We start from the raw sequence: 576,716 nt of genomic DNA, 5'->3' as shown, positions 1-576,716 counted from the left end.
CAACTTCTTTGTTGATTGTATAAAAGTTGTTTGTTGATTGTATAAAAGTTGTTTACTGATTGTATAAAAGTTGTTTATTGATCATATAAAAGTGGTTTGTTGATTGCATAAAAGTTGTTTATTGGTTGTATAAAAGTTGTTTGTTGATTGTATGAAAGTTGTTTGTTTATTAATAAAAGTTGTTTGTTGATTGTGTAAAAGTTGTTTGTTAATTGTATAAAAGTTGTTTCTTGATTATATAGAAGTTGTCTGTTGATTGTATTAAAGTTGTTTGTTTATTGTATAAAAGTTGTTTATTGATCGTATAAAAGTTGTTTGTTGATCGTATAAAAGTTGTTTGTTGGTCGTATAAAAGTTGTTTGTTGATCTCATAAAAGTTGTTTGTTGATCTCATAAAAGTTGTTTGGTGATTGTATCAAAGTTGTTTGTTGATTGTATAAACATTATTTCTGGATTGCATAAAAGTTGTTTGTTGATTGTATAAAAGTTGTTTGTTGATTATATAAAAGTTGTTTGTTGATTGTGTAAAAGTTGGTTGTTGATTGTATAAAAGTTGTTTCTTGATTATATAAAAGTTGTCTGTTGATTGTATAAAAGTTGTTTGTTTATTGTGTAAAAGATGCTTGTTGATTGTATGAAAGTTGTTTGTTGATTGTATAAAAGTTGTTTGTTGGTTGCATAAAAGTTGTTTGTTGATTGTATAAAAGTTGTTTGTTGATTGTATAAAAGTTGTTTGTTGATTGCATAAATTTGTTTTTTGATCGTATAAAAGTTGTTTGTTGATTGTATAAAAGATTTTTGTTGATTGTATAAAAGTTGTTAGTTGATTGTATAAAAGTAGTTTGCTGAATGTATAAAAGTTGTTTGTTTATTGTATTAAAGTTGTTTGTTGATTATATAAAAGTTGTTTGTTTATTGTAAAAGTTGTTTTTACATTGTATAAAAGTTGTTTGTTGATTGTATAATAGTTGTTTGTTGATCGTATGAAAAATGTTTGTGTATCGTATCAAAGTTGTGTGTTGATTGTATAAACGTTGTTTGTTGATTTTATAAAAGTTGTTTTTTTATCCTATAACAGTTGTTTGTTGATTGTATGGAAGTTTTTTATTGATTTTATAAAAGTTGTTTGTGGATCGCATAAACGTTGTTTGTGGATCGTATAAAAGTAGTTTGTTGATTGTATAAGAGTTGTTTATTGATCGTATAAAAGTTGTTTAATGGTTGCATAAAAGTTGTTTATTTATTGCATAAAAGTTGTTTGTTGATCGTATAAACGTTGTTTGTTTATTGTATAAAAGTTGTATGGTGATCGTATAAAAGTTGTTTGTTGATTGTATAAAAGTCGTTTGTTGATCGTATAAAAGTGCTTTGTTGATTGTATAAAAATTGTTTATTGATTGTATCAAAGTCATTTGTTGATCGTATAAAAGTGCTTTGTTGATTGTATAAAAATTGTTTATTGATTGTATAAAAGATATTTATTAATGGTATAAAAGTTGTTTGTTTATTGTACAAAATTTGTTTGTTGATTATATAAATGTTCTTTGTTGATTGTGTAAAAGTTGGTAGTTGATTGTATAAAAGTTGTATAATGATCATATAAAAGTTGTTTGTTGATCGTATAAAAGTTCTTTGTTGATTGTATAAAAGATTTTTGTTGATTGTATAAAAGTTATTAGTTGATTGTATAAAAGTAGTTTGCTGATTGTATAAAAGTTGTTTGTTTATTGTATCTAAGTTGTTTGTTGATTATATAAAAGTTGTTTGTTTATTGTACAAAAGTTGTTTGTTGATTATATAAAAGTTGTTTGTTTATTGTACAAAAGTTGTTTGTTGATTGTATAAAAGTTGTTCGTTGATCGTATAAACGTTTTTTATTGATTGTATAAAAGTTGTTTTTTGATCGTATAACAGTTGTTTGTTCATTGTATGAAAGTTTTTTATTGATTATATAAAAGTTGTTTGTGGATCGCATAAAAGTTGTTTGTGGATCGTATAAAGGTTATTTGTTGATTGTATAAAAGTTTTTTGTTTACTGATAAAAGTTGTTTATTGATTGTAAAAAATTTGTTTGTTGATTGTACGAAAGTTTCTATTGATTGTATAACAGTTGTTTGTGGATACCATAAAGATGTTTATTGATCGTATAAAAGTTGTTGTTTTATTGCACAACAGTTGTTTGTTGATTGCATAAAAGTTGTTTGTAGATTGTATACAAGTTGTATAGTGATCGTATAAAAGTTGTTTGTTTATTGTATAAAAGTCGTTTGTTGATCGTATAAAAGTTGTTTGTTGATTGTATATACGTTGTTTGTTTATTGCATAAAAGTTGTTTGTTGATTGTATGAAAGTTTTTGTTGATTGTATAAAAGTTGTTTCTTGATTATATAAAAGTTGTCTGTTGATTGTATAAAAGTTGTTTGTTTATTGTGTAAAAGTTGTTTGTTGATTATATAAAAGTTGTTTGTTGATTGCATAAAAGTTGTTTGTTTATTGTATAAAAGTGCTTTGTTGATTGTATAAAAGTTCTTTGTTGATTATATAAAAGCTGTTTGTTGATTGTATTAAAGTTGGTTGTTGATTGTATAAAAGTTTATAGTGATCGTGTAAAAGTTGTTTTTACATTGTATAAAAGTTGTTTGTTGATTGTATAATAGTTGTTTGTTGATCGTATGAAAAATGTTTGTTTATCGTATCAAAGTTGTGTGTTGATTGATAAACGTTGTTTGTTGATTGTATAAAAGTTGTTTGTTGATTTTATAAAAGTTGTTTTTTTATCCTATAACAGTTGTTTGTTGATTGTATGGAAGTTTTTTATTGATTGTATAAAAGTTGTTTGTGGATCGCATAAAAGTTGTTTGTGGATCGTATAAAAGTAGTTTGTTGATTGTATAAGAGTTGTTTGTTGATCGTATAAAAGTTGTTTAATGGTTGCATAACAGTTGTTTGTTGATTGCATAAAAGTTGTTTGTTGATTGTATAAAAGTTGTTTATTTATTGCATAAAAGTTGTTTGTTGATCGTATAAACGTTGTTTGTTTATTGTATAAAAGTTGTATGGTGATCGTATAAAAGTTGTTTGTTGATTGTATAAAAGTCGTTTGTTGATCGTAAAAAGTGCTTTGTTGATTGTATAAAAATTGTTTATTGATTGTATAAAAGATATTTATTAATGGTATAAAAGTTGTTTGTTTATTGTACAAAATTTGTTTGTTGATTATATAAACGTTCTTTGTTGATTGTGTAAACGTTGGTTGTTGATTGTATAAAAGTTGTATAGTGATCATATAAAAGTTGTTTGTTGATTGTATAAAAGTTGTTTGTTGATTGTATAAAAGTTGTTTGTTGATTGTATAAAAGTTGTTTGTTGATAGTATAAAAGTTCTTTGCTGATCGTATAAAAGTTCTTTGTTGATTGTATAAGTTCTTGGTTGATTGTATAAAAGGTCTTTGTTGATTGTATAAAAGTTGTTTGTTGGTCGTATAAAAGTTGTTTGGTGATCGTGTAAAAGTTGTGTATTGATTGTATAAAAGTTTTTTGTTGATTGTATAGAAGTTCTTTGTTGATTGTATGCAAGTTGTTTGTTTATTATATAAAAGTTGTTTGTTGATTGTGTAAAAGTTGTTTCTTGATTATATAAAAGTTGTCTGTTGATTGTATAAAAGTTGTCTGTTGATTGTATAAAAGTTGTTTGTTTATTATGTAAAAGTTGTTTGTTGATTATATAAAAGTTGTTTGTTGATTGCATAAAAGTTCTTTGCTGATTGTATAAAAGTTCTTTGTTGATTGTATAAAAGTTGTTTGGTGATTGTATAAAAGTTGTTTGTTGATTGCATACAAGTTCTTGGTTGATTGTATAAAAGTTGTTTGTTGATTGTATAAAAGTTCTTTGCTGATTGTATAAAAGTTGTTTGTTGATTTCAGAAAAGTTGTTATTTGATCGTATTAAAGTTGTTTGTTTATTGTATAAAAGTTTTTTATGGATTTTATACAAGTTGTGTGTTGATCGTATTAAAGTTGTTTATTGATTGCATAAAAGTTTGTTGTTGATCGTATAAAATTTGTATAGTGATGGTATAAAAGTTGTTTGTTGATTGTATAAAAGTAGGTTATTAATTGTATAAAAGTTGTATAGTGATCGAATAAAAGTTGTTTATTGATTGTATAACAGTTCCTTGTTGATTATATAATAATAAAGCAATTTATTGATTGTATGAAAGTTGTTTGTGGATCGTATAAAAGTTATGTATGTATTTTATAAAAGTTGTTTGTTGATCATATAAAAGTTGTTTGTTGATCGTATAAAATAGTTTGTTGATTGTATAAAAGTTGGTTGTTGATTGTATAAAAGTTGTTTGGTGATTGCATAAAAGTTGTTTTTTGATTGTATAAAAGTTGTTTGTTTATCGTATAAAAGTTGTTCGTTGATTGTATAAAAGTTTTTTGTTGATTGTTTAAAAGTTGTTAGTTTATTGTATAAAAGTTGTTTGTTGATTGTATAAAAGTTGTTTGTTGATTGTATAAAAATTGTTTGTTGATTATATAAAAGTTGTTTGTTGATTGTGTGCCAGTTGGCACAGTTTAATATTAAAATTTAAAATCGTTAAATACAATTTAGGCGCGCAGTGCAATTGATTGTTTCCGCGCGTTAAAAAAATGAAAAATGGCATCCACGCAAATTCTGGCGTGACCTTTATATACCAAAGGGGCGGACGTAGTTGAAAGCACCCCATGTGATGTCTTCCGTCCAATGGAATTCCTCCTAGGACATATTTTAAAACTGATTTTCTAGAGCTCGTTTGGAGCCGATCAAATCATATATAAACATGCACAAACACAAAATCTATCTCTTTAGTCTCTTAGCCTTTCGAGCATTCTTTCGTCTCTTTAAACCCTTCCGACTCATTCAACGCTTTCTCATTAGGACTTGCAACGCGTGCAAACATCAATTATTTCATTTCCACTGTTCCGCGCATTAATACTCTCTTTTAACAGACGAACATTAATATTGTCTCTGTTACATATTTGAACATTCAAAGAACACAAAAAAAGAGACTCTTTATTGTCGTAATAATACATACTTTGGAAGCATTGATAAACAGACTCGAAGGAGGTGTAAAATGCGTTCTTTATTGTCTAGTAGTAAACGTTGCACTGAGAAAACAATGGCGGACGAGATTCATACGTCACGGGCCAAGGGGCATAACTCTAGGCGACTAATAGTCTCTTAGCCTATATTATGACATCCCTTCCCTTCCATATATATGTATATAGTCCAAGGGCGATATTTAGCCTTTATCTGAGTAAGGGATAACATAGTCTCTAATATATTATTTAGCTTGTCTCCATTGTTCTAGGGTAATGGTATTGTCTCTTTTTTTTTTAGGATAGTGTAACCTATAAGTTCAGTTTCTGAGGAGCATTCACTCGTCTCTGAGATCTTCTTAATTCGGGGGTGAGTTTCTCAGTTCGGGTGTGAGGCGTGCCGCTGGAGTGTTGTTCGGTGGTCGGCTGTTCGATTTGTTTAGGGGGGGGGACCTTCCTTCTGGGTGGGATCCGGTGGAGAGTCGCTGGGGCGAGGTTGGTCGGATCTATTTGCGGTTGTTGATCTCCTCCCAGCTGGTCTGAGGAACTGCCTGTTCCTTCTATAGGTGTTACCGTTCTCAGATTCAACTATGTAGGATCTGGGTGTCACGCTGGAGCGCTGAATTTTTCCAGGCTCCCATATCTTTGCTTTTTCCTGCTGGACATAGACATTCTGTCCTGCATGTAGGTGGGAGTGGTGTCTGTTATGTTTCCTGTCATAGCAGACCTTAGAATGATCTTTCTGTTTCTGTATAGCTGTCCTAGTCTGCTCATCGCCAAGTTGTTGCTTGGATACTAGGGGTGTCCGTATTTTTCGTCCGTTGAGTAACTCTGCCGGGGACTTAATGTCTGATGACAGTGGCGTGGCTCTGTAAGCCATCATTGCTAGGTAGCTGTCTTGACCAGTTTCCCCTGCCTTCGTCAAAATTTTCTTGCATGTTCCCACCATTCTTTCGGCGAATCCGTTAGACTTGGGGTAATGTGGGGACGATGTCCTGTGTTGGAAGCTGTACGTCCTGGCGAAATCCTTGAAATCTTTACTTGTAAATTGTGGACCATTGTCCGAGTACAAGATTTCCGGCACTCCTTGTTCCTCAAATATCGTCTTAATACTTCTAATAACGGATATTGATGAGGCGGACGGAAGGCGTCGTACGAAGGGGTTTCGGCTGTACTGATCTGCCACAAGCAGATATTCTATCCCTGCCAATGTGAACAAGTCTGTGCTGACGTACTGCCAGGGGTACGTAGGGGTTTCGTGCTGGAGTATTGATTCGGGCGGGATACTGGCTTGGTATTTCTGGCATGTGTGGCACTCTCGGACTATATCTTCTATGTCCTTATTTAACCCTATCCAGTACACCGCTGAACGCGCTCGTAACCTCGTTCTCTCTACTCCTTGGTGTGAAGCATGCAGCTCTTCCAGTATGCCTCTTTGCAACGAGGCTGGGATAATGATTCTCTGGCTCTTGAGTAGAATTCCATCCTGGACCCCAATCTCATCTCTGAAATTCCAGAATGCAGGAGAATTCCTGGGCAGTCAGCCCGGTTGGAAGGCCAGCCGGTCAATACCATGCTTACAAGTTGCTTTAGGAGTGGATCCTGGGATGTTTCCACTCTTATATCTTCAACTCTCGTCGGCGCAAAGTTGAGGTATGAGATCATGCTATAGACGTTGAGATCGATCCCTTCAATGTGCCCACTGGGTGTGGGTGCTACTCGTGACAAGCAGTCTGCAATTGGAACTGTTTTTCCTGGGGTATATTTTACAGTAAAATCATATCCCTCGACCTTCAATAACATTCTAGCCAGTCTTAGGGGGTGCTTGTGCTAGATTTTTCAATGCTATCGACTCCAATGGCTTGTGATCCGTATGAATTGTCGTTTTGTGGCCCCAAACGTAACTGTGAAATTTCTCCAGGCCAAAGACGATAGCCAACATCTCCCTCTCTATGTTTGAGTAGCGTGTTTCTGGTCCGGAAAGTGCTTTGCTCGCGAATGCTACTGGTCTGTCGTTTTGTAGCAGAGCGCGCCTATACCCATTGAAGACGCATCTACCTGTAGCGCTATTGGTTCTTTAGGGTCGAAGTATCGGTGTGTCGTATGATTTCCGATCTCTTTTTTGATTTCTTCGAATGCCTGTTGCTCCTGTGAAGACCATGTGAAGTCATTCTTCTTCGATGTTAACTCACGTAGGGGTTTTTCAGTGTCGCGAGTCGTGGAGAGAATTTGTTCAAGTAGTTCACCAGGCCTAGGAAGCTGGTGAGCTGCTTTGCATCCTCGGGGGGTTGCATCTGTGTGATCGCCTCTATTTTCCGGGGATCTGGCTTGACACCGTCTCTTGAGATTATGTGGCCGTAGAAAGGGATTTCGGAGGTTTTCACCACAAATTTCTCTGAATTAAACCTGCAGTTTCTTTCCCTTGCTCTAAACATTAGCTGCCTCAGTGCCTTGTCATGGTCACTGCCGTCTTCCTCGAATCCGTACACTACTATGTCGTCGCATATGGATAGGACATTTTCGAGGTCTCCGAAGTTTTCCTGCATGGCTCTTTGGAACTCATCTTGGGCAGATTTGACTCCCATGGGGTACCTGTTGTACATGTATCTGCCATGTGGGGTAATGAATGTTGTGAGACGTCTCGACTTTTCGTCCAGTTTCAAATGCCAGTAGCCGGACTTGATATCGACTTTTGTGAACCATCTAGCGTTGTCTAGTTCCGCAGTGATGTCTTCGAATGTTGGAGTCGCATAGTGTGGTCTGTACACTGCTTTATTTAAGTCTCGGGGGTCGAGGCATAGCCTGACCGATCCGTTCCTTTTAGTGGTACAGACGAATGAGTTTACCCAGGGCGTTGGGTCCTTTACAGGGGAAATTATTCCCTGGGCCTCTAAGGAGTCCAACTCCAATTTCAACTTTCCTTTTAGGGATATTGGGACTCGACGTGGTGGGTGGACAACTGGTGGTACTTCGGGGTTTAAATGGATGGTGTGTTCACCTGGCAGACAACCAATGGAGTCGAATACGTCTGGAAATTCCTCAATGATTTTCCTCCTTTCTCCAAGGTTTCCCATCGTACATGGTTCCTGCACGGGGACCGGTTTCATGTTGTGCGGGGGAGTAGGCCGGGATGCTTTGTCCGTCACATGAGTTGTGTCCGTTTTTATAGCCAAGTTAAGGGTGACTTACCCTAATTCTCTTGATGTTTAGAGTCCTATTAGTATAGGGTCTCTTGATTTCACCACGTGAAAGGTCGCTTTAACGAACTTGTCGCGGGATCTGACCCCTAAACGACAGGTCCCTTCTTGGTCTATCGTTGAGCCTCCAAACGCAATTAGCCTTATAGCTGATTTTTCCAGTGGTACTCCTTTCAGTTCCTTGAATACCTGTTTAGGTAACAGGTTGCTCATTGCACCTGTGTCGATTTTCGCGTCAACCTCTATTTGGGCTTTGCTGTTGCCTATCTTCAGTTTTGTGAAAGCTTCTGTGGTCGCTAACGGTAATTCCTTTACTGTGTGAAAGTACAGCTCCTCTGTGGAACTGTCGTCGTTGCTACCCATATGTGCTGCTGCCATGTGGATTTTATTCTTATTATATTTCCTCTGTGGCTGGAATGACTGTCTGCGTGTGTGCCCCTCGTCTCCCATTTTAGAGTGGCAAACTTTAGCAAAGTGTCCCTTTTTATTGCATTTTAGGCAGTATTTGCCTTTAGCTGGGCATTTATATTGATGGTGTTTTGTGCCACAATTACCACATGTGGTAGGTCCGCTGGGCTGTCTGGTTCTAACTGCGAGTGTAGAGCTGTCTTCTACTGCTGTTGTACGTAATGCTTCCATTTGTTTACACGTGGCTTCTTCTGTCTCGACGATTCCGAGTGCTTTCTCGATCGTGAGATCGCTTCCTTCTCTTATTAGGGACTTTTGTGCAGACTGTAAATAAATACCGAATATGAATAGGTCCAACACAATGGTCTCTTCCACCGTCCGACCGTATTCACACTGTTTGGCTGTCTGACGCAGCCGACTTAGAAATGCGTGTGCCGATTCATCCGCGTTTTGTTTACATTTTAGTAGGTTGTGTCTAGCTACACGAAAGTTCGATCGCTAATTCGCATATTCCTTAAAAAATTGGATATATTTATCCAATGTCCTTTCTTCTCCCTGTCGAAAGGGAAAAGTGTCACTTATTTCCTGGCCCTCGATACCAGACCATATTAGCAAGTAATTTAACTTTGTGTCTGAATCTACGTCTTTCATTGGGCCGTCGAAATATAAATGAACTTGCCTGATAAATCGGTCCATTGATTTGGCCAAATTTGAAGTGTTCCAATCGATTGTTGGAGGTGGTAGTTGCGAATATGTATTTATCGTCGATTGCGAGAAAATACCGACACCACGTGTGTTTTTGTATTACTTTTTTTAGATCCCGAAAATGTTCGTTTTTTTTTTTTTTTTAGGGTAATATTGTTACTATTCCTTTGATTCTTTAGAGGATCCCACTTCAGACACCATGTCGTGATAATACATACTTTGGAAGCATTGATAAACAGACTCGAAGGAGGTGTAAAATGCGTTCTTTATTGTCTAGTAGTAAACGTTGCACTGAGAAAACAATGGCGGACGAGATTCATACGTCACGGGCCAAGGGGCATAACTCTAGGCGACTAATAGTCTCTTAGCCTATATTATGACATTTATCTTTCATACGAACTCAAAAAAAAAGAACTCTGAAATATTGAGAACTATGTTTTGCTTGTTATTGTTTTTTATTTCTATTCCGGAAATAAACCTCCGTTTGTGTTGCACATAAGATTTCGTATTTTTCTTTTTATTATTTGTGGAGGAAGTCAGTTCCCAAAAAAAGGCCAGGCGACCCCCACAATTGTACAAAAGTTGTTTGTTGATTGTATAAAAGTTGTTCGGTGATCGTATAAAAGTTGTTTATTGATTGTATAAAAGTTGTTTATTGATTGTCTAAAAGTTGTTTATGGATCGTATAAAAGTTGTTTGTTGATTGTATAACAGTTGTTTATTGATTGTATAAAAGTTGTTTATTGATTGTATAAAAGTTGTTTATTGATCGTATAAAAGTTGTTTATTGATTGTCTAAAAGTTGTTTATGGATCGTATAAAAGTTGTTTGTTGATTGTATAAAAGTTGTTTATTGATTGTATGAAAGTTGTTTGTTGATTGTATAAAAGTTGTTTGTTGATTGTATAAAAGTTGTTTATTGATTGTATAAAAGTTGTTTATGGATCGTCTAAAAGTTGTTTGTTGATTGTATAAAACTTGTTTGTTGATTGTATAAAAGTTGTTTATTGATTGTATAAAAGTGGTTTATTGATTGTATAAAAGTTGTTTGTTGATTGTATAAAAGTTGTTTATTGATTGTCTAAAAGTTGTTTATGGATCGTATAAAAGTTGTTTATTGATTGTATGAAAGTTGTTTGTTGATTGTATAAAAGTTGTTTGTTGATTGTATAAAAGTTGTTTGTTGATTGTATAAAAGTTGTTTATGGATCGTATAAAAGTTGTTTATTGATTGTATGAAAGTTGTTTATTGATTGTATAAAAGTTGTTTATTGATTGTCTAAAAGTTGTTTATGGATCGTATAAAAGTTGTTTATTGATTGTATAAAAGTTGTTTGTTGATTGTATAAAAGTTGTTTGTTGATTGTATAAAAGTTGTTTATTGATTGTATAAAAGTTGTTTATGGATCGTATAAAAGTTGTTTATTGATTGTATGAAAGTTGTTTATGGATCGTATAAAAGTTGTTTATTGATTGTATAAAAGTTGTTTGTTGATTGTATAAAAGTTGTTTATGGATCGTATAAAAGTTGTTTGTTGATTGTATAAAAGTTGTTTATTGATTGTATGAAAGTTGTTTGTTGATTGTATAAAAGTTGTTTGTTGATTGTATAAAAGTTGTTTATTGATTGTATAAAAGTTGTTTATGGATCGTCTAAAAGTTGTTTGTTGATTGTATAAAAGTTGTTTGTTGATTGTATAAAACTTGTTTGTTGATTGTATAAAAGTTGTTTATTGATTGTATAAAAGTTGTTTATGGATCGTATAAAAGTTGTTTATTGATTGTATGAAAGTTGTTTATGGATCGTATAAAAGTTGTTTATTGATTGTATAAAAGTTGTTTATTGATTGTATAAAAGTTGTTTATTGATTGTATAAAAGTTGTTTATTGATTGTATAAAAGTTGTTTGTTGATTGTATGAAAGTTGTTTGTTGATTGTATAAAAGTTGTTTGTTGATTGTATAAAAGTTGTTTGTTGATTGTATAAAAGTTGTTTGTTGATTGTATAAAAGTTGTTTGTTGATTGTACGAAAGTTGTTTGTTGATTGTATAAAAGTTGTTTGTTGATTGTATAAAATTTGTTTGCTGATTGTATAAAAGTTGTTTATTGATTGTATAAAAGTTGTTTATGGATCGTATAAAAGTTGTTTATTGATTGTATGAAAGTTGTTTGTTGATTGTATAAAAGTTGTTTATTGATTGTATAAAAGTTGTTTATGGATCGTATAAAAGTTGTTTATTGATTGTATGAAAGTTGTTTATTGATTGTATGAAAGTTGTTTATGGATCGTATAAAAGTTGTTTATTGATTGTATAAAAGTTGTTTGTTGATTGTATAAAAGTTGTTTATTGATTGTATAAAAGTTGTTTATGGATCGTCTAAAAGTTGTTTGTTGATTGTATAAAACTTGTTTGTTGATTGTATAAAAGTTGTTTATGGATCGTATAAAAGTTGTTTATTGATTGTCTAAAAGTTGTTTATGGATCGTATAAAAGTTGTTTATTGATTGTATGAAAGTTGTTTGTTGATTGTATGAAAGTTGTTTGTTGATTGTATAAAAGTTGTTTGTTGATTGTATAAAAGTTGTTTATTGATTGTATAAAAGTTGTTTATGGATCGTATAAAAGTTGTTTATTGATTGTATGAAAGTTGTTTATTGATTGTATGAAAGTTGTTTATGGATCGTATAAAAGTTGTTTATTGATTGTATAAAAGTTGTTTGTTGATTGTATAAGAGTTGTTTGTTGATTGTATAAAAGTTGTTCGGTGATCGTATAAAAGTTGTTTATTGATTGTATAAAAGTTGTTTATGGATCGTCTAAAACTTGTTTGTTGATTGTATAAAACTTGTTTGTTGATTGTATAAAAGTTGTTTATGGATCGTATAAAAGTTGTTTGTTGATTGTATAAAAGTTGTTTATTGATTGTATAAAAGTTTTTTATTGATTGTATGAAAGTTGTTTGTTGATTGTATAAAAGTTGTTTGTTGATTGTATAAAAGTTGTTTATGGATCGTATAAAAGTTGTTTATTGATTGTATAAAAGTTTTTTGTTGATTGTATAAAAGTTGTTTATGGATCGTATAAAAGTTGTTTGTTGATTGTATAAAAGTTGTTTGTTGATTGTATAAAAGTTGTTTATTGATTGTATAAAAGTTGTTTGTTGATTGTATAAAAGTTGTTTATTGATTGTCTAAAAGTTGTTTATGGATCGTATAAAAGTTGTTTGTTGATTGTATAAAAGTTGTTTGTTGATTGTATAAAAGTTGTTTGTTGATTGTATAAAAGTTGTTTGTTGATTGTATAAATGTTGTTTGTTGATTGTATAAATGTTGTTTGTTGATTGTATAAAAGTTGTTTGTTGATTGTATAAAAGTTGTTTGTTGATTGTATAAAAGTTGTTTGTTGATTGTATAAAAGTTGTTTGTTGATTGTATAAAAGTTGTTTATTGATTATATAAAGTTGTTTGTTGATTTTATAAAAGTTGTTTGTTTATCGTATAAAAGTTGTTTGTTGATTATATAAAAGTTGTTTGTTGATCGTATAAAAGTTGTTTATTGATCGTAAAAAAGTTGTTTGTTCATCGTATAAAAGTTGTTTGTTGATCGTATAAAAGTGCTTTGTTGATTGTATAAAAGTTGTTTATTGATTGTATAAAAGATGTTTATTGATTGTATAAAAGTTGTTTGTTGATTGTATAAAATTTGTTTGTTGGTCGTATAAAAGTTGTTTGTTGATCGTATAAAAGTTGTTTGGTGATTGTATCAAAGTTGTTTGGTGATTGTATAAACGTTGTTTGTTGATTGCATAAAAGTTGTTTGTTGATTGTATAAAAGTTGTTTGTTGATTATATAAAAGTTGTTTGTTGATTGTGTAAATGTTGTTTGTTGATTGTATAAAAGTTGTTTCTTGATTATATAAAAGTTGTCTGTTGATTGTATAAAAGTTGGTTGTTTATTGTGTAAAAGATGTTTGTTTATTGTAAAAAAGTTGTTTGTTGATTGCATAAAAGTTGTTTGTTGATTGCATAAAAGTTGTTTGTTGATTGTATAAAAGTTGTTTGTTGATTGTATAAAAGTTGTTTGTTGATTGTATAAAAGTTGTTTGTTGATTGTATAAACGTTGTTTGTTTATTGCATAAAAGTTGTTTGTTGATTGTATGAAAGTTGTTTGTTGATTGTATAAAAGTTGTTTGTTGATTGTATAAAAGTTTTCTGTTGATTGTATAAAAGTTGTTTTTTTATTGTGTAAAAGTTGTGTGTTGATTATATAAAAGTTATTTGTTGATCGTATAAAAGTTGTTTGTTGATTGTATAAAAGTTGTTTGTTGATCGTATAAAAGTTCTTTGCTGATCGTATAAAAGTTGTTTGTTGATTGTATAAAAGTTGGTTGTTGATTGTATAAAAGTTGTTTATAGATTTATACAAAGATGTTTGTTGATTCTATAAAAGTTGTTTGTGTTGCATGAGGGACTGAACAAGAGTTTTCATCGGCTGGAGTTACGCCCCCTTACCGGTGTACTCATGTTTGTCAGATGTAAATAAAGACGCCATTTATATAGAAGCTGATCGGTCGTTATGTCTTATTCAATCTATTGACATCCTCGATAATGACACATGGTGGCCGCGAGTGGGATAAAGATATGTCTAAGTAATACACAACCCCCAGACACAAGCTGAATTATTGAAAATAAGACAGTTAGACTTACAAAAATGTATTGACATTTTTAAGCTGTCTGAAAATGCCACGGTCCAGTTCAGAATCCTAAGGCCTGAAGGAGTGAATAAGGTTGATTTTAAACCGAGGAGAAAGACATCGGCACAAACTGACAGAGATTGCTGGGCGTGTGCACTGCAGCATGGACTGAGAAAAGAGTTATGTCCTGCATTTGGCAAGACCTGTTATCAATGTAATGGGAAAAACCACTTTGCCGCGAAATGCAAAGTATCAAGGAAAAAGAAGGTGCAGGCTGTCAAAACCCAAGATGAGGACCAGGAAAACGACAGTAGTAGTTCAGACTATGGACAGGTAGACAACATAACGATTAAGGAAAAGGTGAATGCTGTGAGTCAAGAGGTGATAAAGGCGGAAATGATGGTGAAAGGAAAACCAATTGCTTTTCAGCTCGATAGTGGAGCGTCCGTGAACATATTGAATGTGAAACACGTGATTGGAAAAACACTGGAACATTCAAATAAGACCCTTGTCATATGGAATGGAGCAGAAGTGTAGCCGTTAGGAGAGTGTCGAGTTAAAATGATAAACCCCAAAACTGGACAGAAATATGCAGTTAAGTTTGTCATTGTGAAAGAGGGTTTCCATTCCTTACTGGGAGCAAATGCAATCCAGAAAATGGAACTCCTCACAATCAATAACGACAACTTCAAAATGGTCGCCAAAGTTTCCCAAATGAATGAATCCAGCACCCAGTATTCGGACAGCATTATCAATGACTTCAGAGATGTATTCAAGGAAGAATTGGGTCAATTACCAGGAGAGGTACATTTGCAGGTGGATCCAGGAGTCACGGAGAATACCAGTGGCACTTAAAGACAAGCTAAAAGTCGAGTTGGAAAAACTGGTTAAGAAGAATGTTATTGAACCAGTGAGCGACCCAACACCATGGGTAAGTGCGTTAGCACTGGTAACTAAGAAAAATGGAAGCCTGCGGATATGTATAGACCCAAGACCACTGAATAAGGCTCTGAAGAGGGAACATTTTCAGTTACCTACACTGGACGATTTACTACCAGAACTGGCTGACAGCAAGGTATTTTCTACCCTAGATCTACGAGATGGATTCTGGCATGTAAAATTAGACGAAGTCAGCAATCGCTTAACAACATTTGCTACACCATACGGTAGGTTCCGGTGGAAGGTTTACCTTTCGGTATTTCTCCAGCTCCAGAGATATTTCAAAAGACCCTTTTTAACAATGTGTCGGATTTTGAGGGGGTGGTTAACAAAGCGGATGATCTTCTGGTGATTGGGAAGGGTAAAACGATGGAAGAAGCAACAATTGATCATGACCTAAAACTCAGGAAACTGTTGCAGAGATGTCGTGATCACGGGATGCGATTGAATGCTGGAAAATTGAACTTACGACAAACGTCTATATCTTTCCTGGGACACATAATAACCAGTAATGGTTTACTTCCTGATCCTGGGAAGGTAAGAGCCATAAAAGAGATGCCGTGTCCAACAGATGTGAAAGGAGTGCAACGATTGGTTGGATTCATGAATTACCTGGCAAAATTTCTACCACACATATCTGATGTGATGGCCCCAATTCGAAATTTAGTGAAGGCAGATGTGCCATGGACATGGTCCCAAATCCATGAAGAGGCTTTTGGGAAAATTAAAGAGTTAGTGAGTGAGGCACCAGTGTTGAGGTACTATGACCCCAACAAATCTTTGGTCATCCAATGCGATGCAAGTGAGAAGGGCATGGGGGCTGCACTACTACAAGAAAGTCAACCCCTAGCCTATACCAGCCGTGCACTGACCGACACAGAAACTCGGTATGCACAGATTGAAAAGGAACTACTAGCAGTAGTCTACGCATGTGAACGGTTTCATCAATATACGTTTGGTCGACAGATAACAGTGCTAACCGATCATAAGCCACTGGAGGCGATTATGAAAAAAGAATTGGTGAAATGCCCAAAACGACTTCAAAACATGCTGATGCGACTACAGGCTTACGATGCTACAGTTCTGTACCATCCAGGTAAGAAAATGTTCCTTGCAGACACGCTATCAAGAGCATACATTTATGCATTGAGCAGTGAAGATATGGACGATGAAGATGATGTCAAGGAAGCAGAATATATTCCTGTAACAGAGAGAAGGCTGCTTGAACTGCGCTCAGCCACGAAGGAAGACAGAAGCATGCAGCAGTTACAGCAAGTAATTCTGGAAGGATGGCCAGAAGAAAAAATACATCTTGACCCAGAGGTGAGACCATATTTTAACATGCGGAATGAAATGACGGTGCAAGATGGTTTAATTTTCAGAGGAAACCGGGTAGCGGTTCCACTGACACAGCGGGCGGTGTTGAAAGAAAAGCTGCATTCCACACACCTGGGAGTAGAAGGATGTTGCAGAAGAGCAAGAGAATGCTTGTATTGGCCAAATATGAACAGTGACATCAAAGACTATGTGTCAAAGTGCCCCACATGTAGAAAATATGAAGTAGCCAACCCGGCAGAACCATTAATGGTCCATGAAGTTCCTGACAGACCCTGGGCGAAAGTGGCAGTAGATCTCTTTAAGTTTGCAGATAGAGACTATCTGTGTACAGTTGATTATATGAGCAACTTCTGGGAAATCGATCATCTTCTCAATACACAAGCAAAGATAGTGATAACTAAACTTAAACACCATTTTGCACGACAGGGAATACCAGATCAGGTCGTAACTGATAATGGGCCTCAGTTTAGTAGCCAGGAATTTTCTACCTTTGCAAAAAAGTGGTGTTTTACACATACACCTGTCAGTCCATACAATCGCAAGGCAAATGGCAAAGTGGAATCTGCGGTAAAGATGGCAAAGAACCTTTTCCGGAAAGCGATGGACGATAAAGCTGATCCATACCTAGCAATGTTGGATCACAGGAATACGCCAGCCAAAGGTCTCTTATCACCAGCTCAGAAGCTGATGTCAAGGAGAACAAAAACACTTCTCCCAACCAGGGAGGATTTACTCAAGCCAGAATTGCCCAAAAATCTGAGAAAATCAGTGAAGCAAGACCGCAGGAGGCAAGAACATGCTTTCAACCACAAAGTAAAACCACTTAAACCATTGTATCCTGGAGATGTAGTACGGATGAAACCACACATAAATTGTCAAAAAGAGTGGAGGAAAGCTGTTGTATGGAGGAGACTAGATGAGCGATCATACCATGTAAAAGTGGATGGGGACTTATATCGACGGTATAGAGTAGATTTGAAGAAAACTGCAGAGACACCCCCACTCACATCAGGAATACACCAGCCATATGAAGTGCAGAGCGAGTTACCCAAGAATACAGGGCAGAGTACAGAAGAGATATGTAACTCAGAACCACCTCAATATGAAGGTGAAATAAGAGAAAACCTCAACCCAACCCCATCCCCAACAAAACCAAGTCCGGAAAGGTTGCGGACAACACGGTCAGGAAGAATAATAAGAGATCCTGGGAGAGTTTTCTTTTTCTGTCTGTTTCGATTTACTCAAAACCGCACACACCTCTTTTTTCTTCTCAGTCGTCAGAAACGTCGTCTTTGTCTTGACTACGTTTTTCCTTCTCCCTTCTTGCTCACAGTGACTCGTTTTTATGCTAAGTTGAACTCTCGTGTGTGCGAGAGAACACAAGATTTTGCGTGATTACTTGGCAATATTAACCGGCCGCCGCCATCTTGCTATTTTTCTTTGGACGTGCCCGCTTTGGAGAGTGCACACCTCGAGCGTTTGTCAGGTAAGCCCGTCTGTTCGCAATTTATTACACATTCACAACATAAGTGAAAGGGCAGAATAATCCCTGTTAGGTAGGAGTGTAGTCAGCCCTAGGAATGCCTAGATCACTGTGTTTTGTAGACTATTTTAATTCTTATCAGACATTTTGTTGTGTTTGTTTTTTTTTTTTTTTTGTTTTGTTTGTCTTTATCTTCTGTTTTTATTATTGAGAAAAGGGAAGATGTTGCATGAGGGACTGAACAAGAGTTTTCACCGGCTGGAGTTACGCCCCCTTACCGGTGTACTCATGTTTGTCAGATGTAAATAAAGACTGCATTTATATAGAAGCTGATCGGTCGTTATCTCTTATTCAATCTATTGACATCCTCGATAATGACACAGATTGTTGATTGTATAAAAGTTGTTTGTTGATTGCATACAACTTCTTTGTTGATTGTATAAAAGTTGTTTACTGATTGTATAAAAGTTGTTTATTGATCATATAAAAGTGGTTTGTTGATTGCATAAAAGTTGTTTATTGATTGTATAAAAGTTGTTTATTGATTGCATAAATTTGTTTGTTGATTGTATAAAAGTTGTTTGTTTATTGTATAAAATGTGTTTATGGATTTTATACAAGTTGTTTGTTGATTGTATAAAAGTTGTTTATTGATCGCATAAAAGTTGTTTGTTGATCGTATAAAAGTTGTTTGTTCATCGTATAAAAGTTGTTTGTTGATTGTATAAAAGTTGTTTGTTGATAGTATAAAAGTTGTTTGTTGATTATATAAAGGTTGTTTGTTGATTGTATAAAAGTTGTTTGTTGATTGTGTAAAAGTTGTTTGTTGATTATATAAAAGTCGTTTGTTGATTGTATAAAAGTGGATTGTTGATTGCATAAAAAGTTGTTTTTTGATCGTATAAAAGTTGTTAGTTGATTGTATAAAAGTTGCTTGTTGATTGTATAAAAGTGGATTGTTGATTGCATAAAAGTTGTTTGTTGATTGTATAAAAGATGTTTGTTTATTTTATAAAAATTGTTTGTTGATTGTATACCAGTTGTTTGTTGATTATATAAAAGTTGTATAGTGATCGTATAAAAGTTGTTTGTTGATCGTATAAAAGTTCTTGGTTGATTGTATAAAAGTTCTTTGTTTATCGTATAAAATTTGTTTGCTGATTGTATAAAAGTTGTTTGTTGATTGTACAAAAGTTCTTTTTTGATTGTATAAAAGTTGTTTGTTGATCGTATAAAAGTTGTTTGCTGATCATATAAAAGTTGTTTGTTGATTGTATAAAAGTTCTTTGTTGATTGTATAAAAGTTGTTTGTTGATTATATAAAAGTTGTTTGTTGACTGTATAAAAGTTGTTTGTTGATTGTATAAAAGTTGTTTGTTGATTATATGAAAGTTCTTTGTTGATTGTATAAACGTGGGTTGTTGATTGTATAAAAGTTGTATAGTGATCGTATAAAAGTTATGTGTTGATCGTATAAAAGTTCTTGGTGGATTGTATAAAAGTCGTTTGTTGATTTTTTGAAAGCTATTTGTGGATTGTATAAACGTTGTTTATTGATTGTATAAAAGTTGATTGTTGATCGTATGAAATTTTTAATAGATTGTATAAAAGTTGTTTGTGGATCACATAAAAGTTGTTTATTGATCGTATAAAAGTTGATTGTTGATTGTATAAAAGTTTTTTGTTGATTGTATAAAAGTTGTTTATTGATTGTATAAAAGTTGTTTGTTGATTGTATGAAAGTTTTTTTTATTGATTGTATAACAGGTGTTTGTGGGTTCTCATAAAAGTTGTTTATTGATCGTATAAAAGTTGTTTGTTGATCGTATAAAAGTTGTTTTTTGATTGCATAAAAATTGTTTATTGATTGCATAAAAGTTCGTTGTTGATTGTATGAAAGTTTTTTATTGATTGTATAACAGGTGTTTGTGGATTCCCATAAATGTTGTTTATGTATCGTAGAAAAGTTGGTTGTTGATGGTATAAAAGTTGTTTGTTGATCGTATAAAAGTTGTTTGTTGATTGTATAAAAGTTGTTTGTTGATTGTATAAAAGTTGTTTGTTGATAGTATAAAAGTTGTTTGTTGATCGTATAAAAGTTCTTTGCTGATAGTATAAAAGTTCTTTGTTGATTGTATAAAAGTTGTTTGTTGATTGTATAAAAGTTGTTTATAGATTTATACAAAGGTGTTTACTGATTGTATAAAAGTTGTTTATTGATTGTATAAAAGTTGTTTGTTGATTGCATAGAAGTTCTTTGTTGATTGTATAAAAGTTGTTTGTTGATTGTATAAAAGTTGTGTATTGATCGTATAAAAGTGGTTTGTGGATTTCGTAAAAGTTGTTTATTGATTGTATAAAACTTCTTTGTTGATTGTAAAAAAGATATTTATTGATTGTATAAAAGTTGTTTATCGATTGTATAAATGTTGTTTATTATATGAAAGTTCTTTGTTGATTGTATAAACGTGGGTTGTTGATTGTATAAAGGTGTATAGTGATCGTATAACAGTTGTTTGTTGATCGTATAAAAGTTCTTGGTTGATTGTTTGAAAGCTATTCGTGGATTGTATAAAAGTTGTTTGTTGATTATATGACAGATCTTCGTTGATTGAATAAACGTGGGTTGTTGATTGTATAAAACTTGAAGAGTGATCGTATAAAAGTTGTTTGTTGATCGTATAAAAGTTCTTGGTTGATTGTATAAAAGTCGTTTGTTGATTGTTTGAAAGCTGTTTGTGGATTATATAAAAGTTGTTTGTTGATTATATGAAAGTTCTTTGTTGATTGTATAAACGTGGGTTGTTGATTGTATAAAAGTTGTATAGTGATCGTATAAAAGTTGTTTGTTGATCGTATAAAGTTCTCTGTTGATTGCATAAAAATTGTGTATTGAGTGCATAAAAGTTGTATAGTCATCGTATAAAAGTTGTTTGTTGATTGTATAAAAGTTTTTTGTTGATTGTATGAAAGTTTTTTATTGATTGTATAACAGGGGTTTGTGGATTCACATAAAAGTTGTTTATTGATCGTATAAAAGTTGTTAGTTTATCGTATAAAAGTAGTTTGTTGATTGCATAAAAATTGTTTATTGATTGCATACAAGTTGTTTGTTGATTGTATAAAAGTTGTTTGTTGATTGTATAAAAGTTGTTTGTTCATTGTATAAAAGTTGTTTGTTCATTGTATAAAAGTTGTTTGTTGATCGTATTAAAGTTGTTTGTTGATTGTATAAAAGTTGTTTGTTGATTGTATAAAAGGTCTTTGCTGATCGTATAAAAGTTCTTTGTTGATTGTATAAAAGTTCTTTGTTGATTGTATAAAAGTTTTTTGTTTATTGCATACAAGTTCTTTGTTGATTGTATACGAGTTGTTTGTTGAAAATATAAAAGTTGTTTATTAATTGTATAAAAGTTGTGTATTGATCGTATAAAAGTTGTTTGTTGATTTCGTAAAAGTTGTATATTTATTGTATAACACTTCTTTGTTGATTGTATAAAAGATATTTATTGATTGTATAAAAGTTGTTAATCGATTTCATAAAAGTTGTTTATTGATTGTATAAAAGTTGGTTGTTGATTGTATAAAAGTAGTTTGTTGATTGTACTAAAGTTGTTCGTTGATTGTATAAAAGTTGTTCGTTGATTATATAAAAGTTGTTTTTCGATCGTATAACAGTTGTTTGTTCATCGTATAAAAGTTGTTTGTTGATTGTATAAAAGTTGTTTCTTGATCGTATAAAAGTTCTTTATTGATTGTATAAAAGTTGTTTGTTGATCATATAAAAGTTGTTTGTTGATCGTATAAAAGTTGTTTGTTGATCGTATAAAAGTTGTTTGTTGATCGTATAAAAGTTGTTTATTGATCGTATAACAGTTGTTTGTTGATCGTATAACAGTTGTTTGTTGATCGTATAAAAGTTGTTTGTTGATTGTATAAAAGTAGTTTGCTTATAGTATAAAAGTTTTTTGTTGATTGTATAAAAGTTGTTTGTTGATTGTATAAACGTTGTTTGTTGATTGCATTAAAGTTGTTTATTGATTGCATCAAACTTGTTTGTTGATTATATAAAAGTTCTTTGCTGATTGTGTAAAAGTTGTTTGTTTATTGTATAAAAGTTGTTTGTTGATTATATAAAGGTTGTTTGTTGATTGTATGAAAGTAGGATGATGAATGTGTAAAAGTTGTTTGTTGATAAAATAAAAGTAGTTTATAGATTTATACAAAGGTGTTTACTGATTGTATAAAAGTTGTTTATTGATTGTATAAAAGTTGTTTGTTGATTGCATAGAAGTTCTTTGTTGATTGTATAAAAGTTGTTTGTTGATTGTATAAAAGTTGTGTATTGATCGTATAAAAGTGGTTTGTGGATTTCGTAAAAGTTGTTTATTGATTGTATAAAAGTTCTTTGCTGATCGTATAAAAGTTCTTTGTTGATTGTATAAAAGTTCTTTGTTGATTGTATAAAAGTTTTTTGTTTATTGCATACAAGTTCTTTGTTGATTGTATACGAGTTGTTTGTTGAAAATATAAAAGTTGTTTATTAATTGTATAAAAGTTGTGTATTGATCGTATAAAAGTTGTTTGTTGATTTCGTAAAAGTTGTATATTTATTGTATAACACTTCTTTGTTGATTGTATAAAAGATATTTATTGATTGTATAAAAGTTGTTAATCGATTTCATAAAAGTTGTTTATTGATTGTATAAAAGTTGGTTGTTGATTGTATAAAAGTAGTTTGTTGATTGTACTAAAGTTGTTCGTTGATTGTATAAAAGTTGTTCGTTGATTATAAAAAAGTTGTTTTTCGATCGTATAACAGTTGTTTGTTCATCGTATAAAAGTTGTTTGTTGATTGTATAAAAGTTGTTTCTTGATCGTATAAAAGTTCTTTATTGATTGAATAAAAGTTGTTTGTTGATCATATAAAAGTTGTTTGTTGATCGTATAAAAGTTGTTTGTTGATCGTATAAAAGTTGTTTATTGATCGTATAACAGTTGTTTGTTGATCGTATAACAGTTGTTTGTTGATCGTATAAAAGTTGTTTGTTGATTGTATAAAAGTAGTTTGCTTATAGTATAAAAGTTTTTTGTTGATTGTATAAAAGTTGTTTGTTGATTGTATAAACGTTGTTTGTTGATTGCATTAAAGTTGTTTATTGATTGCATCAAACTTGTTTGTTGATTATATAAAAGTTCTTTGCTGATTGTGTAAAAGTTGTTTGTTTATTGTATAAAAGTTGTTTGTTGATTATATAAAGGTTGTTTGTTGATTGTATGAAAGTAGGATGATGATTGTATAAAAGTTGTTTGTTGATTGTATAAAAGTTGTTTATAGATTTATACAAAGGTGTTTACTGATTGTATAAAAGTTGTTTATTGATTGTATAAAAGTTGTTTGTTGATTGCATAGAAGTTCTTTGTTGATTGTATAAAAGTTGTTTGTTGATTGTATAAAAGTTGTGTATTGATCGTATAAAAGTGGTTTGTGGATTTCGTAAAAGTTGTTTATTGATTGTATAAAACTTCTTTGTTGATTGTAAAAAAGATATTTATTGATTGTATAAAAGTTGTTTATCGATTGTATAAATGTTGTTGATTATATGAAAGTTCTTTGTTGATTGTATAAACGTGGGTTTTTGATTGTATAAAGATGTATAGTGATCGTATAACAGTTGTTTGTTGATCGTATAAAAGTTCTTGGTTGATTGTTTGAAAGCTATTCGTGGATTGTATAAAAAGTAGTTTGTTGATTGTACTAAAGTTGTTCGTTGATTGTATAAAAGTTGTTCGTTGATTATATAAAAGTTGTTTTTCGATCGTATAACAGTTGTTTGTTCATCGTATAAAAGTTGTTTGTTGATTGTATAAAAGTTGTTTCTTGATCGTATAAAAGTTCTTTATTGATTGTATAAAAGTTGTTTGTTGATCATATAAAAGTTGTTTGTTGATCGTATAAAAGTTGTTTGTTGATCGTATAAAAGTTGTTTATTGATCGTATAACAGTTGTTTGTTGATCGTATAACAGTTGTTTGTTGATCGTATAAAAGTTGTTTGTTGATTGTATAAAAGTAGTTTGCTTATAGTATAAAAGTTTTTTGTTGATTGTATAAAAGTTGTTTGTTGATTGTATAAACGTTGTTTGTTGATTGCATTAAAGTTGTTTATTGATTGCATAAAACTTGTTTGTTGATTATATAAAAGTTCTTTGCTGATTGTGTAAAAGTTGTTTGTTTATTGTATAAAAGTTGTTTGTTGATTATATAAAGGTTGTTTGTTGATTGTATGAAAGTAGGATGATGAATGTGTAAAAGTTGTTTGTTGATAAAATAAAAGTAGTTTGTTGATTGTATAAAAGTTTTTTGTTGATCGTATAACAGTTGTTTGTTTATTGTATAAAAGTTGTTTGTTGATTGTATAAAAGTTGTTTGTTGATTGTATAAAAGTTGTTTGTTGATTGTATAAAAGTTGTATGTTGATAACATAAAAGTTGTTTGCTGATTGTATAAAAGTTGGTTGTTGATTGTATAAAAGTTGTATAGTGATCGTATAAAAGATGTTCGTTGATCGTATAAAAATTCTTGGTTGATTGTATAAAAATTCTTGGTTGATTGTATAAAGGTGCTTTGTTGATCGTATTAAAAGTTGTTTGTTGATCGTATAAGAGTTCTTAGTTGATTGTATAAAAGTTCTTATTTGATTGTATAAAAGTTGGTTGTTGATCGTATTAAAGTTCTTTGCTGATCGTATAAAAGTTGTTTGTTGATTGTATAAAAGTTGTTTCTTGATTGTATAAAAGTTGTTTCTTGATCGTATAAAAGTTCTTTGTTGATCGTATAAAAGTTGTTTATTGATCGTATAACAGTTGTTTGTTGATCGTATAAAAGTTGTTTGTTGATCGTATAAAAGTTGTTTGCTGATTGTATAAAAGTTGTTTGCTGATAGTATAAAAGTTGTTTGTTGATTGCATAGAAGTTGTTTATTGATTGCATAAAAGTTGTTTGTTGATCATATAAAAGTTGTTTACTGATTGTGTAAAAGTTGTTTGTTGATTGTATAAAAGTTGGTTGATGATTGCATAGAAGTTGTTTATTGATTGCATAAAAGTTGTTTGTTGATCGTATAAAAGTTTTTTGTTCATTGTATAAAAGGGTTTTATTGATTGTATAAAAGTTGTTTATTGATTTTACAAACGTTTTTGTTGATTGTATAAAAGTTGTTTGTTGATAGTATAAAAGTTGGTTTGTTGATTGTATAAAAGGTGTTTGTTGATTGTATAAAAGTTGGTTGTTGATTGCATAAAAGTTGTTTGTTGATTGTATAAAAGTTGTTTGTTGATCGTATAAAAGTTGTTTATTGATTGCATAACAGTTGGTTGTTGATCGCATAAAAGTTGTTGTTGATTGCATAAAAGTTGTTTATTGATTGTATAAAAGTTGTTTGTTGATTATATAAAAGTAGTTTATTGATTGTATGAAAGTTGTTTATGGATCGAATAAAAGTTGTTTGTTGATTGTATAAAAGTTGTTTGGTGATCGTATAAAAGTTGTTTGTTGATTGTAGAAAAGTTGTTTGGTGATTGTATAAAAGTTGTTTGGTGATTGTATAAAAGTTGTTTGGTGATTGTATAAAAGTTGTTTGGTGATTGTATAAAGGTTGTTTGGTGATCGTAAAAAAGTTGTTTGTTGATTGTATAAAAGTTGTTTGTTGATTGTATAAAAGTTGTTTGTTGATCGTATAAAAGTTCTTTGCTGATCGTATAAAGGTTCTTTGTTGATTGTATAAAAGTTCTTTGTTGATTGCATAAAAGTTGTTTATAGATTGATACAAAGTTGTTTGTTGATTGTATAAAAGTTTTTTGTTGATTCTATAAAAGTTGATTGTAGATTGCGTAAAAGTTGTTTATTGATTGTATAAAAGTTCTTTGTTGATTGTATAAAAGTTGGTTGTTTGATCGTATAAAAGTTGTGTATTGATTGCATAAAAGTTGGTTGTTGATCGTATAAAAGTGTTATAGTGATCGTATAAAAGTTGTTTGTGGATTGTTTAAAAGTTGTTGTTGATTGTATAAAAGTAGGTTATTGATTGTATAAACGTTGTATATTGATCGAATAAAAGTTGTTTATCGATTGTATAAAAGTTCTTTGTTGAATATATAAAAGTAATTTATTGATTGTTTGAAAGTTGTTCGTGATCGTATAAAAGTTGGTTGTTGATTGTATAAAAGTGTTTTGCTGATCATATAAAAGTTGTGTATTGATTTTATAAAAGTTGTTTGTTCATCATATAAAATTTTTGTTGTTTGTATAAAAGTTGTTTATTGATTTATACAAAGTTTTTTGTTCATTGTATAAAAGTTGTTTGTTGAAAATATAAAAGTTGTCTGTTGGTTGCATCAACGTTCTTTGTTGATTGCATAAAAGTTGTTTGTTGATTGTATAAAAGTTGTTTGCTGATTGTATAAAAGCTGGTTGCGTATTGTATAAAAGTTCTTTATTGATTGTATAAAAGTTCTTTGCTGATTGTATAAAAGTTGTTTATTGCTTGCATAAAAGTTGTTTATTGATTGTATAAAAGTTGTTTATTGATTGTATAAAAGTTGTTTATTGCTTGCATAAAAGTTGTTTATTGCTTGCATAAAAGTTGTTTATTGATTGTATAAAAGTTGTTTATTGAATGTATAAAAGTTGGTTGTTGATCGTATAAAAGTTGTTTATTGCTTGCATAAAAGTTGTTTATTGAATGTATAAAAGTTGTTTATTGATTGTATAAAAGTTGGTTGTTGATTATATGAAAGTTTTTTATAGATCGTATAAAAGTTGCTTGTTGATGGTAGAAAAGTTTTTTTGTTGATTATATAAAAGTTGTTTGTTGATCGTACAAAAGTTGTTTGTTAATCGTATAAAAGTTGTTTGTTTATTGTATAAAAGTTCTTTATTAATTGCATAAAAGTTGGTTGTTGATTGTATAAATGTTATATAGTGATCGTATAAAGTTGTTTGTTGATCGTATAAAAGTTGTTTGTTTATTGTATAAAAGTTGTTTACTGATTGTATAAAAGTTGTTTGTTGATCGTATAAAAGTTGATTATATAAAAGTTGTTTGTTGATTGTATAAAAGTTCTTTGTTGATCGTAAAAAAGTTGTTTGTTGATTGGATAAAAGTTGTTTGTTGATTATATAAAAGTTATTTGTTGATTATATAAAAGTTGTTTGTTGATTGCATAAAAGTTGTTTGTTGATCGTATAAAAGTTCTTTGCTAATCGTATAAAAGTTCCTTGTTGATTGTATAAAAGTTGTTTGTTGATTGTATAAAAGTTGTTTGTTGATTGTGTAAAAGTTGTTTGTTGATTGTATAAAAGTTCTTTGTTGATTGTATAAAAGTTCTTTGTTGATTGTATAAAAGTTGTTTATAGATTTGTACAATGTTGTTAGTTGATTGTATAAAAGTTGTGTATTGATCTTATGGAAGTGGTTTGTTTATTGCGTAAAAGATATTTATTGATCGTATAAAAGTGGTTTATTGATTTCATAAAAGTTGTTTGTTGATGGTATAAAAGTTGGTTGTTTTATTGTATAAAAGTTGTTTATTGATTGCATAAAAGTTGTTATTTGATCGTATACAAGTTGTTGGTTTATGTATAAATGTTTTTTATTGATTTTATACAAGATGTTTGTTGATCGTATAAATGTTGTTTATTGATTGCCTGAAAGTTCGTTGTTGATCGTATAAAAGTTTTATAGTGATCGTATAAAAGTAGTTTGTGGATTGTATAAAAGTTGTTGTTGATTGTATAAAAGTAGGTTACTGATTGTATAAAAGTTGTATTGTGATCGAATAAAAGTTGTTTATTGATTGTATGAAAGTTGTGATCGTATAAAAGTTGTTTGTTGATTGTATAAAAGTGTTTTGCTGATCATATAAAAGTTGTGTATTGATTGTATAAAAGTTGTTTATTGATTGCATAAAAGTTGTTTGTTAGTTGTATAAAAGTTGTTTGTTTATTATATAAATGCTTGTTGATCGTATAAAGGTTGTTTGTTGATTATATAAAAGTTGTTTGTTGATCGTATAAAAGTTGTTTATTGATCGTATAAAAGTTGTTTATTGATCGTATAACAGTTGTTTGTTGATCGTATAAAAGTTGTTTGTTGATTGTATAAAAGTTGTTTGCTGATAGTATAAAAGTTGTTTGTTGATTGTATAAAAGTTGTTTGTTGATTGTATAAACGATGTTTGTTGATTGCATTAAAGTTGTTTATTGATTGCATAACACTTGTTTGTTGATTATATAAAAGTTGTTGATTGTGTAAAAGTTGTTTGTTTATTGTATAAAAGTTGTGTGTTGATTATATAAAGGTTGTTTGTTGATTGTATAAAAGTTGGATGTTGAATGTGTAAATGTTGTTTATTGCTTGCATAAAAGTTGTTTATTGATTGTATACAAGTTGTTTATTGATTGTATAAAAGTTGTTTATTGATTGTATAAAAGTTGGTTGTTGATTATATGAAAGTTTTTTGATTGTATGAAAGTTGTTTATAGATCGTATAAAAGTTGTTTGTTGATGGTAGAAAAGTTTTTTTGTTGATTATATAAAAGTTGTTTGTTGATCGTATAAAAGTTGTTTGTTAATCGTATAAAAGTTGTTTGTTGATTGTATAAAAGTTGTTTGTTGATTGTATAAAAGTTGTTTATTGATTGTATAAAAGTTGTTTGTTGATTGCATAAAAGTTGTTTGTTTATTGTATACAAGTTCTTTATTAATTGCATAAAAGTTGGTTGTTGATTGTATAAAAGTTATATAGTGATCGTATAAAGTTGTTTGTTGATCGTATAAAAGTTGTTTGTTTATTGTATAAAAGTTGTTTACTGATTATATAAAAGTTGTTTGTTGATCGTATAAAAGTTGTTTATTGATTGCATAACAGTTGGTTGTTGATCGTATAAAAGTTGTTGTTGATTGCATAAAAGTTGTTTATTGATTGTATAAAAGTTGTTCGTTGATTATATAAAAGTAGTTTATTGATTGTATGTAAGTTGTTTATGGATTGTATAAAAGTTGTTTGTTGATTGTATAAAAGTTTTTTGTTGATCGTAAAAAAGTTGTTTGTTGATTGTATAAAAGTTGTTTGTTGATTATATAAAAGTTGTTTGTTGATTGCATAAAAGTTGTTTGTTGATCGTATAAAAGTTCTTTGCTTATCGTATAAAAGTTCTTTGCTTATCGTATAAAAGTTCCTTGTTGATTGTATAAAAGTTGTTTGTTGATTGTATAAAAGTTGTTTGTTGATTGTATAAAAGTTGTTTGTTGATTGTATAAAAGTTGTTTGTTGATTGTATAAAAGTTGTTTATAGATTTGTACAATGTTGTTAGTTGATTGTATAAATGTTGTGTATTGATATTATGGAAGTGGTTTGTTGATTGCGTAAAAGATATTTATTGATTGTATAAAAGTGGTTTATTGATTTCATAAAAGTTGTTTGTTGATTGTATAAAAGTTGGTTGTTTTATTGTATAAAAGTTGGTTGTTTTATTGTATAAAAGTTGTTTATTGATTGCATAAAAGTTGTTATTTGATCGTATAAAAGTTGTTGGTTTATTGTATAAAAGTTTTTTATTGATTTTATACAAGATGTTTGTTGATCGTATAAAAGTTGTTTATTGATTGCCTGAAAGTTCGTTGTTGATCGTATAAAAGTTTTATAGTGATCGTATAAAAGTAGTTTGTTGATTGTATAAAAGTAGGTTACTGATTGTATAAAAGTTGTATAGTGATCGAATAAAAGTTGTTTATTGATTGTATGAAAGTTGTTTGTGATCGTATAAAAGTTGTTTTTTGATTGTATAAAATGTTTTGCTGATCATATAAAAGTTGTGTATTGATTGTATAAAAGTTGTTTGTTAGTTGTATAAAAGTTGTTTGTTTATTATATAAATGCTTGTTGATCGTATAAAAGTTGTTTGTTGATTATATAAAAGTTGTTTGTTGATCGTATAAAAGTTGTTTATTGATCGTATAACAGTTGTTTGTTGATCGTATAAAAGTTGTTTGTTAATTGTATAAAGTTGTTTGCTGATAGTATAAAAGTTGTTTGTTGATTGTATAAAAGTTGTTTGTTAATTGTATAAACGATGTTTGTTGATTGCATTAAAGTTGTTTATTGATTGCATAACACTTGTTTGTTGATTATATAAAAGTTGTTGATTGTGTAAAAGTTGTTTGTTTATTGTATAAAAGTTGTGTGTTGATTATATAAAGGTTGTTTGTTTATTGTATAAAAGTTGGATGTTGAATGTGTAAAAGTTGTTTGTTGATTGTATAAAAGTTGGTTGTTTTATTGTATAAAAGTTGTTTATTGATTGCATAAAAGTTGTTATTTGATCGTATAAAAGTTGTTGGTTTATTGTATAAAAGTTTTTTATTGATTTTATACAAGATGTTTGTTGATCGTATAAAAGTTGTTTATTGATTGCCTGAAAGTTCGTTGTTGATCGTATAAAAGTTTTATAGTGATCGTATAAAAGTAGTTTGTGGATTGTATAAAAGTTGTTGTTGATTGTATAAAAGTAGGTTACTGATTGTATAAAAGTTGTATTGTGATCGAATAAAAGTTGTTTATTGATTGTATGAAAGTTGTTTGTGATCGTATAAAAGTTGTTTTTTGATTGTATAAAAGTGTTTTGCTGATCATATAAAAGTTGTGTATTGATTGTATAAAAGTTGTTTATTGATTGCATAAAAGTTGTTTGTTAGTTGTATAAAAGTTGTTTGTTTATTATATAAATGCTTGTTGATCGTATAAAAGTTGTTTGTTGATTATATAAAAGTTGTTTGTTGATCGTATAAAAGTTGTTTATTGATCGTATAACAGTTGTTTGTTGATCGTATAAAAGTTGTTTGTTGATCGTATAAAAGTTGTTTGTTGATTGTATAAAAGTTGTTTGCTGATAGTATAAAAGTTGTTTGTTGATTGTATAAAAGTTGTTTGTTGATTGTATAAACGATGTTTATTGATTGCATTAAAGTTGTTTATTGATTACATAACACTTGTTTGTTGATTATATAAAAGTTGTTGATTGTGTAAAAGTTGTTTGTTTATTGTATAAAAGTTGTGTGTTGATTATATAAAGGTTGTTTGTTGATTGTATAAAAGTTGTTTGTTAATCGTATAAAAGTTGTTTGTTGATTGTATAAAAGTTGGATGTTGAATGTGTAAAAGTTGTTTATTGCTCGCATAAAAGTTGTTTATTAAAAGTTGTTTATTGATTGTATAAAAGTTGGTTGTTGATTATATGAAAGTTTTTTGATTGTATGAAAGTTGTTTATAGATCGTATAAAAGTTGTTTGTTGATGGTAGAAAAGTTTTTTTGTTGATTATATAAAAGTTGTTTGTTGATCGTATAAAAGTTGTTTGTTAATCGTATAAAAGTTGTTTGTTGATCGTATAAAAGTTGTTTGTTCATTGTATAAAAGTTGTTTATTGATTGTATAAAAGTTGTTTGTTGATTGCATAAAAGTTGTTTGTTTATTGTATAAAAGTTCTTTATTAATTGCATAAAAGTTGGTTGTTGATTGTATAAAAGTTATATAGTGATCGTATAAAGTTGTTTGTTGATCGTATAAAAGTTGTTTGTTTATTGTATAAAAGTTGTTTACTGATTGTATAAAAGTTGTTTGTTGATCGTATAAAAGTTGATTATTGATTGCATAACAGTTGGTTGTTGATCGTATAAAAGTTGTTGGTGATTGCATAAAAGTTGTTTATTGATTGTATAAAAGTTGTTCGTTGATTATATAAAAGTAGTTTATTGATTGTATGTAAGTTGTTTATGGATCGTATAAAAGTTGTTTGTTGATTGTATAAAAGTTTTTTGTTGATCGTAAAAAAGTTGTTTGTTGATTGTATAAAAGTTGTTTGTTGATTATATAAAAGTTGTTTGTTGATTGCATAAAAGTTGTTTGTTGATCGTATAAAAGTTCTTTGCTTATCGTATAAAAGTTCCTTGTTGATTGTATAAAAGTTCTTTGGTGATTGTATAAAAGTTGTTTGTTGATTGTATAAAAGTTGTTTGTTGATTGTACAAAAGTTGTTTGTTGATTGTATAAAAGTTGTTTGTTGATTGTATAAAAGTTGTTTATAGATTTGTACAATGTTGTTAGTTGATTGTATAAATGTTGTGTATTGATATTATGGAAGTGGTTTGTTGATTGCGTAAAAGATATTTATTGATTGTATAAAAGTGGTTTATTGATTTCATAAAAGTTGTTTGTTGATTGTATAAAAGTTGGTTGTTTTATTGTATAAAAGTTGGTTGTTTTATTGTATAAAAGTTGGTTGTTTTATTGTATAAAAGTTGTTTATTGATTGCATAAAAGTTGTTATTTGATCGTATAAAAGTTGTTGGTTTATTGTATAAAAGTTTTTTATTGATTTTATACAAGATGTTTGTTGATCGTATAAAAGTTGTTTATTGATTGCCTGAAAGTTCGTTGTTGATCGTATAAAAGTTTTATAGTGATCGTATAAAAGTAGTTTGTTGATTGTATAACAGTAGGTTACTGATTGTATAAAAGTTGTATAGTGATCGAATAAAAGTTGTTTATTGATTGTATGAAAGTTGTTTGTGATCGTATAAAAGTTGTTTTTTGATTGTATAAAATGTTTTGCTGATCATATAAAAGTTGTGTATTGATTGTATAAAAGTTGTTTATTGATTGCATAAAAGTTGTTAGTGAGTTGTATAAAAGTTGTTTGTTTATTATATAAATGCTTGTTGATCGTATAAAAGTTGTTTGTTGATTATATAAAAGTTGTTTGTTGATCGTATCACAATTGTTTATTGATCGTACACCAGTTGTTTGTTGATCGTATAAAAGTTGTTTGTTGATTGTATAAAGTTGTTTGGTGATAGTATAAAAGTTGTTTGTTGATTGTATAAAAGTTGTTTGTTAATTGTATAAACGATGTTTGTTGATTGCATTAAAGGTGTTTATTGATTGCATAACACTTGTTTGTTGATTATATAAAAGTTGTTGATTGTGTAAAAGTTGTTTGTTTATTGTATAAAAGTTGTGTGTTGATTATATAAAGGTTGTTTGTTGATTGTATAAAAGTTGGATGTTGAATGTGTAAAAGTTGTTTGTTGATAAAATAAAAGTAGGTCTTTATTAATTGCATAAAAGTTGGTTGTTGATTGTATAAAATTTATATAGTGATCGTATAAAAGTTGTTTGTCAATCGTATAAAAGTTGTTTGTTTATTGTATAAAAGTTGTTTACTGATTGTATAAAAGTTGTTTGTTGATCGTATAAAAGTTGTTTATTGATTGCATAACAGTTTGTTGTTGATCGTATAAAAGTTGTTGTTGATTGCATAAAAGTTGTTTATTGATTGTATAAAAGTTGTTTCTTTATTATATAAAAGTAGTTTATTGATTGTATGAAAGTTATTTATGGATCGTATAAAAGTTGTTTGTTGATTGTATAAAAGTTGTTTGTTGATTGTATAATAGTTGTTTGTTGATTGTATAATAGTTGTTTGTTGATTGTATAATAGTTGTTTGTTGATGGTATAAAAGTCGTTTGTTGATCGTATAAAAGTTCTTTGCTGATCATATACAAGTTCTTTGTTAATTGTATAAAAGTTGTTTATAGATTTATACAAAGTTGTTTGTTGATTGTATAAAAGTTGTGTATTGATCGTATAAAAGTGGTTTGTTAATTGCGTAAAAGTTGTTTATTGATTGTATAAAATTCTTTGTTGATTGTATAAAAGATATTTATTGATTGTATAAAAGTGGTTTATTGATTTCATAAAAGTTGTTTGTTGATTGTATAAAAGTTGGTTGTTTGATGGTATAAATGTTGTTTATTGATTGCATAAAAGTTGTTTATTGATTGCATAAAAGTTGTTATTTGATCGTATAAAAGTTTTTTGTTTATTGTATAAAAGTTTTTTATTGATTGTATAAAAGGTGTTGGTTTATTGTATAAAAGTTGTTTATTGATTTTATACAAAATGTTTGTTGATCGTATAAAAGTTGTTTATTGATTGCATAAAAGTTGGTTGTTGATCGTATAAAAGTTTTATAGTGATCGTATAAAAGTTGTTTGTGGATTGTATAAAAGTCGTTGGTTATTGTATAAAAGTAGGTTATTGATTGTATAAAAGTGATCGAATAGAAGGTGTTTATCGATTGTATAAAAGTTCTTTGTTGATTATATAAAAGTAATTTATTGATTGTATGAAAGTTGTTTGTTGATTGTATAAAAGTGTTTTGCTGATCATATAAAAGTTGTTTGTTGATCATATAAAAGTTTTTGTTGATTGTATGAAAGTTGTTTATGGATCGTATAAAAGTTGTTTGTTGATTGTATAAAAGTTGTTTGTTGATCGCATAAAAGTTTTTTGTTGATCGTATAAAAGTTGTTTGTTGATTGTATCAAAGTTGTTTAATGATTGTACAAAAGTTGTTTGTTGATCGTATAAAAGTTGTTTGTTAATCGTATAAAAGTTGTTTTTTGATCGTATAAAAGTTGTTTGTTGATAGTATAAAAGTTGGTTTGTTGATTGTATAAAAGGTGTTTGTTGATTGTATAAAATTGTTGTTGATTGCATAAAAGTTGTTTATTGATTGGATAAAAGTTGTTTGTTGATTGCATAAAAATTGTTTGTTTATTGTATAAAAGTTGTTAATTGATTTTATAAAAGTTGTTTGTTGATCATATAAAAGTTTTTGTTGATTGTATGAAAGTTGTTGATGGATCGTATAAAAGTTGTTTGTTTATTGTATAAAAGTTTTTTGTTGATCGTGTAAAAGTTGTTTGTTGATTGTATCAAAGTTGTTTTTTGATTGTATAAAAGTTGTTTGTTGATTGTATAAAAGTTGTTTGTTGATCGTATAAAAGTTTTTCATTTGATTTTATAAAAGTTGTTTGTTGATCGTATACAAATTGTTTAATGATTGTACAAAAGTTGTTTGTTAATCGTATAAAAGTTGTTTGTTAATCGTATAAAAGTTGTTTGTTGATCGTATAAAAGTTGTTTGTTGATAGTATAAAAGTTGGTTTGTTGATTGTATAAAAGGTGTTTGTTGATTGTAGAAAAGTTGTTGTTGATTGCATAAAATTTGTTTATTGATTGGATAAAAGTTGTTTGTTGATTGCATAAAATTTTTTGTTAATTGTATAAAAGTTGTTTATTGATTTTATAAAAGTTGTTTGTTTATCATATAAAAGTTGTTTGTTGATTGCATAAAAGTTGTTTGTTGATTGTATAAAAGTTGTTTGTTGATTGTATAAAAGTTGTTTGTTTATTGTATAAAAGTTTTTTTATTAATTGCATAAAAGTTGGTTGTTGATTGTATAAAAGTTATATAGTGATCGTATAAAAGTTGTGTGTTGATCGTATAAACGTTGTTTGTTTATTGTATAAAAGTTGTTTACTGATTGCATAAAAGTTGTTTGTTGATCGTGTAAAAGTTAGTTGTTGATCGTATAAAAGTTGTTGTTGATTGCATAAAAGTTGTTTATTGATTGTATGAAAGTTGTTTATGGATCGTATAAAAGTTGTTTGTTGATTGTATAAAAGTTGTTTGTTGATTGTATAAAAGTTGTTTGTTGATCGTATAAAAGTTGTTTGTTGATTGTATAAAAGGTGTTTGTTGATCATATAAAATTTTTTGCTGATCGTATAAAAGTTATTTTTTGATTGTATAAAAGTTCTTTGTTGATTGTATAAAAGTTAGTTGTTGATCGTATAAAAGTGGTTTGTTGATTATATAACAGTTCTTTTTTGATTGCATGAAAGATAATTATTGGTTTCATAAAAGTTGTTTGTTGATTGTATAAAAGTTGTTTATTGATTTCATAAAAGTTGTTTGTTGATTATATAAAAGTTGTTTGTTGATTGCATAAAAGTTGTTTATTGATTGTATAAAAGTTGTCTATTTATCGTATAAAAGTTGTTTGTTGATTGTATAAAAGTTGTTTGTTGATTATATAACAGTTCTTTTTTGATTGCATGAAAGATAATTATTGATTGCATAAAAGTGGTTTATTGATTTCATAAAAGTTGTTTGTTGATTGTATAAAAGTTGGTTGCTTGATTGTATAAAAGTTGTTATTTGATCGCATAAAAGTTGTTTGTTTATTGTATAAAATTTTTTTATTGATTTCATACAAGATATTTGTTGATCGTATAAAAGTTGTTTATTGATTGCATAAAGGTTGATCGTATAAAAGTTGTTTGTTGATTGTATAAAAGTAGGTTATTGTGATAATCCTTATGGTAAGTAACCGATATTTGCTAGATATCGGTTATTACCATAGTGAGGTTGTAGGATGGACGGAGATTGAAGAGAGAGAGAAAACGAACGAGGAATATCATGCTCGGTTGATATCAGACTGACCACTACCCCGGATGTCGCCAGGGGCTATAACTCCTGTGACACCTGCGGTGGTCTCCCTTTATTTGGTAAAGACATTACAATGCTCTCTTTTTTTTTTTTTTTTAAAGTTTATTTTATTATTATTATTTTTTTTTTATAATCATCAAGGAGTTTGTTCATGCATGGTGTGACTGGAGTGTTTGCGTTGCTGGGTTGGAGGGAAGCATCTGTCAACCTAAGGGAAAGAAAATGATAATTATGCATTATTATGTACAGGGGTATTTGTAGCATTTAGCAATCAAATCTTTTGGGTGGCCGTCTTGTGCGGCCTGAGCGTCTGAAGTTTGAAGAGTGTTGTCCCTGGTTTTCTTTAGATTTTTGTGATGCTGTCACATGCATGTGTCCCTCATCTTCAGATGAAGAGTATTCAGGTGGGTCATGTGTGGGGTTTCTTAGTGGCTTAGGGATTTTTTTGAAGAAGCTGGCATTTCTTGTAATTTGGTTGTCCTTGTGTGTGGCAGTAATCATGGATCCCTTTTTTTTTGTTATGGTTAATGGGTTAGGTTGATAGGGGATGTGTGCCTTTGAAGTGTGGTCGCTTTTTACAACGACGGTGTCACCCACACTCAGATTATTGGGCTTTACGTATACTTTTCTGTCAGCATATTTCTTTATTGTTTTCTTGGCTTGAGTGTCACGTACCCTAATGCTATGGTCTCCAGCTATAGGTGCAACTAGGTGTGGCAGGCAGTTTTTTATGGTCCGGCCAAATAGAATTGAGGCTGGGGAAGCACCGGTGGTGCAGTGTCGTTCGGTAATCTAACAGGAATTTGAATAGCTCCTGCTTCCAGCTTTGGCCTTTGATTAAAGCGGCTTTGATGGATTTTTTTACAGTGCGCATGAAGCGTTCTGTTTCAGCATTGGCCTGGGGCCATAGAGGTGTTATCTTCCTGTGTCTGAAACCGGTGACGGAGGCGTAAGTTTTGAAATCATAGCTGTTGAATGGTGGGCCATTGTCTGTTTTGAGGGATACTGATACCCCGAATTCGGCAAATATCTTGTCTAAACGGGGTATGACCGAGTTTGTTGAGATAGAGTCCAGGATATCGACAACAACGTAGCGTGAGTACTCGTCTGTGACAACAAGAAGATATTTCCCATTCTGGAGATGTCCAAAGTCAGCACTAACCTCTGTCCATGGGGCTGCTGGTAGTGGGGACATTTTCTGCGGCTCCCTTGCCGTTTTGTGAGTGCTGATCTGACAGGTGTGACAGTTCCTGATGTTTTCTTCTAAAGGCTGCATGTTTTTAAACCAGACTTTTTCCCGGAGGAGGGCCGTGGATTTCACGACGCCTTGATGGCCGGCATGGGCTATTTTGGCAGCTCTGTTTTGTAGGGTCTCAGGTAGCACTATCCGGCGCCCTTTCAGAATGATACTGTCCTCATGTGCTAGTGATAGTTCATCACGGTTGGCATGTAGGGTGAGAAACGTGGCTTTGTTTATGCCGTCATTGGCACCTTGCCATTTGTTGGTGAGGATGGCTTGAATGACTGCAGTGAGCGTCTTGTCTTTCGCAGTTTGCATTGCAACTTCATCAATTGTCATTGCTTTGGGGGTCGACGTTGAGAGAATATAGTTTATATACTCCTCCGCTATTTTCTGCTCCCTGTTGCTTGGTGGTAGATGTACTGGATGGCGGCTGAGATAGTCGGCTGGGTTGTCATGACCTGGTCGGTATGTGACAGTCATATTGTATGGCTGTGTTCTCAAAACCCAGCGTTCAATGCGCGCAGATAGTTGGGAGCGGGTGTTATTAAAGATCGATGTTAAGGGCTTATGATCTGTGTGAACCGTGAATGGGGCCCCAAAGATATATATGTGAAAGTGTTCACATGCCCACGTGATGGCAAGGGCCTCCCGCTCTGTTTGAGAGTATCTTTGTTCAACTGTGGATAGTGCTCAGCTTGCAAATTGTACTACCCGCCCGTCTTGTGATAGTACAGCAGATATGCCTACAACACTGGCATCGGTATATATCTCAGTATGTTTGTTAGGGTTGAAGTAGGCAAGTGAGCATGCTTTACTCAAAGCCTCCTTGAGGTTTTTTAAACATTCAGTGTGGTGCTCAGTCCAGGACCACTGAGTGTTTTTTTTTTGTTAGCTGACGCAGTTCATGAGTCAGGGTTGCGTAGTCTGGAATGAATTGTGCACCGCAAAAGTTGGTCATCCCCAACAAACTTCTGACTTCTGATGCGTTTTGGGGGTCTGGTAATTCGAGGATTGTTTTTATTTTATGGTTACTTGGGCTGATGCCTTCATTACCGAATGTGTGTCCGAGGAATTCCAATGACCTCTTGTTGTATACACATTTGCTGCTATTCAGTGTTAGGCCTTTTTCGCGTAGTCGTTGAAATACTTTCTGGAGATTTCCGTCGTGGTCTTGCTGGTCCAATCAAAAGCAAAGAATGTCATCACTGATGTTGATGGCTCCTTCAATCCCTGCGAGTGCCTGGCTAATCTCTTCCTGAAATATTTCGCTGGCGGAGTTGACACCGAAAAATAGTCTTTTGTATCTATATAGGCCCAGGTGTGTTGCGAACATGGTAATGTATCGGGATTCTTCAGCTAGTTCCAACTGGTTGTAGCCCTGATTGAGGTCTAACTTGCTAAAGACACTGGCTCCCGATAGAATGGCCTTCAGCTCATCAAGTGTGGGGGTAGGGTGACGTTCCCTTTTGATAGCTTTGTTTGCCGCTCTCATATCAATGCAAACTCTGATTTTACTTTGGTCTTTCTTAGGTACCACCACAATAGGGGATACCCACGGGGTTGGTCCTTCCGCTTTTTCAATCACCCCCAGTTTCTCGTCTTTCTGTATTAGCTCTTCTATGTCCTTCCTTACATGAAAGGGGACTCTGCGGTATCTCTGAGCGATGGGTGGTATATTTTCATCTATGTGCAGATGGACTTTTTTCTCTTTAAGTTTACCTAAGCCATTGAATAGGTCTGCATAGTCCTCCAAAAGCTTAAGAGTTGTCTGCGGGATTTGTGTGTCAGAGTTGCTGATGTGGTTAACTGGGAGCTTTTTTGCTGATAAAAGTTTAAGCTTTTCACATGTTTCCCAGCCAATGATAGGTTTTTCTGGGCTTTTTATTACATGTATGTTAGCTCGGCGGGAGATGCCCCCAAACTCTAGGAGGGTCCTAAATTGGCCTAGAACTGGAGTAGTTTGCTTGACCCCAAATCCAGATATCACAGTTTTTGTCGGTCGGAGACATGGTGTCAGTTTTAAACACTTGAAATCTGCTTCAGACAAAATGTTGATAGTGGCTCCTGAATCGGCTAACACATTGAACGTTTGGTGGCTATTGCCAAAAGATATATCAAAACAGGGAAGGTTTTTCATCTTACCTGTATGAAACACATATTCTGTGTCACTGCCGCTGGTTGAGTCCTGCTGGTTGTCCTCGATGCAGTTCACCGGTCGGCGGCTGGTTTGGACTTGTGGACGTGGAGGACGACTTGTTCTACGTTGTCTGTCCTCGTCGTTCATTTTTCTAAAACAGACAGAGGCGAAGTGCCCCCATCTCCGGCAATAAGTGCATTGGCTCTGGAATGCTGGGCAAGACGTTGGTCCTCGTTCATGTGGATATTTTCCGTTGCAATTCCTGCACTGAATTTGCCGGGGACGATCACGTGTCTGTCGCTGTCCGTACGTGACTTTGTTTACTACTGCAGTAGTAGTTTGTATTGTTGTGTCCTCTAAGCGCATTTGTTGTAGGTGCGCTGTTATTGTTTTTGTCGTCATGGCATAATTTATCAAGTCGTGTAGTGACATGTTAGAATTTATTAAACCCTTTTGCCGGACTTTTTCTGATGAACAGCCTGTTATCAGTTGAGACTTTATCTCAGCGTTTGCGTCTGCAAAGTGACATGTAGCTGCTGCTTCTTTCAATTTCCGGTAGAAGTCCTCTACATTCGGCGTGGTTTGTTTGATGTTACGGAATACAAATCGGTTGTATTCTGTGTTATTTTGGGGGTTGAAATGAGCCTGTACAGCCGAGACGAGTTTGTCGAAGTGGGTTTCGTTTTCTCCTGGTGTGGTCTGTTCGGCTGGTAATTCGTCAATGAGGTCGTTCATCGCTTCACCAACAAACGTTAGAAAAATTGCTTTTTGTCTTTTATCGCTCTCTATGTCGTGGGCGATAAAATAGTTCCTCAATCTGCTAATGTATTTCGTCCATCTTGCTGCTTTGCCTTCTGACTCGCAGTCGAATTCCGGGTAGTGAGGTAGGGCAGCCATGTTTGTTTTGCAACACGTATGACTGTTTGTTGTTGTTTTTTTTTTTCGTGTTTTCTTATGTCTATTTTTGTAAATTACTCTATCCTCGTCGCCAATGTGATAATCCTTATGGTAAGTAACCGATATTTGCTAGATATCGGTTATTACCATAGTGAGGTTGTAGGATGGACGGAGATTGAAGAGAGAGAGACAACGAACGAGGAATATCGTGCTTGGTGGATATCAGACTGACCACTACCCCGGATGTCGCCAGGGGCCGTAACTCCTGTGACACCTGCGGTGGTCTCCCTTTATTTGGTAAAGACATTACAGTTATTGATTGTATAAAAGTTGTATAGTGATCGAATAAAAGTTGTTTATCGATTGTATAAAAGTTCTTTGGTGATTATATAAAAGTAGTTTATTGTTGTTTGTGGATCGTATAAGAGTTGTTTGTTGGTGGTATAAAAGTTGTTTGTTGATTGTATGAAAGTTTTTTTGCTGATCATATAAGAGTTGTGTAAGTTGTTTGTTGATCATATAAAAAGTTGTTTGTTGATTGTATAAAAGTAGTTTGTTGATTGTATAAAAGTGTTTATTGATTGTATAAAAGCTGTTTGTTGACGGTATAAAAGTTGCTTGTTGATTGTATAAAAGTTTTTGTTGATTGTATAAAAGTTGTTTTTTGATTCATACAAAGTTCTTTGTTGATTGTATAAAAGTTGTTTGTTGAAAATATAAAAGTTGTTTGTTGGTTGCATAAACGTTCATTGTTGATTGAACAAAAGTTGTTTGTTGATTGTATAAAAGTTGTTTGTTGATTGTATAAAAGTTGTTTGTTGATTGTATAAAAGTTCTTTGTTGATTGCATAAAAGTTGTTTATAAACAACTTTTATGCTTGTATAAAAGTTGTTTATTGATTGCATAAAAGTTGTTTATTGATTGCATAAAAGTTGTTTATTGATTGCATAAAAGTTGTTTATTGATTGTATAAAAGTTGTTTATTGATTGTATAAAAGTTGTTTAATTTATTGTATAAAAGTTGTTTGTTGATTATATAAAAGTTGTTTGTTGATTGTACAAAAGTTTTTTGTTGATCGTATAAAAGTTGTTTGTTGATAGTATAAAAGTTGTTTTTTGATCGTATAATAGTTGTTTGTTAATTGTATAAATGTTGTTTGTTGATTGTATAAAAGTTGTTTGTTGATTTATAAAAGTTGTTTGTTGATTGTATAAAAGTTGTTTGTTGATCATATAAAAGTTGTTTATTGATTGTATAAAAGTTGTTTATGGATCGTATATAATTGTTTGTTGATTGTATAAAAGTTGTTTATTGATTGCATAAAAGTTGTTTGTTGATTGTATAAAAGTTGTTTATTGATTATATAAAGTTGTATGTTGATTGTATAAAAGTTGTTTGTTGATCGTATAAAAGTTGTTTGTTGATTGAATAAAAGTTGGTTGTTGATAGCATAAAAGTTGTTTGTTGATTGTATAAAAGTTGTTTGTTGATTGTATAAAAGTTGTTTGTTGATTGTATAAAAGTTGTTTGTTGATTGCATAAAAGTTGTTTTTTGATCGTATAAAAGTTGTTTGTTGATTGTATAAAAGTTGTTTGTTGATTGCATAAAAGTTGTTTGTTTATTGTATAAAAGTTATTTATTAATTGTATAAAATTTGTTTGTTGATTATATAAAAGTTATATAGTGATCGTATAAAAGTTGGTTGTTGATCGTATAAAAGTTGTTTGTTTATTGTATAAAAGTTGTTTACTGACTGTATAAAAGTCGTTTATTGATTGCATAACAGTTGGTTGTTGATCGTAAAAAAGTTGTTGTTGATTGTATAAAAGTAGGTTATTGATTGTATAAAAGTTGTTGTTGATTGTATAAAAGTAGGTTATTGATTGTATAAAAGTTGTATAGTTATCGAATAAAAGTTGTTTATTGATTGTATAAAAGTTGTTTGTTGATTATATAAAAGTAGTTTATTGATTGTATAAAAGTTGTGTATGGATCATATAAAAGTTGTTTGTTGATTGTATAAAAGTAGTTTGTTGCTTGTATAAAAGTTGTTTTTTGATTGTATAAAAGTGGTTCGTTTATCGTATAAAAGTTTTTTGTTGATTATATAAAAGTTTTTTGTTGATTGCATAAAAGTTGTTTGTTGATTGTATAAAAGTTGTTTGTTGATTGCAGAAAAGTTTTTTGTTGATTGTATAAAAGTTGTTAGTTGATTGTATAAAAGTTGTTTGTTGATTGCATAAAAGTTGTTTGTTGATTGTATAAAAGTTTGGTTGTTGATAGTATAAAAGTTATATAGTGATCGTATAAAAGTTGTTTGTTGATTCTATAAAAGTTGTTTGTTGATTGTATAAAAGTTGTTCAGTGATCGTATGAAAGTTGTTTGTTGATTGTATAAAAGTTGTTTTTTGATTGTATAAAAGTTGTTTTTTGATTGTATAAAAGTTGTTTGTTGATTGTATAAAAGTTGGTTGCTGATTGTATAAAAGTTGTATACTGATCGTATAAAAGTTTTTTGTTGATAGTATCAAAGTTGTTTGTTATTGTATAAAAGTAGTTTATTGATTGTATGAAAGTTGTATAGTGATCGTATAAAAGTTTTTTATTGATTGTATAAAAGTTGTTGTTGATTGTATAAAAGTTGTTGTTGATTGTATAAAAGTTGTTGTTGATTGTATAACAGTTGGTTGTTTATTGTATAAATGTTGTATAGTGATCGTATAAATGTTGTTTGTTGATTGTATAAAAGTTGTTTGTTGATTGTATAAAAGTTGTTTGTTGATTGTATAAAAGTTCTTTGTTGATTTTTTTTATTTTTGTTACACAGTGATCACCACTTTTCAAGGCCTGGAAGCTACTCAGGGATAAGGGTTATTGCAAGTACATTACGTTAGTGAAGAGATTTTATGAAGTGTTTAATTAAGGGGGTGGTTCATTAGGAATGTGTTAACATTGGACTTGAAGACATCCAAGTTGTAGTCCGGAGGGAAGCTGGCAGACGGAACAGAATTCCACAGGCGTGCAGTTCTAAGAAAATCCTTTGTTCATGGAATCCGCATTTTGAGTTAGGCACAGATATAGAGTGGGGGAAATTTTTCACACTGGATTCAGCTAGACGGGTGTTTTTCGTGAAAGATTTGCGAGGGAGGACCAGAGATTGGAGTTCAGACGAGCACCTGCCATGGAAATAACGATAAAACAAGGATAGGTTCGCAACGTCTCTTCTGTGGGAGAGAGGTTGCAGGGTAGAGAAAAGGGCATCCCCCACTAGCCACGAAGTCTATTTTGTACACTGTCAAGGCAGGATGGGCTGTTTTTAGCAGCTCCTGCCCAGATATGGCAACAGTATTCCATCCTTGGACGTACTTGGCTTTTATATAGATAGAGAATTGCATCAGTAGTGAGATATCTTCTGGAGCAGTAGAAGGATCCCACCATCTTTCCAGCGACCTTGGCAACAGACTTGATGTACGTGTTCCATTTCAGATCAGGAGTAAAGGTCAAACCCAGATGCTTGTCAAAACACGGGACCTCACCCAGACGAGAGTCATCCATCACAATTGATGCCATTTGGGGATCAGAGCTTTGATGATGTATGGATAGGAGTTTGGTTTTGGATGCATAAAAGGTAACCAGCCACATCTTCCCCCACTGAACCACGCGCTCGAGATCAGAGGAGAGAGAATCAGAGAGAACTTTGTCATTTACAGCCTTTGATGTGTTGCCGTAGATGGTCATGTCATCAGCATAGATGTCAACGAATGATTTAAGTATGTGTTTACGGAGGTCATTGATGTAGATCAGGAAAAGGGTTGGGCCCAGGATTGACCCCTGAGGGACTCCAGCATTTATATTGCAGGCCTCCGATTTTTGTCCATCTACCACTACTCTTATGAGCCTATCGGAGAGAAATGATTTAATGATTGAGAAAACATTTCCAGTTATACCGTAGCTGGAAATCTTGTGAAGTAAACCCTTATGTCATACCTTGTCGAAGGCCTTTGATATGTCAAGAGCAATTGACCTAGAAAATAAGCCTTTGTCAAGAGATTCACTAATCCTATGGGATATAACCGTCAGCACATCTGCGGTAGATCCTGCAGAGCGGAAACTATATTGTGTGTCACTAAGAAGGTTATTCCTGCTGAGGTGGTTGACTATTTCTCTATTTAATATGGATTCCAGCAACTTACTCATAACACACAGGAGACTTATTGGTCTGTACTGAGAGGGAGATGACTTATCACCTGAATTCTTAAATACAGGGCAAACTGATGAGGTCTTCCAGGGAGTCGGAAAGCACTTCTCCTTAAGGCAGCGCTTAAATAGTTTCGTAAGTATGGTAGCAAGTTCTGGTTGAAGCTTTTTTAACACTATAATTGGGATGCCATCAGGGCCAGTTGCTTTACTGGAATCTAGGTTCTTTATTAGCTTGGCGACCTCATGCACGGATATTTGTATGTTACGTAGCTTGTTCTGTGTTATAGGAGGAAATATGGGGAGTTGATGGCCTTCGTCGCATAGGGTAGAATTAGCTGCAAATTTCTTTGCAAATAGTTTGGCCTTGTCTGACGCTGACGAGATGACCTCTGGTCCATTGATAATGGTTGGGATAGAACGCACACTTCTGTTCAAGATCCTATTTGTTATTTGCCAAAACTGGTGGGATCCAAGCCGCTGATCAGCTACCTTGGATTTAACAGATTGGGCATATAGCTCTCTTGCATTTTTTAATACTCTTTTACAGTGGTTGCTGGCAGTCCTGAAAGCAGCTTTAGTCTCAGTGCATCTATTACGTTGGTAGCTATGGAAAAAGTGATTTCTGTGCGCGATAGCAGCAGCACATTCTGGGGAGAACCATGGCTGGCTGTTAGGTTTTTGTTGGAATTTTTTAGATGGTATGAATAGGTCTATGCCTACAATTAACCATTCGGTCAGATCTGATACTATAGAGGACACTTCCTTTATAAACATGGAGTGCAGAGGTAAATCAGATATGAATGTATGGAAGCTATCCCAGTCAGCCATAGAGTATCGGTATACAGTACGGTGGAGAGGTACGTCTGGGGGCTTTTTACATTTCGTTTTTATCTTCCCTGATACGACAGAGTGGTCGGAGGATCCTAGAGGAGAATGAATGGAACATGAACATAGCTCAGGGGAAGTTGAGAGAAAAAGGTCTAAGAGGCTTGCATATTGACCGGGTGTATCGGGCACATGGGTGGGTTCGCGAACAATCTGAGTGAGGTCATAAGCAATGGCAAAATCATGACACAAACCTCCCCTCATCGTCTATCTTATTTGAATGGGTCAGCCATTCCACGTTATGGACGTTGAAGTCACCACAGATGTGGATGTTAGCCGAGGGATGTGAAGACAGTATGGGGTCTATTTTCTCAGATATGCTCTTAAAGATAGTAACTCTGCTGTTGTGGGGCCTATAGAGGGCAAATATAAATGCAGTGGTGTTAGCAAGTGCAACCCGGAAGCACATATAGGGTAAATTAGGATCTTCTCCAGAGATATCCCTGCCACACGGGAAGCCATCCTTAATGTAGGCACATATTCCATGCCCATGGCGATCTTGGGTGTCAGATTTAGCTGTTAAATTAGAGTATTCATTAATTATGAACTCATCTAGCGAAGTGGTCGGCCCTATTTCAGTTTCACTTAGAAATAATATGTCCGGTTTCGTCTCCTGTAATTGAGTTTCAACCTCTGGAAGGTTGGAACGTAGACCCCTGATGTTGGAGAAGGAGACCTGGTAGTAGGGGTCTACGTTGGAAGATGGGGTTCTAGGTTTAATCGAGTTTTTATTCTGGAGATATTTAATGTTGAGGTTTTGGGATTTGTGGAATAGGTCGTCATACTTGGTTAGAGCAGTACAGAGAGGGAAAGTAAGAGAGAAAAAGACAGGAAAATTTTTTTTTTTTTGTAGCACACGAAAAGGTAAAGCCGTAGCAATTACCCACTAGTATGGCATCGAGAGGCCCCACCAGAGACTACTGCATGGTCCAGATCCACTCACCAAATGGCAATGCAGCAGTCCCAGTATTTTGCACCTGCTGATAGGACAGCCTCCTCAGTGGTTAATCCAAGGTTCGGGTCCCTCACTATCAGGCGGATAACGTCATCCCAGACAAAACGTTTACCTCCAGCACCCTTAGTAGTGACATGGCCACAAGGACAGACAGAGACAGAAAAATTTCCGACATCTCAGACTACTGGTCACCAAGTACTACCGACCTTTAAGCAGCTTTTTCTTCACCCTTTGTCAGAAAAATCACTCATTGAATGAGGACTGCATGACAAAATAGGAGAAGCGAGAGTTACTGGAGCTGCCGATAACACATCTACTGTATTATCTACTCTCCATTTAAAAAAAAAAAAAAAAAAGCATAAATAACATTATAGTATAAAGTTGTTTGTTGATTGTATAAAAGTTGTTTATTGATTGTATAAACGTTGTTTATTGATTGTATAAAAGTTGTTTATTGATTGTATAAAAGTTGTTTATTGATTGTATGAAAGGTGTTTATTGATTGTATAAAAGTTGTTTATTGATTGTATGAAAGTTGTTTATTGATTGTATAAAAGTTGTTTATTGATTGTATGAAAGGTGTTTATTGATTGTATAAAAGTTGTTTATTGATTGTATGAAAGGTGTTTATTGATTGTATGAAAGGTGTTTATTGATTGTATAAAAGTTGTTTATTGATTGTATAAAAGTTGTTTATTGATTGTATGAAAGTTGTTTATTGATTGTATGAAAGGTGTTTATTGATTGTATGAAAGTTGTTTATTGATTGTATAAAAGTTGTTTATTGATTGTATAAAAGTTGTTTATTGATCGTATAAAAGTTGTTTATTGATTGTATGAAAGGTGTTTATTGATTGTATAAAAGTTGTTTATTGATTGTATGAAAGTTGTTTATTGATTGTATGAAAGTTGTTTATTGATTGTATAAAAGTTGTTTATTGATTGTATAAAAGTTGTTTATTGATTGTATAAAAGTTGTTTATTGATTGTATGAAAGGTGTTTATTGATTGTATAAAAGTTGTTTATTGATTGTATGAAAGTTGTTTATTGATTGTATAAAAGTTGTTTATTGATTGTATGAAAGGTGTTTATTGATTGTATAAAAGTTGTTTATTGATTGTATGAAAGGTGTTTATTGATTGTATGAAAGGTGTTTATTGATTGTATAAAAGTTGTTTATTGATTGTATAAAAGTTGTTTATTGATTGTATGAAAGTTGTTTATTGATTGTATGAAAGGTGTTTATTGATTGTATAAAAGTTGTTTATTGATTGTATGAAAGGTGTTTATTGATTGTATAAAAGTTGTTTGTTGATCGTATAAAAGTTGTTTGTTGATCGTATAAAAGTTGTTTGTTGATCGTATAAAAGTTCTTTGTTGATTGTATAAAAGTTCTTTGTTGATTGTATAAAAGTTGTTTATTGTATAAAAGTTGTTTATTGATCGTATAAAAGTTGTTTATTGATTGCATAAAAGTTGTTTGTTGATCCTATAAAAGTTGTTTGTTGATCGTATAAAAGTTGTTTGTTAATTGTATAAAAGTTGTTTATTGATTGTATAAAAGTTGTTTGTTGATCGTATAAAAGTTGTTTATTGATTGCATAAAAGTTGTTTGTTGATCCTATAAAAGTTGTTTGTTGATCGTATAAAAGTTGTTTGTTAATTGTATAAAAGTTATTTGTATATTGTATAAAAGTTGTTTGTTTATTGTATAAAAGTTGTTTATTGATTGTATAAAAGTTGTTTGTTGATCGTATAAAAGTTGTTTATTGATTGCATAAAAGTTGTTTGTTTATTGTATAAAAGTTGTTTATTGATAGTATAAAATTTTTTTTATTGATCGTATAAAAGTTGTTTGGTTGATTGTATAAAAGTTGTTTATTGGTTGTATAGAAGTTGTTTGTTGACTGTATGGCGGGTTTGGGTCTGACTTCCGCACATTGATCTCCATTCTGTATGCTTGGCCGACGGCAGGCGTGCCAGTAAACAGTGTCAGTCCCGTTCACTGTTTCCCGGTCGGTGCCTAAGTAGTGCCCATTGTCTGCCCTGTTATACGTCCTCGCGTTAGAACCTTTCCTGCACAAGTGAGGACTGGTGAGACTGGACTGATTCTACGCGGAATCAAATTTCCTGGTTGTGTGTGGGCCAGGGTCTCCGCGTTTGCCGATGATGTCACCGTGTGTGTGTTGAGCCATTATGACATTTTCACGGTGATTAAGGCACTAAAGCGGTATGAACAAGTCACAGGAGTAGTTGTCTATCTCAGTAAGTCCGTCAGCCTGAGCTTGGCCGCCTGGCAGGGCTTGTTAGCACTGCTGGGTTCTTTTGGCTGGACAGACGGTCCAGTTTGCATACTCAGTTTGGTTCAGACCAGGCCTCCAGCTTAACAAAACTGGTTGGAGGTACAGGCAAAGGTCGGAGTGTCTGTAAGGACTTGGCTTTGGAGGGGGTTGTTCCTCAAAGGAAGAGCGGAGGTGTGTGCTACATACGTCTTTCTGCTCATCCTTTACCGGCTGGCTGTACTTCCCCTGCCTGTGGGTCGGCTTGCATCTTTGACCCAGTTGCTCTTTTCCCTTTTGTGGAACAGGCGGCAGCCGCTCGTCCATAGACAGGTCTGTACTCAACGTCCGATTGATGGGGCTTGGGGATTCCAGATTTGATGAGTCACAAACGCGCCGAGAGACTGGCGTTACTGAGCAGAACTCTGGTAAAAGAATCTGCATGGGACTTTGTGGCCGGTAGAGCATTTCCCGACCTCATCCCCGATCACCTGGTCGAAGGCAGACGTAGACCGAGAAAACAACCACAGTTCTATGATGAATGCCGAGAGGCGCTAAGAGTGTTGCCAGGGTCCAGTGACCTCGCCCGGCCTTGAACTGTTGGATGGGGAGGTGCGCTCTCTGTGGAATTGGTTGCCAGGCTGGGGTTACCTCAACAATTCAGAGTTTTCCCTGACCTGGCGACTAGTTAGGAACGCGCTTGTCCTTAATGGCAGGCGTCACAGTATCGACCATGAAATCAACCCTAATTGTCCTCGGTGCGAGGAGGATCATGTGAAACTGTGGAACACGCTTTTTTCGAGTGCTCCAATCTCCGCGAATACTGGGCTTATGTCAGCGAGGTCACGGCTCGCATCGTCCCCGACTAGGTGATGTGCCTGGATTTAGCATCCGTTGTATACAATGCAGATCCACTGTAGTCTAGGGAGGAACGAATGGTGTTCCTAGCGATCTTAGGTGAAGCTAGACTAGTTGTGTGGACATCACGCATAGAGATAGAGCGAGGGTAGGATCCAATCTCTCATTACTGTCTGATTTTGCATTTTAGACATCAACTTAAGATCAAAATCAGATGTGATAGAAGGAGGCTATCCCCCTCTGTGTTTAGTCGTAGGTGAATACACACTGCTAGTTTGTGTGCGTTCACATGAAACAGACTCGAGTATGTGTTCCCGGCCTAGGCATGGCACACGCTGACAACAAAAACAAGAAAATCTCATCATGGTGAATCAGTTGTTATAAATGAATCTCACGTCCCCACCATTTATTTTTCAGGTGTTAGAATATCTCCAGGAAGCCCACACCCAACAATTTATTTTTTGACCCTGTCCATTCCCACGGTACACATCTTGGAGGTCACTGACATCCTCACAAACTCCACCCATATGTTTTGTCCATAGACTGCCCACTCCCACTTAGGAAATGACTCCTTTGTTTTCCGTCAAGAACCGGAAAACAGGAAGCGTCTCGGAAGTAGATTAGTAAAGAAGGGTTCCTGCTAATACATCATCATCAGCATTTTATTTGGTTTCTTTGTTTTTTATTACTGTTATTTTTCTTTATTTTGGGGTGTATTTAAGGCTTTCATCCCCCCCCCCATCATCCTCATACATCATACACATCACAACTTCATTTTTTCATATATCATACACCTCACCCGTTTTTTATTATCCCATTAAAATTCATGTAAAAAAAAAATCCCTAATATATATATATATATATATACGTTAATATTAGCATTGTAAATATGTCATTTTTATCTCATCTGGGTATACTTTTAATAGCTTAAGTTCATAGCGTGAATGCGGTATTGTGGTTATTACAACTAGTTTTAGAGAATAGACCGAGTAGACGACCCCTGACACCCCTTTCCCCCCCCATTACCTTTGGGCTTCATGCCTAATCATAAAATTATAGCATCACTAGAACAGAAACCACACAGCTACGGAGATTGCTACATGCTGAGTAAACATGTTTATCAGCACACAGCAATGCAGCTATGTCTACCTCAAGGGCCACGAGATCCCTCAGCACATGAGCAGCCTTGCCTGACACGAATTATATGCTTAATAAAATGTATTATAATTTTCATGATAAATAAAGACTAACTTGGCCGGGGAGTAAGAGGAGTCTCGCAAAGCGACGACTGATGCTACCAGTCATGTCGATGGAATCCACCAGTGCCGAAGGATTCCAGCAGCGCCAGCAGCCGTCTCAGCAGCAGTTCAAACAGCCCTTATCAGGGCTAAACAACCAGCCCTTATCAGGGCTAATAAGTTTTTCTACTAATGCGATTCTCTAGTTTGCCTCCTGAGACCCACTAGCAGCGAACATTCACTCCCAGTCTCCAGTACTCATTCCCACAGCCTTCCAGCCCTTGGTGCCTCCAGCTTCCTTCTACAGCTTTCCTGCAACCTCGCTTGCACCTCGATCCTCCGACCTGTAACCTCTCTTGCACCTCGTACCTCTAGTATTCTACCTCGCTCGCACCTTGTTCCTTCGGTCTGTAATCTCACTTGCACCTGGCTCACTACCGACTGTCCGTTCCTTAACATTGATCCTCCGTTCTCAGTGTCATCCATTCCTTAACACTGACCCCTGCATTCTCAGTGTCCACCGTCCGTTCCGGATCTGCCTGATATCCGGCCAATCATTCCAGACCAAGCGAGCAACCCTGAATCATGCTACGTCTAGAGTACCTGTTCCAGACCTCCAGACCTTAGCCTCCAGTGACATGCGACCTCTCAGGCGTCCAGCATCCAGATCATACGATTTTTGCTTCCTTTGCAAATAACCTGCGTCTATCATCCTTCTTTGCCTTTTTGCTATTTACCTTTTGCCTTGTTAGTTGTTGGGTCGATTATCTCCGGATGACCAGTCCTTGCAACATTTGTTTTTTTTTATAATCGCTTATTTGTATTATTTATCAATATTTTCAATATTTTGCATGAATTTGCAATTACGAATTACAAATAGAGAATATTTTGCAATTATTATTTAGCAACATTTATTATGATTTTGCAATATTTGCAATTAAATAAAATCTTTTCTATGTAATATTCTGCATATTTTGCAAGAACTATTATTGAATAAAAATTTTATACGATATTTTGCAATATGTATTTTGCAATTCGAATATGATAGGAATTATTTTGCAGCAAAATGGGAATTTATCTAACATGTTCGATGCTCTCTGTTAAAAGCAAGAAATGATACAATCACAAAGCAACAAACCTTACCTGTAAAATTCAAGACACCGATAACAACCTACAGTCGGTTTGCAAGAACGTGGGACAAAATTTTCAACTCTGTGTTTAGCAGAGTGATGGGCCTATAACCATCTACATTCCCCCCCTCCATGCTGTTCTCCCTTCTTCAGAAGCGTGACCACTCCATTGGTAACCTGCCCAGGGATCAAGCCCTGGGCAAACCAGTGGTTAAACATGCCCTTCAGAAGGGGCACAAACATGGGCGACAGCCTCAAGAACAGTTCGTAGGGCAAACCATCGAGCCCCCAAGATTTGTTGTAGTCAACCTGCTTCAACGCAGTAATGATCTCACACTCCGTAACCATCCCCTCGCAGCTAGCCGCTCGGGCCACAGTAAGGCGGGGCGAGTCAACTAAATAGCTGCCAAACACCTGGCCGTGGAGTCTGTGTAGTTGGGTGAAGTGCTCCTCCAATGCACATCTCTCATGCCGATATGAAAGTTTGCCCTCCCAGGTTTTTCACCTCCCGAATGTACCCATCCGAGCCGCATCTTAGGGCAGCCCCATGCTCAACAGCGTCAACGTTTACTGCTTCTTTGGAGACTCTTTTTAACCTAGATCTAACTACTTGACCTGTTTATCACTCACTAGCCAAGTGATTCAGGTCCCCCTTAACTAACGCCAGCTCTAGGGGATCCCTCCCCTGCCACCACCCAGGTCAACTTATCCTCTAGGTGCCTTTTGGTCCAAGCCCTAGTGCCTAATGGTGACCTTAAGATGAACCCACCATCTACTCCCGGTAACCGCTCCCACTAACTCCCTATGAATTAGTGACGTCCGCTGCTTTCGGAAGTCTTCCGACTCCAATAAGGAGGTGTTCAACTTCCATTAACCAGCCAACCTAGGCCTATTACCTAATTTACAAACAGGCCAATACGAGTTTGTGGACCTAGCCAGTGGAACGTGGGTCAAGAGAGTAAATCTATGTCGTCCCTTCTAATTAACACCCTATCCAAGTAAGTACTTGGTAAGGAGACCGAACTAGATTGCCACGTCCACATCTCCTTACCAGGTTGATCCAGATGGAACGTGTCGATCAGATCGCACTAGGCCATCAGGTCAGACAGGCTGCTATTACACCGTTCCCCCCTCCCCCCCCCGACATTATCTATATTGGGGTTCAGGACGGCATTCAGTCCCCCATAAACACTACCCCGCTCCGGACCTGAAGAGAGAAGCCCGCCAAAAAAAAGGAAACCCTCTCGCTGCGGATATTAAGGGCATAAATTGACACGATTTGGAACTCGCCGCTTTTAATGGCAACATCGACCACGACCAACCTCCCATGAGCATCCGCATGAACAATGCTAACCGTCGCAGACAGGGTGAGACTCACTAGAACAGAAGCCACACAGCTAAGGAGATTGCTATATGCTGAGTAAACATGTTTATCAGCACACAGCAATGCAGCTATGTCTACCTCAAGGGCCACGAGATCCCTCAGCACATGAGCAGCCTTGCTTCATGTAGTATTCGTTGCAGATGGGTCTGTAATTTTTGGGAGTAAGTCCGTTGAAGTTCTGATTGAGACTGCCTATGAGTAGGTCGGACGTAAGCCGTCTGTCTCGTCGACGTCCAAGGGGAATGTCACTTTTAATGCCCTATAAAAGGATGGGTTAACGTAAATGAGAACCCTCTCTTCACATTTTTTAGCAATTTGCCCAAGCGATGGGTGCTCCCCGTCAATTATACGTAATCCCTTGAAGGCCGTTTTTCTAGCCTCCAACATCCTCTACAAGGCCTTTGCTCTCCCTCCCCTATTTGGTCTCATAAATGTAATGAGCAGCGAAGTTGCAGGGATCGGCGACCTCCTTTGAGAGGTTGACGAGCTCCTCCTTCTACTTCTTTTGTCTCCTCCTTCTACTTCTTTTGTCTACCGTCCGTTGAGGTTGCCGGTCGTTTCTTCCACAGTCACTTCACAGAGGCGTTCCCCCCGACCAGAAAGGAAACTTTCTTGTTTTTTACTCTCTGGGGGCCACCTCTTGCTGGTATTGCTTCTGCTCTTCCATCTCTGCTTCTATCACTGGAGCTTCTGTAACCGGAGCTTCATCTTGCTCCTTTATCTCAGGGGTTGGCTGAGCTTTCTTGTGGGGGATCTGAGTTGGAGCTCAGTGTCTTCGTCTTGGTGTGCTTTCCGTTCCCTTTTTTCTGCCTGCTTGGTCATGCCCTTCTCCTCGTCTCCTCCAGATTTGGAGGAGCTCACACAGTTTCTGCTTGACCATCACCGCCACTCCTCTCAGTGTTGCCTGGGGAGCCGGCCCTTCCTGTATTTTGCCTTTTTGGAGGCAATCTGGCTTCAGGTGGTGGCTTCGCTTTTTTCAGTCTCTTTCTACTCCTCCTTTTCCTCTGCTGGCCTCCTTACTGCTTCTTCTGCTTTCTCAGACACCTTCTTCTGGGGGTAGAATTTAGCCACATGCCCTGGTTTGTGGCAATGCCACCAATGCGGCCTTTTCCCCTCGCATCTGCCAGCCCTCGCATGTCAGCTGGAAAGGGATCCTGTTGCATCCCTTCCTATCCACTCTCATAAGGATCTTGTAGTCTCCAGTTCGTATACTTCTGGGGCCCATCACTGGCTGTACCTCCTTCACCTCACCAGAACTGGGCCATCATGGTTTCCAGCTGATCTTCATCGATGAAGCACAGCACACCATTACTGTTACTGTGGTCCTCCTTTTGGATTGGTACTCCGGTTTCATCCTTAAGTTCTTCCATGTGAGGTCCCCTTTTGCTATCTTCTCTGCTTCCTCTTTTGTTGACAAAAGGAGATCCCACATGGCATAACTGCGCTGAACTATGTACTGGGCGGGGACCTTCAATTCGCCCAGCACCTCTAACATTTTCTCTTTGGGAACCCCAGTGAAACCCCTTCCTTTTACTTCAAATGTAACCAGGGAAACCGATCTCTGCTGTATCTCCTTTAGTCTCCATGGCATCACGTTTGGGGCATTACCTTCTACGTACCCCTGGAATTTGTTATTGAAGAGGTCTCGATAGTACTCCGGGGTTTTTTTCTGAGCTTCCTTGAGGCCCCATGTTGTAGCAACCTTTTCAGGTTCTTTGGGCATGCCGGCTGCTGGCTGGCTGTCACTTCTCGGCTTCTGCCCTGGTGGTATTAGGGATGAGTCACTTGCTGTGAGGGCTGTCAATCGACCGCACTGACTGGCGTCACTTCCATTGATTCCCCCACTCTCAGGGAGCACCCATCCATGACAATTACTTCAAGGGATTTCGTCTTTCTCAGCCCCTCTGCTGCTGGTTTATGGGGGCTGCTCGTTTCAGATTGTGTCTGCGTTGGTGGCGGTGTTGATGCAGCTTCTTCCTCGTTACGGACCCACCAACATCTTTTCTTTTTCCTTGCCGCTACCATTCTATAATCTTCCTCCAGGCTCTCGGCGTCCGGAGTGGTCTCCAGCAGCTGTCCCCATGCCTCAACCATCTGCTCCTTGATTGTGGCCACCACTGTTGCCGGCATCTTCCAGGGTGTCCCACCTTCCATACTTGCAAATGAGAAAGGTTCTGCTGTTGACCTGGTGTTGCTTCCACCACAGCTACTCCCTCTGTACTGCCAGGATACCCGCTTGAACCACAGGGGTTGGCGACCCCTCGGACCGTGACCGTACCCGCCTTGGGGGTGCCTTTTGGGATGGCATCCCCGAAACCTACCTCAACTTGGCACTGGGGTTGCCCTTTGGGGCAGCAACCCAAGCAGCCGTCACCCTACTGACCGCAACCGAACCTGGGGGGGCGACCCCCGAACATGCACCGACTGAACTCACGGATGGGGTGGCGACCCCGTTGCCCTTCTCGATCTGGGAGTGCCCTTTGGGACGGCACCCCCCAAACTCTTCTCGGACCGTACACCAGGGGCGTCCCCCATGGTGGCAAGGGCAGAGGCCTACCTCCTCTAAGTGTTGGCCCAGTGCCCTTTGCCAACCCGCTGATTTGGAAACAAGGGGGACCTTCACCTAAAAAAGCACGTCGGTTTCCCCTAGCCCTGCTGGCTGCTTAAGTTTGTTCCAGACACTGAACTTCCTGAAAAAAAAATAGAAAACAACAACAGTTAATAAAAACAACAAGCCCAATAGGGGCACAAAAACAAAAACAATGCTTAAGGGACCACTCACCCAAAGAAGGGGTCGGGCCCTATAGCCAAACAAGGAAAACCCTTAAGTGACACACAAGAAGTGGTCAAGTGGGTGGTCACCAGAATCTTTTCAGAAATGTTATGCTGTTGGAACAGATATCAAATCAGAAAAGCGCCAGGTAGGAGATCATAGCATGCAGTTAGACATGGTATGTTTATTTAGGCCGTCAGCCCCGGCCTTGGCATTATCTACTACCAAGGCCTCATTTGGGGTCCAACGCAGCTTAGGCACCAGGGCCAGTAGAGGGAAGTGGAGTGTGCGGGGGTCTGTGCTAAGCTAGACTAGACTTGCATGAAAACAAGTACTTTATTAGTTTCTTCCTACACTAGAATCACTATCATACTAAAACGCCTTCATTCTTACCATGGACCTATTTAAAAACAGTATAACTCCCCAGCTTACGGGATGGCAGGCGACATGCATTGTGTTGAAAAAGACAAACATATTTACAAAAAACAAAACAAAATTAATATTTACAAAACAAAGGGAGTTTTTATATATATATATATATATATATATATATATATGAGGGTGAGATGAAGGGAGGGGGGTAAAAACTAGCAAACACCCAAAAAAGAAAGAAAAATAAAACAATTAAACAAAATGCCTATGGGGGGGCGGGTTAGTAAGGGGTCCCTCCCTACCTACTTGCTAATCGTCAAATGGAAAGCCCACTGTCTTCCAGTCCCCTCAAAGGAGGCGTAAAAGCAAGCAGGTTGTTCTCTAATGGGGAGTGGAGGACCTAAGGGACAGCATCCATGAAATAACATAGGGTTGGGGTCGTCGGGGATAGACGGCGTCTTCCAAGATATAATACTAAGGGGTTAAAATTGACCGGGGACAAAACAAACAGATGGACTGGGCATCTTTGGAAGCTCTCCTAGTGCCGATGAAAAATAAAGAGTCAGGAACAAGATCAACACTCATTCTTACCCTAGTCTAGGCCCTAATAAAGAATTTGTTTTCCACTCTGGGTGGTTACTCTGCCTAACTACGCTCTATCCGAGGGACTTTTCTCTGTCAAGGGGCTAGGTTCCGAAAAAATAGGGACTCCAGCACCATCCAACCAATGATTATTAGGACGGGTAAATGAACTCGAACCTAGTGCCTCATCTCCTATCAAAGTCTGTGTAGTGCAATCTTTCCCAATGACATCTGATCTTTATTTTAAGTTGATGATTAAAATAAACAACCAGATCGTGATCCGAAACAGATTGACCCTCATAGACAATGCCCAGACGTGAAACCCATGCCATTAACCTAGCTACGGCTAAGACTGCTAGAAACACCGACCGTTTCTCCCCACCAAACGGCAGGTCCACATTGTCGACTACGTATGCTAAATCAAGTGACACCGACCGCTCGGGGTCGATGTGAGCCGATACCTCTCCAACATACTCCCAAAGACTCCGAACTCTGCTGCAATGAAAGAATGCATGTTCTCTCGTCTCCTCCTCCTCTTCATCATTGCAGCGTGGGCAGAGGGGATAATAATATTCTCTATACCTGCAGTCCCTGGGTAGTCTGCCAAAGAGTGGCAGCGCGTTCCGGACTAGCCTCTATGTGATGGAAAACTCTGAATTGTTGATATGGCTACTGGCTGGCGCCCAACTCCACAGCAAGAGAACTTCCCCCCTCGACAGATGTAGCCACTCCACCAGCAGATCGTTTGCGGTTCCCACCACTAAATCCTCATATAGCCTCCTCTTAGACCACGCAAGGTCATTGGACCCCGGCAATGCCCTAAGGGAGGTTCGGCATTTGGTGAGGAAACACGATTCCCCTGCTAGTCTTCTGCAACCTTCAGTGGCAGGGGCAGATATGAGCCATGGAAAGACTTGCTCCATGGTTGGTATCCAGTGTGTTTCCTCTAACAGTGTCTGACTCAGGAACGCCAATCTTTCGGCGTGCTTATGACTCTGCAGGTCAGGCATTCCTAAGCCTCCCTCGTACAGAACTGTCTATAGACATACGGCTTTTCTCCCTTCCACAGAAGTTTAAACAGGAGGTGCTCTGAAGCCTTACAGCGGTTCGCAGGCAGGAGAAGAACAGACAAGCGGTAAAGAATCAGTGGAAACACATAAGTAGCACATGCCTCCGCACGGCCCTTCAAGGACAATTTCCTCCGAATCCAAATCCCTACCGACGACTCGACCTTCGTCTGTGCCTCTGACCAATTCTTGTCCAGCTGGAGTCCAGGCCCGAACCACACTCCGAGGATCTTAACCCGGCCATCCATCCAGCTGAACGCACCTGGAAGCGAGTTTACCCCGGTCCAGGCACCCAACCGCAGGCCAACGGACTTGCTGCAATTGACTACCACCCCTGTGACAACTTCATACTCAGCGATCGCCTCCATCACCGCTCTAATATCGCTTTGTCGTGCAATGAAAACGGTGACATCATCAACGTATGCAGACACCCTGGCAAATTTCCCACCAGGTAGAGCTATGCCGCGCAAGACTGGTCTCATTGCCTCGTCCCTTAATTTGTGAAGGAAGGGCTCTAATGCCAGGACATATAACAGAGGCGACAGCGGACAACCCTGGCGTACCGACCGAGAGACCCCAAAGGGCTCCAACAACCTACCATTTACTTGCATGACAAAGCGGGATCACGATACAGGACAGAGACCCACTTGCGGAAGTCCGAACCAAAGCTGGCACTCTCTATAACAGATTCCAAGAAACCATGGTTGACCCTATCGGACGCCTTGGACTGATCGGCTTCTAAACCCTCTATGATTGTGCACACCAAGTGCAAGTTGTTTTGAATCGATTGACCCTTCACAGTATAGTTCTGCTCCGGCTCGACCAAGACACCGATAACAACCTGCAGTCGGTTTGCAAGAACGCGGGACAAAATCTTTAACTCTGTGTTTAGCAGAATGATGGGCCTATAGTCATCAACATTCCCCCCACCATGCCGTTCTCCCTTCTTCAGAAGCATGACCACTCCATTGGTAACCTGCCCAGGGCTTGATCCCTGGGCAAACCAGTGGTTAAACATGCCCTTCAGAAGGAGCACAAACATGGGCGACAACCTCAGGAACAGTTCATAGGGCAGACCATCGAGCCCCGGAGATTTGTTGTAGTCAACCTGCTTCAACGCAGTGAAGATCTCACGCTCCGTAACCATCCCCTCGCAGCTAGCCACTCGGGCCACAGTAAGGCGAGGCGAGCCTGGCTGCGGAGTCTGTGTAGTTAGGTGAAGCGCTCCTCCAAACGTTGTCGAAACCCATTGCAAATCTCTCGTGCCAATACGAGAGTATGCCTTTCCAGGTTTTTCAATACCCGAATGTACCCGTCCTAGCCGCGTCTTAGGGCAGCCCCATTCTCAACAGCGTCAATGTTTATGGCTTCATTGGAGACTCTTTTTAACCTAGATCTAACTACTTGACCCGCATATCACTTGCTAGCCAAGCTATCCCGGTCCCCATTAACTCGCGCTAGCTCTAGGTAATACCCCCTCTGCATCAGGCCAGGTCAGCTTATTCTCTAGGTGCCTATTGGTCCGATTTGTAGTTAACGCGAGGCATTGGCTATATTGGACACAAAAGTGCCTAACCCACCAGCTACTCTGGGTAACCGCTCCCACTAACCCCCACTGAATTAGTGTTGTCAGCTGCTGCCGGAAGTCTTCCAACTCCAACAAGGAGGCGTTCAACTTCCAGTAGCCAACCAACCTAGGCCTATTACCTAACTTCAATCGGGCCATAACTAGTTTGTGGTGCGAATGACCTAGCCAGTGGAACATGGGACAAGATAAGAAATCTATGTCGCCTTTCTAACTAACATCCTATCCATTTAGGTACTTGGACGGAAGGCCATATGATTTTGACATGTCCACATCTCCCTCCCCGGGTGATCCAGATGGAATCTGTCGACAAGATCGTATGAGGCCATCAGGTAAGACAGCCTGCTTTCACACCTCTCCGACCCTCTATCCCCTCCGACCTTATCTATTTTGGAGTCCAGGATGGCATTCCAGTCCCCCATTAACACTACCCGCTCCGGACCCGAAGAGAGAAACACCTCCACCCGCCGAAAAAAGGAAACCCTCTTGCTGCATACATTAGGTGCATAAACTGCCACAATCCGGAACTCGCCGCTTTTAATGAAAAGATCCTGGTGACCACCCATCTGACCACTTTTTGTGTGTCACTTATGGGTTTTTCTTGTTTGGCTATAGGGACCGACCCTTTCTTTGGGTGAGTGGTCCTTTAAGCAATTGGGTTTGTTGTTGTTTTTACTAATTGTTGTTTTCCATTTTTGCAGATAGTCCAGTGTCTGGACCCAACTTAAGCAGCCGGCAGGGCTAGGAGAAACTGACGTGCCTTTTTAGGCGAAGGTCCCCCTGCTTTCCAAATCGAGTTTGCAATAAAGTGACAAGGCAAGAGTATTACATTTATTGCCTTGCGTTTAGAGATGAATTCAGTATTATCCATAGATCTGGTTGATGCATATGTGAAAGTTGAACGTTGCAGATTGAACTTCAGCAAAGTCAACTAAGAGCTGCTCAATATTCTGGCTTAATGGATCATTTGGCAAGGTATGAAGATGGTGATCCTGGTGTATGAGTTCCTTACCTATACATGTAATCAAAGATATTCTGAAATATTAAATAACTTGGGGTCATCAGAATTTACATAAAATCGACTTGACTTAATATCACGTATGTATCATGCACATCTAGTTGAACTTTTGACAGACTTTAAAGACAGACATGTACTGGGAATTCTATTTGCAAATGTTTATGTTAATGAATTTGCAAAAAGCACACGGCCACATGATCATAATGCTGCGAGATTAGTATAAGATCAGAACAGTTCAACAAATTGTGTCAGCAGAAATACCTCGACCTGAAGATCCAGAGCTTTGTGATTTAGTTAAATCTTTAATGTTACATGGTCCATGTGGTGCAGTTAATCCTAATTCTCCTTGTATAAATAAAAGATTATGCCAAAAAACTTTCCAAAGTCATTTAAAAAAGAAACAGTAAAAACATTAATGGATATCTGGCTTACAAATTGGAAATAATGGTGACTCAATTCAAGTCAGTAATTTTACTGCTGATAATAGATACATAGTGGCTTTCAACAAATTTTTTCTGAGAAAATATTGAGCTCATATAAACTTAGAAATTTACTCTTCAGTCAAGAGTATAAAATACATATTTATATATGTTTATAAAGGACATGATAGTGCTATGATTGAGGTTAATAACCATGATTTATTTATTAACTAGCAGGGCTACTCGGCAATGCTCCGGGCCGTATAAACAATGAGAAAATTGAATTTGGTTTTGTAATATATTTGTTATTCTTATGAGAGAGGAATTTTGTATGTTTATGTATCATTTGTTATTTGGAACAAAAGAATATTTTACCTACATAAGACGGGTATTACACATATGAAATAATTGTATCTTACCTAGGGTAGTTAATTTACAGCATGTATATGCAAGGACAGGTAATATGCAACACATTTATCTCATCAAATCCCAAGCGATGTCAGGTATTTTACTAATATATATTCTCGCCTATTTCATTCAATCCCGGGCAACGCTGGGTGTGTTGTTAGTATATATCTCAATCAATCTCATTAAATGCCGGGTGAAACAAGGTATTCTGTTAGTATATATTTCAATCAATCTAATTCAATCCAAGGCAACGCCAAGTATTCTGCTAGTATATATTTGCATCTATCTCATTACATCCCAGGTGATATTCTGCTTTTTTTTTTTTTTTTTTTTTTACACAGTGATCACCACTTATCAAGGCCCGGAAGCCACTCAGGGATAAGGGTTATTGCAAGTACATCACGTTAGTGAAGAGATTTTATGAAGTGTTTAATTAGGGGGGCGGTTCATTAGGAATTTGTTAACATTAGACTTGAAGACATCCAAGTTGTAGTCCGGAGGGAAGCAGGCAGACGGAACAGAGTTCCACAGGCGTGCAGTTCTAAGAAAGAAGCTTTGCTCATGAAATCCGCATTTTGATTTAGGCACAGATATAGAGTGGGGGAAATTTTTCACAGGGGATTCAGCTAGTCGGGTGTTTTTCGTGAAAGATTGGCGAGGGGGGACCAGGGATTGGAGTTTAGACGAGCACCTGCCATGAAAATAACGATAAAACAAGGATAGGCTCGCAACGTCTCTTCTGTGGGAGAGGGGTTGCAGGGTAGAGAAAAGGGCATCCCCCACTAAACCACGAAGTCTATTTTGTACTCTGTCAAGGCATGATAGGCTGTTTTTGGCAGCTCCTGCCCAGATATGGCAACAGTATTCCATCCTTGGACGTACTTGGCTTTTATATAGATAGAGAACTGCATCAGTAGTGAGATATCTTCTGGAGCGGTAGAAGGATCCCACCATCTTTCCAGCGACCTTGGCAACAGACTTGATGTACGTGTTCCATTTCAGATCAGGAGTAAAGGTCAAACCCAGAAGCTTGTCAAAACACGGGGCCTCGCCCAGACGAGAGCCATCCATCACAATTGATGCCAGCTGGGGATCAGAGCGTTGATGATGTAAGGATAGGAGTTTGGTTTTAGATGCATTAAAGGTAACTAGCCACATCTTCCCCCACTGAACCACGCGCTCGAGATCAGAGGAGAGAGAATCCGAGAGAACTTCGTCATTTACAGCCTTTGATGTGTTGCCGTAGATGGTCGCGTCATCAGCATAGATGTCAACGAATGATTTAAGTATGTGTTTAGGGAGGTCATTGATGTAGATCAGGAAGAGAGTTGGGCCCAGGATTGACCCCTGAGAGACTCCAGCATTTATATTGCAGGCCTCCGATTTTTGTCCATCTACCACTACTCTTATGACCCTATCGGAGAGAAATGATTTAATGATTGAGAAAACATTTCCAGTTATACCATAGCTGGAAATCTTGTGAAGTAGACCCTTATGCCATACTTTGTCAAAGGCCTTTGATATGTCAAGAGCAATTGCCCTAGAAAGGAAGCCTTTGTCAAGAGATTCACTAATCCTGTGGGATATAACCGTCAGCACATCTGCAGTAGATCTTGCAGAGCGGAAACCATATTGTGTGTCACTAAGAAGGTTATTCCTGCTGAGGTGGTTGACTATTTCTCTATTTAATATTGATTCCAGTAACTTACTCATAACACAGAGAAGACTTATTGGTCTGTATTGAGAGGGAGATGACTTATCACCTGAATTCTTAAATACAGGGCAAACTGATGAGGTCTTCCAGGGGGTCGGAAAGCACTTCTCCTTAAGGCAGCGCTTAAATAGTTTCGTAAGTATGGTAGCAAGTTCTGGTTGAAGCTTTTTTAACACTATAATTGGGATGCCATCAGGGCCAGTTGCTTTACTGGAATCTAGGTGTTTTATTAGCTTGGCGACCTCATGCACGGATATTTGTATGTTACCTAGCTTGTTCTGTGTTATAGGAGGAAATATGGGAAGTTGATGGCCTTCGTCGCATAGGATAGAATTAGCTGCAAAGTTCTTTGCAAATAGTTTGGTCTTGTCTGACGCTGACGAGATAACCTCTGGTCCATTGATAATGGTTGGGATAGAACGCACACTTCTGTTCAGGATCCTATTTGTTGTTTGCCAAAACTGGTGGGAACCAAGCCGCTGATCAGCTACCTTGGATTTAACAGACTGGGCATATAGCTCTCTTGCATTTTTTATTACTCTTTTACAGTGGTTGCTGGCAGTCCTGAAAGCAGCTTTAGTCTCAGTGCATCTATTATGTTGGTAGTTATGGAAAAAGTGATTTCTGTGCGCGATAGCAGCAGCACATTCTGGGGAGAACCATGGCTGGCTGTTAGGTTTTTGTTGGAATTTTTTAGATCGTATGAATTGGTCTATGCCTACAATTAACCATTCGGTCAGATCTGATACTATAGAGGACACTTCCTTTTTAAACATGGAGTGCAGAGGTAAATCAGATATGAATGTACGGAAGCTATCCCAGTCAGCCATAGAGTATCGGTATACAGTACGGTGGAGGGGTACGTCTGATGGCTTCTTACATTTTGTTTTTATCTTAACTGATACGACGGAGTGGTCGGAGGATCCTAAAGGAGAATGAACGGTACATGAACATAGCTCAGGGGAAGTTGAAAGAAAAAGGTCTAAGAGGCTTGCATATTGATTGGGTGTGTTCATAATGCTTGCATACATTTGCATGTATCTCATTGAATCCAGGGTGACTCCGGGTTATCTGTAAGTATATATGTGGATGTATTTCATTGAATCTCATAATTCTTGGATTGTTACAAATTTCGACAATTTAACCCACATTATCGCTTACCTGTCTAAAATAATAACTTTGAGACATTGTCTTGGCTGGTTTTTCATTACAAACACATCATCCAAATAACTCACATTTCATCATTTTTTATCATTTTTTGATATGTTACTAATTTCAACAACCATGTCACATGCTTTAACTTACATTATCGCCACCACTCTTACTAAAATAAAAACTTTGATACATAGGCTATGGTATGTTACTAATTTCGACTATCACTTTTCATGAGTAAATCCACATTATCGCCCCCATTCTATCACTAAAATAATAACTTTTAGACATGGTATGGCTGGTTATTTCATTACAAACCCACCAAAGTAGTAAGTCACATTATATCATTTTTCATAATTCTTGGATATGTTACAAATTTCGACACTTATTTTTAATGAAGTAACCAAAATAATCGTGACCACTTACTAAAATAATAACTTCCATACATTGTCTGCTCTGTCTACTTCATTACGAATACATCAATCAAATAACTCACATTTCACCATTTTTCATTATTTTTGGATATGTTGCTAATTTCAAACGTCATTTTTTCTGAGGTCAATCACATATTTCCTCTCCTCTTACTAAAATAATACCTTTGAGACATTTCTGGGCTGTTTATTTCATTACAAATACATCAATAAAATACCTCGCATTTCATCATTTTTTATAATTCTTGGATATGTTATGAATTTCGATAATCAAATTTAATGAGTACGCATATAAAATTGCTACATTGACTAGGCTGTTTATTTCATTATAAACACACCAATCAAATAATTAAAACTTCATTTTTCATAATTCTTGGATATGTTACTAATTTCGACAATAATTTTTCATGAGTTAATCCACATTATCGCCACATCCTATCACTAAAATAATAACTTTCAGACATTGTATGGCTGTTTTTTCATTACAAACACACCTATCAAGTTACTCACATTTGACCATTTTTCATAATTCTTGGATATGTTACTAATTTCGACAATCATTGTTTATGATTTAACCCACATAATCGACCCCCTCTTACTAAAATACTAACTTTGAGACAATATCTGATCTGTTTATTTCATTATAAACAAACCAATCAAATAACTTACATTTAATAACTTTTCATAATTCTTGGATATTTTACTAATTTCGACAATCGTTTTTCATGATTTAACCCACATAATCCTCTCTCCTTTTGCTAAAATAATAACTTTGAGACATTGTCTCTGGTTATTTCATGATAAACACACCAATCAAATAACTCACATTTTATCATTTTTCATAATTTTTGGATATGTTACTAATTTCGACAATCATTTTCCATGATTTAACACACATAATCGCCCCTCTCTTACTGAAATAACAACCATGCGACATTGTCTAGGGTGTCTATTTCATTACAAACATACACATCAAATAACTAACATTTCATCATTTTTCATAATTCTTGGATATGTTACTAATTTCGACAATCATGTTTCATGAGTTAACCCACATAATCCCCTTCCTCTTACTAAATTAATACATTTGAGACATTGTCTGTGCTGGTAATTTCATTACAAACACACCAATCACATAACTGACATTTCATACTTTTTCACTTTTCTTGGATATGTTACTAATTTCTACAATCATTTTTAATGATGTAAACCACATAATCGACCCCCTCTTAATAAAGTATTAACTTTAAGACTATCTGGGCTGTTCATTTCATTATAAAAACACCAATCCAATAACTTACATCTAATCACTTTTCATAATTCTTGGATATGTTAGTAATTTCGACAATCGTTTTTTATAATTTAACCACATAATATCCTTTCCTTTTGCTAAAATAATTACTTTGTGACATTGTCTGGCGTGTTATTTCATTACAAACAAACCAAAAATAACTCGCATTTCATCATTTTTCATAATTCTTGGATATGTTACTAATTTGGACAATAATTTTTCATTATTTTACGACATAATTGCACCATCTTCCTATATGGGGTATTCTGTTAGCACAAATATTCACCTATCTGATCCGATCCCAGGTATTCTCCTAGGAAACATCCCATCTATTACATCAAATCCCAGGCAATGTTGGGTATTTTGCTAGTACATATATCCACCTTTCTTATATAATCCCCTTACATATTATGACAATGAATGTATATTAATCTAATGGTATTCGAGAATGAAACTGTAGTTTCCAAGGGAGATCACTTGCATATTATAACAATAATTATATAGTAATATAATGGATATCTAGAATGAAGCTGCACTCAATGGAGGTCACTTGCATATTATACCAATTATGGTTTATTAGTCTTATGGTATACAACAATGACGCTACATTCAAGAGAGGTCACTTGCATGTTATGACAATGGTTGTATATCAATCTAATGGAATGCTACATCCAAGGGAGGTCACTCGCATATTGTAACAATGATTGCATATTAATCTAATGGAATTCGATAATGATGCTACATCCAAGGGAGGTCACTCGCATATTGTAACAATGATTGTATATTAATCTAATGGAATTCGACAATGAAGCTACACCCAAGGGAGGTCACTTGCATATTGTAACAATGATTGTATATTAATCTAATGGAATCTGATAATGAAGCTACATCCAAGGGAGGTTACTGGCATGTTATAACATATATACTGCGCTAGCACCTTCTAAATTTTTCAAATCGGACATATACTGCACAAGCACTTCCAAAATTGTCAAATCGGACCTATAATGCACAAGCACCTTCAAAATTTTCACATCGGACCTATACTGCACAAGCACCTTCTAAATTTTTCAAATTGGACATATACTGCACAAGCACCTTCAAAATTGTCAAATTGGCCTATAATGCACAAGCACCTTCAAAATTGTCAAATCAGACCTATAATGCACAAGCACCATCAAAATTTTAAAAATCGGACCTATACTGCACAAGCACCTTCAAAATTGTCGAATCGGACCTATACTTCACCTATGTCATACAATCCCAGGCGACGCTTGGTATTCTGCTAGTACATATCCACCTATGTCATACAATCCCGGGCGACACCGGCTGTTCTGCTAGTGCATATACACCTACTTTATCCAATCCTGGGCTATGCCGGGTATTTTGTAAGTACAGATATCCACCTATGTAATCTATCCCAGGCAATGCTGGGCATTTGGCTAGTACATATATCAACTAATTTTTTCCAATCCCAGGCGTCGCCGAGTGTTCTACTAGGAAAAATTCCATGAATTTTATCCAATATAAGGCCATGCCGGGTAATCAGCTAGTATATATGTCGTGCTAGAGCTATGTCATACAATTCAGGGCGATGCTGGGTATTTTGCCCGTACATATACACCAATTTTATCCAATACGTATGTTTTTTTTACTTGGTCTTTTGGCCAAGATCAAAGTGTAGTGTCAGTTCTCTCAGTTACGAAACTTGACCCACCACCGGGCTTTCGGGCTAGGTTAAGGTGTTTTTTCATACTAACTTTTGTTAGCAAGGACCGACCCCCTCCTTTGGGGAGTCAGGACCTAAAGGACCGACTCCACATTTGTGGGAGCTTGGACCCGAAAACTGATCCCCTCTTTTGGGAGACTGGAATCTCGGGACCAACACCACTAGCTGGTAGTTGAGACCTTCTTTTTTCGTTTTTGCATGCATTTTTTCTTCGTTCTGGTCTCTTCCCTCTAGAGACAGGGGATGGTCTAATTTCTCACCACTTAATTGCCTGAGCAGCACTCTGACCAGCCAGGCCAAAACTTTGTCTATTTTCGCTGCTCTCCCAGTGGATCGAGCAGACAGGGTTCTCTTTCTCGCTTCCGTTGGGGTAGTTAGTGGGTAGGGTGACGTGGGGTAGGGCGGGTGTTTCGTTTTTGCTCCCCTCTGTGGGCAGAAATCTCTATCCCCTCTCTCTCTTAATTGCGACGCGGCACTCTGACCCGCTAGCACCCACTGCATCTTTCTTCTCTGCTCTGCCCCCCTCGCGGGGGGATTCGAGCTGCTAACCCGACATCCCCGTGAGGGGAGGTCAAAAACACTAATCTCTTCTGAGCCCGCTCCTCTCCCTCCACCCCCTCCATTCCCCTGGGTTTTCTTTTCTCCCCGCTACACTTTGGTCCACGTCAGCGGCCAGTGCTACCGCCACGATGCCAGGCAGAAGGGGTACGTCACCCCAAATGCGCAACATCACCCCCGCAGACGACTCCACATGTGATGGAGCTAATGCATCTCCCGGCGAAACGGCGCCAGTGAACAAGGTAGGGCCCCAGCGTGCGGCGACCTTGGTGACTGACGAAGGGGTAGGGCCACAGCCCGCGGCGACCCCCAAAAAACCACCTTCAACTGCTGCTCCCCACGAGGGCCACCCGGCGGAAAAGGCTGCTGCAAGAACGCCTACAGAGGATTATGTAGCGGGAATCTCTCCAGCTGCACTCCCGAACTGCAAAGCAAAGGGTGGAACACCGGAACAACGCAACCCCGCTCCCCTAAAGGGCAAAGTTCCAGCAGCAAGAGAGAGGGAGGAAAACAGCACAACCTACCATACTGAGGAGCTGTTTGAAGCCACGTTAGCCTCCCTCAAATCACTGTTCGAAGAAACCAGTGATCCGCCCTCCAGCACTCCCCAAGAGGGAAACAACGTAAAGGGGGAATCCAGGGATGGGGAGGACGCGCCAACCAGTGTCAACAAAATCCAACTGGTGAGTGCGACACCCCTATCTACTGAACCCGCAACAGCAGCCACTAGGGACACATCTCCCGGAGGGGGGACACCTCCGTCTCCCCAAGAGGCAGCCACCCAGCAACTCAAAAAGAGGAAGAGGAAGGAGAACGATCCGGAGAGCAGGGAGTCCGGAAAAGGCCAGCCTCCAGGGCCAGAAACACCCACAACGGAGGCAGTACAAGTTGCACCAGCTAAACCCCCCGTCCTGGTCCAGTAAACAGCCAAAAGGATGGAGGATCAGCATGGGGCCCCAAGGAACAGCAGTAAAAGAAGATGACACCGGAAGACTACAGGAGACTCTTTGACTCCACTTACAAAGAGTGTACCAAGGGAAACGAGATCCGGCCTCTCCCAGGTCAGGTGGAAGGACTGCAGCAGAGAGTCCTCTCTCTGATAACATCAGACACGAGGACCAGAAGCCTGACCGGTGTCAACAAAGACACAATGGTGAACATGCTGCTGGAGCAGAACATCCCGGCAAATTACATCTGCAGGAGGAGCTACGCACAATGGGATGTTCTGCTTCCTACCCCCGAAGAGGTAGTCAAGCTGTCCAGGACCTATTACCAGAGCAGAAACATTAAGCTACAGCCAATATAATAAGAGGAGGGCAAATGTTCCTGTTCTAAACGTCCCCTGCTACATGGAGGCTGAACAACTGGGTGCCATCCTCAGCCAGTATGGGGACGTGGAAGAAGTGACGTCGGTCCGCGGTCTGAGGAACATCATGACCGGGGACTACAAGATCCATATGGTCCTGGACAAAACAGGATTTTTTGGAATCCCCGCTACGCTGAAGTTCGGGGAATGGACGCTCTCCCTTATAGTGGAGGGGAGGAGGCCCCATTGCTGGCAGTGTCAACAACAGGGGCACATGGCCAAGGACTGCCCCAAGAGAAATGGGGGAAAAAACCCAGCCAAGGCAGCGGGCAAGTCGGCAGGACCAGCCAAAACACCCAACCAAGCCGCAGCACCCACTCAATCCACTAGTGCCCCTGAAACTCAAGCAGGGTGGACGACAGTTACCAAGAAAGGAAAGACCGCCAAAAAGCCCACCCTGCAGACAGAGTCCACAGACCAGCCTGAGTCAAACCCAATCACTGAGGTGGACAATATGGACACTCAGGCACCCCCCTCCTCCAACAAGAGGAAATTACAAGAATCTGAGGAGGAGGAGGAGGAGGCAGGTCGTAGGAAGAGGAGACAACTCCAGCACCAGCCAAACTGAGTGCAACAGAGACCAGAAGGGCCAGAAGGAGGAAGAGTCGGAAAACGCGCGCCGACCCCCCTACTCCTACTGAGGAGGACGCGAACACAGATGCACAAGCAGAGCCCCCGCCACCCCTCTACCCCAGCAACCAGAAAAACTATCCCCCTCCCCAGATCTCCCCAAAGCCCCCAGAAAACCTGCACCACCCCCATCCTGTGATAAACCACCCCAGGAAGGAACTGTGACAGCTATACCCACTCCACCCCCCTCCACTCACCTCCAACCTAAAAGCCCCCCTTCCCCAACAAGGCCAGTTCGCACGGAACGAACTAAAAAACTACCGTTCCTGCCAGGAGGTAGAATTTGCGAGCTAGACCCGCACCAAACAATACCGGACCTCAAAGGACAGCAAAGGGTCCGGTATAACAAGTTGAGGGGTCTCGCCTACGTGGATGGTGACAGCGTAGCGGACCCAACAAAATTTAAGGACGCTCCCATGTTGACCACCTTTGTGAGGGTCAACAAGGATACAAGAACTCAAGCCCTCTGGGCCATGATCAAAGCAGCTAAGGATGCGATCCCGGGCCAGCAGCTGGTGGACAGGGACCATCCGTCACTGAACAATTTCTTTTTTAAGTGCGAGGGCAGAGTCCCTGTGTATATACACCCCTCATTCTACAGGGCACTTAAACTAACCTTCCCCCTGGACGTGGGAGGTGTGGCCAAGAATGGAGTACCCTCGGCAGACTTACTGACCGGAAGCCTTGGACAGGCCTGCCACGTCCTCACCCCCGAGGATTTCAGGCCCGTGTGTGACACTGAATAAGGTAGGTGACCATGGCTTTAAACTTGGCTACTTATAATGTGAGGGGCCTCAGATGTCGAAGCAAGGCCGCGCGCGTGCTGAGAGATCTGATGTCCCTCAAGGTAGATATTGCCGCTATACTTTATTTGTGACGGGGATTGTCAGGTGCTGGTGAACGATTACAATGTTTACTCAGCATATGGCAATACCTATAATCGTGGAATCTCCTTGCTAGTAAATCGCACCCTATCAGCATCGGTGAATGTTGTTCACGCGGACGAGAACGGGCGGGCGATTGTCATCGATGTTGCCGTTAATAGCAGTGTGTTTCGGATAGTCGCAGTTTATGCACCCAACTCCGCTGTAGAGAGGGCTTCCTTCTTTCGACGGGTTGAGGGCTTTGTAGATGATCCAGAGAGAGTAGTCTTAATGGGTGATTGGAATGCCATCCTTGATCCTAGGATAAATAAGGTCGGGGAGACTAGCAGATCGGTGTGGTGTGACAGCAGTCTGTCTGACCTGATGGCTTCGTGCGACCTGGTCGACAGATTTCGTCTGGATCACCTGGGGCGGGAGATGTGGACGTGGCATCCTAATACGCCTTCCTATCCAAGTACTTACTTGGATCGGATGTTAGTTAGAAGAGGCGATGTAGATTTCCTATCTTGCCCCACGTTCCACTTTTTAGGACACTCGGACCATAAACTAGTTATGGCCCGTCTGAACTTGAGCCCTAGGCCTAGACTGGCCGGATACTGGAAGTTCAACAGCACCTTGTTGGAGCTGGAGGACTACCGGTTGAAGGTTACAGAGATAATCCAACGGGCATTAGTGGGGGCGGTTACCGGGAGTAAGTGGTGGGTTAGTCTCAAGGCTAAGATTAGACGTCTCTCGGTCAAGTACAGCCAACGCCTCGCACTAGATAAGGCTAAGGCCAAGAAGCGTACAGAGAATAGGCTGACCCAGGCATTGGAGGGTGGGGACCCTCTAGAGATAGCACTAGCTAGACAAGACCTCAGCCGCTTGGCTAGCGAGCGGTACGAGGGTCAGATAGTTAGGGCTATGCTAATGAAAGTCTCGAACGAGGCTGTGAATGTTGACGCTGTTGAGCGTAAGGCTGCTCTAAGTCGCGGCTCGGATGGGTACATTCGAAAGGTAAACGACCTGGAAGGGCACGCCCTCGTGTCGACGTGGGAGATTTGCGAGGGGTTTCAGAAGCATCTATCGGAGCGCTTCACCCAACTACCCAGACTCAGGGTTGAAGAGTTTGGCAGCTATTTGGCCGACTTGCCCCGCCTCATGGCGGCTCGAGCGGCTAGCTGTGGTGGTCTTGTCGCAGAACATGAGATCATTACTGCGTTGAAGCAGGTCGGCTGCAACAAGTCCCCGGGGCTTGATAGTTTACCCAACGAGTTCTACTTGAGGCTGTCGCCCATGTTGGTCCCTATTCTGAAGGATATGTTCAACCATTGGTTTGTTAAGGGCTCCATCCCTGGGCAGGTGACCAAGGGAGTGATCACATTGCTGAGGAAAGGTCAACGGCATGGTGGGGAGGAAGATTTAGACGATTTAAGGCCCTTGACTCTGCTAAACACATAGTTAAAGATTTTGGCCAAGGTTCTTGCGAATCGGTTGCAGGTTGTCATCACTGACTTGATCGAACCAGACCAGAGCTATGCTGTGAAGGGGAGATCGATTCAGGACACTCTTCATCTGATACGCACGATCATAGAGGGGACAGAAGACGACACCAAGGCCGCGCTGATCAGTTTGGATCAGTCCAAGGCTTTCGATAGGGTGGACCATAGGTTCCTGGGATCTGTGCTGGAGGCCGTCGGATTTAATCCGGACTTCCGCAAGTGGATCTCTGTACTGTATGACAGGCCGACGGTAGCGGTGCAGATCAACGGTAAGCTGTCGGAGTCTTTTGCCGTCTCCCGGTCGGTGCGACAGGGTTGTCCGCTGTCGCCTCTCTTGTACGTCCTGGCGTTGGAACCCCTCCTTCGCAAGTTAAGGGACGAGGCGACTACACCGGTCCTGCGCGGGATAGCTCTCCCTGGAGGCACACGAGCCAGGGTTTCCGCGTTCGCCGATGACATCACCGTGTTCGTGTCTTGCCCCACGGATATTCAAGTGGTCACCGAGGCGCTCGCTCGATATGAAGAAGTCACGGGGGCCGTCTTCAATCGCAGTAAGTCGGTGGGTCTGCGGTTGGGTGCCTGGACCGGAGTAAATTCGCTTCCGGGCATCTTCAGTGGGACCGACGGCCCGGTCCGGATCCTCGGTGTGTGGTTCGGAGCGGGTCTCCAGCTGAAGAAAAACTGGTCGGAAGTAGAGGCCAAGGTCGAATCCTCTGTTAAGACTTGGGTTCGAAGGAAATTGTCCTTGAAGGGTCGGGCGGAGGCGTGTGCTACATATGTCTTTCCGCTCATCCTTTACCGTCTGTCTGTACTTCCCCTCCCTGCAAAACGACGAATCAGCTTACAGGAGCACCTCGACACACTCTTGTGGAACGAGGGTAAGCATTATGTTTGCAGAGAGGTCTGTGTTCAAAATCCGAGCGAGGGAGGCTTGAGACTGCCCGATCCCCTGTGTCACAAGCACGCAGAGAGGTTGGCCTTCCTGAGCCGTTCATTGTATGTAGACGTTCCATGGGTCACTGCGGTTGAAAGCTCGTTTTCCAATCTCACACCTGACCCCTCGGTCGAAGCACGGCGGAGACCGAGGGTGGAACAAACATTCTACGCCGAATGCCGGTCCGCACTTAGAGCGTTGCCGGGACCAGTGTCCTCGAACAGTTTAGGAACAGGATTTATCGGGAGCTAGTGGTGCGTAGCAAAAAGGAACCGCTAGTGAAACGGACGGGGATGTCGTTGGAGGAGGTCCGCTCCCAGTGGAGTTGGGCGCCGGGACGGGACTTTCTTACAAATTCGGAATTTTCCCTTACCTGGCGACTTGTCCGGAACGCACTGCCCCTCCTTGAGGAACTCAACCTTTACAATGAAGAAACCCAGGTCTACTGCCTGCGCTGCGACGAAGACATGAGAGAAACTGTCGGTCATGCCTTTTTCCGCTGTAGCAGGCTCAAGATCCTCCTAGGGTACGTCAACGAGGTAACGGCTCGCATCGATGCCAAGCGCTGGCTTGAACTCGATGAATCATATTTTGTGGAGAACATTGATCCGCCGCTGCCTAGGGAGAAAAGAATGGTTTTTCTAGCGATACTAGCAGTAGCGAGGATGGTCATATGGATCACACGGCTCAAGCGAGTCCGCGAAGGGATATCTGTTCCGGATCGGGATCTGATAGTCTACTTTAAACATCTGCTTAAAGTAAAGATCAGATGCGATTTGAAGAGATTGCCTCGAATGGCCTTTGACAAGAGGTGGGTGCATGACGCTAGCTTGTGCATCCGACAAGGCGCCAAGTTTGAATTCGTGTTACCACCATAGGCATGGCACATGCGGTACTGGGTCCTACGGAGCCCATCCCGCTAGGTTAGACAAATAAAAAGTAAAGAGACTCTTGACTGATGGTACAAATGAGATCCTGTCCCTCGATTTTTGGGGGTTTTTTGGCACTAGAGAACCTTCCGAGGCAACCCTACCACTAGCCCCCCATCTTTTTGTTTTATCATCCCCTGATCAACCCCTACTCGAAGGTCGCCACCTAATATATTCTCCCCTTTTGTTTTTAACAATCTATTTATTTTACTCCCAACACCCGATATGAAGTCTTCCCAATCCCCATTAGGGATCTCCCCGCTTGTTTTCGGTGCCCCGGAAGACAGTAGGCGATCTAACTACTTAGATTAGCTTAGGAAGGGACCTTACTAACAATGCACTAGGCAATTTTATTTTTTGTACATTTTTCCTATATTTCCCACTCCCCAACACGAACTATTTTTCTTCCAAATTCAAGAACTTTTTTATTTTTTCCAATGAATTGAACTTTTTTCACACACACACACACATTTTAATATATAAAAAAAAAAAAAATGCGCACACACACACACACACACACACACACACACACACACATACAGAAATTGTATATATATATATCCTTTTTGTAAAAACGCTGGGGTTTTCATTAGTTAGCTTTAGATTCCACAGAGTGAATGAGGTATTGTGGTAAATGTCGCCACAGACGCCATTCTTACTTTAGTTACAAAGACCCTGCAACACTCCCCTACCCAGATCTTATAGGGCCTTGTGCCTAAATTTGTTTTGTCTCTTGGAGAATTTACTTTTTGAAATGTTTTAATTTTATATTGGAATTTTTTTTAATTGTAATTTTTTCTTTAAACGAAATAAATTAAATATAAAGATCAAAGTGTAGTATCTGTTCTCTCAGTTACGAAACTTGATCAACCACTGGGCTTTCGGGCTAGGTTAAGGTGTTTTTTCATACTAACTTTTGTTAGCAAGGACCGACCCCCTCCTTTGGGGAGTCAGGACCTAAAGGACCGACTCCACATTTGTGGGAGCTTGGACCCGAAAACCGATCCCCTCTTTTGGGAGACTGGAATCTCAGGACCAACACCACTAGCTGGTAGTTGAGACCTTCTTTTTTCGTTTTTGCATGCGTTTTTTCTTCGTTTCGGTCTTACTTCTCGAGACTGGGATGGTCTACTTTCTCCAAACTTAATTGCCTGAGCAGCACTCTGACCTGCCAGGCCAAAACTTTGTCTATTTTCGCTGCTCTCCCAGTGGATCGAGTAGACAGGGTTCTCTTTCTCGCTTCCGTTGGGGTAGTTAGTGGGTAGGGTGACGTGGAGTAGGGCGGGTGTTTCGTTTTTGCTCCCCTCTGTGGGCAGAAATCTCTATCCCCTCTCTCTCTTAATTGCGACGCGGCACTTTGACCCGCTAACACCCACTGCCTCTTTCTTCTTTGCTCTCCCCCCTCGCGGGGGAATTTGAGCTGCTAACCCGACATCCCCGTGAGGGGAGGTCAAAAACACTAATTTCTTCTGAGTCCGCTCCTTCCCCTCCACCCCCTCCATTCCCCTGGGTTTTCTTTTCTCCCCGCTATACTTTGGTCCGCGTCAGCGGCCAGTGCTACTGCCATGATGCCAGGCAAGAGGGGTACGTCACCCCAACTATGCAACATCACCCCCGCAGACGACTCCCCATGTGATGGAGCTAATGCATCTCCCGGCAAGACGGCGCCAGAAGACAAGGTAGGGTCCCAGCGCGCGGCGACCTTGAAAATAGATGAAGGGGTAGGGCCACAGCCCGCGGCGACCCCTGGAAAACCACCTGCAACTGCTGCTCCTCACGAGGGCAGCCCGTCGAAAATCGCAGCTGCCGGAAAAACTGCAGGGGAAAAAGCAACGGAAGCTGCACCTACAGCATCCCAAGTCCCCCAACAAGCGGACGGGTCTGTGAGACCATTGTCACCGGCTCCCCAAAAGGGCAACTCCCTCTCACCTGAAGAGACAGAGGAAAACAGCGCAGCGGAAAAAACAGAGGAGCTAGTCAATGCAACCCTAGCCTCTCTAAAAGCGCTGTTTGAGGAGGAAACCAAGATCCCACCCCGCAGCATTCCCCAAGAGGGCAATGACGGGAAGAGGAAAACCCAGGTGGAGGTAAACGCATCGACCAGTTCCAACAAACGCAAACTGGTAGCAGCATCAACCCCCCTCCCCCCCACCTCTGTGACTGCAGGGGAACGACCCGGAAAGCAGAGAAAGCCAGCATGCGATGGCATGTGCGGACTGGCCAACTCTAACTGGTAAAGGTCAAACCTCTGGCACCGCGAGCCCAAGAACAGTCACTGAGCAGCCAACAGCCTCGCCTACGACTCCTGTCCCTGGACCAGCAGACACTCAACTGGAGGAAGGATCAGCATGGGGTCCTAAAGAGCAGCAGAACAGGATGAAGCCAGAGGACTACAAGGAGCTCTTCGACTCCAAGTACAAACAATACACGGAGGGGAACACCATCCAACCTCTCCCGGGGCAAGTCGAAGGCTTGGAGAAGAGAGTCTTCTCCTTCATCACATCAGACACGAAAACGAGGGGTCTGACAGGTGTCAACAAGGACACCATGCTTAAACTTCTGTTGGAGCAGAACATCCCAGCCAGTTACGTCTGCAGACGGAGCTACGCGCAATGGGATGTGCTGCTTCCCACCCACGAAGCCGCCGACAAACTGTCCAGGACCACCCACCAGAGCAGGAACATCAACCTGCAGCCGGTGTACCTTAACAAGAGGAGAGCAATCATTTCCGCCTTGAACGTCCCCTGTTACATGGAAGCCGACCAGCTGGGAGCCATCCTCAGCCAGTATGGGGACGTCGAGGAGGTAACACCAGTCCGCGGTCAAAGGAACATCATGACCAGGGACTACAAGATTCAGATGGTTCTGGACAAGGCCGGCTTCTATGGAATCCCGGCGACACTCAGGTTTGGGGACTGGACCCTTTCGCTAATAGTGAAAGGGAGAAAGCCCCACTGCTGGCAATGCCAACAACAGGGGCACATGGCCAAAGACTGCCCCAAAAAGGCCAGGAATCCACCCAAGACAACGGGCAAAGAAGCAGCACCAGTTAAAGCCTCCGCTCCCGCTCCGACCACAAGCCTCCCAGAAGCACATACAGGTTGGGTGACGGTCACTAAAAAAGGGAAGACACCCCAACAGTCATCCTTACAGACAGTGACCAGAGACCAACCTGAAAAACAAGAGGCCATGGACACACAGGCACCCCCCTCCTCAAACAAGAGGAAATTACAAGAGTCTGAGGAGGAGGTAGTGTCTGAGGAAGAGGAGGGAACGACAGTACCGGCGAAACTGAGCGCCACAGAAATCAGGAGGGCCAGAAGGAGGAAGAGCAGGAAGACACGTGCCGACCCCCCTACCCCTACTGAGAAAGACAATGCAACAGACTCACAAGTTGAGCCCCCCCGTCACCCCACTACCTCAGCAGCCCGAGCAACTATCCCCCTCCCCAGATCTCGCCAAAGCCCCCAGAAACCCTGCACCACCCCCATCCTGTGAAAAACCACCCCAGCAAGGAACTGTGCCAACTACTCCCACTCCACCTCCCCTCTCCCCCAACCTAAAGACCCCCCTTCCCCAACAACGGCGGTTCGCACGGAGCGAACCAAAAAACTACCGTTCCTGCCAGGAAGTAGAATATGCGAGCTAGACCCGCACCAAACAATATCGGACCTCAAAGGACAGCAAAAGGTCCGGTACAACAAGCTGAGGGGTCTCGCCTACGTTGATGGCGACAGCGTAGCGGACCAAACAAAATTCAAGGACGCTCCCATGTTGACCACTTTTGTTAGGGTCAACAAGGATGCTAGGACTCAAGCCCTCTGGGCTATGATCAAGGCAGCAAAGAATGCAATCCCGGGCCAGCAGCTGGTGGACAGGGACCATCCGTCACTGAACAATTTTTTCTTTAAGTGTGAGGGCAGAGTCCCTGTGTATATCCACCCCTCATTCTACAGGGCATATACACTAACCTTCCCCCTAGACGTGGGAGGTGTGGCCAAGGACGGAGTACCCTCAGCAGAATTACTTACCGGCAGCCTCGGCCAGGCCTGCCACGTCCTCACTGACACTGAATAAGGTAAGTGAAAATGGCTTTAAACTTGGCTACATTTAATGTGAGGGGCATCAGGTGTCGAAGCAAGGCCTCACGCGTTGTGAGAGACTTGGTGTCCCTTAAGGTAGATATTGCCGCTATCCAGGAGACCCACTTTATTTGTGACGAGGATTGTCAGGTGCTGATGAACGATTACGATGTTTACTCAGCATATGGCAATACTTATAGTCGTGGCATCTCCTTGCTAGTGAGTCGCACCCTGTCAGCGTCGGTGAATGTTGTTCACGCAGGCTAGGACGGGCGGCTAGTTGTTGTTGATGTTGCCGTTAATAGTAGTGTTTTTCGGATTGTCGCTGTTTATGCTCCCAATTCTGCTGTAGAGAGGGCATCCTTTTTTTGACGGTTGGAGGGCTTCTTAGTGGATCCGGAATGGTTAGTTTTAATGGGTGATTGGAATGCAATCCTTGATCCCATAATAGATAAGATCGGGGGGACTAGCGTGTCGGTGCGGTGTGACAGCACTCTGTTTGACCTAATGGCCTCGTGCGATCTCGTCGACAGATTCCGTCTGGATCATCCGGGGCGGGAGATGTGGACGTGGCATCCTAATACGCCTTCCCATCCGAGTACTTACTTGAATCGGATGTTAGTTAGAAGAGGCGACGTAGACTTTCTATCGTGCCCCACGTTCCACTTGTTAGAACACTCGGACCATAAACTCGTTATGGCCCGTTTGAACTTAAGTGCTCGGCCTAAACTAGCCGGATACTGGAAGTTCAACAGCACCTTGTTGGAATTGGAGGACTGCCGGTTGAAGGTTACAGAATTAATTCAGCGGGCTTTAGTGGGCGCGGTTACAGGGAGTAAGTGGTGGGTTAGTCTTAAGGCCAAAATTAGGCGCTTCTCAGTCCAATACAGCCAACGCCTCGCGTTAGATAAGGCTAAGGCCAAGAAGCGCTTAGAGGATAAGCTGACCCGGGCGGTGGAGGGGGGGGACCCCCTAGAGGTAGCACTAGCTTAACAAGACCTCAGCCGCTTGGTTAGCGAGCGGTATGAAGGTCAAGTAGTTAGGGCTAGATTAATGAAAGTTTCCAACGAGGCTGTGAATGTTGACGCTGTTGAACGTAAGGCTGTTTTAAGGCGCGGTTCGGACGGGTACATTCATAAAGTACATAACCTGGAAGGACACGCCCAAGTTTCGACTCGGGAGATCTGCGAGGGGTTTCGGGAGCATCTATCGGAGCGCTTCACCCAACTACCCAGACTCAGGGTCAAGGAGTTTGGCAGCTATTTGGCTGATTCGCCCCGCCTCACGGTGGCTCGAGCGGCTAGCTGTGATGGTCTTGTTACTGAACATGAGGTCATTACTGCGTTGAAGCAGGTCGGCTACAACAAATCCCCGGGGCTTGATGGTCTACCCTACGAGTTCTACTTGAGGCTGTCGCCCATGTTGATCTCTATTCTGAAGGATATGTTCAACCATTGGTTTGCTCAGGGTTCCATCCCTGGACAGGTGACCAAGGGAGTGATCACATTGCTGAGGAAAGGTCAACGGCATGGTGGGGTGGAAAATTTTGACGATTTTAGGCCCTTGACTCTGCTAAACCTAGAGTTAAAAATTTTGGCAAAGATTCTTGGCGAATCGTTTGCAGGTTGTCATCACTGACTTGATCGAACCGGACCAGACTTATGCTGTGAAGGGGAGATCGATTCAAGACAATTTGCATTTGATACGCTCGATCATAGAGGGGACAGGAGACAACGCTGAAGCCGCGTTGATCAGTTTAGATCAGTCCAAGGCATTCGATAGGGTCGACCATCGGTTCCTGGGAGCTGTGCTAGAGGCCGCCGGATTTAATCCGGACTTCCGCAAGTGGATCTTTGTCCTGTATGATAGGCCGACGGTAGCGGTGCAGATCAACGGTAAGCTGTCGGAGTCATTTGCTGTCTCTCAGTCGGTGCGTCAGGGTTGTCCGCTGTCGCCTCTCTTGTAGGTCCTGGCGTTGGAACCCCTCCTTTGCAAGTTAAGGGACGAGGCGGCTACACCAGTCCTGCACGGAATAGCTCTCCCTGGAGGCACACAAGCCAGGGTTTCCGCGTTCGCTGATGACGTCACCGTGTTCGTGTCTTGCCACACGGATGTTCAAGTGGTCACCGAGGCGCTCGCTCGATATGAAGAAGTCACGGGGGCCGTCTTCAATCGCAGTAAGTTGGTGGGTCAGCGGTTGGGTGCCTGAACCGGAGTAAATTCGCTTCCGGGCCTCTTTAGTTGGACCAACGGCCCAGTCCGGATCCTTGGTGTGTGGTTCGGAGCGGGTCTCCAGCTGAAGAAAAACTGGTCGGAAATAGAGGCCAAGGTCGAATCCTCTGTTAAGACTTGGGTTTGAAGGAAATTGTCCTTGAAGGGTCGGGCGGAGGCGTGTGCCACATACGTCTTTCCGCTCATCCTTTACCATCTGTCTTTACTTCCACTCCCTGCAAAACGACGAATCAGCTTACATGAGCACCTCGACACACTCTTGTGGAACGAGGGTAAGCATTATGTTTGCAGAGAGGTCTGTGTTCGAAATCCGAGCGAGGGAGGCTTGAGACTGCCCGATCTCTGGTGTCAGAAGCATACAGAGAGGTTGGCCTTCCTGAGCCGTTCGTTGTATGTAGACGTTCCATGGGTCATTGCGTTTGAAAGCTCGTTTTCCAATCTCAAACCTGACCCCTCGGTCGAAGCACGATGGAGACCGAGGGGGAACAAGCATTCTATGCCGAATGCCAGTCTGCACTTAGAGCGTTGCCGGGGACCAGTGTCCTCGAATAGTCTAGGAACAGGCTTTATCGGGAGCTAGTGGGGCGTAGCAAAAAGGAACCGCTAGTGAAACGGACGGGGATGTCGTTGGAGGAGGTCCGCTCCCAGTGGAGTTGGTCGTCGGGCCGGGACTGTCTTACAAATTCGGAATTTTCCCTTACCTGGCGACTTGTCCGGAACGCACTGCCCCTCCTTGAGGAACTCAACCTTTACTATGAAGAAACCCAGGTCTATTGCCTGCGCTGTGATGAAGACATGAGAGAAACAGTCGGTCATGCCTTTTTCTGCTGTAGCAGGCTCAAGACCCTCCTAGGGTACGTCAACGAGGTAATGGCTCGCATCGATGCCAAGTGCTGGCTTGAACTCGACAAATCATATTTTGTGGAGAACATTGATCCGCCGCTGCCTAGGGAGAAAAGAATGGTTTTTCTAGCGATACTAGCAGTAGCGAGGATGGTCATATGGATCACACGGCTCAAGCGAGTCCGCGAAGGGATATCTGCTCCGGATCGGGATCTGATCGTCTACTTTAAACATCTGCTTAAAGTAAAGATCAGATGCGATTGGAAGAGTTTGCCACGAGTGGCCTTTGACAAGAGGTGGGTGCATGACGCTAGCTTGTGCATCCGACGAGGTGCCAAGTTTGAATTCGTGTTACCACCATAGGCATGGCACATGCGGTACTGGGTCCTACGGAGCCCATCCCGCTAGGTTAGACAAATAAAAATTAAAGAGACTTTTGACTGGTGGTACAAATGAGATCCTGTCCCCCGATCGTTTGTTTTTTGGCACTAGAGAACCCTACCACTACCCCCACCCCCCATCTTTTTGTTTTATCATCCCCTGATCAACCCCTACTCGAAGGTCGCCACCTAATATATTCCCCCCTTTTTTGTTTTTAACAATCTATTTATTTTACTCCCTACACTCAATATGAATTCTTCCCAATCCCCATTAGGGATCTCCCCGCTTGTTTTCGGTGCACCGGAAAACAGTAGGCGATCTAACTACTTAGATTAGCTTAGGGAGGGACCTTACTAACAATGCACTAGGCAATTTTATTTTTTGTACATTTTTTCCAATGAATTAAACTTTTTTCATACACACACACGCATTTTAATTAAAAAAAAAAAAAAAAAATGCATACACACACACATACAGAAATTGTATATATATCGTTTTTGCAAAAAACGCTGGGGTTTTCATTAGTTAGCTTTAGATTCCACAGAGTGAATGAGGTATTGAGGTAAATGTTGTCAGTCAAAACAGTGAATTTTTTTTTTTTTTTTTCGGATTTTACCATACAGATTGACTGACCATGGAAACCACAGATACAGGAAGAGAGAAAAAAGAAATAACACCAGGCAAGGAAATGATACCCCCCACCCAAAGTACGACTCCCCACATGGGGGAGCAACACTCAAAACCAAAGAGGTGTACCGCCCGGACAACACGAAAGCAGAGGCAGCAGCCCCAAAAGACAGTGCCCAGGGAGAAGCTCCCCACGAGGGCAGCTCCCCCAAAGAGGGAGAAAATTACCAAACTGAGGAGACACAACCACAAGATCCTCCAAACCAAGGCGCAGCAGTCCCAAAAGACATTACCGGGGGAGAAGCTCCCTACGAGGGCAGCTCCCCCCAAAAAGAAGAGGCATACAGCCCAGAAATGAACGCTAGCAAGGATGTAGCTGCCTCAAGAGACATTATGAAGGGGGATGCGCCCCCAAAGGGAAACTCCCCAAATAAGGGAGCAGTACTGGACACACCCAATCAAAGTATGAAACAATCAACCCCTAAAGGGAAACTTGTATCAGAAAACACCTCCAAGACAGCGGAACGATCTTTTAACCCCACAAAAGACATCAGAGAGATCTGCATGGGGTAAAACCGCTGATAAAAGACTCTCCCCACAGGAATATACAGACTTGTACCTTACCAAGTACAAGGAATATGTTGAGGGGAATGTCCTCAAGCCAATACCTGGGGACTGGGAGGCGATGGAGGACAAGATCCTATCCTTCATCACTTCGGACATCCGGGCAAACCAGCTCAAGGGGATGAAAAAAGAGGAAATGGCTGAGCTCCTCCAGAAACTGAATATACCCGTCAAGTATATACACCAGAGGAGCTTCGCGATGTGGAACGTACTGCTCCCCAACAAGGATGAAGCAGAAAAGTTCTCATGCACAGAACTTAAATGCGCAGGTATCAAGTTACTGCCAGAGTATCAGGGCAGGAGGAGAATCCGAGTACAAATATTCAATGCTCCTGCTGATCTACACACAGAACTGCTGGGAGCTTTCCTCAGTAATTTTGGAGAGGTGGAGCCGATGGACCTGGCACACTCCAAAAACGGTGTCCACCTGGGAAGTTATACAGTAGCAATGCTTGTCAAAAAAGAAGGCTTTCTAGGCATACCAGCTACAATATCTTTCAAGGAAGCCAACATGACAGTGGTGCTTGAGGGTCGGCGCCCTCATTGCTTGTCTTGTCTGAAGCAGGGCCACATGGCAAAGAACTGCCCCCAAAAAGCAGTTCCAAGCCAACCAGTGCCACCAGTAAACACAGTTCCAGTGGCGGGGGTGGCAACAGCCACTGAAACTAAGGAATCACCAACATCAGCCCTTGAGTTGGCAAAGCCCAAGGATCAATGGAGTATGGTGACAGGTCGTTAACGGAAAAACACATCTATCTCCACATCAACCCAACTACCTGCTCAACAGCAACAGCAGCAACAAAAGTCGCAGCCACAACAACAACAGCAGCAGCAACAACAGCTGCAGCAACCAAAGCTGCTCCAACAACAACTGTCGCAACAGCAACAGCAGCAACAGCAGCAACAGCCAGACAAGCAGCAGCACCAACAGCCACCGCAGCAGCTTTAGCAGCAGCAACATCAACAACAGCAGCAGCAACAACATAAGCAGCAGCATCAGCATGAGCAGCAACAGCAACCGCAGCAACAACAACAGCTGCAGCAGCCAAAGCCGCAAAAGCAGCTGCAACAACAACTGTCGCAACAGCAACATCACCAACAGCCACCGCAGCAGCTTGAGCAGCAGCAACATCAACAACAGGAGTAGCAACCAGAGGAGCAGCAACAACCAACGGTCCCCACACCAATCGAGACGAGGACCAAGCGGAGGAAAAACTGCTCCTCTGAGGATGAATCAGCTAGTGAGAGGGAGAAGAACCCAACCTCACCACTTTCTGGTTCACTCGAAATGCAGAAAAAGAAAAAGAAAAGAAGGAAAAGGGAAGAAAAGGTGGTCTCCACTCCCTGTGAACAAACACCACCCCAAACAACAACACAACCGACTTCCCCCTCCAAACCACACACTGACCAACACCAGACACCGCTCCAACACCAGATATTACACCAACACAAGACACTGCACCAACACCAACACCAACACCAACACCACACCAATACCAGACACCGCACCAGACACCGCACCAACACCAGACATGGCACCAACACCAGACACAACACAAACACCAACACCAACACCAACACCAGGAACCAACACCAACACCAGACACCACACCAACACCAACACCAGACACCACACCAACACCAGACACCGCACCAGACATGACAGCAACACCAGACACGGCACCAACAATAGACACTGCACCAACACCAACACCAGACACCACACCAAGACCAGACACTGCACCAGACACGACACCAACACCAGACATGGCACCAACACCAGACACAACACAAACACCAACACCAACACCAGGAACCAACACCAACACCAGACACCACACTAACACCAGACACCACACCAACACCAGACACCACACCAGACATGACAGCAACACCAGACACGGCACCAACAATAGACACTGCACCAACACCAACACCAGACACCACACCAAGACCAGACACCGCACCAGACACGACACCAACACCAGACATGGCACCAACACCAGACACTGCACCAACACCAGACACCACATAAACACCAACACCAGACACCACACATACACCTGTCTCCACACAAATGCAGGCCGAGCCACCACCCCAAAAAGAAAAGAGTGAACCCGGGAGGAGGAGAGACCCTTCAACTTCTCCCACTCACGGACTTACTGCATCAGAGACTCTTCCCCTTGAAATGAGGGAGAAACTGTGTTTTATAGCCCCCTGTCTGCGGCAATGGATTTACACCACCGACAGAGAAAAAATTTAAAACCTCTGCTGGATTGCCAACAGATAGGGGAAAAGACATTAATGTTCCCTCTAATTTCCCGGACACCCCACTGCTAACAACTTTTGTCAGGCTTCCAGAGGCCTGCAATACAAACTTATGGACTATGCTGGAGGTCACTGAAGGGGCTGTTCCGGGAATTGAACTGATTAGAAAAAATGACCCTTCCCTTCAGGAACTCTCAAAACAATGCAAGGGAAGGGTCCCAGTGTTGGTTCATCCGTCACTTTATAGGGTCCTTAAATTGACTTTCCCTTTGGACGTTGGCGGCATTGTGGGAGAAGGTCAGGATATGAAAAACCTGATCACCTTGAGCATTGCATACAGTATCGGCGTCCTTTCCCCAACCGATTTCGGAGCTGAGTGTAACACATCTTAAGGTAAGTACCATGGCTTTGAATTTGGCTAGTCTGAATATGAGGGGTTTAAGATCATCAGGCCGGGCGGCTCGCCTCCGGCATGACCTCTTGTCCCTTGGAGTGGATGTGGCTGCGATTCGGGAAACGCATTTTGTTTCTTCTGTGGACTGTCAGGTGCTGGCACGAGATTTTTAGGTTTTCTCAGCATATGACAGCCCGCGGGGGAAGGGAGTCTCCTTGCTTGTTAAACACACCTTGTCCCTGACGGTCGACGTTGTTCATAGGGATGCGGGGGCAGGCTGGTCATGGCCGATATTGCCATAAAAGATTCTGTGTTTCGGGTGGTCGCGGTTCATCCACCCAGCACCGCTCGTGAGAGGGTCTCATTCTTGACCGCTCGTGAGAGGGTCAGCTCGATGCGTTTGTAGATTGTCGGAAGCGGGTAGTGCTAATGGGGGATTGGAACGCCATCTTAGACCCCAAGATAGATAAGGTAGGAGGCGAAGCTAGAGGGTTGGAGAGGTGTGAGTCCAGCCTGGCTGATCTGATGGCTAGATGTGGTCTGGTCGACAGGTTTCGGGTCGAGCATTCGGGGCGGGACATGTGGACATGGACCAATAGCGTTTCCTCTTATCCAAATACCTATTTGGACAGGATGTTAGTTAGGAGAGGCGAAGTAGACTTCCTATCCTGTTCCATGTTCACTTGCTAGGCCAGATGAACCATAAATTAGCTAGGAAATAGGCCTAAGTTAGCGGGGTACTGGAAGTTAAACACCTCCCTTCTGGACATACAGTTAAGAGAATTGATTAAAAAGGCACTAGTGGGGGCGGTTACCGGGAGTAAGTGGTGGTTAGGTCTCAAAGTGAAGATCAGAAGCTTCTCCATCAAGAGTGCCCAGCGCCTCGCACTAGATAAGGCCAAGACGAAGAAGCAGCTAGAGCAGAAACTAGCCCAGGCTATAGGGGAGGGTGATAGGGTTAGTCAGGAACTAGCTAAGCAGGACCTTCTACACGAGACTAGCGAGCGTTATGAGCGTTATGAGCGTTATTATGTTAGAGCTTGGCTTAGAAAGATAGGCAAAGAAGCAGTCAATTCTGATGCAGACATGCGCCGTGAGGTTTCTAGGTGTGGCTCGGACAAATACATTGCGAAAGTCAGACATCCAGATGGACGCATCCTGGAATCGACTCGGGAGATCTGCGAGGGGTTTCAAGAACATTTCGAGGAGCGTTTTACCAGCAGCCCGATCTTCCGGTCCTTGAGTTTAGCGATTATTTGGCCGACTCTCCCCGCCTCGAGGCAGCAAGAGCGGCTAGTTGCGAGGGCCGGGTGATAGAGCGGGAGGCCTTTACTGCGCTGAAGCAGGTCAGCTGTGACAGATCGCCAGGACTTGATGGTCTGCCATACGAACTGTACTTGAGGCTGTCGCCCATGTTTCTGCCTCTTCTGATGGATATTGGTTTGCTCAGGGATCCATCCCAGGGCAGGTAACCAAGGGAGTGATCACATTTCTGAAGAAAGGTGACGGGCATGGAGGGGAAGAGTTTTTTTTTTTTTTTTTTTTTTTTTACACAGTGATCACCACTTATCAAGGCCCGGAAGCCACTCGGGGATAAGGGTTATTGCAAGTACATTAGGTTAGTGTGGAGATTTGATGAAGTGTTTAATTAAGGGGTCGGTTCATTAGGAATTTGTCAACATTGGACTTGAAGACATCGAAGTTGTAGTCCGGAGGGAAGCTGGCAGACGGAACAGAGTTCCACAGGCGTGCAGTTCTAAGAAAAAAGCTTTGTTTATGGAATCCGCGTTTTGAGTTAGGCACAGATATAGAGTGGGGGAAATTTTTCACAGTGGATTCAGCTAGACGGGTGTTTTTCGTGAAAGATTGGCGAGGGGGGACCAGAGATTGGAGTTCAGACGAGCACCTGCCATGAAAATAACGATAAAACAAGGATAGGCTCGCAACGTCTCTTCTGTTGGAGAGAGGTTGCAGGGTAGAGAAAAAGGCATCCCCCACTAAGCCACAAAGTCTATTTTGTACTCTGTCAAGGCAGGATAGGGTGTTTTTGGCCGCTCCTGCCCAGATATTGCAACAGTATTCCATCCTTGGACGTACTTGGCTTTTATATAGATAGAGAATTGCATCAGTAGTGAGATATCTTCTGGAGCGGTAGAAGGATCCCACCATCTTTCCAGCGACCTTGGCAACAGACTTGATGTACGTGTTCCATTTCAGATCAGGAGTAAAGGTCAAACCCAGAAGCTTGTCAAAACACGGGGCCTCATCCAGATGAGAGCCATCCATCACAATTGATGCCAGCTGGGGATCAGAGCGTTGATGATGTAAGGATAGGAGTTTGGTTTTGGATGCATTAAAGGTAACCAGCCACATCTTCCCCCACTGAACCACGCGCTCAAGATCAGAGGAGAGAGAATCAGAGAGAACTTTGTCATTTACAGCCTTTGATGTGTTGCTGTAGATGGTCGTGTCATCAGCATAGATGTCAACGAATGACTTAAGTATGTGTTTAGGGAGGTCATTGATGTAGATCAGGAAGAGAGTTGGGCCCAGGATTGACCCCTGAGGGACTCCAGCATTTATATTGCAGGCCTCCGATTTTTGTCCATCTACCACTACTCTTATGAGCCTATCGGAGAGAAATGATTTAATGATTGAGAAAACATTTCCAGTTATACCGTAGCTGGAAATCTTGTGAAGTAGACCCTTATGCCATACCTTGTCGAAGGCCTTTGTCAAGAGATTCACTAATCCTGTGGGATATAACCGTCAGCACATCTGCGATAGATCTTGCAGAGCGGAAACCATATTGTGTATCACTAAGAAGGTTATTCCTGCTGAGGTGGTTGACTATTTCTCTATTTAATATGGATTCCAGCAACTTACTCATAACACACAGGAGACTTATTGGTCTGTACTGAGAGGGAGATGACTTATCACCTGAATTCTTAAATACAGGGCAAACTGATGAGGTCTTCCAGGGAGTCGGAAAGCACTTCTCCTTAAGGCAGCGCTTAAATAATTTCGTAAGTATGGGAACAAGTTCTGGTTGAAGCTTTTTTAACACTATAATTGGGATGTCATCAGGGCCAGGAGGAGGAAATATGGGGAGTTGATGGCCTTCGTCGCATAGAGTAGAGTTAGACGACTACAGGCCCATAACTCTGCTAAACACAGAGTTGAAGATTTTGGCCAAGGTCCTGTCGAATCGGCTGCAGGTTGTTATCGACAAGTTGGTTGAACCGGAACAGAACTACGCTCTGAAGAGGAGATCGATTCAGTACAACTTGCACCTGAACCGCATGATCCTAGAGGGGGGAATAGATGATGACACGAAAGCCGCGCTGATCAACTTAGATCAGTCCAAAGCTTTCGAAAGGGTCGACCATCGTTTCCTGGCATATGTCTTCGAGGCCGCCGGTTTTAAACCGGACTTTTGCAAGTGGATCTCCGTAATGTATCGACGGCCCATGGCTGTTGTGCAAGTTAACGGAAAGCGCTCGAAATCCTTTGTTATCTCTCGGTCAGTCCCCTGCTTTATGTCCTGGCCTTGGAGCCTCTCCTCCGCAAGCTGAGACATGGGGAGGCAAATTTGGCCCTGCGCGGAATGGCTCTGCCTGTCGGCTTAGCTGCCAAGGTATCCACTTTCGCCAATGATGTCACGATCTTCTGTCGGGCTTCAGAGACATTGAGGTCGTGTCGGAGGGACTCGCACAGTAGAAAAGAATCACGGGGGCCAAGATAAACCACAGCAAGTCGGTCGGACTGCGGTTGGGTGCCTGGAGTGGCAACACAAACCTCCCGGCACCCTTCAGCTGGACAAATGGCCCAGTCCGGATCCTCGGCGTGTGGTTCAGACCGGGTCTCCAGCTTGACAAGAATTGGTTGGAGGTACGGTCAAAGGTGGAGACTGCAGTCTATTCGTGGCTTCCTAGGAAACTTTCCTTAAAGTGTAGAGCTTAGGCGTGCGCCACTTACGTCTTTCCTCTCATCCTTTACCAACTAGCCATACTTCCCCTGCCTGCACAACACCTAAAAGCTCTTGTCGAACTCTTGTCCTCGCTCCTTTGGGACAGAGGAAGACACTGGGTGAGCAGACAGGTCTGTATTCAACGTCCGTGTGAGAGAGGAGGCTTGGAAATGCCAGATTGTAAGTGTCATCGAGATGCTGAGAGGCTGGCCTTCCTGAGCCACTATATGCAAGATGACCAACCCCGTGGTTACTGCCCGTGGTTACTGCCGCCTTCCCCGACCTTGTTCTCAACCTTTCCATCGAGAGCCGTCGCAGGCCGCGGGGAGAATCTGCCTACATGAAAGAGTGCCGAGCCGTGCTAAAAGGACTACCAAGGTCCAGTGACCTTGTGACTGTTACCCCACAGGGATCTAGTGAAGGGGGCCACCGACGACCCGCTATGTGCACGTTTGGGTTGGCAGCAGAGTGAGATCCGCTCCGCGTGGAGCTGGGCGCCAGGTTCAAGTCATCTGAACAATTCGGAGTTCTCTCTACCCTGGCGATTGGCTCGAAATGCACTTCCACTCAACAACATACAATGTAGTTCCGGGTTTTTGGAGTCGCCTGATTGTCCCCGTTGTGGGACAACGGCCGTAGAAACTACTGATCACGCTTTCTTCGATTGCCGCGAACTCTGCCATTACTGGTCGTATGTCAGCGAAGTGACGGCTGGCATCGATCCTGAGCATCCTCGCCCGATTACCATATCCAATGTTGTGGACAACGTGAGGGCTGCCGTGGGACCGGGAAAGACAAATGGTTTACATTACAATCCTGGCCGTGGCGAGAATGGTGATTTGGACGTCGCGTCTGCAAGGTTGCTGAGGGGTGTTGTCTTTTTCTGATCAAGATCTGATCGCTTTCTTTAAACACCAACTACGGGTGAAGATCAGATGTGATAGAAGAAGGCTGCATCGCGCAGCATTTGACAGAAGATGGATACATGTGGCAAGTCTGTGTGTACGAAGAGGAGCCAAATTTGAATACGTGTTCCCCACCTAGGTGTGGAACGCGCAGTTCCGTAAAGTAAAATTAAACAAGTAGTCTCTCAGCTAGCTGAGTGTGTGTTCCATCCCTCCCCGATTAGGAAGCCTCCAAGATCCCCATCCCCTCTTACTTGCAATTTTTGTTTTAACCCCTTCCTCTAAATTTTACCCATCTTGGAGAGAAAGAAATACTAACTAACCCCCATCTTTACCCACAAAATTTTCTTTTCTCCATTCACCCCCAGATAGAGCGCATCCCCACCTAGAGACTGACCCGCAGAAGCAAGGTTCCTTTTACAAACCTAGTGGAACGGGCAGTCTATCAACTAGACAGGGTTGGGAGGGTCCTACTAATCACCTTTTGTTTTTTCTTCCCCTGCCCTCGACACAAATGAATTATTGTACCATTTTATTGTTATCTTTTTTGTTTTTACACGTCAATAAAAAATGTTTTAAAAACTGGGAGTTAAGTAGGACGCCCCCCAATATGAAAGGGTGAATGCGGTATTATGGTGAAAGAAGATACTAGCTGGGAGAAACTTTTGATTTTTTTTAGTTCTAGAGTGACAAGGATGACCAACGAACCGCACAATTCCCCCTTTTGAGTTGGCCATGTGTCTAAGTTTTTTGTTCATCGTTGATTTTTACTGTATTTTTAACATGAATAAAAGATTTAATATCTCAAAGTGTAGTATCTGTTCTCCCAGTTACTCATTTTTGATTTTTTTCAAGAGGTCCGCCACTTGGCCCACCCGTCAAGTTTAACGATTTTACTTTGGTCACTTTTGTGACTTTACTAAGCTTGGTTAGTGGGACCGATCCCCTCTTTGGGGAGTCTGGACCCTTTTCGCTCTCCCAGGACCGACGCCATTGTGTGGTAGTCTGGACCCGAAAACCGATCCCTTCTTTGGGAGTTTGCTGTTCTCGGGACCGACAACACTTTCTTTGGTAGACGCGACCTGGTCGGGTTAGCTTAGTATTTTTTCTTTTGGGTACTTTGTTTCCTCCTCCCCTCCGAGGTTTAAATGGTCTACTTTCTCCACTCTTAATTGCCTGTGCAGTACTCTGACCTGCCAGGCCCACTCTTTGTCTTCCTTCGCTGCTCTCCCAGTAGATTGAGCAGACCGGGCTCTCTTTCTCGCTTCCTTAGGGTTGTTTGCGGGCAGGGTGACGTGGGTAGGGCGGGTGTTTTGTTTCTGCTCCCCTCTCTGGGCAGAGATGTCTATCCCCTCTCTCTCTTAATTGTGACGCAGCACTCTGACCCGCTAGCACCTACTGCGTCTTCCTTCGCTGCTCTCCCCCCTTGTGGGGGATCTGAGCTGACTAATCCGACATCCCCATGAGGGGAGGTCAACCCACTTTCTCTCTTCTGAATTCACCCCCCCTTTTCCCTGCATTTTCTTTTTTCTCCTGCTACACTTTGGTTTGCGTTAGCGGCCGGTCAAGGTTTTTCCGCACAATGCCGGGGAAAAGGCATATACCTCCTCAGATGTGCCACCTCGCCCCACTGGAGTACTCCCGCTCGGAGAAAGCACCTCACACGACGAATGAAGAGGAGGAGAAGGCCAGGAAAGAGGGCAACCAATCCCGCTCCCCACGAGGGCCACTCTCCAGACCGGGGAGTCAAAGAAGCGGCTGACGAGGGAACGAGGTGTGATCGGGGAGGTACACATCCTGCGACACCCCTTCCACCTCAATCCTTGTCGGTCAGAGAAAGCACCCCCGCCCAGGCTCCCCAAGAGGACCACCCCAAGAGGAAAGGGACCAGGAAGGCGGCTGACGAAGGAAAGAGGCACCTTTCCGGGGGACCACTCCAAACGAACCTCCACCTCAACCCTTGTCGGCCGGAGAAGACCCCACCACTCCTGCTTCCCACGAGGACAGCCTCCCAGCAGATGAACAGAGAGAAGTTGTAGACGAGGAGGCTGAAAGCAACAATGGTGGCTCACAGCCCGTGGCAGCCCCAGTCTCCCAGCCCCCCTCCGGCCACCAAGCACCTACTCCCCATGAGGACAGGTCCCCAACACCCGAAGGGAAAGATGATGAAGACGGTTCCTGGGATCTGTGCTAGAGGCCGCCGGATTTAATCCGGACTTCCGCAAGTGGATCTTTGTCCTGTATGATAGACCGACGGTAGTGGTGCAGATCAACGGTAAGCTGTCGGAGTCATTCGCCGTCTCCCGGTCGGTGCGTCAGGGTTGTCCGCTGTCGCCTCTTTTGTACGTCCTAGCATTGGATCCCCTCCTTCGCAAGTTAAGAGACGAGGTGGCTACACCAGTCCTGCGCGGAATTGCTTTATCTGGAGCCACACGAGCCAGGGTTTCCGCGTCCGTCGATGACGTCACCGCGTTCGTGTCTCACCCCACAGTGGTCGAGGCGCTCGCTCGATACGAAGAAGTCACAGGGGCCGTCTTCAACCGCAGCAAGTTTGTTGGCCTGCGTTTGGGGGCCTGGACCGGGGTAAACTCGCTTCCAGGTATCTTCAGCTGGACCGATGGGCCACTCCGCATTCTCGGTGTCTGGTTTGGACCGGGACTACAGCTGGAAAAAAATTGGTCGGAAGTATATGGCAAGGTCAAATCGTTGGTCAAGACTTGGATTCGAAGGAAATTATCCTTGAAGGGTCGGGCGGAGGCGTGTGCTACATACGTCTTCCCGCTCATCCTTTACCAATTGTCTGTACTTCCTCTCCCTGAACAATGCCTAACCCGCTTACAAAAGTGCCTCGACTCACTTCTGTGGGACGAGTGTAAGCATTATGTGTGCAGAGAGGTCTGTATCAACGTCCGAGCGAGGGAGGTCTGGGTCAGCCTAGTCTCTTGTGTCATAAAAACGCTGAGAGATTGGCTTTCCTGGGTTGTTCACTAGAGGAGAACGCTCCTTGGGTCCCTGCAGTTGAGAACTCGTTTCCCAATCTGAAATCTAACCCCTCGGTAGAAGGTCGTCGTAGACCGAGGGGGGAGTCCAAGTTCTTTGCCGAATGCCGAACTGCACTTAGAGCTTTGCCGGGGACTAGTGTCCTCGAACAGCCTAGAAAGAGAGGAGCTAGTGGTGGGCACCGCGAAGGATCCTCTTTGTAGGCAATTATATTGGTCGATAGAGGTCATCCGTTCTCAATGGAGTTGCGCACCGGGTTGGGATTTTCTGACAAACTCGGAATTCTCCCTGACCTGGCGACTGGCCCGAAAAGCACTGCCCCTCTTCGACGAATTCCGCATGTACAAAGAACAAACGAGGGCCTGGGGTCCATGCTGCGACGAACACAAGCTCGAATCGGTCGAGCATGCGTTTTTCAGTTGCAGTCGGATCCAGGCCCTATTGGAGTACGTTGGAGAGGTAATGGCTCGCATCGATGGCGAGTGGCCGCCTGATCTCGACATAGGATATTTTGTGTACAATATGGAGCCGCTGTTCCCCAGAGAGGAAAGGATGGTTTTCCTGGCAATCCTAGCAATAGCGTGTATGGTGATCTGGATCATGCGCCTTAAGTTGGTCCGCGAAGGGACATCTGTTCAAGATCGGGATCTGATCATTTACTTTAAACATTTGCTTAAAGTAAAGATCAGATGCGATTGGAGGAGGTTGCCTAAAGCGGAGTTTAATAAGAGGTGGGTGCACAGCAGTAGTTTGTGCATCCATCGAGGAGCCAAGTTTGAATACGTGTTCCCTCCTTGAGCATGGCACGGGCGGTGTTGAGTCCTTTGGAACCCATCTCGCTTAGGTTCTAGCTAAGAAAAACTTAAGACTCTTGACTGGTGGTACAAATGAGATCCTGTTCCTGTTTTTATTTTCTGGTACTAGAGAACCTCTGAGTCGGCCCATCCCCTATTATACCACTTGTTTGTTTTTTGAACATCCCCGGTCACTCCCCTACTCAGAGGTCACCTTCCAACACCCTCCTCCCGTTGCTTTATTTTCGCCCACTCACACTAAGGCTTTTCCCCAATCCCCAATAGGGGTCTCCCTGCTTGTTTTCGGTTCCCCGGAAAACAGCGGGGGGGGGGGTTCTAGTCACTTAGAGTAGAACAGTGGGGGGGGGGGTCAATACTAACAACCCAGTAGGTTTTTGTATTTTATTTTTGAAAAGAACTTTTTTCTCTAGTATTTTCCCCATTCCACGAACTTTACACACTTAATTTAAGAACTTTTTATTTTTTCAAATGAAATTGAACTTTTTTATCGTAACACAAAGGCACATACACACATATAATTTGTTTAAAAAAAAAATAATAAAATAAAAAATTTTTTAAAAATGCATACACAAACGTACAGACAGGTTTTTACAAATTGTATATATGTTTTGATTCTTAACGCCGGGGATTTATTAGTTAGATTTAGATCCATAGAGTGAATGAGATATTTTGGTAAATGTTGCCAGTCAAGAGTAAGACTCCAAAGTCTACATTTATTACTTTTAATCACTTTAGACACAAAGACCCTGAACCCTTCCTCTCCCCAATTTCTTATAGGGCATTGTGCCTAATTTTGTTGTTTAAGAATTTTTTGTTTGTACTTGATTGTATTTTCAATTTCTTCTGTGACAATAAAATATATAAATAAGATCAAAGTGTAGTATCTGTTCCGGCAGATGCTGCACTGAAGATAATTTGTACCAGTCAATGGAGGGGAAACCCTCTATACTGGGACAATTATTATTTTTGGTAACCAGAGTGCCCCCTTTTTGCCTACTTTTAGGGGAGCTGGTTTTTACCTCACATTAAAAACGGCCTTGTGCCTAATTTGCTCAGTGGGGGAGCAAATAAATACCATCTGTTCCGGCAGATACTGCAAGCTATGACTAGCTAGGACTAGCTATGACTAGCAAAGACCAGATGTGGAAGCAACCCCACATGCCTGACCTTTAACCAGCTCCCATTTCCCACCTCTCGGGAGCTGGTCCCCTTTTTCCCTTCCCCCTCCCTTCACTCCTCACATTAAAAATCGGCCTTGTGCCTAATTTGCTCGGTGGGGGAGCAAATAAATACCATCTGTTCTCTCAGCATACGAAACTTCTGCTCTTGGAAGGGATCCACTACCGGGCTCTCGGGCTAGGTTAAGGTGTTTACATACTAACCTTCGTTAGCAAGGACCAGTCTCCCTCCTTTGGGGAGTCAGGACCTCAAGGACCGACTCCACATTTGTGGGAGCTTGGACCCGAAACCGATCCCCTTTTGTGGGAGACTGGAATTTCGGGACCAGCACCACTAGTTGGTAGTTGTGACCGGCTTTCGTTTGTTTTTTCTTGTTTTATTGTTTTTTCTTCGTTTCGGTCAAACCTCTCGAGACTGGGTTCTCTTTCTCACTTCCATTGGGGTAGTTAGTGGGTAGGGTGACGTGGGGTAGGGCGGGTGCTTCGTTTCTGCTCCCCTCTCTCTCGTTTCTGTCTATCCCCTCTCTCTCTTAATTGCAACGCGGCACTCTGACCCGCTAGCACCCACTGCGTTTTTCATCTCTGCTCTCCCCCCTCGCAGAGGGATTCGAGCTGCTAACTCGACATCCCCGTGAGGGGAGGTCAAAAACTCTAATAGCTTCTGAGCCCGCTCCTCCCCCTCCACCCCCTCCATTCCCCTGGGTTTTCTTTTCTCCCCACTACACTTTGGTCCGCGTCAGCGGCCAGTGCTGCCAACCACGATGCCTGGTAAGAGGGGCACATCACCCCAAATGCGCAACATCACCCCAGCAGACGACTCCCCATGTAAGGGAGCAAGTGCATCTCCCGGCGAGACGGAGCCAGTAAGCAAGGTAGGGCCGCAGCAACCTTGGTAAAAAATGAAGGGGTAGAGTCGCAGCCCGCGGTGACTCCCGAAAAACCACCTGCAACTACTCCGCACGAGGCGACCCGGCGGAAAAAGTAGCCGCAAAAACTCCAGTCGAGGAGAATGCAAAGGGAGCTATACCAGCTGCACTCCTGGACACCAATCCCACGGGAGGTAAGGCGGGAAATCCATCCCCCGCTCCCCAAAAGGGCAACACCTCAGTAGCAGCAGAGGAAGGGGAAAATGGCACCGACAACAAAACTGAGGAGCTATTTGATGCCACAATAGCCTCTCTGCAATCGCTCTTCGATGAAGAGACCAGCGATCCGCCCTCCCGTACTCCCCAAGAGGGCAAGAACGAGAAAAAGGAAGCCTGGGAAGGGGACAAAAAGAGAAAGGGGAATGACCCAGAAAGCAGAGAAAGTCAGCACACAACATCCATCGCGGATTGGCAACTCTGACTGGTAAAGGTCAGACCCCTGAGCCAGCAACACGCACAACGCCAGAGAGCAGAGAGGTGTCAGCTATGCCCCCCCACCATCCCTGGACTAGCAGACTCCCAACAGGACGGAGAATCAGCATGCCCCAAAGAGCAGCAGGGCAAGTTGACACCCAAGGACTATCTAAAGCTCTTCGACTCCACGTACAAGGAGTACACCAAGGGGAATGACATCCAACCCCTTCCAGGACAGGTCGAAAGCTTAGAGAAGAGGGTCCTCTCATTGATTACATCCGATGTCAAGACGAGGAGCCTGACGGGTGTCAACAAAGACACGATGGTAAATGTGCTGCTGGAGCAGAACATCCCGGCCAATTACATCTGCAGGAGAAGCTACGCGCAGTGGGATGTTTTGCTCCCCACCCCCGAACACGCGATCAAGCTGTCCAGGACCAGTCACCAGAGCAGAAACATAAAGCTGCAGCCGATATACATGAACAGGAGGAGGGCTAATGTTTCGGCTCTGAACGTCCCCTGCTACATTGAGGCCAAACAACTGGGGGCCATTCTCAGTCAATACGGGGACGTGGAAGAAGTTACGCCAGTCCGCGGTCTAAGAAACATCATGACCGGGGACTACAAAATCCAGATGGTCCTGGACAAAGCGGGCTTCTACGGCATTCCGGCCACACTGAAATTCGGGGAGTGGACGCTCTCCCTAATAGTGGAAGGGAGGAAGCCCCATTGCTGGCATTGCCAGCTACAAGGTCACATGGCCAAAGACTGCCCGAAGAAGAATGGGAACAAGAACCCAACAAAAACACCGGGCAAAGCAGCAGGGCCAGTCAAAACCGCAGCACAGGTCTCCACGCCCGCGCCGGCCACAAGCCTCCCAGAAGCACAAGAGGGTTGGTCGACGGTCACTAAAAAAGTGAAGACTGCCAAAAAATCACCCCCACAGACAGTGACCAGAGACCAGCCAGAAAACAGCCAAGGACAGGAAGAAGTCACAGAAAGCATGGACACACACCCTCCTCCTCAAACAAGAGGAAACTACAAGAGTCTGAGGAGGAGGTCGTGTCAGAGGAAGAAGAGGAAGTGCAGGCAACAACGGCACTGAGTGCATCAGAGATCAGGAGGGCCAGGAGGGCCAGGAGGAGGAAAAGCCGGAAGATGCAAAGACCCTGAACCCTTCCTCTCCCCAATTTCTTATAGGGCCTTGTGCCTAATTTTGTTGTTTAAGAATTTTTTGTTTGTACTTGATTGTATTTTCAATTTTTTCTGTGAAAATAAAATATATAAATAAGATCAAAGTGTAGTATCTGTTCTTAGAAATAAAGCGGTTTCATCTTTCGCCCCCCTCCCTCTAACTCATACTATGCTTGCCATCTTCCTCCCTCTAAATAGAATTAGTTAATATACGGAAAATATATAACACGTGTCTTTTTTTTTTACTTGGTCTTTAAATCTCGTTTCATGTCTAGACATCTCTCTCTCTCTCTCGCTCTCTTTCTGTTTTTGTGTGTGTGTGTGTCTCTCTCTCTCTCTATCTCTCTCTCCCCTCTCTCTCTCTCACTTCGTCTTCCTTACTCTAAAGAGTGTTACTAAAAAAGAAAATGGCGTCTGGCTTTGTTTTTTTTTTGTAAAAACATTGATCATTAATATTTTTTGTACTTTTTTTTTACCTCACATTTTTGGCTTGTTATATTTCGTTTAACTATCGTATCTAACAATTTTTAAACCTGCTAATAACTTTGGTAATGTTTTCCTAATGTGAAATTTTTGTGTTTTGATGTGTATGATAGTCGTCCTTTTACCAATAACAAACTCTCTCTATTCAATGTTTGCATATACATATCGCCATTACAGTTTGCTTACGTCAAGGTCACGTGACATGACTCAGCATTTATTATATTATGTATAAATATCGTTAAAATGGCACTTTTTTGCCCCCCCCCGTAGAAAAAGGGTCAGCTGAGTAACTTAGATTGGACCTTTCGGGCCCAAAATTCGATATTTGTCGTCTGGAGGGTGGGGCTTTCATATGAGACCAAATTTGTGAATTTTTGTTCTGTCTGTCAAAAGTTTTTAGCAGACATGCAAACATACACGCATACATACATACATACATACATTTTCGCTTTTATGTATATAGACTAGCGAGGGGTACCCGGCGCTGCCCGGGTGTTTTTCAGGGTATGTGAAAAAAACCCGAAAATGTGAAAAAAAAACAGGTGCCCGTGAAAAAAAAAACGAAGGCTTCACGACGCACAGTTGGAAAATAGTAAAGTGTTTAAAAAAAAATAGGTGCGCGTTTTTGATTGACGTGATGGCGATAGGTATTCAGCAGTTATTTTGTGCGGGACAGTTTTGAAGGAGGTGAATAACTCGGTTTGTTTGTTTTTAAAAATCCGCTCCCTGTTTATTAGGAGGAGCGAAATGAAAGCTACAGTCTGATATGACAAAGTCGACATTGAACAAATGTTACTTAGCTCTCTTGAGACGACTGGCTTTCGGCCTGTTATTAGAGTCGAGTTTCGCTTTTTTTTATACCGAAAACCGAATGTAATGCGTGCTGATGCGGGAAATGTGGAATAATTAACGTTTGAAAGTCAATAAAATTAAATAGACAGGCGAGCTCCGTGGGTAACTCTGAGATATTACAATTTATAGATGATATAAAAAGTTTTAAGAAGTTGTGAACCGAGGAAGCGCTTCTCTGAAAGAAGCCTTTTGTGGACATCGAGGAAAAGCGTACATACATACATACATGCATACATACATACATACATACATACATTTTCGCTTTTATATATATAGATATTCATCAAGGCGAAATAGTGCGATCATAACAAGGAAATAAAGTCAAGCAATATCTATTGTACATATATATCACCTCTAGAATCAATGTGGCTTCTTTCTAACTATAAAATGCATGGACAGTCTCATGTTGTGTACCGTTTAGGTGTACACATGTCTGGAGAGCCAGATTTACTATCGATATGGACAAGCTTAACAAGCAATTCTACAAGCTCAACAACGTCACACAATTTTTTTTGATTCACAGTCTGATCTGAAATATATTCCACTGATTTTTCTGTTGAAGGTCAACCTCATTATAATTATTTGATCATTGATATTGAATATCGCTCCAGAAGCAAAACACAAAATCAGCAGGAGTAGTGATAGTGACATAAGTACACAGAAATACCAAATGCATACGAGAGTGTCAAAGCCTCTTTTTTTTGTGTCTACATCAACAACATAATTCATATAAGTCATTCCAGCAAGAAAACAACTTGAGACAACCATTCAATGAAAAAAAGAATTAAGTTTGAACCATTCAATGAAAAAAGAATTGTTTGAGGCATGAACATCACAGCCAATGACCCTCCTACGCATACATTAACATAAATAATTTACCTATGATTCTTACTCGAATATATCTATGAATTTATCAGCATCAATCTGATACCACAAGTGAACATGGCCTAAACAGATGTCTCCCTGCAATATGTTAATACAACTATCACAACTCTAAAATGCAAATGACGCCCGGAGCTAGCATACTTCTATCTAAATCCACTGGCCAAGTATAAAAATAGCAGATTTTCAACAGCCAGGCAGAATATGCCAGACCACCAAGCAGAGAGGTCGTCCGACTCTGCCACCCTAAACAACAGCAGCCGCAGCCAGCCACTTCGACTTTGCCTAAGACAGCAGCAGCAACAGCAGCCAGCTATCGTCAATGTCACCTATGTCAGCAGTGGTAACTTTGGCCACAGCAGCAGCCCAAGACCCAGCATTAACAGCAGCCAGCCGTCGTTTACCTCACCCAAGATAACACTAACAACACCCTGAGCCACAGTATCAGCAGCAGCCAGCCGTCATTGACCTCAAACTAGACAACATATGCAGCAACAATCCAGATTACTCTTCCTTCACCATTGACTCCCAAGAACCTGCCAACAGACCACTATTCTTACTCCAAGCAGCCGATCAACATCCCCCTCACCGCCTCAGTCATCACCGGCATTTCCTGACACTATCAACAGCATCAGCTACGATCGCATTGATCTTCAATAAAAGTTTAAATTAAATTTATTTTTTCTTCTTGCTTCCACACACTCATTTTTGTAATAGAACGATAAGACATTTCTGACTGATATGATTTAAAAGCTTTTAACTATCGTGGAATTCCTACGGGCCCTGCTAGTTATTACCATGTTTTCAATTTTCTTTTAAAATATACAGTAATGACGTATTAAGTATGGTGTGTATCAAGTATGAGGGATGAGATGGTGGTGTGTGTGATGTATGAGGGATGAGATGGTGGTGTGTGTGATGTATGAGGATGAGATGGTGGTGTGTGTGATGTATGAGGATGAGATGGTGGTGTGTGTGATGCATGAGGATAAGATGGTTGTGTGTGTGATGTATGAGGATGAGATGGTGGTGTGTGTGATGTATGAGGGATGAGATGGTGGTGTGTGTGATGTATGAGGATGAGATGGTGGTGTGTGTGATGTATGAGGATGAGATAGTGATGTGTGTGATGTATGAGGAGGAGATGCTGGTGTGTGTGATGTATGAGGGATGAGATGGTGGTGCGTGTGATGTATGAGGATGAGACAGTGGTGCGTGTGATGTATGAGGGATGAGATAGTGGTGCGTGTGATGTATGAGGGATGAGATGGTGGTGCGTGTGATGTATGAGGGATGAGATGGTGGTGCGTGTGATGTATGAGGGATGAGATGGTGGTGCATGTGATGTATGAGGGATGAGATGGTGGTGCATGTGATGTATGAGGGATGAGATGGTGGTGCATGTGATGTATGAGGGATGAGATAGTGGTGTGTGTGATGTACCAGTGATGAGATGATAGTGTGTGTGATGTATGACGATGAGATGGTGGTGTGTGTGATGTATGAGGGATGAGATGGTGGTGCGTGTGATGTATGAGGGATGAGACGGTGGTGCGTATGATGTATGAGGGATGAGATCGTGGTGCGTTTGATGTATGAGGGATGAGACGGTGGTGCGTGTGATGTATGAGGGATGAGACGGTAATGCGTGTGATGTATGAGGGATGAGACGGTGGTGCGTGTGCTGTATGAGGGATGAGACGGTGGTGTGTGTGATGTATGAGGGATGAGATGGTGGTGTGTGTGTCATGTATGAGGGATAAGATGGTGGTGCGTGTGATGTATGAGGGATGTGCTTGTTGTGTGTGATGTATGAGGATGAGATGGTGGTGTGTGTGATGTATGAGGGATGAGATGGTTGTGCGTGTGATGTATGAGGGATAAGATGGTGGTGTGTGTGATGTATGAGGGATGCGCTTGTTGTGTGTGATGTATGAGGATGAGATGGTGGTGCGTGTAATGTATGAGGGATGAGATGGTGGTGCGTGTGATGTATAAGGGATAAGATGGTGGTGTGTGTGATGTATGAGGGATGAGATGGTGGTTTGTGTAATGTATGAGGCATGCGCTTGTTGTGTGTGATGTATTAGGGATGAGATCGTGGTGTGTGTGATGTATGAGGATGAGATGGTGGTGTGTGTTATGTATGAGGGATGAGATCGTGGTGTGTGTGTGATGTATGAGGATGAGATGGTGGTGCGTGTGATGTATGAGGGATGAGATGTGGTGCGTGTGATGTATGAGGATGAGATGGTGGTGCGTGTGATGTATGAGGATGAGATTATAGTGTGTGATGTATGAGGATGAGATTATAGTGTGTGATGTATGAGGATGAGATGGTGGTTTATGTGATGTATGAGGATGAGATGGTTGTGTCTGTGATGTATGGGATGAGATGGTTGTGTGTGTGATGTATGAGGGATGAGATTGTGGTGTGTGTGATGTATGAGGATGAGATTATAGTGTGTGATGTATGAGAATGAGATGATAGTGTGTGATGTATGAGGATTAGATGGTGGTGTGTGTGATGTATGAGGATGAGATGCTGGTGCGTGTGATGTATGAGGATGAGATTATAGTGTGTGATGTATGAGAATGAGATGATAGTGTGTGATGTATGAGAATGAGATGATAGTGTGTGATGTATGACGATGAGATTATAGTGTGTGATGTATGAGGATGAGATTATAGTGTGTGATGTATGAGAATGAGATGATAGTGTGTGATGTATGAGAATGAGATGATAGTGTGTGATGTGCGAGGATGAGATTATAGTGTGTGATGTATGAGGATGAGATTATAGTGTGTGATGTATGAGGATGAGATGGTGGTTTGTGTGATGTATGAGGATGAGATGGTTGTGTCTGTGATGTATGAGGATGAGATGGTTGTGTGTGTGATGTATGAGGATTAGATTATAGTGTGTGATGTATGAGGATGAGATTATAGTGTGTGATGTATGAGAATGAGATGATAGTGTGTGATGTATGAGAATGAGATGATAGTGTGTGATGTATGAGGGATGAGATGGTGGTGTGTGATGTATGAGGATGAGATTATAGTGTGTGATGTATGAGAATGAGATAATAGTGTGTGATGTATGAGGATGAGATGGTTGTGTGTGTTATGTATGAGGGATGAGATTGTGGTGTGTGTGATGTATGAGGATGAGATTATAGTGTGTGATGTATGAGAATGAGATGATAGTGTGTGATGTATGAGAATGAGATGATAGTGTGTGATGTGCGAGGATGAGATTATAGTGTGTGATGTATGAGGATGAGATTATAGTGTGTGATGTATGAGAATGAGATGATAGTGTGTGATGTATGAGAATGAGATGATAGTGTGTGATGTGCGAGGATGAGATTATAGTGTGTGATGTATGAGGATGAGATTATAGTGTGTGATGTATGAGGATGAGATGGTGGTTTGTGTGATGTATGAGGATGAGATGGTTGTGTCTGTGATGTATGAGGATGAGATGGTTGTGTGTGTGATGTATGAGGATTAGATTATAGTGTGTGATGTATGAGGATGAGATTATAGTGTGTGATGTATGAGAATGAGATGATAGTGTGTGATGTATGAGAATGAGATGATAGTGTGTGATGTATGAGGGATGAGATGGTGGTGTGTGATGTATGAGGATGAGATTATAGTGTGTGATGTATGAGAATGAGATAATAGTGTGTGATGTATGAGGATGAGATGGTTGTGTGTGTTATGTATGAGGGATGAGATTGTGGTGTGTGTGATGTATGAGGATGAGATTATAGTGTGTGATGTATGAGGATGAGATCGTGGTTTGCGTGATGTATGAGGATGAGACGGTTGTGTCTGTGATGTATGAGGATGAGATGGTTGTGTGTGTGATGTACGAGGGATGAGATTGTGGTGTGTGTGATGTATGAGGATGAGATTATAGTGTGTGATGTATGAGAATGAGATGATAGTGTGTGATGTATGAGAATGAGATGATAGTGTGTGATGTATGAGGGATGAGATGGTGGTGTGTGATGTATGAGGATGAGATTATAGTGTGTGATGTATGAGGATGAGATGGTGGTTTGTGTGATGTATGAGGATGAGATGGTTGTGTCTGTGATGTATGAGGGATAAGATTGTGTTGTGTGTGATGTATGAGGATGAGATTATAGTGTGTGATGTACGAGAATGAGATGATAGCGTGTGATGTATGAGGATGAGATGGTGGTGCGTGTGATGTATGAGGATGAGATTATAGTGTGTGATGTATGAGAATGAGATGATAGTGTGTGATGTATAAGGATGAGATGGTGGTGCGTGTGATGTATGAGGATGAGATGGTGGTGTGTGTGATGTATGATGGATGAGATGGTTGTGCGTGTGATTTATGAGGGATGAGACGGTGGCACGTGTGATGTATGAGGGATGAGACAGTGGTGCGTGTGATGTATGAGGGATGAGACAGTGGTGCGTGTGATGTATGAGGGATGAGACGGTGGCACGTGTGATGTATGAGGATGAGATGGTGGTGCATGTGATGTATGAGGGATGAGATGGTGGTGCGTGTGATGTATGAGGGATGAGACGGTGGTGCGTGTGATTTATGAGGGATGAAACTGTGGTGCGTGTGATGTATGAGGGATAAGATGGTTGTGCGTGTGATGTATGAGGGATGATACAGTGGTGCATGTGATGTATGAGGAATGAGATGGTTGTGTGTGTGATGTATGAAGGATGAGATGGTGGTGTGTGTGATGTCTGAGGGATGAGATGGTTGTGTGTGATGTATGAGGATTAGATGGTGGTGTGTGTGATGTATGAGGATGAGATTGTTGTGTGGGTGTGTGATGTATGAGGATGAGATGGTTGTGTGTGTGATGTATGAGGGATGAGACGGTGGTGCGTGTGATGCATGAGGGATGAGACGGTGGTGCGTGTGATGCATGAGGGATGAGACGGTGGTGCGTGTGATGCATGAGGGATGAGACGGTGGTGCGTGTGATGCATGAGGGATGAGACGGTGGTGCGTGCGATGTATGAGGGATGAGACGGTGGTGCGTGTGATGCATGAGGGATGAGACGGTGGTGCGTGTGATGTATAAGGGATGAGACGGTGGTGCGTGTGATGTATGAGGGATGAGACGGTGGTGCGTGTGATGCATGAGGGATGAGACGGTGGTGCGTGTGATGTATGAGGGATGAGACGGTGGTGCGTGTGATGCATGAGGGATTAGACAGTGGTGCGTGTGATGTATTAGGGATGAGACGGTAGTGCGTGTTATGTATGAGGTATGAGACGGTGGTGCGTGTGATGTATGAGGGATGAGACGGTGGTGCGTGTGATGCATGAGGGATTAGACGGTGGTGTGTGTGATGCATGAGGGATGAGACGGTGGTGCGTGTGATGTATGAGGGATGAGACGGTGGTGCGTGTGATGCATGACGGATGAGATGGTGGTGCGTGTGATGCATGAGGGATGAGACTGTGGTGCGTGTGATGCATGAGGGATGAGACGGTGGTGCGTGTGATGCATGAGGGATGAGACGGTGGTGCGTGTGATGTATAAGGGATGAGACGGTGGTGCGTGTGATGTATGAGGGATGAGACGGTGGTGCGTGTGATGTATGAAGGATGAGATGGTGGTGCATGTGATGTATGAGGGATGAGACGGTGGTGTTTGTTATGTATGAGAGATGAGACGGTAGTGCGTGTGATGTATGAGGGATGGGACGGGGGTGCGTGTGATGTATGAGGAATGAGATGGTTGTGTGTGTGATGTATGAAGGATGAGATGATCGTGTGTGTGATGTCTTAGGGATGAGATGGTTGTGTGTGATGTATGAGGATTAGATGGTTGTGTGTGTGATGTATGAGGATAAGATTGTTTGTGTGTGTGTGTGTGATGTATGAGGATGAGATGCTTGTGTGTGTGATGTATGAGGGATGAGACGGTGGTGCGTGTGATGTATGAGGGATGAGACGGTGGTGCGTGTGATGTATGAGGGATGAGACGGTGGTGCAAGTGATGTATGAGGGATGGGACGGTGGTGCGTGTGATGTATGAGGGATGAGACGGTGGTGCGTGTGATGCATGAGGGATTAGACGGTGGTGCGTGTGATGCATGAGGGATGAGACGGTGGTGCGTGTGATGCATGAGGGATGAGACGGTGGTGCGTGTGATGCATGAGGGATGAGACGGTGGTGCGTGTGATGCATGAGGGATGAGACGGTGGTGCGTGTGATGTATGAGGGATGAGACGGTGGTGCGTGTGATGCATGAGGGATGAGACGGTGGTGCGTGTGATGCATGAGGGATGAGACGGTGGTGCGTGTGATGCATGAGGGATGAGACGGTGGTGCGTGTGATGCATGAGGGATGAGACGGTGGTGCGTGTGATGTATGACGGAGGAGACGGTGGTGCGTGTGATGTATGAGGATGAGATGGTTGTGTGTGTTATGTATGATGGATGTGATGGTGGTGCGTGTGATGTATGAGGCATGAGATGATAATGTGTGATGTATAAGGATAAGATGGTGGTGCGTGTGATGTATGAGGATGAGATGGTGGTGTGTGTGATGTATGAGGGATGAGACGCTGGTGCGTGTGATGTATGAGGATGAGATGGTGGTGGGTGTGATGTATGAGGGATGAGATGGTGGTGCGTGTGATGTATGAGGCATGAGATGATAATGTGTGATGTATGAGGATGAGATGGTGGTGCGTGTGATGTATGAGGCATGAGATGATAATGTGTGATGTATGAGGATGAGATGGTGGTGCGTGTGATGTATGAGGCATGAGATGATAATGTGTGATGTATGAGGATGAGATGGTAGTGCATGTGATGTATGATGGATGTGATGGTGGTGCGTGTGATGTATGAGGCATGAGATGATAATGTGTGATGTATAAGGATAAGATGGTGGTGCGTGTGATGTATGAGGATGAGATGGTGGTGTGTGTGATGTATGAGGGATGAGACGCTGGTGCGTGTGATGTATGAGGATGAGATGGTGGTGGGTGTGATGTATGAGGGATGAGATGGTGGTGCGTGTGATGTATGAGGCATGAGATGATAATGTGTGATGTATGAGGATGAGATGGTGGTGCGTGTGATGTATGAGGATGAGATGGTGGTGCATGTGATGTATGAGGATGGGATGGTGGTGCGTGTGATTTATGAGGGATGAGACGGGGGTGCGTGTGATGTATGAGGGATTAGACGGTGGTGCGTGTGATGTATGAGGGATGAGACGGTGGTGCGTGTGATGTATGAGGATGAGATGGTTGTGTGTTATGTATGAGGATTAGATGTTGGTGCGTGTGATGTATGAGGGATGAGATGGTGGTGCGTGTGATGTATGAGGATGAGATGGTTGTGTGTGATGTATGAGGATTAGATGGTGGTGTGTGTGATGTATGAGGATAAGATTGTTTGTGTGTGTGTGTGATGTATGAGGATGAGATGCTTGTGTGTGTGATGTATGAGGGATGAGACGGTGGTGCGTGTGATGTATGAGGGATGAGACGGTGGTGCGTGTGATGTATGAGGGATGAGACGGTGGTGCGTGTGATGCATGAGGTATTAGACGGTGGTGCGTGTGATGCATGAGGGATGAGACGGTGGTGCGTGTGATGCATGAAGGATGAGACGGTGGTGCGTGTGATGCATGAGGGATGAGACGGTGGTGCGTGTGATGCATGAAGGATGAGACGGTGGTGCGTGTGATGCATGAGGGATGAGACGGTGGTGCGTGTGATGCATGAGGGATGAGACGGTGGTGCGTGTGATGCATGAAGGATGAGACGGTGGTGCGTGTGATGCATGAGAGATGAGACGGTGGTGCTTGTGATGCATGAGGGATGAGACGGTGGTGCTTGTGATGCATGAGGGATGAGACGGTGGTGCTTGTGATGCATGAGGGATGAGGCGGTGGTGCATGTGATGTATTAGGCATGAGATGGTTTTGCGTGTGATGCATGAGGGATGAGACGGTGGTGCGTGTGATGCATGAGGGATGAGACGGTGGTGCGTGTTATGTATGAGGGATTAGACGGTGGTGCGTGTGATGTATGAGGGATGAGATGGTGGTGTGTGTGATGGATGAGGAGTAGATGGTGATGTGTGTGATGTATGAGGATGAGATGGTGGTGTGTGTGATGTATGAGGATGAGATGGTGGTGTGTGTGATGTATGAGGATGAGATGCATGGTGTGTGTGATGTATGAGGATGAGATGGTGGTGTGTGTGGTATGTATGAGGGATGAGATGGTGGTGCGTGTGATGTATGAGGATGAGATGGTTTTGCGTGTGATGTATGACGATGAGATGGTGGTGTGTGTGATGTATGAGGGATGAGATTATAGTGTGTGTGATGTATGAGGATGAGATGGTTGTGTGTGTGATGTGTGAGGATGAGATGGTGGTGTGTGTGATGTATGAGGGATGAGATTCTGGTGTGTGTGATGCATGAGGGATGAGATGATAGTGTGTGATGTATGAGGATGAGATGGTTGTGTGTGTGATGTATGAGGATGATGACTTTGGGTCATAAAACGTTCCCATATAAAGAAAAATAACAGTAAGGAAAAATAAACAATCCGTATTAAATGTTTAGTTATAATGTGTTAGAAGGACCCCCCTACCTATCTAGTTTTTGAAAAATTCCTTGTTTTCTAGCTTTCACCAAAATAGAAGGAAAACAAGGAGTTTTTCCTAAGAGGCATTAGGTGACAACTACAGGCAAAATAACCGGGTGGGAATCATGGGAATGTTTGTGATCTCCAACAAATAAACCATGGGGCCAGATTGGGATACAAAATAAGTTCATTGGGACTGGGTTTCTTTGGAGGTATTCTAGCAACTGAAAAATAAAGTTTTGGGGACATGGAACTCATTTATACCAGCCAGCTAAGGGACTGATCCACTGCAGGATTGACTTTTTGATCTGGACTGGAGTTTCGTTTTTTGGTCAACATGTGCATGGCTAGGCAGGGAACATGTACTCAAGCTTGTTTCATATGGACGCGCACAAACTAGCGGTGTGTATTCATCTACAACTGAACTGTGGGCAGGATAACCTCCTTCTATCACATGTGACTTTAATTTTAAGTTGATGTTTAAAATAAAAAATCCGATGGTGATGAAAAGGCGCCTCGGCTACACTCTATCTCTAAGCGTGAAGTCCACATTACCATTCTAGCTATGGCTAATGTTGCTAGGAACACCATTCGTTCCTCCCTAGGCCACAAAGGATCTATGTTGTAGACTATGAATCCTTAATCTAGGGTCGTCACCTGATCGGAGATGATATGAGCCGTGACCTCACTGATATACTCCCAGAATTCTTGGAGCAGGCAAAAAATGCATGTTCTGGTGTTTCAATTATATCTTCCTTGCACCATGGACAAAAAGGACTAATTTCACTTCCAATTCTGAGTAGCATGCTAGTGTGGAGTAAAGCATTTCTAACCAATCGCCATGGAAAATTTTGAGTTGTTAAGATAGCCTTGGCCTTGCACCGAATTCCAAAGAGTGTGAACCCCCCTCTCCGACAGCTGCTGTTCCCACTATTAATTCCCTTCTAAGCTGTGCAAGGTCACTGGACCGCGACAACACTCTAAGTGCAGCTCAGCATTCTTTTAGAAACTGCGATTCATTTCTTGGTTTATGTTGGGCTTCAACCAAGTGATCAGGGATAAGGTTGGGAAAAGCTGCACCAACTGTAGGGCCTCACGCAGACTTTTCTGTCAGAGTTCTAACTAGAGATTATTCTTTTTACGACTCTATCCACAGCTCCTGGTAAAGCTTTAATAACATTACCATTAGTCGACTCCTTATAAGTCAAGTTGAATAACTGATGGTAATTCTCTGGCACTAGTTGGAATTGGGGTCGCCACTCCTTCTCTGCTGCCGAGGGCGTCGGTATTGCTGTTGTCGACTTCAGTGACTTCAGTGATGGTGGCGTTCTCTACCCTGGTGGAATTGTGGAGCATGATAATTCTAGCACCTGTGAATTCCCTGGCAGTGATGGCCAATCTGCCAGTCTCTCCATTGGGATTTCAGTTTCAGGCTGGGTGTCGGCTTTGGACCCCACTTTCTGCCCCACTCCTTTGGTCCATTCGAGCAGCCCTCTTCTTTTTCCTCAGGCGAGATGTTCTTGCTTTGCTCAGCTTCTTGTGTGGTTAATTCTTGTCATCACTGCTACTACCACTGCTGCTGCTGCACCATAGCATTAGGCTTAGGTCAGAGTCCAGTAATGTGAGTATTTCTACAGCTTGTTCCCAGTTGCCTAGCACCATGCTCATTGATGCCTGATCTGGATCAGTGGTTCTCAAAATGGAGAAATCAACGGAACTGGTAGGTTTCAATCCCTGACCTCTTATGGGCAGGCGGGCTAACAGTTAAAGCCCTCTTCTTCCATTGTTTCTTATCCCGAGCCGGATCACCTCTCCTAGCTGGCTTACTCCTACCACTGTGCGGCACAGCAGTGTCAACAGTCCAGGAGGTGCCATCTAGTGTGACAAGCTCCTCTATCGATATGGTGCGAGGGGAAGTACCGGCAGGGGAATCTAGTCTCGAGATTGGGCCTGTTCAGACGTCTGTATTAGAGACATGGGCGGCGGAACCCAGACTAGATGCTGGAGTGGATCCCGGACTGCATGGTGGTGGTGGAACATTACTGATCCTGCCCCAGATTGGGCTGAAGCTCCCTCCGTGAACCGGACCCCAGGCTAGTCATTTCTGCTCTGGAGCCTGGACCAGCTACTCTCCTCTCCTTTCTCCTCTTCCTGGTTCAAACTTGCTGATTCGGACTGGCTGAGTATTCTGTTGAATTTGACTCCAACTACCTCAGACGCAGGCCAGCCAGCTGGTTAAGTCGACCCAAGGAAAAGAACAAATCTGGAAAAATTACAAAGAAAGAGACAATTAATGGCCAAGAGGGATGCTTCCCTAAAGAAAACCTGAAAACCACAACCAAGCATACAAGTCTCTGGGGATTGGCAAAAGAGAGAAATGACTGTTCTTGAATTTTGACGGCAAATGCACTATATTCATTATTGAGTGTTGTTACAGTTGACGTCACTCTTAGTAAAAAGGCAAATGAATAGAATTAATTCCTTATCAAGCCTGGCACAGTCAAGAGAGTTTTAAATGTACATTGATTGCATTTATGTCTGATTCCGTTTGGAACCAAAAGTCTATTGTTGTTAATTATTTCAGTTCATTTATGGTTAAAATGAACAATATCGGCAGAACAAACACCCACACAAAATACATGCATTGATGCATGTGAATCATATGTACTGATCACGTGGTTGAATTTTTGGGCTTAAAGCACCACCATTGTATGCTTTCTTTGTTTGAGTGTAAAGAATAGAGATAAGGAAAGAAATCTCATTCTAACATTTAAAGATTTGTCTTCATTGGTAAGAATACAGAAAAGAGAAACAGGTTAGTAGCTGAAAGTGTTCTTGTGTGGAAACGTAGATTAAATATTAGACATGCACGCTTGTAGCTATAGTAATTGTGACAAAAAGTTTCTGATGTGGAGACGTAGATTAGATTTTAATGGTTTAATGATAAAGAAAAAAGTGTTCAGTGGATACGTATATTGGAGACAGCTATGTTGGCTTGTATGTACTCATGCTAGCTGTGGTTAAATACAATGACTCCACAACTCAATCTTCACTCTTCAATCATGCAGTCCAATGCACTTCTGACAGCAATTGCTTCTGCCAAACAAAAAAGACACCCTCTCTCCCAAATACAGGCTTTTTATAGGACAAAACCGTCCAAAGTTATTTGCATACTCTTCCCATGATCTCTAGTCTATAAATAGACGCAGTGGCCATTCTCTTCTTCTTCTTTCACTCTCTGAAGCGGGCGTTGCCAGTGGTAAAAGGTTTGCACGATTTTTTTTTTTTTTTTTTTTTTTACTACACTAGCCCAGAGCCAAATGCCCAGGTGAGGTCATGCTCCAACAGAGGAATGCGCTGTTAGTCAGAACCAGGAAGAAAGAGAGAATCTGTTGCTGGTTAAACCTTTTATACACTCGCTCGCATGATTGAGAGCTGGCTTCTGATTGGATAAGCCAGGAAGAAAGTTGATTCAAAATCTGCAGCTGTGAGAATTCACTCCTGTTACTATGTTCGTTGCAATTTTCATCTGCTACAAATATTCCCTTGTTTGGATGTTTATCGAAATAGAAGAAAGGTTCCTTTATGTATGTCTGTTTTTATGGTAAGTTGTATCTTAGAAACTGCAAAGTAGTGAGGATTTTGAATATGTCCATGTGTGACAGTTGCTTGAAAATCCCCTTTTGTCAACCCGAGGCTTATTGCTATGACCGTGTTCAAATTTGTTGTATAAAGTTTCTTTAAATTTGAACTATTCCAGTCGAATTTGAAATTCGTTAAGTTGCTGTTTCTCATTGTTAAACATTGATGAATTGTTTTGTTGACAAATTTACTTCAGAAATTACATCCAGTGGAAGTTGTGAAAAAAATAAATGTTTCAAGTTGTCCTTCAATGAAGAGTATTTTTAGCCATCAGTAGCGAATTTGTGTTTTGACTCAAATGTTAGGTGAACAGTGTCACTACACGAGAGAGAGAGAGCGGCAGAAAAAAAATATATATATATGTTTTCACAAGTGATGGCATGGTCCTTAACAAATTCGTTCATGCAATTCCAAACACAGCATATGTTCCGCTTGACAAGCACATTGGAATGACGCACTCGATGCACTTCACTCCACTTAGCTGACATATTAGTTCAGCTTTCTCCAACCACTCCACTAGTGACTGTCCGGGTTGACTGCCATCAAATACAGGTATGCGCTTCGGATCGAAGGCCATGATGGCCGAGATAGCTTGTCGCTACATGAGGGAGAGAGAGCACCAGAAAAGAAAAAAATTTATATATATTTTTTTCTTTGAGAAAAAAAAATATATTTATTTTTTTTTTGTGAAAAAAAAAAAGTATTGTTGCTTTTCAGTGAAAAGAACTTTTTGTTGGTTGGTTGGGAGATGCTTCTTATTACAGAGAATATGCATTCTACATACATTTAATAACGTCGAATTGACCCATTTTACTTTTTCTGGAGTTAAGTTATGCAGGAAGATTGCTTTATTTTCATGGATATTTACACTATGTGCATTTAATGACGTCGAGTTGACCCATTTTTTTTGTTTTGTTTAAATATCCGAGGTGCGCGTTTACAGCAGGGAGATTATAACAGAAAAAAGGCAGCATAAAAACAGTGAAAGTCCAGGTATTCATACACAAAAAAGTGTTCACTCTTTTTTTAAGATGGTGTTTTTTTTTTTCTATTGCTTTTTTTTATGGAGGTGGGGTTTAGTTAAATATGTCTGTTGAAAGAAAAGATGGTTTTCTTTGTTTTGTTTATTCCATCGAACCGTATTCAGTTGAAACGTTTGTAGCAGTCAAAATTGCTACAATCACAGGCAGGAGCTACATCTCGAGGTCCGAGATTTGAAATCCATTTTTTTTCCTTGTTTATCCAACTGGAGGCCAGCTTTCAATCACATGACCGAGTACATAAAAGGCGAAATCAGCAACTCTTCCTCCTGACTGGCAGCAAACACTGCCTGGGGTTTTGGCCTCAGGCTAATGTGAGTACCACAAGCCAACATGGCTCTTGTTCATGTGTTCCATACACATATACGAGACACTAACCTTTTGCCTCATCTCTCTTTTTCAATAGGCTTGTCGGATATCTAATCTACATCACAGGACTCTTTAATCCTTTGTCCACAACATTTGGTACACGCATGAACTTTCTTTACAAGCTACAGGACTACTCACGTCGATACATAGACTAGACGCTCACTGAATACCTTTCCCTTTTCTTTCTCCATTAACTGGCTTAGCTTATCTACGTCGCAGAACTGTCTAATTCTTTATTCTGACTACTACTAACTACAAACACGGGTAAACTGAACTATTCTTTCCATCAATAAGTTGGTATAATATTCATACTATCCTTGCACACAAGCTACTAACCTGTTTCTCTCTTGTACATGCTACTAACAAAGATAACAAATAAAGTAGCTTTTGAATATAGAATGAAACTCCATTTCGTTTGTCTTTTACGTTTTTCAGCATTTCTAGTGAAATGTGTTTCAGCTAAAATGTTTGTAGCGTTTTTTTTTTGTAAGACAAGTTTCTGTTGAAAATGTCTCAGCTTTTTAAGTTTAAAGTGTTTAACATTAATATTGTGTTTTTCAGTGAAAAGTAAAGAATGTTCGGTGGTAGAAACGTGTTCCAGTGACTTCTCAGTAATGAGTAAATGACATTTGAAAATGTTTTCACTTTTCAGTGAAAAGTGCGTACGTTTTTTTCTTTGAAACATTGTAGCAGTATGTCAGAGACATTAAAATAAATAATATTTCAGTTACACGCACATTTGCTGTATACACCCATGCAAATTCTGTGGAAATAAAAAGAACTTTAAAAACAGAACATACCACCTGGCAGGGTATCCACTTACTGCCCAATCAATGCTCAAAGAAAAACACATTTCTCAAATCTTTTTTCTAACAGCTTTGCTGCAGCCAACCAAAAGCGTATAAAATACATCATGCGAAGATCAACTGTCCTTTACCTCGTTTCTTCCTGCTGGCTGGCAGCACCACCCTGGGTCTTTGCCCCAGGCAATCCAACATGACTTCACGCGTTATGCATCTCAATTCTCTTTTCTAGTCATCGTGCCACAAACACAAGCAACGCCTCATGTGAGATAGATATGCATTGCCTCTAATATGAACGTTCCAATCTCATTGGATTAATTCCTAAAAAATAAACTTCTGTCATCTCGGACACAAGGTTCTCAGACGGAAAATTACCACACTACTAGAACTAACCAATTTAATAAATGTTTAATTCCTTTTGTTAAAAAAAAAGAAATATATTTTTTCTAAATAAAAGCAAAACATGATTACCTCAGTCAGAAGAGGATTTCCTTTTTCCTCTTTTGGGACAGTTTTTATTCAAGTTCTGTCTGACTCTATTTAAGAAATATATATAAAGTCCTCATGACTATACATGATTCTAAAAATCTAACACTTATTTCCAAGAACTACAAACATCTCGTAAATCATTCAATGATTTATTTTTCTCTCACATGTCGACACAGCACATGCATATAAAATACAAAAAAATGATTTATCTTTATTGTTTAATAAAACTTTATTATAAACGTTCAAGTTCGTTTCACCATTATGCTGATTCTGACACTTGTATTTTTTTGTTTATGTTGTGATGTGTGAGTGATTTTTATCTGTCTTCACGTCGCTGATGTGACGCTGGCATCAATGAAAATCCTTTTTTTGTGACACGTATTCAATAGAATTTTTTTTTGTTTTTTTATGAAAAATGTGCCTGTTCGTTAAAACATTCCTTTTTTTGTGATGAGCATGCAGTTAAACAGAAATTTTTGAAAGAAAAATTCCTTTCAATGTTAGTGGTATGGAAAGTTTTTTTTTAAGAGGCTAAGAAAAATGAAAATAACCAAAGTCGCTAAAGTCGCCATAGTATTTCAGGTCATCAATTTAGTTAAAAATAAAGACAAGAAAAGAAATCTCATTCCAACATTTAAAAGTAACGTTATTGGTTATCTTTGTTAGTAAGAATATAGGAGAGAAACGGGTTGGTAGCTGAAAGTGTTCTCATGTGGTAGTTTAAATATTAGACAGGCCTGTTGAAGGTGTACATGTGTAGTAGTAGCATGCGTCCATGTAGGGATGGGGACAAAATATTAGAAAGTTCTGAGATATAGTTTAGACAGGCCGGTTAATGAGAGGGAAAGTGTTCATTGTATATTTGTTGAAGTTGATAATAGGAGCGTGCGTCGATGTATAGACGAGAGCAGTCCTGTAGGATGAGAAAGAAAGTTTGTGTGCGTAGAATGGCTACTTACTAGAAAGTCAACATTGTTAGAAGTGAAGAGCTAACCCTACAGCAAGAACTGATAGGTGCCATAACTGAGAATAAGTTGTGGGGTTTTCTTAAGAAAACCATTGGGTTCTTTTCTGTTGATTTCAACTCAAATGTAGATTTTTAGTTGAAATGAAGATATGAAAAGAAATCTCATTTTAACATTTAAAAGCAACTTTATTGGTCATCTTCATTAGTAACGGGTATAGAAGATAAACGGGTTAGTAGCTAAAAATGTTCTTGTGTGAAAATGTAGATTAAATATTAGACAGGTTTGTTGAAGGAGAACAGTGTTCATGCGCGCTTATATCTATAGTAGTTGTGGAAAGAGTTTCTGATGTGGAGATGTAGATTAGACTTTAACGGTTTAATGAGAAAGAAAGAGAAAAATCTTCAGTAGATATTTGTGTTGGAGACAGCCATGTTGGCTTGTATGTACTCATGCTAGCCAGGAGTGAAAGCTCAGGTGAGGTCGCGCTCCAACAAAAGAGGGCGCTGTCAGCAAGAACCAGGAAGAAAGAGGGAGAGTGTTGCTGGTTTCACGTTTTACACACTCAGTCATGTGACAGAGCTGGCTTCTGATTGGATAAGCTGGGAATAAAGTTGATTCAAAATCTCCAGCCACAAAAAATCTACTCCTGCTTGTGTTTGTTGCAATTTTCATCTGTTACAAGTGTTCTAAATACACACAGTGACACACTCATCTCTTGGACTCTGCAGACGCACATTGCAGACTGAGAACTTAAATGATCGTGCAGACCCACTTACACTCGCTTTCCACTTTCGACCAACTGTACAGAATTATAAATTTTCTCATCAACTCTGCAAACCTATTGACCTCATTAATTCAACAATCTTTGCAGATACATACACAAATATCTGTACAAAACTGATATGACTGTCCACCACATTTGTTTCTTTGGTAATTGATAACAATCAATTATCCAGAGAATGAGGGCTTTGTCATGTTTTCCAGTTAACAAATCCAGAAAGTCGTTCTTAACATGAGAAGGTTGGGGGTATTTATACTATGCTGGGGCAGATAGTAATTAGTTCTTTCCGGACGTAATCATTATCTAGTGTAAGAAATTCTGCAGAAATAAGCAAACCTTTTATTGGATGGTTTCTCCACCCACGGAATTATTTTAACCAATCAAATTGCATGTTATAACTAACTGCCGAGAATGTTCTCGGTGCCAAATTCCCTTTTCAAATCAGAATCCAAAAAGACGCAGAGTTGGTCAGACGTGGACTTCTCACTTGAATCGAGGCAGCAATAATACTTTGTTGCTTTGAGACGTTTTAATGCCTAAACGTGAAGCGGAACTTTATCATTGCAATTACCAATGCCCTTAAGTAGGGTGAATTATATTTGCACGTGTGTGCTACAATTTAATGTCTGTCAAGACGGAATTAAGGTTTACAGTTTGACCTGGCTTGTCCGCCTTTGGATTGATACAGGACCCCTCATGGATGCCCAGCTAGCAGTATCCATCTTGGAAGTCACCTCAACATTTTCAACCTACGCACTACTTCGTCAGCAGGAATTCTATCCAGCCTTTATCGAAGACGAACTATTATTCCCTTCGAGGTCGTTACCAGCCCATAGTGGCAGATAGCTGAAGATGACGCATCTTTTGCAACATGGACCTTTTTTACCTTAATAAAATTTACGTTGAAGTCTTAAGGTGAGCTTGTATTTTCTGTTTGGTTTTCTTCCCTTCTGCCAGGGGCAAAAAAACCTTGTGAGAGAAAATCTCACACTAGTTGAATTTTTTTTTTTTTAACTTTATTCCATGTTTCGGTCATAATTTGAAATACTGATTTCTCCCTCTTTTTTTGATGACAGGTACCCGAAAAAACAAAAATGGCATCTCAATTTTCGGCGATAAACTGTAGTAGTCCCAAAAAAAGTTGCCGCAACTTCTTTTTAAAATGTTTTCATATAATGAAAATATCGTTGGTTTTCTCTTAGACTATATTTTGTATTATAGCGAATTCTTAATAGGATGCTATAAAAAAGGTATAATCAAGGACCAAGGTCTGAGGCTAAGAAATTTATCCTAACACATCAATGACAACTGGCTGAGAGAGAAAGAGAAAAAGAACGTCTTACCTCTTGCAACAGATGCCGTCGGTTGCGACCTCAGGTATTAGTCCTTGTGGTCCCGTAATAATTCTTTATCAATACAATAATTGATTGAGAAAGAAAAAACAAAGGAACTACCAAGACGGTGTCCCAATAGTAAATAAGAGAAGAAGAAAAGAAAAGGAAAGAGAAGAAAAGGAACAACTTCAGACACGGTGTGAACCGATTGTAAAGATGGGGGTAAAAAATTAACACACAAGCTAGTCAACCCATACAATTTTATAGAAGGTCTAGGGTCACATGATTTATCCATTAGTATAAAAAACAATCACAAAGGGAAAGACGCTTTCGCATCCATCTCTCAAAACCCGAGGTCATTGAAGGTAGGAAAGATTTTCTTATACACTCCCGTCTCAAGAGAAAAAATAAATAAATAAATAAATAAATGAATAAATAAATAGTAAACAGTGAAGTTGTCTGAGTACATTTTAATACAAATAACTGTTAATTTTGGGTCCAAACACTCAAAATTCTAAATTTAGATTCCCGGGACATGGATCCAACTTGATAAATTGAACAAATCCAAGAAAAATAAGTTTTAAGGGGTCGAAGCAAAAACCCCCCCAAAAAACTGAACCTTCAGCCAATCCCTGGTCCAAACATTCCAAACCAACATAAAGTGTATTCAGACATAGGGCAAGCTTCGTAATCGGTTTTTGTCAAAATTTGACTGCCAAGCCGGCTGAACTGCTAGTAAATAAATAAAAATAAAGGATAAAGAGAAAAGGAAGAAAAAAAATGGGAGAGGTAAATAAATAATTACCTATTTTCTGAGAGTGGACTGTTAGTGAATTGAATGTAGGCAATTCCAACAGTACCAATTCTCACCCTCTGGGGGAACTTGCTGAATACCTACGCAGTTGAAATGGTACCATTGATTGCATTCATCACAGCATATCATTGGACTACCATTATCCGGTAGAACACATCCTGGGCAAATACATGCATGTTCAGCATCATTTAATAAATTATCCACCATCATATCATGGGATAATGAAGGATCCTGGTTGAGGCAACTTCCACACCGCCAACTCTCCTCTTCTGGTGGAGGTCGATATAGACCAACACAGGAAAAATGGTACCAGTCATCACAGCAGTCACAACATATCATGGCACTGCCATTGTCTGGTTCACTACAATCAGGGCAAATCCAACCAAGCTCTGTGCCTTCTTCAATAGGGTCTTCAAGTACAGATGTACAGCCATTCAGATTGTCATCAGCATTCCCCATCAAGGAATCAAGTCCATCAATGGGTTCTTGAATAGACGACTCCAAGGGATAGAGGTGCTTCAGGGAATGAACTTGCAAGGAGCCATCTCCTCGTTTTATCTGAGCAGATCTCACCAATCCGTCATCTCCTGTAAATAGACGTGTGACCCTACCCAATGCCCAAAATGGTCGAGGTTTGTTAGGGAGTTTGATTGTGACTACATCTCCCACACAAACAACTGGTGAAGTCCCTCCTTGTTGTCTTTGAGCATGCTCTCTTATACTAAGCAGATAATCTTCGTACCAAATTTTCTTAAATCTTTTTAATGCATCATTCCTGCAATTTAAGGACTCTAAGAGTTGTTTCCGAGAGGGAGGTTCTAGTTGATAAATACCCTCCCCATCCATTCTCAAAATCAAACGAGGGTTTACTACAGGGCGTAAAAAGTGATTTGGACTTATTATTTCCAAACTTGAGTCAGATGAACTTCTGTAAGTCAAGGGACGGTCATTTATGGCATTTTGTACATCAGAAATAATTGTCAGGAGATCGAAATAATCATGACTAGCTCGTCCAATTAATTTATACAAGCAAGACTTGATGGTTTTAATCAGTCTTTCCCATACACCTCCATACCAAGGAGAGTGTACAGGGATCTTAACATGCTTGATTTGGCATGTCCCCAATTTCTCCCTGAATTCACTGGAAGCAATCACCTCATGAATCATGTCACATCCAGCCACAAATAACTTAGCATTGTCACTATAAATATGCGAAGGAATCCCATAAATATTTGAAAATCGAATCAAGGCCATTAGGAATGAGTGAACAGACATATCCTCAATCAGTTCTAGATGAACTGACCGTACCTCCAAACAAGTAAAGACCAGGATATACATCTTCACCCTCTCCCCACCTCTCAGAACCCACAGATGACCCGTATAGTCTACTCCTGTGTGCAAAAATGGTCTTATCATATTCACCCGATGTTTAGGTAAATCAGTCATTTTGGGGTAGGTAAATGGAATAGAGTTAAATTTCTGGCACAAGGAGCATCCTGATAAAATTCTCTTTACCGCCTGCCTACCCTGGGGTATCCAGTACCCAGATAACCTGACCTTATTCAAGGTAGCAGGAACACCCAGATGCTTACACTGGTGGTGACAGTCCAATATTATGAGATTAGTAAGATGGTGATCCTTAGCAATAAGCAAGGGATTAACTATTTCGTATTCATATACAGAGACCTTCCCAATTCTTCCCTTGGATCGAATTAATCCTTCCTTATCCAAAAAAAGGTTTAGACTTCCCACTCTCGGTGGTATTGACCTACCTGAAGGATTTTGTAAGTATTCTAATTCCTCCCAGAAGGATTGTTTCTGCATTACTTTAATCAAGTGTGTCCGAGCCATCTTACCAAAGTCGGAGTCTCTTTTCCTCAACCTATTAATAAACTTGAACACACATGTGGTGACATTTAATAGTTTAGACAATGAAGAATATCTATCATATTGCACAACTGGCTCCTCCTGGCTGTGCGAAACAGCACAAACCATCGAAGATACAATCTTTTTGCTTTCTGGGCTCAAACAACTCAAAGGATTTTCAGGCCAAGAAATCGGTTGGTCTCTTAGCCAAGACGGTCCAGAAACCCAATATTCCAAATTGGCCCTCAGTTTAGAGGTAGGAATACCCCTGGTGATAAGGTCAGCGGGATTCTGTGCAGTAGGCACATATTTAAACTGAATGGCCACACCAAATTTAGACATCAATTCAGCCTCCCATTGACTAATGTCCTTCAATCTATTCATGGCAAAAACATTCTTGCTATTAGTCCGCCTTGTGACCAACCAGGATAATACTATTTGTGAATCAACTGCAAGAAATACCTTTTTGAAACTTACATTAGAATAGGCCTTCAACAAAGTCGGAAGGCACTTGATGGCCAAGAAGGCCGATAAAAGCTCCAGAGTTGGTAAACTCTTCGATTTAAGAGGCGCCACCTTTGCCTTGGAAAAAACCAGAGATGAAACCTTCCCCTGGACTGCATATGCTGCAAATCCATATGCCCTTTTGGATGCATCACAAAACAGAAATAATTCAGCTTCCCTCCCTTCGTCAAGGGTTTTTCTAGGGAAGGTAACAGAACCAAGTTCTGACAATTCATGAGCGATGACTGCCCATTTGGATTGAAGTTCACTTGGCACAATTTCATCCCACTCAAAACCTAATTTCCACAACTCACTAACAAGAGTACGTGCCTGTATAGATACCGGCAAACATAATGAGAGGGGATCGAATATCCTTGATGCTTCAGACAGTATATGCCTTTTAGTTGCTGCCTCAGGGTTACAATTATAGGAAGCAATATTGATGGTATCAGTAAGAGGATCGTAACGATAACCTAATACCTTCTCCCAAGGACAGCTGTGACTCATCAGGGATTTTATCAAATAGGATATGAGCCACCAGACATCCACTTCCGGAGTCCTCAACTAAAAAATCATAACCATAGTCTGAATCTAACTCACCAAGTTCATACTGAACCTGGGAAAGATATTCCTTTAGTTGTTCGTAAGACTTGTCCACCTTAGGTGTAGACTGCACTATTCTTTTAAAAATTTCTTCCCTAATGGCTTCTCTGTCCCAGTATTCCTCTTTTAAAATATTTATGGCCACATCATAATTATGGTCATTTTCTGACAGGTGATGGATCAGATGAAATGGCCGACCTATCACATATGCCTTAAGGCATATGAGTTTTTCCTTCTTTGAGCTCACTCCAGATGTGCAAAACTCAAAACGGGTTAGGAAATCCTGCAGGGCAAATTTATTGGTTTTATCAACGCCAGTAAATGTTGGACATGTTATTTTAGGCTTCGCTAATTCAATGCCAGATTGAGCTGGGGAAGGTAGAGTGGGAGGAGTTGAGGTTAGTAAAGGGGAATGGATCTCTGGAACCGGTAAGGAAGCATCTAACTGCGACAATGATTTATTCACCCTGGTTTTGTAAGTGAAACTGTCTGTCAAACAGCTCCTCATCTCAACCGATGGTGTCTCCTTCATTATTTTCTTGTCAATATGCAATAACTCTTGGAGCCACTGGAGAATGTCTCGTTTATGAAGTTCTAATACATCTCTCTCAAGAGGTTCAAGTCCACTAAGATTTTCTAGTGTTAAGTCTATCATCGTACGAGTGACTCTCTGATCTTCCAATAAGGATGACCGTGATGATTGTTCAACTTGTAAGGAATTCATTTTAATATAAAAAACAGTAGCTGTTGCAATGTCGGCAAATGGATTAACATAGGTCGGAACAGGATTCACAATACTATTAACCAAAGAATCGTTACAATAGTACTGCCTGTCAATTTCATAGCTCAAGGCTCCCGGAGTTACAGCAATTTCACTGATTTGGTTCTCATGCAAAAAATGTTTTGTATTTCCTATGGGGATAATGCCAGCGGATGTCTGCCAAGCCGCACCATTCATGCATCGTGTTATCTTCATGGGACGCATATATTGAATCAAATCAATTCCCATGAGACCCCACAATTGTACACTGCCACTCTCTATCTCTGCAGCAAAGGTATAATTCAGTTTTCTTAGGTTTTCCCAAACCAGAGGAAGGTCTGGTACTTTGTGAGACAGATTCAATTCGCAATCAATTAGAATAGGTAGTTGGGGGGCTACTCCTGGCAAGACCTCTACAACTGCTGTTAACTGCTTGAAAATGCGACGTTTTCTCCCCACAAAGGTCACAACGTCCATGGCCACCTCCTCTGGTTTGGGAAAACCTAAGAAAACTGAATAGCGAATTCTTAATAGGATGCTATAAAAAAGGTATAATCAAGGACCAAGGTCTGAGGCTAAGAAATTTATCCTAACACATCAATGACAACTGGCTGAGAGAGAAAGAGAAAAAGAACGTCTTACCTCTTGCAACAGATGCCGTCGGTTGCGACCTCAGGTATTAGTCCTTGTGGTCCCGTAATAATTCTTTATCAATACAATAATTGATTGAGAAAGAAAAAACAAAGGAACTACCAAGACGGTGTCCCAATAGTAAATAAGAGAAGAAGAAAAGAAAAGGAAAGAGAAGAAAAGGAACAACTTCAGACACGGTGTGAACCGATTGTAAAGATGGGGGTAAAAAATTAGGTATTTATTTTCAGAAAATTTACAAATAAAAATTCAGAAAAATTTGGCACAAGGCCGAAGATGGGGGAGGGGAAAGGACGGTCTTCTCTGACTAGTGCTAACTAATCTAACCTAACTAGTTCCTACTTTCACTCTACTTACACCATAATACCACATTCATACTATACATCCATCAGCGTATACATCCTTCATCAATCACCATAAGAACATCATACCATGATAACCTAATTAAAACCCTTAAGAAAGGGGGGTTTGGGAAGATAAAAATTTTATATACAAAATATAAATGAAATATTTACAATGTTAGTAACAAAAGACCCCCCCGTTGTTAAACTATGGCAGATACACCGATTCGCCAGTCGAAAGGGTGATGCGGGTCCGAACGCTTTATTTAAAACACCTCTTACGAAAACTTCGAAAGGGAACCCGCATCTCTGGCGAATCAAGCGACCTGTCACCTAATTGGGGAGGGGAGTGGGGTTAAAAAAAAAAAAAAAAAAAAAAAAAAAAGGGACAAACTTAAAAGGGACCTAATGATCGCTATCACACACTAGCTAGGTTATGAACAAAGAAGCCTAAATAATGGTCCTACTCTTGCCTATATCGTGACCTACTCTGGACTAAAAACGAGTCAGGGCTGACGTTCGTTCCTGTCACCCAAAATTCTTTTTCCTAAGGAACATCCAAGAACCAGTCAAGACTTGCTTCTCTCACCTGACACACACGCGCAACTGACACCCACCTTTCAACAAAGTCTGACGGAGAGAGTCTAACTCTCTCGGCCTTGATACGATCCTTCAAATAATGACGGAAGAGTCGTATAAGGTCGAGGGGAGCAAAGTCCTCAGATCCATAGACCACTTTCATACGTGTGTTCCAGATAACACCTCTCATCACAGCTAGCAAGGTCAAACACAAATCTTTTCTGAGCCTATCCGTTGTCGGAGCCCAATTGCTACAGACATTAATAGGAGCCAAAGTTAATGAGGATGCGTTTAGTATGCGGACCATGAGACCTGTAACAAACTCAATCAGCGGCGTCACGATGCGACAATAAACGAAGGCGTGACATAAAGTCTCGTCCTCATCGCCGCACCGTTTACAAATAGGCGAGTCCACCAAGCCAGCTGAGTGGAGTCTCTTACCGACCCAGAGAGCATCCCGAATTACCAGCCAGGTCAAGGAAGCCTCGTCGTTAGTGAGGCATCCTGACCCAGGCGCCCAAGGCCAGATTGAGCGGAGCTGCTCCTTCGTCAAAGGGAGCCTCCCACCGATGACATCCGTTACGGATCCCCTCACTAAAACCCGATATAATGCCTTTCGGGACAACAGCAGAGTGTTAGAGAGGCTTTCCTTCACTCTTAAGAGGGACTTCAGTGCGCGCCGGCACTCGCGATAGAAGGGGCATTCACCTCGGGGCAACCTGTGTGCCTCCCCCTCGGAGTAGTGCACCCCTCTCAAAGCCGGGAAGGCTTTCTTAGTGTCCTCCATCCAGAGGCCACCGTTTTCCCTATCTTGTGTGCACATTCGATCTAAGTAGTAGAGCCGTAGCGTGTATAGCCGAATCTCCACGTTTGGCATACCTAGACCGCCTTCAGAAGGATGTAGGTAGCAGACATCGCGACAGACCTTAGGGGCCCTTCCAAGCCATAAGAAGTTGAAAAGAGCCCTCTGCAAATATAGCAGTGTGTCTGACGGGATTGGAAGCACTGATAGACGATAAATAGCGATTGGATAGATGTGGGTATTACACACCTCCGCTCGCCCCTTTAATGAAAGGTTTCTACTGATCCACCGTGAAGCTGCAGACCGTACCGCTTTCAGAACCTCCGACCAATTTTTCTCCAGCTGGAGGTCAGGACCAAACCAGACGCCGAGTATCTTGCAAGGCCCATCGCTCCAACTAAAGGGCCCCTGAAGGGGCATACCCCTCCAGGCACCAATGCGCAAACCCGAAGACTTGTCGCAGTTAATTTTGGCCCCTGTTACCGTTTCATACAATCTGATTTCTACACCGACGACACTAATCTCAGCACTGCTCGTTACAAGCACAGTTACGTCGTCGGCATAGGCGGAGTACTTCGCCTGGGCATCCACACCTGGCAGAGTGATTCCGCGTAGGACCGGATTCACCCTTAGCCTGCGCAAAAATGGCTCGATCGCAAGCACATATAGCATGGGTGATAACGGGCACCCTTGACGAATGGAACGTGACAAACTGAAGGGTCTCGACCTCTTCCCATTTACTTCTACCATCACCGCGGGGTTAGCATAGAGAAGATGAACCCAAGAGCGAAATTGCGGGCCAAAACCGGCCGCCGATAAAACAGCCCCCAAGTACCGATGGTCAACCCTATCGAAGGCTTTGGACTGATCTAAATTGATCAGCGCGGCCTCAGTGTCGACTTTTTCTATCATCAGGCGTATCGAGTGCAAGTTATCCTGGATTGTCCTGCCCTTCACGGCACACGTTTGCTCGGGGCTAATAAGACGAGCCAGGACAAGCTGCAGACGATTTGCGAGAATCTTGGCCAAAATCTTTAACTCAGCGTTAAGCATCGTTAAGGGCCTGAAATTACCTAACCCATCCCCTCCATCTTTGCTTTTACGAACAAGCTTTATCACACCCATGGTAAAGTACTTGGGGATTGAGCCGTTCCTAAACCATGAGTTAAACAAAACCGTCAGTAAGGGGACGAAGATGTGCGACAACCTCAAATACACTTCGTAGGGAAGACCATCGATCCCCGGTGACTTATTAAGGCCGACCCGCTTTAAGGCTTCAATGACTTCATCCTCCGTTATGCCACCTTCGCACCTAGCCGCTTCGGTCGTCGAAAGACGAGAAAAGTCAGCCAAATAGGTGTCAAACTGTTCTAATGACAGACCGGGTTCCATGGAAAAAAGCTCCTGGAAATGGGATCTAAACGCCTCCAGCACACCCTGGTTTGTGGTCACGGTACGCCCGTCCGGCAATGTGACACGAGCGATGTGCCTATCAGCCGCTTGCCTAAGCTCCTCTGCACGCAGTTCAGCGGCCATGTTTGTTGCTTCCTGGGGCATTCTTTTTAACCTAGCCCTAATCGCTAAGGCTTGGTGCTCCTTTTCAGCAAGGGAGGCAAGCCGAGCCCTAATTATATTAACGCTAGCACTATCCCCCTCCTCCACCGCCCGATCTAGTCTAGACTCTAGTGTCACTTTAGCTGCCCTAGAATCTAGTTTGAGTCTTTTGCTAAAGTCAGCAGCAAAGGACCTAATGGCTTCCTTAACTTTTACCCACCACCTATTCCCAATAATTGCCCCCGTCAATTCCCGCTGTAGGGTTAGTAATAGCCCGTCACGGAAGCCCTTCACATCGAACAACGACGTGTTGAGCTTCCAGTAACCGGCTAATCTAGGCTTAGGTCTATCTAAGTTTACCCGTACACGAACAAGTCTGTGATCCGAGTAAACTATATTGTGGAAACTTGGACAATTCAATACTCCTACGTCGACTCGCCTAACTAAGAACCGGTCGATATAGCTCGAGAGCTGTATCGAATCGGAGCCGCCTCTACCTGTCCAAGTCCACACTAAGTCACGGGGCTTTTCATTTCGGAATTTGTCGATAAGATCAAACTTGTCCACAAATTCACGAAATAAAACAGCATCCCGATCTCTGTTAGTTCCCCTAGATGTTAACCCAAATCGATCTAACTCGGGATCCAGGACGGCGTTCCAGTCTCCCGCTAAGATAACCGTTCTGGAAACATCTATGAACTGCTCGATCCGCCGAAAAAACCCAGCCAGCTCAGAATGGCTATTGGGCGCATAAACCCCAATAAGACGTAATGCCCTACCCTTTATGGTAGCATCCAAAACACATAGTCTTCCCTCCGGATCCAAGTAACACGGGTCACACGACGCATCTAGAGACCTTTTAACTAGCCAGGAAACCCCTCTCGAGCGAGAATTATAGTGCGCTGAGTAAGCCTCAAAGGTCTTAGACAGTGCACCCAAATGGTCACCAGGAATAAGGTGGGTTTCCTGCACACAACAGATATCCACTCCGAGGTGCTGCAGGTCCAAACTCAAGCGCCATTTGCGCGAGTCGGCCCTTAGCCCTCGGACATTTAAACTAGCAAGCTTGAGATCCATGGTGGTGCCTTAGGGTTGGGAACCAGGAACGAACATCGCGGTCGTGAGCATGCCGATGGCTCTCGTGAGGGAATAAGTACCCATCGTAGTATCGATGAGGCCGTCACGAGAGATACCACCGACATGCAAAGGATAGGTTAATTTTGCTATCCTATACAGGGAGGGGTGAATTTTTACCGGGACCCTCCCAACACAACATTTTTTTAGGCTTTTTATGTCAGAGTCTTTGAATATTACTATGGGAGGGGAAAGATTGAAGGTCTTGTTTGCCTCCTCCAGCATTTGCCATAGGTCCTTGGCTTCTTCTTTCTTCCTAATAACGGTCAAAATCCGTTTTGCATTGGGGAAATTGGTGGGGGTGTCTATTAGCTTTCCCCCTATCTCCCTGAAATCGATTAACTTGCTGAGGTCAGCACCTTTAAAATTTTTGTTGTTGTTCAATGCAGCAGCATTTAATATACAGATATCTTTTCCAGGGAGGTAGAGGGTTTTTTTCTTTATATCAATTGCGGGGGTGGTGTCCATGTTAATAGGGTTAGTCGAGGTTTTATCAGGTGAAGTGGGAGGGGTATTGTGAGGGGACTTAGAGGTAGCTAGGACAGGAATGGAGGATTTGTTTTTCTTAATGGGGCTTAGTGGTATTAGTTTGGGTGTTTTTGGAGGGACGGGAGATGTGACTGGAGGAGGCATTTTGAACGGGGAAGGAGTTTTGGATGTAGAGGGGGAACTAGTGATTAGCTTCAAGTTTTTGGGTGGAGGTGATTTACATGGGGATTGAGGTATTTGTTTTTTTTGAAGGTTCAGTTTTTTTTTTAAGTTTATGATTTCGAGGTACTTTTCCCTACCAGGGTCTTTCTGCAGCATGGCTTCCTCCCTCATCTGGTCGAGGGAGATGCGTCCAGGGGTTTTTTTGCCGGGAGCGATCTGCCAGGGTTCTCCTTTCAGGATGTCGTTGGTTGCTTCATCAGCTGGCTGTTTGGGATTACTTGGCATGCTGGTTCCTAAGTGCTGGCCTGTAGTTTTCTTTTGGTTTGGTGGGGGTTTTTTAAGTGGACACTCGGATGTTAGGTGTCCGATTTCCCCGCAGTTCCAACATGTGGGGCGTCTGCCGGCCACTATTATCGGTAGTCTTTCTTCGCCAACCTCTAAGAAGAATGGTATACTCATAAAATCCTCTTTATTGAGGAGTATGTCAAAGCTCCATACTCCGTGGAACTCATCCACTTCCACGTGGACCATCTCCCCGAATTTTAAGAAGAAGGCACCAAGTTGTTCGCCGTCAATGTGGTGCGGGACGTGGAAAACTGAGACTGTGGTGCGTCTCTTGCCCATGTACTCTGTTCTGAGGATATGTTGTTGGGTGATGATTCCCTTTTGGGAAATAGTGAGGCACTCCTGCGCGGTGTTGAAGAGAGCGCTCCACGTGTTGTACCCCTTACATTTGATGACGCGTAAGGGTCTCAATCCTGCGTTAGCTAGTAGGTTTAGGATGATGTCGACTGAGGCTCGTATTACTTTTTTGGACTTTCTATCCACGACGAATAGTGTAAGGCATCTCTTGTTGATCTCTTCGAGTTTCGGTATGTCGACTATAAGTCCGGTGTTGGTGACTTTGTCTAGGCATTGTTTTGCCTTCTCTATGAACTGGTCTATGTCAATGTCGACTTTCGGGGGTTTGGTCCACGGGTTTACAGCTGCGCCGTTCTCCGTCTCCATATTGACGATAACAGGCGTCTGGCTCGCAGAAGCGGCCATAGCCGAACCGTTTAAAAAACGGTTAAAAAAAGTTCACAAAACTGTTATAAATAACAGTAAAAACAGTAGGAGGGGGGAAAAAAATTGTGTAGAAAAAAAATCCGGCTCAGTGAAGAGGAAGAAGAGGAAAAAGACAGAGAGGAGATAACAGACTTACAAAATAATCGCAGCGTAGACTCAGGAGTGGGGGTAAAAATTAACACACAAGCTAGTCAACCCATACAATTTTATAGAAGGTCTAGGGTCACATGATTTATCCATTAGTATAAAAAACAATCACAAAGGGAAAGACGCTTTCGCATCCATCTCTCAAAACCCGAGGTCATTGAAGGTAGGAAAGATTTTCTTATAGTATTAATAATGTTATCAACTTATATTAAAAAAAAATTCGTCGCAGCTTTCTTTTTTCAATGTTTTGATTTAATAAAAATATTGTAGCATCCAACGTCCTAAATTATGAGATGAAAAAAAAAAAATAATGAACGAATTTCTTAGTAAAAGAGGGTTGTCTCCCTCTGCACGGTGAACGATTGTAAAACAGCGCTCCGAATTTGACATAAAATTTAAGTAGATAACATTGCTTTTTAATGGAAAATTGTAAAATTAATTTCCGCTCTTATTCCGAAGAAGCGCTGAATATTTTATTAAACAAACCGATGATAGAATTCTAAGTTTTGTTTGAAAAAAAAAAAAAAAAAAAATAGTAAAACCGAATTGTTGAAATCTTAACCCATTTTCGCAAAACGTGTGAGTGTCGATTTCAACAAAGAGGAGATAAGCAAAGAAGGCAAACACGGTGAATATGCAAGATGTCGAGTCTTTTCATGGTTATTCATAATTACAAATTAGAATTATGATCTGTTGGAATATTTTTGTAAAATCAGGTAAGCAGATTTTGGAAGCTTTCTCTTGAACTTTTGTTAAAACTAAGTTTATTAGTTTAAATTAATTTAAATTAATTAGTTTAAAATAAAGTTTAAAAGAATAACTTTACGCATTACGCAAAAACATGGATATCTTTGCACTTTATTTCGTAGTTTTACAATATTAAAATATTGTTTATTCAATTTCATCGTCTTTTTCGTGTTGTCCTTGAAATTTATTTTTCAATTCTTTAACTTTTTAATTCATTTTCATTGAGCTGTTGCTCAGTTAACAACAGAAACATACCTCGATCAACATGTTCGTGTGAGTTTTGGGTGTTTTGAATTTTTTATGCACTTATGTTACCGTGCTGAAAATAATAACGTTTAGAAAGCCATTCTTAACATGGGGAGGGGGATGGTTTGTAACTACTCTGTACAATTAATAAAACAAGATAGTGAAACTTGAATTTAACTTGAAAATACCGGTGCTAATACACTTACTGATCGGCGCTATTTTTTAAATCGTATTTCCAAGTTTAATTATTTTATTTTTTTGTTCAATTCGTACAGAATACGTACAAAAACACCCTTCCCTCCCCATGTTAAGAATAGCTTTTTAAATAATAACATTATTTCAGCACGGATCAATAAGTGCATGAGTACCAAAATACCATATAAAAAAACAACAACACGGTAACATAAGTGCAGATGCATCCTTGTTTTATTAATTGATTTCCTATCATTTAGAATGCTTGTTAAGTGATAGACATGAAATTACTGTAGTGTTTTCTTTATTAATACTAGTGTTACTATTTACTTGCTTCCCCACGAGGATAGAGAGGATACTTATGCAGATACGGACCGTGCTATTTTTTAAATAGTATTTTGAAGTTAAGTTCAATTTTCACGGTATCGTTTTTTTTTGTTTGTTTTTTTTACATGGAGGTCACCACTTATCAAGACCCGGAAGCCACTCAGGGATAAGGGTTATTGCGTGGACAGTAATCAATGGGATAGTATCGTAGTAATCGTCAGCATTGGAGATTCAACAAAGTGTCTTCCTTAAGGGGGCGGTTTGTCAGGAATTTGTTTATGTTGGACTTGAAGACATCCAAGTTGTAGTCAGGTGGGAAACAGGCAATCGGAAGAGAGTTCCACAGTCGTGCATTGTGCACTTCTAAGAAAGAATCTCTGCTCATGTGCTCATGGAATCTACGCTTGGATTGTGGCACAAATAAAGAGTGGGGAAAATTAGTGACAGTGGTTTCAGCCTGACGGGTGTTTTTCGTGAAAAATTTGCGAGTTTGTTTATTTAATGTTTAGGTGAAAGTACAGAATACTTACCCCCCTCCCCCGCACAATGTTTAGTGCGTGTACACGTGAATAAGTGTCTGTTTCTACATAACAAAGTTATTATTTCAGCACAGTCCGTTTGTCGCGGCCGAAACGCAATGTTGGTTTTGAATGTGGTAACCCCCTCCCTCCCCTTTTGGATTGGAACAAAAAATTTAAATTGCCTCAGTCTAGAAGGACCTTTTCTTTACTAGCTGAGGGCAGAAAGAGGACATTAAAACAAGTGTTCGGACATGTTTTTTTTCGTCACATACACACACACACACACACGTGCGCATACGCACAGACACGTACATATATTCACGTTCGCATATATACACTCACATTCATGTGCATACACACATGTACGCACACATGGGAAACGTTACTTCCCCTGAAAGGAAATCTAGACATGCGCAGTCAGAACACTGACCCCGGTATAAAAGTCAACAACAAACATTCAACTTCCTCTTTCTTCCCTTTTACCTTGGTTCGTCAACCAGACAAGTTCGCATCCACAGCTCTTGGCTTGAAGACTTTTCCACGTGGACGACTGCTATTATGCACGCACGGCGTTGCTGAGGCCAACACTCTCTTTCTCTTTCTACATGTGGGACTGCCATTTCTCGTTCCTCTACTTCATTCCTTTCTTTTCCACGCATGTAGTCATCAACGACTGAATGAACACTTGTTCCACCTAAACCCTTTATTTTCGACAGAAAATAAACGACATGTTTATTTTATTCAGCAATTGAGTTTTGTTTCCTTCTTTCCATTCATTTTCATTATTTTCTTTTGTAGCGAGTTAGGATTATTATATCCTGGCCCGCAGCAAACGATGGTGACCCTGTTATTTTAAAATGAGGTGAATAAGTTTGAACGAAACACGCGGTGTAAACTAAACTCTTCCACACAAATCCACGGTACGCACAAAAAATAATTCTTCTCTAAAGAAACAAAACAAAAGAAAAAAAATGGAACTTCAACAAATGGACTTCTACAACGAAACCATGACGTTAAATATTCCACCCTTCAACCCGACAAATACAAAAATATAGTTCGTCCAATTACAGGCCATATTTGACGCTAAACAGGTAACATCACAACGAGTGGGTTATTGTTACCTAGTGGAAAAACTGCCGTTGGAGGTGGTTGAGGAAGTCACAGATTTTCTCGAAAATGTACCTGAGGAAAGACCGTACGACACGCTGAAGCAAGCAATCCTACAACGAACCGGTGTTTCCAATGAAGCTATGCTTCATAACTTATTCACGCAAGTTGAGTTAGGAGACCGTACGCCTTCTCAACTACTTCACCATATGAAAACCTTGCTGAGAGACAACAAAATGTCGGACAGTATCATGAGGAGTCTCTGGTTGGGTAAATTACCCCCAACTACCAAGCAAATCCTCGCTCCGATGTTGGAGGAGACGGCGACAGAAAAGCTCGCCGACATAATTCATGAAAGTTCCCGGAGCCGACAAGTATACGCCTACCAACAGCAATCTGACCAAAACCGAGACGAGGAATTAGCTGAATTAAAATCTACGGTTGAAAAGCTTTCAAAGAAGCTAGCCGACGTACTTCAAACGCGTCGACATTATCCCAGAAATTACACACGCGACGAAGTTAAAGGCGAAGAAGTTTAAGCAGGAACCGGTCCACGTCACGAGATAAATAAGATGTTTGCTTCTACCACAGGAGATTCGGCGTTGACATGAGAAAATGCACTACACCCTGTGCGTTCAAAAAACCAGCACAGGGAAACAAACCTTCCAGCCAATAACGACGACGACTGTAGCTAGAGCACAAAAAAAAGGTTGTCTGTTTTATATCCATGAAAAAATCCACGGATATAACTTTTTAATAGATACCAGAGCGGAAATCAGTGTCATACTGACACCGCATGGCCACCCAACAGGGACTCAATTTTTCAGCCTACAAGCTGCCAACAGTACAAAAATACCCACTTTTGGCGAAAAAACTTTAAATTTAAACCTTGGAATGCGAAGGAATTTTTTCTAGAATTTCACCATAGCCAGCGTGACCACTCCAATTTTGGGGGCAGACTTTTTAGCCCATTTCAACCTGTCTGTCGACAGACAATGAAACGAAGATTTTGGTGAGAGGAATTACCTTGAAATTTTTAATCACCGGAATAAGCGCTGCCCTACCCAAAGATTTACATGTCCGCCGGTTACTCCAAAAATTTCCTCAACTTTCCTAGCCGTTTAAAAACACGGACCCCATCAAGCATACCGCTAAGCACTATATTAAGACCACAGGACCGCCCGTCTATTCAACCCCCAGATGCTTGAAACCAGATAAATGCAAATTGGCAAAATCTGAGTTTCAAAACCTACTCCACATGGGGATAATACGGCTCCCGAAAAGTGCTTGGTCATCACCACTCCACATGGAGCAGAAAGCTGACAACACCACATGGCGCCCGTGCAGAGATTTTAGATGCTTAAACGCGAAAACAGTTCCGGATAGATATCCTATCTCCCATATCCATGACTTTGCCAATGGACTCCAAGGCGCCACAATTTTCTCCAAACTGGACCTCGTAAAGGCATATTTTCAAATTCCAGTCGCAGCAGAAGACATTCATAAAACTGCACTAACCACACCATTTGGCCTTTACGAGTTCCTAAGGATGCCTTTCGGGCTGAGAAACGCCTGTCAAACCTTCCAACGTTTGATTGACGTCTGATTCAGAGGTCTGCCGTTCATAGTTGCATATGTGGACGACGTTTTAATCACCAGCAGAAACCTCGAAGAACACCGGCTACACCTGGAACAAACTTTCGAAAGACTGTCACATTTCGGTCTGAAACTAAACACCGATAAATGTGTTTTTGGCCACCAGGAAGTTCAATTTCTCGGACATTTAATTGACAAGGATGGAATCTCTCCTTTGCCTGAAAAAGTAAGTGCCATTTCAAATTTCCCTCTACCGACATCTGTCAGACAAGTACGCCGTTTTGTAGGCGTAATTAACTATTACGGACGCTTTTTGCTTAACTGTTCCGCGTCACTCGTACCTTTAACGGACTTGTTAAAAAAACAAACCAAAAACCAACAGATAGTTTTGGAAGGACCTGCACTACAGGCCTTCGAACAATCAAAAACTGCTTTGGCAAACTTCACCAAACTTACATATATCCAAGATAGCGATACAACAAAACTTACACTTATGATGGATGCATCGGAAATAGCAGTAGGAGCTGTCATTCACCAAATTTCTGATAAAAAAATAACCCCTATTTCATTCTTCTCTGCCAAGTTAAACAAAGCGCAGTACGTATAGTACTTTCTCGAGAGAGTTAATTGCAATTTATCTTGCAATTAAGCACTTTAAACATCTCCTCGAAGGCAGAAAATTTTCCATTTATACGGATCATAAACCCCTAACATTTGCTTTACACACACATGTCAACAAATATGGTCCACGAGAACTTCAAAATCTTGACTATATAGCTGAATATTCTACCGTTAAATGTTACGTAAAAGGACAAGAAAATGTTGTAGCTGGCACTTTATCTCACGCAACAATTGCTTCTTTAAATTCCACTCCACTAAGTATGGAATTAATAGCACAAGAGCAATTAGCTGATACAACGCTCCCAGCTATAATGGACAAAACTTCACTGAAGCTAAAAGAAATGCCAATACCGTTTGGAAAAACAACTTTCTATTGCGATGTTTCACAAAAACACCCACGCCCTTATATTTCACCCAGCCTCAGATGACAAGTTTTCCAACATGTTAAGTTTTGGGACATTGTGTTGAACAAAGATGTCGGCATAGTTCAGATCAGTTACCAAGATGGCGGCCAAGAATTAAATGCGGTCCGTGACGTAGTAAACACAGCGGAACTGATTGAATCCAAAATTCAACAATTTTTATAATAATTTTGCGACGTTTTCATTGGTTGTTTAGCACAGCCGTTGGTTATAAAAATGATTGGCGAATCCATTCGTCTCATACCCCCCCATCACAAGTCAAAAACATTTTACACACCCCCATTTTTGATATAATGGAAAAATCCTTTCGGATTCAATTTTGGTTTCACTTGAGAAAAAGGAAAGAAAAAAAAAGATTTTTTTAAATAAATGAACAAAGAAAAATAAACCAATAAAATAATTTTTTTTTTTCTTCTTCTGGTTTTGGGGGAATTTGTCTTTATTCTCATTGGTCAAACAGAATTATTAATATATTAGTATAATGTGTGCAAAAAGAAGCCATTTATTTTTTGAATACATATAAAATAAACACTTTTCAAATATATATAAACATACAAATAGAATAATTTTCAAATACATATAAACATATGCACAAAAATTCACAAATATACACTTTTTGTTTTGTTTTAACAAATGTTTGCCAAAAAAAAAAAGAAATACAAAAATAACTATTTGACAAATAGGAAGTTTACAAAAGGGTTTTAACAAGTGGCCTTTTTTTTTTTTAAAAACAAAAACTGGAAACATTATCTTAGGTATTAGTTGGTTAATTTGGTTAGTAAGGTAGAAATGGTCGCAAAAAAAAAAAAAATTGTAAATTGTCCCGGGCACAACGTTTTGTGCCCGGGACAATTTACAATTTTTTTTTTTTTTTGTGTGATTTTGACTGTTCATGCTTCTCCTTTTGGGTTTCTGAAAGGAGATTTATTCATGATTAGATTCCAAAAAGTTTGGTTATAAAATGTCTTAATTTTATTCTTTTTATAGGTTTAGTGAAAATGTCGGCTATATTATTATCAGACGTCACATAAGTAAGAGTAATAGATTTTTTTCCTTATTTCATCCCTTATAAAATGATATCTGATATCAATATGCTTCGGCCTTTGATGAATCATAGAATTATTTGCTAATAAGATACTGCTCTGATTCTCACAATGAATTACTATAGGTTTTTTTACTTAGATCTGGTTTTAAAATAGATTTTAGAAGGGTGTTCAGATAAATTGCCTCCTGTGCGGAATGAGTAAGAGCCACATATTCTGCTTCACAAGTAGAAAGGGCAACAATTTGTTGCCTTTTAGTTTTCTGAGAGATCATAGGTCCAGTCTTTGACAGTCTAAAACAATACCCCGCTATACTCTTTCTATCCTCAGAGTTAGCCCAATCTGAATCCAAAAAGCCTTCTAAATTTAGAGGATATGTAGATTTTTTTAAATCTTAAAGATTGTTCCTTGGTTCCTTTTAGGTAACGAAGGATTTGTTTTGCACGATTAAGGTCTTTAATTGTCGGTTTCAATAAGTTTTGAGATAGCATTGTTACAGTAACATATGTCAGGCCTTGTTGCGGTCATCAAGTAGATGAGGCTCCCTACCATTTCCCTGTATATTTGGTTATCTATGAATTTTGTTTCGGTCCTTATATTTTTATTTATGTCCATTTCGATGGGAGTTGAACGTGGCTTACAATCTTGCATTCCGCACTTGAGCAGAATTTTTTCAATGTATCGTAATTGGTTCATAGTTATAGTTTCATTTTCACAGGTAAATTTTATACCAAGGAACCATGACAGCCGTCCAAGATCGGCCATTTTAAATTTTTTATTTAATTCATTTTTAACATCTCTTAAAGTGTTGTCACAGTTTGAGGCGAGTAATATATCGTCAACCCAAAATACCAAAATCAACAATTTATTACCCACATGTTTGGTATACATGCATGCGTCTATGGGACATTGTTTGAATTCCTGTTCTATTAAATAATTATGGAGTGTTAAATTCCAATTGTGTGCACTTTGTTTTAGTCCATATAACAATTTATTTAATTTCCACACCCAATTTTTATTTTTCGTTTTAAATCCCTCTGGAGAGTAAATGTAGATTTCACAGTCAATCGGAGCATTTAAATAAGCATTTTTTACATCCATTTGATATATTTTTGAATTGTATTGAGTGGCAAGTTGTAATAAAATTCTAATTGTCGTTAAATTTGTCGTTGGTGAAAATGTTGCAAAATATTCCACTCCAGAAATTTGTGAAAAACCTTTTGCGGCAAATCTTGCTTTAAAAGTTTCACTGCCAGAAGCTGTGATTTTTTTGGGAAAAAACCCAGCGTGAAGAAATTATATTTTTATCTGTTGGTTTTGCCACTATTGCGTATGTGTTATTTTCAGATAAAGCTTTCAATTCGGATACCATAGCTTGTTCCCATTCTTGGTGATTTTGTGAATTAATCGCCTCATTATAACTTTCCGGTGCGCTGTTCAATGAATAACAGTAATCCACGGCATAATCTTGTATCTTTTCAATTTTTAAGAAGTCTGGCCTTTTTCGCTCCCTTATTGGGTATCGACGTGTCTGGTTACTATTTTCGTCAAAAGTACTGTAATTGTCGTCGTTATTAATATTTTCATTGTGATCGATTAAGATGCTAGGTAATATTTCACGTTTTTCATCCACTGGATTGCCATTTTAAAAATTTAATGTATCGTTGAATTTTACACATCTAACCCTTTTTATGGCATTTTGAGCTGCGAAGTAGATTAAGTATGCCAGGCTATTTTTATTGTAACCTACGAAAGTACCTTTTTCGCTTTTAGTATTTAGTTTACTGGTGCTTTCTATAAATGCAAAACAATCAGAACCAAATAGATGCATTCTGTTCATTTTAGGTTTTACACCACAAAACGCTTCATACAGCGTTTTTCCTAGCCTCTTATTGAACAATCTATTTCTGATGTATGCTGCTGCGTATGTCCATAAACTATGTGCTAATTTCGATTTGATAAGTAGGCATCTTGTTATTGCAAAAAGGGTTCGCCATGCCCTTTCAGCGGTGCCATTTTGGAAAGGGTAATACGGCGCCGATTTCTCGTGTTTAATACGGTGGTTAATTAATAGAAGTTCAAAGTCTTTACTAGTAAATTCAGTCCCATTGTCTGAGCGAATACATTTTACTGAACCGTACGGGGCAACATCAGCTAAATATTTCTTAGTGACGAGGATAGTGTCGGATTTGTTTTTTAGAAAATAAACCATAATTAAACCGAAAAAAATCATCAATAAAGTTCAAAACGTACCTTAGATTGTTTCTCCCCACCGGGCTGATTGGACCTGCTAAGTCACAATGCACAAGTGAGAGAATTTCCGTAGCTTTTTTGTTTGGCGTTTGGCTTATATCTTTTGTCATTTTCCCCTGTGCACACACATCACAATTTGGGAGATCGTCTGAAGGTATTATTTTCATGCCTTCGACTACATTTGGTAATTTTTTAATATCAGCTGTATTGCAGTGTCCTAGAATTTTATGCCAGGTTTCCAAGTCGTGACAAGCAGTTTTTGAGGGAACCATACTTTTTAAATAATATAGTCAGCCATTTTCTTTAATGTCAAATACAGCTCCATTGGGGTATATCAATTTTGATGTATTTTGGCCAAATTGTATATTCGCGCCTTGTTTAATTGCAGGCTGCACGGAAAATATGTCTTGCTTAAATGTAGGTATGAACAGAGCATTTTTTAGAATTTCGCCTTTATTATTTTTTAGGTATATTTTAGCATCGCCTCTTTTCAAGACTATATCATTTATTTGACTACCGTCGGCAAGTTCGACAAAATGACTTTGAGGATTAAAGTTTGAATCAAAATGAATAAAATCAGATTCCTTGGTGATAACGTGCGCTGTAGCACCACAGTCTACAAGGAGATTTTTACCATTTGTGGTATTGTGAATAGAAATGTATGTTCTTCCTCAAAGTTCTCAATGTTTTTTATGGGTCCATTTTAGAGCGTTTATATCGACATTGGAAACTTTTGTGGTTGGGTCGTCCACAATTATAGCAGATAATTTTATTTTTTTTCTTGGGAAAATTACTTTTGGAGAATACGTTGCAGCGAGGTGCGTAATTTGGTGGTGTCTGCTTTCGAGAAGCATTTTTGAACTTCATAATATTGCTGGAGGTGTTATTGTCTATGAGCATACGATTAGTCTCTTCGTAACTGCACAATGCTACTTTAAATTCGTTGAAATTTATGGGTTTGTCTTTTTGAGTTATAACAGTTGTAAATGGTTTAAAATCGGCTGGAAGTCCCTTGAGGTCCATTGATATCAACAAGCTATCGCTTATTATTTCACCTGAGAGTTTTAAGGCATTGGCGGTTGTTTCAGCCCTTATAACATAGTCGGTAATCGTTTTATCCTCGTTACGTTTCAGAGACGTTAATTCTGTATATAGCGATATTATTTTCGGTTTCCCTTTTGATAAATAATGTTCTCTTAATATGTTCAATGCTTTCCTCCCATCATCCAATGCGTCTCTTATAATCAGAGAGACTTCTATTGTCTAAACATTGAATCAGTTCTGCAAAAACAGTTGCGTTCTTTTTGAGAAATTCGGGGTCGTTTTTGTATTCTCTGTTGGAGATTATATGACTTTGTGTAGTTTTCAAATCCTTAGATATCCCAGAAATTTTACCTGCCACAATTCAAATTTAGATTCCGATCCGTCAAAGAAAAGATGGTGGCTGGGCCCATAACCTGTTAAGTTTTGAGACATTGCGTTGAACAAAGATGGCGGCGTAGTTCAGATCAGTAACCAAGATGGCGACCAAGAATTAAATGCGGTCCGTGACGTAGTAAAGGTGAACTGAATCCAAAATTCAACAATTTTTATAATAATTTTGGGACGTTTTCGTTGGTTGTTTAGCACAGCCATTGGTTATAAAAATGATTGTCGAATCCATTCGTCTCATACCCCCATTAGTTCGTCTGATGGGGAAGGTCTCCTAGCAGCTTCGGCTGCAGGGAGACAGGGTAGTAGTACTCGTCAAGGATTCGTCACTTAACACTCAGCCCAACAGGTGAAGGGCCAGGAACTGACCCAGCACCTTTTGGACTGAGGTACGCCGCCTGGGTAATACCTAGGAGGTCCACCCTCCCAGGCCTTGCCACTGGAGTAAGTTAATTGCTTACTGCCTGAGGCGCCCCTACCGGGGAATGCCTACAGGGTTACTCAGGCAATTTTTACAATTGCAGGAGTGCCCCTCCTTTAGGAGAGCCTGCTGGATCCCCACTTTCCGGCCTTGTGCCACATTTTGCCGAGGTGGGCGGCAAATAAATAACTACCCCCATTAGGAGTCAAAAACATTTTACATGTCCCATCCAGGAAAACGTGCCACTGTGAAATTAATAGGGGAACGTTTTGTTTGGACAAATATGAATATGGACATCCGTGGTTGGACTAAAACTGGCATTCCTTGCCAAAAAAACAAAGTTCACAGGCACACAAAATCACCTTCAGGAACTTTCAGTGTACCAGGTGCTAGGTTTACTCATGTTCATATCAGCTTGGTTGAACCCTTGCCCAATTCAAAAGGACATACTCACATCCTTACTATAGTCGATAGATTCAGCAGATGGCCGACAGCACTACCAGTGAAAGACATATCAGCCGCAACAATAGCCAGAGTGATTTTACAAGATTGGATAGCAATTTTCGGAGTGTCCTCCGTAATCACAACGGACAGGGGCTCACAGTTTCAATCAAATCTTTTCGCTGAATTCAACCATTTGTTGGGAACAAAGCACATTAAGACTACTGCCTACCACCCTTGTGCAAACGGTATGGTGGAACGATTTCATAGACAAAAGCATCTTTGGCTATGAACGAAAACAAAGCGGACTGGTCAGACAATTTGCCACTCATTCTCCTAGCAATTCGCAACACTGTGAAGGAAGATTTGCAGAGTACACCTGCAGAATTAGTTTTCGGATCAGCACTGATTTTACCGGGACAATTCTGCGAAAACAATACAGACATTTCCCCAACGACAACTTTTGTGACGGATTTAAAACATAAAATGTCACAATTAAAATTCACTCCAATCAAAAAGCCAGACACGAACATATTCGTTCCAAGCGATATTCACACCTGTAAATACGTTTTTATCAGGAACGACACAGTCAAAAAAAACACTCTGTCCAAATTATTCTGGACCTTATCTAGTTCTCGACAGAAGTGAAAAGTATTTTACCATATTAAAAAGAGATAAAAAAGACACTATTGAAATAGACAGACTTAAACATGCATTCATAGATGAACAATTACACATTTCTCTTAGTCCAATACAAGAACATATACACTCAGAAACGGACACAGAAATTACAAAAAACACACCACAAACAACAAAAACAGGTCGAAAAGTTCATTGGCCAAGACATTTCAAACAATACATAACTTATTAAAAAAAAAAATATATATATAAAAACAAAAACGAAATATGTTTCTCTTGTGTGTATATATATATATATATATATATATATATATATATATATATATATATTTCTCCCCAGGAGGGGGAGTCTGGTTTGAACATGTTTTTTTCCTCACAGACACGTACATATATTTACGTTCACGTATATACACTCACATTCATGTGCATACGCTAACGTACACACATGTACGCACACATATCCGCACACATCAGAAACGTTACTTCCCCTGAAAGGAAATCTAGACATGCGCAGTCAGAACACTGACCCCGGTATAAAAGTCAACAACAAACATTCAACTTCCTCTTTCTTCCCTTTTACCTTGATTCGTCAACCAGACAAGTTCGCGTCCACAGCTCTTGGCTTGAAGACTTTTCCACGTGGATGACTGCTATCATGCACGCACGGCGTTGCTGAGGCCAACACTCTCTTTCTCCCTTTCTACATGTGAGACTGCCATTTCTCGTTCCTCTACTTCATTCCTTTCTTTTCCACGCATGTAGTCATCAACGACTGAATGAACACTTGTTCCACCTAAACCCTTTATTTTCGACAGAAAATAAACATGTTTATTTTATTCAGCAATTGAGTTTTGTTTCCTTCTTTCCATTCATTTTCATTATTTTCTTTTGTAGCGAGTTAGGATTATTATATCCTGGCCCGCAAGTATTACACTTTGCTGTTCACCAAAAAGTTAATGTTATTGGTAGATTTTTACGACGTGCTGAGTGCTCCACTCGCCAGCGTATTATAAACATCCCAGCCTCCCAACGGCTTTCAGAATACAATAAAAGCCGTTCTTAACATGGGGAGGTTGGGGGGGTATTCCGTAAGCTGTTCTTAACATGGAGTGGTTGGGGGGGGGGTATTCCGTAAGCTGTTCTTAACATGGAGTGGTTGGGGTGTTTATACTACACTGGGGCAGGTCGTAAAAAAATACCATGTTATTTAATGTCTTGAAGATTATTTGGTGTTAGTGCACTTACTGATCCGCGCTATTTTTTAAATCGTATTTCCAAGTTTAATTAAAGTTTTATGTTTTTATTCAATTGTAAGGTTAAAGTACAGAATAGGTACAAAACACCTTCCCCTCCCCATGTTAAGAATGGCTTTTTAAATTATAACGTTATTATTTCAGCACGCATCAATAAGTGCACTAGGACCGATTATTTTTCGTGCTTAATCACTTTGGGTACTTCTACACTTTATCGCCGAAACTGGGAGTGCCATTTTTATTTCGCGCACCGCACCTCACCTCAGGTGCGCGAAATAAAAATGGCACCTGTCGATAAAATCCAAGGGAGAAATCAGTATTTTAAACTATGACCGAAGCATGAAATAAATAACGAAAAAATTAAACTGGAGGACGATTGATTTTTAATAATGCCTTTTTCATTTTCTGTTTTTAATAATAATAAAAAAAATGTTTCATGAAAAACTTTCTTGTTTTCATTAATTAAATCGAAACATTTTCAATTACGGATATATGTTCTTTTTCACTTTCTTTATTTACTTTTTTCATAGTTCTTTCCGGAAGTTCATCTAATTTAATTTTTTTTTGTTATTTATTTTTAACTTCGGTCATAGTTTAAAATACTGATGTCTGTCTCTCTTGGATTTTATCGGCAGGTGCGCGAAATAAAATGGCGTCTCCAGTTTCGGCGATAAAGTGTAGAAGTATCCACTTTTGGCATCGCGCTATTTTTCGTTTTTTTTTTTTCAGGTTAAATTCAAGCTTCACGATATCTTTTTTTGGTACTCCTCCTGCACTTATTGATCCGTGCTGAAATAATAACGTTATTATTTAGAAAGCCATTCTTAACATGGAGACGGGAGAGTGTTACTGTTGTGTACCTTTTCTGTACTTTCGATTGACAATTTAATAAAAACAGATATCGTAAAACTTTAATTAAATTTGAAAATACTTTTTAAAAAATAGCGCGGATCAATAAGTACACTAGCAGAGTGACTAGCAGCTAGCACCACACCAACCAACACCTGTACCTTTAACGTCCAGTGAAAGACTTTCACTTACTGAAAGTACATTCGAAAGAAAAGTGGACAACGAACTGTTAAAGGTGGAATAATATTTATTTTTACTTTTTAAAGGTGGAATAATTTTATTTTTACTTTTGATTATTTTGAAGTTCGGATATGGTGAAAGTTAAAAAAAAAAAAAAAAAAAAAAGTTATTCACTGTGTGGTTTGTTTATTAGTTCTCTTTTCCGTTGTAGAAACTTTCCAAATCAAGGAAAATCATGTCTACAAAATGAAAAACTAGAATCCTAATAAAATTCATTTTTTTTTTTTTGAAATTCTAGTAAAATTCAATTTTTTTTTTTTTTTTTGAAAATTTGAAAATAAGTTTTCAAAGAATACTTTCTTTGAAAACTTATTTTCAAAGTTTGTTTAGTTAAAAATAAAAAATAAAAAATATATGCAAAGCTAAAATAAATATTTTTGACATCATTATTGAAAAAGATTTACTTAAAAAGATAAATAGTTGCTTAGCTCACACACAGCTCAAATTTTAAAATGGTCTGATTGAGTCAATTCATAAACTACGTTGTTTTTAAGTGAAAGAAATGGAAACGCCAAGATTTCGTCATTTTTTTGTGTGTGTGTGTGGGGGGTGATTTTTACGACATGCCCCAGCGTATTATAAACACCCCCCACAACCTCGAAAGCCATTTTTAACATGGGGAGGTTGGGGGTGTTTATTCAAAAAGCTGTTCTTAATATGGGATGGTTGGGACAGGTCGTAAAAAAACTTTTTTTTTTTTTTTTTTTTTCCAACGGAAAAAAATAAGGTACTCGTCGTGCACTTTTCCACCGTGCCGAAATAATAACGTTATTTTGAAAGCCAGGTGGCACCTATTGTGTGCTGTAAACAAAAGTTAGTAAATATGGGCCACTAGGTGTATCAGAATTTTGGGGGAATTATTGACACCCCTAACACGAAACTGCGAATAAAATATAAAAAAACTCGTAATTTCTCTTGTAAAAGTGGGTTATTTATTTTCTTCCAAAATAAACTATTAAAGTTGTATGAAAAGCAATAGAAATATTATTTTATATATATTTAAAAAAAAAAAAAAAAAAAAAAAAAGTGTTTACAAAGTGCCGGCGCGCTTCCATGCAGCCATTTTTATTTTTTTTTTACGTAATGAAATCAATTGAATTTTACGAGTTAAATATTTTTCAATTTTTAAACTTTAAAAATCTATCAAAATTTTTCTATTGATTCAATTTTTATGATATTTTCAGGGTCAATGTGAAATTTTATGCTCTTTCCAATAAACCGAATATAATATTTTAGACAAACGTTTTTTTTAAATCCTCCCCTCCATGTTGAAATGTCTATTTAAATTTAAATAATTAATGTACCTAAGTTTTATATATCACAAATTGAAGATAAACGATCAATAAATAATATATTGTAAATTAAAAAAAAAAAAAATGTTTTTTGGAAATTTACCTGTAAAGTCCAAAGTGTAAAACTTTTTCTTTTTTTTTAACCACTTTGATTTTTTTTTTTAATTGGAAGCCTATGTTTTGCTTATATTGTCCAGTAAGTAATGGACGATAACAACAATTTTTTTCTATTTCATTCAATATTTTCTTTTTTTAAATATTTAAAAAAAAAAAAATTCACTCGACAAAAAAGAATAAAAATATAATAAATCAAAAATTTATGTATTTCTTTGAGAAAAGAAAAAAAATAATAATCCTGGAGTGTTTTTTTTTTTTTTTTAAGGAATAATCTTATGAGTAAAATTTGACTATTTTTAAACTATGGGAACACATATTTCTCCAGGTACAAGGCTACACGCCTAACACGAACGTGTGTTTTTTATGTCTTTTTGTTCATCCGTAGTTCAAAACAAGGAGAAAGATTACTTCCGGTTTTTCGAAAAATGCTTCCATGATCGCGTGTTTTTCAAATAGTCGTTTAAAAAATAAATGGAATTTAAAATATAAATATGGATAAATTCTTAACAATGAAGAATGGAACTACACATTGAATTGTTTTTTTTTTGAGGTAAGTGATTTTTGGAATTTATATCGATTTTTTTTTTATACTCGAAGGAAGAAAAATTTTGTTGATTTTCTTCAAATCTTTTTAAAGAAAGCCGATTTAAAAAAACAAATATTGCATAATTTGCTATTAAATCTGTTATTTATTTTTAAATTTGGTCTTTGCTCCTTTAATTAAAAAAAATTAGGGCGTGAATTACATTTTTCAAGTAGTTATAAGCTTATAAAAATAGGTCAAATTATTGAATTTTTTTTCACGCATTCTTAAAATTGGTTTTCGACACTGCTAAAGGTATACAGATGGGGTCCGAAAATTCAGCCTAATTCTGAGTTACAGGAAAGGTGGGTCTGTCACCGGTGTCCAGGGAAAACTTAACCCCTTTGAATAAACGCGTAATACTTAAACTCTTTCAACAGTATGAGCAAGTTTTGGGGTTGCTACAACGAGGCAAAAGCGTTCTTAAGGGAGAAGAATATCAAGAACATTGTCAACCAAATAGCAGAGTTTTACACGTTTAATTGTTTAATTAAGTAAATATTACTTTACGCTATAACAGAACACCGACCACTGTTTTTTAAGGGTATTCGAGGTCGCTAACAACAAATCTGATAATCAAACCCGTCGTAAATTTACCGTTTGCATGGTATTAACCCCCTGGACCTTTGGGGCAATTTTGCGCCATTTCACCGCCTTCAGTAGTGTTTTTCTTACATGATGCGTTCACATGTGAACGGGTGTAGTGAACTGACTCATCATATCGCTAGCAGTGTCAGATGTCGCCATTAAAAATGAGTGATAAAAATTTGAATAATTAGACTCCCTATCTTTCGAAGCTTATAACTACTTGAAAAATGTAATTTAAACCCTAATTTTTTGGTCCTAATGCACTTACTGATCCGCGCTATTTTTTAAATCGTATTTCCAAGTTTAATTAAAGTTTTATGATATGTTTTTTATTTAATTGTAAGGTTAAAGTACAGAATAGGTACAAAACACCTTCCCCTCCCCATGTTAAGAATGGCTTTTTAAATAATGTTATTATTTCAGCACGGATCAATAAGTGCATGAGTATCAATTTTCAATTTTCTTTAAAAAAGATTTTAAGAAATTCAATGAATTTTAACTTACTCCAAATATAATAAATATATATAAATTCCAAAAATCACTTACCTATAAAAAAGACTAATCAATGGGTGCTTCCATTTTTTATTTATAAGAATTTGTCCATATTTATATCTTATATTCCATGTACTTTTTAAATAAAATTTTTTTAAGCAATCATCCGAAAAGACCACGATTTTAAAATCTAATAACAGGTGTTCACAGAGCAGAGTTGTCTCCCTTTGTTCGAGTTGACAAATACGGAGACCGAAAAGCGCCATAATTAATTATTTCAAAAACATAAAAACAACACATTAGACTAAATATATTTCCCAGTAGTAACTATATAAAGAAACAAACATTTGAAGTGCTGATATGTGTCTTATGTCCCCTTCGAATTTCTGACGTGTTTACTGTCAACAATTAAATTAGTCAATTATGGGTCACCGTAACTGAAAAATGATCACATTTCACTCCTCAAAGTTTACTTTAAAAAAAAACAAAAAAACTGCAGACAAATTTTCCATTTTTTTATTTTATTCTCTTAAAGAATTACATGAGTTTTTGATTGAAAAAAAAAATCATTTCATAAAGAAGAAATAATTCTTCTTTATGAAATGATTTTTTTTTCTTTTTTTTAAAAAACATTGAATGAAATAGAAAAAATTGATGTAGGTGTCAAATTTTTACAGGACAATATTTTCATAATGTGAGGTTTCACTTAAAAAAAATCAAATCAACATGTTTTTTTTTTTTTAAAAAAAAGGTCTTAAACTTTTGACTTTACAGGTAAATTTGCACATAACTATTCATTTGTTTTTGTTTTAAATTAGATTATTTTATTTATTGATCTTTTATCTTCAATTTGTGATATATAAACCTTAGGTGAGAAAATTAATTATTTTCTTTTTAATAGACATTTCAAAAGGGGGGGGGTGGATTTAAAAAGAAGTTTGTCTAGAATATTATATTTGGTTTATTGGAAACAGCATAAAATTTCACATTAAACCTGAAAATATCTTAAAAATTGAACCAATAGAAAAAGTTTGATAGATTTTTAAATTGAAAAAATTGAAAAAGTTTGATAGATTTTTAAATTGAAAAAATTGAAAAAAAATTTAACTCATAAAATTCAATTCATTTCGTTATGTAGAAAAAAATGGCTGCATGAGTGTGCACATGCACTTTGTAAACACTATTTTTTAAAAAATACAAAATAATATTTCTATTATTTTTTTTTTTTTTTTTTAACTTTTATAGTTTATTTTGGAAGTATATTCCATAAAGAAATTATGAGTTTTTTATATTTTATTCGCAGTTTTGTGTTAAGGGTGTCAAAAATTCCCAAAAAATTCTTACACACCTATCACATCACACAAACCTTTATGCGGCCATTTGGAATAAGAAAGTTTTCAAAAAGTTTTCATTTTTTAAATTTTTTTTGTCTTACATAGTTTTTATGCATTTTAAACAAAGTTTTCACGAGCGGTTTACAAAGACATATATTTTTATGTTTTTCGTTCTTTTGGGAGGGGATTCAATTATAGAACTTGTGTACTTTAAACAGCTACTTCTGCAGTTTAATTAACCGTTTTTCTGTAAGTAACGCGCCAACATTTACCGATTAGAATAGCCGTTAACATTTTTAGGAAATTTTTCTGTTTTCATTGAGGAGGAGGTGGCAGTAGGGGAACTGTTGAAAAAAATTGTAATTCTTTGAACTGTTGAATTTAAAAAAAAAAGGGGGGGTGTATTTTTTTAGTCTATTGACCCTTCGGCATTAACCTTTGAATTGTCGACTTGAATAGGTTTTCAGGTATGCTGAGAACAAATATCGCATTTATTGTTGGTGCAAACAAGAAGTTTACTTATTCATATTTGAAAACATTCAGTATCCAACATAATCACTATAGTTTTTTCTGGCGGCCATCTTGTTTCCCCATTTAGAAGAAAATAAAAAATAAAAGAGCCAAACTGAGCCAAAAGGGCAAAAACCTGGCCCACAGAACATTTTTCGAAATGAACTCCCACCCCACTGGATATTTTCCGCTTCCCGATATCGAAACGGACTGTCTTTTTTTTTTTTTACTTTCTTAATTACATTCATTTTTTTTTTTTTTTTTTCGCTTAATTTCTGATAGGAATTATTTTACGGCAAGATGAGAATTTATCTAACATGTTCGATGCTTACTGTTGAAGACAAGAAATGAGACAATCACAAAACAACAAACCCTACATGTAAAATTCAAGACAAGCTTTATTGGTACACAGGATATTATTACAAAATAGTGTGCCATCCTGCATCCAACTTTGGAGCAGGTAGTTTGCTTATATGAGCCATAGTTAGTGTCCTTTTGCATTCTGCAATGTTGTCGAAGTTCATTGCAGGTAAAGGTTGAAATTAGCCGTGATCCATAGGACCTCGTGACCCCCAAAGTGTTGGTAGCAATGCAAAAAGCCTGCATACCAAAGATGAAAGGTTAAAAGTCCGTAATGTGGTTGAAGATATTCTGTCTTCTAGGTGAGCCAACTCGTAGGACAAATGTTTATACTTCATCTGCAGCATAGTTCTGAAGTAAAGAAAGCACTACTGTTAGCACCCAAGTCTCCTTATTAGAAGACATAATAAAAATGAGTCCATCCTCCTTTGCTGGTCTGGAAGGAACTGAAAAGGAAATGGAAATTGGCGCCAAAGGCATGTGACATGTCTGATTAGATTCGACCAATCAAATCGATCGATACAATGGCAGTTAGGGCTTGTATTACGACTGAAAAATTTCTTACATTTCATTGGTAAATATTACCCTACGCTGCAACAGAACACCGACCACTCTAATTTGGTTTTATTGTATTGTGGCGGCCGTGGCCACAAAATCTTCACCCCCACCCTTGCCCAAATGTAAACAGAATTTCTGTGAAATGTTAAATGGTATTCTACTCGGTAATTGTGAGCACATTACTTACATAAAAACGGTTAATTAAACTGCAAAAGCACCTGTTAAACTACACAAGTTCTATGATTGAATACCCCCCCCAAAGAAAAAGAACAAAAAACAAAAATATTTTTGGAAACCGCTCGTGAAAACTTAATATTTTAGATCAATTAAAAGGGGGCCATGCCATGCAAACAGTAAATTTGCAACGGGTTTGATTATCAGACTTGTCAGTGACCTCGAATACGCTCTAGAAAACCAAATTAGAGTGGTCGGTGTTCTGTTGTAGCATAACATAATATTTCCCCATTTAATTTGTGGTCTTGTCTTTACGTTCTTTCCTTCTGTTCAAGATTTCTTGGAATTCCTCTCTATCCTTCCAATGAACCTTACCTTTTTTGCACCAATGCCGGTAGTAGGAAGGTGAGATTCCAGTTACATGTAGCATATTTGGCCTTTTTTGGTGTTTTTTGTTATTGGAAAACAAGATGGCTGCCAGTAAAAACGATAGTGATTACATTGGATACTGAATGCCTTCAAATATGAATAACTACTTGTTTGCACAAAAATGCGATATTTGTTCTCAGTATACCTGAAAACAAAGTCGACAAATTAAAGGCGAATGCCGAGAAGTCGGTAAACTAAAAAATTACCCAGTATTTTGTATAATTTTTTAGTTTGAACTCATTTTCCCAAACTTAACGTATTTAACTGAGACCTCGCCGCCATTTGTGGTCTTCACGTATATAGATAAACACTGTATGATTTTCGAACTGAATAAACATGTTACATTAAATAAAAACACTGAAAAATTATCCAGTTAGGTAGAAAAGTAACTTACCTTCCTTCAATAACATTTGTTATATATTTGTTTTTTGACAACTTTTTTGAATCTATGAACATAGTAAAACAAACCCAAAGAATCGAACCTTCCCCTGTTTTTGTTTTTAATTTTTATTTATTACTCCAAAAAATATCATTCAAAGGCGGAGTTGTACAACCATCACCCCACGCGTAATTTGTATACTTGATTCGCCTTTTAATTCTAGACCAGTATGCTTTGTTGCTATTTGTGCAATTATTAACTTCCGTTTTTGAACAATAATTCATGTTCGTGTTTAGAAAATAGAAAAAAAAAATGGGTGCCCTATTTACCAGAACGTTGTAACTAAAAAGTGAGCAATTCTAAATGTCAAAATGATGATTTTTTTTTCATTTTTTTTCATAATCTGGTTAATTAGTGTCCAATCAATAATAATCCAATGAAAAAATTTCAAAAGCCTATCAGTATACAAATTACGCAGGGTGATGGTTGTACAACTCTGCCCGTTAAAATAATTTAACGCCTAAATACCGGTGATTCTTTTTTGGGACGCCAGGACGCCAGCTCGCCAAAAAGTACGCCACGGGCTAAATTTCATTCCGTCATAAAAAACAAACTTATTTTTGCACTTTTATCTCGCGAATAAACATGAAATTATATATTGAAAACCGTGTTTATTTTTAATATCCAACAACGGAGTTGAAGTCAATGATTTCGATTTTAAAACAAAACTAATTTTTTGATAAATCTCTGTTTGGTGTACTCCTGAATTATTTTTTCTAAAGAATAAAATTGAATAAAGTTTATTTTTACAAGAATGTTCAGACATTTACCTAGCAAATAAGCATAAAAAATTTTAGGAAAAACCGCGATTATTATTTTAAAAAAATCAAAATTATGCATCACGTATGAAGTCAGTTTCGTTTAAGAAAAAAAAAAAACAACTTGATACCCGGTGTATGATTTGGATTTTTAAAAAATAATAAACGCGGTTTTTCCTATATATTTTTATGCTTATTTGCTAGGTAAATGTCTGAACATTCTTGTAAAAATAAACTTTATTCAATTTTATTCTTTAGAAAAAATAATTCATGAGTATGTCAAACACAATTGTAACAAAGTCAGTTTCGTTTAAGAAAAACAAAGGAAGTCAACTTCATACCCGATGTATAATTTGGATTTTTAAAAAATAATAAACACGGTTTTTCCTATATGTTTTTATGCTTATTTGCTAGGTAAATGTCTGACCATTCTTGTAAAAATAAACTTTATTCAATTTTATTCTTTAGAAAAAATAATTCAGGAGTACGCCAAACAGATTTATCAAAAAAATTAGTTTTGTTTTAAAATCGAAATCATTGACTTCATTGGCATACTTTTTGGCGAGCTGGCGTCCTGGCGTCCCAAAAAAGGATCCCCACCTAAATACTAGAAATATAAAATTAATTAACGAATAAATAAAAAGCAAAACATTTTTGGGGGAAGGAGAGAGACCGTGTGTTGAAAATCTCTCTTAAACCAAGCATTAAGAAAAAAAAAGTAACTAATAAAGAAATTTATTAATCTATTTTGTCAAAAACTCTACTACCGTTTATCAAGAACCTTTGAAATTTCATTTTATGTTTATCGTTTTGTTTTTGGAGGGATATATAGTTTTGGGTTTGTATTACTGTACACATAAATTCGAAAAAGTTGTCAAAAACCAAATATATAACAAATAAATGTTATCAAAGGCACTTTTCTACCTATGTTTTTAGTGTTTTTTTTTAATGTAACATGCTTATTCAGCTCGAAAAACATACAGTGTTTACTGATGTATTGGAAAATTTACATATATTTAGCGAGTTTCTAACAGTATTTTGTCTAGTTTTTTATTTATAACTCCTTTTCCCAAATTTACTGTGTCAAAGAGAGAATCGGGCACCATTTTAAATTTTCCAATACATCGGTAAACATGTTTTTCGAGCTGAATAAACATGTTACATTAAATAAAAACACTAAAAACATATCCAGTTAGGTAGAAAAGTAACTTATCTTGCCTTTGATAACATTTATTTGTTACATATTTCTTTTTTGACAACTTTTTCGAATTTATGTGTACAGTAATACAAACCCATAGTTTTTAACCTCCCCCCTCCCCATAAATTATATTTAAAAAATATTAAAGTTTATTTTCTTCCGGGCTCTTTTTAAAACTAAATCTCCTTCAGTATTTTCTATTTTTGAGCGATCATCAAGACACCTCATGTCAGACATTATTTCTCGTTCCCATGTAAAACTTGACTATTTAAAAAAATTTTTTTACTGAATAAACGCTTTAAAATAAATTAAACCACGTAAAACTTAGCCAGCTATGTAGACAAACCGATTTTACCCTTTTAAAAACAACTGTAAATAAGTATAAGTATTAAAAAAATGCAGTCTCTTGTAGTTTCGTTTTTGAACTGAATAAACGCTTTAAAATAAGATAAAGAATGAACACTTAGAAAATCGATTTTATCTTTTTTTTAAAACAACAGTAAACAAGTAAAAATATTTTTTAAAAATATGGGGATTATAGTCTCTTTTAAAAACAATATCTCCTTCAAGAACGGTCATAAAATGTTTTACATCGATATTTATTCAATAATAAACGATTTTCGCAGCACTCTTTGAACTATTACATTTTTAAAAATTCTAATTCTTTAAACTGTTGACTTTTTTAAAAAAATTCTAATATTTTTGACTGCAGGATTTAAAAAAAATTCTAGTTCTTTAAACTGTTTAATTTGAAAAAATTCTAGATTTTTGAACTGTTTAATTTAAAAAAAAATCTCTTTCAACTGTTAAATAAAAAAAGTTCTAATTCTTTGAACTGTTAAATTAAAAAAAATTCTAATTCTTTCATCTAAAAATTTTTTTAAAAATTCTTAATCTTTGAACTGTTAAATTAAAACAATTCTAATTTTTTCCACTGTTTAATTATAAAAATTTCTAATCCTTTCAACTGTTAAATTTGAAAAAATTCAATTTTTTTAAATCATTAAATTAAAAAAATTCTAGATTTTTCAATTCTTCTTTTCTTGTTCTTGAATTTTCAAATGTTTAATTTTAAAAAATTCTAGATTTTTCAAATGTTTAATTTTAAAAAATTCTAAATCTTTTAAGTGTTAAATTTTTAAAAATTCAAATTTTTTCAACTGTAAAATTGAAAAAAATTCAAATTTTTTTAACTGTAAAATTTAAAAAGATTCAAATGTTTTCAACTGTTAATTTTTAAAAAAAATCTAGATCTTTTAAACTGTTTTTTTTTTTTTTCTAGAATTTTCAAATGTTTAATTTAAACAAATTCTAAATTTTTCCAATGTTTAATTTAACTAATTCTAGATTTTTCCGATGTTCAATTTAAAAAAATCTAGATTTTTATCTCGAATTTTTAAAAATTGAACATTGTAAAAATCTAGAATTTTTTTAAATTGAACATTGGAAAAATCTAGAATTTTTAAAAATTAAACATTGGAAAAATCTACTGTTTAATTTTTAAAAATTCTCATTCTTTTAACTGTTAAATTAATAAACTCCTATTTTTTCAACTGTTAAATTTTTAAAAAATGTTATTCTTTCAACTGTTAAATTTTTAAAAAGTTCTTATTCTTTCAACTGTTAAATTTTTAAAAAGTTCTTATTCTTTCAACTGTTAAATTTTTAAAAAGTTCTTATTCTTTCAACTGTTAAATTTTTAAAAAGTTCTTATTCTTTCAACTGTTAAATTTTTAAAAAGTTCTTATTCTTTCAACTGTTAAATTTAAAAAAAAAATGTAATTTTTTTAACTGTAAAATTAAAAAAAAAATCATTGTCATTAAAGGTCATTAAATAAATTAAAAATTTTTTTTTTCTTGCTAATATGAAAGTTAAGTCTTTGCAGAAAATATAAGAAAATGTGAAAAGGAATTAATTTTATAGCAAGGGAAAAAGCTTGTTAAGGTCCACCAAAAAGTCTAATTCTAAAATGTTGTCTAAAGTAATAAATGCTCATAATTTCTTTGAACTGCTTTCTTTTTTTTTTTTAACTTCTTTGAATTGCTTTTTGTTTTTATTTTAACTTATCTTGCCTTTGGTAGTATTTATTTGTTGTATATCACACCTTCTCCGTTTTTCTGTTGTTCAAAGTTAACAACTCCGCACTTTATTCAAAGGGGCTAGGTTCTGCTTCAACACCAGTAACAGAGAACCATGTAACCCACCTTTCTCCAAAGTTAGAACGAGCCTGGATTTTCAAACGTTAACCCAATTTAACAAACAGAAGATATCCTAAAACTTGAAAATACTATATAAATATAAATTACATGGTAACTTCTCTGCATGTGCACAAAAATTCAAAAATAAAATTTTTTTTTTTTTACATAGGAGTCACTTATCAAGGCCCAGACGCCACTCGAGGATAAGAGTTAAAGAGCATAGAGTAGTCACTGGGACAATATCATAGTAATTGTTAGTAGTGTCAATTTGGTAAATTGGATTACTTAAGGGGGACGGCTCATCAAAAACTTGTTTCCGTTAGACTTGAAAACGACCATATTGTAATCAGCCAGAAAACAGGCAAATGGAGGAAAATTCCACAGGTGTGCAGTTCTAAGAAAGAAGCTTTGTTTATGGAATCTACGTTTAGGTTAAGGCACTGATAGAGAGTGGAGGAAATTATTGATAGTGTTTTCAGCTAGACAAGTGTTTTTTGTGAAAGTTTGGCAAAGGACATAGATTGAAGCTCAGATGAGCACTGGCTATGAAAACAACGATAAAGCAAAGACAGGCTTGCAATGTCTCTTCTGTGAGAAAGAGGTTGCAGGGAAGAGAAAAGAGCATCCCCTACAAGGGTACAAACTCTATTTAGAACTCTGTAAGGTCTTTCTAGCAGCTCCTGCTCAAATATGGCAACAATACTCCATCCTTGGACGTACTTGGCTCTTATATAGGTAGAGAATTTCATCAGCAGTGAGATATCTACTCAATCGATAGAAGTATCCCACCATTTTACCAGCAACTTTGGCAACAGATTTGATGTACATGTTCCATTTCAGAGCAGGATTAAAGGTCAAGCCCAGAAGCTTGTCAAAACATGAGGCCTTCCCAAGACGAGCCGTTTATTTCAATTGATGCCAGATGGGGATCAGAGCATTGATGATGTAAAGATAGAAGGTTTTAGATGCATTAAAAGTAACCAGCCACTCCTTTCCCCATTATACCACACTCAAAATCAGAGGAGAGAGAACTTAGTTGTTCATGGTCTTTGATATGTTGCCATAGATGGTAGTGTTATCAGCATAAATGTCTACTGTTAAGTGTTGAAACATTATGTTGAACAGAGATGGCAGTGAAGAAGCAGTTCAGATCCTGAGTGTAATTGCCAATAACAAAGATGGCGGTGAACTGATTGAATCCAAAATTCGACAATTTTTATAGCAACTTTAGAAGCTTTTCATTGGTTGCTCACCATGACTTGTGGTTATAAAAACGATCATTGTAATCATTGGTCTCATACCCCCATCACTCGTTTTTGGCAAGGTATTATTATTCCTCTTCTGTGTTATTTCTATCGTCATTTTGTTGTTGTTGCTACCAACTTTTTTTGCCATGTTTTTTTGACTGTTCATTTTTATAACAGTTTTTTGACTGTTCATTTTTATAACAGTTTTTTGCTGAACTTTTTTAACCGTTTTATAACGGTTTAGCTATGGCCGCTTGTGCGAGCCAGACGCCTATCGTGGTTGACATTATGGAGGCGGAAGACGTTACACCTTCCATGCCAAGCAACACCTGAAGCAAACTACCGAAAATGGTGATAAATGTCAAAGAATTTGTGGAGAAGGCAAAACAATGCCTTGATTTCGTCATCGAAACAGGGCTAATCATAAACCTACCCAAACTGGAAGAAATACAAAAGAAATGCTTGGCCTTGTTCGTTGTGGACCAGAAAACCAAAAAAGTAATAAGAGCTACCGCAGATATTATCATCAACTCATTCGCATCAAGTGGCTTCAGACCCCTAGGTGTTATGAAGTGTAAGGGTTATAACACATGGAGTGCCTTATTTAACTCTACGGATGAATGCTTAATGATATCACAAAAGGAAATCATTACACAGAACTATATACTAAGAACTGAATATATGGGTAAATGGAGAATGATTGTCTGTTTCCCACGTTCCACATCATGTAGAAGGAGAACACATTTTTACTAAAATTTGGTGAAATGCTATCCATTCAAGTAGACGAATTGCACGGCATTTCGTTGCTCGATATTCTATTAGACAAAGAAAACTTCACAAACATTCCAGTCTTCCTTGAAGTGAATTATTGTAGCAGGCAGGAGGCCAACCTGCTGAAATTGTAGTGAAATTGGTCATTTTACATCAGAGTGCTCCCTGAAGAAACCCACTCCGAACCCCACAACAAGAGTAGGTCAGCATTTAGGAATTCAACCATCAGTAAAAGACACCAACCCCCTCCTCCACGAAACGACTAATAACGACAATCTGGATTAAATTCTCAAAGGAGAACCCTGGCAAATCGCTGCTGGTAAGAAAACTCCTGGCCGCCTGAGTCTTGATCAACTGAGAGAAGAGGCAATGCTGAAAAACAATCTCGGCCAAGTATACCGAGATTGTTAAATTAAAGAAAAAACTCGATGCCCAAAGACCAACAACAGCAAAACCCCTCCCCTTGTAAATCACAACCCCTTTCTCCAAAACAAAGTCCTAAACTCTCTACTAACCCTATTACCTAGTCTCCCACAAAATCAAAAACTCGCTCTCCAGTCAAAATGCCCCCTCCTGTCACATCTCCTGTTCCCCACAAACTTCCCAAGTTAATTCCCCTTAGTCCAGTGAAAAAGCCAAGTAAAACACCTTCTGTTCTTTCCACCTCTGCGTTCACATTACTCCTGCATCCCCTGCAAAACCATCCTCCAACATACACACTGCCATGGACATCGAGAAAAAACCCACGTTTAGACAAGAAAAAACCCTCTACCGCCCTGGAAAATATTTGCATCATTAATAATGCAGCTTTAAATAATTATAAAAACTTTAAAGGAGTAAACTTGACCAAACTAATTGAATTCAGGGAGGTAGCAGGGGAAACCCATTGATGTACCCACAAACTTTCCCAATGCAAACAGAGCCCTACAGTAATTAGGAAAAAAGAAGTGAGGGACCTGTGGACATTGTTAGAAGAAGCAAAGTTTTTAATCTTTTGCCTGCCCTAACAGTTTTTAAAGACTCTGACATCCAAAACCTTCAAAAATGTTGTTTGGAGGGTCCCAGTAAAAATGCACCCCTCCCTGTATAGGATAGAAAAGCTAATCTATCCTTTGCATGTCGGCGGTATTTCTCATGACGGACTCATTGATACTCAGATAGGTACCTATTCCCTCATGAGAGCCGCAAGCACGCTTACAACCGCGATGTTCGTTTCTGGTTCTCAACTCTAAGGCACAATCATGGATCATGCTAGTGTGAATGTCCGAGGACTAAGGGCCGACTTGTGAAAATGGGGCTTGAGTTTGGACTTGCAGCACCTCGGAGTGGATATTTGTTGCGTTCAGGAAACCCACCTTATTCCTGGTGATCATTTACATGTGCTGTCTAAGACCTTTTGTGCTTACTCAGCGTACTTTAATTCTCACTAGAGAGGGGTTTCCTGGCTAGTTAAAAGGTCTTTAGATACGTTGTGTGACCCATGTTACATGGATTCGGAGGGAAGACTGTGTTTTGGATGTTACCATAAAGGGTAGGGCGTTTCGTTTTATTGGGGTTTATGCGCCCAATACCCATGTTGAGCTGGCTGCCTTTTTTCGGCGAATCGAGCAATTCATGGATACTTCTGAAATGGCTATCTTAGTGGGAGACTGGAACGCGGTCCTGGATCCTGAGTTAGATCGATTTAGGTTACCTTCTAGGGATGCTAACAGAGATTGGGATGCTGTTTTATTTTGTGAATTTGTAGATAAGTTTGACCTTATCGACAAATTCTGAAATGAAAAGCCCCGTGATAGTGTGGACTTGGACAGGTAGACGTGGCTCTGGTCCAGTACAACTCTCGAGTTATATCGACCGGTTCTTAGTTAGGCGAGTCGACATAGGGATTCTAAACTATCCAAGTTTCCACAATATAGTTTACTCGGATCACAGACTTGTTTGTGTATGGGTAAACTTAGATAGACCTAAGCCTAGATTAGCTGGTTATTGGAAGATCAACACGTCGTTGTTCGAGTCTAGAGTCTAGATTAGATCGGGCGGTGAAGGAGGGGGATAGTGCTAGCGTTAATATAATTAAGGCTCAGCTTGCTTTCTGTTAAGTTTTGAGACATTGTGTTGAACCAAGATGGCGGCGTAGTTCAGATCAGTAACCAAGATGGCGGCGTAGTTCAGATCAGTAACCAAGATGGTGGCCAAGAATTAAATGCGGTCCATGACGTAGTAAATGGCGAACTGATTGAATCCAAAATTCAACAATTTTTATAATAATTTTGGGACGTTTTCATTGGTTGTTTAGCACACCTGGTTATAAAAATGATTGGTGAATCCATTCGTCTCATACCCTCATTACAAGTCAAAAACATTTTACACACACCCTTTTTTGATATAATGGAAAAATCCTTTCGGATTCAATTTTGGTTTCACTTGAGAAAAGGAAAAAAAAAAAAATAAATAAAAATAAATGAACAAAGAAAAATAAACCAATAAAATAATTTTTTTTTTCCTTTTTCTGGTTTTGGGGGAATTTGTCTTTATTCTCATTGGTCAAAAAGAATTATTAATATATTAGTATAATGTGTGCAAAAAGAAGCCATTTTTTTTTTTTTTGGGATACATATAAAAATAAACACTTTTTAAATGTATATAAACATACAAATAGAATACTTTTCAAATACATATAAACATATGCACAAAAATTCGCAAATATACATGTTTTGTTTTAGCAAATGTTTGCCAAAAAAAAAAAAAAGAGATACAAAAAGAACTATTTGACAAATAGGAAGTTTACAAAAGGGTTTTAACAAGTGGCCTTTTTTTTTTTTTTTTTTTTTTTTTTTGTAAGAAAAGCTGGAAAAATTATGTTAGATATCAATTGGTTAATTTGGTTAGTAAGGTAGAAATGGTCGCAGTTTAACGTCATGCCTGGGACAATTTACAAATTTTTTTTTTGGTGTGATTTTAACTGTTCATGCTTCTCCTTTTGGGTTTCTGAAAAGAGATTTATTCATAATTAGATTTCCAAAAGTTTGGTTATAAAATGTCTTAATTTTATTCTTTTTATAGGTTTAGTGAAAATGTCGGCTATATTATTTTCAGACGTCACATAAGTAAGAGTAATAGATTTTTTTCCTTATTTCATCCCTTATAAAATGATATCTGATATCAATATGCTTCGGCCTTTGATGAATCATAGAATTATTTGCTAATAAGATACTGCTCTGATTATCACAATGAATTACTATAGGTTTTTTACTTAGATCTGGTTTTAAAATAGATTTTAGAAGGGTGTTCAGAAAAATTGCCTCCTGCGTGGAATGAGTAAGAGCCACATATTCTGCTTCACAAGTATTTGTTGCTTTATAGTTTTCCAAGAGATCATAGGTCCAGTTTTTGACAGTCTAAAACAATACCCCGCTATACTCTTTCTATCCTCAGAGTTAGCCCAATCCGAATCCAAAAAGCCTTCTAAATTTAGAGGATATGTAGATTTTTTAAATCTTAAAGATTGTTCCTTGGTTCCTTTTAGGTAACGAAGGATTTGTTTTGCATGATTAAGGTCTTTAATTGTCAGTTTCGATAAGTTTTGAGATAGCTTTGTTACAGTGTAACATATATCAGGCCTTGTTGCGGTCATCAAGTAGATGAGGCTCCCTACCATTTCCCTGTATATTCGGTTATCTATGAATTTTGTTTTGGACCCTTTATTTTTATTTATGTCCATTTCGACGGGAGTTGAACGCGGCTTACAATCTTGCATTCTGAACTTGAGCAGAATTTTTTCAATGTATCGTGATTGGTTCATAGTTATAGTTTCATTTTCACAGGTAAATTTTATACCGAGGAACCATGACAGTCGTCCAAGATCGGCCATTTTAAATTTTTTATTTAATTCATTTTTAACATCTCTTAAAGTGTTGTCACAGTTTGAGGCGAGTAATATATCGTCAACCCAAAATACCAAAATCAACAATTTATTACCTACAGTTTTGGTATACATGCACATGTCTACAGGACATTGTTTGAATTCCTGTTCTATTAAATAATTATGGAGTGTGAAATTCCAGTTGTGAACACATTGTCTTAGTCCATATAACAATTTATTTAATTTCCACACCCAATTTTTATTATTTTTTTTTAATGCCCTTTCAGCGGTGCCATTTTGGAAGGGGGAGTACGGCGCCGATTTCTTGTGTTTAATACGGTGGTTAATTAATAGAAGTTCAAAGTCTTTACTAGTAAATTCAGTCTCATTGTCTGAGTGAATACATTTTACTGAACCGTATGGGGCAACATCAGCTAAATATTTCTTAGTGACGAGTATAGTGTCAGATTTGTTTTTTAGAAAATAAACCATAATTAAACCAGAAAAATCATCAATAAAGTTCAAAACGTACCTTAGATTGTTTCTCCCCCATCGGGCTGATCGGACCTGCTAAGTCACAATGCACAAGTGAGAGAATTTTCGTAGCTTTTTGTCTGGCGTTCGGCTTATATCTTTTGTCATTTTCCCCTGTGCATACACATCACAATTTGGGAGATCGTCTGAAGGTATTATTTTCATGCCTTCGACTACATTTGGTAATTTTTTAATATCAGCTGTATTGCAGTGTCCTAGAATTTTATGCCAGGTTTCCAAGTCGTGACAGGCAGTTTTTGAGGGAACCATACTTTTTAAATAATATAGTCAGCCATTTTCTTTAATGTCAAATACAGCTCCATTGGGGTATATCAATTTTGATGTATTTTGGCCAAATTGTATATTCGCGCCTTGTTTAATTGCAGGCTGCACGGAAAATATGTCTTGCTTAAATGTAGGTATTAACAGAGCATTTTTTTAAAATACAGTTACAGATTTCACCTTTATTATTTTTTAGGTATATTTTAGCATCGCCTCTTTTCAAGACTATATCATTTATTTGACTACCGTCGGCAAGTTCAACAAAATGACTTTGAGGATTAAAGTTTGAATCAAAATGAATAAAATCAGATTCCTTGGTGATAACGTGCGCTGTAGCTCTACATTCTACAAGGAGATTTTTACCGTTTGTGGTATTGTGAATAGAAATGTATGTTCTTCCTCAAAGTTCTCAACGTTTTTTATGGGTCCATTTTCGAGCGTTTATATCGACATTGGAAACTTTTGTGGTTGGGTCGTCCACAATTATAGCAGATAATTTTATTCTTTTTCTTGGGAAAATTACTTTTGGAGAATACGTTGCAGCGAGGTGCGTAATTTGGTGGTGTCTGCTTTCAAGAAGCAGTTTTGAACTTCATAATATTGCTGGAGTTATTATTGTCCACGAGCATACGATTAGTCTCTTCGTAACTGCACAATGCCACTTTAAATTCGCTGAAATTTATGGGTTTATCTTTCTGAGTTATAACAGTTGTAAATGGTTTAAAATCAGCTGGAAGTCCCTTGAGGTTCATTGATATCAACAAGCTATCGCTTATTATTTCACCTGAGAGTTTTAAGGCATTGGCGTTGTTTCTGCCCTTATAACATAGTCAGTAATCGTTTCATCCTTGTTACGTTTCAAAGATATAGGGATATTATTTTCGGTTTCCCTTTTGATAAATAATGTTCTTTTAATATGTTCAATGCTTTCCTCCCATCATCCAATGCGTCTCTTATAATCAGAGACAGACTTCTATTGAATCAGTTCTGCAAAAACAGTCACGTTTTTTTTTTTTTTTTAGAGAAATTCGGGGTCGTTTGTATTCTCTGTTGGAGATTGTATGACTTTGTGTAGTTTTCGAATCCTTAGATATCCCAGAAATTTTACCTGCCACAATTCGAATTTAGATTCCGATCCGTCAAAGAAAAGATGGTGGCTGGGTGCATAACCTGTTAAGTTTTGAGACATTGTGTTGAACAAAGATGGCGGCGTAGTTCAGATCAGTAACCAAGATGGCGGCCAAGAATTAAATGCGGTCCGTGACATAGTAAACGGCGAACTGATTAAATCTAAAATTCAACAATTTTTATAATAATTTTGGGACGTTTTCATTGGTTGTTTAGCACAGCCGTTGGTTATAAAAATGATTGGCGAATCCATTCGTCTCATACCCCTATTACAAGTCAAAAACATTTTAAACTTCCCTTACTGAAAAGGAGCACCAAGCTTTAGTGATTAGGGATAGGTTAAAAAGAATGTCCGAGGAAGCAACAAACATGGCCGCTAAACTGCGTGCAGAGGAATTTCGGCAAGCTGCTAATAGGCACATCGCTCATATCACATTGCCGGGTGGGCTTACTGCGACCACAAACCGACTCATTTCCAGGGGCTTTTTTCCATGGAACCCGGTCTGTCATTAGAACAGGTCGACGCCTATTTAGCTGACTTTTCTCGTCTTTTGACGACTGAAGCGGCTAGGTGCAAAGGTGGCATAATGGAAGATGAAGTCATTGAAGCCTTAAAGCGGGTCAGCCTTAATAAGTCGCTGAGTATCAATGGTTTGCCCTACCAAGTGTATTTGAGGTTGTCGCACATCTTTGTTCCCTTGCTGACGGTTTTATTTAACTCATGGTTTAGGAACGACTCAATCCTCAAGTACTTTACCATGGGGGTGATAAAACTTATTTGCAAAAACAAAGATGGTGGGGATGGGTTAGGTAATTATCGGCCCTTAATGATGCTTAACGCTGCTGATTTTGGCCTAGATTCTCGCAAATCGTCTGCAGCTTGTCCTGGTTCGTCTTATTAGCCCTGAGCAAATTGTGCCGTGAAGGGCAGGACCATCCAGGATAACTTGCACATGATACGCTTGCTGATCAATTTAGATCAATCCAAAGCCTTCGATAGGGTTGACCATTGGTACTTGAGGGCTGTTTTGTCGGTGGCTGGTTTTGACCCCCAATTTCGCTTGTGGGTTCATCTTCTCTATGCTAACCCCGCGGTGATGGTGGAAGTTTGTCACGTTCAATTCGTCAGGGGTGCCCGTTATCACCCATGTTGTATTTGCTTGCGATCGAGCCTTTTTTTGCGCAGGCTAAGGGTTAATCTGGTCCTACGCGGAATTGCTTTGCCAGGTGCAGATGCCCAAGTAAAGTACTTCGCCTATGCTGACGACGTAACTGTAACAAGCAGTGCTGAGATTAGTGTTGTCGGTGTAGAAATCAGATTGTATGAAACGGTAACAGGGGCCAAAATTAATTGCGACAAGTCTTCGGGTTTGCACATCGGTGCCTGGAGGGGTATGCCCCTTCAGGGACCCTTTAGTTGGAGCGACGGGCCTTGAAAGATATTCTGCGTCTGGTTTGGTCCTGACTTCAAGCTGGAGAAAAATTGATCGGAGGTTCTGAAAGCCGTACAGTCCACAGCTGTGCTGTGGATCAGTAGAAAGTAAAGGAGAGAGCGGAGGTGTGTAATACCCACATCTATCCAATATTTATTTATCGTCTATCAGTGCTTCCAATCTTGTCAGATACACTGCTATATTTGCAGAGGGCTCTTTTCAACTTTTTATGGCTTGGAAAGGCCCCTATGGTCTTTCGCGATATCTGCTATCTTCATCCTTCTGAAGGCGGTCCAAACATGGCGATTCGGCTCCACACGCTATGGCTCTACTACCTAGATCGAATGTGCACACAAAGTAGGGAAAACAGTGGCCTCTGGATGGAGGTGAATGCCCTTCTATCGTGCTGGCGCGCTGGTTTCTCTTAAGAGTAAAGGAAATCCACTCTAACGCTCTGCTGTTGTCCCGAAAGGCATTATATCGGGTTTTAGTGAGGGGATCCGTAAGGGATGTTATTGGTAAGGGGCTCCCTTTGACGAAGGGGCAGCTCCGCTCAATCTGACCTTGGGCGCCTGAGTCGAGGTGTCTCACTAACAATAAGGCTTCCCTGGCCTGGCTGGTAATTAGAGATGCTCTCTGGGTCAGTAAGAGACTTTACTCAGCTGGCTTGGCGGTTTCGCCTATTTGTAAACGGTGTGGCAATGAAGTCGAGACTTTATGTCACACCTTCGTTTATTGTTGCATCGTGGTGCCACTGATTGAGTTTGTTACAGGTCTCATGGTTCGCATACTGAACATATAGTCATTAACTTTGGTTCTGTTGGGATAAAACAAATTTGTAATGCAAAGGGGAGTAACTCTTTACTTCTTTGGGCAAAGTCGCTTCCCTTTGTCCGTAGTCCTAAACTTTAATTTCTTGTGATTTCTCGCGAGATGAATGACCGGAAGTGGATAGTGGAGAGAAAATAGAGTGACTTTGAAAATGGCGAGATGAATATCATTCCTGTTCATCCATTTATCATATTTGGACTTCTAACTTTTGTCTATTATGTTTGAATTGTAGTTACGTGTGTGTGCGTATCTTAATAAACTTATATTATGTAACAGTGAGTGGTTCCTTATTTGTTCGTAAGTGTTACGTTTCTTTCCTCATGAGCTGCTACATACCAAATGTGAAGGCTGGACTCCCTGCGGTAAGATATTTTATGTTATATTGATCTAACGCATCTCATGATATAACAGGTTCCTATCAATGTTTGTAGCAATTGGGCACCGATAATGGATAGGCTTTGAAAATAATTGTGTTTGACCTTGCTAGCAGTTATGAGAGGTGTTATTTGGAACACATGAATGAGAGTGGTCTACAGATTTAAGGACTTCACTCCGCTCGACCTTATACGAATCTTTTGTTATTATTTGAAGGTTCGTATCAAGGCCGAGAGAGTTAGACTCTCTTCGTCAACTTTGTTGAAAAAGGTGGTTGTCAGTTACGTGTTAGGGCAGGTCGATTTTGGAACCCCAGTGAGACAATGGTGATGATAGTTGGGGTTTGACATAAAAAAGACCTACACAAAATATTTTTTTCCAAATCGTTATCTTTGCTTGAGGAAATGACTTTAAAAGTTGAAAAATTTAGCTATTAAAAGTTTTTTGGTGAATTGTCAAGAACATCCCATCATCAAAACAATCTTGTTAAGAAAATGGAATCATTATTTAGAATATGTTTTAAATAACATTTTTAAATAAAATGAGTGAGGATAATGCATTAATATTGAGTGTAAATGCAAAATTATGTTTTTTAAATAAAAGCGACTAAAGTTCGCTTTTTTATTTCAGGAACATTTTTTTGGTGGAAACATTTTAGATTTCACCGTCACAAAACACGCTCGTTATTGATATTGAAAATTGTTTGATTATTATTTAATTTGAAAACATTACAAGTTAGGCTTAATTATTTCGAAAGGTAAACTGAAAAAACTTTAAAATATATCTTATTATATTTCAAGTGTCTGCAGTGAATTTAAACATATTTGTTTTATCTTTTTTAATTTGTTTTTCTATTAGCTTGTTGCAAAAATAATGTCATTTTTTTTTTGACGTTCAAATGTATGTTAAAAGCATTATTTTTGCACCAACCTAATATTTCAAATCAAATTTTATTTGAAATTTTTATTAAAATATTAAAATAATACTCCAGTTTTATATTAAAAAAATATATAGTCCATACAATTTTATTCTACACATTCTTTACGAAGCATAACCACGTAAATTTTCAAGTTTTTCTACTTAATAAACAATACTTTGAAGAAAATTAGTGTCAAATTTTTATTTCTTTTATTTTTAGGGAGTAATTGTTTTTAAGCAGTGTTTTTCTTCTAAAATTATAGTTTTAAAATCAGATAACCCACAAAGATTAACACGAGTAAATAAGGAAATTGCTTTAAAGGTTTTTCTTTATTTGTGCATCTATGTTATTGTGCTAAAATAATTTTATTATTTAGAAAGCCATTCTTAACATGGGGAAGATAGGAGGTTGTGTTGTAATTATTTTGTACTTTCACCTAACAATTTAATAAACAAAAATTTCATAAAAATTAAATTTAACTTGAAAATACGATTAAAAATAGCATGGTAACATAGATGCACAAGCACTGGTTTTTCAAACTCTAAACACTAAACATTCGTTTAAAATGGCACAGCTATGGCAAGAATGAATCTCTTTATGAATAAATTCATGTTATCGAATGAGGAGCTAAAATCTGCATAAAATGTCTAAACTAAACACTACTATGCCTCTGATTTGGTTTGGTCCTCTCTCTTCAATACATCTAATTCAACTCTACAAAGTTTTTCATTATTTCTTATAACTAGCACTTATTTTTTACGTATGAAACTGGAAGATAGCCGAAAACAGTTTCCTTCAGTTATAATCCATTTATTTATTTTACTTTTCAGATTAGAATGTCAGTAAAAGCACAACGTTCAGGTTTAACAAGGTGTTCACAAAATTTGCTGGTCCACCTTGTCATTTGGATGAAAAAGCACCCCAACTCCACAAGAAGTCATCCAGTTTAGTCATTTCCTCGAAAACAGTTATCCCTACTTAAAAAATAGTGAGATTTCTAAGTTAATTGCTAAGGAATTAATTAGTATTTGGCAAGCAGTTAATCCACGATTGCCCTTGTTAGGGGAACGTTATATAGGACAGGTCAATATATTTTGCTATAATAGGGCCAAACAGATTGACAGGAAATCTCTTGCAGCATCCAAAGTGAAAAGAATGAAGGAACTGCTAGACAGATTGTTTGATATATCTTCTTGTAGCTGTAAATTTCTTGTCTTGAGATGTGCTGACTTTGCAGTAAAGTGCAAGACAGAAAATTGTCAAACAAGGCACATAATCTGCACTTGTCCTCCTAACAAGGATGTAAAATTAATTCTATAGATTCACCTGCAATTATGTTCCTTTTTTGTGGAAAATAAAATAATATATTGGTATTTATTATGTAATCTGGCTCTATTAAACATGCAAATTTTGCAATTTTCAGGTTCCACTAGAAGAACTGCCATTTAGAGCAATTTTTAAATTAATTGCTTGAACAACAAAAAGCCTAACAACATTTACTGGTCCTTTAGGGAAACTTTGTCATTATCAAGATTTGCTTCAAATAGAATTCAAAAAATTAGTGTCCCTCCCAATCATCATTATCTGACAGCAGAAGAAACAAATAATTTAAGTGTGAAGACCAGAGGCTACTTTTTGAGTATGCTGTTAGCATTTATCGAGAAGTTAACCTAAGATATGCAACTTAGAAAATTGGGCCCTTGAATCAAGCAAGATGGCTAACATAAGCCACAAGGTTAATGTGTTTATTGACCAGAGGTGTCTATCCTCAAACACTATGATAGATTAAACATTCTGGTCAAATTTACCATCCAAGTGTATGCAGTTAGTTGGTTTGAGATCAAAACCGACAATAATTTTTTAAACCAACAACAGTATATTTTAATATAATTTAGAGAACAAAACAGTTAACTGAAATCCAAATTACTGTTTTAAATAGTTCAAAATATAATCCTTTTGCACTACTTCTGAAAAATATAATAATATTGATGATAAACTCAGATTAATTGGATGTGTGAGATGAGGGCATTCAAACGATTTTGTCCATTAGGTAAATAAACATTTATCCATTAAATTTTATTAGTTTTCTCAATTTACCCAAACAATAGTCAGTTTTATTCATCACAAAAATATTAAAAAATAAGTGTTTTCAAATAATTGTTTCTTTTGTTTTTTTTTTCTCCAGAAATAGTGAACAACTCATAAAATAAGACTGAAAAAGATTACTGCTATCATTTTCAGCCACACACTCGTCAAATTTGATTGATTTTTCTCAAAAAGTTGTATATGGGCAGGAAGCAAGACATAAACACATTATTACAAAGTTATCATGCCAGCAAATTAGACCTTAATTTTCCTCGAAAGGAAATTATACAGAACAATTTAGTTTTATTATAACAGTTTATATTATTGCGTTTAATAATAAAAATTAAAATACATGGTTCTGTAACTTGTATCAAGTTGTTATATTGTGTAATACATCTCCACATATCTTTTTGAATTGTGAAATTTAAAATACTTAGTTGCTAATTAGCTTTTTTTTACAATTTTTGTTTAATCAATGCAATAAAAGTTGAGATATTTTGCTAGTTGTGATTCATAATTAAAATCATAATTCATGTATTTATTTTTCTTTCAATGTATTTCATATAAATATATTAATTTTAATTGAATATTTTATAAAAATAGTGAAATTTCAAAGTCAGTGTTGTGTAAAATGCTATGAAAATGAAGGATTTTTCAGCATTTTTCTACACGATTTTTAAAATTAAATGCTCAATTTTCTGTTCAAGATAGGAATCTAGTTTTTGGTATCTGTTGTTATCACATCAAATCCCAACTATCATCATCAGTGCCATGTTGATTTTCTGAAAAAAGTTGCAAATCAACCTGCCCTATTGTGCGTGTGTGTCGGGTGAGAGAAGCAAGTCTTGACTGATTCTTGGATGTGCCTTATAGTCCAGTCAAATTGTGGCTGAACCTCAAACAAATTGCATTGTAGGCAAGAATATCTCCTCTTTCAGATAAAAAAAAAGTTTACCAAAATTGACCTTGCGGAAAGGGGTCAACGACCGCCATCTTTAAAAGGTCCCCCCGATTCTAGTTTCCCTCTCTCAACTCAATTATTGTAAGTATATCTTCAAAAATTACAAATGTATCAATGTGACATTTTATAAATCAACAGTTTTCATGAAGTTGAATATAATTATAACGTCATAGGTTTGGTTTTATTTGATTTTGGTTTACGGCATATCAACCCTTTTAGATTATTTGATACTAGTCCAGTCAATCTAGCTGGGTTTTTTTTTTTTTGTCTCAACCTCATATAAATTGCTAACAGAGGTTTTTAAATTGCATTGTGGGCAGGAATAACTCCTCTTTCAGTTTATTAAAATTAACCTCAGAGAAAGGGGTCAACGGACACCATCTTTAAAGGGTCCCTCCGATTCTAGTCTCAATTACTGTAAGTATTCTTTTTTTTATTAGCCGCACCTGCTTGCCGTCCCTGGCCGAAAACAAGCAATAAAATATTTTAATATTCTTGTGGTCATAAACCTGGCGCCTGTAGGCTGTGGTGCTGAAACTGAATTTGTGCAGTTCGTAGCTGATAATGTGGACCATAATGTAAGGAGTATTGATGGATTCAACACATTCCATGGTATGGGCATCATAGCATCTGTTACCCCCGGGAAAGTTAAAGCAAAACCAATTCCAAGGATTCAGGTATTTTCAGAAGCGATAATAAAGGTTGGAAGGATCAAAATAAAGTTCCTAGATTCACGGCACACCAACAAACCCCTAGTTACATTTAAAAAGCTCCTGGCCAAGAAAGTTGTCGATTCCACTGCCAATGTTGACATCCTTTGGGAGGTTTCACTAATTTTACATCCATCCAGGCCCGCATGGTCAGGCCTTATGCAGTCAGTGTACAAAGGAACATATCCTGGAAAATCAGCAACAGTTTTTTTGCCAATGATTGAGATGGACCCTGGTAACCCAACCTGTGTGTACTCAACTTTGTTACATTAGTGATTTAGCCAGAAAAAACAACATAACACCAATTCTAACATTTGATCAGCCACTTTGGTACAAAGCAATGATGATAGTCGAGTCACAGCCTAGTTCCAGTCTCCTGAAATCATTTGTCTTGCGACTTGGTGGGCTCCATACACAGATGAGCTTTCTGGGGGCAATTGGTCATTTGATAAAAGGTTCTGGTTTGCAAGAACTTTTTGAACTTGTGTATGCTGAAAACACAGTCAACCACATGCTAAGTGGCAAAGCAATTGCAAGAGCCATTCGTGCTCACTTTTTAGTTGCTACTGCTCTGAATGCTATTTTATTAGCAAAAGCCTATGATTTGCCAGTTTCACATGTCACTGAGCATGATCAACCTAACACTGATGCAGAAGAGTCATTTCATGAAGACCTTAAAGAAGCTCAGGGGCTATTGATAGGTCTCCTTGGTGGGACTGAGAGATTGGATAATGTTCTGTCTTCAGAGTCTGTAACCAGGATTACCCAGAAAATCAACCATGTGAAGGATGCGATGGTTGAGCAGCGAACAGCAAAATTGTGGATTCAATATCTTGATATGGTGAAGAGCCTGCAACTGTTTATCAAAGCAGAGTGCACCGGGAACTGGGAATTGCACCTTGACACTGTTAGGAAAATGCTGCCAATATTCGCTGCAGCAGGACACATCCTATATGCAAAGTCGGCGTATTTGTATTTGCAGCAAATGGAGGGTCTGCCAAAAACCCACCCTGAAGTATACCAGAAATTTTTGGAAGGATTCCATGTGATTAGACGGAGTGATCGCTACTGGGATGGCTTGTCAACGGATCTGGTTATTGAACAGGTGCTAATGAAGACGTCTGGAGGCCTTACTCATGGCAGAGGAATGGATGAAATTCAACAATTGGTTTGGACACTATCACTGCCAGCATGCGCAGAAATCAAGTTTACAATGCAAGAACTAGCAGGTATTCATTATGGCACTAGTGAGGCTACTTCAGCAAGAAAAGAGCGTGATGTGAGGGATACATGGAAGGTCCTTGCGTTTCTCCAGACATATGACCCTTTCACGGAAGATCCGTCCATTCACAGCATTTCAAGTGGAGTAACTGGAGACAAAAAGGTGAATGTGGACAGAGTAAACTCTATAGGAGAGGCAATCATAGCTTCAATGGCTGGAGAAAATGTACAAGAGTACACTTTTAAAAAAAAGGATCAAGCAATTACACTTGGATCAAAAGTTTCACTCAGCAAAGATGAAACTGTTGAGACTGATCCACAACTCCTATTCCAGAGACTGTGTGTGCTATCTAATAATGAACCCTCAACCCAGGAGCAGCAAGAACATTTTCAATATGAGCTGTGTGGTTACCCACCTGCTCTTTTTGATTATTTTGGATTACTGCGACAGGCAAAAAAAATCTGCTTTGGCGGACGCTATATGGGAACTGACTTCTCATGTACAATCAGGTCCACAGTCATCAGATCCACAGTATCTCTTAGATGGTGGAGCACTACTTCAGCGTCTCCCTATGTCACAAATAGATATGGAAAAGCATGTGTTGTCGTTGATGGATATGAAAGTGGCCCATCCAGTAAGGACTCGACTCACCGACGCCGAGCAGGGGGGTTTGTTGGAGTTAATGTGTCACTGACTCCTTTCATGGTGTTCAAATTAAAAAAGGATGTTTTCCTTGCTTATCAACAAAACAAACAATTGTTTATCAACTTGCTGGGAAAGAGTTTGAAGGAAGCAGGTTGTAAAGTAATCCATGCATCTGGAGACGCTGACGTATTGATTGTGAAGACTACTCTAGAACTGGCACAGACAGGAGAAACCATTTTGATAACAGATGACACTGACCTATTGGTCCTTCTATGTTATCATACCAATAGCGATGATATTTACAACATCTTCTTTACGCCACAACTAAAAGCTAGTGAAAAAAGAGTGAAAGTCTGGAACATCAAAGAGGTGAGGAAATCATTGGGAGATGCGGTCTATTCCAACATTCTTTTCATTCATGCACTACTGGGTTGTGATTCTACATCCAGTGTTCACGGAATTGGGAAGGCAGCATCCCTCCGAAAGGTGATGAACAATAGAAACTTCCTCAAACTGGCTAAAGTGTTTGGCAAAGACAGCAGTGCAGAAGAGGTTATTGAAGCTGGGGAGAAGGCTTTAGTGTGCCTATACAATGGTAATGATAGGGAAAACATCAATCATCTTCGACTGAGGCGCTTTAAGGAAAAGGTTGCAAATAGCTCAAAGTATGTTGAGGCCAAATCATTGCCACCGATAAGAGCAGCTACAAAATTCAGCAGCCTTCGAGTTTACTTCCAAATTCAGGAATGGAAAGGTAGAAACCAGCTAAAACCTGACGAGTGGGGATGGACACTTTCAGATGGTAAATTACAACCAGTTAAGACTGACTTACCACCTGACCCTGTAAATTTGTTGGCTATAATTAGGTGTAACTGTACTTCAGGGTGTACTACAGGAAGATGCAGTTGCAGGAAACATGGCATTCACTGTTCAAACTTGTGTGGATATTGCAAAGGCCTCCATTGCACCAACTCATCACAGCCAGATCTTGATGATGATGATGAAGTGACCTTTGACTAGTTCTTGACAAGAAATGTTCTTTGGTCCGTTCATAAACTTGTTCTGTGTAATTTAATAAAGGTTTTTTGTCAGCAAAAATGATTATTTTTGTAATTAATTGTTTTAATGGACATACTTGTCAGGAATTTTATGCATCGAAATTTTAATACTGTTAAGTTGAATTTTAACCCTTTAGACTCAGGCGAATATATCGGCCTTGGCGATTAAGAAAAAAAAGATGACACAGTCGATATTTTGTCCTTTTACATTATGGTAATTGTTAATTTTGCGTATCATCCTTTTCGCTAGTTATCGCATTTTACGACAGGGTCCAAATGATTTAAAAGTGGCGGCCGTTGACCCCTTTCCCCAAGGCTAATTTTGGTAAACTTTTTTTATATGAAAGAGGAGATATTCCTGTGGCCACAATGCAAGTTAAAAACCTTTGTTAGCAATTTGTTTGAGGTTCAGCCACAACACCAAAGACTGGACTATACAGTAATTGAGTTAAGAGAGGAAGACTAGAATCGGAGGGACCCTTTAAATATGGCGGCCGTTGACCCCTTTATCCAAGGTTAATTTTAATAAACTTTTTTTTTGGGAGAGAGAGAGTTTGCTCAGACTTGACCAGTACCACAGCATACAGGCGCCAGGTTTATGACCACCAGAATATTAAAATAATTTATTGCTTGTTTTTGGCCAGGGACGGCAAGCAGGTGCGGCTAATAAAAAAAAGAATACTTACAGTAATTGAGACTAGAATCAGAGAGACCCTTTAAAGATGGCGTTTGTTGACCCCTTTCTCCGAGGTTAATTTTAATAAACTTTTTTTATCTGAAAGAGGAGTTATTCCTGCCCACAATGCAATTTAAAAACCTCTGTTAGCAATTTATATGAGGTTGAGACAAAAAAAAACCCAGCTAGATTGACTGGACTAGTATCAAATAATCTAAAAGGGTTGATATGCCGTAAACCAAAATCAAATAAAACTAAACCAATGAGTTTATAATTATATTCAACTTCATGAAAACTGTTGATTTATAAAATGTCACATTGATACATTTGTAATTTTTGAAGATATACTTATAATAATTGAGTTGAGAGAGGGAAACTAGAATTGGGGGGGGGACCCTTTAAAGATGGCGGTCGTTGACCCCTTTCCGCAAGGTCAATTTTGGTAAACTTTTTTTTTATCTGAAAGAGGAGATATTCTTGCCTACAATGCAATTTAAAAACCTTTGTTAGCAATTTGTTTGAGGTTGAGCCAAAAAATGAGCTAGATTGACTGGACTATTAGGAAAAAGAATTTTGAGTAGCAGAAATGAACGTCAGATCTGACTCGTTTTTTTAGTCCAGAGTAGGTCACGTTTTAGACTAGAGTAGGACCAGTTTTGTAGGCCTTTGTGTTCATAACCTAGCTAGTGTGTGATAGTGATCATTAGGCCCCGTTTTTAGTTTGTCCCGTTTTTTTTTAGCCTCATTCCTCTCCCCAATTAAATGACAGATCGCTTGATTCATCAGAGATGCGGGTTCCCTTTCAAAGTTTTCGTAAGAGGTTTTGATAATAAAGTATTCGGGGCCTGCATCACCCTTTCGACTAGCGACTCGCCGTATCTGCAACAGTTTAGTAACGGGAGGGTCTTTTGTTACTAACATAGTAAATATCTCTTTTCTATTTTGTATATAAATTTTTATTCCCCCCCCCCTTTTTCTTATGGGTTTTAATTAGGTTATCATGGTATGATGTTTTTATGGTGAGTGTTGATGGATTTATACGCTGAAGGATGTATAGTATGAATGTGGTATTGTGGTGGAAGTAGAGTGAAAGCAGGAACTAGTTATGTTAGATTAGTTAGCATTAGTCAGCAAAGACCGTCCCTTCCCCATCCCCATGCTCGGCCTTGTGCCAAATTTTTCTTTTAATTGTTTTATACTTTTAAATAAAAATAAATATTTAACCCCCCCCTCCCCTATCAGGAGTCCAAAACATTTAACACACACCCTTTTTTGATATAATGGAAAAATCTTTTCGAATTCAATTTTGGTTTGACTTGAGAAAAGGAAAGAAAAATAAATTAATAAATAAAATAAACAAATAAATGAATAAATAAAAATACACCAATAAAATAATGTTTTTTTTTTTTTTTTTTTTTTTTTTTTTTTGTCTTTATTCTCATTGGTCAAAAGAATTATTAATATATATATTAATGTGTGCAAAAAGAAGCCATTTTTTTTTTCTTTATAAAGCACATTAAGTTTTTTTTTTGATACATATAAAAATAAACACTTTTCAAATATATATATATATATATATATATATATATATATATATATATATATATATATATATAAACATACAAACAGAATCCTATTCAAATACATATAAACATATATGCACAAAAATTCACACAAATATAATTTTTCTTTTTTAATTTTTTTATTAACAAAAACTGGAAACATTATGTTAGGTATTAGTTGGTTAATTTAGTTAGATAGAAATGGTCGCAGTTTAACGTGGGACAATTTACAATCTTTTTTTAGTGCGTGATTTCAGCTGTTCATGCTTCTCTTTTTGGGTTTCTGAAAAGAGATTTATTAATAATTAGATTTCAAAAAGTTTGACTATAAAATGTTTTAATTTTATTCTTTTTATAGGTTTAGTGAAAATGTCGGCTATATTATTTTCAGGCGTCACATAACTAAGAGTAATAGATTTTTTTAGTTATTTCATCCCTTATGAAATAATATCTGATATCAATATGCTTCGACCTTTGATGAATCATAAAATTATTTGCTAATAAGATACCGCTCTGTTTGTCACAATGAATTACTGTAGTTTTTTTACTTAGATCTGGTTTTAAAATAGATTTTAGAAGGGTGTTCAGAAAAATTGCCTCGTGCGCAGAATGGGTGAGGGCCACAAATTCTGCTTCACAAGTAGAAAGGGCAACAATTTGTTGCTTTTTAGTTTTCCAAGAGATCATAGGTCCAGTCTTTGACAGTCTAAAACAATACCTCGTTATACTTTTTCTATCCTAAGAGATACCCCAATCTGAATCTGAAAATCCTTCTAAACTTAGGATATGTAGACTTTTTAAATATTAAAGATTGTTTCTTGGTTCCTTTTAGGTAACAAAGGATTTGTTTTGCACGATTAGGGTCCTTAATTGTTGGTTTCAATAAGTTTTGAGATAGCTTTGTTACAGTGTAACATATATCAGGCCTAGTTGAGGTCATCAAATAGATGAGGCTTCCAATCATTTCTCTGTATAATCGATCGTCTATTGATTTTGTTTCTGTCTCTATATTTTTATTTATGCCCATTTCAATGGGAGTTGTATGTGGTTTGCAATCTTGCATTCTAAACTTGAGCAGAATTTTTTTCAATGTATCGTGATTGGTTCACTTTTATAGTTTGATTTTCACAGGTAAATTTTATACCGAGGAACCATGACAGTCGTCCAAGATCAGCCATTTTAAATTTTTTATTTAATTCATTTTTAACATCTCTTAAAGTGTTGTCACAGTTTGAGGCGAGTAATATATCGTCAACCCAAAATACCAAAATCAACAATTTATTACCTACATTTTTGGTATACATGCACATGTCTACAGGACATTGTTTGAATTCCTGTTCTATTAAATAATTATGGAGTGTGAAATTCCAGTTGTGAACACATTGTCTTAGTCCATATAACGATTTATTCAGTTTCTACACACGATTTTTTATTTTTCATTTTAAATCCCTCTGGAGGGTAAATGTAGATTTCACAGTCAATTGGAGCATTTAAATAAGTATTTTTTTACATCCATTTGATGTATTTTTAAATTGTATTGAACGGCAAATTGCAATAAAATTCTAATTGTCATTAAATTTGCCATTGGTGAAAATGTTGCAAAATATTCCACTCCAGAAATGTGTGAAAAAAACCTTTTGCAACAAATCTTGCTTTAAAAGTTTCACTGCCAGAAGCTGTGATTTTTTTTTTTTTGTTTTTTTTTTTTGAAAAAACCCAGCGTGAAGAAATTATATTCTTATCTGTTGGTTTTGCCACTATTTCGTATGTGTTATTTTCATATAAAGCTTTCAATTCAGATATCATAGCTTGTTTCCATTCTTGGTAATTTTCTGAATTAATCGCCTCATAACTTTCCGGTGTGCTTTTCAACGAGTAACAGTAATCCACTGCGTAGTCTTATATCTTTTTAATTTTTAAGAAGTCTGGCCTTTTTCGCTTCCTTATCAGGTATCGACATGTCTGGTTAATATTTTCGTCAGTAGTTCTACTGTAATTGTCATCATTATTAATATTCTCATTGTGATCGATTAAGATGCTAGGTAATATTTCTTCATCCACTGGATCGCCATTTTTTAAATTTAATGTATCATTGAATTTTACACATCTAACCCTTTTTATGGCATTTTGGGCTGGAAAGTAGATTAAATATGTTGGACTGTTTTTATCATAACCTACGAAAATCCCTTTTTCACTTTTAGTATTTAGTTTACTGGTATTTTCTATAAATGCAAAACAATCTGAACCAAATATATGCATTTGGTTCATTTTGGGGTTTACACCGCAAAGCGCTTCATACAGTGTTTTGCCCAATCTTCTATTGAACGATCTATTTCTGATATTTGCTGCCATTAAAGCGTACCTCCAAAAACTATGCGCTAATTTCGATTCGCCATCTCAAAAAGGGTTCGCCATGCCCTTTCAGTGGTGCCATTTTGGAAGGGGGAATACGGCACAGATTTCTTGTGTTTAATACAGTGGTTAATTAATAGAAGTTCAAAGTCTTTACCAGTAAATTCAGTCCCATTGTCTGAGCGAATACATTTTACTGAGCCGTACGGGGCAACATCAGCTAAATATTTCTTAGTGGCGAGGATTTGTTTTTTTAGAAAATAAACCATAATTAAATCGGAAAAATCATCAATAAACGGACCTGAGATTATTTCTCCCTATTGGGCTGATCGGAGCTAAGTCACAGTGAGAGAATTCTCGTAGCTTTTTTGTCTGGCGTTTTGCTAATATATTTTGTCATTTTCCCCTGTGCACAAACACCACAATTTGAGAGATCGTCTGACAGTATTATTTTCATGTCTTCGATCACATTTGATAATTTTTTTAATATCAGCTGTATTACAGTGTCCTAGAATTTTATGCCAGGTTTCCAAGTCGTGACAGGCAGTTTTTGAGGGAACCATACTTTTTAAATGATATAGTCAGCCATTTTCTTTAATGTCAAATACAGCTCCATTGGGGTGTATCAATTTTGACTTGTTTTGGCCAGACTTTATATTCGTACCTTGTTTAATTGCAGCCTGCACAGAAAATATGTCTTGCTTAAATGTAGGTATGAACAGAGCATTTTTTAGAATACAGTTACATATTTCACCTTTATTATTTTTTAGGTATATTTTAGCATCGCCTCTTTTTAAGACTATATCATTTATTTGACTACCGTCGGCAAGTTCGACAAAATGACTTTGTGGATTAGTTTGAATCAAAATGAATAAAATCAGATTCCTTGGTGATAACGTGTGCTGTAGCACCACAGTCTACAAGGAGATTTTTACCGTTTGTGGTATTGTCAAAGTTACATGTGAATAGAAATGTATGTTCTTCCTCAAAGTTCTCAACGTTTTTTATGGAGTCCATTTTACAGTTTTTATATCAACATTGGAAACTCTTGTGGTTGGGTCGTCCACAATTATAGCAGATAACTTTATTCTTTTTCTTGGGAAAATTACTTTTGAGGAAAACATTGCGGTGATTTGGTGGTGTCTGTTTTTGAGAAGCATTTTTGAACTTCATAATATTGCTGGAGTTATTATTGTCCACGAGCATACAATTAGTCTCTTCATAACTGCGCAACGCCACTTTAAATTCACCGAAATTTATGGGTTTGTCTTGCCAGTTGTAAATGGTTCAAAATCGGCTGGAAGTCCCTTGAGGGTCATTGATATCAACAAGCTACTGCTTATTATTTCACCTGAGAGTTTTAAGGCATTGGCGGTTGTTTCTACCCTTATAATGTAGTCGGTAATAGTTTCATCCTCGTTACGTTTCAGAGACGTTAGTTCTGTATATAGTGATATAATTTTCGGTTTCCCTTTTGATAAATGATGTTCTCTTAATATGTTCAATGCTTTCCATCCATCATCTAAGGCATCTCTTACAATCAGAGACGGACTTCTATCGTCTAAACATTGAATCAGTTCTGCAAAAACAGTCACATTCTTTTTGAGAAATTTGGGGTCTTTAGGATTCTCTGTTGGAGATTGTATTGTGAAGAATGATCTAAGGATGTGATTTGAAATATCATTGATGTAGATCAGGAAGAGAGTTGGACCCAGGATGGATCCCTGGGGGCTCCACCACTATGAGCTTCTGATTTCTGCCAATCAATCAATACTCTTATGAACGTATCAGAGAGAAATGATTTAGTAATTGAGAAGACATTTTCAGCTATACCGTAGCTGAAGATCTTTGTCATACCCTATCAAAGGCCTTTTATATGTCAAGAGCAATTAAGAAGGAAGCCTCCGTTTAGAGATTCACTAATCCTATGAGATATAACTGTAAGCACATCTGCTGTTGATCTAGCAGAATGGAAACCGTATTGCATGTCACTAAGAAGATTATTTTTGCTGAGGTGGTTGACTACTTCTCTATTTAACAGATTCCAGCAACATACTCATGAAGCACAGAAGACTTGTCTGAAGGTCTGTACTGAGTTGGAGATGACCGATCACCTGGATTCTTAAATATGGTCCATACTGATGAGGTTTTTTATGTTGTTGGGAAGCAATTCTCCTTAAGACAATGCTTAAACAGCTTTGTAAATATGGCAGCTAGTTCTGGTTTTATAATTGGAATGCCGTCAGGGATACTGGAATCAATGTATCTGATTAGCTTGGCAACATCACACATAGCATTTTTTTTTTGATACAGGAGGAAATATGAGGGCTTGGTGGCCTGGGTTGCATAGGGTATAATTAGCTGCAAAGTTCTTGGCAAAGAGGTTGGCTTTGTCTGATGCTGACGAAATTATCTCAAGTCCATTGATGATTGTTGGGAGAGAGCACATGTTTCCGTTTAAGTTACAGTTTGCTATTTGCCAAAACTGGTGGGAACCAAGCCGCTGCTGAGCTACTTTGGACTTGATGGACTGAGCATACAACTCTCTTGCGTTCTTTATTAATTTTTTACAGTGGTTGCTGGTAGTGGTGGGACGATTAATCGGAATCGGAATCATTAATCGTAAGAATCGTATATTTTGGGAGGCATCGGAATCGCATCGTTAAAAAATACCTTAATTTTCCGATTCCTTCATTACGATTCTTTTAGTCTGATGTTGAAAAAAAGAAAAAAAATTCCTGATATTTCTAACTGCAAAGAGAAATGTAGCATGTTATAAAAAGAAACCAAAGAAATTCATTATTAACAGGGCAATGCTTAGTGCCCCCTCCCTTACAAGGTTCATTCATTCAGATCTATTGTGATCAAAACTACAAAAGAGTTAACTTGAAAAGAAGTATGTAGGGCTCTACATTGCGAGTAAAAATAAAAAAAAAAACGCTTATCTTTTTGGCAACTGTTTTTTTTACTGACAAATCTTCTAATAGTGAATGAAAATGCTTTTTCAACGTATATTTTCTTAAAACAAGCAAAGTCAAATTATTTAAACAGTAAAAGGTTTAATAGAAAAATATACTTTTTTTTTCTTTTTTTAAAAGAAGGCTTTTGAAAGAAATATCTTTAAAATGAAATTGATCACGTTGTATTATTTCGTAAAATTTGGACAGTAGTCGACTTCTTTTGAAGTTTCAAAAAAACCGACCCCATACCTATCTCTTCCAAACCTAAAGTTATTAAATAACCCCTTCGTTAATTTAAGGGTAATTAATTCAATTCAGTCAAGTTGTTTTTTTTTTAAATTTCATTGAAATAAAATCCATTTTTTAAATTTTTTTCTCCAGAAAGATAAAACCCTGAATTAGATTATATTTAAAGCAGAATAATATAATCTTTTTTCTAGAATTTTAAATTGAAAATTAAAAAAAAAGTGTTTGACGCAGTTTTTTGCCGAACGAAAAAGAAATTAATATATATTTTTTAAAAGGTGTTGTAATCAATTAATTTTTATGTCTAAATAATATTTACGATTAATTAAATAATTTCATTTTAAAAAGTATTTATAAATAGAATTTTACTTAAGACTTATAGTTTAGCAATATTGAATCGCATCAACCATGTGTGAATTGAACACAGTCAACCAAAAAAAAATTCAAAAGAAATGCATATTTGCATTTCATTATGTAACTTTTTATACATTGGTTTCAAAAATTAAATTCTATAAGTTTTTTTTGTTTTTTTTTAACTACTGGTTGGTACAATTTACCGCTCTATCCCTTTATATTTTTTTCTTTTTGTCTTTTTTAGCGGATTATTTTCAATTAATTATCCAAATAAGTGACTAGCTTTAAAACAAAATTTAATAGTAAATTATTTGTTTACACATAAACTGAATTTTCTAATATGGCCTCAAAGTCCAAAAAAGTCTTGCATGAAAACTTTTTGAAGTTGATGAAGATCATGAGTTGAAAGCCATTTGCAAAGTCTGTCAAATTAAAATATCGCGAGGAACAAAACCATCTAACATGACCACAACCAACATGTTAAAACATTTAACTATGAATCATCCAAATGAATTGGAGGAGCAAAATAAAAAAGAAAAGGAACAAAACATTAGCAACTAGTCACTCAGAGCAGTTTTATTAGTGAGGGTCGAAATCGCAGTGTCTTTATTTTTTGCCTAAGTCACCAATTTTTTTAACCTTCCTTAACTTCAAAGAGTAAATACAATATATACAACTAAAAAAATAATTTTTAAAAATGCTGATTCTATTCATGAAAAATTATTTTAACTAGAAATTAAAACTTAGGTAAAGATAGCTGACTGACAGCAACAGGAGCACTGGTTAACTACTGAACCACATGGAAAGGTGTGGGGGAGGAAAAAAGGAAATTAAAGGATGATAATAAATTATGATAACCATCTTTGAAAGGCACTAAACTCCTAAAATTTACTTCTTTAAAATTTTAGGCGGCATTCCCCAGCGATTTTAAAGCACTCTCTCTCCAAAAAAAAAAAAGATTTAATTTTTAAGTTTGGGAAAGATATATTTATTATAACCGAATTCCTGTATGAAGACTGGATCTACTTTATTGGACGTTAATTTGTGAGATAAGTAATTTTTCAATGTTTAATGTTTTTAAAGTTTCAATTATCAATTAAATTTTTTTAATTGCGTTTTTTTTTTTTATTTATTTATAAAAAAAAACAGGGTTTAAAATGTATTTTTCAAGGTAACAAGCTTCGAAATAAGTCTAATAAAAAAAAATCACTTAATTTTTAATTTCGACAACCCTGAGAATTTAATTATTAAAAAAATATTGAAATGTGACATTTTTTTTATTTAACATTTCTATTAGTTCAATTAATTTTCTTTCAATAATTCATTTCACTCAACAAACTTCACCATTTTTTGTTTTGTTTTATCTTTTTCTGTAATTTTGGTAACTATTTTTGCTCAATTTTATCTAGTATTTCATTTGTTTTTTATAGTGGTATCATTTTTATATGTGTTCCTTTGATATACCCTATTTCAAAATTAGTTTGGCTAAACTTATTCTTCACGTTAGAAACAACGTGTAAAAGTAATGAAAAAGTAAGAAAAAAAAATAGGTGTTAACTACTCTTTGTGAATTATGGAGGTCTGAAGAACTGCCGTCACAAATACAACTATCAATAGCCAAACAAAAAATCGTTTTTGAAATTCCTTTACTTGTAACTTTTCGCTATACCTACCTTTTGGTATAAAACACAAAAACTTTCGATTAATGGTATTTCTCAAATATTGGAAGGGTTATTTTGTATCTACAGCGCCATGTCACGTGGTATATTGTTTTTTTCATTACGCACGTTCATTTATAAATTATTAAATTAAATATTTATCTTTTTTTTATATTTAATTAGTATATATTTTCTTTCTCTTCCGCTATATTTTTTTTATTTAATTCATTAAATCTGTTAATTATGAGGACCAAAATAATGAATCGTGTTAATTTATTCTCTAATTTCCTTGTTTTTGTTCTGTTATATAAATTCTATTTTATTTGTTTTTGCTCTGAAGGATAAATTCTATTTTCTTTGTTTTTTTTCTGTATTCCAATTAAGTAAAATAAATTTTCTCTAAAATAAATTTTGCTAATTTTTCCGTTTAGTATATAATAATTTTATTTAAACCAAAACACGACGGTGTAGACATAAAATATCTCTTCCAAAGTTAGGGAACATATTTGAGAACTACCGACCATAAGTATAAAACTACCTGGTATATTTCAAAACAATAATTCCCTAGGAATCGGAATCGGAATCGTACTTGGTATCGGAATCGTTAATCAATATTTTCCTGGAATCGGAATTGTATAAAAATTAGGAATCGTCCCAACACTAGTTGCTGGCAGTTCTGAAAGCAGCTTTAGTCTCAGTACATCTTTTAACGTTGGAAGCAATGGAAAAAGTGATTTCTGTGCGCAATGGCAGCGGCACACTCTAGAGGGAACCATGGCTGGCTGTTAGGTTTTTGCTGGAATTTTTTTGAGGGTATGAAACGGTATACCTATAATTAACCATTTCCAAATGCTGACAAATTGACATTTGTACAATTCACCATCTCCTGGCAAGTTATTCTTTCAACTGTTAAATTAAAAAAATTCTAATTCTTTGAACTGTGAAGGAATTGAATTCAGTGTGGCCGTCATTCAAGAAAGAAATTGGTAACTACTTGATCGACTGATTTTATACTGTTGGATTGTTGTCCACCCATATGGATTGGATGAGACAACATTTGCATAGAATCGACTAGGTGATTATAAAAACAACCAGAAGCTAAATGATTTACTTAGACACATCAGTCCTAAAAAGACTGAATTGCCTTTCGACAGTGAAGGAAAGTGTATTCGAAGTGAAAACCTTATTAGGCTCGGGAGTAAAACCTTTTAAAGAAACTTCTATGGAATTGGGTCTTATTCCTGGGAAAGGTCCACATTCTTCAAATTCTTTCAAGTGATTTAAATCTTTCTTATGAGTTACAAGGGTTTCAATAGGTATTAAGAAATCTAAGGAGACATCGATTAGCAACCAAATACAATTCCAGGGATAGTTTTATTTACATTGAGAGACTATTGAGAATTGCCACTATTCAATTCCTGGAACCATTTCGAATAGTTGCATCTATGTAACCAATTTTTCTACTCTAAGAGGACTTATACCTTTTGGCAACAGCCATAGTTTCATGTATGAAAATCAGCTGAAAAGAAGAAACAAAGGTGCAAAGATTAATTATGCCTCCTTGTTGGTGAAAACACCTACATTTTCGGAATATAAAATCAATTTTGTACTGAATTCGAAAAAGAACTACCTTAGATGAGAAAAAAGTTCAGGGACACTATATTGTACAGGAATAGCCAATACCATGAAGAGAAAGGTATGAGTCAGTGTCTTCTAACCACAATGTAGCTCTTAGCAGGGTTGCGGAGTTGAATGGTAAAATCTGACTCTGACTTCGACTCCTAGAATTCCGACTCTGACTCCGACTCCTTTGATATCTGCAACTATGACTCCGACTCCTATGTGGAAATCTATTCTGCATATCCATATACCAGCCTCCCACATCTATTGAGCATGCATTTTATAATTACTTTTCATGTATATTATTTTTGACGTTTAACATTCACTTGTATGGTAAATATGCTCACATATACACTCTACCAGTTTTATTTATTTATTTTACTTACGTCTACTCCTAACAAGGCATATCACCACTTGGGTTTAAAAGGCTACTATTTGGGACCATGTCAAAGAAAGATTAACAAGATGTCAGTTTATGTTACATTTAAACTTTTGGATATCAGTACGACCAAGGAAGCAGGTAGCAAAAAGGGAATTCCAAAGTCTAGTTCTGTTCGAAGGAAGAAACTATTACAATAGAAAGCTTTCTGGCATCTAGGGACCCAACAGTGAAAGGGTGAGATCTTATTGCTAAGCTGGTTTGTCGGGGATATGTAAGGCGAGGGGGCACAAGTGCAACGAGTTCATCAGAACACATTCCATTAAAATATTTGTAAAACAGGCACAGAGATGCAACATTGCGACGATGGGATGAGAGCTGAAGCTTAGTTGATAAAGTGGGACCGATTAGATTGACAATTTTTTTTGGACCCTATCTAAGAGGGAGAGGTAAGTGTTAGACGCACCAGCCCAGATGTGACAACAATACTTCATGCATGGGCGAATGGTGGCCTTGTAGAGGTACAGGATACTCTTAGGTGTGAATAGTCTTCTAGCTCAGTAGAGAGAACCCACCTTCTTTGCAGCAGTCTTTGCAATGTCCTCTATGTATATGTTCCAGTTTATATTGCCTGCAAATGTTAGGCTGAGGTAGAATTCTCAGGTAGGGTGTTATTTGTCATTGATATAGGCGGTTGGAGAGGTGTCTTGTAATTGTTAAAGGAGAGCATTAAATGTTACTGTCTAGTTGCGGCCCCATACCGTAATGGTCTGGGCGTCATTTTCTAACGATTCTGTTATTGTCTTAGATTTATGTGCATCCGTTCTTCTCTCATGCATGTTATAGAGCATTGTATCATCAGCAAATTCCTCGGTAACATTTGCAGGCAATATGAATTGGAACAAATACATAGAGGACATTGCAAAGGCTGCTGCAAAGAAGGTGGGTTCCCTCTATCGAGCTAGAAGACTATTCACACCTGAGAGTATCCTGTACCTCTACAAGGCCACCATTCACCCATGCATGGAATATTGTTGCCACATCTGGGCTGGTGCATCTATCACTAGTCCCTCCCTCTTAGATAAAGTCCAAAAAAAGAGTTGTCAATCTAATCAGTCCCACTTTATCAACTAAGCTCCAGCCCCTGTCCCATCGCCACAATGTTGCATCACTGTGCCTGTTTACAAATATTTTATTGGAATGTGTTCTAACCCGCTTAGCAATAAGATCTCACCCCTTCACTATTGTGGTCCCTAAATGCCAGAAAGCTTTCTATTCTAGTAGTTTCTTCCCTCGAACAACTAGACTTTGGAATTCCCTTCCTGCTGCCTGCTTCCCTGGCTGTAATGATATGCAGAAGTTTAGATGTAACATAAACAAATATCTTGTTAATCTTTCCTAGACATGACCCCAAATAGTAGCCCCTTATGTCCAAGTGGTAATATGCTTTGTAAAGGGTGAACGTGAGTAAAAAAATATATATGTATATATATATATACCCATCTTGGACACAATATTATCATGGAGGTCGTTTATAAATATCAGGAATAATAATGGTTCAAGGAACGACCCCTGAGGAACTCCCGCATTAATGATATGCTGCTTGGATTTACATCTGTCAATGACAACCTGTATGCTTCTATTGTCTAAGATTGATCTAATTATATTTAGTATACGTCCAGTTATAACGTACGATTTAATTTTCATTAGCAGCTTTTTGTACCAGACTTTATCAAAGGCCTTGGATATGTCAAGAGCCACAGCTATGGCTTTGCCCGCCTTATCCAATACATGGTAAATGCATTCACAGATAAATGTTAAAATATATGCAGTAGAACAACATTGTCTGAATCCATACTGTTTGTCAGAGGGAAGATTTGCTTTTGCGAGGTGGTGAACTAGTGCTTGATTAATTAAAGTTTCAAAGATTTTAGCGAAGAGGGGGAAGAAACTAATGGGGCGATAATTGAGAGGGTGTCTTCTTTCACCAGAATTTCAGTACACTGGTACCACAGACGCCATCTTCCAGCTATTAGGGAAGCAAGATTCAGCAAGGAATTTATTGTAGAGCTTGGAAAGTATAGGGGATAGCTCAGCTGAACATTTCTTAATTAGTATAGCAGGGATGAGATCAGGCCTTTGAGGTGTTTTTTATGATATTGCGGACATGAGAAGGGGTGATTTCTACATCATCTTATGTGGCTTCAGTCCGCATAGATAAATTTGGGAAGGAGTTGTTTGTTGGCTCTAAGGTGGAGTTGGAGGCGAATTGCTAGGCAAGCAGTTCCACCTTCTCCATTGCCGTGCATGCAACCTTCTGGTTGTTGCTCAGTGAATGAATTACTGATTGCCCTTTATTTACTACACTATTATAAATTTTTTAGAAATCACAAGTTTTTATCTTTTGCAATTCTATGCGTTCCCTGATTATTTCAGCATGCTTCCTTTTTTTTGGTGTCACTATTTCTCTCTTACAATGATTTCTAGCATCTATGAATTTTTGCCTATTTGTATTTGACTTATGATGTACAAACTGTTGTCTTTGTGCAATGGCCGCTGCATAATCTGTAGTGAACCACGGAGGTAAGTGGGGCTTGCTATAATATTTCCATGTGGGAACATGTGCTTTAATGGCCGCTTTGCACCATTCAGTTTTCTCATTGGCACAATGTTCAGCAGGGAGCGAGGAGATATCGGTCCATGGAGCATCTCGGATGTGTTCTCTAATGGTTTCCCAGTCAGCCCTGGTGTAGTACCTTGTTGTTTTGAGTAATGGTTCCTCACCTTGAGGTTGGGATTTAAATGTGATGTCAAATGATACCACTAGATGATCTGCATTTCCAAGTGGATTGTCGGCATTAGTCACACAATCTTCAGGTACTGTGGTGAGGAATAGGTCTGGTAGGCGAGTTGGAAACATTACTATCTGTTTAAGGGAATGGGCTGTAGAGAAGCTATAAGTAGAGCATCCAGCTGCATCTGTGTAACCTAAGAAACCAAGCCAATTTTTATGGTGGACATTAGTCATCAAACGCATATATTTTGGCATTACTATCCAAGGAGAGTGCTGCATCTATGCTATCAAAAACATGATTGATTAGAGTACAATCCTGACTCGAGGAAAAACAGCAGAGAAAATTTATTTGAGAGCAGTAAAAGGGAGGGAGTATCTGCCTTAAGAGCCAAATGTGTGCTTTGATTTTAATACTTCCTTCTTTTATTTAATTGAAACAGTATAATTTTCGATTTCTGTATCAATAATTTAAAACATACAAATTCATTTACCAAAGTTGATGAATGCTAGAAAAGAGATTTTTCTATTGTGCATATATAAATATATTGCTAACTATTACTAATATATTACATATATTGCTAACTATTACTAATATATTACATATATTGTTAACTATTACTAATATATTACATATATTGTTAACTATTACTAATATATTACATATATTGTTAACTATTACTAATATATTACAAACAAGATGACATGCAAGAAAAATCTGGAAAAATAGAGTTTCTAGTGTGTAGATAGCATGAAATATAGAAATGGATAAAATAATACGGTAAAATAATTTAATTTTTTTAGTAATATCAATTTTAAAGGCAGATTAAGGGAGGGTTAAAATTTTAAGTAGATTTAAAGCTTTTTTGATGATCATATTTTCTTGCATAACAGGAGGAGTAGACTCGCCAGTTAAAATCAATTCAGATAAGAATGGGAGTTTGGAAATGTGGTTAGAATTTGTGCGTGATGTTGCCAAGCTAATCAAAAACCTTGATTCCAGTAAAGCAATTGACCCTGATGGCATTCTAATTATAGTGCTGAAAAAGCTTCAACCAGAACAAGTTCCCCTACTTACAAGGCTGTTTAAGCGTTATCTTATGGAGAATTGCTTCCCAACACCTCAGAAAACCTCATCAGTATGCCCTGTATTTAAGAATTCAGGTGATCGGGCATCTTCCTCTCAGTACAGAATAATAAGTCTCTCCTGTGCATCATGAGTAAGTTGCTGGAATCCATGTTAAATGGAGAAATAGTAAACCACAAATAACCTTTTTTAGTAACATGCAATATGGTTTCCATTCTGCTAGATCTACAGCAGATGTGCTTACATTTATAACTCAGGATTAGCAAATCTGTCGACAGAGCCTTCTTTTCTAGGACAATTGCACTTGACATATCAAAGACCTTTTATAAGGTATGGCATAAAAGCCTACTTCACAAGATCTCCAGCTACGGTATAGCTGGAAAGTTTTCTCAATTATTAAATCATTTCTCTCTGATAGGTTCACAAGAGTAGTGGTTGATGGGCAGAAATAAGAAGCGGTTGATGGGCAGAAATAAGAAATGGTTGATGGGCAGAAATAAGAAGCTCACATTATTAATTCCGGAATCCCTCAGAGCCCATCCTGGGCCCAAATCTCTTCCTGATCTACATCAATGATCTTCCAAATCACATCTAAGATCATTCATAGACATTTATGCTGATGACACTACTATCTACATCAAAGGCCATAAATGTCCAAGTTCTCTCTGATTCTCTCTCCTCTGATCTGGTGCAATGGCGGAAAGAAGTAGCTGGTTACTTGTAATGCATCTAAAACCAAGCTTCTATCTTTACATCATCAACGCTCTACCCCCAATATCTGGCATCAATTGAAATGAATGGCTCTCGTCTTGAGGAGGCTCCATGTTTTGACAAGCTTTTGGGTTTGACCTTTACTCCTGATCTGAGATGGAACACGTATATCAAATCCATTGCTAAGGTTGCTGAAAAAATGGTAGATATATCACTGCTGATGCAATTATCTACCTATATAAGAGCCAGGTACATCCAAAGATGGAGTACTGTTGCCACATCGGGGCAGGAGCTGCTAGAAGCAGCTTATCCTGCCTTGACAGAGTTCAAAATAGACTTTGTAGTCTAGTGGGAGATACCCTTTTCTCTTCCCTGCAACTTCTTTCCCACAGAAGAGACACTGCGAGCCTGTCTCTGCTTTATCGCTATTTTCATGCCAAATACTTATCTGGGCTCTAAACTATGGTCCCTCCTCACCAAAACTAGCTGAAATTACTATCAATAATTTCCTCACTCTTTATCTGTGCCTAAACCTAAACGTAGATTCCATGAACAAAGCTTCTTTCTTAGAACTGCATGCCTGTGGAACTCTTCCATTTGCCTGCTTTCCAGCTGACTACAATTTGATCTCATATTCAAGTCCAACGTAAACAAATCCAATTTACTAAATTTCCACTACTAACGATTACTACAATATTGTCACTTCACTCATTAACCCTTATCCTCGAGTGGCCTCCAGGCCTTGATAAGAATGACTCCTATGTAAAAAAAAAAAAAAAAAAAAAAAAAAGGAAGGAAAAGCTGTAAAGGGTTATAGTTCCATGGGTTGATTCTTATTGATTTATGCCTGTTTTTTTGGAGGGGGAATAAGATTTTAATTTCGGATCGATCCCGGAATAATCCAATTACCAAATTCTAGTAGATTTAGGAACTGGATAATTATCAGATTACAATCCGATTGTTATCCAATGTAATCCACAGTAATCCTATTCAAAGGTAGAATTTTCATTGATCCTGTGTGACGTCACAACCAAAACGAAAACAGCTGTCCAGACAGGATTGTCAGTAACAGACTGAAATATCTTGGTGAAGTAGAAGAATTACAGTACAGTACAAAATATATCTCCAAAAATAAAGACAAAACCATACAAAAACTGTTAAATTGTGCAAACTACTGCTTAGGAAGTGTGTTCGTTACAACTCTACTTTCAACCGAGTCGTTGTTTGTTTCGTTCACCACACTCTTTTCTTCTACCTCTTCTTTTACACACGTCCGTTCGCTTTAGTGACTAAAAATTGTCTGTCCTCCCGCTTTCCTTTCCTCGTTATTTATGGAATCAGGGTACGAGATTCTCCGAGATTTCCAGAGACTTTTTTCCACATAAACGCATGCGGGCGCCATCTTGATTCTCAATTTGTGCTTTGCATGCACAAATGCGCAGTCGCTTTAACGGTAAGCCACTTCTTTCTCCACACTCCCCCCTGATCTCATGATCACAGAGACGGCAGGGGGGGTGGCGATCGCTGCCGTCGGGTGCTTCTGCGAAGGGGGACAGTGCTGCTCTCGTCTTCGCGTGCACTCTCATCCACCGTGTTATGATTTAATTTGTTGTTAAGAGTTATCCCCCTTGGGATTGACATTCATAATAAAAGCGCCCTCTGTTTCATTTTCCCGCTCGATCCTTTCAAGAGCGTACGTGTATTTTACAGTTAATAAAACCTTTCTAAAAGGCAATTCTTTACTTACTGATACTATTCACTTCAATTTTATTAACTGTAAAAAAAAAAAAAAAAAAAAAAAAAAATAATGGATCGAATCTTACGTCCCGACAGATTCGAGGTGGAACCTACATGCCCTAATTCCGAAAAATCCTATAGGCATTGGAAATTAACCCTCCAGAATTATATCCGCTCACATAATAACGGATTAATCGAAAACACTTCAGATAATTTCTTTGCCTTGATCAATTGTATTTCAGCCTCTGTTTTCGATTTAATAAGCGATAAAACCGACTACGATAGTGCATTAAGAACATTGGACGCCGCTTATTTAAAACCTGAAAATATTGTTTATAATAGATATCGATTGATGACGACGAAGCAACAAACAACACAAAATATAGATGCCTTCATACTACAATTGGAAATGCTTGCCAAAACATGTAACTTCGAAGCGGTTTCTGCTGAAGAAAACAAAAATCAATACATTCGGGAAGCTTTCATCGGCGGAATTTCTTCTTCGTCCATCCGACAACGACTGTTAGAAAAACCCATCCTGACTTTACAAGACACATATGCCACGGCCAGATCTCTTGAACAAGCAGAAAAGCATTCGATAAGCTACGCAAATAACTTTACTGTAGCAGCTACAAATAATCCTTCGGGCTACAATCGTATAGCTGTGACTAAAGAAAATATGCATCCAAAAGGGGTTTGTTTTTTCTGTGGAAAATCACGTCATCCTCGATATTTATGTCCTGCACGAAACGCCGAATGTAAAAAATGCAAAAAAAATGGTCATTGGGCTAAAGTGTGTAAATCTTCTATTTCTAACACTCATACTGCTGTTCTTTATGACGACTCTGACTACCCCTCACCTTCTCTATCCTGACTAGGAACTAACTCCAAAGATGTCACATTCACTCAATGCCAAATTAACGGGCACTTCGTGAACGCTATGGTGGACTCCGGCAGTGTAAAAACATTCATTAATGAAAATACTGCTAAAAAACTTAAACTCTTCACAATACCTAAAAACAAAACTATAGCTCTGGCTGCTTCCGATCAACATGCTAAAATAACTGGCGAAGCTGTCGTGGATTTAATACTGAAAGATAAAACCCATTCTGGAATAACAATTGAAATCATTGAAAACCTTTTCATTGATTTAATAATCGGAAAAGATATTTTAATAAAATATAAAAAAGTAACACTTAAATTCGACGGTCCTAGAGACAAACTTATAATTGGAGCTATAAACACGAATAATTTTTTTCCTACCATAAACGTTCCACCCCCTCCTCTCTTTTCTAATCTTTCTCCTCATACTACTCCTATTGCGACAAAATCCCGACGTTACACTTTTGCCGCCAACAAATTCATAAAAGAAGAGACTGCTAGAATGTTGAAAGAAGGCATAATTGAACCTTCGATATCTCCGTGGCGAGCGCAGGTTCTTGTAACTTCGAATGAGAATCATAAGAAAAGAATGGTAGTCGACTACAGCGATACCATCAATAGATTCACGGAACTAGACGCTTACCCAATGCCTAATATCAATAAGATGGTAGACGACATCGCTCAATATAACATCTTCTCTACTCTCGACCTAAAATCTGCTTATCACCAAATACCTATAAATCATGCTGATCGTAAATTCACTGCGTTTGAAGTAAGTGGCAAACTTTTTCAATTTACTCGTCTTCCTTTTGGCATCACCAATGGAGTAAGTGCTTTCCAGAGGAGCATAGACTATATTATAGAAAAAGAAAATCTAACCGATACCTTTGTGTATGTTGATAACGTAACTATATGTGGGAAAAATCAAGAAGAACACGATTACAATCTTCAAAAATTCTACAAAATTGCTAAACAATATAACATCACTTTAAATGAAAATAAAAGCATAATTTCTTCTAGTTCTATTACTCTACTCGGCTACACCATAGAAAATAATCAAATAGCTCCCGATTATCAAAGACTAAAACCATTACTCGAAATGCCACCTCCGCTGAATCTTAAATCTCAAAAAAGAATAGTTGGAATGTTTTCCTATTACTGCAAATTCATTAAAAAATTTTCTGATAAAATTTTATTACTAAATCAAAACAAAGAATTTCCACTACCTCCATCTGTATTAAAATCTTTTCAAACATTGAAAAATGATCTAAAAGACGCCACTTTAATAACGGTAGATCCAAATAAAGAATTTGAAGTAGAAACGGACGCTAGTAACTATTGCATTGCTGCAACACTAAATCAAGAAGGTCGTCCTATTGCATTTTTTTCAAGAACTCTCAATACTAACGAAATTAAGCACCATGCAGTAGAAAAAGAGGCAGCCGCTATTGTAGAAGCTCTCCGTAAGTGGCGACATTTTCTACTCGGCAGGCACTTTAAAGTCATCACAGATCAGAAGAGCATCAGCTTCATATTCGACAATAAAAGAAAATCTAAAATTAAGAATGACAAAATATGTCGTTGGCGTATAGAATTATCCCAATACAATTTCACTATAGTTTATCGACCTGGACCTGAAAATATTGCTGCTGACACATCCTCTCGCATCTCTGCTCTTACTTACAATCTACAAGATCTTCGTGATTTACATAAACAATTATGTCATCCTGGTGTTTCAAGATTAAGCCATTTTATAAGAACGAGGAACCTCCCTTTTACTTTGGATCAAATTAAGAATATTACTGACTCTTGCTCATCCTGTCAATTACTGAAACCCAAATTCGCCAATACCAATGGAGGGACTCTCATTCAAGCCATATTACCTTTTCAACGATTAAATCTTGATTTTAAAGGCCCTCTACCTACTTCTATACATGGCAACAAATATCTACTTACTCTAATTGATGAGTATTCCCGTTTTCCTTTCGCTTTTCCTTGCAGAGATATGACAAGCAAAACCATTATCCACTGTCTAAACAAACTCTTTTCAATTTTTGGTTTGCCTGACATGATACATACTGACCGTGCTTCTGATTTCTTAGCAAGAGAAATAAAGGATTTTTTACACAAAAAAGGAATTGCTACTTCTAAAACAAGTAGGTATCATCCTGAAGGTAATGGACAGATTGAAAAACTCAACGGTACCTTATGGAAGGCCATTCAAACAACATTACATTCTAATCAAATGAAACTACCTTATTGGGAAGACATACTACCGGACGCACTTCATTCAATTAGATCATTACTTTGTACTGCCACTAATATGACTCTCCATGATAGACTTTTTAAATATAGTCGTAAATCTGCTTCCGGAATTTCAATTCCTTCTTGGGTTAAACCAGGCCCAATATATATTAGAAACCACACTAAAACAAGTAAACATGACCCTCCTGTAACGCCTGCCACCCTAATAGATGTCAACCCCCACTACGCTTATGTTCAACTACCTTCTGGTACTGAAACCACTGTCAACGTTCGAGACTTAGCTCCAAACTCATCAAATGAAGAAAACTCTAATAATAATCCTACTACTTCAGAGACTTTATTTGAACCTTCTACTAATGAAAACATTGGTCATGAGGAAGACAAAAATCAATCGTCTGATCTTGAAGAAAATCAGATTTCACTAAAAAATAATACTGAAAATCAGCATTCCTGCCAATCTGTGCGGAGGTCGTCCCGAGTTCGACAATTCCCTAGTAAATATAAGGATTTTGTGACTAAATACTGAAAAAACTGCAGTTTGGGTTCATATGTTATTTGTAAATAAAATGATTCTTATGTGATTGTAAAAAAAAAAAAAAAAAAATTTGTCTATAATTAATTACCCCTTACTTGAATACTTTAGGACGGGGAAAATGTTATGATTTAATTTGTTGTTAAGAGTTATCCCCCTTGGGATTGACATTCATAATAAAAGCGCCCTCTGTTTCATTTTCCCGCTCGATCCTTTCAAGAGCGTACGTGTATTTTACAGTTAATAAAACCTTTCTAAAAGGCAATTCTTTACTTACTGATACTATTCACTTCACACCGCCTGATGGTCGAGGAAGGCTTCATCTCCGTGGAGGCTACTGATATCAGAGTCACTGCTTGATAGGGATGGTGCAAACCAAAGCGATGGCCCACTCGTCTCAGAGTCAGAGTCACTCTCATCGTCCACTGGAGGTGGTACATATGTCGCCGGCCATAGGTCCCTAACGTGACGGGGTACGCTATCAACCTGGACACACTGCTGACTTACCACTGGTCACTGTGCTCCGTTTATACTTGTCAGTACATCGGTTTCCTGGCGGCTTCACCCAGAAAGCATCCCCTTTGGCATATCGATTCCGTTCTATCTCAGTGGCCACAGTTGTATCGGGGTGGATTCCTTTTTCTCGGACACAGTAATGATAGATTGCGTTTGCAGGCGCTGTTCCTGGAGAGACGCCATCCTTTGGCATGAGATTATACCAGTACACAGCTTCTGCGATGGTGCACTCCTTCCTGGCTGCAATTGTTTTGATGCTGCGATGGCTTCTCTCAGCTATACCATTGCCAGAAGGCACATAAGCGCATCTAAGCCGCAGCCGCACACCCCATTCTTGTAAGAACTGCCTCATCTGATGGCTGCAAAAGGCTGGGTCGTTGTCCGTCAGCACTTCATCGGGCTCACCTCTTTCACAGAACACGGATGACAGCTGGCGAATAATGTTGCAAGAGTCCTGGCGACCGAGGAGTCTCCAGACTGTGAAACGTGTAGGCCCACAATCGATGAGGGTAAGGAAGTGATTGCCACCGTAGTGTGTGATGTCCATGCCCACTCTCTGCCACTTACCACTCACTCCCAACTCCCCTTTTTTCCATTGTGCTGGAGATGGGTCGATGGATTGGCAGGCCTTGTAACTTTCCACCACTCTTCGGATATCTTTTTTTTCTACTTCTGGATCAATCATCTTGACAAAGTACAGTGTTCGCTTGATGCCAGGATGTCCACATTGTCGATGAATGTCCATGATACGCGCTGCATCCACATTACACACAACTGCTGCACATGTGTTTTGCAGATTATCAGAATCTCTCTGAGCACCAGCCAGGAGCCATCGTTGAGGGACTCTTGTCAGAGCATCTGCTCTGTTGAGCGCAGACCTGATCAACACTACGTCCACAGTCAGGTCGTACTCTGTGATGGTGTCGACCAAGGTGGCAAGCCGTCTTCGAATTAACATCTCACTCGATGCTCGTGTGGTCAGCCGTGCTCTTCCACTTAATGCATCGGTTATCCACCGATGAGTGCATGCCGAGTCAGTCATGATATGTAGAACCTTGGCTTGCCATTGAGGCGCCAAGTTAACGCCCTTCAATGTAGCATCAAGTTCGGCCAGGTTTATGTGCCTCGAATCATTCTCTGGCCGAAGCCAACAGACATCTTCAATAATGGAATCATTAACTTCCAGGGCAACTCCAAGGGCCAGTGACCTAGCATCCACCCAGACCATGAACTCATTCCCGCTGACGCACCATTTTCCTGAACGGGGTCATCACTGGTCACCCTGGACACAGTCTCTGTCAGCATGCTCCTTAGGGTGACATCGTGTACTGCATCGTCCCATCCCGACGACACGGCTGTTGCATGTCTTTTTATGGCCGCCACGGCTACCCTTAGCCAACCGCACACAGGGAAATGGCCTACCATCTTTCCACAAAGCGAAAACACTGTTCATCGAGTGATGTTTGATGGGACCTTGGGGACGCGACTTCCTCTTCTCCAGCAAAGTCCCTCTTTGCTATTGCGCACGTGCAGGCCGAGAACTTTTGCTCCATCGCACAGACGCTCTGGTTCCTTACATGTCAGTCCAAAGCTCTCAAAGTGCATTCTAACCGATTGTGCTGGCATGAGGCTCTCATTGACGAATATATCATCAATGTATGAGGATGTTGCCTGTTGCACTGCCTCATCTTGCTGCTGGAAAGCATGCATGATTGCTGTCATAATGCCTGGTGCCACATTTAGACCGAACCCTAGCCTGGTTAGACAATATCAGGTTCCTCCAATTTCCACAGTCTGAAATGGCCACAATTTTTTCTCAATGCGTATTTGCAGATAGACCCTGCGTAGGTCCAGAGTTGTCACGTTCGATCCCTGCTGTCACCACTCCCTTAATTTGAGTGCACACACATCAGCCCTTGCCATATATGGGTCAACATGCTCATTGAGCTCACGGTAGTCTAGGACGGGGCGGACCTTTTGTTTGGTCTCTTGTACGACGGCTATCAAGGGAATCAGCCCTTGCGGGGGGCCAAGCTCATCCTCTGGGTATGGAAGAAGCCAGCCATTGTTGATCCACGTTTGCAGTTCTTCTTCATACTGTTCCCTTAGCCACATGGGTGGGGGATATTCCGATAACCGGTTCCGCAAGGATATTGGTGGCTGATCGTTTGACCACTTCCAAGACGCCGTCCATGCATTGGTGTTTCTATCATACTCTGCATGAAAGTCAGGCTCGTCGAGAGTTATGGCAGCACAAACATGTTCCTCACATCGGGAGAACTGTACCTTGCCGGTTCTGTCCACAGTAATTCCATCCAGTTGTGTAATCAAGTCCATGCCCAGGAGTAGGTCGTACCCGAGAAGCTCTCCCTCCACAACCAGGGCTCGCACAGCTACTGCAGGCCCGTCGTTGATGCTTGCGTGGATAATGCTCACCCCACAAGAGGCTAGTGAACCTCCGCCTACAGTTAGTACCGGAATTCTCTCTGATTTCCAAGTGGCACAGCATATCTTGCTTACGAGAGTCTGGGTGCACTCACTGTTCACAAGCGCGAGGTGCTCGCTTCCATTAATGTGTATGCTTACAGTGGGTAGCGCCCTGCTCAATGATGATCTGGGGAGAAGACTGGCACTGTAGCTTCTTCCCCTTGCCCGTTTCCCGGACAGGTGCGGGCCAGGTGTCCGCATTTTTTGCACTTGTAGCACTGCAGCCCGTCAAGTTTCCGAGTTGATTGACGTGATGAAAGACAATCACGGGCCAAATGGTTGGGTCCTCCACACTTATAGCAGGTTCTAGCTGCCCCAGATCCTGCAATCCAACCTGTGATGGTTGTACAGCTGCCGCTTGGTCTATAGTGTTAGGGCTTTTCTTTAGTATTGCTCGTGCCCGCGCCAATACTTCCGATATGTCCATCTCGTCCACTTGGGATGAGGCACGGAGCAGATCTTCCACACTCTTAGGTAATCCTGCAACAAAGGCGTATACCAAGCCTTTGTCTGACATCCCTCCAAAAAGGACCGATAGCTTTTTTAACTCGGCCACCGTTTCCCCGGGATGTAATTTTCGGGCCATGAATTCCTTCCATGCAGTAACTGGATCTAACACAAATGCTGTAAAAAAGGCACGCTTGATGCAGGCAAAATCTGTTTTCTTCTCATCAGCCAACTGCTGGTATACTGCATGTGCTCCCCCAGTGAAGCGCATTGGGACCACGCATTCCATACGCTTCACCCCACAGAGCTGACATATTAATTCTGCTTTTTCCACCCATTCCTGCACTGAGTGATCAGTGCTACTGCCATCAAACAGGGGAATTAGCTTGGGGTCAAATCCTGACGTCATGCCGAAATAGCTTGTGTTCGTTACAACTCTACTTTCAACCGAGTCGTTGTTTGTTTCGTTCACCACACTCTTTTCTTCTACCTCTTCTTTTACGCACGTCCGTTCGCTTTAGTGACTAAAAATCATCTGTCCTCCCGCTTTCCTTTCCTTGTTATTTATGGAATCAGGGTACGAGATTCTCCGAGATTCCCGAGACTTCACATAAACGCATGCGGGCGCCATCTTGATTCTCAATTTGTGCTTTGCATGCACAAACGTGCAGTCGCTTTAACGGTAAGCCACTTCTTTCTCCGCAGGAAGCAATTAAGTTATTACTTATTCACCAACCCTGTTTTCTTGCTTTTATTTACTTATACTGCTTCCCTCATTTTGGGAATCACAATTTATCATTCTATGACTAAGTTTAATGTTAAAATATAAGACCTATATTATAAATATGTAACGATATCCCGTCAAAGATACCGGGACAGATCTTTTGTAGTCTATGGAGAGGCGCTGAAAGAGAGCAGTAGAACGGATCAGTGTATTATTAGTAGAATCGAAGATTGGTTGGTTCTTTTTGTTTTTATCAACCCTTTTCGAGTTATTTAATGCCAAATCCAAAGATTTTGAAGAAAAATTTTTTAATAGAATATATTTGTTGTTTTCAAATCAGTTTCTATTTAACTCATAGTTTGGACCCTAACAGGTACTACCACTCCGGGTCAGAGTGGACCTGGGAGCAATGGTAATTAAAGGGTGGCTCCACACTCCCCAAAGCCCACAAACTGGGGCCTCACCACTGGATATAGTTTAAGATCATATCCAGGACCTAGAATCGAAGAATTGAGGTTTTATTTTGGCACAAGTCGTACATTCAGATGTTACACGCTGGACTTCATCAATTGAATATGGCATATTTCATGACCTTACAAAATGCCAAAAGCGCTGTACTCCAGGATGTATTAATGAATTGTGTAGTAACTTTAGTTCTCACAGGAAGAAGCAGCAGCACCACATACTCTCGATAATGCATCGGCAACAATGTTTTCACATCCGGGACGGTGTTTTATGTCGTATGACAATGGGAGAAGCTCCATTTTCCACCGTATAATTTTATCATTTTTAATTTTTCCTTGGTTAGCTGGTTTAAACATAAAAGATACAGCTTGCTGGTCTGTTACAATAGTAAAGTGCTTCCCAGCAAGGAGATCCTTCCATTTTATGACACACTCGACTATGGCATAAGTTTCTTTCTCGACTATGTGAAGTCATATTTCAGATGGGTTTAGTGATCGAGAAAAGAACGCTACAGGCCTCTCAGCCTGTAGGAGAGTGCCTCCGATAGCTTTTTCTGAGGCATCGGTTTCAATAGTAAATGGTACTTCATCATTAATAACTTTTACAGACGATTTGGCAACGTCCTTTTTAAGTTTCTCAAAGGAAATGATAACTACAGGAGGCATGAAAAATTGTTTATTTTCGACCAGTAGACGAATTTTGTATGAATACTTAGGTATCTATTTAGCATAGTACGAAAACATTCCAAGGCACTTCTTTAACGAATCTAAATTGGAAGGAGGAGGCATTTGTAAAAGAAGTTTCAAATACTCAGGATCTGGTTGCATAGTCCCGTTACAAATTTGGTACCCAAGCTAATTGATGGAATGAAGTGAAAACTTTGATTTTTCTCCATTTATTTCGTGGTTATATGTCGAGGCAGCCTTTAAAAAACATTCCAAATCAACATCATGTTCCTCCTGAGTTTTACCGCAAATAGTAATATCATCTATATATGAAAAAGCTTCAGATAATTTGCTGTCATAAATGATAGATTTCATAAACTGTTGAAAAGCAGAAACCCCATTAGTGACACCCATGGGTATTCATTTGAATTGGTACAAACGATTTCCAGCTTGAAAAGTCATGTAGGGCTGATCTTCGGGACAAATTTTGATCTGGTAGTATGCTTTGGATAAGTCAATTGTACTAAATATACGATATTGGGCTATTTGGTCCACGAGATCCTCAATCCGAGGCAAAGGGTATGCATCAAGTAAGGTGAAACGGTTAATAGTTTGGAAAAAATCAACTACTAATCGTTTCTTTTTATTAGGCAATGAAGTCACAACAATTTGAGCATGCCATGGTGAATAACTTGTTTCAATTACATCATCCTCAAGCAGTTCTAGAATTTCCTTTTCAATGAATCGAGCATCCTCCGCATAGTAATTTCGGGATTTAATAGCAATAGGTTTGCAGTCAGGGGTTAAATTTCGAAGCAATTTCACAGGAGCACAGCTGATCTTGGTTAGGGCGCAGATTTTTAGAATATCCTGAGGTCCACCAAAAGAAATAGTGATACCCTGATGTAGTTTTAAAAAAGGCACTCCGAGAATAATATCCATACAGGAATCAGGAAGCACGTAAAGTCAATTTCTTTATACTCGCAACCATTGAAGGAAATGTTCTCCATGCAATATTCCAATAGTTTGAGGGAAACGACGGATGATGCCATAGAAATTACAGAATTACGTTTTGAAGTAGACAGCTTCATTGTTTTAACAACACGAGCACTGATAAAGTTATCAGAACTGCCGGTGTCTATGAGAGCAGTTAATTTTTTTCCTTTTAATTCAACAATTTTAGTAATGGGAGGGCACCTATCACCACCTTCAGCATGGGCTGCCATGATAGCAGAAGTAGAACGTGAAGGTGTCGGCATAGTAGAACGGCAAACTTTGGAGAAATGACAGAGTTTACCAGTTTCAACATACCTTATCGCGGGCAGGACAATGACAGCGATCATCCTTAAAGTGACATCTCCCTCCACAGTTGTAACATTTGCCATGAGCAGGAAGGGCAGCAGAAAATTGTACAGAGTCACACTTCATATGAGAACCAGTAGAATCAGCAATTTCAGTAATAACGGCAGGATAACTAGACACATTGTTAGTTCTAATAGTAGCAACGGCGGTAGTAGCAACGGCGGCTCCAATCGGGGAAGCGTATGATTCAGCACGAAAGTGAGCTTGTTCTAAAGTCCTAGCACATTGAGTAGCCTCTATGAGAGTTAGCGTATCAGTTTCAAGTAGTCTAGCACATATTACTGAGGACTGAAGAGCACGTATAAATACATCATGGACAGTAGTTTACCATGCTTGTTTACCATATATGCTAACATGATTGGACTACTGTCGGACAGGTTTGAGGGTACCAGTTTGAGAGTTGCTGGTTGCTGTTTCTGACTGACAGTACAAGAGCCTTAACTCTTTGGTAGCGCTTAAAGCGGCTGCTCTATCATCAGTTGTATAATATCAGGATGTTTGTAGTGCAATGTCGCGCACAGTGAGCATTCCCTAAGCCACATTCCTGTAGATGAGGAGCCGCATGATGGTCTATTTGTGTTGCATGGTGGTGGCTATGCACATCCGTTTTGCCTGGCACCTCGCTCTAGATCTGAAACTATAAAATGAAATGACAGCTCAATTCCAAAAAAACGTTCAAACCAGACACACAAAGAATTCTCCTCTTCCCTTGAGGCTTCCATTTACAAATATCCGGGGATTTAGAGCTAACTTAGATGATGTAGAATCATTTCTCCTAGCAAACTCCCCGGATATCTTAGCACTAAGAGAAACTAACTTGCACTCCTCCATCCCATCTAACTACTTCAAACATGTCTGGTTATCTTCCATTTGTCATAAGGACTCTGACAGACACATGCACGGACTTGGAGACTGTATTCGTAACACCCTCCTCATGTCTAGGGAATCTAAACTAGAATCAGGTGACCAGTCTTTTATGTGCTTTAAAAAAACTTTACGACATAGCGTTAGCTACCTATATTTTCTTTATCGTTCTTCATCAACCCATGACTGTACTATAATCAATCATGTCTCTGACAGCATAGTTGTAGCACTCTCTCTTGACACAAATACATGTATTTGGTGACTTTAATGCCCACCAAAGAAATTGACTTGGCTTCTCTAACTACACTGACACAGCTGGTAGCGTCATCCATAACTTTGCTATATGCCATTACTTGACACAGACAGTAAAATTCTCGACCTGTCTCCCAGATCATCAGGACTAACAAGCCTCACGTCTGGGTCTATTTCTGTCAACATTCCAGATAATTCTGTAACATTGCCCATTTGGGAATGCTGATCATGCTGTGATAATGATAGACATCACTGTTGACCCCAAGTTGAAGTACCATTGCTCCAAACAATAAGGAACTATGAGGAGACTGACTGGGATGCCATTAGAGATCACATCAGAGATTTCCCATAAGAAAATTTATTTTCTCTTCCTGCAGAACAGTGCGTAAATGAGACTACTGAATGGTTCAAAGCAGCAATTGAAGCACATGTTCCTACACGGAATTCTATAGCAAATCCCACTCTCCCCAATGGTTTACTTCTATTTGCGCAGCTGCCATTGCTCAGAGGCAACATGCATACCATAGATTTATCCGCCATAAGTTCTGTACAAACAGACAAAAGTTTATAGAAGCTAGAAGTAATTGTAAGAAATAATTAGTGACAGTTAAGAATGAATATACTGAAACCACCAGGAAATGCATTGAAATGCAGAAATTAGGAACTCGTGATTTCTGGAAAAGCGATAATAGTGTAGTAAATAATGGGCAAATCCAAATCATCTGGTGACGTGGTACTCGAATGACGGTGTCACGGTGAACCAGATAGACTATATTTTGATACGCAAACGCTGGGTAAGTAATATGCGTGACTGCCGCGCCTACAGAGGTGCTGAAACAGGAAATACCCATGGATCGGATCATGTCCTTGTTAGAGCCAAGCTCACAATGCGACTGAAGGCCAACAAACACGTTTCCCGTCAAAAACGTCTTGATATCACGAAGCTGAAAGTGGACGACACTGCGACTCAGTTTCGACTGGACCTACGCAACCGATTCAATGGTTTACAACCAGAAGAATCGGTGGAAGATATATGGAAAGCACTCAAAAAGGACGTCACTGAAGCAGCGGCCAACACCGTAGGTTTCACAAAGCGTCGTCAAAAGGACTGGATCTCAAGTCGAACGGTGAAATTGGGTGAGGAGGCTAAACATGCCAGACTCAACGGAGATGCCAACTATCGTCGCCTTCGCCGAGAAACAACGCACTCTGCCCGCAACGACCACAATGTCTACTGGCACAATATCGCAACTGACATGGAATGTGCGGCCTCGGTAGGGGACTCCCGCAAGTTATATCAACTATGGAAGTCCAGCACACAGACGAGGTCATCCGTGAGCGAATCCATCCACAACAGTGGAGGTGAAATCATTACTGAGCTAAACGCACGATTGGATCGGTGGCACGAGCACTTCCGTGAACTCCTGAACCACCAGCCTCCACCTACAATACCAGGTCAAAACACCCCCACCGCTGCAGATCTCTACGATTGCTCGTCGGATACCCCCAGCCATGAAGAAATCAGAGCCGTCATTGCCAAGTTGAAGAATAACAAAGCTCCAGGCGAGGACGGAATCCCGGCTGAGGTCTACAAGACCGGAATCGATGAATTAACCCCTCGCCTACACCAGCTGATTTCTGAGATTTGGAATAGTGGGGAGATTCCCCAAGATTGGAGTGACGCCATCCTTCTTCCTTTTTTAAGAAGGGTGACAAACGGACATGTAGTAACTACAGAGGCAACAGCCTTATAGATGTCGCTGCCAAAGTCTTCACTATCCTCATTCTGAGACGGTTTCAATAAGAAAGGGACAGAAGGACTTGACCTAACCAATGCGGATTCCGACCTGGCCGTGGATGTGTCGACCAAATATTCACGCTGAGGCGAGCCTTGGAACAGCGCTGGTGCTACCAACAGTGTACAATCGTATGCTTTATCGACTTTGCTGCCGCTTTTGACTCGGTCGACCGCGGTACCCTGTGGAGAGTGATGGAAGCAGATGGTATCCCCCCGAAGCTACTCAACTTGATCAAGGCCTACTACCATCGGACTCGCACACGTGTCCGCTGTTATGGCCAGGACTCCTCTTTCTTCAATGTCAACAGTGGTGTCCGCCAGGGATGCGCGCTCTCGCCTACCCTTTTCAATTACGCTATTGATTGGATCATGGAGCAGGCGCTGCCTGGATATCCTGGCGTCGTGGTGGGGCGTAACTTTCATCTTACCGATTTGGACTACGCGGACGATATTGCGGTTCTCAGGGAGAGCTACAGAGATATACAGACGGTGCTGAACCGAATCCAGGAGAAGGCAGCTGCCATCGGCATGAGAATCAATGCCAGCAAGTCGAAGATTCTATCGGCTGGCATCCCCCAAGCAGAAAGGTCCTCCGTCACTCTCAACGGGGGAAACCCTCGAGGAGACGGATAGCTTCAAATACCTGGGCTGCACGTTCATTGGTACCGGTCAAGGCATGAATGAGATTGAAGTGCGCATTAATGCCGCACGAGCTGCCTTTTGTCGACTCCAAAGGCGATTATGGTCACGGCCTGAAATACGTCTGAGGAAAAAAATACGAATCTACCAGGCCCTTGTCCGCTCAATATTTTTGTATGGATGTGAGACCAGGCCCATACGGAAAGCGGATCTGCGACGCGTAGAAGTTTTCGACCACTACAATCTCCGCCGCATTCTACATGTCCGTCCCTTGGATTTCGTCGCCAACAAAGAAGTCCGGCGTCGCTGCAATCTCCAGGCAATTACTGACCTACTGCGGGCCCGACGCCTTCGATGGTTCGGCCATGCCTCTCGCTGTGATGCGGGGGTCTTTATCCACGAGGCTATCTCTTCATGTCCTCTACCCAGCTGGAAAAAACGTGTCGGTGGCCAGCTAAGAACGTGGCTCGGGACTATCAAAGCCGACGCTGAGCTTATTTCAGGCCCGCTCATCTATGGCCTGTCTCATTGGAGACGTGACTGGCTATTGCTCACTCGGGATCTTGCCTCCGATCGCCGGGCTTGGGCCGCAGTGGTACGAGATGTGCATCTTCATGAAGCCGACTCAACTCCTCCAGGGTGAATGTCGTTTCAAGTACAAGTAAGTAAGTAAATAATGGGCAATAAATGATCTGAAAATCACCTTCTCAAGTACATAATATCATAAAAAACTTAGACACCTCAAAAGCATGTGGACCTGATCTCATTCGGCTATGCTATTAAAAAAAATTCTCCATTGAGGTTGCTCCAATTCTCTCTAAACTCTTTAACAAATGCCTTAATGAATCTTGCTTTCCTGACTGCTGAAAAACTGCTTCTGTTTACAAAAACTCTGGCGAAAGAACTGACCACTTAAATTCTCACCCAATTAGCCTCCTCTCTCTTTTCACCAAAATATTTGAGTCCATAATTAATCAAGCTCTAGTCCACCACTTTACAGCTGCTAAACTTCTGTCTGACCACCAATATGGATTTAGGCAAGCTTGTTCTACTGCAGATATTTTAATTGTAATCTCTGAACGTTTATGCCAATCACTGGATAAGGCAGAGGAATGGAGGCCAGTAGCCCTAGATATATCTAAGGCTTTTGACAGAGTATGTCACGATAGTCTTCTCATGAAAATAAAATCCTATGGTATTACTGGACAAATACTTAACATAATTAAATCCTTTTTAAATGAGAGAAGAATCCAGGTTGTTCTCGATGGGTGTATGTCCAAACAATATGATATAAATGCGGGTGTACCTCAGGGACCGCTTCTTGGTCCTTTATTATTTCTGATATTCATAAATGAGTTACCTGATAAAATTGTCTCTGAGATGGGTATATTTGGCAATGACACCATGCTCTATAGCAGGCATGTGGGGAAAACTAATGAGCACATATCTAATGTAATGGCAGAAATCCTAGAAGACCTTCAGGCTGTAGTGGAATGGGGTCAGAAATGGATGGTAACGTTCAACGTTACCAAGACTAAGCTCGTTTCCTTTAATAATTAGATGAAACCTTATCAACCACCAATAGTTATGGCTAAAGATACGTTACCTGAAAGTACTTCCTTCAAACTCCTTGGCTTAACGTTCACAGAGAACATGAGTTGAAATAGATACATCGAGATCATTGCCAAGGCTGCTGCAAAGAATGTGGGCTCTCTTTACCGTGCTATAAAGTTACTTATGTCTGAAATTATCCTGTACCTCTACAAATCACCATTCGTCCATGTATTGGGCTGGTGCATCTGCTACTAGTCTCTCGTTCCTGGACAGGGTTCAAAAGAGTCTCCAACCTGATAGGTCCTGAACTTTCATCTAAGCTTCAGCCCCTCGTCTCATCGATGAAATGTTGCATCCCTCTACTTGTTTTGTAAGTATTTTAATGGTGGACGCTTTGACAAGTACCCCCTCAACAAAAATACTCCCAACAAACCCAACAAGCAGGGAAGTCCCACCTCTACACAATAGAGATCTCTAGATGTAAGAAAGCTTCTTCCCCAGAACTGCTAGACTTAGAACTCCCTTTCCGGGTTCCTGCTTCTTCAACTGTACTGACATGTCGCCAAGCTGATAGAGTCGCCAAGCTGATAAATCTTGAACTTTCATCTAATCTTCAGCCCCTGATCCATCGACGAAATGTTGCATTCCTCTGTCTGTTTTACAAGTATTTTAATGGTGGACACTCTGACGAACTACAAGCCCTTGTACCTCCTCGACGAGAATATCCCCAATAAACCCAACAAGCAGGGAAGTCCCACCCCTACACCGTAGAGATCCCTAGATGTAAGAAAGCCTTCTACTCTGTGTTCGGTCATTAATTGCTCTTTGTACATCAGAGAGAATCATCAGGAAATCAAAGTAATCTAACTTTTTTCTTTCTATGAGCTTTTTTAAGCATTTCTTGACAGTTTTTGAATCATTCTTTCCCAGACAATTTAAAAATGTCAAAGCAAATATTCGATTAATTAAATGAAAGAAATGTGATTGTACTTATCTTATAGTTTTTTTTTTAAAAATCTTTTTTGTCAAATATGCTATTATTAACCAATACTATTTGCTTATATTTAAAATGAAAAAAAAAAGTCACCCATGAAAACGAGAATTTTCCAAACTAAAACTTGCACTATTAACGCAGCTTGTTCTCTGCAGTATAACATAACCCAAACGGTATTACTCTTAACCAGTTTTTAAATGAGTTCTTTAAATCTAAATTAATACAAAATAACCCGACTTCATAAATCAATAAAAGTTCCATTATCGCATTTTAATTATGAGGTAAAGCTAGAAACTAGAACATTCTAACTCGAGGTAGATAAATCAAAAATAAAAGCATTGTTGAATTAAAAGTAATAAATGGATGGTCACATTCAATGCTGCCAAGACTAAACTTGTTTCCTTCAATAATCACAAGAAACCTTCCCTACCACCAATACCAATGGCCAATGACTCTTTATCTGAAAGTACATCTTTTAAACTCCTCGGCCTAACATTCACAGGAAACGAGTTGGAACAATTACATTGAGAGTATTGCCAGGACCGCTGCGAAGAAGCTACTAACGCCCGAAAGTATCCTATACCTCTGTAAGGCCACCATTCGCCCATGTATGGAGTATTGTTGTCATGTTTGGGCTAGACAAGGTTCAAAAGAGAGTCGCCAATCTGATAGGTCCTGAACTGTCATCTAAACCATCGAGGAAATGTTGCATCTCTCTGCCTGTTCTACAAGTACTTTAACGGTGAATGCTCTGACGAACTGCAAGCACTTATGCCCCCTTGACATAAATACCCCCGACAAACCCAACAAACAGCTAAATCCCACCCCTTCACAGTAGAGATCCCTAGATGTAAGAAGCGTTCTACCCCAGTAGTTTCTTCCCCAGAACAGCTAGACTTTGGAATTCCCTTCCAAGTCACTGCTTCCCCAACTGTACTGTCATGCAGAAGTTCAAGTGCAACGTGAACCGACATCTTGCTGCCCAACTCCTCCCTACACAGTACCCCTGATACTTATGTCCTTGATAGTAGCCCCCTACAGTAAAGTGGCAATGTGCCTTGTTTGGGGTGACAATGTACTTAAAAAAAAATAAAAAATAAATAAATAAATAATGCAGAACCCAACCAAAATGACCCCCCCCCATCCTCCAACATATCCTTTAAGTAATCGGTTGAAATCAGTTAGGTCGGCTAGTCTTTCCTTCTTTTACGATATGAACTCAGGAAGGTAGGGTCAAACTCTCCAGACCAAAAGTTAAGTTAAGCAATTTTTTCTATGAAATCTATTTGTCTTAATATTGCTAACATTTGCGTATTGCAAACATTTTTTTTTTCTTATTTCAGCTTTGACTTAAACTCTGAACATTTTAACTGTACTTATCTTGTAGTTTTGATTTTTGTTTTGTTTTGTTTTTTTTTAATCTTTTTTTGTCAAATATGCTATTATTAACCAATACTGTTTTCTTATATTTAAAACGAAAAAAAAGAAAAAAAAGTCACCCATGAAAACGAGAATTTTCCAAACTGAAACTTGCACTATTAACGCGACTTGTTCTCTGCAGTATGCATTATTTTTAACTTAATACGTAACCCAAACAGTATTACTCTTAACCAGTTTTTAAACGAGTTCTTCAAATCTAAATTAATACAAAATAACCCAACTTCACAAATCGATAAAAGTTCCATTATCGTATTTTAATTATAAGGTAAAGCTAGAAGCTTGAACATTTTAACTCGAGGCAGATAAAGCCAAAAACATCCACGCATTAATAGGGGGAGGGGGGGGGTCTATTTTCAAATATTGTCTTAAATTGGGAATGCAGCTACGGACTTATATGAAGTAGATATTAACAATTACCTATTTTACCTTTGCATTTTTTTTTTAAATGGAGAGTAGATAATGCACTGTGGATGTGTTTATCGGCAGCTCCAGTAACTCTCGCTTCTCCTTCTTTGTCCCTCGGTTCTCATTTCCAATGAGTGATTTTTCTGACAAAGAGTGAAGAAAAAGCTGCTTTCCAGGTTAGTAGTACTTCGTGAACAGTAGCCTGAGATGTCGGAAATTTTCTGTTTCTATGTCTATCCTTGCGGCCATGTCACTAGTAAGAGTGCTGGAGGTAAACGTTTCATCTGGGCTGACGTTATCCGCCTGATAGTCAGGGACCCGAACCTTGGATTAACCACTAAGGCGATTGTCCTATCAGCAGGTGCAAAGTACTGGGGCTGCTGAATTGCCATTTGGTGAATGGATTCTGGACCATGCAGTAGTTTCTGGTGGGGCCTCTCGATGCTATACAAGTGGGTAATTGTTACGGCTTTACCTTATGTGCTACCAAAACAAAAAAAAAAATTCCTGTCCTTTTCTCTCTTACTTTCCCTCTCTGTCCTGCTCTAACCAAGTCTGTCGACCTGTTCCACAAATCCCAAAACCTCAACATGAAATATCTCCAGAAAAAAAACTTGAACAAACCTAGATTCCATCCTCCAATGTAGACCCCTACTACCATGTCTCCTTCTCCAACATAATTAAAGGATACTATAACTTAACATCTAAATCTGACCCCCAAGATCGCTATGGGCATGGAATAATATGTGCCTCCATTTAAGACAGCTTTTCGTGTGGCAGGGATATCTCCAGAGAAGACCCTAATTTACCTTATATGTGCTTCCGGGTTGCACTTGCTAACACTACCACATTTATATTTGCCCTCTATCGCCCCCACAACGGCGGGGTTACTATCTTTAAGAGTATATCTGAGAAAATTGACCACATCCTGTCTGCTCATCCTTTGGCTAACATTCACATTTGCGATGACTTCAATGTCCATAATGTGGAATGGCTGACCCATTCAAATAAGGCAGATGATGAGGGGAGGTTCTATCATGATTTTGCCATTGCCTATAATCTCACTTAGATTGTTCACGAACCCACCCGTGTGCCTGATACTACCAGTCAGTATGGAAGCCTTCTAGACCTTTTTCTCACAACTTCCCCTGAGCTATGTTCATGTTCCATTCTATCTCCTCTGGGATCCTCCAACCGCTCTCTAGTATCAGTTAAGATAAAAATGAAATGTAATAAGTCTTTAGAGGTACCTCTCCACCGTACAATATACCGATACTCTATGGCTGACCGGGATAGCTTCCGTACATTCATATCTGATCTACTTCTGCATTCCATGTTTAAAAAGGATGTTATATCAGACCTGACCGAATGGTTAATTGTTGGCATAGACCGATTCATACCATCCAAAAAATTCCAACAAAAACCGAACAGCCAGCCATGGTTCTCCCCAGAATATGCTGCTGCCATTGGGCACAGAAATAAGTTTTTCCATAGCTACCAACATAATAGATGCACTGAGACTAAAGCTGCTTTCAGGACTGCCAGCAGCCACTGTAAAAGAGTAATAAAAAAAGCAAGAGAGCTATATGCTCAGTCCGTTAAATCCAAAGTAGCTGAGCAGCGGCTTGGTTCCCACCAGCTTTGGCAAATAGCAAAGAGAATCCTGAACAGAAGCATGTGTTCTATCCCAACAATCATTAATGAACCTGAGGTCATCTCGTCAGCATCAGACAAGGCTAAACTATTTGCCAAGAACTTTGCAGCTAATTCTACCCTATGCGATGAAGGCCATCAACTCCCCATATTTCCTCCTATAACAGACAACACGCTAGGTAACATACAAATATCTGTGCGTGAGGTCGCCAAGCTAATCAAGAACCTTGATTCCAGTAAAGCAACTGGCCCTGACGGCATCCCAATTATAGTGTTGAAAAAGCTTCAACCAGAACTTGCCCCCATACTTACAAAACTGTTTAAGCATTACCTTAAGGAGAAGTGCTTTCCAACACCCTGGAAAACCTCATCAGTTTGCCCTGTATTTAAGAATTCAGGTGATAAGAAGTTATCTCCTTCTCAGTACTGTAGAATATTGCTAATCTAATGAAGATGTTGTGCTGAATGGATGCAATAATTGACAGAGTTTAGTTCCTGGCAGAAGTCTAGAACAGTAAAAACCCCTGAATGCCAGAGCAGCTGGCATTTGTTGAATGGCACCTGCCCCTCCTGGCATGTTTAGCCAATCAGGAACCAACCAGGATCTTGCGTCAGTGATGTTTTTTGGTACTGGGAAGTTGGATATTTCGTCTAATATTGGTTCCGAGGGGGTTATCCCGGAGGGTGTAATTTGGAGGCCACTAAATTGCACAACGTCTTGGCAAAATTGAAACTTGTCTTTGTTCAAGACGATTCCATTCTTTGCACAATGTAGCAAGAAATCGAATGTGTGTAGGAATGATTCCTTGATATCCGAGTCGTAAAGTAGAGTGTCGTCGACGATCTTTATTTTGCGGGGGATATCCTCAATTATTTTGTCAAATCTACGTGTGTAGGCTTCTCCAGACTCTAGATACCCCTGGGGTGTTCGGAGATACATGAACCTCCCCCATTCCGTGATGAAAGTTGTCAGTGGCTGAGATTCTTTGTCCAACAAGATTGAGTGATATCCATCAACGGCGTCCAATACCGTTTTTTTTTCTTGAATGCAGTGTCCGCAAAACATTCTAACAGCCAGTCTTTTAATTTGCCGATGTTGGCTTCGGTGGCAGGGAAAGGGAGACTGTCTGGACGCGTCGGTAGGGGTTTGATCCTGTTTTCTGTATCCTGCACTTTATTTTCGACTTCTAACGACTGCATAGCCATCGATGGGTTTGGGAATTTCTTATGTAATATCCCAACATCAATGCAGGCCGCCTTGCTGAAATAAAGCCGTTTTATCCTTTCACAAATGTAGAGGGCTTGTTTGGTTGTGTGTCCCCCCACACTGAACGTCACCAGCAACCCTGACATTCAAGAGTGGAATCCCCGACTGCTCAAACAACTTTCCTCGATGGGATCAGGTTGTCTATGGTGAGGCCCATGTGTCTCAAGTGTCTTGTGCCACCCAGACATATAGTGGCACCGCTGTCAGGGAATATCAACATGTTGGTGCTATTATTTTCAGGGATGTTGTTTCGCTTCCTTGGGTCCGGATTGGGTGAAAATGGGGTTACCGTTGCCTTTATTTCGGTAACTTGCTCTATTGGTGTGGACGAGTACTTGTTTGTTGCCTGATCAAATGTAATGTGGGCGATCAGTCGTTGTTGTAATTGCAATTTGAGGGGGGGCTAACGCGAGTCTGGGCTCCTTTTAGTGGGGACACGACGCTTCTCTGTTTTCGATATGTAGACATCCGGAAGGCAGATATGTCCAACGTGTTGCTCATTGTAGTCTGGTCCCGTAGTGCGGACTAAAATGCCTCGGCATGGCAGATATTCTGCTCAAGTGATTTCAGTGAGCCGGTTTTAGCCAGTAGGTCCGTCTGGAGTGCGTCATTTGCTATTCTCCTTATTAGCTGGTCTTTTATGTAAACGTCGGATAGGTCATAGCTGCAGCAGGGGCAAGAGAAGTCACAATCCAGTGCTGTTGCTCTGAGACGAACCAGGTACTGCTGGATTGATTCACTCTCAGTCAGGGCATTAATGCAAATGTGATACGGTGTACCATTGGGTTCGCTTTCTGGGTTACCAGGGTCTCGATCGTGTTCAATAATCTGTCTGGATCAGTGGTAAAAAATTTCAGGTAAGTGTTTATGATTGCATTTTGGACCGATTCATCTGCACAATTGTACAATTGAATATTGGCTTGGTGTTTTTGCATGTCAGTAATTTTAGTAAATACCTCCCAATTGATTCAGAATTTCATAAACTGTTGGGGTGTCATGTTGGAATGGAGCTGAGGGAGTTTGGCGGTTGGTGCCTTAGCATAGGCTGTCTGTGAGGGGGGGGGGTCCTTGGCTTTTTCGAGAATTCGCATTGCTTCACCCATAGTAGTGATGCTTAATTCCTTTAACAGGGATCTGTCCATCATGTGTAGGTGATCTGTGGTGAGTCTTTCTCTCGCAAATGTGGTGGCATAGATTTTGGCAGACTCAGCTGTAATCCCAGTCTTCCCAATCCTCAGGTTCCATTGTTCATAGCGCCATGTAGAATATTGCTAGGGTGAGTCAGCTAATCCAATGAAGATGTTGTGCTGAATGGATGCGATAATTGACAGAGTTCCTGGCAGAAGTCTAGAACAGTAAAAAAACCCTGAATGCCAGAGCAGCTGGCATTTGTAGAATGGCACCTGCCCCTCCTGGCATGTTTAGCCAATCAGGCGCCTCAAAATAGAACAATCCACCATCCCTGACTAATTGTAGGCTGGTCCAATGGCAATTAGCATACCACTAATTGGTACTGAATAAATCTGTTGAAATTAGTTAAATGGTCCATAATGGTGGAGAGGGAAGGTAAGCGCATTCTTGATTCTACAAGTACAGACCAATAAGCCTCCTGTGTGTTATAAGTAAGCTGCTGGAATCCATATTAAATAGAGAAATAGCCAACCGCCTTAGCAGAAATAACCTTCTTGACATGCAATTTGGTTTCCGTTCTGCTAGATCTACAGCAGATGTGCTAACGGTTATATCTCATAGGATTAGTGAATCTCTCGACAAAGGTTTCCTTTCTAGGGCAATTGCTCTTGACATATCAAAGGCCTTCAATAAGGTATGGCATAATGGCTTACTTCACAAAATTTCCAGCTATGGTATAACTGGAAATGTTTTCTCAATTATTAAATCATTTCTCTCTGATAGGCTCATAAGAGTAGTGGTTGGTGGGCAGAAATCAGAGGCCCACAGTATTAATGCTGGAGTCTCTCAGTGGGCCATCCTGGGCCCAACTCTCTTCCTGATCTACATCAATGATCTCCCAAGACACATACTTAAATCATTCGTTGACATTTATGCTGACATCAAAGGCCGTAAATGACATCTATGGCAACATCAAAGGCCGTAAATGACAAAGTTCTCTCTAATTCTCTCTCCTCTGATCTTGAGCGTGTGGTACAATGGGGAAGAGGTGGCTGATTACTTTTAATGCATCTAAAACCAAGCTCCTATCAACGCTCTCATCCTCAGTTTTGATAAGCTTCTCGGTTTGACCTTTACTCCTGATCCGAAGTGGAACACATACATCAAGTTGCCAAGGTCACTGAGAAAATGGTGGGGTCCTTCTACCACTCCAGAAGATATCTCATTACTGATGCAATTCTTTATCTATATAAAAGCCAAGTATGTCCAAGGATGGAGTACTGCTGCCACATCTGGGTAGGAGCTGCTAAAAACAGCCTATCCTGCCTTGACAGAGTACAAAATAGACTTTGTGGCTTAGTGGGGATGCCCTTTTTTCTTCCCTGCAACCTGTTTCTCACAGAAGAGATGTTGCGAGTTTGTTTCTGCTTTATCGTTATTTCTGTGGCAAGTGCTCGTCTGAGCTCCAATCTTTCGCAATAAACACCTGTCTAGCTGAAACCACTGTCAATAATTTTCCATACTTTTTATCTGTGCTTGAATCAAAACGTAGATTCCATGAACAAAGCTTCTTTCTTAGAAGTGCACACCTGTGGAACTCTCTTCCGTTTGCCTGTTTCTCACCTGACTACAACTTGGATGTCTTCAAGTCCAACATAAACAAATTCCTTAAGTAAGACGCTTTATCAGATCTCCAATACTAATGATTACTATGATACTATCCCATTGATTACTGTACACGAAATAACCCTTATCCCTGAATGGCTTCCGGGCCTTGATGTGGTGACCTCCATGTAAAAGAAAATAAAAGGCATCCCATGCTATGGAGAATACAGAGGAATGGTGATGTGGGTGATAGAAATTGATCCAAATTTGTCAGAGATTTAAACTTCAGACATAACTCACGAAAGGCTAAAAAACTTTTGGTGTTGTCTGAGTGAGTATCCTAAATAAACAAGAATAAACAAGAAACAACTCCGATCTGGCCACAACTCCAAATGGACTCATGCCTGTAAAGAACAAAATATTTTTGAATCTTTTTCATTAGTCTTAATCCAAAAATATTCAGTAAAATCAACGCCTACTTGCTGGAAAGGATGAATAAAATTCACTCTATAATGTAAGAGTAAGGAATTTTTTTACAAACAATATGATGATGAAGAACACCTTTTACTGACTGCTTTCACAAAGGAATAAAAAATCCCATCAACCTCAACTTCGCCAGTGTTGAACAAATGGCAACAATTCAAATGTGTTTCTTTGATCACATGTTCGATCAAATGATGATGTTTTCCCAGCAGAATTCTGAATCCTGTCAGTAGTAACAAGCCTTCATTTGTCAATAAACAGTCCAAGGGCAGTAACTCTAGGTGAAATATTTCTTCCAAACAGTTTATTCAGATATTGTAATTCACAGGGGAATTCCTCTCTCTGCATAGAAGAAATAAGCATTAATTTTGCTTTATTAACAGTTTATCAGTTTGTTGATGTTTAAACTTATCAACAAACATGTTTTCTGAGAAGTTTGAAATATCAAAAGGCAAAACGTTTCTTTCTCAACATTATTAGGAAACATCATTAGTAAACATGCAGGAAACAAGTTTTTATTTGTGACAGTATGACACAGTAATGGAGCAATTGGTTAGTCTATATTGGACTGATGTAGCCAATCAATAGCATTTATCTATGGATCATATACCTTTCTGAATTTCGTAGAGGATAAATCTCTCGTAAGAAGATCAGCATGGTTTTCCCAAGTAGGAACATATTTGAATTGAGATTCCAAGATCTACTTTGTCTCTAATATTTCTTGCATCGTTTAGTTTGCAACAAAAAGATTCCTTTCAGTTCCTTTTCCATTCCAAACCCGAAGGTAAAACTGGGTATCGACAGACTTCAAGGCCTTAGACACTGGGAATAATTTTAAGGCTAGATTGCCATAAGCTCCAAGCTAAGAAGAGTCTTCTTTTAAGGGGGGGAGGGGGTACTAAGTCCCTTGCTTCGTATAAAATGAAAATCCATACATATCTTTGGAAGCATAGCAAAAACATAAATATTCTGTAAAAATGTCTTCCTGTAGGAAACTAAATTTCACAGAAAACATTCAATACTTTGGCAAGATTGATCCCAGTAAAAGTTATTCTTCAAAAGTTCACTAATTTATCTTGATGGTAACTGATCATAAACCTTGGAAATCTGAGGATGCCACGCTTAGGGCAGACATCACTGTAGGTGCAAGTTTAACAGAATCCCTTTGAGAGGAATAATAATATCCCAACACCTTCTCATGTGTAGGAAACAAGGAGAAGGTGGACAAGTCGACACTGTCAAAACCGGACTCATTTAATCCATTACACACTGTCTGATAAATCGAATCGAAAGAATTAAGATGGCAACTGGATGTGGCCATATTGTCCACATAATAATTATTGCAGAGAACAGATGACGTTATATCAAAAGTGTACTGTTCTGCATGGAATTTTATAATATAGCTAAAAAAGAGTGAAATTTGATAATATAACTTAAAATATGAATACAATTGGATGATATAACTTAAAATAAATATGAAATTTGTATAATATAACTTAAAATAAAAATGTAATTTTATAATATAACTTAAAATAAAAATGAAATTTGATAATATAACTGAAAATAAAAATGAAATTTGATAATATAACTTCAAATAAAAATGTAATTTGATAATATGACTTAAAATAAAAAGTAAATTTGATAATATAACTTAATATTAAAATGTAATTTGATAATATAACTTAAAATTAAATTTGATAATATAACTTAAAATAAAATAAAATTTGATAATATGACTTAAAATAAAAATGAAATTTTATAATATAACATAAAATAAAAATGAAATTTGATAATATAACTTCAAATAAAAATGTAATTTGATAATATAACTTAAAATAAAATGAAATATGATCATATAACTTAAAATAAAAAGTAAATTTTATCATATAACTTAAAATAAAAATGAAATTTGATAATATACCTTCAAATAAAAATGTAATTTGATAATATAACTTGAAATAAAAATGAAATTTGATAATATAACTTAAAATAAAAAGTAAATTTGATAATATAACTTAAAATAAAAATGCAATTTGATAATATAACTTCAAATAAAAATGTAATTTGATAATATAATTAAAATAAAATGAAATTTGATAATATAACTTAAAATAAAAAGTAAATTTGATAATATAACTTAAAATAAAATGTAATTTGATAATATCACTTAAAATAAAAATGCAATTTGATAATATAACTTCAAATAAAAATGTAATTTGATAATATAATTAAAATAAAAGTAAATTTGATAATATAACTTAAAATAAAAAGTAAATTTGATAATATAACTTAAAATAAAATGTAATTTGATAATATAATTAAAATAAAAATGTAATTTGATAATATACCTTAAAATTAAATTTGATAATATAACTTAAAATAAAAATGTAATTTGATAATATAACTTAAAATTAAATTTGATAATATAACTTAAAATAAATATGAAATTTGTATAATATAACTTAAAATAAAAATGTAATTTTATAATATAACTTAAAATAAAAATGAAATTTGATAATATAACTGAAAATAAAAATGAAATTTGATAATATAACTTCAAATAAAAATGTAATTTGATAATATGACTTAAAATAAAAAGTAAATTTGATAATATAACTTAATATTAAAATGTAATTTGATAATATAACTTAAAATTAAATTTGATAATATAACTTAAAATAAAATAAAATTTGATAATATGACTTAAAATAAAAATGAAATTTTATAATATAACTTAAAATGAAAATGAAATTTGATTATATAATTTCAAATAAAAATGTAATTTGATAATATAACTTAAAATAAAATGAAATATGATCATATAACTTAAAATAAAAAGTAAATTTTATCATATAACTTAAAATAGAAATGAAATTTGATAATATACCTTCAAATAAAAATATAATTTGATAATATAACTTAATATTAAAATGTAATTTGATAATATAACTTAAAATAAACTTTGATAATATGACTTAAAATAAAAATGAAATTTTATAATATAACTTATAATAAAATTTGATAATATAACTTAAAATAAAAATGAAATTTGATAATATAACTTAAAATAAAAATGAAATTTTATAATATAACTTAAAATAAAACTGAAATTTGATAATATAACTTGAAATAAAAATGAAATTTGATAATATAGCTTAAAATAAAAATGCAATTTGATAATATCACTTAAAATAAAAATGCAATTTGATAATATAACTTAAAATAAAAATGCAATTTGATAATATAACTTCAAATAAAAATGCAATTTGATAATATAACTTCAAATAAAAATGTAATTTGATAATATAATAAAAATAAAATGAAATTTGATAATATAACTTAAAATAAAAAGTAAATTTGATAATATAACTTAAAATAAAATGTAATTTGATAATATCACTTAAAATAAAAATGCAATTTGATAATATAACTTCAAATAAAAATGTAATTTGATAATATAATTAAAATAAAATGAAATTTGATAATATAACTTAAAATAAAAAGTAAATTTGATAATATAACTTAAACTAAAATGTAATTTGATAACATAATTAAAATAAAAATGAAATTTGATAATATAACTTAAAATAAAATGTAATTTGATAATATAACTTCAAATAAAAATGTAATTTGATAATATAATTAAAATAAAAATGTAATTTGATAATATAACTTAAAATTAAATTTGATAATATAACTTAAAATAAAATTGTAATTTGATAGTATAACTTAAAATAAAAATGTAATTTGATAGTATAACTTAAAATAAAAATGTAATTTGATAATATAACTGAAAATAAAAATGTAATTTGATAATATAACTTAAAATAAAATGTAATTTGATAATATGACTTTAAATAAAAATGTAATTTGATAATATAACTTAAAATAAAATGTAATTTGATAATATAACTTCAAATAAAAATGTAATTTGATAATATAACTTAAAATAAAATGTAATTTGATAATATAATTAAAATAAAAATGTAATTTGATCATATAACTTAAAATAAAAATGAAATTTTATAATATAACTTAAAATAAAAATGAAATTTTATAATATAACTTATAATAAAATTTTATAATATAACTTACAATAAAATTTTATAATATAACTTACAATAAAATTTTATAATATAACTTATAATAAATTTGATAATATAACTTAAAATAAAAATGTAATTTGATAATATAACTTAAAATAACAATGTAATTTGATAATATGACTTAAAATAAAAATGAAATTTGATAATATGACTTCTAATAAAATTTTATAATATAACTTAAAATAAAAATGTAATTTGATAATATAACTTAAAATAAAAATGAAATTTGATAATATAACTTAAAATAAAACTGTAATTCGATAATATAACTCAAAATAAAAATGTAATTTGATAATATAACTAAAAAAAAATGTAATTTTATAATATAACTTAAAATAAAATGTAATTTGATAATATAACTTACAATACAAATGTAATTTGATAATATAACTTAAAATAAAATGAAATTTGATAATATAACTTAAAATAAAATGAAATTTGATAATATAACTGAAAATATAAATGTAATTTGATAATATAACTTGAAATAAATATGACATTTGATAATATAACTTGAAATAAAAATGAAATTTGATAATATAACTTGCAATAAAAATGAAATTTGACAATATAACTTTGTTAATAGTACTTAAAATAAAAATGAAATTTGGTAATATAACTTAAAATGATGATAAAATTTGATAATACAACTTCAAATAAAAATGAAATTTGATAAGAGAACTAAAAACAATAATGACATTTTATAATATAACTTAAAATGATGATAAAATTTTATAATATAACTTAATATATAAATGGAATTTCATAATAGAACTGAAAATAAAAATAGAATTTGATAGTATGACTTAAAATAAAAATGACATTTGTATAATATAACTTCAAATAAAAATTTCGACATCATAAGAACACAAGACAATTTCTCCTGATCAGATGGTAAATTTACGTATGTACCATTTTCCATCAATTTTGTCATCATAAGATCATGAGAATTTCTTCTCATCCCATCGTAAATCCACGTATCTACCATTTTCCATCAATTTTTTCATCATAAGAACACAAGACAATTTCTCATCATCCCATGGTAAATCCACATATCTACCCTTTTCCATCAATTTTGTCATCATAAGAACACCAGACAATTTCTCCTCATTCCATGGTAAATCCACGTATCTACCCTTTTCCATTAATTTTTTCATCATAAGAACACCAGACAATTTCCCATGGTAAATCGATGTATCTACCCTTTTCCATTAATTTTGTCATCATAAGAGCACAAGACAATTTCCCATGGAAAATCAACGTATCTACCGTTTTCCATTAATTTTGTCATCATAAGAACACCAGACAATTTCTCCTCATTCCGTGGTAAATCCACGTATCTACCCTTTTCCATCAATTTTGTCATCATAAGAACACCAGACAATTTCTCCTCATTCCATGGTAAATCCACGTATCTACCCTTTTCCATTAATTTTGTCATCATAAGAACACAATAGAATTTCTCCTCATTCCATGGTAAATCCACGTATCAACCCTTTTCCATCAATTTTGTCATCATAAGAACACAAGAGAATTTCTCCTCATTCCATGGTAAATCCACGTATCTACCCTTTTCCATCAATTTTGTCATCATAAGAACACCAGACAATTTCTCCTCATTCCATGGTAAATCCACGTATCAACCCTTTTCCATCAATTTTGTCATCATAAGAACACCAGACAATTTCTCCTCATTCCATGGTAAATCCACGTATCTACCCTTTTCCATCAATTTTGTCATCATAAGAACACAAGAGAATTTCTCCTCATTCCATGGTAAATCCACGTATCTACCCTTTTCCATCAATTTTGTCATCATAAGAACACCAGACAATTTCTCCTCATTCCATGGTAAATCCACGTATCAACCCTTTTCCATCAATTTTGTCATCATAAGAACACCAGACAATTTCTCCTCATTCCATGGTAAATCCACGTATCTACCCTTTTCCATCAATTTTGTCATCATAAGAACACAAGAGAATTTCTCCTCATTCCATGGTAAATCCACGTATCTACCCTTTTCCATCAATTTTGTCATCATAAGAACACCAGACAATTTCTCCTCATTCCATGGTAAATCCACGTATCAACCCTTTTCCATCAATTTTGTCATCATAAGAACACCAGACAATTTCTCCTCATTCCATGGTAAATCCACGTATCTACCCTTTTCCATCAATTTTGTCATCATAAGAACACAAGAGAATTTCTCCTCATTCCATGGTAAATCTACGTATCAACCCTTTTCCATCAATTTTGTCATCATAAGAACACCAGACAATTTCTCCTCATTCCATGGTAAATCCACGTATCTACCCTTTTCCATCAATTTTGTCATCATAAGAACACAAGAGAATTTCTCCTCATTCCATGGTAAATCCACGTATCTACCCTTTTCCATCAATTTTGTCATCATAAGAACACCAGACAATTTCTCCTCATTCCATGGTAAATCCACGTATCTACCGTTTTCCATCAATTTTGTCATCATAAGAACACCAGACAATTTCTCCTCATTCCGTGGTAAATCCACGTATCAACCCTTTTCCATCAATTTTGTCATCATAAGAACACCAGACAATTTCTCCTCATTCTATGGTAAATCCACGTATCAACCCTTTTCCATCAATTTTGTCATCATAAGAACACCAGACAATTTCTCCTCATTCCATGGTAAATCCACGTATCTACACTTTTCTATCAATTTTGTCATCATAAGAACACCAGACAATTTCTACTCATTCCATGGTAAATCCACGTATCTACACTTTTCTATCAATTTTGTCATCATAAGAACACCAGACGATTTCTCCTCATTCCATGGTAAATCCACGTATCAACCCTTTTCCATCAATTTTGTCATTATAAGAATACCAGACAATTTCTCCTCATTCCATGGTAAATCCACGTATCAACCCTTTTCCATCAATTTTGTCATCATAAGAATACCAGACAATTTCCCCTCATTCCATGGTAAATCCACGTATCTACACTTTTCTATCAATTTTGTCATTATAAGAATACCAGACAATTTCTCCTCATTCCATGGTAAATCCACGTATCAACCCTTTTCCATCAATTTTGTCATCATAAGAACACCAGACAATTTCTACTCATTCCATGGTAAATCCACGTATCAACCCTTTTCCATCAATTTTGTCATCATAAGAACACCAGACAATTTCTCCTCATTCCGTGGTAAATCCACGTATCTACCCTTTTCCATCAATTTTGTCATCATAAGAACACCAGACAATTTCTACTCATTCCATGGTAAATCCACGTATCAACCCTTTTCCATTAATTTTGTCATCATAAGAACACCAGACAATTTCTCCTCATTCCGTGGTAAATCCACGTATCTACCCTTTTCCATCAATTTTGTCATCATAAGAACACCAGACAATTTCTACTCATTCCATGGTAAATCCACGTATCTACCCTTTTCCATCAATTGTGTCATCATAAGAACACCAGACAATTTCTCCTCATTCCATGGTAAATCCACGTATCTACACTTTTCCATCAATTTTGTCATCATAAGAACACCAGACAATTTCTCCTCATTCCGTGGTAAATCCACGTATCTACCCTTTTCCATCAATTTTGTCATCATAAGAACGCAAGAGAATTTCTCCTCATTCCATGGTAAATCTACGTATCTACCCTTTTCCATCAATTTTGTCATCATAAGAACACCAGACAATTTCTACTCATTCCATGGTAAATTCACGTATCAACCCTTTTCCATCAATTTTGTCATCATAAGAACGCAAGAGAATTTCTCCTCATTCCATGGTAAATCCACGTATCTACACTTTTCCATCAATTTTGTCATCATAAGAACGGCAGACAATTTCTCCTCATTCCATGGTAAATCTACGTATCTACCCTTTTCCATCAATTTTGTCATCATAAGAACACCAGACAATTTCTACTCATTCCGTGGTAAATCCACGTATCTACCCTTTTCCATCAATTTTGTCATCATAAGAACGCCAGACAATTTCTCCTCATTCCATGGTAAATCTACGTATCTACCCTTTTCCATCAATTTTGTCATCATAAGAACACCAGACAATTTCTACTCATTCCATGGTAAATCCACGTATCAACCCTTTTCCATCAATTTTGTCATCATAAGAACACCAGACAATTTCTCCTCATTCCGTGGTAAATCCACGTATCAACCCTTTTCTATCAATTTTGTCATAACAGTAACGCAGGACAATTTCTCCTCATTCCATATTAAATCCACGTATCTACCCTTTTCCATCAATTTTGTCATCATGAGAACACCAGACAATTTCTCCTCATTCCATGGTAAATCTACGTATCTACCCTTTTCCATCAATTTTGTCATCATAAGAACACCAGACAATTTCTCCTCATTCCATGGTAAATCCACGTATCAACCCTTTTTCATCAATTTTGTCATCATAAGAACGCCAGACAATTTCTCCTCATTCCATGGTAAATCTACGTATCTACCCTTTTCCATCAATTTTGTCATCATAAGAACACCAGACAATTTCTCCTCATTCCATGGTAAATCCACGTATCAACCCTTTTCCATCAATTTTGTCATCATAAGAACACCAGACAATTTCTCCTCGTTCCATGGTAAATCTACGTATCTACCCTTTTCCATCAATTTTGTCATCATAAGAACACAAGACAATTTCTCCTCATTCCATGGTAAATCAACGTATCTACACTTTTCCATCAATTTTATCATCATAAGAACGCCAGACAATTTCTCCTCATTCCATGGTAAATCTACGTATCTACCCTTTTCCATCAATTTTGTCATCATAAGAACACCAGACAATTTCTACTCATTCCGTGGTAAATCCACGTATCAACCCTTTTCCATCAATTTTGTCATCATAAGAACGCCAGACAATTTCTCCTCATTCCGTGGTAAATCCACGTACCTACCCTTTTCCATCAATTTTGTCATCATAAGAACACCAGACAATTTCTACTCATTCCATGGTAAATCCACGTATCTACCCTTTTCCATCAATTGTGTCATCATAAGAACACCAGACAATTTCTCCTCATTCCATGGTAAATCCACGTATCTACCCTTTTCCATCAATTTTGTCATCATAAGAACACAAGAGAATTTCTCCTCATTCCATGGTAAATCCACGTATCTACCCTTTTCCATCAATTTTGTCATCATAAGAACACCAGACAATTTCTCCTCATTCCATGGTAAATCCACGTATCTACACTTTTCCATCAATTTTGTCATCATAAGAACACCAGACAATTTCTCCTCATTCCATGGTAAATCCACGTATCTACCCTTTTCCATCAATTTTGTCATCATAAGAACACAAGAGAATTTCTCCTCATTCCATGGTAAATCTACGTATCAACCCTTTTCCATCAATTTTGTCATCATAAGAACACCAGACAATTTCTCCTCATTCCGTGGTAAATCCACGTATCAACCCTTTTCCATCAATTTTGTCATCATAAGAACACAAGAGAATTTCTCCTCATTCCGTGGTAAATCCACGTATCAACCCTTTTCCATCAATTTTGTCATCATAAGAACGCAAGAGAATTTCTCCTCATTCCGTGGTAAATCCACGTATCAACCCTTTTCCATCAATTTTGTCATCATAAGAACGCAAGAGAATTTCTCCTCATTCCGTGGTAAATCCACGTATCTACCCTTTTCCATCAATTTTGTCATCATAAGAACACCAGACAATTTCTCCTCATTCCATGGTAAATCCACGTATCTACCCTTTTCCATCAATTTTGTCATCATAAGAACACCAGACAATTTCTCCTCATTCCATGGTAAATCCACGTATCAACCCTTTTCCATCAATTTTGTCATCATAAGAAAACCAGACAATTTCTCCTCATTCCATGGTAAATCCACGTATCTACCCTTTTCCATCAATTTTGTCATCATAAGAACACCAGACAATTTCTCCTCATTCCATGGTAAATCCACGTATCAACCCTTTTCCATCAATTTTGTCATCATAAGAACGCCAGACAATTTCTCCTCATTCCATGGTAAATCCACGTATCTACCCTTTTCCATCAATTTTGTCATCATAAGAACGCCAGACAATTTCTCCTCATTCCATGGTAAATCCACGTATCTACCCTTTTCCATCAATTTTGTCATCATAAGAACTCCAGACAATTTCTCCTCATTCCGTGGTAAATCCACGTATCTACCCTTTTCCATCAATTTTGTCATCATAAGAACGCAAGACAATTTCTCCTCATTCCGTGGTAAATCCACGTATCTACCCTTTTCCATCAATTTTGTCATCATAAGAACACCAGACAATTTCTCCTCATTCCATGGTAAATCCACGTATCTACCCTTTTCCATCAATTTTGTCATCATAAGAACACAAGAGAATTTCTCCTCATTCCATGGTAAATCCACGTATCTACCCTTTTCCATCAATTTTGTCATCATAAGAACACCAGACAATTTCTCCTCATTCCATGGTAAATCCACGTATCAACCCTTTTCCATCAATTTTGTCATCATAAGAACACCAGACAATTTCTCCTCATTCCATGGTAAATCCACGTATCTACCCTTTTCCATCAATTTTGTCATCATAAGAACACAAGAGAATTTCTCCTCATTCCATGGTAAATCTACGTATCAACCCTTTTCCATCAATTTTGTCATCATAAGAACACCAGTCAATTTCTCCTCATTCCATGGTAAATCCACGTATCTACCCTTTTCTATCAATTTTGTCATCATAAGAACACAAGAGAATTTCTCCTCATTCCATGGTAAATCCACGTATCTACCCTTTTCCATCAATTTTGTCATCATAAGAACACCAGACAATTTCTCCTCATTCCATGGTAAATCCACGTATCAACCCTTTTCCATCAATTTTGTCATCATAAGAACACCAGACAATTTCTCGTCATTCCATGGTAAATCCACGTATCTACCCTTTTCCATCAATTTTTTCATCATAAGAACACCAGACAATTTCTCCTCATTCCATGATAATCCACGTATCTACCTTTTTCCATACATTTTGTCATCATAAGAACACCAGACAATTTCTCCTCATTCCATGGTAAATCCACGTATCTACCCTTTTCCATCAATTTTGTCATCATAAGAACACCAGACAATTTCTCCTCATTCGATGGTAAATCCACGTATCTACCCTTTTCCATCAATTTTGTCATCATAAGAACACCAGACAATTTCTCCTCATTCCATGGTAAATCTACGTATCTACCCTTTTCCATCAATTTTGTCATCATAAGAACACAAGAGAATTTCTCCTCATTCCATGGTAAATCTACGTATCAACCCTTTTCCATCAATTTTGTCATCATAAGAACACAAGAGAATTTCTCCTCATTCCATGGTAAATCTACGTATCAACCCTTTTCCATCAATTTTGTCATCATAAGAACACAAGAGAATTTCTCCTCATTCCATCGTAAATCTACGTATCAACCCTTTTCCATCAATTTTGTCATCATAAGAACACGAGAATTTCTCCTCATTCCGTGGTAAATCCACGTATCAACCCTTTTCCATCAATTTTGTCATCATAAGAACACCAGACAATTTCTCCTCATTCTATGGTAAATCCACGTATCAACCCTTTTCCATCAATTTTGTCATCATAAGAACACCAGACAATTTCTCCTCATTCCATGGTAAATCCACGTATCTACACTTTTCTATCAATTTTGTCATCATAAGAACACCAGACAATTTTTACTCATTCCATGGTAAATCCACGTATCTACACTTTTCTATCAATTTTGTCATCATAAGAACACCAGACAATTTCTCCTCATTCTATGGTAAATCCACGTATCTACCCTTTTCCATCAATTGTGTCATCATAAGAACACCAGACAATTTCTCCTCATTCCATGGTAAATCCACGTATCTACACTTTTCCATCAATTTTGTCATCATAAGAACACCAGACAATTTCTCCTCATTCCGTGGTAAATCCACGTATCTACCCTTTTCCATCAATTTTGTCATCATAAGAACGCAAGAGAATTTCTCCTCATTCCATGGTAAATCTACGTATCTACCCTTTTCCATCAATTTTGTCATCATAAGAACACCAGACAATTTCTACTCATTCCATGGTAAATTCACGTATCAACCCTTTTCCATCAATTTTGTCATCATAAGAACGCAAGAGAATTTCTCCTCATTCCATGGTAAATCCACGTATCTACACTTTTCCATCAATTTTGTCATCATAAGAACGGCAGACAATTTCTCCTCATTCCATGGTAAATCTACGTATCTACCCTTTTCCATCAATTTTGTCATCATAAGAACACCAGACAATTTCTACTCATTCCGTGGTAAATCCACGTATCTACCCTTTTCCATCAATTTTGTCATCATAAGAACGCCAGACAATTTCTCCTCATTCCATGGTAAATCTACGTATCTACCCTTTTCCATCAATTTTGTCATCATAAGAACACCAGACAATTTCTACTCATTCCATGGTAAATCCACGTATCAACCCTTTTCCATCAATTTTGTCATCATAAGAACACCAGACAATTTCTCCTCATTCCGTGGTAAATCCACGTATCAACCCTTTTCTATCAATTTTGTCATAACAGTAACGCAGGACAATTTCTCCTCATTCCATATTAAATCCACGTATCTACCCTTTTCCATCAATTTTGTCATCATGAGAACACCAGACAATTTCTCCTCATTCCATGGTAAATCTACGTATCTACCCTTTTCCATCAATTTTGTCATCATAAGAACACCAGACAATTTCTCCTCATTCCATGGTAAATCCACGTATCAACCCTTTTTCATCAATTTTGTCATCATAAGAACACAAGAGAATTTCTCCTCATTCCATGGTAAATCTACGTATCTACCCTTTTCCATCAATTTTGTCATCATAAGAACACCAGACAATTTCTCCTCATTCCATGGTAAATCCACGTATCAACCCTTTTCCATCAATTTTGTCATCATAAGAACACCAGACAGTTTCTCCTCGTTCCATGGTAAATCTACGTATCTACCCTTTTCCATCAATTTTGTCATCATAAGAACACAAGACAATTTCTCCTCATTCCATGGTAAATCAACGTATCTACACTTTTCCATCAATTTTATCATCATAAGAACGCCAGACAATTTCTCCTCATTCCATGGTAAATCTACGTATCTACCCTTTTCCATCAATTTTGTCATCATAAGAACACCAGACAATTTCTACTCATTCCGTGGTAAATCCACGTATCAACCCTTTTCCATCAATTTTGTCATCATAAGAACGCCAGACAATTTCTCCTCATTCCGTGGTAAATCCACGTACCTACCCTTTTCCATCAATTTTGTCATCATAAGAACACCAGACAATTTCTACTCATTCCATGGTAAATCCACGTATCTACCCTTTTCCATCAATTGTGTCATCATAAGAACACCAGACAATTTCTCCTCATTCCATGGTAAATCCACGTATCTACCCTTTTCCATCAATTTTGTCATCATAAGAACACAAGAGAATTTCTCCTCATTCCATGGTAAATCCACGTATCTACCCTTTTCCATCAATTTTGTCATCATAAGAACACCAGACAATTTCTCCTCATTCCATGGTAAATCCACGTATCTACACTTTTCCATCAATTTTGTCATCATAAGAACACCAGACAATTTCTCCTCATTCCATGGTAAATCCACGTATCTACCCTTTTCCATCAATTTTGTCATCATAAGAACACAAGAGAATTTCTCCTCATTCCATGGTAAATCTACGTATCAACCCTTTTCCATCAATTTTGTCATCATAAGAACACCAGACAATTTCTCCTCATTCCGTGGTAAATCCACGTATCAACCCTTTTCCATCAATTTTGTCATCATAAGAACACAAGAGAATTTCTCCTCATTCCGTGGTAAATCCACGTATCAACCCTTTTCCATCAATTTTGTCATCATAAGAACGCAAGAGAATTTCTCCTCATTCCGTGGTAAATCCACGTATCAACCCTTTTCCATCAATTTTGTCATCATAAGAACGCAAGAGAATTTCTCCTCATTCCGTGGTAAATCCACGTATCTACCCTTTTCCATCAATTTTGTCATCATAAGAACACCAGACAATTTCTCCTCATTCCATGGTAAATCCACGTATCTACCCTTTTCCATCAATTTTGTCATCATAAGAACACCAGACAATTTCTCCTCATTCCATGGTAAATCCACGTATCAACCCTTTTCCATCAATTTTGTCATCATAAGAAAACCAGACAATTTCTCCTCATTCCATGGTAAATCCACGTATCTACCCTTTTCCATCAATTTTGTCATCATAAGAACACCAGACAATTTCTCCTCATTCCATGGTAAATCCACGTATCAACCCTTTTCCATCAATTTTGTCATCATAAGAACGCCAGACAATTTCTCCTCATTCCATGGTAAATCCACGTATCTACCCTTTTCCATCAATTTTGTCATCATAAGAACGCCAGACAATTTCTCCTCATTCCATGGTAAATCCACGTATCTACCCTTTTCCATCAATTTTGTCATCATAAGAACTCCAGACAATTTCTCCTCATTCCGTGGTAAATCCACGTATCTACCCTTTTCCATCAATTTTGTCATCATAAGAACGCAAGACAATTTCTCCTCATTCCGTGGTAAATCCACGTATCTACCCTTTTCCATCAATTTTGTCATCATAAGAACACCAGACAATTTCTCCTCATTCCATGGTAAATCCACGTATCTACCCTTTTCCATCAATTTTGTCATCATAAGAACACAAGAGAATTTCTCCTCATTCCATGGTAAATCCACGTATCTACCCTTTTCCATCAATTTTGTCATCATAAGAACACCAGACAATTTCTCCTCATTCCATGGTAAATCCACGTATCAACCCTTTTCCATCAATTTTGTCATCATAAGAACACCAGACAATTTCTCCTCATTCCATGGTAAATCCACGTATCTACCCTTTTCCATCAATTTTGTCATCATAAGAACACAAGAGAATTTCTCCTCATTCCATGGTAAATCTACGTATCAACCCTTTTCCATCAATTTTGTCATCATAAGAACACCAGTCAATTTCTCCTCATTCCATGGTAAATCCACGTATCTACCCTTTTCTATCAATTTTGTCATCATAAGAACACAAGAGAATTTCTCCTCATTCCATGGTAAATCCACGTATCTACCCTTTTCCATCAATTTTGTCATCATAAGAACACCAGACAATTTCTCCTCATTCCATGGTAAATCCACGTATCAACCCTTTTCCATCAATTTTGTCATCATAAGAACACCAGACAATTTCTCCTCATTCCATGGTAAATCCACGTATCTACCCTTTTCCATCAATTTTTTCATCATAAGAACACCAGACAATTTCTCCTCATTCCATGATAATCCACGTATCTACCTTTTTCCATACATTTTGTCATCATAAGAACACCAGACAATTTCTCCTCATTCCATGGTAAATCCACGTATCTACCCTTTTCCATCAATTTTGTCATCATAAGAACACCAGACAATTTCTCCTCATTCGATGGTAAATCCACGTATCTACCCTTTTCCATCAATTTTGTCATCATAAGAACACCAGACAATTTCTCCTCATTCCATGGTAAATCTACGTATCTACCCTTTTCCATCAATTTTGTCATCATAAGAACACAAGAGAATTTCTCCTCATTCCATGGTAAATCTACGTATCAACCCTTTTCCATCAATTTTGTCATCATAAGAACACAAGAGAATTTCTCCTCATTCCATGGTAAATCTACGTATCAACCCTTTTCCATCAATTTTGTCATCATAAGAACACAAGAGAATTTCTCCTCATTCCATCGTAAATCTACGTATCAACCCTTTTCCATCAATTTTGTCATCATAAGAACACGAGAATTTCTCCTCATTCCGTGGTAAATCCACGTATCAACCCTTTTCCATCAATTTTGTCATCATAAGAACACCAGACAATTTCTCCTCATTCTATGGTAAATCCACGTATCAACCCTTTTCCATCAATTTTGTCATCATAAGAACACCAGACAATTTCTCCTCATTCCATGGTAAATCCACGTATCTACACTTTTCTATCAATTTTGTCATCATAAGAACACCAGACAATTTCTACTCATTCCATGGTAAATCCACGTATCTACACTTTTCTATCAATTTTGTCATCATAAGAACACCAGACGATTTCTCCTCATTCCATGGTAAATCCACGTATCAACCCTTTTCCATCAATTTTGTCATTATAAGAATACCAGACAATTTCTCCTCATTCCATGGTAAATCCACGTATCAACCCTTTTCCATCAATTTTGTCATCATAAGAATACCAGACAATTTCCCCTCATTCCATGGTAAATCCACGTATCTACACTTTTCTATCAATTTTGTCATTATAAGAATACCAGACAATTTCTCCTCATTCCATGGTAAATCCACGTATCAACCCTTTTCCATCAATTTTGTCATCATAAGAACACCAGACAATTTCTACTCATTCCATGGTAAATCCACGTATCAACCCTTTTCCATCAATTTTGTCATCATAAGAACACCAGAAAATTTCTCCTCATTCCGTGGTAAATCCACGTATCTACCCTTTTCCATCAATTTTGTCATCATAAGAACACCAGACAATTTCTACTCATTCCATGGTAAATCCACGTATCAACCCTTTTCCATAAATTTTGTCATCATAAGAACACCAGACAATTTCTCCTCATTCCGTGGTAAATCCACGTATCTACCCTTTTCCATCAATTTTGTCATCATAAGAACACCAGACAATTTCTACTCATTCCATGGTAAATCCACGTATCTACCCTTTTCCATCAATTGTGTCATCATAAGAACACCAGACAATTTCTCCTCATTCCATGGTAAATCCACGTATCTACACTTTTCCATCAATTTTGTCATCATAAGAACACCAGACAATTTCTCCTCATTCCGTGGTAAATCCACGTATCTACCCTTTTCCATCAATTTTGTCATCATAAGAACGCAAGAGAATTTCTCCTCATTCCATGGTAAATCTACGTATCTACCCTTTTCCATCAATTTTGTCATCATAAGAACACCAGACAATTTCTACTCATTCCATGGTAAATTCACGTATCAACCCTTTTCCATCAATTTTGTCATCATAAGAACGCAAGAGAATTTCTCCTCATTCCATGGTAAATCCACGTATCTACACTTTTCCATCAATTTTGTCATCATAAGAACGGCAGACAATTTCTCCTCATTCCATGGTAAATCTACGTATCTACCCTTTTCCATCAATTTTGTCATCATAAGAACACCAGACAATTTCTACTCATTCCGTGGTAAATCCACGTATCTACCCTTTTCCATCAATTTTGTCATCATAAGAACGCCAGACAATTTCTCCTCATTCCATGGTAAATCTACGTATCTACCCTTTTCCATCAATTTTGTCATCATAAGAACACCAGACAATTTCTACTCATTCCATGGTAAATCCACGTATCAACCCTTTTCCATAAATTTTGTCATCATAAGAACACCAGACAATTTCTCCTCATTCCGTGGTAAATCCACGTATCAACCCTTTTCTATCAATTTTGTCATAACAGTAACGCAGGACAATTTCTCCTCATTCCATATTAAATCTACGTATCTACCCTTTTCCATCAATTTTGTCATCATAAGAACACCAGACAATTTCTACTCATTCCATGGTAAATTCACGTATCAACCCTTTTCCATCAATTTTGTCATCATAAGAACGCAAGAGAATTTCTCCTCATTCCATGGTAAATCCACGTATCTACACTTTTCCATCAATTTTGTCATCATAAGAACGGCAGACAATTTCTCCTCATTCCATGGTAAATCTACGTATCTACCCTTTTCCATCAATTTTGTCATCATAAGAACACCAGACAATTTCTACTCATTCCGTGGTAAATCCACGTATCTACCCTTTTCCATCAATTTTGTCATCATAAGAACGCCAGACAATTTCTCCTCATTCCATGGTAAATCTACGTATCTACCCTTTTCCATCAATTTTGTCATCATAAGAACACCAGACAATTTCTACTCATTCCATGGTAAATCCACGTATCAACCCTTTTCCATCAATTTTGTCATCATAAGAACACCAGACAATTTCTCCTCATTCCGTGGTAAATCCACGTATCAACCCTTTTCTATCAATTTTGTCATAACAGTAACGCAGGACAATTTCTCCTCATTCCATATTAAATCCACGTATCTACCCTTTTCCATCAATTTTGTCATCATAAGAACACCAGACAATTTCTCCTCATTCCATGGTAAATCTACGTATCTACCCTTTTCCATCAATTTTGTCATCATAAGAACACCAGACAATTTCTCCTCATTCCATGGTAAATCCACGTATCAACCCTTTTTCATCAATTTTGTCATCATAAGAACGCCAGACAATTTCTCCTCATTCCATGGTAAATCTACGTATCTACCCTTTTCCATCAATTTTGTCATCATAAGAACACCAGACAATTTCTCCTCATTCCATGGTAAATCCACGTATCAACCCTTTTCCATCAATTTTGTCATCATAAGAACACCAGACAATTTCTCCTCGTTCCATGGTAAATCTACGTATCTACCCTTTTCCATCAATTTTGTCATCATAAGAACACAAGACAATTTCTCCTCATTCCATGGTAAATCAACGTATCTACACTTTTCCATCAATTTTGTCATCATAAGAACGCCAGACAATTTCTCCTCATTCCATGGTAAATCTACGTATCTACCCTTTTCCATCAATTTTGTCATCATAAGAACACCAGACAATTTCTACTCATTCCGTGTTAAATCCACGTATCAACCCTTTTCCATCAATTTTGTCATCATAAGAACGCCAGACAATTTCTCCTCATTCCGTGGTAAATCCACGTATCTACCCTTTTCCATCAATTTTGTCATCATAAGAACACCAGACAATTTCTACTCATTCCATGGTAAATCCACGTATCTACCCTTTTCCATCAATTGTGTCATCATAAGAACACCAGACAATTTCTCCTCATTCCATGGTAAATCCACGTATCTACACTTTTCCATCAATTTTGTCATCATAAGAACACCAGACAATTTCTCCTCATTCCGTGGTAAATCCACGTATCTACCCTTTTCCATCAATTTTGTCATCATAAGAACACCAGACAATTTCTACTCATTCCATGGTAAATTCACGTATCAACCCTTTTCCATCAATTTTTTCATCATAAGAACGCAAGAGAATTTCTCCTCATTCCATGGTAAATCCACGTATCTACACTTTTCCATCAATTTTGTCATCATAAGAACGGCAGACAATTTCTCCTCATTCCATGGTAAATCTACGTATCTACCCTTTTCCATCAATTTTGTCATCATAAGAACACCAGACAATTTCTACTCATTCCGTGGTAAATCCACGTATCTACCCTTTTCCATCAATTTTGTCATCATAAGAACGCCAGACAATTTCTCCTCATTCCATGGTAAATCTACGTATCTACCCTTTTCCATCAATTTTGTCATCATAAGAACGCCAAACAATTTCTCCTTATTCCGTGGTAAATCCATGTATCAACCCTTTTCCATCAATTTTGTCATCATAAGAACGCCAGACAATTTCTCCTCATTCCATGGTAAATCCACGTATCTACCCTTTTCCATCAATTTTGTCATCATAAGAACACCAGACAATTTCTACTCATTCCATGGTAAATCTACGTATCTACCCTTTTCCATCAATTTTGTCATCATAAGAACACCAGACAATTTCTCCTCATTCCATGGTAAATCCACGTATCAACCCTTTTTCATCAATTTTGTCATCATAAGAACGCCAGACAATTTCTCCTCATTCCATGGTAAATCTACGTATCTACCCTTTTCCATCAATTTTGTCATCATAAGAACACCAGACAATTTCTCCTCATTCCATGGTAAATCCACGTATCAACCCTTTTCCATCAATTTTGTCATCATAAGAACACCAGACAATTTCTCCTCATTCCATGGTAAATCTACGTATCTACCCTTTTCCATCAATTTTGTCATCATAAGAACACAAGACAATTTCTCCTCATTCCATGGTAAATCCACGTATCTACACTTTTCCATCAATTTTGTCATCATAAGAACGCCAGACAATTTCTCCCCATTCCATGGTAAATCTACGTATCTACCCTTTTCCATCAATTTTGTCATCATAAGAACACCAGACAATTTCTACTCATTCCGTGGTAAATCCACGTATCAACCCTTTTCCATCAATTTTGTCATCATAAGAACGCCAGACAATTTCTCCTCATTCCATGGTAAATCTACGTATCTACCCTTTTCCATCAATTTTGTCATCATAAGAACACCAGACAATTTCTCCTCATTCCATTGTAAATCTACGTATCTACCCTTTTCCATCAATTTTGTCATCATAAGAACGCCAGACAATTTCTCCTCATTCCGTGGTAAATCCACGTATCAACCCTTTTCCATCAATTTTGTCATCATAAGAACGCCAGACAATTTCTCCTCATTCCATGGTAAATCTACGTATCTACCCTTTTCCATCAATTTTGTCATCATAAGAACACCAGACAATTTCTACTCATTCCATGGTAAATCCACGTATCAACCCTTTTCCATCAATTTTGTCATCATAAGAACACCAGACAATTTTTCCTCATTCCGTGGTAAATCTACGTATCTACCCTTTTCCATCAATTTTGTCATCATAAGAACACCAGACAATTTCTCCTCATTCCATGGTAAATCCACGTATCTACCCTTTTCCATCAATTTTGTCATCATAAGAACGCCAGACAATTTCTCCTCATTCCATGGTAAATCTACGTATCTACCCTTTTCCATCAATTTTGTCATCATAAGAACGCCAGACAATTTCTCCTCATTCCATGGTAAATCTACGTATCTACCCTTTTCCATCAATTTTGTCATCATAAGAACACCAGACAATTTCTCCTCATTCCATGGTAAATCTACGTATCTACCCTTTTCCATCAATTTTGTCATCATAAGAACGCCAGACAATTTCTCCTCATTCCGTGGTAAATCCACGTATCAACCCTTTTCCATCAATTTTGTCATCATAAGAACGCCAGACAATTTCTCCTTATTCCATGGTAAATCTACGTATCTACCCTTTTCCATCAATTTTGTCATCATAAGAACACCAGACAATTTCTACTCATTCCATGGTAAATCCACGTATCAACCCTTTTCCATCAATTTTGTCATCATAAGAACACCAGACAATTTCTCCTCATTCCGTGGTAAATCTACGTATCTACCCTTTTCCATCAATTTTGTCATCATAAGAACACCAGACAATTTCTCCTCATTCCATGGTAAATCTACGTATCTACCCTTTTCCATCAATTTTGTCATCATAAGAACACCAGACAATTTCTCCTCATTCCATGGTAAATCTACGTATCTACCCTTTTCCATCAATTTTGTCATCATAAAAACACCAGACAATTTCTCCTCATTCCATGGTAAATCTACGTATCTACCCTTTTCCATCAATTTTGTCATCATAAGAACACAAGACAATTTCTCCTCATTCCGTGGTAAATCCACGTATCTACCCTTTTCCATCAATTTTGTCATCATAAGAACGCCAGACAATTTCTCCTCATTCCATGGTAAATCCACGTATCTACCCTTTTCCATCAATTTTGTCATCATAAGAACTCCAGACAATTTCTCCTCATTCCGTGGTAAATCCACGTATCTACCCTTTTCCATCAATTTTGTCATCATAAGAACACCAGACAATTTCTCCTCATTCCATGGTAAATCTACGTATCTACCCTTTTCCATCAATTTTGTCATCATAAGAACGCCAGACAATTTCTCCTCATTCCATGGTAAATCCACGTAACTACCCTTTTCCATCAATTTTGTCATCATAAGAACACCAGACAATTTCTCCTCATTCCATGGTAAATCTACGTATCTACCCTTTTCCATCAATTTTGTCATCATAAGATCACAAGACAATTTCTCCTCATTCCGTGGTAAATCTACGTATCTACCCTTTTCCATCAATTTTGTCATCATAAGAACGCCAGACAATTTCTCCTCATTCCATGGTAAATCCACGTATCTACCCTTTTCCATCAATTTTGTCATCATAAGAACACCAGACAATTTCTCCTCATTCCATGGTAAATCTACGTATCTACCCTTTTCCATCAATTTTGTCATCATAAGAACACCAGACAATTTCTCCTCATTCCATGGTAAATCTACGTATCTACCCTTTTCCATCAATTTTGTCATCATAAGAACACCAGACAATTTCTCCTCATTCCATGGTAAATCTACGTATCTACCCTTTTCCATCAATTTTGGCATCATAAGAACACAAGACAATTTCTCCTCATTCCGTGGTAAATCCACGTATCTACCCTTTTCCATCAATTTTTTCATCATAAGAACACCAGACAATTTCTCCTCATTCCATGATAATCCACGTATCTACCCTTTTCCATACATTTTGTCATCATAAGAACACCAGACAATTTCTCCTCATTCCATGGTAAATCCACGTATCTACCCTTTTCCATCAATTTTGTCATCATAAGAACACCAGACAATTTCTCCTCATTCGATGGTAAATCCACGTATCTACCCTTTTCCATCAATTTTGTCATCATAAGAACACCAGACAATTTCTCCTCATTCCATGGTAAATCTACGTATCTACCCTTTTCCATCAATTTTGTCATCATAAGAACACAAGAGAATTTCTCCTCATTCCATGGTAAATCTACGTATCAACCCTTTTCCATCAATTTTGTCATCATAAGAACACAAGAGAATTTCTCCTCATTCCATGGTAAATCTACGTATCAACCCTTTTCCATCAATTTTGTCATCATAAGAACACAAGAGAATTTCTCCTCATTCCATCGTAAATCTACGTATCAACCCTTTTCCATCAATTTTGTCATCATAAGAACACGAGAATTTCTCCTCATTCCGTGGTAAATCCACGTATCAACCCTTTTCCATCAATTTTGTCATCATAAGAACACCAGACAATTTCTCCTCATTCTATGGTAAATCCACGTATCAACCCTTTTCCATCAATTTTGTCATCATAAGAACACCAGACAATTTCTCCTCATTCCATGGTAAATCCACGTATCTACACTTTTCTATCAATTTTGTCATCATAAGAACACCAGACAATTTCTACTCATTCCATGGTAAATCCACGTATCTACACTTTTCTATCAATTTTGTCATCATAAGAACACCAGACGATTTCTCCTCATTCCATGGTAAATCCACGTATCAACCCTTTTCCATCAATTTTGTCATTATAAGAATACCAGACAATTTCTCCTCATTCCATGGTAAATCCACGTATCAACCCTTTTCCATCAATTTTGTCATCATAAGAATACCAGACAATTTCCCCTCATTCCATGGTAAATCCACGTATCTACACTTTTCTATCAATTTTGTCATTATAAGAATACCAGACAATTTCTCCTCATTCCATGGTAAATCCACGTATCAACCCTTTTCCATCAATTTTGTCATCATAAGAACACCAGACAATTTCTACTCATTCCATGGTAAATCCACGTATCAACCCTTTTCCATCAATTTTGTCATCATAAGAACACCAGACAATTTCTCCTCATTCCGTGGTAAATCCACGTATCTACCCTTTTCCATCAATTTTGTCATCATAAGAACACCAGACAATTTCTACTCATTCCATGGTAAATCCACGTATCAACCCTTTTCCATAAATTTTGTCATCATAAGAACACCAGACAATTTCTCCTCATTCCGTGGTAAATCCACGTATCTACCCTTTTCCATCAATTTTGTCATCATAAGAACACCAGACAATTTCTACTCATTCCATGGTAAATCCACGTATCTACCCTTTTCCATCAATTGTGTCATCATAAGAACACCAGACAATTTCTCCTCATTCCATGGTAAATCCACGTATCTACACTTTTCCATCAATTTTGTCATCATAAGAACACCAGACAATTTCTCCTCATTCCGTGGTAAATCCACGTATCTACCCTTTTCCATCAATTTTGTCATCATAAGAACGCAAGAGAATTTCTCCTCATTCCATGGTAAATCTACGTATCTACCCTTTTCCATCAATTTTGTCATCATAAGAACACCAGACAATTTCTACTCATTCCATGGTAAATTCACGTATCAACCCTTTTCCATCAATTTTGTCATCATAAGAACGCAAGAGAATTTCTCCTCATTCCATGGTAAATCCACGTATCTACACTTTTCCATCAATTTTGTCATCATAAGAACGGCAGACAATTTCTCCTCATTCCATGGTAAATCTACGTATCTACCCTTTTCCATCAATTTTGTCATCATAAGAACACCAGACAATTTCTACTCATTCCGTGGTAAATCCACGTATCTACCCTTTTCCATCAATTTTGTCATCATAAGAACGCCAGACAATTTCTCCTCATTCCATGGTAAATCTACGTATCTACCCTTTTCCATCAATTTTGTCATCATAAGAACACCAGACAATTTCTACTCATTCCATGGTAAATCCACGTATCAACCCTTTTCCATCAATTTTGTCATCATAAGAACACCAGACAATTTCTCCTCATTCCGTGGTAAATCCACGTATCAACCCTTTTCTATCAATTTTGTCATAACAGTAACGCAGGACAATTTCTCCTCATTCCATATTAAATCCACGTATCTACCCTTTTCCATCAATTTTGTCATCATAAGAACACCAGACAATTTCTCCTCATTCCATGGTAAATCTACGTATCTACCCTTTTCCATCAATTTTGTCATCATAAGAACACCAGACAATTTCTCCTCATTCCATGGTAAATCCACGTATCAACCCTTTTTCATCAATTTTGTCATCATAAGAACGCCAGACAATTTCTCCTCATTCCATGGTAAATCTACGTATCTACCCTTTTCCATCAATTTTGTCATCATAAGAACACCAGACAATTTCTCCTCATTCCATGGTAAATCCACGTATCAACCCTTTTCCATCAATTTTGTCATCATAAGAACACCAGACAATTTCTCCTCGTTCCATGGTAAATCTACGTATCTACCCTTTTCCATCAATTTTGTCATCATAAGAACACAAGACAATTTCTCCTCATTCCATGGTAAATCAACGTATCTACACTTTTCCATCAATTTTGTCATCATAAGAACGCCAGACAATTTCTCCTCATTCCATGGTAAATCTACGTATCTACCCTTTTCCATCAATTTTGTCATCATAAGAACACCAGACAATTTCTACTCATTCCGTGTTAAATCCACGTATCAACCCTTTTCCATCAATTTTGTCATCATAAGAACGCCAGACAATTTCTCCTCATTCCGTGGTAAATCCACGTATCTACCCTTTTCCATCAATTTTGTCATCATAAGAACACCAGACAATTTCTACTCATTCCATGGTAAATCCACGTATCTACCCTTTTCCATCAATTGTGTCATCATAAGAACACCAGACAATTTCTCCTCATTCCATGGTAAATCCACGTATCTACACTTTTCCATCAATTTTGTCATCATAAGAACACCAGACAATTTCTCCTCATTCCGTGGTAAATCCACGTATCTACCCTTTTCCATCAATTTTGTCATCATAAGAACACCAGACAATTTCTACTCATTCCATGGTAAATTCACGTATCAACCCTTTTCCATCAATTTTTTCATCATAAGAACGCAAGAGAATTTCTCCTCATTCCATGGTAAATCCACGTATCTACACTTTTCCATCAATTTTGTCATCATAAGAACGGCAGACAATTTCTCCTCATTCCATGGTAAATCTACGTATCTACCCTTTTCCATCAATTTTGTCATCATAAGAACACCAGACAATTTCTACTCATTCCGTGGTAAATCCACGTATCTACCCTTTTCCATCAATTTTGTCATCATAAGAACGCCAGACAATTTCTCCTCATTCCATGGTAAATCTACGTATCTACCCTTTTCCATCAATTTTGTCATCATAAGAACGCCAAACAATTTCTCCTTATTCCGTGGTAAATCCATGTATCAACCCTTTTCCATCAATTTTGTCATCATAAGAACGCCAGACAATTTCTCCTCATTCCATGGTAAATCCACGTATCTACCCTTTTCCATCAATTTTGTCATCATAAGAACACCAGACAATTTCTACTCATTCCATGGTAAATCTACGTATCTACCCTTTTCCATCAATTTTGTCATCATAAGAACACCAGACAATTTCTCCTCATTCCATGGTAAATCCACGTATCAACCCTTTTTCATCAATTTTGTCATCATAAGAACGCCAGACAATTTCTCCTCATTCCATGGTAAATCTACGTATCTACCCTTTTCCATCAATTTTGTCATCATAAGAACACCAGACAATTTCTCCTCATTCCATGGTAAATCCACGTATCAACCCTTTTCCATCAATTTTGTCATCATAAGAACACCAGACAATTTCTCCTCATTCCATGGTAAATCTACGTATCTACCCTTTTCCATCAATTTTGTCATCATAAGAACACAAGACAATTTCTCCTCATTCCATGGTAAATCCACGTATCTACACTTTTCCATCAATTTTGTCATCATAAGAACGCCAGACAATTTCTCCCCATTCCATGGTAAATCTACGTATCTACCCTTTTCCATCAATTTTGTCATCATAAGAACACCAGACAATTTCTACTCATTCCGTGGTAAATCCACGTATCAACCCTTTTCCATCAATTTTGTCATCATAAGAACGCCAGACAATTTCTCCTCATTCCATGGTAAATCTACGTATCTACCCTTTTCCATCAATTTTGTCATCATAAGAACACCAGACAATTTCTCCTCATTCCATTGTAAATCTACGTATCTACCCTTTTCCATCAATTTTGTCATCATAAGAACGCCAGACAATTTCTCCTCATTCCGTGGTAAATCCACGTATCAACCCTTTTCCATCAATTTTGTCATCATAAGAACGCCAGACAATTTCTCCTCATTCCATGGTAAATCTACGTATCTACCCTTTTCCATCAATTTTGTCATCATAAGAACACCAGACAATTTCTACTCATTCCATGGTAAATCCACGTATCAACCCTTTTCCATCAATTTTGTCATCATAAGAACACCAGACAATTTCTCCTCATTCCGTGGTAAATCTACGTATCTACCCTTTTCCATCAATTTTGTCATCATAAGAACACCAGACAATTTCTCCTCATTCCATGGTAAATCTACGTATCTACCCTTTTCCATCAATTTTGTCATCATAAGAACACCAGACAATTTCTCCTCATTCCATGGTAAATCTACGTATCTACCCTTTTCCATCAATTTTGTCATCATAAGAACACCAGACAATTTCTCCTCATTCCATGGTAAATCTACGTATCTACCCTTTTCCATCAATTTTGTCATCATAAGAACACAAGACAATTTCTCCTCATTCCGTGGTAAATCCACGTATCTACCCTTTTCCATCAATTTTGTCATCATAAGAACGCCAGACAATTTCTCCTCATTCCATGGTAAATCCACGTATCTACCCTTTTCCATCAATTTTGTCATCATAAGAACTCCAGACAATTTCTCCTCATTCCGTGGTAAATCCACGTATCTACCCTTTTCCATCAATTTTGTCATCATAAGAACACCAGACAATTTCTCCTCATTCCATGGTAAATCTACGTATCTACCCTTTTCCATCAATTTTGTCATCATAAGAACGCCAGACAATTTCTCCTCATTCCATGGTAAATCCACGTAACTACCCTTTTCCATCAATTTTGTCATCATAAGAACACCAGACAATTTCTCCTCATTCCATGGTAAATCTACGTATCTACCCTTTTCCATCAATTTTGTCATCATAAGAACACAAGACAATTTCTCCTCATTCCGTGGTAAATCTACGTATCTACCCTTTTCCATCAATTTTGTCATCATAAGAACGCCAGACAATTTCTCCTCATTCCATGGTAAATCCACGTATCTACCCTTTTCCATCAATTTTGTCATCATAAGAACACCAGACAATTTCTCCTCATTCCATGGTAAATCTACGTATCTACCCTTTTCCATCAATTTTGTCATCATAAGAACACCAGACAATTTCTCCTCATTCCATGGTAAATCTACGTATCTACCCTTTTCCATCAATTTTGTCATCATAAGAACACCAGACAATTTCTCCTCATTCCATGGTAAATCTACGTATCTACCCTTTTCCATCAATTTTGGCATCATAAGAACACAAGACAATTTCTCCTCATTCCGTGGTAAATCCACGTATCTACCCTTTTCCATCAATTTTGTCATCATTAGAACACCAGACAATTTCTCCTCATTCCGTGGTAAATCTACGTATCTACCCTTTTCCATCAATTTTGTCATCATAAGAACACAAGACAATTTCTCCTCATTCCATGGTAAATCTACGTATCTACCCTTTTCCATCAATTTTGTCATCATAAGAACACAAGACAATTTCTCCTCATTCCGTGGTTAATCCACGTATCTACCCTTTTCCATCAATTTTGTCATCATAAGAACACAAGACAATGTCTCCTCATACCGTGGTAAATCTACGTATCTACCCTTTTCCATCAATTTTGTCATCATAAGAACACCAGACAATTTCTCCTCATTCCATGGTAAATCTACGTATCTACCCTTTTCCATCAATTTTGTCATCATAAGAACACAAGACAATTTCTCCTCATTCCGTGGTAAATCCACGTATCTACCCTTTTCCATCAATTTTGTCATCATAAGAACGCAAGAGAATTTCTCCTCATTCCATGGTAAATCCACGTATCAACCTTTTCCATCAATTTTGTCATCATAAGAACGCCAGACAATTTCTCCTCATTCCATGGTAAATCCACGTATCTACCCTTTTCCATCAATTTTGTCATCATATGAACACAAGACAATTTCTCCTCATTCCATGGTAAATCTACGTATCTACCCTTTTCCATCAATTTTGTCATCATAAGAACACAAGACAATTTCTCTTCATTCCGTGGTAAATCCACGTATCTACCCTTTTCCATCAATTTTGTCATCATAAGAACACAAGAGAATTTCTCCTCATTCCGTGGTAAATCTACGTATCTACCCTTTTCCATCAATTTTGTCATCATAAGAACACCAGACAATTTCTCCTCATTCCGTGGTAAATCCACGTATCTACCCTTTTCCATCAATTTTGTCATCATAAGAACACAAGAGAATTTCTCCTCATTCCATGGTAAATCTACGTATCTACACTTTTCCATCAATTTTGTCATCATAAGAACACAAGACAATTTCTCCCCATTCCATGGTAAATCTACGTATCTACCCTTTTCCATCAATTTTGTCATCATAAGAACACAAGACAATTTCTCCTCATTCCGTGGTAAATCTACGTATCTACCCTTTTCCATCAATTTTGTCATCATAAGAACACAAGACAATTTCCCCTCATTCCATGGTAAATCTACGTATCTACCCTTTTCCATCAATTTTGTCATCATAAGAACACAAGAGAATTTCTCCTCATTCCGTGGTAAATCTACGTATCTACCCTTTTCCATCAATTTTGTCATCATAAGAACACAAGAGAATTTCTCCTCATTCCATGGTAAATCTACGTATCTACCCTTTTCCATCAATTTTGTCATCATAAGAACACCAGACAATTTCTCCTCATTCCGTGGTAAATCTACGTATCTACCCTTTTCCATCAATTTTGTCATCATAAGAACACAAGAGAATTTCTCCTCATTCCATGGTAAATCTACGTATCTACCCTTTTCCATCAATTTTGTCATCATAAGAACACAAGACAATTTCTCCTCATTCCGTGGTAAATCCACTATCTACCCTTTTCCATCAATTTTGTCATCATAAGAACACAAGAGAATTTCTCCTCATTCCGTGGTAAATCCACGTATCTACACTTTTCCATCAATTTTGTCATCATAAGAACTCCAGACAATTTCTCCTCATTCCGTGGTAAATCCACGTATCTACCCTTTTCCATCAATTTTGTCATCATAAGAACACCAGACAATTTCTCCTCATTCCGTGGTAAATCTACGTATCTACCCTTTTCCATCAATTTTGTCATCATAAGAACGCCAGACAATTTCTCCTCATTCCATGGTAAATCCACGTAACTACCCTTTTCCATCAATTTTGTCATCATAAGAACACCAGACAATTTCCCCTCATTCCATGGTAAATCTACGTATCTACCCTTTTCCATCAATTTTGTCATCATAAGAACACAAGACAATTTCTCCTCATTCCGTGGTAAATCTACGTATCTACCCTTTTCCATCAATTTTGTCATCATAAGAACGCCAGACAATTTCTCCTCATTCCATGGTAAATCCACGTATCTACCCTTTTCCATCAATTTTGTCATCATAAGAACACCAGACAATTTCTACTCATTCCATGGTAAATCTACGTATCTACCCTTTTCCATCAATTTTGTCATCATAAGAACACCAGACAATTTCTCCTCATTCCATGGTAAATCTACGTATCTACCCTTTTCCATCAATTTTGTCATCATAAGAACACCAGACAATTTCTCCTCATTCCGTGGTAAATCTACGTATCTACCCTTTTCCATCAATTTTGTCATCATAAGAACACAAGACAATTTCTCCTCATTCCATGGTAAATCTACGTATCTACCCTTTTCCATCAATTTTGTCATCATAAGAACACAAGACAATTTCTCCTCATTCCGTGGTTAATCCACGTATCTACCCTTTTCCATCAATTTTGTCATCATAAGAACACAAGACAATGTCTCCTCATACCGTGGTAAATCTACGTATCTACCCTTTTCCATCAATTTTGTCATCATAAGAACACGAGACAATTTCTCCTCATTCCATGGTAAATCTACGTATCTACCCTTTTCCATCAATTTTGTCATCATAAGAACACAAGACAATTTCTCATTCCGTGGTAAATCCACGTATCTACCCTTTTCCATCAATTTTGTCATCATAAGAACGCAAGAGAATTTCTCCTCATTCCATGGTAAATCCACGTATCAACCTTTTCCATCAATTTTGTCATCATAAGAACGCCAGACAATTTCTCCTCATTCCATGGTAAATCCACGTATCTACCCTTTTCCATCAATTTTGTCATCATATGAACACAAGACAATTTCTCCTCATTCCATGGTAAATCTACGTATCTACCCTTTTCCATCAATTTTGTCATCATAAGAACACAAGACAATTTCTCCTCATTCCGTGGTAAATCCACGTATCTACCCTTTTCCATCAATTTTGTCATCATAAGAACACAAGAGAATTTCTCCTCATTCCATGGTAAATCTACGTATCTACCCTTTTCCATCAATTTTGTCATCATAAGAACACCAGACAATTTCTCCTCATTCCGTGGTAAATCCACGTATCTACCCTTTTCCATCAATTTTGTCATCATAAGAACACAAGAGAATTTCTCCTCATTCCATGGTAAATCTACGTATCTACCCTTTTCCATCAATTTTGTCATCATAAGAACACAAGACAATTTCTCCCCATTCCATGGTAAATCTACGTATCTACCCTTTTCCATCAATTTTGTCATCATAAGAACACAAGACAATTTCTCCTCATTCCGTGGTAAATCTACGTATCTACCCTTTTCCATCAATTTTGTCATCATAAGAACACAAGACAATTTCCCCTCATTCCATGGTAAATCTACGTATCTACCCTTTTCCATCAATTTTGTCATCATAAGAACACAAGAGAATTTCTCCTCATTCCGTGGTAAATCTAAGTATCTACCCTTTTCCATCTATTTTGTCATCATAAGAACACAAGAGAATTTCTCCTAATTCCATGGTAAATCTACGTATCTACCCTTTTCCATCAATTTTGTCATCATAAGAACACCAGACAATTTCTCCTCATTCCGTGGTAAATCTACGTATCTACCCTTTTCCATCAATTTTGTCATCATAAGAACACCAGACAATTTCTCCTCATTCCATGGTAAATCTACGTATCTACCCTTTTCCATCAATTTTGTCATCATAAGAACACAAGACAAGTTCTCCTCATTCCTTGGTAAATCCACGTATCTACCCTTTTCCATCAATTTTGTCATCATAAGAACACAAGAGAATTTCTCCTCATTCCGTGGTAAATCCACGTATCTACACTTTTCCATCAATTTTGTCATCATAAGAACACAAGACAATTTCTCCTCATTCCATGGTAAATCTACGTATCTACCCTTTTCCATCAATTTTGTCATCATAAGAACACCAGACAATTTCTCCTCATTCCATGGTAAATCTACGTATCTACCCTTTTCCATCAATTTTGTCATCATAAGAACACAAGACAATTTCTCATTCCGTGGTAAATCCACGTATCTACCCTTTTCCATCAATTTTGTCATCATAAGAACGCAAGAGAATTTCTCCTCATTCCATGGTAAATCCACGTATCAACCTTTTCCATCAATTTTGTCATCATAAGAACGCCAGACAATTTCTCCTCATTCCATGGTAAATCCACGTATCTACCCTTTTCCATCAATTTTGTCATCATAAAACGCCAGACAATATCTCCTCATTCCATGGTAAATCTACGTATCTACCCTTTTCCATCAATTTTGTCATCATAAGAACACCAGACAATTTCTCCTCATTCCATGGTAAATCCACGTATCTACCCTTTTCCATCAATTTTGTCATCATAAGAACACCAGACAATTTCTCCTCATTCCATGGTAAATCTACGTATCTACCCTTTTCCATCAATTTTGTCATCATAAGAACACCAGACAATTTCTCCTCATTCCATGGTAAATCTACGTATCTACCCTTTTCCATCAATTTTGTCATCATAAGAACACCAGACAATTTCTCCTCATTCCGTGGTAAATCTACGTATCTACCCTTTTCCATCAATTTTGTCATCATAAGAACACAAGACAATTTCTCCTCATTCCATGGTAAATCTACGTATCTACCCTTTTCCATCAATTTTGTCATCATAAGAACACAAGACAATTTCTCCTCATTCCGTGGTTAATCCACGTATCTACCCTTTTCCATCAATTTTGTCATCATAAGAACACAAGATAATGTCTCCTCATACCGTGGTAAATCTACGTATCTACCCTTTTCCATCAATTTTGTCATCATAAGAACACGAGACAATTTCTCCTCATTCCATGGTAAATCTACGTATCTACCCTTTTCCATCAATTTTGTCATCATAAGAACACAAGACAATTTCTCATTCCGTGGTAAATCCACGTATCTACCCTTTTCCATCAATTTTGTCATCATAAGAACGCAAGAGAATTTCTCCTCATTCCATGGTAAATCCACGTATCAACCTTTTCCATCAATTTTGTCATCATAAGAACGCCAGACAATTTATCCTCATTCCATGGTAAATCCACGTATCTACCCTTTTCCATCAATTTTGTCATCATATGAACACAAGACAATTTCTCCTCATTCCATGGTAAATCTACGTATCTACCCTTTTCCATCAATTTTGTCATCATAAGAACACAAGACAATTTCTCCTCATTCCGTGGTAAATCCACGTATCTACCCTTTTCCATCAATTTTGTCATCATAAGAACACAAGAGAATTTCTCCTCATTCCATGGTAAATCTACGTATCTACCCTTTTCCATCAATTTTGTCATCATAAGAACACCAGACAATTTCTCCTCATTCCGTGGTAAATCCACGTATCTACCCTTTTCCATCAATTTTGTCATCATAAGAACACAAGAGAATTTCTCCTCATTCCATGGTAAATCTACGTATCTACCCTTTTCCATCAATTTTGTCATCATAAGAACACAAGACAATTTCTCCCCATTCCATGGTAAATCTACGTATCTACCCTTTTCCATCAATTTTGTCATCATAAGAACACAAGACAATTTCTCCTCATTCCGTGGTAAATCTACGTATCTACCCTTTTCCATCAATTTTGTCATCATAAGAACACAAGACAATTTCCCCTCATTCCATGGTAAATCTACGTATCTACCCTTTTCCATCAATTTTGTCATCATAAGAACACAAGAGAATTTCTCCTCATTCCGTGGTAAATCTAAGTATCTACCCTTTTCCATCTATTTTGTCATCATAAGAACACAAGAGAATTTCTCCTAATTCCATGGTAAATCTACGTATCTACCCTTTTCCATCAATTTTGTCATCATAAGAACACCAGACAATTTCTCCTCATTCCGTGGTAAATCTACGTATCTACCCTTTTCCATCAATTTTGTCATCATAAGAACACAAGAGAATTTCTCCTCATTCCATGGTAAATCTACGTATCTACCCTTTTCCATCAATTTTGTCATCATAAGAACACAAGACAAGTTCTCCTCATTCCGTGGTAAATCCACGTATCTACCCTTTTCCATCAATTTTGTCATCATAAGAACACAAGAGAATTTCTCCTCATTCCATGGTAAATCTACGTATCTACCCTTTTCCATCAATTTTGTCATCATAAGAACACAAGACAATTTCTCCCCATTCCATGGTAAATCTACGTATCTACCCTTTTCCATCAATTTTGTCATCATAAGAACACAAGACAATTTCTCCTCATTCCGTGGTAAATCTACGTATCTACCCTTTTCCATCAATTTTGTCATCATAAGAACACAAGACAATTTCCCCTCATTCCATGGTAAATCTACGTATCTACCCTTTTCCATCAATTTTGTCATCATAAGAACACAAGAGAATTTCTCCTCATTCCGTGGTAAATCTAAGTATCTACCCTTTTCCATCTATTTTGTCATCATAAGAACACAAGAGAATTTCTCCTAATTCCATGGTAAATCTACGTATCTACCCTTTTCCATCAATTTTGTCATCATAAGAACACCAGACAATTTCTCCTCATTCCGTGGTAAATCTACGTATCTACCCTTTTCCATCAATTTTGTCATCATAAAACGCCAGACAATATCTCCTCATTCCATGGTAAATCTACGTATCTACCCTTTTCCATCAATTTTGTCATCATAAGAACACCAGACAATTTCTCCTCATTCCATGGTAAATCCACGTATCTACCCTTTTCCATCAATTTTGTCATCATAAGAACACCAGACAATTTCTCCTCATTCCATGGTAAATCTACGTATCTACCCTTTTCCATCAATTTTGTCATCATAAGAACACCAGACAATTTCTCCTCATTCCATGGTAAATCTACGTATCTACCCTTTTCCATCAATTTTGTCATCATAAGAACACCAGACAATTTCTCCTCATTCCGTGGTAAATCTACGTATCTACCCTTTTCCATCAATTTTGTCATCATAAGAACACAAGACAATTTCTCCTCATTCCATGGTAAATCTACGTATCTACCCTTTTCCATCAATTTTGTCATCATAAGAACACAAGACAATTTCTCCTCATTCCGTGGTAAATCTACGTATCTACCCTTTTCCATCAATTTTGTCATCATAAGAACACAAGACAATTTCCCCTCATTCCATGGTAAATCTACGTATCTACCCTTTTCCATCAATTTTGTCATCATAAGAACACAAGAGAATTTCTCCTCATTCCGTGGTAAATCTAAGTATCTACCCTTTTCCATCTATTTTGTCATCATAAGAACACAAGAGAATTTCTCCTAATTCGATGGTAAATCTACGTATCTACCCTTTTCCATCAATTTTGTCATCATAAGAACACCAGACAATTTCTCCTCATTCCGTGGTAAATCTACGTATCTACCCTTTTCCATCAATTTTGTCATCATAAGAACACAAGAGAATTTCTCCTCATTCCATGGTAAATCTACGTATCTACCCTTTTCCATCAATTTTGTCATCATAAGAACACAAGACAAGTTCTCCTCATTCCGTGGTAAATCCACGTATCTACCCTTTTCCATCAATTTTGTCATCATAAGAACACAAGAGAATTTCTCCTCATTCCATGGTAAATCTACGTATCTACCCTTTTCCATCAATTTTGTCATCATAAGAACACAAGACAATTTCTCCCCATTCCATGGTAAATCTACGTATCTACCCTTTTCCATCAATTTTGTCATCATAAGAACACAAGACAATTTCTCCTCATTCCGTGGTAAATCTACGTATCTACCCTTTTCCATCAATTTTGTCATCATAAGAACACAAGACAATTTCCCCTCATTCCATGGTAAATCTACGTATCTACCCTTTTCCATCAATTTTGTCATCATAAGAACACAAGAGAATTTCTCCTCATTCCGTGGTAAATCTAAGTATCTACCCTTTTCCATCTATTTTGTCATCATAAGAACACAAGAGAATTTCTCCTAATTCCATGGTAAATCTACGTATCTACCCTTTTCCATCAATTTTGTCATCATAAGAACACCAGACAATTTCTCCTCATTCCGTGGTAAATCTACGTATCTACCCTTTTCCATCAATTTTGTCATCATAAGAACACAAGACAAGTTCTCCTCATTCCGTGGTAAATCCACGTATCTACCCTTTTCCATCAATTTTGTCATCATAAGAACACAAGAGAATTTCTCCTCATTCCATGGTAAATCTACGTATCTACCCTTTTCCATCAATTTTGTCATCATAAGAACACAAGACAATTTCTCCCCATTCCATGGTAAATCTACGTATCTACCCTTTTCCATCAATTTTGTCATCATAAGAACACAAGACAATTTCTCCTCATTCCGTGGTAAATCTACGTATCTACCCTTTTCCATCAATTTTGTCATCATAAGAACACAAGACAATTTCCCCTCATTCCATGGTAAATCTACGTATCTACCCTTTTCCATCAATTTTGTCATCATAAGAACACAAGAGAATTTCTCCTCATTCCGTGGTAAATCTAAGTATCTACCCTTTTCCATCTATTTTGTCATCATAAGAACACAAGAGAATTTCTCCTAATTCCATGGTAAATCTACGTATCTACCCTTTTCCATCAATTTTGTCATCATAAGAACACCAGACAATTTCTCCTCATTCCGTGGTAAATCTACGTATCTACCCTTTTCCATCAATTTTGTCATCATAAAACGCCAGACAATATCTCCTCATTCCATGGTAAATCTACGTATCTACCCTTTTCCATCAATTTTGTCATCATAAGAACACCAGACAATTTCTCCTCATTCCATGGTAAATCCACGTATCTACCCTTTTCCATCAATTTTGTCATCATAAGAACACCAGACAATTTCTCCTCATTCCATGGTAAATCTACGTATCTACCCTTTTCCATCAATTTTGTCATCATAAGAACACCAGACAATTTCTCCTCATTCCATGGTAAATCTACGTATCTACCCTTTTCCATCAATTTTGTCATCATAAGAACACCAGACAATTTCTCCTCATTCCGTGGTAAATCTACGTATCTACCCTTTTCCATCAATTTTGTCATCATAAGAACACAAGACAATTTCTCCTCATTCCATGGTAAATCTACGTATCTACCCTTTTCCATCAATTTTGTCATCATAAGAACACAAGACAATTTCTCCTCATTCCGTGGTAAATCTACGTATCTACCCTTTTCCATCAATTTTGTCATCATAAGAACACAAGACAATTTCCCCTCATTCCATGGTAAATCTACGTATCTACCCTTTTCCATCAATTTTGTCATCATAAGAACACAAGAGAATTTCTCCTCATTCCGTGGTAAATCTAAGTATCTACCCTTTTCCATCTATTTTGTCATCATAAGAACACAAGAGAATTTCTCCTAATTCCATGGTAAATCTACGTATCTACCCTTTTCCATCAATTTTGTCATCATAAGAACACCAGACAATTTCTCCTCATTCCGTGGTAAATCTACGTATCTACCCTTTTCCATCAATTTTGTCATCATAAGAACACAAGAGAATTTCTCCTCATTCCATGGTAAATCTACGTATCTACCCTTTTCCATCAATTTTGTCATCATAAGAACACAAGACAAGTTCTCCTCATTCCGTGGTAAATCCACGTATCTACCCTTTTCCATCAATTTTGTCATCATAAGAACACAAGAGAATTTCTCCTCATTCCATGGTAAATCTACGTATCTACCCTTTTCCATCAATTTTGTCATCATAAGAACACAAGACAATTTCTCCCCATTCCATGGTAAATCTACGTATCTACCCTTTTCCATCAATTTTGTCATCATAAGAACACAAGACAATTTCTCCTCATTCCGTGGTAAATCTACGTATCTACCCTTTTCCATCAATTTTGTCATCATAAGAACACAAGACAATTTCCCCTCATTCCATGGTAAATCTACGTATCTACCCTTTTCCATCAATTTTGTCATCATAAGAACACAAGAGAATTTCTCCTCATTCGGTGGTAAATCTAAGTATCTACCCTTTTCCATCTATTTTGTCATCATAAGAACACAAGAGAATTTCTCCTAATTCCATGGTAAATCTACGTATCTACCCTTTTCCATCAATTTTGTCATCATAAGAACACCAGACAATTTCTCCTCATTCCGTGGTAAATCTACGTATCTACCCTTTTCCATCAATTTTGTCATCATAAAACGCCAGACAATATCTCCTCATTCCATGGTAAATCTACGTATCTACCCTTTTCCATCAATTTTGTCATCATAAGAACACCAGACAATTTCTCCTCATTCCATGGTAAATCCACGTATCTACCCTTTTCCATCAATTTTGTCATCATAAGAACACCAGACAATTTCTCCTCATTCCATGGTAAATCTACGTATCTACCCTTTTCCATCAATTTTGTCATCATAAGAACACCAGACAATTTCTCCTCATTCCATGGTAAATCTACGTATCTACCCTTTTCCATCAATTTTGTCATCATAAGAACACCAGACAATTTCTCCTCATTCCGTGGTAAATCTACGTATCTACCCTTTTCCATCAATTTTGTCATCATAAGAACACAAGACAATTTCTCCTCATTCCATGGTAAATCTACGTATCTACCCTTTTCCATCAATTTTGTCATCATAAGAACACAAGACAATTTCTCCTCATTCCGTGGTTAATCCACGTATCTACCCTTTTCCATCAATTTTGTCATCATAAGAACACAAGACAATGTCTCCTCATACCGTGGTAAATCTACGTATCTACCCTTTTCCATCAATTTTGTCATCATAAGAACACGAGACAATTTCTCCTCATTCCATGGTAAATCTACGTATCTACCCTTTTCCATCAATTTTGTCATCATAAGAACACAAGACAATTTCTCATTCCGTGGTAAATCCACGTATCTACCCTTTTCCATCAATTTTGTCATCATAAGAACGCAAGAGAATTTCTCCTCATTCCATGGTAAATCCACGTATCAACCTTTTCCATCAATTTTGTCATCATAAGAACGCCAGACAATTTCTCCTCATTCCATGGTAAATCCACGTATCTACCCTTTTCCATCAATTTTGTCATCATATGAACACAAGACAATTTCTCCTCATTCCATGGTAAATCTACGTATCTACCCTTTTCCATCAATTTTGTCATCATAAGAACACAAGACAATTTCTCCTCATTCCGTGGTAAATCCACGTATCTACCCTTTTCCATCAATTTTGTCATCATAAGAACACAAGAGAATTTCTCCTCATTCCATGGTAAATCTACGTATCTACCCTTTTCCATCAATTTTGTCATCATAAGAACACCAGACAATTTCTCCTCATTCCGTGGTAAATCCACGTATCTACCCTTTTCCATCAATTTTGTCATCATAAGAACACAAGAGAATTTCTCCTCATTCCATGGTAAATCTACGTATCTACCCTTTTCCATCAATTTTGTCATCATAAGAACACAAGACAATTTCTCCCCATTCCATGGTAAATCTACGTATCTACCCTTTTCCATCAATTTTGTCATCATAAGAACACAAGACAATTTCTCCTCATTCCGTGGTAAATCTACGTATCTACCCTTTTCCATCAATTTTGTCATCATAAGAACACAAGACAATTTCCCCTCATTCCATGGTAAATCTACGTATCTACCCTTTTCCATCAATTTTGTCATCATAAGAACACAAGAGAATTTCTCCTCATTCCGTGGTAAATCTAAGTATCTACCCTTTTCCATCTATTTTGTCATCATAAGAACACAAGAGAATTTCTCCTAATTCCATGGTAAATCTACGTATCTACCCTTTTCCATCAATTTTGTCATCATAAGAACACCAGACAATTTCTCCTCATTCCGTGGTAAATCTACGTATCTACCCTTTTCCATCAATTTTGTCATCATAAGAACACAAGAGAATTTCTCCTCATTCCATGGTAAATCTACGTATCTACCCTTTTTCATCAATTTTGTCATCATAAGAACACAAGACAAGTTCTCCTCATTCCGTGGTAAATCCACGTATCTACCCTTTTCCATCAATTTTGTCATCATAAGAACACAAGAGAATTTCTCCTTATTCCGTGGTAAATCCACGTATCTACACTTTTCCATCAATTTTGTCATCATAAGAACACCAGACAATTTCTCCTCATTCCATGGTAAATCTACGTATCTACCCTTTTCCATCAATTTTGTCATCATAAGAACACCAGACAATTTCTCCTCATTCCATGGTAAATCTACGTATCTACCCTTTTCCATCAATTTTGTCATCATAAAACGCCAGACAATATCTCCTCATTCCATGGTAAATCTACGTATCTACCCTTTTCCATCAATTTTGTCATCATAAGAACACCAGACAATTTCTCCTCATTCCATGGTAAATCCACGTATCTACCCTTTTCCATCAATTTTGTCATCATAAGAACACCAGACAATTTCTCCTCATTCCATGGTAAATCTACGTATCTACCCTTTTCCATCAATTTTGTCATCATAAGAACACCAGACAATTTCTCCTCATTCCGTGGTAAATCCACGTATCTACCCTTTTCCATCAATTTTGTCATCATAAGAACACCAGACAATTTCTCCTTATTCCGTGGTAAATCTACGTATCTACCCTTTTCCATCAATGTTGTCATCATAAGAACACCAGAGAATTTCTCCTCATTCCCTGGTAAATCCACGTATCTACACTTTTCCATCAATTTTGTCATCATAAGAACACCAGACAATTTCTCCTCATTCCATGGTAAATCTACGTATCAACCCTTTTCCATCAATTTTGTCATCATAAGAACACCAGACAATTTCCCCTCATTCCATGGTAAATCTACGTATCTACCCTTTTCCATCAATTTTGTCATCATAAAACGCCAGACAATATCTCCTCATTCCGTGGTAAATCTACGTATCTACCCTTTTCCATCAATTTTGTCATCATAAGAACACAAGAGAATTTCTCCTCATTCCATGGTAAATCTACGTATCTACCCTTTTCCATCAATTTTGTCATCATAAGAACACCAGACAATTTCTCCTCATTCCGTGGTAAATCTACGTATCTACCCTTTTCCATCAATTTTGTCATCATAAGAACACAAGAGAATTTCTCCTCATTCCATGGTAAATCTACGTATCTACCCTTTTCCATCAATTTTGTCATCATAAGAACACAAGACAATTTCTCCTCATTCCGTGGTAAATCCACGTATCTACCCTTTTCCATCAATTTTGTCATCATAAGAACACAAGAGAATTTCTCCTCATTCCCTGGTAAATCCACGTATCTACACTTTTCCATCAATTTTGTCATCATAAGAAAACCAGACAATTTCTCCTCATTCCATGGTAAATCCACGTATCTACCCTTTTCCATCAATTTTGTCATCATAAGAACACCAGACAATTTCTCCTCATTCCATGGTAAATCTACGTATCTACCCTTTTCCATCAATTTTGTCATCATAAGAACACCAGACAATTTCTCCTCATTCCGTGGTAAATCCACGTATCTACCCTTTTCCATCAATTTTGTCATCATAAGAACACCAGACAATTTCTCCTTATTCCGTGGTAAATCTACGTATCTACCCTTTTCCATCAATTTTGTCATCATAAGAACACCAGACAATTTCTCCTCATTCCATGGTAAATCTACGTATCTACCCTTTTCCATCAATTTTGTTATCATAAGAACGCAAGAGAATTTCTCCTCATTCCATGGTAAATCCACGTATCAACCCTTTTCCATCAATTTTGTCATCATAAGAACACAAGACAATTTCTCCTCATTCCATGGTAAATCCACGTATCTACCCTTTTCCATCAATTTTGTCATCATAAGAACACAAGACAATTTCTCCTCATTCCATGGTAAATCTACGTATCTACCCTTTTCCATCAATTTTGTCATCATAAGAACACAAGAGAATTTCTCCTCATTCCGTGGTAAATCCACGTATCTACACTTTTCCATCAATTTTGTCATCATAAGAACACCAGACAATTTCTCCTCATTCCATGGTAAATCTACGTATCTACCCTTTTCCATCAATTTTGTCATCATAAGAACACAAGACAATTTCTCCTCATTCCGTGGTAAATCCACGTATCTACCCTTTTCCATCAATTTTGTCATCATAAGAACGCAAGAGAATTTCTCCTCATTCCATGGTAAATCCACGTATCAACCCTTTTCCATCAATTTTGTCATCATAAGAACGCCAGACAATTTCTCCTCATTCCATGGTAAATCCACGTATCTACCCTTTTCCATCAATTTTGTCATCATAAGAACACAAGACAATTTCTCCTCATTCCATGGTTAATCTACGTATCTACCCTTTTCCATCAATTTTGTCATCATAAGAACACAAGAGAATTTCTCCTCATTCCGTGGTAAATCCACGTATCAACCCTTTTCCATCAATTTTGTCATAACAGTAACGCAAGACAATTTCTCCTCATTCCATGGTAAATCCACGTATCTACCCTTTTCCATCAATTTTGTCATCATAAGAACGCAAGAGAATTTCTCCTCATTCCATGGTAAATCTACGTATCAACCCTTTTCCATCAATTTTGTCATCATAAGAACACAAGAGAATTTCTCCTCATTCCATGGTAAATCCACGTATCTACCCTTTTCCATCAATTTTGTCATCATAAGAACGCAAGACAATTTCTCCTCATTCCATGGTTAATCTACGTATCTACCCTTTTCCATCAATTTTGTCATCATAAGAACACAAGAGAATTTCTCCTCATTCCATGGTAAATCTACGTATCAACCCTTTTCCATCAATTTTGTCATCATAAGAACACAAGAGAATTTCTCCTCATTCCATGGTAAATCTACGTATCAACCCTTTTCCATCAATTTTGTCATCATAAGAACACAAGAGAATTTCTCCTCATTCCGTGGTAAATCCACGTATCAACCCTTTTCCATCAATTTTGTCATCATAAGAACGCAAGAGAATTTCTCCTCATTCCATGGTAAATCCACGTATCAACCCTTTTCCATCAATTTTGTCATCTTAAGAACACAAGAGAATTTCTCCTCATTCCATGGTAAATCTACGTATCAACCCTTTTCCATCAATTTTGTCATCATAAGAACACAAGAGAATTTCTCCTCATTCCGTGGTAAATCCACGTATCAACCCTTTTCCATCAATTTTGTCATCATAAGAACACAAGAGAATTTCTCCTCATTCCAAGGTAAATCTACGTATCTACTCTTTTCCATCAATTTTGTCATCATAAGAACACAAGAGAATTTCTCCTCATTCCATGGTAAATCTACGTATCAACCCTTTTCCATCAATTTTGTCATCATAAGAACACAAGAGAATTTCTCCTCATTCCATAGTAAATCTACGTATCTACCCTTTTCCATCAATTTTGTCATCATAAGAACACAAGAGAATTTCTCCTCATTCCATGGTAAATCTACATATCAACCCTGTTCCATCAATTTTGTCATCATAAGAACACAAGAGAATTTCTCCTCATTCCGTGGTAAATCCACGTATCAACCCTTTTCCATCAATTTTGTCATCATAAGAACACAAGAGAATTTCTCCTCATTCCATGGTAAATCTACGTATCAACCCTTTTCCATCAATTTTGTCATCATAAGAACACAAGAGAATTTCTCCTCATTCCATGGTAAATCCACGTATCAACCCTTTTCCATCAATTTTGTCATCATAAGAACACAAGAGAATTTCTCCTCATTCCATGGTAAATCTACGTATCAACCCTTTTCCATCAATTTTGTCATCATAAGAACACAAGAGAATTTCTCCTCATTCCATGGTAAATCTACATATCAACCCTTTTCCATCAATTTTGTCATCATAAGAACACAAGAGAATTTCTCTTCATTCCATGGTAAATCTACGTATCAACCCTTTTCCATCAATTTTGTCATCATAAGAACACAAGAGAATTTCTCCTCATTCCATGGTAAATCTACGTATCAACCCTTTTCCATCAATTTTGTCATCATAAGAACACAAGAGAATTTCTCCTCATTCCATGGTAAATCTACGTATCAACCCTTTTCCATCAATTTTGTCATCATAAGAACAAGAGAATTTCTCCTCATTCCATGGTAAATCTACGTATCAAGCCTTTTCCATCAATTTTGTCATCATAAGAACACAAGAGAATTTCTCCTCATTCCATGGTAAATCTACGTATCAACCCTTTTCCATCAATTTTGTCATCATAAGAACACAAGAGAATTTCTCCTCATTCCGTGGTAAATCCACGTATCAACCCTTTTCCATCAATTTTGTCATCATAAGAACACAAGAGAATTTCTCCTCATTCCATGGTAAATCTACGTATCAACCTTTTCCATCAATTTTGTCATCATAAGAACGTAAGAGAATTTCTCCACATTCCATGGTAAATCTACGTATCAACCCTTTTCCATCAATTTTGTCATCATAAGAACACAAGAGAATTTCTCCTCATTCCATGGTAAATCTACGTATCAACCCTTTTCCATCAATTTTGTCATCATAAGAACACAAGAGAATTTCTCCTCATTCCGTGGTAAATCCACGTATCAACCCTTTTCCATCAATTTTGTCATCATAAGAACACAAGACAATTTCTCCTCATTCCATGGTAAATCTACGTATCAACCCTTTTCCATCAATTTTGTCATCATAAGAACACAAGAGAATTTCTCCTCATTCCATGGTAAATCTACGTATCAACCCTTTTCCATCAATTTTGTCATCATAAGAACACAAGAGAATTTCTCCTCATTCCATGGTAAATCTACGTATCAACCCTTTTCCATCAATTTTGTCATCATAAGAACACAAGAGAATTTCTCCTCATTCCATGGTAAATCTACGTATCAACCCTTTTCCATCAATTTTGTCATCATAAGAACACAAGAGAATTTCTCCTCATTCCATGGTAAATCTACGTATCAACCCTTTTCCATCAATTTTGTCATCATAAGAACACAAGAGAATTTCTCCTCATTCCATGGTAAATCTACGTATCAACCCTTTTCCATCAATTTTGTCATCATAAGAACACAAGAGAATTTCTCTTCATTCCATGGTAAATCTACGTATCAACCCTTTTCCATCAATTTTGTCATCATAAGAACACAAGAGAATTTCTCCTCATTCCATGGTAAATCTACGTATCAACCCTTTTCCATCAATTTTGTCATCATAAGAACACAAGAGAATTTCTCCTCATTCCATGGTAAATCTACGTATCAACCCTTTTCCATCAATTTTGTCATCATAAGAACAAGAGAATTTCTCCTCATTCCATGGTAAATCTACGTATCAAGCCTTTTCCATCAATTTTGTCATCATAAGAACACAAGAGAATTTCTCCTCATTCCATGGTAAATCTACGTATCAACCCTTTTCCATCAATTTTGTCATCATAAGAACACAAGAGAATTTCTCCTCATTCCGTGGTAAATCCACGTATCAACCCTTTTCCATCAATTTTGTCATCATAAGAACACAAGAGAATTTCTCCTCATTCCATGGTAAATCTACGTATCAACCTTTTCCATCAATTTTGTCATCATAAGAACGTAAGAGAATTTCTCCACATTCCATGGTAAATCTACGTATCAACCCTTTTCCATCAATTTTGTCATCATAAGAACACAAGAGAATTTCTCCTCATTCCATGGTAAATCTACGTATCAACCCTTTTCCATCAATTTTGTCATCATAAGAACACAAGAGAATTTCTCCTCATTCCGTGGTAAATCCACGTATCAACCCTTTTCCATCAATTTTGTCATCATAAGAACACAAGACAATTTCTCCTCATTCCATGGTAAATCTACGTATCAACCCTTTTCCATCAATTTTGTCATCATAAGAACACAAGAGAATTTCTCCTCATTCCATGGTAAATCTACGTATCAACCCTTTTCCATCAATTTTGTCATCATAAGAACACAAGAGAATTTCTCCTCATTCCATGGTAAATCTACGTATCAACCATTTTCCATCAATTTTGTCATCATAAGAACACAAGAGAATTTCTCCTCATTCCATGGTAAATCTACGTATCAACCCTTTTCCATCAATGTTGTCATCATAAGAACACAAGAGAATTTCTCCTCATTCCGTGGTAAATCCACGTATCAACCCTTTTCCATCAATTTTGTCATCATAAGAACACCAGACAATTTCTCCTCATTCCGTGGTAAATCCACGTATCAACCCTTTTCCATCAATTTTGTCATCATAAGAACACCAGAAAATTTCTCCTCATTCCATGGTAAATCCACGTATCAACCCTTTTCCATCAATTTTGTCATCATAAGAACGCAAGACAATTTCTCCTCATTCCATGGTAAATCCACGTATCTACCCTTTTCCATCAATTTTGTCATCATAAGAACGCAAGACAATTTCTCCTCATTCCATGGTAAATCTACGTATCTACCCTTTTCCATCAATTTTGTCATCATAAGAACACAAGAGAATTTCTCCTCATTCCGTGGTAAATCCACGTATCAACCCTTTTCCATCAATTTTGTCATAACCGTAACGCAAGACAATTTCTCCTCATTCCATGGTAAATCCACGTATCTACCCTTTTCCATCAATTTTGTCATCATAAGAACACCAGACAATTTCTCCTCATTCCATGGTAAATCCACGTATCAACCCTTTTCCATCAATTTTGTCATCATAAGAACACCAGACAATTTCTCCTCATTCCATGGTAAATCCACGTATCAACCCTTTTCCATCAATTTTGTCATCATAAGAACACCAGACAAATTCTCCTCATTCCATGGTAAATCCACGTATCTTCCCTTTTTCATCAATTTTGTCATCATAAGAACGCAATACAATTTCTCCTCATTCCATGGTAAATCTACGTATCTACCCTTTTCCATCAATTTTGTCATCATAAGAACACCAGAAAATTTCTCCTCATTCCATGGTAAATCCACGTATCTACCCTTTTCCATCAATTTTGTCATCATAAGAAAACAAGAGAATTTCTCCTCATTCCATCGTAAATCCCCGTATCTACCCTTTTTCATCAATTTTGTCATCATAAGAACGCAAGACAATTTCTCCTCATTCCATGGTAAATCCACGTATCTACCCTTTTCCATCAATTTTGTCATCATAAGAACACAAGAGAATTTCTCCTCATTCCGTGGTAAATCTACGTATCAACCCTTTTCCATCAATTTTGTCATCATAAGAACACAAGAGAATTTCTCCTCATTCCGTGGTAAATCTACGTATCAACCCTTTTCCATCAATTTTGTCATCATAAGAATACCAGACAATTTCTCCTCATTCCATGGTAAATCTACGTATCTACCCTTTTCCATCAATTTTGTCATCATAAGAACACAAGAGAATTTCTCCTCATTCCATGGTAAATCCACGTATCTACCCTTTTCCATCAATTTTGTCATCATAAGAACACAAGAGAATTTCTCCTCATTCCGTGGTAAATCTACGTATCTACCCTTTTCCATCAATTTTGTCATCATAAGAACACAAGAGAATTTCTCCTCATTCCATGGTAAATCCACGTATCTACCCTTTTCCATCAATTTTGTCATCATAAGAACACAAGAGAATTTCTCCTCATTCCGTGGTAAATCTACGTATCTACCCTTTTCCATCAATTTTGTCATCATAAGAACACAAGAGAATTTCTCCTCATTCCGTGGTAAATCTACGTATCAACCCTTTTCCATCAATTTTGTCATCATAAGAATACCAGACAATTTCTCCTCATTCCATGGTAAATCTACGTATCTACCCTTTTCCATCAATTTTGTCATCATAAGAACACAAGAGAATTTCTCCTCATTCCATCGTAAATCCCCGTATCTACCCTTTTTCATCAATTTTGTCATCATAAGAACGCAAGACAATTTCTCCTCATTCCATGGTAAATCCACGTATCTACCCTTTTCCATCAATTTTGTCATCATAAGAACACAAGAGAATTTCTCCTCATTCCATGGTAAATCCACGTATCTACCCTTTTCCATCAATTTTGTCATCATAAGAACGCCAGACAATTTCTCCTCATTCCATGGTAAATCCACGTATCTACCCTTTTCCATCAATTTTGTCATCATAAGAACACAAGAGAATTTCTCCTCATTCCATGGTAAATCCACGTATCTACCCTTTTCCATCAATTTTGTCATCATAAGAACACAAGAGAATTTCTCCTCATTCCATGGTAAATCCACGTATCTACCCTTTTCCATCAATTTTGTCATCATAAGAACACCAGACAATTTCTCCTCATTCCATGGTAAATCCACGTATCTACCCTTTTTCATCAATTTTGTCATCATAAGAACGCAAGACAATTTCTCCTCATTCCATGGTAAATCTACGTATCTACCCTTTTCCATCAATTTTGTCATCATAAGAACACAAGAGAATATCTCCTCATTCCGTGGTAAATCCACGTATCAACCCTTTTCCATCAATTTTGTCATCAGAAGAACACAAGAGAATTTCTCCTCATTCCGTGGTAAATCCACGTATCTACCCTTTTCCATCAATTTTGTCATCATAAGAACACGAGAATTTCTCCTCATTCCGTGGTAAATCCACGTATCAACCATTTTCCATCAATTTTGTCATCATAAGAACACCAGACAATTTCTCCTCATTCCGTTGTAAATCCACGTATCTACCCTTTTCCATCAATTTTGTCATCATAAGAACACCAGACAATTTCTCCTCATTCAATGGTAAATCCACGTATCTACCCTTTTCCATCAATTTTGTCATCATAAGAACACCAGACAATTTCTACTCATTCCGTGGTAAATCCACGTATCTACCCTTTTCCATCAATTTTGTCATCATAAGAACGCAAGACTATTTCTACTCATTCCATGGTAAATCTACGTATCTACCCTTTTCCATCAATTTTGTCATCATAAGAACACCAGACAATTTCTACTCATTCCATGGTAAATCCACGTATCTACCCTTTTCCATCAATTTTGTCATCATAAGAACACCAGACAATTTCTCCTCATTCCATGGTAAATCCACGTATCTACACTTTTCCATCAATTTTGTCATCATAAGAACACCAGACAATTTCTCCTCATTCCGTGGTAAATCCACGTATCTACCCTTTTCCATCAATTTTGTCATCATAAGAACGCAAGACTATTTCTCCTCATTCTGTGGTAAATCCACGTATCTACCCTTTTCCATCAATTTTGTCATCATAAGAACACCAGACAATTTCTCCTCATTCCATGGTAAATCCACGTATCTACCCTTTTCCATCAATTTTGTCATCATAAGAACACCAGACAATTTCTCCTCATTCGATGGTAAATCCACGTATCTACCCTTTTCCATAAATTTTGTCATCATAAGAACAAAAGAGAATTTCTCCTCATTCCATGGTAAATCTACGTATCTACCCTTTTCCATCAATTTTGTCATCATAAGAACACAAGAGAATTTCTCCTCATTCCATGATAAATCTACGTATCAACCCTTTTCCATCAATTTTGTCATCATAAGAACACAAGAGAATTTCTCCTCATTCCATGGTAAATCTACGTATCTACCCTTTTCCATCAATTTTGTCATCATAAGAACACAAGAGAATTTCTCCTCATTCCATGGTAAATCTACGTATCAACCCTGTTCCATCAATTTTGTCATCATAAGAACACAAGAGAATTTCTCCTCATTCCGTGGTAAATCCACGTATCAACCCTTTTCCATCAATTTTGTCATCATAAGAACACAAGAGAATTTCTCCTCATTCCATGGTAAATCTACGTATCAACCCTTTTCCATCAATTTTGTCATCATAAGAACACAAGAGAATTTCTCCTCATTCCGTGGTAAATCCACGTATCAACCCTTTTCCATCAATTTTGTCATCATAAGAACACAAGAGAATTTCTCCTCATTCTATGGTAAATCCACGTATCAACCCTTTTCCATCAATTTTGTCATCATAAGAACACAAGAGAATTTCTCCTCATTCCATGGTAAATCTACGTATCAACCCTTTTCCATCAATTTTGTCATCATAAGAACACAAGAGAATTTCTCCTCATTCCGTGGTAAATCCACGTATCAACCCTTTTCCATCAATTTTGTCATCATAAGAACACAAGAGAATTTCTCCTCATTCCATGGTAAATCCACGTATCAACCCTTTTCCATCAATTTTGTCATCATAAGAACACCAGACAATTTCTCCTCATTCCGTGGTAAATCCACGTATCTACCCTTTTCCATCAATTTTGTCATCATAAGAACACCAGACAATTTCTCCTCATTCCATTGTAAATCCACGTATCTACCCTTTTCCATCAATTTTGTCATCATAAGAACACCAGACAATTTCTACTCATTCCATGGTAAATCCACGTATCAACCCTTTTCCATCAATTTTGTCATCATAAGAACACCAGACAATTTCTACTCATTCCGTGGTAAATCCACGTATCTACCCTTTTCCATCAATTTTGTCATCATAAGAACACCAGACAATTTCTACTCATTCCATGGTAAATCCACGTATCAACCCTTTTCCATCAATTTTGTCATCATAAGAACACCAGACAATTTCTCCTCATTCCATGGTATATCCACGTATCTACACTTTTCCATCAATTTTGTCATCATAAGAACACCAGACAATTTCTCCTCATTCCGTGGTAAATCCACGTATCTACCCTTTTCCATCAATTTTGTCATCATAAGAACGCAAGACTATTTCTCCTCATTCTGTGGTAAATCCACGTATCTACCCTTGTCCATCAATTTTGTCATCATAAGAACACCAGACAATTTCTCCTCATTCCATGGTAAATCCACGTATCTACCCTTTTCCATCAATTTTGTCATCATAAGAACACCAGACAATTTCTCCTCATTCCATGGTAAATCCACGTATCTACCCTTTTCCATCAATTTTGTCATCATAAGAACGCAAGACAATTTCTCCTTATTCCATGGTAAATCCACGTATCTACCCTTTTCCATCAATTTTGTCATCATAAGAACACAAGAGAATTTCTCCTCATTCGATGGTAAATCCACGTATCAACCCTTTTCCATCAATTTTGTCATCATAAGAACGCCAGACAATTTCTCCTCATTCCATGGTAAATCCACGTATCTACACTTTTCCATCAATTTTGTCATCATAAGAACACCAGACAATTTCTCCTCATTCCATGGTAAATCCACGGATCAAATCTTTTCCATCAATTTTGTCATCATAAGAACGCAAGACAATTTCTCCTCATTCCATGGTAAATCTACGTATCAACCCTTTTCCATCAATTTTGTCATCATAAGAACACAAGAGAATTTCTCCTCATTCCATGGTAAATCCACGTATCAACCCTTTTCCATCAATTTTGTCATCATAAGAACACCAGACAATTTCTCCTCATTCCATGGTAAATCCACGTATCAACCCTTTTCCATCAATTTTGTCATCATAAGAACACCAGACAATGTCTCCTCATTCCATGGTAAATCCACGTATCTACCCTTTTCCATCAATTTTGTCATCATAAGAACACAAGAGAATTTCTCCTCATTCCATGGTAAATCTACGTATCAACCCTTTTCCATCAATTTTGTCATCATAAGAACACAAGAGAATTTCTCCTCATTCCGTGGTAAATCCACGTATCAACCCTTTTCCATCAATTTTGTCATCATAAGAACACAAGAGAATTTCTCCTCATTCCATGGTAAATCTACGTATCAACCCTTTTCCATCAATTTTGTCATCATAAGAACACAAGAGAATTTCTCCTCATTCCGTGGTAAATCCACGTATCAACCCTTTTCCATCAATTTTGTCATCATAAGAACACCAGACAATTTCTCCTCATTCCATGGTAAATCCACGTATCAACCCTTTTCCATCAATTTTGTCATCATAAGAACGCCAGACAATTTCTCCTCATTCCATGGTAAATCCACGTATCAACCCTTTTCCATCAATTTTGTCATCATAAGAACATGAGAGAATTTCTCCTCATTCCATGGTAAATCTACGTATCAACCCTTTTCCATCAATTTTGTCATCATAAGAACGCAAGAGAATTTCTCCTCATTCCATGGTAAATCTACGTATCAACCCTTTTCCATCAATTTTGTCATCATAAGAACACCAGACAATTTCTCCTCATTCCGTGGTAAATCCACGTATCAACCCTTTTCCATCAATTTTGTCATCATAAGAACACAAGAGAATTTCTCCTCATTCCATGGTAAATCTACGTATCAACCCTTTTCCATCAATTTTGTCATCATAAGAACACAAGAGAATTTCTCCTCATTCCATGGTAAATCTACGTATCAACCCTTTTCCATCAATTTTGTCATCATAAGAACACGAGAATTTCTCCTCATTCCGTGGTAAATCCACGTATCAACCCTTTTCCATCAATTTTGTCATCATAAGAACACAAGAGAATTTCTCCTCATTCCATGGTAAATCTACGTATCTACCCTTTTCCATCAATTTTGTCATCATAAGAAAACAAGAGAATTTCTCCTCATTCCATGATAAATCTACGTATCAACCCTTTTCCATCAATTTTGTCATCATAAGAACACAAGAGAATTTCTCCTCATTCCATGGTAAATCTACATATCTACCCTTTTCCATCAATTTTGTCATCATAAGAACACAAGAGAATTTCTCCTCATTCCGTGGTAAATCCACGTATCAACCCTTTTCCATCAATTTTGTCATCATAAGAACACAAGAGAATTTCTCCTCATTCCATGGTAAATCTACGTATCAACCCTTTTCCATCAATTTTGTCATCATAAGAACACAAGAGAATTTCTCCTCATTCCATGGTAAATCCACGTATCAACCCTTTTCCATCAATTTTGTCATCATAAGAACACAAGAGAATTTCTCCTCATTCCATGGTAAATCTACATATCAACCCTTTTCCATCAATTTTGTCATCATAAGAACACAAGAGAATTTCTCCTCATTCCATGGTAAATCTACGTATCAACCCTTTTCCATCAATTTTGTCATCATAAGAACACAAGAGAATTTCTCCTCATTCCATGGTAAATCTACGTATCAACCCTTTTCCATCAATTTTGTCATCATAAGAAAACAAGAGAATTTCTCCTCATTCCGTGGTAAATCCACGTATCAACCCTTTTCCATCAATTTTGTCATCATAAGAACACAAGAGAATTTCTCCTCATTCCATGGTAAATCTACGTATCAACCCTTTTCCATCAATTTTGTCATCATAAGAACACAAGAGAATTTCTCCTCATTCCGTGGTAAATCCACGTATCAACCCTTTTCCATCAATTTTGTCATCATAAGAACACAAGAGAATTTCTCCTCATTCCATGGTAAATCTACGTATCAACCCTTTTCCATCAATTCTGTCATCATAAGAACACAAGAGAATTTCTCCTCATTCCATGGTAAATCTACGTATCAACCCTTTTCCATCAATTTTGTCATCATAAGAACACAAGAGAATTTCTCCTCATTCCATGGTAAATCTACGTATCAACCCTTTTCCATCAATTTTGTCATCATAAGAACACAAGAGAATTTCTCCTCATTCCGTGGTAAATCCACGTATCAACCCTTTTCCATCAATTTTGTCATCATAAGAACACAAGAGAATTTCTCCTCATTCCATGGTAAATCTACGTATCTACCCTTTTCCATCAATTTTGTCATCATAAGAACACAAGAGAATTTCTCCTCAACCATGATAAATCTACGTATCAACCCTTTTCCATCAATTTTGTCATCATAAGAACACAAGAGAATTTCTCCTCATTCCATGGTAAATCTACGTATCAACCCTTTTCGATCAATTTTGTCATCATAAGAATACAAGAGAATTTCTCCTCATTCCGTGGTAAATCCACGTATCAACCCTTTTCCATCAATTTTGTCATCATAAGAACACAAGAGAATTTCTCCTCATTCCATGGTAAATCTACGTATCAACCCTTTTCCATCAATTTTGTCATCATAAGAACACAAGAGAATTTCTCCTCATTCCATGGTAAATCCACGTATCAACCCTTTTCCATCAATTTTGTCATCATAAGAACACAAGAGAATTTCTCCTCATTCCATGGTAAATCTACGTATCAACCCTTTTCCATCAATTTTGTCATCATAAGAACACAAGAGAATTTCTCCTCATTCCATGGTAAATCTACGTATCAACCCTTTTCCATCAATTTTGTCATCATAAGAACACAAGAGAATTTCTCCTCATTCCATGGTAAATCTACGTATCAACCCTTTTCCATCAATTTTGTCATCATAAGAACACAAGAGAATTTCTCCTCATTCCATGGTAAATCTACGTATCAACCCTTTTCCATCAATTTTGTCATCATAAGAACACAAGAGAATTTCTCCTCATTCCGTGGTAAATCCACGTATCAACCCTTTTCCATCAATTTTGTCATCATAAGAACACAAGAGAATTTCTCCTCATTCCATGGTAAATCTACGTATCAACCCTTTTCCATCAATTTTGTCATCGTAAGAACACAAGAGAATTTCTCCTCATTCCATGGTAAATCTACGTATCAACCCTTTTCCATCAATTTTGTCATCATAAGAACACAAGAGAATTTCTCCTCATTCCATGGTAAATCTACGTATCAACCCTTTTCCATCAATTTTGTCATCATAAGAACACAAGAGAATTTCTCCTCATTCCATGGTAAATCTACGTATCAACCCTTTTCCATCAATTTTGTCATCATAAGAACACAAGAGAATTTCTCCTCATTCCGTGGTAAATCCACGTATCAACCCTTTTCCATCAATTTTGTCATCATAAGAACACAAGAGAATTTCTCCTCATTCCATGGTAAATCTACGTATCAACCCTTTTCCATCAATTTTGTCATCATAAGAACGCAAGAGAATTTCTCCTCATTCCATGGTAAATCTACGTATCAACCCTTTTCCATCAATTTTGTCATCATAAGAACACAAGAGAATTTCTCCTCATTCCATGGTAAATCTACGTATCAACCCTTTTCCATCAATTTTGTCATCATAAGAACACAAGAGAATTTCTCCTCATTCCATGGTAAATCTACGTATCAACCCTTTTCCATCAATTTTGTCATCATAAGAACACAAGAGAATTTCTCCTCATTCCATGGTAAATCTACGTATCAACCCTTTTCCATCAATTTTGTCATCATAAGAACACAAGAGAATTTCTCCTCATTCCGTGGTAAATCCACGTATCAACCCTTTTCCATCAATTTTGTCATCATAAGAACACAAGAGAATTTCTCCTCATTCCATGGTAAATCTACGTATCTACCCTTTTCCATCAATTTTGTCATCATAAGAACACAAGAGAATTTCTCCTCAACCATGATAAATCTACGTATCAACCCTTTTCCATCAATTTTGTCATCATAAGAACACAAGAGAATTTCTCCTCATTCCATTATAAATCTACGTATCAACCCTTTTCCATCAATTTTGTCATCATAAGAACACAAGAGAATTTCTCCTCATTCCATGGTAAATCTACGTATCAACCCTTTTCCATCAATTTTGTCATCATAAGAACACAAGAGAATTTCTCCTCATTCCATGGTAAATCTACGTATCAACCCTTTTCCATCAATTTTGTCATCATAAGAACACAAGAGAATTTCTCCTCATTCCATGGTAAATCTACGTATCAACCCTTTTCCATCAATTTTGTCATCATAAGAACACAAGAGAATTTCTCCTCATTCCGTGGTAAATCCACGTATCTACCCTTTTCCATCAATTTTGTCATCATAAGAACACAAGAGAATTTCTCCTCATTCCATGGTAAATCTACGTATCTACCCTTTTCCATCAATTTTGTCATCATAAGAACACAAGAGAATTTCTCCTCAACCATGATAAATCTACGTATCAACCCTTTTCCATCAATTTTGTCATCATAAGAACACAAGAGAATTTCTCCTCATTCCATGGTAAAACTACGTATCAACCCTGTTCCATCAATTTTGTCATCATAAGAACACAAGAGAATTTCTCCTCATTCCGTGGTAAATCCACGTATCAACCCTTTTCCATCAATTTTGTCATCATAAGAACACAAGAGAATTTCTCCTCATTCCATGGTAAATCTACGTATCAACCCTTTTCCATCAATTTTGTCATCATAAGAACACAAGAGAATTTCTCCTCATTCCATGGTAAATCCACGTATCAACCCTTTTCCATCAATTTTGTCATCATAAGAACACAAGAGAATTTCTCCTCATTCCATGGTAAATCTACGTATCAACCCTTTTCCATCAATTTTGTCATCATAAGAACACAAGAGAATTTCTCCTCATTCCATGGTAAATCTACGTATCAACCCTTTTCCATCAATTTTGTCATCATAAGAACACAAGAGAATTTCTCCTCATTCCATGGTAAATCTACGTATCAACCCTTTTCCATCAATTTTGTCATCATAAGAACACAAGAGAATTTCTCCTCATTCCATGGTAAATCTACGTATCAACCCTTTTCCATCAATTTTGTCATCATAAGAACACAAGAGAATTTCTCCTCATTCCGTGGTAAATCCACGTATCAACCCTTTTCCATCAATTTTGTCATCATAAGAACACAAGAGAATTTCTCCTCATTCCATGGTAAATCTACGTATCAACCCTTTTCCATCAATTTTGTCATCATAAGAACACAAGAGAATTTCTCCTCATTCCATGGTAAATCTACGTATCAACCCTTTTCCATCAATTTTGTCATCATAAGAACACAAGAGAATTTCTCCTCATTCCATGGTAAATCTACGTATCAACCCTTTTCCATCAATTTTTTCATCATAAGAACACAAGAGAATTTCTCCTCATTCCATGGTAAATCTACGTATCAACCCTTTTCCATCAATTTTGTCATCATAAGAACACAAGAGAATTTCTCCTCAATCCATGGTAAATCTACGTATCAACCCTTTTCCATCAATTTTGTCATCATAAGAACACAAGAGAATTTCTCCTCATTCCGTGGTAAATCCACGTATCAACCCTTTTCCATCAATTTTGTCATCATAAGAACACCAGACAATTTCTCCTCATTCCATGGTAAATCCACGTATCAACCCTTTTCCATCAATTTTGTCATCATAAGAACACCAGACAATTTCTCCTCATTCCATGGTAAATCCACGTATCAACCCTTTTCGATCAATTTTGTCATCATAAGAACACCAGACAATTCTCCTCATTCCAAGGTAAATCCACGTATCAACCCTTTTCGATCAATTTTGTCATCATAAGAACACCAGACAATTTCTCCTCATTCCATGGTAAATCCACGTATCAACCCTTTTCGATCAATTTTGTCATCATAAGAACACCAGACAATTTCTCCTCATTCCATGGTAAATCCACGTATCAACCCTTTTCCATCAATTTTGTCATCATAAGAACACCAGACAATTTCTCCTCATTCCATGGTAAATCCACGTATCAACCCTTTTCCATCTATTTTGTCATCATAAGAACACCAGACAATTTCTCCTCATTCCATGGTAAATCTACGTATCAACCCTTTTCCATCAATTTTGTCATCATAAGAACACAGGAGAATTTCTCCTCATTCCGTGGTAAATCCACGTATCAACCCTTTTCCATCAATTTTGTCATCATAAGAACACCAGACAATTTCTCCTCATTCCATGGTAAATCCACGTATCAACCCTTTTCCATCAATTTTGTCATCATAAGAACACCAGACAATTTCTCCTCATTCCATGGTAAATCCACGTATCAACCCTTTTCGATCAATTTTGTCATCATAAGAACACCAGACAATTCTCCTCATTCCATGGTAAATCCACGTATCAACCCTTTTCGATCAATTTTGTCATCATAAGAACACCAGACAATTTCTCCTCATTCCATGGTAAATCCACGTATCAACCCTTTTCGATCAATTTTGTCATCATAAGAACACCAGACAATTCTCCTCATTCCATGGTAAATCCACGTATCAACCCTTTTCCATCAATTTTGTCATCATAAGAACACCAGACAATTTCTCCTCATTCCATGGTAAATCCACGTATCAACCCTTTTCCATCTATTTTGTCATCATAAGAACACCAGACAATTTCTCCTCATTCCATGGTAAATCCACGTATCAACCCTTTTCGATCAATTTTGTCATCATAAGAACACCAGACAATTTCTCCTCATTCCGTGGTAAATCCACGTATCAACCCTTTTCCATCTATTTTGTCATCATAAGAACACCAGACAATTTCTCCTCATTCCATGGTAAATCTACGTATCAACCCTTTTCCATCTATTTTGTCATCATAAGAACGCAAGACAATTCTCCTCATTCCATGGTAAATCCACGTATCAACCCTTTTCCATCAATTTTGTCATCATAAGAACACCAGACAATTTCTCCTCATTCCATGGTAAATCTACGTATCAACCCTTTTCCATCTATTTTGTCATCATAAGAACGCAAGAGAATTTCTCCTCATTCCATGGTAAATCTACGTATCAACCCTTTTCCATCTATTTTGTCATCATAAGAACACCAGACAATTTCTCCTCATTCCGTGGTAAATCTACGTATCAACCCTTTTCCATCAATTTTGTCATCATAAGAACACCAGACAATTCTCCTCATTCCATGGTAAATCCACGTATCAACCCTTTTCCATCAATTTTGTCATCATAAGAACACCAGACAATTTCTCCTCATTCCGTGGTAAATCCACGTATCAACCCTTTTCCATCAATTTTGTCATCATAAGAACACAAGAGAATTTCTCCTCATTCCGTGGTAAATCCACGTATCAACCCTTTTCCATCAATTTTGTCATCATAAGAACACAAGAGAATTTCTCCTCATTCCATGGTAAATCTACGTATCTACCCTTTTCCATCAATTTTGTCATCATAAGAACACAAGAGAATTTCTCCTCAACCATGATAAATCTACGTATCAACCCTTTTCCATCAATTTTGTCATCATAAGAACACAAGAGAATTTCTCCTCATTCCATGATAAATCTACGTATCAACCCTTTTCCATCAATTTTGTCATCATAAGAACACAAGAGAATTTCTCCTCATTCCATGGTAAATCTACGTATCAACCCTTTTCCATCAATTTTGTCATCATAAGAACACAAGAGAATTTCTCCTCATTCCATGGTAAATCTACGTATCAACCCTTTTCCATCAATTTTGTCATCATAAGAACACAAGAGAATTTCTCCTCATTCCATGGTAAATCTACGTATCAACCCTTTTCCATCAATTTTGTCATCATAAGAACACAAGAGAATTTCTCCTCATTCCGTGGTAAATCCACGTATCAACCCTTTTCCATCAATTTTGTCATCATAAGAACACAAGAGAATTTCTCCTCATTCCATGGTAAATCTACGTATCTACCCTTTTCCATCAATTTTGTCATCATAAGAACACAAGAGAATTTCTCCTCAACCATGATAAATCTACGTATCAACCCTTTTCCATCAATTTTGTCATCATAAGAACACAAGAGAATTTCTCCTCATTCCATGGTAAAACTACGTATCAACCCTGTTCCATCAATTTTGTCATCATAAGAACACAAGAGAATTTCTCCTCATTCCGTGGTAAATCCACGTATCAACCCTTTTCCATCAATTTTGTCATCATAAGAACACAAGAGAATTTCTCCTCATTCCATGGTAAATCTACGTATCAACCCTTTTCCATCAATTTTGTCATCATAAGAACACAAGAGAATTTCTCCTCATTCCATGGTAAATCTACGTATCAACCCTTTTCCATCAATTTTGTCATCATAAGAACACAAGAGAATTTCTCCTCATTCCATGGTAAATCTACGTATCAACCCTTTTCCATCAATTTTGTCATCATAAGAACACAAGAGAATTTCTCCTCATTCCATGGTAAATCTACGTATCAACCCTTTTCCATCAATTTTGTCATCATAAGAACACAAGAGAATTTCTCCTCAATCCATGGTAAATCTACGTATCAACCCTTTTCCATCAATTTTGTCATCATAAGAACACAAGAGAATTTCTCCTCATTCCGTGGTAAATCCACGTATCAACCCTTTTCCATCAATTTTGTCATCATAAGAACACCAGACAATTTCTCCTCATTCCATGGTAAATCCACGTATCAACCCTTTTCCATCAATTTTGTCATCATAAGAACACCAGACAATTTCTCCTCATTCCATGGTAAATCCACGTATCAACCCTTTTCGATCAATTTTGTCATCATAAGAACACCAGACAATTCTCCTCATTCCATGGTAAATCCACGTATCAACCCTTTTCGATCAATTTTGTCATCATAAGAACACCAGACAATTTCTCCTCATTCCATGGTAAATCCACGTATCAACCCTTTTCGATCAATTTTGTCATCATAAGAACACCAGACAATTTCTCCTCATTCCATGGTAAATCCACGTATCAACCCTTTTCCATCAATTTTGTCATCATAAGAACACCAAACAATTTCTCCTCATTCCATGGTAAATCCACGTATCAACCCTTTTCCATCTATTTTGTCATCATAAGAACACCAGACAATTTCTCCTCATTCCATGGTAAATCTACGTATCAACCCTTTTCCATCAATTTTGTCATCATAAGAACACAGGAGAATTTCTCCTCATTCCGTGGTAAATCCACGTATCAACCCTTTTCCATCAATTTTGTCATCATAAGAACACCAGACAATTTCTCCTCATTCCATGGTAAATCCACGTATCAACCCTTTTCGATCAATTTTGTCATCATAAGAACACCAGACAATTTCTCCTCATTCCATGGTAAATCCACGTATCAACCCTTTTCGATCAATTTTGTCATCATAAGAACACCAGACAATTCTCCTCATTCCATGGTAAATCCACGTATCAACCCTTTTCGATCAATTTTGTCATCATAAGAACACCAGACAATTTCTCCTCATTCCATGGTAAATCCACGTATCAACCCTTTTCGATCAATTTTGTCATCATAAGAACACCAGACAATTCTCCTCATTCCATGGTAAATCCACGTATCAACCCTTTTCCATCAATTTTGTCATCATAAGAACACCAGACAATTTCTCCTCATTCCATGGTAAATCCACGTATCAACCCTTTTCCATCTATTTTGTCATCATAAGAACACCAGACAATTTCTCCTCATTCCATGGTAAATCCACGTATCAACCCTTTTCGATCAATTTTGTCATCATAAGAACACCAGACAATTTCTCCTCATTCCGTGGTAAATCCACGTATCAACCCTTTTCCATCTATTTTGTCATCATAAGAACACCAGACAATTTCTCCTCATTCCATGGTAAATCTACGTATCAACCCTTTTCCATCTATTTTGTCATCATAAGAACGCAAGACAATTCTCCTCATTCCATGGTAAATCCACGTATCAACCCTTTTCCATCAATTTTGTCATCATAAGAACACCAGACAATTTCTCCTCATTCCATGGTAAATCTACGTATCAACCCTTTTCCATCTATTTTGTCATCATAAGAACGCAAGAGAATTTCTCCTCATTCCATGGTAAATCTACGTATCAACCCTTTTCCATCTATTTTGTCATCATAAGAACACCAGACAATTTCTCCTCATTCCGTGGTAAATCTACGTATCAACCCTTTTCCATCAATTTTGTCATCATAAGAACACCAGACAATTCTCCTCATTCCATGGTAAATCCACGTATCAATCCTTTTCCATCAATTTTGTCATCATAAGAACACCAGACAATTTCTCCTCATTCCGTGGTAAATCCACGTATCAACCCTTTTCCATCAATTTTGTCATCATAAGAACACAAGAGAATTTCTCCTCATTCCGTGGTAAATCCACGTATCAACCCTTTTCCATCAATTTTGTCATCATAAGAACACAAGAGAATTTCTCCTCATTCCATGGTAAATCTACGTATCTACCCTTTTCCATCAATTTTGTCATCATAAGAACACGAGAGAATTTCTCCTCAACCATGATAAATCTACGTATCAACCCTTTTCCATCAATTTTGTCATCATAAGAACACAAGAGAATTTCTCCTCATTCCATGATAAATCTACGTATCAACCATTTCCCATCAATTTTGTCATCATAAGAACACAAGAGAATTTCTCCTCATTCCATGGTAAATCTACGTATCAACCCTTTTCCATCAATTTTGTCATCATAAGAACACAAGAGAATTTCTCCTCATTCCATGGTAAATCTACGTATCAACCCTTTTCCATCAATTTTGTCATCATAAGAACACAAGAGAATTTCTCCTCATTCCATGGTAAATCTACGTATCAACCCTTTTCCATCAATTTTGTCATCATAAGAACACAAGAGAATTTCTCCTCATTCCGTGGTAAATCCACGTATCAACCCTTTTCCATCAATTTTGTCATCATAAGAACACAAGAGAATTTCTCCTCATTCCATGGTAAATCTACGTATCTACCCTTTTCCATCAATTTTGTCATCATAAGAACACAAGAGAATTTCTCCTCAACCATGATAAATCTACGTATCAACCCTTTTCCATCAATTTTGTCATCATAAGAACACAAGAGAATTTCTCCTCATTCCATGGTAAAACTACGTATCAACCCTGTTCCATCAATTTTGTCATCATAAGAACACAAGAGAATTTCTCCTCATTCCGTGGTAAATCCACGTATCAACCCTTTTCCATCAATTTTGTCATCATAAGAACACAAGAGAATTTCTCCTCATTCCATGGTAAATCTACGTATCAACCCTTTTCCATCAATTTTGTCATCATAAGAACACAAGAGAATTTCTCCTCATTCCATGGTAAATCCACGTATCAACCCTTTTCCATCAATTTTGTCATCATAAGAACACAAGAGAATTTCTCCTCATTCCATGGTAAATCTACGTATCAACCCTTTTCCATCAATTTTGTCATCATAAGAACACAAGAGAATTTCTCCTCATTCCATGGTAAATCTACGTATCAACCCTTTTCCATCAATTTTGTCATCATAAGAACACAAGAGAATTTCTCCTCATTCCATGGTAAATCTACGTATCAACCCTTTTCCATCAATTTTGTCATCATAAGAACACAAGAGAATTTCTCCTCATTCCATGGTAAATCTACGTATCAACCCTTTTCCATCAATTTTGTCATCATAAGAACACAAGAGAATTTCTCCTCATTCCATGGTAAATCTACGTATCAACCCTTTTCCATCAATTTTGTCATCATAAGAACACAAGAGAATTTCTCCTCATTCCGTGGTAAATCCACGTATCAACCCTTTTCCATCAATTTTGTCATCATAAGAACACAAGAGAATTTCTCCTCATTCCATGGTAAATCTACGTATCAACCCTTTTCCATCAATTTTGTCATCATAAGAACACAAGAGAATTTCTCCTCATTCCATGGTAAATCTACGTATCAACCCTTTTCCATCAATTTTGTCATCATAAGAACACAAGAGAATTTCTCCTCATTCCATGGTAAATCTACGTATCAACCCTTTTCCATCAATTTTGTCATCATAAGAACACAAGAGAATTTCTCCTCATTCCATGGTAAATCTACGTATCAACCCTTTTCCATCAATTTTGTCATCATAAGAACACAAGAGAATTTCTCCTCATTCCATGGTAAATCTACGTATCAACCCTTTTCCATCAATTTTGTCATCATAAGAACACAAGAGAATTTCTCCTCATTCCGTGGTAAATCCACGTATCAACCCTTTTCGATCAATTTTGTCATCATAAGAACACCAGACAATTCTCCTCATTCCATGGTAAATCCACGTATCAACCCTTTTCGATCAATTTTGTCATCATAAGAACACCAGACAATTTCTCCTCATTCCATGGTAAATCCACGTATCAACCCTTTTCGATCAATTTTGTCATCATAAGAACACCAGACAATTCTCCTCATTCCATGGTAAATCCACGTATCAACCCTTTTCCATCAATTTTGTCATCATAAGAACACCAGACAATTTCTCCTCATTCCATGGTAAATCCACGTATCAACCCTTTTCCATCTATTTTGTCATCATAAGAACACCAGACAATTTCTCCTCATTCCATGGTAAATCTACGTATCAACCCTTTTCCATCAATTTTGTCATCATAAGAACACAAGAGAATTTCTCCTCATTCCGTGGTAAATCCACGTATCAACCCTTTTCCATCAATTTTGTCATCATAAGAACACCAGACAAATTCTCCTCATTCCATGGTAAATCCACGTATCAACCCTTTTCCATCAATTTTGTCATCATAAGAACACCAGACAATTTCTCCTCATTCCATGGTAAATCCACGTATCAACCCTTTTCGATCAATTTTGTCATCATAAGAACACCAGACAATTCTCCTCATTCCATGGTAAATCTACGTATCAACCCTTTTCCATCAATTTTGTCATCATAAGAACACCAGACAATTTCTCCTCATTCCATGGTAAATCCACGTATCAACCCTTTTCCATCAATTTTGTCATCATAAGAACACCAGACAATTTCTCCTCATTCCATGGTAAATCCACGTATCAACCCTTTTCGATCAATTTTGTCATCATAAGAACACCAGACAATTCTCCTCATTCCATGGTAAATCCACGTATCAACCCTTTTCGATCAATTTTGTCATCATAAGAACACCAGACAATTTCTCCTCATTCCATGGTAAATCCACGTATCAACCCTTTTCGATCAATTTTGTCATCATAAGAACACCAGACAATTCTCCTCATTCCATGGTAAATCCACGTATCAACCCTTTTCCATCAATTTTGTCATCATAAGAACACCAGACAATTTCTCCTCATTCCATGGTAAATCCACGTATCAACCCTTTTCCATCTATTTTGTCATCATAAGAACACCAGACAATTTCTCCTCATTCCATGGTAAATCTACGTATCAACCCTTTTCCATCAATTTTGTCATCATAAGAACACAAGAGAATTTCTCCTCATTCCGTGGTAAATCCACGTATCAACCCTTTTCCATCAATTTTGTCATCATAAGAACACCAGACAATTTCTCCTCATTCCATGGTAAATCCACGTATCAACCCTTTTCCATCAATTTTGTCATCATAAGAACACCAGACAATTTCTCCTCATTCCATGGTAAATCCACGTATCAACCCTTTTCGATCAATTTTGTCATCATAAGAACACCAGACAATTCTCCTCATTCCATGGTAAATCCACGTATCAACCCTTTTCGATCAATTTTGTCATCATAAGAACACCAGACAATTTCTCCTCATTCCATGGTAAATCCACGTATCAACCCTTTTCGATCAATTTTGTCATCATAAGAACACCAGACAATTCTCCTCATTCCATGGTAAATCCACGTATCAACCCTTTTCCATCAATTTTGTCATCATAAGAACACCAGACAATTTCTCCTCATTCCATGGTAAATCCACGTATCAACCCTTTTCCATCTATTTTGTCATCATAAGAACACCAGACAATTTCTCCTCATTCCATGGTAAATCCACGTATCAACCCTTTTCGATCAATTTTGTCATCATAAGAACACCAGACAATTTCTCCTCATTCCGTGGTAAATCCACGTATCAACCCTTTTCCATCTATTTTGTCATCATAAGAACACCAGACAATTTCTCCTCATTCCATGGTAAATCTACGTATCAACCCTTTTCCATCTATTTTGTCATCATAAGAACACCAGACAATTCTCCTCATTCCATGGTAAATCCACGTATCAACCCTTTTCCATCAATTTTGTCATCATAAGAACACCAGACAATTTCTCCTCATTCCGTGGTAAATCCACGTATCAACCCTTTTCCATCTATTTTGTCATCATAAGAACACCAGACAATTTCTCCTCATTCCATGGTAAATCTACGTATCAACCCTTTTCCATCTATTTTGTCATCATAAGAACACCAGACAATTTCTCCTCATTCCATGGTAAATCCACGTATCAACCCTTTTCCATCAATTTTGTCATCATAAGAACACCAGACAATTCTCCTCATTCCATGGTAAATCCACGTATCAACACTTTTCCATCAATTTTGTCATCATAAGAACACCAGACAATTTCTCCTCATTCCATGGTAAATCCACGTATCTACCCTTTTCCATCAATTTTGTCATTATAAGATCGCAAGACAATTTCTCCTCATTCCATGGTAAATCCACGTATCAACCCTTTTCCATCAATTTTGTCATCATAAGAACACCAGACAATTTCTCCTTATTCCATGGTAAATCCATGTATTAACCCTGTTCCATCAATTTTGTCATCATAAGAACACCAGACAATTTCTCCACATTCCATGGTAAATCCACGTATCTACCCTTTTCCATCAATTTTGTCATCAGAAGAACACCAGACAATTTCTCCTCATTCCATGGTAAATCCACGTATCTACCCTTTTCCATCAATTTTGTCATCATAAGAACACCAGACAATTTCTCCTCATTCCATGGTAAATCCACGTATCAACCCTTTTCCATCAATTTTGTCATCATAAGAACACCAGACAATTTCTCCTTATTCCATGGTAAATCCACGTATTAACCCTTTTCCATCAATTTTGTCATCATAAGAACACCAGACAATTTCTCCTCATTCCATGGTAAATCCACGTATCTACCCTTTTTCATCAATTTTGTCATCACAAGAACACAAGACAATTTCTCCTTATCCCATGGTAAATCCATGTATCTACTATTTCCATCAATTTTGTCATCATAAGAACACCAGACGATTTCTCCTCTATCCATGGTAAATCCACGTATCAACCCTTTTCCATCAATTTTGTCATCATAAGAACACAAGACAATTTCTCCTCATCCAATGATAAATCCACGTATCTACCGTTTTGCATCAATTTTGTCATCACAAGAACACCAGGCAATTTCTCACTATCCCATGGTAAATCCACGTATCTACCATTTTCCATCAATGTTTTCATCACAAGAACCTAAGCCAATTTCTTCTCATCCCATGGTAATCCATGTATCTACCATTTTCCATTCATTTTTTCATCCTAAGAACACAAGACAATTTCTCCTCATCCCATGGTAAATCCACATATCTATCATTTCCATCAATTTTGTCGTCATAAGGGCACAAGACAATATCATAATCAATGCTGATAGTCGAGAATAAGAAAATGCTCTATTGCACGTTCTACTGATGAATCATCAAAAAATGGATACAGGAAGTCAGGATATATGAATGAACAGGATGTAGAACACCTTCAATTAGATAATTAGACACCGAGAAGTATCCGTATGGTGTCTTCAAAGGAATGACATTCATGAAGATCCCTTTTAGCTTTGCATTTGATTAAAAAAACAAAACAATAAAAGATATAATTCCATTCAACATCTGTCAAGCTGAACCATTGTTGCATTCAATAAGTTAAAATTTCTCGAAACGTTGAATTAAACCTCAAGTTGCATTATTTATCTTTTCGTAACAAAAACTAAAGCAAATTCTTCACGACTTTGTCAAAACCAGATACCTCAAATTTTCAACACAATCTATAAAAAATAAAGCAGTAAAAAAAAAAGGCTTTTTGCAAGTCTAATTTTAAAGATACACTAAGCTCAATGAGATTTACAGATTTGGTACCTCTAAATAAGTATTGTGACTGAATTGGTAGATAAGTTTTCATGAGACCAAAATTTATCCAAAATAGCACTGGAGGAAAATAAGCTCTGGCTATCAGTCTCACTTTAAGGAAATAGGACGAATATCTCTTTTCATAGAGATTACAATAACAGGAATAATGCATTCATCATGCCCTGCCAGAACAGCAGTTTTACCTAGGTTTATGTGACTTAGGAAACATGGTGGAAAACTGAGATTTAGAACCACAAAACTTACAAGATAAGGGAAATCCGCTTAGTCCACAGTATTTGTCTTCTATATAGGAACCTAAGCATTTTGTGCAAAGGTTTAGCACTTTAGCATGCTCCACCTTTAAATTATTATTTTGAACAATATTTTACATTGTGATCAGATTTATTGCATAATTTGCAGAATTTATCTCTTTCTGTCACAAAATGTTTAAGGGGCTCAGCTTCCCTTTTATTTAAAAATGTCCTGGTAAGGGACTTGTCTGTCATATTGGAATGGACTTCTGATGGAGAAGGAAATTTTGGTGGGTAGATTTCCCACCTTTTATTTGTGCACAATGGTGCCACTAATATATCTTTCCTTATTTCAAGACATTAATTCCTTCCTGGCATTGAAAATTTATGGAATAGAATATGAGAAATAATTTTTCCATGTGTAGAGCCTTCAGAGAAAAAAATCTGCATCCAACGATTTGTCTTATTCTGACAAGTTCAATTTGATTGGCTTGATATAATTTTTTAACATTTTCAAATTTGTAATTGGACCTGGTTGAGGAAGAATTTCCTCAAATATTTTATTCCTTATTATACCGAGATTAAAGAATTTTTCCTTTAAGAATTTCAAACCCCAACATAGTTATCCAAGGTAGCACCAGGATTAAAATTAGTTCAAATACCTTCCCCTGAAGTTTGTCTTTTAAAATAAATACTTTATTAGTTTCATCATCCAAACAGGCAATACAAAACTCAAATCTTTTAATAAAGTTCGGAAATCAAACTTTCTTTTGTTTTTTAACGTCTTTTTTATTTCAGTAAAAGTATTAGTTATGCATTAGTAGGTTAAAGTGTTAATACAAAAAAAAAATGGGTGTAGTTTAACGTCTTGCCCAGAACTAATTTTTTTTTTCTAATATATAGAAATTTATATACATATAGGCCCGTGAAAAAATTATTCAGTCGAATCCCCTAACAAGTTTTGAAGAAAAACGCTTTAATTTTATTCTTGTTGCAGGTTTCGTGAATACATCAGCGATATTTTGTTCTGATGATATGTAATTCAAAATAATGGATTCCTTTTTCACCTCGTTTTTTATGAAATGGTATTTTATATCTATATGCTTAGATCTTTGGTTAATTATCGTGTTCTGTGCTAAGACTATACTGGCTTGATTATCACAATTAATTACTATGGGGCTTTTAGTTAATTTTGGCTTTAAAATAGTCTGTAGGATATTTTTAAAGTAGAGTGCTTCTTGGATCGTGTGTGTGATCGTGATAAACTCTGCTTCACACGTAGAGAGAGATACAATTTGTTGCTTTTTAGATTTTGATGAAATAATAAGCCCATTTTCTGATAGTCTGAAACAATATCCAGATATACTTTTTCGATCTTCGTCGTTTCCCCAATCTGAATCCGAAAATCCTTCTAATTTTAGGGGATGTTTTGATTTTCTAAATACTAACTTCTGTTCTTTAATTCCTTTGAAATAACGAAGGACTTGTTTAGCTCTGTTTAAATCCTTCATTGTCGGTCTTGATAATTTTTGTGACAGTTTTGTTATTGTATAATGTATGTCGGGTCTGGTCGCAGTCATTAAATATACAAGACTGCCTATGATTTCTCGGTATAATTTATCGTCTATTATTTCAGATTCTGTGTGTATATTTTTATTAATATCATTTTCGACCAGTGTAGAGCCTTTCTTGCACTCTCCCATTACAAATTTTAATAGTATTTTGTCAATGTATCTCGATTGATTCATCGTAATAAGTCCTTTCCTTTGAGTAAATTCAAAAACCAGGATATTTTGCCAAGATCAGTCATGTTGAATCTTTTACTTAATTTGTTCTTAACATCGGTCAACATTATGTCATAATTTGATGCGATTAAAATATCATCGACCCATAAGACCAGTAGTTTATTGTCTTTGTGTTGGGTATATAAACAGGGGTCTGCAGGTGTTGTTGTTTAATAATATAATCATGAAATACTGTATTCTAACACTGAGCACTTTGCTTTAGACCATATAATGACTTGTTAAGTCCCCACACGCTATTTTTTTTTTTTTTTTACATAGGCATCACCACATTATCAAGGCCAAGAGGCCACTCAAGGATAAGGGTTAAAGAGTGTACAGTAGAAATTGGACAATATAGTAATCATTAGTAATGAAAATTTGGTAAATTTGATAACTTATATGGAACGGCTCATCAAGAACTTATTTACGTTAGACTTGAAGACAACCATATTGTAGTCAGCCGGAAAGTAGGAAAACGGAAGACAATTCCACAGGCGTGCAGTTGTTCTAAGAAAGAAACTTTGTTCATGGAATCTACGTTTAGGTTTAGGCACAGATAAAGAGTGGGAGGAATTAATGATAGTGTTTACAGCTAGACGAGTGTTTCTTGTGAAAGTTTGGCGAGGGGGGACCATAGATTGAAGCTCATGAAAATAACGATACATCAGAGACAAACTCGCAACATCTCTTCTGTGAGATAGAGGTTGCAAGGAAGAGAAAAGGACATCTCCTACGAGGCTACAAAGTCTATTTTGAACTCTATCAAGGCAGGCCAAGTCCTTTCTAGCAGCTCCTGCTCAGATGTGGCAACAGTATTCCATCCTTGGACGTACCTGGCTCTTATATAGATAGAGAATAGCATCAGCAGTGAGATATCTACCGGATCGATAGAAACATCCCACCATTTTTCCAGTGGCCTTGGCAACAGATTTGATGTACGTGTTCCATTTAAGATCAGGAGTAATGGTCAAGCCAAGAAGCTTGTCAAAACTTGAGGCCTCCTGAAGACGAGAGCTATTCATTTCAATTGATGCCAGGTGTGGATCAGAACGTTGATAAAAGCTTGGTTTTAGATGCATTAAAAGTAACCAGCCACTCCTTACCCCATTGTACTACGTGCTCAAGATCAGAGGAGAGAGAATTGGAGAGAACTTGGTCGTTTATTGTCTTAGATGTGGTACCATAAATGGTAGTGCCGTCAGCATAGATGTCTACAAATGATGTAAGGATGTGATTTGGAAGATCATTAATATAGATCAGGAAAAGAGTTGGGCACCGGCATTAATACTGTGAGCTTCTGATTTTTGCCCCTCAACTACTACTCTTATGAACCTATCAGAAAGAAATGATTTAATAATTGAGAAGACATTTCCAGCAATACCATAGCTAGAGATCTTATGAAGTAAACCTTTATGCCATACCCTATCAAAGGCCTTAGATATGTCAAGAGCAATTGCCCTAGAAAGGTTTCCTCCGTCGAGAGATTTGCTAATCCTATGAGATATAACTGTAAGAACATCACCTGTAGATCTAGCAGAACGGAAACCATATTGAGTGTCACTAAGAAGGTTATTTTTGTTGAGATGGTTGATTACTTCTGTATTTAACACAGATTCCAGCAACTTACTCATGACGCACAGGAGACTTATTGGCCTGTACTGAGAGGGGGATGAGCGATCACCTGAATTCTTAAATACAGGGCATACTGATGAAATTTTCCAGGGAGATGGGAAACTATTCTCCTTAAGACAACGTTTAAACAGTTTTGTAAGTATGCGCGCTAGTTCAGGTTGAAGTTTTTTGAGTACTATAATTGGAATATTTTTATTTTCATTATAAATCCCTCTGGAGGGGTAATATAAAATTCACAATCTATTGCATTTTTACGTCCATTTGATGGATGTTTAGGTCATACTGCGATGCGATTTGCAATAAAATTCTGATTTGTGGTGAAAACGTAGAAAAATATTCTATACCGTAAATCTGAGAATATCCTCTCACAACAAATCTAGCTTTGTACTGTTCAACGCCTGATGCTGTAGTCTTTTTTGTAAAGACCCATCTTGTAGAAATAACATGTTTATCATTTGGAAGAGGTACTACTGTATAGGTATTATTTTCTGTCAAAGTATCTATTTCTTCTTTCATGGCTAATGGCAATGGAAAACTATTCATTACAATGCTCTGAATTAATTGCTTCGTTAAAGCTTTTTGGCATATTTTCCATGGAATAGCAATAGTCAATTTGATAATCTTTTATATTTTCGACCACAAAAAAATCGGGTCGCCTTCTTTTTCTTTTGGGATATTTTTCGACTTTAACATCATCATAATCATCATCATCATCATGGATACTCTTGTCTCTGTCATCTTCATTGTTTTCATTTTTTTCAATAATTTGAGGAAATATAATTTCATCCTCTTCATATGACGGGGTTTTGTCTTTAAAATTAAACGTGTCTGTGAATTTTATACATCGGATTCTTTTTATTTTATTTGTCTCTAGAAAAAATACTAAATTGGCTGTATCGTATCCAAAAAATATACCTCTATTAGTTTTAATATTTAATTTAGTCTTTTTATCTATATATGTGAAGCAAGTTGAACCAAATATATGCATTTGGTTTAAATTTTATTTTTTTTTTTTACCACAGAAAGCTTCATATGGGGTTTTAGATAGTTTTGTTAAAGCACCTGTTGTGTATTTTGGCAGCCGCCATAGGTGCGTACTTCCAGAGGTTTGAGGGAGTTTTGATTCAATGAGTAGACATCTTGCCATTTCAAAAAGTGTCCGCCATGCCTGTTCTACAGTCCCGTTTTGGTGTGGCGATCTAGGAGCTGATTTTTCGTGCTTGATACGATTGTTAATTAGTAAAAGTTAAAAGTCTTTATTAGTGAATTCTATACCGTTGTCTGGACGAATGCACTTTACTTCACCATAGGGAGCCATGTTGGCTAAATATTTTTTAGTTGCTGGCAGGGCATCAGATTTGTTCTTTTAAAAAGTAAACTATTATTAAACCTGAATGGTCATCTATGAAATTCAACACATATCTATAATGTTCTCTGGCCATCGGTTCCACGGGACCGTTCAAGTCACAATGCACCATTGATAGGATTTTCTTGGCCTTCTTGTTTGGTATCTTGCTTTGATAGTTTGTCATTTTCCCTTGCATACAGACGTCGCAGTTTGAAGTTTTTTGGTGTTTTTATTTTCATTCCATCAACTACAGTCAGCAACTTTTTGATATCAGGAATATTGCAGTGTCCAAGAATTTTATGCCATGTCTGTAGATCATGGCAGGCCGTTTTCGATGGAACTACGCTATTTAAATAATATAGTCTTCCATTTTCTTTAATGTCAAATACAGTTCCATTTGGGTACACCAGTTTTGATTTATTGGGGCTAAAGTTTATATTTGCACCTTGTTTAATGGCAGCTTGTACAGAAAATATATTTTGTTTAAATTTTGGGATTAGAAGAGTGTTTTCTAGAATACAGAAACATAATTCACCTTTATTGTTCCTTAGCGAGATTTTCAAAATGATATCATTGACTCGACTTCTGTCAGCTAGTTCTACAAAATGATTTTGTGGCTTAAAGTTGGGATCAAAATTGATAAAATCAGATTCCTTTATAATCACATGTGCTGTTGCATGACAATCGACAAGAAAATTATTGTTTGTTGAAGCGTTAGACGTACATGAAAATAATAATGTATGTTCGCTAACGGAACTCTCCACATTTTTAATTGAGTTACAATTTTGTGTCCTGTATCTAAAGAAATAATTTTGGGTTTTCCTTTCGATAAATAATGCTCTCTCATTATGTTCAATGCTTTGCAGTCATCGTCCAGGGCTTCTCTCATTACCGGTGATAGACTTCGGTCATCTAAGCACTGTATTAATTCCGCAAAGACAGTTGCATTCTTTTCAATGAAGTTGGGGTTGTTTCTGTTTTCAGGTTGTGTTTGAAGTACTTTGTGTAGCTTTTGAATTCGTAGATATCCTAAAAATTTAACTTGCCACGATTCGAATTTTGATTCAGATCCATCGAAATAAAGATGCACGCTGGGCCCATAACCTCTAGAAGTGTAAGCCATGTTTAGTTTCAGAACAGTTTCTGATGGTTAATTGAAACTTTAGTTTTGTCCTCAGCATAGGATGACAAATCAGAATCCCTGTCACTCGGATTGAGAGAAAAAAAGCTCAGTTCTGTTTGACAGAGGATTCCTTAAATGGTCTCCAAGGATCAGGAAATGATGGGACAGGATTCAGTAATCCTTCGATAAGGTAGCTTGAACACTTAGGTAAATTATGGATTGAATGAGTAAAGGAAGGGAAACCATATTGGTTATTAATTTTCAAACCTTTCCCAAAAAACAACTTATTTGCCCAAAGGAAATGATACCGAGCAGATCCATCCAGACATTTAATTAAATGGAAAACCTTAAGGGATGGCTAAAATCCAAACTTATTTAAGGTAGAATGTTAGAAGTCATTATAGTAAGGACTTAGACTGAATCCAACTTTCTTTTGCCACAAACTTGGCAAAGTGAGAGATTTTAAATTTCAGGTTTAAAACCATCAGTAAATAATCCAGTAAAGAAAAAGGGCTCTGTTATGTTAGTTTTAAAGACACTTTAAGTTGATGAACATGAATATTCTTGGTACCTATAAATGTACATAAGTAAATAGGCATACTTACAGTTTCTGAAGAGCATTGCCGAAAAATGCAACCTAGCCTCACAAAAAACACACAAGTAGGGAATTTCTTTTATCCTTGGCACTTCACCTCCTTGTGAGAACCTAAACAGTTTTTACATATATGGAGCTCCTCTGCAACAGTAAGATTTGAACCTAAAACAATCCTTTGCTCCATGGTCATATTTATTACACAATTTGCAAGATTTATAGTTATTCCCAAAAGAAGTGCTTTTATTAGGGTGAATTTTATTCTTATTTTGGAAGGATTTCTTGAAGACTTCATGTCCCCACCATGACGTTTAACAGGCAAGATGGCTGACATTTTTGCTGCACAATTTTCCTACTCTTTTGGGCAAGCAAACGCAGCTGTAATGAACTCGATAATTTCAGGAACATTTTTAATACTGTTTTTTTATTAAGGGATATCTCTCCTGCTTTGGGACATTAATTCCTTTCAAATTTTGGCAGAGATCCTTCTAAATAACACATGAGCGACTAGCTGCCTGGAAAATTAACCTTCTTTAAAAAAAAAAATCTTCATTGAAGGATCAATCTAACTCTGTCAAATCAATTCCAGTACTTTCTACATAAGTTTTCAATCGATAAAGGGTTGGGTTGACAAAGAATTTCTTCAAAATATTTTATCACTTATATCATTAGGATTCAAAAATCTGTCCTTGAGCATATTCAGAGACCTTTTGTAATTCTCTCATGTAAACAAGCTTAAAAGCTTTCCCATTAAGTTTGGATTTCAATTATAATTTATCTGCTTCATGATCCAACGTGGACATATAAAATTCAAAACGTTTCAGGAATGTCCTGAATTCGAACTTATTTAAGGGAGAATTGTCTTTGAACACTGGGCATTGAATATCCAATCTCACTATTGGAATTTTTGTAACATGCTGTTTTCTCATTCCCCAGTTAGAAACCTCTTTCCTCAAACTTAGCCAAACTCCTGGATTTTCTTAGCGGCAACTTAACCTCGCAAATTAAAATACTCAATCTCCAATATTAATATCAAATAAATATTTATTTTATAATAAGAGTTCTAATCCTTATTGAAAAAATTCAAAATTTTGAATTTCAATAAATCCTTCATTGCTGAATCATGTCGAGGAGTCAAGTCCTGGTAGTTTGTGATTTAACCTATGGTAACAAAATGGAAAGTTCAATAAAGTTTGGTTTGTTCCCAAACAAGGAAAATAACTCAAAGATTCTATTTAAGGAAATAACCACAAAAGTTATGAGTTCCTTGAATAATTTTCTGCAGATAAGTGGGAAAATTTTCCCTTAAAATTGGATTCTTGTTAAGATAAATCCAGCAAGTGTTGTTCAAACAAAATTTAACCAGGACCTAAATTCTGCACGTCTTTTTACAGCTGCACAAATGAAACTTTTGGAAGTAATTTAACTCAAGTGCTTCTGGCTAGATGAATTTCAATAAATAGAAACAAATTACTTTTCATCATTAAAAAAACATTTTTGGCAAAAGATTATTTTATCAAAAAAGAAACATTCATACAACTGAGAAATCAAAATTATATAACAAATAACTTTTACTAAGTGTAAGAAAATTTAAATGCTACCAACCTGCATAGATTTAAATTTCTGAAACTGTTTAAAAAATTTTATTTTAATATAAGATATCTAGTTTTTCAAATGTTTAGGTGACAATTTTTATGATTGTCTCCATTTCTTGGCATATTAATCCAGCTTCATAAAATTAGACTTATTTTTAGTGATCACACAAACAGGTCAATTAGGAAATTTAACCTTGTTCAATTTGACATTTATTTTAAGTAGTAGATCAAAACCCAGCAGTTTGCTTTCTATAAACAATATTTCGTTACATCAAATTACTCCAATGCATGTTTAATTTTATATGGGCTTGTCCTCTACTCCAGGTAGTTTTTATATTGGTTGTCCATACCTCCATTTCCTATCTACTCAACAAACGACATGTTGATACATTAGCAAACAACCAGGAACAACCAATGCAATGCATGACTTCTAGCGATTAGTATATACAGTGGCGCCAAAAAGAAAGTCCGCGCTTTTGATTTTTTTTCAAAAACCTCAAATTTAAGCTAAATTAAATGTAACTGCTTCTGGGCTTGACCTTTACTCCTGATCTGAAATGGAACACATACATATGCTTTCTCGTTATTTTCATAGCATGTGCTCGTCTGAGCTCCAATCTATGGTTCACCCCCCCCCCTGTCAAACTTTCACGAAAAACACTCGTCTGGCCAAAACCACTATCAATAATTTCCCACACTCTTTATCTGTGCCTAAACCTAAATGTAGATTCCATGAACAAAGCTTCTTTCTTAGAACTGCACGCCTGTGGAACTCTCTTCCGTTTGCCTACTTTCCAGCTGAGTACAATTTGATTGTTTTCAAGTCCAACATAAACAAGTTTTTAATGACCCCCCCTAAGTAATCCAATCACAAAATTTCTACTACTAATGTATACCCATTAACCCTTATTCTCGAGTGGCCTCCGGGCCTTGATAAGTAGTGACTCCTTTGTAAAAAAAAAAAAAAAAACCTTTTTAAACAACTTATACCTCATTTGGTTCACCTTTTTATTCGTTTATGATTTTACCTATTCATATTTGACTTCTAATTTAATTGAAGTATTCTAGTGTTCACGTCAATTTAAAAAAATAACTTTGAATCGAGAAGACAAAAAGTAACTCCGCAGCAACTAATGAGCTTTAAACCAGCTTAAAATATCCACCTGTTAGGCAACAAAGTATCTCTAATCATAATTGTTATTGTACCAGGTTATACAACATAACATTTAGTCCATATTCCTTGACTTTCTCTTCGTGATTGTCAGGAGCTCATTAATCTCCACTTTTCTGGTTTATCCAATTGAGAAATCAGTCGCAGATTGAAATGTGATGAGAAAATGATAAAAATGTGCAAAAGCACCAAAACACTAGCAGTGTTCATGATGCCCTTAAGTCTGGTCGTCCTAGAGTTATTTATTACATGGAAGACAATGCTATCAAGATCTACAGCCTCAAAAACAGATGCAGATTGCAAGATGCAAGCCAATGATGAAGAGCATGATATTCCGTGTTTGGATTGGCCTGCACAATCTCCAGACCTCAATTCTATCAAAAATGTATAGCATTACATCAAGCAACAGCTACGAATGATAAATTTTTAAATCTGGAAGAACTTTAGACAAAAATTAAAATGAAGTGGGATGTCCTTTCGCTAAATTATTGCTGCAGACTAATTCAAGGAATACCTAAAAGATTGCAGGCTGTTAAATTGCAGAAGGGCTATACTACTAAATATTTATCAGTTTATTATGTTCCTGTTGTTACATTAATGTTCTAAAGTTACATTTAAATAGCATTACAAGTTGATTTTTTCTTTTTAGATTATTGTTATTTTATCAACTTGCGTGAAAAGAGCTATGTAAAAGATGCTTAAAACCGTTTGAATTATGCAAATACTATCAATAGTTCAAAAGTTATGAGAATTTTAAATGCCAAAATTTAGGCTTTTCCGTGGACATTTTTCTTTAGAAAAAGTGGGCTAAATTACGGACTTCAACATTTCAAGAAATTTGGTAATTTCGCCACCATTTATTTATTTTTCAAGCTATTCTCATGAGACTTGGCACTCTTATGTAAAATTGTGTGCTCTTTCTGATTATGCAAGTCAAATCTGATGTATTCCTTTACCATAAGCCATGAATTATAAATTAAGATGTACAAATTTCAATTTTTTTAAAACTGGGGCATTGTATCATACAGTGGGTGTCTATTTATGAACAAATCTAAGTATTATACTAGTATTTAGATATAGCTTTATAGAGAACAGACATTTTCCTGCCTCCTCACCAAAGGGGAGCTTAATCTGGCATGTAGCCATTGAATGTCAAAAAAACATTCATGGCCGGTATTTTTCAAAGAAAAAAAAAATTGAGTAGATATGAATTAATGTCAGAAATAAATCGAAGAAAATTTTTCATATAGATTTTGGATTTCTGTAAAAGATGGAAATTCCTATAGTCAACCAGAATTTATGCATTTTGGGATTAGTCCAGTTGTTAATTTTGTTAATTCTCTCTATCTTACCCCAAATATACCCCTATTTTCTAAGATTCCACCATAAATCGAACTCTACATGAATCTTCGGTGTAACTTTCACAATACCAGTATATCAGAAATCCTAATAAGCAACATCTATATATTCACCAATTGATGGTAATTTTTGTCATTTCTATTCTGTTGTTTTACTGAAAATTCAACAGTAATTTTTACCTTGTTTCCACCTTAACATTTAAAATGATTACTTCTATAGGTTTTAGGGTATGCTGAAAACGAATATCGCATTTACATTTTCTGCAAATAAGTAGTTTTCCAGGTATTAAGTAATGTCATTTCTTATGTTATCGCTGGTGGCCATCTTGGTACGCACGGGCGCAACCCCAAGAAACCATGTGCAAACGCACATACCAAATGGCCACCAGCAATAACATAAGAAATGACATTGCTTAATATCCGGAAAGCTACTTATTTACAGAAAATGTAAATGCGATATTCGTTTGCAGCATACTTGAAAACCTCAAGAGCTAGTCATTTTAAAGAAAAATGTTAAGGTGGAAACAATTTAAAAATTTACAAAATGTATCACAATAAAATTCTTTATCGAACCAAACCACCTAATTATTATCTAATATATAAAACTCACTATGTTTGTTTGTGTGTGTGTCCGTTTTTTCAATTTGTATCTCTTCCTAGACGGATGATCGACAGACGATGGGCAATAGTTCAAAAGATTGCATATAGAGTGCAGAATTTTATTAGGGGTGTTTAATTAATTAAAACAATTGTTAAGGGATTCAAAAAAAGGATTCAAACTTGAAAGAAATGACAACAAGCATAACGACAATGACGGTGTTTGCGCATGCGTACGATCTGTAACAGAGATTTATTTATGTAGTAAATTTGCAAGGGTATGAAAGCAGTTGTCTGTTTGGTGCAGTGCGTAGAATCCTCGATTACTAACACCAGTGTGGCGGGTTCGAGCTCCACCGTTTCTTTCTTTTCTTTTTTTTTTTCCTTACATTCCGACTTTTAAATGTTACGTAATAATTATAAAAAAAAAAAACACTTTTATATAAAAAAAAAAAATACGAAAAATAGTTTTTGCTGTACATCACGAAAATGTCATATTTCAAATATATAGGATATATTATATATCGGCTTATTTGTTACATTCCAATAATTACATAAATAGATCCAGTAATGGAATTTTGTATTGAATTCATTCCTAAACTGGTCACTATGAATTTTAATTATGTGTATATGTCTGTATATTTGTGTATTTGATTCGCTCCTAAATTAATTAACCGATCATTATTAATTTTATTTGTGTATATATGTCTGTATATTTGTATGTATTGGATTCACTACTAAAACTAATGAACAGATCATTATTAATTTTAAGGATGTGTATATGATTATGTATTTCTATTATTGGATTCACTACTAAAACTAATGAACAGATCATTATTAATTTTAAGGATGTGTATATGATTATGTATTTCTATTATTGGATTCACTCCTAAACTAATTAACCGATCAGTATGAATTTTAAAGATGTGTATATGTTTATATATATATGTATGTATTGGATTCACTCCTAAACTAATTAACCGATCATTAGTAATTTTAATTATGTGTATATGATTATATCTTTTTATGTCTTGGATCAACTCCAAAACTAATTAACTGATCATTATGAATTATATGTAATGTATATGTTTGTATATGTCTATAGATGTCATATTCCCAAAATCACATACAATGTTCACTTACTTTGTTAATGTATTTATGTGTACAATGAATTCTATCCAAGTAATAAGTAATTTGACAGTATAGTATTCATGTGAAAAACTTATGTAAAATCATCGAGTAGTTTCATCTTTATATTAGAAATAAGATACTTGCACAGTATCCTACACAAGAAATAGGGTACTTGCGCAGTATAGTACTCACATGAAAAAACAAAGAATATCTTACCTGTGACGTACATAAGTTATTAAAACTGTAAATCTCGTTAAATATTTGAGTAGTATAACTTACATCTAAAAAATAATGTGCTTCTTCACTATAGCACCCAGATAAAACAAAAACAAATTCTTACACCCTGATGTACAAAACATTTAGCACAACAGAACATTTCATAAAAGTATTTTCTTTCATTTATAAATTAGAAAAGGTACTTGTGCATTATAGTACCCATGTGAAAAACAAAGGAAATTTTACTTGCGACGTACATAAAAGTAATCAAAACCAAAAATCATGTAATACATTCGAGTAGCACGACATTTATATAAGAAATAAGGTGCTTCGTTACTATAGCACTCTGATGTAAAAACAAACTCTCACCTGTGACACACAGAAAAGTAAGCACAACATAAAATTATGTAAAATTATCGAGGAGTTTCATCTATATCTTAAAAATGGCATACTTGTACATTATCCTACCCAAGAAATAAGGTACTTATACAGTATAGTACTCATATGAAAAAAACAAAGCAAATCCTACCTGTGATGTGCATAAAAGTTATTAAAACCAAAAATCATGTATTATATTCATGTAGTATGACTTTTAAATGAGAAATGAGGTTCTTCTTCACTATAGCACTCTGATGTAAAAACAAAAACCTGTGATATACAGAAAAGTTTGCACAACAGAAAATTATGTAAATTATTTTAAATATATATTATACATTACCCGCCCTAGGCAAGGAAATTTTTTTCCATATATGTGCTGTAAATTTCCTGTTCTAGGGAACGTACAATTATCTCATACATATAATACCCGTCCTAGGATAGGTAGAATATTCTTTTATTCAAGATGGCAAATGATACATAGACATCAAAAATTCCTCTATCCTAAGAATAACATGTATGTTCAAAATTTTTCTTATATGGCCCCGAGCAACGCCGGGTGGCCTTGCTAGTCTAATATATGAATCTCACTATGTCTGTATGTTTGTGTATGTCTCAGTTTTTCAAATTGTATCTCCTCCTAGTAGGATGGTCATTGGACGGCGTACAATAGCTCAAAAGATTGCATTTTTTGTGCAGAATTTTATTAGAAGTGTTTAATTGGTTAAAACAATTGCTAAGGGATTCAAAAACGGGGTTCAAACGAAAGAAATGACAACTTGATGAGCATAACACAATGGCGTTGTTGTGCACATGCGTATATTGTGTAAAAGAGACATCTACTTATGTAGATATTTCATAATGTTCTTAAAATAGTTGTCCCTTTGTGTATAGCATGGCCGATTACTAACACCAGTGTTACAGTTTCGACTTCCACCATTTCTTTCTTTTTTTTTTTTTTTTACATTCCGATATTCTTGATTTTTAAATGTTATTATGTAATAATTACACAAGAACACATTTATTTAAAAAAGTACAGAAGAATGTTTCTGATGTACGTAACGAAAATGTCATATTCCAAATATATCTGATATATTGTATATCGCTTATTTGTTATATTCCAAAAATTACGTAAATAGATCAAGTAATGACATTTTGTATTCGATTCACTCCTAAACTAATTAATCGATCATTATGAATTTTAATTATGTGTATATGTTTATATATTTGTATCTATTGGATCCAATCCTAAACTAATTAACCGATCATAATTAATGTTTAGTATGTGTATATGATTATATATTTGTATGTATTGGATGCACTCCTAAACTAATTAACCGATTATTATGAATTTTATGTATTGTAAGTAATTAACTGATCATTATGAATATTGTATAGATGTCATATTCCAAAAATCAGATACAATGATCACTTAGTTTTTAATGTATCTATGTGTACAAGAAATCCTACCCAAGTAATAAGCTACTTGTGCAGTACTCATATGAAAAAAAACAAAGAAAATATTTTCTGTGATGTACATAAGTTATTAAAACCGAAAATCACGTTAAATATTTGAGTAGTATAGCTTTTTTTAGAATATTCAGTTGATATTTTGTTAAGTCGTTAAATTGTTACAGTTTGTATTAATTTTCCACGTTCCTTAACTTTTGGACGTCTGTAATTTAATTAAATTTATTTATATGTAAAAAACTAATACGTATTCAAAATTAAAAATCAAAAAAATATTTTTTTTTTTAACTACCATTATTAAACATTGGAAAATTTACAAATTTTTTTTTTTTACTTTTGCATAGATAAAGTTAGAAGCCATTAAAAAAAAATGATCGACCGTTTCTTAACTTTTGGACGCTACTGTATATACTAGCAGAATACCCAGTGTCGTCCAGTTCCCTTTTTGCTGTCGTCATTTTTTACCGTTTTTTTTTTTTTTTTTTTTTTTTTTTTTTAACTTGGAGCATAAAAACATTGAACGCATAAAAGAAAAATAAATTAACATCATTGGAATGTTTATTCTATTCTCTTTCCATCAATGTAATTTTTTTAAAAATTGACTCATAAATAAAAATGATATGACTTGTTGAAGCATATTAGGTATGTAATATTGTCGATGTCCACGAAAATAAAGCATGTGCTTGTAATGCTAATTTAAATAACAATTTTCCATTGTGCAGAGTTTCTTTTTGCCTTCTCGATTCAAATTATTTTCTAAAACACTAGGATACTTTAATTAAAAGTCAAATATTAACAGGTAAAATTATAGAGGAATAAAAGGTGAATCAAATGAGGTATACATTGTTTAAACAGTTGCATTCAATTTAGCTTAAATTTGTGGTTTTTGAAAAAATAACAAGTGTGAACTTTCTTTTTTCCGCCACTGTATATCACAGGGAGTACAGTTTTGATGGTAGTTTTGAGGGGTAGTTAGACTGACACTGATGTCACATCTGTCTCCTGATATTTAGACTAGGATCTGAAATTACCAACCTCTGTTCTGGAGTTGCATAACTATTGTTTTCTTTAGGTTTGCAGGACACATGTTACTAGAGCCACATATTCAAGGATTTCTTCATTCTTCATGACTCTAATGCAAATCCGAAATATTTGAACATTAAAATGGGAGTGGAAGATGTCCCTTTTAGGCCCCTCTAACAATCATTAAAATACTCAAATAATATTAAAAATGGTGTTAAAATATCCGGTTTTCCATTCTAGACTTTTTTTTTTTTTACAAGGTGGTCACCATTTATCAAGGCCTGGAAGCCACTCGGGGATAAGGGTTATTGCGTGTACAGTACGTTAGTTTTGGAGATCTGATAAAGTGTCTTACTTAAGGAGGCGGTTCATCAGGAATTTGTTCACATTGGACTTGAAGACACCCAGGTTGTAGTCAGGTGGTAAACAGGCAACCGGAACAGAGTTCCACAGGCATGCAGTTCTAAGAAAGAAGTTTTATTCATGGAATCTACATTTTGATTTTGGCACAGATAAAGAGTGGGGAAAATTTTTGACAGTGGTTTCAGCTAGGCGGGTGTTTATCGTGAAAGATTGGCGAGGGGGAACCAGAGATTGGAGTTCAGACGAGCACCTGCCATGATAGTAACGATAAAACAAAGACAGGCTCACAATGTCTCTCCTGTAGGAGAGAGGTTGCAGGGAAGAGAAAATGGCATCACTCACTAGGCCACAAAGCCTATTTTGTACTCTGTCAAGGCAGGATAGGCTTTTTTAGCAGCTCCTGCCCAGATGTGGCAGCAGTATTTCATCCTTGGACGTACTTGGCTTTTATACAGATAGAGAATTGCATCAGGGGTGAGATATCTTCTGGAGTGGTAGAAGGATTCCACCATTTTTCCAGCGATCCTGGCAACTGACTTGATGTACGTATTCCATTTCAGGTCAGGGGTAAAGGTCAAGCCCAGAAGCTTATCAAAACATGGAGCTTCCCCTAGACGAGAGCCACCCATATCAATTGATGCCAGATGGGGATCAGTGCGTTGATGATGTAAAGATAGGAGCTTGGTTTTAGATGCATTAAAAGTAACCAGCCACCTCCTCCCCCACTGTACCATGCGCTCAAGATCAGAGGAGAGAGAATCTGAGAGAACTTTGTCATTTACGGCCTTTGATGTGTTGCCATAGTTGGTCGTTTCATCGGCATAGATGTCAACGAATGATTTAAGTATGTGTTTTTGGGAGATCATTGATGTATATCAGGAAGAGAGTTGGGCCCAGGATGGACCCCTGAGGGACTCCAGCATTAATATTGATGGCCTCTGATTTCTGCCCATCAACTACTACTTTTATGAGCCTATCGGAGAGAAATGATTTTATGATCGAGAAAACATTTCCAGTAATACCATAGCTGAACATCTTGTGAAGTAGGCCCTTATGCCATACCTTATTGAAGGCCTTTGATATGTCAAGAGCAATTGCCCTAGAGAGGCAGCCTTTGGCTAGAGATTCGCTAATCCTATGAGATATAACAGTTAGCATATCTGCTGTAGATCTGGCAGAACGGAAACCATATTGCATGTCACTAAGAAGGTTATTTCTGTTGAGGTAGTTGACTACTTCTCTATTTAATATGAATTCCAGCAGCTTACTCATGACACACAGAAGACTTATTGGTCTGTACTGAGAGGGAGAGGACTTATCACCTGAGTTCTTAAATACAGGACATACTGATGAGGTTTTCCAGGGTGTTAGGAAGCACTTCTCTTTAAGGCAACGCTTAAAGAGTTTTGTAAGTATGGGGGAAAATTCTAGTTGAAGCTTTTTCAGCACAATGATTGGAATGCCGTCAGAGCCAGTTGCTTTACTGGAATCAAGGTTCTTGATTAGCTTGGCGACATCACGCACAGATATTTGTATGTTGCAGAGCGTGTTGTCCGTTATAGGAGGAAATATGGGGAGTTGATGGCCTTCGTCACATAGGGTAGAATTAGCTGCAAAGTTCTTGGCAAATAGTTTGGCCTTGTCTGATGCTGACGAGATGACCTCAGGTCTATTGATGATGGTTGGGATAGAACGCACACTTCTGTTCAGGATCCTATTTGTTATTTGCCAGAACTGGTGGAAACCAAGCCACTGATCAGCTACTTTGGATTTAATGGACTGAGCATATAGCTCTCTTGCATTTTTTATTACTCTTTTACAGTGGTTGCTGGCGTTCCTGAAAGCAGCTTTAGTCTCAGTGCATCTATTACGTTGGTAGCTATGGAAAAAGTGATTTCTGTGCACGATGGCAGCAGCACATTCTTGGGAGAACCATGGCTGGCTGTTAGGTTTTTGTTGGAATTTTTTGGATGGTATGAATCGGTCTATGCCTACAATTAGCCATTCGGTCAGGTCTGATACTATGCAGGACACATCTTTTTTAAACATGGAATGCAGTGGTAGATTGGATATAAGTATACGGAAGCTATCCCAGTCAGCGGTAGAGTATCGATATACAGTATGGTGGAGAGGTACATCTCCAAACTTATTGCATTTTGTTTTTATCTTAACTGATACAACCGCATGGTCGGAAGATCCCAGAGGAGACAGAACGGAACTTGAACATAACTCAGGGGAAGTTGTGAGAAAAATGTCTAGAAGGCTAGCATACTGACCGGAAGTATCGGGTTCGTGGACAATCTGGGTGAGGTCATAGGCAATGGCAAAATCATGACAGAACCTCCCCTCATCATCTGTCTTGTTAGAGTGGGTCAGCCATTCTGCATTGTGGACATTGAAGTCACCACAATTGTGGATGTTAGCTGAAGGGTGAGCAGACAGGATGTGGTCAATTTTCTCAGATATGCTCTTAAGGATAGTAACTCCGCTGTTATGGGGCGATAGCGAATATAAATGCAGTGGTGTAAGCAAGTGCAACCCGGAAGCACATATAAGGTTAATTAGGGTCTTCTCTGGAGATATCCCTACTACACTGACAGCCATTTTTAATGTAAGCACATATTCCATGTCCATGGCGATCTTGGGGGTCAGATTTAGATGTTAAGTTAGAGTATCCTTTAATTATGAATTCGTCAAGGGAAGCGGTCGGCCTAATGCCAGTTTCACTTAAGAAGAATATAATGTTCAAACTTTCTCTTTATAAGTAAACTTTTATTAAGTTAGACTAAATCAAAAGTTATGAAAAAAATAAGTGTGAAAGTAAAAGCATGTTAGAGTTGGTTTTACGTTTTCGGTTTACGGTTTTTTGTTTAACGTTTTTGGTTTAACGTTTTTTGTTTAACGTTTTTGGTTTAACGTTTTTGGTTTAACGTTTTTGGTTTAACGTTTTTGGTTTAACGTTTTTGGTTTATCGTTTTTGGTTTAACGTTTTTTGCTTAACGTTTTTGGTTTATCGTTTTTGGTTTAACGTTTTTTGCTTAACGTTTTTGGTTTAAGGTTTTTAGTTTAAGGTTTTTGGTTTAACGTTTTTTGTTTAAGGTTTTTGGTTTAATGTTTTTGGTTTAACGTTTTCGGTTTAATATTTTCGGTTTAAGGTTTTTAGTTTAAGGTTTTTTTGTTTAAGGTTTTTGGTTTAACGTTTTTGGTTTAACGTTTTTATGAATAAAAACAGCAAAAAAAGGCAATTATGTCTTTTTGATGTGAATGAGTAAAATTTTATGGAATGCCAAACACAGAAAGTGAACATTATTTGTAGCAGCTGTGTAAATGTTTGTAGCCAAAGAAATGCTGCTAATTTCATCAAGAGATGATCGAATTTTTTATTTTACTTTTGGAAATTATTGGAAATTATTTTTTCAGTGAAGTACTTTTTTGATGGAATACTGTAATTTGAACAAAGTTTTGCAATAAACCTATTAAATCCAATGTCAGATGTTACAGAATATGGTTGAATATCAACCATATATAATAACATGTTTAGTTAATAATGAAGTCAATGAAAATAAGTCTCCTTTTAACATTTAATCAACAACTTTATTTGTTATCTTTGTTAGTAGCTTTCGTATAAGAGAGAAACAGTTTATTAGAAGAGTTTTCTTGTGTAAAGATAGATTTAATATATCACCGGTTTGTTGAGGAGAGAACCACTCAGTTCCGTTTACTCGTGTTTATAGCTAGTAGTTGTTGGGACAAAGGAAGCCGATTAAAGGAGAAAGAGCAAAGTCTTCATTGTATTTAAGTGTTGCAGTCGGTGTGTGTATCGGTGTATCAATGAGAGCAGTTCTTTAGCATGATAAACAATGTTTGTTTGGGTACTACACGTGGAAACAAATGTGAGTTTGAAGAGAGCGATTGTTAGCCCATTGTATTCACATTTGGCCTGGGGCCAAAGCCCCAGGCTAATCTGCTGCCAGCTGAAGCCAGGGAGTAAGAGGAAGAAAGGTTTGTGATTTCACCTTTTATGTACTCTGTCACCTGATTTAGAGCTTGTGATTGGACTAGCCAGGGAGAAAATGGATTTTCAATCTTGAGCCACAAGAATTAGCGCCTGCATGTGATTGTAGCAAGTTTCGGCTGCTACAAATGAAACTAATCCCCCCCCCCCGAGTAATTTTTGTTTTTTTAATTTGAAAAAATATTTTTTAAAAATAGCTCAAGTCATATTCTTATTAAAATATATTTAGATTTAAAAAATAAAAAATAATAATACAGTGCTTATATAATGAAGATACCATGTTTTTTTTTTAAATAGTATTTTTAAGTTAAATTCACATTTTACTGCATTTTTTGTTTATAAAATTGTTGGGTGGAAGTACAAAATAGTAATTACAAAATACCTTTCCCTCCACATGCTAAGAGTGAGTTTCTAAATAATAACATTATTATTTCAGCATGATATCTTTTTTGCAGAAGTACAAAAGAAAAAAAAAACAAGTTCATGCCATTATATTTTTTTAAAGCTTCACAGAAAAATGTTATACAGTGAAAAAAAATCACCAGATTTCATAAATCAAACAACCTATTTATCATAAAATTAAAAAATGTTGAAAATTTTATTAAATTGAATAATTCCTAGTAATGTTTACAATCGACGGCCAAGAAAAATCATGGCTGAAGACAGTTGATTGACAGCATTATTATGTAAGAATGGAAATGGAATGCAAACGAAACAAAATAAACAAGTTTGTTTTTGTGTTTTTTTACATAGGAGTTACCACTTATCAAGGCCCGGAGGCCACTTGAGGATCAGGGTTAATGAGTGTAGTCAGTGGGATAATATCGTAGTAATTGTTAGTAGTGGAAATTTGGTAAATTATATTACTTAAGGGGACGGTTCAACAAGAATTTGTTTACGTTGGACTTGAACACGACCAAATTGTAGTTGGCTAGAACGCAGGAAAACAGAAGAGTTCCACAGGTGTACAGTTCTAAGAAAGAAGCTTTGTTCATGGAATCTACGTTTAGGTACAGATAAAGAGTGGGGGAAATTATTGATAGTGGTTTCAGCTAGACAAGTGTTTTTCGTGAAAGTTTGACAAGAGCGAACCATATATTAGAGCTCAGATGAGCACCTGGCATGAAAATGACGATAAACAGAAACAAGCTCGGAGCGTCTCTTCTGTGGGAAAGAGGTTGCAAGAAAGAGAAAAGGGCATCACCCACCAAGTCTATTTTGTACCCTGTCAAGGCAGGATAAAGTCTTTCTAGCAGCTTGTGCCCATATGCAGCAACAGTACTCCATCCTCCAGGAAGAGAATTGCATCAGCAATGAGATATCTAATGAAGCAGTAGAATGATCCCACTATTTTTTCCAGCGACCTTGGCAACAGATTTGATTTACATGCCCCATTTCAGATCAGGAGTAAAGGTCAAGCCCAGAAGCTTGTCAAAACATGAAGCCTCTCCCAGGTGAGAGCCATTCATTTCAATTTATGTAAGATGGGGATCAGAGCATTGATGTAAAGATAGAAGCTTAGTTTTAGATGCATTAAAAGTAACCAGCCACTTCTTTTCCCATCAAAATCAGAGGAGAGAGAATCAGAGAGAACTTGGTCATTCATGGCTTCTGATGTGTTGTCATAGATAGTAGTGTCATCAGCATAGATGTCTACGAATGATTTAAGGATGTGATTTGGAAGATTATTAATATAGATCAGGAAGAGCATTGGGCCCAGGATGGACCCCTGAGGGACTCCAGCATTAATACTGTGGGCTTTTGATTTCTGCCCATCAACCAATACTCTTATGAACCTATCAAAGAGAAATGATTTAATAATTGAGAAGAAATTTCCAGCTATACCGTAGCTGGAGATCTTGTGAAGTAGACCTTTATGCCATACCCTACCAAAGGCCTTTGATATGTCGAGCCCTAGAAAGGAAGCCTCCATTGAGGAATTCACTAAACCTGAGATATAACCATCTGCTGTAGATCTAGCAGAACGGAAACCATATTGCATGTCACTAAGAAGGTTATTTTTGCTGAGGTGGTTGACTACGTCTCTACATAGATTCCAGCAACTTACTCATGAAGCACAGGAGACTCATTGGTCTGTACTGAGAGGGGGTAATCAATCACCTAAATTCTTAAATACAGAACATACTGATTCCAGAGTGTTAGGAAGCAATTCTCCTTAAGACAACGCTGTTTAAAGCTTTGTAAGTATGCGGCCTAGTTTTGGTTGAAGCTTTTTCAGCACTATAATTGGAATGCCTTGAGGGCCAGTTGCTTTACTAGAATCAAGGTTTTTGATTAGCTTGGCAACATTATGCACAGGTATACAAATATCTATGCATGATGTTGCCAAGCTAATGTTGCATAGTGTGTTTTCTGATGAAGGAGGAAATATTGGGGCTTGATGGCATTCGTTGCATAGGGTAAATTTAGCTGCAAAGTTCTTGGCAAAGTTCTTAGCAAAGAGTTTGGCTTTGTCTGATGCTAACAAAATTACCTCCAGTTCTTTTTCCTTTACGGTTGGGAGAAAAATCAACAATTCTTCGCATATTAAGACAAAACTTTCGTTACGGAGACTTAATCAAGAAAAACCACACTGACAACCGCACCTAAAAAAAAAAAATCTGAGCGAGGCAATAGGAACCAATAAAAATCTGCCCTTATCTCTCTTATCGTCTGCTTCGTTTCTTTCCATCTCTCCTTTTCTCTGTCTCTCGTGGTCCTCCTTGCTCCTTGCAGCTATTATGTTTTTAGCTATGCCTTCAAAGTTCAATTTCAATCTTTCTTTTCTTTCCGATAAATTCAATGTCAGTCTTTCTTTTCTTTTTAATAAGTTTTCTTTTCAATGGTTCTTTTCCCCATTTTTTAAAAAATATTTTTTGGGGGGCCATTTTCCTTTTTCCTTATATTTTTCAATGTTTTTTTTCCAAGAAAACTGAGTTCCAGACGCTTCAAAAATGTGTTCGTGGTTACTCATTCGTGCACATCTCAGAGATGTGATGTCCTAGGTCATCGGCACCATAATATAGGCATCAGAACCATTGGCATCAGCATTAGGGCATACAGTCATACTATAACCCTAACACTCTCTCTTGTCCGAGGGCCGGGCCGCATCCGTCGCTGTCCTGGTTCATGGGAGCATACTTGTGATGTACTTCTGGCCGTGTTCATCGCTCCCAGCTCACAGGACCATAGATGCAACCCAGCAGGGCTACATTCTTACTTGTCTAGTGGTGGACCCTTCAAGGGTGACCAGACTCTCACTGGTCACTGGAAAATATCTTTCTGCTGCTCAGAGCACGCAAAATGTGCATGACCCTAAGTCTGTGTAGCAACATTGTCGATTTCGGTCGTCACTCTGGCTTCGTGCTGGATCCAGTCTATCTCTTTCATCATCTGGCATCAGAGCATACCTGAAATAAACTGCATCTTCATTCAGGCCGGCAATCGAGAAAGAAAGAAAAACTCTGGTTCATTTTCGTAAAAACCAACAAAATAATTATTCAGAAATCGTTCTACACTTGTTTAAAAGTCGAGTTTCTTAATCCGAGCTTCATGATGCAGGTTGTATAATCAATTTCCCAGCTAAGAACAAGAGCCTTTCAACTTAGCTGCTATGAGGGTTTCGCACCCCCCAGGCGGGGTGAGAGCGATGTGGATGCCTCGATGCCAGCCAGTAAAAAGGACCTTAACTCTAAAAAGCCAATCGTTTTTATAAAACTGGCCTCTTCTCCCCTCTCTCATATTAAAGATTACTTTTCCTTTTTTTTTTTTCTCTGAACCTTTTTTTTTTCTCTATCCCATTATCTTATTCTTTTTCTTCTCTCGTGAGCTCCTTTCTCTATCCCCTTATTTTATTCTTTTCATTTTCTATTTTCTTGTGACCCTCTTCTTCCTCTTTCATGACCATATCTCTCCCTAGGTTCAATTTATTTATTTATCTGTCCAACTAACTTATCACTGGTTTGGTGGTCTGGTAGTTAAATACAACAGGTGGACCCAATGACAACATCTCCCAGACACCAAAGCAGACCTTTTGAACCCAAGTCATTGTACCTGTCTCACTCAATTAGTGGTTAAAATTCATCATAGCCTAGAAGCAGATCAAAACTCAGCGGCTTCTCAAGCACTACCAGCGCTTCAACATTAGCCGAATTTCCAGTTCTAGTGTGAATGTTCACAGCGCCCACCCCGCAACATACCCGTGTCACTCCACTGAGGGTGGTTACTCTAGTAGTCTTCTTCTTCCAAGTGCAGCAGATGTCCACGCTCACTATGGTGCAAGAGCACTCGAGTTAAGGAGTGCTGAGCACAATGTCTCATTGATCCTTTCATAATCCTGTTTTTCCTCAGGACTAAACTGTTGATATACTGCGAAAGCCTCACCAGACAGACGTAGAAAAACCACATGTTCAATACTCTTCACACTAGACAACAGGCAATGCAGTTCCACTTTCTCCACCCAGTCAAGTACCAGGGTCGAGCCGTCAAATTCTGGTATTAATTTAATGTCGAACTTGTCCCCCATTACGCCAAAATAGCTTGCAATTAAATGGGCTGGTAAACAGCAAAACAAAATAAATACGATAAGCAAAAGTTCAGCTAGAATTCGTCACTGTCAACTTTCTCTCTCAACTTCCAGCACGTCTTTTTCCGACCACCTCTGCCAACAGGCGTTTTATTATCTTGAACAGGGTGGTGTACGACTACTATTCACGGGCACGATCTTACTACTGCCTGACACAGGGACTTTTGTCTGCTGCGTTTCTGCCCTGGATGGAGTCACCTTTTCTTAGTTAACCTGGTCTATCAGAGCTCCCTCCGACAAACCATATTAATGCCAGGCTTGGTGCAGACACCCGATTGCCATAACAGAACGTACACCAAATCAAATCGTCCACAAGAACAAGCTTCCAAGTAGCTGGGTTACAGGAGCACGCCTGCTGGTTGCGACCGGCGATTGACGCTGCTCATAACAACCTGTCTGTGGATACGGTACTGGTCATTTCAAATTGCAACCTTGCTGATAGGCTCATTCGGGTGCCACAGAGATGACATGACTGCTGCAAGCGCACCCACCAATGCGATCCATTGCTATCGAGTGCATATCAACATTTTTATTGACTTATAATGAAGTAAGTTGCAGCTATAATTGCTTAGGCATAATAACCATTATGTATAGAATTATATTGAATCTTCATATTTACTGTCATTTAATTCAATTTTATTTGATGATACTTTAAAAATTGTCCATCAGTGCAATTTTGTTATTATAAATGATGCAATGTTCATTTTTCACACCTGAAAAATGATGGTCAGAATTGAATTAGAAATAATTGTATCTCTACTTTCTATTGTCTTATACTAAGAGTGATGAAAGCATCTTTTGTGACATTTTTACTGGTAATTTTTTGTCAGTTGGTTTCAAAGTTACCATATAGTAATTTACACATGTTTGTGCTTCTTGACCATCAGCAGGGTAGTGTATACTGCTGATTCTGCTTCATTATCATCGGTGGAAGTAGATGTAGAATCCAGTTCTAAATATGATTTCTATGCCAATTTTTTTTAAATTAATATTTAAATCATAGATCTACACCAATTTTTATCATTTAGATAAGATGAAAATTTTATTTCCATTGAAAACCTGGTTTCAATAATGGAAAGAAGGATTCCACTTAAGTCAGAAATATTAGAATTAGATTGGACAGCTTTTGACAGAACTAACCTCAGAGCCAAATTTGTAGGTATTATCATTGATGTGTGTTGCAGTGGCACCCTACAAATTCTGGACTATACCTGACGTCACTTCTTGTAACTAGTTTCTGCTATCGAGCAGTCTGAACCTGAGACTCAAGGAGTAGGTCATAACCTTACTTTGTCCATCCAGTTGAACAGCGTCCCACTCAACCAATATACGTTTCCGTATTTTCTGCTAATATCTATTTGATTTCACTGTTTCCTGACCTTCTTATTTATTTATTTTTTTTCAACATCTAAACCACAACAAACTGATGATGGAGGAATTCAAATCCAAAATAACAATTGACGGTCATTAAAAAGAATTTATGGCGGAAATTCACAAGCAAAACCGAGCTGGTGTTAATTTAAAAAAAAAAAACAAAAAAAAAAAACATTTTCTCAAAGTAAAGGCAAACGCCAAAACTATGCATAAAAAGCGGGGGGGGGGGAGATACAAATGCAAATAAAAAAGAATGAAAACTCAAATCGTAAATTAAAATCCTCTTTTCTTTTCTTGAAAGTGAAAAAAAAAACTTCTGTTTCAAAGCATTTTTGTAGGTTGAACTTTTTACTTGTTGCAAATAAAAAAGAAAAAATGCAACTGTCTCTATTGAATAAATAAATTGTCCATTTTTAAAGGTTGATCTAATTTTGCACATGTGTATCGTGTTTATTCGTTCATTGATTTAATTCATCGCAAACTGGAAACTTTTTTTAAGTGTGGGAGTTAGGCAAATTATCTTTTGCTACTGTCGAGTAAAAAAGCAACCAGGAATTTAAAATATAACATTTTTAATTTGTTCAATATTTTTTCTCCTCGAGTTTTTGAATATTTTTTTTTCCTGTTGTTGGAAGTGAACATTTTATTTAATGAAACAAGGAAAAGAAAGGAAATTTTTTGGGAGCTAGAAGGCAAAGACACCATTTTGTTCGCTGTCAAATTTTTGGAAAAAAGTTTTCCCTCCATTTTTAATTTGGTTTTTAATGTTTTAGACATGAGAACTCCCAAGTGATGCATAACAAAAAAAAAAATTACGCACAAAAAAGATTGGAGATTTTTTTTCCAGTGTTCATATAATAAACGTTGGGTTTTTTTGAGGTTTACCCGGAATAGATATCCAAAATGGAGGATTGGGAAGCCACACAGTTGCTCAAGCTGCAGGTCGACCAGTAGCAAAAAACTGGAAAATTTAAAAGAACAAAATAGACAGCTCCAGTGCAATTTCAACAGCAGTTTCAGCAACAACTTTTCTTTGCAGTTCCACAAGGAACGGGAAGAAATGCGACAACAGCAACTGTTGGAATAAGAAGATAAACAGCAACAGCTGCAACAAATGTTGGATGAGAAATTGTTGCTTCAACGAAAATTGTTGCTTCAACGGAAATTGTTTCTTCAACGGAAATTGTTGCTTCAACGGAAATTGTTGCTTTAACGAAAATTGTTTCTTCAACAGAAGGGACAGGAGGAACTTTTCTTAAAAATGTTGAACAGAATGGAACACAGTGATAACAGCACAGTTTTTTCCCAAAACACCAGACGGAATTCAATTGAAATGTCCACCTACGTACCAGAGTAGGATAAGACATTTGAAGCTTTTTATAGGCGATACAAAGACTTATTCACTGTTAATTGCTAAGAGTGGAGCAATGCCCAAAAGGTCCGCCTACTTCTAAGGAAACTAGGGAACAGAGAACACAATAAGTTCATTTATTACTTACTACCCAAGAAGACAAGTGAACTGGAATTATCCGAGGCGGTCAAACTTTTATCTGAACACTTTGGCCCGAATATGACTCTTTTTCACAAAAGATGGAAGTGCTTTAACCTGGTAAAATGCGACGATGAAGATTATCTCACCTTTGTGTTCATTGTTAACAAGCACTGTGATGACTTTCGTCTAGCTGAACTATCAGCGGATTATTTCAAGTGTTCGATCTTTTTTCACAGGAGCTCATCTTGATGAAAAACACAGATGAGTTTTCTCAAGACTTGAAAGCAAACAAGGGCTCACACTCAAAAAACAAAAGATTGCCAACGCGTCGTCAGCATAAAGAACATCTCAAGGAATATTGAGGAGTCAGGCATGTCATACATACAAAGGACTAATTACATACCAAAAGAGGTACTCCTTCGAAAAAAACAAGGAAGAAGAAGAAGAAGAAGAAGAAGACAATCCATGCATGATCAAAAAGTAGTTATCCAATCTCCAAACCAAAATCACAAATCAAAAAAGAAGCTCTAAGTATCATATTTGCGGGAACAAAATTTCATGGGTACTTTACATGGCAGAACTTTTATGTCACAAACCGATCATAAGCCATTACTGATGATTTTCAGATCTAAAAATAGACTACTGAGATGAGGTACTATCCTACTAAATTATACTACCTATCATCGATATAAATTAGCCATGCGAATAGCCTATCAAGATTGATACCAAAGAAGAAGGAACCTTTTGAGGATTTTATAATTGCTGCACTTTGTACCAAATCCGAAATAAAAACAATGATGGGCAACACAATTAGAGAGCTTGCAGTATCCCTACCTGAAATAAAAAGAGAAGTAGAAAAGAACAACTTTATTTGCAACATTGAGAGCAAGATCGCTCTGAAGGACAATAAAGTTCCAGAAGTATTCTAACTTCACGACGAGGTTTTCTTATATAGCGAAAGAGTAGTAATCCCGAAAAGTCTCTAGAAAAGAATTCTGTGGGATTTTTAGATAGGACACCCTGGAAAAAAACGGATGAAAAGCTTATTGAGAAGCTAAATTTACTAGCAATACACATGAACAATAAAACGTTTTGGATAATCACAGATTTCAAGGGGCTTCTGCTAAAATAGTCATATTTTCAAAACCAAAGTCCTCAAAATACAACAGCTTTGTTTGGAAATGAATATACAGTAAAGCAGCTTTAATTTTAACTCCCTCTAAAGTTGGACTTCCTCTCATTTGGACTTCTTTTAAACCTGGACTTTCTCTAAACTTGAACTGTCTCGTCATTGAAATTGTATTAGCATATTTGATGCGGAGTTACAGTAAAACTGTAAAAAGTCAGATATTGCGCAAAAATGTTAATATTGGTACTATGTAATTAATGTAGATTAGCTATTGATAATTAATTTACACTAACTGTAAATTTTTTTTTTTTTCAGATTGCTATATATAAAATAGTGTAAAACAACCCATCACAATGGCTTGCAACTCTAAAAGAAAACAAGTGACACTGACTTTACTCAAAAAATGTCAAATTATAGAAAAATTAGATGCTGGAGATGAAAATAGCGTTATATTGAGAGATTATAAGATTGGAAGAAGTACAAAGGAGGAAATATTGGAGGCTGCTCCTTTCTCTCCAAATAAAAGACATGTAAAAAGAAAGACTCTTCGCAGACCAAAGCAAGTTGAATTCGATCGAATATTGCATGAGTGGTTTGTAGCAAAACGGAATGAAGGTGTAACAATATCTGGGCCCATGTTAATTGCTAAAGCAAAATCTCTTAAAGAAGAGTTGAATATTGCAGAAGATATGAAATTCAGTGAAGGCTGGCTTAGGAGCTTTAAGAGTAAACATGGTATAAGACAATTAACAATGTCAGGTGAACAATGGTCTGCTGATACACATCCAGCATCAAATTATTGTGACAAATTCAAGACGATAATTGCCGATTATGATTTAACACCAGAGGATGTTTACAATGCTGATGAAAGTGGCGTAAATTGGAAGTGTTTACCTACAAAAACATTAGCCAGATCCGAGGAGCAGAAAATAAAAGGATTAAAATTAAATAAAGAAAGACTAACAGTGATGGTATGCGCTAATGCTTCTGGAGCTCATAAACTTAAGCTTCTTGTTGTCGGCAAATCAAAGTGTCCCCGAGCATTGAAAGGAGTTTCGCCTTTGCCAGTATCATATTATTCTTCACGAAGTGGATGGAGGAATCAACAGTTGTTTAAAAAATGGTTTTTGCAAGAAGTTGTCCAGAGGCGTTTTCTTGAATTAGGTAAACCTAATTCAAAATGCTTGCTTCTGTTGGACAATTCTCCTGAGTTAGAACTAGTGTCATCTTGCAGGAATATTTTTGTGTGCTACTTACCACCTAATATGACTTCTCTCATCCAACCTATGGATCAAGGGATTATTTGGAACTTAAACTATTTCTACAGAAATGATTTCATGATGAATATGATAAATAGTACAAGCGATTTTCAGTGCCATTTTACTATCTGAAAGATGCCATATTTTCTCTCGCAAGTGCATGGAATCAAGTTCGAGCAAGCACATTAACAAAAGCATGGGGTAAATTATGCCCAGTGCCAAAGGCTTCTGAACTGAAAGAATCAGAGAATACATCTGGTCTAGAAAAAAATTCTTGAAACCAAATGGTTACTGACCAACCACACTGTTCTTAAATCACTTAATGCAAATGATGTTGAAATGTGGGTGCAACAAGATGAGGAAACTACTGATCAATATCCTGAAGGCAGTATTAGTGATAAAAATAGCAACAGCTCCCATTCTCTTGACCCTAATGTAAATAACCAAGAACACTGATGAAGCAATATCATGGGATGATGCAGAAAATCTATGGAAATGTAAATCCTTACTTTAGTGACAACTATGTTTTGCAAGCAATGTCACTCTGAAGAGATATAATCATAAAGAAGCTACAAAACCAAGAAATTGTAGATTTTCGTGATCGCTTACGGAATGCAATGGCAGCACCTGAGAGCTCAATCGATGAAAATAGAAACTTGTAGAGGACTAGAGTATAAATACCCTAAACTCGCTACAAGAAAAAATAATGAAACGAATTGAATGAAGGAAACAAAGAACTCAAATGCTGGAATAAAATAAACATGTCGTTTATTTTCTGTTGAGAAATGAAAGTCTTGGGTGTACACGTGTTCATTCGGCCGTTGACGACTACGAGCGGGGAAGGAAAGGAGAATGCAATAGAGAAACGCGAAGTGGCAAGCCGGCCTGTAGAAAGCTCAGTAGAGCGTCGCGTGCATGTCTGTTTTGATGGACCAAAACGGAAGGGGAGATAGAGTGAGAAAGTCAGTCCAGGTTATGGAGATAGAAAGCGTATAAAGTGTACGTACTGTCTGTTGGCTTTTTGTCTCACATAGTAGCAAGTGGTGTGAGGTACGCGCTTGCACGCGCCTGCCGAAATGGCGGTGGCTGGTGCGCCGACCAACCACCTCGGAAGGCAGGTCGGAAAAGGAAGAAGCCGCTTAGTGCTCTTTCTTTTATAGGTGTTTCCGGTGGTCTTTTGCGCATGTGTGGATTTCCTTTGAAAGGGGAAGTGACGTTGTCCATGCGTGTGTGTACGCGTGTGTGAGTATACACGTGAATGTGAGTGTATGTACGCGAACATGAACATATGTACGTGTGTGGACGTGGGCGCGTATGTATATGACAAGTAATATAGATTGAAATGTGAACGTGTGTTTTTGTGTGAGACTAGAAAAGGCTCGCGCAAACTGCAATGAGATTCATTCAATGAATAACTAAAAAAACTGTATTTTACATAAATGTATGATGTCTGCAGATGATAACTTAGGTAATAAATACCTAACAAGTAAGAGTAGATTTAATTTATTTTTAATGTTTTTGTTCCTGGTAATAATATTTAAGAATTCTTACTTGCAATATATCGTAAACTCAACTTAATATATACTTTTCATTTCATTTACTGTTTCTTAATTCTTAGAAAATTAAAGTTAACTGCAGCACATTTTTTTATCACAAAACTTGAACAGCATTCTCTAATTTGAACAAAGTTGATGTTCAAATTATAGGAGTTATACTGTACTTTCAAATGAATTAATAAATAATAATGTATATTATATATTTTAAGAGTTTTAAGCAAATAAAGTGATAAAAAATGTTAACATCATAAAATGACATTTTCGTAAGGTTTTGTAACAACCCCACCTGATTTGTAAATGTCTGTACCAGGTTTGTATTAAGAATTTTTTATGAAATTTAGAAACTAGCCAGAAGAGGTGTCAGTTTTGGGTGTTTGAAATATATTTGACAACTCGTTTTTTTTTTGTTTTTTTTTTTTGTGTTAAAAAAATGATTTCAACATGACAAGTTTGGAAAATTTTGAAAAAGATTTTCTTCGGACACCCACATCAAACCATCATTTTTACTATGTCTATCTGTTGAAAGAATAATTGTATAATGTTTCTTTTGTGGTAAGTAGCAATTTAAAAACATGTGATCCGGAAAAAAAAGTTTTTAGTTTGAATGTAGATTGATATAGTATTAGTAATAGCATCATCATCATCATCAGCAGCAGCGATAGCATGGCTGTAAACTGACATATTTTTTTGTTGTTGATTTTTATTCCAGATCGATTTTTTTTAAAATTGAAAATCTGGTTATAAAAAGAAATTCATAACATGTTTAGTTAGAGCTATTTTGGTATTAACCATATAAATATTTAAAAAATTGGGATAGTAGTTAAATTGAAAAATATTGCGTTTCCCTTTGAACAACAGGAAATGTGAAATATGTTTGTTTTTGGTTCATATGTACAAGCGGTACAACCCTTTACTAGCAAGGGGTACCCGGCGTTGCCCGGGCGTTTGGAGGTGTGTGTGGTTTTGGGTAAATAAAAAGAAAAATTGTTGGTTGTTAAAAAAAACAAAAACAAAGCCTTGACGTGCAGTTGGAAAATAGTAAAGTGTGGAAAAAAAAAACAGGTGCCCGTTTTTGACGAGTTATTGACGTGAATTTTGAATGCGGGACAGTGTTTTATTTAACGCGAGTCTGTTTTTTTATACGAAAAAGCTTAATGCACATGCGGCGATGGTAAGCGATAGCTATTCAGCAGTTAACATTTTCTGCGGTACAGTTTTTAATGAGGTCAATAAACCGGTTTGTTTGTTTTTAACTAAATTTGGAAAAAAACAGCTCCCTGTTTATTAGGGGGAGTGTCTTGTCTCAAAATGAAAGCAACCATCTGATATGACGAAGCCGACATTGATCAAACGTTACATAGCTTTCTAGAGACCACTGACCCACGGCCAGTGTTATTTATTTGCTTCCTCACTGAGCAAATTAAGCACAAGGCCGTTTTTTAATGTGGAGAGATAGGGAGGGGGAGGGGAAAAGAGGACCAGCTCCCGAGAGGCGGGAAATGGGAGCTGGATAGTAACTGTTGGTATGAAGGGTTGCCCCTACATTGACCAAGATCTGATATGTGGGGTTACCCCCACATATGGTCTTTGCTTGCAGTATCTGTCGGAATAGATACTACACTTTGATCTTGTCACCCGGGCCGCACAGGGCGGCGGGCTTCGAATCGAGTTTCGCTTTTTTTTTAATACCGAAAAATGAATGCACCACCGTTGTTAAGTCATATTATCATTTAGATGTGATATAAACAGTTCTAAAAATGAGCGACGGCCTCGAGAATCCGCCGGGAAAAAGCCTTTCTTGGACATACACAAAAAGCGAACATACATTTTCGCTTTTATATATATAGACTAGCGAGGGGTACCCGGCGTTGCCCGGGTGTTTGGAGGTGTGTGTGGAAACTCCGAGGGTGGGGGGGTTAAAAAAAAAATGTTTTGGTAGGTAAGTATGAGGATCGAACCCGAACCCTTGAGGCAAAGTTGTAAATTAAAGTGTGAAAAAAAAACGTGCGACGTTAACCATTGCCCCACTGCGATATGCTAACAGAAACACGTTTGAATTTATTTAATTATTTGGATTTGGCAGGTGCCTGTTTTAATGAGTTAATGAGGTCAAGTTTCACTGCAGGATTTCATTTACTGCTGAACGCTGTTTTTTTTCCCCCCAAGATGTTATAGGAAAAAGACTAACCCACATGCAGCGAGTGACAAATGTTGAATATTTATCTTCCCGAAATCGAGCAAATTAAATAGACAGGCGAGCTTCATTGTTAACTGTGAGATATTACGATTTATATGTGATATAAAAAGTTTTTAAAAGTTGTGAAGCGAGCGACCGCTTCTCTGAAAGAAGCCTTTTGTAGACACAGAAAAAGCGAACACACATACATAATTGCTCTTGACATATCTAAGGCCTTTGATAGGGTATGGCATAAAGGTTTACTTCATAAGATCGCTAGCTATGGTATAGCTGGAAAAGTCTTCTCAATTATTAAATCATTTCTTTCTGATAGGTTCATAAGAGTAGTAGTTGAGGGGCAAAAATCAGAAGCTCACAGTATTAATGCCGGTGTCCCTCAGGGATCCATCCTGGGCCCAACTCTTTTCCTGATCTACATTAATGATCTTCCAAATCATATCCTTACATCATTTGTAGACATTTATGCTGACGACACTACCATTTATGGTACCACATCTAAGACAGTAAACGAGCAAGTACTCTCCAATTCTCTCTCCTCTGATCTTGAGCATGTAGTACAATGGGGAAAGGAGTGGCTGGTTACTTTTAATGCATCTAAAACCAAGCTTCTCTCTTTACATCATCAACATTTTAATCCACATTTGTCATCAATTGAAATGAATGGCTCTCGTCTTTAGGAGGCCTCAAGTTTTGACAAGCTTCTGGGCTTGACCATTACTCCTGATCTTAAATGGAACACGTATATCAAATCTGTTGCCAAGGCCGCTGGAAAAATGGTGGGATCTTTCTATCGATCCAGTAGATATCTCACTGCTGATGCTATTCTCTATCTATATAAGAGCCAGGTACGTCCAAGGATGGAATACTGTTGCCACATCTGGGCAGGAGCTGCTAGAAAGGACTTGTCCTGCCTTGATAGAGTTCAAAATAGACTTCGTAGCCTCGTAGGAGATGTCCTTTTCTCCTCCTTACAACCTCTATCTCACAGAAGAGATGTTGCGAGTTTGTCTCTGATGTATCGTTATTTTCATGGAAAGTGTTCAACTGAGCTTCAATCTATGGTCCCCCCTCGCCAAACTTTCACAAGAAACACTCGTCTAGCTGTAAACACTATCAATAATTTCCCCCACTCTTTATCTGTGCCTAAACCTAAACATAGATTCCATGAACAAAGCTTCTTTCTTAGAACTGCACGCCTGTGGAATTGTCTTCCGTTTTCCTGCTTTCCGGCTGACTACAATATGGTTGTGTTCAAGTCTAAGGTAAATAAGTTCTTGATGAGCCGTTCCATATAAGTTATTAAATTTACCAAATTTTCATTACTAATGATTACTATATTGACCAACTTCTACTGTGCACTCTTTAACCCTTATCCTTGAGTGGCCTCTGGGCCTTGATAATGTGGTGATGCATTTGTAAAAAAAAAAAAAAAAAAAAAAAAAACATACATACATTTTCGCTTTTATATTTATAGATAATTTTCGTCTTATATTTTCAGCAGATTATTATCGAGTGGAAACTGAAACAAATCTACCTGATTATCAAAAAAAAAAAAAATGCAAAATCGATATTTAAATAAAAAAGATAGAAAAAGATATAGAATCTTACCAAAAATAAAAATCAAATTCATTCAAAATTTGTGAACAATTTTCAACTTTAGCAAAAAGTTGTTTGTTTTTTATAACATTTAAATAGGTAGGACAAAAAATACTTGATACATTTTCAAACATCATGTTTTCTGTTCGAGTAATGTCACTTGTTTTAAATAATATTTATTTTTGTCTGTTTGTCGTAATTCTTGTAAATTTTCACAATGAGTGTCAAACACCCTTTTAACAAAAAATGAATTTGCTTACGAGGGGGGGGGTGCAATAAGTAATGCCCCTGACCCACTTCCCATAGCAGTAGTGCAACGAAACTTGGCACAGTTATTAGTCTTTCTCTACATAGGAACCACTCAGAGTTATGCATTTCTCTCATTGTTTGATGCAGCTCTGGAGACCGTTTTTGTAGAACACTCCAGGTTGGTCCTCCAACCACGACGTGACTTCAGAAATCAAGGCTGCATCATCTGGGAAACACTTTCCATTTAAAAACAACTTCATGGCTGGGAAGAGGTGAAAGTCAGAGGGTGCAAGGTCAGGAGAGTAGGGAGGATGGGCAAGGATTTCATAACCACACGCCCATACTTCTGATCTGGCGACATGTGAGTTGTGGGCCGGAGCATTGTCCTGCAGGAGGAGGGTACCTTTGCTGATCTTGCCCCGCCTCTTGATTTTGATAGCTTCCCTTAATTTCCTCAAAAGTGAAGCATAATAAGCTCCTGTAATTGTGGTACCCTTTGCCAGGAAATCTGTTATCACTACTCCGTCCTGGTCCCAGGCATGACTTTGCCAGCGGAGGGCTGCACCCTTGCCTTCTTTGGAGGTGGTGAGTCCAAGTGCTTCCACTGCATTGACTGTGCTTTGGTCTCTGGATCATAGTGATAGACCTAGGTTTCATCCTGTGTAATCAGTCTTTTGAAAAACTTTGACTCATCTTCTTGGCACATCTCCAAATTCATCCTCGAGCACTCGACGCATTCTCACTTCTGGAATGGTGTGAGCAACCTGGGAATGCATCTGGCAGACACCTTATGCATATGCAAATGGTCATGAATGATAGTTTCCATAATCTTGACATCTTGGGCTATTTGGCGATAGTAATGCGCCGATCTTCCAAAATGGCAGCCTCAACTTGATGGACATATGCCTCATCAATAGCAGAAGAGGGCGACCAGGTCTGGGAGCTGTTTCCACCGACTTCCGGCCATGTTTGAAATCACAATGCCAGCGTTTTACAAGGTCATATGATGGGGCATTATCACCATAAGTTTCTTTCATTTCATCAAAAATCTCCTGTGGTGTGCGTCCTTTCAAATACAAAAACCGGATCACTGCTCAACATTCAACAGGCTCAATTTCACATCTGACTCAGTTCAAACACCTGTAAAACAGAAACCACAATTAGTTCAGAGCTGTAATTTGCCACATAACCCGTAGAGATATAAATCATTGAACATGCAAAATTTCAGCTAGATCAGACAACTGGTAGTGAGTCAGGGGTATTACTTATTGCACGTCCCTCGTAATCCTATGTCTAACCCTAGGTACGGGTGGCAAGCCTCCTCCTAAAACCTTAGTCCTAACAATAACGCTAAGTCTGAGTGGCAGAGTTCCCCACCAAAAAAAATTCCTCAGTAAGCTACATATTACATGTAAGCATCAAAAAGAAGAATTTTCCTTAAAGAAAAATGCACATGATTTATCTCCCATGAAAAATAAATTGGTCAACTATCTTAAAGCGCTAGAATGGTTTCGAAATAGTGAATTATTTCACATTAAATTTATGTGAAATCAACCCCTACTCTAAATTCTAGAATTGTTTTTGTTTTGTTTCTATCAAGTCTTCAGGATGTTCACACATAATTTCCCTTAGCCCTACCATTAACCCAAAGTCAGAGTGGCAACCTCCCCACCTTCTCATAATTGCACAAAGACTCTCTTAAAACCACACATAATCGCCTTTTAGAAAAGAAAAAAGAAAAAGAAAAACGTCCAGGATTTATCTAACCATAGAAAAAAGAAATGGGTTAACTGCCCTAAAACGCTGGAATGATTCAAGATGGGAAGTCAGTTTGCATTAAATTCTAAAATAATTTTTGTTTATCTTTCATTAAAGTTTTTCAAGGAATTCATGTAATTGTCTATAAAGGTAGAATCACATATTTTGGAGAGGTAATGGAAGGTAGTAATCTACATTAATACCAAACAAATATTGCAATATATTCATTTTTAAACAGTCCTAGATTTCAATTTCAGTCATTTCTACATAAAATGCATTTTGAGTCCTCTAACTTATTTTCTTTTACTGGATACAGGATATTTTTAAGGAATTGCAGCATATTTATGTGCATTTACTGCAGATTATTTGGAAACCATTAATTTCCGGAGATTTTCAGTAGCATATCCTGGTTCCTTGCACAAAAATACACTTATATAGCAAATTTCATTGCTTAATCTTGTGTTTTAACAAAGATATAGCATTTTTACTGAAAAAGTAGTGCAAAAAATGTGACAAAACGCATATGAGAGAGAAAATATTAAAACGTGCAACTTACAAAAATAGTCATAACTAATTGGATTTAAAAAATTTAAAAAGATTCTTTCTTAGCTTTTCAAGCTCTTTTTATGTATGCCATTCTTTCAATATGCTAAGCCATTTCAATCTGTTCATGTGTATTGCTATGTTTACTGGTCTAACATGTATGAAGATGTAATGGAGATGATCAACTTTTGCAGAGGTTGCGCCCTAGCTGCAAAAGTACCACCTATCACAATTAAACCTTGTCCGAAAACTGACGAGGTATGGTAAAAAATCCAAATCGATTTTGCACGTCCTCTCAATGATTACTATCACTTAATTGCAGTCGATAGCTATACCAAGTGGCTAGAGGTATTAAGATACAAATGACCCACATCATGGATAACAATGAATTTTTTCCATCAACTGTTTGCATGTTTCGGTGTAGTAGACTGCATTGTGAGTGAAAAATGAACTCAGTTTTTGCGATATGTCTCAGATCAAATACACGTCAATATCACGCTAGATTAAATGAGCAGATGGGACGATTCATGGATACACTTAAAAGAGCACCGAAGAAGGCTCAAGGTACACCAACAGATGAAGCTCTCTAACAGTTCTTACACATGTACAGAATTTACACCTAATCCTAATACTCCAACAGTGGTCTTACTGACAGAAACCATGTTCACATGGAAGGTGAGATCCATCTTTGACAAACTCTTACCGAAACAGACAAAATCACAAGTGACTACTTGTGTAAGCAGAAATCGTTTCATCCTGAGAGAGAGAGTTTTCCTCAAGAGTTAGAAGAATCACACTTTATTCTGGGATGTGGGGACGATCAGTAAAAGTCAGGGGACATGGTATATATCATGCAAGGACCGAGACATACCTTATAACTATACTAGAACCAATTAAGATGTCACTCAGACAACACTAATGAAACACCACTGTTGGAGGAAGAACTGATTGAGTCCATTTTTGAGACATTCGATCTCGACCCTCCCTGATCAACAGCAGAACCATGATGGTCGGTTTCGAAAAGGAAAGTCACCGATCCACTAATGATCGATCCTAAATGTAAGAGATATTAACAGTTTTTACGAAGAAAAAAGCTTGAGAGGAGGGGGAGTGTTGGGGTGACACTCCTCCAGATACTGATGATGGATTAGTTTTGACATCACTTCCGGTAACCAGTTTCTGCTATGGAGCAGTCTGAACCTGAGACTCTGATTTTGTCCTTTCAGTTGATGGAAGTACCACTCAACTAATATACGTTTCTGTATTTTCTGTTAATATATATTTTATTTCATTGTTTCCAAGCTTTCTCATTCTTTTTTCAACATTTAAACCATAACAATATGGCTGATGTTCTGTGACTTGCTTCTTTGGAGATTTCTTCAAATGGTTTCAGAAACTGAATATTTTATCGAACAAGAACCCATTAGTAAGTTGTTAAGGTGGGAATCTTATCAATAGCACACATTGCAAGAGCTTTTTGTTGTTTTAAATTTATTTTCAGCATAAAATATGTTCAATTCCATCATGTGGTCACATCTTGAATCATTTTGTTTTTTTCAAATGAAGCTGATCCTGTATTTCAATTAATTTGCTAATTGCTAATAGAAAGCAATTAAAGTGATAATCTGTATTTCTGTTAGATGTGATGGTTGTCTACGGCCTAAGTTACAATGTATGATAGTTATTCTAAACCACATTTCCTGACACCAGCAACCATATTTGTAAATGAATCTTGCAAGACTAAGAAAACTTTATTGAAGATTTTATACTCACTAAGAACATTGTGCAATTATTCTTTACCTGTTTGTGTACCAGGGAATGGAACAACTCTAAGTTCAAGCTAATGACCTGTCAAACTCAGAAAGGGAGCATTATCTGTTGTAGCTGTCCAAATGTCTGCAGACTAACAAATGCTGCTACTTTCATCAAGCGATTATTGTATTTTTGTTTTTACTTTTGTAAATATATTGGAAATTATTTTTTCAGTGAAGTACATTTTTGATGGAATACTGTAATTTGGACAAAGTTTTGCAATAAGCCTTTTAAATCTAATTATGACCTTCACCTTCACCAAGGTGCACGACATATGACCTTCACCGAGGTGCGCGACTTGACACAAAAAAAAAAAACTTCTTAATCAACTGCTAACGCACGCGTCACTGTAACATCCAATGACAACAGCAACAACCTTCTCACTCGACCTGCCTTTTATACCACTCTCTCAATCCCTCCTCTTGCGCATGTGCCCGGAGATTCCTGACAACCTCGAGATTTCCGCTTATAAAAATCCAAGTTTTGTTGTCGCGCATGCCTACACAAGGCACAAACACGTGGGCGTTTGTTTTGTTGGTAAGTACTACACTCCCCCCTGATTTGATGATCACATAGAGTGCACTCCGGGGGTGGCCTCTTAGTTCGCTGGCTTCTGCGAAGGGTGGTATTTACAATCTCGGATTCAGGTTCTGGTTCTGGTTCTGATCCTGCCTGATCAGACAAACTACAACTACCACTCTCTTGCTCGGTGACCTCACTTATCAGCAGCTCATCATCTGATGATTCATCGCTCTCTGTAGTTGTGGGATGTACTTTACTAGCTGGGCGAAGATTGTGCACATGGCGTGGGGTTCCATCAACAAGGACCGACTGCTGGCTAACCACTCCATATATTCGTCCTCGCTTGAACTTGATGGTGCACCGGTTTCCAGGAGGTCTTACCCAAACTGGATCCCCTACCTTGTATTTGTCATGACTCTCCTCGTCGATTGGCTGGATAGTGTCAATGCCCTTTATCCTAACACAGTATGTGTGTATGGCATTGGCCGGTGCTGTTGTTAGTGTCTTCCCATCCTTTGGTGTGATGTTATACCAATACGTGGCCTCCGTAATGGTGCATTGCTTTCTGGCAGCAATTCTCTTGATGCTGCGATGGCTCCTCTCAGCAATGCCATTCCCTGATGGCACATGAGCACATCGCAGTCATAGTCGGACACCCCACTCATTCAACAACTGCAGAACTTGGTGGCTACAAAAAGCAGCATTGTTGTCCGTCAATATCTCTTCCGGTGCACCTTGCTCAGAGAAGATAGATGACAGTTGGCGGACAACATTCACTGAGTCCTGCCTGGTCATTTGCCGTCACACCGCAAAACGAGTGGGTCCACAGTCAATAAGGGTTAGAAAGGGCTTACCACTGTAATGGGTAATATCCATCGCTACTCGTTGCCACACATGCTCAACCTCCAATCGCCCCTCATGCCATTGCTCAGGTGCAGGATCGATAGACTGGCATGCCTCATAGTGCTTGATGATCTGCCTGACATCTGCCCTTGTCACTGCCGGGTCCACACGCCTCGCAAAATACAGAGTTCTTTTGATACCTGGATGTCCACTCTGCACATGAATTCTTTGTATTTGGCAACTGCGCAAGATCGAGCAGCGAACTCCACGCCTGTTTTCATAGCTTCATACCATTTGTGAGGCACACGGGTTAGTTGGTCTGCACGATTACAGTGTGATGCCACGAGCGTTACACTCACGGACAGGTCATACTCCGATACCAGACTCTTCAGGGTGTTTCGCCTCCGCCGGATTAATATCTCACTGGCTGCCTTAGTGTGGACTCTCATTCATCCCGAAAGAGTATCGGACACCCAGTGGTAGACGCAGAGAGAATCCGTGTACAAGTGCAACTTCTTTGACTGCCATTGCAGTGCCAGATTTAAACTCTTCACAACAGCATCCAGTTCCACCAGGTTGATGTGTTGAGCATCATTCACGGGTCGCAGCCAGCACGCGTCTTTAATTACGTTTCCACGTTGCTCCAATAACACTCCCAATGCCAAAGAACTAGCGTCAACCCACACATTCACAGTGTCCCCATCGACACACCATTCTCCACGGGCAGGGTCCTCCTTGTCAACTCTCTCTAGGGTTTCCATCGTCATCAGAGTTAGAAGAGCATTATCAGATACATCATCCCAACCTGTAGTTACTAAACTTGCCCTGCGTTTGATGACGCCCACAGCTGCTCGGAGCCAGCCACACGCTGGTAAGTGACCAATAAGTTTCCCACACAAGGAAAAAATAGTCTGCCGCGTAATAACATCAGAGATGTTTGAAATCTCACTGCCACGCCTCCATCGTAAGGTACCGTCTTTCCCGCAGACGTTCAATCCTAATACCCGTGCTCCATCCCTCAGACGTTCGGGATCCTTGCACTCCAACCCGAATGGAGCTAACTTTTCTCTGATGTGCGACGCAGATTGTATATCTTTATTGACGTACACATCGTCAATATAGGCCGATGTTGCGTCCTCAGTGGTCTTTTCCTGGGACAACACTGCATTTACAATGGTCTTCATGATTTGCGGTGCCACATTCAGCCCAAAGCCAAGTCGAGTAAGGCAGTATCTCTGACCCCGGAACCACACTGTCTGGAACGGCCACAATGTCTCATCCACTCACACCTGCAAATAAACCTTCCGCAAGTCTACTATAGACACATTGGAGCCCTTCTAGCGCCATTCTCTCAGCTTGCTGGTGCACACGTCAGCATCGGCAGTGTACGTCTCAATGTATCTATTGAGTTCATGATAGTCCAGCACCAGACAAACTTTTGATTTGTTATGCTGGACTACCGCCATTAAGGGAATCAGACCCTTGGTTGGTCCCAGCTTGTTGGGGTAGGGGATCAGCCATCCATCCTGGATCCATGCCTCAAGCTCCTTCTCGTATTCATTACGGGCCTTGTCGGGTATCGAGTACTCTGCAATGCTATTCTTGAGTTCGGTTGGCGCCCTTCCTTCTGTCCACTTCCATGATGCAGTCCATGCTTTTTGGTGATGGTCGTAGTTCAGGCCGATCAGTGTGAACTGCAGCACACACTGGGGTTTCCAAAAACCGCACAGTCCCATCTCTTCCGATAACAACTCCCCCCAGTGCCTTAATAGCATCATATCCCAACAGTACATCGAATCCCAGCAAATCCCCTCGCATCACCAGCACATTAATGTCTGCGGCCACACCAGAGTCTGTGTGGACTTTGACAGTTCCGGCTCCACAGCAAGCTTGCGTATTGTGGTTACTTTGATGTACTGCTTTGTCCAGTTTCGACACAACTTGGCACTCATGATGGTGTGTGAGCACCCGGAGTCAAGAAGAGCTGAACAAGGCACTTGGTCCACGTACACATTTATTGTCGGTTGCTCCTCAATTAAATCTTGTCCGGGGAACAAAGCGGCGCTGACGTCCTGCCCCCTGATGCATTTCCTGCACAATTTTGGGATAAATGTCCATAACTACCACATTGGAAACAGCGTGGAGGCCCCCGCCCCTTGTTAGTACAACTTCTTGCGAAATGGCCTCGCTGGCCGCAGCAGTAACATCTCCCATTGGTTGTGGGTCTCAAACTCGGACTCTTTTCAGCATTAGTCTTGGCTGCCTGCGCCATCATTACAACCGGTTCCCTCAGGTCCTCTTCATCTCTGATAATGGCTTGAGTGCGTTCCAACAAATTTTCCATGGGTGTTACAGATATGCTGGTGGAAGCCCTCAACAGTTGCTTAACATGGGTGGGAAGGCCGGCCACAAACGCATACGCCAGTGTCTGCTCTGACACTCCATTGCCAAATAGAACTGCAAGTTTCTTCAGCTCCGCTAAGAAGACGTCCACAGTTTCTCCTGGCATGAGCTTCCTAGAGGCAAATGTTTCGTAAGCCGTGCAAGGATCCATGGCAAATGCCTTGTATAAAGCATTTTTTATAGAGGTAATATCAGCCTTCTCCACGGCACTAAGTTGCTGATACACACTCAGGGCGCCTCCAGCCAATCTCAGGGGAATCACGGTATGCACCCCCTTTACTTCACAGAGGTTGCAGGTCAGCTCAACCCTTTCGACCCAGTCGACAACAGAAGTGGATCCGTCGAATTCGGGTATCAGTTTTAAATCAAACTTTGCCCCAGCCATAGTTGTCCAGGAAAAGAGACAAAACGAAATAGCCGAAATAGCTTATGACCTTTACCTTCACCAAGGTGCACGACTTGACACAAAAAAAAACAACTTCTTAATCAACTGCTAATGCACGCGTAACTGTAACGTCCAATGACAACAACAACAACAACCTTCTCACTCGACCTGCCTTTTATACCACTCTCTCAATCCCTCCTCTTGCACATGCGCCCAGAGATTCCTGACAACCTCGAGACTTCCTTTTATAAAAACCCAAGTTTTATTGTCACGCATGCCTACACAAAGCACAAACACGTGGGCGTTTGTTTTGTTGGTAAGTACTACACTAATATCAGATGTTACAGAATATGGTTGAATATCAGCAGCAATCATTTCTTGAGAGGTCACAAGAGATTCATTATCTGATGATAATGAATTTCTTGTGACCTGTGGTCATTAATATCCCAAATTTTCTTCTTGGCCAATATTGATTCTATAGTAATTTGGTGTTTTGCTGGAAGCTTAGAGTTGCTACCATTTGTTCTTGGAATGTATGTCCCTGAACATTCATTTTGTTTCCTTTTTCTTATCTGCAACTTTTGCTTCTTCTGGATAAACATTTTTAAGATGGCTTAACATATTAGTCGTAAAAGTTTTTGCTGATTTGAAGCAATGGCTTGACATAACTTGCAGGCAGCTGTATTCTTATTCTTGGGATTGACATCAAAATACTTCCAGCAGAAACCGTTTACTGTAATGATTGAAAATTGTTGTTACTATTTAGTTAATTTTTTACGCATTTAAATTACTTATGTCTGATATCTAATTAGTAATTTATCTCAATAAAATATACATTATCTAAGCCAGAAAAATAAAAATATGTAATCGTAGCAAAAGTCCAAAAATGAGAAACAAGTGTATGACTGAAGAATGCTTTATTTTCGGTTCACACATCGTCACAATTTACTGTACAATCCCTTAACATGAAAACTGCAAGATGAATTAATAATTTTCTTTGACAGTGATTTAAAGTACAAAATAATGATGATAATTCTATAGGAACTATAGAAAGGAGGGAAATTTTCCATATGCTTACATTTATTTGCTTCAAATTCAGTGCAGTTGTAACAGTTTACATGTTAGCAGCACCTGTTATTTGATAATATGGTGTAGACGATGCATGTCATTTCAACAAATTTTCACTGGCAAGCAGAAAAGTACAAAATGATATTAATTTGATAGAAAGAAAAAACAGGGAAATTTTCCATATGCTTACATCTATTTGTTTGCATCATGTTATTTGATCATATTGTGTAGCCGATGCATGTCTCTTCGATAAATTTTCTCTGACAAGCAAAAAAGGGAGTTTATTTGTCTTTGTTTACAATATAATTCAATTACTATTAGTATCATTTATGAGAACAAAATTTGCTGATAAATCGGCATTAGAAAACCTATTAATTGGACAATCAGTAATCAGCTGATTATCAAAAGCAGATTAATTGGTATTTAGCCAATTTGATAATCGGCACATTCCTAATCTATGCACTTGTTACAGAACAAAGATGTCATATTCTAAAAATTACATAAACTGATCATTTTTATTTTAGTGAAACAAAATGTTTTTTATTATTTTAAATACAAACAAAATTTTGGTAGTGGAATTGATCTGTCCCATGACCTTCGTAATAGTCATATTTGCCACAGTTGGCCGCCCTTGAAATTTAACATATTCTAAAAAGCATGGCAGCTTTTAGCTCGCTTGTCATAAAATTTGATTTTCTTATTTAAAAAAAAAACTTGATCAATTGATTGAATTTCTTTGTTTCATGAAATAAAGACTTTTCTGTATTTTTATTTCTTTTTATTAATTATTCTAAATAAGAACCCAAAATTCATTAATCAATCAATTTTTGATATTTATGCAGAATATGGGCTGTGTTGAAGTAATAACTTTATTAAAAATCTATTTTTAACTAAATTATCTAATAAATATTTCTATAAGTTTTATTTAAAAAGATATATTTCTGGATCAATAATTTTGTATTTAAATTATTTATTTGAATTTAAATCATTTTGATTTTTAAAATTATTTATATTTCAGTTTTAATTTATTTCCTAAATTCATGGTTCAGTTTATGCAGTATTTGATTGTCTCTTGCTTTAAACATAAATAATTCTTGTTGTAGCTTTTTAATTTATCTTTTATTATATAAATCTCAGCCATATGTGTGTGTGTGTGTGTGTGTGTGTGTGTGTGTGTGTGTGTGTTTGTCCACTAAAAACTTTTGTCATCTATGCCAAACAGGTACGAACTTGGTATCATTAGAAAGAGCAATCTCAAAAAATTAGAAAAAATCGTTAAATTATTTCATGTAGAAATGTTGTTTTGTTCAAGGGGAGGGGTCAGTTAAAAACCTTGGTTTTGACACTGTTTGTTAATCATGCATGCATAGATGCTCAATTTGTTCTTTCATTTTAAAAAGCTAAATTTGCAACGTCATAACATCTGTGTCCAACCGATAACATATTCATTTACAAACTTAACTTTTGTAAGTTCGTGTCCACTACATGGCATTATTTTTTCTTTTTTTTTTTTTTTGCTTACAGTTTCGCTTCCGTCTGATGGCACCCAAGTTCCTTTTTTTTTTTTTTATTGACTCTATAAATTAAAATATCATTAACTGTATTTTACAACCTGGCCATACCAGGCGCTCCCTCCCCCTATGCTAGTCTATTATATAAAGGGCAGTCGTCTGTTAGTGCATATGTATGTGTGTATGTTTGTATGTCTCGCTAAAACTTGAAAAATACAAAACAAACCACCATCGAGTTGGTATTGTCTGAAAGGGCGATATTTCGGAAGAATGATATCTAAAATTTGAACAATAATTTTTTGTAGTAGAAATGTCAGAATGTGAATGGGGAGGGGGCAGGTAAAATTGTACCTTTATCATTGATATCTGTTTTGTGCGTGTGTAAAATGTCTTGACGCTTCTCTTGTGTCTTAATTTTAAACATTTTTACATTGCTGTGGGATTTGGTGTAATGTATAAAATTACAGACTGACAACATTAAGTTTTTAGGTTCCATCCTAGCTGATGATCATTTTTTTTTTTAATTGTGTCAACATGTTTTTTATTCTATTATTATTGTTCTTCTGCGGTTTATGGACTATGCTGAAATAAACACCTGCAAAATTAGTATTAAAAATCTGTTGCAATGGACTATTCAGGCAATTTTTTCATCGGTATGACTATCGTAGCCCCGCTGCTGCATAGAGACTACTCAAACAGAATAATGGTGCGCTGCTGCCCCAACTGTAAAACCCAGTTGCGCATACAGGTGTATAAATATCGTTTCAGCTGCGTGTACATTTCCCTTTCTCCACCCACGCAAATTCGGTGGACTGATAAGCAAAACTTCACTTGTTCACGCGGACATCGTAAGAAGCATCTTACGTCATAAGAATGTTATTCTTTTCATCCAACAAATTTTAAAAAAATGTTTTTTTTCTGAAGGTCTTCATGGAGCCAAGTGGAAATGTATAAAAAGGGCATTTTTGTGCTCAAACGAATCAGTCGACCACAAGGCAGCATGCTGTAATATCATCATCAACTCCGTCCGCATGGACATTAAACACACGCATGCTTGGCAATTAATTCCTCCACATGGAGATGGACTTGTTACCCTAATGGACGTTTTTACCCTTTTCTATCTCTCCACTAAAGTAAACGAGGGACTTTTATATTGTTTAATTCTTCCTAAAAAGAACTTTTCTTCATTACATGAAAAACTTTTAATACCTCAGTTGCAGAACTGTCTTTTTTTATTACATAAAAAAACATTTCACTGCCTCAGTCACCGTTCACAAAGAAAACAATCCTGTCTGTTCATTTATTTACCATTTAAAAAAAAAAAAATTGTATTTAATATATCCATTCGTTTCAGTCATCTTTGCTTGATTGTTCAACTCCATTTTTATATTTGATTTTATTATTATTTTGAATTTGCAGGACTAAACATCGATAGGTGTATCAGAATTTTTGTAGGAATTTTTGACACCCCTAACGCGAAACTGCGAATAAAATATAAAAAACTCATAATTTCTCTTTTAAAAGTGGGTTGTTTATTTTCTTTATGGATTATACTTCCAAAATAAACTATTAAAGTTGTTTTAAAAGTAATAGACATATTTTTTTTTATTTTTTAAAAAACAGTAATGAATTTTATGAACTCAATATTTTTCAATTTTTAAACTTTAAAAATCTATCAAAATTTTTCTATTGATTCTATTTTTACGATATTTTCAGGGTCAATGTGAAATTTTATGTTCTTTCCAATAAACCGAATATAATATTTTAGACAAACGTTTTTTTTTTAAATTCACGCCCCCACCCCTCACATTTTCAAGTGTCTATTAAAAAGTAAATAATTAATTTACTCACCAAAGTGTTATATATCACAAATTGAAGAGAAAAGGTCAATAAATAATATATTCAAATTTAAAACAAAAAAAGTAGTGTTTTTTAGAAATTTACCTGTAAAGTCCGAAGTTTAAAACCTTTTTTAAAAAAAAGAAACACTTTTTTTTTTTTTAATGAAACCTTGGTCCTTGCTCCTTTAATCGAAAAAAAAATTAGGGCTTGAATTACATTTTTCGAGGATTTATAAGCTTGGAAAGATGGGGTGGAATTATTCACTATTTTCACGAAATTTCTGACACACCTAAAACATCGACACCCATTAGTCCCGCAAAATGACTCTAGAAAAAAATTATTCTTGGACGTTAACTGCTAACAAGAAATAAGCACATGTGTTCAAACAGAATTATCTTATTTTTTTATACATAACATTCTACTTTTTATACATAACATTCTATTTTTTTATACATAACATTGTATTTTTTATACATAACATTCTATTTTTTATACATAACATTCTATTTTTTTATACATAACATTCTATTTTTTTATACATAACATTCTATTTTTTTATACATAACATTGTATTTTTTATACATAACATTCTATTTTTTTACACATAACATTCTATTTTTTTATACATAACATTCTATTTTTTTATACATAACATTCTATTTTTTATACATAACATTGTATTTTTTATACATAACATTCTATTTTTTATACATAACATTGTATTTTTTATACATAACATTCTATTTTTTATACATAACATTCTATTTTTTATACATAACATTCTATTTTTTATACATAGCATTCTATTTTTTATACATAGCATTCTATTTTTTATACATAACATTCTATTTTTTATACATAACATTCTATTTTTTTATACATAACATTGTATTTTTTATACATAACATTGTATTTTTTATACATAACATTCTATTTTTTATACATAACATTCTATTTTTTTTACATAACATTCTATTTTTTATACATAACATTCTATTTTTTATACATAACATTCTATTTTTTTATACATAACATTCTATTTTTATACATAACATTCTATTTTTTTATACATAACATTCTATTTTTTATACATAACAGTCTATTTTTTATACATAACATTCTATTTTTTTTACATAACATTCTATTTTTTATACATAACAGTCTATTTTTTATACATAACATTCTATTTTTTTATACATAACAGTCTATTTTTTATACATAACATTCTATTTTTTTATACATAACATTCTATTTTTTATACATAACATTCTATTTTTTTATACATAACATTCTATTTTTTATACATAACATTCTATTTTTTTATACATAACATTCTATTTTTTTATACATAACATTCTATTTTTTATACATAACATTGTATTTTTTATACATAACATTCTATTTTTTTATACATAACATTCTATTTTTTTATACATAACATTCTATTTTTTTATACATAACATTGTATTTTTTATACATAACATTCTATTTTTTATACATAACATTCTATTTTTTATACATAACATTCTATTTTTTATACATAACATTCTATTTTTTTATACATAACATTCTATTTTTTTATACATAACATTCTATTTTTTATACATAACATTCTATTTTTTATACATAACTTACTCACAGTTATGCAATTCAAAAATACTGTTTAAAATTCGTGAAGACGTTGATAGAAATTAATTTGTGCTCCATGTGTAACAAAACTTTGTAGTATTTACTTGCTTCTGTCCCCAACGAAGGAGAGTTTTAAAAGTTAAAAATAAAAACACAACAGTAGGGGCCATTTTTGCTTTATCAGCAATGATTTATCTGAGGGTTTATTTAAAGATTTGATGCCTATTCATGAATATTACAAATGACATTTTTTTTTTTTTTTTAATCGTAACGCTTAAAACTTTTTTAAGTGTAATGCTTAAAACTTTTTTAATCGTAATGCTTAAAACTTTTTTAATCGTAATGCTTAAAACTTTTTTTAATCGTAACGCTTAAAACTTTTTTTATTTACAATAAAATGTTAATACTCACTCAGTGAGGGTCAACTTGACCAGTTTTTGATATGGGGTTCGTTTTTCCTGTTTTTTTTTTGTTTTGTTTTTTATGTTATTTAATAATATTTAAAAAGAAAACAATGTATTTATGTATTAATTTGTTAAAATTGCTGAGGCCTTATTCGGAATTTTCAAGAACTTATATCATTATGGTGAAGGTGAGGAGAAAAGAAAATCATCCCAAACATTATCTTCTTTTTTTTGTTACTCATAGTTATAATGTAGTTACTGTTGCATGAGGGACTAATAAGAGTTTCATTGTCTCGAGTTGCGTCCCTTACCGGTGTACGTTTTGCTTTGTTTACAATGATAATAATGATGCCATTATGTAAAAGCCGATCGATTGTTCTGTCATTTCTAATCCATTGACATCCTCAATAAGATAATGACACATGGCGGCAGTGGTAGGATGGAAACAGTCCAAGTAAGATGTAGAAAAGAGAAGCGGAAAGTTATTTGCAGAAACAGATAAGTAACTTTATTGTTCTTGTTTCAAATTGTAATTTATATGTGCGTAACATGAACAGGAAAAAAATGTCAGAAACAGACATGGAAGAAACAAACAGACCAGTAGCTGGCATAAGGCCTCCGGCACCCCTATATATGGAAGACAATTTAGCAGCGAATTAGAAGTTGTTTAAACTGAAATGGCATAACTACGCCATTATTACGCGTTTGACGAAGCAGTCATTACAATATCAGAGGGCACTTTTGCTTCATATGTTGGGAGACGACGCACTGAAAGTTTACTATGGGTTTCAATTTTCAACACCCGAGGATGAAAGAACACCCACCGAAATTATTCAGACATTCGATAAATATGCTATGGGAGAAAGAATGAAACCTACGAGCGTTACATATTTCATTCTAGAAAGCAAGGATAATCAGAGACTATGGAATCCTTTATTACGGCACTTCGGCCGTTCATAAAAATGTGCAATTTTTGCGACTATTGCGTTTCATCAGTACTCAGAGATCAGGTAGTACTGGGAATACACAACCCTCAGACACAAGCTGAGTTATTGAAAATAATACAGACTTACAAAAATGTATTGACATTTGTAAGCTGTCTGAAAATGCTACAGTCTAGTCCAGAATCCTAAGGCCTGAAGGAGTGAATAGGGTTAATTGTAAAACCTGTTATAAATGTAAGGGAAAAAAACACTTTGCCGTGAAATGCAAAGTATCAAGGAATAAGAAGGTGCAGATGGTCAAAACCCAACATTATGACCAGGAAAACGACAATAGTAGTTGTTCAGACTATGGACATGTAGACAGCGTAACAATAAATAAAGGGTGAATGCTGTCGGGTTAGGAGATTATAAAAGCAGAAATGATGGTGAAAGGAAAACCAATTCTTTCAGCTCGATAGTGGAGCGTCCGTGAACATATTGAATGAGAAACACGTGATTAGAAAAAACTAATAAGACTCTTGTCATGTGGAATGGAGCAGAAGTGAAGCCATTGGGAGAGTGTCAAGTAAAAATGATAAACCCCAAAACTGGACAAAAATATGCAGTCAAGTTTGTCATTGTGAAAGAGGATTTCCATCCCTTACTTGGAGCAAATGCAATCCAGAAAATGGAACTTGTCACAATCAATAATGACAAATTCAAAATGGTTGCCAAAGTTTCTCAAATGAATGAATCCAGCAGCCAGTACTCAGACAGCATTATCAATGACTTCAGAGATGTGTTCAAGGGAGAATTGGGTCAATTACCAGGAGAGGTACATTTGCAGGTGGATCCAGGAGTAACACCAAATGTTGCAGCAACACGGAGAATACCAGTGGCACTTAAGGACAAGCTAAAAGTCGAGTTAGAAAAACTGGTTAAGGATGTTATTGAACCAGTGAGTGAGCCAACACCATGGGTAAATGCTTTAGCACTGGTAATTAAGAAAAATGGAAGCCTACGGATATGCATAGACCCAAGACCACTAAATAAAACTTTGAAGAGGGAACATTTTCAATTACCTACACTGGACGATTTATTACCAGAACTGGCTGACAGCAAAGTATTTTCTAACCAGGATCTACTAGATGAGTTTTAGCATGTAAAATTAGATGAAGCCAGCAATCGCTTAACATTTTCTACACCATATGGTAGGTTCCGGTGGAAAGTTTTACCTTTTGGTATTGCTCCAGCACCGGAGATATTTCAAAAGACCCTTTTTGACAATGTGTCCGATTTAGAGAGGGTGGTTAACAAAGCGGTGATTGGGAAGGGTAAAACGATGGAAGAAGCAAGAATTGATCATGACCAAAAACTCAGGAAACTGTTGCAAAGATGTTGTGATCGTGGGATGCGATTGAATGCTGAAAAATTGAACCTACGACAAACGTCTATATCTTTCCTGGGATACTTGATTACCAGTGATGGTTTACGTCCTGATCCTGGGAAGGTAAGAGCCATAAAAGAGATGCCGTGCCCAACAGATGTGAAGGGAGTGCAACGATTGGTTGGATTCGTAAATTACCTGGCAAAATTTCTACCACACATATCTGACGTGATGGCCCCAATTAGAAATTTAATGAAGGCAGATGTGCTATGAACATGGTCCCAAATTCATGAAGAGGCTTTTGGGAAAATTAAAGAGTTAGTGAGTGAGGCACCAGTATTAAGGTACTATGATCCCAACAAATCTTTGGTCATTCAATGCGATGCAAGTGAGAAGGGCATGGGGGCTGCACTACTGCAAGAGGGTCAACCGCTAGCCTATACCAGCCGTGCACTGACTGACACAGAAACTCGGTATGCACAGATTGAAAAGGAACTACTAGCAGTATGCATGTGAATGGTTTCACCAGTATACGTTTGGTCGACAGATAACAGTACTAACTGATCGTAGGCCACTGAAAGTGATCATGATAAAAGAATTGGTGAAATGCCCAAAATGACTGCAAAACATGCTGATGCGACTATAGGCTTATGATGTTACAGTTCTGTACCATACAGGTAAGAAAATGTTCCCTGCAGACATGCTATCAAGAGCATATATCTATGGATTGGGCGGTGAATATATGATGATGAAGATGATGTCAAGGAAGCAGAATATATTCCTGTAACAGAGAAGGCTGTTGAACTGCGCTCAGCCACGAAGGAAGACAGAAGTATACAGTAGTTGCAGCAAGTAATTTTGGAAGGATGGCCGGAAGACAAAATACATCTTGACCCAAAGGTGAGACCATATTTTAATATGCGGAGTGAAATGACAGTGCAAGATAGGTTAATTTTCTGAGGAAACCGGGTAGTGGTCCCACTGACACAGCAGGGAGTGTTGAAAGAAAAGCTGCATTCCACACACCTGGGAGTAGAGGGATGTTGCAGAAGAGCAAGAGAATGCTTGTATTGGCTAAATATGAACAGTGACATAAGGGACTACGTTTCAAAATGCCCCACGTGTAGAAAATATGAAGTAGCCAATCCAGCAGAACCATTAAGGGTCCATGAACTTCCTGACAGACCCTGGGCGAAAGTGGGAATAGATCATTTTCTCAATACACAAGCAAAGACAGTGATAACTAAACTGAAACACCATTTTGCACGACATGGAATACCAGATTAGGTGGTAACTGATAATGGGCCTCAGTTTAGTAGCCAGGAATTTTCTACCTTTGCAAAAAAGTGGTGTTTTACACATACACCAGTCAGTCCATACAATCGCAAGGCAAATGGTAAGGTGGAATCTGCAGTAAAGATGGCAAAAAACCTTTTCCGGAAAGCGATGGAAGATAAGGTTGACCCATACCTAGCAATGTTGGATCACAGGAATATGCCAGGCAGGGGTCTCTTACCACCAGTTCAGAAGCTGATGTCAAGGAGAACAAAAATACTTCTCCCAACCAGAGAGAATATACTCAAACCAGAATTACCCAAAAGTCTAAGAAAAATGGTGAAGCGAGACCGCAGGAGGCAAGAACATTCTTTCAACCACAAAGTAAAACCACTGAAACCATTGTATCCTGGAGATGTAGTATGGATGAAAACACATAAATGGTCAAAAAGAGTGGAGGAAAGTAGTGAGAGGGCAGAGACTGGATGAGCGATCATACCATATAAAAGTGGATAGGGAATTATATTGACGGGATAAAGTAGATTTGAAAAAAACTGCAGAGACACCCCCACTCACATCAGTAATACACCAGCCATATGAAGTGCAGAGCGAGTTACCCAAGAATGCAGGGCGGGGTATAGAAGAGATACAGAAGGTTGCGGACAACACGGTTGGGAAGAATAGTAAGAGATCCTGTGAGATTCAGGGATTTCACAACATAAGTGAAAGGGCAGAATAATCCCTGTTAGATATGAGGGTAGTCAGCCCAATGAATGCCTAGATCACTATATTTTATAGATTCTGTTTTCATTCTTAGACTTTTTTTTTGTTCTATTTTGTCATTGAGAAAAGGGAAGATGTTGCATGAGAGACTAATAAGAATTTTCATTGTCTTGAGTTGCGTCCCTTACCAGTGTACATTTTGCTTTGTTTACAATGATAATAATGATGCCATTATGTAAAAGCCGATCGATTGTTCTGTCATTTCTAATCCATTGACATCCTCAATAAGATAATGACACAGTTTCCATACATATCCATTGTAGGAGAAAGGGTAATGATTGATGTCCAAATTCGTGACTACGAGAGGAGCATAGGTCAAAACTCTTTTCCCTAACAAGAAAAACAAAAAACCACATCAGTAAATAGCAACAACTCGTGAACAAATTCTAAAACTGAAAATAATAAATTTTTTTTATTTTTATATTCAATCTTGCTCATGATCTCTCATGGGCATGAAAGTAATAAGATTAAAGTCCATGAATAAAGCGGGGAAACATGCATTTTTATAACTGAGAGAATTGTTATTGTCAACATATTTTATGAAGAAACACTGCGGATGAAGGTATACCAGGAAAGTAAGAGTTTTGGAAGGGAAAATATTTGTTGTTTGCATGAGTTTCATTAGTAAAGGATTGAATAATCTATCCGTTGCAGTTAGAGCTTGGTATTCTTTGCGGTGCAGTTTTACGTCTTTTAAATGGTCAGACACGTGTGATAATCACAGGCAGCAGCAAAGTAACTTGCAGAAACGTTGTCTAGAACTGATTTGTTTTTGGCATTTCAGGCCTTTTATATTGATTTTCTAGAATGCTCTGATCTGTTCACTGTCTATATATGCGAATAGACAAAAATAGTCCCATAGATTTGTATGTAAAAAAGGTGCATCACAACCACAATTCTACATGCTGATGCAATTGCGTGGCCAAATGGTGACAAAACCAAATTATTCCTGAAATTAATAAATTCTGGCCGAATGCATTTCTCTGATTACATGACGAGCGATTTCATTTAGCTGGTCACAACACCATGTTGATGACGGTATATTTTCAGAGATTACCAAAATATTTAGAGGTATCAGTTTTGGCTGATTGGCTTCAGTTCTGTTTTCACAAATTAAATCTGTTCATTCTTATTGGCACTAAACTATTCCTGAGATGACAAAAGTCATCAACATTGGCACTAAACTATTCCTGAGATGACAAAAGTCATCAACATTGGCACTAAACTATTCCTGAGATGACAAAAGTCATCAACAGTTGGAATTCATATATTTGATGTTCTTCTTTTTTTTTTTTTTTAAATATTTCTTCTAATACAAATATTACACATAAAACAATTACGGTTTACAGGAAATGGCACTGGCTTTACTTTTTTTTTAAGGGAATCTTTCCTTTTCCTCTTTTATAAACTGACGAAACTAAGAATATGAATAAATGCTTGCAGTAAAATTGATTAAAAATATATATGTTACAGACTGTATGGCTAGCAGTGTCAGAAAACGCCATTAAAAAATCTGTGATAAAAAATTGAATAATTCGACCTCCTATCTTTCGAAAAAATTAGGGGCTGAATTACATTTTTCAAGTAGTTATAACTACTTGAAAAATGTAATTCAACCCCTAATTTTTTTTTTCAATTAAAGGAGCAAAGACCAAAGTTTCAAAAATAACAGGTTTAATAGCAAATTATGCAATATTTGTTTTTTTTTTTAAATCGGTTTTCTTTAAAAAAGATTTAAAGAAAATCAACAAATTTTAACTTGCTTCGATAAAATATATGTATGATATAAATTCCAAACAATCACTTACCTATAAAAAAAATACTATTCGATGGTACTTCCATTCTTCATTATTAAGAATTTATCCATATTTATATTTTATATTCCATGTCCTTTTTAAATAAAATTCCTTTTGTAAGCGAGTATTAAAAACTGTTGCGACTTCAGCACATCACAAATGGAAAAAGAGTTATGAACTATGGTGGCCTGTAAGCAACAGCATTAATGTCTCTTTCTATTGCTGACTGTAAACAAAAGTTAGTAAATATGAGCCACCGTAGGTAAAAAAATAGTCCCATTTCATTTATCAGTTTTTGCCGATAAAAAAAAAAACAGTGATTTTTGATTTTTTTTTATTCCCTTAAAGAAATACATGAGTTTTTGATTTAATGTATTTTATTTCTTCTTTATGGAGTGAATGTTTTTTTTTTAATATCTAAAAAAAACAAACATTGAATGAAATAGAAATAATTGTCGTAATTAAACAAAACTTTCTGTGCAATATAATAAGATTATAAGGTTTCACTTTAAAAAAAAAATTCAACGTGATTTTTAAAAAAAACTTTGGACAAGTAAATTTGCGAATAACTGTTTTTTTTTTTGTTTTAAATTAGCTTATTTTATTTATTGTCTTTTATCTTCAATTTGTGATATATAAATTTGAGGTGAGAAAATTAATTATTTTCATTTTGATAGACATTTCAAAATGGGAGGGGGATGAATTTTAATTAAAAAAAAAAAACCCTTGTCTAGAATATTATATTCGGTTTGTTGAAAAGAGCATAAAATTTCACATTAAACCTGAAAATATTGTAAAAATTGAACTAATAGAAATTTTTTTATAGATTTGTAAAGTGAAAAAATTGAAAAAATTTAACTTGTAAAATTCAATTGATTTTATTACGTAAAAAATGGCTGCATGAATGCGCGCAGGCACTTTGTAAACACTGTGTTTTAAAAAATAAAAAATAATATTCCTATTATTTTTTAAACGACTTTAATAGTTTATTTTGGAAGTAGATTCCATAAAGAAAATAAACAGCCCACTTAAACAAAAAATTACGAGTTTTTTTAATATTTTATTTGCAGTTTTGTGTTAGGGGTGTCAAAAATTCCCCCAAAATTCTGACATACCTTTGGTGGAGTAAAGATATAAGTGGGATGTGTGTGTGCACTATTTAAACCTTTGATAATTTTTTAATGTAAGTTGTTATTTTCAGTCAAATGGTACAACAATAAAAAGTAAAATTCCTTAAAAATGTTTATATTTTTTTATTTGACTCTTATCTTTTTTCATACTGTCTTTATATTAATACGATGCTGAGTATTTTAGTATTATTTTTAAATTCTAAATATTTTGTAGATGCCGAAACTTCATTTTTAGAATCACTCTAAGAAATGGAAGAGGTGATTTTCCAGAATAGACAACTTGCTCCGATTCGTCTACCCCGAGTTAGAAACGTACCTGCAGTTCATCAGCGTCAAATACAATGTGAAAGAATCCATGTTGATGGAGACATCTTGTCGTGAGTATATCCACATTTACCAGTTAAATTAGATTCTCTTTGCTTTCTAGTTTTCCTATTGAAAAATAAATCATCCAATATTTTATAATGGAATGTAACAAATTTAACTTTTTCGACAATGAAATTTTCTCTGTTAAATTTGCTCTGTCATCTGGGGCTGTAGGATATGCCGAGTACACCTCTACAGAAGAGTAAGGGGCACCTGTTGATCATTAGTGGTTTATCATTAGTTGAAGGCATATGTTTCTTAACCTCTACACACCTTGAGCTAGATGAGTAATTGAAGAGTCCTGATCCAATCAACCAGCTTGTCAAACCTTATTCAAAAACTCTCCATTATGGTAGCTTTTACTCAGAAATAAACTTGGCTTCATATCATCAAATATCTGAACAGTTGCTATAAAGTCAATCTTACCAAGAGTCAAAGTTCTCTCAGTAAACACATAAAAATAAGTCTAGAAATTCATGAACCATGGGTTAGGGTCAGGGTCATGGGTACTCCAATTTTTTGCTAGATATGCTTTTACTATATAACCTTGTTGAGCAAAGATGAAAGGTCACTTTCCTCTTATTGAACATTGTGCTGGGTGGGAAGCATTAGATAGAAAACAATCAACTCTTTTCCAAGCTTGACTTGAAGCTAAAGTTTGAATTAGCAAAGTAAAAAAATTCATTATGCAACTCTCCCTTTTTGTAATAAAATATTTCCTCAGCAAATCCGGCAACCAAATTAATTGCAGCAACACTTTAATAGTGGAAATAGGGAAAATGAAATCTATAGATTTACTATTAAAAAATTAACATGAAAACACATCCACATCCAGAGGAGTTGGAACATATCATCTTGTACAATTGTAGAAATCAAAACCAAGCTAAAGAAACAAGCATAAGATGTATAACAAAAAGAAAAAAAAAGAAAATTCAAGGCAAATAATTGACATCAATACTGAAAATACTATCTTAAAAAAATAAAGGGGGGGGGGGCACGGTCCTTAAACTGCAGTGCGCCTCCCGAGGTGGGGAGGAGGTTCACCTCAAACACACAAAAGGGAATAAATTTGAGAAAGTAGAATCTCCACTCCCGTTGCATCTACTCTCCTGCCAGATCTGGATTCTCCCCAGCACCGAAAAATGAAGCTCATTTTGTAGTTTCCAGCTTCACGTGCACACGAGATTTTGTGAGAACGCACGTAATAAAATGCTGGCCGCCATCTTTGTTTTTCCTTTTCTCTGCCTGAACTCATTCGCTACACACCCACGGTAGGACTTCTGTTTCTCTTAGCTTCTGACCACACGCCCCCCCCCCTGATCTCAAGATCACATTTCGTAGTCTCTCATCCACTGTGGCGGTTGCCTCTCTCTACTTGGCCTCTGAGGTGTCTCGTCCTCCTCCTGTTGTTGCACATTCCCCTCCATTGCTTCGCTTTCCACTGGTCTGATGTCGAGAATGTGTCTTGGTACTCCATCCACCACAATGTTGTTTCTGGTGTTCCTCCAAGTCACGCGACCTCTACTTCATTGTGTGGTGCAGCGCGCCCCGGTGGCTTCACTCATACCTCATCCCCGAGTTTAATGGTCCCTGTAGCCTCTGCCTCTCTACTTGCCAGCTCAACCCTGGGATGTCTCCATGAATATGCGAACGTCAACAGTTGTGGAACCGTCTCTGACACTTGTCTCAATCTAGGCGACATATTATACCAGAAGACAGCTTGCTCAGGTGAGGTGCCTCCCCTTTCCGCAACTGCTTTATGGTGCGGTGGTTTCTTTCTACGATCCCGTTGCCATTGGGTCTGTAGGTAGCTCTGAAAAATTGTTGGATATTCCATTTCTTCATTACTTCCGTCACTGCTACTGACTTGAATGCAGTCCCGTTGTCGGTTAACAGCTTTTCCACAAGACCTCGCTCCAAAAACACATCGAGGATTGCCGCTATTTCATTGCCTGTTCCTCAACATAGCTTCCTCCATAGGGCAAATCGCCCAGGCCCACAGTCAATCATGGTCAGAAATGTAATGGGTGACATCGCATGCCAGTCTCTCCCAGGTCCCACTCACCCCCAATTGACCAGCTTCATGCGTGCTTGGAGCAGGATCAATCGACTGATATCTGTCGCATATCCTGACCACTTGCCTCACTTGCTCCTTGGTGACACTCGGGTTGACTTTCTTCACCAAGTACCACATCCTCTCTACCCCCATATGGTGTAGATTGTGCAGTTCTTGCACGCCAACATCATCTAGATCTGATGCAGCAACAACATCTTTCTTTGGCACAAGCCAGCTCTTCTTCATTCTCATGAGAGCATCTGCTCGGTTCTTCTCAGAAGCCACCATGGCTACGCGAAGCTTCAAACAAAACTCCTGCATCAGCTCAGCTAGCATCCCAAGCCTGTGCTTCACTAACATCGCTGCTGCCCCTTTCGTTCTTATCCTTTTTTCGCTTGAAATGAGGGACTTTAGCCAAGCAAACACAGAGGTAGAGTCTGTTTTGATGCAGATGTCACGCAGTCCCCATTTCAAGGCCAGATTGACCCCTTTGATTATCACATCTAATTCCGCTACATTGATGTGGCTGGCATCATTCTTCTTCCTTAACCAGGCCGCATCTTCTGCAACTACTCCTCCAACTTCCAAGATGACCCCTGTTGAAATGCTGCTTGCATCACACCACATGACTCCATCCAATGTTCACGGTACGTTCCAGGTTCCCTGGACTGGGTCGGTCTGTTCTGCTTCTTTCAGGAGCTCTTCCATAATGGCGACTGTTCTTCCTCCCACTTTATTATCCCATCCTCTTTTTTCGGCATGCCTCTTTATGTAGCTGCATGCTGGTCTAAGCCAGCCAACAATGGGGTAATGTCCGATCAATTTCCCACATATGGAAAAAAGTTCCTGTCTGTTGAGCTCTTGCTTCAGTTGCGAGATCTCGTTCCCCCTTCGAAACTCTAGGCTGCCCGACGCACCTCATTTCAGCCTTAGCCCCAAAGCAGCCCCTCCGTCTAATATTTCCGGCTCTTTGGCGACCAACCCAAACCTCTTCAAATGAGCCACCACCTCCTTGGCAGTTACCAGAGTCTCATTCACAAGAATGTTGTCTATGTATGAACTCACTGCCCCATCTCCTTTTTCCATTGTTTCCAGACTCTTCCTGAGGATGGTTGACATGATCTTGGGTGCCGAATTCAACCCGAACCCCACTCGCGTAAGGCAGTAGGTTTTGCCTTTGTACCTGACTAACTGGTATTTCCAGAGTTTCTTGGCAATGCGGAGTTGCAAATAGGCAGATTTTAGATCTACCAACGTAGACGCCCCATTCATCTGCCTCCATTCTCTGCACACATCTATGGCACTCAACATGTTGGTTCAGCTCTCGGAAATCCAGGGCCGGTCTTACTTTCCCTTTAATTGGTTGCAGAACGGCCATCAGCGGCAAAATGCCCGACTCAACGTCATCCGTCCAAGACAGCAGTATACCCTTCTCAATCCATCGGTCCACTTCTTGTTCAAACTCCTTTCTCACCCCTCCTCTGAGTGAATTAGCACGCCACCCTGTTTGTCAGCGATGGCACTTGATGTTTCCATGCCTACTCCACAGTCCACTGCTCTCCACGAATTCGGCTCAGGAATCCTGATCTTTGATCGACATTTTTCTTTCCTTCCCGGCCTTGTTGGTCCCTCCGGGAGCTTGCTCTGTCACTGCGCACTCAGCTAGTCCGAACCTCATGTTGATGCATGTGATGGTAACGTCTGCAAGTCGGCATATCACATCCATTCCAATGATGGCTTGGATGCCAGGCACCAGATGATCGGTGACAATTGCACGGACCCTCATCCGGTGTTTAGCAATATCAATAGTGACAGTCTTCCTTCCTCAACACTTCACTCATGACCACATCCTGCTGTACTGTTGTCCCTCCGGACTCTGTGGACTGGGTGCTCACCAAGATCATTGCAGTTTTGAGCAGCTCACTCACATCCAGCGTCTCTACTCCCGGGACCTACTGAAAACGTTTCGATATCTCTTCCGGGAACCCGGTAATGAATGTCATTTTGACTATGTGACTCATGACGTGTCTCCTGATGCCCGACAACTCAACCAATCTCCTTATCTCATTCGTGTAGACATCAACAGATTTACCAGTCCACCTCTTCTCCTTCAACTTATTAAAGGCCTCGCAAGGCCCCTCTGCAAAAGCTTTGATCAGTCGACCCTTGATGGCGTCCGCGTCATCCTGATCTCACTCGCTGAGCTCCAAATAGAGGGCCAGCGCGTCCCCTTTTAGAAACAGTGGTATTACTGTGGCCACATCGTCCAACTTTTGAATCCTTGCCACAAGTTCCAAAGGTCCATTTTTTAAGCCATGCCACCACATCACCGTTGCCATTAAAAGGCTTAATCATGTTGCTTAAGCCAGCGTTGGCCGAGCTGAAATAGCTTGAAAATACTATCTTTAAAAAAAGGGGGGGGCACGGTCCTTAAACTGCCATGCGTCTCCCGAGGAGGGGGGGGGTCACCTCAAACACACAAAAGGGAATAAATCCGAGAAAGTAGAATCTCCACTCCCGTTGCATCTACTCTCCTGCCAGATCTGGAATCTCCCCAGCACCAAAAAATGAAGCTCGTTTTGTAGTTTCCAGCTTCACGTGCACACGAGATTTTGCGAGAACGCACGTAATAAAATGCTGGCCGCCATCTTTGTTTTTCCTTTTCTCTGCCTGAACTCACTCGCTGCACACCCACGGTAAGACTTCTGTTTTTCTTAGATCACATGACTAAACTCTAACCCCCAAAGATCCACATAAACTTAAAAATTGGCTACATTGCAGTGAAAGTTAAAGCCAAAATCACTAACATACACTTATATTACAACTGAAAGCTGATGCACAAAAATGAAAGTATGCAAAAATTCTGTAAAGGATGGTTTCCACTTCTCAGGATCCACATCTTCATTTGATTAAAATTTGCAAGCTGGAAATAAATATGAAAAATAGATAAAATTAAAATAAAGGGGGTCCTCAAATTATGATATTGATCCGTTATTAAGACGTGTTGTAACCCGAATTTCAGTGTAAGTCAGAACATGAAAAATACTGTACTATAATAAAATGCAATAGTTAATGGTAAAAAAGTATTAAAAAATAGAAAACAATTTCTTACCTTTATTCCTTTGGTTGGCTTGCACACTAGAAAAGATGTTGCAAGGGACGCAAAGAGAGGTTTATTGTGGAGAAGAAGCTGCAGAATGTGCTAGAAAAACTAGGGCAAATGAGTCTGGATTCTCTGGAAGTGAAACAGAATCTATAGAAGATTGTGAAGAGAGTAGTAGAAGTAACTGAGGGTGCAGGTCTACTTTCTTAAAATACCGCTCCAGGTTAAACTGGACAGGCAGGATCCTCTTCTCATCCAAGATCTCCTTGTAACATTGTAGTAAATCCATGATGCTTCTGGAAACCCTAATGAACCTTATCAAGTTGGGATCCTGAGCCTCAAAAGTTACCAATACTAGCTGCATCTCAGCAAAACGTTTTGCCAAGCCCTGCCTTGTGAAAGCCTTATACTCTGGGGTGGGTTCTTCTTCTATGATCTACTTCTCCAGTTGTATCAGGTCCTCATCAGATAACTCCTCTCCATGAGATTCCAGCAGCTCTGTAACATCATCAACCTTCATATCCAGATCGATGTCCTTACAATGTTCTTAATAACATGGTCATCTGTGTCTTCAAACTTATGGAAATCATTCACAAATTAAGAACACATTTTTTTTTCAAACCCCATTCATGTTTGTTATCTTAACATCCTCCCAGCAATCAGCAATATTCTTCACAGCATCAACGATGTTGTAGGACTTCCAAAATTCCTTCAGAGTCGAATCCTTCCTGGTTTCAGTTGCCTGTAATGCCATAGCAATTGTCCTTCAGAGATAGCAGGCCTTAAACGAAGCGATCACTCCTGGCTCCATAGGCTGTAAGAAGTATTAGGTGGAGGGTAAACCACCTTCATTTGGATCAACCAAAGCACAATCTTTCCATTTCAATAATTTGACCACTATGCTGCTTTGTTATCACTGTCGCTTTCACAGGAGCAAATCCTTTCACATGTTTTATCGTTATTAATGGTAGCCACAATTGAATGACTAAGGCCAAGTGACTAAGGCCAATGTTCGTTGATGTTTCACCATTTTTAGATTGCTTTGTCCAATTTAACTTCCATGGTGATGGCCTTTCTTTTCTTTGATGCACTACCATCAAAAGAATCTGCCTTACACTTGAGAGCCAGAACAAATAACAAAAAGTTAAAAAGAAAATGATCAAACGCGCGAGAGAGAACCGGTGTAAGCTGAGACTGAGGCATCATTAGTTACATCATCTTCCTCACCCACAACTAAAACAAAGCGTATTCCTCCGCCATGTGCCAAAAACTAGTTCATGTCGCTTACGATGCTATGACGTAAGACAGAATGACGCTTGATATTATTTTTTTATTTTTATGGAGAGTGTTTGTAACCTTGAAACAGTGTTTGTAACCTCGAAAGTCGGAACAAACGTAAACCGAGGACTCCCTGTACACTCAACATTCCTTTTCAAAAAATGGGAAAAGTTGTTAAAACAACTCAAGAATGATGAAACAACCAAAATACCCTTCCATGCTTCTTATGAGAAAATTACTGAATCTAGATGAACTTCAAAAGGAGCTACAGTCTTCCATTTTTAAAATTAATTCCACTCCCAATGTTCTCTCTACAATAAAACCCACTGAGAACAAATAATATAATCAGCTTTCCAATAAAGAAAACCTTCTCAAACTGAGACTATCAACACCACTCTTAGATATGAAATCTTCTCTGACACTGAAAGAGTAGATTTCAAACAAACAATATTTACCTAACAATCTCTGTTGACATGAGAAACTAAAGCACTCATTGAAACTCTAAATAGATATTTAAAAAAAAAAAGGAATCAGAAGAAAACCTCAACTTTTCAAATACAAACCGTTTAAAACAAAAAAATCTCTATCAAGCAAAACATAAATTCCAATTAATAAAAAATGATCCAATGGAATTGTTAAAAATAAATATTAATGAATGTTTTTCAAAATCATCTTCAAACACCGGCTTCCCTCGTGCAAAGAGAAAGAGTCCCTGAATGGGGCAACCTGTTGGCCATGGGTTGTGACCTGTAACGCCTTAGGACAAAATCCTGGTGGCTGAACAGACCAAGTTCTAGATGCAAAGAAAGTCTTAGCCCCACAAGACACCACTTAGGTCTTTACTTTAGCTAGATTGGTGGTCATAGAGGCCCGATTTGATCAATCTGTCAGTCACACCAAACCCTAGAACTTACACTTAGAAATACTGACTATTGCACCTAAGAATAAAACCTACTTTTTATTCTTATGATCAAAAGAGACAAGTAAATGTTAGAAGGCGATGGTCAATCAATTATTGATACTAAAACCGCATAATTGTTCTTATCTGATTATTTAAACTTAGCAATACACACAGACGATAAAACGCATTGGATAATCACAGATTTCAAGGGGGTTCATATTTTAAAAAGTAAGTAATTTTTTTTTTTTAATTCAGTCTGTTACGGTCCTACTGAAAGAAAAAAGAGAAATTGACATTTCAGGAAGCATTGAAAAGAACAATTTTTCTTGGAACGAAAGAAAGTTGTCCATTTCAAATTTCTTTTGTTTCATAAGAAGAAAAAAAATATGGCGGAAAGGGACACACGTATGCTGTTGGTTTGGTGTCAATTTAGTGTGTGTAACCCCCCCCCCAAAAAAAAACCTTGTCTACAAAAGAATTTTTTTTTTGTGGTTTAAAAAAAAAACTATTCAGTAAATTTATTTAATCCTTTGTGCAGGTACTGTTAACGTTTTGTTTTATTATTGTGTTTAAAAAAAAAAGAAAAATTCTTCAGCAGAAACAATTAGCTGAGTTTACAAAAACTATACAATTAGCACTGGTGGCCCAACAAAGCCAGCCAGATGGAATTTTTACAAAAAGAACAGTTAAAACAAAATGAAGTATTAAAAACAATATTAATGAAACAAGAAGAAAAAAGGATTGTCGGTTTACTCTGGAAGGAATTGCAAATTTGCTGACAGAATTTTTATATGAACCACCTAATGGCTTAAGGTTTCCAGCATATTATCATAGATACGAAAATATTTTTTCCAAACGATGTCAGACCTGGTCGGATGAAGAAAAAATTATTTTATTGTTGCAAAAACTGGATTCCCATGAAAATACCAAGTATATTAATTTTATACTCCCAAGGAAACCCAAAGATATTTATTTTAAAGAGACTATAGAAATTTTATCGAACATTTTTAGGGAGCGGGCTAGCTTATTTTATACTTGTTATAGGTGTTTAAATATTTTGAAACAAGATGATGAAGACTTTATCGCCTATTCTGGCAGAGTAAATGCCCAATGCGAGTTATTTAAGTTGAAAGACCTAAAAGAGGACATGTTTAAATGCTTGATATTTGTTCAAGGGTTAACATCCTTGAAGGATAAAGAGATTCGTTCTAGGATATTATCCATTATGAACCAAGATATAGAAATAACCTTACAGAAAGTTTATGAGGAATGCCAGAGACTGTTAAATTTAAAACAGGATAATACTAGTATCGAAGAGAAAAATGTTGACAAAATACAAAGGGTAAAGCAAGGTGACCACTATGTAAAAAAAATACTGTAAGATGTGTGGAGGAAAGAATCACTTCACAAAAGTGTGCTACTTCAAAAGCAAAATATGTTATAAGTGCAGGACACAAGTCAACAGTATGCAAAAAGTAGAAATACTGTAAGCATTGATTCTAAAAAAGAGTCCATATATGGTAAAAAATGGAAATATATTGAAGTTAGAATTAATGGCCGGAAAGTCTTTTGGATACTGGAAGTGACATAACGTTAATTGATGAAACAATATGGAAGAAAATTGGTTCTCCAAAGTTGCAAAATACAAAGAAAATTGCCAGAGGAATGTCTGGAAATAGATTAAAATTTAAGAGTGAATTTTATATTATGTGACCCTGAATGAAAACACGGTAAAAACTAAAATAGAAGAAATTCTAATCTATTCGGTATATATTTGATGATACTTTTCAATTTATGGGAGAAACCAATCAAATCATTTTGCAAAAGAGTAAATTTGACAGGATCTGAAAGTCCCAAACTGCCAGGAAGATTTGTTGAGGATTTGAAGAAGGATTTTAAAAATGTATTTTCTGAAGGTCTGGGTTGCTGTACTAAAACAGAAGTGAAATTTGAACTGAAAGATGAAGCGAAACCGGTGTTTAAACCCAAAAGGAAGGTTCCGTATTCGGCATTAGAAACAATCGAGAAAAAATTAAATCGACTCAAAGAACTCGGAGTAATAAAAAAAGTGGACTACTCTGAATGGGCATCACCCACAGTTTATGTGTAACGCCTCCGTGCAGCTCAGCTCAGATGCATAGGCTCGTGATTGAAATGCACCTGTAGCCGATACCTGTGGCGCCACCCATGGTTTCGTCTAGTGGCCGAATTCGTCTTCGGGTCGTCGTCGGTCTCCTTCCGGTTCTGCTTCAAATCAGCTTCCAACCGTCATCTGGGCTATCGGAGAAATATATTGCATTCACAACGGCTTTCCAATCAAAGAAAAGAAAGTCAAAACTTAATTGGTTAACACAGAATTGATTATTGTCTTTGACTTTACAATATAATAGTTACACACTGCCTAGTCATGCAACTTAGGGGGCTGGCAGTTTTGTTTCCTTTACCAAACTCTACGTTCTTCATCTACCGTCAGTCCACGGGAAGGGATCAGCGAAAAAAGACACCAATTAGCCAAGTGTCTTGCTTTTATCAAATCAGCCGTTCCTCCATCCACCTTTTTGGAGTTATTCTTTCTTTCTTTCCTTTCCTCTCCCTCTCTCTGTTTCCCTGATTTCTACTCCTCCTTTCGGCTTTATCTATCCCCATTTTTAACCCTCATTGCACTGAGGTGTTCCTTATTAGGAGCTATTAGTCACTCGCAGGTCGACAATGCCTGGCGGCGACCCTCATCCCCGATTCCCACCCCAAGCTGTCAGCTTAAGAATCTGGATTTCTTCATATCGCTCAACAGAGGGCCCAAAACAACCTTTTCGTTGTTAATGGATTTCCAACAATAAGATAAGAACAATTATTTGTTTTTTTTCTCTCTCTGACAAAATCCCATAGACATTTCTGTTTAAACATCATCATCATCATCATTAGAATTCAGCCGTGCGAATTTCTCTGAATTCGTGTCGACTAGCAAGGTCACACGGCATCGCTCGGTCCGCATCATGTCACATATGTGAAAAAGAAAAAGAAAAAAATCAGGGTATGTGGGATTTTTTCAACAGGACTGAATGATTGCTTAAAGAATCATAACTATCCACTGAGTAAATATTTTCTAAGTTAAATGGAGGAAAAATTTTCACAAAAATTGACTTATCAGAAGCATATTTGCAGGTCAAAGTCTACAAAAATAAAAATACCTGACAATGAATACTCATAAAGGATTATTTTCCCTAAAACAATTGCCGTTTGGGTGGAAAATAGCACCAAATTTATTCCAACAAATTATGGATGCCATGCTAGCAGGCTTAGATTTTTCAATGGTTTATTTAGACAACATTTTGATAAGAAGCAAAAATGTTGAAGAACATAAAAACCATATTTGGAAGGTATTTGAGAAAATAGAAGACTATGGATTTAAAGTGGCTCTCAAAAAATGTAATTTTGGTATGGACAAGATTGAATATTTGGGACAAATAATTGATTGGAAAGATAGAAGACCTAACCCAAATAGGACAGAAGCAATTAGAGACACCAGACAATGTAGTAAAGTTATTCTTGAGTCTAGCAAACTACTATAATTCTTATATCCCAAATATGCACAAACTAAGAGCACCATTAAATGAATTATTATAAAAAATGGCTCTGGACAAAAGAATGTGAGGAAGCATTCCTAAAAATTAAAAGATGTTTGTTGTCGGATCTAGCGTTAGCACATTACAATCCAAAAAAGGATGCGAGTGAATATGGTTTAGAAGCGATGCTTCTACACAGAATGGAAGATGGATCTACTAAACCAATTTTTCACACCTCAAGCGTTTTATTACCCGCTGAAAGAAAGTACAGTCAGATTGAAAATTGTGTATGCTATGAGAAAGTTTCATAGATCTGTGTCATTATCGAGGATGTCAATAGATTGCATAAGACATAACGACTGATCAGCTTCTATAAAAAATGGCGTCTTTATTTACATCTGACAAACATGAGTACACCGGTAACTCCAGCCGGTGAAAACTCTTGTCCAGTCCCTCATGCAACATTTTCCCTTTTCTCAATAATAAAAACAGAAGATAAAGACAAACAAAACAAAAAAAAAACACAACAAAAAGTCTGATAAGAATTAAAACAGTCTACAAAACGCAGTGATCTAGGCATTCCTTGGGCTGACTACCCTCCTACCTAACAGGGATTATTCTGCCCTTTCACTTATGTTGTGAAATCCTTGAATCTCACAGGATCTCTTATTATTCTTCCTGACCGTGTTGTCTGCAACCTTTCCGGACTTGGTTTTGTTGGGGATGGGGTCGGGTTGAGGTTTTCTCTTATTTCACCTTCATATTGAGGTGGTTCTGAGTTACATATCTCTTCTGTACTCTGCCCTGTATTCTTGGGTAACTCGCTCTGCACTTCATATGGCTGGTGTATTCCTGATGTGAGTGGGGGTGTCTCTGCAGTTTTCTTCAAATCTACTCTATACCGTCGATATAAGTCCCCATCCACTTTTACATGGTATGATCGCTCATCCAGTCTCCTCCATACAACAGCTTTCCTCCACTCTTTTTGACCATTTATGTGTGGTTTCATCCATACTACATCTCCAGGATACAATGGTTTAAGTGGTTTTACTTTGTGGTTGAAAGAATGTTCTATCCTCCTGCGGTCTTGCTTCACTGATTTTCTCAGATTTTTGGGCAATTCTGGCTTGAGTAAATCCTCCCTGGTTGGGAGAAGTGTTTTTGTTCTCCTTGACATCAGCTTCTGAGCTGGTGATAAGAGACCTTTGGCTGGCGTATTCCTGTGATCCAACATTGCTAGGTATGGATCAGCCTTATCGTCCATCGCTTTCCGGAAAAGGTTTGTTGCCATCTTTACTGCAGATTCCACTTTACCATTTGCCTTGCTATTGTATGGACTGACTGGTGTATGTGTAAAACACCACTTTTTTGCAAAGGTAGAAAATTCCTGGCTACTAAACTAAGGCCCCATTATCAGTTACGACCTGATCTGGTATTCCATGTCATACAAAATGGTGTTTAAGTTTAGTTATCACTGTCTTTGCTTGTGTATTGAGAAGATGATCGATTTCCCAGAAGTTGCTCATATAATCAACTGTGCACAGATAGTCTCTATCTGCAAACTTAAAGAGATCTACTCCCACTTTCGCCCAGGGTCTGTAAGGAACTTCATGGACCATTAATGGTTCTGCCGGGTTGGCCACTTCATATTTTCTACATGTGGGGCACTTTGACACATAGTCTTTGATTTCACTGTTCATATTTGGCCAATACAAGCATTCTCTTGCTCTTCTGCAACATCCTTCTACTCCCAGGTGTGTGGAATGCAGCTTTTCTTTCAACACCGCCCGCTGTGTCAGTGGAACCACTACCCGGTTTCCTCTGAAAATTAAACCATCTTGCACCGTCATTTCATTCCGCATGTTAAAATATGGTCTCACCTCTGGGTCAAGATGTATTTTTTCTTCTGGCCATCCTTCCAGAATTACTTGCTGTAACTGCTGCATGCTTCTGTCTTCCTTCATGGCTGAGCGCAGTTCAAGCAGCCTTCTCTCTGTTACAGGAATATATTCTGCTTCCTTGACATCATCTTCATCGTCCATATCTTGACTGCTCAATGCATAAATGTATGCTCTTGATAGCGTGTCTGCAAGGAACATTTTCTTACCTGGATGGTACAGAACTGTAGCATCGTAAGCCTGTAGTCGCATCAGCATGTTTTGAAGTCGTTTTTTCATAATCGCCTCCAGTGGCTTATGATCGGTTAGCACTGTTATCTGTCGACCAAACGTATATTGATGAAACCGTTCACATGCGTAGACTACTGCTAGTAGTTCCTTTTCAATCTGTGCATACCAAGTTTCTGTGTCGGTCAGTGCACGGCTGGTATAGGCTAGGGGTTAACTTTCTTGTAGTAGTGCAGCCCCCATGCCCTTCTCACTTGCATCGCATTGGATGACCAAAAATTTGTTGGGGTCATAGTACCTCAACACTGGTGCCTCACTCACTAACTCTTTAATTTTCCCAAAAGCCTCTTCATGGATTTGGGACCATGTCCATGGCACATCTGCCTTCACTAAATTTCGAATTGGGGCCATCACATCAGATATGTGTGGTAGAAATTTTGCCAGGTAATTCACGAATCCAACCAATCGTTGCACTCCTTTCACATCTGTTGGACACGGCATTTCTTTCAATTTTTCAGCATTCAATCGCATCCCGCGATCACGACATCTCTGCAACAGTTTCCTGAGTTTTAGGTCATGATCAATTCTTGCTTCTTCCATCGTTTTACCCTTCCCATTCACCAGAAGATCATCCGCTTTGTTAACCACCCCCTCCAAATCGGACACATTGTTAAAAAGGGTCTTTTGAAATATCTCTGGAGCTGGAGAAATACCGAAAGGTAAAAACTTCCACCGGAACCTACCGTATGGTGTAGCAAATGTTGTTAAGCGACTGCTAACTTCATCTAATTTTACATGTCAGAATCCATCTCGTAGATCTAGGGTAGAAAATACCTTGCTGTCAGCCAGTTCTGGTAGTAAATCGTCCAGTGTAGATAACTGAAAATGTTCCCTCTTCAGAGCCTTATTCAGTGGTCTTGGGTCTATACATATCCGCAGGCTTCCATTTTTCTTAGTTACCAGTGCTAACGCACTTACCCATGGTGTTGGGTCGCTCACTGGTTCAATAACATTCTTCTTAACCAGTTTTTCCCACTCGACTTTTAGCTGGTATTCTCCGTGTTGCTGCAGCATTTGGTGTTACTCCTGGATCCACCTGCAAATATACCTGGTAATTGACCCAATTCTTCCCTGAATACCTCTCTGAAGTCATTGATAATGCTGTCCGAGTACTGGGTGCTGGATTCATTCATTTGGGAAACTTTGGCGACCATTTTGAATTTGTCATTATTGATTGTGACGAGTTCCATTTTCTGGATTGCATTTGCTCCCAGTAAGGGATGGAAATCCTCTTTCACAATGACAAACTTAACTGCATATTTCTGTCCAGTTTTGGGGTTTATCATTTTAACTCGACACTCCCCTAACGGCTTCACTTCTGCTCCATTCCACATGACAAGGGTCTTATTTGAATGTTCCAGTGTTTTTCCAATCACGTGTTTCACATTCAATATGTTCACGGACGCTCCACTATCGAGCTGAAAAGCAATTGGTTTTCCTTTCACCATCATTTCCGCCTTTATCACCTCTTGACTCACAGCATTCACCTTTTCCTTAATCGTTATGTTGTCTACCTGTCTATAGTCTGAACTACTACTGTCGTTTTCCTGGTCCTCATCTTGGGTTTTGACAGCCTGCACCTTCTTTTTCCTTGATACTTTGCATTTCGCGGCAAAGTGGTTTTTCCCATTACATTGATAACAGGTCTTGCCAAATGCAGGACATAACTCTTTTCTCGGTCCATGCTGCAATGCACACGCCCAGCAATCTCTGTCAGTTTGTGCCGATGTCTTTCTCCTCGGTTTAAAATCAACCTTATTCACTCCTTCAGGCCTTAGGATTCTGAACTGGACCGTGGCATTTTCAGACAGCTTAAAAATGTCAATACATTTTTGTAAGTCTAACTGTCTTATTTTCAATAATTCAGCTTGTGTCTGAGGGTTGTGTATTCCCAGCACTACCTGATCTCTGAGTACTGATGAAACGCAATTGTCACAAAAATTGCATGTTTTTACTAACGTTCGAAGTGCCGTAATAAAGGATTCCACAGTCTCTGATCCTCCTTTCTTTCTAGAATGAAATACGTAACGCTCGTAGGTTTCATTCGTTTCCCCTATAGCGTATTTATTGAATGCCTGAATAATTTCGGTGGGTGTTCTTTCATCCTCAGGTGTTAGAAATTGAAATCCGTAGTAAACTTTCAATGCGTCATCTCCCAACGTGTGAAGCAAAAGTGCCGTTTGATATTGTAATGACTGTCTTGTCAAACACGTAATAATGGCGTAGTTATGCCATTTCAGTTTAAACAACTTCCAGTTCGCCGATAAATTATCTTTCATACATAAGGGCGCTGATGGTCTTATGCCAGCCACTGGTCTGTTTGTTTCTTCCATGCTTCCTTCCGACATTTTTTTTTTTTCCACGTGACGTACGTACAAATTACAATTTTAAACAAGAACAATAAAGTTACTTATCTGTTTCTGCAAATAACTTTCCACTTCTTATCCTTTTGTATATCTTACTTAGACATATCTTTATCCCACTCGCGGCCACCATGTGTCATTATCGAGGATGTCAATAGATTGAATAAGACATAACGACTGATCAGCTTCTATAAAAAATGGCGTCTTTATTTACATCTGACAAACATGAGTACACCGGTAAGGGGGCGTAACTCTAGCCGGTGAAAACTCTTGTTCAGTCCCTCATGCAACAAGATCCATTCATGGAAGATCTTTTGTCTTGGAAACGAACCATAAAACATTACTATTGATTTTTGGTTCGAAAAAAGGGATTCCTACTCATACAGCAAATAGATTAGTGATTTTGCTCAATTACGATTTCAAAATGAAACACCTAGCATCTAGTGAAATTGCACATGCAGATGGTTTGTTGAGATTGATCCCCAGTAAAACTGAATTTTAAGAAACTGTTATAGCAGCACTAAAAGAAGAAAATGAACTAACAGATATATTAATAAATACTGTAAGGGAACTTCCTGTTACACTTGAGGAAATAAAAAAAAGCAGCGAAAACAGATAAATATATTAATAAGATAAAAACAAACAAGTGGGACAAGACGAAAAGAATAGAAAAGGATTAAAAGTGTTTCCATTTTCTATGTGTGATGAAACTCTGATGTACGCAGACAGAGTGGTAATACCGCAAGTATTACAAAAGAAAATCATAAGAGAATTCCACATGGGACTTCCTGGAATCCCCAGAATGAAGGCCCTAATCAGAGGATTCACATACTGGCCTGGAATGGATTAGGACATTGAGGAAATGGTGAAATTATGTAAAGGTTGCCAACTAGCCGCGAGATTTCCCCCATATGGACGCAACCTTGGCCTAAAACAGATATACCCTGGGCATGCATCCATATCGATTATGCAGGATCTCTGAAGGGATATTATTACCTAGTATTTGTAGATAGTATGTCAAAATGGCCTGAAATTTTTAAATACAAACACCCTAAAGTGGCAAACACAATAAGAGCGCTGGACGAGGTATTTAGTCGGTTTGGAGTTCCGAAAACAATTGTTAGTGATAATGGCACTATGTTCACAGGCCAAGAATTCAAGCACTACTGTGAGACACTGAACACATTACAACACCAACTTTTAACCCTCGATCAAACGGACAAGTGGAAAGATTTGTCGATAGTTTTAAACAAGCTTTAAAAAAGAATAATAACATCAACATGGAAGAAAAAAGCATTAAAAAATTCTTAGCAATATATAAGATAACACCAAATCCAAATCCAAATGCTAAATTATCCCCAGCTGAAATTATGTTTGCCAGGAAGGTACATTTGGTGTTCGACCGGTTAATCCCAAGAGAAAAAGTAAAGAAAAGTTTCAAGGATAATGTAAGGTACAAGACTTACAATGACGGGGATAAAGTTTTCTTCAAAAATTATCGGGCAGGGAAGAGTTTTTGGGAAGAATCTCAAGAAGAATTGGGAGAATAGTTTACATTATAAAAGGGCAGACTTTTTTCCACAAAAAACATATTAACCAACTAAGACCCCGATACATAGAAACAGTCAGAAACCAAGAGTTACCAATGGAAGTGCTATATGACACTTTCCATATACAGCTTCCAAACAAGGAAGTACCAGTAACTCAGAAATCCAGTCACTCTCCAAAAATAAAAAAATCAACAAACACAAATGGTGAGGAGAAGTGAAAGGAAAAGGAAAAGGATCAAATCTTTTGGACAAAGTCTAAGAAAAGAAAAAATGGTAGAAGCAAAATTCTATGGAAGAATTTAGCTTGGGAGGAAGGTGATGTAATGGAATAACCTAACATCCCTTCATAGATGAAATGAACTATGGATATATTGACCCTCTCATGTGACTGAGGCAGAAGGAAAAAACACAGAAAGAAAATAAGAAAATATGTTGAGTAACTCTTATGTATTCCCTTGTAAATAAACCCCTTTGTCTTTCACCCATAACCCCGTGTTTCTTGCTGTATTCTTATTTAAAGTAAGGATATAACAGTCCTCAAAATACAACTGTTTCTTTCAGAAATAAATATACTTTCGAATGAATTAATAATTAATAATGTACATTATATATTTTAAGAGTTTTACACAAATAAAGTGATAAAAATGTAAGGGCCCTGTGTATGTCTTAAAAATTTTGTCATAAAGTTTGGAAACTAACCAGAAGAGAAGTCACTTTTAATAGTTTGGGATGTCCAAAATACTTTTGACCACTCATTTTTTCATTATGTTTTAAAAAAGAATTCAAAATGATGAATATTGAAAATTTTGAAAAAATTTTCTTTAGACACCCACTGTCAAGTAAATCAATCTTTTTACTGTTTTTATCCCTTAAAAGTATAATTGTATGTTGTTTTCTCATGTGGTAGCTAGGAATTTAAAATAATGACACCCAGAAAAAATCGTTTCTATTCGGGTTTTGGTGGAAGACTGCCTTGCAGTATTAGTAGCAACAACAGCAGTAGCAGCGATAACACACTGTAAACAACAGATGTTTTTTTTTATTGTTGATTTTTATTCTAGAAAAAAAAAAAAATTGAAAATATGAATGCAAAAAAATATTTTTACATGTTAGTGAGAGCTATTTTGTTATCAGAGTGTTGATCCTTGGACTACTATTATTCCTGATATTCATCAGTGCCCTCCTTGATAATAATGTCTCCGAGATGGGTATATTTGCTGATAATGCTTATAATATGTGTGAGGGAAGAACAGATGTACACAAATCTAAAACAATGGCTAGTGCATCCACCACTAGCCTTTCCCTCTTGGAATGGGTCCACAAAAGAGTTTTCAATCTAATAGGTCCTACTTTATCAACTAAGCTCCAACCCCTGTCCCATCGTAACAATGTTGCATCTGTGTTTGTTTTACAAATATTTTAATGGAATGTGTTCTGATGAACTCGTTGTACTTGTGCTCCCTTGACGTACATATCCCCATCAAACCTGCTTAGCAATAAAATCTCACCCCTTGACTGTTGAGGTCCTTAAATGCCAGAAAGCTTTCTATTCTGATAGTTTCTTCCCTTGAACAGCTAGACTTTGGAATTCCCTTCCTGCTACTTGCTTCCCAGGGTGTACTGATATGCAGAGGTTTAAATGTAAAATAAACCAACATCTTGTTTATCTTTCCTAGGCATGGCCCCTTCCGTCCAAGTGGCGACGTACCCTGTTAGGGGTGAATGTGAGTAAAAAATAAAAAAATAAAATTAGAGCTATTCAGTTATCAAAATATATAATTAAAGCAATCCCAAGCAGTCTTTGTTCAATTTACAATTTCTCACATATTTCTTGTCACGTTTTAAAAATAGTTAAATGGTTGAAAAGACAAGAAAATAAGCTTTCTAAATATATTACTTGTGTGCATCAGTTTTTAACACTGAGTTAAACAGTGTTTTGCTTTAAACAATCAAAATGTGAAATATGATTTTTTTGGTTTACGTGTACAAGCAGTATCCCACCTCTATATTTTTTATTTTCGTCTTTTTTACAATGTTTTCAGCGGATTATTATCGAATGAAAACTAATCTTCCTGATTATCAAAAAAAAAACCCAAAATAAAACCGCAAGATCAATATTTAAATATTTGTAGGAGGTGTTCAGTTTCTAGTGAAGTTAAGAAATAAAAACGTCTATAACTGGCAAGTTTAAAAACAAAATAATGTGTCACTCAGTAGAAAAAAGACATGAAATGTAATTGATTTGTGAACGATTTGTCAGCTTTAGAAAGTTATTTTTTCAAGCGTCATGTTTTCTATTAGAGTGACGTCACTTGTTTTAAATAAAATTTATTTTTGTCTGTTTATCTTAATTCTTGTAAAGTTTCACACCCCTCATTTACCTAAGTTTGCGTATTTAAAAATAATTTGATGTTCAAAATCTGAGCCATAAAATTTTCTAAAGCCAATAATTATGAACCACTAATGTCAAATGAACTCTTTAAAAAAATGAATTCCCTTAATTGCTAGATAAAAAAAATTGAAATGGTTTAACATATTTCAATAATGGCAGGCATGGGAGGAGCTTGATAAGCTGGGAAGAAGTCTTTTTGAATTTTTTGAATCCAATTAAAATTAAGGAAGTTATGACGTTTGGATATTTTTTCCTCTTTGAGATCATGTGCGTTTTGTCACATTTTTTGCACTACTTTTTCAATAGGGGTGTTATATCTTTGTTGAAACAGGAGATTGAGCAATGAAATTTGCCATATTTTTGTGCAAAAAATCAGGATGTGCTGTGGAAAATCTCCAGAAATGGATGATTTTCAAGTGGTCTTCAGTAAATGCACATAGGTATGCTGCAGTTCCTTAAAAATGCCATGTATCCATTATAGGAGGGGAGGTTGGAGAACTCAAAGTTGAATTGTAATGCATTTTATGTACAAAAGGCTGACATCTAAATATGGGATTGTTTAAATTGCAATATTTCTTTGGTATTGTTGTGGGTTGGTACTTTCTGTTAAATTCCCTCACACTTGACCACTTAAAATATGTTATTCTATCTTTTTAGATAAATACATGTGAACAGCCTGAGAAACTTTAATGAAAGATAAACAAAAATTGTTTTAGAATTTAATGTAAAATAACCCCCTATTTTGGGCCATTCTAGCGTTTTGGGGCAGTTAATCATTTTTTTTTTCTTGGTGAGATAAATCTTGTGCATTTTAATTTTTTTTCAATGCAATTATGTGTGGTTTTTAGAGGGTCTTGTGCAATTATAGTGCTCAAAAGGCTTCAACCGAAACTAGCGCGCATACTTACAAAGTTATTTAAGCGTTATCTTAAGGAGAAATGCTTCCCAACACCTTGTAAAATCTCATCAGTATGCCCTGTATTTAAGAACTCAGGTGATCGCTCATCTCCCTCTCAATACAGACCAATAAGTCTCCTATGCATCATGAGTAAGCTGCTGGAATCTGTGCTAAATAAGGAAGTAGTCAACCATCTCAGCAAAAATAACTTTCTTAGTGATATGCAATATGGATTCCGTTCTGCTAGATCTACAGCAGACATGATTATAGTTATCTCATAGGATTGGTGAATCCCTCGACGGAGGCTTCCTCTCTAGGGCAATTGCTCTTGACATATCAAAGGACTTTGATAAGGTATGGCATAAAGGTCTACTTCACAAGATCTCCAGTCATGGTATAGCTGGAAATATCTTCTCAACTATTAAATCATTTCTTTCTGATAGGTTCTTAAGAGTAGTGGTTGATGGGCAGAAATCAGGAGCTCCCAGTATTAATGCTGGAGTCTCTCAGGGGTCCATCCTGGGTCCAACTCTCTTCCTGATCTACATCAATGATCTTCCAAATCACATCCTTAGATCATTCGTAGACATCTATGCTGATGACACTACCATCTATGGTAGCACTTCAAAGACTGTAAACGACCAAGTTCTCTCTGACTCTCTCTCCTCTGATCTTGAGCACGTGGTACAATGGGGGAAAAAGTGGCTGGTTACTTTTGATGCATCTAAAATAAGCTTCTATCATTACATCATCAACGCTCTGTTGCCCAGCTGCTATCAATCGAAATGAATGGCTCTCGTCTTGGGGAGGCTTCATGTTTTGACAAGCTTTTGGGCTTGACCCTTACTCCCGATCTGAAATGGAACACGTATATCAACTCCATTGCCAAAGTCACTGGAAAAATGGTGGGATCCTTCTACCGCTCTAGTAGATATCTCACTCCTGATGCAATTCTCTACCTATATAAAAGCCAGGTTCAGCCAACGATGGAGTACTGTTGCCACATCTGGGCAGGAGCTGCTAGAAGCAGCTTATCCTGTCTTGACAGAGTTCAAAATAGACTTTGTAGCTTAGTGGGGGATGTCCTTTTCTCTTCCCTGTAACCTCTTTTCCACAGAAGAGACGTAGCGAGCCTGTTTCTGCTTTATCGTTATTTTCATGGCAGGTGCTCATCTGAACTTCAATCTATGGTGCCCCCTTTCCCCAGACTTTCATGAAAAACACTCGTCTAGCCAGAACCACTATCAACAATTTCCCACACTCTTTATCTGTGCCTACACCTAAACGTAGATTCCATGAACAGGGCTTCTTTCTTAGAACTGCTCGCCTGTGGAATTCTATTCTGTTTGCCTGCTTTCCAGCTGACTACAATCTGATTGTCTTCAAGTCCAACGTGAACAAGTTCTTATTTAAACCGTCCCCCTAAGTAATCCAAGTTACAAAACTCCCACTAATGTTTACTACACTAAAACAACAATGACTAATGTATACCCATTAAACCTTATCCTCCAGTGGCCTCTGAGCCTTGATAAGTGGTGACCTCCATGTAAAGAAAAAGTCTTCAATAAGTATCGATAATCAAAAAAAATCTTATGGAAGAAGGAACAGTTAGTTAACGCCTTATACAACCTAACATCACAAGTACATTTGAGAAGTTTTATTACCTCATAAGCAGAAAAGCCACGCATATAAAATCAACAGTAAGTTCTTTGATATGACTGGGGCGCATTCGAAATGAATATTTCTATTTAGAGCACAACTGAACCATGATACTGGATATTTGCATTTTAAACTTTAATTCAAGCCATTATATAAAAATAATTTATGAAATCAACAGTAGGTTCTCTACAGTGCAATATAAACTACAATGTATTGTGTACCAAGTCCCTGTGGGGATGCAAGTGACACTTCCTCCCTGTGCACCGCAGTGGACCCTTAACTTGAACAGGCAATTAATCAACATCTAAAACAAAGCTTCTATCTTTACATCATCAACACTCTGTTGCCCAGCTCAATCGAAATGAATGGCTCTCATCTTGGGGAGGCGTCATGTTTTGACAAGGTTCTGGGCTTGACCTTTACTCCCAATCTGAAATGGAACACATATATCAAATCCATTGCTAAAGTCGCTGGAAAAATTATGGGACCCTTCTACCGCTCCAGTAGATATCTAACTCCTGATGCAATTCTCTACCTATATAAAAGCCAGGTTTGGCCAACGATGGAGTACTGTTGCCACATCTGGACAGGAGCTGCTAGAAGCAGCTTATCCTGTCTTGACAGAGTTCAAAATAGACTTCATAGCTTAGTGGGAGATGCTTTTTTCTCTTCCCTGCAACCTCTTTCCCACAGAAGAGACGTAGCGAGCCTGTCCCTTATTTATCATTATTTTCATGGCAGGTGCTCATCTGAACTTCAATCTATGGTCCATCTCGCCAGACTTTCACGAAAAACACTCGTCTAGCCAGAACCACTATCAATAATTTCTCGCACTCTTTATCTGTGCCTAAACCTAAACGTAGATTCCATGAACAGGGCTTCTTTCTTAGAACTGCTCACCTGTATGTATATCCATTAAACTTATCCTTGAGTGGCCTCTGGGCCTTGATAAGTGGTGACCCCCATGTAAAAAAATAAAATTCTACAAGTCATCTTGACTACATTAAATTCGAACACTTTAGACTTCTGGTCACATAATGGAGTAGTGGTAAGACTTCACCTCCAAACACCCGGGCAACGCCAGGCACCCAGGCTAGTCTCTATATATATAAAAGCGAAAATATGTCTGTGTATGTATGTTCGTTTTTTGTGTATGTTCGAGAAAAGCTTTTTTCCGAAAAGCGATCGCCGGGAACATCCAAAAGCAATCAGCTTTGATCAATGCGGAGTTTCTCCTTATATCAGACAATTGCTGACAATCCCCTTTTTATAGGAAGCTGGTCCCCTCCCCCAACATCTTAGGGAAACAAAAAAATAAAAAAAGCTGCCCCGCAGTAAATAAAATACTGCCCCACAGTGAAAGTTGACCTCATTAAGTCATTAAGTATGGGCACCTGCCAATTCTTATACTTAAATAAATTCAAACATGTTTCCATTACTATTTCTTGTTGGCCCTGTGGTTAACGTTGCACGTTTTTTTTCACACTTAATTTCCCACTTTGCCTCAAGGCTTCAGGTTCGATCCTTCATACTTATCTACCAAAACTTTTTTTTATTATTTTACTCCTCCCCCCCCCCCCCCGGACACAAACACCCGGGCAACGATTTTTTATTATTCTTTTGTTTTGATTTACCTAAAACCAGACACACCTCCAACCAAACAGCCGGGCAACGCCGGGTACCCCCCCCCCCCCCCGCTAGTCTAATATATAAAGAGCAAAATGTGTGTGCATGTTTGTATGTCTTGCAAAAACTTCTGACAGATGCATTGGAATGTGACAAATCAGTATTGTTTTAAAGCTTGGTTTATTGGACGACAAATATCGAAAAATTGGCCAAAAAAATAATAATTCCTTCACCCTCAACCGTGTTTGTGTCGCCATTTTCGCAAGTCATTGTCGCCGTTGGATTTGACAAGGTTCTGGGCTTAATTCCAATGCTCGCAACTTCCGGTTTTGTAATGGGCGCATTAGCTAAGACGTTAGATTTTTTTCACTTTCTTTTCCTTCTTCTCATTATGGGTTCGAGCCTGCCTGCCTACTAACACATTTTTTTAACACCTCTCTCCACCTAGGCTGCCTACTGTTGTTTTGATTCCCCCTCCCCCACCTATCCACATCTGAGCACCCCTGCCACTACCACGTTTTTTTTAATCCTCTCTCCATCCGGGCTACCTACTGGGGGTTCCTTACTACACCACTTCTCCACACCCGGGCATTGCCAGGTACCCCCACTAGTCTAATATATAAAAGGTGAAATATGTGTGTGTTTGTATGTCCACCAAAAACTTGCAACAAATGCGACAAACAATGACAAAGTTAGTATCGTTACAAAGATCAGACTCTCAGAAAAAAATATCAAAAAATTAGCCAAAATGATTAATTCGGTCTGGGTGAAAACATTTTTTTTTCAATGGGGGCGCATAGATTTTCCGAAAAGTCCAACATTATTACTACATAATTTAAACCAAATTCAATGTATTTATCTACATTTGAAAAAATGCTGATTAATGTCGGCAGAAATGACATCAGCTCTCTTTAATGGCGATTATTTACATAGCTGGTTGAAAGGTATTCTACATTATAACACAGAATTAAAATACTGATTTCCAAGTAAAAAAATTGTTTCTATCTGATTATTGCATTTCAAATAGTAATATATCTGAGTATCACGAGAAACGATAAGGTAGAAAAATAATTATGATTGAAATTATTTATTGATATGAACAACACAAAACAGTTGTGATGTTTTAAAAAGGAAACCATGTATTTTATTATGAACTAGTGGGGGGTACCCGGCGTTGCCCGGGTGTTTGGAGGTGTGTCTGGTTTTGGGTAAATCAAAACTCCGGGGGGGGGGTAAAATAAAAAGAAAAGTTTTGGTAGGGTAAGTATGAGGATCGAACCCGAACCCATGAGGCAAAGTTGGAAATTAAAGTGTGAAAAAAAAATGTGCTACGTTAACCACTGGGCCACCACGACATATAACCGAGACACATTATAATTTATTTATTTAAGTATTAAAAACAGAATTAACACATGGCCGCAATAAAAGTTAACTCTACTGCTTCTATTTGACTTCATTAATGAGGTCATAGAAGTAGCGGACTAAACTTTTGCTCTGCTTCTATTTGACCTCATTAATGAGGTCAAATAGAAGGAGCAAACTTTTGCTGCAGGGCAGCTTTTGGGTTTGTTTACCCAACTTTTTGACTGTTTTTTCCCCAAGATGTTGGAGGGGGGGGGGAACCAGCACCCAATTGTTCAGATTGAATAGCAATTGTCTGATATATGGAGTTTGGCCCCACATTGATCAATAATTTTGTAAAAGTCGCTGTAAGTAAATCTAGATGCTACGCGCATTACCAAATCGTAGATATTATTGTCTAGGGGGTATATAAACAGTTCTAAGCGATCTTTACCCCCCCCCATCCCGGGAACGTCGTCAAAAAAAGGCTTTGCGAGACATGCACGAAATAGTCACACAGTCATTATACCGGAAATGATGTAATTTCTCTAAAACTTGACTAGCCATTTTTGTTTAGCATTTGTACAAATGTGATATCCTAACTATGTTTATGGGGGGGGGGATACCAGGGGGTTTATGTAGATCACCAAAGTAAAGCAACATTGAACTTGGTCAGTATCAGATGGGTGTCTATTTTGGAATACCAAGTCTTTTAGAAGAAAGACTGAATGAGATAGATAGAAATATATATTAGCAGAAGACCTGACGTTGCCCAGGATTGAGATAGATAAAAATATATACTAGGAGAAGACTTGAAGTTGCCAGAATTAAATGAAATAGATAGAAATATATATATAAGACCTGACATCGGTGGTATTAAATGAAATAGATGGATCGAAATATGTATCAGTAGAAGACCTGACATTGCCGGGATTAAAAAGATAGATAGATAAATACATAGATACAAATATATACTGGCAGAAGACCTGAAGTTGCCCGGGATTAAATAAGATCGATAGAAATATATATTAGCAGAAGACCTGACGTTGCACAGGAATCAATGAGATAGATGGAAATATATATTTGCAGAAGACCTGACGTTTCCCGGTATTAAAGGAGATAGATAGAAATATATACTAGCAGAACATCTTACGTTGCACTGGATTAAATAGGATAGATGAAAATATATACTAGCTGCAAACCTGACTGTGCCCAGGAGTAAATGAAATAGATAGAAATATATACTAGCAGAATAATCCCTGAAGTTGCCTGGGATTAAATGAAATAAATGGAAATATATACTAGCAGTTTACCTGATGCTGCCAGAGATTAATTGAGATAGAAATATGTACTAGCAGATGTCCTGACGTTGCCTATGATTAAATAAGATAGATATATAGACAGAAATATATACTAGCATAAGACCTAACGTTGGTGGTATTAAATAAGATAGATAGATAGAAATATATACTAGGAGAAGATCTGACGTTGGCTGGGATCAAATACGATTCAATAAAAAATCCATGTTACTGAAGAGACAAGTCACTTTATTATTGACTAAGAACATAAAATTGATTATATATCACATCACATGGATTGGCGAGTGTTTAATGTGACAATCATCCCAGATATTATCTCCTCCATTTTTCAAGTAGGTGGGTGATAGGCTGAGTGGTAACTTCCGGTGATTACGTCATTCCTCTTCAAATTTTTGTGTTAAGTGGGGGGACGGCTTGAGATTATCATCATATGAATTGGCGAATGTTTAATTGAGACAGTCCTCCCCGACTTCATCTCCTCCTTTTTATTCAGATAAGGGGGTGAGTAAGAGGGGTATTACTTTATGTTATGATGCATTCTTCATCAAATTATTGTGGGAAGTTGGGACAACTTGCGATTATCAAAGTGCCCAATATCCTAGATAGAGCAGATGTGGTTAAGCGCAGCATGTCCTGGAAGAAATAATTACTTTGTCTTTTGTTATTGTGTTGTGGTATACATTACTCAATGAACAATGCTCAATACCTGGTCAATGCCGGGTAGCCCTGCAAGTAAAATAATAAATGCAAAATCTGTATTAATCAAAATATCATACTTAAGCATATTTTATGACCGGGCAATGCCAGGCGACCTACTAGTATATATATAAATTCACTTCAATTTTATAATCAGACAACCCATGATCTGTTATGGTTAGTATTTGTTATATATTAAATACTAGCTGGCTACTACTTGAAATACTTGTAGCCAAAATTTGAAATGATGATCAACATTTTTTTATAAGTTATGAACTGTTTAAAAAGTAGTGATGAAAATAGCTGTTTTGGGGCATTTCATCTGTACTACAATATTTTAAAATATGTTGTATTGATTTGCATAATCTTTTTGATGAAAACATGAGTGTTATAAATAAAAAAAACTGTCACGTTCATCATCATATTTGTTTTATTGATGGAATGTGGTCAATGTTTTTAGAAATTACTTCGAAGCTAATCTATCTCTGACCGGGTCTTTATCCCTATTCTCTCAAGTCCATCTTTATCACTTCCTCACAAGTTTTCATTAGCCTCACCCTGCTACCTCAATTGTTCTGCATCAGATCAAAGTCAACTTTTAAGACTTGTATTACAAACTTATATTATTCTCATATCATTTCTCTCCATGCAATGCATGTCCTCAACCTTCACTAACCAGATTTCATTTCCCTATCTTATCACACTGCATACACATGCTTGATAAATTTTTCTCTTGATCACTAGTGATAATGCTCTGCTAGTTAGTAATGGCAAAAATTCTCTGAACTTCATCTACTCTTAATTCTAGCTATTACATTAGCACCATCTCCTCTCTGTGTTCCAATGGTATCACCAAAATAATAAAATTTCTCAACAGCCTCAATAACTTTAATAATCAGACATATTTGAGTTTGCATTCCTCCCTATTAGTATACATTCTTGCACACAAACGCAACTTACCTGTATTTCCATCTTTTGCACAGAAAATTTATTTGCATCAACTACTTTTACCACAAACTGAGCACAAGAATTTTATTCTTTACGGAAGATTTCCAACACTACAACAACTAATCAATACATTTGTCTTGATGACATTCACTCTCAGACTTTTATTTTTTATAGAATTTCTCAAAGTTTTGAACTTAACAAGTAAACGATTGTTTGGTAAGTGTTAAATCATCAGCATAGAACATCTCTTCTAAACAACCGTAAACAATGTTTGCAAAACACAGTACAGAGCCCTAATGAAGTCACGCTTTAACATTAAAGATGTCACTAGCATGCTGTTCATTCTAACGTGAGCATTTTTGTACATTTGTTTACCCCTAAACAATATCTCTTGGTACTCAAAAGCTTTTTCTAGATCCTCAAAAGCAAAATGCATATACTAAAGAACTTTTTTTGTATTATATTATTTTGGGAGGTATCGGAATCAGAATCGCATCGTTAAAAAATATCTTAATTTTCCGATTCCTTCATTACGATTCTTTTAGTCTGATGTTGAAAAAAAGAAAAAACTTTCCAGATATTTCTAACCGCAAGAGAGAAATGTAGCATGTTATAAAAAGAAACCAAAGAAATTCATTATTAACAGGGCAATGCTTAGTGCTCCCTCCCTTACAAGGTTCATTCATTCAGATCTATTGTAATCAAAACTACAAAAGAGTTAACTTGAAAAGAAGTATGCAGGGCTCTACATTGCGAGTAAAAATTAAAAAAAAAAACGCTTATCTTTTTGGCGACTGTTTTTTTTACTGACAAATCTTCTAATAGTGAATGAAAATGCTTTTTCAACTTATATTTTCTTAAAATAAAACGAGCAAAGTCAAATTATTTAAACAGTAAAAGGTTTAATAGAACAATATACTTTTTTTCTTTTTTTAAAAGAAGGCTTTTGAAAGAAATATCTCTAAAATGAAATTGATCACATATTATTTCGCAAAATTTTGACAGTAGTCTGCTTCTTTTTAAGTTTCAAAAAGAATATCATTGGAATAACATTAGAACTACACATGCTAAGTAGTGGTTTGCGGTTAAGGTCTTCAGAAAATGAAAAAAACAAAAACAATTATTTTGCTATCTCTTAAATACAGCTTTATATTTAATTTAAGCTACTACTGGGTAAGTCAATTTTCAAATATTTTTTTTTTAAATTTACATTAAAATATTCAGCTCATGAAGCAATTATATATATTTTTTGGAACTTCTTTGCAGATCCCCCCCCCCCCAAAAAAAATAATAAAATAAAATATTGGTTTTAATTTAGATTAGATAACATTTTTGGTATTATTTTACTTTAGGGCTCGTCTCACGTTCGTATAGAAAAATATATTTTTTAAAGTAGATTTAGGTGCGCTGAAAACGCTACCCCATTCTCGAGTAACTCTTTATAAAATACCTATTTCGAATTTTCTTTTTATCCCGAAAAAATAAAAAAACTTATTCTAAAAAAGACATGGGGTCTATGTTTTTTGTACCCCCCCCCAAAAAAAAACCCACCATGAACATTATAAACAAACAAAAACACGTGTTAGATGCTTCCTTCCATATTTTAAAAACTATTTGCCGACCCCAATTTTGAATGCAATATTTGTTTATAACACACCCGAAATTATATGAAAATTAAGATGGTAGTGTAGGCACCGCCAAAACTGGGGGGGCAGGTCAGTACTTTTTGACGGACCGTCTTTTTAAAAATCTACCAAAAATCAGGTAATTATCCGATCAATACGAAATTTTCAGCGATTATTAGGAGAAGAATGAACTTTATAACAGTGTACTTATTTTTCATAAACGATATTTATATATATATTTTTTTTTTTTTGCTTACAACCCCCCCCCCCTTGTTTTGAAGTGGGAACAAATATGCTTAAAATAATCATCTGAAACTGAACAAAACATATTGTGTTGTTGTAAGGGACAGAATTATAGATTCAAAAAAAAAAAAAAAAAAAAAATTGTTTGCATACCTTATTTTGACGTCTGAATATCAGAACTTCGATTGTGTTTAATTATCCCGCTTTTGAGTTTTGAAGTGTGAAATTCGGTGAATATGTTAAGTAAAATAATTAATTTAAGTTAAGCAAAACAAAAAAAATTTTTTTTTAATATTTATACGAAAAAAGCCATTTTAAAATTTTTGATAAATAAATTAACAATTTTTTTTTAGCGAGCCGAATAATGCATGACCATTATTAAACAGGGCATGCTTTGAATAATCGATACCAAAAAAAAAAATTCGATAAATATTGTGCCCTTTGTGTTAAAAATAGCATCATTTTTTTCGATCTCGTTTGAAAACGTTTGCCACTTTTCGACTACGGTGGACCAAACGCGCTGAAATAATTTTTTTTTATTCTGCTTTAAATTGCCCCCCCCCCCATTTTGGGGAGCCTGGCCCCCACACACATACACATTAAAAACCAAACTCATACAAATGGTCACCCATCTGATGCTGGCCAGCCTCAGCTTAATAATACATTGAAATTTTCGTCACTGAAAAATAAGTTTTTTTGGCCTGTTTGGTCTTCCATAGTTTTCTTATCATCAAAAGAAAACGTAAACAGAGTCGATCTGAACTCTACGTCGACGCGAAATATTTGGTTACCTATATGAATAAGTGGAATTATTTGAAATCCAGGTACTTATATTATAATATTTTTGCATATTCTCTCAGAAAATCATCCTAAATCTTAGTTAGACAATAAATAAATAAATTAATTATTTCAAAAACCCTTTTTTTTAAATATTTAAGTACGTTTTTTGTGCAAGACAAAAAATGTCAATTGTTAACTTTTTGGGAAAATTTAACATTTAAAATTGAATTAAAAATAGTAGAAAAAGTTTTACATTATTCTGTTTTCTATATGATAAAATTCAGGGTTTTATCTTTCTGGAAAAAAAAAGTTACTCAGAAATAATGGATTTTAATAAATGTAATTTAGTTTTAAAAAACAACAACAACTTGATTTTGCGGCCATTTTTGGCGGTGCCTATGGTAGTGTATTATCGACATTTACAAAAAAAACAAAAACAATTGCCTTTCCAAAATTATCAGCAATTTTTAAAAATTAATTTCCATCTAATTTTAAATTGTCCGCGAAAGATTACTACGCTTATGTCACTTTAATACAAGTGTAGGTGCACATATGGCACACGAATAGCCTTAGTGTGCACTCGAGCGTACCTTAACGGAAGCTGTAAAATGGCCGAAAATAGTCTGAGGGTTCAGGGGCTCATACCCACTAGCGTAGCTAGGGGGGGCGGTCAGCCCCGGGGGGGGGACAGCCATAGAGGGGTGACACCCCTCCCCCCCCAAAAAAAAATTTTTTTCAGCCAAGCTTAGGTGCGAAAATAGTCGGAAATAGAATTTATTTATTATATATTATGGAATTTTTAAGTTTTTAATTTAAAATCTTTTTTTAGAATATTATAAACTCTTAAAAAAATTAGTCATTGCAAAATGCCGATTTTTATTGAAAACTTTTGTACTTTTGAAATCATTTGATGACATTTCATTTTTTTAACTGTGGAAAAATGAGAAAGAAACGATATATATATATATATATATATATATATATATATATATATATATATATATATATATATATATATATATCCGGGGGGGGGGGGTCACCTAGCCAGCATTGGCAAGCCAATGGTAACAAAGTGTGAAAAAATCTAACAATTTCAAAGTGTTAGCAACAAGTAAAGTGGACATTAAAGGGATTAGTGAATTCAAAAGTTTTCACACCTTTATGCAAAAACACGTATTGGCGTCATGTGTCTCTATGGAGCAATAAATATAAAGCCATAAATCCCAAACTACAGATAGAAATTATTTCTGCTAATTGGTATCTTTCATATCGTTTGACAATTTAGTTTTCACGTTTCTCAGCTACTGACGATACACAAAAGACAGTGTCAATTTTCCAAGATAAAAATGTAAGTGTATACCTTTTAAACTATTTTAAAGACAGTTAAAATGTGTTTCATGAATTGAAAATTAATTTAATTTTAACTAGTCTGTGCTTGTAATGAATATGCTAATTATGAAATGAAATAACTAAGAAATTGTTTTTTGTGGTTTCAACTATATTCTAGTTCTAATAACTTTTTAATTTTCAAATATAAAAATATATTTATTGAATAAATTTCTTATAATAATTGCACAATACCTTTACGTTTCTTTTGAATAATCTTTGAGAATAATAATGGCAAAAAATGGGTGAAACAATAAATAAACAAAAAAGCAAATGTTATCAAAGACAAACTAAGTTACTTTTTTACCCAATTAGATACATTTTTGGAGTATACCTGAACGAGCATCACCCTGTCTATATTTTTTTCTGTTTGTTTTTTTGCAATTTTGAAAAACTGTAAGAAACCGAACAGAACAGTGGATTATTATTGATTGGACACTTACCAGATTATCTCACAAAAAACAAGCAAAAGTATTTTGACATTTGAAAGGGGTGTTAGTTTTTAGTTACAACGTTATTGCTATAGCAAACCGATCCCATATTGGAACCACTCTACGAGAATTGAGATTTTACTTTGGTGCTTGTGCAGTGTACGTACCGTGTTATATTTTAGATGGGATTTCCGAGTTGAATTAAATTTTTATGGTATGTTTTTCATTAAATTGTTAGGTGAAAGTGCAGAACAGTTAAAGAATAGCTTTTTTCAATATTAACATTATTTCAGCATGGTTCGTATTCCTCACAGTATCAAAAATGCGGTGCTCGGTAAAAATGGCACAAGTGAATAAGTAGGTAAAAATGGCACAAGTGAATAGGTAGGTAAAAATGGCACCAAAAGGTTCTACTGAAGCGATGGGGTCCCAAATTCTAATCTGATTTTGGGTTTTGTAAAATAAAATAAAGTTGTTTTTTTTTTTTAAACTTTTTTAGGCGGACGTTGGCTTTCACTGCCTGCCCTTATAAATTCTATAATTTTCACTTTTTGGAACTTTTTTCTTGTTAATATCATCCAATAGAGACTTATGCATCAGATAATTAAAAAAAAAAAAAAATTTTTAAACATTTTTTATGACTTTTCACGCCTTGTTCAGTTTTCTATTACAACGTAGTAGTAAACCGGACCTGCATTAAAAATCCATGCGGAAGTCGGCCTTTTTACCGGACCCGCCTTAAAAATCCATGTGGAAGTTGCCCTATTTTTTTCTCTCTATAGTGTAGTACTTACCAACAAAACAAACGCCCACGGGTTTGTGCCTTGTGTAGGCATGCGCGACAACAAAACTTGGGTTTTTATAAGTGGAAGTCTCGAGGTTTTCAGGAATCTCCGGGCGCATGCGCAAGAGGAGGGATTGAGAGAGTGGTATAAAAGGCAGGTCGAGTGAGAAGGTTGTTGTTGTTGTCATTGGACGTTACAGTGACACGTGCGTTAGCAGTTGATTAAGAAGTTTTTTTTTTTTGTGTCAAGTTGCGCACCTCGGTGAAGGTAAAGGTCATATAAGTCGTGCACCTCGGTGAAGGTGAAGGTCATAAGCTATTTCGGCTATTTCGTTTGTCTCTTTTCCTGGACAACTATGGCTGGGGCAAAGTTTGATTTAAAACTGATACCCGAATTCGACGGATCCACTTCTGTTGTCGACTGGGTCAAAAGGGTTGAGCTGACCTGCAACCTCTGTGAAGTAAAGGGGGTGCATACCGTGATTCCCCTGAGATTGGCTGGAGGTGCCCTGAGTGTGTATCAGCAACTTAGTGCCGTGGAGAAGGCTGATGTTACCTCTATAAAAAATGCTTTATACAAGGCATTTGCCATGGATCCTTGCACGGCTTACGAAACATTTGCCTCTAGGAAGCTCATGCCAGGAGAAACTGTGGACGTCTTCTTAGCGGAGCTGAAGAAACTTGCAGTTCTATTTGGCAATGGAGTGTCAGAGCAGACACTGGCGTATGCGTTTGTGGCCGGCCTTCCCACCCATGTTAAGCAACTGTTGAGGGCTTCCACCAGCATATCTGTAACACCCATGGAAAATTTGTTGGAACGCACTCAAGCCATTATCAGAGATGAAGAGGACCTGAGGGAACCGGTTGTAATGATGGCGCAGGCAGCCAAGACTAATGCTGAAAAGAGTCCGAGTTTGAGACCCACAACCAATGGGAGATGTTACTGCTGCGGCCAGCGAGGCCATTTCGCAAGAAGTTGTACTAACAAGGGGCGGGGGCCTCCACGCTGTTTCCAATGTGGTAGTTATGGACATTTATCCCAAAATTGTGCAGGAAATGCATCAGGGGGCAGGACGTCAGCGCCGCTTTGTTCCCCGGACAAGATTTAATTGAGGAGCAACCGACAATAAATGTGTACGTGGACCAAGTGCCTTGTTCAGCTCTTCTTGACTCCGGGTGCTCACACACCATCATGAGTGCCAAGTTGTGTCGAAACTGGACAAAGCAGTACATCAAAGTAACCACAATACGCAAGCTTGCTGTGGAGCCGGAACTGTCAAAGTCCACACAGACTCTGGTGTGGCCGCAGACATTAATGTGCTGGTGATGCGAGGGGATTTGCTGGGATTCGATGTACTGTTGGGATATGATGCTATTAAGGCACTGGGGGGAGTTGTTATCGGAAGAGATGGGACTGTGCGGTTTTTGGAAACCCCAGTGTGTGCTGCAGTTCACACTGATCGGCCTGAACTACGACCATCACCAAAAAGCATGGACTGCATCATGGAAGTGGACAGAAGGAAGGGCGCCAACCGAACTCAAGAATAGCATTGCAGAGTACTCGATACCCGACAAGACCCGTAATGAATACGAGAAGGAGCTTGAGGCATGGATCCAGGATGGATGGCTGATCCCCTACCCCACCAAGCTGGGACCACCCAAGGGTCTGATTCCCTTAATGGCAGTAGTCCAGCATAACAAATCAAAAGTTTGTCTGGTGCTGGACTATCTTGAACTCAATAGATACATTGAGACGTACACTGCCGATGCTGACGTGTGCGCAAGCAAGCTGAGAGAATGGCGCCAGAAGGGCTCCAATGTGTCTATAGTAGACTTGCGGAAGGCTTATTTGCAGGTGTGAGTGGATGAGACATTGTGGCCGTTCCAGACAGTGTGGTTCCGGGGTCAGAGATACTGCCTTACTCGACTTGGCTTTGGGCTGAATGTGGCACCGCAAATCATTAAGACCATTGTAAATGCAGTGTTGTCCCAGGAAAAGATCACTGAGGACGCAACATCGGCCTATGTTGACGATGCGTACGTCAATGAAGATATACAATCTGCCTTGCATGTCAGAGAAAAGTTAGCTCAATTCGGGTTGGAGTGCAAGGATCCCAAACATCTGAGGGATGGAGCACGGGTATTAGGATTGGACGTCTGCGGGAAAGACGGTACCTTACGATGGAGGCGTGGCAGTGAGATTCCAAACATCCCTGATGTTATTACGCGGCGGACTATTTTTCCTTGTGTGGGAAACTTATTGGTCACTTACCAGCATGTAGCTGGCTCCGAGCAGCTGTGGCCATCATCAAACGCAGGGCAAGTTTAGTAACTACAGGTTGGGATGATGTATCTGATGATGCTCTTCTAACTCTGATGACGACGGAAACTCTAGAGAGAGTTGACAAGGAGGACCCTGCCCGTGGAGAATGGTGTGTCGATGGGGACACAGTGAATGTGTGGGTTGACGCTAGTTCTTTGGCATTGGGAGTGTTATTGGAGCAATGTGGAAACGTAATTGAAGACGAATTCTGGCTGCGACCCGTGAATGATGCTCAACATATCAATCTGGTGGAACTGGATGCTGTTGTGAAGGTTTAAATCTGACACTGCAATAGCAGTCAAAGAAGTTGCACTTGTACACGGATTCTCTCTGCGACACTCTTTCGGGATAAACGAGAGTCCGCACTAAGGCAGCCAATGAAATGTTAATGAGGCAAAACACTCTGAAGAGTCTGGTATCGGAGTATGACCTATCGGTGAGTGTAACGCTCGTGGCATCACACTGTAATCGTGCAGACCAACTAACCCGTGTGCCTCACAAATGGTATGAAGCTGTGAAGACAGGCATGGAGTTCGCTGCTCGATCTTGCGCAGTTGGTGCGATTAGCTCATGCCAAATACAAAGAATTCATGTGCAGAGTGGACATCCAGGTATCAAAAGAACTCTGTATTTTGCAAGGCGTGTGGACCTGGCAGTGACAAGGGCAGATGTCAGGCAGATCATCAAGCACTGTGAGGCATGCCAGTCTATCGATCTTGCACCTGAGCAATGGCAGAAGGGGTGATTGGAGGTTGAGCATGTGTAGCAACGAGTAGCAATGGATATTACCCATTACAGTGGTAAGCCCTTATTGACTGTGGACCCACTCGTTTTGTGGTGTGGCGGCAAATGACCAGGCAGGACTCGGCGAATGTTGTCCACCAACTGTCATCTATCTTTTCTGAGCGAGGTGCGCCGGAAGAGATATTGATGGACAACGATGGTGCTTTTTGTAACCACCAAGTTCGGCAGTTGTTGAATGAGTGGGGTGTCCGACTACGACTGCGATGTGCTCATGTGCCATCAGAAAATGGCATTGCTGAGAGGAGCCATCGCAGAATCAAGAGAATTGCTGCCAGAAAGCAATGCACCATTACGGAGGCCACGTATTGGTATAACATCACACCAAAGGATGGGAAGACACTAACAACAGCACTGGCCAATGCCATACACACATACCGTGTTAGGACAAAGGGCATTGACACTTTCCAGCCAATCGACGAGGAGAGTCATGAAAAATACAAGGTAGGGGATCCAGTTTGGGTTAGACCCCCTGGAAACCGGTGCACCACCAAGTTCAAGCGAGGACGAATATCTGGAGTGGTCAGCCAACAGTCGGTCCTTGTTGATGGAACCCCACGCCATGTGCGCGATCTTCGCCCAGCTAATGAAGTACATCCCACAACTACAGAGAGCGATGAATCATCAGATGATGAGCTGCTGATAAGTGAGGTCACCGAGCAAGAGAGTGGTAGTTGTAGTTCGTCTGATCAGGCAGGATCAGAACCAGAACCAGAACCACACCCAGAACCAGAACCAGAATCTGAATCCGAGATTGTAAATACCACCCTTCGCAGAAGCCAGAGAACTAATAGGCCACCCCCCGGAGTGCACTCTATGTGATCATCAGATCAGGGGGGAGTGTAGTACTTACCAACAAAACAAACGCCCACGTGTTTGTGCCTTGTGTAGGCATGCGCGACAACAAAACTTGGGTTTTTATAAGTGGAAATCTTGAGGTTGTCAGGAATCTCCGGACACATGCGCAAGAGGAGGGATTGAGAGAGTGGTATAAAAGGCAGGTCGAGTGAGAAGGTTGTTGTTGTTGTCATTGGACGTTACAGTGACACGTGCGTTAGCAGTTGATTAAGAAGTTGTTTTTTTGTGTCAAGTCGTGCACCTCGGTGAAGGTGAAGGTCATCTATAGAGAAACGTTTAACTTAATAGCCAGTCACCAATTTTCAATAAAAACAACTTGATTAAGAAACAGGAAAAAAAAAAAAAAAACAGTTTTACAATACACGCATTTAAAACTACGGCGGACGTTGAATTCCCCCAGTTCCATTCTTCATTTTTTTTTCAGAAAAATTTTGATAGATTTTTAAATTGGAAATAAAAATGCAATATTTTTTTAATTGGTTTTCTTTGAATAAAGTTGGTATTTTACGTAGTTTTAAATGCTTTTTATTACATTTCAAGTATGAACTCTTTCTATGGCATTTTAAACTTCGCCATGATAAAATGTCGACAGTCTGTAATGAAAGCACATATCAGCCTCGTTTGAGTTTGGGGAAAATGGAGGAGACGGTAGTGAATTTTTCGTTAGCTATTTTACACGAGACATTTATCATGATTAAGAAACAGGAAAAAAACAGGGTACGTTTTACAATACACGGACCCTCGGAAAAAAGTTGTTAAAAGCAAATATACAACAAATAAATGTTAACATTGTCAATAAAAGTTATTTTGCAACTTATCTGCATCATTCGTTGGTATTTTTAAGTAGTTTTAAATGCTTTTTATTTCATCTCGAATGTTATAGCAGTTTAAAATTCGCTACCGTCTCCTCCATTTTTCCCAAACCAAAACGAGGCTGATGTATGCTATCCTTACGGAACGACGTCATCTTGTATTGGCAAAGTTTAAAATGTCTTAGAAAGATTTAATATTTGAAATGAAATAAAAAAACAAACATTGTACCAATTATTTTATTAAATAAATAATCTGTTTTCCCGAAATTGCGAGTCTAAACTTTTATTTTTGAAAACAAAAACAAAAACACTCAAACCGACCCCATACCTCTCTCTTTCAAACTTAAAGTTATTAAATAACCCCTTCGTTAATTTAAGGGTAATTAATTCAATTCAGTCAAGTTGTTTTTTTTTTTTTTTAATTTCATTGAAATAAAATCCATTTTTTTTTTTTTTTTTTTTTTTTTTTTTTTTCATCCAGAAAGATAAAACCCTGAATTTGATTATATTAAAAGCAGAATAATATAATCTTTTTTCTAGAATTTTAAATTGAAAATTTAAAAAAAGTGTTTGGTGCAGTTTTTTGCTGAACGAAAAAGAAATTAATATATATTTTTTAAAAGGTTTTGTAATCAATTAATTTTTATGTCTTAATAATATTTATGATTAATTAAATAATTTCATTTTAAAAAGTATTTATAAATAGAATTTTACTTAAGACTTATAGTTTAGCAATATTGAACTGCATCAACCATGTGTGAATTGAACATAGTCAACCAAAAAAATATTTCAAAAGAAAATGCATATTTGCATTTCATTATGTAAACTTTTATACATTGGTTTCAAAAATTAAATTCTATAAGTTTTTTTTGTTAACTACTGGTTGGTACAATTTACCGCCCCATCCCTTTATATTTTTTTCTTTTTGTCTTTTTTAGCGGATTATTATCAATTAATTATCCAAATAAGTGACTAGTTTTAAAACAAAATTTAATAGTAAATTATTTGTTTACAGATAAACTGAATTTTCTAATATGGCCTCAAAGTCCAAAAAAAGTCTTGCATGGAAACTTTTTGAAGTTGATGAAGATGATGAGTTGAAAGCCCTATGCAAAGTCTGTCGAATTAAAATATCGCGAGGAACAAAACCATCTAACATGACCACAACCAACATGTTAAAACATTTAACTATGAAGCATCCAAATGAATTGGAGGAGCAAAATAAAAAAGAAAAGGAACAAAAAATTGAAGAAGAAAAGAAGAAACGCAAGCTTGATTTATTTATTAGCCGGACAAAGAAAAGAAAGTTTGATCAAGGTGAGACTTCTACATCCATAAGAGCAACATCAAAACAACTTAGCATTACGGAAATATTAGAAAAGAAAAAGATTTGGGACATCAATGATGCAAAGTCACAAACTATACATAAATTGGGGAAATGATTGCAGTTGATTTGCAGCCCTTTTCAATTGTGGAAGATATTGGCTTTCAAAGACTTTTAAAAGAAATATGTCCTAATTACAACATTCCTTCCAGGAAATATATTAAGGAATCTATTATATATAATATTTATTCCAAAGTTAGGAATAATATCCTAAATGAATTGAACGATGTTCAATTTATTTCTTTTACAGTACATGGCTGGACTGCCACAACATCCAATGTATCTTTTTTAAGCGTCACTGGACATCGGATTACAAAAGAATATAAACAAAGGACAGCAGTACTTCGTGTTGTCCCATTTACAACCACTCACACGGCTGAAAACATTTCCAATTGTCTGCAAGATACGATTAAAGAATACAATATTCCTAACTATAAAGTACACGTTATAGTTAGGAACAATGCAGCAAATATGGTTGCAGGAGTTGCACAAGCGGGATAAAAAAAAAAAATCATGAAGAATACTGCTTATCTTGATATATTAAATATATATATATATATATATATATATATATATATATAGCTGTATTCTAGGTTGGCAGTATTTTGCGTGAACAGTCGACAGAGATGGCGGAAATTTTCTGTTTCTATGTCTATCCTTGTAGCCATGTCACTAGTAAGGGTGCTGGGCTGACGTTATCCGCCTGATAGTCAGGGACCCAAACCTTGGATTAACCACTAAGGAGGCTATCCTATCAGCAGGTGCAAAGTACTGGGGCTGCTGTATTGACATTTAGTGAATGGATTCTGGACCATGCAGTAGTCTCTGGTGGGGCCTCTCTATGCCATATTAGTGGGTAATTGTTACGGCTTTACCTTATCATGTGCTACAAAAAAAAAAAAAAAATTCTTCGTTACTTTTCTCTCTTAGTTTCCCCTCTTTGTCCTGCTAAGCAAGTCTGACGACCTAGTCCACAAACTCCAAAATTCCATCATGACAAGTTTCAATAAAAAATACACGATTAAACCCGGATCAGAAACTTCCAATGTAGACCCCCACTACCATGTCTCCTTCTCCAACATCAGGGGTCTACGTTCTAACCTTCCAGAGGTTGAAGCCCAATTACAGGAGACTAAACCAGACCTTTTATTTTTAAGCAAAACCGGAATTGGACAGACTATTTCCCTAAAAGAGTTCGTAATTAAAGGATACTCTAACCTAACTTACAAATCTGACTCCCAAGATCGCCATGGGCATGGAATATGTGTCTATATAAAAGGTGGATTTCCATGTGGTAGGGACATCTCCAGAGAAGATCCTAACTTACCCTATATGTGCTTCCGAGTAGCACTAGCTCACACTACGGCATTTATATTTACTCTCTATCGCCCCCATAACAGCGGAGTTACTATCTTTAAAAGCATATCTGAGAAAATTGACCAAGTTCTATCAGCATATCCTTCAGCTAACATTAACGTATATGGAGACTTCAATGTTCACAATGTGGAATGGTTGACCCACTCAAACAAGACCAATGATGAGGGGAGACTCTGTCATGATTTCTCCATTGCTTATGACCTCACTCAGATTGTTCACAAACCCACCCGTGTGCCCGACAATGACAGCCAGTATGCAAGTCTCCTAGACCTTTTTCTCACAACTTGCCCTGAACTATGTTCAGTTTCCGTTCTGTCTCCTCTTGGATCTTCCGACCACTCTGTTGTATCAATTAAGATAAAAATGAAATGTAATAAGTCCTCAGACGTACCTCTCCGTCGTACAGTATATCGATACACTATGGCTGACTGGGATAGTTTCCGTACATTTATATCGGATCTTCCTCTGTATTCCATGTTTAAAAAGGATCTGTCCTCTATTGTATCAGACCTGACGGAATGGTTAATTGTAGGTATAGACAATTTCATACCCTCGAAAAAGTTCCAGCAAAAACCTAACAGCCAGCCATGGTTTTCTCCAGAATGTGCTATTGTGCACAGAAATCACTTTTTCCACTGCTTCCAACGTAATAGATGTATGGAAACTAAAGCCGCTTTCAGGACTGCCAGCAACCATTGTAAGAAAGTAATAAAGAACGCAAGAGAGTTGTATGCAGCGGCTTGGTTCCCACCAGTTTTGGCAAATAGCAAACAGAATCCTGAACAGAAGCGTGTGCTCTATCCCAACTATCATCAATGGACCTGAGTTAATCTCGTCAGCATCAGACAAAGCCAAACTCTTTGCCAAGAACTTTGCAGCCAATTCTACCCTTTGCGACCAAGGCCGCCAACCCCCAATATTTCCGCCTGTATCAGAAAACACGCTATGTGATATACGTATATCTGTACGTGATGTTGCGAAGCTAATCAAAAACCTTGATTCCAGTAAAGCAACCTGCCCTGACGGTATTCCAATTATAGTACTCAAAAAACTTCAACCAGAACTAGCGCCCATACTTACAAAACTGTTTAAACGTTGTCTTTAGGAGAATTGCTTCCCATCACCCTGGAAAATCTCATCAGTATGCCCTGTATTTAAAAATTCAGGTGATCGTTCATCCCCCTCTGAGTAGTCTCCTGTGTGTCATGAGTAAGTTACTGGAATCTGTGTTAAATAGAGAAGTAATCAACCATCTTAGCAAAAATAACCTTCTTAGTGACACACAATATGGTTTCCGTTCTGCTAGATCTACAGCAGATGTGCTTACAATTATATCTCAGAGGATTAGCGAATCTCTCGACAGAGGCAACCTTTCTAGGGCAATTGCTCTTGACATATCAAAAGCCTTTGATAGAGTATGGCATAAAGGTTTACTTCACAAGATCTCCAGCTATGGTATAGCTGGAAATGTCTTCTCAATTATAAAATCATTTCTCTCTGATAATTTCATAAGAGTAGTAGTTGAGGGGCAAAAATCAGAAGCTCACAGTATTAATGCAGGAGTCCCTCAGGGGTCCATCCTTGGCCCAACTCTTTTCCTGATCTACATTAATGATCTTCCAAATCACATCCTTACATCATTCGTAGACATTTTTGCTGACAACACTACCATCTATGGTAGCACATCTAAGACAGTAAACGGCCAAGTTCTCTCTGATTTTCTCTCCTCTGATCTTGATCACTTTGTACAATGGGGAAAGGAGTGGCTGGTTACTTTTAATGCATCTAAAACCAAGCTTCTATCTTTATATCATCAACGTTCTGATCCCCATCTGGCATCAATTAAAATGAATGGCTCTCGTCTGGGGGAGGCCTCAAGTTTTGACAAGCTTCTGGGCTTGACCTTTACTCCTGATCTTAAATGGAATACGTACATCAAATATGTTGCCAAGGCCGCTGGAAAAATGGTGGGATCCTTCTATCGATCCAGTAGATATCTCACTGCTGATGCAATTCTCTATCTATATAAAAGCCACATACGTCCAAGGATGGAATACTGTTGCCACATATGGGCAGGTGCTGCTAGAAAAGACTTGTCCTCCCTTGATAGGGTTCAAAATAGACTTCGTGGCCTGGTGGGAGATGTCCTTTTCTCTTCGCTGCAACCTCTATCTCACAGAAGAGATGTTATGAGTTTGTCTCTGATGTATCGTTATTTTCATAGAAAGTGTTTGACTAAGCTTCAATCTATGGTCCCCCCTCGCCAAACTTTCACAAGAAACACTCGACTAGCTGAAAACACTATCTCCCCCCACTCTTTATCTGTGCCTAAACCTAAACATAGATTCCATGATCAAAGCTTCTTTCTTAGAACTGCACGCCTGTGGAATTGTCTTCCGTTTTCCTGCTTTCCAGCTGTCTATAATATGGTTGTCTTCAAGTCCAATGTGAACAAGTTTCTGATGAGCCGTTCCACTTAAGTTAACATATTTACCGAACTTCCATTACTATCGATTACTATATTGTCCTTTTCACTACTGTACACTCTTTAACCCTTATCCTTGAGTGGCCTATCGGCCTTGATAAGTTGTGACGCCTATGTAAAAAATATATATATATATATATATATATATATATAAACAAAGTCAACCAAGAAAAAAAATTATTAAAAATATGTATTGTTGAAAGAGACAGGATTCGAAGGATCTGCATGGCAGTATGGATGGGATGGCATTCCTGATGCAGCCTCAGTATTTTTAGATCATTTTTTACTCCCACTCCCGAACACAAAACCCAGAGAGTAATTCAAAACTCATAACTTTTTTCCTTTATTGAACATTCTTCCAAAATATACTATTAAAGATTAAAAAAATAATAGAAGTGTTTGTTTTTCATTCTTTTCTAAATATTTTTTAAATAAATATTATAACATATTTTATACTTCCATATATTTTTTTTAAATTTTCGACCAAATGAAAATTCGTTGAATTTCTTGAAATCTTTTTTTAACTCTTTGGTCCACGACTTAGCAAAATTACCAACTAGTCACTTAGAGCAGTTTTATTAGTGAGGGTCGAAATCGCAGTATTTTTTTTTTTTTTTTTTTTTTTGCCTAAGTCACTATCTAGGTGTCACCAATTTTTTTTAACCCTCCTTAACTTCAAAGAGTAAATACAATATATACAACTAAAAAAATAATTTTTAAAAATGCTGATTCTATTCATGAAAAATTCTTTTAACTAGAAATTAAAACTTAGGTAAAGATAGCTGACTGACAGCAACAGGAGCACTGGTTAACTACTGAACCACATGGAAAGGTGTGGGGGAGGAAAAAAGGAAATTAAAGGATGATAATTGTTGTGAAGGAACATAACTGGCTATACACCGGTTACAAACTGTATATATATATTGGACTGTTTGGCAGACAGCGGCAGACAAGCAGTCGCAGTAAGACGGATAGTCTTACGTGTTGATTATCAGACTTTCTTCCCCATACTTGTTACTATGTACTTCTATTTACCTTAGGCGAGCAGCCTTACGTTTCTGTATTATAAATAAACCCCATTACTCATACCACTCGGTGTAACTCACGTTTGTCTTTATTTCCTAAGTATTTAGGAATATAACAATGGCGACGAAAGGATGTTCTTTCTCTTAACAGAGATAAATTACCGTACCAAGGACTGTGTACAATGCAAGGATTTTTTGTTTTACGAAAAAAACAAACTACACAAGGATTTTTGACCACGTGCGTCAATGAATTTAAAAATTTTTCCTACCTAAAGTAGCGAAAAGTACGGATTTTTCTTCGTAAAGAACTCACAAGAAATTATAGAAACATGTTCAAGGTAAAGTGGAATTTATATTTATTTTGACAAGTAAAAAAAAAAAAAAAAAAAAAAAAATGGTCGCAAGTTGAATTCGAAACTACACTAAAGGATTACGAGTTTCGAAAGAAAAAATATAAATACAACGACTATTGTACCATTTTATGCCACGTGGGAACGGCAGCCATATATTTTTTTTTTTTTGGAAAATTAATTGTTTGTTATTGCCTTTATATAAATAATTGGAACTATTTGTCGTGGGAAGTAAGAAATATTTTGTGTATGAACTTACGTTGTTGAAAAAAAAAAAAAAAAAAAAAAAAAAAAAAAAAAGAATTATTTTACAAAGCCTGTTGAATTACTATGGATGAACTTTGTTGAAACGTGTTGTGTCTGCATATTGCTACTAATTTACGATATACGTAAATTTACGATTTTTCTTTGGAATTATTGTGTAGAATTCGAAAAGACATTTTTGTACTAGAAGCTAACATGGAACAATTAGCAGAGTTAACTAAGGCTCTAGCCCTTAGCATCCAGGAACAGACAAAAATGACTCAACAATTTTTAGCGCAACAACAACAACAACAACAACAAATTCAACAACAACAGCTACAGCAACAGCTGCAACAACAACAAGAAAGAACACAAAAAACTTTAGAGGCACAACAAGAACAAACAAACATACTACAACGACAAATGTCGACACAGCAAAAGAATTTAGAAAAGCTAATTCTAACGTCGACCGGGAAGAAGACTAATTTTTCTGCCGAGGGTATTTCAAATTCACTAACGGAATTTCGTTACTCCCCGGATACTGGTGTTACTTTCCCGGCATACTACAGAAGATACGAAACAATTTTTACGAAAAGATGTTTAGACTGGACCGATGAGGAAAAAGTTACCCTGCTACTACAAAAACTGGGTACTGATGAAAACACCAAGTATGCAAATCTAATTCTACCAAAAAAACCGGAGGAGGTTTCGTTCGAGGAAACAATTAGTACCTTGTCGAAAATATTTGATAAAAGGGATAGCCTATTTCACTCTAGATACAAATGTTTGAACATTCAGAAGGCAGAAGCTGAAGACTATCTAGAATATGCTTGCACTGTGAACTGTTTATGCAAATCATTTAAATTGAATGAAATTTCCGCAGACCAATTTAAATGTTTAATCTTTGTACAAGGTCTCACAGCACCAAGGGACAAAGATATACGTTCACGGATCCTAACAATTATGGAGGCGGATCCTAACATAACATTGCAAAAAGTCACTGAAGAGTGTCAACGTCTGATTAACATAAAGAAAGACAACACTCGCATTGAAGAGAAAAATATTTTTAAGGTGCAGCAAGTAAAAAGGCAAGGGACCACAAGAAAGTCCAGGTTCCAAGAACACAGGATCCTTAAAGGATACAAAGACCCAAAGCTAAAGTGTAAATGTTGTGGTAGTTTAAGACACAACAATAAGACCTGCTGGTTTAGGAACAAAATATGTTATGAATGTGGTCTCAGAGGTCACAAGGGAACATACTGTGCCCAGAAGAAAAGACAAGGGACCGATAATGTAAATACGCTTCGCATGAATAAAGAAAAAAGCTGCGAAAGACGGAAATATGTTGATGTTCGGATAAATGGACATCTGGTTACATTGCTTCTGGATAGCGGTGCAGATATTAGTATTATAAATGAAGATATATGGAAAAGGATAGGTCGACCTGAATTAACGAAAACCAGAAAGACGGCGAGAAGTGTGTGCGGCAAAAGATTAGAGTTCAAGGGAGAATTAAAATGCAAAGTGACATTCGCTAACCAGACTCATAAATCCAAAGTGTACGTCGTACCAGGAAAGAATACATGCCTGTTTGGGGTAGATTGGATTGTCCTGTTTAATTTATGGGAGAAACCCATAAATTCGTTTTGTAACGTTTTAACTGCAGAAAAAGCAAACCAAAGGGAAGACTTCCTGAAGGATTTGAAAACTGAATTTCCCAATGTTTTTTCTGAAGGACTAGGACTCTGTATTAAGACAGAGGCAAAATTTGAATTAAAGAAAAATGCCACTCCAGTATTCAAACCTAAAAGGAATGTGCCTTTTTCAGCGATGGACGCAATCGAAAAAGAGTTGGATAGACTTCAACAACTGGAAGTCATTGAAAAAGTTAACCACACAGATTGGGCAAGTCCAACCGTGTATGTAAAGAAAAAAAATAACAGAATAAGGGTCTGTGGAGATTTTTCAACGGGTTTAAATGACTGTCTATTGGACCATAATTATCCCCTTCCGTCCGCAGAAGATCTGTTCTCTAAGCTTAACGGAGGAAAAATTTTTTCTAAGATAGACCTCTCAGATGCTTACTTGCAAATTAAGATCAGCGATGAATGCTCCAAATACTTAGGCATAAATACTCATAAGGGCATTTTTAAGCTAAAGAGGCTTCCTTTTGGATTAAAGGTTGCTCCTGCTATTTTCCAGCAAATTATGGACACGATGCTGGCAGGGTTGGAATTTTCAATGGCCTACCTTGACGATATCCTAATTAAAAGTGAAAATTTGCAAGATCATAAGAAGCATGTAAAAGAAGTATTCAAAAGAATACAGGAATTTGGTTTTAAATTGAGCCCAGAAAAATGCGATTTTTTTATGAAAAAAATTAAATATCTAGGTCAAATAATCGACAAAGAGGGTCGAAGACCGGATCCACAAAGGACTGAAGCAATTGAAAAGATGCCTGCTCCAGATTCAGTGACAAAATTAAAATCGTTTTTGGGATTAGTTCAATACTATGCAATTTACATCCCTAACATACATAATTTAAGAGCTCCTCTTAACGAGTTACTGAGAAAGGGTGTTAAATGGAACTGGAATAAGGAATGTGAATCTGCTTTCCAAAATATCAAAAGATGTCTACTGTCAGACTTAGCATTGGCACATTTCAATCCAGAAAAGGAACTAATACTAGCAACGGACGCCAGTGATTACGGCGTTGGCGCTGTATTACTTCACAAGTATGAGGATGGTAGGACAAAAGCTATCGCCCATGCTTCAAGAACGTTGGTTGCAGCGGAGAAAAATTACAGCCAAATTGAAAAAGAGGCGCTGTCGATAATATTTGGAATTACAAAGTACAATCGATTTCTCCATGGACGATCTTTTATTTTGCAAACCGACCATAAACCCCTACTTACCATATTTGGATCAAAGAAAGGCATTCCCACACATACTGCGAATCGATTACAGCGATGGGCTGTAACCCTCTTAAACTATCAGTTTAAGATGGAACATGTATCCTCAAAAAAGTTAGGACACGCAGATGCATTATCACGGTTGATCCCTAAAAGAAGCGAAAGTTTCGAAGAAACGGTAATTGCTGCGCTTAAAGACGAAAGTGAATGTACAAGTTCAATGTGTAATATGATACGTGAACTTCCGGTAACTTTCGAAAAAATAAAAAAAGAGGCAGTAAATGACATTTTCATTAAGAAAATGAAAAATCAATTGGGATGGATAAAAAAAAATAAAAAGGTAGATCAAACAACGCCTTTTTCCATCTGTGAAGATGTGCTCATGTATGGTGAGAGGATCGTAATTCCACTAACGTTACAGAGGAAAATTCTGAAGGAATTTCATACAGGTCATCCGGGCATTTCGAGAATGAAATCCCTTATGAGAGGATATGTGTACTGGCCTGGTATGGACAAGGAAGTTGAAAAATGTGTCAAGACATGCAGAGGATGTCAATTAGCAGCTCGAGATCCTCCAGTAAAAACGACGCCATGGCCAAAGACGGACCTACCCTGGTCACGTCTGCATATTGATTATGCGGGACCTATAAATAGTTATTTTTACTTGATTATTGTAGATTCTTTTTCAAAATGGCCAGAAATATTTAAGTTTAGACATCCAACAGCAAAAAACACTGTGAGTGCGCTTAATGAAATTTTTAGCCGTTTTGGAGTGCCAAAAACCTTAGTGAGCGATAATGGAACAGCATTTACTGCTCATGAATTCAAAGAATTCTGTGACTCACTAAATATTCTACATATGACAACACCTGTGTACCATCCACGATCGAATGGGTTGGCCGAAAAATTTGTAGATACGTTTAAAAGGGCACTTAAGAAAAATCTTACTACGGACACAGACGAACAATGTATTCAAACATTTTTAGCAATTTACAGGGTGACACCAAATCCTAATAATAATGTCAATTCTTCCCCGGCTGAGCTAATGTTTGCAAGAAAGATAAGATCTGTCTTCGATAGGCTGCTACCAGAGAAAAAGAAAGTTTTCAAAAAAGAAAACCTTAATACCAAGTGCTTCTCCCCAGGTGAAAATGTATATTTCAAAAATTTTCAAAATGGACGAAATCAGTGGGTTGAAGGTATTATCAAAAAAAGGATTGGGAGCATGGTCTATACCATCCAAGGATTAAGTTTTGTCTGCAAAAGACACAGAAATCAAATACGTCCCAGACTGTCTCCAAATGTGGAAGAGACACCAATGGAAACATTGTGCGATATTTTTGATATACCAAAACCAGCGTGTGTACCGCAAACAATGAATATTTCGCCTGAACCGACCATACGGGCTGGACAGAAACCTTTACCCCGGGTAACGCTGACCAGAAGGAAAAGCGCAAGAAAGAGAAAAGTTACCAGGAGATTAAGCCCTGACCCTAAAAGGAAGAGGTATTTAAGCTAAAATCAGGAAGATTTCAGCTTCAGGGGGAGGTGTTGTGAAGGAACATAACTGGCTATACACCGGTTACAAACTGTATATATATATTGGACTGTTTGGCAGACAGCGGCAGACAAGCAGTCGCAGTAAGACGGATAGTCTTACGTGTTGATTATCAGACTTTCTTCCCCATACTTGTTACTATGTACTTCTATTTACCTTAGGCGAGCAGCCTTACGTTTCTGTATTATAAATAAACCCCATTACACATACCACTCGGTGTAACTCACGTTTGTCTTTATTTCCTAAGTATTTAGGAATATAACAATAATAAATTATGATAACCATCTTTGAAAGGCACTAAACTCCTAAAATTTACTTCTTTAAAATTTTAGGCGGCATTCCCCGGCGATTTTAAAGCACTCTCTCTCCAAAAAAAAAAAAAAAGATTTAATTTTTAAGTTTGGGAAAGATATATTTATTATAACCGAATTCCTGTATGAAGACTGGATCTACTTTATTGGACGTTAATTTGTGAGATAAGTAATTTTTCAATGTTTAATATGTTTTTGAAGTTTCAATTATCAATTAAATTTTTTTAATTGCGTTTTTTTTTTCAATTTATTTAAAAAAAAAAAACAAGGTTTAAAATGTATTTTTCAAGGTAAGAAGCTTCGAAAGAAGTCTCATTAAAAAAAAATCACTTAATTTTTAATTTCGACAACCCTGAGAATTTAATTATTAAAAAAATATTGAAATGTGACATTTTTTTATTTAACATTTCTATTAGTTCAATTGATTTTCTTTCAATAATTCATTTCACTCAACAAACTTCACCATTTTTTGTTTTGTTTTGTTTTTTTTATCTTTTTCTGTAATTTTGGTAATTATTTTTGCTCAATTTTATCTAGTATTTCATTTGTTTTTATAGTGGTATCATTTTTATATGTGTTCCTTTGATATACTCTATTTCAAAATTAGTTTGAAACAACGTGTAAAAGCAATGAAAAAGTAAGAAAAAACAATAGGTGTTAACTACTCTTTGTGAATTATGGAGGTCTGAAGAACTGCTGTCACAAATACAACTATCAATAGGCAAACAAAAAATCGTTTTTGAAATTCCTTTAATTGTAACTTTTCGCTATACCTACCTTTTGGTATAAAACACAAAAACTTTCGATTAATGGTATTTCTCAAATATAGTCGTTAACTTTGGAAGGGTTATTTTGTATCTACAGCGCCATGTCACGTGGTATATTGTTTTTTTCATTACGCACGTTCATTTGTAAATTATCAAATTAAATATTTATCTTTTTTTATATTTAATTAGTACATATTTTCTTTCTCTTCCGCTATATTTTTTTTATTTAATTCATTAAATCTGTTAATTATGAGAACCAAAATAATGAATCGTGTTAATTTATTCTCTAATTTTCTTGTTTTTGCTCTGTTATATAAATTCTATTTTATTTGTTTTTGCTCTGAAGGATAAATTCTATTTTCTTTTTTTTTTTTCTGTATTCCAATTAAGTAAAATAAATTTTCTCTAAAATAAATTTTGCTAATTTTTCCGTTTAGTTTACTATATAATAATTTTATTTAAACCAAAACACGACGGTGTAGACATAAAATATCTATTCCAAAGTTAGGGAACATATTTGGGAACTACCCGACCATAAGTATAAAACTACCTGGTATATTTCAAAACAATAATTCCCTAGGAATCGGAATCGTACTTGGTATCGGAATCGTTAATCAATATTTTCCTGGAATCGGAATCGTATAAAAATTAGGAATCGTCCCAACACTAGTTCCAATATAATGAATCACTCAAGAACCTTTTCTTTATATAATACCAGCAGGGTTACCTGGTGTTGCTTGGGACCATATAAAGTGTTTTATTAAAACAATGAAAAAAATGAAGTTGACTTTGAACATATCTGTTATTCTTAGGAGAAAGGAATTGATTGTTATCTCTATCATTTGCTATCACGAGCAAAAGATTATTTTACCTCATTTAGGACGTGAATTAGAAAAATTATGCATGAAATAATTTTAACTTCCATAGGGCATGAATTTTTTTTTTTTTTTCAATTTTCACCCCAAACAAGGCACAGTGCCACTTTGAAGCAGGGGGCTACTATTAGGGACTTAATTAGCGGGGTATTATGAAGGGAGATGAGTAGAAAGATGTTTGTTAACATTACACTTGAACTTCTGCATATCATTGCTTCCAAAGACCCGCAGTTCTGGGGAAGAAACTATTGGAGTAAAAGGCTTTCTTGCACCTAGGGATCTCTACTGTAAAGGGATGAGACTTAGTAGCTTGTCGGGTTTGTCGGGGGTAGTTACGTCGGGGAGGTACAAGTGTTTGCAGTTCGTCAGAGCATTCACCATTAAAGTATTTATAGAACAGGCAGAGGGATGCAACATCTCGTCGATGTGACAGAGGCTGAAGCCTAGATGACAGTTCAAGACCTATCAGGTTGGCGACTCTCTTTTGAACCCTGTCCAGGAGCGAGAGACTAGTAGCAGATGCACCAGCCCAGATGTGACAACAGTACTCCATACATGGGCGAATGGTTGCCTTATAGAGGTATAGGATACTGTCAGGCTTAAGTAGTTTTCTAGCATGATAGAGGGAGCCAACCTTCCTTGCAGCAGCCTTGGCAATGCTCTCAATGTATCTATTCCAGTTCATATTCCCTGTAAACGTTAGGCCGAGGAGTTTAAAAGAAGTACTTTCAGGCAATGTGTTCTTGGCCATTGCTATTGGTGGTAGAGAAGGTTTCTTGTAGTTATTGAAGGAAACAAGCTTAGTCTTAGCAGCATTGAATGTGACCAACCATTTTTGTCCCCATTCCACTATGGATTGGAGGTCATCCTCTAGAGTTTCTGCCATTTCCTTGGATATGTGTTCATTTGTTTTCCCCTCATATCTGTTATAGAGAGTGGTGTCATCGGCAAATATACCCATCTCCGAAACAATTTTATCAGGGAGGTCATTTATGAATATCAGGAATAATAGAGGTCCAAGGATAAACCCCTGAGGTACTCCCGCATTTATGTCATATTGTTTGGATGTACGACCGTCGAGGACAACTTTGATTTTTCTATTACTTAAGAACATTATGAATTCTTCCAGTGATTCCATATGATCTAATTTTCCTTAGAAGACCATCGTGCCATACTCTGTCAAAAACCTTAGATATATCAAGGGCCATCGCTCTACCCTCCCCTGTTTTATCCAATAAACGGTATATATGTTCAGAAACTACAGTTAAGATATCTGCTGTTGAACAGGCTTGCCTGAATCCATATTGTTTGTTAGTCAGGAGTTAACCAGCTGTTAGGTGCTGGACTAGGGCTTGATTAACTAAGGACTCAAAAGTCGAAAAGCGGGAGGAGGCTAATGGGGCGATAATTTAGTGGGTCAGTTCTTTCACCAGAATTCTTGAAGACTGGTACCACAGAGGCGGTTTTCCAGCAGTCGGGAAAACAAGATTCGTTAAGGCATTTATTGTAAAGTTTGGAGAGAACTGGAGCAACCTCGGCAGAGCATTTTTTTAATAGCACAGCCGGGATGAGATCTGGTCCACATGCTTTTGAGGTGTCTAGGTTTTTTATAATAGCATGTACCTGAGAAGGGGTGATTTTCAAATCGTTTAGTGTGGCGTCTGTTCGCAGAGGAAAATCAGGGAGTGAGTGGTGTACCGAGTTCAGTGTAGAGTTTGAGGCAAACCGACTGGCAAGCAGATTAGCCTTGTCAGTTGCCGTGCAAGCAACCTCATGATTGTTTGATAGTGGGGGAATAGTTGACTGTCCATTATTTACTATGCTGTTGTAGATTTTCCAAAAATCCCGGGTTCCTAATTTCTGTGCTTCGATGCGTTTTCTGGTGGTTTCAGAGTAATCTGTCTTAGCTGTCTCTATCACTCTCTTACAATTATTTCTAGCTTCTATAAACTTCTGTTTATATGAGCTGGACTTATGTCGGTTGAATCTGCGGAACGCATGCTGCCTTTGACAAATGGCAGCTGCACAAGCAGAAGTAAACCATTGGGGAGAGTGGGGCTTGCTATAGAATTTCCGTGCGGGAACATGTGCTTCAATAGCAGTTTTGAACCATTCAGTGGTCTCATTTGCACACTGTTCTGCTGGAAGAGTAAAGATATTTTGCCATGGGGCATCTCTGATGAGCTCCCTGATGGCTTCCCAATCAGCCTTTTTGTAATACCTCGTTGTTTTGAGTAGTGGGTCTTCAGTTTTAGGGCGAGAATTTAGGCTGATTTCTACCATTATCACAGCGTGATCAGCATTCCCGAGTGGGCTGTGGGCATTTGTTGTACAGTCATTGGGAACCGTTGTCAGAAAGAGATCTAGAAGTGAGACATGTTGATCTTGCTGGTCAGGGAAACGTGTCGGAAATGTAACCAACTGAGATAGGGAATGGGATATAGAGAAGCTATGTGCTGCGCTACCAGCTATGTCTGTGTGATTAGAGAATCCTAGCCAGTTACTGTGGTGGACATTGAAGTCACCAAATACACGTAGTTGTGCACTAGTATCGAGGGAGAGTGCTATATCTATGCTGTCTGAGACTTTGTTTATTAGGGTACAGTCTTGGTTTGAGGGAGAGCGGTAGAGAAAATTCAAGTAGCTAATATTGTGTTGCATATTTAGTCTGAAGCACATAAAGGCCTGGTCGTCTGATTCTAGTTTTATTTCTCTAGTCAGGGGAAAGGTGTTACGAATATAGACTCCAAGTCCATGCATATGTCTGTCCGAGTCCTTACGGTAGAGTGGGAGATAACCAGGCATGTTAAAGTGGTTAGAGGGAATGGAAGAGTGAAGGTTAGTTTCACTTAATGCTAAGATATCCGGGGTGTTTACAAGGAGAAATGACTCAACATCATCTAAGTTAGTTCTAAGCCCGCGGATATTAGTAAATGCAAGCCTCAAGGGAGGAGGCAGGTTGGTTTTCTTTGAGTTTGGTTCTGGTTTAAACGTAACTGTTGCTTGAGCTGTCATTTCATTTTATTTTATTTAAAAGTTTCAGTTAGGGTGAGTGAGTGAGGGGGTGCTGGACAAGTAGTTGTGCAGAATACCAGACATGCAATACAAGTGGACCATCAGCTGTCCTCACCCACAGGATTGTGGCCTCAGGAAAGCCCACCGGGGATGAGTGCAGGGTCCCTTTCCATGCGCGACATGGCACTACAAACATCCCGATATTTTACAACTGTTGATGGAGCAGCCGCTCTAAGTGCTACCAAAGAGTTAGGATCCTGTACTATCAGTCGGAAACAGCAGCCAGGAACTGTCAATCCAGTACCCTCAATCCATTAGGCAAAGCCAGCCCAGTTCAACTGCACCGACATATATGGCACTGAAGCACCCCACTGTGTCCAGTTTAGGGTGATTGGATGTGGCAGGAGCGGGGAATAGCGGCGTTCATTGCCCTAGTCAGGAAACAAGGTCAACCACTGAGTGATTCAGACGAGTCCCTGTGATAGTACCTCTACGCCTGGCCAATAGGCAAAGAAGGAGTATGAAAGCCGGGCGATAGACAGAGTCTATCTCCTCCTTAAGCAGTTTAGGTTTGCCAACCGGTGATTTGTTTGAGTCACCAGCTCTAGGAAGGTTGTCGTCCAGGACTGAAGAGGCTTCCCTCCCCTAGGTTTAGTTTCAGAGTTTTCCTTCTCCTAGACAGATGACCTGGGAAGACCTACAGGTCCATCAGCTCTGAGGGGGTTCGCCCCGCGCCTGAATCCTAATCCAAGTATTTCTGTGACCCCACATGGGTAGTTAATATTTATTGGTTATTTAGGTTAATATCTCCTGAAAAAATCGGGCATTTAGGTTAACATCTACAGAAAATTTTCACTCCTCAAACATGGTTAAAAAAGAGCATTACTATGCTTTCCATTTTCATTTTTATAGGTAAAAATTCATGCAGTGGAAGCAGCTAAATTTGCTGCAGTATTGGATCGAGAGAGACAAGTTAATGTATGGTTGGATATAGTTTTGTAAGTTTAGGGATGTATGGTTAGAAATGGTTTAGTAGGTTTAGGAATGTATTGTTAGATATGGTTTAGTAAGTTTAGGATTAGGATAAAGTGTTAAAGTATGATTTACTTGCTATTAGAAATTCTGATTTGGTGCCCAAGTCAAATATTTAGTAAGACTGAAAGATAAGATATGCTCAGTATAGATACAAGAGAACATTTGATATGGAGTACAGTTATACCTGATAGATATGGGTTATTGCATATTCTGTAAGTATAGTTAAATATAGATGGATGGATAAGTAGTATTGTATACGAACGCATGGAATTTTAGACAATTTGAGTAAGTTGCCTTTAGACTACAACGAAGGAGAATGACTTCGCCTTTCTCTTAATATCCGGAAGTTTTTATTTCAATGAGTACCGGTTTAGTTTGTGTGATAATTATTGCAATACTATCTCTTAACAAAGAGATATTAATGGTTGCTGTTCATTATAGATTACTTTAAGTCTATGTATAGGACTATGGCTAGTAAGTATTTACTTAGAAGCTTGGTTATGGGTTAGGAGTTATAATCAGGAGCATGCCTAGGAAATTTTAGGTGTTAATGGGTATCGATTTACGAGTCTGCTAGGGTCAAGGGCGGAGAGCAAGGGCCCCTCTAAGTTACGTGAAACGGATTAAGTTTAGTGGCAACTTGGGAAATAGAGCAGTTTGATTTGTTAGTGATCAGGAGAAAGAGAATTTAAGTAAAAATAAAAAGGTTTGTCATGCAAAACAGACAAGACAGTCATCTTGGAGGTAAAGTATCTATAGGAGGTACATAGTATACAAGCAGCAGTATTTTGCAGTTTTGAGAGGAATTTTAGGTACAATAGCTTCATGGTTTATTGTACAAGTCCGTAGTCTAGGTCAGGGACGAAGCACTTCTAATATTGCAACTGGGTTTATCTAATTTTAAAAGTAGTTGAACAGAGTATTATGAGGTGTTCTACTTAGCTTAGGGATAGAATGAAAATTTATGGTAATATTCAGAGTGATATAAGCAATTTCATAAGGATTAGATATATGATCACTGGATGTTGAACTGCTCAGGAGAATTCTTGTATCTATTCAGAAGGATGTCTTGGTGATATAAGATTTGAGAAATTAAGAGTCTGGGGATACAGAATATTAAATAATTTTACCTTTCCTAGAACGGGTAATGTACAACACAGGTTTTAAATAATTTTACTTACCCTGGCTAATGTAAATATATACAAAGCAATTTAACATACTATCGACAGGTATTGTACAACATATACGAACTAATTTCTCTTCCCACCAAGGCCATCATAATTTTCTTTAGAAAAATGAATTCACTATTAGAAGATGGATCATTAGAATTTCCAAAATAAATACGTAAATGCATTGTCTTGGTTAGTGATTAAGCAACGCTTGCTTAACCATAACATTCGTCATTACTATGTTTCTATAATTTTAAGCGAAATTATATAATTTCTAGAATAGGACTCAGCAGATTTTTCATATGTAAATATTTCAGCACAGTCCGTATTCTGTATGTCAGTTTCTTATTTAATAAATTGTGAGGTGAGAGTACAGAATAGTTTTAAAAAATAGCTTCCCTCTTCCCATATTAAGAATGGCTTTCTAAATAACATTATTATTTAAGCACAGATTGTATTCGGTATGTCAGTTTTTTATTTATTAAATTTTTACTATGGTTTTAAGAAAATGACGTCACTTCTGCAAAATGACTGCGGTTTTTCAAAATACATAGTTTCATTATAAATTGTTTGTATTTTTTATATGGATACTGTAATGTCTTTACCAAATAAAGGGAGACCACCGCAGGTGTCACAGGAGTTACGGCCCCTGGCGACATCCGGGGAGGTAGGCAGTCTGATATCCACCGAGCACGATCTTCCTCGTTTGTTTTCTCTCTCTCGTCAATCTCCGTCCATCCTACAACCTCACTATGGTAATAACCGATATCTAGCAAGTATCGGTTACTTACCATAAGGATTATCACAGGTACTACACTGTAGAAGTACATGATTTAAAATTCATGCTTCTCCAAAAAGTGCAGTTAGCAATTAGAAAACACTTGCTTCACTATAGACTAATAAAACAATTGGATTGAGAAACGGATACTTAAAGATAACTAATACTAAACAAAAAACGAGATAATAAACGGGAGGAACCAACTTTTTGCCTAAAATTAATATGTACCATCAGTCCTCAACAGTCCAGCAACCTCATCACCCCCCCCCCCCCACATTTGTTTTTTAAGGAGGAAAAGATGTGTGGTAGAAAACTACTTGGTTATTTGTTTGTTTTTGCTAAGATCAAAGTGTGGTATCTGTCCTGATGCTGCGCTTGACATTTTTGTTCTCGGTTAGTGGAGGAGAAGTTCTTTATGACTGAAACAATTATTTTTGTTCCTATCCAGAGTGCCCCTTTTTGGAGAGCTGGATTTCCTCTGCATTAAAAACCAAACTTGTTTACAACTCTGCACTCGTGGGGAGGCAAGTAAACAAAACAAACAAAAAAAAAAACAACAAAAAAAATACAGAATAGTTAAAACATAAACTCCCCATATTAAGAATGGCTTTCTAAATAATAACATTATTTTAGTACGGTCCATAATCCATATGTCAGTTTTTTATTTATTAAATTGTTAGGTGAAAGTATAGAATAGTTAAAAACGCGCTTCCCATATTAAAAATGGCTTTCTAAACAATGTTATTATTTCAGCATGATCTGTATTTCGTATCTCAGTTTTTTATTTATTAAATTGTTAGGTGAAAGTACAGAATAGTTAAAAACATACTCTCCCCCTCCATATTAAGAATGGTTTCCTAAAAAATAATGCTATTTCAGCACAGTCCGTATTCTGTATGGCAGTTTCTTATTTAATAAATTGTTTGGTGAAAGTACAGAATAGTTTAAAAAATAGCTTCTCTCTCTCCATATTAAGAATGGCTTTCTAAATTAATAATTCAGCAAAGTCTGTATTTTATACATCAGATTTTTTTTTATAAAATTGTTAGGAGAAAGTACAGAATAGTTTACAAAAATACTTTCTTTTCTTCATATTAAGAATGGCTTTCTAAATAATAACATTATTTCAGCATGGTCTGTATTCCATATTTCAGCCCCCCCCTCCTCTCTTTAAAATATATATGAAATAAAGTAAGTATGTAATTGTAAATTGCTTTAACAATTTCCAGAACTGATTCTATATCACCCACCTCTCTTAAAAATTTATATGAAATAAAGAAAATTTGAGATCGTAAACTGCTTCAGCTATTGTGGAAACTGACTCTATATCACCCACCTCTCTTAAAAATTTATATGAAATAAAGAAAATTTGAGATCGTAAACTGCTTCAGCTATTGTGGAAACTGACTCTATATCACCCACCTCTCTTAAAAATTTATATGAAATAAAGAAAATTTGAGATCGTAAACTGCTTCAGCTATTGTGGAAACTGACTCTATATCACCCACCTCTCTTAAAAATTTATATGAAATAAAGAAAATTTGAGATCGTAAACTGCTTCAGCTATTGTGGAAACTGACTCTATATCACCCACCTCTCTTAAAAATAGATATGAAATAAAAGAAATTTAAGATCATAAATAACCTCAGCCATTTCTGGGATTGATTTTCTATCTCCCCTGTCTCTTATAGATATGTGAAGTAAAGTAATTTTGAAGTAATAAACTGCTTTGGCAGTTTCTGAGCCGACTCTGGACCCCCCCCCCCACCTTTCTTTAAAAATATATATGAAATAAATGCAGTAGTCTCTGGTGGGGCCTCTTGATGCCATACTAGGCGGTAGTTGTTACAGCTTTACCTTATCATGTGCTACAAAAAAAAAAAAAAAAATTCCTCTCCTTTTCTCTCTTACTTTCCCTCTCTATCCTGCTCTAACCAAGTATGCCAACCTGTTCCACAAATCCCAAAATCTCAACATGAAATATCTCCAGAACAAAAAAATCGAATAAACCTAGAACCCCATCTTCCAACGTAGACCCCTACTACCATGTCTTCTTCTACAACATCAGGGGTCTACATTCCAACCTTCCAGAGGTTGAAACCCAATTACAGGAGACAAAACTGGACATATTCTTTCTAAGCGAAACTGGAATAGGGCCGACCACTTCCCTAGATGAGTTAAGGATACTCTAACTTAACATCTAAATCTGACCCCCAAGACCGCCATGGGCATGGAATATGTGCCTACATTAAAGATGGTTTCCCATGTGGCAGGAATATCTCTAGAGAAGATCCTAATTTACCTTATATGTGCTTCCGGGTTGCACTTGCTTACACCACTGCATTTATATTTGCCCTCTATCGGCCCCATAACAGCGGAGTTACTATCTTTAAGAGTATATCTGAGAAAATAGACCACATCCTGTCGGCACATCCCTCGGCTAACATTCACATCTGTGGTGACTTCAATGTCCATAACGTGGAATGGCTGACCTACTCAAATAAGACAGATGATGAGGGGAGGTTCTGTCATGATTTTGCCATTGCTTATGACCTCACTCAGATTGTTCACGAGCCCACCCGTGTGCCCGATACTACAGGTCAGTATGCAAGCCTTCTAGACCTTTTTCTCTCCACTTCCCCTGAGCTATGTTCATGTTCTGTTCTTTCTCCTCTAGGATCCTCCGACCACTCCATCGTATCAGTTAAGATAAAAAGATAGACGTACCACTCCACTGTACTGTATACCGATACTCCATGGCTGACTGGGATAGCTTCCATACATTCATATCTGATCTACCTCTGCTTTCCATGTTTAAAAAGGATGTGGCCTCTATAGTATCAGACTTGACCGAATGGTTAATTGTAGGCATAGACCGATTCATACCATCTAAAAAATTTCAACAAAAACCTAATAGCCAGCCATCGTTTTCCCCAGAATGTGCTGCTGCCAGCGCACACAGAAATCATTTTTTCCGTAGCTATCAACATAATAGATGCACCGAGACTAAAGCTGCTTTCAGGAACGCCAGCAACCAGTGTAAAAGAGTAATAAAAAATGCAAGAGAGCTATATGCTCAGTCCATTAAATCCAAAGTAGCTGATCAGCGGCTTGGTTCCCACCAGTTTTGGCAAATAACAAATAGGATCCTGAACAGAAGGTTTTTTTTTTGTTTTTTTTTTTTACATAGACGTCACCACTTATCAAGGATAAGGGTTAAAGACAATATAGTAATCGATAGTAATGGAAGTTCGGTAAATTTGTTAACTTAAGTGGAACGGCTCATCAGAAACTTGTTCACGTTGGACTTGAAGACAACCATATTATAGACAGCTGGAAAGCAGGAAAACGGAAGACAATTCCACAGGCGTGCAGTTCTAAGAAAGAAGCTTTGATCATGGAATCTACGTTTAGGTTTAGGTACAGATAAAGAGTGGGGAAAATTATTGATAATGTTTTCAGCTAGTCTAGTGTTTTTTGTGAAAGTTTGGCGAGGGGGGACCATAGATTGAAGCTCAGTTGAACACTTTCCATGAAAATAACGATAAAGCAGAGACAAACTCGCAACATCTCTTCTGTGAGATAGAGGTTGCAGCGAAGAGAAAAGGACATCTCCCACCAGGCCACGAAGTCTATTTTGAACCCTATCAAGGCAGGACGTCTTTTCTAGCAGCTCCTGCCCATATGTGGCAACAGTATTCCATCTTTGGACGTATGTGCCTCTTATATAGATAGAGAATTGCATCAGCAGTGAGATATCTACTGGATCGATAGAAGGATCCGACCATTTTTCCAGCGGCCTTGGCAACAGATTTGATGTACGTATTCCATTTAAGATCAGGAGTAAAGGTCAAGCCCAGAAGCCTGTCAAAACCTGAGGCCTCCCCAAGACGAGAGCCATTCATTTTAATTGATGCCAGTGTGCGTTCTATCCCAACCATTATCAATGGACCAGAGATCATCTCATCAGCATCAGACAAGGCCAAACCATTTGCCAAGAATTTTGCAGCAAATTCGACAAAGGCCATCAACTTCCCGTATTTCCTCCTAAAACACACAACACGCTAGGTAACATACAAATATCTGTGCATGAGGTCGCCAAGCTAATCAAGAACCTTGATTCCAGTAAAGCAACTGGCCCTGACGGCATTCCAATTATAGTATTGAAAAAGCTTAAACCAGAACTTCCCCTCATACTTACAAAACTGTTTAAGCATTGGTTTAAGAACCTCATCAGTATGCCCTGTATTTAAGAATTCAGGTGACAGGTCATCTCCCTCTCAGTACAGTGGTACAAGGGGGGAAGAGGTGGCTGGTCACTTTTAATTCATCCAAAACCAAACTTCTATCTTTACATCATCAACGCTCTGATCCCCATCTGGCATCAATTGAAATGGATGGCTCTCATGTTGGAGAGGCCCCATGTTTTGACAAGCTTCTGGGTTTGACCTTTACTCCTGATCTGAAATGGAATACGTACATCAAATCTGTTGCCAGGGAGACTGGGAAAATGGTGGGATCCTTCTACCGCTCAAGAATATATCTCACTACTAATGCAATTCTCTATCTGTATAAAAGCCAAGTATGTCAAAGGATGGAGTACTGCTGCCACATCTGGGCAGGAGCTGCTAAAAACAGCCTATCCTGCCTTGACAGAGTACAAAATAGACTTCGTGGTTTAGTGGGGCATTCCCTTTTCTCTTCCCTGCAACCTCTCTCTCACAGGAAAGACGTTGCGAGCCTGTCTTTGTTTTATCGTTATTTCCATGGCAGGTGCTCGTCTGAGCTCCAATCACTCGTCCCCCCTTGCCAATCTTTCACGAGAAACACCCGTCTGGCTGAAACTACTGTCGATAATTTTCCACACTCTCTATCTGTGCCTAAATCCAAACGAAGATTCCATGAGCAGAGCTTCTTTCTTAGAACTGCACGCCAGTGGAACTCTCTGCCGCTTGCCTGTTTCCCACCTGACTACAACTTGGATGTCTTCAAGTCCAACATAAACAAGCTCCTGACAAACCGCCCCCTTAAGTAAGACACTCTATCAAAACCCCTAATACTAATGACTACTACAATACCATCTCATTGATTACTGTACACTCAATAACCCTTATCCCTGATTGGCCTTTGAGCCTTGATAAGTGGTGACCCCCATGTAAAAAAAAAAAGAAAAAGTCTAATAAGTCTCCTGTGTGTCTAGAGTTGCTGGAATCCATATTAAATAAAGAAGTAGTTAACCTAGTGACACGCAATATGGTTTCCGTTTTGCTAGATCTACAGCAGATGTGCTAATGGTTATATCTCATAGGATTAGTGAATCTCTCAACAAAGGATTCCTTTCTAGGGCAATTGCTCTTGACATATCAAAAGCCTTTGATAGAGTATGGCATAAAGGCCTACTTCACAAGATTTCCAGCTACGGTATAACTGGAAATGTTTTCTCAATTATTAAATCATTTCTCTTTGATAGGCTCATAAGAGTAGTGGTTAATTGGCAGAAATCTGAAGCCCACAGTATCATTGCTGATGTCCTTCAAGGGTCCATCCTGGACCCAACTCTCTTCCTGATCTACATCAATGATCTCCCAAAACACATACTTAAATCATTCGTTGACATCTATACTAATGACACGACCATCTATGGCAACACATCAAAGGCCATAAATGACAAAGTTCTCTCTGACTCTCTCTCCTCTGATCTTGAGCGCATGATACAATGGGGGAAGAGGTGGCTGGTTACTTGTAATGCATCTAAAACCAAGCTTCTATCTTTACATCATCAATGCTCTGATCCCCATCTGGCATCAATTGAAATGGATGGCTCTCGTCTTGGGGAGGCTCCATGTTTTGACAAGCTTCTGGGATTGACGTTTACTCCTGATCTGAAATGGAACATGTACATCAAATCTGTTGCCAAGGCTGCTGGAAAAATGGTGGAATCGTTCTACCTCTCCAGTAGATATCTCACTGCTGATGCAATTCTCTATCTATATAAAAGCCAAGTACGTCCCAGGATGGAGTACTGCTGCCATATCTGGACAGGAGCTGCTAAAAACAGCCTATCCTGCCTTGACAGTCTACAAAATAGACTTCATAGCCTAGTGGGGGATTCCCTTTTCTCTTCCCTGCAACCTCTCTCCAGCAGAAGGGATGTTGCGAGCCTGTCTTTATTTTATTGTTATTTTCATGGGAAGTGCTCGTCTGAGCTCCAATCTCTGGTCCCTTCTCATCAATCTTTCACAAAAAACACCTATCTAGCTGAAACTACTGTCAGTAATTTCCCCACACTTTATCTCTGCCTAAATCAAAATGTAGATTCCATGAACAAAGCTTCTTTCTTAGAAGTGCACGCCTATGAACTTTCTTCCGTTTTCCTGTTTCCCACCTGACTACAACTTGGATGTCTTCAAGTCCAACAGAAATAAGTTCTTGTTGAACCCCCCCCCCCACTTTATTAAGACACTTTATCAGATCTTCATTACTAGCAATTACTACGATACTATCCCATTGATTACTGTACATGCAATAACCCTTATCCCTGAGTGGCCTGCGGGACTTGATAAGTGGTGACTTCCTTGTAAAAAAAAAAACAATAATGAAGCTGTCTACTTCAAAACATAATTCTGCAATTTCCATAGCATCATCCGCCATTTCCCTCAAACTATCAGAATATTGCACTGAGAACATTTCCTTCAATGGTTGCGAGTATAAAGAAATTGACTTTACAGTGCTTCCTGATTCCTGTATGGATATTATTCTCGGAGTGCCTTTTTTAAAACTACATCAGGGTATCACTATTTCTTTTGGTGGACCTCAGGATATTCTAAAAGTCTGTGCCCTAACCAAGATCAGCTGTGCCCTTGTGAAATTGTTTCAAAACTTAACCCCTGATTGCAAACCTATTGCTACTAAATCCCAAAATTACCATGGGGAGGATGCTCGATTCATTGAAAAAGAAATTCTACAACTGCTTGAGGATGATGTAATTGAAACAAGTTATTCACCATGGCGTGCTCAGATTGTTGTGACTTTGTTGCCGAATAAAAAGAAACGATTAGTAGTTAATTTCTCCTAAACTATTAACCATTTCACCTTATTGACTTTGCCTCGGATTGAAGATCTTGTGAACCAAATAGCCCAATATTGTATTTTTAGTACAATTCACTTATCCACAAAGTGTACTACCAGATCGAAATTTGTCCCGAAGATCAGCTCTACACGGCCTTTCAAGCTGGAAATTGTCACTAATGGGGTTTCTGCTTTTCAATGGTTTATGAATTCTGTCATTTCTGACAACAAATTATCTGGAACTTTTTCATATATAGATGAGATTACTATTTGCGGTAAAACTCAGGAGGAACATGATGTTAATTTGGAATGTTTTTTAAAGGCTGCCTCGACATATAACCACAAAATAAACCGAGAAAAATCAAAGTTTTCGCTTCATTCCATCCATTTGCTTGGGTACCAAATTTGTAACGGGACTATGCAACCAAATCCTGAGCATTTGAAACTTCTTTTACAAATGCCTTCTCCTTCCGATTCAGATTTGTTAAAGAGGTGTCTTGGTATGTTTTCGTACTACGCGAAATGGATATCTAAGTATTCATGCAAAATTCGTCCACTGGTCGAAAATAAACAATTTTCCTTGCCTCCTATAGTTATCAATTCCTTTGAGAAACTTAAAAAGGACGTTGCCAAATCGTCTGTAAAAGTTATTGATGATGAATTACCATTTACTATTGAAACTGATGCCTCAGAAAAGGCTATTGGGAGCACTCACTTACAGGCTGAGAGGCCTGCAGCATTCTTTTCTTGATCGCTAAACCCATCTGAAATATGACTTCACATAGTCAAGAAAGAGGCTTATGCCATAATCGAGTGCGTCCGAAAACGGAGGGATTTCCTTGCTGGGAAGTACTTTACTATTGTTACAGACCAGCGAGCCGTATCTTTTATGTTTAAACCAGCTAACCGAGGAAAAATTAAAAATGATCAAATTATATGGTGGAAAATGGAGCTTCTCCCATTGTCATATGACATAAAACACCGTCCCGGAAGTGAAAACATCATTGCCCATGCATTATCAAGAGTATGTGGTGCTGCTGCTTCTTCCTTGGAGGAAGTTACTACACAATTCATTAATACATCCTGGAGTACAGCGCTTTTGACATTTTGTAAGGTCATGAAATATGCCATATTCAATTGATGAAGTCCAGCGTGTGATATCTGAATGTACGACTTGTACCAAAATAAAACCTCAATTCTTCGATTCTACTAATAATACACTGATCCGTTTTACTGCTCCCTTTCAGCGCCTCTCCATAGACTACAAAGGCCCTGTCCCGGTATCTTTGACAGGCTATCATTACATATTTATTGTCGTCGATGAATACAGTAGATTTCCTTTTGCTTTCCCTTGTCGCGATTGTTCTTCACAAACCACAATCCAGTGCCTGACAAATATTTTCTCCATATTCGGATTCCCCTCATTTATCCATTCCGATCAGGGAACTTCATTTATGACAGAAGAATTCAAAAAAATTTTGGACGCGACTTGGAACAGGAGCAAATATGACCTGATTGTCGAGGTAGTGGACCTCCTTGAAGCTAACCCTACACCTCCAAGAATATGACATAATGATAGCCAGGAAGATTCAGTAGCGCTGAAACATCTAGCTCGCTTTCCAACGCTCTGATAGACCTCAAAATCCTGCTAAAAGTATTCTATCCGACATTGCAAATGCAGACCCGACCCAGTTGACCAAAACAAGTCCCATTAGTACTACACTTAATATAGAAAATGAATTTGACTATAATAGTCAGAGCCCTGAGAACCAACCTTCTCAGGGGACCACCGATCCTTCGAATAGCCGATCTAACAGAATTCGCAGACCAGTCCAGCGACTGGATTTATAAAACAAATAAAAAAAAAAAACACTATTTACAATCTCTTTTACATGTGTGGTGGTGGGGGGGGGATTATTATATTTTCATTTAAAAGAAACGCTAATGCAAATTGTTTTGTTCTTACTGTTAAAAAAAAAATATTAGATATGCAAATTCAGTTTCTTGTCACATAATTTTGCACGTGTTCCTTTTTCTTTAAAAGACTGAGTTCTTTCTCTTTTGCTTTAGTAGCTGTGAATTTTGTTCAATAAAACCTTGGAAAGAGGTTTTATTTTAGGTCTTTATTTATTTACAACACTACAATTTATTGAAGACTAGTGGGAGGTACCCGGCGTTGCCCGGGTGTTTGGAGGTGTGTATGTAGTAGGAGTTTAATATTATAAAAAAAACACAATGTTATAAAAAATTGGAAAAACCAAAACAAAGCAAAACCGCAAACAAATATAAAAAAAAGAAAAAAATGTGTAAAAGAGGAAAAAAGGAAGACAGGCTCGAACACGAAGCATCGAGGTTAAGGCGGAAAAAAGATGCCTGACACGTTACCTCTACGCCAAAGAGACACACAATTGAGAACGGATAAAATTAACCCTTTAAAAACTCTTGCAGGTGGTCGTAGTAGCAGGAGGAGGCCGAGTTTAGAGTGAAGGAACACCCACCCACCCACACACACACACATTTTAGCTTTTATATTTATAGATGCCCCCTGCCCTGGTTGAGCTAACATATGACGCGTAAAATTAAAAGGAATAGAAAACAAAACGAATGTGAAAGAATACCAAAGGAAAAAAAGGAGAAAAAAAAGCCCCCCCCCCAAAAAAAAGAAAAGGTTACCGCGTAAAATGCAAATATGTTTATTTAAATCTAATTTTTTTGTTTTGTTTTTAAATGGAAAAACAAAATTCCAAAAAATAAAACTTACCATGTATAATGAAAATATGTTTATTAGATTTTTTTTTTTTTGTTTCAATGAAAAAGAGGAAAAAAATGAATAAATAAAACCAGAAAACTGACCGTGGTTTTTATTTTTGTTTAATGTTGGTTTGTTTTCGCTGTTAACCAATTTGAATGTCGTCTGATTCCAATATCGATAGCATAGTAGTAATTGTTCTAATGGAGCTCTCAGAAATGCAATGTATAGAAATAAATGATGAATTAGTAACTAATCCGAAAATAGGAAGTCAGCTCTCCCCCCCGCCCTAGTATCACGTATGAAATCAGTGCAAACATAATAGAAGTATAAAGACAGTAAATAAAATATTAAAGCGACTAATCGGTGCAAGATTTGAAGAACGCTGGTGGCTGACTGTTAAAGTTTCTTGTAAAAACTGGAATCCAATGTTAGTTCGTTTCGTTTAAGTAATCCTTCGAATCGCAACCCCCACCCCCCTACAAAAAGAGAAAAAATACAAAGGAAGGGAAAAAAAGGGAAAAAAAGAAGAAATTTATAAAATGGCACAAGTAACCCACAGAATAACTGGAATGTAAAGTCGCGTTTCACCCGACGGAAAAATGCCAATCCATATTTTTTAAGCAACAAAGAACTCAAACCGGTGTTCCTCGTATATTTCCCTGTGTTAAGTGGTCGCAGGCGGAGTATGACTCAAAAGAATTTTTCCTCCTCAAAAAATCCTTTCAAATCACCACTATATTAGGTTTTCCAAGGTGCTGAAAAAGAAAATAACATTTAAAATTCCAGGAAATGAGTAGTTTCCAAGATATGAAGAAATTATAGTTTTAAAAAAGTGGGGGGTCACTTTTCTATATGAATTTAATGTAAAATGAACATCCACTTTATAGCCACCCTTTTGTGAGGGGGAGGGAGGTCTGTTATTTTTTTTAGGGGTGATGTTTATTTGATAATTGTGGCCTGGTAGACCAACATAAAACGTACCTTAAAAAGCTTGTTTTCTATAGATTTTCGAGTGTGCTTAAAACGAATATCGCGTTTAAAAGTTTCCGCAAATAAGTATTTTTCTGGGTATTAAGCAATGTATTTCTTCATGTTATGGTGGCCATTGTTATACATGCAAGCACATATATTTTTGCTTAATACCCAGAAAATGACTTTTTATTTGCAGAAAATTTAAATGCGATATTTGTTTTCAGCACACCCGAAAACCTGCAGAAAACAAGAATTTAGAGAGAAAAATTTTACAACTTCCATTGATTCTAACCGATTGTGGCAGTGATCTCTCACCGGAAAAAATATAGAAATGTACGAATATCAAGGAACTGTACAGGTAGTAGACCTATAGAACACCTCAGATCCTGTGCTGAAATGTGGGGACATTACATTTGAATGTAATGTCGTGATTTTTAATCCTATTAAGGTCAAACTCACATGAGTTCATTTTATTTATATAGAGAAGAAGAGATAAATGGTAGATTTATTACATCATCCATCTTTCTTTTCTTTTCTTTTCTTTTTGCTTTTAATTATTTCCCGCATTTGCTTCCTCCCATTGTTTACTGCATCATCCTCTCTTTATTTATGCCTTACGTGCATCATGACAAATAATAAGAATTCATAATTAAGAAATTTATTAGGAGAGAAAATGTATGTAAAAATTGCTAAAATGTTTATGAACAAAGTAACTTAAAAGAACTTGAAATCTGAAGTTGTGAACCAAGTAAATAATGCCAAAACATGAAATGGATACATTGGAATTGTTGATGTCTATTTCAGCTAGGAAAAATATGTTTCTCGTGTGTTAATTTTATTTTTGCTTTTTGTATATACCATGTTGATCATTTGCAAAAATAGATTCAGTTCTTTTCTTGTGTTAAACTTTACATATTTTTATTCAGTTTTTCAGATAAATTAAAAAAAATTTAATATTTTATTATTCAGTATTACAAAATAAAAAAATAATATTTTTTTTTAATATTGTAAAATATTTTGTCTATTTTCAGGTATATGGTCAATGATGAAGATAAAGTTGGTGTTTATATATCAGCTGATGCCCTCACTCAAGAGAAAAATTATTTTGAAATTGAAATCTTAGATAGTGGTTTGCGAGGAACTATTGGTATGAATACACATTGGCTTTCTTTTTCTTTTTTCTTTCCCCTTTTTCCTTTCTCTTTTTCTCTTCAAATTATGAAGTAGCATGAAAAGAATATTAATGCCACAAGAATTATATATTTATAAAAAGACAAGAATTATATATTTATAAAAAGACAAGAATTATATATTTATAAAAAGAAAAGAATTATATATTTATAAAAAGACAAGAATTATATATTTATAAAAAGAAAAGAATTATATATTTATAAAAAGACAAGAATTATATATTTATAAAAAGACAAGAATTATATATTTATAAAAAGACAAGAATTATATATTTATAAAAAGAAAAGAATTATATATTTATAAAAAGACAAGAATTATATATTTATAAAAAGAAAAGAATTATATATTTATAAAAAGACAAGAATTATATATTTATAAAAAGAAAAGAATTATATATTTATAAAAAGAAAAGAATTATATATTTATAAAAAGAAAAGTATTCTTTACATTAAAATTTTATCAAAATATCACCTCTACCCCAGAATAAATGTTGCAAGTTTAAATTGAAGTGTTTGAATGGTCGGTCATTTTATTTAGAAAGTATAAAATTTTGTTTCATTGAAATTATTACATTCCTTACTGACTTCTATCAACATTTTTCCTTATAACTTTTTTCTGCATACATTTGTGGAATAAGACTGACATATTTAGATTCCTCATCCATTTGCAGCTGCAAGTTTTAGTCTCCTCTCCATTAAGGTCAGAGGTTTTGGGGAAATATAAGATATTTTGTAATTCATATGCAAAACTAGGAAAACAAATGGCTATGATAGAAATATTGGTAAAGATGCAGTATTTTCCCCCCTCAAAAAATCCTTTCAAATCACCACTATAATAGGTTTTCCAAGGTGCTGAAAAAGAAAATAACATTTAAAATTCCAGGAAATGAGTAGTTTCCAAGATATGAAGAAATTATAGTTTTAAAAAAGTGGGGGGTCACTTTTCTATATGAATTTAATGTAAAATGAACATCCACTTTATAGCCACCCTTTTGTGAGGGGGAGGGAGGTCTGTTATTTTTTTTAGGGGTGATGTTTATTTGATAATTGTGGCCTGGTAGACCAACATAAAACGTACCTTAAAAAGCTTGTTTTCTATAGATTTTCGAGTGTGCTTAAAACGAATATCGCGTTTAAAAGTTTCCGCAAATAAGTATTTTTCTGGGTATTAAGCCATGTAATTCTTCATGTTATGGTGGCCATTGTTATACATGCAAGCACATATATTTTTGCTTAATACCCAGAAAATGACTTTTTATTTGCAGAAAATTTAAATGCGAAAATGAAATGTTTTCAGCACACCCGAAAACCTGCAGAAAACAAGAATTTTTTTAAGTTAGGTTTTGTTTAGGTCACAATAAACATTACCCCTTAAAAAATAACAGACCCCTCCAAAAAGCTGGCCATAAAGTGGGTGCTCATTTTACGTCTAATATATAACCGGCTATATGTATGTTTGTCTGTCTGTCAGTCTGTCTCCGTATTCTCAAACTATCTCGCCCGAAACTAAAAGTTGCAGAGCGGCGCTAGGGGCCTCAAATGATTGCGTCTTTTACGAGTTTTTTTTTTGGGGGGGGGGGGTTCTTTAGCCAGTTAAAATTGTTTTTAAGGGGCAAAAATGGGTAAAAATTTAAAAAATTATTAAACATTTTATACATTCGTCTTAATTTATTTTTAGTCACTTTATATGCGTGTCACGTTGGTACAGTGGTAACATCACCAGCTTTGAATGCTACGGTTTCCGTTTTGATTCTTTGGCACTTAAATACTTTTTTTTTTAACTTTTGAAATCACGACTCTATAATATATGAAATCTGGACAAATTAAAATATCATATATAAGCGTATTTTATGCCTGGCAAAAAAAAGAGCCAAAAATAGGCTCTGGATTAATGTGTGACCTTAAGGTTACGTAGCCCACTACATCTTTCCAATGAGCCTTCATCTGTTTAATTCTGATCAGTAATCACTAAGATTTGGAACTTATAAAATTGCCAAAAAAAAGTGGTATATATATATATTAGTGGCCAGGCAAGGCCAGTGGGGAAACAACCGAAACAGCAAAACAAGCTGTCAGGACACCATATATGTAGGCAAATTTGGGCATATTCTATTGGTTTAAAAATATAGGTTCTTTTTTATCAATTGTTATAAAATTTTAACCATGTAAAATGTCGTAACATCTCTATCCATGTATTATGATCTTCAAAAAGCCTGCAAATTTTCATGTAGTTTTGTCCCATAGAACCAAAGATATGAGCATTTCAATATTCAATTTAGCTACGAGTATAGATATATCCATACATACAAATCATTATTCTAGCACGTCTTCTTAAACCAGCAGTAGACTTGCAAACTTTGCTGCATATTAAACAGATCGCTTGGTTCGGACTAATAGGTGCAAAGATGACCAGAACAAGAGTTTTGTGCGACTTGTAGCCAGCTTTTGACAAAAGCACTCTCACTTCAGATTGCTGTGGGCCTGCTTTCTTTTCTCTGGAGCATCACAACTTTCACCATACATATATATTTATATATATATATATATATATATATATACTCGGGGTTTTTTTTATATTCAAAAGTAATGGACTAATGAATTCAACGAGGTTGTTAGATAGTGCTCAATAAAAAGAGCTGATAATACTTGTTTATTGTTATATAAACATGCTCACATCCCGCTGCTACAAATAGCCACTTGTTTCAATCAAACAACAGATATCATCAGGCAGCGACTTGACTATTCAAAAGTTCAATGAATAATCTAATAATAATAAGGTTATTCATTGAACTTTTGAATAGTCAAGTCGCTGCCTGATGATATCTGTTGTTTGATTGAAACAAGTGGCTATTTGTAGCAGCGGGATGTGAGCATGTTTATATAACAATAAACAAGTATATATATATATATATATATATATATATATATATATATGTGTGTGTGTGTGTGTGTGTACATATGTATGTATATATATATATATATATATATATTTGTGCCGTTATGAACGCATGTTCAATTTAAAATCTGTACTAACGGCGAAGCGAACATCTGTTTATTCTATGTGCTGTGTATTTCGGATTGTTTTACTCTTTTATTCATGTTGAATTCACCTATCCATAACAACCATCATCATCGTCATCATAAATGCTCCTTCATGTATATTCTACATGTACGTGTATGTGTACATGTGTGTGCATATGTACATACATGCGTGTATGTATGCATGTATGTGCATGTTGTCATGTGTTTGTGTGTGTTCTTGCGTATGTATGTTTGCGTGCATCTGTTTGTATGCATGCTTGTATGTGTACTTGTATATGTTTATTTCGGTGTGTGTGTGGGCTGTAGAGGACTCATAAAAGCCTTGTTAAGGCAACCCATCTGGGTGAAGCAAATTTGATTTAAAAAAACAAAAACAAACAACATAAAGCGGGAGACCAGTACCTGCATTAAGCTGGTCTGCAGTTTGACTTGTTGCTGACTATCTTGCTCATGCTTGTTGCTGGATCTCAACATTTTGAACCGAAAGAGAGACTTAGCTGTCATACAAAGCTAAAACTCTGTAACATCATCTTTGTATAGATACTTCCTCAGGCATTCGTCTATAAAAATTGTCACGCATATAGCCCTGAAATGCTAGAAGCATGTAATAAGGGAGATGACTTAACAAATTATATGCATATTAATGCCAATATAAAGGGAGACAACTTAACAAACTCATCTTCAAAAGTTTTTTTTTCTTTTTTTTTTTTGATTAATTTCAATCATTCAAACTGCCTTGTTGTAAGACGCTTCTCAATAACCAAGGAGATGCACCCCGTTTAGTGAGGCAGTCTGCCAATTGTCTTCATGTCTCTTGCCATTGGAACTCTTCAATCTGTCCATTTTCCACAAGTTCCTTAATACCACTGATTTCGATCCGTAATCGTTTTTCTTTGACAGATTTTGTTGATTTGACCGCTTCATAGAGAGATTTACAATCAGTGACACAAATTATAGGTAGACTCTTGGGATTTGTTCTTCCTGTTGTCAATTCACCAAACAGGGTGGAGATGAAGACAGCCATATCAATAGCTTCAGACATTGAAATTGTTTCTGCAGCTAAGGTACTGTGGGCAATCCGTCTGATTTTCTTTGAGTTCCACCAGATCGGTGAGACTTTCCCAGATGTCCCAGTTAGGAATATGACATAACCCCCCTGACTTCCACCATCAGGAAGATTTCCCAAAGCGGCATCATTAAATATCACTAAACGTAACTGATCAATGTCATCAAGATGTTGATACTTCAATGATAGCTTGGATGCCTTAGCTTTTCCAATAATTTTGTTGGCAGTTATCAGGTCCTTTATGGTGCTATGGTTAATATTAGTTGCTAGACTACAGACATCAAATAATAAGTCCGGTCGGCTCTGATGCGCTAACCACAACAATTGGCCAATCTTGGATCTGAGTGAATTTATCTCAATTTCTGTTAGCGGTGATTCTTTTTCCATGTGTTATATAAGGGTGTTATTATTATTATTATTATTATTAGACGAAGAAACCACTTGTGTGTGTATGTTACGTGAGTTCTTATTTAGTGTTCTTGTTTGTAAAGATAAGCGTCTTAAGACTGTTCCTGGAAGTAAGAGATTTTTGAGGTTCATGTGTGTAATCATGTTGTGAGATATGGATGGAGACATTAACACATTAGTGAAATATATATAAATAGAGAGAGTTTATAATTGAGCGAGACTGCATATAAATATATTTTGAGAAAGTATTTTCATATCTAGATAGACAGACCGATAATTGAGAGGTTTGCATTTATGCCGATGGATTGACAGGTTGGCATTTATGCTTTGACAGTTCGTATGAACGGGAGTGTTTGTATAACATAAATAGACACATTTACTTTCTAACACATATATTTTTTAGATGATGAATTTCAAATTGTTTATACACATAAATAGACAATACCTTTTTCATGTAATGATGGACACAGGAGACCGCAGTTATAAAAACATGTTAAACATTTATTCTTCCACTTGAACCGGTTGGTGGCTTTGCGTTCAGGAATTCAAAGGTTCACATTCTATTGTTTCAAAAGTGACCGTCTCGCTTCTAGATGATTGAAACCCATGTCTGGACCCATACTATCGTCTGTCGATCTCAAACTCCCCCTGAGTTTCTCACTAACTAACTAGCTCTCATTTCCTATATTGAGAAATCCATGCATGTCCGGCCACGTGACCACAATTCACGTGCCATCAACATGCGCAAGTCGCACGTTTCCGAACATTCTGATTTCTCAATAACCTATTTTTTCTTTGTTGTTTTCACAAAGGAATTCAACTTGCATATCTAATTCATTTAACCCATATTTTATTATCCACATTTATAGTTTATTTATTATTTATTTCATCAGAATTAAGAATTTACTGGTAATTCCAATTAAACCTATTGTTCTTTAAAACCTATTTCCAGGGTTCGATTTCTGCTTTCTCTCATTTTATTTTCATTTTAAGTAATCTCTCTATTTTTATACTTACATGAAAAGGGGACAGCCCTTATCATGTAACACTCCTTGAACTGTCGGTATATTTGTTTTGGTTTATTAATATTTCTGGACCGTAGCAATTAAGCTCAATTCCACAGTATTTGAAGGCCTTACTATCCTCTTTTTCAATTTTAAATGCGCTGCGTATTTTGCTGATGGTATTGTTGAATGTCTGGTCCCCTGACCAAATGAAGTCATCTACATGACACGCCGAAACTCCAGCTAGGTTACCAGATTTACTAATCCAGTAGAAAACTGTAGAGTCCATTTGGGACACTACACCGCCATTTTCAATCATAACTGATTTCACTTTATTATACCACTGCAGAGAAGCATCACTCAGTCCATAGACGCACTTATTTAGCCGCCATATCTTGTCACTGAAAGCTTCTTTGGGTGGTCTGATGTATACTTCCCTATCCATAGTGTGACCCTGCAAAAAGGCAGTTTTTATGTCTATGGAGTGTAGACTCCATTGATTTTGGGCTGTTAATGCCATAATAAGTCTTAAGGATTCATGAGCACAGGTTGGTGAATCCTTTTGAATGTCATTCTTGGGTTCTTCAAAACCTCTAGCGACCAGCCTTGCTTTTTGCATAACCCCATTAGGTGTGTTTTTTAAACTACACACCCAGCGCGTAGATATGCATTTCTGTCCTGCATCAACTATTTCAGTAAAAGCATTGTTTTGTTTCCAGCTGTCAAGTTCTCTTTTCTTGGCCTCATCGAATTCTCTACTTGCCACCATCATTATAGTGTCTTCTTCAGTGGTTCTGCCACATTAAGATCCGTGACTTTACTTAAATCTACCGACATCTCTTCATTCTCCAAGTTTACTGGCCTTTGGATTTTCACATTAAACCAATGTTTGTTTCTGCCGGTGGCTTTTCCAGCCTGACTTATTATTTCCGCCTGTATTTGCCCATTGCTTCCCTTTTGGTTGAATGTGATGATGTTATCAGGCTTTATCTTGGCTATAGGATCGGGTTGTGGGTCATTTTTTGTCCCAACCTCAGCTGTTTCAGTATATTCCTCATCAGATGTTTCATAATTATAGTCCTGGCTATCAGAGGTTTTTGATGCCACTGAAATTTCATTAGAGTTTACATCCGCAAGTGGTGAGTTACACAAACGCAATCTGCACTTATGTACTCTCACAAGCATTCCACCATGTCTGACAAATACCACAGGACCATCCTGACCAATGACAACACCTGGACCCTTCCATTCTTGATTGTCTGGTCTTTTGTAATAAACTTTATCCCCCAATGAGCAGAGATCAGGTGTGGGGCGCGTTTGTTTCCTTAAAGCCCTCCTAATTTTCTCAGATGATTCGGCTTTGATAAAAGCCTGTCTTGCAGCATGTAATCCATTTATGTTGTTTTTTACAACTTCACTTGTGGTGGTCCCTTCTAGTGCAGGTGGTTTATCAATAAGGATTGTGGGAATGTTTGGATTTCTTCCAAAAACTATCTGATAAGGGCTATATCCATGTATGTTTTGTAACGAATTCTTTGCCATAATGGCCCAATTTAGTGCTGTTTCCCAATCCAGAGTGTAGTCGGACCTCAACTTCAATAATATTTCAGTTAGTATCTGATTGTGTCGTTCCAATAGACCATTACTCCAGGGTGAATATGCAGCAGTGGTAGAGATATCTATGTTAAAATTTTCAGCCATATCTTTCATTTCAGCATTGTCGAACTCACCTCCCAGATCACTGAACATTCGTTTAGGTGCTCCATGGATACTAATCCAGCATTGAATGAATTTCTTTACAATTTTAGATGACTGCTTAGTGTTAGTGATGCAATCTGCACTGAACCGAGAAAATTCATCTATGATATGCAAATACCATAGGTTAGGTTCGAGTTGATGAAGATCCATGACTACAGTATGGTTGTAGTCATTAGCTAAGGAAAAAACCAACAACTGGTCTTGGTGCAGGTTTTCTATACTTCCTACATATTTCACAATTGGCTACAATTTTTTCCAAAATTTTAGCGACCTCCACAACATCTGAGCCAGCAGACTTTAATAGCAGTTTTAATTTCTCAGCTGGGGCATGTCCAAACTGCCTGTGCAGTTTTTCTAAACTTTTTATTTTTTCTTTATTGGTCATGTTATCACCAATTAGCACATCGGAATGGGAGTTTCTTGTATGATGACCACTACCAAGAATATCTACACAGTAATGTCCACTAGATGTGAATTGTAGGTCCACTGGCTTCCCAAACATGACAGCTTTGTCTGAATTAAGATCCAGAACAGCTCCAGCCCTCTTCAACGAAGCTTTAATCAAAAGCAGAGGAATATCAGCTTGAATTACCTCAGCACTTATATTACACCTAGTGGAACCTATTATCACCGGTAGAGTTACCTGGGTAGAGGAGTTTATAATTTTTCCGTCGCCAAATCGGAAGGGTCTATTACTTCTCTTAATAATAATATCTTCTTGGTTGATATTCTTTTTATATTCATCCAACCATCTTTGGCCACAAACGATCCGAGTACAAGCTGTGTCAATCACTGCCATGTTCAAAGACTCAACTAAAAAAATTTTACTTGGAGAATATTCATCGTGTGAGAGAAGTGTGATGTTACACTCTTCCATTTCTGTTTCTTTATGCTCCAATTCGTCTGTTTCAGTTAACCTAGCAGCTTCACTTTTGTAGGAGCACTCTCTCCACCAATGCAAAACGCTCTGGCAAATAGAACATATCTGTTATGTTACTAACATATCTGTTAGTAGGGTTCCCGTTTCTAAATCTATTAGATTTTCCCGTATCTGATCTAGGAAAGTTACAGGATTTTTGTAGTTAACGGCCATTTCTCTTTGTGGTCGTTCGTTAAAAAAAACTTCAATTATTGTTCCGTAGATCGTTTTCGCTCGCAACTACGCTCTGCTACCATGAAAAACAAATAAAATAATCCAACTCCGACGGTATATATATAAGCAATATATAATTTTATTACGGCAGCTAATACATTAATTGAATAAATATGCAACACACTCACGATTAGAGTTTAACGATTAACAAACACATAAACATTACGACGCCATCTTTTTAAAAGAAGAGTTCGTTAACTCTGCCTTTTTATAAGGGAGATAACTTAACAAATTATATGCATATTAATGCCAATATAAAGGGAGACAACTTAACAATATGTATGTGAATATGTATGTATATGTGTGTATGTATTTGTATATGTTTGTATATATGTGTATGCATATGTATGTATATGTGTGTGCATGTGTATGTATGTGTTATATGTATTGTGTATGGATGTGTGCATGTGTGTATGTTTATGGGTATGTATGTGTATGTATGTATATATATGTATGTATGCCAAGGACCATCTTCAATGTCATGTCTGCTTGAGCATGTGAATTCACTGGCAGGACTAAAAGAAAAAAAAAGGTTATCTTCGGGCTCATGGACTTTCAGTGACTGAGGGAGTGGCACTTGTCTGACAAGACGTTGCAATCATCATATATATTCTATGTTTCATATGTATTGGATTTGTTTTTATTTATTCATGTATAAATTAATTTTATTGGCCCCATCATCCCCATTATTAAGGAATTCTACTGTTTTAAGCGCTTCTTTTAATTTGAAATTTGCACAAACACCACAACTCATAACTGTCCGTTCTACGTATCATATGTGTTGGATTTGTTTTTATTTATTCATTGTTGGGTCTCTGATGAACAGCATGTGTCCAGCGCCATATAACTGGACTCCCACTGCTTTGTGGGCCAAAGTTCTTTAATCAAAGGTTAAGAATGAGGTAACCCTTATAGAAACCTCCAGAAGAACTTGGGCCCTGTCAGCTGTGGCATGCATGACCCACCAGTGTGTGGAGTATGCTCTGGTGCTCAGCAAACTTAAGTCCCAGACATGGATCAAATAGCATTGGGGTGGAGAAGACTCCCATAAGACATGGTGAAGGCAACCCTCTAAGAGAAGCATATCTCTGATTTAAAAAGCCATAAAGTGGAAGACCAGTACCCACATTGTTGGTCTGCAGTTTGACTTGTTGCTGGCTATCTTGCTCTTGCTTGTTGCTGGATCTCAACATTTTGAACCGAGAGACTTAGCTGTCGTACAAAGCTAAAGCTCTGTAATAACATCTTTGCACAGATACTCCCTCAAACATTTGTCTACAAAAAAAAGGTCCTGTGGCAACGGAAAAGTTGTGACATATGGTAGGCCTAATCTGACAAAAGGTCTATCCTAACATCGCTTTTCACAACAATACTTAGGCAGTTGTGTGCTCAGTGGGATGTTTTGTGACTAAGCAGACTTTTCAGGATAGCACTGCTCACCTAAGAATTTGGAAGGGGACAAGAAAATGCGTCCTAAACAAAGCTGCCTTTGACTTGCTGGTCAGCAACCTGCGGCTGATGGTTGTCCATATTAGTAGAAACAGGAACAGAAGATATGCTAAATGACACTCACTCCAGCTCTGTTGCTGGAATGTGAGAACACTTATTCACAATGGTAAAAGACTAGAATGGAAGACTAATTTTGGTTATTATCACCGGTTTGCCAAGTGCTAAGAGTTTGGTTCTTGGTGACTTCAATGCATGGGTTGCATCAGACAATGAAACTTGGTCTCCGCTGGGTCCATATGGCATTGGCAGAGTTAATCCAAATGGTATGCTGCTCCTCCATCTCTACAGTGAACTAAATTTTGTTATCACCAACACTTTTCCTTACAAGGAGACCTGGTTCCATCCCCAATCTAAACATGGCCGTTTACTTGATTACATGCTGTGTAAACATGGTGATCTTGGAAATTTTTGCAAACTTAATGCGTGGCGTCAACTCTGATACTGATCATTTAATGGTCAGAGCAAAACTGAAAATTACTATTCACAAGAAAAACCGTTTCAATGGAGTCAAAGTGCCAAATTGAAGGATCCAGTCGTATGAAACTCATTGAAATCTGCTTCTAACCAGGTGGATTTCTCAGATTGTGATTGGGAGACAGTAAGAGATGCAATATACCAAAAAGGTGTTGAAGCTCTTGGATTGAAGACATCAAGATTGATTTGCTGATAATTCCAATCAAATTAACATTCAAATTGATAGAAAGCAGAAAGCTTATTTGAAACTTAACTCTTCACCTCTGAACAGGTTAGCTTTCGCTGCCCACTTCTCTTCTGTTAGGAGTGAGGTTCAGTGTTGTGTGCGCCAAATAAAAAACAAATGGTGGTCTGACCTTTTCAGGGAGATACAAACTGCCTACAATCATAGAGATGTTAAGACATTTTACACTTTGCTTCATGATTATGGTCCGAAATCATCTTCAACTACATCACTCTTGGCGAAGGATGGAAGAATCTTGCTGAAAATCTCAGATGAAAGTATGCATCAATGGCATGAACACTTTCATGATCTTTTTCACAACCGTTCCAATGGAAAGTATTCCTCAGTGTTCCTTTCATCCGAAACTTGATGCTGAAACAACAGGTAGAAACAGTAGACAGCATAAAACAGATAAACTTGAACAAAGCTCCTGGGCTGGATGGCATTTCTATGGAGCTGCTGAAACATGGTGGTGTCAATGTACATTGTGTGATCCACTGTCAGTATGGCAGGGTGACCCAGTTGGCCAAGAAAGGATTATGTTGTACAAAGGAAAGGGTGCAAGGTCTGATTGTGGAAATTATCGAGGTATCTCCCTGCTGACTGCGGTTGGATAGGTATTTGCACGGCTCTTTCTAAACCAATTGAAGAAGTATATCTGTCTCGATATCCTTTCAGAATCTCAGTCTGGTTTTAGAGGTGGACGCGGGATCGTGTATATGGTGTTTTCTGCTAGACAGCTTTTGGAAAAGTGTACTAAGCAGCATATGCCTCTTTGCCAGATGTTTGTGGACTTAACCAAGGCATTTGACATAGTCAACTGTGAAGCTCTCTGGAAAGTGCTGGAAAAATTTGTCTGTACACCTGCTTTTACAGAAAAGTTTAAGCAACTTCATCATAGAAATTCATAAAATGTCGTGTCAACTTTAATGGTCGACTTTTGGAAGAATTCTCCATTGATAATGGAGTGAGTAGGGTAATGTAGCTGCACTAACATTGTTTTCACTCTATCTGACTGCTATGTTCTGATGTCGTTTCTATGATTGTGATATGGGTGTTTATATTAGATTCAGAATGACTGGAAAGGTGTTCAACCTCAGAAGATTCCAAGCCAAAACACTTGTTAGTGATGAACTTGTTAAGGAGCTGTTGTATGCTTATTATGCTTTATATCTTTGGATCTGTTGTCCAAGGCAAGTCTTGTTAATCACATGAAAGTGCACGATGATACGGGTTCCATTGCTGTTACAAAACACCCGTCTAGCTGAAACCACTGTCAAAAATTTTCCCCACTCTTTGCCAAAACCAAAATGTAGATTCCATGAACAAAGCTTCTTTCTTAGAAGTGCATGCCTGTGGAACTCTGTTCCATTTGCCTGTTTCCATCTGACTACAAGCTGGATGTCTTCAAATCCAACATAAACAAATTCCTGATGAACCGCCCCCTTAAGTAAGACACTTTATCAAATCTCCAATACTAACGTACTGTACACACAATAACCCTTATCCCCGAGTGGCTTCTGGGCCTTGATAAGTGGTGACCACCTTGTAAAAAAAAAAGTTTATATTCATTGACCCAATTAATTAACTTCAACAATTATCAGTATTAATAATCAAGCATATATATTATAATTCTACAATACCCAAGACGGCCATATATCACATGTGCTTTATTATACAGTCTATATATTTTGTTATGAAACAATTATAACAAGCTTCAAATGTATCTTATTAAAAGATATTTAGAAACGGCTGATCTTCAGACATAAAATACAAATGTAATACATATATAAAAGCATATATGTGTATTACATTTGTATTTTGTGTCTGAAGATAGACCATTTTTGAATATATTTTAACAAGATATAATTGAAGCTTCTATTCTATGATGATTTTAACTGTTCCTATTTGACTTTTAATTGAAGTATTCTAATGTTCACATCAATTAAAAAATTAACTTCAAATCAAGAAGGTAAAAAGAAACGCTGCACAATGGAAAAATTGTTATTTAAATGTAACTTTAGAACAATTATGCAACACCAATACAACAGGAACACAATGAACTAGTTAATATTTAGGTAGCATAGCATTCTACAATTTAACAGCCTGTAATCTTTTGGGCATTCCTTGAATTCATCTGTCGCAATACTCTGGTGAAAATGCCTCTCACTTTGTTTAATTTCTGTTGCTTGATGTAATGCCATATGTTTTCGATAGGATTGAGCTCTTCTGGATTGTGCAGGCCAATCCAAACATGGAATATCATGCTCTTCAATGAACCTCTTGTCCTTGCCAGCTGTATGAATGGGAGCATTATCCTGCATGAAGATGGATTATCATCCAAATTCCGGCCAAAGTAGAGTCAGCATATTAATGTACTTGGTCGAATTAATTCAACCTTGCAAGCAAACTATAGGCTTTGGACCATTGGCACTAATAACACTCACATCAAAACTGAACCTCCATTACCTTGCAGCGTTGAAACTGGATTAAATTGTTTATCCTTCTTTCAACGAACGTACTACCTACCATCACTGCCTAGCCTATTGAATTTGCTTTCATCGCTAAAAATGACTTTCAACCAATATGAAATTATGTTCGTCATTGCATCTGACAAAATCCAGGCAGTGCTTTCTCTTTTCAGAAATCATGGGCAAATCTTGCAACACAGCCTCGCAAATTAAATTCCTTAAAATAAATATACATATTCAGTAAATTTACATTAGTTTTTTGTTATTTTTTATTTATTGTATTTCTATTTTTGTTCCAGTTTGTTTTCAAATTCATCTGCGTCTGTTACTTTGCTTGGCTTAATCCGGTGACTGCCGGTTGAGCCCAAATGATAATTAACAGAATGTCCCGAGGATCTGGGTCAAATTCTGTAAGAGTACCAAAAAAATATATACAGGGTGTTCATTGTACAGGTCAGGTACTTCTTCATTATTGTAGCAAAATTAGCCAGCCGAAAAGTTGATATTTAATTAAAAAACGATAACTACTTACATTTTTTGTCAATTTCAACAAGAAACAATATTATCTAACTGATTATCATGTAACAATTAGTTAAGTCTTCCATGATTCAACAAAAAAATGATTTCAGCTATGTTTGTCATGTGACGTGACATATACACAAGCTAAAATTTCTAATTTCTTCGAAAACTATTTTCTTTAACAATTAATTTCTACCATATTGGTTTTTGTAAGTTTTAGATATTTTCATACTGCGACATGGCAATTCAGTAGATACTTTTGATTTCACTTGAAAATCAACACTTCCATTTCCGAATTTCGCTACTATAACAAAAAAGCACCAAAATGTTTCCAAATATTCTCATTAATCATATTTGAAAGCAATATTTTTCTCCAAAAAATGTGCGAAAATAAGGATATTTATTTGAATAAAAACAAGTTTGCCAAACTATTTCCTTTTTTAAAACTTATCCTACAATTTTTTATATTCTTTTCTCCTTTCTTCCTTCGTTCTGAATTATCGGTTTCCCACTTACTTTGTTGGTTTTTTCTTTTTTTTATTCAGTTTTTGTTTCAATTTTCCCATCGATTTATTGTTGATAAAACAATATTCTTTCATACAAAAAGAAAATTGGCAAAATCTTTTAATTTATAAGATTTTCCAGTGCGTGCTCACATACAGGTCTATAGTAAAATTAAATCCTCATGTTTTCCCCTCTGTCAACCTCAGGAAGAATGGGCAGTGAACGTGTACTGAATATTTAAATGGATATACCATTTTAATTTAAGATATTGTACTTCACAATTCTCTTAGCGTTTGCAATACCAATTAACAAGGTTCAGGAACAATTTTACATTTGTGACTTACACTGATTGCTTCTCACATATATTGCATGTTCTACAGTCAGAAAATCAGACAATCTCTACATCTGCACAGAAAAAGGGACACCTCAAAATATTGTGTATCCAAAAATGTTGAGAACATAAACATAAGAAACATACATTTTATCTTTTTTGTGTGTGTATACATTATATCAATACACATGAAAAAATTGAAATAGCTTAAAATATTTCAATATTGATATGTATAGAAAGAGCTTGATGAGCTAAGAAAGAATCTTTAAAAAAAAATTAAATCCAATTAAAATTAAGGAAATTATGACTATTTAGTGCCTCACATGTTTGGATATTTTTCTCTCTTTAAAATGATATGCGTTTTGTCACATTTTTTTACTCTACTTTTTCAGTAAAAATGTTATATCTTTGTTAAACTTTGTTGAGTTCGAAGCCATGTTTTAGTTTCAGAAAAGTTTCCGGTGGGTAGTTATTAAATACAAGTCCTGGAGATGACAAATTCTCAGTAGACAGCGGTTCTGTACAGATTCTGGACTTTATAATTTTGTAGCCAAAGAGCAAAATATGTTTTTCTTGTTGATACAAGAAAAACATATGCAAGGTTTAATTTTTATGGAGCAATTCTGGTTTCTGATTGGTTGATAGCAGAACATGAATTAATTTGATATGTCAGTTTCTAGCAGCAGCGTGTATAAATAGAATCTCCCAACTGAGGGACCATACCCCATTATAAATCAAAAATATTGCAAGATTAAGCAATGAAATTTATCATATAAGTGTATGTTTGTGCTAGGAATTAGAATATGCTTCTGAAAAATCTTCAGAAATTAATGGTTTCCAAATAATCTGCAGTAAATGCACATAAATATGCTGCACTTCCATAAAAATGCCATGTATCCATTAAAAGAAAAGAAGTTAGAGAACTAAAAGCTGAATTGTAATGCATTTTATGTAGAAATGACTGAATGCCTTTTTTTTTTTTTTCTAAAGAAGATTATATGTGGTTTTAAGAGGGTCTTTGTGCAATTATGAAAGGGTGGTGAGGTTGCCACTCTGACTTTGGGTTAATGATAGAGCTAAGGGAAATAATGTGTGAACATCTTGAAGACTTGATAGAAACAAAACAAAAACAATTCTGGAATTTAGAGTGGGAGTTGATTTCACATAAATTTAATGTAAAATAATTCACCATTTCGAAACCATTCTAGCATTTTAGGGCAGTTGACCAATTTTTTTTTTTTTTATGGGAGATTAATCATGTGCATTTTTCTTTAGGGAAAGAGCTGGGTTTTTTTTTTTGTTCTTTTTTTGTGTGTTTTTTAAACACTTATATATAGCTTACCAAGGAATTTTGTTTGGTGGGGATCTTGCCACTTGGACTTAGCATTATTGTTAGGGCTAAAAAAGGTTGGAGAAGGAGGAGGCTTGCTACTCATACCTAGGATTAGGGGTAGGATTAAGGGATTTTTTTTTTAAAGAGAGCATTTGACACCCATATTTACAGTTAGTGATTCATAATTATTGGTTTTTGAAAATGTTATGCCTTAGATTTTGAATATCAAATTACTTTTAAATGTGCAAACTTACATAAATGAGGGATGTGAAACTTTACAAAGAATTACGATAAACAAAAATAAATTTTATTTGAAACAAGTGACGTTACTAACAGAAAACATGATGCTTGGAAAAGTATTTTTTGTCGACCTATTTAAATATTAAAACACACTTTCTGTTAAAGCTGACAAATCGTTTCCAAATTTTGGATAAATTTGGTTTTTATTTTCAATTACCTTTCTTGTCAGAGTGATACATTTATTTATTTATATTTTTTTTTTACAAAGACATCACCACTTATCAAGGCCAGGAGGTCATTCGAGGATACCGGTTAAAGAGTGTACAGTAGACAATTGGACAATGAAGTAATCGTTAGTAATGGAAATTCAGTAAATTTGTTAACTTATATCGAATGGCTCATCAAAAACTTGTTTACGTTAGACTTCAAGACAACCATATTGTAGTCAGCTGGAAAGCAGGAAAATGGAAGACAATTCCATAGGCGTGCAGTTCTAAGAAAGAAGCTTTCAAAGAAGCTTAAGAAAGAATCCACGTTTAGGTTTAGGCACAGATAAAGAGTGGGGGAAATTATTGATAGTCTTTTCTTCTGCTAGATGGGTGTTTCTTGTGAAAGTTTGGCGAGGGAGGCCATAGATTGGAGCTCAGTCGAGCACTTGCCATAAAAATAATGATAAACTAAAGACAAACTCGCAACATCTCTTCTGTGAGAAAGAGGTTGCAGGGAAGAGAAAAGGACATCCCCTACGAGACTACAAAGTCTATTTTGAACTCTATCAAGGCAGGATAAGTCCTTACTAGCAGCTCCTGCCCAGATGTGGCAATAGTACTCCATCCTTGGACGTACCTGGCTCTAATATAGATAGAGAATTGCATCAGCAGTGAGATATCTACTGGATTGATAGAAGGATCCCACCATTTTTCAGCGGCCTCGGCAACGGATTTAATGTATGTGTTCCATTTAAGATCAGGAGTAAAGGTCAAAACCAGAAGCTTGTCAAAACATGAGGCCTCCCCAAGACGAGAGCCATTCATTTCAATTGATGCCAGATGAGGATCAGAGCGTTGATGATGTAAAGATAAGAGCTTGGTTTTAGATGCATTAAAAGTAACCAGCCACCTATTTCCCCATTGTATCACTTACTCAAGATCAGAGGAGAGAGAATCGGAGAGAACTTGGTCATTTATGGTCTTAGATGTGCTACCATAGAAAGTAGTATCATCAGTATAAATGTCTACGAATGATGTAAGGATGTGATTTGGAAGATCATTCATGTAGACCAGGAAGAGAGTTGGGCCCAGGATGGACCCATTAATACTGTGAGCTTCTGATTTCTGCCCATCAACTACTACTTCATTAATACTGTGAGCTTCTGATTTCTGCCCATCAACCACTACTCTTATGAACCTATCAGAGACAAATGATTTAATAATTGAGAAGATATTTCTAGCTATATCGTAGCTGGAGATCTTGTGAAGTAGACCTTTATGCCATACTTTATCAAAGGCCTTTAATATGTCAAGAGCAATTGCCCTAGAAATGTAGCCTCCATCGAGAGATTCGCTAATCCTATGAGATATAACTGTAAGCACATCTGCTGTAGATCTAGCAGAACGGAAACCATATTGTGTCACTAAGAAGGTTATTTTTGCTGAGATGGTTGATTACTTGATTATTTAACACAGATTCCAGCAACTTACTCATGACGCACAAGAGACATATTGGCCTGTACTGAGAGGGAGATGAACGATCACCTGAATTTTTAAATATAGGGCATACTGATGAGATTTTCCAGGGAGATGGGAAGCTATTCTCCTTAAGACAACTTTTAAACAGTTTTGTAAGTATGAATGCTAGTTCTGGTTGAAGTTTTTGGAGTACTATAATTGGAATACCGTCAGGGCCGGTTGCTTCATTGGAATCAAGGTTTTTAATTAGCTTGGCAACATCACGTACAGATATTTGTATATCACATAGCGTGTTTTCTGATACAGGAGGAAATATTGGAGGTTGGCGGCCTTGGTCGCAATGGGTAGAATTAGCTGCAAAGTTCTTGGCAAAGAGTTTGGCTTTGTCTGATGCTGACGAGATTACTTCAGGCCCATTGATGATAGTTGGGATAGAGCACACGCTTCTGTTCAGAATTCTGATTGCTATTTGCCAAAACTGGTGGGAACCAAGCCACTGCTCAGCTACTTTGGACTTTTCGTACTAAGCATACAGCTCTCTTGCGTTCTTTATTACTTTTTTACAGTAGTTGCTGGCAGTCCTGAAAGCGGCTTTAGTCTCCGTACATCTATTATGCTGGAGAGAACCACGGCTGGCTATTATGTTTTTGCTGGAACTTTTTCAAGGGTATGATACTATAGAGGGCACATTCTTTTTAAACATAGAACACAAAGGTAGATCTGATATAAATGTATGGGAGCTAACCCAGTCAGCCATAGAGTATGATGGAGAGGTATGTCTGACGACTTATATTTAATTTTTATCTTAATTGATACAACAGAGTGGTTGGAAGATCCAAGTGGAGACAGAATGGAAGCTGAATACAGTTTGGGGCAAGTTGTGAGAAAAAGGTCTAGTAGACTTGCATACTGGCCGTCAGTATCGGGCACATGAGTGTGTTCATGAACAATCTGAGTGAGGTCATAAGCAATGGAGAAATCATGACAGAACCTCCCCTCATCATCGGTCTTGTTTGAGTGAGTTAACCATTCCACATTGTGAACATTGAAGTCTCCACAGACATGAATATTAGCTGAAGTATAAGCAGATAGGACGTGGTTAATTTTCTCTATACATATATATATATATATATATATATATATATATATATATATATATATATATATATATATATATATATATATTGGGGTGGGAGGAGGTACTGCTTGTACACGTGAAACAAAACATTTCACATTTTTGTTTTTTTTTTAAACAAAACATTATTTAATTCACCATTAAAAACTAATGCAATTAAAAATAATGCAAATGCACACAAGCTTATTTTCTTGTCTTTTCAGCCATATAAATATTTTTAAAATTTGACCAGAAATAACCTCAGATTCTCTCTCCTCTGATCTTGAGCGCATGCTCCTCTGATCTTGAGCGCATAGTACAGTGGGGGGGGTTACTTTTAATGCATCTAAAACCAAGCTCCTATCTTTACATCATCAACGCTCTGATCCCCATCTGGGATCAATTGAAGGTATCCGCTTCCGTTTCATTGTTGAACAGACAAAAAGTGTCGTCAACATAACGAAAATAAATATCTGGTTTTCAACACCAGATAAAAGACCCTTTTCGTGAAAACCTACGAAAATATTTGCCAGAGCCGGTCCCAGAGGAGAACCCATCGAAACACCATCTATCTGCCTGTACATAATGTTATTAAAACAATGAAACGGAAGCGGATACCTTTTTTGCATCCCTTAATAATATTCACCCAATTCTTAAATTTACTATAGAGAAGGAAAGTAATTATTCCCTCCCTTTTCTAGATGTACTGGTTTGTAAAAGACCTTCCGTTTTCTTGACTTCCATCTACCGTAAACCTACATTCACTGGTCTTTACACACGTTGGGATTCTTTTTACCCAACCAAACAAAAATACAATCTTATCAACACCCTTATCCATAGAGCTTGTATGATATGTTCAGAGACCAAATTAAATGATGAAGTCAAATTTATTACCAAGACTCTTTGAAATAATAGTTTTCCATTGCAAATCGTGGAATCTACAATTAAAAATAAAATATCTAATTTCGATAAAATTAAACAGGCATCTGTCGACAAATGCCCTATCTACCTACGCCTAGGTAATATTAGTGAAAGATTTGCCAAGCAAATTTCTTCTGTCGTACAACAATGTTACTTTGCATCAACTACCCGTGTTGTCTTTTCTTGTAAACCCATTTTGTCTTCAATTTGTAAAGACGTTCTCCCCCCCCCCCACCATAACAATTCTATTATTTATTTATTTAAATGTAGCTGCGGTGTGCGCTACATCAAAATTACATCCAAAATTCGAAATGGAAACTACCTACCTTCAGACGTTTTGAACAATACCCATGGCTCATCTATAGGAGAGCACCTTATAAATAATCGTATTTGCGTTTCGAACTTTAGTGCAGACTTTTTTTCCATCTTTAGTAAGTCACACTCTCTTTACCATCTTAAAATTCAAGAAACTATATATATTAAGACTCTGAGACCTTCTCTTTGCAAACAAAAAGAGAATCTCTTAGGGCTTAATCAAGTTTCTATTTAATAATTAATCCTCCCCAATTTTTTTATATACATATATTTTTCCTCATCCCTACTTTTTAATCCCCGCTTCATAGTTCTTTGTCCCCCCCCCTTTTCTTTTTTAAAACGTAATTAAGCTTGATTTTAGCTCTGTTGAGTGAGCTTCGAAACCGGTCAGCTGACACATTTATTTTTATTTTTTAATTTCACAATCTAAAATAAAGAATGTTTTCGAACAAGTTTAAATTTGGTCTTTACATAGCCATAAAATATATATATATAAATATATATATATATATATATATATATATATATATATATGATGGTAGAAAATTCGTTTTCGAATATTGCCATTACTTGATATAGTACACATAAAAAAATTTATATACAAAAACATGAAAATAAATCAGTGGTAGGCCGCACGAAGGTGGCTTTTAAGCCCTGCCAAACTCTGCATTCTTTGGCACACATTGTGCAGACATGTGCGCCACTAGCAGCATGTTGTTGATGGTCACTACTATGTATATTTAAATGCCGCTTTAGACCACCTGCTGTTTTGCACATCCACCCGCAGTTGACACAGGTTACATCTGACAACATAAGACTGTTTTGTGGCCCACTGCGCTGATGAGTAGTCTGGTGGCTTATCAGCCAGACATAATCTCCTGCACACCTCACACTCCAGACCAATTTGGCACCCCAGACCATCCACTGCTTCTTGCACTTTCCCTTTCTGGATATCACGTTTCAGTCGCTCATACTGGGTTCGATCAGCCTCAAACTTGCCCACATCTCCGCGCAAGGTTCTTCTCCACTCTTAACGATCCAAAGCAAGACTCTCCCAGGTTCTTTCCTCCATCTAACATTTTTTCAAAGTGGACCTCAAACAATCCTTGTATCTCGTTTTAGGCTTTTAAGCCAGACGTTTTCCCTCGGCGAGCTCGCCATAAAGGAGTTGTTTGTCAGACATCCTCACCACATGATCACTCCATCTCAGTCTATGTTTGATAATGAGAGCTTCAATGCTCAGACATTGGGTCCGTTCCAGAACTGACATACATTTGCCAGCCCACACCTAAGATTCACCATAGGCACATCTGGTGAAACCGCTCGAGACGTCTCAAATGCTTCCTGTATGTTGTCCAAGTTTCACAGGCATAGAGAAGAGCAGAAAGAATGCATGCGGCATAAACCTTAACCTTTGTTGGCAGCGAGATCTTGTGACTCCACAAATGCTTGTCCAACTTTCCAAAGGCATCACTTGCACTACTGATCTGTAATGATACCTCATCATCCAGGACACCGGACATACTTAATGTGCTACCCAAGTATACAAACTTAGTGACAACCACTATCATTGACCCATAGATATAAACTGATGGCTCATAGTATGGCATGCCTGGTGCAGGCTGATACATCAAGACAGTTTTTTTCAGATTGATAGTCAGGCCCAATGCACTGCAGGCAACCGCAAAGGCATCCACAAGACGTTGCATATCAGCCCCCATATGAGCCACCAGATCACAGTCATCCGCATAGAGCAAGTCACGAATCGTGTTGTGTATTTGCATTGAAGCGCCTAATGTTGAACAACCTCCCAGTAGTTCGGTAGCGAATATAGACACCAACCATCAAGAGCAACCCCCAAGTGCCGTCCGAAAGACCATGATGAAATATAACACTAAGAGTGTGGGTGCTGGAATGTCTCCCTGCAAACACCATTTTCTACTGTTTTCCCCCAACATTGATCACAGGATTCATATCATCGTGGAAGAGCTTTAAGATGGTTACAAACTTGTCAGGACAGCCAAGCTTTTTCAGAATCTCACACAAGGCATCCCTATTGACTGTATCAAAGGCTCTGGTTAAATTGATGAACACCTGATGCAGACCCTTTCATTGTTCTATACATTTCTCCTGTAGTTGCCTGGCTGTAAAAATCATATCCACTGTCCCTCGACTACTTCTGAAACCACACTGCGACTCAGGCAAAACATAGCAATGTGCTCCAGCATTCTGTCTAGCATGATCCTACAGAGCACCTTACCGACTACTGACAGCAAAGAGATGCCATGTGTATTGCTAATATATATATATATATATACTAGCTGTATCCTGCCACGCGTTGCTGTGGCTCAATTTGGTGTCATGGAAAATTCTAATAAAAAGAGAAAATGCATGTTTCTTATATTCTTAGTACAGCAATCCACTCAAAAAAAAAAAAAAAGGCGAAAATGAAAAAAATGGTAATCTTGCAGAATTGGATCCTGATCCTTTGGATTACCGTCAATCATGGCTTGGGCTCGACCAACAATCAGTGGATAAAGCTGAACGTAGCAAAAATATTGAAACACTAAATGTTTTTTTTTGTTGCTTTCTGTATACAAAAATGTGAGTTAGTAATTAATATTTGAGTGATGGGGGGGGGGGGTTACTATACACAGATTTGAAAAAGTTGTCCAAAAACAAATAAATGAAAGCAAAGGTAAGGTAAGTTACGTTTCTACCTAACTGGATAATTGTTTAGTGTTTTTATGTAATGTAAAATGTTTAATCGGCTGGAGAAACAGAAATGGTTGCAGACTCTGTTAAATACGTTAAGTTTGGGAAAGTAAGTTGAAAACTAAAAACTATACAATACAGTGTCAAAAACCCACTAAATATATGTTACTATGACATAGGCTGACAGAATCGGTGGGTTTGTGACAGTATTTTGTATAGTTTTTTAGTTTTAACTCACTTTCTCAAACTTAACGTAATCAACAATGTCCGCCACTATTTGTATCTTTCAAATACACCGATAAACACTGATTTTTGAGCCGACTAAACGTTATATTAAATGAAAAGGATTTGTATTACTAAACACAGATACAAAGAAGTTGTCAAAAAATAAATATATAACAAATAAATTTTATCAAAGGCAAGAAAAGTAAATGTTCTATCTAACTGGATAAGATTGTAGTGTTTTTTATAATGTTTAATCGGTTCAAAAACATGCAGTGTTTATCGGTATATTTGAAAAATACAAATGGCGGCAGACTGTATCGAACACGTTAAGTTTGGGGAAATTTTGGGAAAATGAGTTTAAACTAAAAAAACTATACAAAATACTGTTAGGAACTCACTCAATATATGTTACTGTGACGTAGGCTTACATATAATCAGTGGTTTTAAACTTTTGCTCGATACAGGTGACGACTTTTAAGAGTCCCTTTTAGTGATTACCTGGTTTGAGGATATTATACAACTAAACAGCAAATCTGCCGCAAAAATCCGGTATTATTTTACTTTAAGGCCTGTCTCATGTTCGTATATAACGAAATATTTTATTGTAGATTTCGGTGTACTAAAAACGAATCTGCAAACCGTTTCCGTCGCAAAAAGAAAGTTTTCATGATCTGAAGAAATTACTTTTTTGAAGTGGGTGATCACTTTTCAAACCCCCCCCCCGCCCCTCCAACCAATATTTAAACAGGTAATTTTAAAGGATTTTCCAAGGGTAGAAAGAAAGCCCCTCCACCCCCCACCTCCCCAAAAAATCATGGCCACAAAGTGGGTGATCATTTTACGTTAAATTATTATGGAAAAGTGATCCTTCACTTTTTTTAAACTAACATTTCTTCATATCTTGGAAACTACTCGTTTGCCTTAATTATAAGCGTTATTTTAGTTTTCAGCGACCCCGAAAACCTACAAGAGTGGTAATTTTAAAGGAATTTTCGAGGGTGGCGTAATTCTTCATATTTACCTTCTTTTTTTTTTTCTAATAACATAAGAAATTAAGAATTAGACAAATTTATTTTAGGTAAGCTTTTGAAAATAAAAAAATTAAGATAAACAAATGGTGCTAGTGCACTTACCGATCCATGCTATTTTTTAAAATCATATTTCCAAGTTTAATTAAAGTTTTATGATACGTTTTTTTATTCAATTGTAAGGTAAAAAAAAAAAATATATATATATATATATATATATATATATATATATATATATATATAATTTAAAAAATAGGGATTTTTTTTTTTTTTTTTTTTTTTTACCCATCTATTAATGGATAGTTAAATGTTGTAATTAAAAGTCGTCAACGTGTGGTGCACGTGAAAGGCTCATTTCTACCGGAAATGAAATGGCGGACAGTCTCGCAGTTATGAAAAATATTTTTATTTTATTTAATATATTTTTATAATTTGCGATCATAACGATCTTAATTTATTTTAATAACATGCACACATTCCTTGACTTTACAGATAAATTTTCTGAAAATTTCAATTAAATTGGTAATGTAGAAATATGGTTCTATCGACTTTGAACGAAGCAAGAATTACATTTATATATATATATATATATATATATATATATATACATACATATACGTTTTTGTGTGTGTGTGTGTGTTTGTGTGTGTGTATATATATATATATATATATATATATATATATATATATATATATATATGAGCGTGTGTATATGTATGTGTGATGAGAATAAAGAAAGTAGTATTCTGACAAAACAGAGAAATAAAAAACGAACAAACCAAGTCATGTGTTTCGTCTTTATTTCAAGACTTTCTCTGGATGAATGAAATTAAGAAAACAAAACATTAGTACAAATATTTGAAAATATTTTTGATGTAATAAAATTTATAGCACTGTTCTATTTCAGAAACAAAAAGTTGTTGGAAATTCCAAAAAAATTGGGGCATAGTGTTGTGAAAGAGAGTAATATTTATTTTTATAACATCATGTAGGGATAATATGTTTAGAAAGATATGATGCAATTCATATTTTTTGGAATTCAAATATGTCTGTTATAATTCAAATATAGATGTGTAACTGAAATAAAATGAGTGTAGTTTTGTTATGTAATTTATTGACTGATTATACATATTAATTATTATTGTACTGGTGTTTTGTTCATTTCATTCATCCAGAGGAAGTCTCGAAATAAAAATGAAACATTGATAAACACATAATTTTGTTTGTTCCTTATATATATATATATATATATATATATATATATATATATATATATATATATATATAAAATAATATAAAAATATAACACGGAAATTATATAATTGTCGATGCAATAATTTATTTCAACCTTATGGTATTTTCAAGCATCTAAACCAGACAATTACATTTTTGATACTGAAAGAAGGAAAGAAAAAATCGGGCCTCGACCGTCAAAAAACCAGAGGAGGTGGTAGTAGCAATCCACTTAATACATTTTATAGAGAGGGTGGGAGGGATTTTTTAAAAGAAAACAACAACAACAAAAGAAAAAAAGAAAAAACAAAATATTATGACACTTATAAACGGCAGCTCGATGTAACCACAGATACACACACACACACACACGCAACACACATACACACACACACACACACATGCACCCACACACACGCCCCTAAATATGTACGTTCTTACCCGTAAATGCCTTGACACGCGTTTACTAACCTAGGAAGAAGGGGGAGAAAATATACAGATATAGAGAGAAAGAAATAGAACAGCGCGTAATGGAAAAAGAAAAAAAAAAGAAGAAAAAGAGGAGACAGTGACCAACCGCTTCCTGTCATATGGTTTCATTAGTCTAGAATCTCTGAGAAAGATAAGGGAAAGAAAAATGGAGATTATACTCGCGTCCTATAGTTAATTGAGTCATGGAAAGTAAGTCTATTAAAAGATAAATAAAAAATAAAAAATAAAAAAAATTTTATATACAAAGTTTTAAAACTATCTGTATGTTATTATGTTAAAACTAGTTAGAAATAAATATTATCTTATAATACATTTAAATATTGTATTTTTAATATATTACTATGAATTTAAAAAATTGAGTCTTATGTAGTTAATATTTTATATATTTTTATGTAATTAATTTTATTGGTGATTATAGCGGTCGTTGTAATTTTGCTCACTAATATTTCACTTCTTAATCAATTAAGAAGTGAAATATTAGTGAGCAAAATTACAACGACCGCTATAATCACCAATAAAATTAATTACATAAAAATATATAAAATATTAACTACATAAGACTCAATTTTTTAAATTCATAGTAATATATTAAAAATACAATATTTAAATGTATTATAAGATAATATTTATTTCTAACTAGTTTTAACATAATAACATACAGATAGTTTTAAAACTTTGTATATAAAATTTTTTTTATTTTTTATTTTTTATTTATCTTTTAATAGACTTACTTTCCATGACTCAATTAACTATAGGACGCGAGTATAATCTCCATTTTTCTTTCCCTTATCTTTCTCAGAGATTCTAGACTAATGAAACCATATGACAGGCAGTGGTTGGTCACTGTCTCCTCTTTTTCTTCTTTTTTTTTTTCTTTTTCCATTACGCGCTGTTCTATTTCTTTCTCTCTATATCCGTATATTTTCTCCCCCTTCTTCCTAGGTTAGTAAACGCGTGTCAAGGCATTTACGGGTAAGAACGTACATATTTAGGGGCGTGTGTGTGGGTGTATGTGTGTGTGGATGTGTGTATGTGTGTTGCGTGTGTGTGTGTATGTATCTGTAGTTACATCGAGCTGCCGTTTATAAGTGTCATAATATTTTGTTGTTTTTTCTTTTTTTCTTTTGTTGTTGTTTTCTTTTAAAAAATCCCTCCCACCCTCTCTATAAAATGTATTAAGTGGATTGCTACTACCACCCCCTCTGTTTTTTTGACGGTCGAGGCCCGATTTTTTCTTTCCTTCTTTCAGTATCAAAAATGTAATTGTCTGGTTTAGATGCTTGAAAATACCATAAGGTTGAAATAAATTATTGCATCGACAATTATGTAATTTCCGTGTTATATTTTTATGTTATTGCTCTGTTTACCACATTGAGCTCTCATACCCGGATTTCCTCTGGAATTATTCCATTATAACACTATATATATATATATATATATATATATATATATATATATATATATATATATATAGTGTGTGTGTGCATATATATATATGCATATATATATAGTGTGTGTGTGCATATATATATGCATATATATATAGTGTGTGTGTGTGTGCATATATATGGGCATGTGTATATATATACATATATATAGTGTGTGTGTGCATATATATGGGCATGTGTGTGTGTATGTATATATATATATATATATATATATATATATATATATAATCTTTTATATTCGACAGAAACTTTTACATGCTTAGGGCAAAATATTTCACTTTTTGTTTGCTAATCAAAATATATTTAAACTTTATATTTATTTCTCAGCGCATTAATATTGTTTATTAAATTATTTCATGCTTGAATCAAAGTGAAGTATATTTTTTCTCCTTGCTCACAGGAGACAATTTATCCCTTTATTCTTATTATGGGAGATGGATTTTTCTCTCTCAAAATATGCAGTTTATTCTGTAAGTCGGTCATTTTAATTAATTTGTGAATTTCTACTTTTTCTCATGAATTGTATTTAGGCTATTTTTTTTTCCATTCATTTTCCTCATGTATTTTTAAAACTTTTACGTAGATTTTTCTATTGCTATATATTCTATTGCTGATCAAATTTGAAGTAGTACAGAAACATTTTGCATTATAAAACCTATTGTTTTGTGATGCAAAATTTAAATAACCTCTTAAATGACCTTTCAAATGCAATAAAACAGGGGAGAAAATAACAAAAACACCAACTATAATAATAAAATTATTTTTAATGAATATGTTTTCTCGAGTGTTTTGGTGAAAATATTCCAAAGAATGACAAACTGTGATACCATGTGAGATATTTTCTGTTTTATCATCCAAGAAAAAATTTGAGTAACATTAAATGCTATTTTAAATTCTAAAATCAATTTTTTCACTTCTCCCCCTTTTCTCACTATCTTCTTGTCTTGCTTAATCTCTGAATGCCAGGCTTGTGAACAGTTTTACTGCTGCCATTTTATAGAATAAATGTGGTGGTGTAATTTCTAAATGTTTAGTTTTTGCTTCTCATTATAATTTACAATTTTAACTTTATTTAAAATTGAAATCCTTGTGTCATTTTATTTTGTATTTATCCTTTTTTTCTAGCCATTGGCCTCTGTCCATCCCAGCATCCTCTTGATCGTCAACCAGGTTGGAATTTTGATTCCATTGGTTTCCATGCAGAGAATGGCAGGTAAGTATGAAAGAATTAGGGCCTTGTTATTTTGACTAAAAAAGACATACTAGCGATACTCGAGCAAAAATGAAAGCACATATCAACAGAATCAAAGAAAGCTGCTAAATCCTCTTGCAAGAAACTTTGAATAACAAAAAAAAAAAAAGAAGAAAATAAGAGCTACATAAAATTCTTGTCTTTAAAAAAACAAGTTTTTCTTACAAAATCTCATCTCAATCATTCTCAACTGAATTGTGAAAATTATTATCAGGTTAATATGCTGTCATATGCTAATTAGCTTTTAGAAATTGACTTTCAAATTAACCTATCCAGTCCATTTGTATAACCTGCTATCTCAACTGAACAGTTACATTTACTAATCCAAGAACTCTCATCCATTCTTAAAATGTGACCATATCATCTAAGTCTCCTGTTTTGCACACATCTCTATATATTGCCCAGATTTTATCTTCCTCTGAGCTAATCAGATCTAAGCATATCTCACATTATACATCAGTCATATCATTTTTCCATCATATCATTTTTCCATCATATCATTCTCATTGTTTTGTCTCCTCAGCATCCTTCTTGTACTTTTTTAGCAATGGATTAAGCTAGATTCAGTTTCATCACTACATCCCTCACGAAGGCTAACCAAGTCTGACGATTTGAAATCAGTGATTGGGTGATCTCTAACCAGTTGCCATTCTAATAGTAAACTCTGTAGATACAGGGGCCAAAGTTGGGTTTGAGGTCACCTTTGTCATCAACCAGAGTTTTTTTGTCAATCAGATCACCTTTTCTAATTCTGTAAAGGAGCTGGGACAATTTTTTCAAACTCAGCTGGTTAATGGCGAATGGCATGACCCAACCAGCACAGACATCTTGTGAAGATGACTTGGAAGAAGTCAATTCTACAGTTGTTGTCTGAGAGAAAATTCTGTCATTAGATATGGTCAAAAGTTTCTAATCACCTCACTGCCATTCATATCAGCATTTGGTAAAATTCCTTACTTTGATGTTGTGAAAATTTTTCCACTTACCATCACTTTCATTACTCACATGATTCACTCCAATCACTTTACCAATCTCTCTACAATAACACCACTTGTTCCTTATTTCATTTCTAATCCAATATAGCTTATATCTAATATTCTCCGCAATCGTTTTAGCAGATTTGCCTCTCCAAGTTTCTTGGCCATAGCATTGGTCAATACATCTTCTCTCAAGAAGCTGAACAATCTCACTAGACCTTCCACACAACTACATAGCCTAAAATGCAACCAAATTGTTTTGGCAGTTGTTTCCTTATTTGAGGCAAGATTTTTATAGGTCAGATGCTTTTCCTTTAATCTCTTCATCTTCATAGTTTTTGTTTCACAACATTTCGACCAATTATTTCTCTGATCTTCGTCAGGTGGTTAATCACAACTGGATAGGAATGCTAAGTCTCTTAACTGTATCCTCAGGAGTTACTGCATTCCATGTTATCGTCTTTATGACATTTTGGCCAATTAATCTTCTGGCCATCTTTGGGTAGGATTGAAACCGCTATCTTCAGATAATGCTCACCTGGAACTGTAGAGATTCAACACCTCTATCTATTGTGCCACAGGCCCCGAAGGGCGATCAAGGTTCGATTTTTTGGTTTTATAAATTCAAGTTTTTTCATTCTTATCTGGTCTTCCATCATCGGGTCTGTATCTAATGTTATATTATTTTTATTATTGGAATCCTTTGAGATGAGTAATTTGTATATCGATACTCTATGGCTGACTGAGATAGCTTTCATACATTTATGTCAGATCTACCTCTGCATTTTTTAAAAAGAATGTGTCCACCATAGTATCAGACCTGACAAAATGGTTAATTGTCAGTATAGACTGCTTCATACTCTCCAAAAAATTCCAGCAGTGGTTCTCTTCAGAATGTGCTGCTGCCATTGCACACAGAAATCACTATTTTCATTGCTACCAACATAATAGATGTACTGAGTCTAAAATTACCTTCAGGACTGCCAGCAACCACTGTAAAAGAGAAATAAAGAACACGAGAGAGTTGTATGTTCAGTCCGTCAAGTCCAAAGTAGCTGAGCAGCGGCTTAGTTCCCACCAGTTTTGGCAAATAACAAACAGGGTCCTGAACAGAAGCGTGTGCTCTATCCCAACCATCATCAATAGACATGACAAAGCCAGACTCTTTGCCAAAAACTTTGCAGCTAATTCTACCCTATGCGATCAGAGCTGCCAACCCCCCATATTTCCTCCTGTGTCTGAAATGTAACATACAAATATCTGTGCATGATGTTGCCAAGTTAATCAAAAACCTCAATTCCAGTAAAGCAACTGGCCCTGATGGCATTCCTATTATAGTGCTTAAAAAGCTTAAACCAGAAATAGCTCCCATATAAAGAAATAGCTCAAAGCTGTTTAAGCATTATCTTAAGAAGAATTGCTTCCCAACACCCTGGAAAACCTCATTAGTATGTTCCATATTTAAAAATTCAGGTGATTAATAATCTCCCTCTCAGTACAGTCTCCTGTGTGTCATGAGTAAGTTGCTGGAATCCGTGTTAAATAGTCAACTACCTCAGCAAAAGTAACCTCCTCAGTGACATGCAATATGGTTTCGTTCTGCTAGATCTACAGCAGATATGCTAACAGTTATATCTCATAGAATTAACAAATCTCTTGATAAAGGCTTCCTTTCTAGGGCAATTGCTCGATATATGAAAGGCCTTTGATAAGGTATGGCATGAAGGTCTACTTCACAAGATTTCCAGCTATGGTATAGCTGGAACTGTCTTTTGAATTATTAAATCATTTCTCTCTGATAGGTTCATAAGAGTAGTGTTTGATGTGCAGAAATCAGAAGCTTACAGTATTAATGCTGGAGTCCCTCAGGGATCCATCCTGGGCCCAACTCTCTTCCTGATCTACATCAATGATCTCCGAAATCACATCCTAAGATTATTCGTGGACATTTATGCTGACAACACTACCATCTATGGCAACACTTCAAAGGCCATAAACAACCAAGTTCTCTCTGATACTCTCTTCTCTGATCTTGATCATGTGGTGCAATGGGGAAAGAGATGGCTGATTAATTTTAATGCATCTAAAACCAAGCTTCTATCTTTCCATCATCAACACTCTGATCCTCGTCTGGCATCAATTGAAATGAATGACTCTCATTTTGGGGAGGCTCCATGTTTTGACAAGCTTCTGGATCTGACCTTTACTCTTGATCTGAGATAGAACACATACATCAAATCTGTTGCCAAGATTGCTGGAAAAATGGTGGGATCGTTCTACCGCTCCAGTAGATATCTCACTGCTGATGCAATTCTCTATCTGTATAAGAGCCAAATACATCCAAGGATGGAGTACTGTTGCCACATCTGGGTAGGAGTTGCTAGAAGCAGCTTATTCTGTCTTGACAGAGTTCAAAATAGACTTTGTAGCCTAGTGGAGATGCCCGTTTCTCTTCCCTGCAACCTCTTCCACAGAAGAGATGTTACAAGCTCGTCTCTGCTTTATCATTATTTTTGTGGCAGGTGCTTGTCTGAGCTCCAATCTATGGCCCCCCCGCCTCTCCTGACTTTCACGAAAAACATTCAGTTGAAACCACTATCAATAATTTCCTGCACTCTTAATCTGTGCCTAAACTTAAACATAGATTCCATGAACAAAGATTCTTTCTTCGAACTGCATGCCTATGGAATTCTGTTTTGTTTTCCTGCTTTCGAATTGACTATAATATGGCCATCTTCAAGTCCAACATAAACAAGTTCTTGAGGAGCCATCCCTTTAAGTAATCCACTTTACCAAATTTCCACTACTAACGATTACTACGACATTTTCCCATCGACTACACACTGATTAACCCTAACCCTAACCTCCAGGCTTTGATGTGGTGACTCCTTTGTAAAAAAAAAAAAAAATTATTAACAGACTGTCATCCTCATCTTCATAATTATTGTTTTATGATGTTTCAGCCAACTATTCCTCTGATCTTTGTCAGGTGGTTAACTGCGATGGTATAGGAATGCTGAATCTCTTAACTGTATCCTCTTTCATAGTTGTTGGCATCTCACCCCATTTTGGCCAACTAATCCTTTGGCCGACTTTAAGTAGGATTGAAACCGCTATCTTCAGACAATACTCACCAAAGCCGGCCAGAGGAATAGTTGGCCAAAACATTGTGAAGCAACAACAACAATGAAGATGAGGGTAACAGTTTGCAAATAAATAAAATCAGGTTTAATAGTATAATCGGGATTAAACATCATTTAATAGTATAATCGGGATTAAACATCATAGATTCAATCCATAGTGAATAAATGATTTCAAGTATATTTTCTAGCCCATACTGACAGTAAGTTAATATTAGGCAAATTCTTTTCAGGATTATTTGATTGCTCATTTATATTTAGTTATAAAAAACTTGTTTATGGATAATGCTAATTGCTCAGGTATTAATGTGTTATTTAAAAGTGTTATCTCTCTTCCATAATCAACTTTACAGCATGGTGAAACTTGAATTTAGGGGTAGACTCTTTTGTCAGTGGGCCTTTAATCTCTTCCTTCCCTACTGGGTTCTTGAATAGCTTACTTTGTGGTTATTATTTTATAGATAGCAAAAACATGGAATAGATTCTGACCACCTGGATGTACTGAAGGTCCAAGTACTGGCATCTCATTGACTATGGAATCACCAGAAAGATAGACAGACAGGATATTCTGATTATCAAGGTCATGTGTAGTATAGAGTGCTGGACGGATTACAGACTTGTTATCTCCAAGCTAAGACTCAGCATTGTAACCAAGCAGTGACCTCAGAGAAAGAAGAGGGCTGAGTGCATTATATTAAAAGTGAAAGCAAATGCAACTTGCAAATAATCTCAATACAAAACTGAACTACAGTTTGGTCTTTCTGATATTGAAGATGACTGGATATGTTTTTGAAATACACAAATATGCAGGTATGCATAACTCAAAGAGATTCTATGACATCTTAAAACAATATATGAACCACAGGCTATCGGCACTTTTCTCTGCTAAATGTTAATGAGACAAAACTGATAACAAAGCATGCTAATATTTTAGACAGATGGGCAGAGCACTTCAACTCTGTACTGAACAGTGATGAGGCGACAACTTCAACAAATCAAAACAAATCAAACACTTGATGAGTTGCCGTCCAGGAAGTTAAGAAAGCTGTAAAACAGCTTTCTTGTGGCAAAGCTCCAGGCTCTGGCAGCATACTTTTCACAGGTGGTCCCACATTGACAAAAAAGCTACATGAACCATTTCTTTCATTCTGGGCAATGGACATAATTCCCCAGAAATTCAATGATGCATTCATAGTGGACATATACAAAAGAAAAGGAAACAGACAGAGCTGCGACAACATAGCTGGTAAGATTCTTGCAAGGCTGCTACTCAAACATCTGGAAGATAGCCTCTTCCCAAAAAGTCAATGTGGTTTTTGTATGGGGCATGGTACAGTTGGCATGGTATTTGCTGCTCAGCAACTCCAGGAAAAACATCAAGAACGATACCAGGACCTTTACACAACATTTGTCGATTTGACTAAAACTTTTGATATTGTAAACCGGGCAGATCTATGGAAGATCATGGCCAAATTTGGATGTCCTGACAAATCCATTTCACTCATAAAACAATTTCATGATGGGATGATGGTTCATGTCATAGATGATGGAGGGACTTCTGATGACTTCCCAGTCAATGGCGATGTCAAACAGGGCTGCATACTTGCACCAATGCTCTTATTCATAATGTTCACGGTAGTGATAATTGATGCATTCAATGCAAAAGATCCTGCAGTAAGCATCAACTACCAGACAGATGGCAAATTATTCAACTTAAAACGACTTAATGCTGTCACCAGGATTAAGACCACCATCATACAAGACTTTTTGTTTGCTGATAACTGTGCCTTCAATACCAACACAGAGCCCAACCTGCACTATATTGTTAATTTTTTTCTAAGGCATGTGACAATTTCGGTCTGACTATTAATTTAAAGAAGACTGAAACCTGAAGGTATGTCGAGCCTCAGCTATCAATTTGTGGAACCAACCTAAAAGCTGTTAACAAGTTCACTTATTTGGGCAGTATTCTGTCAAGGGCAGTATACATAGACGATGAAGTTGATTGCAGGATAGCCAACACTAGTGCTGCCTTTGCAGCTCTCAGAATCACTATGTGGGAGCGTAGAGGAATTCGGCTGCAGACCAAACCCCAAGTATACCAAACCCCAAGTATACCGAGCTGTGATTCTTACCATCTTCATGTATGCTTGTGAAACTTGGACTGTATTTGCTAGATATGCCAAGAAACTAAACCATTGCCATATGACCTGCCTCCGTAGATTGTTGAAAATCAAGTGGCAAGACAAGATACAAGACACTATGGTTCTAGCCCAGTCAAACCTTCTGTCAGTACACACCATATTACAGCAGTGCCAGGTTCGTTATATATATGTTGCATGTCTGATTCAAGACTCCCAAAACAGCTCCTTTATGGTCAACTGTCCAAAGGAAAAAGACAGAAGGACAGTGGAAACGGTTCAAGGACAATCTGAAGGTCTTCCTCAAATAGTTTGATTTGTATTCTCATGGGAAAAAACTAACCCAAAGCTAATCCTGGCATGCTATAACTCACAAAGGGGCTACAATTGCTGAATCTGCATGCAATGAAGAACACAAGAGAAAATGTGACATTAGAAAAGACGGAGCAGTCAACACCTTTGCTACAGAATCATTCCACAGGTTTCTAACAGGCAGCAAATATTTTAGAGCTCGAATCAGTTTAACAAGACATTTCTAAACCCACAGAACAATTGCATGATCATGGTTATCGTCGCAAGCAATGGATGAGGCTTCATGCATTGTCTGAAACGGCTGTAATAAAAAAGAAAAAAGAATTAAAATGGAGTTTACTGCCAGTGTTTCTCAATCTAATAATACTCTATGGCGTTTTCAGTTCATACACCTTTCACATTTTAAAAAATGAGATAGTCTCATTAGCAAAGATGGTGATTACTTATGTTGTTAAGCTAAAAAATTTCAAGTACAATTTTAAATACATTTCAAAAGTGACATTTGTTTTATTAATTTGGTAATTGGTTGTATGGTAAAATAGAGATTATTCAATTTTTTTTTTAATAAGAATTCAATTTTTACAATTAGTAAGTAAACGTATTCATTTTATTTTTTTTTTAAATATTGAGCTGACAGTAACAGTTATTTTCTTATTAGTAATAGTGACCATGCCACATTATGTCAAAAGAAATAGTGCATTATACAAATCAATGTAGAAAGCACCATAAGTAGCAATAGATGATTTTTTACATTTTAGATTGTACAAAGGTTCTGGTGATGCTGGACGCCCATTTGGTTCCAAGTGTCTGTCTGGTGATCGTATGGGCTGTGGAATTAAGTTTGACCAAACAGATGCAAGTGGCATGCGCCCAATAGTGAAAGTTTTTTTCACTAAAAATGGAGAAGAGGTAATGTATATAAGTTTTTCTGATTTTCTAAAATAAAAATTGAGAGAAAAACTTTTTTGATTTGGAACGTCTCCTCCACAAACCAAGGACAGAATATCTTTTGATTCAGTATCTTAGATTTTGTTTTTTATTTTCAGATTGGAACAGCTGTTACTCCATGGCCACATGGTGGTTTATATCCGATAATTGGATTGCATTCCGAAGGAGAAGAAATTGAACTGCATTTGGATAGTCATTGGCATCAGGATAGTGTAATACTCATGGCTGTAGATAATGTGGATGATGAGTGGTCTAGATTGCACCAAGTTCGCCTTAATGGATGTGTAAGTGATTATTTTAGATTATTATTTAAAGATGACTATTGTTTAATGTTTTTTTTTTACTAAAATTAAATTTGTTTTAAAGTATAATTTACACGGTTGTACTCAAATTTGAATATTTGATACATGCAGAGAAAAACCCAATTTTTTGTGAATGTTGCCTCAGCATATTCCGACAGCTTGTGGAAACTGTTGAAATATGGCAAAACACTCAGCCAATACAGCAAACGACAATGAAAACATTGGAAGAAAATATTAGTTTTAATTGTGTAAAAAAAATATAAAATTATTAAAAATTAATAATTTTTGCAGATTATGCTACAGTTACTAGAAAAAGTTTTTTCATTTTGTCATGGAAATTAATTGGAAATACATGTGGTCTCACAACATGTGACACTGTTTCGCATTTACATCAGTTTGGAACATGCTGATTGAAATTTGCAAAGTAGTATTTGCCAGGAAGTACTCTTTGCAGATGTCTCTTTAAAAATCTTTTCAAAACAAAAAAAATCATAAAATAGCCTACCCACTAACCTTAACATAATAAAACTGAAGTACACACAAAAAAAAACAATATTTTGTCATAAAAATATTTTTTCATTTCTTACAAAAAACTTTACATTTGTTGTTACACATTGTTTTAACGTAGGTTTTTTCTTTTATTGTATTCCTATTTTCCTTCATTGAAATTACTGAAAATGGAAGAAATGTTTTCTATAATGATTTTTTCTTCATTGAAATTACTGAAAATGGAAGAAATGTTTTCTATAATGATTTTTTCTACATTGAAATTACTGAAAATGGAAGAAATGTTTTCTATAATGATTTTTTCTTCATTGAAATTACTGAAAATGGAAGAAATGTTTTCTATAATGATTTTTTCTTCATTGAAATTACTGAAAATGGAAGAAATGTTTTCTATAATGATTTTTTCTTTATTGAAATTACTGAAAATGGAAGAAATGTTTTCTATAATGATTTTTTCTTCATTGAAATTACTGAAAATGGAAGAAATGTTTTCTATAATGATTTTTTCTAGCGCTTGATCAGTACTCTGCATATTCTAGTGGTTGGCGGAATATGCGGGCGCAATATCCACGGAAAATGGGTCATTCTCTGCATAAGTACTGAAAATTCAAATATTTCAGATTTGTATTGAATTTGATCCATAGTCATAAGATACCAATTTTGCAAGATTCTATGAATTTCAATTTCTCTTGAGATCTCTTAAGCTTAAGACATTTTCTAGAATCAAAATCATGTCATAGATTTTGATTAAATTCTATGTTAATTTTAATCTTCATAAGGGACATAAAAGTGTTTAAAAAATGTTCTGTTCAGGGAATTGCTTTTATTTATCCTAGTATACAATAATTTTACTTAATAGCAAGAGTGTTTGCTAATCGGCTGGTGCAGTCATACAAAGGACTCCAAAAATAATACTTTATACTCTCTTATTAAACACTAAGCGTTATAATGTGAGGATCAAGGGTACATGGATTAATATTGGGAAAAGAGTGGCACCTTCCCATACTATCTACTTTACTTTTTTTTAATAAAAATCTTTGTGTTAGAGACTGTTGCAGTGTTAAATTCAGCATTAGATTATATTGTTTTTTTTTTACTGTAGTGATATGCAAATTAAGTATAATTTACATATGAGCAGATAGCTCATAGTTATAAACCGACACCAACTAGAAGAGGTGGTTGTTGAACGCTTGCTTAGCGTTATACACGACATATCAATGGCGTTGACAATAGGATGTTCTCCAGTCTTTGAAGACCCGGAATACGTAGATACTTGGATTTGTTGCTTTGCTGCTAATGCAAGAAGCAAAAAGTTGAAAGACAACAAAAAATAAGGAAGGGAGAATGAAACCAGCAGTTGTGAAGCAATTATGAAGGTTGTTACAATGGTTTACCCTCGAGAACTAGAAGAAATGACTTTCAAAGAAATAAGTCAGGTTATCAAGGGAAACATGAGGCCACCGACTTGTTCAAAGAAAAGACTGGTTATTGTAGAAAGGACCAAGTTTATGGAAATGAAACAGGAAGTGGATGAACCGATAGTAAAATATTTACACCGGTTAAGAAGTGCGAGTAAATACTATGACTTTGAAAGACTAGGAACAGACAACAGAAGAAGACTTAATTCAACTAAGATTGATTGACGGTATGCATAATTACAAAGAACTCAAATGCTGGAATAAAATAAACATATCGTTTATTTTCTGTGAACGTGTGTTTTTGTGTGAGACTAGAAAAGGCTCGTGCAATACTCCCCTTCCTAGGGGAAAAATATATGCAGTGTATATATATTTATATATATATATATTTTTTTTTTGTAAGTAATGTTTTCGGCAATTGACTGTTCGTCCTGTTTTTTTTTGTTGGTTGTTTGAAAAAAACGTCAAAAGCAGAATGTCAAGAAAAAGTATTTACTTACACGGGGAAAAGGTGTTTACTCTTTTTTTAGGGTGATATTTGTTTGGTTGTTTTTTGGTGTGCTGACATGTGCAATGAGTTGCTTGGACAGTGAAGGGAATTGTTCGTTTGGAAGGAAAATTTTTGTTTCGTTATTGACGTCATGTGTCAAGTTGATGGTATCTTCGCAAGTGAGTCTGCGGTAATGTGTGCATTGTTTGGAAGGGCGCTAGTTGCGCATTCGTTCTTGTTGAACGATGGGTGGTTGCCGGCTGTCAACGAAACTTCCAAGTTGTGAGTTTATCAGCGTGCGTGGTGCATCTCAACTCGTATTGTTGATTCAACTTCTTCCTATGTGTTGATAGGGATGTCCTGTTTCTTTGTTATTGCGTTTGCTGTGCGGGAGGGAATGTGTATATGCCTATGTGATTTTGCCCCTCGCGTTTGTTGCAGGGTAATGTCAGGAAACCATGAAAAATGTTTGTCGAGCTCGAATTTTTTTTTTTTTAAATTCGGTATGAAGTCGACAGATCCGTGTTTTGTTTTCTGCCGAGTCTGACGAGGGGTTTCGTCATTGTAGTTCGTAGTAGTTATTCCTGTCGGTAGTGGTTCACTTGTTTTTCTTTGTTGAAAAGTTTTTTTTTTTTCTTTATCAAATAAAATGCGCGTCTCGCTCAAAACAATTAATTTAAAAAAGGTAGGGTCGCCATGCTTGTTCGTTTCGCGTCAGTCGGGCGCCAGTTTGTTTTGTTGGTGAAAATTTAGGACTAATGAATTGAATTGAGAAAGAGACGAAGTCCGTGTTAAATTGAATTAAACAAACTAGGATTTATTTTGTAAAGAAACAAGTGAAAGAAAAAGGTACAACACATGTTTAGTTTGGCATGCGTCTCTCGCTGTTAACTGGTGAGAAGGAAGGTGCATAGTTTGGCGTGCGTCTCTCGTTGTTAGCTGGTGAGAAGGAAAGTTTATTGTTGTAGAGAGAGAGTCTGTGTGTGTATGAGTATTTCGTTCAAACTCATCCATTTCATTTCATTTTAAATAAAGGGGTCACCATTTTCCTGTAGATATAAATACCCTAAACTCGCTACAAGAAAAAATAATGCAACGAATTGAATGAAGGAAACAAAGAACTCAAATGCTGGAATAAAATAAACATATCGTTTATTTTCTGTTGAGAAATGAAAGTCTTGGGTGTACACGTGTTCATTCGGCCATTGACGACTACGCGCGTGGAAGGAAAGGGGAATGCAATAGAGAAATGGGAAGTGGCAAGCCGGCCTGTAGAAAGAGAGGGTTAAGCTCAGTAGAGAGTCGCGCACATGTCTGTTTTGATAGACCAAAATGAAGGGGAGATAGAGTGAGAAAGAGTGAGAAAGTCAATCCAGGTTATGGAGATAGAAAGCATATAAAGTGTACGTACTGTCTGTTGGCTTTTTGTCCCACATAGTAGCAAGTGGTGTGAGGTACGCGCGTGCCGAAAAGGCACGCTGTCGGTCTGTAGACCGAACAGCTCGAAAGCTGGTCGTAAAAGGAAGAAGCCGCTTATTGCTCTTTCTTTTATACTTGTTTCCGGTGGTCTTTTGCGCATGTGTGGATTTCCTTTGAAAGGGGAAGTGACATTGTCCATGCGTGCATGTATGTGAGTACATGTGTGTACGTTAGCGTGTGTGTATATACACGTGAATGTATTTACGCAAACGTGAATATATGTGCGTGTGTGGACGTGGGCGCGTATGTATATGACAAGTAATATAGCTTGAAATGTGAACGTGTGTTTTTGTGTGAGACTAGAAAAGGCTCGTGCAAACTAAAAGAAAAATATGTATTATATTACAATTACTATTATAGTTACAAATTGCCAAAAAAACGCATGGACTATTGGGGAATGATGCATTAAAAATAAAATCAACGAAGTTGATTAATGAGATAGAAATAGAAAAAACAGGAAAATTACAAAATTATGAAGCTAGCCTGAAATTAAAAGAAAATGTTCCCACCTCCTACTGCGAAACGAGAAAAGTACCAGTTAAAGAAAAGTAAAGTTACCGTTAGTAATAGCTAAGTTGCAAAAGTTAATACAGGAAGGTTTATTAGAATCTGCCCTTTAGGAGGAAGTAAATGGGCATCACCCATTGTGGTATTAAAAAAAAAAGACTGTGACTTGAGAATTTGTGGAGATTATAAAATAGGGGTGAATCATAAATTTGCGCCGACTCGTACCCTATTCAGAATGTGGAAGTAGCTTTACATAAACTTGTATTTTCGAAGATAGACCTAAAATCAGCTTACCACCAAATTCCCATAGATGAAAATTTTAAAGAAGTGACGATGATAAACACACCTATAGGCCTGTTAAGATAGGAACGGATGCCGTATGGCATAAAAACGGCAAGTGCAATTTTTCAAAAAGCTATTGAAAAAGTAATAGGAAATGTTGAAAATACCATCTGTTATCAAGACGATATATGTGTTGGAGATTTAAATGAAGATGATTTCAAGAAAAAAACTGAAAATATACTGAACCGGCTAAGAGACGTTGGCATGACAGTAAATACAAAAAATGTGTAACCAACAGTAATGGAATATCATTTCTGGGTTACTCTATATCAAAGGAAAGCATCTCTCCAGATAAAGTACTAATAGAGAAAATTCTAAAAGTGGCTACATCAAAAAATAAAAAAAGAGTTGGAGTCTTTTTGGGGTTTGGTAAATTTTTATAGAAAATATGTACCAAAATATAATGAGTTGACAGAACCATTTGCGAAGTTAAGAAAAAAATGCGGAGTTCATTTGGTAAAGCACCAACAGAAAGCCTTTGAAAACTTAAAACAGATTCTGGCGAAAAAGCCAATAGTACAAATTTTTTACCCTAAGAAGGACATAAATCTAACTACTGACGCTAGTGAGTATTCCGTATCTGGGATTTGTCATAAGATGATCATCCCGTAATGTACTTATTGAGGAGATTAACAACGACTGAACACAATTATTCTAATATAGAAAGGGAAGCACTAGCCATAGTGTGAACAATGGACAGAGCAAGACAGTTCTTGATGGGAAAAAAATTCTTGTTGAAAAGTGATCACAGACCACTGGAATTTATTTTCAACCCAAGAAAAGAACTACTGAAAGTTACAACGTCCAGAATATTACGTTGGGTGATCAGACTGATGGCATTCAACTTTGACATTGAGTATGTTAAAGGGAATATGATACCGCACGTTGAGTCCTTATCTAGATTGAGGTTTTATAGAGAGGATAAGGACAAAAACAACAAGGAATTTGAGGAGACATTCCTGCACTTTGTAGAAACTGATGTAATATCTGTAGATAAAATGGCTACTGAAACAACAAATGACCCATTGTTAAACAGAATAGTGTTGAGGATGAAAGAGAATTGCTGGGTAAATTGTTCAATGGCTGAAAGACCATTCAAAGAAATATGACATAAACTGACTATAGAAAATGGGGTAATATGGAATTGAGACTTGGTAGTTCCCCCAGAAACACAGAGGAGACAGATTATAAAAAGTGTACATGATGATGTACATTGTGGAGTAGCTACGCAAAGAAGATTAAAATTAGAAGCATGGTGGCCGGGGTACTCAAGAGATGCAGAGGACTACGTAAAAAGATGCAAAAAAATGCATAGAACTCAGGAATTTCAAGCAAAAGAAAATACATGTGTGGCCCCGAGAAGCAGAACCGTGGAGCAGAGTACACATGGATCATGCCTATGTCAATGAGATAGGACTGTTATTAATAGACGCATATTCAGGTTGGCCTGAAGTGGTGAGAGTACCTGATAAAAAAAGTACTACCGTAAAACAAATATTAAGATTAATATTTTCGAGAAATGGGATACCGAGAACATTGGTGACGGATAACGCGCGAGAATTTGCGGATGCTGATTTGCATGAATGGTTAAGAAAAATAGGATGCAGACCTTACAAGACCCCTCCCTACCACCCTCAAAGTAACGGGATAACGGAAAGGGTGGTCCAGACAGTAAAGAAGGGCATAAAAGCATGCTTGCAACAGAAGGAGAAAATCGATGCTTTCCTACCAAGATTATTACTAAGTTATAGAACAATTCCACATGCAGGCAGGCCAGAAAGTCCATCTGCCTTAATGAGCAGACAATTAAGGTTCCCTTTAACTATGTCATATGCCACAAATCAAAAGATGTAGTACAACAGAAATAGGAATACGGAAGCTGAGACAGTAGAATTTATTATGCAGAAAAGACATAATACTGCAATATTAAATAAAGAAAATGCCTTCAGAGCTGCCACTATTGACGTAACAGAAGAGTTAATGCAGAATGAGACTGCGGAGGAAGAAGTAGAGGAGAGATGAGGTAGAAGAGGAAGAAGTAGAATGAGACAAGGCAGAAGCGGAAGATCAGAATATGCAGGAGGAACACTGTGATTATAGGGAAAGACGTGATAGATCCAGATCTCCAAGGAAAAGGAGAGAGATAAAGAAAGATGTTCAGGAGGGTACGAAAAGAAGAACAAGAAGTACTCGCAGCATAAAGCCCCTCCGTTATAGGGAGATGTAGTGATATGCAAATTAAGTATAATCTGCATAATAGCAGATAGCTCATATTTATAAACTGACACCAACTAGAACAGGTGGTTGTTGAATGCTTGCTTAGCGTTATGCACAACATATCACTTACATCACTCAACATCCATATTAAAGAATACTTCAACAAACAAACATCCTCTTTTAAATTTCAATATATAAATATAAAATATAAAAAGCCAAAAGCATAAATATTAACAAGCTTAGAATTCAAGCCATAAATTAACAACAGATTATGAAAAGCGTTCAATAAATAATATATCTGACCCCCATCTCATAGCAGTAGAGCAATGAAACTTAGCAGAGTTATTAGTCTTTCTCTACATATGAATCACCCTGAGTTACACATTTCTCTCATCGTTTAATGCAGTTCTGGAGACACTTTTTATAGAATACCTCCTTTAATCAAGATGTGACTTTGAAAATCAAAGCTGCATTACCTGGGAAACGTTTTCCTTTCAAAAACAACTGGGAAGAAGTGAAAATCAGAAGGTGCAAGATCAAGAGAGTAGGGGGATGGGATTTCATCGTCACGCACTCATGCTTCTGATCTGAGAACATGTGTATTATGAACTAGAGCGTTGGCTTACAAGATGAGGATACCATTGCTGATCTTGCCCAACTTCTTGATTTTAATAGTTTCTCTTAATTTCCTCAAAAGTGAAGTGTAATAGGTTCCTGCAATTGTAGTAGCATTTGCTATCACTATTCTATTTTGTCCTTGTCCATGAAGACTATGAGTATGATCTTGCTAGTAGAAGGCTGCACTCTTCCCTTTTTTAAAGGTGGTGAGTCCAAATGCTTCTACTGCAATTGACTGGGCTTTAGTCTCTGAATCATAGTGATAGGACCAAGGTTTCATCCTGTGTAATCAATCTGGGAATCCATCTGGTAAACATCTTATGCAAATTATCATCAATGATAGTTTCCACAGACTCTGTACTAATCTTGAATCCTTTTTTTTACTCACCTTCATCCCAAACACATTGCCACTTGAATGTAAGGGCTACTAATTGGAACCATGCCTAAGAAAGATTAAGATGTTGGTTTACGTTACATTTAAACTTCTGCATATCAGTACAGTTTGGGAAGCAGGCAGCAGGAAGAGAATTCCAAAGTCTAGCTGTTCTAGGAAGAATTTATTTGAGTAGAAAACTGACAGTGGGACCGATTAGATTGGACCTTTTTTGGACCTTATTCAAAAGGGAGAGACTAGTGGTAAATGCACCAGCCAAGATGTGGCAATAATACTCTGTACATGGACGAATGTTAGCCTTATAGAGGTACAGGATACTCTCAGGAGTGAGCAGTTTTCTAGCACGATCGAGGGAGCCCACCTTCTTTGCAGCAGCCTTCAAAATGTCTGCAGTGTATTTATTCCAGTTCATATTTCCTGTGAATGTTAAGCCAAGGAGTTTGAAGGAAGGATTATCAGGTAGAAAATTATTTGTTATGGATATCGGTGATTGGAGTGGCTTAGGAGAGCAGTTAAGTCTTACATTAAATGTCACCATCCATTTATGTCCCCCATTTAACTACAGTCTGGAGATCATTTTCTAAGGATTCAGCCATTGTCTTGGATTTCTGTGCATCTGTTCTTCCCTCATGCATGTTATAGAGCATTGTACCATCAGCAAATACTTTCATCTCTGACTCAATATTATCAGAGATATAATTGATGAATATCAGGAATAATAGTGGTCCAAGGATCGACCTCTCAACTTCCATCAATGCCAACCTGGATAGTTCTATTGTCTGAGAAGAATCTAATTATATTTAGTATTCGTCCAGTTATACCATATAATTTGATTTTCATTAGCAGCTCTTCATGCCAGACTTTGTCAAAGGCCTTGGATATATCAAAGGCTACAGACCAGGCTTCGCCTGCTTTATCCAGTGCATGGTATATGTGTTTAGAGATGATTGTTAAAATATCTGCAGGAGAACATTTCCTAAATCTGTAGTTTGTCAGAAAGAAGCTTAGCTTTTGGACTAGTGCTTGATTGATGAGCATCTCAAAGATTTTAGTGGTCCTGGATATGACCTTAAACTATATCCAGTGGTGAAGCCCCAGCTTGCAGGCTTTGGGGAGTGTGGAGCCACCCTTTAATTGCCATTGCTCCCAGGTCCACTCTGACCCGGAGTGGTAGTACCTGTTAGGGTCCCAACTATGGGTTAAATAGAAATCGACTTGAAAACAACAAATATATTCTATTAAAAAATTTTTCTTCCGAATCTTTGGATTCGGCATTAAATAACCTAAAAAGGGTTGATATGCCATAAAACAAAAACAACCAACCAACCAAAGATTTTAGCAAAGAGGGAAAGGAGACATATAGGGCGATAATTGAGAGGGTTGGTCCTTTCATCAGAATTCTTGTACACTGGTACTACAGAGGCCAACTTCCAGCTATTAGGGAAGCAGAATTAAGCAAGGCATATTTTGTAGATTTTGGAAAGAACAGGTGCTAGTTAGGAATGAAATCAGGCCCACACGCCTTTTTTTTATGACATTGTGGACATGAGAAGAGGTGATTTTCAGATCATCAATTGTGGCTTCCCTCTGCATAGGGAAATTGGGAAGGGAGTTGTTTGTTGGCTCTATGGTCAAGTTGGAAGCGAATCATTGAACGAGCCTTTTCAGTTGCCGTGCATGCAACCTTCTGGTTGTTGGATGATGGGGGAATTACTGTCCTTTATTCACTACACAATCGCGAGTTCCTATCTTCTGTGTTTCTATGCATTCCCTGGTTATTCCAGCATGTCTTCTTTCGGCTGTGGTTATTTCTCTCTTGCATTATTTGGCAATCTTGATCTTCCAAAATGACAACCTTAACTTTTGCTAAAGAGCAAATTTTATGTATTATTCTGATGTTCTTTATCTACCATCCAAAATTTCCGTCTGATCAGATAATTTCTGCATTATCACTATTTTGATATGGAGAGTAAGACTCAGATAAAACTTCAGCCAATCCTTATTAAAGAGTTATTTGTCATGGATATCGGTGATTGGAGTGGCTTAGGAGAGCAGTTTAGTCTTACATTAAATGTCACCATCCATTTAACTACAAGTGTCACTGTCCTCATTTAACTACAGTCTGGAAATCATTTTCTAAGGATTCAGCCATTGTCGTAGATTTCTGTGCATTAGATATTTATTATTTTGTTTCTTAATCAAAAAGTTGATATTTTTCTCTTTTATCAGATTTTGGAATACACAGGTCGGGGGAAAAAAATAATAGATGTTGGTCTAGCTCAAGCTCGCTCCCCCCTTGACCCAACATATCATTATTTTGAATTGGAAATTATTGATCAAGGAGAGAATTGTTACATTGCTATTGGGTTAGCACGACATGTAAGTCATTTTTGTTTGAAATATCATTTTTATTTTTTACATCCATGAAATATCATTTTTATTTTTTACATCATTTTTATCATAAACTTAACAAATCTAGTAAATTGTTCTGTCTGCATTATTCCCAGGATTATCCAAAACATCGGCATCCAGGTTGGAATAAGGGTTCAATAGCATACCATGCAGGTAAGAGAATTTGATTAAATTTATTGCAACATAAAAAAGCAGATAAAATGTTTTTCCAAAAACTTAAACTAAATTTCGACTCTATTTGTAAATGATCTTTCTGAATGTGCAGTATCTTATTTTATTTTTTAATCATGAACATACAACAATCAAGAAAAATATTTTGTTGAAAAGAAAATGTGACCCCCCCCCCATTGGCCTTTAGTCTCCACTTTCTATAAGTAGCATTACAAGCATATTTTCATGGACATCGGCAATACTATATACCTAATGTGCTTCAACAAATCATATATTTTTTTTATTTGTTGGTCAATTTTTAAAAGAATTACATTGATGGAAAAAGAATAAAATAAGCATTCCAATGATGTTAATTTTTTTTCTTTTATGCGTTCAATATTTTTATGCTCCAAGTTAAAAATAAAAAAAACAGTAAAAAATGACGACAGCAAAAAGGGAAATTTTTTTTTCAATGTTTACATTTCATACATTACGTTTGCATGTGCTGGGTCAAATTCAATTGGATACAGCTAAAATTTTACAGTCTATATAAGCATAGACGTCCATCTCTGCTGGACTTTGATTTTGATTTTTACAACCACAGGAAGCAAAGTTATGATCAAGCAAAGTTGACAAAGAATATTTAAAAATTGGTAAGATAAATCGGTATATATCATCCATTTTCATATAGATAATAGTTTCAGAATTATTTTCATGTATAATCTGTAAATATTTGATAAATATTAATTGTTCAGAAATTTCTTTAAAATGTTATTTTTTATAGAAATTCAAATCTGCTTGGAGAAAAGAGCTTACTATGCGCTCAGCTGACTAAAGAATAATTTGAAAGCAGAAAAAACAGTTTCATTTTTTATTCTGAGTTTGTCAATTTAAAAAAATTATTTTCAAGTTTCTCAAATTTGATTTCCAAACAATTTTGATTTCCAAACAATACTATTACCATCAGTTATAGTCGAAACCGAAGCCAAAATTTATGGAGAATTCTTGGTAAAATTATTTATGACAATTAAATAACCCAGATGTAAGCATGACACACAAAAGAGCACACATGCTATGGTATTAATATATATTAGATATTGATTAGGCGGTTTGATAAAGGATTTCATTGTGATGCATTTTGTAAATTTTTACCTTGTTTCCACCTTAACATTTTTCTTTAAAATGACTACCTCTTAAGGTTTTTGGGTATGCTGAAAACGAATATCGCATTTAAATTTTCTGCAAATAAGTAGCTTTCCGAATATTAAGCAATGTCATTTCTTACGTTATTGGTGGTGGCCATCTTGGTATGTGCGTTTGCGCATAGTTTCTCGGGGTTACGTTTGCACGCTCATGCGTACCAAGATGACCACCAGCGATAACATAAGAAATGACATTGCTTAATATCTGGAAAGCTACTTATTTGCAGAAAATTTAAATGCGATATTCGTTTTCAGCATACCCTAAAACCTATAAAAGTAATCATTTTAAATGTTATGGTGAAAAAAAGATTAAAAAATTACCATTTTATTTCTTTGTTTACATAGTTGATTTTTCAGTAAAACAACAAAATAGAAATGACGAAAATTACCATCAACTGGTGAATATATAGTTGTTGCTTATCAGGATTCTTGGTATCCTGGTACTGTGAAAGTTACATCGAGGATTCATGTAGAGTATGATTTATAGTTGCATCTCAGAAAATAGGGGTATATTTTGGGCCAGATAGAGAGGATTTACAAAATTAAAAATTGGACTGGTCCCAAAATGCATAAGTTCTGGTCGACTATGGGAATTTCCATCTTTTATAGAAATCCAAAATCTATATGAAAATTTTTCTTTGATTTATTTCTGAGATTAATTCATATCTACTCAATTTATTTTTTGAGGGGAGTAGTAAATACTGGCCATGAATGCTCTTTAGGCATTCAATGGCTACACCCAAAATTAAGCTCTTCTTTGGTGACATGTCAGGAAAATGCCTGCTCTCAATAAAGCTATATTTAAATACCACTATAATACTGAGTTTTGTTCATGAATAGACACCCTTGGTATGATACCATGTGCCAGTTTTAAAAAAATTGAAATTTGTACATCTGAATTTATAATTCATGGCAAAGAGATACATCAGATTTGACTGAAAGAGCACACAATTTTACATAAGTGTGTCAAATTTCATGAGAATAGCCTGGAAAGTAAATAAATGGAGGCAAAACTACCAAATTTCTTGAAATGTTGAGGTCCGTAATTTAGTCCACTTTTTCTAAAGAAAAATGTCCACGGAAAAGCTTAAATTTTGGCACTTAAAATTCTCATAACTTGTGAACTACTGCTGATGGTATTTGCATAATTCAAACGGTTATAAGCATCTTTTACCTAGCTCTTTTCATGCGAGTTGAAAAAATAACAATTATCTAAAAAGAAAAAATCAACTTGTAAGCGATGTAAAGAATTTCTCTTTTCTGGGGCAACTGCTGTTTTCAGTAGATGATACATTCTCTGTGGTATTTTATAGTAATTTGAAAAATCTGTTAATGCAGCTTGAGAATTCTGAAAAAAGTCAACTAGTTAACATTTATTTCCTGGTTAAATTGATTAGCCGTCTATTCTAATTCCTATAAAAGTTTATATTGAAAAGCACTTTTTTTCTATAATTCCTTTGTACACTATAAAAGTTTATATTGAAATGCACTTTTTTTCTTCAGACGATGGCAAATTATTTGTTGGATCAGGTGTTGGGGAACAGTTTGGACCCAAGTGTCACAAAGGTATGATTCCTGCATAAAATTCTGACATGAGTTCATAATTTTTCATTCAATTTCTCATTTATAATTTAAACCTTGTCAATTTAATGCCTTTTACTTTGGTACATTATTTATATTGTAGGAGATCGGATGGGTTGTGGTATATTATTCCCCCGAGATTATACAGTTGAAGTTGACAGTGGTGGTTCTGCTCCAAGTTCTCCAGATGAAATAGATGATTTGATTGAGGTTGGAGATTTCCGAGACACAGATTCAGAAGATGGTGAAACATGGGAGAAGCAGCTATCAGAAACAAACATTCAGGTAAATGCAAGTAAGGAATTTTTTTGTTAACATTAAATTATAGAAATCACCGAAAACATGAAAGTGTTTTTTCACCTCGTTTCCAATTTATCTTTTAAGACAAAGTTTTGTGTGCAGTTTTTTTAAATATCAAGATTGAATTGAATAGTGTTTGTATTTTAGGAGTTTATTTCTAGCTTTTCCTCTAACAATGTTTTTTGCATCACAAAGATGAGCGAGTTGGTCTGCACCATTTTTGATGAATACTTTTTCCGTTTTGTCTTTAAGATTTGTCACATCTTACAGACTTTGGAGTTAGATTTTTAGGTGAATAAAATTCTATTATCATTCCAGTATATTTTAAAAGAGATATAATAAAATCATAATTAGCATAATAAAAAAAATAAGTATGAAATGTAGAGAACAAGATTGTGTATGAGAACAATCGTTTACAAAAAGACAACTTTTTATCAAATGTCCTTAAAATGCCATTTGTGCTAAATATTATTTAATTACTTGGGTTTTTTATGTTTAATGAAAATGCATAAAATATACAGAAAGTTCAGAAGTTCCATACACATATTGAGTATATGCATATATAAATGTTAATAAAAGAACATTTTTAAATGGGGGAAACATCTTGTGTGTAAAATGGTATACATATTTTTAGATGTAAAACTAAAACATTTTCATGAAAACATGAAGTTATATTTTTCCTGAAAAATGTATTTCTTTAAAAGAGAGACAAAAGGGAAGAATATTAGTTTCTGAGTTTGGGGGGAGGGGGGGGTCTCATTTGATATTTTACATTTGACTTGTGTGGAGACAAAAAAAAAATTTCTGACTATTTGACTCTTTTGATTGACGGCACATTGATCTTACTTTCCTAACAGTAAAAGAATGAAATTAAATGCAATAACCTAAACTGAATTTTTGATTATTTGCTAATTTTACAAAAAACTTTATTTCCCAGTTGATTTGTTCTCCAATTCTTTCAGAATAGGTAGAACTGTAAAGAAAATAAATTTGAGAAAAAAAAAGCAGAAAATAGAAATGAATCTATAAAATGGCTTACATCATTATTTCAATACATTTCACATTCCTTAAAATGGATTTTTTTATTTCAGGTATTTTTTACAAGAAATGGGCGAACTATTGGCCGTCGGCAGATGAAAATTCCCCAAGGAGGGCTCTATCCAACCATTGGCATGTTGAGCAGTGATGAAAAGGTCAGAGTTGATTTGCGGCCTCTTACTGGCTAGGCAGAAGGCAAGTTTTATCATTGTTTAATATGCCAGGTTTGGACAGGTCTCTAGTTGTGAAGCCATTTTATGAAGTCTTTAAAGCTTTCCATGCCACTAATGTCACTGCCACTGAAAAAGTCATCAGAGTCCTCCTCTTCCTACTGCTCTTGTGTCATTGACTACCGTCCTATTCCTTTGCATGAAGAAGCTTCAAATATTGCTTCAAGCTAACACTGTCATCTACTCAAAAGTCATCTGAATTAAGAAAACCAAACCTGAGAACTGATACTTTTGATTGTTAACTTTATTAACTCCGGTGTTGGAAAAATTGTGCCAACAAAAAATTAAAATTCTCCTTCCAAAGAGGTAGGGAGTATAAGAAATCTGTTTAATGACTAAAATCAGAAGAGATAGCAGGGGATTTTGTGAAAATGTTTTATATCTTCCTCCCTGAAAAAAAAAAGGTTCTATTATTGCTATAATCAAAATTTAGCAAAAGATTTCAGCAAAATAATTTTTCTTTACCTCAAATCTGAATTGACTTGCGTTGCTTTTTTTTTTTTTTTTTTCATTTTTATTCAGGAAAATTCCTTTTTGTTTTGTTTTGTTTTGTTTTATTTTAGTTTTTCTTGTTATCAAATATTTTTACATATCTGCTGCCTTTTTATTGTTTCTTCAGAGTTGTTACTTTTAAAAAATTCTATCCGTCAACATTTCTTTGGATCGAACACAGGAAAAAGAAATAGCCAAAATAAGCTCTAATCACCACAAGTTTGATAATTTAATAAAACATTTTAGAATAATTTTGACAACATATGAAAGCCTTTTTACTTTTTAAAGAGATTTTTAATAATTTTTTCAAACTTATCTAAGAAAATTGCTATTCTAATCTTAACTAAGCTTGATAAATCTTCTAAATTGCTAAAGATTATTTCCTTGACTCAAACTCTTATTCAATTAAACAGCAATAATTAGAAACCAGTTTTTGATCTTAAATTTTACTTCATATTTTTTTAAATTTTAATCTTAAAATAATTTTAATTTCTAAAATAATTTCAGTGAAAAAAAATGGATTTTTTCATGAATTTATTGCAACTGAAATTTGATTTTCAATTGCAACAACTGAAATTGATTTCTGCATTCAATAAAATGTTTAAATGATGAAATTGTTAAACAAATTCTTTTACTGATTTTAATTTTTCAACTTTGTTTGGTTTTAACTTAAAAACTTTATTTTATTTATTTGTAGTAAATTGTTTATTTACTCTTTTATATTTTGTATTTTTTAAAACATGGTTGAAAATTTGAGTCAGACTTGTATATTTATAATAAAATTCTTTCAAACATTCAAATGATATTTGTTGTTACATTTACATAGATTTGATACAGAATTTATTAATGGCAATATTTACTTTGAGACTTTCGGTTGCACCAGTAACTTAAATTGATTTTCTTTTTGTCAATTGTTTACAGGTCATAAAATTCGGCTGAGGTAAATGTGGTACCATTATCAGAACTGCTGAAAATTTCTTGTAGTTTTGTTACTGTTTCATTTGAAGTAGTATAGGTCATCTGAAAGACTTCTGATCACTTACTGTAAGCATCAACCAATATTAGGTAATTTATTGGTCCTACAAAATCAACATATAGTTTTGATCAAGGAATTTCTTGAGTAAGCCATTATTGTTTTATGAGGAGACTTTGCAACATTCGGTACAACTTTTTACACATTCCTCTAACTATTTGTCCATGCTTGGCCAATACACATAGTCATGTGCCAAGGCTTTCATCCCCTGATGTCCATAATGAAATTGCTTGAGAACTTTGTTCTGGAGTTTGAATGGGACAAGGCATTCATCAAAAAGGAGTTCCAGTCAGCTAAAGAAAATGGTTGAAATTGCTGGTCAGTGCATGTTTTTGGCCAGCTTGTGAAATGAAAATGTAGAAACAAAAAAAAAAATGGATTTTTGTTTATAAAGTCGATGCTGAACAAAAAAGAAGAAATGGAAATTCTTTACGATTATATATTTTTTTTTTTTACACAAAGGAATCAACACTTATCTAGGCCCAGAGGCCACTCCAGTATAAGCGTTAATGAATGTACAGTGAATGGGAAAATGTTATAGTAATTGTTGGTAGTGGAAATTTGGTAAATTGAATTACTTGCTCACGTTGGACCACCATATTGTAGTCAGTTGGAAAGCAGGCAAACAGAACAGAGTTCTAATGCAATTCTAAGAAAAAAGCTTTGTCCATGGATTCTATGTTTAGGTTTAGGCACAGATAAAGAGTGGGGGCAATTACTGATAGTGGTTTCAGCTAGATAAGTATTTTTTCTGAAAGTCAGGCCGAGGGGACTCAGATGAGCACTTGCCATGAAAATAACGATAAAGCAGAGACCGGCTTGCAACATCTCTTCTGTGGGAAAGAGGTTGTAGGGAAGAGAAAAAGGCATCCCCACTAGGCTATGGGGTCTATTTTGAACTTTGTCAAGACAGGATAAGCTGCTTCTAGCAGCTCCTGCCCAAATGTGGCAACAGTACTCCATCCTTGGACATACTTGGCTCTTATACAAGTAGAGAATTGCATCAGCAGTGAGATATCTACTGCAGTCTTTGATTTGATGTACATGTTCCATCTCAGATCAACAATAAAGTTCAAACCTAGAATCTTGTCAAAACATGGAGCCTCCCCAGGACAAGAGCCATTCATTTCAATTGATATGTTGATGATGTAAAGATAGAAGCTTGGTTTTAGGTGCATTAAAATTAACCAGCCACATCTTTCCCTATTGCACCACGTAATCAAGATCAGAGGAGAGAGAATCAGAGATAACTTGGTCGTTTGTGGCCTTTAGAGAAATGAAAGCAATAAAGTTTCTGCTGGTGCAAAAAGGAAAACTGAATGATGATCGAATTTAAAAAGGAACTTATAGAGAAATTTGAAAAAGGAATGCGTGTGTCAGCGTTTGCAAAGGTATATGATGGCAAAATCAACTATGAACTATTTTAATGCATAAAGATTCTATTAAAGTTAGTGATATTGATAAAGGTGTGACTACAACTACTAGACAAAGGCCAGAGTTCCTAGAGGAAATAGAAAAGTTAACTTTTATTTATTTTGAGAAATTTCACATACAACCACCATCTTTCCTTTAGGCCGGCTGTGCAGCTCTAGTAGCCGGTCTGTGATTAGTTTAAATTTGAATGTGTCAGGTGATTTGACTTGGCGCCGTTTTTGTATTCATGCGTTTATTTTTCAGCCTAAGAAAAAACACAGAACGGTCTAGACTCAAACCAGCGGTTCTCTCACTAGGGGGCCAAGACAATTCCTTCATGGACACTAAACAGTTGGTGAATGAAGGACACATCTCTACAAGCAGAGACAACTTATTTGCTGAACCTATTCAAATCAAGGAGGACATTCTACTACTGTTCGGCATGTTATTATCCAATTATTGGATCTTATCTTATTTCTTCTTGAGTCCCAAGGGGTTCACATTATGCCTGATTAAAGGCGCCATCATTCCCGCCGTGTTCTCCATGATCTTCATTGATCCTTCCAAAGGAATAATGAACTAACATTCCAACAATAGGAATTCATACTAAAGGCTTCATGCATATGGGGGCAAATTGGGCCACTGTTTTGCAAAGGACTTACCAGAACCGAAGAACTTTTGTTGCTGTTATTTGTGAATAAATTTTGAGTTTAAAGGTATGGCTTTTGTTTGTGGAATTCATTTGCTTCTGCAGGGAGGAAATTGAGTGTGTGGGAAAGAAATTTCTTACTTTACATAAAGCAATTGGCATTAACTGGAGAACATGTAAGTGAGAAATTAGTGTGCCAAAAAAACAAAAGATATTTAAAATGATTTATTGAAATCAAATCCTTCCACAAATTTGAATTTAAAGCAGAGAATGGTTCAAGAAATTCAAAAGGGGAAACGCTATCCGTAGCATCATCTGACAATAGACAATAAACAATAGACAATAAACAATAGACAATAAACAATAGACAATAAACAATAGACAATAGATGATAGACAATAGACAATAGACGATAGACAATAGACAAGAAGAAAATAGAAAATAGAAAGTTTCATTGAATAAACATTATAAACGTAAAATAAACATTTTAAATGTAAAGGACATCTCATTCAGGAACCATCATGCAAAAAATTTGTCAAAGAGAAAAGTATTTTGCCAAGAAGAAGCTCTTTTTCATCCATTCACTTGCACGATCATTTCAAGGTAATCAAAACAATTCAATTTGAACTACACTTTATTTTCTTAGTGCAGCTATATTATTGTAATCATCTTAAAATATGTTAATGATTTTCTCAAGTTTGCAGATAATTAATTGGTTCTAGGGTTTATCTGCAAACTTGAGGATTTTATACATTTCTATATATTATTTTATACATTTCTATATATTATTTTATACATTTCTATATATAAAAGCGAAAATGTGTGTATGTATGTTTGCTTTTTGTGTATGTCCAAGAAAGGCTTTTTTCAGAGAAGCGGTCGGTCTTAAAACTTTTTATATCACATATAAATTGTAATATCTCTGAGTTAACAATGGAGCTCGCCTGTCTATTTAATTTGCTCGACTTTGGGAAGATAAATATTCAACAGTTTTTGCTCACCGCGTGTGGATTAGGCTTTTTCCTATAATAAAAGCGACACTAATTCTGTCTGTATTTTTCTGGTGGCGACCGCCGGAAATGTCCGAAAGCAATCAGCTTTGATCAATGTGGAAATATTTTCCTTATATCAAACAATTGCTATTCAAATTGGACAAGTGGAGCTGGTACACCCCCTCCCCCAACACACGTCTTGGGAAAATAAAAATAAAAACCCTGCAGTCAAAGTTGACCTCATTAAAACGTGCACCCAAAAAAAAGCGTTCTCGCAGTAAATGAAAAACGCCGCAGTCAAAGTTGACCTCATTAAGTCATTAAAACGTGCACCTGCCAAATCTAAGTAATTAAATAAATTCAAACGTGTTTCCGTTTGTATGTTGCGGTGGCCCAATGATTGACGTTGCATGTTTTTTTTTTCACACTTTGCCTCAAAGGTTTGTGTTCGATCCTCATACTTACCTACCAAAACTTTTTTTTTTATTTTAACCCCCCCCCCGAGTTTTGATAACTAGGAATCATTTTTGACAGAAAATTAAACTTTATACCACACATCATTTATATTAAAACCAAATGCAATATAGTATTACAACTCCTATGACACAAAAGCACGTTGCTCAAACTGTACACTTATCACTAATAAGATCTAAAATAGACTATAGTAGCTTTATTTACCAATCCACTAGGAAATCATATTAAAAAACCCTCAACACAATACTACTCTGGACTAGCACTGGGGGCGTTCCAAACCTCTCCTGTTGAAAGTCTTTATGCATAAGTACATAAAACCCTTCCAGAGCTTAAAAACTTTTAAAAAAAAAAAGAAGCAGGGAGTAAAGGCCATTCTAAACTCATACATAATCGGCATAAAGTGACCCAGGAAAACAACTGGTCCCGACGGTATTCCAATTATAGTGTTAAAAAAATTACAACCAGAACTTGCCCCCATACTTACCAAACTGTTTAAGCGTTGCCTTAAGGAGAAGTGCTTCCCAACACCCTGGAAAACCTCATCAGTATGCCCTGTATTTAAGAATTCAGGTGATAAATCATCCCCTTCTCAGTACAGACCAATAAGTCTCCTGTGTGTCATGAGTAAGTTGCTGGAATCCACAATAAATAGAGAAGTAGTCAACCACCTCAGCAGAAATAACCTTCTTAGCGACACGCAATATGGTTTCCGCTCTGCTAGATCTACAGCAGATGTGCTAACGGTTATATCTCATAGTATTAGCGAATCTCTCGACAAAGGCTTAATTTCTAGGGCAATTGCTCTCGACATATCAAAAGCCTTCGATAAGGTTTGGCATAAAGGCCTACTACACAAGATTTCCAGTTACGGTATAACTGGAAATGTTTTCTCGATCATTAAGTCATTTCTCTCAGATAGGCTCATAAGGTTGATGGGCAGAAATCAGAAGCTCACAGTATAAATGCTGGAGTCCCTCAGGGGTCCATACTGGGCCCAACTCTCTTCCTGATCTACATCAATGATCTCCCAAAACACATACTAAAATCTTTCGTTGACATCTATGCTGATGACACGACCATCTATGGCAACACATCAAAGGCCATAAATGATGATGTTCTCTCTGATTCTCTCTCCTCTGATCTTGAGCGCGTGGTACAGTGGGGAAAGAGGTGGCTGGTTACATCTAAGACCAAGCTCCTATCTCTACATCATAAACGCTCTGATCCCCATCTGGCATCAATTGAAATGGATGGCTCTCGTCTAAGGGAGGCCCCAGGTTTTGATAAGCTCCTGGGTTTGACCTTTACACCTGATCTTAAATGGAACACACACATCAAGTCTGTGGCCAAAGTCGCTGGGAAAATGGTGGGATCCTTCTTCCGCTCCAGAAGATATCTCACTAATGATGCAATTCTCTATCTATATAAGAGCCAAGTATGTCCAAAGATGGAGTACTGCTGTCACATCTGGGCGGGAGCTGCTAAAAACAGCCTATCCTGCCTTGACAGAGTACAAAATAGACTTTGTGGCTTGGTGGGGGATGCCCTTTTCTCTACCCTGCAACCTCTTTCCCACAGAAGAGACGTAGCGAGCCTGTCATTGTTCTATCGTTATTTCCATGGCAGGTGCTCCATTCTCTGGTCCCCCCACCCTCACCAATCTTTTTCAAAACACACCCGACTAACTGAAACCACCGTCAATAATTTTCCCCACTCCCTATCTGTGCCTAAATCAAAACGTAGATACCATGAACAAAGCTTCTTTCTTAGAACTGCATGCCTGTTTCCCTCCCGACTTCAACCTGGGTATCTTCAAGTCCAACACAAACAAATTCCTGATGAACCGCCCCCCCCCCCCTAAGTAATGACACCTTACCAATTCTCCAATACTATTGCTACACTATCCCTTTGATTACTGTACACACAATAACCCTTATCCCCAAGTGGCCATTGGGCCTTGATAAGTGGTGAACTCCATGTAAAAAAAAAAAAAAACATCTTAGACTAAAATAATACACAAGAACAAAACACCAAACTAAAGAGAAAAGAAGTCACACTAACAAGAATAAAAATGGGACATAATCATATCTTTTGAAAAAAAGAAAAATCAACCCATTTGTATACCATATCAAGCTCCACTTACAATTAAATACATCCTATTGAGTGCAGTGACTTTATAACAAGGAATAGTTTATATAAAACAAAAAAAACATTAAGGATCTTTACATGCTAAACAACCCCACACCATATCTTCATACCTTAAAAAAATTAGCCTTAAACAAAAACTTAAAAAAAAAAGGAGCAGGGAGTAAAGGCCATTCTAAACTCATACATAATCGGCATAAAGTGACCCAGCAAAACAAGCTTCTTTTGGATGAAGATGGATTAACATATTATTCATTGAATTATTAGTTATAATAATTAGTTAATTATTCTAGATCATTGTAAAAGTTTTTGTTGATTTGTCACCCCTTGATATTGTGGTTTGATATAACTTGCAGACAGCTATATTATTGAATTTAAGAAGACTCGTCCTCGGAAAACTCGTCCATTTTTGCTAAGCAGGAAAGCTGGTCCATTATTGAATGAAACTGAAAACATTTTATAACCGTTATTGAAGGAGATAGTTTTTTTAAAAAGAATAAGCACCCCACAATATTTTTTTTAATATTTTTATTTGTTTACTGTTGTTCTAAAAAAATAAAATTCATTTTTTTTAAGTGTTCGCTTTTTACCTAGCTTTGTAAGTTTTTAGTGGTTTAACTTATTTTAAAGCGTTTATTTAGTTAAAAAAAAAAAAAAAAAAAGTAGTGTCGAGTGTTACTTTAAAACAAAAAAAATGTCCGACATGAGAAGATCACATCTTGAGAGTCTTGGTAATCTGTCAAAAATAGAAAAATAAAGAAAATATTTAGGTAGATATAATTTTAAAAAGGACCCTCCATCTAAAAGACAATAAATTTTAATATTTTTGAAATATAAATTAGGGAGGGGGAAGCTTTTTAAAAACTATATCTCCCTCAAAAACAAAATAATGACCAAAAAAAAAAACTGAAATAAAAAAAAATTCTTGAATAACGGGAGTTTTTTTTTTTTTGTTTTTTTTTTAACAATGAGTTTGTGCATTTGGTAAAACATCAAAATTACTGAAAAATTTTAGAGATCACCCCCCCCCACCTTATTTTTGTTAATTATTATTTTAATACTCCAAAAAATTATCATTATAAATAAGAAAATGGCTCTGCCGTCCGAATACTACCTAAACGCTAGAAATATAACAATTATAAGTAAATAAAAAGCAAAATATTTTTTGGTGGGAGAGACGATATGCGTTTAAAATCTATTGTAATTTTTATTTTTTTTATTTTTACTTCAAAATTGTTAAATCATTTAGAAAAAGTAATCAATAAAGATAACAAAATCATTTTTATCGAATACAACTTTTGTTATACAAGATTTTTTTAATTTCATTTTTTGTGTTGTTTTAAAATGTACAACACACATATGAAATACTTTTGTTTTAAAATGTACAACACATATATGAAATACTTTTGTTTTAAAATGTACAACACACATATGAAATACTTTTGTTTTAAAATGTACAACACACATATGAAATACTTTTGTTTTAAAATGTACAACACACATATGAAATACTTTTGTTTTAAAATGTACAACACACAAAAATGAAATACTTTTACCAAAGATGTATATTCTGTATTGTTGTTAGAAATTTGACAATTTGAAAGAGGTTGGTCGATATTCACCGATGCTTGATATCACAGCTGGGGTGTGAGCATTGTGTTGGAAAACTCGTCTCTTTTTGCTAGGTAGGAAAATTGGTCCCTTATTGAATAAATATACTAAAACCACCAGGAAATGCATTGAAGCGCAAAAATTAGGAACTTGTGATTTCTGGAAAATCTACAATAGTGTAGTAAATAATGGGCAATCGACAATACCTCCACTATCAAACAACCATGAGGTTGTTTGTACAGCAACTGAGAAAACTAACATGCTTGCCTGTCAGTTTGTCTCAAACTCTACCTTGGACCCAGCAAACCATTCCCTCCCTGATTTCCCTCTGCGGACAGAAACCAAGTACATGATATTATAAAAAACCTAGACACCTCAAAAGCATGTGGACCTGACCTCATCCCAGCTGTGCTATTAAAAAATGCTCCGCTGAGGTCGTTCCTGTTCTCTCTAAACTCTTTAACAAATGCCTTGCTTTCCTAGCTGCTGGAAAACTGCGTTTGTGGTACCAGTTTACAAAAACTCTGGCGAAAGAACTGACCCATTAAATTATTGCCCAATAAGCCTCCTTCCTCTTTTCACCAAAATATTTGAGTCCTTAATAAATCAAGCTCTAGCCCACCACCTTACAGCTGCTAAACTTCTGTCAAACCACCAATATGGATTTAGGCAAGCCTGTTCTACTGCAGATATTCTAACTGTAATCTCTGAAAGTTTATACCAAGCTCTGGATAAGGTAGTAGAGAGGAGGGCAGTAGCCCTAGATACATCTAAGGCTTTTGACAGGGTATGGTACGATGGTCTTCTCATGAAAATAAAAAATTCTTGTGGAAAAATGTGCCGATTCTATTTGGCAAGTTCATTTAGAATATATATTGTTTTATCTTTTTATAATGGATTTTTTTTTACCATAAATGTTTTTTCTATTTTCCAAGTTGATAGCATACACAGATTTGGTAATTGTATTCATTTTAGTGAGAATCTTTCACCATACCGTCTCCTAAACACACCAAATGGACTTTTATTAAGTACAATATTCAATTTTTTTAATGGAGAGTAGACAATGCATTGTGGATGCGTTATCAGCAGCTCCTGTTACTCTCACTTCTCTTTATTTGTCACTCAGTCCTCATTTTTTAATGGGTGATTTTTCTGACAAAGGGAGAAGAAAAAGCTGTATTCTAGGTTGGCAGTATTTTGCATGAACAGCCACCAGAGATGTCGGAAATTTTCTGTTTCTATGTCTATCCTTGCAGCCATGTCACTAGTAAGGGTGCTGGAGGTAAACGTTTTATCTGGGCTGACATTATCCGCCTGATAGTGAGGGACCCGAACCTTGGATTAACCACTAAGGAGGCTGTCCTATCAGCAGGTGCAAAGTACTGAGGCTGCTGTATTGCCATTTGGTGAATGGATTCTGGACCATGCAGTAGCTTCTGGTGGGGCCTCTCGATGCCATAGTAGTGAGTAATTGTTACAGCTTTACCTTTTCATATGCTACAAAAAAAAATATTTCTTCATTTATATTTCTCTCTTACTTTCCCTCTGTGCTCTGCTTCAAGCAAGTCTGTCAACAGTAGTCCACAAATCCCAAAACTCCATCATGAAAAGTTTCAATAAAAAATACACGATTAAACCCAGATCTCCAACTTCCAATGTAGAACCCCACTACCATGTCTCCTTCTCCAACATCAGGTTCCAGAGGTTGAAACCCAATTACAGGAGACTAAACCAGACATTTTATTTCTAAGCAAAACTGGCATTGGGCAGACCATTTCCCTAGATGAGTTTGTAATTAAAGGATACTCTAATTTAACTTCCAAATCTGACCCCCAAGATCGCCATGGGCATGGAATATGTGCCTATATAAAAGATGGCTTTCCATGTGGTAGGGACATCTCCAGAGAAGATCCTAACTTACCCTATATGTGCTTCCGGGTTGCACTTGCTCAAACTACTGCATTTATATTTACTCTCTATCGCCCCCACAACAACGAAGTTACTATCTTTAAAAGCATATCTGAGAAAATATACCACGTCCTCTCTGCTTATACTTCAGCTAACATTCATGTCTGTGGAGACTTCAATGTTCACAATGTGGAATAGTTAACTTACTCAAACAAGACCGATGATGAGGGGAGGTTCTGTCATGATTTCTCCATTGCTTATGACCTCACTCAGATTGTTCACGAACCCACCCATGTGCCTGACTCTGACGGCCAATATGCAAGTCTCCTAGACCTTTTTCTCACAACTTGCCCTGAACTGTGCTCAGCTCTGTTCTGTCTCCACTTGGATCTCCTGACCACACTGTTGTATCAGTTAAGATAAAAATGAAATGTAATAAGTCCTCAGATGTACCTCTCCATCGTACAGTATATCGATACTCTATGGCAGACTGGGATAGCTTCCATAGATTTATATCAGATCTACCTCTGCAGTCCATGTTTAAAAAGAATGTGTCCTCTATAATATCAGACCTGATGAAATGGTTAATTGTAGGTATAGACCGTTTTATACTCTCGAAAAAATTCCAACAAAAACCTAACAGCCAGCTGTGGTTCTCTCCAGAATGTGCTGCTGTTATTACGCATGGAAATCACTTTTTCCATTGCTTCCAATGTAATAGATGTACTGAGACTAAAGCCGCTTTCAGGACTGCCAGCAACCACTGTAAAAAATTAATAAATAACGCAAGAGAGTTGTATGCTCAGTCCATCAAGTCCAAAGCAGCGGCTTGGTTCCCACCAGTTTTGGCAAATAGCAAACAATCCTGAATAGAAGCATGTGTTCTAGCCCAACTCTCATAAATGGACCTGAGGTTATCTCGTCAGTATCAGACAAGGCCAAACTATTTGCCAAGAACTTTACAGCCAATTCTACCCTTTGCGACCAAGGCTGCCAACCTCCAATATTTCCTCCTGCATCAGAAAACATGCTATGTGATATACAAATATCTGTACATGATGTTGCCAAGCTAATCAAAAACCATGATTCCAGTAAAGCAACCGGCCCTGACGGTATTCCAATTATAGCAGTCAAAAGACTTCAACAAGAACTAGCGCCCATACTTACAAAACTGTTTAAACGTTGTCTTAAGGAGAATTGCTTCCTGTCACCCTGGAAAATCTCATCAGTATGCCCCGTATTTAAGAGTACAGGCCAATAAGTTTCCTATGCGTCATGAGTAAGTTGCTGGAATCTATTAAATAGAGAAGTAATCAACCATCTCAGCAAAAATAACCTTCTTAGTGACACACAATATGGTTTCCGTTCTGCTAGATCTACAGCAGATATGCTTACAGTAATATCTCATAGGATTAGCGAATCTCTCGATGAAGGCTACCTTTTTTGGGTAATTGCTCTTGAAATATCAAAGGCCTTTCATAGAGTATGGCATAAAGGTTTACTTCACAAGATCTCCAGCTATGGTATAGCTGGAAATGTCTTCTCAATTATTAAATCATTTCTCTCTGAAAGGTTCATAATAGTGGTTGATGGATAGAAATCAGAAGCTCTCAGTATTAATGCTGGAGTCCCTCAGGGGTTCATCCTGGGCCCAACTCTCTTCCTGATATACATTAATGATCTTCCAAATCACATCCTTACATCATTCGTAGACATTTATGCTGATGACACTAATATCTATGGTAACACATCTAAGGGGCCACTCGAGGATAAAGGTTAAAGATTGTACAGTAGTCAATTGGATAATAATAGAACTTGTTTACATTGGACTTGAAGATGACCATATTGTATTCAGCTGTAAAGTAGGAAGACAGTGCCACAGGCGTGCAGTTCTAAGAAAGAAGCTTTGTTCATGGAATCTACATTTAGGTTTAGGCAGAGATAAAGAGTGGGGGCAATTATTGATAGTGTTTTCAACTAAACGAGTGTTTCTTGTGTAAGTTTAACGAGGAAGGACCATATGGTTACCGTTCTGCTAGATCTACAGCATATGTGTCTCATAGGATTAGCGAATCTCTCGACGGAGGCCTTTCTAAGGCAATTGCTCTTGATATATCAAAGGCCTTTGATAGACTATCCTAGCCCCAACTTTCTTCCTGATCTACATGAATGACCTCCCTACATCATTCGAAGATATTTATCCTGATGACACTACGTATGACACTACATATGGTAGCATATCTAAGACCGTAAACAACCAAGTTCTCTCTGATTCCCTCTCCTCTGATCTTGAACAAGTGGTACAATGGGGAAAGAGGTGGCTTGTTACTTTTAATGCATCTAAAACAAAGTTTTTATCTTTACATCATCAATGCTCTGATCGCCATCTGGCATCAATTAAAATGAATGGCTCTCGTCTTGGGGAGGCCTCATATTTTGACAATCTTCTGGGCTTGACCTTTACTCCTAATCTGAAGTGGAACACATACATCAAATCTGTTGCCAAGGCTGCTGGAAAAATGGTAGGATCCTTCTATTGATCCAGTAGATATCTCACTGCTAATGCAATTCTCTTTCTATATAAGAGACAAGTATGTCCAAGGATGGAGTACTGTTGCCACATTTGGGCAGGAGCTGCTAGAAAGGACTTATCCTGCCTTGATAGAGTTCAAAATAAAAAATTAATAAATAACGCAAGAGAGTTGTATGCTCAGTCCATCAAGTCCAAAGCAGCAGCTTGGTTCCCACCAGTTTTGGCAAATAGCAAACAATCCTGAATAGAAGCATGTGTTCTAGCCCAACTCTCATAAATGGACCTGAGATTATCTCGTCAGTATCAGACAAGGCCAAACTATTTGCCAAGAACTTTACAGCCAATTCTACCCTATGCGACAAAGGCCATCAACTCCTCATATTTCCTCCTATAACAGACAACACGCTATGCAACATACAAATATCTGTGCATGAGGTCACCAAGCTAATCAAGAACCTTCATTCAAGTAAAGCAACCGACCCTGACGGCATTCCAATTATAGTGTTGAAAAAGCTTCAACCAGAACTTGTCTCCAAAACTGCTTAAGCGTTGCCTTGCCTTGCTTTCCAATACCCTGGAAAACCTCATCAGTTTGCCCTGTATTTAAGAATTCAGGTGAAAAGTCATCTCCCTCTAAGTACAGACCAATAAGTCTCCTGTGTGTCATGAGTAAGTTGCTGGAATCCATATAAAATAGAAAAGTAGTCAACCCCCTCCACAGAAATAACCTTCTTAGTGACACGCAATATGGTTTTTGTTCTGCTAGATCTACAGCAGATGTGCTAACGTTTATATCTCATATGATTAGTGAATCTCTCGACAAAGGCTTCCTTTCTAGGGAAATTGCTCTTGACATATAAAAGGCCTTTGATAAGGTATGGCATAAGGGTCTACTCCACAAGAACTCCAGTTACGGCATAACTGGAAATGTTTTCTCAATTATTAAATCATTTCTCTCTGATAGGCTCATAAGAGTAGTGGTTGGTGGGCAGAAATCAGAGGCCCACCGTATTAATGCTGGAGTTCCTTAGGGGTCCATCCTGGGCCCAACTCTCTTCCTGATCTACATTAATGATCTCCAAAAAACACATACTTAAATCATTCGTTGACATCTATGCTGATGACACGACCATCTATGGCAATACATCAAAGGTTGTAAATGACTCTGATCTTGAGCGCGTGGTACAGTGGGGAAAGAGGTGGCTGGTTACTTTTAATGCATCTAAAACCAAGCTCCTATCTTTACATCATCAACACTCTGATCCCCATCTGGCATCAATTGAAATGGATGGCTCTCGTCTTGGGGAAGCCTCATGTTTTGACAAGCTTCTGGGTTTGACCTTTACTACTGATCTGAAGTGGAACACATACATCAAGTCTGTTGCTAAGGTCGCTGGGAAAATGGTGGGATCCTTCTACCGCTCCAGAAGATATCTCACTACTGATGCAATTCTCTATCTATATAAAAGACAAGTACGTCCAAGGATGGAGTACTGCTGCTACATCTGGGCAGGAGCTGCTAAAAACAGCCTATCCTGCCTTGACAGAGTACAAAATAGACTTCGTGGCTTAGTGTGGATGCCCTTTTCTCTTCCCTGCAACCTCTCTCCCACAGAAGAAACGTTGTGAGCCTGTCATTGTTTTATTGTTATTTCCATGGCAAGTGCTCGTCTGAGCTCCAATCTCTGGTCCCCCTCACCAATCTTTCACAATAAACACCCATCTAGCTGAAACCATAGTTAATAATTTTCCCCACTCTTTATCTGTGCCTAAATCAAAACGTAGATTCCATGAACAAAGCTTCTTTCTCAGAAGTGCACGCCTGTGGAACTCTGTTCCGTTTGCCTGTTTCCCACCCGACTACAACTTGGATGTCTTCAAGTCCAACATAAACAAATTCCTGTTGAACTGCCCCCTTAATACACTTTATCAAATCTCCAATACTAACGATTACTATGATACTATACCATTGATTACTGTACACGCAATAACTCTTATCCCCAAGTGGCTTCTGGGCCTTGATAAGTGGTGACCTCCATGTAAAAAAAAAAAAAAAAAAGAAAAGCGGTTGCAGGGAAGAAAAAAGGACAATCTCCTACGAGGCTACGAAATCTATTTTGAACTCTATCAAGGCAGGATAATTCCTTTCTAGCAGCTACTGCCTAGTACTTCTACCTCCTCGACGAAAATACCCCCGACAAGCAGCCAAATCCCACCCCTACACAGTTGAGATCCCTAGATGTTTTTACTCTAATAGCTGCAAGACTTTGGAAGTCTCTTCCGGTTTCCTGCTTCCCCAACTTTACTGACATGCAGAACTTCAAGTGTAGTGTGAACAGATATTGTCAGAATTTTATTTTTTTTAGGACCTCGCCATTATCAGTGCAAAAGGGAAGGGTGGGGTGTCAGCATTTTTGCCAACTTGTAAAATTCACTTAACCCCTACTCCCTCCTCTTTTTGACCGCGACTAGCAGTTGTTGTAGCCTGAAGCGCCTTTTTCAGTTGGCTAATGTGGGTGCATCACTGTCACTCTCTCTCTCACTCATACTCTCTCTCTCTCTCTCTTACTCTCTCTCTCTCTCCTTTTTTTCTATCATTTTCATTTAAGTCCTTGCAGACATTTTCTCTTCCCACTCTCTCTCTCTCTGTTAATGCCTTTCCTTTTTTCTTGGTAGCCATCAGCATTGCTTAACGCTGATTGGTTGGGCTGTGGAGTGAATTCCAGAAATCTTTCTTCCACCATTTTCAAATCGATTCCAAAGAAGACTTTGGACAGTGAAGTCCTGTTTTTTGGAATTTCATCGGGCCCAGCGAGCGACATAAAATTCTCAACCGTCCTTAAGGGTGGAAGGACTTTATTGAGAGGTTGAAATTGGTGTTTCAAAAAACACCATTTATTAGAGACGTTAACCCCTTTCAGAGAAAGGAGACCGACGTAAGAGTGACAGAGCCTGTCACAAATTATTACAAGCTGTGGACGGGAGACTCATAAACAGTAATTTATTTCTTTGCCCTCCTTTCAAATGGATGAAGAAATAGCAAGACAACACTTTTCAGAGAAAAGGACAATTATTTCGGAAGAAAAAGAAACCTATCAGAGAAAGGAAAAATTATTTCTGGGGTATCTGAAGAAAAGATAACCCCTTTTTCAGAGAACTTTCTTTTAAACCTGTTGAAGGTTTAAAAAAAAAAAAGAGACAAAAAAGAGACAGAGAAAAAGAAAAGAACTTTGAAAGAACTTTGCAACCTGCATGTTTTTCTTTTCAGAAAAAAAGAGAGAAAAGAACTTTTTGTTGAAAGACTGAATTGGAGAGACTGAAAAAAGAATATTTTCTATTTTTTATGTGCTTTTATTTCAGCTTTTCTGTCAAGTAAGATTTGCTTTTTGTATTTGTAATGTTTTTTATTTCATGTTACTTACAGGTTTTTAAAACCTGAGCTTAGGAAAATATAAGCAACCATAACTATTTTCTTTAAATAAATTCGGATCATTTTAAATTCATTTCGGATCTGTATTTCTTTTGCTCATTTCTCTTTGCTTGTTTCATTTTTCCCTTTTTTTTCCTTTAATTTGGTACCTTAAGAAGCGGATTTTTGTGACAACCCCAAAATTCTGTTAACATCTTGCTGCTAAACTCCCTACATAGTACCCCTGCAACTTAGGTCCCTGATAGTAGCCCCTTACATCAAAGTGGCAATATGCCTTGTTTGGGGTGAAAATGTAAAAAATAAAGCATGTCGATTAGAATCAGAGGGAGAAATCAGTATTTTAAACTATGGCCTCAGTAGGAAATAAATAACAAAAAAAAATTACAAAATTGTTTTATTAAAATTATGTTTTCTTATGCAAACTTTTCAATAAATGTTTTTACAATTATATTTTGATAAATTTTTATACAATAAATGTTTTCCTTTTCGGTATTGGTACAGTTTAATCAAGACATTAAAAAATGAAAATATTTTAAAAAAATGTTTCCGTTTTGAATTGAAGATCTCCGAAAAAAAATTTCACTTAATTTGATCGAGTAGTTTTTTATTTTTTTACAGCGGAGAAACACGTTTTTATGAGAGCACATTGAAGTTAGCCATATTGTCATTTTTTGAACATGCCGTGGGGAGATAACTCCAGTTAAAGCGCTGCCACTCCCTCCCCATCTTTAATACTAACTTTTCTTCCTAAAAATTGAAACTTTTGCTCGGTATCATAACAAATATTTTTTTCGCTGTAAAAAAGAAACTACTTGATGAAATTAAGTGAAATTTTTTTCGTAGAACATATGCATGCACTTGCGCGTATAAAATGGCCACCTGTGATAACACATAGAATTACATGGTTTAATATTTGGAAAAGTACTTGTTTTTCGTCAAATTTTAATTTTTTGCCAATACTACACTGTGACAAGGCAGTTTGGTACGCGAGTGCACATTTAACAGCCTTCGTTTATGCTCGCACGTAGCGTAAACGAAGGCTAGGCTGTAAAATAGAAAATAGTCCCAGAGTTCAGGAGTTAATACCATGCAAAAGAAGTTAAACAAAAAAACTTTTTAGCCAATAAACACACACAAAAAAAATGCCCCCTCTCTAAGGTAGCCAGAAAGTGGGTACTCATTTTAAGTTAAATTTACATGGAAAAGTGATCACCCACTTTTCGAAAAAATAATTTCTCTGTTTCATGTGTGAGGATGCCCACGGATAAAATATAACATAAAACGTTGTGTTTACTCAGCAACCATCTTTATTTAGCACTCTTCTTACACCGGTCACCTCCAAGGGGCGTTACTCCAAACGGTGTAACACTTGTTGCTGGTCATGCAACATCTTCCCTTTTCTCAAAGAAAGGAGAAAACAAACAACAAAAAACGTCTGAACGGAATTGAAATAAAATATATATAAAAAGTGACCTAGGCATTCATTGGGCAGACTACCCTCCTGCCTAACAGGGATTATTCTGCCCTTCCCTACTTTATTTTGCGTAGTCCCTGAATCTCACAGGAACTCTCACTACTCTTCCCGACCGTGTTGTCCGTAGGCTTGCTTTTGTTTGTTTGGGGCTTGATATCATTGGGGTGGTGCCGGGTTAACTCCCTCTCCCAATTCACCTTCATACCCAGGTTGGCCTGTGTCATCTCTCTCTTCTATGCCGTTACCTTCATTCCTGACTATTTCGCTCTGCATTCTGCATGGCTGGTGAATCAATGATGTAAGTGGGGGTGCTTCTGCAGTTTTTTCAAGTCGACCCTATTCCGTCGATATAGCTCCCCATTCACTTTTACATTGTATGACCGCTCATCCAGTCTCTCCCATACCATTGCCTTCTTCCACTCTCTCTGACCCTTTATGTGGGGTTTCATCCGTACTACATCTCCAGGGTGTAACGGTTAAAGTGGTTTCACTTTGTGGTTAAAAAACTGTTCTTGTCTCCTGCTGTCTCGTTTGACACACTTTTTGAGGTTTTTGGCCAATTCTGGTCTGAGTAACGCCTCTCTAGTTGGGACAAGCGTTTTTGTTCTCCTTGACATCAGCTTCTGAGCTGGTGATAAGAGACCCTTAGATGGTGTATTCCTATGATCCAACATAGCTAGGTATGGATCAGCCTTATCCTCCATCGCTTTGCGGAAAAGGTTCTTTGCCATTTTTACTGCAGATTCCACTTTCCCATTCTCCTTGCAATTGTATGGACTGACAGGTGTATGTATAAAACACCACTTTTTAGTAAAGGTGGAAAATTCCTGGCTACTAAACTGAGGCCCATTATCAGTTACCATCTGATCTGGTATTCCATGTCGTGCAAAATGATGTTTCAGTTTGGTTACTACTGTCTTAGCTTCTGTATTTTGAAGATGATCAATTTCCCAGAAGTTGCTCATGTAATCCACAGTACAAAGACAGTCTCTATCTTAAACAGGTCCACTCCCACTTTCGCCCAGGGTCTGTCAGGAACTTCATGAGCCATTAATGGTTCGGCTGGATTGGCTACTTCGTATTTTCTGCATGTGGGGCATTTTGAAACATAGCCTCTGATCTCACTGTTCATGTTTGGCCAATACAAACATTCTCTTGCTCTTCTGCAATATCCTTCTATTCCTAGGTGTGTAGAATGCAGCTTCTCCTTCAGTATAGCCCGCTGGGTAATTGGAACCACTACACGATTACCCCTGAAAATTAACCCATCTTGTACAGTCATTTCATTTTGTATACCAAAAAACGGTCTCACCTCTGGGTCAAGATGTATTTTTTCGTCTGGCCATCCCTCCACAATTACTTGCTGCAACTGCTGCATGCTTCGGTCTTCTTTTGTGGCTGAGCACAGTTCAAGCAGCCTCCTCTCTGTTACAGGAATGTATTCAGCTTCCTTAACATCATCTTCATTGTCCATATCTTCGCTGTTCACTCCATGAATATATGCTCTTGATAGCATGTCTGCAAGGAACATCTTCCTACCTGGATGGTACAGAACGGTAGCATCATAAGCCTGTAATCGCATCAGCATGTTTTGCAGTCATTTGGGGCATTTTCCCAACTCTTTTTTCATGATAGCTTCTAATGGCCTATGATCGGTCAGTACCGTTATCTGCCAACCAAACGTATATTGATGAAACCGTTCGGTAGCATAGACTACTGCTAGCAGTTCTTTTTCAATTTGCGCATATCGGGTTTCTGTGTCAGTCAGCGCACGGCTGATATAGGCTAGAGGTTGACCTTCCTGCAGTAGTGCAGCCCCCATACCCTTCTCACTTGCATCACATTGAATGGCCAAAGGTTTGTTGGGTTCATAGTATCTCAATACTGGTGCCTCACTCACTAACTTTTTAATTTTTTCAAAAGCTCTTTCATGAATTTGGGACTACGTCCATGACACATCTGCCTTCACTAAATTCCGAATTGGGGCCATCACGTCGGAAATATGTGGCAGAAACTTTGCCAAGTAGTTCACAAATCCAGCCAATCTTTGCACACCTTTAACATCTGTTGGGCATGGCATCTCTTTTATAGCTTTTACCTTCCCAGGGTCAGGAAGTAACCCATCACTGGTTATCGTGTGACCTAGGAAAGATATAAATGTTTGTTGTAGGTTCAATTTTCCAGCATTCAATCGAATCCCACGATCACGGCATCTCTGCAACAGTTTTCTCAGTTTTTTGTCATGATCAGCTGTTGCTTCCTCCATTGTTTTACCTTTCCCAATCACCAGAAGATCATCTGCTTTGTTGATCACACCCTCTAAATCCCATACATTGTTAAAGAGGGCCTCTTGAAATATCTCTGGAGCTGGAGTGGTAAATGGTAAAACCTTCCACCGAAACCGACCAAATGGCGTGGTAAATGTAATCAAACGACTGCTGACTTCATCCAATTTCAAATGCCAAAATCAATCTCGTAAATCCAGGGTGGAAAATACTTTGCTGTCAGCCAGTTCTGGCAGCAAATCATCCAATGTAGGTAGTTGGAAATGTTCCCTTTTCAAAGCTTTATTTAGTGGTCTTGGGTCTATGCAAATCCTTAGATTTCCATTTTTCTTCATCACCAATGCCAATGCACTTACCCATGGAGTTGGCTCACTTACTGGTTCAATAACTTTCTTTTTAACCAGTTTCTCCAATTCAACTTTTAATTTGTCTTTCAGTGCGACTGGCACTCTTCGTGCTGCAGCTACATTTAGTGTTACTGCTGTATCCACCTCCAAATGTACCACTCCAGGTAACTGACCCAATTCCTCCTTAAATACATCTCTGAACTCGTTTATAATGCTGTCAGAGTTCTGGCTGCTGGATTCATCCACTTGGGAAATTTTGGCTATCATTTTGAACTGGTCCTGGTTGATTGTGATGAGTGCCATCTTCTGAATTGCATTTGCTCCCAGTAAAGGATGGAAATGCTCTTTTACAATGACAAACTTAACTGCATATTTTTGTCCAGTTTTGGGGTTTATCATTTTGACTCGACACTCTCCCAATGGCTTCACTTCTGTTCCATTCCACATGACCAGTGTCTTATTTGAAGGCTCCAGCGTTTTCCCCATTACATGCTTCTCATTCAGTATGTTTACTGATGCTCCACTGTCAAGCTGAAAAATAATTGGCTTTCCTTTCACCATCATTTCTGCTTTTATCACCTCATGATTCACAGTGTTAACTTTTTCTTTTATTGTTACACTGTCTACCTGCCCATAGTCTTCAGAACTACTACTGTCATCTTGATCCTCGTATTGTTGCGTTTTGACAGTCTGCACTTTCTTTTTCCTTGCTAGTTTGCATTTCGCAGAAAAATGATTTTTTCCATTACAGTTGTAGCATGTCTTGCCAAATGCAGGACATACTTCCTTGTTCGGTTCATGTTGCAGTGTACACGCTCTGCATTCTCTCACAGCTTTTTCCCCTGGCTTTTTCTTGTGTCTGAACTCCACTCGGTTCACTCTCTCAGGCCTTAGGATACTGGCTTGTAACGTAGCATTTTCAGACAGCTTACAAATGCCTATACATCTTTGTAAATCCAGCTATCTTATTTTAAGTAACTCAGCTTGTGTCTGAGAGTTACATATTCCCAGCACTACTTGATCTCTGAGTACTGAGGAAACGCAATTGTCACAAAAATTGCACGTTTTTACTAACATCCGAAGTGTCGTAATAAAAGATTCCACGGTCTCCGTTTCTCCTTGCTTTCTCGTGTGAAAAACATAATGCTCGTAAGTTTCATTTGTTTCCCCTATAGCATATTTATCAAACGCCTGAATAATTTTCGTAGGCGTTCTTTCATCTTCAGGCGTTGAAAAGTGAAACCCGTAGTACACTTTCAAAGCATCATCCCCTAACGTATGAAGCAAAAGTGCAGTTTGATATTGTATCGACTGCCATTTTAGCTTAAATAGCTTCCAATTCTCTGTCAAATTCTGCTCCATACAAAGGGGTGGTGGTGGTCTTATGCCAGCTACCGATCTGTTTATTGCACTCATGTCTCCTTCCGACATTTTTTTTTTCTTCCTCACCACCTCGTGGCGTCGTAATTTTCACACCGAAAAATTAAATGTTACTTATCTGTTTTTTTTCTTTTTCTGCTACCTTTCCACCATTTTGTTTTTTCTTCTCTTTATTGTACATCCATCTGCTATCACCATGTTTCATGTGTGAGGATGCCCACGGATAAAATATAACATAAAACCAGTCGTTGTGTTTACTCGGCAACCATCTTTATTTAGCACTCTTCTTACACCGGTCACCTCCAAGGGGCGTTACTCTAAACGGTGTAACACCTGTTGCTGTTCATGCAACATTCTCCATATCATGGAAACTAATTTTTGCGACGGAAACGGTTTTCAGATCCGTTTTTAGCACACCGAAATCTACAAAAAAATATCTTGTCATATACGGACGTGAGACGGACCTTAAAGTAAAATAATACCATGATATGCTGGGGCACGTCGTAAAAATTTACAAATCTCTCCGTTTTTTTAAAGTTTTTTGTTTTATTTTTTATTTTTTTTATTACTCCAAAAAATATTGTGGTATTCATGCAGAGAGTGTTTCGTGCTGAAATAATAACGTTATCATTTAAAAAGCCATTCTTAACATGGGGAGGGTGTTTTGTACCTATTCTGTACCTCACACATTTTTTTGGCGCAAAAAATGCCGTATGTTAAAAATCTCTCGTTAACTCATTTTTTACTTTTTTTATTTTTACTTCAACATTGTTAAATCAATCTCAACTCAATCAACAATCTCAAGACTTTTTATATTTTTTTTACTGAATAAATGCTTCAAAACAAATTAAACCACGGTTAAGATTTACGGATATGGTCACGGTTAAGATTTACGGATATGGTCCCGTCTGACGTAAGCGATGTTGAGGCAGAAAATTACCCTAACCCTAAAACCCCTTTAGCATGGATTTAACAAACATTTATTTGAACTGTTTATTTTGTAAGATTCCAATTATTTGAAATGTTTATTTTGTAAGATTCCAATTATTTGAACTGTTGAATTATCAAAAATTCTAATTATTTGAACTGTTTATTTTTCTATTCTAATTATTTGAAGTGTTTATTTTGTAAAATTCTAATTATTTGAAGTGTTTATTTTGTCAAATTCTAATTATTTGAAGTGTTTATTTTGTAAAATTCTAATTATTTGAACTGTTTATTTTGTAAAATTCTAATTATTTGAACTGTTTATTTTGTAAAATTCTAATTATTTGAACTGTTTATTTTTTTATATTCTAATTATTTGAAGTTTTTACTTTTTAAAATTTGAACTGTTTAAAATAAAAAAAAATTCTAATTGTTGGAACGGTTTTTTTTTTAAGTTAACAACTCGGCGCTTTATTGAAGGGGTAATTTTCTGCCTCAACACCGCTTACGTCAAACGGCTTCTCCCCGAACTCAGAACGAGTCGGGACCATATCCGTAAATGTTAACCAAAAATATTATGCAGTTTGCAGTCTCGTTTTTGAACAGAATAAATGCTTTAAAATAAGTAAAACCACTAGCAACTTAGCCAGTTAGGTAGAAAACAAACACTTAGAAAATCGATTTTATTTTTTATTTTTTTAACAGTAAACAAGTTAAAATATTTTTTTAAAAATATTATGGGGGTATAGTTGTGGAATAATCGGAATTATCTCCCTTGGACTGTTAACCCTCTTTCCTCTTATTGAACTCTTTTGGAACGGAAGATAAAAAAATGCAATTTAATCGAGCCCCACGCGGGCTGTAAGAGTGAGTCAATAAATCCTGTCGTATTTCATATTTCTCTTTTTGTTCTGTTCTTATACTAAACCCTTCAAAACCTTACATGGAGTCAGAAGTGAGATCGAGAAAAAAAAAAGAAGAATTTTATATATAAAAGAAAAAAGAAAGACATCAAAACAGCAAACAAACCCGGACAACCGACGTAAGTTACCAAAAAAAAAAAAAAAAGAAAAAAAAAGAAGAGTTTCGTCAGAAAAATAGTAAATTTGTTTTATTTTTACAAAAGAAAAATAAATAAATAAATAAATTAAAAAAAATAAAATAAAATTATGGTTCAAAGAAATTTCAATGCCAATATACCACCCCCGGCAAAAATGTCTCTGTCAGGAAATGTTGCAAACAATTGGAGGAAATTTAAACAAATTTTTTTAATTATTCTGTGGCCAGTCGATTGTCAAACGAGGTTGATTCAGTATATCAGACTTCTGTTTTCCTTTCTATAATCGGTGAGGAATGTTTCGATATTTTTGAAGGGTTACATTTTAATTCGGAGGAGGATCGAAATAATCTTCAAAAAGTCTTGCAAAAATTTGAGGACTTCTTTGTTGGAGAAACGCATGAAGCATACGAGTCATACAAATTTCACCTTCAAAAGCAGGAACCGGAAGAAAATATAGAAACCTATATAGTGGTTCTATGCCAGCTTGCAAAATGTTGCAATTTTTGACAATTAACGAATAGATTAATTAGGGATCAAGTTGTTGTTGGGGTGAAGGATGATATTTTAAGGGAAAAATTTTTAGCCGATAAAACCTTAACTCTAGATAAATGCCTGAAAATGGGTAGAGCACATGAAACCTCAAAGCAACAGTCACAAGCTATATCCTGAACAGAACCAAATACACAAATAAACCGTGTATTTAGAAAAAAGATTTTCAGTACAATAATAAAATGACTAAAAGAAAGTGCATACGATGTGGATATTTTACCTCACATGGCAGAGATGACTGTCCAGCGATGCATGCAACATGCAATAAATGTAAAAAACTAGGACATTATGCATCGGAATGTAGAACAAAATCGGTAAGGGGAGTTGCAAAAGAAGAAAATGACTTCCTAAGGTCGATCTCATTGGGAAACATTAAAAACGTTGAAGAGGAAGGAAAAATTGACTGGCAAGCCAATATAAAGGTCACCACCGCGAAAAGCAGCAGAATAGTCAACTTCAGGTTGGACACAGGCGCTGATGTTACTGTAGTGCCGGACCGGTTCTTTAGGAAAACTCCTATAATAAAGCAGACAGATAAAAGACTATATGGACCAGGTCAGAACAAGATAAAGGTGATTGGAAAAGTAGATGCTACACTTTGTTATAGAGAAAAAAATTCACTGCAAGAGTTGTACATCGTTAAGGACTTGATGGAACCATTGTTGGATGGACCAGCAATTAAAGCTTTGAACTTGTTGAGCAAGATCAACTCTATAGAAGGCAGAGATCACCAATACAAAAAAAACATTTTCAAAAGTATTTACAGGACTAGGAAAACTGAAGCATGTTTATAAAATACATTTGGATAAGAATGCTCAACCTTTTTCAATTACAACTCCCAGACGACTAGCACTTCCTATGAAACAAAAAGTCCAGGATGAGCTTAAAAGATTAGAAAGTGAAGATATCATCGGCCCAATCGAAATGCCTACTGATTGGTGTGCTCCTATTGTAGCAGTTCCAAAGAAGGATGGTAAAATCAGACTTTGTGTTGACTTCACTAAACTTAATGAAAGTGTGAACATTTCCCACTACCTTCTTCAGACCAGTTATTAGCTCAACTTGATGGAGCCAAGATATTTAATAAACTGGATTGCAACAGTGGATTCCATCAAATTATGTTGCATGAAGATTCTCAGAAGCTTACCACTTTTATTACGCTATTTGGAAGATATTGCTATAAGCGCCTACCATTTGGAGTAAGTTCAGGCCCTGAAATTTTTCACCGCGAAATGACACACATTTTTTCAGGAATACCAGGAGTCATCTGTGACATAGATGATGTTCTTGTCAGTGGGAGAAGCCAACAGGAACATGACCAGCATTTAAAAATAGTGCTAGAGAGAATGGAGGCAGCAGGAATAACATTAAATGATAAATGTGTATTCTATGTTAGCAAAATTAAATTTATTGGGCAACTCATTTCAGAAGAAGGTATCCAAATAGACCCAGAGAAGATTAACGCAATCATGAACATGACCAGACCACAAAACATGTCTGAACTGCGACGACTGCTAGGGATGGCAAATCATGTTGGTAAATTTGCTGAAAATTTAGCATAGACCACAAAACCACTCAGAGATCTCCTGAGGAAAGACAATGCATGGATTTGGGATGAGCCTCAGGAAACCGCATTTAAAACACTAAAGAAAAATCTGAGTTCTGCACTGGTACTGCTCCATTATAGTGCTGATAAGCCAACAAAAATTTCAGCTGATGCATCCTCCTATGGCTTGGGAGGAGTACTGCTCCAGAAACAAAGGAATGACTGGAGACCTGTATTTTATGCATCGAGAGCACTTACTGAAATGGAACAGAGATATGCTCAGGTTGAGAAAGAAGCCCTTGCAGTCACTTGGTGTTGCGAAAAATTTGCCGACTTTTTGATTGGGCTGCATAAGTTCATAATTGAAACGGATCACAAGCCATTATTGGCTTAAAACGACTTGATGAACTAACCCCAAGAATACAGCGTTTCTGTATGCGCTTAATGAGATTCACCTATGAAATCATGCATACCGCTGGGAAAAATCTCATTACAGCAGACACTCTATCTAGAGCTCCAAACAGCCTACCAACCAAACATGAATTTGAACAGGAGACAGAGACAGACATGTTCATCCGTTCAATTATACAAAACATCTCTGTTACTGACAGGAGATTGAAAGAAATAAGGGTGAAACAACACTCTGACAAAATCTGCAGTCAAGTCATGAACTATTATAAAATGGACCATTGGCCTGAAACCGCTACACAAGACCCTCAGCTAAAACCCTACTGGTTTATAAGGCAGGACCTTACAGTCTGCCAAGGACTTTTACTGTATCAGGACCGACTAATCATCCCTGCGAATCTTCAAAAAGACATCTTGGATCGTCTTCGTGAGGGACACCAAGGTATAGTGAAATGTAGAGCATTGGCACGGAGTAATGTTTGGTGGCCAGGACTTTCAAAGCAAATAGGGGAGAAAATAGAAAAATGTAGTATCTGTGAAAGAGAAGGAAGATATCCGCCAGAACCCCTACAACCAACCAAGTTGCCAGATTACCCTTGGCAAAAAGTTGCGATGGATTTATTTGAATTGAATGGCCACAAATACCTCATAGTTATAGACTATTATTCAAAATGGATAGAAATATCACATCTTGAAAATACCAATGCAAGTTCTATCGTAAACCACTGCAAATCAATATTTGCTAAGTACGGTATACCTGAAATGGTAATAAGTGACAATGGCCCTCAATTTATATCTAAAGATTTGCTGGAGTTTGCAAAAATCTATGGTTTTATTCACCTTACCAGTAGCCCACACCATCCTCAAGGCAATGGCGAAGCAGACCGTGCTGTTCAGACAGTCAAAAATCTTTTTAAAAAGTCCTTACATTGTTTTACTTAATTACCGAACTACTCCACTACAGTATGGCTAAAGCCCTGCAGAATTGTTGATGAATAGGAAACTCAGGACTCGCATTCCAGCACTTCCTCACCAAAATGAAAATTATCAACAAAGTGTCGAAAAATTCAAAGAAGCAGAAGCTCGGGTCAAAATGAAACAAAAGTTGTATTTTGATAAACGTCATAGAACTAGAGAACAAACCCCTGTTACCCAAGGACAGGCAGTTTAGGTGAAAACACCCAAAACGAGCCCAGCCAAAGTGGTAGATACTGTTACTCCAAGATCAGTCCTGGTTGAAACGGACTCAGGATTGTTTCGTAGAAACGGAAACCATCTTCGAAAAAGAAATGAGCACATCGATTTTCCTCAAATAGCTGCACCGACAGAATTGTCTGCTTTACCAAATGCATTCAGAGACATTCCTGAGTGCAGCTACAATAATTTAATGGGACAAACTAACCAGACAGATGTGCAGTCAACTGTACATGAGGATATCCAATCCTTTAACTCAGAAAGTCCCAAAGTAAAATATACAAAGAGTGGTAGAAAAGTTCAACCACCAGAGAAACTTTCACTATAAATTTGGGACTTAAAAGGGGGATGTGGAATAATCGGAATTACCTCCCTTGGACTGTTAACCCTCTTTCCTCTTATTGAATTCTTTTGGAACGGGAGATAAAAAAAAAAAAAGTAATGTAATCGAGCCCCATGCGGGCTGTAAGAGTGAGTCAATAAATCCTGTCGTATTTCATATTTCTCTTTTTGTTCTGTTCTTATACTAAACCCTTCAAAACCTTACAATAGTCTCTTTTGAAAAAAACAATATCTCCTTCAAGAACGATTATAAAATGTGTTTTCAATCGATATTTATTTAATAAAGGACCAGTTTTCTGGTTGAATCCAAGTTTAGCGTTACAAATTCCAGATAATTTTTTTGAGGATCGGCACTATTGCTAAACGAATTATTTTGCGCTAAATAGTATTCTTTTTGTTTAAAAAAATAACCATTGTAAGCATAGAACAAAATATCAAAGCCAGTGATTTTTACTTTATCGCCTTCATCTAAATTGAAAATAAAAATGTCCTCTTCTTGTCTTCTTCATAAAATCATCTTTTAATCTGATTGGTCAATTTTTTTCTTCGAAAGTGACCTGCCCTTTCTTTTTTTTGGGGGGGGGGATTTCACTTTATTTAAAATAAAGTCAAACGAACGAGAAAATTATTAAAGAAGATTTTTTTTCCTTCAATATGCATTAATATTACACTTTTCTCGAAACTTATTTTACCGAATCCGTACAAATGTAAAATAAATGTTTAATAATGTTTGCTTTATTTTGTTCAAATCTTGTTTAATAATCTTTTCGTTGTTTTATTTTTGTTTAAACGCACACACACACGAAGTCATAACAAACATAAACATTCCCATTGATAAACAATCTCGCCTGTTTTGTCTTTTACTTCATAAACGACACCTAGGCACCACCTTCTCTGTCTCCGGACAGTTCGGACAAAATTCAACAATTATTTTTCCTCTCGTCTCTCTCTCTCTTTTTTTTTTTTTTTTAATTTGTGTACAGCCGCGACGGCGCAACGCGCATGCGCAGCAGCAATTTAGCAGACGATAATATCACCAAACAGTGATTATAAGTCATGTTTTTTTTTTTAAATTCATTTTTCACTCAAAAGTAGACTTTAAAATAGAACAGAAAACGTTCAACAATCAACGCCGACTAACGAACATAATCAACAACAACAACAAGAACACAAATTAAGTTATCTGCTGCTGCTGCTGTGGTCAATCTGCCATCGATTTTTTTCAAGGCTTATTGATATATTGCTTCTTCGATTTGTTAACTTTTTCTTAGTGTGTGATGATGGCTTCTTGTTTTCTTTTTAAATGAAACCCTCCTAAAAACGAAACAATTGAGAGTTAAGTATTCAATTTTATTGTTGTAAAAATCAGTCATTTTGCTTTTACCAAAAAGTAAGCGAATTTCTCCAATTATTTAATTTAAGATGAATACTGGCAATAATTATGTGATGAAAATTAATATTGATGATTTTCATTTTCAAGAAAAACTTTTTAAAAAAACAAATAGAAAATATTATCCGAAAAACAAAGAGAAAATAAAAGAAAAAAGTAATCAATTTTATCAAAACAACAAAAAAAATGATAAAAGTACAAAGAAAAAATAATTAAAAAAAATAAAATTAAAATACTGAGAAAACATACATTATATTATAATAAAAATATTATGAAAATAAAAAAAAGAAACATTCATTATTATTATAATAATAATTTGAACAAATGCATAGACAATAAAAACAGTTGAATGATTATAATTCAATTCATTATATGTCTGTTATATTCCTAAATACTTAGGAAATAAAGACAAACGTGAGTTACACCGAGTGGTATGTGTAATGGGGTTTATTTATAATACAGAAACGTAAGGCTGCTCGCCTAAGGTAAATAGAAGTACATAGTAACAAGTATGGGGAAGAAAGTCTGATAATCAACACGTAAGACTATCCGTCTTACTGCGACTGCTTGTCTGCCGCTGTCTCCCGCTGTCTGCCAAACAGTCCAATATATATATACAGTTTGTAACCGGTGTATAGCCAGTTATGTTCCTTCACAACACCTCCCCCTGAAGCTGAAATCTTCCTGATTTTAGCTTAAATACCTCTTCCTTTTAGGGTCAGGGCTTAATCTCCTGGTAACTTTTCTCTTTCTTGCGCTTTTCCTTCTGGTCAGCGTTACCCGGGGTAAAGGTTTCTGTCCAGCCCGTATGGTCGGTTCAGGCGAAATATTCATTGTTTGCGGTACACACGCTGGTTTTGGTATATCAAAAATATCGCACAATGTTTCCATTGGTGTCTCTTCCACATTTGGAGACAGTCTGGGACGTATTTGATTTCTGTGTCTTTTGCAGACAAAACTTAATCCTTGGATGGTATAGACCATGCTCCCAATCCTTTTTTTGATAATACCTTCAACCCACTGATTTCGTCCATTTTGAAAATTTTTGAAATATACATTTTCACCTGGGGAGAAGCACTTGGTATTAAGGTTTTCTTTTTTGAAAACTTTCTTTTTCTCTGGTAGCAGCCTATCGAAGACAGATCTTATCTTTCTTGCAAACATTAGCTCAGCCGGGGAAGAATTGACATTATTATTAGGATTTGGTGTCACCCTGTAAATTGCTAAAAATGTTTGAATACATTGTTCGTCTGTGTCCGTAGTAAGATTTTTCTTAAGTGCCCTTTTAAACGTATCTACAAATTTTTCGGCCAACCCATTCGATCGTGGATGGTACACAGGTGTTGTCATATGTAGAATATTTAGTGAGTCACAGAATTCTTTGAATTCATGAGCAGTAAATGCTGTTCCATTATCGCTCACTAAGGTTTTTGGCACTCCAAAACGGCTAAAAATTTCATTAAGCGCACTCACAGTGTTTTTTGCTGTTGGATGTCTAAACTTAAATATTTCTGGCCATTTTGAAAAAGAATCTACAATAATCAAGTAAAAATAACCATTTATAGGTCCCGCATAATCAATATGCAGACGTGACCAGGGTAGGTCCGTCTTTGGCCATGGCGTCGTTTTTACTGGAGGATCTCGAGCTGCTAATTGACATCCTCTGCATGTCTTGACACATTTTTCAACTTCCTTGTCCATACCAGGCCAGTACACATATCCTCTCATAAGGGATTTCATTCTCGAAATGCCCGGATGACCTGTATGAAATTCCTTCAGAATTTTCCTCTGTAACGTTAGTGGAATTACGATCCTCTCACCATACATGAGCACATCTTCACAGATGGAAAAAGGCGTTGTTTGATCTACCTTTTTATTTTTTTTTATCCATCCCAATTGATTTTTCATTTTCTTAATGAAAATGTCATTTACTGCCTCTTTTTTTATTTTTTCGAAAGTTACCGGAAGTTCACGTATCATATTACACATTGAACTTGTACATTCACTTTCGTCTTTAAGCGCAGCAATTACCGTTTCTTCGAAACTTTCGCTTCTTTTAGGGATCAACCGTGATAATGCATCTGCGTGTCCTAACTTTTTTGAGGATACATGTTCCATCTTAAACTGATAGTTTAAGAGGGTTACAGCCCATCGCTGTAATCGATTCGCAGTATGTGTGGGAATGCCTTTCTTTGATCCAAATATGGTAAGTAGGGGTTTATGGTCGGTTTGCAAAATAAAAGATCGTCCATGGAGAAATCGATTGTACTTTGTAATTCCAAATATTATCGACAGCGCCTCTTTTTCAATTTGGCTGTAATTTTTCTCCGCTGCAACCAACGTTCTTGAAGCATGGGCGATAGCTTTTGTCCTACCATCCTCATACTTGTGAAGTAATACAGCGCCAACACCGTAATCACTGGCGTCCGTTGCTAGTATTAGTTCCTTTTCTGGATTGAAATGTGCCAATGCTAAGTCTGACAGTAGACATCTTTTGATATTTTGGAAAGCAGATTCACATTCCTTATTCCAGTTCCATTTAACACCCTTTTTCAGTAACTCGTTAAGAGGAGCTCTTAAATTATGTATGTTAGGGATGTAAATTGCATAGTATTGAACTAATCCCAAAAACGATTTTAATTTTGTCACTGAATCTGGAGCAGGCATCTTTTCAATTGCTTCAGTCCTTTGTGGATCCGGTCTTCGACCCTCTTTGTCGATTATTTGACCTAGATATTTAATTTTTTTCATAAAAAAATCGCATTTTTCTGGGCTCAATTTAAAACCAAATTCCTGTATTCTTTTGAATACTTCTTTTACATGCTTCTTATGATCTTGCAAATTTTCACTTTTAATTAGGATATCGTCAAGGTAGGCCATTGAAAATTCCAACCCTGCCAGCATCGTGTCCATAATTTGCTGGAAAATAGCAGGAGCAACCTTTAATCCAAAAGGAAGCCTCTTTAGCTTAAAAATGCCCTTATGAGTATTTATGCCTAAGTATTTGGAGCATTCATCGCTGATCTTAATTTGCAAGTAAGCATCTGAGAGGTCTATCTTAGAAAAAATTTTTCCTCCGTTAAGCTTAGAGAACAGATCTTCTGCGGACGGAAGGGGATAATTATGGTCCAATAGACAGTCATTTAAACCCGTTGAAAAATCTCCACAGACCCTTATTCTGTTATTTTTTTTCTTTACATACACGGTTGGACTTGCCCAATCTGTGTGGTTAACTTTTTCAATGACTTCCAGTTGTTGAAGTCTATCCAACTCTTTTTCGATTGCGTCCATCGCTGAAAAAGGCACATTCCTTTTAGGTTTGAATACTGGAGTGGCATTTTTCTTTAATTCAAATTTTGCCTCTGTCTTAATACAGAGTCCTAGTCCTTCGGCAAAAACATTGGGAAATTCAGTTTTCAAATCCTTCAGGAAGTCTTCCCTTTGGTTTGCTTTTTCTGCAGTTAAAACGTTACAAAACGAATTTATGGGTTTCTCCCATAAATTAAACAGGACAATCCAATCTACCCCAAACAGGCATGTATTCTTTCCTGGTACGACGTACACTTTGGATTTATGAGTCTGGTTAGCGAATGTCACTTTGCATTTTAATTCTCCCTTGAACTCTAATCTTTTGCCGCACACACTTCTCGCCGTCTTTCTGGTTTTCGTTAATTCAGGTCGACCTATCCTTTTCCATATATCTTCATTTATAATACTAATATCTGCACCGCTATCCAGAAGCAATGTAACCAGATGTCCATTTATCCGAACATCAACATATTTCCGTCTTTCGCAGCTTTTTTCTTTATTCATGCGAAGCGTATTTACATTATCGGTCCCTTGTCTTTTCTTCTGGGCACAGTATGTTCCCTTGTGACCTCTGAGACCACATTCATAACATATTTTGTTCCTAAACCAGCAGGTCTTATTGTTGTGTCTTAAACTACCACAACATTTACACTTTAGCTTTGGGTCTTTGTATCCTTTAAGGATCCTGTGTTCTTGGAACCTGGACTTTCTTGTGGTCCCTTGCCTTTTTACTTGCTGCACCTTAAAAATATTTTTCTCTTCAATGCGAGTGTTGTCTTTCTTTATGTTAATCAGACGTTGACACTCTTCAGTGACTTTTTGCAATGTTATGTTAGGATCCGCCTCCATAATTGTTAGGATCCGTGAACGTATATCTTTGTCCCTTGGTGCTGTGAGACCTTGTACAAAGATTAAACATTTAAATTGGTCTGCGGAAATTTCATTCAATTTAAATGATTTGCATAAACAGTTCACAGTGCAAGCATATTCTAGATAGTCTTCAGCTTCTGCCTTCTGAATGTTCAAACATTTGTATCTAGAGTGAAATAGGCTATCCCTTTTATCAAATATTTTCGACAAGGTACTAATTGTTTCCTCGAACGAAACCTCCTCCGGTTTTTTTGGTAGAATTAGATTTGCATACTTGGTGTTTTCATCAGTACCCAGTTTTTGTAGTAGCAGGGTAACTTTTTCCTCATCGGTCCAGTCTAAACATCTTTTCGTAAAAATTGTTTCATATCTTCTGTAGTATGCCGGGAAAGTAACACCAGTATCCGGGGAGTAACGAAATTCCGTTAGTGAATTTGAAATACCCTCGGCAGAAAAATTAGTCTTCTTCCCGGTCGACGTTAGAATTAGCTTTTCTAAATTCTTTTGCTGTGTCGACATTTGTCGTTGTAGTATGTTTGTTTGTTCTTGTTGTGCCTCTAAAGTTTTTTGTGTTCTTTCTTGTTGTTGTTGCAGCTGTTGCTGTAGCTGTTGTTGTTGAATTTGTTGTTGTTGTTGTTGTTGCGCTAAAAATTGTTGAGTCATTTTTGTCTGTTCCTGGATGCTAAGGGCTAGAGCCTTAGTTAACTCTGCTAATTGTTCCATGTTAGCTTCTAGTACAAAAATGTCTTTTCGAATTCTACACAATAATTCCAAAGAAAAATCGTAAATTTACGTATATCGTAAATTAGTAGCAATATGCAGACACAACACGTTTCAACAAAGTTCCTCCATAGTAATTCAACAGGCTTTGTAAAATAATTCTTTTTTTTTTTTTTTTTTTTTTTTCAACAACGTAAGTTCATACACAAAATATTTCTTACTTCCCACGACAAATAGTTCCAATTATTTATATAAAGGCAATAACAAACAATTAATTTTCCAAAAAAAAAAAAATATATGGCTGCCGTTCCCACGTGGCATAAAATGGTACAATAGTCGTTGTATTTATATTTTTTCTTTCGAAACTCGTAATCCTTTAGTGTAGTTTCGAATTCAACTTGCGACCATTTTTTTTTTTTTTTTTTTTACTTGTCAAAATAAATATAAATTCCACTTTACCTTGAACATGTTTCTATAATTTCTTGTGAGTTCTTTACGAAGAAAAATCCGTACTTTTCGCTACTTTAGGTAGGAAAAATTTTTAAATTCATTGACGCACGTGGTCAAAAATCCTTGTGTAGTTTGTTTTTTTCGTAAAACAAAAAATCCTTGCATTGTACACAGTCCTTGGTACGGTAATTTATCTCTGTTAAGAGAAAGAACATCCTTTCGTCGCCATTGTTATATTCCTAAATACTTAGGAAATAAAGACAAACGTGAGTTACACCGAGTGGTATGTGTAATGGGGTTTATTTATAATACAGAAACGTAAGGCTGCTCGCCTAAGGTAAATAGAAGTACATAGTAACAAGTATGGGGAAGAAAGTCTGATAATCAACACGTAAGACTATCCATCTTACTGCGACTGCTTGTCTGCCGCTGTCTCCCGCTGTCTGCCAAACAGTCCAATATATATATACAGTTTGTAACCGGTGTATAGCCAGTTATGTTCCTTCACAACAATGTCAAGAAAAGATACTATTTTTTATAAACAAATTTTATTTTAAAAATTTGGTCTAAATAAAAATCAAAGAAAATTTTATGGTGATTACATGCCAAAAATAATAATTTTGAAAAAATTGATCCAATCATATAAAAACTTCATTAAAAAGAATACTGAATTGAATAATAGTCAAAAGCAAGAGGCTAACAGAGTTACATTTAATGTAATAAATAAAAACTACATAAAAGGATTTGGTATGAAAAATTTCATGATTAGTCAATTGAAAAATTATTTTAAACATATCAACTCTATTGTACAAGAAGCTGATAAAATTGGCTTAATAAAAAATATTGGAATATAGCCTTCCATTGTTTTTCAACTGAGCACATTTTAACTGACAGAACTGCCTGTCGGTGTGTCCCATTGATTCAGTTGCAGAACCATAACTATAAATTCATGTATTGTACAAATGAATGCAATTGTAATCAGCCTGAAAGTGATAACGAACAAAGAGTTGGTTGCAATAGTATTGTGAATAAAATTGCCATTGTTAATAATATTAATGATGATGTAGAAAATGAAAAATCGAATGAGCATATATCATTGACTAGAGTTTGTAGCATTAATGAAGGCTGTCCAGACACAAATCAACAATTAAAATATGTCAAAGAAATCCACAGTATTTTGAATGTTTTAAATCCTCAGATGAAAATCTCTCAAATGAGAAAAATATTAGATAATTTTCAGAACTGCAAAAAAGTACATTCTGATGGAATTTTTTGTGCTGGCCAGAAAGATTGCACTGGCAATTTGGCTTTTTTAAGGCGAGTGGTATCTCATTCACAGTATTTAAGGACAATTCTTAGGAAAATGTATAGACTGCTGTCAATTGGAAATTGGCTTAATAAATTTGACATTGGTGATTGGTTATTGTTTTCTACTTGGATCAATCAAAACAATTTGGATTCTAATATTTCTGAGAAATATGATTACTATTTTCTTGAAATCAAAGATGAGATGCATACTGAGTCATATGTCACAAATAAATATAACAAACTATTTACAAATTATGAAAAAGAAATTTACAATTTTAAATGAAACCATTGTGACGTTTGCAAAATGAGACATAAAGACTGTCTGCGTGGAAAAAATGGGGAATTGAAAAATTTGTGTCACAAGAAATATTAGAGATTATTCGATTGAACTATACTCTCCCTTGCAGTATTTGTAAATCTTGTCGATATAATCTAAAAAATAAAGGAATACCTACTTGAAGTCACATAAATTCCACATGAAATAGGTCATTTGAATTTTTATGAAAAGCTTTTAATTCAAAGATCCAAATGTTTCATGAACATTATAAAATTGATGTCATATAGTTTAAAAGAGAAAAAAGTTTGTTGGTTCCAGTTGTTCGAGGAATAGCTACTCATCTTCCACTTCCAATGGAAAATACTATTAACCATGTAATGAACACTTTGCCATCAAATAAAAATGATATTATGGAAATCTTAGTCCATACATTGCCAAGCAAACAAAATGTAATTTGGCAGTCATTAGTTTCTATCAATAAAGTATTAAAAGCACTAGAATGGCTGAAAGAAAATAATGTTTTGTATAGTGATATTACTATTTGTAGAATAATCAAAAGAACTGTGTTAGTCAATAACACACAACAACAACAACAACAATAATAATAATAGCAGCAACACTTACCAAGGGTCCAGCTCATGCACAAGACAGACATCAGATTGAGCTGGACTGAGGGCTTGTATTTATGTACAAGCATATCCAATCAGGTGATTCAGCCAATCACAATCCAAGGAATAGACTGGCCCATGTGTGCACAATGGAATCTCCCATTGTGCCATAAATAGTTCTCCTCTTTCATGAGAAGTAACTTTAGTCTATGTCAAGTTATCCACAACTTGAACGCTGACCAAAAGTCCACTACACAATCCAACATGGCGCTACGAACAGGATTCGAGACAGAAGATTGGGAGACTATTTCCTCAAAGCAGGCATTGCTGCCGATTCCGCCAAGAGCTACGCTGCAACTTTTGTGAAGGAAAAACTGAGGAAAGAAAACCTTCAAGTAATGGATCGAGCCATGCTAAGAGAATTGGGAATCACAACAATGGGAGAAGCTCTGTCTATCCTTCGACAAGACAAGGAGCCCGCTACCCAGACCACCTATGCTAAGGCACCAGCTGCCAGGCCTCCCCAACTTCATCTCGAAATGACTCCTCAACAATTCAGAAAATTTCGGATTGACTGGGAAGTATTCACCAGAATAACGGACATGCCAACTTCTCAGGCCAATACCCAGTTATACAGTTGCGCTGATGAATCCGTTCAAAACGCAATCATAAATACGTACCCTAAGTTCTTCACCACCAACCCAGACAAGCTGCTAGAGATGACAGAAGCATTGGTAACTCAAAAATCAAATCCCATGGTCCATCGGATGACATTTGCAGCTATATCACAGCATGAAGATGAACCCATCCAACAATACCTTGTTCGTCTTAGGTCCACGGCCATAGACTGTAATTTTTCATGCCCCAACTGTGATCACGACCTGTCCAACATTTACATCAAGGACCAATTTATCAAAGGGATATCGAATGATACGCGTCAGACCAATCTACTGGCAAAAGCCGGGTTGCTAAAAACTCTCAACCAAAATATTTGTCATGCTGAGGCATTTGAGTCTGCACTACTGGACCAAACCACAATGACTGATACCTCAGACATAGCTACAGTCCGGATGTCAATGTATCGCAAAAAAAAAAAAACACAGTGCTGTACGGACTAGCAGAGGCAATATTCGCACTAGCTCTACTGCTACTCACAACGATAACATTGCTGATAAAGAACCCCGTCAAACCTGCATAGGTTGCGGTAGTCACCAACACGGTACTCCAAGGACAAGTGCCCGCCATTTAACATGTCCGGCATGGAATCAAATGTGCAACACTTGTGGGAAACTTAACCATTTCTCAGCAGTGTGCCGGACAAAGAAATATCGCCCGGCAGTGATAAAGAGTTTTGAAGACCAAGAAGCTCCCATGAATACACTCATGGCCCATATCACATTCGATCAAATGAGGGGCACCATTATGACTACAGAAGGTGATCTGTTAACTGAAATAAATGCATCAGTAATAGCTGGCTCCTAGAAAAGTTTGCCAAAACGACATTCAACAAAGATGGGATATTTCCAGCCATGTCCGGCCCAGCTGCCCACATTCACCTCAAAGAGGGAGCAATCCCTAAAGCCAGGCATAACCCAATTCCTGTACCCTTCCACTTCAAGGAACCAGTAAGACAAGCCCTTTGGAAGGATGTAGAAAAAGGTATCATAGCTCCAGTACCCGTGGGTATGCCTACTGATTGGTGCAGTACTATGGTAATAACTGCCAAAAAGAATGGTAATCCAAGGAGAACAATAGATTACCAACACCTTAACTCTCAATGCAAGCGAGAAACCCACCATACTGGGTCGCCATTCCAGTTGGCACTGCAAGTGCCACCTAGAACAAAGAAAACAGTCCTAGATGCTGTTGATGGATACCACTCGATTCTCTTAGACAAAGAATCTCAACCATTAACCACCATGGGGAAGATACATGTACCTTAGGATGCCTCAAGGATATGTCGCATCTGGGGATGCTTACACTCGCAGATACGATGAGATAATAAAAGATATCCCACGCAAGGTGAAGATAGTAGACGATACCCTGCTATATGACTCTAGCATTGAGGGAGCCTTTTATCATACCTTCGATTTTCTGCTCCAATGTGCTAAGAATGGAATTGTGCTCAACACCGACAAATTCCAATTCTGTCAGGATGTCGTACAATTTGGAGGCCTCCAGATAACTTCTTCAGGAGTGACCCCTTCTGAGTCCATGATACAAGCGATACAGGATTTTCCAGTCCCAAGGACAATTACTGATGCCAGATCATGGTTTGGGCTTATCAACCAAGTAGCCTGGGCATATTCACTGGGTCCAGTTATGGTGCCTTTTCGGGACCTCGTCAAACAAAACTCCAAATTTGCTTGGAATCAAAACCTTGAAGACGCATTCAAAGATTCCAAGCGAGTTATAATTCACCTAGTCCAGAAGGGGGTAGCAACATTTGACAAAGACAGAGCAACTTGCCTTGCTCCAGATTGGAGCAAAGAAGGAATGGGCTTCCTACTCCTACAAAAACATTGCCAATGTACCATGGAAAAAGCCCCAATCTGCTGTTCCGAAGGTTGGCATCTGATATATGCCGGCAGCAGATTTTGCACGGATGCTGAGCGCAGATACGCACCAATAGAGGGTGAGGCAGCAGCAATAGCATCGGCATTGGAGAAATGCCGTATGTTCGTCATGGGTTCTCCAAACATCATAGTGGTTACAGACCATGAACCTCTGAAGGGGATATTTGGCGATCGTGATCTGAGCAAGATCCAAAACCCCTGGCTCTTTAAACTAAAGGAAAAGACCCTGAGATACAGATTTACCATACAGCATTGCCCCGGGAAGTGGCACAGAGGCCCTGATGCAGTTTCCCGCCACCCAGTGGCGATGGTGCAAGCCCTCCTCGATGTATTTCCAACAAAACCCTCTCAAATGGATATACTGGAGTCGAACAACATAAGCAACATAACAGAGTCAACAGCCTTAATAGCAACATTTGCAGACAGCAGTAATATAGCCATGCTATCACCAGACCTAATTCGTTCAGCAGGTCGTGGCGATCAACAATATAACAAATTAATAGACACAATACAGCAAGGCTTCCCAAAAACACGTAATCTCACTGCGCCCAAAGTCCGTGAGTATTGGGAGGTGAGGCACCGCCTTAGCACTGACAATGGTCTAGTATTGTTGGATCGAAGGATCGTCATCCCCAAAACATGACAAAAAAAGGTCCTACACTGCCTGCATTCTGCACACCAAGGAGTAGTCGGCATGAAAGCACGTGCCAACGAATCGGTGTACTGGCCAGGGATGGATGCATCAATCCGCAGTATTAGGGCGAATTGCATGGTATGCTCAACCATCGCACCTAGTCAACCAAGGGAGCCTATCATTCTAACACGATCCCCAGAGTGGCCATTCCAACAAATCGTCATGGATATTTTTTATATTGGAGATCACACATACCTTGCCTGCGCAGATAGGCTAACTGGTTGGCTAATTTTATACCGCCTAGAATCAGGTCACACTACTACAACCAAATTGATGTCCATATGCCGACAACTGTTCCAAACATATGGTGCCCCAGAAGAACTCAGCACCGATGGCGGCCCACCTTTCACTTCCAGCACGTTCCAAGAATTTCTGAAAACATGGTGTGTTAGGCACAGATTATCTTCTGTTGCGTATCCCCAATCCAATGGCAGGGCAGAGCTCGCAGTAAAAACTGCAAAGAGGATTGTGAAAGGAAACACAGGCCCCCACGGTTCCTTGGACAATGACAGTGTTGCCCGGGCCATCTTGCAGTATCGGAATACCCCAATCCAAAGCATTGGCCTATCACCGGCCCAATTATTACTTCACTGTCGACTACGTGGCTCCATCCCATCACAGCCAATCCTCTACAAGCCTCATCCTGAATGGGTGTCAGCGGCACAACATCGCGAGGAAATACTCCACCACCGCAATGCAAAAATAGTAGAAAGATACAATAAATATACCCACAACCTTCCACCATTACAAGCTGGTGACACCGTAGCCATCCAAAATCCAGTCAATTGCAGATGGAACACAACGGGCAAAATCATCAGTTCCCTACCAGATCGACAATACCGAATCAGGGTTAACGGATCCGGAAGGATCACACTTAGGAACCGCCGTTTCCTCAGAAAATGCGAACTTAAGCCTGCACCAACCCCAATACCAAGTGCAGCACTAGGACCAACAATTCCCTCAAGCGATACTACATTCTTGCATCTCCCACTATCTCCCTGTAATAGCACATACACAGCAACCAAACCCCAACAACAAACCACACATATATCCCCACGCTTGCGATCAAGGATTCCCCGAGCTCTTTCTAGGTTACTACCACACAACAAACTAGGCCTAAAAGAGAGATACACCTCTCACACAACCCAGCCTACTCGTGGGGGGGGAGAGGGGAGATGTAGAATAATCAAAAGAACTGTGTTAGTCAATAACACACAACAACAACAACAACAATAATAATAATAGCAGCAACACTTACCAAGGGTCCAGCTCATGCACAAGACAGATATCAGATTGAGCTGGACTGAGGGCTTGTATTTATGTACAAGCATATCCAATCAGGTGATTCAGCCAATCACAATCCAAGGAATAGACTGGCCCATGTGTGCACAATGGAATCTCTCCCATTGTGCCATAAATAGTTCTCCTCTTTCATGAGAAGTAACTTTAGTCTATGTCAAGTTATCCACAACTTGAACGCTGACCAAAAGTCCACTACACAATCCAACACTATTAATAAAAATGCTAATTTAGAGAATATCGTCACGTGTACTGGACAAAAGGACAATTTTAAAATGGATCATTTTTTAACTCAAACTTGAGCTCAGATTTCCTATGAGCATCATACGGTTCAAAATATGCAGCCATTATTGCCACCTGAAAAAGACATTTACAGACAAACAAGAATTGAGGGGAAATTGCTTACTGATAATGATCCACATTTGGAATTACTGTGTTTTCCTAATTTGTATACCAAAGGCAAATTTGGAATGTTTTCAACTGAATGCACATATGGCAATGTGAAGCCATTTATGTTCATTAAATCATTCTGATGCTAGATTTAGGAAAGATATGCAGTACCTAATGTTTTGTGCTGATAAAAGAGCCATTGATGCTGGCATTTATGCAGTTATGAAAACTACCAAAATGTCAAACATTACTGTTAGAGAATTTAAACACAAATTACAAAACAATGACAAACAATTGGAAGGAAATTTGTCCATGATGATGTCTAATATGAGAGGATCCAAAGTATTTTGGTCTCGAAAATATAATGATTTGCAAGAATTTGATGAGTGTCATGTTGTGCCAACATTTTTCTTGTATGAATATTTTCCAAAAGATTTAAATCAATTTTTAGAAAAGTTAAATGGCAAAAGTAAAACAATTGGACGAATAAATAATGATGATATTGTTGCAGTGAGTGAACATTTTTATCATCGATTTCTGGCATTTATGAAAGTAGTTATACTTGATGACAATGGTCCACTGATTAAAGTTAATCATTATTTTTGGCGTCTAGAGTACCAACACAGAGGTGCTCCTCATATACACATGAAATTATATTGTGAAAATGTCTCAGTTTTTAATAAAGATTCTTCATCAGATGTCCAGAAATTTATTGTAAGAAAAATTACTTGCCATCTTCCATCTCAATTTCAATCTTTAAATTTGTCATATTTCATTACTAAATTGCAACGTTATACATGTACTGGATCTTATCACAGAAAATTTGTTAATAAGAGATTTTACACCATTTGTAGATATGGATTTCTCAGAGGTGTTGGACAGTTCAAGTTTAACACTGTTCAATCACATAAACGTGGCAAAAAAGTACTAAAACTTTATAACTTGGAAAGAAAGCCTGAAGAACAGTATATTAATGATTATAATCTTGCACTTTTGATGATGTGGAAATCTAATGTTGATATACAGTACATCTCGGAAAGTTCAATGGTATTGAATCATATCACCAACTATCAAACTAAATATGAAAAAGGTGAGACTGAAGGTGTGTGGTCATTGGGCCACTCTAAATCTCTTTATAGTAAATACAAAAATGCTGGTCTTTCATTTCTAGCCAAAAGAGATTTAGGGGCTTATGAAGTAGCTGATAAGTTGTCGGGACACCATTTGTTTGAAGCATCTGAGACTGTCATGTGGATAGGTACAGACATGCCTCAATATAGAACCCATAGATTTTTGCCACAAAAAGAATTAGATAATCTGTCTTCTGATTGTACAGACTTGTACTATGGCAATATGGTTGAAAGATGGTACCCAAATAGACCTGATTCAATGGAAAACAAAAGCTTATATTATGTTGCTAGAAATTATGAGAGAATCAAATATTTAAAAATAAATGATCAAAGTGACGAAATGAAACTTAAGAATAACTTTGGTTATTTCTGTAAAGTTAAAGAAAAAGTTGTTGAAACTCCAAATGTGAAATTAACTTCAAAGACAAAAGAGTGCTTTTTTCATAATCTATTGATGTTGTTCAAACTATGGCGTCTAGAAGAAATTGATTTGCTTGATGGTTGTAATTCTTATGCTGAATCATTTAAGAAAAATGCCTCTTCCATATCTGAAATGATGAATCATGTTATTGTTAAAAAAAATGAATGAAGCAATTGAAAAGGCCAAAGTTTGGGAACAAGAAACCAAACAATTCATTGAAAATAACCATAATGAAGATGATGAAAATGATTGTGATGGTCAAATTAATGTGATTGGAAAAGATGAATTTGATGGTGAGGTGGATTTGAACCTCAAATAAGACAAGTTACTCAAGAAAAAGTACTGGAAAATGAGCAAAAACTCAACCAAATTCAAAAGGCTTTTTATGATGAAATTATTGCTAAAATTGAGCAAAGAAATTTCCATTGGAATGAGGAAAAACCAATTCCAAGATGCAATTGTGATGACTGCCCACAAGTGCTGAAAGTTATTAATGATCAAGGCGGTGTGGGAAAGTCCTTCTTGATCAATGCACTAGCAAATAAATTATCATAAATTTATCCAGCTGTAAATGGTCCAACTGTCATAATTTGTGCCCCAACAGGTGTCAGTGCTTTCTTGTTGAAAGGATCCACTTGCCACAGAGTTTTTCAACTAAAAGTACAGCATGGTTCTACACCAAAGTATGAAGAATTATCTAAAACTAAGCTTAAGGAAATGAGATTTATGCTTAGTTATGTGAGATTGTTCATCATTGATGAAATAAGCATGATTAACCATTTGCAATTGGCATTTATTCATCAACGTTTGCAAGAAATATTTGGTGATTCAAGAAAAAAAGTTTTTCCATTTGCAAAAATGTCCATAGTTACTTTTGGTGATTTATTTCAGCTTCCTCCTGTGAATGAAAAACCTGTATTTTCAAAATTTTCAATTTATGATGCAAAAAATCAGGTTTAGGAATAGCTGGTCTAAATTTATGGTCTTATTTTGATTATGATGAATTAACAATTAATATGCGACAAAAAGATGATACTGAAAACTTTGGTGACATTTTAAATAGAATTAGATTGGGATCACCAAATGATAACGACATTAAAATTTTAAATTCTCACAGAATTAATACGAAACGAAAAGCTAATCTATCAGAAGTTGCTAATCTTTTGATAGAAAAGCAAAAGGAAATGAATATAATTTGCATTTTGCCAACAAATGAAGCTGTGAATGAACTGAATAAAAAAATGTTGGAAATGTTGGAAATCAATGGCATTAATACAGTTGAAATCGCAGCTGTAGATTCAAATATGAGACAAAAGTCATCTAATAAAAAAAACTTTAAAAAACAGCCTAAAAAGCTTAAAGCTAACAAAGTTTCCATTACAGCTGGTCTTGAAACTGTACTGAGAATTGCGATTGGAGCTCGGTGCATTTTGAGACAAAATATTTATGTAAATAGAGGTCTGTGCAATGGTACTATGGAAATAATTACTGATATTAATTTAAAAAATGGCAATGTTTTTTCTGTGACTGTACAATTTGACAATATGGATGAAGCTGTTGACATTGAACATAGAAGCTGATTATGAAGTTTCACCAGGACTTTTGTCACTAGAAGTCAGATACGTTTGTTATTGAGTTACGGTCTTACTGTACATAAAACCCAAGGAATTTCGGTTGATGGCATTATAGTTGACTTAGGATCTGATGTGTTTTCAGCTGGAATGGCCTATGTTGCATTATCACGGGTAAGAAAATTGTGTAATGTTTATTTAATTTATTTAGATCTTTATAAATTATTAATGTGTGACAAAAGTGCATGGAATGAATATAATAAATTAAGAACCAAAAGAAGTAGACTTGATTTGTCCCCACATGATCCATGCTGTGTAAAGCCACCTACTTTGTCATTTTTAAAACAAATAATTCGAAAAAGCACAAAAAAGAAATTGATATTGACAGTGAATTGCTATTAAATGAAAATCCTCCTATAAAACACCTCAAAAGAATTGGCAAGATTGACAATGTTCAATTAGATTTAAAATTAATTAATACCAGAAATTGTTGTTTTGCTTATTGTATTATTCAGATCATTTATCAACAGCTTCCTTATTTCATTAACATTATTAAAACAGATCCAACCATAGAATTGTCAATTCAACAATTGATAAGGATTTTAGTTCCTGGCACCCACAGTGTTGCTGATTTAAGAGAAATGATGGGTGGAATATTTAATGATGGAGGACAACAAGATGCTCTTGAATTTTGGGAACATTTATTGAACACATGTCCTAACAGTGCTCAAGAATTATTTGTTTTTTAGGAGAATAGAGCCAGAAAATGTATCAGAAAACACAAAGTTTATTTTCAGAAACTGGAAAATGGTCAGTGCAACTGTAGACACCAAGTTGGCTGTCATTTACAGACTACTCTAATTGGAAATAATGCCAAACAAATAACTCTTACACTACATCCCATTGATGGTCGCCAGCAATTTAAAAGTTTACCTAAAACTGATTCCCATGCCATTAAATATTGCAATGAGTGTCAGCAAAATACTGAACACTTGGAAAAAGTTACTTATACTTTTCCTGAAAGAATGAAATATTTGTGTGTGGCACGTAACCGATTTTCAATCATCAATGATTGTTTTAAAATAATAAATGCTGAAATTATGTATTTTAATACAAAAAAGCAAAACACTTTTGGCACAAATTTCAAATTAAATGCTGCCATAATGCATACAGTGGATACATATTATTTTAGTCATTTCACTTGTATTGTGAAAAATGAAGAAAATTGAAACATTATTAGTGATTCTGAATATGTTTCTTGTAATATCAAATTTCCTTCTAAGATGAGTAACATTACTGCACTACTTTTTTGAAAAAAAATTGACTTTTTACTAAAATTTAAGGATTTAATAAGCTTATAACAAATTTAAAAAAATTGATCAAAATTGAAAAAAATGTCTGGTTTTCATTTTCTAGATTTCTTATGTTTTGTTCAATATCTAAAAATATAAAATATAAAAACTGTTCTTTATTTAATTGTAAACACCTTTCCTTTTAAAGTATCCCAAAATGTTGCATTTAATAAAAGCATTGTAAATTTTTTGTAGTTAATAATTATTATTTAAGATCTCACACCAATTACTAAGCACTTGCATACCTATCAACCAGTTGAATCCACAGATTTCAGAGACACAACTATTATTACTAGTAGTAGTAGTAATTGTTGTAGTAGTCGACTTTTTATACAGGTTGGAGAATGGTTAGAATTAGAAGGGAATTGGATAAGATAGAGAGAGTGGAGTTGGAGGAGTTAAACAGAGGTGAGCTGAGAGAGAGTGTGGAAATTATCTTCCACCATCTTTCTTTCCTTTTTTCTTTCCTTCTTTCTGCTGTTTCTGTTCTTCCTTCCTTCCTTCTTAACTCCCTTCCTGCCCCCTTCCCTAGCTTCCCCTTTTTTATGCCACCTGACTCCCTTATGCCCGTTGATTGGATGAGACGTTTTCGTGCTAAATTGAAGCATGATTGTGACATTTTTGAATTAATTCGGCAGTTGTGGAAAGGGCGTCGTTGAGACAACAAGTATCGAATACATTCCTTTAAGGTCTCGGATAAAAAAGGACGCCTGAAAATTTACTAAGGCGATGTACAACTTTGTCCTAACAAGACATTAAAATTGTTGAAAAGAACCAAGCCTGGAAAATAATTTAGGCAAAGTACAACTCTGCTCTAACAAGACATTAAAATTGTTGAAAAGAACCAAGAGAAGAAAATTCGCCTCAAAGTTTTCTAAGACACTTGAAAACTGAATTCAATTATCGAGAAAAGGATAATTGAAGTTTAAGAAGAAAATTCGCCGCTGGAAAGTTTCTAAGAAACTTGAAAACTCTAAAATATTCTGCCTCGATGGAATTTTAACCGTTGCAAAAAGGACTACGGAAACGAGTTTCCAGGAAAAGGACCGATAAAAAAGAACTTTTAAATAACACGAACTCTGAAAGTAAAAAGCCCAAACAAAACGAACTTTCTAAATGTTCCATTCGGAAAAGGGCGCCCAGAAGCTTCCAGTAAGTGCACCCCCCTTCTTTCTTCCATCTTCTCTATCTCTCTTTCCTTCTCTTTCTCTTCACTCTCACCCCTTTCGGTTACTACTACAAGAATACTTGTAAGCCAGATGGACATTTTTGGCAGCCCATAAAGGTCACAAACTTTTCCTTTTGCCATTATATTTAATAAATTCTATTTCTCATATTTTTCTTTTTTTGTTTGTTTTCTTCCTTGATATTTCAGAGTTTAGTAGTAACGTCTAATTGATTAAGAAGAATTACCTTCCACGGGAAGAAGTGGATAATAAATTTCTTCACTCTGCCAAAAATTGGTACTGATAGAGTTAATAACTGTCAGTTTAGTAAAACTGGTCTCTGCTAAAACTGGTCTTGGTGACCGCGGTTGAAGCAAAAATGTAGTAGGCAAAACAAAACAAAAAAAAATACAACTAAAAACAGACGGAACAAAAACTCGCTTCTCGCAGACATGTGGGTCGTAACAAGCACAATCTACTCGCCAGAATCACCTACACACAATCTGCAGAACCCTCCCTCTCCTTTCCAGTGTCCTGCCTTTATAGCGGGCGGGAACGACATATTTGCATAATCTCGCGAGAGCAGACGTTATTCAACGATAATCACATAGATCAAATAAAAGTCCATGGACGCCATCTTGGAAATCTCTCTTTCGCTCAACCCAAAACAGACATATCCGAGGTAAGCTCTATTTTTCATTTTGGTTACTGCTAATTCTGCTACACTCCCCCTTGATCTCATGATCACAAATGGGGCATGGGGGCAGTCTTCTTTGCCGGGTGCTTCTTTGAAGAACTGGAGGCAGCACTTCCTCCTTGTCATCTTCCTTATTACCACTGTTATTGCCGCCAGCCTGTTCCATAGGCGGTGTTTCACAATCAGGGCAGGGACAGGGGGGCAGTATCCGTCTTTGTCGGGTACTCCTTCGTTAAGGCAAGATGGGTGGTCCCTCTTCCGCTTCTTCAGTATGTGCATTATATGGCTCTTCATCGTCCTGCATTATACTCTCTGCTCGTTCAGAAGACATTGTACCATCTTCCTCTTCCTCCGATGTAACAACATAATGGCGAGGGCGCAGATCTTCCACGTGGCGAGGCACACCGTCCACCAAAATCGATTGAGGGCTGATTACCTTGGTCACCTCACCCTTGCCGAACCTCGTGGTACATCGATTTTGCGGTCTTTTAACCCACACGTGATCTCCAACCTGGTAAGAGCTGTCCTTGGGATCTGCGGACGCAGTTGCGAGATTGGTCTCCTTTACTCAAACTTCGTATCGATAAATCCTGTTGGCAGGCGCAGTGAAGGGAGATGTGTCGTCTCTTGGTGTGATGTTATGCCAGTAGACAGCTTCCTGTATGAGACAGCGCATTCTAGCCGCTATTCCTTTCACTGTACGGTGACATCGCTCCGCTATGCCATTCCCGGCTGGAGCGTACGCACAACGGAATCGCAAGTGAACTCCCCATTTATGTGCAAATGCTTGGAATGCGTTGCTGCAGAAAGCCGTGTCATTGTCTAAAAGGATTTTATGCGTCAAGCCACGCTCGAGGACCACTGTTTCCAACTGATAGATCACGCTTGCCGAGTCCTGCCTTGCCAATTTCCTCCAAATGGAGAAACGTGATGGACCACAGTCTGTTAGAGTTAAAAAATGGAAGGTGCCATAATGCGTGATATCCATTCCAATTCTTTGCCAATTCTCGTTAACTTCCAGCTTTCCCTTTTCCCACCTGACTGGCGCTGGGTCAATGGACTGACATTCCTCACATTTCTGTATGACCGTTTTAACGGTTGCTTTTGTCATAGTTGGGCAACTCCTCTGACAAAGTAGGTAGTGCGTCGCATCCCCGGATATCCACTACCTTTGTGAATAGCCATGATTTGACTCTCATCCAGCTCCTCTGTGTGAACCACGCCTATCACCAGGTCAAGCCCGTTTTTCTTTTTCATTGCCTCAAACCATGTCTGTGGTACTCGTGTCAATCGGTCAGCAATGTTTCGTGCTGATGGAACCAGCGTCACGTCCGCTGTCAGCCCGTACTCTTTCACGAGCTCCTTTAAAGTGCTTAGTCACCTCCTAATAAGCATCTCACTTGCTGCTTTGGTGTGCACTCGCGCCTTTCCAGTTAGTGTGTCCGAGACCCAATGGTATACGCAGACAGAATCTGTCTTTATGTGTAGCACTTTGCTCTGCCACTGTAGAGCCAAATTGATACCTTTCAATACGGCATCCATCTCGGCTAAGTTGATATGTTGAGAGTCACCTTCAGGTCGCAGCCAATATGCATCCTCCAACACAGTTTCCCGCATCTCCAAGGCTGCACCAATTGCTAGGGAGCTAGCATCGACCCATACATTCAGCTCTTTACCATCCACACACAAATTTCCCCAGACCGGATCGTTCCGCTGCACAGATTCCAAGATTTCGAATATCATACGATGCAGTACGGCGTCCCTTGCTTCATCATCCCAGCCCTTCGTTACCGAACTTACTCTCCTTCTAAGTATTCCACAAGCCACACGAAGCCAACCGCACACTGGAAAGTGCCCGACAAGTCGACCACACAGGGAAAACATTGTTCGTCGCGTAACAATGCTGGGAGCCTCTGGAATTGCATTTCCTCGCTTCCACCGTAGTTCACTGTGTTCCATCCAAACCGCCAATCCCAGCACCCGTGCACCGTCCTTCAACCGCTCCGGGTTCTTGCACTCAAACCCGAACTGCACTAGGTATTCTCTTACATGGGTCGCGGGCACCACGTCCTCGTTGACAAAAATGTCATCGATGTAAGCAGATGCTGCGCGGCTTACAACTTCTTCCTGACAATACTTCGCTGACAATTGCTCTTATGATCAGGGGAGCCACATTCAAGCCGAACCCCAGACGGGTCAGGCAATATTTTTTCCCATCGATTTCCACAGTCTGGTATGGCCACAGTGTCTCATGGACCCGAACTTGTAGGTATGCTCTCCTGAGGTCCAGTAGAGACACGTTAGAACCTTTTTGTCTCCATTCGCGCAGCTTAGCCGCACAAACATCTGCGTTGGCCATAAACGCGTCTACATAATGATTTAGCTCCCGGTAGTCTATCACTGGGTGCACTTTGGCTTTGTTCTGCTGCATCACAGCCATCAGGGGAATTAGGCCTTTGGGAGGTCCCAATTTATCCTCTGGGTACGGCACGAGCCAACCATTATCTATCCAGGTGCGGAGTTCCTGCGTGTATTCTTCACAGATTTCTGCCAGCACTGGGTATTCTGACACTCGATTGTGTAGTCTTTCAGACCACTTCCACGATGCGGTCCATGTTTGGTTTTGATGATCAAAGGTGGCGGTGAAATCTGGTTCATTAATAGAAATGGCTGCGCATTTAATATTTTTCCTGTCGCCCAGCCGCACTGATCCTGTAGGTTTGACAACGACACCACCCAGAGCTTTTATGGCGTCGATCCCTAGAAGTAAGTCAAACCCCAGCGGTTTGCCACGCACCACCAATACATCGATTCTGGCAGACACACCTTTGTCAGTGGACACAGAGACCGCTCCAACACCGCAGCACGCATGGGACATTCCACCAATCATTTTGACATCTACGTTCGTTTTTCTCCAAGACCGACACCGGTCTGCATGTAAAATAGTCCTAGAGCATCCTGTATTAATAAGCGCCAAACATCACGTCCCATCAACGTGGATGCTTATCACCGGGAGCATCGTGCTCGCATCTTGGTGGGGAAGGAGACTGGTGCTTATGCGTCCTCCCTGTGCTTGTTTCCCGAGCAAATCCGAGCCCAGTGTCCACTCTCACCACAACGGTAACACTGTGTTCCCCGTTTTCGACAGTCCTTTGCAAAGTGGCCTTTTGTATTGCACTTGAAACAGGTCACACTAACAGGAATATTCTGGGCCCTGTGGTTGTTGGGTGAGCGTGTGGCCGCAACCACATCCTGATTGTGTTCCCCAGTCGTCGTCAAAATTCTTGCTCTCGACATTAGTTCCCCCATGGTCAGGACTTTGATGTTTGGCACCTGTTGAAGAGCAATTGAGATAGCGTCAGGGAACCCAATGACGAAAGTCAATTTTGTGAGTCTCTCTAAGCCATCTCCGGCCAATCCAACCAACTGCCTGATTTTGTTGGCATAAACATCCACACGTTCGCCAGCCCATCTAACCATAGTTATTTTTCTGTATGCTGCAAACACGTCGTCGGTAAATGCTTCCTTTAATCAGGCCTCAATCTGGTCTATTTCTCTTTGATCGTCCTCCTCCATTTCTAGTGCATCACCTTCCAGATATAAAGGTAGCAGACTCGCTACATCATCCAACTGCTGAAGTTGTGCGACAAGTCTCACTTTTTTCAGCCACGCTACATCTCCCTCGCCAGAGAACGGCTTGATAATATCGCTGCTTATCCGCACCTTCGCCATAGTCGGGCCGAAATAGCTTGAAACAAAAATGTAGTAGGCAAAACAAACAAAAAAAAATACAACTAAAAACAGACGGAACAAAAACTCGCTTCTCGCAGACATGTGGGTCGTAACAAGCACAATCTACTCGCCAGAATCACCTACACACAATCTGCAGAACCCTCCCTCTCCTTTCCAGTGTCCTGCCTTTATAGCAGCCGGGAACGACATATTTGCATAATCGCGCGAGAGCAGACGTGATTCAACGATAATCACATTGGGTAAACGCTAATAAAAGCCCATGGACGCCATCTTGGAACTCTCTCTTTCGCTCAGCCCAAAACAGACGTATCCGAGGTAAGCTCACTATTTCTCATATTTTTCTTTTTTTGTTTGTTTTCTTCCTTGATGTTTCAGAGTTTAGTAGTAACATCCAATTGATTAAGAAGAATTACCTTCCACGGGAAGAAGTGGATAATAAATTTCTTCACTCTGCCAAAAATTGGTACTCATACTCTGCCAGTTTAGTAAGCTACTCTCTGCTAAAACTGGTCTTGGTGACCGCGGCTGCTGTCTGTTGCGTAGATAGTACCCCCACCCTCCTTCCTTCTTCTTTGTTTCTGCATCGGCCATCTTGGCTTCTTGTTCATTTTACAGGCATTTTTGGCGCCAAGAGGGGTTGTTGGTGTTTCGCGTGCCACGGGGGGAGTGGTTTAGCATTTAGTCATTGATAGGTTAGAAGGGGCGGGGTTTAGTATTCTAAAATGACTACTTCTCCCACTACCACAATGTTACTTGAAAAAAGAAAGATTATTAGAGACAAAATCTTAACTGTGTTTGAGTTCTTAGACTCGTTAGATGAAATCAACGAAGCAGGTTATACATTGTATAAAAAGCAGATAGATGATTACACTGCTTTGGTGGATTTGTTAGATGAGCAGATTATTAATGCTTATTTAATTGAGGGAACAGAAGATGAGGAGATAAGGTCATTTAATAAGGATTGCGCTCTTCATCGGGTGAAGGTTTTGGAAAAATTGTCAAAACTCAAGCCTTCAGCAGAAGTAAAGGATAATGCAAATCACAAAGTCTGAAAGGAAAGGAAAAACGTCTGGGGATAACGCCCAAAATTGAATGACCCAAGTTTAGTGAAAAGGATTTAGAAAACAATATATTAACTTTCCTTAATTTTCAGCGGGAATTCGAGAATAGCGTAGTGGACTTAGAAAATGACGCCCTGAGGTTAGTTTTGCTGAAAAACCATTTGTCTGGCTACGCCTTTCAACTGGTACAGCACCTCTCTATATCTGAGGAAAACTATTACATAGCCACCGACATTCTCGCGTCGGAATTTCTAGATAAGGACAACATTGTGGATTCAGTTTTTTCTCATATATTGGGCATCGAGAAGTTAAGCAACCACAGAAGTTTTTGAATTCCGTTAAGGCTCAGGTACACGAATTAAATAGTTCCTTTGGTTTAAATTTCTTGGAGATGAACTCTCCCGGAAACAAGTTATTAAGTCACATTGTTTTTAGTAAGCTGCCCACTCTTTTTAAGTCTGAGTTAATTCATAAAATAGGGAATTACCCTACCCTGGAAGACATACTAGACCACAGTTCGGAAATATTTCGAACGATTGAGTTTTGTAAAAATAAGGAAACATATCCTCGGAAGGTGGCTAGTATACCTAAGAAAACATTTTGTCCTAGGTTCATGGGTTTGTAAGATGCTAAAAAACCTTCCACACTGGAAAACTTTCATATCCAGTCTACTAAGATTGGATTTAAGTGTAATTTTTGTCAAACCAATAACCATAACGGTTATTCCTGCAAGTTTTTTCCTTCTCATGCAGATCGGTTGAGGAGGTGTAAGGAGATTGGCTTATGTAGCAAGTGCTCGAGCCCTTCTCATGCAGAAGAGTCATGTCTTTGCAAGGGTAAGGAGTATGGAATGTGCTGGTTATGTAATAAGAGGGGCCACTGTAGAGTGTTGTGTCATTCTGTTGGGGGTGAATCTACTGCTTCTAATGCTTGTTGGCACTTGAATAGCTTTTCGTTGCTGCCTGTTGTTGAGGTTGCCGTCAACAATGGATCTGGTGAAAGTGTATCTTTTAACTGCCTTATCGACACTGGTAGTGAACGATCCTATTTGTCTGGAAAAATGTTGGATGCTTTTTCTGATATTAATACTCCCATGAGAAATCGTAAGTTTCTGATTAAGACCTTTTTGGGAAAAGAAATTAAACACTTGAAGGAAGTTAATTTTCAAGTGAGGTTTCCAAATTCCTGCCATTCTGTGTCGTTCTTGGTGGATGATGATATGGACCTTTCGTTTCGTGTTCACGGATTGAATTCTGTGGTAGAAGACCTTAAGAAACATCAGGTCAAATTGGCTGCCAATTTCTCGGAGTTGAGAGATGACACGTTACCTGTATATGATTTACTGGGCGTGGACGTGCTTAGATTTTTGGGACCCATGAATTTAAAGGAGTTTAGAGAGGGCCTTGTGTGGGAATTTCCCCAAGGAATGGTTTTGTTTGGTGATCTGGCAGATTTTGGGTCTCCTCCTTCCAAAGACCAGGCAAAGGGGTTGGAATTGAATTATGCTCAAGTCGTCAAAGAACACTCTGTGTGCGACCTCACTCATGTATATTTTGTGTTGAACCCCAAGTCTGTGTATACTGATCTGTTCAGTTGTTTTGAGGAGTCTACTGTTGAGAGAACTGCGGAAAAAATGCTTAGCTTGGAAACCATAGGTATTGTTGAGGAAGAATTCAGTGATTTCGATAAGAATATAATTGAGTCCTTTTGCTCCTCCATTCACTTCATAGATAACTGTTACTATGTCAGTTTGCCTTGGAATGAAGAAAAATTAAAGTCGGTGCCTGCTAATCATCAGGTGTCTTTGTCAGTTTTGAATCGCGTATCGAAGAAGCTGACGGAACAAGGTTTGTACGAAGATTATTGTCAGGTCTTGTTAGACCAGGAAAGGGAAGGAATAATTGAAAGGATTGTGGTTGCTCCTTCCGATTTTAACAAATATGTATGGATTCCTCATCGACCGGTGATAAAACAAGATTTACAGTGCACCACAAAGATTAGACCGGTCTTCAATTGTTCTTTAAGAATCGGTGGGAAACCTTCTTTAAATGACTGCGCTTATTCTGGTGTCAATATATACACTGACATGCTGGATTTGCTTTTGCGGTTTCGGATGGACCAGTATGTTCTACTGGCCGATATTTGGAAGGCCTTTTTAATGATCCGTTTGAATGACGAACGTGACAGAAATAGATTCTGCTTCTTTTTAAGATTGGGTGATGAGTTGATCTGCTTCAGATACAACACTCTTATATTTGGCTTTGTGTCCAGTCTTTTTATACTGAGCTACATGGTTCGATATCATGTGGAGAAATACCCTCCTGGTCCTTGCAGGGAGATGCTTTTGGGCCACTTCTATGTGGACAACTTGGTGAAAACTCATAATTCTGCTGAAGTTCTGATGCAGCTGTATTTGGAGGCTGTTTCTGTCATGGGGGAAGGTGGATTTTCCTTGAGGAATTGCTGTAGCAACAATGAAGTGCTTGCTAAGCGAATGTTGCAGGATAACAGTCTCTCCTCCCATGGTTCTGACACTGAGAAGGTATTGGGCTATTTGTATAACCCCTCTGACAAAATGTGAGCAAGTTCTTGCATTGAAGGAAGATCAGTATCCTCTAAGAGGGATATTTTGTCTGTAAATTCCTCTGTATTTGACCCCCTTGGCTTAATGCTCCCTGTTACTATTAAAGGTAGGATCCTTCCTAGTAAATTGTGGAAGTTGAAGGTATCCTGGGACCAGCCGGTCCTACCTGACGTTATGGTTGACTGGGAGAGGTTGTATGAGGATCTGGTACGTATCGGGGAGCTTGAATTCGACCGTTACTCCGTGGCTTCCGATTCTTCAGCCACGTTGATAGTTTTTTGTGATGCCTCGAACCTGGCCTATGGAATCGCGGTATATTTACATCAGCATGGTGAAGCCAGACTAATGTTCGCAAAAGCCAGGGTTGTTCCCTCTGTTAAGAGAACCTTACCCACCTTGGAGCTGTTAGCATGAAGCACATTTCTGTTCTGGTGAAAATACTCCCTTTGGAAGTGCTCAGTTCTGTGATTATTGCTGTAGATGCACAGGTAGTACTATTGTCGCGGCTAGGCCGCTAACAACAACAACAACAACAACGACAGCACAACAAACGACCAGCCTTTAACAGCCTCCGCCGAAATCAGCAGTAGCAGTATTGTCGGCGGCCGTCACGTGACTCCAGCGCCCCGTTGTAGGAAAGAAATTTAAAAAAGACATCTTTTCTACAACATAACAAAAACAACTAACTTTAATTTCCTGGAGAAACTTCATGAAATACACACAACGAACTCCTCCAGCATCGACTGTTTGTTAAGAACATATCCGAGAATTAATATTAACTGTTGTTTAGAAATAGAAACAGCTGCCTGCCCGTCCCCGGTGACTGGCAGCCTCCTGAACATTTCGGCGATATTTCCACCATTCGCCAGCTTGGTTCTCGGCGTCACTCTGCTAAACACAGAGTTGAAGATTTTGGCCCGCGTTCTTGCAAACCGACTGCAGGTTGTCATCGGTGATTTGGTCGAACCGGATCAGACTTGTTCTGTGAAGGGGAGAACGATTAAAGACAACTTGCACTTGGTGCGCACGATCATAGAGGGGTTAGAAGACGACACAGGAGCCGCGCTGATCAATTTAGATCAGTCCAAAGCTTTCGATAGGGTCGACCATGGTTTCTTGGAGTCTGTTTTGGAGACCGCCGGTTTTGGTCCGGACTTCCGCAAGTGGATTTCCGTTTTGTATCGTGACCCCACGGTAGCGGTACAAGTAAATGGTAGGTTGTCGGAGTCCTTTGGGGTCTCTCGGTCGGTGCGCCAGGGGTGTCCGCTGTCGCCTCTGCTTTATGTCCTGGCGTTGGAGCCCTTCCTTCGCAAGTTAAGGGACGAGACGACGAGACCAGTCCTACGCGGGATAGCTCTACCTGGCGGCCGATTTGCCAGGGTTTCCGCGTACGCCGATGACGTCACCGTTTATGTAGGGCGAAGGATCGATATTAAAGCGGTGATAGAGGCGGTCGATGAGTATGAACGTGTTACAGGGGCCATAGTCAACCGCAGCAAGTCCGTTGGCCTGCGGTTGGGCACTTGGACCGGGGTAAACTCGCTTCCAGGTGAGTTCGGCTGGACAGATGGCCCGGTAAAGATTCTTGGAATCTGGTTCGGGCCTGGGCTCCAGCTGGACAAAAATTGGTCGGAGGTACAGACAAAGGTCGAATCGTCAGTGGGGACTTGGATTCGCAGGGGTTTGTCCCTGAAGGGTCGTGCGGAGGCGTGCCAAACTTACGTCTTTCCGTTGATCCTTTACCACTTGTCAGTACTTCCTCTGCCTGCGGACCGCTGTAAGGCTTTGGAGCGACTCCTTTTCAGACTCCTCTGGAAAGGGGGAAAGCCGTATGTCCGTAGACAGGTCTGTACACAGAAACTCAGCGATGGAGGCTTGGGAATGCCTGACTTGTTAAGTCATAAGCACGCCGAAAGATTGGCGTTCCTAAGTCGGACACTGCTTGAGGAATTGCACTGGGTGCCAGTTGTGGAGCACGCTTTCCCACAGCTCGTACCCTCCCCTGCCGCCGAAGGTCGCAGAAGACCGGCGGGGGAACGGCGGTTCCTCTCCGAATGCCGAGCCGCCCTTAGGGCATTGCCGGGGTCCAGTGACCTTGCACGGCCTAGGAGGAGACTGTATCGGGATTTAGTAGTGGGGACCGCAAAAGATCCGCTGGTTGAGCGGCTGCACATGTCGAGGGAGGAGGTCCTCTCTCAGTGGAATTGGGCGCCAGCCAGTAGCTTTCTAAATAATTCAGAGTTTTCAATCACATGGAGGCTAGTCCGGAATGCGCTGCCACTTTTCGGCGTACTAGCCGGATTCTGCAGAGAGGATGAATACGTTCCTTTCTGCCCCCGCTGCGAGGAAGACGAAGATGAAACGAGGGAGCATGCCTTTTTTCTTTGCAGCGGAGTTCGGAGGCTCTGGGAGTACGTCGGAAGGGTAACGGCTCGCATCGACCCCGAGCGGTTGGTGCCACTTGATTTGGCGTACGTCGTCGACAACATGGATCCGCCGTTTACTGGGGAGAGACGATTGGTGTTTCTAGCGATCCTAGCAGTAGCTAGATTAGTAACGTGGATTTCACGTCTTGAGATTGTCCATGAGGAGCAATCTGTTTCGGATCGGGATCTGGTTGGTCGCTTTAAACATCAACTTAAAGTAAAGATCAGATGCGATTGGAAAAGATTGCACCGCATGGACTTTGATAGGAGATGGGTGCACAACACTAGTTTGTGCATCCGACGAGGCGCTAGGTTTAAGTTTGTTTTCCCACCCTAGTGGTATCTGTCAGGCGGTGCTAAGGTTCTACGGAACCCAGCCCCAAACAAAGTAACAGAGTAGGGATAGTTAGGTCCTAACCACCACGAGTGGAAAATTCTTTATTAGATACTAGACTAGGGCAAGTATGAAAGTTGATCCCGTCCCTGAATTTATTTTTATCGGCAATAGGAGAGCTTCCAAAAGATGCCCAGTCCACCCTTTGTTTTGTCCCCGGTCTGTTTGCCCCTATACGTACATTTATCTTGGAAGACGCCGTCCAGTCCTGATGTTACCCATCCCTATCTAATTTATTTTCAAATATCGTCCCTAGGTCCCCCACTCCCCACTAGGGAACGACCTGCTTGCTTTCGACCTTCGGGACCGAAAGACAGTAGGCGCTCCATATTTAGAAATAGGTTGGGGGGATCCATTACTAACCCGACCCCATAGGCATTTTGTTAATTTGTTTTTTCTTTTCTTTTTGGGTGTATCTTAGTTTGCCCCCCTCCCCATCATCTCATCCCTCATTTTTAGAAAAAATTTTATTTCCAAAATCATATTTTCTTTTTTGTTTGTACATATGATTTTGTTTTGTTGAATAAAAACATTTATTTCTTTCAGTTAAAAACGCCAAAGCCATACGCTGGGGAGATTTTAAGTAGATAAACTCCATGGTAAGAATGATAATATAAAAAATAGTGTCTTAGCATAGGAATTTTAATAAAGTCTTCAAAGACCTAGCATAGTTTAGAATGACCCTCGACCCCCCTTTCCCCCTACTGGCTTCATGCCTAAGTGTCTCTGGACCCCAAATGAGGGCCTGGCAGTAGATAATGCCAGGTCCGGGGCAGAACACTAAATAAACAGCTTGGTTCTCGGCAAAGCTCTGTCAAAGTGTAGTATCTCTACTAAACTTGACCCCGGGATCAAAGTGTAGTATCTGTTCCGGCAGATACTGCACTTAAGATAATTTGTACCAGTCAATGGAGGGGAAACCCTCTATACTGGGACAATTATTATTTTTGGTAACCAGAGTGACCCCTTTTAGGGGAGCTGGTTTTTACCTCACATTAAAAACGGCCTTGTGCCTAATTTGCTCAGTAGGGGAGCAAATAAACACCATCTCTACTAAACTTGACCCACCACTGGGCTCTCGGGCTAGGTTAAGGTGTTTTTTATTACTAACCTTGGTTAGTTAGGACCGACCCCCTCCTTTGGGGAGTCAGGACCTAGAGGACCGACTCCACATTTGTGGCAGCTTGGACCCGGAAACCGATCCCCTCTTTTGGGAGACTGGAATCTCGGGACCAACACCACTATCGCTGGTAGTTGAGACCTTCTCTTTTCATTTGTTGTTGCATGTTGTTTTTTCTTCGTTTCGGTCTCACTTCTCGAGACTGGGATGGTCTAATTTCTCACCACTTAATTGCCTGAGCAGCACTCTGACCTGCCAGGCCCAAACTTTTGTCTATCTTCGCTGCTCTCCCAGTGGATCGAGCAGACAGGGCTTTCTTTCTCGCTTCCGTTGGAGTAGTTAGTGGGTAGGGTGACGTGGGGTAGGGCGGGTGCTTCGTTTCTGCTCCCCTCTGTGGGCAGGGATGCCTATCCCCTCTCTCTCTTAATTGCGACGCGGCACTCTGACCCGCTAGCACCCACTGCGTCTTTCTTCTCTGCTCTCCCCCCTCGCGGGGGGATCTGAGCTGCTAACCCGACATCCCCGTGAGGGGAGGTCAAAAACACTATTCTCTTCTGAGTCCGCTTCACCCCCTCCACTCCCCTGGGTTTTCTTTTCTCCCAGCTACACTTTGGGCAGCGGCCAGTGCTACCGCCACGATGCCAGGCAGGAGGGGCACGTCACCCCAAATGCGCAACATCTCCCCCGCAGACGACTCCCCATGTGAGGGAACCAATGCATCTCCCGGCAGGAAGGCGCCAGAAGACAAGGTAGGGCCCCAGCGCGCGGCGACCTTGGTAACTGACGAAGGGGTAGGGCCGCAGCCCGCGGCGACCCCCGAAAAACCACCTACACCTGCTGCTCCCCACGAGGGCCACCCGACGGAAAAGGCTGTTGCAATAACGCCTGCAGAAGATTATGTAGCGGGAATCTCTCCAGCTGCACTCCTGAACTGCAAAGCAAAGGAACAACGCAACCCCGCTCCCCTAAAGGGCAAAGTTCCAGCAGCAAGAGAGAGGGAGGAAAACAGCACCACCCACCATACCGAGGGGCTGTTTGAAGACACATTAGCCTCCCTCAAATCACTGTTCGAAGAAACCAGTGATCCGCCCTCCAGCACTCCCCAAGAGGGCAACAACATAAAGGGGGAATCCAGGGATGGGGAGGACGCGCCAACCAGTGTCAACAGAATCCAACTGGTGGGTGCGACACCCCGGTCTGGTGAACCCGCAACAGCAGCCACTAGGGACACATCCCCCGGAGGGGGGATACCTCCGTCTCCCCAAGAGGCAGCCACCCAGCAACTCAAAAAGAGGAAGAGGAAGGAGAACGATCCGGATAGCAGGGAGCGCCAGCACGCAACAACTTTAAATGCGGACTGGCCATCTCTGTCCGGAAAAGGCCAGCCTCCAGGGCCAGAAACACCCACAACGGAGGCAGTACAAGTTGCACCAGCTAAACCCCCCATCCCGGGTCTAGTAAACAGCCAAAAGGATGGAGGATCAGCATGGGGCCCCAAGGAACAGCAGTAAAAGAAGATGACACCGGAAGACTACAGGAGACTCTTTGACTCCACTTACAGGGAGTGTACCAGGGGAAACGAGATCCGGCCTCTCCCGGGTCAGGTGGAAGGACTGCAGCAGAGAGTCCTCTCTCTGATAACATCAGACACGAGGACCAGAAGCCTGACCGGTGTCAACAAAGACACAATGGTGAACATGCTGCTGGAGCAGAACATCCCGGCAAATTACATCTGCAGGAGGAGCTACGCACAATGGGATGTTCTGCTTCCTACCCCCGAAGAGGCAGTCAAGCTGTCCAGGACTTATCACCAGAGCAGAAACATTAAGCTACAACCAATTTACATGAATAAGAGGAGGGCAAATGTTTCTGTTCTAAACGTCCCCTGCTACATGGAGGCTGAACAACTGGGTGCCATCCTCAGCCAGTATGGGGACGTGGAAGAAGTGACGCCGGTCCGCGGTCTGAGGAACATCATGACCGGGGACTACAAGATCCAGATGGTCCTGGACAAAACAGGATTTTTCGGAATCCCCGCCACGCTGAAGTTCGGGGAATGGACGCTCTCCCTGATAGTGGAGGGTAGGAGGCCCCATTGCTGGCAGTGTCAACAACAGGGGCACATGGCCAAGGACTGCCCCAAGAGAAATGGGGGAAAAAACCCAGCCAAGGCAGCGGGTAAGTCGGCAGGACCAGCCAAAACACCCAACCAAGCCGCAGCACCCACTCAATCCACTAGTGCCCCCGAAACTCAAGCAGGGTGGACGACAGTTACCAAGAAAGGAAAGACCGCCAAAAAGCCCACACTGCAGACAGAGTCCACAGACCAGCCTGAGTCAAACCCAATCACCGAGGTGGACAATATGGACACTCAGACACCCCCCTCCTCCAACAAGAGGAAATTACAAGAATCTGAGGAGGAGGAGGAGGCAGTGTCGGAGGAAGAGGAGACAACTCCAGCTCCAGCCAAACTGAGTGCAACGGAGATCAGAAGGGCCAGAAGGAGGAAGAGTCGGAAAACGCGTGCCGACCCCCCTACTCCTACTGAGAAAGACGCGGAAACAGAGGCACAAGCAGAGCACCCCGCCACCCCTCTACCCCAGCAACCAGAAAAACTATCCCCCTCCCCAGATCTCCCCGAAGCCCCCAGAAACCCTGCACCACCCCCATCCTGTGAGAAACCACCCCAGGAAGGAACTGTGACAGCTACACCCACTCCACCCCCCTCCCCTCACCCCCAACCTAAAAGCCCCCCTTCCCCAACAAGGCCAGTTCGCACGGAACGAACTAGAAAACTACCGTTCCTGCCAGGAGGTAGAATTTGCGAGCTGGACCCACACCAAACGATACCAGACCTCAAAGGACAACAAAAGGTCCGGTATAACAAGTTGAGGGGTCTCGCCTACGTGGATGGTGACAGCGTAGCGAACCCAACAAAATTTAAAGACGCTCCCATGTTGACCACCTTTGTGAGGGTCAACAAGGATACAAGAACTCAAGCCCTCTGGGCCATGATTAAAGCAGCTAAGGATGCGATCCCGGGCCAGCAGCTGGTGGACAGGGACCATCCGTCACTGAAAAACTTTTTCTATAAGTGTGAGGGCAGAGTCCCTGTGTATATACACCCCTCATTCTACAGGGCACTCAAACTAACCTTCCCCCTGGACGTGGGAGGTGTGGCCAAGGACGGAGTACCCTCAGCAGATTTACTTACCGGCAGCCTCGGCCAGGCCTGCCACGTCCTCACTGCCAAGGATTTCAGACCCGTCTGTGACACTGAATAAGGTAAGTGAGCATGGCTTTGAACTTGGCTACATTGAATGTGAGGGGCATCAGGTGTCGAAGCAGGGCCTCGCGCGTTGTGAGAGACTTGGTGTCCCTTAAGGTAGATATCGCCGCTATCCAGGAGACCCACTTTATTTGTGACGAGGATTGTCAGGTGCTGGTGAACGATTACGATGTTTACTCAGCATATGGCAATACTAATAGTCGTGGAATCTCCTTGCTAGTGAGTCGCACCCTGTCAGCGTCGGTGAATGTTGTTCACGCAGGCGAGGACGGGCGGCTAGTTGTTGTTGATGTTGCCGTTAATAGTAGTGTGTTTCGGATTGTCGCGGTTTATGCTCCCAATTCTGCTGTAGAGAGGGCATCCTTTTTTCGACGGTTGGAGGGCTTCTTAGTGGATCCGGAACGGTTAGTGCTAATGGGTGATTGGAATGCGATCCTTGATCCCCAAATAGATAAGGTCGGGGGGACTAGTGGGTCGGTGCGGTGTGACAGCACTCTGTTCGACCTGATGGCCTCGTGCGATCTCGTCGACAGATTCCGGCTGGACCATCCGGGGCGGGAGATGTGGACGTGGCATCTTGGAACGCCTTCCCATCCGAGTACTTACTTGGATCGGATGTTAGTTAGAAGAGGTGACGTAGACTTTCTATCGTGCCCCACGTTCCACTGGTTAGGACACTCGGACCATAAACTCGTTATGGCCCGTTTGAACTTAAGTGCTAGGCCTAAACTAGCCGGATACTGGAAGTTCAACAGCACCTTGTTGGAGTTGGAGGACTACCGGTTGAAGGTTACAGAATTAATTCAGCGGGCTTTAGTGGGGGCGGTTACAGGGAGTAAGTGGTGGGTTAGTCTTAAGGCCAAGATTAGGCGCTTCTCTGTCCAATACAGCCAACGCCTTGCGTTAGATAAGGCTAAGGCAAAGAAGCGCTTAGAGGATAAGCTGACCCGGGCGGTGGAGAGGGGGGATCCCCTAGAGGCAGCACTAGCTAAACAAGACCTCAACCGCTTGGCTAGCGAGCGGTATGAAGGTCAAGTAGTTAGGGCCAGATTAATGAAAGTTTCCAACGAGGCTGTGAATGTTGACGCTGTTGAGCGTAAGGCTGCTCTAAGGCGCGGTTCGGACGGGTACATTCGTAAAGTACATAACCTGGAAGGACACGCCCTAGCTTCGACTCGGGAGATCTGCGAGGGGTTTCGGGAGCATCTATCGGAGCGCTTCACCCAACTACCCGGACTCAGGGTCGATGAGTTTGGCAGCTATTTGGCTGACTCGCCCCGCCTCACGGCGGCTCGGGCAGCTAGCTGTGATGGTCTTGTTACTGAACATGAGGTCATTACTGCGTTGAAGCAGGTCGGCTTCAACAGATCCCCGGGGCTTGATGGTTTGCCCTACGAGTTCTACGTGAGGCTGTCGCCCATGTTGGTCCCTATTCTGAAGGATATGTTCAACCATTGGTTTGCCCAGGGTTCCATCCCTGGACAGGTGACCAAGGGAGTGATCACATTGCTGAGGAAAGGTCAACGGCATGGTGGGAGGGAAAGCTTTGATGATTTTAGGCCCTTGACTCTGCTAAACACAGAGTTAAAGATTTTGGCAAAGATTCTTGCGAATCGCTTGCAGGTTGTCATCACTGACTTGATCGAACCGGACCAGACTTATGCTGTGAAGGGGAGATCGATTCAAGACAATTTGCACTTGATACGCTCGATCATAGAGGGGACAGAAGACGACGCCGAAGCCGCGGTGATCAGTTTGGATCAGTCCAAGGCATTCGATAGGGTCGACCATCGGTTCCTAGGATCTGTGCTAGAGGCCGCCGGATTTAATCCGGACTTCCGCAAGTGGATCTTTGTCCTGTATGATAGGCCGACGGTAGCGGTGCAGATCAACGGTAAGCTGTCGGAGTCATTTGCTGTCTCTCGGTCGGTGCGTCAGGGCTGTCCGCTGTCGCCTCTGTTGTACGTCCTGGCGTTGGAACCCCTCCTTCGCAAGTTAAGGGACGAGGCGGCTACACCAGTCCTGCGCGGAATAGCCCTCCCTGGAGGCACACGAGCCAGGGTTTCCGCGTTCGCTGATGACGTCACCGTGTTCGTGTCTTGCCACACGGACGTTCAAGCGGTGGTCGAGGCGCTCGCTCGATACGAAGAAGTTACAGGGGCCATGTTCAACCGCAGCAAGTCTGTCGGCCTGCGGTTGGGGGCCTGGACCGGGGTAAACTCGCTTCCAGGTATTTTCAGCTGGACCGATGGACCGGTCCGTATTCTCGGTATCTGGTTTGGACCGGGACTTCAGCTGGAAAAGAATTGGTCGGAAGTATATGGCAAGGTCAAATCGTCGGTGAAGACTTGGATTGGAAGGAAATTGTCCTTGAAGGGTCGGGCGGAGGCGTGCGCTACATACGTCTTCCCGCTCATCCTTTACCGATTGTCTGTACTTCCTCTCCCTGCAGAACGACTAACCCGCTTACAAGGGTGCCTCGATTCACTATTGTGGAAGGAGGGTAAGCATTATGTCTGCAGAGAGGTCTGTGTCCAGAAGCCGAGCGAGGGAGGCCTGGGTCAGCCCAGTCTCTTGTGTCATAGAAATGCCGAGAGATTGGCTTTCTTGGGTCGTTCGCTTGAAGAAGACGCTCCTTGGGTCCCTGTGGTTGAGAACGCGTTTCCCAATCTCAAATCCAACTCCTCGGTAGAAGGTCGTCGTAGGCCGAGGGGGGAGTCTAAGTTCTTCTCCGAATGCCGGACCGCTCTTAGAGCTTTGCCGGGGACCAGTGTCCTCGATCAGCCAAGAAAGAAACTATATCGGGAGCTAGTGGAGGGGACCGCGAAGGATCCACTTTGTAGGCGGATGGGATGGTCGATGGGGGTTGTCCGCTCTCATTGGAGTTGGGCGCCGGGACGGGAGATTCTGAACAACTCGGAATTTTCCCTCACCTGGCGACTGGTCCGTAACGCGCTGCCCCTTCTCGACGTACTCCGCCGGTATAAAGAAAATACAAGTGGCTTCTGTCCGCGCTGTGACGAACGCGAGCCCGAAACGATCGGGCACGCGTTTTTTAGTTGCAGCCGGATCCAGCCCTTATTGGAGTACGTCGAGGGGGTAACGGCTCGCATCGATGCCGAATGTCCGCTCGATCTCGACGAAGGGTTTTTTGTGTACAACATGGAGCCGCCGTTCCCCAGGGAGGAAAGAATGGTTTTCCTGGCGATCCTGGCAGTAGCGCGCATGGTGATTTGGATCACGCGCCTCAAGTTGGTCCACGAAGGGACATCTGTTCCAGATCGTGATCTGATCGTTTACTTTAAACATCTGCTTAAGGTAAAGATCAGATGCGATTGGAGGAGGTTGCCTAGAACGGATTTCGACAAGAGGTGGGTGCACAGCACTAGCTTGTGCATCCGTCGAGGAGTCAAGTTTCAATACGTGTTCCCTCCTTAAGCATGGCACGGGCGGTGCTGGGGCCTTCGGAACCCACCCCGCTTAGGTTCTAGCTAAGAAAAACTTAAGAAGACTCTTGACTGGTGGTATAAATGAGATCCTGTTCCTGATTTTATTTTTTGGTACTAGAGAACCTCTGAGTCTGCCCATCCCCTTTGTGCCACATCCTTGTTTTTTCAACATCCCCGGTCACTCCCCTACTCAGAGGTCACCTTCCAACCCTCCTCCACCCGTCGCTTTGTCTTCTCCCACTGCCATTAAGATATTTTCCCCAATCCCCAATTAGGGATGCCCTGCTTGTTTTCGGTTCCCCGGAAAACAGTGGGGGGTCTAGTCACCTAGATTAGTACAGGGGGGTCTCACTAACAACTCTGTAGGTCGTATTGTTTGTTTTTCATACGAACACTTTTAGTTCTTTCCCCACTCCACGAACAATCTTCTCCCTTGATTCAAAAACTTTTTTATTTCTAATGAAATTGAACTTTCTTTTTTCACACATGCACACACACACCTTTTAAAAAAAAAAAAAAAAAAAAAAAAAAAATGCATACACAAACATACAGACAACTTTTCTTCAACTGTAAATATTGTTTTCATTCTTAAACGCTGGGGATTTATTAGTTAGTTTAAGATCCATAGAGTGAATGAGGTATTTTGGTAAATGTTGCCAGTCAAGAGTAAGACTCCAAAGTCTACATTCATTTCCTTTTTAATTACTTTAGTCACAAAGACCCTGAACCCTTCCCCTCCCAAACGTCGATTAGGGCCTTGTGCCTAATTTTGTTGTTTTAAAAATTGTTTGTTGATTTTACTAAGCAATAAAATATATATTCTCGGCAAAGCTCGGGATTCTTGGCCTTCGGGCCGGGATGAAAGTGTAGTATCTGTTCCGGCAGATACTGCAAGCTATGACTAGCTATGACTAGCAAAGACCAGATGTGGGGGCAGCCCCACATGCCTGATCTTTAACCAGCTCCCATTTCCCACCTCTCGGGAGCTGGTCCCCTTTTCCCCTTCCCCCTCCCTTCATTCCTCACATTAAAAATCGGCCTTGTGCCTAATTTGCTCGGTGGGGGAGCAAATAAATAAGAGCTTGGTTCTCGGCAAAGCTCCGCACTTGCTCACGGTTCCCCTACCGTTCGACGCTCGCGCAACTACTGTGACTCCAGTCCTTACACTGTAGCAGTCCAGTCCACCACCACTACCGTGGCTCCGGTCTCCACACCGTAGAAGTCCACCACCACTACCGTGGCTCCGGTCTCCACACCGTAGAAGTTCACCACCACTACCGTGGCTACGGTCTCCACGCCGCAGAAGTCCACCTCATCACCACGACTCTGTCCGTACCTGATGAACACTGAACCCTCAGTGTTGCCAATTCGCCGTCCGTACCTCTCATACACTGACACCTTACTCAGTGACCGTCCGATCTGAGCGCCTGTCCGTACCTGATGAACACTGAACCCTCAGTGTTGCCAATTCGCCGTCCGTACCTCTCATACACTGACACCTTACTCAGTGACTGTCCGATCTGAGCGCCTGTCCGTACCTGATGAACACTGAACCCTCAGTGTTGCCAATTCGCCGTCCGTACCTCTCATACACTGACACCTTACTCAGTGACTGTCCGATCCGAGCGCCCGTCCGTACCTGATGAACACTGATCCCTCAGTGTTGCCAAGTGTCCGTCCATTCCTCTCTTAAACCCGAGGCTAACGCACCAGTACTATCCCAGTCGGACCCAGGTCGACCAATCACCCGCACCAGTTATCACGCCGACTTCTCCGACGTCATCTCAGCGTTCCAGCCTACGGCGAACCAACAAGCATCCCCCTGTCAGAGTACACCAGCAACGGATCCCGAACCAACGTCGCCCAGTGAGAAAATTCGCATTTTTGCCACCCTTTCGTTTGCTTAAATAAAAGGCGAATCGTCGTTTTTAACTAAACCTCCCGAGTTTTGTCATTCTTCTTTGCCTAGCATGCTGTTCACCTTTTGCCTGTGTTTATTTTGTTAGTTGTTGGGTCGATTGTCTCCGGACGGCCGGCCCCCGCAACAAGTGGTGACCCCGACGTGATACTTAACATAGGCAAAAACAGCTGGCAGAGAAGAGGGCTAAAAATACAGACGGACCCGACGCGACTTTCGATACGAGCAAACAACTGACACAGAAGATGGCGGAAGGCACCGAAGAACACGAAATTAACGCATCAACTCCCTTCATTCAACTACCGCCATATAACCCCGTGAACACCAGGAGTTGGTTTATTCAACTGGAGGCGATTTTTGCATCCAGGAGAGTCACACGCCAGGACACCAAATATGCCGCAGTGGTACAGGCCCTACCTGCAGCCGTTGTGGAAGAAGTGGAGGACATCCTGATGAATACACCCGAACACCTTCCGTACACCCACCTCAAAGACGCCATCCTTAAGCGCACAGGCCGCTCGGACGAAGATCTTATCAGAGACCTGTTCTCTCACGTGTCTCTCGGCGACAGAACCCCATCCCAGCTCTTGCGCCTTATGAAGAGTCGCCTCGGAAACAACACCATGGCCGAGCCTATTCTCCGAGGCCTATGGATGGATCGGTTGCCCTCGAACATCACTCAGGTTTTGGCCCTGGTTCCTATAGAAACTCCCCTGGAAGTGCTGGCCGATTCAGCAGACAAGGTCTATTCTCGGGGCCATGAAAGAGTCCACCAAGTGGACGACACCCACGAAAGAGTCCACCAAGTGGAAAGGACTCACCAAAGAGACCACCAAGGTGATAACAGCCCTCAAAGCCTTGCACGACGCTTCGAAGAGGAGATGGCCCAGATGAGAGCCGAACTCCAAGAGCTGAAACTCACCTTACTCCAGAGGCAACGAAACCCAGACACCCACACTCGCGGTCGAAGCCCAGCCCCACGCACGCGTTATAGAAGCCGTACCCGCAGTTCGAGCCAGAGACGGAGCTATAACCCCAACGAATGCTGGTACCATCAACATTTCGGTGACCAAGCTCGCAAGTGTCAACCTCCCTGTACACGCCAAAGGACACAGGGAAACGAATAAACCAGCAGGCAGTGGCGACAACCCCTGCTGGTACACACATGCATAGTCGTCTTTTTTATGTGTGGGACCAGAACAATGGCCTAAGATTTTTAGTCGACACCGGTGCAACCATCAGCGTCATACCACCCACCAACAAGTCAAACCTAAGACCCGCCCCATTTCAACTTCGGGCAGCAAACGGTTCCATTATAGAAACCTACGGGAACCGAGAACTAACTCTGAATATTAAGCTTAGGCGTGACTTCAAGTGGTCATTCACGGTGGCAAATGTCAAAACCCCCTTGCTCGGTGCTGATTTCCTGGCACACTACAACTTGACCGTCCACATGAAGACAAGGACCCTATCCGACAACACCACATCGCTCAAGGTTATAGGGACCCCATCAAGTTGCAACACAACCGGGATTAGCGTAACAACTCAACACGACCCACGCTACGCGGAAATCCTGCGCCGGTACCAGGACATCACTCAACCTATCAAGCCTACCGACACAGGAGAACATCAAACCCAGCACCACATAAAGACCACTGGACAACCCGCATTCGCACGGCCACGACGACTCCCCCCACACAAGCTGGCATATGCCAAAAAGGTTTTTGAAGAGATGTTGGCGGACAACACCATCCGTCCCTCAGACAGTCCATACGCATCGCCACTACATTTGGTACCCAAGCCTGATGGGGAGTTCAGAGTCTGCGTGGACTACCGAAAACTAAACGCATCCACAGTGCCCGACCGGTATCCAGTTCCACACATCCACGATTTCGCATCAGGCCTACAGGGGGCTCGTATCTTTTCGAAGATCAACCTGACCAAGGCATACTACCAGGTACCAGTTGCTCCAGAAGACATACAGAAGACAGCCGTTACAACCCCTTTCGGGCTGTTTGAATTCTTAAAAATGCCCTTTGGACTACGTAATGCAGCCCAGACTTTTCAAAGACTCATGGACGAGGTTCTGCGTGGCCTGCCATACGTCTACGCCTACATAGACGACATCTTGGTGGCCAGCAGAGATGTGGAGACCCATGCAAAACACCTGGAAGAAGTGTTTCGCCGTCTGAAACACTATGGACTCCGAATCAACTCAGACAAGTGCGAATTCGGAGCACAGCATATAAACTTCCTAGGACACCACACCGATGCTCATGGGATCACTCCACTTCCGGCGAAAATAGAAGCGATACGGGATTTTCCCATGCCAACATCCATAAAACAATTACGACGTTTCTTGGGCATGGTAAACTTTTACCGACGTTTCATCCCCAAATGCTCAGATCTCCTCACACCCCTGACAAACGTCCTCCAGAGAAAAAACAAATCCATCACTCTGGAAGGGGAACAAGTAAAAGCCTTTCACGCAGCAAAAGCCGCTTTAGCAAACTTCACAAAGTTGGCACACCTGAACGAGGACACCCGGACGCACATCTATCTCACTACAGACGCCTCAGATACTGGAGTAGGAGCTGTCGTGGAACAGGAGAGTGAAGACCAACGCAAACCTATAGCCTTCTTCTCCGCTAAACTTTCACCAGCTCAGTCGAGATATAGCACTTTCTCCAAAGAGCTGCTAGCAATCTACCTCGCTATCAAGCACTTTCGCCACCTACTCGAGGGCCGCAGTTTTACTGTTTTAACAGACCATAAACCTCTGACAACCTCTCTGTCCAACAACTCGGACAAATATTCTGCCCGTGAGATCAGGCACCTGGACTACATCTCCCAGTTTACCTCCGACATTCAATATGTCAAAGGCGAAAACAACACTGTTGCTGATGCCTTGTCCAGGTCCAACATCAACGCCTTGGAAGACAGCCCGCTCAGCCAGGACCGGATAGCAGAGGCACAGGACTCCGATACAACCCTCCCAGATGTGTTGGCAAACACATCCCTGCAGTTAAAGGAATTCCCGGCTCCCTTCAGTAGCAGAACCATTTACTGTGACACCAAACTGAGCCATCCCAGACCTTACATACCTCCAGCACTCCGAAGGCAGATCTTCAACCATCTCCACGGGATGTCACACCCCAGCAAACGGGCCACAGGAAAACTTATCACCGACCGTTTTGTTTGGCCAAATATGAACTCGGACATCCGGAACTGGGTGTCAACGTGTCTTGAGTGCCAAAAATGCAAGGTACACAGACACACAAGATCCCCACCAGGCACATTCAGCAATCCCGATGTTCGTTTCAGTCACATTCATATCGACATAGTCGGGCCCCTTCCAATGTGCCAGAATTACCAGCACCTCCTCACTGTTGTGGACCGTTTCTCCAGGTGGCCAGTGGCAGTTCCCATCAGAGACACCTCGGCTAACACGGTAGCAAAGGCCGTCCTGCAGGAGTGGATTGCAGTATTTGGTGTGCCCGGCATCATCACCACAGACCGCGGTGCACAGTTTCAGTCCCTACTCTTCCAGGAGTTTACCCAACTACTTGGCGTCAAGCACATCAAGACCACAGCCTATCACCCTTGCGCCAACGGCCTCGTGGAAAGATTTCATCGGACCCTGAAAGCTTCTATGACCACAAGACACCCCACCAACAACTGGGTGGACGAGCTACCTCTTATCCTCTTGTCAATTCGAAACTCACTGAAAGAGGACCTAGGTAGTTCCCCAGCAGAAGTAGTCTTCGGCACGACACTCTCTCTACCTGGCCAATACTTCGAGGATACCACGCCCAAACCTACTTCGGCAAGTCCCTTCGCTCAAGAGCTACGCCATAAAATGTCCCAACTCCAGTACTCACCACCCAGGCAACCATCATCACCAACCGTCCACATCCCTCACCAGCTGCAGGATTGCGAATATGTCTTCGTACGAAACGACGCAGTAAAGAGACCACTAATACCAACGTACCAAGGTCCATTTAAAGTCCTGCAGCGTACTGAAAAACATTTGACCATCAACCGAGGAAATCGGAACGACACCATTTCGATCGACAGAGTTAAACCAGCTTTCCTGGAAAAGACATCGCAAGGGGCAGAACCTGTCTTAACTCACCCAGACGCCGAATCAGCCCCAACAACAACACAATCACAGCCAGCTCGCCAAGAGACAGACCAAACGCCAGAAGCGTCCAGCCCTCCCACCAAACACACCAGGCGTGGAAGAAAGGTTACCTTTCCAAGTAGATATAAGACGTACATCTACCATTAGCGGATTATACCCAAGTATCCAGAGAGAGGGCATGACCATCAAAAAAAAAAAAAAAACAAAAAAAAAAAACATCATATTTGTAATTGAGTATGATCAATTATCCAGGGAGAGGGCCTTGTCGCGGCTAGGCCGCTAACAACAACAACAACAACAACGACAGCACAACAAACGACCAGCCTTTAACAGCCTCCGCCGAAATCAGCAGTAGCAGTATTGTCGGCGGCCGTCACGTGACTCCAGCGCCCCGTTGTAGGAAAGAAATTTAAAAAAGACATCTTTTCTACAACATAACAAAAACAACTAACTTTAATTTCCTGGAGAAACTTCATGAAATACACACAACGAACTCCTCCAGCATCGACTGTTTGTTAAGAACATATCCGAGAATTAATATTAACTGTTGTTTAGAAATAGAAACAGCTGCCTGCCCGTCCCCGGTGACTGAAGCCTCCTGAACATTTCGGCGATATTTCCACCATTCGCCAGCTTGGTTCTCGGCAATCAGGCGCTTTTGGTCATTGGCCAAAAGTTATTCTTTTGCGTTCTTTGCTTATTGTTGTTTTTGCCCACTCTGGGCACCATTAACTGCGCTTTCTCTTTTTCTTACAGATAGTCCAGGGTCCAGCTGTCACTTAAGCAGCCGGCAGGGCCAAGGGATACTGACGTGCCTCTTTTGGCGAAGGTCCCCTTGGTTTCCGAATCGGCGGGTGATCAGCCGGGCCTTGGGCCACCAAAATAGATGGAGCAGGCCTCTGCTCCTTCCACCTTGGGGGACGCCCCGGGTGTAGTGTCCGTGAAGGGTCCGGGGGGTGCCGTCCCGCAAGGCACCCCCAGTTCGAGAAGGGTTACCGGGGTCGCCGCCCCAGAGTGGTTCGGATCGCGAGCGGGGGTCGCCACCCCCAGTAGGGTCGAGTTGGGTGTTGCCACTCCGAAAGGCAACACCACCATGTCCGGATCGAGAGCGGGGTTCGCCAACCCCAGTAGCGGAGAGTCGGGTGCTGCCACCCCGAAAGGCAGCACCAGTAGGGTCGTATCCGCAGCGGTCGGTACCCCAACGGTCGAGGCGGTTAACAAGAAGAGACCGGTCAAAAAGTGGTGGGTGCTGGAAAAGGAACCTCTTACCAGATCGCAGTCAGCGAGGGGAAGTCCGGCTAAGGAGACAAAAGAGGGTCTGCGGAGGTGCAAGTCGGCGGAAGTCATAGTAGTAGATGGGTGCTCCCCCAGGGTGGGAGGGGTCGGGTTGTCGATGCCAACCAGCCAATTCGAGTGGCCATCCCTCACAAACAGCGACTGTTCCCCAATTCCACCGGGACAGGGAAACAAAGTGGTACCACAAGAAACAGCAGGGACCAGCAAATCCACAGCAGCGGTACAGGAGAGCGGGGTATGGGGTCCAAAGAAGATAACGAAGAAGACCCCGGAATACTACCAAAGGCTGCTGGAGGGCAAATACAAAGAATATGTCACCGGGAACAAGTTGGGAATCATCCCAGGAGCCCTGGAGGACATTAAGCTGCGTACGGTCTCCCTTGTCACCCTAGATGCAAATGGCAAAGGTTTGACAGGCGTACCCCTAGAAAAAATGTGCGACGTCATAGGAGACTTAAAAATACCCGCACAGTACCTAGTCAGAAAGTACCACGCCACGTGGGATCTCCTCCTGCCGACGAAGGAGGAGGCAGAAAAGCTGGCAGGAGGAGACCTCACGTGGAAGAATCTGAGGTTACGCCCCGAGTACTTGTCAAAGAGGAGAGCCGGGATAACAGTGCTCGGGGTACCAAGCTTTATCACGGGGGATCAGTTGGGTGCCACCTTGGCCCAGTTTGGAGAAGTCGAAGAAGTTGTCCCTACAAAGGGGCCTAGAAATATCCAAACTGGGTCATATAAAATTTATATGAAGGTGGACCGAAAGAGTTTCCACGACATCCCGGCCCAGTTGACCTGTGAAAGCTGGCAGATGGCGGTGATAGTTGAAGGAAGGAGGCCATACTGCTGGCAATGCTCAAAACCCGGCCACGTTGCCTGTTTCTGCCCCCAAAGAAAGGGACCTGACCCTCCAAAAACCGGAGCAAAAACAGGGGCTAAGGAGATACCAGTGGCGGAGGGCAGTAAGGAGAATGTCGATGAAGGAGGTGTATGGAGCAAGGTCGTCGCCAAGAGGGGCAAGAAGGAAGGAGTCGCCCCTCCAGCACCAACAAGGACACCGGCGACGACCGCAAAACGAAAGCTGAAAGTAAGCTCCTCGGAGTCCGAGGGGGAGGAAGGTGAACCCTCGGGCAAACAAGCAGGGAAAAAAGAGAGGAAGGGAACCCCAAAGGCATCCCCGAAGAAGTCTCCCCCTCGGAAATCCTCGGAAAAAGAGGAGGAAATGGAAGAACAGGAAGAAGCAGCTACTGAGCCTCCAACACAACCATCCCCAGAGGACGCTCAGCCCACCCCTCCCCTTTTCAACACCCCGGAGCAAGATGTGACGGCTCCAGTAGAACAAGAGGTCATAGCAGAAGAACAGGAAGTGGAGAAGACGGCCCCCAGGAAGGAAAAAACCAGAAAATGTCCATTCTGGCCGGGGGTCCGTCTCTGTGAGGTCGATGAGGCGGTCGGTGACCTCAGTGGAACACAGAAAAAATATTTACGAATACTGGAGAGCCTCAAGATGGTGGAGGGGAAGGAGGTCACCGACCCCAGAAACTTCCCTGACGCTCCACAGATGATAACGTTCGTCAGGCCTAACAGGGGTGGGCGAGCTAAGGCCCTTTGGAGAATGTTGGAGGAGGGAAAATCAGCGTTCCCGGGGATAAAACTAATAGACGGGGAGCACCCATCTCTGGAGCCAGTCGCGAAGCGATGCGAAGGGAGGGTCCCGGTTTACGTTCACCCCTCCTTTTATAGGGCTATTAAGTTGACGTTCCCTCTGGACGTGGGAGGTCTGGCCAAAGACGGGCGGCTTACGCCTGTCCTGCTAACGGGCAGTCTTAGGCAGACCTTTGACGCCCTTTCCCCCGAGGATTTCAGACCCTTGATAGACGAATATTACTAGTTAGGGAAACATGGCCACAAGCTTGAACCTAGCTAGTTTGAATGCGAGGGGCATGAGGTCTCGAAGCAAGGCTTCTCGCGTGCTGAGGGACCTCATGGCCCTTGAGGTAGACATAGCTGCAATTCAGGAGACCCACTTTGTTGGGGCTGGGGACTGCGATGTGCTGGTGAACGACTTTGACGTTTACTCAGCATATGGCAGTCTCCATAGCCGGGGGGTTTCTGTGCTAGTAAGTCGCACCCTATCTGCGACGGTTACACTTGTTCATGCGGACGCTCATGGGAGGCTGGTCGTGGTCGATGTTGCCGTTAGCAGCGGCGCGTTCCGGATCATGGCAGTTTATGCGCCCAACATCCAAACCGAGAGGGTTTCCTTTTTTCGGCGGGTGGAGGGGTTTCTCTCGGGTCCGGAGCGGGTAGTATTAATGGGGGACTGGAATGCCATCCTGGACCCCAAGTTAGATAGGGTCGGGGGGCCTAGAGGGTCGGGTAGGTGTGAAAGCAGCCTGTCTGACCTGATGGCCTTGTGCGATCTGGTCGACAGGTTCCGTCTGGATCACCCCGGGAGGGAGATGTGGACGTGGCATACTAGTGCGGCCGCCTATCCAAGTACATACTTGGACAGGATGTTAATTAGAAGGGGCGACGTAGATTTTCTATCTTGTCCCACGTTCCACTGGTTAGGTCATTCGGACCACAAACTCGTGTTGGCCCGTTTGAAGTTAGGTAATAGGCCTAGGTTGGCCGGCTACTGGAAGATGAACGCCTCCTTGTTGGAGTCGGTCGACTTCCGGGAGCAGCTGACAACACTAATTCAGAGGGAGTTAGTGGGGGCGGTTACCGGGAGTAGATGGTGGGTTAATCTTAAGGTGACCATTAGGCATTTTTGTGTCCAATATAGCCAAAGCCTCGCTTTAACTAGGGCTCGGACCAAAAAGCACCTAGAGGATAGATTGACCCGGGCGGTGGCAGGGGGGGATTCCCTAGAGCTAGCACTAATTAAGGGGGACCTCAGTCGCTTGGCTAGCGAGCGATATGAAGGTCAAGTAGTTAGGGCTAGGTTAAATAGAGTCTCCAACGAAGCCGTGAACGTTGACGCTGTTGAGCGTAAGGCCGCTTTAAGACGCGGCTCGGATGGGTACATTCGGGAGGTGAAAAACCTGGAAGGACGTTCTCTCGTATCGACGCGGGAGATCTGCAATGGGTTTCGGCAACATTTGGAGGAGCGCTTCACCAAACTACCCAGACTCCGCGGCCAGGAGTTTGGCAGCTATTTAGCTGGCTCGCCCCGCCTTACTGCGGCCCGAGCGGCTAGTTGCGAGGGGGTGGTTACGGAGCGTGAGGTCATTACTGCGTTGAAGCAGGTTGGCCACAACAAATCTCCGGGGCTCGATGGTTTGCCCTACGAATTGTACTTGAGGCTGTCGCCCATGTTTGTGCCCCTTTTGACGGGCGTGTTTAACCACTGGTTTGCCCAGGACTCGATCCCAAGGCAGGTAACCAAAGGAGTGGTCACGCTTCTGAAGAAGGGAAACCAACATGGTGGGGGGAACTTAGATGATTATAGGCCCATAACTCTGCTTAACGCAGATTTTAAGATTTTGGCCCGTATTCTTGCAAACCGACTGCAGGTTGTTATCGACGAGTTGGTCGAACCGGATCAGAACTATGCTGTGAAGGGTCGAACAATTCAAAACAATCTGCACTTGGTGCGTACGATAATAGAGGGGTTAGAAGACGACACAGGAGCCGCGCTGATCAATTTAGATTAGTCCAAGGCGTTCGGTAGGGTGGACCATGGGTTCCTGAGGGCTGTTGTGGAGGCCGCCGGCTTTGGTCCGGACTTCCGCAAGTGGATCTCCGCCCTGTATCGTGACCCCGCGGTGGTGGTGCAAGTCAATGGTAGGTTGTCGGAGTCCTTTGGGGTCTCTCGGTCGGTGCGGCAGGGCTGTCCGCTGTCGCCTCTGCTCTATGTCCTGGCGTTGGAGCCCTTCCTTCGCAAATTAAGGGACGAGGCGGCGAGACCAGTCCTACGCGGCATTGCTCTACCTGGCCGCCGATTTGCCAGGGTGTCCGCGTACGCCGATGACGTCACCGTTTTCGCAGCCAGTCGTAACGACATCGAAGCGGTGATAAAGGCGATCGCTGAGTACGAAGTTGTCACAGGGGCCGTGATCAATCGCAGCAAGTCCGTCGGCCTGCGGTTGAGCGCCTGGACCGGGGTAAACTCGCTTCCAGGTGCGTTCGGCTGGACTGATGGCCCGGTTAAGATCCTCGGTGTGTGGTTCGGGCCGGATCTCCAGCTGGACAAGAATTGGTCGGAGGTACAGACTAAGGTCGAATCCGCTGTCGGAACTTGGATTCGAAGGAGATTGTCCTTGAAGGGTCGTGCGGAGGCATGCGCCACTTACGTGTTTCCGTTGATCCTTTACCGTTTATCTGTTCTTCCCCTGCCTGCGGACCGCTGTAAGGCTTTAGAGCGACTCCTTTTCAAACTGCTCTGGAAAGGTGGAAAGCCGTATGTCCGTAGACAGGTCTGTACGCAGAAGCTTAGCGAGGGAGGCTTGGGGATGCCTGATCTGCGCAGCCATCAACGCGCAGAAAGACTGGCGTTCCTGAGTCGGACACTGATAGAGGAGGCACCCTGGGTTCCGGCCGTGCAGCGCGATTTCCCACGGCTATTAACCAACCCCGCCGCCGAAGGTCGCCGTCGACCAGCGGGGGAAGGGCGCTTCCTGACCGAATGCCGAGCCGCCCTTAGGGCATTGCCGGGGTCCAATGACCTTGCACGGCCTAGGTGGAGGCTATATGAGGAGTTAGTGGAGGGTACCGCGAACGATCCGCTGGTGGAGCGGCTACACCTGTCGAGGGGGGAGGTTCGCTCGCTTTGGAGTTGGGCGCCTGCCAGTAGCTACATCAATAAAGCGGAATTTTCGGTAACGTGGAGGCTAGTCCGGGATGCGTTGCCTCTCTTCGACCGACTTGCCAGGGATTTCAGGGATCCCGATTATTATTTTCCCCCGTGCCCACGCTGCAACGATGAGAACGAGGACGAAACGCGTGACCACGCGTTCTTTCTTTGCAGCGGGGTGCGGAGTCTCTGGAGGTATGTCGAAGGGGTAACGGCTCGCATCGACCCCGAGCGGTCGGTGCCACTTGATTTGGCGTACGTGGTTGACAATGTGGACCCGCCGTTTATCAGGGAGAAACGGGCGGTGTTTCTGGCGATACTGGCTGTAGCTAGGTTAGTGACGTGGGTTACACGTCTGAGCATTGTCTATGAGGGGCAATCTGCTTCCGATCAGGATCTGGTCCTTTATTTTAAGCATCAACTTAAAATAAAAATCAGATGTGATTGGAAAAGATTGCCCCGCATCGACTTTGATAGGAGATGGGTGCACAACACTAGTTTGTGCATCCGACGAGGAGCTAGGTACGAGCTTGTGTTTCCACCCTAGTAGTATTCGTCTGGAGGTGCTGAAGTTTCGATTGTCGTGCACTCGGAACCCAGCCCCTCATATATTAATACGGGGTTTACCCCGTAATCATGGGTAGGAGTAGGTTTGCTAGTTAGGCGGAGTAACCACCTAGAGTGGAAAGCACATACTTTATTTAGGGCCTAGACTAGGGTGAATGTGAGTTTGATCCCGTCCCCTGTAGTTCTTTGTTTTCTGATAAGATTGGCACTAGGAGAGCTTCCAAAGATGCCCAAAGTCCACCAGTTTTATTTTGTCCTCGGCCCGATTGTACCCCTTACGTATTTTATCTTGGAAGACGCCATCCATCCCAGTTATCCCCGACCCTAAGTTATTTTTCGTACAAGTCCCTAGTTCCTCCACTCCCCCCTAGGGAGCGACCTGCTTGCTTTCACCCTTTCCCCCTGGGGGAAGTGGATTGGAAGACAGTGGGCGTTTCATACGACAGACCAGCCGTTAGGTAGGGAGGGTCCCCTTACTAACCCGCCCCCATAGGCATTTTATTAAGTTGTTTTCTTTTTCTTTCTTTTTGGGTGTATTTTAGTTTGCCCCCCTCCCCATCATCGCACCCCCATTTATATAAAAAAAAAAAAAAAAAAAAAAAATACAATATATTACTTTAAGTTTGTAAATACCATTTTGTTTTGTTTTTCTTTTGTACATATTCTTCTCTTTTTACAGTACGAGTGTCGCCCGCCATCCCGATAAGCTGGGGAGCTGTCTCTTTTAAGTAGGTCCTGGTAAGAATGTAGGCGGATGTGTTATGATAGAATCTAGTATAGGTTTTCTAAATAAAATACTTGCTTTCTAACGCAAGTTTAGCTAGCGAATTTAGCAAAGTCCCGTTTTCTTCCCCACTTCCCCCTTACTGGCCTTGTGCCTAAGTTGTATCGGACCCCAAATGAGGGCCTGGCAGTAGATAATGCCAGGTCCGGGGCCGATACGACTAAATAACAGCTTGGTTCTCGGCAAAGCTCTTACTAATTGTTCACGTTTTCTATTCTTTTTGCAGATTGTTCAGTGTCTGGAACCGACTTAAGCAGCCGGCAGGACTAGAGGTTACCCACGTACCCTTTTGTGGTGAAGGCCCTCTAGCTTCCAAATCGGCGGGTCGGGGAAGGGCACTGGGCCAACAAATCAAGAGGCAGGCCTCTGCCTCTAACACCATGGGGGACGCCCCTGGTGTTGTGCCGAGAAGGGGGGGTGTCACATCCGGTGACACCCCAGTGCCGAGAAGGGGGGGTGTCACACCCGGTGACACCCCAGTGCCGAGAAGGGGGGGTGTCACATCCGGTGACACCCCAGTGCCGAGAAGGGGGGGGTGTCACACCCGGTGACACCCCAGTGCCGAGAAGGGGGGGTGTCACACCCGGTGACACCCCAGTGCCGAGAAGGGGGAGCGTCACATTCGGTGACGTTCCAGTGCCGTTGACGGGTAACGTTACAGTGCCGTCGAGTGACGTTACAGTGCCGCTGTCGGGGGAGGCCACGCCCAGTGGAATCCCAGTGCCGTCGTTGTCGAGAGATACCACACTCGGTGGAGTCTCAGTGCCGTCGTCGTTGTCAGGGGATGCCACACCCAGTGAAATCCCACTATCACCTGCAGCGTTCATGGTAGAAATAGAGTCTCTAGCCGCGGGGTATTCACCATCACCTCCAGTATACCTAGTAGAGGGAAAAGACAAGACGGGAACCTCTAAGCCCGGGGGCACTGAGCCAAGGGAAGACAGCGACCCAGATTTCCTCAACCCTTGGGTAGTTGTCGGGGGAAAACCACGGACACGGGAAGAGAAAACAGCAGGCAAGACAGGCTGGGCCATACCACAAAGGCCCATCAGAAAACTGCACCCTTCCGCAGAAGGAGCGAACAGAGCGGTCAGGTCGGCGAACAACAGCCCGAGAAAGAGGGAACCAGCATTGAGGAGATGGCACTCCCTAGAGTTTGAGAAACCTACCGCACGGCAACCTATGACTCACGAGAAGAAGCAGAATCCGGGAAAAAGCCCAGAAGCAAGGCCGGAGAAGACGAGTCACGAGGGACCACAGCAGCAGAGTCCAGGAAAAAGTCCGGAAGCAGGAAGCAGCTGGGGACCAAAGCAAAGAAGTCCAGAGAAGACCTGGGGCCCGAAGGAGCAAAGAAGCCCGGAAGCATACCGAAGACTCTTCCAGGAAAAGTACCGGTACCTCACGGACGGAAATGAAATCAAGCCAGTCCCCGGGAAGCTCGAAAGCCTCAGAAGAAGAATTGTGTCCCTAGTGACTTTCGACGAAAAACAGAAGGGGCTCACCGGATTGAGCAAAGAGAAGTTGATAAGCCTGTTGGTGGAAACAAACATCCCAGCAACTTATATAGTGCGTAGAAGTTACGCAATGTGGGATGTTCTGCTACCCACAGAAGAAGACGCCATCAAAACTTCGAAAAGCGACACAGTATGGAAGGGGATCCGGTGTAAGCCAGAAACGACGAACAACGGTGACCATTCTGGGAGTCCCATGGTGTTTTGAAGAGGAACAGGTCGGAGCCATCTTGTCACAGTATGGGACGTGGAGGCAGTGACTGCAGCGCGTGGCCCCAAAAATATAATGACTGGAGATTACAAGCTCAAGATGAGGGTCAACAGAGCTGGCTTCGACGCAATCCCCGCCCAACTGACATGGGAGAAATGGACAATGTCCATAATCGTCGAAGGCAGAAGGCCACACTGTTGGAGCTGTAGGATGCCGGGCCACATGGCGAAGTTCTGCCCGAAGAGGGATCCAGTGCCCCCGCCGACAGCGGTGCCCCCGGTGAAAGTGACAGAGAAAGCAGTCACACCAACAGCGGAGATATCAAACAGCTGGAGTACTGTAGCCAAGAAGGGAAAGCATAAGACAGTGGCCCCGGAAAAGCCAAAAGACCAGAAGCAAAAGGAAGAAAAGTCGGGAGTGAAACGAAAGTTGGCCCCCGAATCAGAAGAGGAAGAAGAAGAAAAGAAGACAGAAAATAGAAGCCTGGCAGCCACAAACAAGAAGGTTAAGGAAGACCAGGAAGACGACGACGAAAAAGACCAAGAAAACCCTGCCCAACCGTCAGACCCCATGGATGAGCAGAATACCCCTCCCCCTACCACTACTACTCCTACTACCAACGAGGAGACCTCTGAAGCCAAGACTTCCGAGGACATAGAAGCCGAGTCCTCAGAGGACATGGAAGCAGAAGAGAACAAAGAGACGATCAGCACCACCACCACCCCGGTAGCCCCGATCCGGACCGAACGGACGCGGAAGCGGCCTTTCTTACCCGGGGAGAGGATATGCGAGGTGGATGTGAGCCAGGGACCGGTGGACCTCAGCGCAGGCCAGAAGAAACACGTGAAAAAGCTGGAAAAGCTCACCGAAGTGGACGGGAAGGAAGTGGAGAGGCCAACCAACTTCAGTGAAGCACCGATGCTCATCACGTTCCTGAGAAAGGAAAAGGGGGCCAGAGTAAAAGCACTATGGAGGATGGTTGCCGAAGCGAAACTGGCTTTTCCGGGGCTGAAGATTGTGGACGAAGAACACCCGTCCTTAATGCAAATAGCAGTCAAATGCGAAGGGAGGGTCCCCATTTATGTTCACCCATCCCTTTATAGAGCCCTGAAAATAACCTTTCCCTTAGACGTGGGGGGACTGGTCCGAGGAGGTCAGTTCACAACAGAGTTGCTAACTGGCAGCATCGGTCAGTCTTTCGGCGTTCTAACACCCGAGGACTTTAGACCCGTTTTTGAGGGATACTTCTAGTTAGGGAAATTATGGCAAACTTGAACCTAGCTAGTTTAAATGCGAGGGGCATGAGATCTCGAAGCAAGGCTGCTCGCGTGCTGAGGGATCTCATAGCCCTGGAGATAGATATAGCTACAATTCAGGAGACCCACTTTGTTGGGCCCGGGGATTGCAGTGTGCTGGTGAACGACTTTGACGTTTATTCAGCATACGGCAATTCCGTTAGCCGTGGGGTTTCTGTGTTAGTGAGTCGCACCCTAGGTGCGGCGGTTACTGTAGTTCACGCGTGCGCTCATGGAAGGCTGGTCGTGGTCGATGTTGCCGTTAAAAGCAGTAAGTTCCGGATTTTGGCAGTTTACGCGCCCAATATCGCTGGGGAGAGGGTTTCCTTTTTTCGGCAGGTGGAGGTGTTCCTTTCGGCGGGTCCGGAGCGAGTAGTTTTAATGGGGGACTGGAATGCCATCCTGGACCCCAAGATAGATAAGGTCGGGGGGAATAGAGGGTCGGATCGGTGTGAAAGCAGCCTGTCTGACCTGATGGTTTCGTGCGATCTTGTCGACAGGTTCCGTCTGGATCACCCAGGGAGGGAGATGTGGACGTGGCAAAGTAGCGTGGCCGCCTGTCCAAGCACCTACTTGGACAGGATGTTAATTAGAAGAGGCGACATAGATTTCTTATCGTGTCCCACGTTCCACTGGTTAGGTCATTCGGACCATAAATTAGTAATGGCCGTTTGAAATTAGGTAATAGGCCTAGGTTGGCTGGCTACTGGAAGTTGAACGCCTCCTTGTTGGAGATGAACGACTTTCGGGAACAGCTGACAACACTAATTCAGCGGGAGTTAGTGGGGGTGGTTACCGGGAGTAGCTGGTGGGTTAGACTTAAGGCTACCATTAGGCTCTTTTGTGTCCAATACAGCCAACGCCTCGCGTTAACTAGGGCACGGACCAAAAGGCAGCTAGAAGATAGATTGACCCGGGCGGTGGCTGGTGGGGATCCCCTAGAGATAAACATAGTCAAGGGGGACCTTCAGCGCTTGGCTAGCGAGCGTTACGAAGGGCAAGTAGTTAGGGCTAGGTTAAAAAGAGTCTCTAACGAAGCCGTGAACGTTGACGCTGTTGAGCGTAACGCTGCCTTAAGACGTGGTTCGGACGGGTACATTCGGAAGGTGAAAAACCTGGAAGGACATACCCTCGTATCGACTCGAGAGATTTGCAATGGGTTTCGTCAACATTTGAAGGAACGCTTTACCCAACTACCCAGACTCCGCGGCCAGGAGTTTGGCAGCTATTTAGCCGGCTCGCCCCGCCTTACTGCGGACCGAGCAGCTAGCTGTGATGGGGTGGTTACAGAGCGTGAAGTCATTACTGCGTTGAAGCAGGTTGGCCAGAACAGATCTCCAGGGCTCGATGGTCTGCCCTACGAATTGTACTTGAGGCTGTCGCCCATGTTTGTTCCTCTTCTGACGGGTGTGTTTAACCACTGGTTTTCCCAGGGATCTATCCCTGGGCAGGTAACCAAAGGAGTGGTCACACTACTTAAGAAGAAAGAGCGGCATGGTGGGGAGGACTTAGATGATTACAGGCCCATCACTCTGCTAAACACAGAGTTGAAGATTTTGGCCCGCGTTCTTGCAAACCGGCTGCAGGTTGTCATCGGTGATTTGGTCGAACCGGATCAGACTTGTTCTGTGAAGGGGAGAACGATTAAAGACAACTTGCACTTGGTGCGCACGATCATAGAGGGGTTAGAAGACGACACAGGAGCCGCGCTGATCAATTTAGATCAGTCCAAAGCTTTCGATAGGGTCGACCATGGTTTCTTGGAGTCTGTTTTGGAGACCGCCGGTTTTGGTCCGGACTTCCGCAAGTGGATTTCCGTTTTGTATCGTAACCCCACGGTAGCGGTACAAGTAAATGGTAGGTTGTCGGAGTCCTTTGGGGTCTCTCGGTCGGTGCGCCAGGGGTGTCCGCTGTCGCCTCTGCTTTATGTCCTGGCGTTGGAGCCCTTCCTTCGCAAGTTAAGGGACGAGACGACGAGACCAGTCCTGCGCAGGATAGCTCTACCTGGCGGCAAGTTTGCCAGGGTTTCCGCGTACGCCGATGACGTCACCGTTTATGTAGGGCGAAGGATCGATATTAAAGCGGTGATAGAGGCAGTCGATGAGTATGAAAGTGTTACAGGGGCCATAGTCAACCGCAGCAAGTCCGTTGGCCTGCGGTTGGGCACTTGGACCGGGGTAAACTCGCTTCCAGGTGAGTTCGGCTGGACAGATGGCCCGGTAAAGATTCTTGGAATCTGGTTCGGGCCTGGGCTCCAGCTGGACAAAAATTGGTCGGAGGTACAGACAAAGGTCGAATCGTCAGTGGGGACTTGGATTCGCAGGGGTTTGTCCCTGAAGGGTCGTGCGGAGGCGTGCCAAACTTACGTCTTTCCGTTGATCCTTTACCACTTGTCAGTACTTCCTCTGCCTGCGGACCGCTGTAAGGCTTTGGAGCGACTCCTTTTCAGACTCCTCTGGAAAGGGGGAAAGCCGTATGTCCGTAGACGGGTCTGTACACAGAAACTCAGCGATGGAGGCTTGGGAATGCCTGACTTGTTAAGTCATAAGCACGCCGAAAGATTGGCGTTCCTAAGTCGGACACTGCTTGAGGAATTGCACTGGGTACCAGTTGTGGAGCACGCTTTCCCACAGCTCATACCCTCCCCTGCCGCCGAAGGTCGCAGAAGACCGGCGGGGGAACGGCGGTTCCTCTCCGAATGCCGAGCCGCCCTTAGGGCATTGCCGGGGTCCAGTGACCTTGCACGGCCTAGGAGGAGACTGTATCGGGATTTAGTAGTGGGGACCGCAAAAGATCCGCTGGTTGAGCGGCTGCACATGTCGAGGGAGGAGGTCCTCTCTCAGTGGAATTGGGCGCCAGCCAGTAGCTTTCTAAATAATTCAGAGTTTTCAATCACATGGAGGCTAGTCCGGAATGCGCTGCTACTTTTCGGCGTACTTGCCGGAGACTGCAGAGGGGATGAATACGTTCCTTTCTGCCCCCGCTGCGAGGAAGACGAAGATGAAACGAGGGAGCATGCCTTTTTTCTTTGCAGCGGAGTTCGGAGGCTCTGGGAGTACGTCGGAAGGGTAACGGCTCGCATCGACCCCGAGCGGTTGGTGCCACTTGATTTGGCGTACGTCGTCGACAACATGGATCCGCCGTTTACTGGGGAGAGACGATTGGTGTTTCTAGCGATCCTAGCAGTAGCTAGATTAGTAACGTGGATTTCACGTCTTGAGATTGTCTATGAGGAGCAATCTGTTTCGGATCGGGATCTGGTTGGTCTGAAAAGGAGTCGCTCCAAAGCCTTACAGCGGTCCGCAGGCAGAGGAAGTACTGACAAGTGGTAAAGGATCAACGGAAAGACGTAAGTTTGGCACACCTCCGCACGACCCTTCAGGGACAAACCCCTGCGAATCCAAGTCCCCACTGACGATTCGACCTTTGTCTGTACCTCCGACCAATTTTTGTCCAGCTGGAGCCCAGGCCCGAACCAGATTCCAAGAATCTTTACCGGGCCATCTGTCCAGCCGAACTCACCTGGAAGCGAGTTTACCCCGGTCCAAGTGCCCAACTGCAGGCCAACGGACTTGCTGCGGTTGACTATGGCCCCTGTAACACTTTCATACTCATCGACTGCCTCTATCACCGCTTTAATATCGATCCTTCGCCCTACATAAACGGTGACGTCATCGGCGTACGCGGAAACCCTGGCAAACTTGCCGCCAGGTAGAGCTATCCTGCGCAGGACTGGTCTCGTCGTCTCGTCCCTTAACTTGCGAAGGAAGGGCTCCAACGCCAGGACATAAACATCAACTTAAAGTAAAGATCAGATGCGATTGGAAAAGATTGCACCGCATTGACTTTGATAGGAGATGGGTGCACAACACTAGTTTGTGCATCCGACGAGGCGCTAGGTTTAAGTTTGTTTTCCCACCCTAGTGGTATCTGTCAGGCGGTGCTAAGGTTCTACGGAACCCAGCCCCAAACAAAGTACCAGAGTAGGGATAGTTAGGTCCTAACCACCACGAGTGGAAAATTCTTTATTAGATACTAGACTAGGGCAAGTATGAAAGTTGATCCCGTCCCTGAATTTATTTTTATCGGCAATAGGAGAGCTTCCAAAAGATGCCCAGTCCACCCTTTGTTTTGTCCCCGGTCTGTTGCCCCTATACGTACATTTATCTTGGAAGACGCCGTCCAGTCCTTATGTTACCCATCCCTATCTAATTTATTTTCAAATATCGTCCCTAGGTCCCCCACTCCCCACTAGGGAACGACCTGCTTGCTTTCGACCTTCGGGACCGAAAGACAGTAGGCGCTCCATATTTAGAAATAGGTTGGGGGGATCCATTACTAACCCGACCCCATAGGCATTTTGTTAATTTGTTTTTTTTCTTTTTCTTTTTGGGTGTATCTTAGTTTGCCCCCCTCCCCATCATCTCATCCCTCATTGTTAGAAAAAATTTTATTTCCAAAACATCTTTTCTTTTTGTTTGTACATATGATTTTGTTTTGTTGAATAAAAACATTTATTTCTTTCAGTTAAAAAACGCCAAAACCATACGCTGGGGAGATTTTAAGTAGATAAACTCCATGGTAAGAATGATAATATAAAAAATAGTGTCTTAGCATAGGGATTTTAATAAAGTCTTCAAAGACCTAGCTTTAGTTTAGAATGACCCTCGACCCCCCTTTCCCCCTACTGGCTTCATGCCTAAGTGTCTCTGGACCCCAAATGAGGGCCTGGCAGTAGATAATGCCAGGTCCGGGGCAGAACACTAAATAAACAGCTTGGTTCTCGGCAAAGCTCTTACTAATTGTTCACGTTTTCTATTCTTTTTGCAGATTGTTCAGTGTCTGGAACCGACTTAAGCAGCCGGCAGGACTAGAGGTTACCCACGTACCCTTTTGTGGTGAAGGCCCTCTAGCTTCCAAATCGGCGGGTCGGGGAAGGGCACTGGGCCAACAAAGTAGATGGAGCAGGCCTCTGCTCCTGCCACCTTGGGGGACGCCCCAGGTGTAGGTGCCGTGAAGGGTTTCGTGTCGAGAAGGGTCTCGGGGGTCGCCACCCCCAGTTCGGAAGGGTCGAGTGCCGGTGCGGTTCCGGGGGTCGCCACCCCCAACTCAGAAGGGTCGTGTTCGGTTGCGTCGCGGTCGGTAGCGTCTGGCAGGGTTGCAGGCGCCGTGCAGAGTACCCCCAGTGCAGGTGCGCCCGGTTGGGTTTCGGGCGCTGGGATGACCTCCCAGGAGGACATCCCTGGATCGGTAACGGGAACAGCAACGTCCAGGGAGGAGGAGGTGGAGGCCTGGCGAAAGTTTGTTCACGAGATTCCAGGCGGGCCGTGGAAGGTGAAAAGTAGAAGGAGACGAGCAAAGCAATGGTCACGATCAGAAAGAAGCAGCCCAAGGGATAGATCGGTCGAAAGGATGAGGAAGGCGAGATCCATGGAGGTGTTCAGGTTAGAAGGGTGCTCCCCGGGGACGGGGGGAAACACTAGCGTGGAGCCGGTGGAAAAGGAGGAATGGCCAGCCCTCGTATTGTCGGATTCACCGATCCCAGCGGGACAGAGAACACCGCAGGCAAAGACGGTGGCAGAAGCAGTAGTAGCAGCGGCAGGAGTCCAGTCCACGGGTGAACAGCTGAGCTGGGGACCAAAGGAGAGGAAGGCAAAGTCCCCAGCTTACTACAAACAGCTGTTTGAAACGAGATACAAGGAGCTCGTGGACGGGAACAACATCAAAGTGGTCCCGCAAACATTGGAAGGAATAAGGGAGCGCTCCGTCTCCCTACTGACGTTGGATGCCAAAGGGAAGGGACTTAAAGGCGTCCCGAAAGAAAGAATGATGGAACTCCTGGGCGAACTCAAGATCCCGGCCCAATACGCCGTAAGAAGATTTAATGCCATGTGGGAGGTCCTCTTACCGACAAAAGAAGAGGCACAGAAACTGGCAAGAGGGGATCTCACATGGCGGGACATCCGCATCAGACCAGAATATTTGTCAAAAAGGAGAACAGCGGTGACAATTTCAGGAGTCCCCTGTTTCTTAGAAGAAGACCAGCTGGGGGCCATCATGTCCCAGTACGGGGAAGTCGAAGAAGTGGAAGCGGTGAAAGGCCCCCGTAATATCAAAACAGGGGAATATAAATTTCTGATGCGGCTGTCAAGGAAGGAGTTCCATGAAATTCCCGCCCAATTGACATGCGAGGGTTGGTCCATGGTGGTCATCGTGGAGGGCAGAAGACCAGAATGTTGGCAATGCCAAAAACCAGGGCACGTGGCCAGATTCTGCCCTCAAAGGAAAACAGCAGAGACCAGTAAACAAGGACCAGCTCAGAGCCAGACGAAGGAGCCCCCGATGGAGGTAGATACCACTACAAAATGGAGTACGGTGGTATCAAAGAAGGGGAGAAAGGTGGAACCGGCTCCACGAGCAGAAACAAGACCTACAGTAACGGCTACAAAGAGAAAGATCAGTAGCAGGTCATCCGAATCAGAGAGCGACGGAGGGGATGACAAACAGCAAGAAAAAAGAGAAAAGAAAGAACAGCCTACTGAATCTCCAAAAAACCAACCCCCCCAAGAGGATGTTCAGCCAACCCCTCCCCTATTCACCACACCAGCAAGCAAAACGGAGCGTCCGGAGGCTCCAGCGGAACCAGTCGAAACACCAGAACCAGTTGAAATGACGGCAGAAAAAGAAGCCCCGGGAAAGAAAGTAGAAGAAAAGTCGGCAGTAAGAGCGGAAAAAACCAGAAAGTTCCCTTTCTGGCCCGGGGAAAGAGTTTGTGAAGCCGACATCAGCAACACGGTCAGTGACCTCAACGGAAGGCAGAGGAGGTACCTGAAAGAACTAGAAAGCCTCTCAAAGGTCGACAAAAAGGAGGTCACTGACCCAAGAAACTTTCCGGACGCTCCGTCATTAATTACATTCGTCCGAGTGAATAGGGGAGGTAGAGCGAAGGCGCTCTGGAGAATGGTGGAGGAGGCAAAAACAGCGTTTAAAGGCCTCAAACTAGTAGACAGGGAGCACCCTTCACTAAGTAAGATTAATACCCAATGCGAGGGGAGGGTCCCGCTTTATGTTCACTCCTCCCTCTATAGGGCACTGAAAATGACGTTCCCCTTGGACGTGGGGGGCCTGGCTCGAGACGGACGGCTTACGTCCGACCTGCTCACGGGCAGTCTTGGTCAGGCCTTCGACGTCCTCACTCCCGAGGACTTTAGACCCTTAGTTGAGGAATACTTCTAGTTAGGGAAACATGGCCTAGGTTGGCCGGCTACTGGAAGATGAACGCCTCCTTGTTGGAGTCGGTCGACTTCCGGGAGCAGCTGACGACACTAATTCAGAGGGAGTTAGTGGGGGCGGTTACCGGGAGTAGGTGGTGGGTTAATCTTAAGGTCACCATTAGGCATTTTTGTGTCCAATATAGCCAAAGCCTCGCTTTAACTAGGGCTCGGACCAAAAAGCACCTAGAGGATAGATTGACCCGGGCGGTGGCAGGGGGGGATTCCCTAGATCTAGCACTAATTAAGGGGGACCTCAGTCGCTTGGCTAGCGAGCGATATGAAGGTCAAGTAGTTAGGGCTAGGTTAAATAGAGTCTCCAACGAAGCCGTGAACGTTGACGCTGTTGAGCGTGGGGCCGCTTTAAGACGCGGCTCGGATGGGTACATTCGGGAGGTGAAAAACCTGGAAGGACGTTCTCTCGTGTCGACGCGGGAGATCTGCAATGGGTTTCGGCAACATTTGGAGGAGCGCTTCACCAAACTACCCAGACTCCGCGGCCAGGAGTTTGGCAGCTATTTAGCTGGCTCGCCCCGCCTTACTGCGGCCTGAGCGGCTAGTTGCGAGGGGGTGGTTACGGAGCATGAGGTCATTACTGCGTTGAAGCAGGTTGGCCACAACAAATCTCCGGGGCTCGATGGTTTGCCCTACGAATTGTACTTGAGGCTGTCGCCCATGTTTGTGCCCCTTTTGACGGGCGTGTTTAACCACTGGTTTGCCCAGGACTCGATCCCGAGGCAGGTAACCAAAGGAGTGGTCACGCTTCTGAAGAAGGGAAACCAACATGGAGGGGGGAACTTAGAAGACTATAGGCCCATAACTCTGCTTAACGCAGATTTTAAGATTTTGGCCCGTATTCTTGCAAACCGACTGCAGGTTGTTATCGACGAGTTGGTCGAACCGGATCAGAATTACGCTGTGAAGGGTCGAACAATTCAAAACAATCTGCACTTGGTGCGCACGATAATAGAGGGTTTAGAAGACGACACAGAAGCCGCGCTGATCAATTTAGATCAGTCCAAGGCGTTCGATAGGGTGGACCATGGGTTCCTGAGGGCTGTTGTGGAGGCCGCCGGCTTTGGTCCGGACTTCCGCAAGTGGATCTCCGCCCTGTATCGTGACCCCGCGGTGGTGGTGCAAGTCAATGGTAGGTTGTCGGAGTCCTTTGGGGTCTCCCGGTCGGTGCGGCAGGGCTGTCCGCTGTCGCCTCTGCTCTATGTCCTGGCGTTGGAGCCCTTCCTTCGCAAATTAAGGGACGAGGCGGCGAGACCAGTCCTACGCGGCATTGCTCTACCTGGCGGCCGATTTGCCAGGGTGTCCGCGTACGCCGATGACGTCACCGTTTTCGCAGCCAGTCGTAACGACATCGAAGCGGTGATAGAGGCGATCGCTGAGTACGAAGTTGTCACAGGGGCCGTGATCAATCGCAGCAAGTCCGTCGGCCTGCGGTTGAGCGCCTGGACCGGGGTAAACTCGCTTCCAGGTGCGTTCGGCTGGACTGATGGCCCGGTTAAGATCCTCGGTGTGTGGTTCGGGCCGGATCTCCAGCTGGACAAGAATTGGTCGGAGGTACAGACTAAGGTCGAATCGTCTGTCGTGACTTGGATTCGGAGGAGATTGTCCTTGAAGGGTCGTGCGGAGGCATGCGCCACTTACGTGTTTCCGTTGATCCTTTACCATTTATCTGTTCTTCCCCTGCCTGCGGACCGCTGTAAGGCTTTAGAGCGACTCCTTTTCAAACTGCTCTGGAAGGGAGGAAAGCCGTATGTCCGTAGACAGGTCTGTACGCAGAAGCTTAGCGAGGGAGGCTTGGGGATGCCTGATCTGCGCAGCCATCAACACGCAGAAAGACTGGCGTTCCTGAGTCGGACACTGATAGAGGAGGCACCCTGGGTTCCGGCCGTGCAGCGCGCTTTCCCACGGCTATTAACCAACCCCGCCGCCGAAGGTCGCCGTCGACCAGCGGGGGAAGGGCGCTTCCTGACCGAATGCCGAGCCGCCCTTAGGGCATTGCCGGGGTCCAATGACCTTGCACGGCCTAGGTGGAGGCTATATGAGGAGTTAGTGGAGGGTACCGCGAACGATCCGCTGGTGGAGCGGCTACATCTGTCGAGGGGGGAGGTTCTCTCGCTTTGGAGTTGGGCGCCCGCCAGTAGCTACATTAATAATTCAGAATTTTCGGTAACGTGGAGGCTAGTCCGGGATGCGTTGCCTCTCTTCGACCGACTTGCCAGGGATTTCCGGGATCCCGATTATTATTTTCCCCCGTGCCCACGCTGCAACGATGAGAACGAGGACGAAACGCGTGAACACGCGTTCTTTCTTTGCAGCGGGGTGCGGAGTCTCTGGAGGTATGTCGAAGGGGTAACGGCTCGCATCGACCCCGAGCGGTCGGTGCCACTTGATTTGGCGTACGTGGTTGACAATGTGGACCCGCCGTTTATCAGGGAGAAACGGGCGGTGTTTCTGGCGATACTGGCTGTAGCTAGGTTAGTGACGTGGGTTACACGTCTGAGCATTGTCTATGAGGGGCAATCTGCTTCCGATCAGGATCTGGTCCTTTATTTTAAGCATCAACTTAAAATAAAAATCAGATGTGATTGGAAAAGACTGCCCCGCATCGACTTTGATAGGAGATGGGTGCACAACACTAGTTTGTGCATCTGACGAGGAGCCAGGTTCGAGTTCGTGTTTCCACCCTAGTGGTATTGTTCCTAAGGTGCTGAGGTTTGGTTTTCTCGGAACCCAGCCCCTTATGTAAAGTAATATAAGGTCAACCTTATACGATGGGTAGGAGTAGGCTAGGTAGGTGTTTAACCACCAAGAGTGGATAGCTTATGCTTTATTAGGGCCTAGACTAGGGTAGTATGCATGTTATCCTGTTCCCGTAGTCTTTTATTTTTTCGTTAGATTGGCACTAAGAGAGCTTCCAAAGATGCCCAGTCCACTTGTTTATTTTGTCCCCGGCCTATTTTTGCCCATTACGCACTTTTATCTTGGAAGACGCCATCCACCCCGGTTTACCCCAACCCCAAGTTATTTTTCACACATACCCTTAGGTCCTCCACTCCCCTCTAGTAGATAATGCCAAGGTCGGGGCCGTAACGACTAAATAAAAGCTTGGTTCTCGGCAAAGCTCCGCACTTGCTCACGGTTCCCCTACCGTTCGACGCTCGCGCAACTACTGTGACTCCAGTCCTTACACTGTAGCAGTCCAGTCCACCACCACTACCGTGGCTCCGGTCTCCACACCGTAGAAGTCCACCACCACTACCGTGGCTCCGGTCTCCACACCGTAGAAGTCCACCACCACTACCGTGGCTACGGTCTCCACGCCGCAGAAGTCCACCTCATCACCACGACTCTGTCCGTACCTGATGAACACTGAACCCTCAGTGTTGCCAATTCGCCGTCCGTACCTCTCATACACTGACACCTTACTCAGTGACCGTCCGATCTGAGCGCCTGTCCGTACCTGATGAACACTGAACCCTCAGTGTTGCCAATTCGCCGTCCGTACCTCTCATACACTGACACCTTACTCAGTGACTGTCCGATCTGAGCGCCTGTCCGTACCTGATGAACACTGAACCCTCAGTGTTGCCAATTCGCCGTCCGTACCTCTCATACACTGACACCTTACTCAGTGACTGTCCGATCCGTGCGCCCGTCCGTACCTGATGAACACTGATCCCTCAGTGTTGCCAAGTGTCCGTCCATTCCTCTCTTAAACCCGAGGCTAACGCACCAGTACTATCCCAGTCGGACCCAGGTCGACCAATCACCCGCACCAGTTATCACGCCGACTTCTCCGACGTCATCTCAGCGTTCCAGCCTACGGCGAACCAACAAGCATCCCCCTGTCAGAGTACACCAGCAACGGATCCCGGACCAACGTCGCCCAGTGAGAAAATTCGCATTTTTGCCACCCTTTCGTTTGCTTAAATAAAAGGCGAATCGTCGTTTTTAACTAAACCTCCCGAGTTTTGTCATTCTTCTTTGCCTAGCATGCTGTTCACCTTTTGCCTGTGTTTATTTTGTTAGTTGTTGGGTCGATTGTCTCCGGACGGCCGGCCCCCGCAACACTATCCTGTGTTTTATCTGACAATGTCAATATAAAATGTCAATTCACTCGTAACCGGTTAAAAGATGTAAAAGCGATGGTAAAAAATCTTAGTGATAAACGTTTGACAGTGAAGTTTAAGTATGTGAAGACTGATGACAATCCTGCTGACTTTGTCACGAGGGGTATGTCCCTGAACAAATTTAAAATGGTTTTTACTCATTGGTTATTCGGGCCTGAATGGTTGAGAGGAGATAACTTGATCTGGCCTAGTTATGACCTGAATTGTCTTAATCCGGCTAGCCAGATGTTGATTAGTACAGTTACTGGTTGTGAACCTGTCATTCAAGGCAGTTATATAATTGAAGTAGAGAAATTCTCTTCACTGAAGAAGCTCATTGGAGTTTTGACTGCAGTTTTCCGATTTATATAAAAAATGAGAGGTATTGTTCTCGACTCTGGTATTAAGGTGAGATTGTACTTGCTCAGAATGACATAAGGACTGTTCCTTTCTAAGGAAAAGGATTATTTGTCTAAGTCTGATGGTGGTTTCTAAATTTAATTTATTTTTGGACGATGAAGGATTAATTCGCTCACGAGGTAGAATTGGTAAATCTACTTATTTTTCTGATGCAGTCCTTCATCCTGTTCTGCTTCCCAAGTCTTGTCATGTTACAAGTTTAATAATCATGGATTGTCATTTGAAGTGTAAGCATCTGGGAATTGCTGCTACGCTTAGCAAATTCAGAATGTTGGGATTTTGGATACCCAAAGCTAGACAAGCTATTAAAACGGTGATATCTTGTTGTGTCATTTGCAAAAAATATAACACTCTTTCCTTTAGATATCCCAAGGTTACAAATTTGCCTAAGCATCGGGTTAATTTAGTTAAGCCGTTCTTGCACACCGGGATTGATTTTACTGGCCATTTGTGGGTGCATGAAGGTGATGAAACTAAAAAAATGTATATTTTGATCTTCACCTGTTTTAGTGTGCGAGAACTTGGAACTGTTGCCTGATATGACCACTCAGTCTGTGGTTTTGGCATTTGTGAGATTTTTCAATTTTTATGGAGTCCCTTCTCACATTTATTCGGATAATGCAAAGTCTTTATTTGTCTGACGAATTTAGAGGGACAGTTGATGCCCATCTTATCAAACACCAAACAATACCTTTATATTCTGCTTGGTACGGTGCTGTGTGGGAAAGATTAATTCGAGTTGTAAAAGGTTGTCTTTTCAAGGTTATAGGACGTAGGAAGTTAAGTTATTTTCAACTTTTGACGGTTCTGTCAGATGTGCAGGGATCTGTTAACGATCGGCCCTTGACCTATCGTTGGTCTGATGATTCTGGCTTGGAGGTGATAACTCCTAATGCCTTTGTGCATCCCTTCCATAAAAACTCTGTGTTTTTGTCCTTGGAAGAAGATTGTTTCCAGGATACCCCCCTAGCAAAGAAGATCTTATTGAGAGTCTGGGATGTAGAGATGAATTCTTGAATCATTTTAAAAGGCTATGGTATGAACAATATCTCTTGGGTCTGAGAGAGTTGTCGTAAGATCTTTACCAATCTGATTTTGAAAATATGATTAAGCTGGGTGATGTCGTTTTGATAAAAAACCCTATGAAGTCTCGTCCTTACTGGTCCTTGGGAAGGGTGGTTAATCTAACTTCTGAATCGGATAGCTTAGTTCGGTCAGCTTTAATCAGAAGGAGTGATGGAAGCACTCAGGAACATTCCTTAAAGAACTTGTGTCCTTTAGAATTTTCCATAACCCACTCTCACCAAGCTTCTAACGATGGAGAGGGCAATTCTCTGAGCTCGGGGACTAGTCGGGATAGGGAAAACTTTCGGTCTAGGCCTGTAAGGTCTGTTAAATCTTTAAATGAAAGAAATCCAGAATAAGTTTGGTATTAGATTGTTGTTTGAGGATTTTTCTTTTTGTCTTTTTTCTTTTTAAGGAGAGTGTGGAAATTATCTTCCACCATCTTTCTTTCCTTCTTTCTGCTGTTTCTGTTCTTCCTTCCTTCCTTCTTAACTCTCTTCTTGCCCCCTTCCCTAGCTTCCCCTTTTTTAATGTCACCTGACTCCCTTATGCCCGTTGATTGAATGAGACGTTTTCATGCTAAATTGAAGCACGAGTGTGACATTTTTGAATTAATTCGGCAGTTGTGGAAAGGGCGTCGTTGAGACAACAAGTATCGAATACATTCCTTTAAGGTCTTGGATAAAAAGGGACGCCTGAAAATTTACTAAGGCGATGTACAACTTTGTCCTAACAAGACATTAAAATTGTTGAAAAGAACCAAGCCTGGAAAATAATTTAGGCGAAGTACAACTCTGCTCTAACAAGACATTAAAATTGTTGAAAAGAACCAAGAGAAGAAAATTCGTCTCAAAGTTTTCTAAGACACTTGAAAACTGAATTCAATTATCGAGAAAAGGATAATTGAAGTTTAAGAAGAAAATTCGCCGCTGGAAAGTTTCTAAGAAACTTGAAAACTCTAAAATATTCTGCCTCGATGGAATTTTAACCGTTGCAAAAAGGACTACGGAAACGAGTTTCCAGGAAAAGGACTGATAAAAAAGAACTTTTAAATAACACGAACTCTGAAAGTAAAAAGCCCAAACAAAACGAACTTTCTGAATGTTCCATTCGGAAAAGGGCGCCCAGAAGCTTCCAGTAAGTGCACCCCCCCTTCTTTCTTCCATCTTCTCTATCTCTCTTTCCTTCTCTTTCTCTTCACTCTCACCCCTTTCGGTTACTACTACAAGAATACTTGTAAGCCAGATGGACATTTTTGGCAGCCCATAAAGGTCACAAACTTTTCCTTTTGCCATTATATTTAATAAATTCTATTTCTCATTTGTTTTCTTCCTTGATGTTTCAGAGTTTAGTAGTAATGACTAATTGATTAAGAAGAATTACCTTCCACGGGAAGAAGTGGATAATAAATTTCTTCTTCTTCTTCTTCTTCTTCTTCTTCTTCTTCTTCTTCTTCTTCTTCGAGAGAGAGAGAGAGAGAGAGAGAGAGAGAGAGAGAGAGAGAGAGAGAGAGAGAGAGTAGGCTTTGTTTTGCTCTTTTTTTTAATGCTTTAAATCAAATTCTAATACTTAAAAAAAACTTTACTTTTTCTACTGAGTAGAATATTGTAAAAAAAATTCAACTTGTTACATACATTCATTTTTTTAATCCAAATTAATAAATTAGATAAAATATAATCTTAAAAAGATAGGATACAAATTAGAAAAGCATTTCATCCGAGTCATGAAAATTGTTAAACAAAATGCTTTTACTATAGGCTTTAAAAATAAAGGTACAAGATTCAATTTGAAATTTATTTATCTTCAAAGTGCACTTTTGTAAATTTTACAAAGTAAGGTATAAAAATTTAATTTAAATTGAATCAAAAAATTACCTTGGATTTATTTTATGTAATGTACATATTGTTGCACTTTAAAAACATTATCTTTTATCTAACAATTGATGATAAGGATATAACATTTTCAATGATTTTTTTTAAAAGTGCAACAGAATGTACATTATATAAAATAAATCCAAGGTAATTTTTTGATTAAATTTAAATTAAATTTTTATACCTTACTTTGTAAAATTTATAAAAGTGCACTTTGAAGATAAATAAATTTCAAATTGAATCTTGTACCTTTATTTTTAAAGCCTATAGTAAAAACATTTTGTTTAACAATTTTCATGACTCGGATGAAATGCTTTTCTAACTTGTATCCTATCTTTTTAAGATTATATTTTATCTAATTTTCATTGTCTTGAGTTGCGTCCCTTACCAGTGTACGTTTTGCTTTGTTTACAATGATAATAATGATGCCATTATGTAAAAGCCGATCGACCATTCGGAACTAGTGCAGAGAGTGATCCGGACGTAAATAATATCGTTGTGGCGAAAGCTGTGAAAATGAGGGCTAACCGTTCAAACGACCTAGGTGTGCGTGTGTGTTTTGTCATCGCTGCGAAGCTAGGATAGGAAAAGAATTCCAAGATGGCGCCGACGGCGTTTTGTAATGGTATGATCTCGGAAACTCTCGCAAAATTTTGTGCATATATGCAAATCAGTTGGTCTTCGACAACTATAAATTGAGGTCGTTTTGGAAGGCAAACAGTAAGGAAAGAACGGCCGGTTGGTAATTGTGTACGCTGGTTCGTGTTGGTGGCGTGTCACCATGTCTGTGTGTGTGTACTGATCGAACCGTTTTCCTGTCCCTTGGACTTTGAATTTGTTTAGATTGGACTTCAACTTCAACCTATTTCGGCGGATATCTCCGATATGGAGAAGTTTGACCTGAAATTGATCCCAGAATTTGACGGCTTCCCGGACAGACCTTCAGTGGTCGAATGGCTAGAGAAAGCCGAACGCGTTTGCCGGTTGTGCGAGATAAAGGACCCAGCTATAGTCATCCCACTTAGGCTCACCAAGCGGGCCTATGCCGTGTATCAGCAGCTCGGGGATGACGCGACTATGGAACAAATTAAAGAGGCATTGTACGGAGCATTTGGAGCGGACCCTTTGTTGCCTGGCAGCAATTTTCTGGATGACGGCTTGGGCCAGGGGAGACGGTGGATGTCTATCTGGCCGACCTGAAGAAGCTTGCTGCCCCTTCGGGGTTGTAAGCGACCATATATTGGCGTGCGCCTTCCTATCTGGGCTCCCGGAAAACGCCAGTCGACTGCTGCGGGCGTCATCGAGGTTCAATGAGCTTGGATTAGAGGAGCTATTGGCTAGAGCCCGAAACATCATGAAGGACGACGAGGAGCCAGTCTTGGCGACAGTTGAGGCATTGGAATCGCCTGTAGAGGGCCGACGATGCTACAAATGTGGCAGCCCCAACCACTTCGCCAGGGATTGTAGGAGTGACGCGAAGCGTGTCCTGGATTATGGAGCATGGAAGCGGGTGCGTTGATACCGTTGCGGCAAGCCAGGCCATTTAGCTCAGGCGTGTCCAGGAAACGAGCAGGGGGAGGAAGCCGTGGCGCCAACACCCTCCCCAAAGCGGCTGTGAATAAGGCGCTCTCTGAAGTAATCGTGAATGTTGATGGGCGCAAACGCTCAGCGCTGGTTGATACAGAGTGCACCCAAACCCTGATACGCAAGGGATGTTGCACCGCATGGAAGGAGCGGAAGGTCCCGGTACTAACCGTTGGCAGAGGTTCGCTGATGTGTAGTAGGGTGAGCGAGGTCTACGTAAGCATTGGCAGTGGCCCCCCGGTGGCTGTGAAGGCGTTGGTGGTCGACGGAGAACTACTGGGGTATGACCTTCTTCTTGGAATAGATTCCATTACACGGCTGGGCGGAATCACCATAAACGGCGCCGGTGATGTAACGTTCTCCAAACTTGAGACACCGGTCTACGCAGCCATCACTCTTGATGAACCCGACTTCCACGCAAAATACGACAGGGGCACGAACGCCTGGACCAGCCACCAGTGTCCCTGCGGAATCGGCTGTCGGAGTATCCTCTTCCCGCACATCTTAAGGCGCAGTATGAGGCAGAGCTCCAGGTTTGGAAGGACAATGGCTGGCTGATCCCGTACCCGGAAGACGAACTTGGGCCCCCAAAGGGGTTGATTCCCCTGATGGCTATCAGGCAGGAGAACAAACAAAAAGTCCGACTCGTCATGGACTACCGGAAACTCAACGAGCACGTTGACCTACACACGGCGGGTGCAGACGTCTGTGCACACAAACTGAGAGAGTGGCGGTAACAAGGGGCGGACACAGCAATATTGGATTTGCGAAGAGCTTACTTGCAGATACGCGTCGAAAAATCACTGTGGCCGTACCAGACGGTCAAGATTAAAGGGACACATTATTGCTTGACGAGGCTAGGGTTCGGCCTGAACGTGGCCCCAAACATCATGACGGCAATCATGCAGGCGATCCACCGTCAGGACGAAGCCGTGCAACAAGTGACATCGTCATATATCGATGACATCTACGTGAACGAGAGCCTCATGCCAGCACAGAAGGTTAAAGAACACTTCGAAAGCTTCGGGCTAACGTGCAAGGAACTGGAGCGACTGCGAGATGGGATGAAGGTGCTTGGCCTGCGCGTGAGTGGCAGCGCAGACAGACTCTGCTGGGGAAGAGGTGGTGACGTACCGGAAGTCCCAACTAGCGTCACGCGTCGGTATGTCTTCTCCATCTGTGGGAAACTGGTGGGCCACTTCCCCATGTGTGAGTGGCTCCGGGTGGCGGTGGCGGCCATAAAGCGACGAGCGACTTCCATGTCAACCGGGTGGGACGATGAGCTACGTGACCCCGCCCTGCGGAAAATGCTAGAGGAGACTTTGGCCAGAGTCGCCGAGGACGATCCGGTGCGAGGGAAATGGTGCGTCGACAGGAGCAAGTTTACGGTTTGAGCGGACGGCAACTCGCTCGCCCTCGGTGTTGCTCTGGCGGTCAACGGATCTATCGTAGAAGATGTCTGCTGGCTTCGACCAGAAAATGACGCCAGGCACATCAACCTTGCTGAACTCAATGTCATAGTGAAGGGGGTCAACCTGGCGCTACAGTGGCAGGCCAGAGTCCTGCACATCGTTACAGACTCCACATGTGTATCAGTGGACGACCGATGCCTTGAGTGGAAAGGCACGATTGGCGATGAAGGCATCAGGCGAATACTCATACGGAGGCGGCTTGCTACCCTAACTGAAACCATCAAGGAATACAACCTGGTCGTGGATGTGACGCTATTACAGTCCTACCAGAGTGCCGTGCCATTGGCTGGACCTGCCAAAAGAAATGGAAGAACCGGCACCTGTGAACTGCGCCGCGGTGGAGCGTCGATTCAAACCAGACCATGTTGCTGACGTCCATTGCCAGAGTGGGCACCCCAGTGTAAACCGAACTCTCTACTTTGCTAGACTGGTCGACCCCTGTGTGTCAAGGAAGGAGGTAGAATCAGTGGTGAGGAGTTGTGAAACCTGCAAGTCGATCGATCCGGCGCCTGCCTGGTGGAAGAAGGGAAAACTGAGTGTAAAGAACAATTGGGACAGGCTCGCGGTGGACGTGACGCACCACAACAGCAGGGATTTTTTGACGATGATTGACTGTGGACCGTCTAGGTTTGCGTTGTGGCGGCCACTTCGCCGACAGGACGTGGCCGCCGTTGTCCGGGAACTGGAAAGTGTCTTCCTTTAACGTGGCCCTCCTTCCGAAATACTGACCGACAATGGCACTGCTTTTGCTAGCGGGCAGTTCAAGCAGTTCACAGACGGCTGGGGTGTATGACTACGATTTCGGTGCGCCCATGTGCCTAGTGGGAACGGGATCGTGGAACAGAACCACCGGGCCATCAAGACCATTGCAGCTAGGAAGGGGTGTACAGTGCGTGAAGCGCTATACTGGTACAACGTCACCCCTAAGGATGATGTCTCGCCCTCTACCGCTGCACCGGTACCATGTCAGGGTGAAAGGATTAGAGGCCAGCCCTTTACCCGAGCCAGAGGCGACACGAGAAAGTATCAAAGTGGGAGACATCGTCTGGGTTAAGAACCCCCGTGGCAGATGCACCACGCGCTATGGAACCGGGCGTGTTACAGAGGTGATCAGCCGTGCGGATTGATGGGGTGCACCAACACGTCAGGGACCTGTGAGCGGCATCACAGGCGCAGCCGCTGCTCGGTGACGAAAATGAAATGAGTTCCACGACCAGTGAACCATCATTCTGGTATACGCCGGCTTCATCGGACGACGACAGCACTGAAATTGTCAGCCTTCGGTTCACTGATCCCCAGATTGCGGACGGGAGCTCAACTGAAGACGAGGCTCCCTATCTGCCCCTCCGTAGAAGCCCCCGAAGAAGGAGATTGCCACCTCCCTGCCCCCTCTGTGATAATGATATCGGGGGGAGTGTGGCGAAAGCTGTGAAAATGAGGGCTTACCATTCAAACGACCTAGGTGTGCGTGTGTGCTTTGTCATCGCTGCGAAGCTAGGATAGGAAAAGAATTCCAAGATGGCGCCGACGGCGTTTTGTAATGGTATGATCTCGGAAACTCTCGCAAAATCTCGTGCATATATGCAAATCAGTTGGTCTTCGACAACTATAAATTGAGGTCGTTTTGGAAGGCAAGCAGTAAGGAAAGAACGGCCGGTTGGTAATTGTGTACGCTGGTTTGTGTTGGTGGCGTGTCACCATGTCTGTGTGTGTGTACTGATCGAACCGCTTTCCTGTCCTTTGGACTTTGAATTTGTTTAGATTGGACTTCAACTTCAATTATTTAAAAAGCCATTCTTAACATGGGGAGAGGAGGGTGTTTTGTACCTATTCTATACTTCAACCTTACAATTGAATAAAAAAAAACATATCATAAAACTTTAATTAAACTTGGAAATATGATTTAAAAAATAGCGTGGATCACTCTCTGCACTAGCACCGACCGTTCTGTCATTTCTAATCCATTGATATCCTTAATAATATAATGACACAGGAGGGATGTAAGATATTTTATCTTACCGTTTTTGCTCCTTGAACTGTTGTAAAACCGAGACAATTAACAACAAAGGCCTACCTTTAAAATTCAATACAATTTTATTGATCCTTGGGTGCAAAAGAGGAATGCCCATTTTTTGCCTCTATAAAGAGCTGGTATCAACCTCATAAGGTGTTAATTTTTATTTCTTCAACAGGAACTGGGAGCAGATTCATTCTGTTTTCGAAGATAGGTGTTCACAGCCGCAAAAGGGTTTGACAAGATGTCTTATGATGTAAGGGATTAAATATTTGCACTGTCAGCATAGTGCACGTCCGTGATCAATGTTCATGTTAATTCGGTAATTATACCAATAAAAGTCTCTTACCGGACTTAATGTAGATGTGCCTATATTTAGACATGAAATAAATGATTCAAGTCTATAATGGACTCTTAGTAATGAGCCAGGTGTATCAGAATTTTGGGGGAATTTTTGACACCCCTAACACCCTGTGAATAAAATATAAAAAAACGCATAATTTCTCCTATTAAAGTGGGTTGTTTATTTTCTTTATGGAATATACTTCCAAAATAAACTAATAAAGTTGTTTAAAAAATAATAGAAATATTATTTTTATTATTTATAAAACAGTGTTTACAAAGTACAGGCGCGGGCGACGCGCGCCTTCAATGACGCCATTTTTTTACGTAATGAAATCAATTGAAATTTACAAGTTAAATTTTTCTCAATTTTTAAACTTTAAAAATCTATCAAAATTTTTCTAATGGTTCAATTTTTACGATATTTTCAGGGTCAATGTAAAATTTTATGCTCTTTCCAATAAACGAAATTTAATATTTTAGACAAACGTTTTTTTTTTTTTGTGAAATTCCCCTCACATTTTGAAATGTCTATTAAAATTCATATAATTAATTGACTCACCAAAGTTCTAAGAAAGAAGCTTTGTTCATGGAATCTACGTTTAGGTTTAGGCACAGATAAAGAGTGGGGGGAATTATTGATAGTGTTTACAGTTAGACGAGTGTTTCTTGCGAAAGTTTGGCGAGGGGGGACCATAGATTGAAGCTCAGTCGAACACTTTCCATGAAAATAACGATACATCAGAGACAAACTCGCAACATCTCTTCTGTGAGATAGAGGTTGCAAGGAAGAGAAAAGGACATCTCCTACGAGGCTACGAAGTCTATTTTGAACTCTATCAAGGCAGGCCAAGTCCTTTCTAGCAGCTCCTGCCCAGATGTGGCAACAGTATTCCATCCTTGGACGTACCTGGCTCTTATATGGATAGAGAATAGCATCAGCAGTGAGATATCTACCGGATCGATAGAAAGATCCGACCATTTTTCCAGCGGCCTTGGCAACAGATTTGATGTACGTGTTCCATTTAAGATCTGGAGTAATGGTCAAGCCAAGAAGCTTGTCAAAACTTGAGGCCTCCCCAAGACGAGAGCCATTCATTTCAATTGATGCCAGATGTGGATCAGAATGTTGGTGATGTAAAGAGAGAAGCTTGGTTTTAGATGCATTAAAAGTAACCAGCCACTCCTTACCCCATTGTACTACGTGCTCAAGATCAGAGGAGAGAGAATTGGAGAGAACTTGGTCGTTTACTGTCTTAGATGTGCTACCATAGATGGTAGTGTCGTCAGCATAAATGTCTACAAATGATGTAAGGATGTGATTTGGAAGATCATTAATGTAGATCAGGAAAAGAGTTGGGCCCAGGATGGACCCCTGAGGGACACCGGCATTAATACTGTGAGCTTCTGATTTTTGCCCCTCAACTACTACTCTTATGAACCTATCAGAAAGAAATGATTTAATAATTGAGAAGACATTTCCAGCAATACCATAGCTAGAGATCTTATAAAGTAAACCTTTATGCCATACCCTATCAAAGGCCTTAGATATGTCAAGAGCAATTGCCCTAGAAAGGTTGCCTCCGTTGAGAGATTTGCTAATCCTATGAGATATAACTGTAAGCACATCTGCTGTAGATCTAGCAGAACAGAAACCATATTGAGCGTCACTAAGAAGGTTATTTTTGTTGAGATGGTTGATTACTTCTGTATTTAACACAGATTCCAGCAACTTACTCATGACGCACAGGAGACTTATTGGCCTGTACTGAGAGGGGGATGAGCGATCACCTGAATTCTTAAATACAGGGCATACTGATGAGATTTTCCAGGGAGATGGGAAACTATTCTCCTTAAGAAAACGTTTAAACAGTTTTGTAAGTATGGGCGCTAGTTCAGGTTGAAGTTTTTTGAGTACTATAATTGGAATACCGTCAGGGCCAGTTGCTTTACTGGAATCAAGGTTTTTGATTAGCTTGGCAACATCACGTACAGATATACGTATATCACATAGCGTGTTTTCTGATACAGGAGGAAATATTGGGGGTTGGTGACCTTGATCGCAAAGGGTAGAATTAGCTGCAAAGTTCTTGACAAAGAGTTTGGCTTTGTCTGATGCTGACGAGATTACCTCAGGTCCATTGATAATAGTTGGGATGGAGCACACGCTTCTGTTCAGGATTCTGTTTGCTATTTGCCAAAACTGGTGGGGACCAAGCCGCTGCTCAGCTACTTTGGACTTAACAGATTGAGCATACAACTCTCTTGCATTCTTTATTACTTTCTTACAATGGTTGCTGGCAGTCCTGAAAGCGGCTTTAGTTTCCATACATCTATTACGTTGGAAACAGAGGAAAAAGTGATTTCTGTGCGCAATGGCAGCAGCACATTCTGGAGAGAACCATGGCTGGCTGTTAGGTTTTTGCTGAAACTTTTTCGAGGGTATGAAACGGTCAATACCCACAATTAACCATTCCGTCAGGTCTAATACTATAGAGGACACATCCTTTTTAAACATGGAATGCAGAGGTAGATCAGATATAAATGTACGGAAGCTATCCCAGTCAGCCTTAGTGTATCGATATACTGTACGATGGAAAGGTACGTCTGGGGACTTATTACATTTCATTTTTATCTTAATTGATACAACAGAGTGGTCGGAAGAGCCAAGAGGCGACAGAACAGAAACTGAACATAGTTCAGGGCAAGTTGTGAGAAAAAGGTCTAGTAGGCTCGAATACTGGCCGTCATTGTCGGGCACACGGGTGGGTTCCTGAACAATCTGAGTGAGGTCATAGGCAATGGAGAAATCATGATAGAACCTCCCCTCATCATCGGTCTTGTTAGAGTGGGTCAACCATTCGACGTTGTGAACATTGAAGTCACCACATACGTGAATGTTAGCTGAAGGATAAGCAGATAAGACTTGGTCAATTTTCTCAGATATGCTTTTAAAGATAGTAACTCCGCTGTTATTGGGGCGATAGAAAGTAAATATAAATGCCGTAGTGTGAGCTAAAGCAACCCGGAAGCACATATAGGGTAAGTTAGGATCTTCCCTGGGGATGTCCCTACCACATGGAAAGCTATCCCTAATATAGGCACATATTCCATGCCTATGGCGATCTTGAGGGTCAGATTTAGAAGTTAAGTTAGAGTATCCTTTAATTGTGAACTCTTCTAGGGAAATAGCCTGTCCAATGCCAGTTTCACTTAAAAATAAAAGGTCTGGTTTAGTCTCCTGTAATTGGGTTTCAACCTCTGGAAGGTTAGAACGTAGACCCCTGATGTTGGAGAAGGAGACATGGTAGTAGGGGTCTACGTTGGAAGTTGGAGATCCGGGTTTAATCGTGTATTTTTTCTTGAAACTTGTCATGATGAAATTTTGGAATTTGTGGACTAGGTCGTCAGATTTACTTAGAGCAGGACAGAGAGGGGAAACTAAGAGAGAAAAAGAAACGAAGAATTTTTTTTATTATTTGTAGCTAATGATAAGGTAAAGCCATAACAATTACCCACTAGTATGGCATCGAGAGGCCCCACCAGAAGCTACTGCATGGTCCAGAATCCATTCACCAAATGGCAATACAGCAGCCCCAATACTTTGCACCTGCTAATAGGACAGCCTCCTTAGTGGTTGATCCAAGGTTCGGGTCCCTGACTATCAGGCGGATAACGTCAGCCCAGACAAAACGTTTACCTCCAGCACCCTTACTAGTGACATGGCTACAATGATAGACATAGAAACAGAAAATTTCCGCCATCTCTGCCAACTATTCATGCAAAATACTGCCAACCTAGAAAACAGCTTTTTCTTCTCCCTTTGTCAGAAAAATCACTCATTAAAAAATGAGGACTAAGGGACAAATAAGAAGAAGCGAGAGTAACAGGAGCTGCCGATAATGTATCCACAATGTGTTTCCTACTCTCCATTAAAAAAGAAAAAAAAAAAATTATTAAGTATTGTACTTAATAAAAATCCAACAGACGTGTTTAAGGGAAAGTATGGTGATAGATTCCCCTCTCATAAACTAAGAATGAGTACAAATTCGTAATCTATTTTTCCAATCAACTTGGTAGATAAATAAACATTTATGGACGAGAAAAAAAGCTAGCATTTAATAAAACAGAAATACATAAATTAAATACTGAAATAAAATGGAGTTATTAATATTTGAATCTAAAAATAAAAGTATGATTAAAATTGAGATCACTTATCTCAACAAAAACACGTCCGTCTCCAAAATGTAAACTGAAGTGAGGAATTTAAGTTAACAGCGTTCAAAAGATGTTTTTTTTAAATTAACCGTTAAAAGAAAAGCGTGATTTTATTCTGAACTTTAGCTAGTCACGTTTTAAGAAACTTACGATATAAAAGAAAAGTGGATGGGGGGGGGGTTCTTCCGAAAGTTAGTTGGTGACGTTATAAGTAATTGCGAGATAAGATGGAAGCCAGCGTAATTAAGGATAATATAATGGATTGAGTATACAATATTTAAGATCAACTCGGTAGATAAATAAACATTTATGGACGATAAAAAAAAGCTAGCATATAATAAAACAGAATACATAAATTAAATACTGAAATAAAATTTATTTATATTTTTTATTTTTATTTATATTTTGTAGACGTTGTTATTAAAGATAATATATGTTGGGAAAAGAAAAAAGAAAAAAGAGAGAAGGGGGGCAGGTTCGGATAATATAGATTGGTAGGCGGATTGAGAATGATTATTGATGATAGTAATGATGGGAAGAGTAGAATTATTGGTTAATGAGTTGGATAATATTAATTGGTGAGGTTATTAGATATATGTAACTAGGTTAATGGGCGGTAGAGGTGAGGATAGATAATTAAATAGAAAAGTATTAGGTAAAGGTTATTGGTTGTATCCAAGAGGTAGTGGGTAGGGTATTTCGGTTATGCTAGTTTTTATATTTGGAATGGAGTAAAGTTACTAAGGAGATATTGTTTGTAGTGTTTGCAATTTATTGATGTTTCGTATTTTTTATTTAAAAGTTTATCCCTGTCTTTAAAATTTGTGATAAATAATTTTTCATATAAACAAAGATGACATGGGGAGTTAATTGATTTGCAAGTGCTGGATTTTTTTTTAGGATTTCCCAGGTGATAGTTGGGGTGAGGTGGCTTCTGGTTAGCTGTAGGTAGTGGTTGGTGAGTGAAGTTTTATAGAGATGACGGCCTAATACTAGTGGAAAACTCCAACGGCCCAAAATGTGAAAGCGTCAAGAAAAAACTGATTAAGGAAATGAAGAAACTGGACCTGAAAATTGAGGTGACATCTAATATAAAAACTGTTAATTTTCTCGATGTTACCTTTAGCCTATTCAATGATACCTATGAACCCTATACAAAAAACACCACATATCCCCTATATATACACCCCAGGTCCAACCACCCCAACCACGTAATTAACCATATACCCAAATCTATAGAAAAAAAGACTAAGCACTAACTCCTCCAACTCTACTATATTTCATAAACACAAACCATTCTACAAGAGCGCTTTAAAAAAATGTGGCTACCCCAATACTACATTAACATATCTGGAACCTAACATCCCAAATAACAATACTACTAATATTAAGAAGAAAAAGAATAGAACCCGCAAGGTCCTCTGGTTCAACCCTCCTTACAATAACATGGTAAAATCTAAATTAGGTAAAAAAATTTTCATGTTAATTAAAAAGCACTTCCCCCCCAATAATATTTTGCATAAATCTTCAATAACAACACTATCAAATTAAGTTACAGTTGCACCAATAACCTTGAAAATATAATTAAAAAACACAACAAAATACTAAATAACAACAACAATAAAATTAACAATCAGAGCAAATGTAATTGCATTATTAAATCCCGATGCCCACTCCAACAAAACTGCCTCACAACAAACGTAGTATATAAAGCAACTATTACTCCCACAGAAGACCCTAATAATAAAAATTTTTATATAGGCATCTCAAGTACCCCCTTTAAGGAAAGATTCAGGGTCCACAAATGCTCCATAAACAACCCTAATCACCCAAACAAAACTTCACTCAGCAACCACTACCTACAGCTAACCAGAAGCCACCTCACCCCAACTATCACCTGGGAAATCCTAAAAAAATCCAGCACTTGCAAATCAATTAACTCCCCATGTCATCTTTGTTTATATGAAAAATTATTTATCACAAATTTTAAAGACAGGGATAAACTTTTAAATAAAAAATACGAAACATCAGTAAATTGCAAACACTACAAACAATATCTCCTTAGTAACTTTACTCCATTCCAAATATAAAAACTAGCATAACCGAAATACCCTACCCACTACCTCTTGGATACAACCAATAACCTTTACCTAATACTTTTCTATTTAATTATCTATCCTCACCTCTACCGCCCATTAACCTAGTTACATATATCTAATAACCTCACCAATTAATATTATCCAACTCATTAACCAATAATTCTACTTTTCCCATCATTACTATCATCAATAATCATTCTCAATCCGCCTACCTATCTATATTATCCGAACCTGCCCCCTTCTCTCTTTTTTCTTTTTTCTTTTCCCAACATATATTATCTTTAATAACAACGTCTACAAAATCAAATACCGCATTAATTGAACTTCCCCCCTCCCCCAGGTGTATATCGAACCCCTCTTCCTACTTTCCATCTTCTTACTATCATCAATAATCAACTTTAATCCGCCTACCTATCTGTATTATCCGAACCGGGAACCCCCTGCCCTTTTTTTCTCTTTTGTTTCTCTTTTTTCTCTTTCTTTTCTCAACATATATTTTCATTAACAACAACGTCTACAAAACGTAAATACCGCATTAAATGTATTCCCCCCTCCTCTTCTCCCCCCATGTATATGTCGAATCTCCCCTTCCTACCCTCCCACCCCTCCAACATCCGCATCCCTCTCGAATTATATAATTATATGATTTAATGATTTAATTTATGCATAAATCAATAACGCCTCCAAAAAAGCGCCCTAAAATCCGGTGTCCTCATAAAAAATACGTTGACATGGTGACAATATTTACCAACTGCTATGGTGGCTACTGATTACTTACTCCCACTCCCTCTTACACAACAACAGATACCATGACGCAAAAAACCTCTACTCCCACTACTCCCCCCTAAGTACTTTTCAAACTTTAACGTATCCTTTTCTTTCTTTTTTCAACCGTATCTAAAAGACGCTCTTTAACGTTTTTTCACAACTGAAATTCAACTATAAAACCTCCTCACATTACCACACGACCTCCCTCTCTATTTAATACCCCCCCCCAATAACTTTCTATCCATTTCTGTAAATTTAAACTTCAGTCCACCTATAAATTCCGATTAAATTGGTACTCTACGTCATATCCTGGGGTGAAAATCCAATGGAAAGAGTAATGTAAATTTATTATTGGCTCAATAAAAAATTAAAAAATTATATACCGCTCTATTAACATATCAAGCACTTTTATCGGGTTTTTTACCTTATTTCCCTTGAAATGAAATAATTTTATATTAATTAATAAATATTTTGTACAACACATATATGAAATCATTTTATATTAATTAATGAATGTTTTGTTCAACACACATATGAAATAATTTTGTATTAATTAAGAAATGTTTTGTACAACACATGTATGAAATAATTTTGTATTAATTACGAAATGTTTTGTACAACACATATATGAAATTATTTTGTATTAATTAAGAAATGTTTTGTTCAACACACATATGAAATCATTTTATATTAATTAAGAAATGTTTTGTTAAACACATATATGAAATAATTTTATATTAATTAATGAATGTTTTGTACAACACATATATGAAATAATTTTATATTAATTAATGAATGTTTTGTTCAACACACATATGAAATCATTTTATATTAATTAAGAAATGTTTTGTTCAACACACATATGAAATAATTTTATATTAATTAAGAAATGTTTTGTTCAACACATATATGAAATAATTTTATATTAATTAATGAATGTTTTGTTCAACACACATATGAAATAATTTTGTATTAATTAAGAAATGTTTTGTTCAACACACATATGAAATCATTTTATATTAATTAAGAAATGTTTTGTACAACACATATATGAAATAATTTTATATTAATTAATGAACGTTTTGTTCAACACACATATGAAATAATTTTGTATTAATTAAGAAATGTTTTGTACCACACATATATGAAATAATTTTATATTAATTAATGAATGTTTTGTTCAACACACATATGAAATAATTTTATATTAATTAATGAATGTTTTGTTCAACACACATATGAAATAATTTTATATTAATTAAGAAATGTTTTGTTCAACACACATATGAAATCATTTTATATTAATTAAGACATGTTTTGTTCAACACACATATGAAATAATTTTATATTAATTAAGAAATGTTTTGTTCAACACACATATGAAATAATTTTATATTCATTAATGAATTTTTGTTCAATACACATATGAAATAATTTTATATTAATTAAGAAATGTTTTGTTCAACACACATATGAAATCATTTTATATTAATTAAGAAATGTTTTGTTCAACACACATATGAAATCATTTTATATTAATTAATGAATGTTTTGTTCAACACATATATGAAATCATTTTATATTAATTAATGAATGTTTTGTTCAACACACATATGAAATCATTTTATATTAATTAATGAATGTTTTGTTCAACACACATATGAAATAATTTTATATTAATTAATGAATGTTTTGTTCAACACACATATGAAATCATTTTATATTAATTAACGAATGTTTTGTTCAACACACATATGAAATCATTTTATATTAATTAATGAATGTTTTGTTCAACACACGTATGAAATAATTTTATATTAATTAATGAATGTTTTGTTCAACACACATATGAAATAATTTTATATTAATTAAGAAATGTTTTGTACAACACACATATGAAATAATTTTATATTAATTAATGAATGTTTTGTTCAACACACATATGAAATAATTTTATATTAATTAACGAATGTTTTGTTCAACACACATATAAAATAATTTTATATTAATTAATGAATGTTTTATACAACACACATATGAAATAATTTTATATTAATTAATGAATGTTTTGTTCAGCACACATATGAAATCATTTTATATTAATTAATGAATGTTTTGTTAACCACACATATGAAATAATTATATATTAATTAATAAATGTTTTGTACAACACACATATGAAATAATTTTGTATTAATTAAGAAATGTTTTGTACAACACATATATGAAATAGTTTTATATTCATTAATGAATGTTTTGTTAAACACATATATGAAATCATTTTATATTAATTAATGAATGTTTTGTTCAACACACATATGAAATAATTTTATATAAATTAATGAATGTTTTGTTCAACACACATATGAAATAATTTTATATTAATTAAGAAATGTTTTGTTCAACACACATATGAAATCATTTTATATTAATTAAGAAATGTTTTGTTCAACACACATATGAAATAATTTTATATTAATTAATGAATGTTTTGTTCAACACACACATGAAATAATTTTATATTAATTAAGAAATGTTTTGTACAACACATATGTGAAATAATTTTATATTAATTAATGAATGTTTTGTTCAACACACATATGAAATAATTCTATATTAATTAATTAATGTTTTGTTCAACACATATATGAAATAATTTTATATTAATTAAGAAATGTTTTGTTCAACACACATATGAAATCATTTTATATTAATTAAGAAATGTTTGTACAACACATATATGAAATAATTTTATATTAATTAATGAATGTTTTGTACAACACACATATGAAATAATTTTATATTAATTAATGAATGTTTTGTTCAACACACATATGAAATAATTTTATATTAATTAAGAAATGTTTTGTTCAACACACATATGAAATAATTTTATATTAATTAAGAAATGTTTTGTTCAACACACATATGAAATAATTTTATATTAATTAAGAAATGTTTTGTTCAACACACATATGAAATAATTTGATATTAATTAAGAAATGTTTTGTTCAACACACATATGAAATCATTTTATATTAATTAAGAAATGTTTTGTACAACACATATATGAAATAATTTTATATTAATTAATGAATGTTTTGTACAACACACATATGAAATAATTTAATATTAATTAATGAATGTTTTGTTCAACACACATATGAAATAATTTTATATTAATTAAGAAATGTTTTGTTCAACACACATATGAAATCATTTTATATTAATTAAGAAATGTTTTGTTCAACACACATATGAAATCGTTTTATATTAATTAAGAAATGTTTTGTTCAACACACATATGAAATCATTTTATATTAATTAAGAAATGTTTTGTTCAACACATATATGAAACAATTTTATATTAATTAATGAATGTTTTGTTCAACACACATATGAAATCATTTTATATTAATTAAGAAATGTTTTGTT

At 38.4% G+C, this 576,716-nt stretch overlaps 4 protein-coding genes across 6 annotated transcripts; 3 read left to right on the top strand and 1 right to left on the bottom strand.

Moving 5' to 3' along the window:
* Positions 1 to 38,698: 38,698 nt before the first annotated feature.
* Positions 38,699 to 40,549, bottom strand: LOC145276601 (uncharacterized). Its single transcript, XM_080127797.1, has one exon. It carries the CDS (start codon positions 40,547 to 40,549, stop codon positions 38,699 to 38,701), a length of 1,851 nt encoding a protein of 616 aa, XP_079983923.1.
* Positions 40,550 to 130,427: 89,878 nt separating this feature from the next.
* On the top strand, positions 130,428 to 464,305 carry LOC145276871 (SPRY domain-containing protein 3-like). Of its 3 annotated transcripts, none has more exons than XM_080128277.1 (11): positions 130,428 to 130,567; positions 342,503 to 342,665; positions 411,684 to 411,799; positions 440,182 to 440,269; positions 447,637 to 447,787; positions 447,925 to 448,110; positions 458,330 to 458,479; positions 458,608 to 458,665; positions 461,368 to 461,430; positions 461,549 to 461,730; positions 462,837 to 464,305. In XM_080128277.1, the coding sequence occupies exons 2-11, from the start codon at positions 342,538 to 342,540 to the stop codon at positions 462,969 to 462,971; spliced, it is 1,257 nt and encodes a 418-aa protein (XP_079984403.1). In that variant the 5' UTR covers positions 130,428 to 130,567; positions 342,503 to 342,537; the 3' UTR covers positions 462,972 to 464,305. The 3 variants fall into 3 exon arrangements, with proteins under 3 accessions (XP_079984403.1, XP_079984402.1, XP_079984404.1); XM_080128276.1 differs by lacking the exon at positions 130,428 to 130,567 and adding an exon at positions 130,763 to 131,120; XM_080128278.1 differs by lacking the exon at positions 130,428 to 130,567 and adding an exon at positions 130,763 to 131,120 and having other exon boundaries at positions 461,549 to 461,740.
* Positions 204,245 to 205,195, top strand: LOC145276600 (uncharacterized). Its single transcript, XM_080127796.1, has one exon. It carries the CDS (start codon positions 204,245 to 204,247, stop codon positions 205,193 to 205,195), a length of 951 nt encoding a protein of 316 aa, XP_079983922.1.
* A 52,792-nt stretch (positions 464,306 to 517,097) lies between the features above and the next one.
* Positions 517,098 to 518,828, top strand: LOC145276599 (uncharacterized). The gene has a single exon (XM_080127795.1). The coding sequence runs from the start codon at positions 517,098 to 517,100 to the stop codon at positions 518,826 to 518,828; it is 1,731 nt and encodes a 576-aa protein (XP_079983921.1).
* The last annotated feature ends 57,888 nt before the right edge of the window (positions 518,829 to 576,716 follow it).

This window comes from Euprymna scolopes, chromosome 5 (assembly GCF_053919585.1).
Source record: "Euprymna scolopes isolate OS-2025 chromosome 5, ASM5391958v1, whole genome shotgun sequence".
Lineage (NCBI taxonomy): Eukaryota > Metazoa > Mollusca > Cephalopoda > Sepiida > Sepiolidae > Euprymna > Euprymna scolopes.
This window is presented reverse-complemented; position numbering and strand designations above follow the sequence as displayed.

Bases quoted from the DNA above. Each gene is read 5' to 3' on its own strand.
- LOC145276601 (XM_080127797.1), bottom strand. From the start codon at position 40,549: ATGGCTGCCCTACCTCACTACCCGGAATTCGACTGCGAGTCAGAAGGC.
- LOC145276600 (XM_080127796.1), top strand. From the start codon at position 204,245: ATGCGTGACTGCCGCGCCTACAGAGGTGCTGAAACAGGAAATACCCAT.
- LOC145276871 (XM_080128277.1), top strand. From the start codon at position 342,538: ATGGAAGAGGTGATTTTCCAGAATAGACAACTTGCTCCGATTCGTCTA. The intron at 458,480-458,607 runs GTAAGTCATTTT...CATTATTCCCAG, and splicing joins CTATTGGGTTAGCACGACAT to GATTATCCAAAACATCGGCA. The intron at 458,666-461,367 runs GTAAGAGAATTT...TTTTTTCTTCAG, and splicing joins TTCAATAGCATACCATGCAG to ACGATGGCAAATTATTTGTT.
- LOC145276599 (XM_080127795.1), top strand. From the start codon at position 517,098: ATGTGCTGGTTATGTAATAAGAGGGGCCACTGTAGAGTGTTGTGTCAT.